Source organism: Solenopsis invicta, chromosome 16 (assembly GCF_016802725.1).
Source record: "Solenopsis invicta isolate M01_SB chromosome 16, UNIL_Sinv_3.0, whole genome shotgun sequence".
Taxonomy (NCBI): Eukaryota; Metazoa; Arthropoda; class Insecta; order Hymenoptera; family Formicidae; genus Solenopsis; species Solenopsis invicta.
This window is the reverse complement of record NC_052679.1, coordinates 4374319-4829467: the sequence shown is the minus strand read 5'-3', so window position 1 is coordinate 4829467 and position 455149 is coordinate 4374319. Positions and strand designations below refer to the sequence as shown.

Sequence of the window (455149 nt, the reverse complement as noted above, 5' to 3'; positions counted from 1 at the left end):
TTCGTTGTTAAATAGAATTAGACACGTAAAATTGTCACAAGGCACACTTAAAAATTTCATTCTGCAATGTAAAAGTACGATACCTGTTAATTTGACTCACAAATCCTCGCTATTTGTTCAGATATTTGAAACTAAGAAGAAAAATAACACATTGTGCAATCTCACTTCGAAATCATTCAAAATTAAGTAACTTTTATAATAGTCTTTGGTTAAATCATATCAACAGAAGATATTAATTTTTACATCGCTTTCTGTCATCTTTCCGGCAATCAAAGTTGAATACTGTCGGACACTTTAAAGTTCGATTAATGAAATGAAATATATGCTTCAAATTTCAAATATATATGTGACTATTTTTTCACATGTATAATAATTATTCTATAAATATTTTTAATTTAAAATATTTAAATCTATTCTTACAACTAAATATTTAATTATGCAATTTTGTAGTGTATTTACATTTTTAAGTTTTTATATTTTGTCTTCTAGAAAATAAAATTTACTTCTTATTTGTATTTATTAATTCTCCTCAATTAAATCTCGTTTGACACACATATATACCTACTAGTCACGCACTTAAAAATACATCTCTACGTAAGAAACAGTTATACAGTTGCAAAATACAGCATGAGATACTAGATAAAAATACCTATAAGTCTACAAACGTTAACACATATCCTCCATTATTACCTTTAATTAAGCCCAGATCTGCAGCACATATATACATAATTCAGGATTGGGAAATAGTGCGTTAGTTATACAACGTTGTTACTGTTAATATTATTTCTTTGATATTTTTAAAAAGAGAGGAGTATGAACGCAATCTTTTTTGCCAATCCACATAAGACTTATGGATTGCATCCATTACTACATCCGCTTGCTAATGTAATGTTTATTTCATAAATAAGAATATTATATTCGATTTCCATTTGTAGCAAATAAATTAACTTAAATCTTAGGTTAATTTACTTTTTATCTTTTCCTCTAATATTTATTTTTTTTAATATAGATTAACTTTAATCTCTGTGTAACTTTTTATCTTTTTCTTGGAACTTGAACTCTCTCTTAAAATTAGAAAATGATAAAAGAGTAAATTAACGCTTAGTATTTTAAACTGGAAAAAAAGAAATAATTTTAATTGTCAACAGACTATTTTTCATTGGTTATACTATTTCTGTTAGTGATGAACAGTGTTTCTTAAAAGATCTGGATTCTAAAACATCCGAGAAAATTCTAATAGACTCTTTTAACATTTATAAATACGATTTTACAGTTATAGATATAAACAAAACACAAGCACATAATGTTGAGTTGGTCCAGGGCCGTAGCCAGGGGGGTGCCAGAGGGTGCTCGGCACCCTATAACATTCTTTTGGCATCCTCTAAAGAGACTAATAACGACTAATGTATCTTTACACAATTTTTTGTTTTCTTAAGAGTTTATTATTGTATTTGTATGCATAAATGCAATAAAAGATGTTTTTTTATTTGTTTATATATAAATATAAGTGCCAATATACCATCAAATTCTCCAACTCGATTTGCAATCTCTAAATACAGCTTGGGAGAATTTTTCATAGAAAGTCTCAACAATCCCGATTATTACCAAAAAGTAGTCAGTCTGACAAACACGTCATGAGGTGAAAGAGAATATATAATAAGGATGATACATAAACAATGAAATGCATGTACCCAGTCAACAAAATGTTAGCACTGTGTCGGCAGGCTGGCGGCAGATTTGATCACGACGTGTTGACAGACTGAATTCAACTGATCTCAAATTCTGCTTACGTTCTGTTAACAGAACCTGTTGATATTTTATGTTAGCAGAATGACAGCACCAGGCGAGCACGCCGTGCTCCCAGCACGTAACGCCAGATAGGCGGCAGAATTCAAACATGACATGCGCAACACAATCTGACGGCAGACTGCTAGCACAAATCGAGCATGCCGTGCTGACAAGTTCTGACGTCACGTTGGCAGCAAAAATCAAGCATTTTTATTCAAAAATTTTTATTATAAAAAATTTTTTTTAGTTTTTTTGCAGATTTTAATTCTTATTTTTATTATAGGTTAATCTAATTTGCATATATTTTATTTTACTAATTACGATTACGTATTATTTTACAATTTTTAAAAACGCATTGGCGCCGGCGGGATTCGAACCTAAGATTTCGGGACAATAACCTAATACGCTAACACTGAGCTAATCGTACACTTGTGATATCATTAATAAAAAGTTATATTTGAAGTAAAGCTGATTTAACAGAAAAAAATTTATCGTGTTGAGTATCGCGTGAACATTTTCAGTAGCCCTTTAATTATTTAGCTTTAAGTATTTTTAAAATAAACTATATAAACTGTATAAATTATGTAAATAATTAAAACCTGTTTCTGCCCAAAGTAATATAGTCAAAAAAACAACAATTGGAAATAGTACTAGAGCATAAAAAAAACATTGGCGTAAAAAGTACGCTTGCAAAAATCAATTGTGCAACTAATTGTTATAAATAAATTACTAAAAATTGATTGTAGAGGAAAACTGATTACTCCAACTAATTTTACTCAAAAAATGAATCAAGAAACATGCATAACGCTTTCTTAATTGTTATAAACAAATTAGTTGTAAAATTTATTTTTGCAACGTTTCTTTAGTAATTTTTCCTGTAGAATCGATTGGCGCAATCAGTTCTCTTTTAAAGTAAATTTTTAATAATTTATTTATACCAATTAATTGCAAAATTGAGTTTTGAAAAGTTCTTTTTACGTCAATTTTTTTATGCTTTGGTCCTATTTTCAATTCCAATTTTTTTGTCTGTTTTTGTTAGTCGGACCATGGCCAGGAATGGGTTTTAATTATTTATATATGCGGGCAGATGCAGATAGAAATCTGGACACAATACATGCAAATAGATACGGATTCCTGTACGTAATCGCAGACAGGTGCAGATAGAAATTGCAGCGTATAGAATGCAAACAGAAACAGACAGAACATATACATAAAGAAATTGATTGGTCCAATAATTAAAAGCAAATGCATAAAAAAATGGATCAATCGCTTTCTTTATGAATATGTTATTTATCCATGCAATTATGCAAGTTTGTTTAAATAATTCAACTATTGACGTTGAATAGATGTCTTTTCAACTTATTCTATCAACCATCAACGGCATAGACGTCGAATAAACGTTTTTTCAACTTATCATTTCTCACTGGGAATGTATTTGTAAAAAAAATTAAAAAAATGATTTGTTATTTGCACCTCATCGTGAGACAGATAAAACCGCGCGGTTTCTGACGATAACACACATTGTGAGTTCTACGCGGAGATGAAGCGAGTCGTGATATTCGGCAGTACCGGGCCTACCGGCCTCTGTTCTCTGAGGACGACTGTGGAAAAAGGTAATTCTCATTATCTTGCATCTATTTTTTTTGTCGTTGTAGACAATAAGCAAGATTTATTTAGTTTTTGACAAATATTATTTGTCAAAAACTAAATAAATCTTGCTTATTGTCTACATAACATTTCACACAATGTTTATCCGTATTTACTTCCTCTTTCTCTCTCTCTCACAAAATAGAGAGAGAGAGAGAGAGAGAGAAAAGAAAAGAAATTAAAATGTTTATCTGTACAAAGTAACGTAATATAATGTAATTAATACAAAGTCAGAATCAGTTGACTTAAAATAATGCAATTAATATTTTTTTTTAATGTTTAAAGTAAACTCATATACTTGTGAAACGTAAATTATTGTGTATCTAATCTATGTTATGTAATTTTGCAAATTTGCGTATGCTTAATGCATTAACTTTTTATCTGTGTTATTCAAATCAAATTTATTATATAAATTTTATTCGAAATATCATTATCTGTCATTTAGGTTTAGAAATAAGAGTTTTTGTAAGAAACAAGGCTAAGATTCCCGAGGATCTTAGAGATAAAGTTGAAGCAGTTGTTGGAGATGTCACTAACGCGAAAGATGTTGCAAAGGCGGTAGCTGGTCGAGATGCGGTAATAGTAGTACTTGGTACCGGGAACAATTTGAGTAAGCAGCATATATATTTTCTTATATCTATTGAGTTGGAACAAAAAATAGTGGTAGTACTTTTTAAGTGAAATTCATAGCGATATTTAAATAATCACTCACGTGAAATTTAATCACAATTAAATGTGCCGCTACGAATTTTTCTTTGAATCTAATATCTTGTTTATATCTTGTGTTAAATGTACAATGATATGTTGCACTTATTCATTTTACACTACTTTAAGGCTCTACTACCGTATTATCTCAAGGTATGCGAAATATAGTAGATGCCATGAAAGCACATAATGTTGAGCTGGTTTCTGTATGTCTATCAGGTAAGATACCATATTGAAAAAATAAATACTAAAATATATGTGTCAAGATTATTTATTATCATAATAGAAATAATTGCATTTGTAAAATTGCTGAAAAATATCTGTTTGATACTTCTGACATATTCTCAAGTTTCTTGTATTTTTGTAACGTTTGTTTGCACCAATATAGCTTAACTCTAAATTCGGTTTAACTTACTGTCTACCTTTTTATACTACTGAGAATGAGAAATTAGTTTAGAGTTAGCAACATTCCCCGATAAGCATATTGTGCGGATATTGTACAATAATAGTATCACGAATTGATAAAAATTTTGAATAATTACGTTAAAGTGATGCGATTAGAACAAAGCCGTTTTGTACATATAAATATAAAATCTCTAAATAATATTTGTCAAAAACTAAATAACTTTTGAGATAAAAGTATTTCACAATTATTTAAAAAACTGTTTAGTTTTTTATTCAAATCATCATGCTGAATGTGTAATATTTCATATAGCAATATTTGTATATTATTATGCATTTTTGTAAACATTTATTTGGATTAATTATATTTCTAAGTTTTTTACACATAACGCAGCTAAAAATGTTTTCCTTAATTATTGAACAATTTCTTTCAAATTTAATTTTGCAAATATATCATTAAGGATGATTTGTCATATTGTTGTAGTTTTACCGAAATACTATTTCAAAATTAATTGAACAATTATCAATATTTTATGAAAGATTAATACTTCTACATCTTTTTGTAAATGTATGTACATAATTGTTGATTATAATTTAAATGCAAGATTTTATCGTATAATTTAGTAAACGTTTTCTTATCAGGGTTGGAATAAAAACGCACGTCTATTTATTTAATTTTATCACATATGCCTTACGTTTCTCCACTAACAGACTTGTTAAATGAATAGTCTATCACTGCCTTAATTTTCAGTGCTTTTATTCTGTTTGGAGAAAAAATCTATTGTATATAACGATATGACTGAAGAACATCAACGCATGTTAGAAATAATCAAATCAAGTGGTTTAAAGTGGGTTGCAATATGTCCAGCAGCTATTTTAGGTATGTTGGTATAATAAGAGATGACAAAGTATGATATTCTTGAAAAAAAAGTTTTATACATCGATTTTAATTATTTTTTCAGATAAACCAAAGTCTAACTACGTTATCACAATCAATTGTCCAGCTGGACGAGCAATTTCTAAATACAGTTTGGGTGAATTTCTCGTCGAATGTTTTAAGAATCCCGATTATTATCAGAAGATAATTGGCATCGCAGACACGTCATGATGCGAGAGGAAATGTAATGGTACATAAATAATAAGATGCATGTACTTGTCTTTTAGTGGAAAAATAGATGTGTATGTTTATATAAATTGTTATCTCATCTTTTATAAGTTTGCATTGACGCAATTGCCTGATAATTGCACGAGTTTGGATAGAAAATCGAGTATACTATAAACACAGAGTTTTCGTTACAATAGACGATGAAATATTGAATGAAATATTGGAAATAGATATAAAAGCATAATCTAACAATAAAAATTGCATTAAGAAGTTGAAGATGTGTCTACCTGCTGATCTTCCATAAATTAGAATTATAATGGTTTTATAGTAGAGGAAGGATGGCGTTCAAGGAATATAGTTGTTAGTTTCCACGATTCCCCCTGCTATTCCGCAAACACATCCTTTTCTCTCTTTTCAAAAGTTTTAAATTAAACGTATGTTCTATATATTCAATGAACTTCTACTTATGAGATGATTGGTAGAAATCTATGATTAATAAAATGGCGTTGGTTAGAATTATGTTGCGATAATGTTTACTTAGTTATAGTCAAAAAACAAAATGGTATTTCATAACGTCCTTGTTTTCTCTGTGTTGCTGTAAAAAATTAAATCTGCAACATTCTACTTTGCAACTTATAATAAGAACAGTCAAGCAAACACTTTGATCGTAGGATGTTCACCCCCCCCTCATCCGAAAAAAACCAAATGTCAACTTAACGGTAGTGCCACAACAGACTTTCTGTGTCTTCAATTGGTCTTTAATAGGAATCAAATATGATGAACGTATTCTAAAGCCAAATTGAATGTCAAAACGGATGACTGACAACAGTAATGCGGATTTATTTAGCAAGAAATTTTGAACAGATCTGTTTACAGTGTTTACAGCAAAGCGCCTACATATTTGTATAAAATGTGTAAAGAATGCAGGTCAGATCTGTTGGCTAGATGCACCGATAAAGTAACGCAGATCAAATTTCGCTCCAAAAGCAAAAGCAGATTAATATCGAGTCTTTGCATTAATTTTTATGAAATTTTAAATTAATTGTATTATCAAAGCACATCTTATTTATTTTTATTTTTGAATTTTAAAAACTTATCTCTAGAATCATTTCGATAAACTATCAGTAAAATATGTCTTATTATTTCTATTTCATTTTATATTGAAGGATTTTAATGAATAGAGATCGTTTAGAGTTACGCCGTCATTAGCGAGTAATTTTTTTACAAAAGTAATGGTAACTATAACGCGTTACTTTAATGAAATAACGCTTTACAGTCGTATTTCCAAAAATTTTTTAAAGAGAAGAACATAAAAGTAGACCTGTTTTTTTTTGCCAGTTCATATTTGTAAGATCTATGAAATATTCAAATCTGCATTCGTTTGCTCAGCTAATGTGCATTTCGCAAATAAAATTAAACCAATTAGATTTGACCGCAACTTACGTCTATTTGTACCAAACAGATTACTTTTAATCTTAACTTAATTTATTTTTATCTTTTTCTCTATTATTTATTTCTTTCAATATAAATTAACTTTAGTCTTCGTTTAATTTTTTATCTTTTTCTTTTGAAATTTGTTCTCTCTTTTAGAACGTAAAAGATAAAAGAGTAAATTAATGGTTAGTGTATTTGGACACTGTAAAAAAAAGAAAGAATATTCTTATTTCTTAACAAACCATGTTTTATTGGTTATACTACTTTTGTCATTGGTGAACAGTTATGTTTCTTAAAAGATCTAGATTCTAAAAGATCTGAAAAAATTTTGGTAGACTCTTTTAACATTTATTAATACAATTTTACAATTATATAAAACAAAATATTTTTTTGTACATACAAATCCGAATTTGAAGCAAATGAAGAAAATGTTGTAACCAAAAGTTCGTAACTTATACATGCATGCAAAAAAAATTTTTTTAACTTCAATCTAAAATCCTTATAATGTAAAATAGCATAACTTAATAGTTATGAAGAAAAGTAGAGTATAATAGTATCTATTTAAAAAAAGTATAATTATTCGATAATTTAAAAATTAATAATTATATTTTATAGAAAACAGGATAAAAGTAAAAAACAGAAAAACTTACTATCCAACAAGTATTTTATTCCAGAAATAATTGCTTAATATAATTTGTAGAACAAAAAAATATGTTGCTTTATTACACATGTAATACTCCATATTATTTAGTGCAGGGAATTTGTTTGTCATGAAAAGCTAGGTCTATGGAAACCCGGGGCATAGTTGATAACTTTTCGCAGAAATGCTGTGTAATGAAATGTTATGCAATAACTACTATTAGATGTATATTATCATATGCTGTTTTCAGTTTTTATATTATTTTCAGCTCAAAGTTGTTAGAAATTATTTAATTTATTTGCTATGCTCTCTGCAACTGAGTTAAAATTTCTGAGTATATTTGCGTAAGGTAAGCAATAATAAAATTCTATTTTTTATTACCGCAAGCATATTTATGTTATTAAATGATCTTTTCTTGTCACTTTAATAAAATATTTATACAAATATATATATATATATATATTCCCTGTAACATTCCATATTATTAAAGTAAATTTATACACTTTGGGACATAATGGGGCACTAAAATATGGGGTAAAATAGTGTGCCGTAGTATTAAGCTCTGGCGGCATACATTAGTCGCGAGTAAAAATGTGCGTATACATTATGTTTTGCATAAAATTTTATAACATATCATATATAATATATAATATACAATATATAATATATAGATTATATAATCACAGATGTTATAAAATTTTAGTTTTTATTAATTTTTTAATAACAGTAATATAATTTATCAAAAATTTATTAATAAAATATATATGTATACATATTATTAAATAAAAGTCCAATAATATATTCCTATTTAAATTAGGTGTTATACTCAGAAATTCTAAGTTATTTTTAGGATATTTTGAACATTATTCTTGAAAAATAAGCGAGTTTTATGACGTGCCCCATTATACCTGCATAATAGGGCATAATGGAATTAGTGCACGTCTTTAATAAAACAATAATTTGTGGTTTTAATTTAATTTTTAAATAAAACATATTTTTTCTTAAAATAGATATTCTAATGAATATTTTAATAAAAAATAAATGTGATTTATTTATTTTTAATATCTTTAAAATAACTATGCTCGTTAGATTGGGTTCCTCTATTTGCTATGTATCTATAATTATCCAGACCACACAAAGTCTAAAATCATCTTTAAGACATCTTATGATCTATTTTAGATATTGCGTTACTCGAATATATACCCAAGCAGAACAACAAGTCAAAATGACATCAAAGTGATTCACAATTGTGTCAAAATGACATCAAAGTGATTCACAATTGTGTCAAAATGACATCAAAATGAATCGTAATTGATTGAAAAATGACTTTTAATGATTATTTTGCAGTTACTTTGACATTATTTTGACGTCGTGATGACTCCCTGTTTTGCTTGGGTAATATATGTATATATAATAATAATTATTTACAGGTAATAATATATGTGTGAAAACTTTTTGGCAGTAATCCACATGTCGCGTTATTGTATTGTTATCATTGCAATAATTGTGTACGATAACTACGCGTTGTTCTTTATTTCCACGGCATAATTGTAAAAAATAAAATAAGAATAACGATTTGTTATTTGTGTCTATGCCAGTGCTGGGATTCTCTAACTCGTTATGACAATTCGTCATCGACTATCGTTACAGTGTCGTTGCGCAGATATTATACACGATAGAAAAGCTGAGCAACACAGCTTTTTGTCATTATGGACACGTAATGACAACATAACGAGTTAGAGAATTGCACGTCCAAGATCCTCGACGAGCATTCTCGTCATCATCACCGCACTACAGGCAGATATAACAGCATGGTTCACGGTGAAAATACACATTTCGAGTTCGACGCAGAAATGAGGCGAGTCGTAATATTCGGTAGCACCGGGAACGTCGGCCTCTGTTCTCTGAGGACCGCTGTGGAAAAAAGTAATACTTATTTTATTATTAATTTTATTTTTGCAATATTATCGCAATACGCCGGTAATACGCAGCAACAATTTACGCGATAAGTATCCTTTCCTCTCAAAAAAAAACTATAATTTTTATTTGCACAAAATAATGCAACGTAATGTAATTAATATAAAGTCACGCTCAGTTGCGTTAAAATAATGCAATTATAATATTATTTTTCTACGTTAAAAAGAAACATATATTTGTGACATAATTTACATAAATTACTGTATATATTATTTGTAATTTTATTTATATAATTTTTTAATTTTACATACTTATAGTATATCAACTATCTGTATTCTGTCATTCAAATCAAGGGTTACGTCAAAATTTTATTCGATTAACGTTATCTCTCGTTTAGATCTGGAAGTGAGAGCTTTTGTAAGAGATGAGACAAAAATCCCTGAGGATCTTAAAGATAAAGTCGAAACAGTTGTAGGAGATGTTACTAACGTCAAAGACGTTGCAAAGGCGGTTGCTGGAAGAGATGCTGTCGTGGTAGTAGTTGGTACCGGAAAAAATGCTGGTAAGCAAGACGTATATTTTCTAATATTTATATTTTAATATATACATGTACATCTTTTATTGTAGTTATATAATAATATATTGCACTTATTTATTGTATGCTATTTTAAGGCCCTACTACGGTATTATCTCAAGGTATGCGAAATATAATAGATGCCATGAAAGCACATAATGTTGAGCTGGTCTCTGTATGCCTATCAGGTACGATGTAATATTAAGAGAACAGGTACTAAAATATGTGTCAAAATTATTAATGATCATAACAGAAATCTATTATATTGCGCTCAATATTGTAAAATTGCTGAAAGATATTTATTTGACATATTCTCAAGTTGTTTATATTCGTCTAACGCTTATTTGCATTATAATAATGTAGGCTTAATTTTAAATTCGATTCAACATATTTTTTATTTTTATATACATATATATATAAGGATTAATTGATGCAAATATACGCCTAAATATTCAATTTTATCATATAGTTTTCTACACTAATGACTATTACTGTCTGAATTTGTAGAGATACTGCTTTTCGGACTTGAGGCATGGTCTATTGGATATGATGTGATCAAAGATCATCGGCGCATGTTCGATGCACTTAAATCGAGTGGCTTAAAGTGGGTGACAGTGTTTGTACCGTTCATCGTAGGTACGCCTACTGAAGTTAATAGTGAGATAACGAAATGTGATATAAGAAAAAAAACTCAGATTTTATATATCTCTCCAGATTCACCAAAGTGCCAATATAACATCGAATTCGATTCTTCAAATGGATTTACAATCTCCAAATACAGCTTAGGTGAATTTCTTGTTGTAAGTCTTGAGAATCCTGATTATTATCAAAAGATAATCAGCATCGCAGACATGTCATGATGCGAAAAGGATACATGTTAGGAATGTTACATGTTAGGATACATGTTAGGATACATAAATAATAAAATGCATTTTCTATTAAAAAAATAAAAATACATAAACTTTAATGCCAAAACGCAATAATTCTAGTTGTTCGAAATTAAATATATTTTCTCTTACATTCAAAATAAGTAACGCGGGACTAGTTTCAGACTAGTTTTATTTATCTAACAAAACTATTCCATCTTTGCCGTTTTTTACAATTAGCAGAAGGCTTTTGTTTGCCTAACAGTAGCAACAAAAAAACAGCAGTATATAAGTTTGTCAAGGACATAGAGAGCAATATGATAAATGCTAATAACATTATAAAATCTAAGATTAGAGGCATCGTTGGGCTACAATTAAATCAGTTTTTAGACAAAAATATCAGTGTGGACTCTAATGATAAACAACTGTCATATCTACATAATTTTACCTTAAAATATTGTAGAGACAACTCAGATATTATTTTTATGAGAACTGACAAAGGAAATGTGACGGTTGCAATGGAGGTACATCTATATCAAAGTAAGGTGGTTAGCATGTTAAGCGACAATGAGACATACAACATTGTAACCAAGAATCCAACAAAAAACATCGTGACAAAATTGACGACAATACTTAAAAGATGGTTGGCTCAAGGTTACATCATAAGGAAATTATATTTCTCTTTAAATAAACATAGAGATTATTCGTTGCCGAAAGCGTACGGCCTCCCCAAGTTACATAAAAAAAAACACGCCTCTCAGAATAATAGTTTCTTCGAGGAACACACTACTCTGCACTCCTTTGCATCTTATTTACATAAGATATATTAAATGACAATTTACCACAATCTAGGGGTTTTGTTAAAAATAGTTTTGACCTACAGCGCCTGCGTTAGCGATGAACTAACTGTAAAATTAAATGGCTGTATACTCCTTGTCAGTGGGCCAATAAACGGATTTTTTTTTTTTCTCGGGATCTTGCAATAAAAGGCATTAAAAAGAGGTGGGGATTAATTAAGAATAACACCAACTTACCAGAGAACGAATTTATTTTAGCTGTACAATTTGTCCTGTCCTTCACTTATTTCACATTGAACAACACAATTTATCAGCAAATTTATGGCATACCGATGGAATCGCCACTCTCGCCAATTATAGCAGATATTGTTATGCAGGATCTAGAGAGCATTGCTCTGAATAATATTGGAATTGATTTAAAATTCTGTTTTAGTTATGTAAATGACATTTTGTTAGTTTCACCGAAAAATCAAGCAAACATAATTTTGGATACCTTTAATAACATAAATAAGAGATTACACTTCACCATGGAGATTTTTTTTATATAGCGATTGAAGAAGGCCATAGTAAAATTGAAACTAGTCCCGCGTTACTTATTTTGAATATAAGAGAAAATATATTTAATTTCGAACAGCTAGAATTACTGCTCGTCATTGGCCCGTTTTGACACTAAACTTTATGAACATACGAGCGACACATAGTATATTAAAAATACATATTTACATTAACTGTTATCGTGTTTTTGAAAAATTTGTTATTTACATAACTACTTTGTAATTGTCCGAGTTGAGATGGAAAAAAACGAGCGTATTAATTTTTTGCAAACCAATCTATTTTTAATTGTTTAGACAAGCCAACAAGATCATTGATATTGTGTAAACTGATCTTTCTGCAAAAGATTTTTAGACTCTAAAAGAAAGGTTCTTGTATATTCTTTTAATATTTAAGAATGTAATTATACAATTATACTCAAAACATTCACGGTCCTTTGTAACGTATTTCTTCACGCCAGTCTAAATACTCTAAACTTTATTCTTGAGATTACATCGGATTACAACTAAAATATAAACTTGTATTTTACTACAGTTATCTGCGGTGTATCCTTCATTTAATAATACGATTTGAATTTACTTAATTTACTTAAACATAATGTTAAGCTGTTATTATTTCTTTTGCTTTGTTTATCCTTTTCTTATCGAACTTTATAAAATAGCTATATATCGATCTAGTCAGCTATTAAAGATTTTGCAATGTCTGAGAACTCTATTTTTGTTGTTAATTAGAATTAGACACGTAAAATTGTCACAAGGCACACTTAAAAGTTTTATTCTGCAATGTAAAAATACGAAACCTGTTTATTTGACTTACAAGGAAACATATAGAAGTGTCCGCCTCAGATTTACACAAGCTGTTAATATGTTGTAGTACAGATAAAAATAAAAGACACGTATTTTTTTATACGTGCCCGTTTGTACTTTTAAGGGGTGAACACCCCTTTGAAAAAAATCAGTTTTTTTTTTTTAAGCGTATATCGTCGAAACTATAAGAGATAGAGAAAAATGTTCTAATTCAAAGTTAAATGACTCAAAGAGTACTTTACAACAATAAAACAATTTTTTATAATAGTTTTTGGTTTATCATATTTTATTTTTGGTTTATCATAGTTTAACATATTATATCGATAGAAGAATATCATTAATTTTTATGTCGCTTTCTGTTATCTTTTGAGCAAAGTTGGATACTGTCGATCTATGTGAACCTGGCACCCGACTTCAATAAAAATAATTTTTCAAATGTGCATTTAATTCATCTTGGTTTGTACTCGATTGTACCATTTTACTTTTCGTTTGTACCTTAAAGGTTGAAAAATATAGAGGGTTCAAAAAATGTTAGCAGCCCGCATAACAATATTTGAAATCCGCAAGCTGGTGTTATTTCGAAATTGTTTGTAGCCGATTGTAACACCGATCATTTCGTTTGTACCCTTAAGGGGGTGATTGTATCAAAATTTAGAGGTAGGGGTAAGAGCTATCTTCGCCATTTTTCAAGATATTCCAAATCCGCAAGCAGGTACTGTTTTGGAATCGTTTTGTACCCGATTGTACCATTGATCATTTCGTTTGTACCCTTAAAAGGGTGATTGCAATGTACTGCACTTTCCTTGCACAATCACTCCCTTAGAGGTACAAACAAAATAGCCGGTGGTACAATCGGGTACAAACGATTCCGAAACAACATCAGCTTGTAGATTTCAAATATCGTTATGTGAGTTACTAATATTTTTTGAATCCCCTTATTTTTCATCCCTTGAGGTACAAACGAAAAGTAAAGTGGTACAATCGGATACAAACCAAAATGAATTAAATGCATATTTGAAAAATTATTTTTGAAATCGGGTACCAGGTTCACATAGGTATACTGTCGGACACTTTAAAATTTGATTAATAAAATTATTATCAAATACATAAAAGATGTTCAAAGATATCTATACTTCAAATATGTAACTATTTTTTTCACGTATATAATAATTATCTCAAATGTTTTAAAATTAAAATATGTGAACCTATTGCTACAAGTATTTACCTATCTGTAACCTAAAAATATACACTATTATACGTACAAAACAGTTACACAAGTTTCCAAAATATAGCGCAAGATTTTGTATAAAAAATTTATGAGTCTACACTGAAAAAAAACTCTTAACTAAACTAAACTATACATTTAATTGCATATGAATTACTTAATTTAATTGTTAATTTATTTGATTCAAATACACGGTAGTAATTTGAATAAATATCTGTAGTTTAAAACAACAAAATAATTTTGTTGCCAAGTTTAATTAAATGAACTAAAATTCTTGTTATACTAATCAAATTATAATCAATTCAAATAGCGGCAATATTGAATCAATCATACTTATGTGGAATTGATTCAATATAAATTTTGTTGTGCTTCTCTTAAAGTACTTCTCTCATTTGATAATAATTGATTAATTACATAAAATAAATATTATTAATTGTTCTAACTAAATACTTCAAACATCTTGTTTATTTATTGCTGCAACCAAATATGTCATTTTATACAGCTAACTGATGCTATTTGAATTAAATGAGTGATGTATATTAACACAACAAAATTTATTTTAAATTAATATCGCATAAGTACGATTGATTCAGCATTGCCGCTTGTTTGAATTGATTATAATTTCATTAATATAACAAGATTTATAGCTTATTTTAATTAAACTTGGCAACAAAATTATTTTATTGCTTTAAATTGCAGATTAATTTGAATGATTATTGTATATTTGATTCACACATACATTCAAAGAAAAAATAAAGAACACTTTCCAGACACCAAAAATTAGGCTATTTTCAAATGGCTGTAACTCGGCAAAAAATTATCATAGATAAAAAATAAGAAAAGCATTTTGAAGCTTGAAGTTTCAACTTTAACGCTCTATTAACAGATTTTTAAAGTTCTTTTAACTTCCTTGTCTTATGCAGTAAAAAAACACACCTTGTTTTGTTTCTTAAAATTTCGTATCTTTGACACTTTGCAGCTTGACAAACAAATTTTTTTTTAATAATTCAAGTAAAGCTTTATAAACTATAAAATTTTGCTTACAAAATGCTTTTTTCTCTACGATTTTTTTTGACCGAGTTATGCAACTTTGAAGCTAAACCTGCATTTTTTACAAATGATATCCGTGAAAAATCATCGTAGACAAAAAATTAAAAAATGACGTTTACCGTCGACATTAGCATTATATGTATGAGTCAGATACGGTAATCATTTGAATTAATCTACAATTTGCAGCAACAAAATAATTTTGTTGCCGAGTTTAATTAAAATAAACTATAAATCTTGTTATATTAATAAAATTATAATTAATTTGAACAAGCGGCAATATTGGATCAATCGTACTCATACGACATTAATTTAAAATAAATTTTGTTGTGTTAATATACATCACTCATTTAATTCAAATAATCGATTAGCTGTACAGAATGAAATATTTAATTGGAACAACAAAAAAGGTAGATGTTTGAAGTATTTAGTTAGAACAATTAATAATGTTCATTCTATGTAATTAATCGATTATTTGAATCAAATAAGGGAAATACTTTAAAGAAAAGCACAACAAATATTGAATTAATTCCACATAAGTGTAATTGATTCAATATTGCCGCTATTTAAATTAATTATAATTTGATTAGTATAACAAGAGTTTTAGTTTATTTAATTAAACTTGGCAACAAAATTATTTTGTTGTTTCAAACTACAAATATTTATTCGAATTATTTCCGCGTATTTGACTCAAATAAATAAACATTTAAACTAATTTTAAGTGATTCATATGCTACTAAATGTATTTAGTTTAGTTAACAGTTTTTTTTTCTTTTATAATAATCTTTTACATATATTTATTTATGTACGAAAACTTCTTGACAGAAATCCACGCGTTATCGTATTGTTATCGTTACAATGATTATGCACGATGACTACGCGTTGTCCTTTATTTCTGCGGTATAATTGTAAAAAATAAGAGAAGCGTAACTATTCGTTATTCGTGTCCTCGCTAGGCAAATATAATCGCAAGGTTCCCGGCGCGAACGCACATTTTGAGCTCGACGCAGAGATGAGGCGAGTCGTGATATTTGGCAGCACCGGGAACACCGGCCTCTGTTCTCTGAGGACCGCTGTGGAAAAAGGTAATACTTCTTATCTCACCATTTATTTTGTTTTTTCAATATTATTGCAAGCAATACGCAGCAACAATTTACGCAATAAGTATCCGTTTTTGCTTTTCTCTCAAAAAAATAAAATTAAAATGTTTATTTGCACAAAATAATGCATCATAATATAATTAATATAAAGTCACAATTAGTTGCGTTAAAATAATACAGTTATAATATTTTTTTTTACGTTAAAAAGAAACTTATATATTTGTGACATGTAAATTACTGTATATATATTATTTGTAACTTATGTATATAATTTTTTTAATTTTGCGTACTTATAGTATGTTAACTTTTTATCTGTGTCATTCAAATCAAGTTTTACGTTAAAATTTTATTCGATTATCGTTATCTATCATTTAGGTTTAGAAGTGAGAGCTTTTGTAAGAGACAAGACTAAAATTCCCGAGGATCTTAGAAATAAAGTTGAAGCAGTTGTAGGAGATGTCACTAACGCCAAAGACGTTACAAGAGCTATTGCTGGAAGAGATGCTGTTGTGGTAGTACTTGGTACCAGAGAAGATGTAAGCAGTAAGCATTATTTTATACGTATAATTTCTAATATTTATATTTTAATATATACTTGTACATCTTTTATTGCCATTGTATAAAGATATATTACATTTATTCATTTTATGCTACTTTAAGACCCTACTATCCTACTAGCATTATCTCAAGGTATGCGAAATATAGTAGATGCCATGAAAGCACATAATGTTGAGCTGGTCTCTGTATGCCTATCAGGTAAGATGTAATATTAGGAGAACAGATACTAAAATATGTGCCAAAATTATTAATGATCATAATAGAAATCTATTATATTGCGCTCAATATTGTAAAATTACTGAAAGATATTTATTTGACTTTTGACATATTCTTGAGTTTTTTGTATTTTTCTAACGCTCAATTGCACTATAATAATGTAGGTTTAATTTTAAATTCAATTTAACATACTTTTAATCTTTTTATACTTCTAAGGATTAATTGATGCAAACATGCGCCTAAATATTCAATTTTATTATATACTTTTCTGCACTAATGTCTATCATTTTCTGAATTTTTTAGATTTACTGTTTTTTGGGGTTGAAATACATATTGGATATGTTGCTATCGCTAGAGAACATCAGCGCATGTTCGATGTAATTAAATCGAGTGGCTTAAAATGGGTGGCAATATTTCCACCGTTCATCCTAGGTACGCCTAGTGAAGATATTGATGAAACGACAAAATATAATATTATTAAGAAAAATAACTCAAATTTTATTTTTCTCTCCAGACACACCAAAGGGCCGGTATGCCATCGAATTCGATTCTGCACCTGGAACTACAATCTCCAAATATAGCTTGGGTGAATTTCTCGTCGAATGTCTCGAGAATCCTAATTATTATCAAAAGAGAATTGGCATCACAGACATTTAATGATGCGAAAAGGAATGTTAAGATACATGAATAATAAAATGTATGTACTTTGTCTAGTGGAAAAATAAATATATATATTTATATCAACTGTTATCGTGTTTTTAAAAAATTTGTTGTTTACATAACCACTTCGTAACTGCACGAGATGAAAAAATAAACGAATGTATTAATTCTCTGCCAATCCATTTTTCATTGTTTACCATGTTTTTCATCCAGTTAAACCACCTGGATCATTGGTATTCTATTTTTGCAAAAAATTTTTAGGCTCTAAAAAATGCAAAGATTTGTGTATATTCTTTGAATATTCAGGAATGTAATTATATCCAAAACTTATTCACGATCCCTTGTAAGATATTTCTCCACGCCATGCAATAATTTAGATTTCAATCCTTGAGATCTACATCGATAATGGATTACAACTAAAATATTATATAGATAGGATGAATTTATTATGCGCTCAAAACCGTACGAATTATCACGTTTACAATAATCTTAACATGTAAAGATTTAGAAGAAATATTAGATTAATAATATACGGCTGAGAAAGGTTAAATCAGACCGAAACGTTTTGTATTCACAATTTTATTAGGATTTTAATAAATTATTTAAATAACAACCGTTTGTGTTTGTTCATGGCCTTAGTTATTTAATAATATAGATATGCGTTTTTATTTATTACAGTTTTTTGCGGTGTATCCTTTACTTAATAATACGTTTTGAAATAATTTACTTAAACATAATGTTGAGCTATTATAATTTTTTTTTTTTGCTTATCGAACTTTGTAAAACAGCTGTCCATCGATTTAACCACTGGAAATTGTGCAATGTCTGAGAACTCTATTTTCGTTGTTAATTAGAACTAGACACGTAAAATTGTCACAAGGCACATTTAAAAATCTTATTTTGCAATGTAAGAGTACGAAACCTGATAATTTGACTTAGTATATCCTTGCTATTTTCCTATATTTTTAAAACTAAAAAGAAAAATAAAACATTGTGCTATCTCATTTTGACATTATTCCAAATTAAGTCGCTTATAATAATCTTTGGTCAATTCATATCGATAGAATATAATTAATTTATATATAATTTATATATAAATTATATATAAATTTATAATTCATTAAAAATACGTCATTTTTTGTCATATCCTTTCAGCAATCAAAGTTGGATAGTGTCGGACACATCGGTTAAATTGTATAATACCATTGTAACCCTTTAAATTTCAATCAAAAGTTATTTTTCATTAAGTACTTTCCGAGTTATGAAGCTTGAAAGTTACAGTACATTGTAGCTTTCAAGCCTCACAATTCGAAAGTACTAAAAAAAAATAAACTTTCTTGTATGGTTTTGGAAAGGTCTTGACATCAGTTATTAGATTCTGGAATCAAAAATAAGGTTCTGTTCTATTTAAAAAAGTTATGTGATTTCGATCTGACCTTGGCGACGCCATCCAAAGTCAAACTGATAATATTAATAAATAGATCTTTTAAAACCTTACAACTTTTATCTAAAATACTTTTTTCTAAAATGCTTAGTTATCGAGATATTTTCCTGTTCCAGTACTTTTCCCCCCACCCTGTATAACGTTGTTACAGTTAATATTATTTTTTTACATTTTTAAAAAGAAAAGTATAAACACAATCTTGTTTTTTGCCAATCTACAATAAAACTTATGGATTGCATCCACTACTACATCCGCTTGCTAATTTAATGTTTATTTCAAATAAGAACATTGTATTCGATTTCCATTTGTAGTAAATAAATTAACTTAAATCTAGGTTTAATTTACTCCTTATCTTTTTCTCTAATATTTATTTTTTTCAATATAGATTAACTTTAAACTTTGTTTAACATTTTATCTTTTTCTTGGATCTTTTTCTTGTGTTTCTTGAAAGAGTTATGTTTCTTAAAAGGTTTGGATTCTAAAAGAAATTTGCAAAAATTCTGATAGACTCTTTTAACATTTATTAATACAATTTTACAATTATACATATAAAAAAAATAAAAGCACATAATATTGAGTTAAGGATTAATTGATGCAAACATGCGCCTAAATATTCAATTTTATCATATACTTTTCTGCACTAATGACTATTACTATCTGACTTTGTAGAGCTACTGCTTTTCGGGCTTGAAGCATGGTCTATTGGATATGAAGTAACCAAAGATCGGTGCATGTTCGATGCACTTAAATCGAGTGGCGTAAAGTGGATGACAATATTTCTACCGGTATGCCTAATGAAGTTAATAATGAGATGACAAAATATGATATTATTAAGAAAAAAAGCTCAAATTTTATTTTTCTCTCCAGAAATGCCAAAGTGCCAATATTCCATCGAATTCGATTCTTCAGCTGGACATACAATCTTCAAATACAACTCGGGTGAATTTCTCGTTAAAAGTCTCAAGAATTTCGATTATTAACAAAAGTAGTCAGTCTGGCAAACACGTCATGATGCAAAAAGGAATGTAAGAATACATAAATAATGAGATGCAAATACTTGTTTTTTAGTGGAAAAATAGACACGTATATTTATGTAAATTGTTATAACATTTTTCATAAGTTTGCATTTATGCAACTACATCATGTATGAACACAATCTTGTTTTTTGCCAATCCACATATAGGATTTAATTACAGATTGCATTCAGTACTACAACCGCTTGCTAATCTAATGTTTATTTCATAAAAAAAAAATATTTGATTTCCATATATAGTAAAATAAACTTTAATCTCGGTCTAATTTACTGTTTATCTTTTTCTAATGCTTATTTCCAAGGAATAGAAAGTTACTTTTTAAAAATAATTCGTTATCATTACTCGTTACCAAATTAAATAAATAACTAGTTACCGTTACTCGATCATTGCTGACTCTCCAAAGTAACTCGTTACCGTTACATAGAAATAGAGACCCTATAATAAGAGTCGTGCCATCAGGCGATTTTGGCAGAATCCAGTGAACGAGAAGTATATATACTTATCTCTTTCTTTCTTTAATCTAGGTTAAAGAAAGAAAAAGATAAGTATATATACTTCTCGTTCACTGGATTCTGCCAAGATCGCATAATGACTCTTATTATAGGATCTCTATTTCTACGTAACAGTAACAAGTTACTTACTCTCTACGTAGAAAATAATTAAATTTGTTACTTTTCCGTTATTTTTTACAATTTTAAAATGAAATTAGATTATGTTTAAAAATTTTAATATAATTCTAAATCTACAGTTCTTAAAATGAGTAAATAAAACTAGAAAAATTACATAGGATTTTCTGGATAAGGTTCATATAGAATTTATTAAATATAATGTAAACGCAATAAACTTTTTATCGATATTTTTAATAGGAAGTTAATTTCATCACAAAGGTTATTATGTCAAAAGGGTTTGACTTTTGTCTGAAGGTTTTACTTTGTAATATAATATAAAAATAAAACCATAAAAAAGTTTTATTTTAGTTATATATGTTATATATGGACTAATTGTGTCGTTATCAGAGTGCAATAAGTGCGTTCGCTAATTATGTGTCGTTGATTCTCCCTGACAGCGCGTTCAGAGAAAAGAAGAGGGAGAAAAATGATTTGTCATTTGCACCTCATCGTGAAACAGACAAAATCGCGTGGTCGATAACGACAGCGCACATTGTGAGCTCGACGCGAAGATGAAGCGAATCGTGATATTTGGCAGCACCGGGCCCACCGGCCTCTGCTGTGTGAGGACCGCTTTGGAAAAAGGTAATTCTCATTGGGTGCTTTCCAGCTACGACACAAGTCGACACTGTGTAACACAGTGTCCATTAGTGTGAGTGAAACAACTAAAATTTTCTCTCTTACACTAATGGACACTGTGTTACACAGTGTCGATTTGTGTCGTAACTGGAAAGCACCCATTATCTCGCATCTATTTTTTTTTTTTTTTTTTTGGTCGTTGGCAGACAATAAGCAATAACATTTCACACGATGTTTACCTGTTTTTACTTTTTTCTCAAAAAAATAAATTTAATGTTATCTGTACAAAGTAATCATGAAGTAAAATTAAGGAGATGTAACTGCAGAGATTGAAAGTGGTCACGAAAAATGTTCCGTGTTTATTGAACGGAATAACTTGGACCATAGCGTCGCTATGGAAACATTAATGACTCTTAATGATAGTTTGGTTATCGTTTACGTCATTGCGTTGATTTATTTTAAAAAAGCTAAATAAATATATAATAAAAACGAAATTGTCGTTAAGAATTACAGAATAGACCTGCTAGATTTGATTACCTCGCTCAACTTTTGGAAAAATTGCTGCCTGAATATTAACAATCAGCAAGTACAAATAATTAACTAGATATTTATATTGATGTTTGGATCTATTAAAAAAATGTATCTATTCTGATTATCAATATAAAATTGCTCATGACTAAATATTTATATTCAATTAATATGCAAACAATTTTATGTTATACAAACTGACTTTAGTTAAAGTTTAGTTGAAATAAGCTACAAGTAATTGGGTTCGTAAATAAATTTTTGAATTAAAAAATTTAATTGTTTTATCAAAATATAAGTACTATGATAACGATTTATTAAAATAAAATCAGTTAATTTGTTTATATTTTTTTAATAATAAAGTTCAAATATTCATAGAAATTCAAATGGATGAAAACGCATCGCTATTGGTGTGACGTCACGATGTTGTTCCTTTTCCGCGTGCTTCGAGCCTTCTGCTGTGTGATAGTTTCGCACAATTATTATTATCAAATTATAAACAAAAAGTAGTTTCAAATATAGCAAATATTTTAGAATCAGGTTTTATTAAAGCTGATTTAACAAATTTGTTTAAAATAGACGTATTTATGGTTTGTGAGTTTATTAAGGAAAATGACAAATTCAACGCTGCTGAAGTTAGGAAATGCAAAAGCTGCAATGTAAGTTCATTCTAACATCAAACAAAGAGTATCCTGCAGCCAAAATATCAGTAACCTCTTTCGTATCTCATTGTCAGTAAGATGAAAGGAATAATTTGCAGTTCGTTCTCTATCGAGTTGACAGGAAAAAATATGTGGCATAACTCCAGATTTCATTTTTATAGGCTCACCCATTGAAGAGAAACAAATATAATTTTCCATGTCATCTTTTAGTTAGAAAATATCAACTAAAGAATTATTTGTACAACATATCATTCTTAGATACTATTCTCATAACCTTGCCTCAAAACTTTAGAAATATAGATACTAATGGAAATAATGGTTTGATATTGAATATTTACAACAAAATGATCATCACAACAAAAATAATTCGATTTTGTTGATTCATGTGGACGTCGAGCCAATCGAAACCACAACTACCTTATTACTTCTTCGCGTAGTACTGTCACAAATACTTTAGCGGGTGCACTTTTGGTAATATTTTTGCACAAGAACACAAAACACCATCGATAATTCATGTTTATTTGTTGTAATAACAATACAGCAGTTCAAATTAAATAAAAATTGAGCATACAGCTGTACTAAGTACTATATGCGTACATACTATTTTCGGCAACAACATCGTGACGTCATTTTCGAGTTCGGATAATCTCGGGCAATTTCGGAACGTTCAAATGATCAGACGCTCGACTGTGTTTTAAAATTGCTATAACTTTATAAATAAAGAATAGATTGCAAAAATAAAAAAGTTACAAATATATTTAAATATATTCTATCGATTGACAATGTTCTAAATTTTATACGATTATTACAAATGAAATGTACTTAACTATACTATCTTTAAAAATTATCAAAATTAATTATAAAACTTATTTCTATACTTCTGTACCAACGCGACAGTAAAATGTGACAAATTGTATGTACGAGGTGTGTTCAAAAAGTATCGCGAATTTTGAATTTTCGCGGGTTACGTATATTCGAATTTCGATCTTTTTGTGGCGTTATGTTGGTACTCATGTCTCTCACTTATGCCGACAAGCTCGGCCATTTTGAATGTTCACTTAATTGTTGACAGCTGCTTTGCTTGCACGTGTTTTGGATCGTCTTCGATTTTTACCTATTCAAAAAAATGGATCAAAGAACCTGTATCAAATTTTGTGTGAAAAACGAAATTAAGTGCGCGGATGCATTCCGAATGTTGACTGTGGCATACGGAGAAGCTACCTTGGACCGAAGCAACGTTTATTGGTGGTACAAAATGTTCTCAGAAGGCCGAGAAGATGTGAACGACGAAGAGCGTGCCGGACGCCCGAGCACTTCAATAACAGACGAAAAAATTAATGAAGTGGAGAAAATGGTATTGGCCAATCGTCGAATCACCGTTAGAGAAGTTGCTGAGGACCTAAACATATCGATTGGCTCGTGCCATTCGATTTTTATCAATGATTTGGGCATGAGACGGGTCGCCGCGAAATTCGTACCAAACGCCCCTGCTCACACATCGTTGCTTGTGCGCGACTTTTTGGCCAAAAACAACACACTAATGATGCCGCAGCCACCGTATTCCCCAGATCTGACCCCCTGTGACTTTTTCTTGTTCCCTAAACTGAAGAGGCCCATGAAAGGACGACGTTACGCTACGCTTGACGAGATAAAGACGGCATCGAAGGAGGAGCTGAACAAGATAAAAAAAAATGATTTTTTGAAGTGCTTCGAAGATTGGAAAAACCGTTGGCACAAGTGTATAATATCTCATGGGGATTACTTTGAAGGGGACAAAATAGATATTCATGAATAAATAAATAATTTTTGAAAAAACACAAAATTCGCGATACTTTTTGAACACACCTCGTATATATACTGATCATGACTTACTTCATAATACTGATTCAATATGGCGACGGTGTGGTCCAAGTATGTATGTACCAATGAAAATCCCTGAAGGACATGATTATAATTTCTAAGGATTTGTAACATTGTTTAAGTAGTAATTTACGTAAATTTATTTTAAACACGCGCGCACATATGTAAAAAGGTTTACGTAAATTACTACTTGAACAGTGCTACAAATCCTTAGAAATTATAATCATATCCTTTAGGGAATTTCGTTGGTATTAACATTGTCTCCGCCATTTTTCGGGAAATTGTCGCCTAACCCAAGTTATTTTGTTCAACGAACCCGGAACATTTTTCGTGACCAACTTTTTTCTCCCCAGCCTATACAGTTATCTCCCCTTAATCTTACTTCATGAAAGTAACGTAATATAATGTAATTAATATAACGTCAGAATCAGTTGCGTTAAAATGATGCAATTAATATTTTCTTTAATTGATATTAAAAGTAAACTTATATACTTGTGACATGTAAATTATTGGGCATCTGATCTATAAAGTTATGTAATTTTATAATTTTGCGTATGCTTAATGCATCAACTTTTTATTTATGTTGTTCAAATCAAATTTATTATATTATTTATTATTTTAATCGATTATTTACCGTTATCTGTCATTTAGGTCTAGAAGTGAGAGCTTTTACAAGAGACAAGACTAAAATCCCCGAGGATCTTAGAGATAAAATCGAAATCGTTGTAGGACATGTCACTAACGCGAAAGATGTTGCAAAGGCGGTAGCTGGTCGAGATGCGGTAATAGTTACACTTGGTTACGGGACCAATTTGGGTAATTAGCATATATATTTTCTAATATTTATTGGGTTGGAACAAAAATTAATACTAGTACTTTTTAAGTGAAATTCATAAGCAATGTTTGAATAATCACTGACATAAAATTTAATCACAATTAAATGTGTCGCTAAAAATTTTTCTTTGAATCCAATATACTGTTTATCTCTTGTGTTAAACATATGATCATATGTCGCACTTATTTATTTTATGCTACTTTAAGGCCCTAATACCGAGCTATCCAAAGGCATGCAAAATATAATAGATTCTATGAAAGCGCATAAGGTTGAGCTGATCTCCGCATGTCTATCAAGTAAGATAAGTAAATGATAAAAAATATATGCCAAAATCATTTATTATCATAATAGAAATATACAATACTTTTGCGTTTGTAAAATTACTAGAAAATATTTTCTTGACTACTTCTGACTTATTCTCAAGTTTCTTATATTTTTCTAACGTTTGTTTGCACAAATATAACTTAACTCTAAATTTTGTTTAACTTACTTTCTATATACCTTTTTATAATATTAAGAATTAGAAAATAGTTTAAAGTTACGCAACATTCTCCGATAAGCATTTCGTGCAATATTGTACGCATCATGAATTCACAAAAATTGTAAATATTTGTGTTAAAATAATTAAAACAAAGCAATTGTGTCAAAATAAAATTTCTAAATAATATTTGTCAAAAATTAAATAAATCTAAATTTGATATATAACTATTTTACAACTATTTTACAATTATATAAAACCATTTAATTCTTTATTTTAATTATTACCATGTTAAATGTGCAACATTTCATGTAGAAATATTTTTACATTATAATTTAGGAATAATTGCGCATTTTTGTAATAATTGCCCATTTATTTGAATTAATTATATTTTTATATTTTTTACATCCCGTTAAAAATATTTTTCTTAATTATTGAACAATTTCTTTCAAATTTAATTTTGCAAATAAGATGATTCGCCATATTGTTATAGTTTTATCAAAATACTATTTTGAAATTTATTGAACAATTATCAATATTTTATAAAAGATCAATACTTCTACACCTATTTTTGTAAATGTATCTACATAATTGTTGATTATAATTTTTGTGCAAGATTTCATCATATAATTTTTAATAAATATTGTCCTATTGGGGTTGGAATAAACTCACGTCTAATTATTCAATTTTATCACATATGCAATACGTTTTTCTACTAATATATCTATCACTGTCTAAATTTTCAGTGTTGTTGTTCAATTTGGAGACAGTACCTTTTAGATATAAATATTTGACCGAAGAACATCAGCGCATGTTCGAAATAATCAAATCGAGTGGTTCAAAGTGGGTGGTAATATGTCCACCATATATTGTAGGTATGTTTATATGTATAATAAGAGATGACGAAATATGATATTCTTAAGAATAAAGTCTCATATATCGATTTTAACTTTTTTTCCAGATAAACCAAAGTCTAACTACATTATTGCAATCAATTGTTCAGCTTGGCGAGCAATTTCTAAATACGACTTGGGTGAATTTCTCATTAAATGTCTCGAGAATCCCGATTATTATCAAAAGATGTTAGGCATCGCAAATACGTCATAATACGAGAAGGAATATAAGCTAAGGTACATAAATAATAAGATGCATGTATTTGTTTTTTAGTAGAAAAAGAGATGTGTATATTTATATAAATTGTTATTACATTTTTCATAAATTTGCATTTATGCAACTGCCTGATAATTGCAGGAGTTTGGATAGAAAAAAGCGGATATACTAAACAGAGTTTTCTATCACAATGAGAAGGATGACAAAATATTGGAAATAAATAGCGGAGCATGGTCTAACAAGAAAAATTGCATCAAGAAGCTAAAGATGTGTCTACCTGCTGATCTTCCATAAATTAGAATTATAATAGTATTATAGTAGAGGAAGGACGGCATTCGAGGAATATAGTTGCTAGTTTCCATGATTACCCCCTGCTATTCCACAAACCTATCTGTTTTTCCCTCTTCAGAAAATTTTAAAGTAAACGTTGATTGTTCTATATATCCAATGAATTTCGACCTATGGAGTGATTGGTAGAACTGTATGACTAATAAATTGCCGTTAGTTAGAATTGTGTTGCGTTAATATTTATTCATTGTCAGTTATTGTCAAAAAAACAAAATGCTATTTCATAACCTCCTCCTTTTCTCTATATTGCTATAAAAAATTAAGTTTGCGACATATTACTTTGCAATTTATAATAAGAACAGTGCAGCAAATACTTTGATCGTAGGACGTTACCCAAAGGAAAACATATGTCAACAGAATGTTGAAACAGACTTATTGTGTCTTATAATTGGTCTCTAATGGGAATCGAATCTGAAGAACATATTCTAAAGTCAAAACAGATGACTGGTAACAGTAATTTCAACGACCATTTAACAACAAACCCTAAACAAACTTGTTTATAGCAAAGCCTATAAATTCATATAAAATCTGTAAATAACGCAGTCTAGATTTGTCGTTAGATACGCCGATATAGAATACAGCAGACCAAATCTTTCTCTGAAAACAGAAACAGATTAATCGAGTTCTTGTATTAATTTTTATAAAATCTTAAATTGTATTATCAAAATGTATCTTATTTATTTTCATTTTTGAATTTTGAATACTTAATTATCTCCAAAGTCACTTTGTTAGAATGTCAGTGAAATATTTTATTATGCTGCGTTTTTTATTTTATTTTATATTGGGCGATTTTAATGAATATACAGGGTGATTATTAATGAATGTCCCCATTTTTTACCATAGGAGCACGCATTTGTAATTTCTAATATAATAATATGTTAGAAATACGTATCGTACGTCGGTAAATCAAGCTCCTATGGTAAAAAGTGGGGACATTCATTAATAATCACCTTGTAGATCTTTTGGCTTTATATGCCGTCAAGTTATTTTTTTACAAAAGTAACGGCAACTATAACACATTACTTTAATAAAGTAACATTCCTGTGTATTTCTAAATTTTTTTAAAGAGAGGAATACGAATACAGTCTTGGTTTTTTTTTTGCCAATTTATATCTGTAACATCTATGAAATACTCGAGTTTACATCCGTTTGCTCATTTAATGTGCATTTCGCAAATAAAATTAAACCAATCAGATTCGACTGCAACTTATGTCCCATTTGTACCAAACAGAGATTACTTTTAATCTCAGTTTAATTTATTTTTTATCTTTTTTCAATATAGATTGACTTTAATCTTGATTTAACTTACTTTTTATCTTTTTCCATTCCTCAGAACTCGAAAGAGATAAAAAAGTTAATTAACGCTTAGTATCCACTTAAAGAAAACAAAAAAAAAAAAACGAAAGGAATAATCTTAAACCTCAGACTATTTTTTACTGCTTGACTACTTCTATCACTACCCTAGTAGCATTTTCTGCAGAGCAGAATCTGTGTGCAATAATGCAGCAAAATTGAGTCAGATGTACAAATGGTTATTCTCAATCCTGCTGGCAGTCAGCTGACAGTCTATCAGCAAAATTCGTGCAATGTACATTGCAAATGAACTATTTGCAGGTACTTGCTGCAGAAATGGGACATAATTGGACCAGATTCTTCTCCTAATTACAATCTGTAAACAGACTGCTGCAATTCTTGCAGCAGATACGCATATTTCTTTCAAGAATCTACCTCACAGAATCTTTCAGAGGACTTGAGCAGAATAAGGAAGCAAATCATAACGTCTTGCTGGCAGACTTGCCAAGGTCTGCTACAAGATTTACAGCAACCTTGCAGCAAATTGCTTCTAGGATGTTTAGTGCAGTAAATTTGCTCCTCGTAAAATGCAGAATTTATTTGATGTATTTATTATCCAGGCAACACAAAGTTTAAAATCGTTTTTATGACGTCTTATTCTTATTTTAGACATCGTGTTATTTGAATATATATAATAATAATCAATTACATATAATTAAGTGTGAAAATATTTGTAACAGAAATCCACGTGTAGCGTTATCGTATCGTTATCATTGCAATGAGAATGCATACTGATTACGCGTTGCCTATTCTTCTCGCGTTACGTTCATAAAAAAAAACAAGAATAATTGCATGGTTTCCACCGATAACACACATTATGAGTTCGACGCAAAAATGAAACGAATTGTGATATCCGGCAGCACCGGAAACAGTAGCCTCTGCTCTTTGAGAACCGCTGTGGAAAAAGGTAATTACTCTATATCTCGTGTCTACTTTTTTGCAATATTATCACAGACAATACGCAGCAACAATTCACACGCGATGATTATCTGTTTTAGCTTTTCTCTTAATTAAATAAAATTAAAATGTTTATTTGTACAAAAGAATGCAACATAATGTAATTAATACAAGGTCAGAATGAGTTACGTTAAAATAATGCAATTAATATTTTTTTCATGTTAAAAATAAGCTTATATACTTGTGACATGTAAATTACTGTATACATAATTTGCAATTTATGTATATTATAATTTTCTAATTTTATATACGTATAGTATATCAACTATTTATCTGTATTCTGTCATTCAAATCAAGTTTTACATCAAAAATTTATTCGATTATCGTTAGCTATCGTTTAGGTCTAGAAGTGAAAGCTTTTGTAAGAGACAAGACTAAAATCCCCGAGGATCTTAAAGACAAAGTTGAAGCAGTTGTAGGAGATGTCACTAATGCGAAAGACGTTGCAAAGACGGTAGCTGGTAGAGATGCTATCGTGGTACTTGGTTTAGGAAAAAGTTTGGGTAAGCAACGCGTATATTTTTTAATATTTACATTCTAATATATACATGTACATCTTTTATAGTCGTTGTATAATAATATATTGCACTTATTCATTTTATGCTACTTCAAGACGATACTACCGTATTATCTTAAGATATGCAAAATATAATAGATGCCATGAAAATACATAATGTTGTGCTGGTCTCTGTATGCCTATCAGGTAAGATGTAATATTAAGAGAACTGGTACTAAGATATGTGCCAAAATCATTAATAATCATAATAGAAATCTATTATATTGCGCTCAATATTGTAAAATTGCTGAAAGATATTTATTTGACATATTCTCGAGTTTTTTGTGTTCTTCTAACGCTTATTTGCACTACAATAATGTAGGCTTAATTTTAAATTCGATTTAACATACTTTCTACCTTTTTATACTTCTAAGGATTAATTGATGCAAACATGCACCTAAATATTCAATTTTATCACATACTTTTCTGCACTAATGTCTATTACTGTCTAAATTTTTAAAGGTACTGTTTTTCGGGCTTGAAGCAGTGCCTATTGGATTTGATGTGCACAGAGATCATTTCCACATGTTTGAGGCAATCAAATCGAGTGGCTTAAAGTGAGTGGCAATATTTCTACCGTTTATCGCAGGTACGCTTAATGAAGATAATGAAGAGATGACAAAGTATATTTTTAAGAAAAAAAATTTAGATTTTATTTTTTTCTTCAGAGACTTCAAAATGCAAATATACTATCGTAATGGAGTTTTCACCTGGACAACCACTAATCTCCAAATATAGCTTGGATGAATTTCTCATCAAATGTCTTGAGAATCCCCATTATTATCGAAAGAAAATTAGCATCGCAGACACGTCATGATGCGAGAAGAAATGTTAGGATACATGAATAATAAATGCATGTATTTTTTCTAGTGGAAAAATAAATATGTATATTTGTGTAAATTGTTATCACGTTTTTTGATAAATTCATTCTCACAATTTACGCATTTGCCAAGCAATTGCACAAGTTTGGATGAAAAAAAACAAGGGTATTAAGCACATGATGATTTGTCGCTGGAATATAACGGACGAAGAAATATTTGGAATAGAAGCAGTCTGACAAGAAAAATTGCATTAAAAAACTAAGAATGAACCTGCTGACATTTCATATATAAGATTTATAAAAATATATTATGTAGTTATATATTATGTTAGAAAATTAACTTGCAGCACTCTACATTGTAACTTATATTAAGAACAGAATTTGTAATATCCAGTGTTTCGTTCGCGTCGCTCGACCGAATTGGGAAGTCAAATGCACGTTATTCACAAGTGAATTAATGTTTTGAAAAATTTATGTAATCGTTTATATAAGCGATATGTATTAATGATTTCCTAAACAAAAGTTCTTCTTTAAATGGCAACGTGCTAAATCGTTTATCCCATTTTGTTCTGCTTGACAATCGTATTTGTTTTTTTTTAAGCATTTAATTTCTATTGATATAAAGCTCTCGCTGGCCTTGTTCGCTAGTGGAAGATGCGCTCTGAAATTTCGATATAATACTAGTATCACAATTTTTTTACCATGTGCGTCTTTTGGGACAGCATTCGCATGTCGAAAAACTTTGACAGTTGAAACGCTGGCATTGGAGGTGGAGGTGGCGGTAGTGGTTGTCCGGCGGAGTGATCGCCATTTCGTTCTTTGAATCTCGTCCTACCGAGGGGCGGACTGGCAGTTATGATGTCGTTAATGCCGTATGCTTTAAATGGATCACACACCTTGTAACCATTCTTATAGTAAAACACTTCCTGACCATCTGTTTTCAGATAGATGTTCTTCAGTCCCCTTTTTGTGACGTACTCCTCCACGCCGCGCAACAGTCTAGATCCTAATCCTTGAGATCTACACTGATAGTTGATTACAACTAAAATAAAATATCACACATATGTATTTTTTTTTATTATGATTCTGTGTGATGCATCTTTGATTTAATGTGTTTTAAATTAATTCACTTATGTGTTGTACACTGTGCTGCTATCATTTCTGCTTCTACTTACCAGATTCTATGAAGCAGCTGACTTTCGATCTGGCTACCATAGATACTTTGCAGTGACCGAGAACTTTGTCTTGATTATTAATTAGAACTAGACACGTGGGAAAATTGTCACAGGACACACTTAGAGATTTCATTCTGCAACATAACAATATAAAACATGTTAGTTTATCTCAATATATCCTTGTTACTTCCTAAATCTTTGAACTCAAGGAGAAAAATAACACACCGTGCAGTCTCGCTTCGAGGCCATTCAGAATTAAGCAACTTACAACAGTCTTTCATTAAGTCAGGCCGATGGTGAAGAGGTATCACTACATACTTAACATCTCTTTCTGTCATATCTTGCCTGTAATCAAAATGAATAGCGTTAAATTCTTCAAAATTTGATTAATCAGATTAGTATTTATAAAAAATAGTGAAAAATGCCTACATCTCCTTATATATTATTTTTTCACGTATATATTCATATTTAATTATCCTAAATATCCTTTACATAAAATCCCCTCTCCAAAAATGAATTAAATATTTCATTGAACTATCATATAATGTTTTAGTGTATCTCTCTACTTTTTAAGTATTTATAATTTCTCTTCCAGAAATGACATAAAATGCAGTTATTTATATATTCAAATATCTTAGTCTTTCATTTTTTATTAAAAGTAAAATCCAAAAAATAACTAGAATATATTTTTAATTAAGCTTCCTCTAAACTTGTTTACTTTCGTCATACAAAAAATCAAATACATTTGTCACTTCCTTCTTAATCAAATCTCTATATCTTTGACACATATACCCACCTGTCACAACACCTAAAAATACATCCTACATACGAAACAGCTACACAAGTCTGCAATACAATTTAACTACAAGATGCTGTGTATAAATATTTATTTGTCTACAAATCATAATTAACACATCTCTCTCTATCTCTTTTAATCTAGAGCTGCATCTAAACCTGACACACATGTCCTCCTGCCTCCTATACTTATAAATACCTATAAATATACTTTGAATGCGGACGCAGCCGCGAGTACACGTGTATGCGCGATTAAAGGCGAAGGTGTCGCGGATTGTCGTGGTGAATAATCTATCTAATATCTAATCTATCGAAAGATGCGACACCACGTCGCATCTTGTCACTGTGACGGATGAGACTGCGAATCGAAGCGTTCGGAGTGCGAGTCAACAAACTAGAGCAGGACAAGGTGGCGAGGAAGGTGTCCTTACCGTGCTCCTTAACGGAGACCGAGAGCTCATTCCCGCGTGTCCTCGGGTGTGGTACTCACCGGTGATGACGACTCATCTCAAGTTTTCCGCCTCGGAACGATATTTCGGGGCTTCATCCCCACCGCGTTATGCCGCATAACGCAGCAGCGTCCATAACGAGGCGCGCCGTCGCCAGCCGTCGTGTCACTTCTCTCTCTCTCTCTCTTTCTTTCTTTCTCTCTCTCTCTCTCTCTCTCTCTCTCTCCCCCGTCTTCTCGAATTTCCCAGTAAATAGATAGTGATTTAAGTATATTAGCATCTTCGGAAATATCGTAAATCATTCCTGATACCATCAGACGTTGGGTTTCCTTTTTATTTTTTCAGGTAGACTGCAACATACGATACTCATAATTATTCCATCGACAAGAGGAACGGAAACAGTTACTTCCAAGGAGACATGGTTTTTCTCATAAAAAATTTCCTTAACAAATCATACTGTTGTATTAAAATGAGATGACACTTCCTGATTGATATTCCAGCATAATCCATCGGAGTAGAAGATATAAATTTTACAACGTTTGCGAGAAATCGGTGTAAAGGAGGCTCGGACTGGCTCGGACAACGGAGTGTCAGAGCTAAAGAGTTCTCTTGATTGAGAAGTTCCGTCCACGTGGCGGCTCGCCCGTGACCGAGTCTATTAATGTTCGCTTCGAGGAAAAAACAGAAGAGGGAGACGACCCTTTTTCTCTCGGCGCCGTGTGCCCATTTCCTATTTCTTCCCGTAACCTCTATTCTATTTGCGGACCCGCAGGTGCTCCGCATTTTCGTGCACGTGACGCTCGTCGCGCACGTGATCTGGTAGAAAACTGTAGAAAACTGCATTGTCGACTGGCGTAGGAGAAAATAAAAAGTTTTATAGCTGTATTACCGACACAAACTTTGAGGTTCGATAACCACAGATGCGCGTCCATGCGCGTCCCGCCACTCCCGCCGCGTTGTCATACGCGGAAGAAGACAGTAGCAGTTTGACCAAGTTTGACGTTTGACGTGTCGCGTAGCGGATCCTCAAACCACCTCAGACACGGGGAACATTGGGTATTTGGCACAAATTGATAATCGCTGTAACATAATTCGATAAATCGTATACCGATTCAAATGCAACGGCATATCCCACGATCTGCGAAGTAAATAATAATTGATAACGAAGCGAGGCATGAGAGGCGGCACCCAAGAAACCGCATGCAAATCAAAAGATGCGACGACCTCGCAAACGAACGAGAAGGAAGACAACGCGACGTATGTAAAGTTACAAAATTGTAGTTATATTAATACTATGTCTTTCAGCGCAGCCAAAATGTCATTTCGCTTATAATTCCGACGAGTTATTTTTATTATAAAATGTTGACTTATATGAAAATTGTTATGACGGTAGAAATACCAGTGTTTTTCCTTTGATCTTATTCTCAAATATTTTTATTTGACAAGTATTTTTCTCGAAAATTACTTTACATTTTCATTTTTTTCTAAAAATCTTTACTAGCAATACTTATTTATTATAGAAAATGTATATTATTCTTTAATGCGACATTAATGTTGAATAAGCATGATATAATTAATTACAGTGTAATTGTAAACTGTTTTTACATTTGTAGGGACTGGTGGCTTCTGTTCGGGGGTATAACTGTACTTACTTTGATCACACGATTTTACAAAGTCACAGAACCTCAGCATGTGTGGTAAGGGAGATCAAAAGTTGTATCAATTTTAATTATGCTTGATTATCTTTTTTTCATGAATATTTCAAAATTTCTAACTTTCTCAGTTGGGATGAAACACATTTTGGCAAAATGGGTAGCTGGTACATAAACAGGACGTTCTTCTTTGATGTACATCCACCTTTGGGAAAGGTAGATTTCTCACAGAAAATTTTATGTACATTTTTCAGGTGGAAAATTCAACTGTCATAGGATTGAAAAATATTTTCTACTCTATTTCAGATGCTCATTGCTTTGTCCGGGTACTTATCCGGCTATGACGGGACGTTTGCTTTTGAAAAACCAGGAGACAAATTTGAAAATGTCAATTATATCGGCATGAGAATTGTAAGTTAATTAAAATTTTTCTTGATTGAGATAAAAAACAAGATCTACCTAGGAATTCACAAAATTTATCAATGGCATTAAAGCACTGCAGAAATTTAATCAAAAACATTTCCTATTTTAGTTCTGCACAATTCTGGGTGCAACCACTGTTCCTCTGTCATACCTTATCGTATGGGATTTTACCAAGTCGATTCGTGCCTCTGCTCTTGCTGCTCTTCTCATTTTGTGTGGTAAATTATAATATTCTCATAATATAGATAATTCTAAATAATATTGGAGATTACTTAGAAGATTTGTTTTTTTCTGTTGCAGACGTAGGATTGTTGACGTTGAATCAGTATATCTTGCTGGATCCCATATTGTTATGTTTTATGATGTGCGCGACATGGGGCATGGCGCGTGTGGCATCACTTCAATATCAACCATTCACGCGAGCCTGGTGGTCGTGGTTGTCGTTCACCGGAGCTTCGCTCGCGTGCACGTTTAGCGTGAAATTTGTCGGGCTTTTTGTTATTCTGCTTGTGGGTGTTTACACCGTGTATGAGCTCTGGCGAGAATTGGGCGATCTGTCAAAGCCTATTGTGAGTAATTTAACAATAAGAACCTAATATATTAAGATTTATAATGGCGCAAGGGCGAGAGATTTACATTTCTGTTAACTGATACTAATGTCAGTGATTAACGAGCTGGTCTACGAGTTTGTGATGCTACTAATTTAATAATTAGTAAGAGACCAAATGGACGATTAAGGTTCCAAAGAACGACCTCGATTTTACTTTTTACAGTCTTATGTGGGGAAACATTTGTTAGCAAGGTGCTTTTGCCTCATCCTATTACCGGTTTTACTTTACTTGCTATTTTTTTATATCCATCTTTCCGTTTTAAATAAAAGGTAAGAATTATTGCATTAATGTACAGGGTATTCCCTTTTTTACAGCCTGTCAGATATCTTGATGAACTTGGTATCAATGTTTCCTTATTTCTTAGAATACCCTGTATAATACGCAAAAATTATAATTATCCATCCAAACTGCTAATATTTAATTTACAAATGAATGTTTTATTTAGCGGAAGTGGCGATGGTTTCTACAGTTCGGAATTTCAATCGCTATTACGTGGAAATTCATTATATAACGCAACGATGCCGCGACAATTAGCGTACGGTGCCACTATCACATTAAAAAATCATCGAACAGGTGGCGGTTACTTACATTCTCATTGGCATTTATATCCTGAGGGAGTCGGCGCTCGGCAACAACAGGTTGTTATACATACAAATACTTATATTTAGTACAAGATAGCATACAAATACAAACATAAAATGAATGATGATTATATGAATTGATAAATGTACATGAACTGTTGAAATAAAAGCACGTCTTATTTCAGAAAATGTATATAACAATAGAATGAAATGAAATTCTTCTCTAACTAATTGATTACAGATCACGACTTATTCTCACAAGGACGATAACAATTTGTGGTTGGTGAAGAAATTCGACACGGACGTGATACCGTCGGAACCGGAATTGGTTAAACACGGCGATCTCGTGCGTCTGGAGCACATTACGACGAGACGAAATTTACACTCGCACAAGGAGCTAGCGCCGATATCGAAGAAACACTATCAAGTCACCGGATATGGAGAGGTTGGACGATCAAACGTGATTTTGTTATTGTTTACGATTACTTCTTTAAACATCTTTCTCTTTATTCGTTTTAGAACGGTACAGGCGATGCTAACGACGTTTGGAAGATATTAATAACAAACGGAAGGAACGACGACGTGGTGGAAACGGTGACGAGTAAATTAAAGTTCGTGCATTATCTTCATCATTGTGTGCTAACGTGTAGCGGCAAAACGTTACCGAAATGGTTAATATAGCAATAAAAATTACATAAATTTAAATCTTTCACGTGAAACCAACGTTGTACGATTATCAATTTTTATTTTGTAGGGGATACAGTCAACAAGAGGTTTCTTGCAACCCCAATATGAGAGATAAAAATGGGTTGTGGAACATCGAGGACAATCAATATGCTAAATGTAAGCGAGCAATATAAGCCGTCGAATTTATTCTTAACAATTAAGACAATATATTACAGTATTCGTTTTTATTAGTACCAAACGTCAGTTTCCGAGTGTACGCGCCAGGATTTCTCGACAGATTCCTAGAGTCGCATGCTGTGATGTTGCAAGGCAATTCGGATCTAAAAGTGAAAGAAGGGGAGGTGTCTTCGCGGCCGTGGCAGTGGCCTATAAACTATAGAGTACGTTATCAAGTTATACACTATTACTCCCTAATATAATACTTGTATTGTCGTTTTAAGAGGGCAAGTTCTGATAGCAACATATCTTTTTTTATAGGGGCAATTCTTCTCTGGGAACAATCAAAGAATATATCTGCTTGGCAACCCCATTATTTGGTGGGGAAACATAGTCTTCCTTATAATATTTGTAATTCTTTACATCTACGCTTCCGTGCGCGAGCAACGGGGTTGCATCGACGACACCGTTGTGCTCGAACGGCGAAGTAAAATAATGCACGCTGGCAGGTGGCTTTTCCTCGGATGGATCTTGCATTATGTGCCTTTCTGGGCGATGACTAGGGTACTGTATTTTCATCATTATTTTCCGGCTCTACTGTACAGCTCCATGCTGACAGGGATTATATTGAATTACGTTATTGAGAGCTTCCTGTTACTGCTACCTGGCAAAGTTGGAAATACAATTTATCATGTCGTGCTGGGAACTATAATTTCCGGCATTGTATATAGGTAAAAATCGCCTTTTGTTCAATTGCTAATTTTATAATAAAATAATTCATAACGCATATTTTTGAAAATTAAAAATTTTTGCTTGAATGATTTTTATTAAGAAGCGATATCGAAAAACATTTGATCAAACGTTTTAAATTAAAATTGCAGCTTTTATCTGTTTTCGCCATTGGCTTACGGGATGGACGGTCCATCCGCCATGGATCCCGACAGTTCGATGCATTCTTTAAGGTGGATGGAATCTTGGGAATTTTAACCAGTGCAATACAAAGTACTTTATATTCGTACATATACTCGTAATTTTATAGCATAATTAGTAATGCGGTATACTTTACACTGTACTGCTAAGAATATTAACTTGAATCTGCGACATGATGACTGAGATATTGAAAAATGCTCATCTTTTATATTATTTATATTATTTATATTTTTTATCAAACTATATATATATATATAAAGATTTTATTTACGATGTTTTCTACTTTTTACAATTTGTTCGTACAAACATTAAAATGGTTTAATAGCAAAATAAGTTGAGTGTTTCAGCTATTCTATCGAAATTTGGATTTTTTTGTGACTTCTTCCAAGAAAAACAGCACGACATACCTATGACAAAACTATGGCCAGTGCGTTACGTTTTTTGAAATTGCTGTTGAGTACACTGTCTGTAACGCTTGTACAGACAATTACCCTAACGATAACATCGTTTCGTTGTAATATATCACTCATTTATATCAGTAACGATAATAGAGCTACCTATACAGAACACACACACACACACACACACACACACACACACACACACACACACATATATATATATATATATATATATATATATAGCTCACTTTTGGCTGGTTCGTCCCTACATAGTGCATACGAATGTACTATATACGCACCAGCTGTCTTTGTGAAATTCCCCTTTAAGACGATCATCGTAATCCGCCAAAATCTCACCGGATGTCGATCATTAAATGATCACTCATAGAATTATCGTGGAGATATGCGGGTCAATAGAGGCGTGATCACCAAGAAGTGGCCATACACATAGGAGCAACACGTCACGCCGGAGAGTGCGTATACACATGTGCGTTTTTATCGATGACGAAAGCGCGTGGGCAGTCAGCTAAATTCTTCACTCCAGTAAAGCGTAAGCTTTCATTGCAGGAAGACAGCTTTAAGACATAATAGTAATGGACTGTATAATTGAATTTGCTCGAGAGCTATGCTGGGATGAGTATAATTCAAAAGTTCAAATTTAGATAAAGATTGTGAAAGAAAAAGCAGCTTAAAAATCAAGAGCTTAAAAGCTTCGCGATGAACAGCTTCAAATCCGAAGGTGTCTTTTGCAGAGCTTTGAGCTTAACAACTGCACGCGCTGGAAGGCTCGATTCATTGAGTTTAAAAGCTCGCGCTCGAAAGCTGCCGCTTCTCGCGCGCGCGCGAGCTTTCGCTTGCAGTGATAAGGAGGGGACGCACGCGTATCGCATCGCCCCTCGCGGTACCGCCGCCTCCGCCGTCGCCGCCGCCGCCGCCGCCGCAGCAGATGATACCGAGGGACAGGGCGATACGCGCTCTCGGATATTCGGTCAGTGTGCGCTTCCCCGCGCCGGCGGTCCACCGCGAGATAGTCGTCCGGACGTGGTTAGTATCCAACGTCGCGGTGGACCAGCGGATGCCACAATCAGCGGCGCGTCGGCGGCCGCTCGTCCCCGACATATTGCGGGCTTGCGAAAATAGGTAAGGATATTGAAAGCGTTTCGCGAAATTATATACCAGCGATTTTATCGCGCGCGGAGAGATACGATCTGCCTCGTTTAAATAGAGCGATTATGATCGCTCGTGCGTAAGCACTTGTTGCTGGGACCGCTGGTCACTCTAGATAGAGAGCTGTCGGACGCGGTGCTCGTCTTCTTGCGGACCTCGTGAGCGTCGTCGCGGCGACGACTTGCGCAACGCGCGTCGCATCGACGCGCCAACAGCGTCTCGTGCACGAGGCGAGTGAAGCGAAAACGCGATTGTTTTCAATCATGGTATTCATGGTATATATGTAACATGTAATCGCGCGCAGTTGCTAGGATATTATTAAAGAAAAAAAAAAAGAAAAATTATGTCTATGATGATTCTTCTGTCTACGTACGCAAATTAATTTTTAAAATTAATTCTATTGCGCTTTGCGGAAAGGTAAATTTGTAGATTTTCATCACTTCATATCCATTAGCTTGATGTCAAGCTAATCTCCAGATTCGATTTTGTTTTATCATTAGATTAGAATACGATAAGGTAAGTATATCAGAAATGAAATAAATATTTTTTTGTTGTGAAAAAAGTTCAATATGAAAGAAACTTTAATAAGTTTTCATTTCATAATTTTCAATATTGAGAATCAAATTTCATAGAGTGAAAGATTTAAGCTTCTTTTACTGTCTTCTTAATTCAAATTTTTGTATTTTAATTTTAATGTTTTTTTTTAATTTTAACTCTTATATAAATTATCTTTATGCAATAACTAATAATAAAGTGACAATCGAGTATTTCGCTTCAATCGCTATTCGAAGACTATGCTTATATGTATTTTCTATTAATGACTGTGTAATTATAGATTATTTATTATTAGTTATGTCACCCTCAGAAACGACGATAAGCGGATTTTATCAGTATCCAATCCCATTTTTTGCGATATCGAATATCAATTGTCTGATGTTTTATTCAATAACTTCGGTTGGCCGAATCATAGATAGCTCAATTTAGTCCGTAGTACATACTCGGTCCTTTCATGATCGCGGTTCCTTTAATAGATCTCACGCCAGTACGACTGCAGTTTTTATCGATACATCTTACTGAGTACGGCGATTACGAATCACGCGATATTTTCGATAGAAAATGTCTAGCTTTATTACATCGCATTACTGAACATTATACGGCGTTTTTGCTACGCCAAAGTTTAATTCGAAGGTTTTATTTATACATAGCTGATTAATACAACGTTTCCATTAAATATCTCGTTGCGTTTTTACATCAGCTAGCACGATAATTTTTCACGTTCCGAATGAGAATAATTTTTCATATTGCGTGTGCAGTGATAATTTATTACTTTTCTCTATAAATAAATTGCCGATTAACGATCGCATATTAGCAAAGGCTAGCAAAAAGCTTTTATTGTGTCTTCTCTTACCTTCCTACAGAAATTTATTAACTCTATGAATTTTTCACGAATTTAAATTAAATCTGCAGTTTTTCGTAATCCGGCGATTTTAATTTTCCGCCACATAACTCACGGTAATTAAATTGCGGATTAAAATTTTTCCGCGTTATACGGAAGGATTCTTCGTGCGGGGTCTCGACCTGCGGGATCAGCAAAATGATCTCGACAATAACGGCTGAAAGAAATCGTTCATGACGCTGAACATTAGCTCCATTTACGCGTTTCTTCGACGATAAGCACGCGCGGGCAGCTTGTTGCTTCTTGCACTGCCGACCCGCAGGAAGTGTAAATTAACGATGGAATCTGACCTACTTGATGGTGCATATCGCACAGATCAACCGCTTCTTCAATCTCTTAAATGAGTTATATAAAATTTATCCATCAGACAGCGAAAAGGCAATGGAATGCGATCACTTCCGAGTGCGAAAAAAATGTCATTGAACTCCATTTAAATGGTGGTCGAACGAGTCTCGTAAAAATCTACACGTCTCTTCCACAGAAAGCTTCCATTGAAATTATCTCTCGTACGATGCGGAGTACTACAAGACATTCTTATTTATAAGCAAGAGAGAAAATATTTTCTACCTGTAGTTATTGATTGAAAGCTCGACGCGCGCCGAGAGGATATAAGCGGAGGAAATGGAATTGTTACGGATCAAAGCTATTTAAGCCTTAGAATCCTGAAATAAATAGTCAAGGAGAGACAATTATATACATCAAGTTATGCAACAAGGCCTCTTGAAGTATTACAATATATGATTGAAGAGTTAAATAATCGTATGATGGAAATGACGATGGTAAATGAAAGAGAAGACCTAGCATGGACTGCCTAGCCTATATATAGTTAAAGATAAGATCGGCTAACATAATTTTCGATTCTCTTGGTTCTCGCTGTTTATCGCGTTTACCGTGAAATATACAATATCTACGTATTCGATGTAGATAAGAACTGATAACGCGTTATTTCTTTCCTAAATGAAGCACATTTGAAAGCGTCGTTATATGTGAAGATAAACGTGAACATTCACTTAATGCTATCAATATTTTTTTTATGCAACGTTAATTATAAAAGAAATACACAAATACTGTCACGTGAGCCATCGCAATTAAGAAACTTTTTGTTCTTAAATCATACATACGCAGGAGATGAGAGGATTTGTTCTTTGGTCACGAAATACATTTTGCATTTCTTCGTTACCAGTTGCATTTCTTCTCTCTCACAGCGACTCTCCGAACCGGACGGACACCTTCCTTATGTAGCAAAACGTCGGAATATGCGAGAAAGCGCTTTAGCCGTGCTGCTGGTATGGACACTTGCAGCCCAGCAGGGGCTGTGCGGCAAGTTGGAGAAGATCGCCCAACAACCGAGCAACGTCCTGGTGGATTATTACGCCTATCGTCACATCTCGATTATTCATTTCAATGTGCCCGAGCGTACCGTCGCAGTCGTCTTCAAGTACGTATTGGATCGAAAGAAAATAGTAATCTTCTTCTTCGAGGTTTCTTCTTCATACTTAACGCGTGCAATTCGAGGACATATCAGCGACGAGATTTTATTCCTTCCACAATTATTTTTCCACAAATATTATTTATCTTCATCAGTTTTCTTCAATTTTTGAGAGAATCTAAAAATTTATACATATCTATAAGTTGTTTACATATATATTTTAATTCGGGGTTCGATGACGACAGAGATGAGCGTCTTATTTCCTCGACTTGCTTTGCGCTGAGCTAGAGTTATTTATCTACTCTCTTTTAAATCAGTGAAATCTTATCGACTTGCAATGCTATACTTATAGTTGTGATTATCAGTGACTATTCACTGTTTTTCAGTTATTCCAAGAGGACACTCTCATTGACTGGAATCAGTGTATCATCACTGAAAGACAGTGCATCTATCACTGTTTGATATAGTTATAAGTATATCACTAAAATCAGACTATTCATTGTCTTTCAATGAATATAATATATTGATTCCGATTTAGAAAATACATTTTCTTCCGTGTCTTTTGTACACGAAGATATTCTGTCGCGTTTTAGATTCACGGCGAAAGAAGAGAAGACTGGCGGGATAGGTAGATGCACCCCGCTCAACGTCTCGTTGCATTTAAAGTCTGCCAGTCTGCCGTTCGTCTGTCCCGATGGTTCAAAAGTAGCTGCGAAACTGATGGAGGCGAAGAAACGTCGGCGGCATTACAGTCTGGAGATGTTGAGCGACGGTGAGCAATATATGATCAAGATAGAGGCTCCATCGGCGGGCGACTGGTACGCGATCGCCTTCCGTAGCTGGACCGATCCTGAGGATGGAAAAATCAAGCAGCAAGGTATGAAAAGGCAATTATATCTTTTTTTAAGAAATTAAAAAGTTAGGGATAAAATAAAATTATATTACCAGCCGCTTGCGTATTTTATTTTACAATAAACGTTCGCGGCTTTTGCTCGATGCGCACATATAATTCTTCAACGTTTCTGAAATAACATTTCTGAAATAGCAGAAATATTTCTTCAAAAATTATTTTAAAGGCAACATTATTTTTTTATATTTGTAAATAAAAGCTATCTTCGCAAAACTCGAAAAGATGGAACTTACGCTGCCTTCTTCAGAAGATTAACAAGAAACTGCTGTTCGCAGGTCTCAGTGCGTCCTGTGAGACCGTGATGGATGCCGAGATGTTTGTAGAAATGCCAGCTACGACGTCGTTGGTGGATCCTGAGGTCGAGAATAAGGTGCAGCTAGATGAAACCTTCGATACGGCGATAGTGCAGTATCTTGTACCGGACGTTGGTCTCGAGGAACTGAGCCTGTCGCTGAAGTCATCATGTGGCGAGGACTGCAATATTGTCGTTCATGTTACAGCGGAGGACAATCTCGCTGATGGTTTGCTCAACTCCACGGCGACGTTTTTGCCTTTTAAGCCGTATACAAGCAATTTCCACTATATAACCCTTCGTCTACTGTCGGGAAATGCGTCGAACGTGACGATACAACTGCCGATGAACCGCCAAGCAGACGTCGGAATCGACCGGGTGGTGCTGTCGAGAAAATCCTTCCCCGAATTTTTTCTGTTTGATTACGAACATCTGCGCGGCAATGACACGAAGCCCCAGCCCTTTAATGTCACAGCCGACGCACTCTCCGTCCTTAGCTTTGAGATCGGCCGAGTGTACGATGTCGGTGGCACGGTCACTCTGGGTTTTAAACTGGTCGACGTGGATGAGAAGTACAAGAAGAGCATCGTCCTCGTAGCCTGTGTTTCTTTAGGTTGGTATATCCTAGAAATTACCTTTAAATCAATTTTTTTAAAAATAGAAAGTAGTCGATGTCTTCTTTAGCAAACAAAACTTGGTCATGTAAAATTAGATTAACCGCTCTCGTACAATAAATTTTTGTTTTATGATTCGATTTCTAGGGTACTACTCGAACATCACCTCGGGTGGTGGCTGTGTCCGCGCACAGGGTCTTACGACAGCGGACGTGTACGTGAACGCGACCGAACCGTCTTACGTACACGTGCCCTTCCCCGAGGCGGGCATTTGGTATGTCAGTCTGCGTGTCTTCTGTCCCGAAGAGCAGGAAAAGACAATCATCGGTGGTAGCGGCATCAACATCAGCTCAATCAACACCAGCTCAACCAACACTAACTCAGCCAACACCAGCTCAACCAACACTAACTCAGCCAACACTAGCTTTTGTCCCTGCAGTCGCACATGTCTGCAGGGCGACGTCGCGTGCGAAACGTGTGACTGCCTGCCGCGCTGCACCGCCGTCCGGGTGGAGAGCATCGTATCGTCATCACCCTGCGTCGAGGGTCGTTGCGGCGATCATGGCAAGTGCATGCACTACATGAGCGGCGGCTTCGTCTTCTCGGCATGCCATTGCACCGGCGGTTACCGCGGCTTTGACTGCGCGGACAACACATACGTTCTCAGTACCAGCGGCATACTTCTTCAGCTGCTCGCTCTCACCTTCAGTAATTTCGCCTTCCTCGGCTCGATCTACGTGGCGATACGACGCGAGTACTTCACCGAGGCGGTTGCCTACGTCGCGGTCATGTTCTTCTCCACGTTCTACCATGCTTGCGAGGCTGGCGAGGAAATCTATAGCGTGTGCATTATGCGGCTAAGCGTGCTGCAGTTCTGTGATTTCTTCAATGCGCTGCTCGCTATCTGGGTGACTTTGGTGGCGATGGCATCGTTCGGGCCGCGATTGACCGCTTTCTGCCAGGTGGCCGGTGCGATTGTGCTTGCGATGGGCGCCGAGATGGACCGCACAGCGCTCTGGGTGTTCCTACTACCGGCCGTCACTGGTTCCGCATTGATCGGATTGTCCTGGGGACTTAGATGCAGAAGGAAGCGCACCATCAGATATCCCTCGCGTCCATATAGGTAAGTTAACAAAGATGATCACAAATAGAGATGAGTAAAATATTGTAATAAATAAAAGCAAGATGAATCAAAGGTTTCATCTTTTCATACGCAATCAAAGTTGCATGTTTTATTACATTTCATTCTTCTTGCTTTGTGCAACACGAGTTATTGATCGTCGACATATTTCTTCTGTTTTTAGAACCATCTACTTCCCGGCCGGAGTGCTTCTCGTCTCTCTGGGCCTCATTTGTTACGCGTTCTTGCAAACACGCAGGAATTATTATCTCGTTCATAGTCTGTGGCATATTTGCGTGGCCATAGGAGTTATTCTACTACTACCAAAACGCAAATACATGAAGTGATAGTTGAAGAGTCGCGCACGCGTTCAGGAGAGATTCGAGGAGACCGAAGGTAGTATCGAAAGCTAAGAGATGTGATAGTAGGCAACCAAAGAGACATCAGGGAAAATATTACAATATAAATGAATAGATATCGCTGACGAATTGACTTTTTTACGAAAGGAATCGCAAGCATCGGTTTTAAATAGTATTTAAAGAAGAAAATATCTTGAAAATTATTATAAACATTATCTTAAGAAATAATTATTCATTTATAATTTTATATCAGTTTATGTATTAAAATTTTTATGAAAGTTACCTTGATAGATTAAAACTTAAATTAGCTTTTTTTCCCTTGTAAGTTTATTTTTCAGCTTTATCATAAAAAAAACACGTGATTCGCTTCGTAGAAAAGTTGTTCGATCGATCACGACATACTTACGCATATTATATATATCAGAGAGATATATTATTCTTCTAAAAAGTATCAGCAGCATATAAATACGCGAGAGTGTTTCAAATACGGAATTAACTTGAGATTTATTAATAATATACATTTAGCAATAAGATGCGACATATAAATAAAATTTAATGACAGTATTAAATCAAGATAAGTCGTCCGTAAAAAGAAATTATTGCTCATTTTAATAAGCATTAAGAAAACTGAAGAAAGTGTGACATTAGGTATTTTCGTTCTTTATTTAGCTCTTGATAGAATTAAAGCCCTATTGAATGTAAATACCATTGTTTGAGAGAGTCGTACGCCAAAATATCAGAGGAAAATAATTATTGTAATTATTGCTGAAATTGACGTTAAATTTTATAAAAGTTGTCTATTGTTCCGTAAAGTATTTTCGAAATGCACTTTGACATTCCGAGAAATCTATTGATCGCACGAATACAGAATGTATCGCTCTACTTTGTTGATTCAGTCGTGACCTGTTTGTAAGGACCAATTCTGAGGTAAAATGTTGGAAACGGGATGAAGGAATATCTTCGTGCGAATGGTGCTTTTTTACTCACACGACTGTTCTCTGCTGTTTTCTCTTATTAATGATAGCGCGCACATTGTAATGTTATTAATTGTAATTGCGTACCGATAGCATCGTTTTTCGATAGCATCGTCATTTTGATAATAGATGCGTTTTACAAGAACATGCCGTATTTGACAAGTGTACATTCCTCATCGTCGTCTCCTCCTACGTGGAAAACTTTAGATTTTAATTTTTTCTTCCTATTGAATATGTGAAACTAATTTAAATCTCATCCACATTGGTGAAGACGATGCGAGCATAGAAATGTAATTTTAAGAGATGTTTTTTTTCCTAGGAATGCGATACCTCGCACATGAACGTCCTGTTTCGAGAGTAATACGCGAAAGTGAATAAAAAAGTAAAGATACAGATCTCTTATATTTTATAAATAACGTATCTATAGTATACAAAGAAATTATATTCTTCTACGTAAAGCATGTCTTCTGCAGGACACTTTTGAAATACTCCGATTTAGAATCTGTTATCTCAACTTTTGCACTAATTTGCCAATTTTTTCATCCCTTCTATTATATATTATATATAATACAAATGTTCTCTCTTTTAACTGTACAATTTAACTTTCTAGTCGATAATGTCTAGATAAGAAGGTAATGCTTGAAACACGGAGTCATTTTTTCAAGTTGCCTTGCACTGTGACAAACCGGAAGAGCGAAACCGTCGTGTCTTTACTTTCCGATTCATCCTCGCGCTGTGTATGCGTGCTGTATTGTGTCTGGGGAGAGTGTCGCGTATACATATAAGTAAATATATGCGACATCGTCATGGGCAGTGCCTGTACTGATTGTTGACACGTGTTAAGCGCGATGCGCCGCAACCGTATCGCGACTCTAGTCGATTCTATTTTCCTCAATGTGAAAGCCGTATATAGACTATATAACATTTTCTAGCCAAAGGAAGAAAGAGAGGAATGTGTCACGCTGATGAGCGCACGTGAGTGCACGGGGGTTCTGCCGAGAGGGATTTCACTTTTGTTAATTTACAAACATACACGCAGACACACACACAAATGTAATTCTCTAAATGAAATAAAAATGAAGCTATCGTTGTACGAGTCGTACTAAAATAGTGCAGGAGCTGCCAATATGCCAAGGCTTCCACTGCTCGTGATAAATAATTCCACATCGCGTTGTTAAATTATTAATGAACTCTTATCCTGTCTCCTTTTTCACCGCATAGAATGTAGTACATGCAAGATACATCGACCTATTACTTTTTATACGTTTCGTTTTTCGTTGCCTCTGACTTAATTTGCTAATTTAAATCATAATCGCCCTTTTCTGAAGAGCTTATGCAATAATTATGCGTAAGCAAAGTATTACAGCGACGAAGGGCCGGTTGACGTCGCAACGCGCGCGTTTGCCGTCGCGATAGCGTTAGCCAGTAGCGACAGCATCGTCTCCATTGAGAAGCCGCAGTGCGGGTACGATCTTGAGCAGTTTCTGCCGTTTCTACCGGCCTCTACCGCCTCCTCGATTGCCGTGCCCTGCATGGCTGTACGGAACACCTGGTTGGTGGTAATCGCGTTTACCATCTTCTCGAAGGACGTCGCCTTTCCGTCCTCGGTCCCGTTCTCGGTGTCAATCTCGTCGCCCATCGCGGTAGCCGATTGCTGCGAGTAGGTGCATACCGCGCGTTGCATGCACGAAGTCGTATCGATGCCGTGACGGGCCAGGACATCGTCGATCCTCGTCAGGGTTTGGGTGAAGCCATTATCTTCACCTGTATTAATTTAATAGAGAATCTTATCTTTGATAGAGAAGGCATGGCAATTGCTCTTTTGAATTCATCTCAATTTTATTCGATTAAGTTTTGAATTAAAGATGAAGAAACAAATGCTTCACACGAGGACTATGGGAAAAAATTTATAAAATTTATAATTTATAAAATCGAAGATTATAAAAAAATAAAATAAACAAGGAATTTAGTCAGTACACTGATAAAAAAGATTACTCGATTAAAATAAAAATGTCATATTAGTACTATTCAAATAACTTATTTATATTAAACAAGTAAAAATTATTTGTTTATTATTAATATTATTTGTATACTTTGATATAAAATAATTATTTGAATAGTGCTAATATATTTATTATATGTATTTATTTAAATTTAAGTAATTTTTTTCTCTCAGTGTATAATTTTGATAATCGAGTCCAATGCTTACTTCTCGCGTATGTGCCATAAGTTCCTGATAGGATATAGAGCAGCTTTGGAATGATGAGAATCGACCCCACGCCTATGATAGCTCCCAAGAGAAGTCCACCAAGATCTATCTTTGCCGGTGCATAAGGTGACACACCGTAACCCTGATTCGGATTTAATTGGTTAGATAAATTTAAATTAATTACGTTTCGGATTAATCGGATCTAATCTATTATAAAAAATAAGCGAAATAATATTGACTGTAGCAGTTTTTTAAAGTAATTTTTATAAACTCTTTTGAAACGGGGAATGAAAAAGAAGCGTAGTAAACGTCCTGAAAGTACAGATAGATATAGAAAAACACAGAAAGAGAGAAATGCGATTCAATACTTACGCTTCCTGTTCCGCCAATATTGGTGAAACCAAATCGCGCTTCTTGACTACGATCCCCAATGTCGTTCGTCTCGGATTCGCGTTTCGACGGTTCACTGTGCTGCTTAACCTGAGACGGCATAGCCACTTGATCCTGCGCCTTCGCCTGCTTTTCCATGTAGCTGATAGAGCTCGGTACAAATCTATTGATAGATTATACAAAAATAAATACATAATATAGATATTTTATCGATAAAATTATATCAATTCTTCCTTTAGATTCTAAATAAGTTTTAATTTTTAAACATCTTCTTAATGCCTTTTATGTATCTTTCTGCAACATTTAGCAAGAAATATTGAATTAGAAAATGTTTATATTGAATATAAACTCATCATATATTATTTAAAATTTGATTGTTGAAATGAGACTTACCCTCCATCATCAAATTTTGGACTGCAATTGACCAGAATGGCGAAGTAGCTTATTGCCACGATTAAACTTCGAGAGATACAAAACTTCATCTGATAAAGAAAAATTAAAAATGAATTAAAAAATTAAACCAATGATTAACACGTACGTATCAATATTAACAAATATATTAACAAATATAATTAAATATCAATTACTTGTGTATTTTAACGAATATTTAGTACCCTAAAATGTTCTACACGATGGAGAAGTAGAATTTTTTAAATAAATAAATCAAGGATGTTTAAACACTATTTAAAATTGAATGTTTATAATTATTGTTATTATTTGGGTAAATAAATATTTAAAGTGTATTATAGAGTTTTAGAACATCTTAAGATATTACAATAAATCAAGACATGATGTATCACACAAATATGAACATAATTATTCGAAATAGATCAAGTAAATACCTTCGGTGGCGATGAGGGTGAAGCGAACTCTCCAAGATACAACGTGAAGCCTGAGATCAATCCGAAGAGATGAGATATGAAGATTCAGTGTCACGGACTGACTGTGCGATGCCTGCTTTCTGGCATATATAGTCGCTTTGGTTGTCTGAGCACGACAAGTCGTGGACGATAATTGCAGCCCCGGTTTCGCTTTCATTGTTAAGTCTTCGTGGTGCATGACGTCTCCCCGTGTGTCGCCTTCGTCATCGCTAGAGAGAAGGCCGTCTCCTCTTCTTCTGCAGCGCGGCTGCAACCGCGTCGTCATCGCCGGTCGCTCGAAATTCCGAAGCTGAAATAATAACCGGTCGTCAACAATGTCCTCTTAAGACGTTCACTGATTTTTGACATGCGAAATTTCGTGACTCCGGCACCACGCGTCTAAAGTGATCTCTTCTCCTGCGTTATGACTTCCCGCATTATGAAACGTGTGCAACCTCGAGGGTAGTTAGGTGGTTACGGCTTGTACCTGCCTAATCGTTTGCGTAGCTTTTGTGTTCGAAAAGTGGCGTGGTGCAATATGATCCGGAAAGATAAAATTAAATTTTAATTTCTGTTAAATTCTGTTAACGTGTGCGCGATTAAACAAAATTATGTCGACAGAACTTATATACACACAAATTATTTTTCGTGCTAAGATTGCAATCTTAGTTTTCTTCTTTTAAGTAATGGTTAACAAAGAAAATTTTTGTGATTATAGTGTTAAAATACACTTATCATTTACTACTACTTCTTCTTGAAGGCCTATAGGGCAAGCCTTAATTGTTTTATCATTTACTTAAAATAAGTAATATTTGCTTAAAACTTCTGTACACTAAGAAAAAAAATTGGTTAAAAATCTAAAATTTAGTCTGTTATAAACAACTAAACATTGAGTTGATTTAACAATTATTAAGTTACACAAAAAAGATAAGTATAGTTAATGCCAACCAATCAAATTTTTAAATCAAGAATTAATTAAACCAACTCAACATTTAGTTACACGTATGGAATTAAATATTTTGGTTTTTCAACAAACTTTTTTTCTTAGTGATATCGAGGAAAATATATGTTAATAATTAATTAATAATAATTGTACTTAAAATATCAGGAACATCAATATTATATTGTAACATTTCTTTATAAATAATATAATATTGCAAAGCATTTTTTACCATTGCTGCAATATTACAATTTTGCAATAAAATATTTCTGAAATATTAGTACAATCTTTCTGTACTCTATGGGTGAGGAGAAGAGTACCAAAGAATTTATAAAAATCTACAAAGGCACAGAGATACAAATCAAAGTCATCAAATGAAAGATCGAAAGGATTAAGGATCTATTGATGCAGGCAAAAGTGGATGCAACCAGCAGTTTTCACGCCATGAGATCATACGCAGTCGAAGTCCTTCCGGTGAAATTTCTGGAAAAGGAAATTCCGTCTTCGTGTCGCGTATTTGACGAACGTCTTTCAGGGGGGATGTCAAAGCGCGAATCGAAGTCCCCCTTTCGCGGAGCTCTCGCGTGTCGCGGTCTGCCCCGTCTCGAGTTCGACGGAGAAGTCATCGTTCTGGACGATGCCCCGGAAAATTCGTTGAAAGCTATGGCCGGCTGAGTCTATAATTTTAATTTCGTCGTTACGTTCGTGCGCTTTTTTTTCTCGCGCCTAGTGAAAATTCGCGTTTACAATAATTTGCGAGAAATGTAGCTAGCTCATAACTACCCGAGTCTCCGATGCGACGGGGTCGGTGCACGACGAAGAGCGATTCTCGGAATGTAAAAGCAATTAATAGTACATTATCTTGTAGATTTGCGCCTAGGTTCGTTAATTCCGTCGCGAGAAATCTGTATTTCCTGCTTTGATAGGGGCTGGCTAGCCTCGTTACGAGTGGAACAAATTAGTGGGGGTCGGCTGCACTCGACGTTGAAAAGCACTCGGATAGCACAAATGCATCTCATTACTTCGCAGACGGTAGAAAGTCGAGGATATCGAGAAGCCAAAAAGGAAAGTGTTAACTCTTCGTCCAGTTCAATTGTCCGTAAGATAATTTTGGACATGAGGGCCACACCAGCAGATTCAATCGCACTGATTCTTCTACCCTTCGCGCTGTTCTTCGTGCAAGTCATCGGTAACAGCAATGAGCGGACGTTCATAAAACCAAATGGCCAGAAGCCGCAATTCGTCTCGTTCGACACTAAAGGAGGAGAGGTCGAAGTGAGTATTTTTTTATTAAAAATTAAAAGTTTCGGAATACGCATGAAAATGATGCCTGACAATAGATTCCATTAATTCAAACGGAATTCTCTTTGACCCTCGAGTCATCCCATACAGCACAGAATAGAAAAAGTATTAAAAGTATTGCTATAATGTTTGAATATATTGAATATTGCAGCAATGTTAATACAATTATATATACATATGTTGCTGCAATATTACATATTAATATGTTTAAAGCGGACATTTTACCATCACTGCAATGATATTGAAACATTGCAATAATATTTTGCAATGCTTTTTCTGTGCGGTGCTGTATGGAATTTCTCAAAACTTTGCCTTGGAATCATCTCGATTGAGGAATCTTTACCAAATTTTCCAGATCAATTGGGATGTGTCAGTGCCTTTCTTCACAATACCGCTGAATCACATAGGCGAGAATGGAGAGGTGTTACCACTGCTTAATGTTAACACGAGAGGATTGTCGATCGCTGGTGTATTAACAGCCATTCTCACGTTAGCGGTGCCCCTCTTGTCGAAGCCATCAGGCCCGGGCATGAATTATCGGAGTACGAGTCTTATTTTTACTCGCTGCTCTGCGCTAAGATAACAAATGCATCGTAAATACTTTTGAATTATACGAGATGTGAATTTCTTTATCAGGTCTCGACTCCCAGTGGTTGCAAATGGGTGATACGATAAACGAGATCGTATTTAGCAATCGGTTTATCACACCCTGTGTGCAGCGCATCGTTTGCACCGTCGTTTCCGAGGCGAAACATTCCGATAGTCCTTCGAGTACCGACAAGATCATCGATGGCCTGTCAAGGTACATTTTTAATATCCTAATTAAGAATAATAAGTGATTAACAGCTATTAATATTCAAAATATTATTTTGGAAATTTTTAAATACTAATTTAATTCAGAATTAATTAAATAATATTATTTTGGACGAAAAAATTTTGTTTGTTTAATAAATGTTAACAATATTAATAATTAAATTAAATTAATATATGTAATATAAATTGCAAAAGGGAGAAATATTATAAAGACAAACTGGAACACATGTAATATGTGAAAGTAAGAGCAAGAGTGAGATAATTAATGTCATTAATATTGAGCACTGAAATTACAATAATTAAATAATGATTAAAATGAGAATAAAGATTTTATTTTCTTTTAAAAGCTAGTCTAGAATTTTACTCGTGTATCATGCTTCGTCCAAAGAAAATTAAATTTGTGACTAAAATGCATTAATTCAATCTAGAAAAATTGAATATTATGAATGAAATTTATATTATATGTGAAAAATTTTTATATTAATTATATGAAGAATTAACTTCTAATCGTGTAAATTTATTTTAAATATCTCAAACAGTCACAAGTGGTTTAAGGATTTCACGAACGGCACAATACTTCAGGAAGCTATTAGGATAGGGCAAGAAGGGAACCACGACTGCGGCCACGTTTACAAGGATTGCTTCGTGACACCAAAGATCCTTAAAAATGTGATGGTGCAATTCGGTGCAATTTGATGTCGCGACGTTCAACGTTCTGCAATTGTAAATTGTATTATTGATCGCGAGGTGGGATTTGGTACCCTTTTATGGTCACACACCTTCTTATTGCATGCAAAACAAACGGTGCATCGCGAATGGCTTTAAAAAAATTTTGCAAAATACCCCTCTGAGTTTGCGAATCTGTCTCACGTTCAATTTTGAAACCATTCGCGGTGTAACAAGCGAGTTACATCAGGACAGTTGATCTTCATTATCCTGATACACGAGGTGTGAAATTTCGTGGCGTTTAAGAGAAACCTCGTAGCGTATTTAGATGACGCGCTTTCACTTTTCCTTTTACACAAATCGTTAGAAAATCACTGCTATTTTAACAAACATAACGAGTCTAGTGTCATATACGTAGATTCATTCCGTCAATTTCGCTTAAAATAAATGATTTTAATTTCTTTGTAACAACGTGAATAAAATTACAAAGATTTGCACCTATGGGATTTTTGCACGTTTCTTCTTCTGAAAAAATTCGAATTTTTTTGAAAATTAAAGACATCTGAAAAAAGAAATTTGCCAACAGCAGACATGATATGTGATTATTTATTATTTACATAAAATAAAAATTATTTTAAGAATTTTTGGTAAATACACTATCCAAAAAAGCATATAAATACCTACAATAACATTCTAATTATAATGCATTCAAACAAAAGTGTAATCACAGCTATTAATTAAAATTATCAGGTAGGATTATTGTTATTTTCAATATTATTAGTCTTGATAGAATCATATAAACATCTTGGAATAAGATAGTATAGAATTATAGAATTCAGAATCCGAGATGTCAAAGAATAAAAAAAGTATATGCATAAATCTCTATCGTACTTATCCCTCTCCAAAATCGTATCACACCTCTCAGTCTTTAAAATCTGACTGCATCTCATTCAAGAAGTTAATTAAATAATTATTTTATTAGCTTTTCATAAAAGCAATAGATAATAATAATAATATCGAAAGAATGGAGTGAACAAATCACAGTCAGCTCAAACATTTGACACGGAATTCCTTTCAAACAGACATAGATAAGAACAGAATAGATTTCGTCGAAATACCTAAGACGTGGACAGGCTAAGATTCTGTATTTGCGATGCAACTTTGTCATCGACCGTGTCCTCGGAAACGCCATTTTGCTTCAAGGGTGCTAACAAGTGAATGGCACTCGCAGCTCGCGCGGTCTCCGCGAGATCTGCCGCGGTTTGTCCCAGCATATCAACGCAACGCGGATCTGCGCCATGAGCTAACAGGAACATGATCGTTTCCGTGCGATCGTGAAGAGCGGCAAAATGTAACGGCGTGCGCCCGCAGTAGTCCTTCTGCGACAGATCGGCGCCAGCCAACAAGTATGACTGCAGGCGCTTCGTATTTCCAACGGTGGCAGCTGAACACATCCTCTCGCCAATCAGCACAGCGTCGCCGTGAAAATGTGCTCCGCACTGTAGCAACACCCTGATAATCTAGAAAATCATGTAAAAACGCATTTTTATCGATGACACTTTGCAGAAGCAAGGGAAGATCTTATTTCACTAATTATTACATATCAATTTTGATAAAGATAATATCGAATATCTTAAAACCATTAAAAGTCTTTTTAATGTATAAATAAAATAATAATGTCTAGGATTTATTGTGTATTTTATAACTTCAATTTTTTCACACATAGAGAGAAAAAGAATTAAGATAGAGAATTTAAAAACAAATTTTTAATTTTCTATATGTTATTTCTACCAAAGTAGATTAACTTTATCCACGGTGCAACTTATTCTTTATCTCTTATCTAGTTCCATGAACTTGAAAAGATAAAGAGTAATATGAGATTAAAATTAATCTGTATTGATAGATCGATATAAGGAGTGGTCTCACCTCATGACGATCATATTCGATCGCGTCAGTCAGAGGCGTGCGATCAAATCGATCCTTAATGTGAACATTCGCGCCCATCTTTAGAAGACGTCGCACAACTTTCAAATCCCCCTCACAGCAGGCTATGTGCAAAGCCGTTCTGCCATCTGCGTTCGCCTGGGAGATATCCGCGCCCTAAACAGAAAAAGCCGATTATAGTAATAAGTAAATTATAATAAATAATTCAAAAACTCATCAATGGTGCATAATAAATTTGTTATTTTTATATTACATTATCTCAGTACGTTATATCAGTGTAATCAACTTACTATTGAACTACGAAAAAAATGGAATTTGAACAATGGAGAAGAAGAAAATAATTTTTAAAAATGTGTTGTAGCTTTCTGAATAATTCTTTAGTCTATTGAATTAGTTTTGTTAGGTACTCGTTGAGAAAGATTAAATTAATATAAATTAAGCAAACAAAGATTATACTAACGTATCCTTTCAAAGACTCGAGTTTGACGACGTCGCGCCTGATTACCGCGGCGTTTAGCATGGCTGGGAACAGAATCGATCCCAGTTCCTGAAGCTCCGCCGCCGAGGATAATCTCAGAGACCGAGCGACTGCTTCCACCAGGTCCCAGTCCTGGATGGTGGGCGGTCGACCGGCGGTCAGCTCACCCCGTAAATTCGTTTGCATCATTTGCCGCTTGGTCTCTATGTCCCAATCGTTCTTCGATAAGACGTATGCGAGTTTCGTCAATGCGGCCTCCGGTGTCATATCAAAGCCCGATATCACACCTGCGTATTGATGGAGAATTACAGCGAGCAATAAATTAAAATTTATCTGAAATAGTACGTAATACTAGCATAATCTTAAACACTATCAGCAAGAAAATATTTATGTTTATAATCTGTGTGACGCTTTATCGCGCAAGTTTTGCGTAATATTTGCTAATCTTTATCGAATGTATAATTAAACGAAAGCAGTAGAAGTGGGAAAAACAGATAAAAAAATTAAAATTGCTAATAATCTCGAAAATTGTTATTTAGACTCAGGAGATATTTGTGTATTTAAATTGTGCATTTTAAATATTAAATCTTTCCTGAATCAATATTTTCGTTTAGCACTACACGGTACCAGCTTTTTGGAGCAGTTTTCCAGCCTCGTACGCGTCCGAGACGCATCCGGTCGAACATTGCGTGATATTCACGACGATCACACCGCGCTTCGTCGCCTGTTGAAGCTCCTCGATAATGTCGTCGCGATTTGTCGGGACGTTTCCCGCGCCATAGCTCTGCAGCACAACCCCCTCGATAGGCGGTTGAAGAAACACCTTGACTAGATCGGATGTAATGCTGGGAAACAATCGGAGCAGGCCTACATTTCGGTTGAGTGACGCATGTACGTAGAACTTTTCCATGGTACATGAACGGAAAATCGAGCGATAGGCCACTGTAAAGGAATATTGGCTTTAAACTTCTTACAGTATCTCGTAAATTATAATTATATCAATCAAATTATAAATTTTTTCTTCAAGGAAAAAAGATATTAATAATTTGTAGCAATTACAAACGATTGATAATGAAAACTATTGCTTGCGCAACAAAGTATAATAATTGAGTAATTTCAAGTGATTAAAGTTTTGTGTTTTAAAACTCTAAAACATCTTAGAGACATCACGCTTCTATTTTAAATCTTTTGACCACCTTCGATCTTGATGTTGGCCGTGGCGAGGGGTGGAAAGTTCGGCGAGTGGAAGGCTTCGAAGGACGTCGCAGACGCCTTGCTCGTTCGATTGCCGCGCAATAAGTTCGTACCGAAGAACACGCACACTTCAGGTATGTTGTAATTCGCCGCAATCACGAGAGATGCGAGGAAGTTGTCCAGACCGTCGCTCCTTGTGTCGAAAATCGGCACTTGCGAACCGGTTACGATGACAATCTTGCCTAGAGCCTCGAGCATGAAAGACAGGGCGGACGCAGTGTAACTGAGGGTGTCGGTGCCATGAAGGATCACAAATCCGTCGAAGCGCTCGTAGGATTCCTGTTAAAAAAAATTGCAAGAATTACAATAATTTAATTAACAATTTAATATCCCTCGTTATTTATCATCAAAATGAATGAGTGCAAGTTTAGTCATCCTTCTCTTGTAACTTGAGGATTAGATTAACTTGAATAAAAGAGAGAGAGAGAGAGAGAGAGAGAGAGAGAGAGAGAGAGAGATTACCTAGAACCTAGAACTGTTTTAGAAACATCGCAACATAATTGTTCATTTGTTTTACTTTTTACTTCAATTACTTCAAATCTTTATTACCTCAAATACATGTTGCTTGAAAAAATAAATCAAATTTAAATAAGAGCAACTTATTTCTCTATTATTTCGATGTCTTGAATGTACCTTAATATCATTAGCAATACGAATCCACTCATCCATGGTCATATTACTGGAGTCGCAGAGATTCGAGTACTCGAATACGGTGTAAACGACCCGACGACTGTCGGTTGCGGTCACGCTGCAAGATTAGGAGAAAAGCGTTTTTAACATTGCGTAAGGGAAAGCGAAAGGATACGCGGGAAACCGGTTCACATTCTTCCGTAAATTAGATGGAAGCATCTGTCATTTTTACGGTTCACGTTTTCCTACGGCAAATAATCAAATTGAGGAAAACTGATATAAGAGAAACTCCAAATTTCTAATTTTCAAGAATAGATATATATTTTAGCAATTATTAAAGTTTCTTTTTGTTTGTAAAATTTTAATGCTGATTAATTATTTATCATTTACAAAAGATTGAATGTTTATTCTTATCATAAAAAGTGCTATATTTAATACAAAAGAATTGAGAAAATCTTAATAAGAAATAGGATTTTTTTAAAAAACAATTCAAATAATTTATATATGTAAAATCAAATATTAGCTAAGATCTAGCTATGACTGAATAAGAATGATCTTTAATAATTAATTTTTCAAATACCTATGTTCTGTTTATCTCATTAATATTCAAATAATTATGTTAATATCCGATTTCTTTCTAACAAGTAAAAGTTCAGATTCCAAAGAAATCTAGTTGACAAAACGAGTTTGTGGAAATGATTTGTTTAATAATAAATACATTTTTATAATTTAAATAGCTTATAAATTAAAGAATAATATTAAAGATATTAAGAAAAGTAAATTATTTTTTAATAAATTACAAGAAAAATTATTTTTATAATAAAAATATAATGTTTTAAAAATGACTCATTATTTCTGTATAAGAATTTGTAATTGTAAGTCACAAATAATTAATATTAAATTTTCAATACTTACGGCAGTACTAGTGGTCCCATCGCTCCGAATCTTTTCTCGGCATACTCGCGATCATGCAATTGTGGATATTTCCGCAGATTTTTTACAAACGCATTGGCTATCGGTACCAGCACTAGAAAGCAGATACTTTGTTATTGTCAATAAAGTATGATACGGTTGGAGATGATTATGGCGTCACAATATTAGTATTTTGTTATAGATACTAATATCTGTTCGTCATCACATTTGGAGCTTTGATTGTGTCATGGTTATCTTTTAATAGTTTTCTTTTAATTCACGTTCAAAGGTGATACTCGTAGATAAAGATAACATCAGAGATGTATAACGAATTACATGAGCTATTCTTTGGATCTAAAATCTCTGCAGCAATCCGCGAAACCTATAGAATTGAGATACACAAATATGTATTTTTCAATGATCTGTAAATAAAAAATTAGGAAAAAGGACTATTACGTAAAAATCCTCGTAAAATCGATTAAGAAGCTGTGAAAAATTAAGATTATACAAAATCGAGAATTCCTCATAGAACCAACCGAGACTCTTTGGAATCTCACGAGAACTTTCTAAATGTCATAGAAAGAAAAATCACTTGAAAATTGCACAAGCCCAATTTTCACTCTAAAAGAGTGAAAGTCCAAAGAGTCTCGGTTGGTTCTATAAGAAATTCTTGATTTTGTATAATCTTAATTTTTCACAACTATTTCACTCTACGAGATTTAAAGAAAAATAAATAGCGAATTTTATTGGATTACATTAGTGCGCATAAGTACACATTAAAGTCGCTGTACACTAATCTAACTTAAGTGCAAAAGTGACACATCACTTACCACTTATCTTTACGTTAATTTATATATGACGGCTGTAATGTGCACCAGTGCGCACTAGTGCGTCCAATCAAATTTGCTAAAAGATACTCTGAAGTCAAGGACAGATACGTGTACGAAACCTGTGTTTAAAACGACAATTTGGGATTTCACGGTGCAAGATTTCACATCCTCGGAAATCTACATGATAATCTCTCTTTAAGTTTCACAAAATAATTACCTCCCTGGTCATTCCTCATCATTCCTATCGTGCCGCCCGTGTAGAGCACCAAAACGCGGCCTTCCGGCTCGTTGCCCTTAGTCATGCCGCCGGTGATATTTCTACTGACGCTTTCGACATTTTTATCATTGTTATCACGCACGTTCTTTTGTGACCCACTAGGCAATTGTGACATAATCGCTCACGCGTGAATGGCTTTCGTGCGCGTGCAGTCGTTCCGATGACTTCTACAAGACTGATCGCTTATGCAAGACCAATAGCTGGTGTCGCATGATCACCACCGATAACAGACGTTTGTTAGGACTCTACGTGTAACAGTTAGTGGGGCTGAGAATGTTTCTCATTCCTTACATTTTTTTAAAGATATATACATTTTATCATCTCCAAATTTGATTGTCTATGAGTATCGCCAAAAAAAGTCTGTTAACTTCATCAGCTATTGATCAATTATTAATTGAAAGTTCTAATTTGTTAATTAGATTTTTTTGGAATTAAAATTTTTATCTGTTAAAAAGAAATCAAATGCAAAAAAAATAGTCACTCCTAAAAATAGAATTCCTTAATAAAAATCGAATTTATTAAAATGCAAAATGGAAATTTCTCAGTTATAAAAGTCATATAAAACAAATTAAATCTATAATTAAAATAAGTTCCCAAGTTTGAATACAAAAGAATTAATTTAATAAACATACACTAAATTAAAAAGATAATTAAATTTATTCTGTGAGTTTCAATAAAGAATTATCTATTTCACATGTAGTAGGATAAATTTGCCATGAAATTGATTTCAATAAGTACGCAAAAACAAGTTCTGTAGTCGCCTTTGTAATTTTCTCATAAATGAAATAAGAGAATAAGAAAAGTCACCTTGTTGCTTGTTATCATCTGTTAACAACTGGCTTATTCACTCTTATACATACTGGTATGGTCATACAACAAGCTCCTAAGTGCTTAGAAGAATAGCAAAGAGCAACAAGTTTTCAACTGAGGTTCTATGACTATAACAACCGTATGTTAGAAATCTTTATCTTTCAATAAGCCAGTTGTTAACACATGATGACAAACAGTTAGGTGATAAATGATGTTGCATTTTCATCAATTGTAACCAAGATTAAAATTCAAAGATAGGGAATGTGTCATATATTTTTATCACTATCAAACTCTCTGTTTTTATCATCTGCTTAAAAGATATAAAAAATTAAATTATAGTCTAAATGCATAAAACAGGTTCAAATATTTTAGATCATACCTGTGCTTTCATCACTATCATATGTATCGCTATCTGTATCATTTTTGAAACTGTGTTCAAGAAATTTCTTCATAGTTACATTGCTCAGATCTTTTTTCTAGTAATTGCTAATTCAGTTCCTTGTGCAAAGAACTCCTCCATCGGTCGTTACTTTGCTCTGAACTTCTTGCTTTTTTCTAGTAATTGCCGATTTCTTTCCTTCTGGTAACTGGAGAGGTTTCAGGGTCATTTTCTTCACTTTCATTTTGAAGATACTTATATTTCTAACTCAGTAATCTAGGAGAAATTATAAATTGTAAATATACAGAATATCAATTAAATATCGTTTATTTGTTACAACAAATAACTAAAAAAATTAAAAATTTTCCAGTTTAAATATTTTAAATTATTAAAATTTTGTAATATTTGTAAAAGCAATTTTAAATGTAACAGATTGTAGAGGAATAAAACATAGTAAAAGAAAGTCATTAGCTTTCCATATGACATAATAAATTTTTATCAAAATTCTCTTTTGAAGATAACTAAAAAAAAATAATAATAAATTTTTAAGTCGAGCAACGCGAACGGTGCCAAGTCCTAAGATTCGCACGTGTATATTCGTAACCTTTTCATTTTTCATTTTCAAATAGTGACTAATAACTATAATATACGTAATAGAAGTTCATTTTCGCTTTTTTTACCTGACGCCTTTACTTTATCAAAGTATTTATAATATAAATATTAAATGTATAAATTCATAAATTTATTTCATAATTTTCACGTGGTCTACGAATTTGTTGTTGTATTAGCAGCAAGGAACCTAGAAGAACCTGAGAGCGGCCATGCTGGGCTTTTTACCTTTAACGCTCGATTGTTGGCACACCTGGCGAAGCGAGCGCCGAGATGTCAATTCCAATATGTCAACTTTGAATTGTTTTTAACCATTTTCTCGCGACCGATTCATTTGTCTTGCACTATATCGACAATTTAGGCGAGCGTAATGAGGACGAGACGCAAATACCAAATTGTAGGAGCGAATACAAGTACAAATTGACTCACCGTTCACCGCTGATCGCTCCGTCCAGCCTTGTCTCGGTCGCAGCTATCGAACGTACGATCGAGAGTCAAGATCCTCCTCACGACAATTCGTCTTGATTCATACTTGGCACGAACGCATGGCCCTTCGTTTTCGACACTCTCGAAATATACTCTTGGTACTCATACTCGTCTGAAACTCGGGAACGAGGCAACAGAGGATGCAAAACACGATTGAGCGCGACAGGACCTCACATCGTATCCGACACGATCGACGGATAGTTGTGACGACGAATGCTCGACACTTCACTTCATTTTCGGCTGTTCGGTACTCCACGGTATTTTCTGGTATTTTCTAAACACTCGATCGCGTCAACAACTCGTACGGGATGACGAGGATGCGAGACGAAATACGCCACGACCTTGCTCCGTCCTGCCCAACCGACCGCCGCTGTATATGCGTACTATGCGTAGCGGCACAGCCGCGCGTGCGTCATCAGCGCCGTCGGCGCTGCTACGCAGTAAATGTAACCGGTCGATCAATCGGTTGATCAAGGCTACGTTCCGTTTCACGCATAATGCATGTGGCACATCATTTTATCCTTGTAATTCCCTAAATGTTAAACAAGGACGAAATGATACATCATGCGCATCATACGTGAAACGGAACGTAGCCCAAGTAGGGCGGCGCGTAGTCGCGTCGTGTCGCGGCGCATTTCAACTCGCATTCTTGTCGTCCCGTACGAGTTTTTGACACACGCGACTGTTCCGAGAGTACCGTAGAGTGTCGAAAGTGAGGTGAACTGTCGAACGTTCGTACCAACATCCGACGTGTTGAATACGATGCATGGTACGAAGTCGGTATGTATGTACATACGATCGTGTGGCGTTCAATCGTGTTTTGCATCTTCTTCGTTGTCTCATATCCCGAGTTTTAGACGCATGTGAATACCAGGAGTGTTTTGAGAGTGCCGAAAACGCGCGTTCGTGCCAAGTGTGAATCAAGACGCATCGTCGTGAGGAGGATCTTGACGGAATCGAACATTCGAGAACTGTATAGTCGAGGTCGAGACAGAGCAACCAGCGGCGAATGGTGAGTCAATTTGTACTTGTACCCTACAATTCGCGGTATTCGTGCCTCGTCCTCATTACGTTCGCGTAAATTATCATCGGTACAGTGTGCGACGAGATGAATAAATCGCGCGAAAGTGGTTAGGTACGATTTGAAGTTGGCATATTCGTGTACGCGCGTTCTCGGCATTCCTTTCGCCAGGTGTGCCAACAGTCGAACGTTTGAGAAAAAGGCCGGTCGGTATGGTCGCTCCTAGGTTCCTCTTTGGCAGCTGACGCGCTCACCAGCGCTCACGCGCCAAACCTGGCCGACATCGCAATAAAATCGGAATACTTGCGATGACGGTGAAGGAGAAATTGGAGGCGTATAGACGCAAAAAGCGTAGAGAGGAAACGATGAATTCGATCAAAGGCGTAATGAAAAATATGTTGACATGGAATCGTAATAATAATGTCAAATCCTCCATCGAAGAATCGACGGAGGAAGAGCAGGTGAGGTTACATGCCGTAGTTCTAAATACAAACTCATTACCTTCGATCGCGTCATTAAGATTCGTGAGGGGTGAAAGGCGAAGGGAAAGTTTGAAAAATTGTGTCTAAAAAATATATAACTTTCTTTTTCTGTTTAAAGATCAAATTGTGCGAACAATCGGCTGATGTCGAGGAGGATAGACAGGAGAATCTTCAGGACGACGTCCAGGAAGAGCAGGAGTCGCGTGTCACAGTGTTAAACCGAGTAATTTATTTATTATACTTTTTGTTGTGGGCTACCCTATACATGATTGCATTGGAGTACGAGTTCGGTGCTGTCTACTTTGTGCTCTCGGCTCTGGTCTTCGTCTGCTTGAACACCAGATCTGGGCCGAAGCGACATGGCGAACCCAGTGCTTATTCTGTTTTCAATCCGAATTGTGAGGCGATAGAGGGTACCCTCGACGCGTCGCAGTTTGAAAAGGAAATAAGATATGGTATAGCAGGGGCACGATAAAATCAAGACAAGCTGACAAAGTCTGAACACAGATTTGACATTATGACATTTACTTGCATTTCGATCCATTTAATGTTGGAGTTGGTGAATGTGTGACGCAAATTTTAGACAAATAGCTTCACAATTTGTGAAGTTAAGTGCAATATTATTCGGGTGTGTGGATCATGTTTGATTCTTCCAAATTTGTATAAAAACTAATACGCTTACTTAATTTAATTCAATATGTAATTTAAAAGGTTCTAGAATGTCTATTATGTATCTTGAGGTACAAATCATGAATACAAATTCTATAAAATTTTATAGTTCCAGAGAAAGATGTGATGTTGGAACATACGTTAAGCATACGTGTAAAAATATGAATAAGTATTATGCCACATTACTTCTACGTGACACTTTTATAGGGAATATTGAAAGCATATGGTACGAATATGGATAAGTGTTACATGTTACTTTTATACTTCTGACACTTATAAAGAGAAATATATATTTTGTTTTATACCCATCAGTGAAACTGTTATTGGGTAATAAAAATAAGACAATATAAAACAAAGTAAACGTCAAAACGATATATATTTTGTTTCATGTCCACCAACTGATGTTATTGGGCAATAAACATAAGACTATATAACAAAGTAAACGCCAAAACGATTTTGTATATTTTTTACGATATAAAAACGAACTGATATTCTTGGAAGATTCATTAACTTCAACTCGTTTTGCCATTTACTTTGCTTTGCGTTGAAAAATAGATGAGACTGAGAAAACAACGAAAAATATATATTGTCGCACATCAAGAAGCATTGTCTCGCAACAATGTAATATCGATATATTTTCTGAAGTCTTTCGAATCCTCTTTTTTCTCGCAGTGCCTCCTCGTTCTATCTTTCCTGCAGAATTTGTATAGCGTCTTCGTAACATTTCGTCATTTGATCGAGATAGGCTATTATGATAGACTCGTCGATGGATTCGTGCGATAGCTTGTAAAACGTCGCTAGATCGGTTCTGGAATGCGAATCGATTTTGTCAGGACACAAAAGCGTCTTGTCCAGTTCTAGAAGCAGATCGTTCCATATCCTCACGCGCAGCATTCTAGAACACACAATGCTCACTGAGATATAATCATGTAATCTTGGCAATGCCACGTTCTAAGACAATTTGTTCAATAAGTTTAACTCTAGTAATTTTCATGATATCCGCAATAACGTTATTGGTTTCATGCAACCACTATTAAGTTTATTTATTTATTAATGATTAATTAATTCTAAAGTTACTATACTCACTGGATATTATCTGTCGCATCAATTTCTGCATTGAAATCCTTCACGTGTGTGAGCAGTATCCTTAACGTTCTTTTCAGCTTTTCTGAAAGCACAACACAAAAATACAATGATTAATTTAGACTTTTTAACATTACTGCTGAATCAATAAAATTATAAGAAACGAAAAATACCCTTCGCGTCTTGAAACCTGTTGGTATCGATAGATTCCAATATCCTGTTAATAGTTTCGTTAAAATATCTCGGGTCCCATTGAATAACTGTACTCTCAGACAGTCGCCATATAGTTTGGCTAATCATTTGCGCCAGAGTTACGTCGCGCAGTCGGAAATTTTGATTGTGATAACTGTGCACAGGAGTATTATCATTCTGCATGAACAAAAGAGATGAAAGTATAGAGAAATTTTTCTGATTAATGCCAAACAAAGGCAAATAGATATTCAACAGAATATTTAAGAATCTTATTAGATTTTTTAAACATTAAAATATTTTAAATTTTAATTTAAAAATCTCTAATAAAGAATGCAAATTATATTTTCTCAAATATAATTTGAAGAAGATTATATTTTATAAATTATAATTGGATAAAATTCTATTTTATTAATTTGAAAACAAATATGATTTACATTGATCGAAAGCGCGAAATCTTTGCGTGCAACAAGTCTACTTACGAAAGAAAATATCACTTGCGGAATATCCAAAGAAAGGCGGGGACCGAACACTTCATGTTCCAGGTATGTCCAGTTACTATTGCTGGGCATTGTCTTGATAGCTTCGATGGCTATGGATCGCATGATGTCCGATCCAGACAAAGCTACATGACTATTAACTGAAATCAAATAGTTTTTTTATACTTTATATTTTCTTTAAGGTGTTCATGGAAATAATTTGAGCAAACCTTGCATGAAACGACCGTGCATCTCCGCGTAAGCCACGACTTTTTGCCACACGAACGTAGGTAGAGCATGTGGGCAAACGTCCGAAGACACAAGGGACACGCAAAAGATCAGGCTTCGTCGTGGTCGCCAATTGTATGCTGAATGAATTCTATCTAGGACTCGCGCCAATTCCAAAGCTATAGCGATACCGTCTTCACTAACGGATAAGATAACATATCTATCTGAAACAATTCGATAGAATAAATGGACGAAGTCCTGTGCAGTGGAAAAAAACGAAGATAGATGTTTTTTTTCCCTTAATAAAGTATATACAATAATAAAATGCTTGAAATGTGATCGTTCTAAAGATTGGAAATATATCAAAAAGTAGGAAGTTATTATACAAAAAGAAAGAATAATCTGATTAAAAATCCATAAAAATATTTTTTTTTATTTCATCCGAATAAATCTGATTAAAGCGTTAATTTATTGAGAGACTCACCTGGTTCCCGTGAACCGCGGACAGTCGCACAAATACATAATGCATGATTGGACACTTTATGAACGAACGACAAATTGGAAAAGAGCCCAGTGATGTGTCGTACATCTTCATCTAACGTCTGCTGATTCCTAATTAAAAATAACAAAAAATATATTAGAAAAGCATTTACTTCGATAACTTTTTAACGGAAATTTCCGTTAAATACCAATCTAATTATGGTATCGTATTTCGATTGTCATATTATAATGTGAGATAATATAAGAGATTACAAAAAATAAAATATTAAGACAACGTACGTCGTGCGACCGTAGTTGAACGACGCCTTTTCCAATTCTTGGCACGCTAATTGCTGAAGATGCTCCAAGTTCAGAAGACCATTTCCAGCCAATTCACCGCGTGTTTTCTGCACCCGAGCCTCCAGTGATCTTTCAACGGCGAAGCGGCCTAGCAGGAAGCCGCAGAGGAGACACAGAAAACCAACCGAGAAGAGAAACGAGAAACACAATCGTTTCGTCACGTATTCGCTGGATTCGCCATTATTGCGACTCATTTGGAAGCTAAGGACCCGATGCATCTTTGCGGGAAATCTCTTCGAATATATCACTGGCAGGTTCCTCCTATCATCCTTTATCGTGTCGTACCTGTGAGATTAAATCCTTCTTCGCGTACAATCGCATACTGTACATCTTCGAAAAATGAAAATCACGACCTAGATTCTTCTTAGATAAGCTGAACGCACTCACGTTTGTACATTTCTAGATCTACGAAATTTAAATCACGAATTGCTCGAACATCATTAAATTCTGAACTTATCAAATCAACAAAATTTTATAATATGACGTACAAGTTCCTGTATATTATTTGCGCGACAGTCCTAATTATACGATTAAACTCGAAGACGATTCCAATTTCGCTAATTGAAGCGATCACCAATGCAGTATTCATATGTTGATAACATTCATAGTTATCAAAGCGATAAATCTTCAATGATATCGTACAAACACGCGACACGTTCACTTGGACCACACTTCTGGCTTCACGCAGGAAAATCGAACGCCTAGTTTTGATGGTGAAGACGATAGAGCTGACCGTTTTTCGCTGTCTCCGTCGTCGCCAAATTGCGTGGGATCCTGAAGATATATTTTACAGACCGCCTCTTCGACGTCTCGTTTATTTTATTCTCGCGTTAAGAGCGTGCGCGCGCTTTCCTCATCTCCGCTCCCTTCCGCGAAGAAAAATAGGGAAGTAAAATGAAGGAAAAACATAAACAATATAACGTCGAATATATTCTTATCGATCGAGTTCGCACTTGGTTTTCATTCAATGAGAATTTCAGAAATTTATCCAATTTATTATTCGCCATTGACACTAAAATACTTAAATGTAGACAGCAAATGTTAATTTATTTTTTTAAGTAGCTCGAGAAATTTTTAACAAAAAGGTAATTTTGAAATCCAAAGATTGAATTATCGAAGAAAAAGACAGAGTTGTCAGAAACTTAAAGATATTTCGCATATTTTTAAATTTAAGACAGTTATTTGGGACAAAAGCGTTTGTGACGAAATTAGAAATCTACTTGGAAAATACAATACTAAAACATGTTTCCTGGACACAAAACGTCAGAGATGTGGACGTTGCATGTTGGGCAACTTATTTCGAGCAATAATAACGATGGCGGTGTTTCATTTATAAATAGTTTTCGATGTATTACGTACGCGTGCAAGGTTGTTCCAACTATAGCGCCTTCTGTGCGAACTTTCGAAGTATATACAAACTTTTCACGCACATTAGTGACAATGTACCATCCGTTATATTGGAAGTCCTTTCTTAAATCCTGAACAAACTTCTGGATGAGAGTTGCTAATCATATGAATGTGCGATTACTGATCGATATGAATCCAACGATTAAAGATTATCGTTAGTTAAACAGAAATTGTTACAAAAGTCTAGCTTAATACAGACATGACACTTGTTCATTTTATTAAAAAAAAATTTATTTACTCTCAAGTATATATAAATATACGTTTTTCTTCAAATAACATTAAGTATTACGATGTAATAATAGTAAAAAATAATGAAATATATCATATTTTAAAGTATCTACGTCATTACAAGTCAGGACAGTTTAATATCTATAAAATATATGTAATCTAAATTAATATATTTTTTATAAGAGGCAATTTCTGATAAGTTTACGAATACATTTCTGAATGTAATCGACAGAAGGAGAAGTAGGTATAAAAGCTCTTCCGGTGTATTTGTGCCTTTTAATTTTGTTTTTTTATCCTGTTCAACGTCGAAAAAATGATAGTTTTCGTCCGAATGGTACGTTTCCATGCAATGTAGCATGATGATTCTTCAAATCTGGTAGTGTAACAAACGTATCGTCGCATATCCCGCACTCGATTGGTTCTGTATGGAAATTCTTTATATATATTAGAACATTCGATCCCTATAAAAATTGTTCGTATGTAGGCAAAGCTATAGCTCTTCTTACCGTGTGTTTTCCAATGTAGAAGCAAACTCGAATAGTCACTAAACGCTCTATAGCAATAAGAACAAAATGCCATGTCATTGTGAAATACATAAATATGTTCCTCGAATTTCGACCAAGTCACGTAAATTAAACCGCAATAATTACACACATAGGTTGTCTCTGCATGGGTCCTTTGCATATGCTCGTCCATATCTACCTTCGTATTAAAATGAATGTGACATTTGTAGCAGATGTTTCGGCTTCGAATCATAACGATAGTACGTAGAAGTTTGGAATATTTTTTGCTCTCTCTATTTCTCGTCAAGACCGCACCCATGGTAGACGGTGATGTTTCAGTACAATTTTCCTTTGGGAAAATAACGTCACCAGTGACAAGTAGATGTATCTCGTAGCTTTTATTTCTTGATCCTTTTTCCGGTAGGTAACTTGTCTTATTTCCAACTCTGCATATATGTGATAGATGTTTTGATGTTGAATATACAAAATCTCGTGTCAATATTCAATTTTGCGATCCAAATTGCAAAATCGGATAGTCACGTAATGCTGCATGTTGATGGACTCGAAGAGCTCTGAGCTATTGAATTTGATCGATACGGAATGTTTACGTTTTTTTCTCTTGTACCCTGTTTAAATACATATCTTCTGTATATTTTAACTTTTAAAAATAAACAAATTCTGTTTGAGTGCTTCGTTACAAATATCGAAGTGTAAATATCAAGATATTTACACTTATCAAGATTTATTTATTCAAACTGTTTTAAATATTACCGAAATACAGCAAACTGTAATATTTAATTAGGAAGGAGAAATAAAACTATTGTGAAAGATATTTATAAAATCCACTCTATAAGAAAAAAAATTACGATTTTTATTATCCGTAATCAATCTTTAATTGCAAATTTTTACATATATACGTTTCTATTTAAGATACATATGTACGTTTCTATATATATTTACAAAATTATTATAAATATAAATTTGTTATATTGATTATCATGATCCAGGGTTGGATAATAATATGTACTAAAAAGTTAAAAATTAAAAAATAAAGTTAAAAAGTTTATGAGTTTTAAGTTAACTTAATTTTAAACTTATAACTTGAGTTAATTTTAAATAATTTAATTTTTAACTTTAATTAGTTTTTTAAAACATAAACTTTAATTTATTAATTTTTTCCTAGGTTAAAAATTTATATAAAAGAAAAAAATATATTTCCGCACAAGCAATATTTCTTTGTTATTTCATGTAAACTTAATTTACACACAAAATATTAAAATATTAAATATGACGATCCATTTTGTTTTGAGTAATTTAACTTTAAATTTTACTCAAAGTTTTTTTAAAAAACTTTGAATTATCTAATTTAAAAAGTTACGAATTTCTTATTTAATATGAATAATGCAAAATTACTTTTAATATAATTTAATTTAATCTTAACGTAATTCTCATTGAGTTTTAATAGTAACTAAATTAGTTTTATAAGCTAACTAAATTAACTTTAACTTAATTCAATGAAAAATAAATATATTACTATATATATATTACTATATATATTATCCAACCTTGCCATGGATTTAATGACAGTCAAGAGTAAAAACCCACATTACATTTGAAAACGTCACTAATGATCCAGTAAACAAGATGACATCTCAATGATGTCTTATTGACGTTAAGAATGTTATTAATAACGTCATTTGACGACACCTTACTTGTTGGAGAGTCATTAATTTATCCTGCTAAATTCTAGCGAGACAACATTCGTGAAATACATATGCTCTTTAAAATACCATAATTTATAATATTTTTTATAAAAAGCTATTTTTAATGACATTGATAATTTTTGACACAAACAAATCAATATAAACGCCTTCTTCGTGTATTATTCCTTGTAATTCTATTTTTTTTTTTTCTATTGGACAAAATGACAAGTTGAGTGGTACATCGCGATGCAGCGAGAGGTGATGTTCCCTCAAATCTGACGATGTATGAAACGTTTCGTAACATAGTTCGCACTCGTGCGGCTCTATGTATAAACGCAATTTCATTATGCAATATGTTTATTTCGAAAAATTGTTTAATGCAAATACCAAAGATACATTTTCTTACCGTGCATTCTCCAGTGCAGTTTCAACCTCCAATAATTGGAATGCATTTTATAGCAATAAGGACAGAATACCATGCCTTCGTGAACTGAATGATAATGCTGTTGTAATAATGACCAAGTGTCGCAGATTTTTTTACAGCAATCGCACGTGAAAGACGTATGATTTTGCATGTGTTCGTTCAAAAGCTCCTTTGTGATAAACTGAAGATTACATATGCCACAGATATTTCGATTTCGAATCATATGGATAAAGTGTAGAAGATTCTGATCTGCTCCGCGCTTCCTAGCTCCTATTGATGTCGTTTCCATTTTTAATATAAATTTCTTTAAAAAAAAAAGTTACACTTTTGTGACAAGTGGATGCTAATTTCATTAGATTTTTTCTCAATCTTTTTACCTTTTTAACTTTTTTCCGAGGTCAGATTTTCATACTTTTCGTCTCTTGTGACCAAGTTTTCTCGTGATATGTATATATACTATAAAAACTCAAGCCGTAATATTCAATTTCTTTTAAAATTTAAATTGCAAAAGAAATTGTGAAAGGAAACCCAATGTTACAGTACGTACAGCTGATGAACTCAAGGAACTCTACAATATTAAACTTGAACTTGCTAGGAACGTATATGAATTGTTTTCATATCTCTCTCTCTCTCTCTCTCAAACACATTTAGAAACAAATCAATCATGTTTATATGTACGTTTGTACGCAAACGTTGTATTGCTTTTATAAATATTATCACTAGATAAACTGTGTAAATTTTCGATTACTGATTAATGTGACTGTATAGATAATTATCCAAATTAGGCAGCTCTTTTATTGTGAAAACGTCAAAGAGCAGAACATGGGCTCATTCAGTATCTTTATGTCTGCTTTCTATTGTGGTCGTGCATGTTGCAATGGCAGTGATTTATTTATAAATTGTTATCGTCGTATGTGTAATATTGTTCTAATTATAACACTTGCAAACACTTAAGTCATTGAAATATGTATGTATTTTTTACGTATTGGAGAGAGATCATTTTTCATAAATATTATCCGTTGAAAGTTCATTATTAATTTATTTTTAAATTATAGAAAAAGTCTTTGATTTAATTACCATTTAAGACATAGTTTCTATGTCTTTAAGACATCTTTCTGAAATATCTAATTGTAAGAGAATATAGTAGTACTGCATAACATATTTAAAAGATACATAAATAAAATTTATTTTATTTATGCAACGAATTTATGCAATCCACCATGAGCATCTTGCATATAATTTTTTTCAAAGTATAAGGAATGCGCGTCTTAGTTATTTAAATATCTAAGTAAAATATAACTCTTTTGTTAAATATTTTATTAAGAAGTAAACATGTAATGGGATATTGCAGAAAATATTTGAAATGTTGATTTTTATTGATGACAATTAATGATTTTCTATTAAAATGATTAATTTGCCAGATTTTTATTTTTCAGTCATTTTTGATTTATGTACAAAGTTTTACATATATAGGAATGTTTTCTTGTGTGTGTGTATCTATCTATATTTCTGTTTGGTTTACTTAATAGTAAGAAAAAAAATTTTATCTAAATATCACACGTCATGAGATTGATTTAGTACACTATATCTTTTGAAAAATTATATATATATAATTATGTGATTGCACATAATTTCATGTAATCATTATATATAATTATATATAAAACATTTTTTCCTCAGGTATAATGCACAAAATAACTGTAATGTAAAATTTAGTAAAGTCTATATACGTACGTTCAGAAAAATTTCTAACATGTTTTACACGAATGCAATATGCAGTTATTATGTTTCCAATAATCTTGTGTCTTTGTTTATGATAAAAAAATATTTTTCATAGTAAAATTCTATGCACGTTAATAATGTATACAAGAAACCTATTCACATGCATACACTACATGTTATATTACATTTTTTGTTCTTATTACATTATTCTTTTTATTTATAGGTACAAATTGAAAACGAATAATTCTATGTGAAGAAAATTTGTGGAAGTTATTATGTATATTCAAATGTTTCTTCTAACATTTCTCAAATTTGAAATGCAGCACCTTGTGCTTTTTTAATTAAATTAGTTGTTATATGCTAGTACGCATTGAGAATCGTTATCAAAGGCCTTTTTAATCATTGTTTTTATAAAAATTAAGTTGTATAATATCAGTAATCCTTACATAAAATAAATATTACAATTTATATACACATCCACATACATACATATCATATATAAAATATACCATTTTTTATCAATTAATAAATAATCATAGTTTTTAATTCATGATTAATTTAATAATCAATATTAAAATTAAAATTGACTAATTAATAATTGTATTATTTATAATTAACTATTACCATGGCATATTATTACTAAAAGTCATACAAATTTAAAACATAATGTATTCTTACTTATCAAAGCAAAATTTCATGTCAAAAAAAGATTCTACTTCATATTTATAACATGATTCTATTTCATACTTTATTTAAAATTATCTTTCCTCTAATGTAACATTATTAATAGACTATCCTGTAATCAAGGTTTACATGAATACTTGTAATTATCACAAATTTTTCAAACAACTTAAACTTTTTAATATCAGGAACGTTTGCATTATTCAAAGTTTTTATTTATCTTACTTCAACTCATATTTGAGGAGACTAATCAGACTCAATTCGTCTTGAATTTTGCGAGTAACCCGCACGTCCCTAATTTTAAGCGTTCGTGACTTTTGAGATAACGTTTCTGCCCGAAGCTGATACCGCATTGTTGACATGTATATGGCTTCTCCTCCGAATGCACACGTTTGTGCCTGGTCAGATCATTCTTCACGCCAAAACCCTTGCCACATACGTCGCACGTATGATTCTTTTCGCCCGTGTGCACTGTCAAGTGACCCAGCATTTGTTGTCTCCAGCGGAATCTCTTGCCGCAATAGGTGCACTTATGCGGAAACTCATCTGTATGGGTTTTACTGTGTATGTAGAGGGACGCCTTGGTTTTGAACGTTTTGCCACAAGTGTGGCATACATATGGACGTTCACCAGTATGGATACGTCGATGGTCTTCCATGGCAGTTTTCATAGCGAAGCTGCGACCACATATATCACAAGTGTGATTCTTCACGCCGTCGTGCACGTGTTTCAGGTGATAATATAGACTGCCACTCTGAACAAATTGTTTCCCGCAGATGTGACACGTGTATGATTTCTCGCCAGAGTGCGTACGTACGTGGGCCCAATAACTTTTCCGCGAGCAAAACTTCTTGTTACAAGATTTGCAGACCATTGTCGGACTAGTGCAGGTAGTTTTTTTGCATTTGGATTGTTGGACATTCTTCTCCAAATGTTCATTGGATTTGCTCACTTTAGTTACAGCTTCCTGCTGCGTATCCCGCGTGGTCTTTGTCCTTTTCGCACAACTTGCTTGCATCTGACTAGCAGAATTAGAACCTTTGTCTTCGATACTTTTCTTTTTTGCATCATTCATTAACTTATCTGACAAGCATATTTCAGAAGATGTACTTGTGGGAGATAAACGTTCGGTTAATTTATTATCAATATTATCTGCAGGAGAAATAATACTCTCTGAATCTCTATCGACTACATTGAACGTTTTAGTTTGGATTGAATAGATTTTACTTTGGTGTTCTCCCGTCTTGTATGCTCGCCGAGAATGACTACGGGCGATTATCTGATCGTGGGTGACGATTTGATTCTTCAATCTGTAAAAATAAAAAGTATTCATTTATTATCCAATACACATATTTGTTTATATTTTTATTATTACATATTTTCTATATTATAAATATAAAGGATATTTAAAACACAAATAATTTAATGAATATTCTTTTAGTCCCATATACTGTATTTACATTACAAAATCGTAAAGTTTACGAGAGAAAAAAATTTCATCTGCAAATAAAATTTTACAGATGAAATTAAAATTAAAAATTTTTGATCTCTCTAAAATTTATAAGCCGATACATTTGTTATTTTTCTTTAATAACTGTAAAATATATTTCATAAAATTTACTTACAGCTTTTTTTGTTCTTTCTGGTATTATTTGACGAACTCGAGAAAGATCAGATATTAAATTTCTTTCCATCCAGAATTTCCATCCGTACTGCTATTTCTAGTTATTCTATACATATCTGGTTAGATATTTATTCAATCCTTATTTATCTCTATTTTTATGGTTTTTACCATAAACTTGTAAAAGAATTGGAAAGCATTGTTACTTTCATCACCTTTTGTACTAGTGATTTACATTGATTAGACGTTTGTGATTCTTTGTGGCACAGATATGTTTTTGATTTGTTTTACGAGCCTGATAAACGAGATATTTCGACAGTGTGCGTATACTAATCTGATTAGTCGCGATTGTTCGTTCAGACACATCCAGAAACAATCAAATTTCTCACGTTTACGTTCCTACAGATGTGTGTAAACTATCACAGTGTCTCTTCAGATATCGCTCCTGAGTAAACTTAGCGCCGCAGATCGCGCAAACGTGTGAGCGCTGAACGGTATGAGTGTGTCGATGACGAGCGACGCAGCCTTTGCTGCGGAAACGCTCGTTGCAAATATCGCAGGCGTACGGTTTTCGATCGGAATGCCAGGACACGTGTTTATCCAATTCCTGCTTCCTCCTGAAACCGCGATCGCATAGAGCGCAACGATGCGGCAGGACTTGAGAATGATAGAGTCGGTGCACGTGTAAAGACGCCTTCTGCTTGAAGGACTTACCGCAGGTCTCGCACACGTGGGGTCTCTCGCCGGAATGTATACGTCTGTGCTCGTCCCTCGACGCTTTTGAGGCAAAATGACGGCCGCATATATCGCAGGCGAAATTCTTAACTCTGTCGTGAACGTCGCGCACGTGCCTGTTCAGACCGGACGCCGATCGGAAGCTTTTGTCGCAAATGGTACAAATATAGGGCCGCATGCCGGTATGAATATTGCGATGAATTAGTAAATTGTACGACGTGGAGAGAACTTTCCCACATTCTTCACACTTGTGAGAGGCACATCCACTATCTTCCGTCATCTTCGAGCGAATTGATTCAGCATGTTGTCCCGATAAATGTTTCAATCGTTTCGTACATCCTTGATAGTCTATGGTGTGTTTTTCTTGAGACTTTTGTACTTGCCCAGAATTGTTCGAATGAGAGTCTGTCGAATTGGCCCTTTCCAATTTTTCATCAAAATCAGCGGAATGCGTTAATGAAAGGCTTTTTTCGCTGGATATCGTCAATCGAGTCTCCTCGATATTAATATGTTCTTCAGACCGCTCATTCCTTGGCGAATTGATTTGTGTGTACCTCTCCGATTCATCTTTCGACACTTGACGCGTCCATCTGAAAAGAGAGTCAGCCCGTTACTTGAGGGGTGGCCGAACTGCGTGGCGGTTCGTGATTGAGCTTCTTATGATTAACTAAGTAGCGTTTCTGGCGGAACGAGAGGCTGCAGTCGGTGCAGCGCCAGGGTTTTTCGTCGGAATGGATAAGTCGATGCCGCTTTAACTCATACTTGATGCGGAAGCGACGGCCACATACGTCGCACGCGTGCGGTTTCTCACCAGTGTGTTTGGTGATGTGCACCATTAGTGGCGGACGCGTGCGGAAGGTCTGGCCGCAGTGACTGCATTTGAAAGGGAACACGTCTGTATGCGTGCGATTGTGCACGAACAGAGAGGCCTTCTGTTTGAATGTCTTGCCACAGATGTTACAGACGTACGGTCGCTCGCCGGTGTGGATGCGTCTGTGGTCCTCGACGTTCCGCCGCGTCGAAAACATGCGGCCGCATACATCGCATGGTACGTTTTTGATGCCAGCATGAGTCTCCTTCAGGTGTCGTGTCAGACCCTGGTTCACGCGAAAACGCTTGCCGCACAGGTGACAAGTAAACGTCCGCTCGCCTGTGTGGATGCGTAGGTGCCAGTAGAAGGTATACGGCGAATTCAGATTCTTGCCACACTCACCGCAATGATAATACACCTTACCGTCATGCTCCATCCGGGCACGCAGCACCGTCTCTGTCACTACGAAGGACTTCTTATTTTTTTTCGTGATCTCAGGATGCGCCTCTGCCAGATGGGTTTTCAATAGTTTCCTCTTCTCCGCAGTGTGCTCGCAATAGCCGCATGGATAAATTTTGGATTGTTTTACTGATGGAAGACAACGTTCTTCATCGTCGCTTGTATTCTTAATATCTTCTACTACTCGGTCTTTTTCATTTAACGTACTACCATCCGTTTTCTTTTTCTTTTCTGTTATTTTAGTGCGCATTTTTGACGAATTTTTTTCGTTGGTTAAATCGTGATGTTTGCAGTCTGTCATGTGGCGTATTAAATGGTGTTTTCTTTGGAAGACACGTTGGCAACTATCACAAATATAATCTTTTTTTATAGATTTACTCGTTAACTGTGGAATTGTGGGTTTATTTTCTTGATATCTCGAGACATTCAAGTTCATTTTTCCATCGTATTTCAGTGCGTTGCAGTTATTCGATGAATTGTTTGTCTTTTTTTCTGAAATTTCTTTAACGTCCTCTGTAATCAGTGTCATGCTTTCGTACTTTATCTTGGCATTATTCGCCCATGGTGCAGCGCTATATGAGGAGTGGCATGTCACGAAAGATCTCTCCTCTGCCAGCTCACACCTGGAAAAACAACAAAGGCGGTAGGTTTGAATCGATTTCGTCGTAAGTGCGATGACGAACGGTCGTGTCTACATAGAGGAGACAAGAGTCAAAAAAAGAGAAGGCGATGTCGCACGTTCAGCATAAATTTCTATTATTAACCATACTCCTTATCGTTAGGAAGCTCGCAGAGATTCGTTGTGCCGGCTCTTAATGTGATTGTTTAAGTAGCGCTTCTGTCGAAATGCGAAACCGCACTTGCCGCAGACAAACGGCTTACTCTCGGAGTGGATGAGCTTGTGCCGCGCGAGTTCGGACTTGACTCGGAACTTCCTCTCGCACACGTCGCAGGTGTGATTCTTCTCGCCAGTGTGCGTGGTTATGTGGGCCAACACTTCTTGTCGCCGGCGAAACCGCTTACTGCAATATGAACATGGATGCGGAAACTCATCAGTATGTAACTTGCTATGGATGTACAAGGACGCTTTAGACTTGAAGGTCTTTCCGCACGAATCACAGATGTATGGTCGTTCGCCAGTGTGCGTGCGCCGGTGATCGTCACGCGTTGCCTTAGATGCGAACGATTTGCCGCACAGGTCGCACGTGAAGTTCTTCAGCTTCGCATGCACATCCTTGAGGTGCCTGGTCAGTCCGCCAGAGTCGCGAAACTGTTTACCGCACACATGACACGTGAAGGGTCGTTCATCCTTATGAATCCTCATGTGTCGTAGATATGAGTCCTTCAGTTTAAAGCACCTGCTGCATTCGGCGCATTGGAACACCTGTCTGTGTAACGTTTTTTTGAGAATTTCACACAGAACTTTATCGTCCTTTTCGTCATTAAGTGCCAAATGCATCGAATCGTCATCCGAGATTTGATCTACTTCACTTTTCATCTCCTCGTGTGCGACAGTGATTGTCTGTGACTCGTTGTTGATTTTGGAATTTTTTATAGAGCACGACGTCGCAATTTGTTCTCTCTTCACTTTGACGTCCAATTTGTTCAAATCGTTACTCTCCAGCTGCTCAGACACGGTAGATGGTTGATCGTGCGCCGTGTCCATGACGGCAATCCAAACCGAGTCGGAGTCCTCGGCCGTCGCGCTCAGCTTTGTCAGGTTGCGCATTCTCGGCTGCCTGTTTGGCTTCCAAATTGTTTTCGGTGTGTCCGGGGACACTCTAAACGGTGTCCGGACGTCGCACGACCTGCAAAATAGCCGAAACTTGACTCCAGGTTTTGTGATTGCGCGGCACGACGCAGATGATTGTGATTTTGGGTCGATTATCACAGCTGCTCGTTTTTTCTAGATAATCATTAAAACCAACCACCCCGGCTGTTCTGGCGCATTGCCTTTTTCTTTCTATGCTCTGCTCGAAATCTTTCGTTAAGCTGCTGCAAAAAATTTCTTGACGTATTCAATGCCGGCAAATGGTTTTTTTTTCATTTTTTATTTAAAAAATTACTCAGCGAGAGTTCATAGTTCATTATTAAAATATGTGTTACGATTGCTCGTAAGTATTCGATGCCGAATAATCTTCATCTTTTCGTAAGATACACAAAAAATATTTAACAAGCTCTACGTGATACATATTTTATTGTCATATTCTAATATTCTATTATCTACATTCTAAATATATATCTATCATGTGCAAAGAGGGAACAGATAGCGCATGAGAGAACTTTTGTTCTTTTTGTATAGTTAATCCTGAAATGCTATTTATATTTATCTTATATTAATACTTCTTTGAGTGAAGATTTATTCACATAATTAAAAATTTTTTTAATACTTTTTTACGCCAGTGTCTAATACATTACAACTTTATAGATTATTGTTAGAATAATTAAATAAACTCTGTTTTACAGTAACACAAAATCTTATTAAATATTATTTTAAGCTATCAAAAGCTAACTTTACTTACCAAAACTGTATGAAAGTTGAATTAACATTTATGTGAACGTTAGTAGCATTTCAGAATTAACAAATGGTGAAAATATGGAATTATTACCTGTTAGATTTATAAATTTTTTCTGTATCACAAACTCCATTTTTGTCATCATTGTCCTGCTGATTTGGCTGCAATAAAAAATTTCAATTAAATTTTTGAATGTATAAAAGGATTAAAGTATTTTACAAATTTATTGTACTTACTGGTGAGTTTGTGATATTAGATGCAATAGTTGTGCTGGCTGTTGTAAGTATTGGCGTAGTCAGTTCTATATTATCCAAAGAAGTAGGATTGTAATACTGAAAAATATTTGTAAAGGGTAGTTAGAATATAATTAGAATATTGTATGTAATTATGAAAGATGAATCAGAAGGCAAGAAATTGAGAAATTTGGAAAGCGACAAAATGGGAAAAAATAGATAGGAACATGTTTTTTAAAGCAAGGTATAAAATTATTTAGGATTAGTAGATTAAAAAAGCTTAATGAATACGATATAACATGACAATGAGAGTGAAAACAGAGAGTTAAATCAAAGCAAAGAAGTATACATTAAAATTCTAAAAATGGCAATATAAATCCTCAATTTATCTTATACTCGTTTTATCTGAAATCTTGTAATAAAGTAGAAATATTGATAATGTCCATTTCCATTAATAGTGGAGTAACTGTAATCTTGTTTTAACTTATTCCTTACCTTTTTCTAATTCTTAAAATGAAAAGAAAAGGTAACAGATAAATCGAGATTAATCTATTGATGAAACAAAGAGAAAATTGCTAATTACCCAAACAACAGTACATGTCTAAAAGATATCTTAAAAATATCTTTTAGACATTCCTTAAACATGTGTGTTATCTGGATAACTTTATAACTTTGAATCCATTCCTTAATCTCACCTGCTGCTTCTCTTGCAGTTGTGCATCCTGCAGCTCCAGCAGCTTCCTCTCCGCATTCAGGCATCCCACGCTTAACTCGTGCCAGGCCATCAGGAGGTTCGCACAATTCTCGCACAATTGTAATGGCAGAGTGTCGCTTTCGGATATCTGTGAAGAGCAATCAACGGATGAGCAACGTGTCCATCAAATGTATGTTGAACTGAAACTTTAGTGTTTACTATACACACGTGTATCGGCAAGTACTTGAGTATTTTGGTGGACAGGTCATGCTGCGCTCCGTAGCCCTCGAAGATGGGTATCGTGTGGTCGCTCGAGTTGGCGCATATCCTGCAGAGGCGTATCCACTCTAGCGCAACGTCCGTCTGATGCGTGTGGGACACCGTTTCCTCGACGTTCGGCCCCTCGGGATACTGCACCGCCTGATTCTGTGATATCAGGAAGAAGGTCTCCTCTGACTCATTGCGTCCTTCATGCGTCACTATTCTCTTCACGGTCTCCATCAGCATGATATCTTCGCCGGGGGAATCCATTTCCGACGGTATCGAGCTGGACTCCATGCCGACGAAGAAGACGACCACGTGTCTGGCACGCAGTCAACAAAGATTAGTCGAGGAACGATTTGCACGTTGCATGTAAGACGCGTTTGATAAAAAAAAAAACTCCAAAGCGAGTAGAAACGTAAACGTCGTTGCACTGGTGGCAGCAAGCTTGCTTTTTGCCTGCCCCTGCCACGCTTCCATCAACGCTCGCATGCGCTCGACGACTCATTGAAGAATAGCATGGAACGCCAGATGCGTACGCATACGAAACGACCTTTGTGTGCCTCCTTGGTGGGTCTCCCACTTGCTGAAACGTGCCCACCTGGCGATGGAAGTTGTTCGGATTGGTCGGGTCTAGGAACGCGCTTAGATTTAAATTTCTTTGAAAGGATTAAATGTCTGAAGGTATGTCTTCTTTGCGAGATAATCAGATGGGTTTTATTTAATTAGACTGGTCGCAATTATTTAATAATAAGATAATCAGGAATAATGTTAAGTAAGATATTTCTTGGAACGTATCTGTAATTTTCTTTTCGATTTAAACTAATGCTCAAGTAATGTAAATCTCATAGGTTGCTCATATTCTATTTTGATAACTTACCCAAACAGCACACAATATTTATAAAAGATTTACAAAATATAATAACTACTTGAATATTTTATAAATATTTATTAAAATATTTTTTAAATATTATTAAAATATTTTGTCTGTATTTTAATAACATGCCCAAGTAACACAAAGTTAAAAAAAAAATTCATGCTTATATCAACAATTCAATATTTATTTTCAGATACAAAAAATTCTTTTCAGAAAAAGAATTCTTTTTGCATTTCAAAATAACTCGGAATTAATGACATAAGCTTGAATTGTTTTTTAATTCTTTTTAATCTGTGTACTGTCTAGGTGTTGAATAAAAATTTCATGATTTCTCTTTATGTATAAAATATGTATAAAATATTTATATAATATTAAAAAAATAAATAATAAATATTTATGAATATTTATATTAAATATTATGTGCTATGTAGATATAATATCACAGCCACTATTATATATATTTTAATTCTAAAATGCTACTTGTATTTTTCTAACATTAATATTACCCTTATACTATTGAAAATTTATCTACGTAACGAAGAAATTTTTAAAAATTTTTATAGTTTTATTGAGTATGACAAAAATTTTACTACAAATTATGATAATTTTAAATATCAATCTAATAAAATATTAAGATATGGATGGTAAAAGTAAAATAAATATTTTTATACAGTAAATATAATCAAAATTATAGAAAATTAAAATAAATATAGTAATTATAGTAAATATAACTATCTTTTAACATTTGCTTACTATTTACATAGTAATAATCAATAGCTATAATTAATTTGCACAATTAAAACAATTATAAATATAGCTGTCACCAAAAATGATTGAGTTATAGTTAAAGTTAAACTATGGTAATTGCGACCATTTTTGTTTCTTTTGATGTACGTTATCAAAATATTATTATTTTTATTTAAAGCCCTTTCAAAACTCGATAATGTTCTCTCTTTCTCTCTGTTTCAATTGACTTGTCTCTCAATAAATGACCGCAGCTAGTGATGATCACTGTTCTTGTGGGCGTAATGACAGAGTTAAAACAATGTTCCCTCATCACCGCGTTTAATTATTAGCAATGTATCGAGGGAAGGGAAAAAGGGAAAGGACACGGGGAGAGAGGGCGAGAGAAAAACATGCTAGCCAGGCCAGAGCGATGCATTTTATTGACGGATCAAACAACCGGATTTCATATTTACACGCGTTTGCGAATGACGCGCGCGCGTGCAACGTAATGACCGCGATTTAAGAGCGCTTGCAATCGTGTAATTAAATTGGATATGTACCGGATTCGGTGTACGAGCTTGTAGAAAGGCGCGGTGTACTGACCGGTAACACGTAAATTTGATAAATATCGGAAATTCGCGTACAAATGGTCGTACATTCGCTTGACGAGGGCAACAATTTTGCAACATGCAGTAATCCACGCCCTATGAACATCGAATTCGCGCTTATTATTTTTTTATCACATTGGACGTATTTGTTGGATGTGGTATACATCCAATATCGCCATTAGACTTCCCTTTTCAATTCAACGAAATTAATTCGTTGCTTCGTGCCGACTCGTCCACGATACTAAATGCGAAATAGGCAACGACATATTCATCGAAATTAATTCGGATTACACAAAAAAAATAATTATTTTCGTGATGTGTTTAATTCGCCGCGCTTTGAATTTTCCAATTTAATCTCTCCCGCCATTTCCAAAAGCGCGCAGTAATACGCGAGTCAAGAAGCGATAAGTCGCGATGCATCTAAAGTCGATAGCACAGATCGATATACATATAATCACGTAAGCAATATCGGCAATAAAATTTAGCTATGAGCGTTAATAAGGTTCTTTAATTAAGTTATATTTTATTTAATTTTTTTTAAATTTCTCGATTCCTTTGAGTATATCAATCAGTTATTAATTCGACTTTGTTAATCGTATCGTTGGCGTCGAAGTGAAGTTGTCAGCGCGTTACTTTCGACTTTCGACTATCTCGGTCATTAGCGGAACGTCGGGAGTGCAGGACAGATCGACGGAGCACGAGCGGCGTCGCGACGTGATCATTCAGCCAGTAAAAACCGTAAAATCACCTGCGTAGGGATTGTAAGATACAACGCGAGATAATAATCGCTCAAGCGAATATTACTTTCAAGTCCCTTGGCGAATATGAACATCAGAACGTAAATAATGTCGAACGTAAGGGGGAGACAGTAACTGAGACACGAGACTTTTGGAAAGCGAAAATTCGGACAATGCATGGAAGAGGAGCGTCAACGCCGCTTTTAACATTGCATTGTCTGAAGAAGTTTCGCCTCTGTCACTCTCTCTTCTCACATTTGACCATTTTACGCTTCGATTTTCATTTTCGCCGTGGTCGAGAGAGTGCATCTAGCGCGGCCGTGACGTCACCGGCGCGAGCAGTCGTGTGAAGTTCGCCGCGCGACTTACGAATGCTCCTCGCCATGTTGCATTCGCGCGCGTCGCGCTGTGCTAAGTTACGTCGCGGAATTGCTGAACGGATTCTTGGCATCCTGAATTCGCTCGTCCTTCGCGGTCGTCCTCACACTGTTTCTCTGTCGCGACGCATCGGAGTACGCGTGTCGTTAATGTCGAGAATGTTGCGCGTTCGTTGTCTACTGCGGTATTACTAGCGCGATCGCGATTAACTTGTTTCGCGTCCGTGAATGTGTCCGTGTGCGCGCGTGAATGCTAAAAGCGGCGGTGAATAATTTGGCAAATTTTGAGACTGCGTAATTTGGGTTAGGTAAGCTGGTATATCTTTTTAAATAAATTAAGTGAATGGCTTGTAAGATTAATTCAATTACGTTAAAAGTTGCACGAATAAAAAAATTAATTAATTAATAATTATATTAAGGTTAAATTAAATTAGCAGATAAAAGCAGCATTTTGAAAAATGTTATTCATATTAAATTAGAATCTTGTAAGTTTTTAACGTTAGATTACTCAAAATTGTAATATGGATCATATGAAACAAATTCAGTATTCTATTTGCAAATTAAATTTATATGAAGTAACAAAAAAATATTGATTTTTTTAATGTGGAAATGTATTTTATAATTTTTTTTTATTACAGATAAATTTTTAACTTGGGAAAAATGTTAGTAAATTAAAGTTTATGTGTTCATATGTTTGAAAAATAATTAAAGTTAAAAATTAAATTATTAAAAATTAACTAGGCCAAGCTAAAAGTTATTTATCATTTAACTTTTTAGTTACTACCCACCTTTGAATTGGAGGAAACCCCAGCAATGTACCGAGGTTCTAATGAAAAATCCACCGTCGAGAGAAAAGGGATTAGCGAGGCCCAGGTGATGATGAAATAGCCGCGTGGTAAGTGATTAATAACTTGTTAAAAAAGAAAAATTATTTGTTGCTGTGAGATCCAATGCGCTCGTTTAGCTCAGCGATATGAGCCATTTTGTAACGTTGTTCTAATATTGTAAAATTACTGACAAAAAATACTTTCAGTGTAAATTTATAATCATTTAGTTTTATAATTGTTGTAGATTTCTAATCTTTAAGATTTAAAGATTTTCTTTTAAAATTTATAATTACAATTACTTACTCTTGGAATGAAAAATTAGATTTTCACTTATTAGATTTTATAAAAATTTAGACAAAAAAAATAGATTTTTTTTAAAAGTTATAAAATTTTTTGTAGAATATTTGTTCAAGGAATGAAATTCGGCAATTTTTAAAAATATTAATTATTATTTCTAAATTATGTTTCTGAAAAGAGTCGCGCAAAACATGAAACAAATATTAGACAATTTTAATAATAGAAAATGAAAATAAAATATCTAACATTGATCTATTTTTTGAAATTATCTGAAAACATTGATGGTAATTAATGCTTAATGAATAATGATCAATACACTTTTAAAATATCAATATAAAAGTCGTACATATTTATCACAGTTCTTACCGCAATAAAATATTTTTGGAAAGAATTAGAATAAATTGGAAATTGATGAAAATTCGCAAGGGGGTGCAGTTATGATCAGGTGAAAATAATGGTAGACGTCGCAATGAAATCGAATAGTAAATCGTTTATTAGTACGAAGGTGTGTGATAGTGTCTCGAGATTGCCGCCTCGGCCGACATTTCCTGATTAAAAATGCCAGACCGCGGCGGTGTGATACCGTGACGTGAACGAGTGTGACAGAGCTTTTCTTGTTCCTTAGCTGACGTAAGAGATAGGTGTTAGAGCTAGTTACCCTGTTCTGCGAGCTGGTGCTGCGCCTTTTCGTCGTCGCCGCGAGCTCGGGGACCGATTCTTCGCGAGGGTCTACTCCCTCGCCTAGGAACCGGCCCCTCGAGTCCACCACCCGCACGGTGAAACTCGGGACGCTCAGCGCTATTGATACCGAATACCCGCGCATCCGATTGGATTACCGTAGTCCGACCGAACTTCACCGATGGGATTTCGCGTTGACCAGATCGTTCGCGTTAACCCTCGACTAGTAATTCGAGCTGAATTGTTGGCGAAGTTAGATCGGACCAGGCGGAGATTTAATCAACGTTGAAACGAGATGTGTGATAAAACGAGTGAGTAAAAATTTGAATACGGCCACGATTTTCAGTGCCGCGATTTTCGTGTCGAGCAAGTAAATTCGGGATCGAATTGAGTTACGTCTGACATTGAGCGTAAAAATAAATTGTAACTTTTGAATTTATTCTTTTAATAAATTACGCTGATTTGATGTATCGAAGATGAGAATCAGACAATCGCGTTTGATATGTTTTTTTTATGTGTAATTTAAGTGGAAGTCTAATGGAAATACACACAGTCTATTTAGTGCAAAACACGTGTATTTAATGCAAAATACGATTATGTAATTTTGTATATTTTGTTTTCCAAAATTGGAGAGTGTCTCGACACGAAAGAGATCTTGAAATCTAAAACTGCGCGCTTCTAGAGCATCGATTGGTCATTATTCCTGAGCGTCCCCGGCGCAACGAAAGGGCGGAACGCCCGTGCGAGCTAACTTTCAAAGAGATGCTACTTGTTACCTCCTCTCGAGGTACTCTAGTGCCTATGTTATTGTGTCCTTTGTTCTGCCTACAGCGCTAAAACCGCCGCTAAAAAAAAACGGCGGTACCAAAATGGTTGGGGAGAGTGGGCTGCTGAGGAGGAGCGACGGAGGGAGACTGATCCTCCTCCCCGTCTCCTCGTAGAACGCAACAATAAATAATAATAATTTCGCGACTCGTATACGCGTTCGAAAGGTAAAGAAACGTTCTCTATTTTCTAACTTTCGTTCGTGCATTCTCTTCTTTATTTCTCTCGTCTCTTTTCCCTTCAATCCTCTTCGTTTCTCTCTCTCTCTCTCTCTCTCTCTCTCTCTCTCTCTCTCATTCACGTTTTGGAGCTAAAGCTCGCTATCCTCGCGCACATAGTGCGGAATAACAATTAAGTATCCTGATGGCGAACGAAAGACGATTTGACAAATCAAACGTTCGTCGACGTATATACACGAAACGACTCATGCTTGATTCTGCAATTTATGTACAATGTACATAATAAAATGATATACAAAATATCGACAATTCAACATAAAAAATCGCACGCTACCGATTCATACACTTGTCAAGTCAAATTTTGTATAGATAATTGAGAATATTGATTTTTTGAAATTAATCTTTTTTTTAATCAAATTTTATACCACAGAGAGTTTAATTCGAGATATACATTTGCCGAACATTTTTGCAAGTGCACAAGAATCAAATGGTAGATCAGAAATAGTTCACGATCGCATCCTCTTTGCATCTCTGTTATCCTATTATCAACGTATTCGCGTACTTTCGGATCACGCATGGTTCGTTTTGCACTTCGCTCGCTCGCCCATTACACTCGATATGCAACGATTAATCGTGACCCCCGTAACGAGGATCTCTCGACCCGGGATTTCCGTGTTTCCCCATTAAAAATAAGAACAATAATAACTTAGATCTCCGTTGCACGTATCATACAAGCTATGCACAAAAGAAAAAAAAAAGATAAAACAACATCGCGAAACATTCAATTATAACGTGGACGCAATAAGATACAAAAGCGTATAACTCCGATCCGCCTTTCGTTTACTCTTTCCCACGCATTTCTTCTCTCTCTCTCTCTTTCTCTTTTTCTTTCTCTTTCTCTTGATCTTCGAATCGCCTGACATATTCGCGTCGTGCGCGCACTTTGATTGTATGCAGTGTTTCTTTTTGATCGTGCGTGACTCTTGTGATAAGTACACACTGTACACCTTCATTCTCTCGCCTCCGCCCTCGCCAGTCATGCTCTCGGTTATTAATATTATTTTATTCGGCTCGAATATACACTTCCTGAGGAACGATGAGAGCTGCCTTAGTCTAATTTAAGAAATCGAGCTAATTGGCTAGTCAGAAATTTCGCTGCTGGCTAAGAGAGCTCTTCTTCGAGTTCAAATGAGCTCTGGCAACGCAATTTGCAAAGTCGCTTCGGTACGATTCGTTAACCCGTTAATAAATTAGTTAATTAAATAATACTGGTGAGCTGCTCGTAGTTCGTCGCAAGAAAGTCGAAGATCCGCGCATCGACGAAAGAAATAACTTTTCGTCCCTTTAAATTAAATCAGTACAAAATTATTCGATTATTTCGCACTTTCCCAATTAATTTAGCTTGTTTGCCAAAATCTTTAGCAATTTGTCAAGGCTGAAGAATGCAAGAATATAATCAGCGATGAACCAGTTTGATTAGCCTTAAGCTGACGAAGGTGCGGAGATGCATTATGCATAATGCACTTAAAAGATATAACGATAATAAAAAAAGACTGAAACATATCTCTCTCGAATTATAATTGTACATTATTGCTCTGCTGCTACATTATATCATCTAGGATAATTTAAGATTCGACATTCGAGAGCACGACTTTCGGGAGCGTTAGATTAGCGTAACATTAACGGCGGCGTTGCGCGATCAACAAATTGCTGCCGAGGTAAAATGCAAACTCGCGCGTATCGATTTTTCCGTATAAAAACACGGATAGTTGCCGCGCCGTGTGATTTTCGATTTACGTGAGTTATCATTAAACGGTATACATGCATCGTTTCGATACTGCATCACTGCAAAGGTTTTAACGGGACATTTTTAAAAATTCAAAATTGCCAATAACGCCTTCACTTTATATAAATTTTTTGAACACCCAAACTCTAAATATTCATTCTCCTAAATAAATGGCTATGAAAGTATTGGAGATAGAGTTCAAACTATCGCAAATGTATTTTCACGAATCGAGTGATCTGGTGCAACAATAATTGCATCAGCTTCGTCATTGACTAGTATATTTCGAAATAATTCATTTATAACGATTTAATATAATAAACAGATATAGAATGTGATTCTTTCGATAAACAAGGGCTAAGTTTATATTTTCAATAATAATATCATTATTTTGAAGCCTTCGAAGTCTTAATGTTCACGGCAACTTTGCCGTTGTCGATCGCGCAAACCACCGTAATCTTTCGCCGGCTCGTACATATAAAATTATATTTACAACAGAGCAATTATTTCTTTGTATGTTGAGGTATTCGCGTCTAGGCGCGTCTAAAAAGAGAGCGTGCACTATTTCGAGGAGCGAGAGGGAGGCTTGCGACGCCCGATAGGACTCCAGAGGCCTTCTTCCGGCACCTACTTCCTGTGAAACTCGTCCCTCTCGCTCCGAAAAGGAAAGATACAGTGAATTCTCCTTTTCCTATCTTTGTCGCCATGATCGCGACGCGCGCGCCTGCCGTTACAAATAATTTAAAAATTATATTCGTATTTATAATCTCTTCTCTCGCGTCTCCCTCTATACATAGCTTTTTTTAATATATATATTAAATTTCAATCTTTTTTTCTCGTTCTTGTATGCGCACACGCACGGGAAAAGATTTCGGTAACGATATCGTTATGGTACAGCTATGCTACACGCGAGTGGAGTACCTCTCCTCCCGGTTTTCTATTTACATTGCTCGTCGATTACCGTTTACTTTCTTACACATGCGGTATGTATATAAGGGATAGCGGTATTTATACGGTGTACTAATGTGCGCCTGTATAGTCTAGCACTTTCCCTCTCACTCTCTCTTTCTTTTTCGCGTCCCGCTTTCGCTTTGGTCTATCTCGAAGTGTACCAAAAGCTTGAACCTCAGGCTCTTGTACCTCGGCGATGTCACTTTGTTTCGACGTAAAAAAAAGCATGTCAGTATTTCTACATCACAATATTTTTTCGATTTGTCTAACATGCAGATACGTTTTGTGACTAGCTTGATTCTTCACCGCGATTCTTCAAAGGCGTTTCGTTCTTTGGATAAAATTACAGCTACCAAATCTTGCAAAATTAATTTTGTATTTATCGATAACGAGACGAAGTGACATCCGGAGGAACAAATCAACGTCGGTTTGTCGCAATCCGCAAACCCGCGAGTCGTGCGACTACCGATCAAGGATCGTTCATAAAGGCGCTTTTACCCGATCGTGATAATAATATGTTTAATAATGCACACTAGTAATTTGGACCGCATTCGCGGAGTTGTCCGGCCGTATTTGTCCGCAATAAAGCCGGCGATTTGGAATGGAATGGGAGTTACGAGCGTGCCGCAATTGTGGCTCATGAATTTCCTAATACGTTACGTTATTAACAACACGTTCTCCATTACATTATTAACAATATCGAGATTTCGTTAGCGTGATCATGATATCTCGCCTCTGGCATCTGTTTCGAGAGAACGCGATTGGCGATCGAGAAAGAGCTATTGCCAGTTTGGGAAAAAGGATTGTTACAAAGATCATCAGGAGTCTTTCGATTCGGAACAAACGATATGAGTTGTACTGTAAATCGAGCTTCATTGGAGAATCTTTTAGAGCAAGTAAGAGTACTCTCCTCGGGAATAAAATTTCTCATGCTCCCTACTTCTTATTAAGCGATATTTTACAATTCTACATTTTCGCGATGAGATTACAAAAATAATAGGCTCGCGCGCGCGCGCGCCCAAAAATTTCCGGTCGTGAAAGCGCGAATATTTATGTGCATTTAGCGGCAGTGTAACAATGATAGTAATAATATATGTGGTATCTATAGTCCTTGAAATTGTATGCACGTTAAAATCTAATTAAATCAATTTTGGGATTTACATATTTTGTATATACCGCGTCGATTTATTTGCCATGTAGAATTAAATAATGATGAAAAATTTATTTAAATAAAGCGGAAATTTCACGTTTGAAAGTAAGATTGAATTAATTTTATTTTATTTGACTGGACAGATTAGTAATAATACTTCATAATCATGAGATATTTTATTTTGGAATGCGACACTTTTCGCCAATTTAAAAGGCTGAGGAATATATTTGTGATCCGAAATATATCGCTTATATCATACAGTTTTATTATATAACAATACATTGTATAAATATTGTCTTTTGTAAATAGAAAATTTTGTGAGGATGTAACAGAAAACAGAACAATGATTTTATCACAATTTAATTGATTGATTAGAATCTAACGTGCACACATCGTTTTACCTTCTCGCCTATAGGTAATTTGAGAACTCGGCATTAATCTACGTGTTCGTGCATTTATTATTACATCTCAAGACTATCATCGGCGTGCATGGGTGTCACTTCACGTCGTCTCGACGAGGCTACGGAAAGTGATTATTATCGGACTAGATAACCGCCTGGTACTAACTAATGTTTCCTACTATGTATGCGTGATCGGATCCGCTACTCCGAGGGCGGGCCAAAAATTACACGTTTCAAAGTATCAAAGTTTGTACGAAACTGGCCGGTCGGCTGAACACGTCCGACTGTTTAGGATATAGGACTGGCAGTGGATCGGTTAATTAAGGGAGCAAAACGCTCGTAATCGAGATCCGCTCATTTTGCAATTTGTGCGTCGTTCATTTTAAACTACCTCATTTATTTAGCCTAGAAACACCTGACACGTCCTTGACAAATTAAATTTTGGATTTAGATGGCTATTCTCGACTTTAAGAGTATCAAATTTTATCTTACGTTTTAGAATAAACAGATTTGCAAATTTTTCCGCAGATTCGGCGGGTTTCGACTTCGAACATTTTTCGGAAGTTTATCTAATTTATAAAACTGTGAATTGCTTGAAAGTGCGATAGGACTGATCGCCTAGGGTAATTTTGGTACTTCGTAGCTCTTCGCGATTGGTAGTCGCACGATTTGCGGGCGACGACATCACGACGAGGACGAGGTCGAGGTCGGCTCGTTCCGCGGTTAACGCTTTTTCTCTACGTGTATAAATTACAAAGGATTCGACTAAAAAGGTAAAAGTAATCGTTAGCGTCCTTTGGTACCAGCCTGAGTCTCATTACAAATAAATTTATTAGATAGTCTTGCGTATCGGCTATATGTATAAATCACTAAGAGATCACTGGGTTTCTCTCGTCAAGTCCGAATCGTCACTTGCTCGCGGGTCTCCTCGTCGCTTTGACGATCGAGTCTCGTTCGACACGAACGTCGCGACTCGATTCGCCGAAGCGACAAGATTACCTTTATTGACTCTTAACTGTGGACATCAAGGTATCAAAATACAGCAGTTCAGCACAGCCGAATCGGCGTCAGCCGCTCTTCCGATTAACGAGCGCGATCGATGGGTATCAGCCACATCGTGACAAAAGTATAACAGAAACGAGACTTCACCTCGTCTCTCTGTCTTTCTCTCTCTTCTTATCGAGAGCACATCTCTAGGAAAATCTTCAGAGATGTCATCGGTCCTCCATTAGGACACGATGTAGTCCGCGGAATGATGCGAGTGGTGAGAGTTTCGTTGCTTATCCCTGCGATGATTCGTCCGAGAGTTGCTGCCGCGGGTGCCGGTGGTGCCGGTGGTACCGGTGGTGCCAGATGTGTGATGGCTGTAACCGCTGTCACTGCCGAAACTGCTGTCGGGTTGACCCTGGTACAGTCGACCAACATTATTCACCTGATCACACGTCGAATCCCGAGTCGAGTTCGTGTAATACACCGGCTGACTGTACTTGTCGTCGTTGAACAGCCGATCGGTCGGCTGCGAGTACGTATCCGAATACTCGCCGCCCACCTGCGTGTAGAGCGGCGTCGTAACGTCGGATTGACCCTGCAGACCATAGTAGTCGCTGCCGTATTGTTGCTGTGACGACAGGTACTTGTACTTGTCGTTGCCGGACTTGCCGTTGCGCGAACGCTCCTTGCCGCTCCTGTTCTGGCTGGAGTAACGATGCAGGGGTCCCAGCACCGGCACGCTCTCGTAGGGGTTCTCCTCGAGCCGTGGAGCCTGCGCAGCCGGCAAGGGCGGCATGAAGTACGGTAACCTGTGCGCCACCGACGGGACGGACTGCTGACGTTGGGTGCTGCCGGTGCCTGTTCGGGCACCGGCCACGCCTGAAAACCGGAGACTCGAGTCAGTAGGAACTCGGAGATGCGTTTATATACGTAGAATGCTATAACGAAGTTGAAAAGTTAACGCAGAGTTGGGAAATCGAGGTAGGAAATCAAAATAGGAAATTGCGGTGGGAAAACGAGAATAGCAGGAAGAGAGATTACCTCGATATAGCGAAGTGCATTACATCCGGGAAGTTTCGATTCAAGTTTATCAAATTCGATTCGGTTTCATCAAGAAGTAGTGGTTAAAAGAATCTCTATATATAGATATACTGCGACAGTTCTCAACGAATCCAGAGTCTAAAAAACGTTACCGCTCGATCGCGTGGAAGTACTACGCACTCTAGGTAAACGTTAAAATAGCAAACAGTTCTTCGAAAAGCAGGTAGAAAAACGGTGCTGGAAAGGCCAAGAAATAAGGAAAAAGAGCAGCACCGACGAGTCCAGAGGCCGATGTGTCGCCGGCCAATAACGTAAGAACGGTAAACAATTACGGAGCGGATAAGCAAACATCATTGTTAGTTCAGAGACGTTGGTTCAGCAGGCTACAACTACGAAAAATCTTTCGAGCGGAATTGCTTCGGGAAACGTCTTCTTCGTAGTCTTTCTCCATCGTCCTTTTTCTCCGCGTATCTTTCCACTTCTCTCTGTCAGAATATCGTTAGTTTATAGTTGCTGTGACTTACCTGCGACGCTAGGATAGAGCTGAAGCAGGGCGTCCAGCAGCATGCCCTCGTGGAACTCGCCCATGTCGTGGTTCTTGTCTCGTCTGCGTCGATCGAGGCTCCTGGGGCTGCGGCCGCGTCGTTCACGCGGTGGCCTGCCACCAGCCGGGCACGTACCCCAGGTGGGGCCGCTGCTCGAAGTGAGCATCCTCGCCTCCGATGGTTCGCCCACCGACAGCTCGTCCTCGGCGAACTCGTCCTCGCTCACCGGCTTGGACGCGCTGGATGTGCGGTGATGGTGACGGTGATGATGGTGATGATGATGCAGACGATTGCGGGCGTTCAACTCGCTCTCCTCGTCCGTCTCCGGATGGTCCCCTGCGGGATCGAGATTCATTTAAGGTTTAACTTAACGGTATGACGGCAAGAGCGGCATTTCACTCTTAGCGAGACGGAGAGTTAGATTAATCGTGAATAAAGTATCTCTGACAATCGGAGAAGGTTAATTAGACGCTAGAAAACAAGAGTATTTCTCGGCAAACGCGCGGTGGAAATTAATTAGACGGATAATTAGCTTCTGGGAAGGTTAATTATTTAAAGACACGTTTGAGAGAGGGGTTGCGAAATATAGGTTCGTATTTATAATCGCATTTCTATTGAGCGACTCGGGTGATTCCAGCTCGAGATATGAATTAATGGATCTCGATGTTATATTTGTAACTTCAATTTAACTGAGAACTCGGAAATCATTGTGGCCACGGCGAGAATTTTGTTTCTCGCGATTTATTAATCATTTCTTAAGAAAATTATATTGCGTGCATTAATTTTTAGATTTCGAATCATTTAGCTAATTTTACAGCTTAAATGATATTAATTTATGTTCAACCTCATACGCTATAACAAATTAATATTAACCATTCGATTGCTAATAGCAATTTCAACTATTATATGCATTTTTTTATTTAATTCTTTTTTTATAATAAAAATATTAACAGTTAATTCAAATTACTCTACATTTAAAAATTTATTTTTATAAAAATTTCTCTTTGTTTTGATAAGTGCAATTTGAAATTTTTATTCTGTAAGAAGCGCGATTATCTCGCGCGAATAAATCTCACACGAGCAATTTGTATAATGTATAATACAATATTATACTCGTATATCAATGAAGAGCGTGTCAAGAGAATGGATTTAGATCTTTTTAAGTTGGAAGGATTTGGTTTGGCTTGCGGGAACGAGCTGGACGGGAGGCTGCAGAACGAAATCGGTTTAGGATGAGAAACGCATTGTAACAATTACGGATTTCCGTCGAATGCAATTAGAGTAACTCGCGATCTATTTAGCCGATACTTCGAATTTGGTTTCGCGCTGAAATTTTGCTTCGTCAATTCGGTAACACGAGACTCGCTTCGTTTCTCCATTAATTGCCTCGCGTTATTCCGCCGAAATGTCGCGGTTGAGCCGCGATCAATACTAACGACACAGCGGGGCGTGTATACGTGAACGCAACGTTAAAAAAGGGTGCTATCGTATAAATAATCGCGGGGTGAAACGGATATTTCGAAGCGGAACCGGAATATGGTGCGGGATACCGTGCCGGCCAAAATCGGTCGCCGCTAGAAATTGAACGGGCTCGTCCAATTAATTTTTATCTCTCGGCAGGAGCGGAAGAGACGCGCGATCGGAGAGGTCGATCGGAAACAAGGCGGGATAGGAGGGACGTATCGCGTCGAATTATTCTCGAACAGATTGAAGGTGTTATCGGACCGGCTCCACTCTCGGCATTAAGTCCGCACTTCGCTGGCCATTAAACCACTCGAGATATCCTCCGTCCGTTTCGGACGAGTGTCTACTCGAAATATCCTTCGCTGTTGCCATGACCTATTAACCGTTCGACGTCGATCTCGTCGATCGCGACGTATCCTGAATTCTCGATTTCCGTCGTCTCGGATTTCTCGCGATTACGAAAATAGTACGATACACTTATTGGCCAATAATAACAGCTCGAGTTGTTCTGACCAAATAAATCTAATCCCGTGCAATAATTTATATTTTCAAATATGGGTTATTTTTTCGAAAAACAATATTTTACATTTTTTGAAATAATTTTTAATCGTCAGGAAATAAGTTAGAGGTGATTTAAAGGGTATAAGAAAATGTACGCCTAGAAATTGTATGACGAGAGAGAGAGAGAGAGAGAGAGAGAGAGAGATGCACATCTTGAAAATTATTTAAAGTATTTCTCGCAACTGGAAATTACCCTGTCAAAAACAAACAACTTCATTTTGGCGCGGTTCAATTTGATTGGTTCCATGAATTTTGCAACGCGCGAGTTATCCTCCTTGTCGACATGATCACCGAGTGGATCCGTGGAATTCTCTGGCGTTTTTACAAGCCCGCAAGGGACAGGACCACCCTCTTCGAGATCGATGTTCTCTCTCGTCTCGAAACTGGAGAACGACGTTGCGTACATAGCGTATATACGTGCGGGCCAAGCTCGTGGCTACGACTAATGCACGCGGTGCAGCATGTATATTCGATTACCAGGTCCTCGTCAAACGTCGAAAGCCTCATCACCATACTAATTAGCCGTCCAACTAATGGGAAGTATAAGTCAGAGGTCGTGTCACGCTTATCTTCCTTCGGTAAAATACACGACGGTGCAGAAGAGCGGGATCACTGTGGAGAGAATGAGAAAGGGAAACAGGAGAGAGAGATAAAAATAGATAGATAGAAAGAGAGAGACAAAAGGGAGAGAGAGAGAGAGGGAAAAAAAGGCAAAACGATTTTAAAGAAATTATGAAAAAAAAAAACAAACGAGAAGATGCAATATAAAACTGCGTTTATCAGATTTTTGTTTGTTGAAATAAATTTAGATTTTTCTTTACAATAGAAATATATTAATATTGTAAATTATATTTTGTTTTAAACTCAATCTTTATCTATGAATCTTCTGAAGCTCGTTAAGTTTTAAATACACGTGTATTTTTTAGATTTTATCTCAAAATTCTTGAGGAATGCTGAACAATGAATCTAATGGTGCGAAGATACTGCTTAAAAGTCACAGAGATTTAATGTTGCGGAGCATGTGTGTGTGAATCTCATTCACGCGAATTTATATACTTTCATTCAGATCGTAAAGGTCTTCGTCAACTTTCCCGATAATTTAAAATTTTATGAAATCATGTGCTCTTGTTTCCATTCTACTTCTCATTTTTCTACAGATTTATCCCTTTTGAATCTTATAGATTTCCATTCACATAAATCCCATCTTTCTTCCTCGCACATTTTCAATCTCGCGAACTCATTGAACTCCGCAGACCGGAACTTCCGCGACACGCAGATTCTCACTTCCAAAATCCTTCGTACTCGTCCTTAAAAAGTTCCATCGACTCTTTTTTTGCCCCATAAATCTCCCGCACCGCAGACCTTCTCGTAAATCGCGACGCACGCGAATCTGCCGGATTATTCTGATAAATGCAGTCCCGCAGTTACCAGGAACAAACCAGAAAATGGGGAATAAGAGAAGGGGGGAAGAGAACGAGGAAGTCTCGCAAAGCGCGCGTTAGTCGATGGGATTTAACGCTAGTTCAACGCAGCCGCATGTTAATCATGTATTAAGCCAACCGACAGACGGACACACGGTTTCGAAAACTCTCTCGTGTACTCGTGCCGTACCTATGCGTTTCCCGCGGGCATGTTCGACCCCGAGGATACTCCCCAGCGTCTTCAGAGGCGAGTCTCATCTAGAAGGAGAGTGCGTGATTTGCGTCTGCATGGGAACGTTAGGATAACTTTCAGCGCGACGCCGGCAACGGATAACGGGATAGTTACACGATTCATTTGTTTATCGTGCGATCGATTTTAAAATTGGCAAAAAGTGTCCTTAGTTAAGGTAATGTATTAATAATGTTATTTGTGCACTTCTTTTGAAACAGTTTCAGCTGAATTAAACCCTTGGCAAAGGGTTATCTATGGAAATTATAAATATAAGCGACCTGACAAACACTTTATAGAAATAAAAATTTAAAAACAAGATCTTGTTTTGAATTTTGCTTTTTAAAATTGAATTGTTTAGTAAAAAAAAAAAATTTGCCTCTTTCCTCTTCTCCACTGTCGCATGTTGTTGCTCTCGGGATTTTCCGGCGTGATTTTTTTCCCGTAAAAAACTGCGACGCGCGTAAAAGAAGACGCTCCGGACAAAGCCGTCCAAAGTAAACATCGATTATCGGCACTTACCGTTGCTGAGCTCCTCGTAGACAGGATTATAAAGGTCCTGCGATGTGTAAGGATCAGGACCGGGGCTGCTGCAGACGAACACCCCTCTTCCGCCGTCCTTGACGTCCAGCATCTGTCGTGATAACAAAGGTGTTAAGTTGAAGAAAAAGAAAACGAGCGACGCGCGACGCGAACGAAAAAATTTCGCAATATTTCTAGTCTAAAAACCGTGAAATTTTTGTGGAATTGCCGTTGAATGATATCTCGTGACTGCTACTTACATTTTTCATATAGCACGTAAAGAATACGACGAGTGACGCGAATATTAGAAATCGATGGAGCTTTAGTCGTGAGTAATTGAAGATTGGCGAATTACGCTGTGATTAATTTCACGTTCAATACAATCTCTATTCTATCGCGATATAATAAATTGCACGCTGTTTGAGAATTAAGACCGCCGCCATTTTCTCCCTCGCTCCGCGGGGTTGAAGGATAATTAGTCCCGAGTTGTGACTAAAAATAGGTCAGCTCGTTACAAACGAGCCGGGCTTCCGCGTTTCCACGGTTGTTTTACGAGGCTCTTTAGGAACGGCGACTTGTTTACGACAACGTTGGAAAACAATTAGCGAATAAAGGAAAGGGACGCGGTGGGGAGAGCCGCGGGGGATGGGGGTACAAGGGGGGCGAGTGGAAGAAGAACAGCGAGAAGAAACTCGGGGGATGACTGGCAGGGGGTACGAGACGAGAACCTTAACACTCTTTCAGAGCCTCCGTGTTTTCCGGCTGACGATTAACTCGTTCCTATCCATCCTCCCCTGTCGAACTCTCACCCTTCGCGTCTCTTCGAATTGGGATTCCAGTCTCGGAAACGCTGACTCCGGTCACCGGAACAGCGAGGGTGTCGAAAGTTAATCCCTAAATTGGCAGGGAGCTTATACATCACGGTAGGATAATAAGGAACAATCTCGCTGTGCGAAAGAGAGAATGGAAAAGAGATGGAGATATTTATCTCGGTAGCTAATCCCATTTTCCTTGGCACACTTTTGTTGACAGGCTGAGCAATTAATCTCGCGCGGCGAGGTTCGATGAAAGTCTCAGTCTTCGCGATAAAAGTGCCTTGTTAGATTGCGCTCTCGTGATCATTGATGCGTTAAACACTTGGTTATCTATTCCAAGAAGATCGCGCGAGATTGGAGGGGTTCCTTCCGGAATCTCCTTGCCGCAGGACACGAGGGTTAATCGAAACACCTGATAGACAGCAGGGATGAGAAGCGTGTGTAACAGATACACGACATAATCGCGGACTCAATTTAATCCCTTTGCCTCGTCCTTGTAATGGCTCGTGTGTCGTCGTGAGCCTGCCGCAAGCGGTTTCCGGTCTCCGTATCCTGTTGGTCCCCGGGCTGAAAATCTGCCACCAGCTGCTCTCCGGTTCGGCCGAGGTGTCGTGTTAACGGGGCGCAAATGACGCGCTGCGATCCCCAATCTATCTCGGTATCACTCCCACTGGTCCGGGGACCCCGTAATGCCCTATGCTCCTGGACACCATACGATGATTGAAACCAGTCCAATTTCGCAGAGCTCAATTTTAACGTACAATATGTACATCGAGTATTACACCTCTCGACAAAAATCGGATATTAATTCAACTTGGCTTATCCTAATGCTATTCTATTCTAATGCTTGGTTGGAAAAATGCGTTACATTGAAATGGGACGTTGGAAAGTTGCGTTTAAAAAGGAGAATCCAGATATCAAGTGCTAATTAAGGGAATCGAACATTTCCATCCGGATATATCCCACGCCTGACTTACATTTCGTTTCGAATATCATCCCCTTGACACGACCGAGTTAAATTTTTCTCAGATATATATAATTTGATATCGTCCTCTACGAGAAACCACCCACGTGGTTTCTTCGCGACAGCTCCTAGTGAATGTTAATTTATAACGTTTCCTCCTTTACGAGAATATCTTTTCACGAATGTCGTAATGTAGCCTCGCGCAAAATAGGACGATCGCGACGCGTGACGTAAATTCAACTTCATACGGGGGCTGAAATATCGCTGATAGCGCGTGGGAGTATATCGGGTCCACGCGAGTGTCGCGCGCGGACTACGTTTCTATCTAAAATTATATCTCCCGAATTGTGCGAGTCGCGTTTCCTGCCGCCTGCATCTCGAGCGGATGGACAAATGGATCGGATATGTCGATAAATATGTGTATGTATTTTCCCTATTTCTCGCGAAATCTGTCGCGGATCGCGACAACGCGCGACGGCGTGACGGACGCGCAAAAGATCCTTCTGTTAAAAGCGTTGGCGGTAGCGTGGGCCGAAAGGTCGAACGTTGGTCGTCGATTTTACAAAACATCGAAAAAATAATGGGTAAATGCATTCTGTCGAGTTGCGTCCAGGCCAATCGATTGCACAGTTTCATTGTGCACAGAAATATCGCGAAACACGGTTTTATGTAGATACCGCGCGATATCCCAGAATAAAATACTATTTTACGCACGCTATCGGTTAGTGTAATTATGTGCAACAATTGTAGGATGCAAAAACATATTAGAATATCTTCATTTTACCAATGTGTTGCATCAGATTCACATTTTTGTCTAAGCAGGCGCATGCGCGCGCGCGTGTGTGTGTGTGTATGTGTGTGTATATACGTGTGTGTTGTATACATCACATGTATCCCACCACAAAAACGAATATATCGAGATTAAAGTTAGGAATTCTCGAGTATAATCCACATAAAGTCTGAATATACGCACACAATTTTGTTTTCTAAGGAGACGTAATAAAACAGAATCTTATCTAATCTTGCAAGAAAATTTAAGTTACTTCAGTTTAATCTCCAGTATTTTTGTCTATTTCGGACACGCAGAATCGCTTGCGCGATTTTTTTTTATCAGCTCTTAGCTCTCGAGTATCTGCAATTCGGTCTTCTATCTGCGGATGCAATCGAGCGTTCGTAAGACGCGGACGCTCTCGCGAATGCACAAACTGCCGGAATTGAGTGAACTGCTCGGCGATTCGTGGGGAGATGATTATATAATAACAAAGAAAATCGGGTGTTTCTTGAAGTCCTCGAGGTGATGCCATCGTCCATGAAAAGAAAAGGATCCACTGGTAAGTGCCAGCGGCTTTGAAAGAGCACAGATTTTATTATCGTGCTGAAAAACCGTCAATAATTTCTGGGGTGTCTACAATTTTTTGAGCGTTATCTAATCCGTATATTTAGCGCTGAACATAAAAAGTTATCCAATTGTGCTTTGTTCAGCGTTAACTTATTTATCTGTCTGTGAAAATAATTATTGTTGTAATATACCAAACCAAATCGGAATTATGCAATTATTTTTTTCTTTTTGTCAGAAAACTTTAAATATAAAATTTAGATAATTTATAAGATAAAAATTTCGATCTAATTTTTTTTTAATGTATAAATGACGTTTTCTTAAACGTTGCGAATGCGCTTAATGCCGTGTCTAGTTTCTCTGTATGTATACGTATAGTGTCCGCAAAATATGATTTAATGTATTTCTAAATTGCTGCAGCATTTTTCACATATAGAGTTGAGATACAATTTTCGCAATTTTTACCTTGTTCCGGTGACAAGATAATTTTTACTTAAGCGCCCTCTCGCACGAGCAATAGAGTCGGGTCTTTCGAAAGTCGAGTTATACGAGTTCACCAAGTCGCGTGTCCAACCTTCGACCCCTTGGAATTGAGTTAGGCACCATTAGTGCGAGCTCGAGATAGAACGAAGGCGGAACCAGGTTGCCTGAGAATCAAACTTCCGCTCATAGCTCATCTAAACGGTGCAAAATGGGCAAGAAGACTTCTTTCCTGCGCGAATAATGAAATTTACTTCACGAATGGAACAAATAAACGAAATCAGAATTGTCGTGAGAGAATTGTCATGTTCGATCATAGTTTAACGCGCAAAACTTTTTCATTATTTCTTTTCCGCGAGCTTTTTCAAACTTTGCTTAAAAATTTTAACATTAAATTTCTTATTTCCTGCAATTTCATTTCGGAATACTCAACAGGGGATAAAATGATCTAGCATTTACCGAGAACAGAAGGCAGGCCTCGGCTCAGCCCTCGTAAAAGGCACTGACGCATTTTTAGGCAAGTTATGAGAGTTGGCAAAGTTCCACACGTTCGGAGAATTTTCAATCTTCCGGTTGAGAAGTTCGATATTCGGCCGGTTTCACTCGCGCGCGCGCGGACCTGATTATCCTAATGATTTTACGGTACCCTACGCGAGTTTTATACTTGGCCGAAGAAGCGGAACGTGTAAAAACGCGACCGACTTCCTTCTTGTCTTTCTCATTTTCTTCTTCCGCCGGTATTAAAATTCTATGTCTGTTATACGTCCCCCCCCCCCCCCATAATGGCCGGGCTGGTGCTCGCGGGGGCCTTTGAAAAGTTGATCGCTTTAATGATCCCGTGGCCCCCGCAGGCGGCCGGCACCTCGCTAAACTTAGATCTCCTGGACGCCGGCGACAGTGCATACTTAAAGCGCCTTAGCTGACATAAAAGGGGGGCGACAGGGGTCCTCCCCCCCTCGTCTTTCCACCTAACTGCGAAAGTTCACGACATAAATAATCGGGAACTTTCCTGAATTAATTTCGATCGATTGGAAAATTCGGGACTCCGCCGATGGAGTTTCGTTGGGAACGCGTTTCCCGAGGGAAACGAGTTTTCGGATGTTTGACATTAATAACGCATTAAAGCGGCGAAAGATCGGGTACGTTCACGATACGAATTTTGAAAAAAATAGTCGTTCTAAAATTCGTGGTATTACGTTTCATTAAATTCTTTTTTCAAATTGTAGCGAGACAAAGTTTCCTTTAGACATCTGAGTAGATAAACTCATCTCTGCGTTCCATATCTAATGCTTCTTGACATATCATTTCGAGTATACGGTGTCTGTAAACTCAAGCAGAGTAATCACTCCGACTCCGGCGTCCTACATCGCGGATAATATCGAGCTCGCTAGCGTGTATGCGATATGCATATATGTATTTATATATATGCCGATACATGTCGTGACTGTGTCCCGTTACCGTAACCCGCTAATTGTTAGTTACTGCGCCAATTGCATTAGGTCCTAAGTCCGGGGTGGCCAGCCCCTATCCCCGTCGCTATGTCGCAACTGCTTTGCAGATACAACGTCCCAGGCTAACGACGCGCGGTACCGACGCGCGTAGTAATCGAGCCGACAACAGGTGGATGTTAGATCGATAGACTTCCGCCGGCGGATTGGCCGTCTAGCGGTTTATCCGGTGCGGCACGGCGAGATTTATGACGGGATCGATAGCGGTAAAAAGAACCCGCGGACGAAATAATTACGGTTTAGTCGTCGTCGACTAGAACGCGCGCAAAATCCCCGCTCCCTCCTGCTTCCCGCCTCTCGTCTCCTCTCGTCTCGATTCTAACCCCGTGATACACTTTCGTAATCAAAATGATCCCTACACGACTGTAATTTCCTTATCACGCATGTAACTTTGGTAACATGGCTCTACATTGCATTCAAACTGCGCGAGGAACACGAAAATTTTCTTATCGCCTGCGAGATTCTTAATGAATTTTCCAGCGAGAATTGAATATGGTATCGAGCACAAATAAAAGTTAAAAGATTGATGTCTACGATCGCGAGAAAGCAAAAATGTATTTCGACAGTAATTAAGTTTATTGAATAACAAATGGATTAGAATGAAATATTTTTAAAAAAGAAAAAAATTTTTTTTTTATTATTTTTCAATTTAGAAATTGAAACTGCACAGAAAAAAAGTTAGTATCAAATTAACAATTCATTTTTTCACATAAAAGCAAGAATGTAAAATCTTGAAAGAATTTGTAATTTTAAACAGATATAATTTGCTTAATATAAAGAAAATTCTTCTTTTTGCGTAAATTGTGTCTGTTTAAGATTATAAATTTTTCCAAGAAGATTTTATATTCTTGTTTATATATGAAACAATGAATTGTTGATTTAATCCTAATTTTTTTTCTGTGTATAATAGATTATAAATTGTAATGTAATTTCGTGATAATGAACACAGTTCTTTTAGCAATGTTAGGTCTTTTATTCTTAAAAATGTAAAATTATCTAAGATATTTAAACGCATTCTATTTTATCCTCTTTTTATCTGCGCAAGAATAACTGGCACGTGTTTGAAGTTGAATCATTTAAACGACAAGTGGACGTTTCGAAAATGACGGCATTGCATACGTGATTTCGATGGACGTGAACGATTTAATAATATTCAAATATTTGAGTTTTACTTGACCTCTTTCCGCGAGCTCGCCGGCAGGAAGCATTTTTAGAGAAACGGGACCTCTTTCGAGGGAAACGCGGAATGGTCGGTAAATCGGCGACACGTTACTATCGGGATTTTCTGGTCTACCAAATTCTTTTGATTCGCTGACATTCAAATATTTAAGCCCGGTTCGACTCCATATTCGCGAATCGACAAGCTGTCACGTAGCGGAAGAAGATCGCGCGGCGAGAAAAAGCTCTCGACGAGAGAGCGCTAAATAAAAACGTAATCTAATTGACACGTGGTTGTCGGGATTGTCGGATTATATTATCCGAAGGAGAACGGAAGTTCTAATTTCATTAATTTCAGAATATCTCATGCATCGTGTAATGGATATCAACTCTTAGTTGAAACAGCTAAGTCTTTTATTCGATCTCGGGATTTCTAAAGAAAATCCACACCATTGCCATTATTCAGCGGGAGAACGCTTTTTACTTCTCTTCAGTTCTTATTTCCACGATGAAATCCAGATCTTGAAAAATATACAGGGTATCCGCAGATCCTTTCATCTGCAGATACATCCGGATTTTTTATTTATTTCTTTTAATTCCAAGACTTATGACTTCACTATAGTGATTTCTCTTTTCTCACCCTTTACGTTCGCTCCAGCGGTTGAGAATTAAAGTAAATCTAATTTATCTCGTGCGATCAAACGAAATCATTCGGAATAAACTTTTTTGCTAGATCCTGTAGGTCCGTTTTATCTTGATGTGAGAAGCGAAATATTATATATCTCTAAAGATTCTGAACTCCTTCGACACCGAAGAAATCGCGAACGCTGTAAATACGAATTTGAGTTTCGAGTAGCCATCTTTTCGCGACGAGAATCATGATTGAAGCACGTGTTTTCCGCGCCTTTTTAATTCTGGTCGTCCATTAAAAATCACAACTCCCTTTTTTTCCGCGCCGCTCAAATATTTATGTGTGCTGTTCAACGAGGCGTCTCACGGTGCGAGAAGAAGAAAGAGCGAGTCGGAATCGGCGAACACGTGGATGTCAAAATTTTCGAGCGTCGACCCCGACCAACCTGCAAGTGGTAACAGTCGTTGCTGGGTGCCGCGCGGGGGACGAAGGCGAGACACGAGACGCACACCCGCTTCTGCCGACCTCTCAGCAATTAAATTACACGTGGCCCGTGCGGCGCAAAGAAAGCAGAGGAAGAAAAAGATCCCCGCGCCGCGACGCGACGCGACGCGTCGCGTCGCGTTGCGTCGCGTCGCCGGATACTTGCTCGGCTCCATTTGCGAAATTAGAGATCTATTCGTCCGCGAGAGAGATGGCAATCGCTCTTGGGGAGCAAAGGTGACGCGGCACAATGGTGACGCGTCAATCTCTTACCCTCTGCTTGCCCGCACCCTCTCTTCAGAAGTCGCTCTTTATTCTCCCTCTTTGACCCTCCCGCCCTTTTCTTCCTCCGCGGACTGTGTCCCATTTTCTTTCTCATTTTTTCTCATTTGTGTGAGAATTCATCACCGAAAAAGAAACTCGCTGATCGCATCGACGGCCTTTAGTCGGGAGTTTGGTCCATTAAATGTTTGTTCTTTTGTTTTTCTATTTGCACGGGAAATCCTGGATCAGAAATAATTTTTCGTCCAACAGAATTATCCGATTAATGCCAAAAGTACTGGAATATTAATCGGTGTAACCTGACGAGCGATACATAGGCCGTTTGCATATCTTTAGTCAGACAGTAGAAGAAAAAGTTTGAACACAGAAGTGGTTATTCCGTGTCCACGTGTATTGTCATTGTATCGGGAGACGATTTTGGTACGCGAGAGAAAACTGGCGTCTACTTTTCTCTCTTGATCGCGCGTATGTGCGCTTTTCGAGGCTCTTTCCGATCTCGAGAGACGCTCGCTTAGAATAATTCACGATCTTTTTGTGGTCGATCGTGTGGGCGTGTCGTGAATGGATGCGAGGGATGGGACAGGAGTGTGGACCGGGTCAATAACCACTCCTCGTCAAATTTTTCAGCAAAGTAATTTTATTTTTCTCAAATCTCTCCTCCAAACTCTCGCTCCCTCTCTCTTTCTTCCATTAACTCAAGATATACACAGGACCGTCGTTTCGCTCTTCGCCTCGTCGAGCTCGCGACGTTATTTACAGGACACCGTGCCGACCGTCCGGCGAGGTGCATAATAAATAACGATCATGATAATAATAATAATAGTAATAGACTAATAATAATCGTAATAATCGTAGTACTAAAGACGGCGACATTAACAGCGGTGTCCCTTATATTCGCAATTATAATGATAATGCTAATTTACAAATCGGGAAATCAGGCTCTCTCTTTCTTCGCGATGCTCTGACGGCGTATCCCTTCATGTCCTTTTTTCTTTATATATAATATATTCTAAATTTATATATATATATATATATTAAATCCTGTCGATATATCGTTTTTTCGTAGGTGCTATTTACAAAATTTACGGGTCTAATCTCTAATCTATTTACAACCATAGAGTGCGCCCGGCCGCCGTGCCTGTACAACCGACGAATAAGGCCCCGCGCGTCCGCCCTGTTTTAGATACTTCGCGTCACGCTTTCTCGTTTCCTCTCTCCTCTCTGTCAAGCGTTCTTTCGATTTGTCAGTTTGTTGGGGGTTGCGCGGGCACGGCTCCGAAGTAACAAAATAAATACTGACTAGCCCGTCCTGGCGTCTCCGCGTCGAGCGGCGGCAACGAGAGTGAACGAACGCCCGTTGATAGAGTGAAAGCTCGCGTGACTCGAACGTTCGAAATTGACAAATTAATTAATAATAAATTAACAGAAGCTTTATTTCTCCCTGTACGCGAGAAAACGGTTACGAACGGTTTTCCTCTGCGAGAGACGTGGGTGCATGTCTATAAGTGCCGACGACACTGAATGCTTATTTCTGTCATCGTGTATATAAAGTAGTGTATATTGTACTTCTCTCTTACAGGAGTAAGCATTCGAACAACTACGTCGCGATTGTCTTCAAGTATTTTTTTTTTGTGTCTTCTTCTGGCATTCGGATTACAAGACGCTTTCCTTTAGCAACTAGTCGTATAATTATGTTAATAGTGAGTATGGTAATAATGAATCAATTCTTTTTATAAGCATATAGTGCGTATAGAGTCGCTTCTCTTTTCTACCTACCCATTTCTCTAGAAATGTGAAAAAACTAGCTACAATCTTTTCGAAGCCAGTGAGGAAGCATCGTGTGATCTGAATTTTTTCAGAACTTTCCCGAAAGTCAAGAGAACCCGGAAACTGTCTCTAATAAATAGCGTTAAGTCAAATTAGTCAGCATTCAAAAGAAAAACGTAAAGTGTTAACATTTTCATCTGTGTTCCAGCGTCCGCTGGAGCTCTGTATAAAAATTAAATGCGCGAATACTGACCGATTATGCTTATCGCGATTTATTAAAGCCGCCTCTCGTAACTTTGTCCGGGACCACAAGTATATTAAAGCTTACGAAAGAGATTACAAACTAAATGTTAAATCAGAAATCGGCAGCACACACTCTTGCAGAGGAAAGAGAGAGAGTTCGAATCACGAAGCACACACAGCCTTAGTGTCAATGTCAATGGAATACCTGGTGCTACGCCTCCGTCCGCTCGCCGGAATCCGCAGGGCGCCAGATAATCTACGACGATAACCTTAGACGCGAGACGCAGCTGCGTCCCTTTTACGCTATGACATCGTGTCGCGTCGCGTCACGTCGCGTCGCGTCGCGCGTCACGTCATGTCTCGTCGCGTCACTTTACGTCGCGTCACATCACGGCCACGAAATAGGAAGATAGCACACGACGCTCGGTAATCGAATGTCGCTCGGTCGACCTTGGCCGACGCGCGATACTCGCGAAGATATGTTGGAACTTCCGCCTTGGGATACGCGTACGGAAATCTCATCCGGTTACGCCCCTACGCCGCCACGAGACTGTCGACCGACGGCCAAGACGGTACGTGTCACGTGTCCTGGACGTGCAAGTAAACGTCCTGCTCCGGTTGACTGAGGAGGTGGTGTATCTGCTGCATGGTGCAGAGCGGACAGACCTCCTCCTCGGTGCCGTCGGCGACGAGCCTCCTGGCGGCGCCGGGCGCTCTTCTGCCGTAATCAACGATGTACGAGTAACCGTCGGAATCGATTGAGCTCGATCTCGCAGTCGTCGATCGTAACAGCCGCCTGCTATTGCTGAGAGGAATCGCGGTTTCGGTGCGTCCGTATCTCATAGACTCTAACTCCGAGTCTTTAAAGTCTATATAGGAATAGCCCTCGGAGTCAACCGAGAGTCGCCTGCGACCTTCCTCTCGGACTGCGAGCCTCGGCACCGTCGTCGTCGTCGTCGACGTCGTCATCGTCGTCGGCCCCGCGTTGGGGCTCGTCGACGGTGTCCGAGCGGGGGAGGCGCGCAGTCTGGGTCGGTGAGTAGGAGTGATGGGGATACCGGAATCACGGGGTCTCGCGGGGACTCGCACATCGGCCGGATAGCCGTCGGCAGTCAAGCCGACATCGAGGTCCCGACACGTCTGCGGAAATTCCCCGCGGGAAAGGATGGGCGAGGGTGGCGTTGGGGGTGAGGGAGGTCGCTGGCTTGTAATCAAGGCGTTCTGTGTAGCCAGCAGCAGGTGGCTGTCTCGCAGAAGGTTGCTCTCGTTTCGCAGCAGTAGCGGACTGTTCGCGCCAGGCGTGCCGCCCGGAGCGAGTCGAGCGGCGGACGACTGGGCGGTGGCGGCGATCGACAGGGGCACCCCCTGCGATTTAGCTAAAAGGGCGCGCGGCGTCCGATAGCCGCCCAGGACCGCCCGCGACGGCTTGTCCTGGACGCGTAGGATCGACCTAGGGTCGCGATAGTCGAGATAGTCTAGATGATGCGGCTGCGGCGGTCTCTTTTCCCTGCGTGCAGGTAGCAGTGGTGGTTCGCGTGGCGGCGGGGGGACCCGCGGGTGGGCCTCGGGATTTCGTACCTCGATCGTCGGCGCCTGACCGTGGCTCGTCGGCAGGTGATTGTGCAGCTGTGAATGCGACATCGCGTGATCCTGTAGGTCCTCGTAAAGAACGGCGCCGCCGGCGCCGCCACCGCCGGCGCCGCCGCCGCCGCCGCCGCCGCCGCCAATGCCGGGGCCCGAATGCGGCTGGCCGTCTGGCAGCACGCGACTCCGTCCAGCAACCGCCGCCGCGCCTGCTGCGCTCTTGCATGGCAGCAAATTCTGCACTTTCCGCTTGTGCCTGCAACAAATAAGAAGAAACGACGTTATTGGACGGACGGGTGATAAGAGTATCTCATTAAAAGATATACCAAGTGCTCATGAATATGAAATTGCGAGAGATTGTCGCACATTGATTAAAATTCATTACCCCATAAGGGTGACATTTAGATGCTCAAAAGCTCAATTTTTCTTGAATTTTCTTGTTGCAAGGACAATAATAAATCTGTAGCAGTTTCCACTAGATTAAGCTATAATTGATATAAACGGAACTGCATTCTACGTTTTACGCAGAGGACAAACGGAAGGAATTTTCTTTAGAATATCCTTTTCCTTTTGCATAACTCTTGCAAATTCAGACACGCGCACGTTTTAAGATAAATTCGGTCAGTCGGGACGATTCTATGCGTTGCTCCTGGTTTCATTCGAAACACCATCTCGGAAAGCTCGCAGCAAATTCCTCAAGTTGGACGAGCGGAGGATGTTGATATTCTACTTTGCTCTCATCTCCTACTCCGCCTCTTCTCCACTCCCCGTCGTCGACCAGCCCCCGTCGACACACCAGATTAGTTGGGAGCTCGTTGCAATTGTTTGTACAGGCGGGCGCTTTGCTGTGGGCGCACTCGAGAGCTTTCCTCGGTGTAAACTTTAATGAATCGGGCACTGCGTTTGCCTATCAGCGCCGTTTTACGTATATACAGGGTGTCCCGGGACAGTCGCAATTTCTCTCTCTCTCTCTCTCTCTCTTTCTCTCTCTCTTTTTAATCAGTTATGGTTGACAAATGGTTTTTATCTACAAAAACATCGAATTATTGAATGATTGTGATTAGATAACAATAGGATTCGTTGCGAATTAACGAGAAAATTTTTGGAATTTTCACAAATATTAATATAATCAGGGGTCTAAATAAATAACAGTATTTTTACTTTTAAAAGAATTTTGTATTTTATTTTCTTAATGGAAATTTAATTTAAGTTTAATATATTTAATATTAGAGAAAGAGAGAACAAAGGAAAGGTAATTTATAATTTCGAGATACCCGGTACATCTTCGTCGCATTCATCATCTCCTGTGCGAATTAACATATGCTCAACGAGCACATAATAACGCGGTCGTGATTGCTCGGCCGGTATCTGCACGATTGTACAAATACACATCTGTAATATACGCGTAAATTGGCTCGTACTCTCACTTTGAATTAGCGTTGCATCTTGCGCGGAATGCGGACAATCTAATTCTGAATTGTACTAAATCTAATATAAACGGACAGCGACGTTCGTGCTGTTAAACCAGGTTATAAACCGTCGTGTCTTTCAATATGCGCATGTATCATCTCAAAAAAGGTAGTAAGATAAAAAAATTAGAGAACAGATAACCTATCCATCCTAAAATTCCTCGTTTCGAGATAAAAATCTGATGTAATCATCGGGATGAAAACGGTCATTTAAATATTTCGCACTGTAAGCGCACTCTTTCTTGATACGAAGAAAAAAAAAAATTAAGCATTCGAAGTAAAATGAAAAATAGTATTATACATATAATACACCTTCATATATTCGTGTGTGCGGAATATAATGTATTCTACGTTCTAGATAAGATACGTCTGCCGGTCCGTTGAGCGTTAGCTGCGAAATTTCGCACATCGCAAAGCCTAGAAGGTGATACACGCGCATCTCTGATCTGTCCATCACGGTCACAGTCGTCTCCTTCGCTAATCGCGGGTCGCGCTGGCTGAAGCGTTTAAACTCGGCTCGTCCGACTGTGGGGATTCACTTATCCGAGAGAGGATTCGCGGTATAAACGCCGACTCTGACGAGGGTCCCGAGAGTTCTGCCGACCGGAGATAATGATGCCGGAAACATACGGCCGCTGATCTCCCGCCGCTAGATTCCTCCTTTTTAAAGGGATTTCTTCGTCAACGTACCGTTGGCGCCACGTAGTCGTAAATCACGAGAGAAATTGCACGTAATTCATTTAATCCTATAAGTCACGGAATACTGCGTTGAGTAATTAAAAAGGAATATTGGTGTATTTCTTTGATAAATGAAAATATTTTTTTAATTGCATGGATTATTTCTTTAGCTATCGATTATTTTATTGATATATTTTATTAAATGAAGATTCTCGCCACAGAACTGTAAAATCATATTTTTATAAATTTTCAAGTTCTCCGTGGATACACTTGGAGCGAGATAAAGGACCGTGTGTGACTTTGCGAAAGCTCCCATTTGATTTTTCTTTCTATTTCCTTGAACGCGAAGGATCTTCGGTTAGCGATCCTCCGTCTTGTGCATCTTTCAACATAAAGCGCAGACACTGATGGTATCTACATGTATACGTTCATGTATATTCAAAGACCGGGGCACTGCTCGGCTCGCAAAGTAGTTTACCCTTCAAGTTTTAATTATCTAATTAACTCCGTCAGTTCGATAATATTTGCCCGTGTAATTAAACCACAAGCTAAGGTTAACAACTCGCGCTGCACTTCGCAGCAGTAGGTCGAGTTGAGAAAACGGAGAGATCCGCTTCTTCTAAGCCGAGCGGAGAGGGTGGGAATGCGGCGCGGATGAGAAGGCGGAAAGGGTAACGGTGTAAATACGGACTGATCGATTATCGAATCGCTGAATATGATTTCTGCTTCGTGACCGTGCTTGCGTATAAAGCTCCGACTTGCAGGGGCATTGTGTAAACAACATTCGCGGATTTACTTAAGAGCAAACCCGTTCATGCGGAGTATTACGTTTGCATATACCATCGAATGCGCACGTCATTCGATGGTAAACATGATACTTCTTTACAAATGTGCGAAAATTTTATTTCTTTTCAAGTATTTACTGTTTCACTAAATTCTCAAATCAGGTATATCAAATTCGTGTAACCTGTTGGCGCGGAACTTGGCTCTTTTGGCGTTTACATCCCTGTATCGATATCGCATTTGCGCCTGCCACATCAATTCTCTCCCCCTGCGCTTCGTCATCGTTACAGTAAAGATTTTTCATTACACTCACTCACAACTGCCTGCTGCGCCCTGTTCCATTTCCTAATAGATTTTATTTAGTCATGATGATACGGGGAACGGTAGTAGTTGCCGGAGGGCGACGAGATTGAAAGGAAGCTCGGCTGGCGATGCAGGAAACGATTCAAAGCCCGGGGGTTTCACGCCCTCAACGATTTCCAAAAGTGCACGGAAGGAATTAAATGAATTTCTTGAATGAATTAAAGACGCGAAAGAAAAAGAGTCGCGAGAATCTGAAGAAAGTTACTTCTTCAGGTAATATTTTCCTTATCTGAAAAGAATTCGAGAAAATATACTTTGCATTTTGTTACAAGAATGCCCTTTTCATATATTTCTAGTAACAGGATTTCGTAGAAAATACTGCTTAAATTCCTTAATTTTAATTTGCTTAACATTCAACTATACAACACGATGAGTTTTCGATGTGAAAGCGGCCTAAGAGCGCGAAGACGCGAGACAACGTGATGCGGCGCGTGCGACGCAGGGGCTGCTCCTCGGGATCTTCCTCGGACGGGGATGGAGTCGAGAGAGCGCAAAGTGAATTCGCTCGATGCTAAGCGCTGAATAGGTCATTTAAGCCGAGCTTTTAACTCGAGCTAATTAACTGCCATTCCCCACCCGCGCTCGTTCGTTCGTTCGTTCGTTCTCCCGCTCGCTCTTGCGCTTTCGCGACATTTCTCCCTGTTTCCACTGACTTTTCCGACTCACATACATCCTCGCGCGCAGATAGGATACGCGGCGGTACATCAGCCAAATGCACCTTTGATACGTCATTGGCATGAAAATAATACGAGCGATAGAACATCGATAATCGGTAAAATATTAAATACGCGCGAGATGTCAACTTTATTGATTTTATTGAAGTTTTGAATTTACTCGAATCATTTTTACTGCATTGAGGTATTATTCTATTTTATGAAACATATCGTATTTGTTAGAACGTGCTTATTTTCTATTCATTCATTTCATCAGCTTTTAATAGATCCTATTCTAATTACAACATGACACATTTATTATTTTTGCAGTTTTATGTCAGAGTTACATTCTGTTATTAAATTTCTTTTATCATGTATTTGCTACGACGTTTCTAACAATAATTTCGTATAAAATTATCAAAAGACAGTAATGTATTTTTCGACAACACCAAGATATGTGAAAACGGCGACCTGTTTCCACCGACTTTTCCGACTCACGTACATTCTCGCGCGCAGATAGCATTCATTATTTCTGCATCAATTTTTCATTACTCTCTACCGCAGATACAATGACTTTATAATCTTAAACTAGTGAGTTTAAGATTATGGCGGATTTGAGAGAACAGTATGGGGTAATGTTTAGGAGCGGATTAGCGAGCTTTCGTATACTAGAGGGTCACATCCGATACTCGCGCGTACGTGCACCAAAGGCGCGAGGCCGATCATAAAGCTAGAACCCGAGACACCTAGGATCTTGAAGTTTACTCGCCGTTCTCACACGCGCGCACGCGCCCAAAGTCGCTCCTGAGTTCCTCGAAACTACAAATTTTGCATATCAATGCGCGCTAGATACACCCCGGACGTTGTCTCTATAAACGGGCACCCACCCTCGCCATGACATCCATGTCGCGCAAAAATTAAATTTAATAAAGAAAAAATTTTTTAAACGTAGGAATACACGCTTGAGACTTTTCCGTCTGGAGAACAAGAATATCGCTACGACTTTTTTTTTCATTTTCTTTTCGTTTCGAACTTATTGCCGGAATAACCTTTTTTAAAAATGTATTAGGAACTGTCCGGATCCCTTGGAGAAGAGCTATAACTGTATCAGTTGTATCGAATTTCTAAAAATAGAGCGGAGAGTAAAAGTGGATATAAATGTGAAGCCAGACGTAATCGAGTTTGTAGCAATCGATAAGCTGCCGATAGTTAATATCGGAGATAAATGCCATCGTTAGAAATACCCATTGTTATTAACCAGGGTGTTCACTACGTGGAAAAACCTGGAAAGCCAGAGATTTTCATCGAACTTTTATTGCTAGTCCTGGAAATTTTTGAATATGATATGACTAAATTACTGAATATCATAATTGAAAGTTAAATTTACGAACTGCATAATTATTCTTTAATATATTAATTATTTTGACCGTTGCTATAATTTTTGTTATACTTGTACGTTACAGATTTACAGGATCTGAGAGGAGGAGGGGGACTGGGAGAGGCATCGGGCCCCAACGGAGCAACCTTGGGGTAAATACATATTTCTTATTTATATAAAATTTCTAGTCTTTTTTTTTGTCGCAATAAATTAAAAAATACTTAAAAAAAGAAAAAATATACAATTTTATAGAAATTGAATTTTGTGAAGATATTTTTCGGATACGATTAAATTACTGAATATCTAATTGAAAGTAAAATTCTAAAAATTTCATGTGCCTGTCAGAATTAACTTTTGATACATTGATTATTTTGAGCGCAGTTTTAATTTTTAAATCTTACGTTTGTGTGTTACAGTATCACCGCAGCTTCGTGGCTGAGTAACTCCGCTCGTTGCGCATCTGGTAGGTGAGTCAATTTTTCAATTATATTTCAATACGAGTGCAACGGAAGAAGGGAGAAGAGGTCTGAGAGGCATTGAGTGTCGGCGCATCAATCTTTCGGTTTGTTATTTATTTGTTATATATTGATAACGAGAGTACCGTTATTACGCACCATCCCGAAATCCGTTCGGTATATTTGTTTGATAGCTCGATGTAAAACCGAATCTATCTCGTATCTACGCAGGGAGGGTAATATTGTTTTGTTGCTATCGCGCCGTAGGGGTCGGCGCGCGCTTATCAGGGAGGTTTAGCATACAGCGAGCATTATTCCGGTTCGGTCATGCGAGGCGGCCGGTTATCAGTGACGGGGCCCCGTCGAGATTCACCATCGATCCTTACCCGATCTCTAGCCCGGGGTAACAGTCCTTTCGTGAACGAACCCTGTCGAAAACCCTTTATGACCACGGATGGGCGCTCCTATCTACGAGTCGGGTTTACGGTCACGAATAAAAAAAAATGATTTATTCCAGAGATACGTTTGCACGATGCTCGGGGATACTCGAATCTCCGTGACGTTTCCCATTTTCGATATCTGGGAGCCAGAATTACAAACAGCACCGGCTGCGAGTGTTCTATGTAACTTTGAACGTTCGCCGTTTCCTTATTTAGCGCTTAAGTGCGCAGCACGACCGACGGTTGATGTGCTTTTGATACGCGGTTGCCTGCACTTCGCCATTTTGAGGCGTTACGAATGCACATCTCATACATATCATTCCTTGAATTTTCAAATGGAAGATAGATATCGGGAGATTCTTCCCTCTCTCGCCATCTCATTTCCTTTCTCTACTCGTTTTTTTTTTTATTTTTTCCCCTTCCCGCCATCGCGTTCGTTATTATGCAAATCGTGATTTGGTGGTAGAAAAGGGAACGGCAACGAAAATTCGCTCGTGGAAAACGCAAACGCGCGGGGCGAAGGTTTCTCGAGTGGTTTTTAAGAACCGTCAAAACCAGCGCGAGGAGCGTGTGCATGACGCGCACTTAAAATATGCGGGTATTCGGGGCTGGTCGATCGATGGCCTTGCACCGGCGATCGGCGTGAAACAGGCGAGGAGGACCTTTACGGGCCGCAATTTTTTCAGGGTAACGAGCGTAAGGGTGCGATTGACGGCTGGTATGTACTTGCCAGCTTAAAGCGGTTTAACCTTCGCGAGAACGAGCTAGTTCGATAGAGGGTGCCGATGTTTTAGTCCACCACTACACCAACAAAATCGCGGCGTGCTCTCTCCTCGACGACATGTCGGTTACGTCCCAATAAAACAGGATCACCGCCTTATCTATCGCTTCTTATATTTCCCGAAAGTATAAAAAGCGGGCTTTCTAGTTCGACGATTGTTTATACGAAGGACAGCTTTGATCGCCGGATTTATTTATCGATTTTCTTTATGGGATGCAGTAACAAGAGGTTATATAAATGGACAGAACAAAATACTCGATTTAGTTATTTTCCACAATGAATTAAAATATGTGGTTGTAAATAAAAACAAAAGTGGTCACCCGTTAAAAACGTTGTTCCATTCTGTAAATTTATTTTTCAGCAAAATATCAAACCGCGCAACAACATCGATTCTAATCTAATAAAAACTGTTATTTACACATCTTCTTAGAACGCGAAGGAAAAAGGATATGTGTTTTAGAGTGGCAGAAGTAGCGAGGAATAAATATTCGTTTTTATCCATATGCGAATTTCGTGTGCCGCCTCAATATCGCAACAAATTCTGCATGGCCGAAATGCCGCCGACAAGTTTACGCCAGACACGTCCGCGGGCAAGTCTGCTGGCGCGTTGGCGACCAATAACATGCGGTTTCATCCGCAAATTTGCTGTGTCCGGATGCGAAACCGCCGGAAAAACCGCCGCGGTCGAGCCGAGCTTCGCATCGTCCGCTAACAATATAATTAATACGCTATCCATTGCCTAATCCGTCGCGACTCGATTGCGCAATGTTAACAGAGGCGACCAGAAAACCCCCATTCCGCGGCAATTGGAACGGCAACAATCTAGCAGAGAGAATTAATGTGCAGATAATCCAAGCTAATTCGCGAGAACGAAAATATAGCGGAGCAGGGATACGGGTTGCAGAGGAGGCAAAGAAGAATTAATGTTTTCCTTCCGATTTTAATAATGGACATTAATGTGTTTTTACGAGGCTATAAACACTTTGAGGATAATGAAATTCTGCAGATTATGCCGGACGAATGGAATTTCATGTGAAATATCAATAAATCTCTTCGACGGACTTCCCCGGCGAATCGCGTTTATCGAAATCATTTATCGAAACGGGAACGGAAGCGAAAATTTGGCGAATTTTATTTACATAAGCAAGTTTAAACAATTTCGGGAGCGCATTAACCACGCGCGAATCCGGGAACTACCGACAGCCCGCTGCGATATAGTTTCGGTTCACCCGGAGTTTCCATTTGGCAGTGTAGTTCTCGAGGAGACATTAACAGCTATCCCGTGTGATACGTAAGTTATGCTCTGTAAAGCCGGCAATCTCGAGTTGGAAATCCAACAAATATGTAACGCAGCATTAGCAACGGTAATTTACAAAACTCGTTCATCTCTGCATTTGCTTCGGGCGATGGCGCATTCAAAAGAGAAGTCACGTATAAAGGCCATACTTAATTCCATTTCAAATATCCCGATTAATTACCGTGATTAATTAAAAGAGACAGAAAGGGATAGATTTTAGATTAAAAATTATTCAAAGTAGATTACACGTAAACTTGTTAGCATTATTTCTGAGAAGCTAAATATCATCAAAAAATGTAAACTGTGGAAGATTTAAATAGTAATTACGAGAGAGTTCCTTCCTTTGGGAATTAACTCTAATTTTGAAGATCTTTCCTCGAAAATTCCCTAGATTCACTTCTCTCTCTCTCTCTCTCTCTCTCCCTCCCACCCTCTCTTTCTCTGAATGTATGTGTGTGCCCGAAGGCAACTTCCATCCCTCGTGGAAACACGGGGGAAGCAATGCAGAAGATGGAAAATGAGGCGGCAGGGGAGGTTAATGAGCAAATATAATTACGGGTTACGAAATACTGGGCTAGCAGGACAGGGATCATAGGTCGAAACGAGTTCCGAAGCTGTTCCGAAGTTCTTAAAGAACCGCACGAGCATGCCCTTCCCTGCCTCCTCCTCCTACCTCCATCCTCTGGTTGCGGCATGAAAACGAGACTGCTTAATATTTGACGCGCTAACACGAAAATCCTCCAAAGTTGATATCTCGGTTACGGGACGAGAAGGTGGGGGAGGCAGTGAGAAAGCCGAGAGAGAGAGAGAGAAAGAGAGAGAACTGATGAAAGTTTGAAGGAAGGAAAACTAATCCGGTGGTTGTTTATACGTGCGTGGGAGAAGCGAAGACGAAGAACGGCGACGCCCCTTGATTGAAACACCGCGGACATTTAAATTGTGGAAGTTTACGAATAAATTTGTATGCTAAGGCCGAGGAGAGGCACGGACGCCTTTTTTGGGACGAACCGGGAGGGTGGGATTTGCCTAATGAGCGAACGTTCGCGAGGGAAAGCAAGCGAACTCTCGCAGGAGGGCTTTCAAGGTACAGGGAGTCTTTTGTTTCTTGTTGATTAGCGTTTTCCGGACATTGATGCTTGCTGTTAAATAGCAAATTAGAGAGAGGGTTGAAGCAGATTACGTCGACAAGTATTTACTTATTTACTTATTTAGTAAGGGTGAATTCAATCTTGAAAATCGATTTTTATGCAAATTTAATGCAGCTATGATAAAATCCGCTCTTTATCTAAAATCTCTGGTTTATCTGTTATAAGATTTTTGTTTCAATCATTTTAGAAAATACAGCTATACACTGTAAAATATGTAAAATTATATAAACAAGTGTAAAAATCACATTTATGTTCACGATCTATGCCTTCGTTATAAAAGGCACGTTTTATAGAATTATTAGTGTAATTTTACACTTGTTTACATTGTATAATAGTGTAAGGAAGTGTTTTGAGTTTAATGGAATCTCGACAGTTCGCATCTTACGATACGTTGATGGAACACGTTTCGCCGCATAATCATGTGTAACTAATCCCATTCGGAATATTGAGAGACAGCGGATCAAGGACCTCAAGTAGCGCAGAGCAAGAGAAACGGAGGCGGTGGCTGTTGAATGAAAGTACCAGCGAGACGGGATAGGAAGGTTAATAAGTGAAACGGGTGATTAACCGTTTGACTATCCGGCAGGATCTTTGCGACGAAGAAGAGAAGGAGAGAGGAGAAACAGAGAGAGTCAGAGAGAAACGTCCAAATATGAAGGTGCACGTTATAATGATCTCAAAAGTGATTAGAAATGGAGGCGAAGACGAAGGCGTCCCCGAAGTTTCGCCACGTCTCACGAGAAGATTCGCGAGCACTCAAGCTAGGCGCATTGTACCTTGGCGAGTGCGTAGATGAAGAGAGGCGTCCTCTGGGCTCTCTCTCTCCTTTGATCTCGGGCATTAATGTCGTTTCGACAGACCATCGTCGGTCCTCCTCGAGATCGTTACCTCGAGATACCTCCGTATGCGCCGATCGATCGATCTCGCGTCGTTCCTCCGTCTTGACTACGCTATGTGAGTCCGTAATGACGGCATTGAACAAACTTGTATTTTCCAATAGAACGAGGGGAAATAATTACGCTCGTCGGTATATAAAGTTTTATTGGTACCTGGGAGGTAGAATGATCAATTTGCTTGAACGTGAGATGCAGGACGTAGCAACAAAGCGGCACGCGTGAAGCATAGTATATTTCTGTGGATTAAGCTTGGATTTTTAAATGATATTAGTCTGGTCTAACGCGCGCGCGCGTTATAAGAATATAATTACGCAATATGTTATTTTGATGGGATAATGTGGGATAATAAACATCTTTTTTTTTGTTATCTTGATTTTATGACGCATGAGTGACAAGATTTAAATTAATAATTTCTCTCTTTAGGAAATATTTATTAAATACGTTGTAGATTATTTTTTAGCGCGTGTACTGTTAAAAGTTTTTACCGCTATTATTATTCGGATAAACACGTTCAGGTAATTTTATTGATTTGCATTAGGTTACGAGATTCTTGTGTCTAAGGATGTTCGTGAGATTTAAAAAAGAGTTTGCATTTTCGAAGTGTCACACCGGCATCCCAGCAGCAGACTTTAATCTGCAGAGTAGTCCGAACGTGACTGTCACTCGTCAAATTCGAATCCCGAACTTGATTTTGCCTCTATTCAGGCATCCCCTTTCTCCTGTCTCTCTTTCTCGCCCGCGCATCTGTTCATCATCGCTGAATATTCAGGAGCCGTTCGTCCGATAGATGGTTTAACTCAGTGATAAGGGAATGGAAAGTGTGGGAGGAAAGGGGGGAGGGAGTGGAGGAAGAGAGGGGAAACGAATATTATGCCTGAAAACGCGAGGAAATTAGCTCTCGCCCAAGTTTTAATATCCGTTTTATTTTATTTCGCGTGGCCGGTCGGATCAGCGACGGCGAATCTCGTGTCTCGTGTCGGGACCGCTTCTCGTGCGCCGCTCAACAAAAGATCGCGAGGGTGGATGGGATGAAGCCGGAGGAGCGCGATCGAGCAGCCAATTTCCTAAGCAAGGATTATGTTCTACGCGCGGGAAATTAAATTTTCGCGCGCGGCGCGAATTCATTTATCGTATTTTGGGCCGAACACGTGGATCGAATCGAACTTCAGACAACTCCACGTTGTCATTGGTACAAGCATTTCAATGGCAAATTCTTCATCAAGTTAAAATCAATTTCTCCGTAGAGCGATGGCTTAATTGCAATCTGTTCCCTTTTCCCCTCAAATTCTAGCGTATTGCTCAAAATAGAATCGATTCATAACTCTTCGTTCAGCTTGTTATTAAATTATATTATTATAATGATTAAGACACAAAGATTGTCGATAATGATGAAAGTCATCACAAACGTGGAAGGTTAATAAACGTGTGATGTTTCACGTTGGATGGTGATTCATCGACGTCGTCATATAGATCGTAAGGGCGATTTAGAGGCTCAATAAGGGAGAGCAATCGGTCCCCGAGTGATGGTCTTTCCCCGTCATTAGTTCGCCCTGGTTGCCATACTCCGGCTGATGATGTTTTGAGGAAATGAGGTCAGTGGAGTCCGCGTTATTGCTACGTGAGGGAGTAATTAAACGGCGACGGTGATTAAAAGCCTCAGCCGTCACTTCGCGTCTTAATTTATTCGAATTCTGGCATTAATGCTCTCGCGCGTGGCCTTTCGCACAAAATGTCTCTTCGCGTTTAAACATAATCGGGCTCTGCGTTTTACGAGGGGCCAAACTGAATGGAAAACAAAGATCGAGTAAAAAGTTAATTGTTTGCCTTTCTACCCGTGAGAGTACAATATCCGCTTTTTCCAGATATAATGAAAGCAAATATTGTCGACGGAATATTAACAAAATTACCAGGTAGTGAATTAAAAGTGAATAAAATAAAAAAAAAGTAATAAGCGCGTATCATCAAAGTACACTAGTTTCACGTTATCGATCTTGCAAAATAAATACATCAGAAATTATAAATTTAAATTATCATTATTATTAAAATTTACATTATGATGGTAATAATAAATTTTCGGTATTCTTGTAACCGACACATTCTCTCTTAATTCGTATCTCGACTCGTTTTTAAATGAAGCATCTCGTCCGTGCACATAACTCGATGTATTTGCGAATTTCGCGCAACCGATTTCTTGTACCAAATTAATTCTGTGTCACAAACTTCACAGACGTTCGAACGTAAGCTGCGATTGTATATTAGATTATTCTGAATACGGGCGACCAATTTGCACTCTCCGCAGCCTATGAAGAGAGAAATAAGACGTGATGAGCAAGAGAGAGAAAAAGAGTGCACGTCGGTGCACGAGGCATTGAACGACATCCCATCGGTTTGATTGTGAAGAGACTCGAGCCTCCTTCAACGCGTGTAGTTAGCATAATTTCGTTTATGAAACTCGGGCGCTATGGCGCATCTGTCGCTCTCTCGCATTTTTTTCTCTCCTCTTTTTTAATTCCGCGGCCCCCTCGTTATTCTAAACGAGCGCACGTCGCGCAAGCGGGAATATGCTTTCACATTTGTGGCACGGGGTGGATTTATTTGCTATTGCAAATACGCGCGCGGGAAGATTGTCTTTCTTCTAATTAATTGCAATCCGTTTTAGCAACACGTCTCTCCTATCTCTTGCTTTTTCTGTGTTTTGTGCTTTCATATACGTTTGTATTTAACGTAGTATATAACATTGTCTCGCAAGCGCGATCTTTCACAGTTCTCCGAATCTCACGTAAATTACACTTTATAGAATTCGTGCAATATAAATAAATAAAAAGCAAGCGGATCCATTTTTGAAAATTAATAGTAAAACATGAAGAACGAAATTGTTGACAGCTGTACGTTTTGTAAAGCGTTTTCTCATTATTTTTCTCTCTCTATCCTTCCGGAGAACTAGCTTCGATTCTCGAAACCTTTCGTTGTGGTCTATTGGACCATGGGACAAGCCCAAAAGAAACCAGCAGTGCATAATAATCTAGAAATCGCGGAACAATACGTAAAGAGGAGTATCATTCGTTGAAAAAGAGAGAGGAAAACTAGAGAGAAACAGGAGGGGATACCGAAATAATTCTCTTCGATAGAATCTATTCGGGGATTCCGGAAGATGCGCCCCACTCGATGCCGCACCGATGGAACGTATTGTGTCCGGTTCGGAAGGGAGAATATGGGGAGGTCGCACACGAGAGAGTCTTGAACACAGGATTGCTTCAATAATTCACGAAATGCAGTCTAATACGCAAGTAGCGTATCCGTGCCTATCAGGTGTGTAACGTACATACATACACTCGTGCACTCTCTCTCTCTCTCTCTCTCTCTCTCTCTCTGCCGAGAATGTTCACCCCCGCTGGTTCTCCAATTCAGCCCTTCGGCTTGGTTGCCTATCCGGAGTGTGCGGTCGGCATACCCAACGTAACATGGTAGCATAACTGGCGCGCAACGTTACATTAGCCCGCATGTATGCCGACTAATCGACCCGCGTGCCGTTGTGCGTACGCTCGCGTATTACATGCATGTACTCGCACGTGCACGCGCGATCGCGTTGTAGAAATTGCCGTAGGGTTGTTTTGGAGTGACGAGTGCACCACGACAGTAAGATTTGGGAGAAATGTTAAGGGTGTTTTTAAGGGAAATTTGATCGCCAATGTACTATCGACATTTATAACGTCGTGATATTTAATCAAAAATTAAATCCTTAACGTCCTTTCCCATCAATGTAGATTAACTTTAATCCCTATTTAACTTTCTCTTTGTTTTCTTCTAGTTCTAAGAATTAAAAAGAGATCAAAAGAGATCAAAAATATTAAACTGAGATTAGAGTTAATCTACATTGATAAAAATGGGCACAAATTTGCCTATTAATTTCGTATCATCAGTGTCGACCAAAATTAAAAGAACTTTTGGAGCAAAGTATCTTTCAAGGGTAGCTCGGAGCGGATACGAGATCTCACGATCGAAATTATCGTCGTATTTTATCTTATGTCGCTATATTTTGACACAGGATCATTTCCGATGTGTCTGACTACTTTAGCACGAACGTTACGAGTCGACTAAGACTATATTAATGCACGTGGATGCATCACGCCGTCAGTACGCGACCGTGCAATGCGATAGCGCGTGTTCGTGCTCGAGTAATGTAGAAACGCGAATGTATATATGGTAGGACGCGCAGGAATCTCTTAGTGCACATATGTATGTGTGTTGCACGCGCGTACGCATGCACTGCGGTATTCGGGTACTCAGTGCTATGCAGATACAGGTAAACGGTGACGCATCGCGTCGCGTGTCTACGTGTGCCGCGCGTGTTGGTTGGCGAACCGACCTCGCCGCATAGTCATTTGCGTGAATATCGCGAATCTAACGATGGTGCGTAAGCAGGAAGGAAGCGTAGAGAGAGATAGAGGGAGGTAGGGAGGGAGGGAGAGGAGAGGAGAGAAATCGTGGACTCCGGAGGGACCGCTGGGCGCCAAGGGCTCGTGGCATTTATGGGAATACATGCACGGGGACAATGACGATGACGTAATTATGGACGGTTAGGGTAATAACACTGTCTGCGAGAGTACAATGGAATGCGACTGCGATAACGGCCGCATTTCGTGCGATACGCATATCTCTCGAACAGGGTTTCTCAATTTCCCCTCCGACGCGATTCCGTTGTAATTATGTAGGTTTGTTTGACATTAGTCCGCGCGCTTGCGTCAAAACAGAACGTCGTGCGTAAACTCCGGTTTTATCGGCGTCTATCCGCATTCGACGGTGCAATTTAAGCTGGCACAAAGTTAAAAATCTATACGAAGGTGCAGAGATTTAAAACTGCAAAGCTTTCGCGAAGTCCCGAAGAAGGATTGAGAACTCTCAGTGGTATAAAAATCAAAATAGCTTTGGATTCGAACGATTCAAAGACGTTTACAGCGCAAAGAATAGAAAATGTAAGAATCCGAGAAAGTCTCGTATAAGCCTGAAGAATCAGAAAATCTTTGACGATTCAAAGGCATAAAGATCTAAAAAGCGCTAGCGTGTAAGCACATTCTGAAGATCTTTAACTTTAATAGTACTAAGTTGTAAATATCTGAAAGTACTCAAACGAGTCGGGGATGATTGTCATTTACCCCGTTGCGAATCCATTTTCCACCAATTATCCTCGCGGTGATCAAACATATCTAAAATTATCTAAATGAGAAACACTGTGACGCTCCCTCTCGCATCATCCACCTCCCGTGGGATTCTCCCTTTATTATTTTCCTCTTAGGTCGCGTTCGCGAGTATATCACTGCCGGAACGATGGCGGGACAGCTGGCGTATTCAACGTTCGCCAAAACCGGTGGTAGGGCCGACGTGCAGCCGGATGCGAATTGGCGCATCGCGCAAAAGACGCGTCGTGCGTCTGTCTGGCGTTGCATGCGCAGCAGTCATGAGAGAGAGAGAGAGAGAGAGAGAGAGAGAGAGAGAGTCAGTCTCGTAATTGAATCGAATCGACCGGTGATATGCCGGGCTCGCGCTCGAGCTTCTTCACTGCGAGATAGGATTACCATGCGTTCGTCATGCACGCGTGTGTATGCGTGTATGTTCGTATGTTTTTATATGTGAAGATTAAGAGAGGAGGATACCGTATGTGCTGAACATATTTTCACGCTTCCTGGAGATACACGAATGCCGTTTTCATTACATTCCCAGCTTTTCAGCATGATTACGCTCACAAGAGAAAGATGTTTGAGCGAAACTAAAAAATCATCAATGGATAATCTTGTTCGTGCAGTCAGTTTGGCCTCGAGCAATTCGTTTACTAGTTTTTAGGCTCGGAGATAAACTAAAGCATTTGGCAAATTTTGAACGAATATCTCATTTACCTATTTATATATATATATATATAAGTAGGCGCAGATATTTTATTCGTGAAGCGTTTGTTAAATCAAAGAATACGCGCGACAATGCGGCTTGTTAAAAGTTAGATTTCATCGCTCTGGGTAAGAACTTCTCAGACAGAAAAGCTTGAGGATCATTCATTTAGCGGAATAAAGTCCGCGCGTGCGGCGCCGCCGCCTCGGACCGGAGGATCGATTAGTATTCATATTATGCGCGATCTTCGTAAAGGAGCTTAAGTCCCGCGCAAATTGAAGAACGTATCTACCAGCCACTTATATTCTGTATCTCATTAAATCCGTAAGCTGCGATCATCCGCATCGCGCGAGTTTCGCGTGAGCTTGGAATATCATTAAAAACTCGCAAGCTCGGTAGCTCTTGTAGCTCTGTAAAACTCGAAAATTCGAAGAGTTCGCCAGCTCGACAGTTCGGAGAGTTCCCCGATGGCGAGGAGAAAATTCACGTTAAAAGAAAGCCAGAAGTTCAGGCATACGAACGGAAGCTCGCGGAATTTGCTTGCACGTCATTGTGTCGCGTCAAGTTGAGAGGAAGCGTCACGGGAGAGCCGTCAACGCCTGCGAAGGACTGAGTTACGAGTCCTCGAACTCGATGCTCTATCTCTCTTCCTTTCTTGGTAAGGTGAATGCCTGTCGTCGCCTGACGGCCTGTCATCACCAATTATGTAACCCATTCACACGTACACACAGGCTCACCCTGTGAGTTAAATTATCCATAGACCGGGTCAGACTGACCCTTTCGATCATGTCCGTAGAAACAACTACGCGTGAATCAGCGGCCGCGTGCCCTCCTCCTCGTATCCCTGACTTCACATCCCCGTCCTCGCATCGCGCCCCCGATAATTCGTCGAAATTGCAGCGACGCATGTAACGCAAGCAATATCGCGTGCAACGCGTTGCGGAACAGTGTTGCACTCAGCCGTTCCCGAACCGTTCCTCGTCGCGCCCGAATCGTCGACAATAGCATCCTGATTACGCGCGAAGGTTTGCACGAGTGTCTCTAAAATTAGCTAATCAACGTAAAAGTTGCGAATAGTTCCGTAACTAAAAAGCACTGTGAGTTATAGAGCAACATAGGTCTTAAAACCGAAGGGAAAAGAGCTTTCGTACGTGTATTGTTGCAAGATATTCAGCGAAGCGAGCATTCTCGGGCGACGCCCGATTTATCTCGCAGGTATTGTTTCACCACATTATTTTTCTTTGTTATTAGAACTACTTCGCCATGTCGTTCGTATTCGTTCGACTGTTGTTGGATTGTTGTTGTTGTTTGTTTCCTGCGCGCCGGCGAGTACAAAATTAAAACGACCGCGATCTTTGTGCCGGAGGTGTACGAAAGTCAAAGGGGATTTGTCTCACGATTCCACGGGGATCCTACTCAACGTGTGTCATCGTCCTAGAATCGATCGGGAATTTTCATAAATCCCATCCGCTGCAAGATTAAAGAACAGACGGCGATTGTGGGGAAAAAATTTCTTCACTCTCAAAATGAGACGGAATTTTTTCCCTTCCCCAGATTAAGCTTACATAAATCCTTTAGTAGGTTCTTTGTCTTCTCCCTTTGTTAAATACATCAAGAAATATATTATCTCTATATCATTTTTATGAATATCGCAGTTCTTTCATTAATTTTAAGGAGAGATATTCAAAATTTTAAAATAATGATATCTATTTTAATAAATATTCTACTGATCTATAAAAATTCAATTTTTAGACGTTGAATCGTTTTGCACGGAAAGAACGGTTTCGCTAAAAATATGTTAGAAAATAACTGTGTTAGTCCATCAAAATAATTATGTAGAATGCTTCGCGTGATAATAATGCTACAAAAAATTTTGACATTTTAGCTTGAGCGTTTTACATAATTATTTTGAAAAGCCAACAAGATTATTTACGGATACGTATCTAGCTAAATTTTTAGTTACTTCAGCGAAAAGTCGTTCTTTTCGAAAAGGATCATTGTATATATACTTGAGATTTTCGTAGATCCGGCACTTAAATTTCACGCCTTTATGTCGCTCTTTTGCTACACGAAGGTTTAATTCTAATGATCCCAGCAGCCGTGTCTGGCAATCTTCCCGTCGGTGTTCCCGGTAATATCCGTAAGTGCATCCCGCGATTTTCTTGCGCGCACCCTTCTTACCGATGTCTTGTCGCATCGCGAGCAGGAGAGAAAGGGATGCCGGAGGGAAAGAGGAGGAGGAGGGGGCGGGAGGACCGGTCGTATATATTTTTAAGACACCCGGAGAGGCGGCGTTAACAAGCAATGACTACGATGGCGAAAATGTAGACGAAGAGAGGCGCATGGTGCGTCAAAGTAGTGGCATCTACTAGGTGTAGCGAGGCCGCATCCACTCTACCTAATTGCTGTTTTCCATACAGTTATATGTGTGAATGTATCTCGTGATAATTCTCCGCGGAAAAAATCTATTATTTATCGTTTGCAACCCACATATGAAAGCGTATTCAGCTACGGAGAGAATAGCGAGCCCGAACAGGTGTAAAAAGAGATATAAGCACGGGAACGTCGAGTGGTAAGGGCAAAATTTACCATCATCATGAGCGGAAAAGATGAAGAAAAGGTATAGAAAAAGAAAGAAAATGTATGAATGAAGGAACTTAATTCAGTCGATCCTTTTTTTCTGGCTAAAAGAGCGCGTTTCCGGTACGATATTTTATCCTGTTTGATGCTGAAATTTTAACTCTTTAATTTCCGGTTGTTTCGTTATAATTCCCCTCCTGTTCCAACAGGAGAATTCTATTTAATTCTTTAGAAGAAAAAAATAAAGGAAGGAATACAGTGGAATTGAAAAGTTTTAGTAGCAGGGCCATGATTTCGCGAATTAAGAATTCAATTTTGCATTGGCCTGGCTCAAAAGAGTCCGGATCGATGCTTTTTAATTCGTCTGTTTATTACATTGCCGTTACATGTTTACTCGCCATCGTCATCGCGACGTCGAAGTTTCGTTGGAACTCGACGTTACTCGAGAAACAGCTATCGGATTTCTTGGGAACGGACCAAAGGCATAAACAAGGTAAAGCCGATTCGTTTGTTTGTCATATAAAATAACCGGGGGTTTGTTTGTCAACCGTCGTATACGATCTGGAACTATGTCGCGAAAAGGAATTGAAAGAACGAGACAAGAGAGGAAAGGTGGATTCTTTGGAACAAGCGGTCCCCAAACTTAACAGCTCTTCCATGCTTCCCTCTAATATTTTTCCTTTCGCCTTTAATGAATATTAAACACAGTATTAAAATTTATAGAATTTATGAGATAAGACTTTGTACTTAATTCTTATCAAAATTTGAATTAATTTTCTCGCCTGCTATTAAGTAGACACATTCTACATTTTCTTGGTAAATTATTCATATTTAATATTTAGGAAACAATACACTTTGCAAAGACAAACTTGTAAAATAAGTTCTCTTTTTTTTCCAATATTTTAAAATATTATGATTCTTCTTATTAAAAAAATTTTAATACGATTGATAATTGAAATTCTCACAGTTCAAGATTTTTATATTATTTTTTGCATGTTGTACCGCTTTCTTTTGAACATTTTAAAAATTTCTCATGCCGCCGAGAGTCTCTCACGTTCTCAGTTTGACACCGACATTCTCCATAAAGATAGAACGGAGTACCAGAGGGTGAAACGCTCATGCAATGCAGATCGTTAAAGCAACCTCGTCGTACCGGTGACCCGAATGTGGCTTATGGAGACAAAGCGCAGTAAGGCGGCCGGGAAATGGAGGAAACGGGAAAAGAGCCGGCGAGGAAGCGCTCACGAGAGAAGCGAGCGCCCGCGTTCGTTTCCGTTTTCTCTCGCTCTTTCTCTCCGCAATTCGTCTCTTCCGGTTTACTCGCGCGGATCCGCAGCGTGTGACGTTATTCTACGCAGGAAAACGTTGATAAACCAGGTTTCCCAGTTTTACCGAATTACGAATTCTATTTGACTTGCGCAATTTTGACGACGTGCTATTACGATAAGTATCTTTTTTATAATTTTCTAATAATTTTATGGCGATCATCATTAAGGTAACAAAAAAATACTAGTACTGATTCTGGAGATTCTTGTTTTTAGAATGCCAAGATCATTATTATTAAATAATATCATTTTTGTCTAATATTTTTACTAATAATTTGATTAATTATTATTAATTAGTTACTAATTACTAGTTTGATAAATAATAAACCGATGCGATTAAAAATATCCAACAAATTTTAACATCAAATTTACAATGTAAATGCTTATAGTTGGAGCTTGCATTCGCATATGCTCGGCGGTAAACGTGGCCGTTCACCTTTCGTCTCTCGATTATGTCGAACACGCGCGTGATCTCGGTATCTTTAAATAAAACTCGAGATCGAATAGCCGCATTCGGTGCTAAACGCGGCGCTGAACAAGAGTGTGAATGCGCGAAGCTAAGACTGGATAGAAAATAGAATTGACGATAGTTAGTGCCCGCAATGGTGGACGAAGATAGCGTCGAGGATGTACGGACGGGAAGGGAACACGACTCTGATTAGCATACAAACTACGCGCGGCCGTGTCGGTTCGCCTCGTTCTGATTGTGTGCGCAGTGCCGTAGCACTACCGTCGCTGGCTCTCGTGGCGAGAAACTAGATTTGCTGCCTTCCCACCCCATAAAAGCAAAATATTATTATCGTATATGAGTATATCACACGTAAGCAATGTTAATAAAACCTGACACGCGAAATAAAATTTTCTGTCGCATAACAATGTCTCAAAATTGCTTCCAGGAATATGATATTAATCCAATGAGCAATGACGAATCAGATATAAATTATTAATCGATCAGCTCGTTTCGCGCAAAATCAAATAAAATAAGAGAATAATCGATCAACGAGGATTACTTAAGAATGATAAATAATAGTTAAATTTCAATTAAATGAGAAACATGAAAATATTTATTTAACATTTTGGACTTCACTTGCTCTTCTTCGGCACCTAAATTCAACAAAATTAATAGTTAAGTTATCAGAGCAAATAAAATTGATTATGAGATAGGAAATCACATTAAAATGATAAGAACTAAATAATTTAAGTATGAATAAAAATATTAAAGAAGTAAGAGTCCGAAACGTTCAAATTAATCAAATACTTTCATGTTTGTCATTTAATTGAGATTTAATTTGATTATTATTTATTATTCTATTGCTCGTTGGTTGACCATTCCCTTATCTTATTTGAATTAGATATATTTTTGCGTTTTTATGTATCAAATAAGATGAAGAGAGATTTAATACGAAATTTAATACGAAATCCACTTTCATGGTTAATATCTCTACGTAAAAATTTTTTTTACTAAATTTGATTTTAAATAGATCTTATGTAAAAAAGACTGCCGCCTTAAATTTAATTAAATCGCTTAGGATTCACTCACAAACAACAACACGTGAGATTTTAATTTCGATATTTTTTAAGAGAGATGTTAAAACAATAAAAAAAAATATCGAATATTTTTTTTAAAATAAAAGTTCTATAAAAAGATTCGATAAGTGATTAGTTACAAAAATATATTCTATTTTTTTATAGAATACAGAATTGAAACTAAGATAATTATTCTCGTATGATTCTTGTGTACGCCGAGTTCCCATTACTAATCCTAAACTTGGATCGCTTTCACTCAAGCACAGTGGTTACGGTTCTGCGTCTCGGAGGAACGAGCGCCGCGAGATCCGCAATAACATGGAGAATCGACGACCACATGAGGATGCAGAGGAACCACGAGAGCGTGCGAAACGGCGCGGAGAAATGCTGAGAAAAGGAGGCCGATGCCACCCACAAAGTAACGAGCCGCGAGACGCCGCAACATTCGAGACGTCACGTTCGATAATAGACCACAGCTATTACGATAAACGCGAAAACAGAGTCACGATTGTGTCGAATGGCGGAGAAAAATCTTTCGCAACGGAAAACTTTGAGAACCATGTGAGAATGATTATTAGATTCAGTTCTATATTCTTGATAATCGAGAAATTCTTAAAAAAATAGAATATATTTTTATAACTATTTACTTTTTAAACTGTTTTATAGAAACTTTATTTTAAAAAAAGAATATATTTTCGTACTTTTTTTAAAATTATTTTAGAGCATGTCTTTTATAACATATATTAGAATTAAAATTTCGATGTTTGTTTTTTGTGAGTGCTTAAATAAGTTTGACCTAGATCTTTAACATAAAGATTTATAATGGCATTTTCTCTGAGCAAATTATAGCTAAAGAGAGGTATTTTGTCTCCTCTGTCAGACATCTAATTTTACCTAATTCGCTTTGGCGTACGAGTGTCCAGCATGGTCGTGCTTACGATAGCCACCCACAAAGCGCGAATATGGGGAACCGGTAACACTTGAGATACTAGTGGCGCGGTCACCGATAATGGCCGAGCATTACGATAAAACGCGCGAAAACAGGGCCGCCGTTGTCGCGATAAGTGTGCCTTCGAGGGCCGCGCTGCCATAAAACCGCACTCGATCGTGAATGCGGGGCACTGTGCTGTCCAAAATTGTCCTCTCGACCGGCAGTTTGTAGTCCGGTGTCCGTCGATCGATCATCATACAGGGCCACGGCGAGGCGCGGATTCGTTACTAGGGGAGAGCTAATAGCGGGTTGACAGTTCATCGAATGATCCGGAGATCGGATGACGTGGACGGTCGAACGGAACCAGTTAGGCTGTACCAGTTAGGTATTTGAGATTACAAGCGAAGCGTGCAAGGCAAATATTAACCGATATGATTGGACGGACATCTGTGTCTTCGTTCTATGCACAGGAAATTCCACGTCACTTTCGTTATCTCCATTCCGCAAATTCCTTGCGTTTGACCCTTGGAAGAACCTTTTTTTGCTCTTACAAAGAATTCTTCACTATGTTTCCATATCTCATTCGGCTTAAGATTAAATGAAGAATGAGGTTGCGTCGTTTAAATCTTATTTGGAGCGAAGAGAATTGAAAAGAGCGAAAATCAACCTGACTTGGCGAGGAGTTCACAATCGTGAAAAAAAACGGGCGGTTTCTCGAACCTCGAAAAGGTTTCTGCTATTCGAAAGCGCGCATCGAAAGTGCCGCCCATCGAATTGTCAAACTCTCCACGTGTCTCCTATTCGTCTTATCGAGCCGCTCCATTTTTTACCGCGCGTCCAATCAACGTGCGACAACGGAGCGACGGAACTTTCCCCCGCGACTGTGTGTGCCCGTAAATCTCCCAAGTAAGCCACCCCGGACGTCGGTAAATGTATTTTCCCGTGTCCCGCGGATTCACGAAACCGTGCCGACTAGCATGAGCCACCGTGTCACAAATTACTGGCGCGTTGTTCCGCTGTCGGCGGTACGTAACAGCGCTTGGGCGTACGCCCATTTCAGGAATGGCCTATTTCTGCTTTAATTTAGGACTCACTGGAATGCCAATTAGGCGTGCTGTTCTCTTGTCTAGAATCCGTAGCAAAGGTCAAAATGCACGTGAGACAATTTCTAACTTGGGTCGCACATATATTTTCCAAGTGTCGTGTATTGCAAAGGAAGAAAAGTGCGCTCCAATTTCTAAAATTTGCAAAGGACGAGAGAAAATCCCATGACTGCGAGAATGGGACGTAACGTATAGATGGGGGATTTCTAAAATTTCTAGAGAACGGTCGAAAAGTTCTCGACTACCGCTGTGCTCTAAATAAATTACCTACTGCGGCTGCTTGTAGATCAGCACACGGTACTGTGCGAGCAAGAACCGGCGTTGTCGGCGACAGACTGTAGTGGTGAAACCAGGGAGGAGAGGCTTTGTTTTTGGCTAATTTAGGGCCCATTAGTGCGACGACGTCGCCCTATTTCCTTCCGCGCCGCTTGTATCTCAAGATGGCACGGATAAAAATTTCAGGCGAAATTTCAAATGGAGAAATAACCGCGGCGCTTTACTTATTATGCAACGTCATCTCCGCTAATTGTTATATATAACGATATTGCGAGTGCTGTCGTGTCTTTTTTTTCGCGACAGCGCAAGATGGCATCCTCGTTAATTACGAAGTCATCATCTAATCTCACCGCGACCTAGATCTCGGTGCACGATATGGGAACCAGAGCCACAGGCTGTCGGAAACACGGTTAGGTATTAATTAAAGTGGCAGGCTTTCTCGGGCTGCGTCTTCGGCTGCTCCATTTTCGGAGTAATTTAGGATACGCTCAAGAGCAACACTCTCATTTACGTCTCTTCTCGATCGCTTCGCTTACCATAAAAAAAGGCGAACCAGTTGCGTAATCGTATTACAAAAACTCAATTGCCAGTGCAAGTGTAATCGTGCGAACATTCCGTGAGAATTATTTTTTTAAGTTCCTTATGCGCCCGATTCGAAATCCATTCTCTAGTCTTTCCAACAATATTTGCAAAAATTGCAAAATTACATGCAATAAATTTCAAATAACGTCACATAAATTACTTTCGAGAATGAATATATTCTTAAAGGAAACAGAGACTTCACTAAATCTTGGAATACCGATAGCTGACATTTTGACCATCGACTACAGTATTTGTGAAGTAACATTTCTCGGGTAGACCTGAAGCTCCCCCTCGGTGCGGCTTACCGCGCCATAGATCATCGCTCGGTGCGAGGAGGCAGAACAACCGGGGCGCCGTCGGGAATAAACCGACGGATGCTCAATTTTCTCGTTTCCTCGCTGGTTGTTCTATTTTTGGTTAATTCTAGAGCAATCGGTAACGCTCTCTCCCACATTCAGCAAGACCTCGCACTTATTCTCGCCCCATGTGGTCGTCCCTTTCTATTTTTTCGAATTGTATAAGAGTCCGAGGGTGGTCTGTGCTCTCGATCCCTTAAAATACGGATATATGCTAAATGACCTCGAACTTGGAAAACACAAGGCTACACGACGTCCCGGCGTGAACGGAACTGTCATTTTATTTATTTGTAAGAAACCATCGGTGACCTTGCAAAGACTTTTACCGTTTATCACGTTGTACTTGTCGGTGCGATATCGCACGACCGGTAATAGAAAATAATAAGGTGGAGATCTACTCACTTCCAGAAAACGACGGACACAATCGCAGCCATTAGCAGAAGGACCACCGCGCAGGTGATGATTAGGGCAGTGCTTTGCAACGACGGATTTGTGTGGTAGGAAGCGTCGATCATCTGAAAAAAAAAAAGAATCGTTAGAGCATATTTCATTGTGCGAAAATAACGGAATATTATTATGTAACTATATGCGCAGAATGCAGACGATTCTGCTTGTTATCGTGCGAGTATATCTCGCATATGTATATTCATGTGGCTCAGATATTCATTGAATTCATTATCAAAATACAGTAATATTGAATTACATTATGCAAAGCATATAATTTTATTCTCGTCATTAGAATGAAATAACAATTTAGTTCAATAGAATACTTGTGAGAATAACTCCATGCCGAGTTCTTAAAATTCCTCGAGTCAAAACATTATTTCCATTTTTCACCTCAATTAGATCTTTCACGCCTATTGTGATACTTCAAATACCCAAACAAACCTCTTTCAATTCTCAAAATCTATTGACTGTAATAGAGTTAGTTCAAAGTTTTCAAAGATTTTGCTGAAAATCTCTTTTTAACTTCAAAATGGAAAATCTTCCGTTAGCTATTGTTTTGACACACAAAGCAGCTCAATTCTCACGATTCTCTAACTTATTATAATTCTCTAGAATCTACATATGTTTTAAAACTAAGGTTGAAGGCAGGAGCAAAATTTCCACTCGGGTCGTTCCTACGACAATTCGCTGAATTAAATTCACGAACTGGTCGTCTACGTTGCGTTTGTGAAACGGATTTCGACACTTCAAGGCGAACCGGGAACCGGTTCTTGTCCGGTGACCGATAATGAGATCGTGGGTATAAATTTCCTCATTTTCTCACAGAAGAGAGTTGCAAAAACGACGTCGCGCGGCATGGTATTATGCGACGCCGCCGTGTTATTACGCGACCGTCGCGAGCGCGATAATACCGGAAGAGGCGAATTAATCGCCGTGGGGAAACAGCTTCATTCGTTCATTCCGACAGACTTAATCGAGACAGGGCGCAGCTTTGTGCTGCCATCGTCGTGAAGACGCGCTTTTACTCTGAACATGAAGAGAAGCCCGCGCGTTAGCCGCCGTTTGTGCAGCAACGTGAATCTCGCTACTTTTCACACACATCTCCGCTTTTATCCTTACTTTATTCCCGTATACACAGATTATTTATCGCTGTTCTTTTATTTATGGCAGTTAATATTTAAAGCATCAAGACCGCTTAGCCATAATTAAACCAAGCATTAAGCTATATCTGTGCTACATTTATTACAAAAATAAATTAATGCTTCTACCGATATTTGCTCAATTTGTGAGCTATATTTGTAGCCACGGCAGCATATTAAAGCAATTACTCAAAAATTCATTCATTTATAATTAACGTAAGCCACTTCACCCCAGTGTGCACAACGAACAAAGTGGATAGTTCAATAGAAACTTAAAGCAGTTTAATTAAGACCTTTTCAGCAATACAAGGATTAATATCCCGGAGTTTTATAAAGGATTAATAATTTAGAAATTCATTCCTCTCGATATCTCGTGAGATAACTTCTCAATTTGATACCGTTCCGTTTATGAGAAAAAGGTTAATCTCGTTCGAGCTAATTGTAAGTTATGATGAAGAAGGAGATTGCGTAAGGGACCAATCGTGGATCCTTCGTAACGATATCATGTGAAATACCACCGTAACCCTCATTTACGTCCCTAAGCAGAAGACAAGGTCTGTGGAAGGGGAGGAGGAGGGGACACAAAGTGGAGAATTTCGCAGCCGAAATTCCTCATTTCTCGAACTGGATATATTCGATATCGGCGACGGCGGCGCAGCGGAACGCCGGAAATTCGTATCGGAATCTCCAGGCCCCTCCGCCATTGTGACTGGATTCTTCATAAGAGGCACGTAGGTGCGCCGGGAAGTGCCCAGGCACACGTGCCGGGTATGACGAAGGCAAGAAATGGAAAGGGAGGAGCCTCCTTTCCACGACGCGTTACGTGGGCCGCTTGCGAAAAAGGGAAAGTGATTTTCGCGGAAAAAGGATGGGATTGTCGGGGCTGAAAGGTACTTCCGATCAACCAGATCGGATCCGCCCGCGCTCGCCGTTTCCATTCTCGGTCCCCTCGACGTATCGACCGAGAAGCATTGTAAGAGCGAGATTCTCATTTACCTGACATTCTGAAAGAGGCATAGGTGTCGGTTGGTCGGAGGGTTGGTTAAATACATATTGATAAGTCGCTAAAGAGGGACGCGGCACAATGCACGTTGCGGAATGTGATAGATATTACGCTTGGGTATTTGGAGTGAGAGAGATTTCTCATTAAGAAAGGCGATATTTATCAAGGATCACGTCGACGAAAATTTCCCTCGAGTGAGCATCTTGTCCTTGAAAACATTTTCTTTGCTCGGCTGGAAGTTTCGTCAAGTTCATAAAACTCATTCGTAATGTTAGAGAGTCTGCCAAGATGAATATATTCAATGCGAGGATAAATGATGAATGAACGAGCCTGAGTGATGAAAGAGCGTTTAATTATTTCTTGGCTCGGGAGCGGAAGTCAAAGCTAGATTTGACCCTTCGGCGAAGTTGGCGCATCGCAAATAATTCGCGATACAAAGGACTCGGATCGTCAGCTAATTGAAAATTGACAAAAAGAATTTTCGTTTGCCTCAGGATTAATGTTTAATAATCGAGTCCTCAGGGGAATTCTTCACAACTTACAAACAAATAAATAGCCTTTAATATTCTAAAAGATGAAAAAAAAAAAATCTCGGATTATCGCCGGCAATTCCCACAATATTAAATAATTGAAGCATCGTAATGGCCGGCCGAGTGGCGGGCTTTTAATCGCCGCTAGCTGATATATTTACCGTGTAAAGGTTTAATACACCACGACAACACGGGCGTATCGCGTCCCGTGAAAGGCGCGATGAGGAATACACGAGCGATGAGATACATTGTACGGCGCGCTATTTGGCAGTGGGCCAAGCACAGCAGCATTTATCAAAGCTTCTGTAAGCACGCGTATAATACACATGCCACCTACACACAGTAGCGATTGCGGATGTGCGGACGTGTTGGTGCCCGCCATACTTTCACGTCTTCACTCTTTGTTTTTCTTTCTCTTTCTTCTTTTGCGAATTTAAATTTTAATTAAAATTTGAATTGGTATTGAAATTTGCCCGCTTATGCGAGCGTACTTTACGCTCGCATTTAAAATTTTTATCGTCTTATTATGTTGCTCGTTTCCGAGCGCAATATGTATAGCTTGCCTGCCTGTCTGTAAACGTCGCCTGATCTTACTGCAGTATTTTAATCTTGGTAAAGAAAATTGCTAGCTACAGTTCCGCATTGCGATCGCTCGTTATAACTATTCTCAACAATGTCATTAATTGTAAATTTTATTTAATAATTTTTTCTATGCCGTTTCTCATTTTGCAAGAGATTTCTCCCTTTTGTTCTACATATCCCTCATAATGCAGCGTGCACTTATCCATTTATCCGTCTATCGATCTATCTATCTGTCTGCCCGTCTATTCATCTTTGCCTTTTTTTTTCGTTTGCTCCTTTTCTCTTTCCCCCCTTAACGTCATCCGAAAGTATCTCGTTCTCTTCCGATCCGCTTCGTCCTCCGCGCGGTGGCTCATCGCTCATCATTACCAGGATATTAATGGCGCTGGCTAATGGATTCAGTTGAGAGACCAGCGTCAGTAAGAGAATCTCCCTTCCTCTAAGTGATCACCTCTCTTCATCTTTCCCATCCTCGTTTTCCTGGCGCGGTAGAATTCGGAAAATAAATACCGATAGAGCATGCCGTGATGTATTATGTCATTCTCACCAGAAAGACGATAGACTCGGGGAAAAGGCGAGGAAGAGAAACAAAAATCGAGCTCGAATTCTTGAAAATTGAGCGCGGAGGGATTCGTACGCGAGAGGTAAGTGAAAAGAATAGATAAGAAGAGTGGAAAAGTCACCGAATATCACTCTGCCGTTGCCGAAGAGAAAGCGGATAGCGCGGTGCATCGTGTCAGTGACGCACAATGCGGTTGCACTTGCAGCTGCATGCGGTTCGCCACTGCGCTCCGTGCCGCCCCGCGAATAAAACGTACGCGAGGATTAATAATAATCTAGATACGTTTTTGGTGAATCACGTTATCACAATCGCATTCACGAGATTAAACAGAGTAATTATCAAATAATTCATTCACGTTATTAATCAATTTGCGCACACATTCAACTTCTCGCTCGTGTCACTGCGGATATTAGATTAATCTCGTGATTTTTTTAAATTAAAATGGATCTGTTGATGACGTAAATCGATTTGTCGCTTAAAATTGATTTTACGAATAAGAGATCCACCGCCGTACTTTTCGCGGTCACGATGCGGATGCAGTTTTGTGAACATAAAGGACCGACACCGCCAGAGTCGGGTACGGGCAGCGTACACGAGCTTCCGGATTTACCATGGCGGAACATGGGGCGAATCGAAGCTCGAGTAACCCGATGCCAGATCCAATTAATAGGTTCCTTGCGGAAAACGCGCGCGTAGCGCAATGAACGTAACAACGATCGTAATCGAACGGAACTGCATCGTAAGGGAGGGTAAAAGTTCTCTGATTGCGGAAGCAGATAGTAGCGACGGGAAGGGATGCGGTAGGCTCATTGTCTTCGGGCTCCATATATCTGTAGAGAGTGTATAATTCGTTTTTTTTCCCCCATGATTTTTGGGCGAATGTAAAATCGACTTTTCCTTATTCTGTTAAGTATTTAGAGAGAGAAAGTTCATTAAGTATTTATATCCTGATAAAATACTTCATAAAATTAACATCAACCCACTTTCCGGGATAATATGAGAAACAAAAGCGCTTTGTCAGCGTAAGTTTTCCGAGAGAAATTTAATGGCTGCGACAAGTGATAAGAAATATTTGGTGCTAAGAAATCGAGAGGGATTTTTATCCCTCTTGTTCTTCGCAACTTGCGAAGGTAGCTACGACCATTTGTGAAATGTACGCGGTGTCGCGGTGTATATTTTTGTCGGTACGCCGTCGGATGAGGTTGAGAGATAGCGTTCTGCGATCGGGCAACGATATATCAATTAAACGGAGTCTGTTCGACGCGCTCACGCACACAGGCGTGCAACGGCGGAATGGCGCGGGGACCGATCGATCCTCGTTCGAGGATTCCCTTCGCTGTCGTGCACGAGAGCAGGGAAGCGATAACATCGCGGGATTGTTTATGGATCGGTGAGCGGCTACTGTTCTTCGGCGCCGCCGGTCGCCTATCGCGCTTCGGCCAGCTAGGCGGTGTGTGCATTATTGGATGGACGTCATCTGTTCCCGTTGAAATTGCCCGTCTCGTGGAATAGAAAAAAAGAAAAGAAGGAAACAAAAGGACTTTTTCGACGGTTCGTTCGTCGCGCGCGCGCGCGCTATCCGCTCGCCGATGCGTGATTCGCAGTAAGCTCATGCGAATGTAAAAATGTTTCTGTGATGTGGAACGTGACGTAAGGCCTAATTAATCTTGAGTTCCTCACATCATCTTTATTTATTCTCACTGAAGCAGAAGACTATCTGTTGCACACACACACACACACACACACACACACACACACACACACACACACACACACACACACACACACACACTATAGGATTTTAAGATATATTTATGACCACAATATTCTGATTCGTGTTTAAAGTAAAAACTCCTGACATTTCAAAGATACTTTATAATTATTGTAAATATATATACTTGTTTTACATGACGAATTACCTATAATCTCTCAATTATTAATCAATTAAAAAAAAACCAATATAATAACATAGACGTATGAATAATCATTTCAAAATGTAGAATTGTTATTAAAATTGTTATAATAAATTATGAAAAAACAGAGCGCAAAGCAGTGTATCAAAAGTTTTTGATTATAAATTGTCGATTTTCATAAAAATTCACAAATTTTTGCAATTTTTTTAAATTCCAAATTACTTTACGCTTAGAAAATCTTTAGATATAACTTTAAGAGATTTCTGAAAAATTTAGAAGCGTAATAAATAATAACATTATGATATAATAATAAAGAGAAATCTATTAAAAATAAAATCAATATATAACGAGTATTGTGAGAAAGTTTTTGCTTACTTTTTTATAGTATTTCGTTTATATATATAATAATATTTATATATATAACAATATTGTTTGTGACAATACGTAAACAAGGTGAAATATACCAAAATATACGTATATAATGTGTTTCTCGTCAAAGCGTTATACTGCGAGAAATTAATGTTTCGTGTTTACATCGGTTGCTTAGCAACTACATTAATTATTATTTGAGATTCGATATTTAATTATAATTTTTCAATTTAGATAGCTAAAGTCAATCAACACATACATTTAAAATTTAATTGCTGGTCAGGTTTTTTTTTTTTAATTCCAACGTTGATGTCAGTTGAAACATCCGGAAAGATGAATACTTAATGATCCAATTTTAAAAAATAATTGAAATGCAACTTTGATCGGGCTCTCGCAATATTACGATTACTCGTATATTATTCTATTAGAAAACGATATTAATGGCAAGAGATTGCAAGAGCGCTTGCCTTGTTAGAAACTCAAGATAATCTTGGATTTTCGGACAACGTTCTCTCCAGAGAGCTTGTACACACAATCGTTGCTCTAATCGACTGCCGCGGGGGTGGATACAAGCGTACGAATGCAGCGTATCTGAAGGCCGATCTTGCTGCTGGTGGACCGAAGATGCCTCGCTTGCGTTACCGGATGAGTTTCGGAGTTTCCCCCCTCTTCTCCTCCGACCCTTTTGATCCACGTGCTGCTGCGAAGGTATCGCTTGGCATTTTGATCAGGCGACGGATGCTCCGATTAATTAGCGTGTGGTCGTTAACGAAGCTCATGCGACCATACATGGAAAAAGGAGGGTGACACGAGGGGGAAAGAGAGACTAGACACGAGCGGCAGGGTTGAATGGGAGAAGCAGAAAAAGGAAGCTCCCTTCGGTTCGGATGCAATCGATATCGCGTAATGCGATCTCGCGACCTGAGTGCAGGGAAACATGTATACATATTATATTACCGAAGGTACATGTTATACGTACACACATGTATGTGTATGCGCGTACGAATAACACGCGTCGCGTTATGAATTGAATATTTTTGGGGGTACAAAGAGAGAGAGAGAGAGAGAGAGAGAGAGAGAGAGAGAGAGACGCAACGTACTCTATAGATTATATCTTTTGTTTCGCTACTCGGTAGGTATGCTTGTTAGTAAAATGGCAAATTGCATCTGTAAGAACACTGATTATCTTACTAGAGAAAGAGAAAGAGAGAGGGATAGCGTGGTAAAACTGTGCTTTTTTTTCTCTTTTATTCTTTCTCTTTGAAGTTTTTTTTTTATATGTATAAAAGCTACGCGGAAGGGTATATAAGACGAGAAATTTACGATAACAAGATGTTAAAAGACAAACACGGGTAGAAAAAGAAAGCAGGGGAAGTGTTTAAAATCATTTCGCACTCCTGCATTCTATTTTAATAACGAAATGACATTAAATATATGGTTGGTACATTAGACAATAGTACTGAAATAACAGTAATGTCTAACAATGTCCCGCTACAATTATAATGTCCGTGATATATTATTGATTCAAATATTCACCCCCGTGATTCAATTGCAAGCGACTCCCGCAGAGTTCATACGCACATGGGCGTATCCGCGCGTCTGACGCACGATACGCAAACGAACGTACACGCGAGACGTTAAATTCAGTGGCACGGCATTAGCATAAACCACGGGGGGCAACAATAGCGGGAGATGAGTCTACGAGACAGATAGAAATGCTCGGGGGAAAAGGGTGGCGGAATGTCGGGGTTGAATCGAAAATCATCTCGTTGATTTAACTCTCTCCCCCCCCCTCTCTCTCCCTCCCTCCCTTTGTGTCTCTCTTTCCCCTTTCTCTCGTTATGTTCTGATACTTCTCAATCGTATTCTCTGCTTTCCATCTTTCTCTAACCATTCTCGATAGTAGTTGCCGACATCACACGCTATACATCACTAATTTTCACTTAAATTTATTGCGGAAATGATTGATTATTTTAAACGTCAGCTTACATTTCCTTAAAAGCTAATTTTTTTTTTTTTTTTTTTAATTCAGAAGATTCGAATTTAGATGCAGAACTTTATTAGGAATATAAATCTTATTCTACGTATTATTACACCTGTGCTTTTCTCTTCTCTTGTCTCCTCTCTGATGACACGCGCTTTGTTGTAACTGGTTCGCGATAGTTTAGAACACGTTAATTACGCATTTGTTCAGGGATTTGCATGCGTTACCCCATCGCCGGAAGGACAGAGAGAATTCATGCGTCCACAGTGTGTGTGTAACGATTCGTTACGGGACCTTGCCATTCGCGCAATCAACAGCCCAATCGAGATCACGATCGATATGCATGTGTACCTCAACAACGCATTGTGTCATTGATTACATTTCATAAAGCCGATAATTGCACATGTTTCTTCCTCGAGCATCATTTTCTATTTAACTTAATAACATATGTATTTATAGTCGTTATACTTGAAGCTCAAAAGAGATCGCAAAGATTTTATAATTATTATAATTATACATAATCGATAATTTTGGAATTAAAGACATTTTTTATAAGCGTAATAAGTGTAACAAAACTATAAATAATAATTTATTTTTGGTAATGAATTAATTAAATACATACAGCTCTATTATCAACTTGAAATTCTCATTAGTTCGTAGAAGTTTCTTTGGCAAGGTGAATATATCACCATCTTATTCTTTGACAAAGTTACTTTGTTTCCGATCGTAAATAGAATAAAAAAAAAAGAATAAAAAGAAAAAAAAATGAAAAAATTGCAATCAACAGACGACGTCGGAACGCATAAAATCGCAACGTGCGCGAAATGCGGATTTAGAATTTCCGTGGAAGCGATACGTTTTCGCGGTATCGGGCCCTTTGAAGAGGCCGGTCGTAAGCTCCGTTAAGCTCTGTTAAGCACATGCCGGTTCGCCATAGTCGCGATAATTTCCATGCCGGACGTATCAACGGCGGAGACCGGGCATAACGGTGCTGTCTGGACGGCCAAATTTTGCCGATGGCGAGCCAATGCGCCGGAACGCGCGCGATCGAGACCAGTGGTAACCAATAAAACGGATGCTGGCCGGCCGTGACGTTCCTTTGCAACACGATCGGAAATGGATTCCCTGATGTATCATGCCATGCGTACTATCGAAATCCCGCGATGTGAGGATGCAAGGAATCCACGACTGATATTAGTGAAATAGCTGTGCAATAATTCCTTCATGTACATACCAAAATCTTTCCACAAAGTTGTGAATTAATTTCCATTGTAATTCAATCGTTCTCTGTCTAATTATTATTCTTTTTTAACTAGAAAACAATAGAAGGGAAGAGAAAATTATAATCTAGAAATACAGCAAATACTTGTTAATTTTCGAACAAATTGTTGTACATCTAAAATAGATGAATAATTGTACTGTACTATTACACAGATGTGAATAATTAAATTATTAAAGTTTAAATAACTATTTCTAGTTAATAGTTAGCAAACATCAATGTTATTATATAGCTGTATTATTATTATATAGCTGTGATCATTAATATCAAATTGGAAACGAATCATATTAATCTTTCAAGTGGAAAAATTTTAATTAGCTCGAATTTAAAGCAGTAAACTCTCAATATCCGCAAGGAATAAATATCTTTCTCGAATGCGATTGGAGGGACACAAGAAGAAGAAGATAAGGAGAGCGGCTACTCTCCTATCAACAACGTTCAGACTTTCTCGGAAAGCTGAGCTTCACGGGAGCACTCTTCCGGAGAGAACCGTCTTAAAGCGCGCGTGCAACTTGATAAGCGAAGGATAAAATTAATTCGCCCACGGAACGAATCGAATCGCGCGCAGCAATCCCGTGGAAAAGCCGGATGCCGGTGCGCGGCTCCGTTAAACGAATGACACAGATTTTTCCGCGTAAAAGCGAACCCGCGTTCCCCGTCTTCGGATTTCAACAAACGAGATCGCGGATCTCCGAGTCGCCCTCGTAACTCGATCAATCGCATCGCTCAGTTGCTTGCAACCGGCCGCCCTCGCCCGTTCGAATCGATCGGATCTCGAGGATCGCTTCGAGGAGTGCGGAAAAGGAGCAAGGAGACGATGCGGTTGAACTCGAACGTCGCCCCGAGCTCCTACTTCCTCGAAGAAGTGGTAGTACTTCGATCTCTTTCCGGAGAGAATCTTGACGTTTTCATACATGAATTATTTCTTTCAAAAAGAAGAATGTACCGCGCGTAGAAATTAAATGGGCGATGATTCTTATACAAAAAGTTTGAGCTCCGAGTTAAAGACGCTGCTCTGCATGGAAATGCTCGCTCTTTGGGAAACGAAATGGTTTTATCAACGGCACGAATATTTGTACTCGTTAAATTAATATGCGTATCAAACGGCAGCAGCCTGACTTCAATCTATTTCGTAACGCTCTTAACGCTCTGCTCCCGTGAACGAATAAATCCTGTCGAACCTTTATACCGAGGCCCGAGTTAACGTGCCCGAGAAAGCATTTTCGTCGTAGGGGGAGGTCCTCGACCTTCGGGCGCCCTAAGGAGAAATAAAAGAAAGAAAAAGGGAGAAAAAGGCCTCTCCAGAAACGTGACGAGCTCCATGACGAAATTGGCAGGGAAACGAGTCCGGTTCGGTACACGTACAACGAATCAGTCATTTCGATGAAACGGGACGCGGGAAAGGAGAGGAGAAGGAGGCGGAAAGTGATAGCAGACAACCGGATGGCGCGAGATAGCGATTAGTCCCGAAAGTTCCCGGCAACGAGATCTCTCTCTCTCTCTCTCTCTCTCTCTCTCTCTCTCTCTCTCTCACTCTCCGACCGACGATGATGAGGAGATGAAGGAACTTTCCCCTCCCGTTAGGAAGGTGTGCGGTTTCTCGACGCGGTTTTCCCTTAACGCGTCCCGGTGGGCCCGCCTAATTCATGCGTAAGTGGATAACTCGAGTTAGCTCGGTGCTTAACGTGAATCATCGGCAACTTTCCTGTTACGATCGACGGCGCTCGCTAAATTCCTCCTAAAAGAACGACTATTTCTTATCACATTTCAGACTTAAAGATAAAATCGCTACCGTAATAAAAATATTGGACCGCATCTCGTGGTACTTGAAATAGTTTTTTTTTTTAGTAATTGAAGATAGCGCGCTATGATTACAGTTACCAAAGTAATTAGATTTTTATGTACACGCAGAAGATCAACAATGAGATCTATCAAATTTTTAATTCGCTCAGAGTACTGTTATCTGAAAAAATTTCGAGTGAAATTTCTCCTTACGCAGGACGACGAATGTGTAACGAGCTGCCGTACAGAGCGAGTCGAAACGAGGACTTTTGGCGCGATCTTTATTCCCTTCGGACGGTAAATCCTACATCGTGTCGAAGCCCGACAGAATGGAGGAACCTTCCAATTTCTGGCCGAACGTGCCGATTTCGGCGCGCGTTTTATCGCCGGGATCCGTCGTAGAATGAAAATCCGGAGGCAGGGAAGCAAGAGAAAAAAGCAGGAAGGTGGGAGATGATATCGGCACGGTCTCGTCCTCTTCCGGATGGAGGTGAAAGGTGTTTCCCTCGGGTTCATAGATTACTCCTCTAGTATTCTAAAGCTTCACAGACTGCCGCAATTTTTACATTTGTCAAGAAAAAAGCTTTTCCTCGACATTTTATAAATAAATAATAAATATCAACTTAAAGGACGAAATAAAATTCAATCGAAATTAAAGAAAAAAATTGCGAAAAGAAATTGACCAAATTTTGCACTCTGGCAATTTTCGATAAGAAAATTCGTCTTTAAAAAATTGTAAGAATTTCAAGAAGTTTAAAGAAAGTTCCTTATCGTTTCTCTTCGATTATTCTGCAATATATTATCTCGAGAGTGACGATAATTCCGATAAAGACTGTATGTAATTGAGGAATGTTCTTAGAGCCGATCCCGAATTTTATGCGCCTCGGGAGTGGCACCTTAATTCTGGCCGCAGGGTTAAGAAGGGAGTACGGTGCAGCCGGGAGAGTGGCGGATCAAGTCCCTCTTCGTCGTCCTTAATGATCCCTTTGGCGGCTTCTCGGATGTCGCGAGGATGCCAAAGAGGATTCGTGCGTAAGGAATCCAGGCGAGAGGACTCGCCTTGACGAAAGAAAAAGCAAAAAAGAAAGGCGAGGAGAGGATCCCTCACCGCGCACCGCCTTTTCCTTCCTCGGATTACATTTATTATCGAGGGACGCCCACCGACGCCCACGTGCTCTGCCTCCAGAGGTTCGATGAAAAGTTCCTTATCCGCGATCCGAGGTGTCGGGCGCGAATAACGCGCGTAATTAATGCGACGTGATACGTGCGAGCGTGGGCGCGAACGGGGATGCATATTAGTCAGCCGATCTCGCCTGCCTGAAGCGCAAAATGGCAAATAGTGTGTGTAGATAATCTCCTGGAGATATGAATATCGATGGGATTATCCTTGCATTGCCTTCCAGCTGAAAGTTCCAGCTTGAAAGTTCCATTATCTCGCGACAATAAAAACTTGCGACGAGAGCTACATCGAGAGGATATATTATTCACGTTTGTACACTTACTACAAAGTAGCTGTGTCAGTCGATCGTCAAAAGCGGCTTCTCGAATATCAAATGGTGCAATTCCGCCTGTTTCCGGGAGCTATAAAAATTCTTTAAGAACGGACACGTCCACTCGAGACGGAACGAATCTTCAATGCGATTTCTACCGAAAATTCGGTTTCCCCACGATCATACGTAATGTCTACCATCCCCACGGATTTTAAGGGGGAGAATATCGCAGCACCCTTTTCTTCCTAATGATGCCTTTGACAGCCGCTCAGGTATCACTGAAGGAAAGGATAGCATCTGTGTGATTCATTCCCCTTTAATTCCACGAGAGATTCCTTTCATGCTACCGTTCTTCGAAAAAAATATTTTCTCCGGGAAATAAAACCAAACGTATTCTTCGAGACCAATAAGTATTGATTTCGTAAATTATCTTATAAGAGCGTCTCAAAGGAGCTCCAAAATAATTTTATCCTCAATAGCAGTGTTTCATATTTTACAGGTATTAATGACGGTATTATTTTCACAATGAAAATAAAAGAGAGAATATTAATATATTTCCAAGACAATTTCACAATTCCTTCATGCTATATACAACGTGTAATGAGTAAGAAAAGGGATATCATTCGACCACCTACATGCGCAATTCGATCTGGACGATCCGATGCGATTGATTTACATTAAGTTTGACGTCATGCAAATCATCCTACTCTGCATTCGCAATCACTGGACCAAGGCGTCATTTGCCGCGATTCTAATGATATCCGGCGCCGTGAAAGCCGGAATAATCCTATCGAAGAGCTCTACGATGATTCACGCCTTCGCTCGGCATGAAACAGCGCGTATATCCCTTTTCTCTCGTTCATTTTTCCTCTTCTCATCTTTATAAATTACTTTTGCTACTTTGCCTGATTTCATTTTCGATTTTATCAGAATTTTTCTTCACTTATTTTCACACGGAGAGAACAGTCTTGCTAAAGTATCTAGAAATTGAGCTGAACATAGATCTGAAAATAATTTTGTTGCATCTAAATAATTATGTAAGACGCTCAGTTAGTCGCTAGATAATGTCTTGCAGCATTACTCATTATCCCTTACAATTGTTTTGATGGTCCAACGAAATTATTTTCGGATCTGCATTTAGCTAAATTTTTTACACCTCGACAAATTCGTTTTTTCCGTGCATGTTTTTTTTTTTTAGTAAATACGTATTTAAGAATCTCGGATATGTATCAGTTTTTTTATAGCAAATTTGGGAGAATTACCTTAATTTTTTTCTTCCTTCTCTCGGAGGTCAGTGCAATAAATTTCAAAGTCGATTCATCGCAAAAGTTCATCCGTCGCGAAACGAATCGCCCAAGAAGGAAACGTGGAGGAAACCCACAGCGATGTCCTCCGCTCCGCAGAGAAGAGGGTCTCGCGGTTTTAGCTCTAATCCCACGTGAACAATGTTACCGGCTTTAATGTTCGTTACGCGCAACACGTAATTTTCCAACGCCGAGCGCAACGGAGGAGGGAGGGAAGGGACTCGTTCGCGCAGGGAGGGTAGAACACATTTGTCTTCGCTCGCCGAAACCTCGCACCTGAGAGTGCCGGGGACTTAACGCGAGTTACTGCGCGATCGGTTATACGGACCACTAACCCACTGCCATGGAATTCCACGACGTCGCTTTTAGTCGCAGATCCTGCGGCTTCGCATAAGGATGACGGAATGATAGGAACGGGAAGAGTAATGCTCCTCGTGCGATTCTCGTTGGCCGACCTAATTTAGGTTCTTGCCACGGATATAAGCTTTTATTCGATTCCCGTGACCGTGTGTCATCTATATCTCACAAATGATTTTTTATAAATAGCTCGAATAATCCCTGCTTGAATAATTTATAAAAAAAAAATTCTATCTCAAAAATTAAGTTCTGCCGAGTTTTACGTATTAATTTATTCTCTCATTTTCTCTCGTTCCGGAAATTAAATTATTAGACTAATTAAAAAGGAGCAGCTAAACTCGTACGGTATAAATATATACACGTGGGCGTGGGGACCGCAGTTGTCCGCAGAGAACGTGCAAAAGTATTTTATAGCTCACGCTGGAGTGCAGTGAGTTGTGTTTTATGCTAAGCACTGCGGAAGATATACTTTTGCGGCAAGAAGTATCATCGATAAAGAAAAGAGAGAGAAAGAGAGAGCAGGGGGGTGCAAAGAACGATATATAATTTTCCCTTTGGCTTTACCGTGGTGGTGGAAAGGGAATCGAGTGCGGTGCAGGATGCGGCATTAGAGAGATGCATTTGTCTTCGCTTCCTGAAACGCACCTGGGAGTACTGCCGCTCGTTATCAGACCGCGATTGATTGCAATCCAGTAACCTAGTGAGGCATGCTAGTTGCTCGTTACAATCGCAGCAAAATGTGTTGAGTCTACGGTGCATTACGTAGCATAATACAAACAATAATAGTATTATCCGCGTCCGGTGCTACGTGCATTTGTAATGTCGAATTCCCCTTGGAGTCTGATTATCTAATAACGCAGCGCGTTTAACCGAATGTATAGATAAAATTTTCAGTATTTTATCACGTTTAATAATTTAAGCGCTTTTATTTTTGGCGCTTTGCATACGTTTGTAAATAAACACAAAATTATACGCCATGAGGAACATCCGGAATGAAAACGATTTTTAATTTTCTGAAATTAAAATTTATTATTAAATCATGCGAGAGCGTGAAACTTACGGTACTCCGAACGGACGTTCCGTGCCAAGTGTGTCAATCACGTCCACTGAGAACGACAATCCCGATAGCGTAAAAATCGTACAACCTCATTAAACCGGCGAAATTCTGTAATTACCGGTTCGATTCTCTCGTCGGGAGATTGAATGGTGGCGAGATATAATTAATGATAGCCGACGTCAATGTCGACGTAATGATATCATTTAATACGGTAATACAGCGCTCACGGTATTTTTCGACGGGGTACAAATTGATTTACGGGAGCGATTCATTTATGCGCCCGTAAATATTGCACGAAGGCAAATTGAAAAATATTACAGTCACCTAATTCTATGCGCGCGCACGGTCCCGCGTGCGGCGTAACGAATTTTTTTAAAATGAGAATTTCATTTCGCATTTATTTCTTTTACGCGAGCGTCGTGCCGCTCGCTTCGCCGACCGACGCCGACGCGAGATTCAATCTTTCGTAGTGTATTTCGCCGCGTCGCTCTCGATGGCACACTTTTCCCGTGCAAATTTTTTTTAATTTCCTACCTCGTCAGCTTTGTTCCGTGACGGAATCACGCCTGCGTTCTCCGTAATCATTCAATTTATCTGCACGCCGAAAAACTGGGTCAAGAACAACTCCATGTATATTAAAAAAAGAAAACATACAATTCATTCGTAGAAGAAAAAAAGAAAAATCGAAATATGAATGCTCTCAAAAGCAAGGTTTATAGTCTCAGCAAATTATCTACATCAAATTGAAAAAAAAAAAAAATACAGTATCCAAGGAAGATTTCTTTATAATTACATTGATTTCGTAATCAATTTATAATTGTATAATTAAATTGCTCATTGATTTGCGATTCGTGTAGACTGTTGAACATTTGCACATCTCATATTTTCAAAAAAATGCTCAATTTATCGCTTTTTTATTTCATTTCAAAAGTCTCTACTTCATACATTTCCACCTTTTTCTCTCTCCTATCGCCTATCTCTAATAAAGTGCTGAAAGGCCTCGCCAGTCAGCGTCACTATCCCGTGGTCGATACATCTACCCCGCGTAACTTCGCGAAAGACCGAGCAGACACGGGGAGGGACGGGAAAAAGGGGTGAATCGCTCGAGCTCGTTTCGCGCTGCGCGCTTGGCGAAGCGCGACGTGCCGGGATTCGTTCCGTTTCGAATATCAAAAACAATTCGCCACCCGGAGGGGGCCGTCGCCGCCACGCGACCGGGAAGGGTTGACGGAGGCTTTACCGTGCAACTTCCGCCGTCGAGGGGCGTGGGGGGGAATGGGCGGATTTTAGGCGGACTGCAGTAATACGAGGGGCGATCGTCCTCTCGGACGGAATGGCGACGGATATTAAAGCACGTGCGGAACGTTGCTCTTTATGTCATTAAATACACCCACGCAGCACGCAGCCCCACCACATCATACCCGTCGTGTCCGATTGTCGTTCTGCGGGGGTGCGAATCACCCCTGCGGTGCGGCGCGTTCAGGAGGAAAGTATTGCGGTTTACAATTGATTTCGAGAAAGACGAGGGAAGGAACAATTCAGTTAATTATTAATAACTCTGCGTTCGCTTATACTTGCAGTGAGCACAACGGACGTTTTAATTCGATCCTCACACGGAAAGAACAATTTTACCGCAACATTAAAAAATTTAGCTCGATCAGACAGATCAGAAAATCATTTTATCTTGGATCATGAGAATAATTATGTAGGACAGTCAAGCATGGTAATGCTGCTGCAAACAGTTTTGACATTCTAGCAACCAGCTTACATGTTCAATATAAACTTTTAATGGTTCAACATAATTATTTTCAGATCTATGTTTAAGCAAAATTGTTCTTTCCGTGCATGAATGGGAAATCAGGGAAGATGAATACGATTTCTTACGAAGAGAAATACGTTAAGCTTAATTTTGTAATCACCGTTTTAGCATTAATCGTAAATGGAGTAATTACTGGCTCATGTTTGACGAACTCGCGATAACTGTCATTTGAAAATCATATGATGTAATAATCAGGGCCGCGTAATGGGTGTAAATTAATTTTTGATTAGCTTCACAATCCGCCAGAGGATTATATCCCGGGCTCTGTATTTTGCGTTTGTTTATTTATTAACATGGCGCGCTATTTGCACGTCGGAAATATACATTTCTAAGGGAAAGCGACGGAATATTTTTATTCGATCAGACGGTACGACGTTCAATATTTTATTTGCCGTTTGATGTTAAACATTTAATCGCGGCGGCACAATATTGAAACGCGCGGTTGCAATACCAATAATGGTCCACTTTCGGCGATCAAATTTGGAATGTACACGCTGCGAGTTCTATCGAAGCGTTCGTTCTCCAGCTACGCGCATTCGAGCGGCAATGTATTTCGACGCTGCCGAAATGTCGATCTCTCCGCGTCATTAGACTCTAATTGAAGAGATTTTTTTCCTCCCTCGCGCCAAAACTAGACAGCGATTGAATTATCGCAGTCGATAACAGCGATACAGAAAATTGAAGATTTAAAAGCACAAGAGTGAAGGGCGTATCAGGTTCGTTAAGCATTTCAATTCATAGTCATTTAAGATTTTGTCAATCGTGCAGAATCAAATAAATTTCTTCTTTTTATTTCATCGGTCAATAATTTACGACTCAAAGTAATGCAAAAATTAAATGTCGCCAGCAATTAAAGGCACGACTATTGCAAGTTCGTCCTCCCATCCCCCGCGAGCGACTCATCTCCCGCGGTGGTTTTATTGCGTCGGAGATGGGGCGAGGAAAATGATTGAGTTCGACGTTTCGATGGCGGTTGGTGGTTTTCGATTGTTTCCGGGCGAAATTAAGAGGCTTACAGCGACGAGCCCTCCGAATTGACCTCCCCTGAAATCGCAGCGATTTTCGGGGACAGCTCGAATCTCTGCGATAAATTCCTGCTATAAATCGCAAGACGGAAAAGCCCGAACGATAAATTGTACATCGTAATAAAAGATTTATCGAGCGTATGCGTTATTTTGTTCATCGCGCTACTCACTCTACCCTTCTCCCCTTCCCCTCCCCCAAACTCTTTCTCTCTGTATTTGCATAGCGATGATTTTTTTGTTACTGCTCATAAAAATATTGGAATATGCACTCGAGCGCGAAGAGTCATCATTTAACGCGATAGGAAAAATAACGATATATTTAGTGGAAATTTATTTAGAGATCGAATATTTTGCAACCGTTGAAATATTGCCCAACTTTTAATAAACAAGCCATGCATATTTTTCTATCCTTCATTAAATATTAAAACTTGCTATCATGAATTTTCTCGTTAATACGTGTATACATCGATCAATTCGCATTCGTTAATATCAATAACTGGATGAAATATTTAGTTTAGTTAAATAAAATGGTATGCCAATCTATTGCTACCAAAAAAAGTAAAACGAAACATCGAACATCCAATATAGATATATTTCGCCGTCTCTTCGGTTTACTTCACACGATCGTTGTTCACAATCTCGCGCCATAACGCGAACACGCGAAATCCCGCCGTAAAATTTGCTTAGACACGACGAAGCTTTACGATACCTCCGCCAATACGAAAAGCGGGAGAACGCATGCTTTCCTCGATCGAAAGGAATGATGGCTGTAGGATTTGGCATGTATTTTCGTTACGCAGTTGATGCCGTTGGGATACAATACACTGAAGGTTTTGATAAGAGATACGGTCGCTTGAAAAAAAAAAATAAGCGTACAGTTAAAACAAAGATATATAAAGGAATGTATCTATGTCAAAAGTCAAATCATACGAAACGAGATACACGAGCGGTCATAAATGTATTTCCCCTCGAAGTTAACCATGTAAGACATTGCTTCGGAACTGATCTGTATACACCTTGTAGTTTAATCTTGGAATTATCAATGGCTGAAACTCTCAAACAGCTTTACATATTCTGATAGATAACTTCGAAGCATTGTCGAACTTGAACAGTTATGACCATGAATATGACTACACGGAAAGGACGATTTTGCTGAAATACAGTTCTGAAAACTATTAAAAAATTTATATTAGCTAATTGTTGAAATATCAAAACTTTTCACAGCACTATTATCATGCTTGAATCACATCTTACATAATTATTTTGATAATCCAACATAAAGTTATTTTCTGATGTTTCCAGCAAAATTTTTAGATATTATAGTAAAATGATTCTTTTCATGCGATGCAATGTGTCTACCTGGAACGCTATTAATTTCAAAGGGAAAGAAAGGTTCGTTTATGACTACTGGTATATAAATAAAAAAAAGTCCAACGACGTGAGGAAGAATACAACAATCTAGATATTACATATGTAACGAAGAAAAAAAATGACGGAAGAGTGGTAAAAGTGTCGAATAAACAACGGAAGCTATCGAGCGAGTTTTTTTGTCCCTCCGACAGGTCTGAAGGGAAAGAAAAGATTTCTTTTCGATCATCGAACCAGGACTGCTTCTCGTTCTTTCAATCTTCCTCCTTTCTCTGCCGTTAATCCCAATGTCGTAAAAAAAGGGCGCTACCTCGCACGACGGGACCAAAGAAAAGTGTCTTTCGTTCTGCCAAATTCAATTCCGGGATTATCGGTAATAAATAAGCTGCTACGTCGACGTTGACTTGCTCGAATATGATCGGTGATCCCGGTAGATTAAGAGAGGAAGGGAAATCAATCTCGGTGGTGTTAATTCGCGTATCCGATTAAGGACTCGAAGGAGATTCGTGCCGCGAAAGAATCCTGACTCGGCCGCGATTTATTTTCGCCGTGCTCTCTTCTCCAAGATAACACGCTCCAAAGTCTTCTTGAAGCTCTTAATTGCTGCAACTCACACTATATACCTATACCTTGTAAATCTTTTTCTACGTTAATTACATATTTTTCTTGCAATAGTTGTAATAAATTACAAAGCTTTTTTATTTATTATATCAAATTCACTGAGGGTTGCATTTATAATTAATAACAAATATTTTTAAAAAATAAATTTGTCTTTTTTCCTATTGATCACCGAAGTTTGGCACTTAGCTTTATAATTACAATTAAAAAAAAAAAAAAAAAAAATATATATATATATATATATTTGTCGTTGTTAATAAATTATCAATAGGTCGTCATTATCATCATCATCTGCTCGTTCACATGGCGAGGATTCGTCGAAAGCTGTTAAGAGGCTGTCCGTGTCGACCGTGAAAGCTCCGAGTAATCTCGTGAGCGCAGAAGGTCGTCGACAAGCGCGGGAATCGCGTCGTTCCTGAATAATTTAGCGCTCTCGAGCCGCCGTTCTCATAGTTATATCGGCGGTTTGTGTAGGCGAACGGTGTGGAAGTTCAAGCAGCAGGATCGGGCACGCTCAGTTGGAGACTATGAGTGACTATCACGTGGATATGCTAGGCAGAGTACTCTGCGGATCCTCTATCTCCCTCTCTATTTCTCTTCGCCGTCGTTTCCCCGACTCCTCGCTCGCGCGACTGCAGTCGTTATCCGAGAGTTTGCGTCGAGAGTTTATCTTCTCTCGAGAGATATATATCTGCACGAAAAACTGTCGTAACGTTCTGCTTCCCAATTGTCGGACCGTATGTGCCGTAAAAAAAAAGTAGAAGTGTACGTTTGTGTACTACACGTGTCTTACTTAGCTTTCGTGAAACTCTCGTTTTCGAGCGGACTAGTTTTATTTCTACACACTTTATTTCAATGTAGTTTGGAATTTTTAATTACCGGGATGTTCAATGTGTTGCGTACAAAAAGAACGAATCTGATGAGTAAGGTATCAATACATGTAGTTGGATACAAATTTGAAAATTTATTGGATTGTCAGAATAATTATGATGGACGTTTAAACATGATGAGCAATGCTGTAAAAAGTTTTAACATTCTAGCAACCAGTACGAGAGACCTATATAATTAAGTATTTTGACGATCTAACGAAATTATTTTCAGATCAGTGTCCAGTTACACTTTTAGACGCTTTAATAAAATCGTTCTTTCTGTACTACTTACAATGATATAATTATTGTTCGCGAAAAAAATCAGATATGAAGCTGCGTTTGATTTTGAATGTGTATTGTCCAAAAATGAACAAAATGTGACAAATGATATTTACAATTTTGGGGTATATTTTTTTCGGAAGGCAAACCACCAATAGTATCTTGCCATAAGAACTCCTTTAAATAGGCTGTTCGGAACTGGCTTTAAAACTGCAGGTCACATATATCTATAAACTGTAAAAAACCGTATACCACAAAAAAACACTGAAGGATCACCACGTTTTTTATAAGAAGCTAAAAAGAGAAGAGGGAAAAGGTATTTTCGTTTGAATTTATTTCCGTTTTTTTTTTTTCGGATCTTTACTCCGTATGTAAGTAGATTTGCGGAGAACCGATCCTGAAGTTCGTAAACCGTCTCGAATTGGCAATTCTCGTTTTCGGCTCGCTTCGCTCACCGCAAACCCCTCCGAAAATTAGATATTACATCAATAGGGTCGGCGAAGATGAGGGGAAAAAAAAGAGGAAGCCGAGAATCCATACGTGCTACGGGCTGGAAAATTAAGACGAATGCGTCCGCCGGTTCCTCTTTGTCCTCGCCATTCCCGTGATATTGTTTCACGCCTCCGTGGAGGCAGCCCTTGACAGCAGCCAATCAAGAGATGTATCTCCCGCGTCATGCCGCGGGATACGAACCCGCCACCGAATATCGAATCCCGTCAATGTCCCCCGACATGACGCGCGAGGATATGGTTACTTCTCTCCTTGCGAAGGCACCCGTAGACACGTCACGTGCCTTCCTCCGGAGAGAGAGAATATAAGCGAAATTTAACCCTTTAAATTCCCTTTGAAGTCTCGTCAGATGACGTGGCTCCCCTGAGACTTCGTTCGTTACGTTGTAATAATAAACTCAATCAATTCAACATTGGAACTAATCCCAGAAATTCAAGGCGGGGGTTTTCTCTTTTGTGTGAACACAGCACGCAAGATGGTAGTTTATCATTTTAATTATTTTATTTTTCGGCAAACGTGAATTGGATAATCTCTACAACGTATACTGTTTTATTTATTTTACAATCACTTTTATAATCCGTTAACGCGCGGCAGTTTGGAAATGCAACAAACAGGTCGCAATTCTCATAGGACTAACAATGATAGAGTGCAGTTCGTCGTTAAAGTTTGTGGAAGTGTTCATTAGGAGTTAATGATGTCGTTAAACGTCGTGTAACGTCACGGCGGTGCGTTAATGATGTCTTGCGAGTAAAGCCGAACGTGCAGCGTGAAACTTGGAGCGTGAACATGATCAAAGATTCGCGTGTCAGAGTATACGCGATATAATCGGATGCTGCGCGAGAATATTCTTCGTATTTATACATGGACGATCCTCCCTCGCATCGTAATAAACCCGCTTTGTTTTAGGAACTAATTGCTCGCGATAAAGACGGTTCGTAATAGAAATACTTTGAATCCTCGCTTAGTTTTATTAATTTTACCGACGATACTGAAACTCAACTGTACGTATTAAATACTACTTTTTTGTGTCGATCTATTTTACTCGCACCTTGAACGTTAATTATAAAAATTGTTTGCCCGATCGCACTTTTAAAAATATGCGTGAGGATACGGGAAGGATTAGGAAGGTGATGCACCATTAATTAAGGCGTGGTTAATTAAGTGCTCCGCGGGGGCGGAAGAGTTGAAAGTATCCCCCGCGACGAAGGGGATGGTTCTTCTTCGACGACCTTCGTCCTCATCCGTATCCCTTGGCAAAACGACCTTGCATGCAACGAACCTTGAATGCTAATTAATGGCTTTCCGATAATGTCTCTTGGAAGCTGCCCCCTCGCGCGGAGGGGGTTTTATATAATTTACGGAGGATCGACGACGATCGTTCGATCTTCATCCTGAAGTTCGAAGCGATTTGTTCTTATTGTCGGCAGAAACTGTCCGGACATTGTCAAACGTTAGATTCTCTCTTTCCCGGCGATCGTTCCAAATTCTAGCCGTCGCTTTCGGCCAAACTTGGTATTTATCTTCTCTACTCGGTAAACAAGATAATTACTGAAAGTATTAGCACAGTCGCGATTTCTCTTTGTTCGTTAAAAATCTTGAAAAAAAACGAGAATTTATAAACGCATTTTATCACTGTTCTCTTAATCATGTTTCCAATTTGTCGGATTTTTGTATTAATCTAATCCAGAGGCTACAACATGTAATACCGAACTCTAAAAGCTTTTGAAAGGATTATTCTCTCCTCATCGCCAATAAACGACTTCAGGAACGTGCTGAATGAAAGATCTGTGACTAGCATGAAAACACGAAACTAATCAACCGAATAATCGGTTTAATTTTAGAGTGCTACTGTGGCTGAATTTTCATTCAGATGCTAATTGAAGCTTGGTACAGTTTTTGTGTTATTAAATTTTTGATAGAGTTTAAATTAATAATTAGTAAGATTTTTTTTCAATTATTTTAACACCTTGCAATTTTATGAAATAAAAAAAAAAACATTTTTTTCATTTTAAAAGCGTAAAAGTAATTCTTATTTGCGCGAGTAAAAGTTCATCCAGAGTAAAATTAACGTCAGAAAGATACGAATATTAACTTTTAATGGCTACGTTCCTTTCGGATTTCGGAAGTCGCGTACTTTTCCACAGAATCCGTTTTCCCGTGTGACGATTAATGTATTATACATCTGAACTAAAAGGGGAAAGGCTCTCCCGAAGAGTGGAGAACAAGGACGACAGGGATGACGTTTGCGGTTTTCCGACACCCTCGTTATCGCCTTCGAGCTTCGCCCTTGATTATTCCAGAGATGCGCGTAAACATCGGACGCGACCGACCGTCCCCGGCCGCGTCAACCCCTTCGCGTGGGAGAGAAATCGTAAAGCTCCCGTAAACATTCGTAACTACGGTCGTGAGAGTAACGTTCCCGCTCCATAAAGAGCATCGTGAAAGCACCGGGCCAGCACGGGAACACCACACTAATCAATACCACAGTATCAACATTGCGACGTTTGATAATTCCTTTACATGTAAACACGGAAGGATAGTCGTTCCGGCGTCGCAAAAATAGGATAAGAAATTGAGAGGGAAGACACTGTGCAATAAAATGTCTTAACGAGAAAGGAAATTGCGCAAGGAAATAATATACTCATCGTAATACGCTAATCTTATAATTCCACGTTTAAAATTATTCGCGAGATAGAATTATACGATATTAATTCTGGTATGAGTTACTTTAATAATCAAATACGTTCTTAATGCTCGTAATGGTAGTACAGTGGAGAGTAAACGCGGTTCATTCATACATATGAATAATCGAGCGCAATTAACTTGCGTTATGGTCGTAATGAAACATAGCCGAGATGTTTAACTGACCGAGTGTAATTTAATTCGCTATAGAATTAATTTCGATAGCTCTTGCGCGCGACGGCCGACGCAATAATATTTTGCGGGAAGGCCTTTAACTTCCGTCATCGCAAACGAGGTCGTCGTGAAACTTGGGTGCCACTTTAATCGCTATTGGAGAGATGCATCGCGAAAATCGAATTGGGAACTCCGCGCTGCTTTGTTAGTTTGTAATTAGCTCGAATTTGATTTCCCTCTGGAAGCGGCACAAATCGTAAACTAGCATACGCATCCGAACGAATTTTATTCGCGAGATGTAAAGCAATCGGATGAACGTTGATCGCCTTTGTTTCGTTCCTCGAGAGGTCGCAGTCCTCAAAATTTAAAATACAATACTGTAATCGAGATATAATTGTTTCAAATAAAATCTGCGTGGTTGTTACTACAAAAGAAGTTCGGACATGTTATAATTTGTGTTCTGTGCATGTAATTATAATTAATGTATACAGGAAAGGACGGCTAAAGTACCTAAAAATTTAGTTAAGACACAGTTCTGAAAATAATTTTATTAGGTCATCAAAATAATTATGTAGAATGTTTAAACTGGTCGGTGGTACGTCAAAACTTTTTACAGCATTATTCATTACATTTGAGCGTCCTACACATTCATTTTAGATGGTCAACAAAATTATCTTTAGATCTGCATCTAGGTAAATTTTTAGACACTTCACGAAAATCGTTTGTTTGTGTAACTTAAAATGAGAATACCCATCTTGTTATTACATATAATTATTGCATTATCAAGCAATTATTAAAACAGTATTTATATGACGTAAAACGAGATAAAAACGAGATAAATGTGAAAAGCCCAGAAAAGCACAGAATATATTCAGTCTGTTTTCCAAGTCCATTAAATCGATAATGTTGCTTATGCTTATGTCGGTCGGAGGAACGTCGCAAAGAAAGAAAGGATGGTGGTTGACTCCATCCGAGCTCGTTTGCCGCCATTGTGGCGGGTCGCGAGAGAGAAGCCGGGTCACGGCTTTACGCGGCTGAACTTTCGACGACGACGACGACGACGACGACGACGACGACGACGCGGATGACGAGGTTGACACGGACGGGAGGAGCTCGCAGCAAGGTCGTGAAAGTTTTCACGCGCTTGTTCCGTGCAAGCCCGCTGTGTAAACAGCCCGTCGACACGGGGTGCTCCGCTTCCCAGCGTCTGGCGTTCTGTTGCACGACTCCTCGCGCCCGTCGCTCTCTCCAGTGTCTAATTATAATCAGATGACAGACCTAGCTACGCTTATTCGAGGTACGATGACACGAAAAGCGCGTCACGACGCACCACGACGCGACGTGCCGCGCCGTGGGTTTTGACTCTCCAATTTAAATCCTTCCCTCCTACGCAGCGTGCCTCACACCCCGACTGTACAACATTTTTGATAGCTAGTATTCTGGTTTCGTAATCTCTAGGAGATTAGTTAAAAACACGAAACTGTCGAGTTGTAATGGTAATTACCGAATGATAAGCAATTCGAGTACAAGGAAAGAATCATTTTGTCAATACAGATCTGAAAATAATTATGTCGAACCGTTTAAAAAATTGTATTAGATGTTTAACCTGGTTGTTAGAATGTCAAAATTCTTTGCAGCAACATTATCACGCTTGAGCGACTTACGTAATTATTTTGATGGCCCGACATAATATTATTTTCTGGTCTAGACTTAATTAAATTTTTTAATGCTACAGTAAAATTGTTCTTTCTATGTAGACTATCAGATTTCTCATCTGTTATGAATAACCGGTCGATTTGCAATTCTAGTCTCTGGGCGGAAGCTAATTATCTCGAAAATAAAACAAGTTACATTTTTTATGAAAGTAAATGTGATGCAAGAGACACCGAAGGATCTCTTTATCGAGCAGTCGAGCGAAAAACGAGTCTAAATTTTTCGCTTTTAAGTTGCTTTCTACCCATACATCCGAGCATACGTTCTTACGCTTTTACCGGTATAAAATTCTCGCTCGTGTCTACCGACGGGAAAACGATCGGACTGAATACTTTGAGCATGATTGCAAAATTGTACGTCGTTACTTACATCCTGTTAAAGTCTCAGAAAAGCGCGATTCTCTCGCTCTCTATGCTAGAATTCCCGGCGAACGAGATCAACGATGGAACGCCGCTCGACGCGGCGCGGCGCGGTGGTGGCTCGTGCTATTCGCCTCGTATCAAAAGACGCAAATCAGCTCAAGGAAGGAGGGAGGATACGCAGACGCCGGAGAACCCCCTCGTCGACGGCCATGATACGCCGCAACGGCGCGCGCGGCGGCGTATTCGCGATGCGGAAAAGTGCCGCGGCGACGGGCAGGGAAAATAAATCGTGGCCTGGTATAGTATGCTAAACGAGAACAAAAGCGCGCGGGTCGCGCGGCATGTTAGCCCGATTCCCTTTTGCCGTGTATGGCAAAACGGCATGGCGAAACGACAAAACGGGGCGCAAAAGAGCGTACGGAATCCTATCGCGCTTCTCCGCCTCGAGAACAGATCAAAGGATACATTTGTTTGCACGCATCTCGTTATTACGTTATTGTCGTGATAGCGGGGCGAGCGCGATAACAACGGAAATGTTCGTTTAATGCAACGCAGTTATTATTGAAATTGGAATTGCATTGGTTTATCGGACGCGATCATCTCGGCTTTACTCTGCCTGCGCCGCGGCACGTATATTGGGATATTATATCGGCGCGACTGAAAAATGCGCGAGCGAGAATCCACGTGATTTTGTCGTTGAGGCGTATTCCGAAGCGATACTCGGTTTCGAATAAAATTTTGACTAATAATTTTCTACGTCGACATTTCGTTTCGATCGGGATGTAACGATGCGTCTCTTTAATGTCAGCATTTTCTAAAGTAGCGGGGAAACAAATCCTTTCGGGTACCCTATCGAATACACCAACGTGATAATGTCAGTTGCCTCTTTTGTTATATTTTTTTTTTTTTTTTTTTTTTTGGTGCCGTCTCGTTTATCTGCTCATTTTTCAGTTCTCCAATTCCCATCAAGACGCGCGAAGTTCCGTCGAGACTACGAGAACGCGAGTGGCATTCCTCCCGCATTTCTTCTCGCTCTTCTCCCCTACCTCCTCCTTTCTTCTTTCTTTTTTATTTTCGACGTCCGCGATTCTCTTTTTCGCGACTCTCGAGGCGTCGGCGAAAACAAAGCGGATTCCCCCGCGTAATAAAGAGACTTCGCTCGGCGCAAAAAGGCTTGACCGTTCGCTTCTTTGCCCGTCATCTCTTTAGCGATTCAGTCTTACCTCTTCCTCCTCCTTTCTTTCCCCCCTTTTGACGGGAAATCTTGTATCGGAATCAGAAAAAGGCTTTTCACGGCTTTATACTTTTCCGACATTTACAATTTTAAACGGCAATACTCTCAGAAACTTGTAATTATTATTCTTGAATGCACTCTGCAGTCCGCTACTAAATTTAAAGGCACTCGAGATAGATTAGCCGGTAATTTAAGAATTAACATGAAATAGTGTTCTCCAAATTGCAGATCCATGCAATCGTGCATTCGTTAATTACACAGTAGCTAAATCACACGCTATAGTATTCCAGATTCTCCGGTTCGATCATTTTTTATTCATTTCGGGCATCCACGAGCAACGGTATTTTTTTTTTTTTTTTAATATCCTACAATATCCGTCTGTTGCCATCTTTGGTCGGAGGCGGTCAACAGGGAGAAAGAGAAGAGAAGTGGGAACGCGGGACGGTTCGCAATCTCACAGTGGCTATAATTCAAATCCAAACTTGTCCAATTGCCCGCGCTCGTCGCATTATACCGCCGACTTAATCCAAACTTTCGTCGTCGCCGAGGTTAAAACGAAATTCAGAACGGCGGCACCGTCGCACCATACGTTGAAACCATCGTCCGCGTGTGCGTTACCGCGAGCGGAAGTATGCGCCGCGCGGATTTCTTCGTTGCTTCCCCGCGGGTGAACGCTCGCGCCTCGCGACGCGACGGCCGGGAGTTCTCGCGCAACGCGCGAGAAGATTACATTGCTAAATTACCAATCCTATAAGCGCGCCGCGAGAGAGTATCGCGAATACGCGGCTCCAACGCGGAAACGGAACTGTGGCGCGCAGCAGCCCGGAGAATCGAGATGAGAAAAGCGAACGAGTAGTCGCGGCGCGCGGTGCATGCAAATTAATTCGCATCCCGAAAGTGTCAGCGAATTGTCCGTGATAAATGACGGCGTTCGATTCCCACCTTCGGTTTCCGGATTAATAAGCGACTGCGAGGTGTAAAATAAGGTATAAATAAATTGAAAGTCGTTGAAGCCAAATTTCTCGTAAAACATTTCCGCGCCCATTAATGATCCATATAAAGTCTGAAAGGCGTACGTTAAAGTAAGTCTTATAAAAGCGGATTTGTGTTCATACAGGAATGGGAAATCGAAAAAGATGGCGGATGTAGTAATCCAGAGCTTAATTCTGCTTGAACGTGAAACGGAATACTCGCTTTGTGCCATCTCAGTCAAGCCACTTTGGCAATAAATGAGCCATTACCGGAAGACCGAAACACATTCACAGTATGAAAATAAAAATCGGGATAAGCAGAGTGTTACTTAAAGCTCGATCGGCTAATTAACATTCATTTAGCTTATAGACAAAAACTGCGTCGCTTTAAAAACAGTTCAATAAGTAAATGCAATCAGACAATTGAAATTGCTATAAGACAAAAATATGCTTTTAATAAGACAAGCTGTCGGTAGATAACGAACTTGGAAATATTTTAGAGGTACTTTGGTGACGAGTTAAAGTATTCACAAGAGAAAGGACATTTTATTTGAAATGAATTTAGCATCGTATAAATAATTAAAGTGTACGGATTTGGAGATTTACTTTTGTTCAACAGATCGCGACTAGATAGAAATCGAGAATGAACTCGATTGACTTTCTCGGATCAATCCAGTAATAGTCGGATTAACCCATTTTGCGTAGCGAGATAAGATGGGTTCGATCTCCTGCGAGCTCGCAGGAAATCTAAATTTGCTCTCGCATTCGCTTTCGAGGATCCGAAAGAAGGAAACAAGGCGAATCAAAAGTGAAGAGCAAAACGGAAAGAAGAATAAGGGAGGTTCTCAGCTGGGAAATACGGCCCTGAAGCGGTACAATTATATCTCGATTAAGATTCAAGAATGGATTTCACGGAGCGGCCCGTGCTTTTTGCCCTTTTTGAGATGCGAGAGAAGGAAAGATAACGAGGAGATTAAAAATCACTCGGAGCGCTTCCGGAACGCACAACTTACGCGGAAATTTCATGTCGGATTAAACGCAACTGCCGTCGCCGCCGCCGCCGCCGCCGTTGCGTCTAGTTCTATGATCTCGAGAACAGCCGCGTGATAAGAGAGTCCGGCGAACGAGAGTCAAGATAATTCGACGGGAATTAAAGTAACTCGACTTTCACGCGGAACGACTGTTTATCTCCGCCTAATGGCATTTTCGCGGTGACGGCGGGGAGAGGATATACGCAGAAAAAAAATTTAGCTTCACAAAGAGGGTCGTGCTCCCTCTCCCTGTCTTTGCCTTCACACTGCGGACGTAACACTTCCTATTCCTCCTTCTTCCCTTCGTCGAAGACAATTTCTGCGGTTGTTATTTCGCTGCGTTCCTCTGTTGCCATTTCCTTCCGTTTCGCAAGCACATCTTCATGCGTGCTTTTTCTTCGCTCGTAAGAGTCGTAAATGACTTTCGCGCGCTCTCCCGCACACGTACGCAGTAAAATCGTCCGCGAAACACCCGCCCGATGCACTTTTATGTGCGTTACATAAACGCAAAAACGCTTCATCACAGCGTCGCAGTGTAACATCCTTCGGAAAGTAGATATCCCACGGAAGAAAGAACGAATATATATCGCGATCGTCGGAGAAAATTCCCAGTTACTTGAGAAAAACTATTTCTCCAGGAAGAATGCATTTTCGACTTCCCAGCGACGAAAATCTCCGTTTAACACATTATCAAAATCGCACAAAAATGCGCTTTCGCGGAGAGTAGAGGGTTTCGTGAAAAAAAAAAGATTCTATTATTATAAAGAATATAATTCACGAAATTCATTTACAGAACTGTTTTCATTGTCGTCCTAATTTTAGGAACCGCGGATGGACAGAATGCTCACTGCGTTTCCGGCACTTATCGCTGGAAACGCAAAGAGAGCGACGAGCGGGGAGTGACCGCGGGGGCGAGAATTCAATTAAGGACTTACCCGATGCATTTAACGCCCCGTAAAGCCGGACGCGAGAGTGCGCAAAAACCACCACCGAGTCGGAGGGGAGGGGGAGGGGGGGGCTTTCCCCCTCAAAACCGGCGGGGATTTGCGCGACGCGACGCGACGCGGCACCCTGCGTTCTACGTATGCATTTGCCACGCACAATGCCTCGCCTGAATTGTGCATCGGAATAAACGACGCCGCGTTCGTTCGTTCTACGTTAATCCGTCGACGATGTTGAACCTGTGAAACGCTCCACGTATAGAGAGACTACCCGATACATTAAATCGTGATCCCTAAATTTTCTGTAGTAGCTTTACGAAATGGTAGAGGAATTAAACGATGAGATTAGATTAAATTACGTAACGCGATCCCATTTTGAGATGCAGAATTGAGAAAGGCTGCCCATAGGATGACATTATCAGATGAAACGCGACAAACGAGCCACGGGCCGGTTGTTTCCATTACGGCCATTACGCTATTATACTTAATGGCGACGATAGAAAATTATTAACAATCGGGTGTTGCCGCGCGCCATTCGTACTTATTGCGCGCCGTTCTGATACAGTGGGAAACAGTAGAACGGTCTTATTCCGGCGGGCAATTAATTTTGATTATGGTTGTGGCGCACGCGGGCTTGATGTTGAAATAATTTGTCAACACGCTGCAGGCACTGGCGACGCCGGTGCTGACCGCGGTCTTTATTAGGTCGCGATTTAATAGCGAGCAAAACTATGAACAATAACGGCGGCACCTTCGACTGCAACTCCGAATCAATTCCATTTCGAATTTCTCGAGGGTGCAACCTAGTTTGCTGCAGCGTCAGCAATATTAATCTCATCCGACACGATAATTCCATGACCAATAGTTATGAATGTCCAATGATGCAGCAGCGGTACTATGTTCAAATGATACCAATAATGGTAAGCGATACGTATCCCGTTGACGGTAAAGCAAAGCTGTACTCTCTAAATCTCGTAGAGTGAAAAATTATGCACCCGAAAATTGCACGAACACAATTTTCACTTTATAGGAGTGAATTTTGATGCGCTATTAATGTGGGAATCGCTTGAAAAATTGTTCCAGTTTTCAATTTTCACTCTATTAGAGTGACGTTTCACTATACAAGATTTAGAAAATATACCTACGTTGTTTTAACGTAAAGAAATTAATTAAAATTACTGAAATTGTATTTTACTTTTAAAATACTTATTGCACATCCCGTGAATGCACGGGCAACGGTAATCCGTGGAAAGACGTGATTGAATCTATCAGATCTCGGAGGTCACGGCGTTAATTTTCTGAAATATGTCTCCCCATCGAGACGCGCTTGAAGGAGCGGCGCGAAGAGCGACGTGTCTCCAATTATCTGTAATGATGTAAAATCGCGCGGCGATAATGGGTTGAGCAGCGAGCAACAAGGTCGGGAGACACATGTTCCCTATTAATAGCGGTGCGTCGTTTTTATCGTCGCGAGAGAGGCGAATGCATGAGAGGACTACGAGAGGGTCCGAAGAGCGAAGAAAGAGATCGGAGCTCGTCGGGATTAAACGCTTCTTTCTTTCTTTCTTTTTTTTTACGTACTCGCTAAAGACAATACCGAAACTGCGTTCTCTTGCGTCGCTTATCCGGAGACCAGCGGCGGCCTCCCTCCCTCTATTTACATCGGTCGCGGCGATTATTCTTACCACCCGCTCGCTTTTAACGCCAGCTGCGCCGGGGCGTCGTCGCTCTTTTTATCCGCGCTCGATTTAACCGACGATAAGATGTAACGCGGGCGTTATATTTCGCGTACGGTAGTCCCGCCGTCAAGAAACTCCGTCCTGTATCCGTGACTGTCGAGGATTTCCGCGACTGCATCTCACCCTCGGCTCCCGTAACATTTGGGAAAATCCGACGAGATCTCTCCCGCGATCTAACGAGATCATTTTTAATCGCTAATGATCGTGGAACTACCGATATTTCGATAAAAAGACAGCCATTACGTTTCTCCCGTGAGTCTGACTTTCTAGTTTGCAAAAAAGATACGATACTTTTAGTGCTGCTGTGTGCATCTCATGATTATTTCATTCGCGTAAAAAATAAAAAAATATTAAAGGGGATAGAAAAGTTTGTAACGAAAACTAAATTTTGATCGTTTATTACGGGCATAGGAATGAATTGAACACGAAACTCTTTTGTGAGCTATTTATACTGTACGTTAACAATGAAAATCTATTTTTGAAGTTACAAAATATTAAACTTATGAAACTGCCGTTTGCAGTCTGATTCATCGTGTAGTGTAAATCGTGATTTTGTAGAGATTGCGAGTGATCTAGTTGACATATTTAATTGAACCAAACAGCACTATATTTGGAAGTTTTCCTACAGAATAAACTAGAATAAAAAAATATGGCACAAATTGATAAAGAGCGGCAAAAAATACAAAAAAAAATCGAAGGAGCAGAGTGCGATGGTTCAGGTTGCAGCAGCTTTATAGCTTGATATTTTGTAACTTTGAAAACGGCTTTTCATTATTAACAAAATATACAGTATCGGGTGAGAACAAAAGTTTGTGACGGTACATATGTGGTTGAATAAATCTATACAACCATCTAAACATTGTCTTTAAATTCACTTAAAAAAAAAAAGACAAACAACTTTTGTTTCAACTCAATACAAATAGCGCACAAAAGGATTTTGTATTCAATTCATATATTAACGAGTTAAAGTTTATCGAGTTTTCCGCCATTGCAAACCCTTTGGCTCTCTTAAATTCTATTTTAGCGCGTATTATATATCGCTAAATACCTCACGACAATCAGTTATACTCGCTATTTAATGCAATGCAGTTATCGCGCAGTTACGTCAGCAATGAGGCGTCAGGACTCACAATGAGACTCACCGAGAGTTATCAATCTTGAAGAAAAGTCGTCGGGGAAGCTATTGGCGAGAGAATCGCGCGAGTCGCATTTTAATTGGAATTCTTTCCCCTATCCGCAACGCGGCGACGCTCTCCGTTCGCACGTCCATGCCGTATAAATCATGCGGATGGACGATGAAAGCTGTACCGAGCGCGTTGCAGCATCCGTAGCACGCTTAAGAAAAAGTTGGAGCACCGCGGATCTCTCTAATCTACGCGTATGCACTACATATGTATGGAGTGCTCCTCCGTCTTTTCTTTCGTCCGTCTCAATCCTTCGACTCGGTCCGATCTCACTCGCGCGTTACATCTGAAAGCTTCACATGGGAACACTTGAAATAATAACCGGACGTTTATACGTTGTTCTCATAGCGTAATCCATTAGCGGATATAATACGGGATGAAATAAGAGTTAATCACGCTCGACACGTGCATTTGTCGGTATGCTCTATTTACTAACGCGAAATCCAATAAAAAAAAAGAGGCGAAACCAGAGATTGGCGTTGCATATCGATGCTCATTATTATTAGAATTATTATTATTATTATTATTATTATCACAGTTGTCGCAATTAATTAACGCTAGTGCCGTGCACGCGAATACGATTGACAAATTATTAGAGCTTGTAAAGAATAAACCAGATTTACATCCGAGCTATTGGAAACGAAACAATATCTAGGGACAACATCCAATGAAAGCTCAATAAAAGCTTTCCTAGCGTGACGAGCAATAAATTACCGAAGAAATACCAGCCGTTACATGTTACACGAATCACGCTGATACCGGAAAGATTAAAAGGGACGTAGGACGCAGGAAAGGGCGCTTTGATAAGACGGAAAAATCTCGGCGAATGCTGATTGCTTTAATTGCTCGAGTGCTCCGTTTATGTATTTTACATTAACTTCAACCTTTTTCCCCTACCGTTCTGGTGCGCCTTTTTGTCCCCCCCCCTCCCCTGCCTCCCGTTTCTCCCATGATACTCTATTATTCAAGGCAGTTCTTGCGCGCACTTGGCGGATCAAAGAGATAACAGCAGGATATCCAATTTATCCTCCTGCGCGGGGGAAAGAACGGTCCCGAGACTTTCTGCGATTGTACTTGCAATTAAACGTCCGGCAGCGAATTTTTACGCGACGTGCAGGATTCCCGCTCAGGTATATTCGCCCAACGAGCATGTCGCGTTGACTTTTTTTTTAGCGGAAAGAGACGGTCGGACGTCCGTCTGATAATTAGGAAAAATTTAACACCTCGAAATCACGTACAGCGTTTCTCGAGCGTCTTGAATACGGGTCTTGAAGTGGATCAATATAAAATCCAGGCCGACGAAAGCTATCCCGTCGCATCAAATGTCATGAATACATTTGATTTACTGATATCCTCTCGAATATAATAATCGTATCGATTGATGCCAATTCTCCACGTTCATGAATATTCAATTAAAGTAAATAATTGCGATGATTATAATTCTGAGCACGCAGCTATAATTTGTGGACTATGTACCCAGGAGCGGACTAAGTAAAGAGATCGGTATCTTCTCGCGCGGAGGGAAAAGATCTACCGTCGCGTAATAATTTTTCGCGTGGCTAAGTACCCGCGGCCAACCCCCACGAACTTTTCGCCATTTTTTCGCGCGGCATTTTAATAATCGCGAAACTCGAGCGAAGTTTTGCGATTCGGGGCCGCGCGGGTATATTCGCGGGAACTTCCGACCATCGATCTTCGAATTTTGACCGTGCTCACGAATACGGTGAACTCGGCGCGCAAATATTCCCCGAATGGGGAGGAAGAGGGAGAGGAGGTGTAGTAACCCCGCCGTGCATCAGGCCGCGTCTCGAACACGGGGAATCGACCGTACTGAAGATCGATGTAAGCTGCGGAAAGAAGACTGAATTACGGAGTTAGTTACGAACGTGAACTAGAGAGTCGCGTCGGGGAATTAGCAAACGCGTCGCTCGATAAGCGCACGGCAAAGGCGATTTGCAGATTAGTACGGGTCACCGACTGCGCGCATATCGAACTGTCGAACGCATCTTCGGAAATTACGGAATATCATCCGTGCATCGAGGCCGCTCCATCGAAACAATTGCGTACGTATAACGCAACGGTGATCTGTTGCAGGTATATTACGATATTGTTGGACGATTACAGTCGCGTTTATACTGGAGATGAAACTAGCAAAATGTTTTATCGCTTTAATTAACGTATTTGGAATTAATTAGTTTGCTTTCGATACTTCTGAGAACTCTCATTCAAATATCAGCTCACTGTCTCACAAGTAATTTCTATGATTGCGACCGTGTCGTAAAGCTAACGAAACAAGAACAATAATATCGGTTCTTATATGCTGCATTGTAATTCGAATTGCTTAATAAGAAAATCAAGGAAAAAAGATCGAAAGCGAACTTACCGGGATAGCAACGCAGTCTTCGAGCTCGGCGAGGGGTGATTCCGAGCAGAAGGTGCCCTCGGTGAGGAAGGGCGGCCGGGGAGGTGGCGGCAACCGGAACTCAGGGGGCGGCCCGGGGCACTCCGGGCACTCCGTGCTCTCCAGCGTCTCCAGCTCCTCCATCCTCCACCTCAGCGTGCTGAAAAATCGAGAAGATCACTGATTAATCTTATTGACAGAGACTCATTAATTGAGAACGCGGGGGGAAGGCAGAGGTTGAAAAACGCGTTATTTCACGAGAGAATTTCGACTCGCGTGGAATTTGGATCCAGCAATCGCAGCCGGAGCAACAAATTAGATATTAATGCGGATTTTTAACGTAAAATTCAGCAGACTTTGAAATAATAATTAAGCTTTAATGGCTCCCGGTAAATAAAAATGTGTTTGAAAAAGTTCCATTAGTACGGGACCGCGAAACGGCGCGTTTTTATCAGGGATGGCCCAACTGCCCAATAAAGAATTCTCGCGTCGGAAGGTATGGCCATCCGGCACGTGATAAGATAAGACCTCCCTAGACACACACACCTGCGCTCGTTTTCAAATCTTTCGTTTTTCCTCCCCAATCTGGACGTACTTTTTCTTCGTTTGTAAAATGCAAATGTGTAATTAGCTGGCGAGCGATCTATCCTCAACTGCATCAAACTCGTTTAAAACAAAAACATTTTCTTTTTTCAGTCTCCAAAGAGATTCTAATGGGATGATTAATTTAACAAAACTTTTTTCTAATCATATTATCCAATCTAGAATACTTAAATTTAATTGCCGAAAGAGAGTTTCCCTGAATAATTATTTCGACTAAGGTCGTTTTTTTTTTGCTCCCGTCGAGAGGGTCAAGCTGATCCAGTCTCACGAATCTAGGAGATCAGACACCGTACACCGTACCGAAAGAATACAGAAGAGCGGAGGGTGGATGATAAGGGAAGCGGAGTGGGAGGCGGAGGGGGGGGGAGGAGAGGGTTGCGGCGTGGTCGGTATGCTAATGTCCGGGGACTTAATTAAGGTCTCATAATGAATCAGTCACGGGGCTCGGGCGAGTCGCGCGAGTAGGTGCGCGCGATTGTGCCGGTTGATTAATTGTCTCGCGCCCCCGCACCACCGCGCGACGCAGTGCCACACCACTGGTACACGTCGCATAAAGAGTGAGAGAGAGAGAGAAAGAGAGGGAGGAGGGAAGAGAGAAAGAGAGAGAGAGAGACACAGACAGAGAGCAGTACGGGGTGCGATACGCCCGGCGCATATTCGTCATCCGTGATCGCCCCACGGATCGATACTTCCGGCGGCTTTCACCAATGATGATTCTCAGTCAGTGAACGTGGAATGAGCCTAAATATCGAGGCACGGTCGGACCACCCGTATTTTAGTCATGTTAGCGCATGGCATTATTTGCTCCAGAAAAGCGGTTCGTAGAAACGCAATTCTTCAAGACAGAGGTAAAAGGAAGAAAGGAACCAAAGAAAATAGAAAAGACATAAATAGAACGAGAAGGGGAAGTAAAACTGAAGTTGGCAAAAGATAAAGGTCCGAAGGAAAAATGAAACGAGAGAAATAAGAGCGAAAGAGAAAATGATGGAGAAATATATAAGAAACGTAAGAAAAGGAAGCAAGAAAAGTCAGCAGAGAGAAAAAAAATGTACAGAAAAAAGATATAAGGTGATCGAGAAGAAAGACACGAAAGATCAAGTCGGGGGAAAAAAGTGCGAAAAAATTCGAGCAAAGCGGCAAGTATTGACAATAGCCAGAAGAAACAGGAAGCTGGAAGAAAAAGCGTGGAACATGGAGAGTAAAGCGAAGATAAAAGGGAGCGAAAGAAAGCGAGAGGAAGAAATAAAGCGGGCGGCGAGAAGAAGCGACTCAGTGATGAAGAGCGTATCGAGGCACTATTTTACACATACCGACCTCATTCCACGGAGGTAGTAGCGGCGGCCAGGAATTACGAACGGTAGGAGGGCTGGAAGAAAAGAGCGGCGAGAGGAGAAGCCGAGGAGAAGGGGGGAGGGGGGAGAGAGGAGAGGGATTGCCCGAGTGAAAGCCCGTAGTTTCCGCGGGGTGAAAGGCGAATGGGGATGCGGGGGTGTGCACGTCTGCGCTCAGTTTAATAAATGCAGTCTTCCTTCCGTTCCGTTTCTTGGCTCGACTTGGCTTCGGCGACGAAGAACTGTAACCCTTTCCCCTTGTCCGCTATTCTCCTCCTCTCGCGTCCCTTCCGCCCTTCGTCGCTGCTCCGCGCGTTTCCCTCATTCGCATGCAGAGTCGGAGGACCCGCCGAGCGAGTGAGCGGACGGGCGAGCGAGCTCGATGCTCATCTCGTTTCCGGCTGCGCGCGGTCCAAATCTACGGTTCGCGTGATTTTTATTTAATTCCCATTTCCATCCCCTCCCCATTCCGCGCGCGCCAGTCGGCATTCGTTTTTCTTCCAGAGAGAATTTCCCGGGGTGCCTAGCTACCCCCTCGACCGCATCGCTTGTGTGCGAGTTGTGCGAGTGTTCGCGCAATCGAATCGCGGTTATTACGCGCGAATGCAGATGCAACTTTTTGAGGATTAAACCATTTTTCTCTTTCTGCGATTTCCCGATTATCTTCCGCGACGGCAACAATTTACAATTTAAAATTATATTTGCTAGGAAAATATTCCATTTTTAGAAAGAGCAGATGAAAATATTGATACTTATTAAAAATGAGGTACTGGAAACATTTTATATTCTATTGTTATCACAAAAAGAGAAGAATAATACAATGAGGAAGAATAATGTTTTAATTTTCTGGAATACTAATGTTATATTGAAACATCTGCATGAAAATAATGTAAAAAAAGAGGAGATATTCGGAAATGATTTATTTGAGTTTGAAATACGGCCGCTATTGTAATAATATTATTTTTTTTACGATCCGTCTCAAACTTGACTTTTCATTTAGTTGTATTTTTGATTTAATTAAGATGAATCCAGTGGCTAAGGCGAAATGGAGACGCGCGCCCGTAAAGTTACGCGAGTGTGGTTGTCGTACTTTGAAGTGAAGATGAAGTGGAAGATAATACCCGGAACGGTATGATGAATCACAAGTAGAAACAGAGTTTCAAATTAAATTGTTCACTTCCGTATTAATTGCTGCCAGTCCAGTGTAGTTTTAATTTAACTAAAACACAGAGCAGGAAAGAGTAGGATACTCGTAGCAAACTAGGGATTTGTAAAGTTATATCATTAATTATCGCACGCGTATATTCATGGAAACATTAACTTCTTTCTTGCTTCGGATTATTTTTCAGAATAACAATGCACACGATATTACGACAGGCTGCATAAAATCGACGAAAATCGCATTCAACTGTATACGATTAATTTCTATACGCGAGTCAGAAATTAATAAAATGGCATTTTTGTTTATTCGACACAAATGTAAATGCACCAAAATTATTAATGCACATTTGCATTCTGCCAAAATGTGTGATTTTAAATACAATGTAAATATAAACGTTTATTTTTTTCAATACGACTGTGTATCCTGTAGACGGAATATAAAATTTCGTATATAAAATTTCGAGTCGCAAGGGGAATCGATACAATCGCGCGAGTCAAGACTCGCGTCCGTTGCAAGCACGGCCACCCTTGAGCTTGCGAGCGGCAAGGAAAGGAGAAGGAAAGCGGTCAGAAAGGAAAGAGCAAGAAAACGAGTAAACCAAGAGGGACACCGCAAAGTGGTTGGGATGCTTTTTCCGAGTGGCCGAGCGAGCGAATCGACTGTTGGGGAACGGGATTGGCCGCGGCTCTTTTCGGCGCACCGGAATTGCCGAGGGATTTATCGAGCGGCGTTCTTCACCGATTGGACCTCGTCGACGGAGTCCTCGAGAAGCTATTGAGTTAGAAGAAACGGCCCAGCGAGACGGGAAATAGCGCGGTTGTGATTATTGGTGCATGATCGATTGTATTAAATGCCGCAGGGTTTACTTGAAGGGATCCCGTGCGGCTCCCTTTGGTCCCGAGTAAATTACCAGGGATGATACGATCATACTGATCTATATTACTGTGAAAATAAACTACTTTGATACGTCTTGAATCCTGACGCGTTGATTCTAAAAGAAGATTATCTTGTACTTAAGACGTGTAAAATTCAAAAATTTTGAATTAATGAAACAAATAAATTTATTTCCCGTGAAACGAACGGCAAAGAGAGAGAGAAAGAGAGAGAGAGAGAGAAGAAAACAGAAAGAACAGACCTAGAGAGTGATATTTCAGGCGATACGCGAAGAAAATGAACAAACGAACAAATCCAATCTGGTAATTTCTCTCTCGTTCTCTCTATTTCTTTTTCGAAATAAAAACACGCTGATCCCAGGATGCGCGCGGAGGGTAAGGGTTAAATTCCGCTGTACTCAGGATGCGCGGAGGAAGGATTAATTTCTCTCTACCGCATGCGGAGTAGCGCGGAGTGCGCGGCTGTGTTGACCGCGCCACGTTTTAATTAGGCAAATTTTCGTTCCGCGGCCATTTGTCACGATAAAGCCTCCTCGTCGCCCGCGGACGCGACACCCACTCTCTTTCGCTGTCCTGAAAAATCCCCGACTGACCCGGTCACGTACTCGCTCGCCGATATTTATCATTTTTTAGCGCGAGCTTTTCGACCTGGCAACCGACGTATTTTTCCCACGCCTTGTACCAGGCCTGCGAGAGGCAACGGGAAATTATGATCACCGCGCGACATCGCGAATTACTTCTCCATTTTCTTGTTCTACTTTAGATATAAACGGACGCTGAAGTAATACGAAAAAAGGATTTTTATTTGCAACTTATATGATTTTTGCGAACGTAAAAAAAGCGTTGCAGCGTAGAGATGAATGAAGCGCCATTGAAGTTAACGTGAGAAATCGCAGTTATTATTTGAACAAGTGTCACTTTCGTCACTGGTACAGTTCTCCACGAGAAAAATAACTGAGAGAATAAGTCGCTACCGGCCGTTTTAAGCCCCGTAAAATTGAGGAAGAACATTTCCGAGGCACTTTGAGCGAGCGGATTTCTTAAGCCTTCAAAGGACGGACCAAGGAAGGTGTTCTCCCAGGAAGGGCGCAAACCTCGTAATCACTTCGAGGAAGCAAAGGGCTCGGTGAGGGGGTGGGTCCTCTTTATGCAGCTTTATATGGGGGAGGGGGGGGGAAGAGCCGAATTAGCCTGCATTAAATGCGGGCGGCGCGGGTGGCTTTGCGAAGGATAAAATCGCCGGATTGTCGTTTTGCGCGGCGTCCGTGTCGGCGTTACGAAGTTTAAATTAAGTCATTTTAATCCCGCGGGAGGGGAAGCGGCGAGGGGAGGGGGCGGGCATCGAGGAAACTTCGTCGGCGCTCTTGTTAAGTTCCGACGTTAAGTAATCAGATTAGCCCCGGAACTAACCTCGAACGCCGCTGAAAACGTTGCGGCGGGGGAGTTTCGCGTTAATCCAGTTTCGCCCCTGCGAAATTTCGGCTCGGTAATCGCCTAAAAAATAAAAAAGAAAAGGGAAGAAAAAAAACCCGATTTCGCGACGTGGTGACGCGGGACGTCGTGGGAATCTTCGAAGAAATGCGCATCCTCCCATAAGGAGGATGAGGGGCTCGATTTCGAGATCAAATCGGCAAGATTAATTTATAAGATTGATCTAATCATCGACGTTTATTCGCGACGAGTCTTCATGACGAACATCAAATGCGAAACGTGCACAATTTCCTCTTTATTAAATCCTTCAGAGATCCTATCGCGTCATCGTTGACATTCAACGTCATCCACGTTTACTCCTTCAGAGCTGTATCCGACGTTTTCATCAAAATACGTCCGTTGATCGTTACCTTTTTTTTTTCAAACAAAGTTACGTGAACGCGGATTTACCTTCTCAAGAGATCTCCACGAAAATTGAAATGCGCGAGTTGAAGTTCGCGAATTCAAGCGCGAGCCGTCTCGCTCTCGAAAGCGGAAACTTCGGCCGTCGCGTTAATAATTATAATTACATTATCGCGCCGTGACGTCCGATACTGCGACGTCGTCAGCTACAAATTTTCGAGCGGCGAGCGCGTCGGAGGAAATAATCCTGAACTTTTCCTCCCACAGCAATAATTCAGTCGGGCCTGACTTCCGCGAAATGTATATCTGGAGTTAATCGTGTTTTTATCACGGAAAAGGAGAAAGAGAAAGAGAGAAGATGAAAGGAGAGGTCTCTTGAACTTTTAATCTCTCAGATTCTCGGAATAGTACGGATACGAGTCGCGTTATAATTCACTCGCGTGCCTAAGAATTCAACTATAAATAAGTTTAATGAATTCTTTCTCGAGCCGATTTATTGCAATTTCGCAGACATTATTGCAAATTACAAATGTTCTGGTATTAATATGGGATATGAGTTTGTTGCGTGCCGCGTTATAACATCAAAACTATTTATGATAAACTTATTAAATGTTCCTTTTATGTATTAGAATAATTGCATGCGTATTTTTTTCAAAAGCTGTTGAATAAAGTTTTCGAAATTATCATATGTTAAAACATTTCTAACTTTCATACCCCCTTTTTCATCGCATATCATTTACACTTGAGGTTTATTATACGTCACCACCCTGTTCGATTGTATGCGCTTTCCATTCGCTCGCGGAGATATTAATCCGTACATTGAAAGACGCAACGCGAGAAAGAGAGAGCGGAGAGAGCAACAGAACATTCCGACTACCAGCAGCAGTAGATACGAGTCGCGCGAGTGTCAACAGACGTCAGCGGGCGCCTCGGGAGTAGAGAACTGCCGCCGTCGTCATCATCGTTGCCACCCGCCCGTTGCGCTAACGAGGAACTCCTTTAATTGGACGTTAACCCGCCTGGCGACACTCAAGATACACGAAACAAACTTTTATCAAGAACACGCGGGATTTGAGCGAGTCCGTCGATTCGACAGGAACCTTAAAAGGAGAGAAGGAAAGAGAAAAAGGGAGAAGGACGGAGAGAGATGCTGAAACAAAAACAAAAAGAATCTCGCGGGAACTGGAACGAAGAGCAACGTTAATCCCGTTCATCGTCTTCCGCCGAAATAACGAGTCCGCCGTCGTCGCCGCCACCGGTAATTGGGCAAATACGGTCATTAGCGGACGCACGGCAGAAGAGACTGGAGAGAGGAGAGGGAGAAGGAAGATGGAGATTCCTGAGACCGAAACGTCGTATGAATAATTTCGCTTCAAAAGAGAAATGCTTTGTTTTTTTTTCTCCTGTTCGTCTCTCCGTAAGTGCCAACTGGAAATGAGAAATGTGATTTTTTTTCTTAAATAAAATATTTCACAAAATTTAGTACATTGTCGGGTAGTTATCTAGGCACGAAAAAGATTGGACTTGCAATTATTCCTCCTAGACACGCTTTATCGAGTTTCAAGGTTGAGGAAAGAATGAAGAACTCTTTCCTATTGGCAATACTATCTAATCCTACAGCGAATCAAATCTAGACCAATTGAATAGTATTGAAACTCAAATTCAAATTTAAATTAATTTTTCTATAAGTGAGACAGTTATATGATTTATTTTATTTGTTTATTTAAAATCTCCAATTCTCTCACAAGAAGAGCAACTTCCTTTCGAGGTAACATCCGGAATAATGGACACGGATGTGTCCAGTAATGAATTACCCGAGCGTGAGATTTGACGTTGGCCTTTACAAACCAAAATCATTCTATCGCGTTCCTGGACACGCGTCCAATTAAAAAGACGCGTGGATGTGGCTTTACCTTCCCACGTGGCGTCGACTGTGCGTTACCATTTCCGGTGCGCTGCGGCGCGAAACGAACCAAACGGCTAGTTGTCGTATTATATCAACATTAGCTTCGCTCACTCGGCTCGTATCATTCGGTTAAGTGATACGAGTCCTATTAATACAGGAGCAAGGAGCGAGGGCCGCGAAGGGAGAAAGGGCCGGGCTAGAAGCCGAAAGAGGAGGAGACGGGGGAGAGGCTAGTAGTACACCATATAGCTAATGCACTAGTGCACAGGTTATTACTGCAGTTTGCAAACAGCCGGCAGACCTGTAATGCAATCAACAGTGATACAATCACGCGTGTACTTCCATTCCGGTAACTTCGGGGCGAGCGATGAAGTTGGGAATTGAAACGACGTTTCACAAAGGCCTCGATGAGCAACGCTGCGACGTCGCGCGCCACCCCCGCCGTAAAATTTACGACAGGTAAAGAGACTATTCGGAACAAATGCGAAAGCGCGGGACAACCTGTGTCGGCAGCGACAATAGCGAGAAAGAATAGTGTGCGAATTCTGAATTATGGCGATTTGAAATTTATTTAAAAAAAATTTCTTTCTTCGAAACTCACGATACACGTCGGAAATTTGTCCTTAGCGATAATTTTCCTTTTCGGCATTTGGCTTTTGAATCTTCGAAACATCAGTAGTTAAAAAAAAAAGTGAAACCATAAACGTGAAATTTAGGCTCTGAGAGATATAAATCAAAAGATACAGTAATGCTCGTAAGAGCCGACAAAGAAGTTGCTTATTCATGAGAATACCCATCTACAATTTATCAAAGTTGCGTTCGTTTATGTAGAACCACTAATAATTACAGTTGACCGCATGTTTTGGACAATACGAAAACGATCTGTCTACACAAGTTTCTTTGAAGGAGAAGGCCAATCATCAATTTATTACTGGACAACTTATATTGTGACCAATTTTAATTTAATAGATCTTACACCTATATACGAGTATAACAGACTTTTTACAATAGTTAACTTACACTTCATCGAGCAATTTTTATACTTATTGTTATTTGCACACGTATTGAAGAAGCTCCAATAACGGATCGAAATGTATATATTTTTGTAATAACGAATCTTGGGTATGCATATGAATAACTTGTATCGGTTGTAGGCATTATTATAATTTTTAAATTTAAATAAGACAATAAAATAATCACATATGTATATAAAATTGCGTTTATTATGCGATGAGTAAAGTTTTGTTAATGAGTCGCATGCGAATTATATTATTCACCATTATAAAATCATATATTTGATACAGGAAGTTAATTCACGGTTTGATAATGCAAAGCTTTGAATTACAAATTATTAGAATTATCAGCGCGCGCTTGTATCTCTTCCCAGATATTTTGTAGAATTTTCCGTTGACTGATATGCGTAACTCGTGATAATTAACAATTAATTATTTAAACAATTAATACATTCATCATATGCAGAATAGTTGGTTAAATATAATTTGACGCAATGTCCTTTATTTCACACTAAATTTTGCATCGGGAATTAAAAAAAAATATATATATATATATATAAAAATTTAATTTATAGAATTGTGATTCCTGTCGGTACTCAATTTAATTGTTATTGTTTTGACGTAGTCATTGTGAAGTGCTTTAACAATGAAAAATAATGAATCGCTCGTTATCGCGCGTCACATGTTACAATTAAATATCTTTTTATTTACTTCTTTCGCATGAGTGTTGTATTTACGTAATTTATTATTCACGTGTATTATTTAATGCACATCGCACGTTTGATTTGCGCTTGTTTTTGATCATCCCGAGCTTACGATTGTCTCAGCTCTATCTGCTTTACCTAAACATGATCCCCTCTACGAGCCCGCGAGAGGAATATGACGAGCGCCTCACGAGCTAACGGTTTATGCAACGTAATGCAGCTACGTAACATATGCGCTTCATTTCTATATAATACGTCCTGAGCTATATATCCTTGGTATATATGTCTCGTTCTCTACAGGCATATAGGGTGTTCCGTTAGCAGTTGGCTCGCATTACTTTAATGAGGATTTATTTCCATGAATGGGCCCCAAAGTCGACTTTCCCTTGGATCTTTTTCGTTACTTCCTTTCTTTATTCCCCACATCAAGTAAACAGAGCGAGTATCCTGGTGAATAAATTACCTATTAAGGTTAACTAAAACACTGAAATCCGTGTCGGGCCTACACAAATCTTGAAGGTCGAGAACTCCTGGATTTTCCATTGACAATATTAGCGTCTACTTGTCATTGGGATCTCCGCGTGGACTCGCGACTACAGTACACCGGGTACATGAGGCGAAGGGACGTCGAGGATCATGAGAACATAACTCTCGCGGAAAAGACTCAAGGCGACCTCATCTCTATGTTAATCTTCCCTCCGCCCCACGAAAACTCCCCGCGCCCTTAGCTCGAGGCACTCCTATGGAGGAGGAGGACCGGTGAATGCGTCTTCCTCCTCCTCCTCCTCCTCCTTCATTCGCGCGGCTTGTTTGCGGCCTCGAGGCTAGCCGGTTAGCCCAGCTTCAACCTGGTGGACCACACCGACGCGAACGACTACGCGATATTTGTTCGCGCGACTGGAAATAGGATACGCGCCGAGTAGTCAGAGCCGTTTGCGATCGGTAACGTGGGCGACAGAGAACGGGGTCGGACGGAAAAATTGTCAGCTTCGACGTTGGTCCTCTGATTCGCCACTTTCCATCCATCACAGACGACGCCGACGATGATTTGTGTCGCATCGATCGATACTGATATCACTTAACAAATTTTCTAATTGTTGGGACAATTATTTTGTAAATTGGAGTACGCAGACTTGAACGAGAATTATTTGTGGGATTCAATTAAAAGTTAATGATCAAAGCTCGAGGAAGAGAACACCATAGACCAATGTAAAAATACTCACATCCTATAAATATAATTGTTTCCCTTGGAAATTAAAATGGTTGAATTAAAAGGGTTCGATCCTCGAATAAGACGTTATATTTCACAACAAATTTTTCACCGTTATTTAGAAGGAAAAGGTTCTCACATTTAGATGCTTGTTAGCATCATTTATTATTAAATTGACTGTCAATTTAATAACGTGATATTACTTTTTCTTGTTCAACTTAGAACTGTCTTTTAAGGCCGAAAATGTATTCGGCCTTACTTCGTTTATATTGTGTTTTCACATTTCGGTCGTTGTTCTCTATTTAAAATTGTTGTTTTTTTTTTAATTAAACTTTTCGCCAGCTAATTCTACGATCGCTCCATTCCTGGTAAATCAAGTGCGAGAACGCTGTACGCGATAAAAAGAAGCGCTGGGTCGAAGAGACCTACGTCTCGGCGAAAACGGACATAAATATCAATAAATGTCCGCGCGTACGTAGGGAGAGGGGAATCTTTTCGGCGTTCACGGTCGTCGGAATTAAAACGCGTGCGGCGCCGACGCGCATCTTTATGCGCCCGCTTGCGCTCGTATTATTTACGGCGAGGATTTTCCCTGGGCGCCCGCGCGTGCGTTACGCGCGGAAATTATGGCACGTAGGTGTCCGCCGTTTCCCGATGCCCTCGCAGATTTACGGACCGTTAAACACGACGAATTTACGCGCGCGCCTTTTCACGACGCCGTTCGACACCGCGGCTGACTTTATTATCATATGTTTCGCGCCTACGCCAATGAACCGCGTTTAAACGATCGGGATTGCGAAGTACGTGTCAGAAGCAAGCAATATAGAATACAGGATCTTCTACAAGATAGTGGAATTTCGAGAAGATACTTAAACTCGTAACCAAGTTTTTCTTCGCAGAAAGAATTTTTAGTCGACATGGTAAAACGATGAATTAACTAGTCACAAAATTTAGAAAAATAAAGTATAAAATGGGCAGAGTCTTATGAATGTTAATTGGCAAATTTTATGGAAACTACTGACGTCATTTATATTTGAGGAAGAATGAACTATGATATTCGGGATATTGATCGATGTATATTTTACAAGCCACTCTATATGAATCTTAACCTTAGAGCTTCGGGGAGCTATCGAAAGGTCAATGATAGCGCGGGGTCGGAAAGAAATGGGAAGAGAGGAGGGGCTAGGAAAGCTCAGCGCGATATGAGATATGAAATTATTTACAAGCCTGGCCAATAAGCTATCAGAAAGCTATTAAAAGTTTTCGCGATCTAGAAATAACGTCTGCACCCGGCGGGGGCCCCCTGGGGAATGATCCACCTTCTCCCCGCGATCCACCCGCTCACTCTCTGCCACCCCTCTGTAACGTCTTTCTGCGGCGCGGGAGGGACGCGTGCCGTCTGAACGACTTTTTTCCCACTATTTCCAGCGCTTTTCTTCTGGCTGCACGTCACCGCCGCCAGGAAGAAGAAGCACTTCCGGCGTCCAGCGTTGAAACGCATTCGACGGAAACCGCCGCCACCGCCGCGGCCGGCGAAGATCCTTCGTCTTCTTCTTCATTTTCTTTCTCGCGCAACCATCTCGACGGGCAATTTCTCTTTTCAGCAGCAAGCGCATCGTAGTGTCGGTGGACTGTCTAAATCAGAGGTTCTCAACCGGCGTGAAATCGAAAGGAAACGCTTCGTAGATGCGGAAGCAGATTTTCGTCGAATTTGTCGATCGAACGGCTCGTGAAGTTACTGACAAAAAAATATTTAGCATGATCCGAATTTGTGAAATACTGAACTCTGAAATACTAGTGATAATCTATTTTCTTCTTTTAGTTTTAAATTCAACTCCTTTTGTTTTGACCACAATTTATGTTATATATATTCAAACGTATCTATTAATTTCTATAAAAATTTTATTCGTAAAAAATTAGGTGAGGACTTTTTCGCTCTTTTAGAGGCGGTTAAAGCACTTCGGATTACGAACTTGTCGTTTCACACTGAAACTTGGTTTCGAAATTATCGGAATATCGAATTCCACATAAATCGAAATTCGAAAATCGGAGTCGCGAAATGCTGAAATTGTCTATTATTCTTTTTTTTTTACATAGAAATTGCTTCTCGTTTCCGTCGTTATCAGTTCAGCCCATTTTGTTTTCCACAATATCGTCGTTTGCGCATTCTGTCGAAAGCGATTATTAACTCACTCTCTTGTTTTCCTCCGTCGAATATTTATTTTTTTCTACCGCGATCATTTTTTTTTCCCGAGGAATTAAAATTTAGCACAAAGACTATCTCGGGAAAAAAAAGTGCGCTTGAAAAATGACGTGGATAAAGGTTTAATGTCTGCAATTATTTACGTCGCTGGTAAAACGTGTTGCCGGATTTTGTATCTTTCATGTGGAACGAGGAATAACACGTAGCGTAGTCGAATGGTCGCCCATTCAGATTCAAATTTCGATAGGTCGTTGGAAGCACCACCGATTCATATTTGATCCGGTCCGACTTTCGTTCACGGGATCTGGATGAAATCGAGAGGATTGTTGTTGTTGTTGTTGTTGTTGTTCGTGCGATAAACAAACAAAAATCCGATTTTGAAAGAGTAAACTTTCAAAAAGGGGAACAGAAAAATATTGTAGAAATTCTACAATTTAACTATTGAATGATCTGAATGGTCGCAGATTCTAATCGATCGTTTTCTATCACGACATTTCATTTTCAGACTATCTCGTGATTACATTCATAACAGAGTTATACAAGTTATAAAAAAAAAAATTTTAATTGATCAATTGGAATTCTTTTCATTTTCTTAGTAAAACTAAAGCAAGATAAAGCTTTGTGTAACACGTGAATAATTTTTATAACACGGCGAATTTCGTGCGGAGAAGAATCGAGATATTTTGGCAATCTTGTCGGATTATCCCTTACGAGGGCGTCGATACTCTCGTCACAAACCCCACAATTACCAAGTAGAAAGCTCGGAGGACAAATAGGGACGACATGCTTCGGTTGAAGGTCTAGCGAAAGTGCAAAAACAAAGTTGGCACCCTCGTCGTTATCGAAATTCCACGAGTGATATCTCAATCTCTTACTATATGTCCTCTGCAGACTATTTCACTCACGTGATGTGTATTAATTCCTATTCTCTAACGTCTCTAACTGGGAAAAAGAGACAAAACTGAAGAACTTATTGGGATTCTAATAAGTGCAGTTAATAAACTTGAGAACCAATTAAGAAATTCTCAAATTAAGAAGTAAATTAAATTACATTCTCTAAACAGCCTCTGATTTCTCGTTAGTTCTCATTAAACACATATGACGGTGCTGTCACCGTTGGTAATAAGAACCACAACGGATCGCGAGTCACCCTCTCTCGTCAAGACGAGATCTCTCGATCGAGTTGCCCTCCACCCTCTCCCATGCGTTTGTTAGAAGTTACGAACTCCTCACGGAGATCGTTTAATTCGAGCCGCCGCCGGCGTCGAAAGGGAAGGTAACGGGATAGCTAAAACTCCGTCCTCGCCCTCAAGACGCCGACAAGCCACCCTCGTAAGTTCTTCCGCCTGCCACCACCGCCTCTCTTCTTACTTTTACCCCCGCGAGTCCTCTCCGCGGGGAGAGCTTTTGCACGCACTCGTGTCTCGAGTTTCTCACCGGTGTGCTTTATTAAGCCGGAGTCTCTCCCCTTAATGGAAACGATTTTGGCAAGCTTGCATGCTACACTAACAGAGTGGCGAGCGCGCCGCTAAGGGATGCCAGGGACACCGACGACGACGTGATCCCGGCGAAGGCAATCTTGGTCTTTGCTAATCTCAGTATGCCTCAGCGAGCGCTGGCAAACCTGTCATTTCGTGGATACATAAATAATGAAGATATTCTGAGACTTTCGCCTAAAATTTCGGAATTACATCCCGGAAAGAGCGTAATAAATAGAAAGTGCAGATAAAATGTTCTTCAGTTACCTTTTCATAGGATCAGAATCTTTTTTTCTTATTTATACGTAAGAACTGTCTTATGTGTCTCTTTAGTTTTCTTTAAATCTTAAACAATTTCGAATCGTGTAAGCTCGAGTATCTTGCACGTATAATAAAACGAATTAAATGTATTTGCGAAATTAATTTATAATTTCACGGAGATTGAGAATTTGCAGCGTATTAAAAAAAAATGCATTTACATGAATGCAGAAAAAATTTTAATTATTTTCCCTATCTTTTGAAATATATGAAAGCGCATAAAAATTTCTGGGAACACTAACAGATTATTTAAGTGACCAACAATTTCATTATTTATGAAACTTTCGTCACGCCGTACTTCGATACGAAGCGCGATGTTCGCGAATACGCGTCCATGAAACGTGAGGAACCTTTATCACGCGCGACATCGCATTAACGCTCGTATCGGAACTTCCGGTTACCCGAAACCCGACGGCAAACGCATTTCGTCGTCGTAGGAATCGCCCGTTATCCGCAAACTCTCTCTCTCTCTCTCTCTCTTTCTCTCGGTCGTAAAAGTATTTCCTCTACAGTCGGAAGAGAAGGAGGAGGCGGACGGACGACCGACCGGACACTAATCGCGATGGGCTTAACGAGTGATAAAGCCCGGGCTCGTGTGTCCATCGGGTAAACGTTGTTGGTTCCCGCCCGTCGTAAACTCGGTTTAAGTGGAATCGCCGCGACGAGGAAGTCCGCAACGTTTCGCCAGCCGCAGAGACGAAACGACGCGAAACTATTCGCCGATTTCCATTAAAAACTAGTCGCTCTATTTTCGCGTCTGCGCAACGACGAAAGATTTTAATTGCGATAAATACATAATTATTCTAGATAAACGAAAGAAAATTAGCGAAAGAGGGAGAACAAAAGTGTAATCATTTTAACAATGACGTAAAAAAATTATTAAATTGTTATCTTTCGTTTCTCATTTGGTTCATACTTTATCCAACTGTTGCTTTCCTGTAAAAATAGCTAATAAAACTGATCCCTTATTTGAATTCTGATTCAAGTAATAATCTTATATTGTTGATAAGAGATGTACAGTCTTCAAAGTTACACGAATGAGTGTAGAAAGATCGTATGCATATATGAGATAAAATAAGACAGCGAGAAAGAGTTATATTCTCCTCTATCGTCGTATTTCACGTGTCGGTTGCAAGACTAGATCGTTCTTGATACAGCCCTGTTCGACTACGATATACGGTGTATAAATGCAGAAATAGCTGGCATGAAATTCGCAGTGAATTACGCGGTATAGCGAATATACGGGAAATTTCAGCAATTTCGTCCGTACGAACATTAATCCGAGTAGACGTGAATTAGCAGAACCTTAACACGGTATACCGGGTGTTTCAGAAAATATTGGATCCACAGTTACTTGGATAAAGTGATAATCATGTAAAGTCCCTCGTTTTAATTATTACTTCGTGACTTTGAAAAATATAAATTGCAGAATTGTCTAAATAAACGATGTAGTGTGCTAAAAAGTATCGGTCGCAACAAAATTGCTTATGTTTATATAATAAATGAATTTTATAGAGGAACCTATAAAATAATTTACAAAAATTTATAAAATATAATTTTTAAGAAAGGTTTTTCCACGTTCTTTCGAAGCACAAAGAGAAACGCATCTTTGTATGTACATCGACTTGTGTCTCCACCTTGTGCCGACTTGCTACACTTTCGTTTCATCTACCTTAGCCATGCGAAGAATTCTCTCAATTTTTTTATCAATCGTTGCGTCTGTCTCTCTCGTTATGCTCTACATAAAAATACATCGCTTCGAAATATTCCTGGAATATTTAGTATAGCTCCAAAAATAAACAAAAATATAATGAAATGGATTTTTTAATACAATTTTGATTTCGTTTTTTATTTATGCACTGTTTTCAAGCTTATAACGGCAGCAAGTAAAATAATCCACTTTCAGCAATTTTAGTTTGTGCAGAATTATAAATATTAGCCAACTGTATCGATGAGTTTGCATGTAGCTCTAGCATTTTTTTTCCGTGCAGTTATTTTTTGAAAAAAATAAAAGCTAAAATTCCAATATACGCAAATCGCTCTCAACAGCTTTTTTGCTATGTATGAATTTTGACCTGATAATTTAACTAAATATTATTTCTCACTTGTATCACAGCTAGTTTTATGATGGTGCAACGTACATAAACTCGCTAACTATATTCAGTTGTATAGTTTGCAACTAAAAGCATTTATACTATTCCGCAACTTGAATATAGAATAGGGGCTTGTGTACTTAGATTTCTCTTTCTATCATCGAGCTGAGACTGATTGCTCAACTCTTGGATCAGCGATTTATATTTCCTGATTACTGATAGGAGTGCGATATATTTCTGAAATCGTTTCGTGATTACAATTTAAAATTTCTAAAAGATTATCGATTTTATGTGAGATATTTTGAACTTTACGTATTCAATCGTCATTTATTATTTGTTATTATTATTATTTACAATAACTGCAAAGTCGATTCTTCAGGTTTATATATTTTACGATATGTACAGTTGGAAAATTTGTGTTAAATTTAACATACATTGCATGTTTCATGCAAACAATCCAAATTTTTGTATTAATTTAACACAAGATGAATATAAATTAAAAAGTAACACAAACATTGTGTATTATTAACACAAAAATGTAACATTAAAAAAATTTAGAAACCAAATGTGGAAGCATATTTTTTTAGTAAAATTAACATTTACATAATATGTTAATACAGTAACAGTTTATACATTTATCTCTGAAAATTTATATTATAAATATATATTCCAAACTATATTATTTTCACGTTATTTATTCATTGTGTTGTTTTAACATTAAGAAATGCTGAATACGAATTATCACACAATATTCAAATAACACAATCATACTATGTCAAATTAACGCTCGCATATGTTAAAAATTCAACACAAAAATTTGAGCAAGCACCGATTTCAACATCAATACAAAATATTTTCTACTGCGTACGAACGTGCCATAATCGTATTAAAGAATATAATAGAAAAATATCTCGTCCGGTAGAAATTCGTTTAGCGTTTTTAGCTTAAGGGCGCCCCGTCGGACGTACTTCCGACAACGCACGCCGTCTTCTCCGAGAATTTTCCTGCGGAGTAACGACCGAGCGATATGCCGGAACGACGTTGTTTTCAATCCGCTCGTTGGCCGTCAGGAGCTATCAGGATGATTCCGCCGTCGTTGGCTAAATCGCTTTTGGCACCGAGCGTCGGGCGCAGAGAGGATAGTAATTTCCTACACGAGAACGTGCACTCTATCTCTACGAGAACACCGGCTCGATATCACGTTCGGGGGGACTGAAATAAAGCAAAGAAGCCGCGAATAAGGTGGCCGCGGGACATGCTCGCATTTTCGCCTATGGGCACCCCCATAACTGTCCCTAATAACTGTCAGCCGCAGTCGCACTTATAAACTCCCGGATCCGGGATTCCTCCGCCGCCGCGACGAGATTAATCCCGAGCTCACCCATCTCCCCGCCCGACCGAGTACGTTTGCGCCGTAACTCTCTTTAATCCAAGAATAGAGTTCGCCGCGGGGAGAGGCGCACCATTTCTTTCTGTATCGCTAGGGAAGAAAAATCCGAACTCGACGAGGTGTGAACTCGGCTAACTAACTTCCGTTCCTTCGTCGCGTGACGTTATTAATTCTTAGAGGTGAGCTAGATCGCGATTCGACTTTTCTTTCCGAGGGAGCAGCAAGCACGAAAATCGTATCACCGCGAGATGTGACGTTCACTGTTATTCAGTCGCGCCAAAATAATTTTCCATGTCTATCTTCTCGCGACGCTTACGATTACTTCCGTCGAATTCTCACCACCTGTTCGCTACTCCATTTTTCTCTCTGCATTTTTCCGTCCTTTTCTTTCGCTCGTCGGATCATACCGGCATTCTCTACGCTTCTCCCTTTTTCTTCCTCGTGTCTGCCGCGGTATTGGATCCGGACGTAGAGCTATCGTGTTACGTTTACCGCGAAAAAATTCCGGTCTCGCCGATTCGATCAACCTGTCGCGAGGACGGTGCACCACACGAAACGCCAAAAAGATCATCACGGAATCCCGCGAGACTCATATGTCGTTCGTACGAATAAAAATAGAAATCACTCACGAAGAGTAAACAGATAAACACATTTCAAACATTGCACATCATAAAATGCGTAGAAATCGACGAAAGAATGAAAGATCTCGCTATAAATGACGTTCGTTTATTGAGATTATTAAATTTTCTCTAATTCTTCAATAAATATTTTGTCATTTTTGAAAAAAATAGTTGAATTTTTTAAATCATTCAACAATATTTTTAATTTTATTTTGGCAGACAAAAAATTTGTTTTTATTATAGCTGCACAATTTTTAAATGCCACTTGATTCTGTGCATTCCCGAAAGTTCATTTAAATTCGGCAATATAATATTTGCTTATTTCGTATACCTTATTGTTGTGAAGCTGGCGGAAGGGAAATTCCTGTCGCCGGGGTGTACTCGGGAAAATAACAAGCACTCGGTATTTGATTCGATTGAAGTTGTAACGTCCGTGGAGATTTTCGCGGATTTCGAGCGCGCCGCGTATGATACTTGTGTTGGGGAAACTCGCGCCGAGACGTAAAAATTCAGTTCGGGATGCACTCGAGGAAATAACAAGAAGTCGCGTTCCGACTCGATCGAAGATGTAACGCGCGTGTAGCGCGCTCTACGCGGTCTTTCACACGTATATTTTAAGTCACTGTACTTTTGGACGAAAAGAATTTCGTAACAGTTACAAAATAATAATAAATTGTGACGTCAACCGGCGGAGAACTGTATTTCCAAAGTATTCTCTGTCAAAGGACAAAGGACAAGAAGACAAAGAAGCGGAACTAATTCAACTGGTAAGATTCCTGTCACTCGATGTGCTTGGGGAAACAAGAAGCGTATGCGACGCAAGTCGAGCGTAACGTAAAATTTTCATCGTTTTCGGAAACGCGCTACCGTACGAGACTACGCCTGAACTCGTCGACGGAGAAAAGTCCTTGTCGCCGAAACGCATTTAAGAAAATAACAAGAAGTCAGGCGATTGGTCGAAGATCGGCAGAAGGCGGAACGCGGCGCGGGAACGCTGCGCGAGGTCAACCGAGAAAAATTTCTATGGCGGAGAATGCACTCTGGTAGAATTAGCAGAAGGGAGCGAAGACTCGGACCACCACGTTGTTGGTGACGCGCAACGCGCATGACGTAGCATGCGGCACGGCCGAAACCGACGATCTCTCGGCGAAATCGTAAAGTGTACTCCGCGTGAATTCGCGATAAGATTCCCGCGACTTTATTGAATTTTTCGAAACGGCGCGAAGACGCCTCCCCCTTCGATTCTGAATTCCGTCCGACCGTCGGAGATTTTCCCGCGTCGCAAGATGCCACGGGACGCGCAGTCGATGAAAAGTGCAAGTAAATACATGCGAGAATCGCACGACCGCGACGCGTTAAAACCTCGGTTCGCCGATGTTCTCGGCAACTCGAGCGGCAGTAAAATTTTATCGCCCACCCCGGCTTTCCCTCGGGAAAGCACGCCTTCCCGAGAAACAGCGAGTTAGAAATCCGCGATTTTTATTCCAGTCCGCAGTGCCAACTGAACTGAGAGAGCGCGAGTGTTACTAAATTATTTATTTTTCCTTCAAACATTGATTTTTGTTACTATTAATCGTTAAGTGAGATACCTCGTCGAATTACTATTTAAATCAACTAAATATGATGAAAAATATATGGATAATGTATCTCTATAATGTAAATGAATTTATATTCAGGTGTATTATACTATGTGCAATATTATATTGCATTATAACATCGTGATGAAAAATTGGAAATTTCGAAATAAATCCACGGTTATTTTCACTAAGGATGTATCGAACACACAGTCCGTGCAAAGTAAATAAAATTTAGAAATGTGTTTAATATTAACATTTCAATTAATATAAAAGTTGTTTGAATAAAATTATATTTTTATTTATATATAGTTTATTTACTCTATTTGCTATTAAAAATTAAATTTTACATTAAGAAAAATTTTAATTTTTTTTGTGTAAGTACTTTAAGTATTCATGATAATTTATACAAAGTCTCACATTGTCTGTTTAGTTATTTTGTAAATAAATCAATAAATAAATTTTGTTTATTTTACACAATTGATCTCTGCATCGCAATTTAATAAAAAGTTTAAATTCTTTTTTTTTAATATTTCTTGTTTCATTATTATATTTTTATTAGAGCATATATGTTTTTTATTGAAATAATTTTTGGTCCAGATAGAAAATTGATTCTTTTTTCATTATTTTCAAATGCAATCTAAAACAATCTGTCATTTTTTTATCATTTGCTGAATGTTTTGAGAAACGTTTTATACATCCTTAAGTCACATGTCATCCTGACGTTTTGTCTTCGGGAGATTATGGAGACACATTTTCGGTCTAAATTATTAAGATTATCGATAAAGAAAAGCTCGTTACTTCACCAGGAAGGATCTCGCAGCGCGAAGTGTAGCAAATCCGCGATCGATCGTGCGATAATCCACGCGGAACGGGTCACTCATCCGCGCGAGGTGAGGCCCCTCGCGATGGAAATCGTCGCTCGTCGAGATGCTTTTAGGAGCGGATTCGAGATAATCCTCTTTGCGCCGGGTTGTGTGCGCGAAAAAGGAAGACAGCAACGTTGGCGGGAGGGAGGATCCGTTCCGAAAAAAAAACCGGAGCGCGTTCTTCACGCTCCGAAACTCGCCACGTGACGCGCGCGTAATTCGCACTCGCGAAAGGATACTTTTAATTCTCTTTTTCCCCCTTTTTTATATTTAAAAAAAAACCGAGCTCTTTCTGCCCCAAAACCGCGCGAGTCTCAACGAAAACGAATCTGCCCGCAATTACGAACGTTCGTTTCCAGACACTTTTGTCCCGAGAATGTTCGAGGGCTACATTGCCCTACGAAAGTTTCAGCTCACATTTTGTTTAAATGGATTGGCCGGCACCGGAGCGTTAACACGCATAATCTCGTTTTCTCTCACTCTCATTATCGTACGCGAATTCAAGTTTAAACTGTTCGTTATATCGTTATTTAAAAAAATTTATGTTTTTTATAACTATACTGATAAGAGAGTTTTTGGTCGTGGCTGCCAAGTGTTGAGCGAAATAATGCCAATTAAATGTTTGGCTGATACAACCAAGATGTAATTTTTCTTTTCTAAATATTTAGTAAGCATTTACTAAATTTGATGATTGAAATTTTTTTCTTGTCAAACATTTGGAAGAGTGTAAATATTTTTGGTTATATTAACCAGATATTCAAGTGGCACTATTTCACTCAACATTGGGCGGCTGTTGCCAGGCTCTTTTTCCAATGTACTGCGAACGATTAGTTTCTGACACAGTAATCCTAAGCTTTTCATCTATTACATACTTTTTTAAAATTCTCAGATAATTTCTCTTTCCCATCTTTCTTTTCTTTTATTCATGTTGATCAAGATAAAAGTATTCTTCCCTTTTTTTTTAGTTCGTTGAGTCGTATTTTCGAGTATGCTACCTGTTCCCTTTTTCCTCGCAGGGTTTGTCATTTATCGACGAGCTGATCATTATCAGAAGTCCGATATGTTTCATTTTCAAGATAAGTCACAGGCATTAAGGTAGCCTTCGTTTTCTCCGTGTTTCGGGGCGACAGTAACGATGACGGCGACGTGGTGGTAAACGTGCGGCGCTTACCTTAGAAATCCGGCTGCGACGACTGCGGTGACGAAGTCGACGATTCGCTACGAGCGCATCTCTGTCGCGGATGATTTTCCGTGCGCTTGACTCCGCTCGTGCGACACCTTTTCACGAGCGGCGTGACAGGGATTCGCGATCCTCGCGACCTGTCACACGAATCAGCTGATAACACTAAATAATCGCACGGCACTTCACTCGGCGATATTCCACATTCGTCGAGCCTCACACGTGAAATCGCTACCGACTAAGATCCCACTACCAAAGCTGCTGGACGAGCGCGAGCGAGCTCTTCGAAGCTGATGATGAATCTCCGCGGACGATATAGCGAGACGTGAAAAGCCGCATGCGGCAGCCACATGCAGTTCCGAGGAAGGTAATTCCGCCTCGTTTGCAGTGTCGCGAGACGTTGTTCAAGTCGGCACAAAGGGCCGTCTAAGTCTTCGCCTCCCTTCGTCGTCGCGAAGGGCAGTCGCCAACTCCGTGGTCGCTGAGGTCAGTAAACCCCCCACCGGCGACGAAGCGTCGGCAGTTTCTCGCTTGCCCTTGGAAAAGACGAAGAAAAAAAATCGTCTACTGGTCTCACTCGCGACGGAACTCCCGAAGCTCTCTCTCGCCCGTCAAATGCACTTGCAACTCTTTTCGAGCTCGACCGTATTCTTTTACCCTGAGAAGAGCCGCGTCGTCGAAGGCACCGAAACGTGGTTTTCCACACGGAAATCTCGTAATCCACCTTGCAGCGTGTTGCTGTTGCTCCTTTCTGCTTGCTCCGCGAGAATTTGGAAGATCACCGTCCGGATGTGGACGATCTCGAATGAGTTTCACAACCGGGTCGAAATTGGCGAAATTCACTGGATTGTCGATGGGAAGGGATGTAAACTTCTTCTTCTTATCGCGGCGGGGAAGATCCAGTCGAAAAGGCACCGATCTCCTCAGCTTCCACCTCGCGATATCGGCGGCGGGCACGTCGGGCGATGCGAGTCTCGTCGGAAAGATCCCGCGTTCGCGTTCACGATCGCGAGTTTTCGGCACTCGATCTGCGGCGCACGAGGCTCCTGCTCCTCGGTTGTTTTTCGCCCGCGTATCACCTCACTATTTTCGCCTTCACTCAATTTTCACGCTCACCTCGGCGAACCTCAGCACTTTCCTTTCCGCCGCACGAAATACTCTTCCCAATAACGAGGCTCCTGCCAAGTTCTCACTCACTAGATTTAACACGAGGAATATTAAAGATGTTGATTGTTTATCTCACTGTGTTACTCCAGTCGATTGACGGTGTTGCAAAATCCAGTCGAGGACGCTACGAAACTCAACACCCGCGATTCAGGTCGGTTCTCGCGGCGTGCGACGCTCTAAATCGCTCTAGACTCTCGAGTGGCATCGTCGCGAACACAGACACACTCTTTCTCTCTCTTTCTCTCTCTCTCTCTCCCCCGTTCTATGTCTCATTAAGAACGACCATCGCTTCATGGCCGCGCGCGGCACACTGTTGCTCCGTACGATCGTCCGTCGCTTCGAGCCTCGGCCGCTCGCTCCCACCAAGACCGCCACGACTCACCCTACCCTACAAACTACCCCACCATGTGCCACACTGGGTTGGCGATCCCCTTCTGCCGCACTTCTCTTCTCCGAGTCGACCGACTCTTCTCCTTTCTTTGAGTGCGTGTGGCGGGACTCCTTTCACGAGGGTGCCGGACACAAAACCCACGGGAGGGCGAAAAGGATACAGGGTGAGGGGAACGGGCGGGGAATTTCGTCCTCTCTCGACGTACGAGAGGGGAGGAGGGGACGATGGGTTGGAGAGCTCGAATTTGTACGCTGCTCCGAGTCGTCCTCTCGGGTTTCGGGCTGTGGGAAGGCCCGTTGTTATCCCCACGATTCCTTGATTGTTGGATTTGGCTTATATAGAAAATATTTACTTGTTTTCATCGTCTACACTGGCCAGTGGAATTTTTGCTTAGGAGTTTGACCGATAAGAAATTATGCCTACTTTTTCCATCGTATATAAATATTATGGATTCCTTCCGAGATTTGGTGTAGTTATGAAGACGATCAAGTGTCGTGAACCTCTGTAAATTTTATGTCGCGTCTAAACCTCTGTATTTGTTTTTCTTTTATTAATTCATATAAAGTGGAAAGAGTCGAATTATATAAGAATATCATATTATCGTTCGAGGTTGACTCTGATTTTTTTCGTAGAGTCTTAGAATCTTCACAAAAAAAAAACAGTCTCATAGTAGACTTTGGGTTGGGATTAACCTTCTACGTATCATGTTTCGTGGCCGATCCAGTTTGACGTCCTTCGAGTCAGGGACATTATTCGAAGGATCCTTATACCTGCCTGCACAGTGGTGCCCTCTCAATCGTGACAGGATTCTGTCATGTATTGAAGGATGTTTCGAACAGACCAAATAACACAACACCTTAAAGTTTCGTTATTAAACGTAAAATCTATAACTCGACTACTTATGAATAAAAAGAAAGAATTATAAAAGATGATCGGGAGACGATACGAACGAATAATTTTTTCATTAGAGAGTCATATCTGATCGTAATATTTGCTAAAAATTATTTGATGAAAAACAATTAAGGGGACAATATGACGCATTCTATCGTTCCCGTATTTCTTATCTGCCATGAGATAAAAAAATCTTTTTCTTTTAAATCTTACAAATTCGTCGTGCAAAGTCTAGAAACATCGCCGTTAATTTTATGTACGTTCGCGCGCATTCGGAGGAGCAACGGCTATGCAACGGTGCAACGGAATGCGTCTCTCCGTGTGCTGTCTCCGTTCGTCACGCTCTCTTAAAGAGCGCGGGTTTACATCTTGCTTGCAGACGGTAGTCTCGCGCCGACGGGCTCGCACAATAAAGCGGAGCCACCGGTAAGAACGACAGAGCGTTTCGTCGCGGGGGGATTCTGTAAATAAGAGACGGCGAGCGGGAGCTACGAATTTCTCGAGCTGCGATGACGGCGACGACGACGTTGTCGAGACGGCGTTTTACATTAAACGCGCGAGTATTAGACGAATGCCAGTTCAAACAAGGGACTTTGCGTAGTCGTCGCAGCTCGAGGAAAATGCACTAATCCGGCGACGCTGTAGCGAGTCGTCGTGCCGTTCCTCTCGCGAGAATCACCTTTCGGTCGATGAATCCGGGAACGATCGATCGTCGTCGACGACTCCCACGGGGAGTCTAATCGACTGGCCACGTTTGACGCCACCTCGCCTAATCTTCCACGTTCTGGGAAAGTTTTTCCGCGTCGTCCTCCGTGCGGATTCCTCGACGAGAGGGGACGGTAAAAGAACCCCGCCGCCTGCTAAGTGATATCGATTGCGCCACGTTGCACTTTCGAGCCCGCGGTGCATAACGGATCACGTAACCGATAATGATCGCCTTGTGCCTCGGTACGCGTTGTAATTACCTGCAAAACGTGGGTGATTTAAAATGCTACCTATAGGAAATTGTTTGGTGTAACGATGAATTTGTAATCTTGAAAATAACAGCCGCTGTTAATGTAATTACTGGATTTCATTTCATTCTCTTTCCTGCGTTCCTATTTATTCATTTTTATGATAATAATTTACTACAGGATTGCACTCTATTAAAACCTCTTTCTCTATACGTGTTGGAGATAGAAAGAGAAAAGAGAAGAGTTTAACGATGATTTTAAAGACCAGATTTTTTTATCTCACACAATTAATCTTTCTATCTCGTTTCAGTGTGCGCATGCATTCTTACAAGCTAAACGTTTTATTGCATCATAACAAATGAGTATAATGACCAGTCTTATCTTAATTCATCGATTTATCGAGATTTGTGTCTCTCTTACAATTTTTACGCGGAGTTGGGAGTATTACGACTCGCCGTACAAAGTACGTTCCTCTTATCGGAAGACCGCTTATCAGGCCGGCACCTCAGGCGCAGGAAGTCGGATTAGATGAACGAGGTAACGGAACGTCCGTCTTCTTATCGACGCGGCGGAAATCCGTGGATCGCCGGCGGTGAAACCGCGGGACCATAATTCGACGTATGTGGGTCATTTGGCTCTCGCGAGACAGCGCGTGAGGAACGTAGGAAGAGCGAACGAAGGGGATATGCTCAGGACGGCGGATATGCAGCACGTGGACGGATATCCCCGGCGCGCTCGGGAGACCAGAAACGTGCCCAAGCCTTCGACGCGTCCGTAATATTACAGGGATCCCCCGCCGGCAAGACGTGTCAGAGCAGAAACGTGTCAGAATGACCATTACTCTTGAGAAGAATAAAGAATTGTGGAGGAAGAATTTTATCCCCACGCGCGCCGTATGATACGATTTTTCACAGTTTTCATTTTTTCGATTTCGCGCGCGATCGTTCTCCCCTTTTCCACCCACCCCTCTCCCCTTACCACCCCTTTCCTTCTCGCGCGCGCGAAAAAGCAATTCTCGCCTCGGAGCTGCGAGACGTTTGCGAAACGAGTCGCGAACAAACATTCGAAGGAATTTATTTTATTGCTCGTCCCGGGGTATGCGAGCACGCGCGATTTGAAAATAATACACCGAGCGGAAGGAAAAATCCCCTTCAATCCTTCGTTTAATTTCTGCGAAACGAGAAAGCCGTTGCGAATTGCAATTCCAGCTCTGAATGCGGCAATAAGATAATTCATCGACAGCGAAAATGAGATTATGACATTGCAACGGAGTGCATTATGGACGTTAACGCGTTCTGAATCCAAGCGCAAAAAAAAAATCGCGCAAGAAAAAAATTCCACGTAATAGCGGAACACGCGAAATACTTTTTTGAAAATGATGCTCGCCGCATCTCTCAACGTACATCCCTCTGCAATGTATTTATCGTACAAAAAATATAAATGCGCTCATGTACGAAAAATCCCTAGGACGCTTCGTCCTGTACGTGAGTATCCCGTCTATAATGCATGCCATTTCCATAATTATTAGCTCTTCCACGAGTGACCTACTTCCTCTGCATAATGCCACAATCTCGGTGTTGTCTCATTCTTTTTCGAGGATCTCTTAAAAAAAAAAAAAAAAAAATGCATACGTGATTTTACCAAAAAATGATTTGTATGCATACGTACTTTCATCTCTCGCAATCATAATCATTCATAATGTTTCGCTGAAAACTGTTATACATATATTAACATGTTAATACCGTAATTGTTCATGTGTTTAATCACTTGGAAAAATATGCGCCGCGCCGGTGTTTGAGTTTATTTTACTTTTTTATCCGCAATTTTTGTGCGAGAGGTCTGGTGGAGGAAAGCTAAGAAAACCCTCTCTCTAGCCTATCCCAATCTTTTCGTTATTCTACCCGGGAAGTATCGTGCGCACGTTTTCACCCCCGAACGGAAACCGAACGAACGAACGGCCATGCCGCGTCGTGACGCGGGGAACGGTAAAAACGAAACGAACAGGGGGTTACCGGCTGTGTTATACAATCGTAACGACGCGGTGGATGGAATTAATTAAACGCTGCCCGCTCCTCGTTCCCTCATACCCTGCCGTTTCCCATCGCCTCCACCGCCACCACTACCGCCACCGCCGCCACCGTCGTCGTTGCCGTATTTACTCGGTGGGCTTTGAGGATCGAATTGCAGGCACCCCGTGTGTATGTGTGTGTGTGTGTGTGTGTGTGTGTGTGTGTGAGAGAGAGAGAGAGAGAGAGAGAGGGTTTCGTTGTTTGCTTCCCTCCTCCTATGCACCATACGACCGACCGTACACCCCGTCTTCCGTCCGCTGTAGTCTCCCCGCTGCTGCTCGTCCCTCGTTGCTCCAGGCGTCAACCCCTTCCCAATCCGCGGCTGGTATTGCGAAACTATCAGCGGATATCCGCAAATACCGCGGACGAGTATTTGGAGGACCACGTTTCGCGGGGGGGAGGGGGGAAGAGAGGCTGAACTGGGGAAAGGGAGAAAGACGCGGCAGGTTGGGCTACTCGTTCTGGGCTGGTCGGCGGCATTGAAAACTTCGTCAAACGAGGCCGAAGACGGGTCTTGGGATGAGGGATTCTTGAAAAGGAGGGGAAGGGGACGCGGAGACGGAGAGATGTATTTACAGAGCAGTTTGGGATCAGATCGTCCCTCGGAAGAGAACTAAGCCGCGCATACAGAAGAGTGTGGTGGACAATGGTTGACACAATGTCAAAGCGAGCCCGGCCGAATAGAGGCAGGCTTCGCGAACAAGTTGACGATTCGTGGAAATAGTTGCGATGACATGCTAAGGAATTATGTCACGTCGAATGCTTCGATGCAATCATAAGAAAAAGAAAAAAAAATAGATATTTAATATTAAGCAACCAGACGATTTTACGTGACTTCGATAGAATGAATTCCATAGAAAAATACGAAGAAGAGAATATACGCAAATATGTTAAAGAATAAATATTATAAGCGGTTGTGCTGCGATGCATGTTAGATTATTAAATGTTTAATAAATTTATTGGAATCGAATGAAGTGGGTGTACGATGGGTAGACAGCTATAAAGAGATGGATGGATACGTAGAGGAAAAGAGAAAGAAAAGGCAGTCGGCTGCAAATATCGGCGCGTTGGCGCGTCAGGTCGATACTCCCGGCCCGTTGTTCCCGAAGACACGCTTGGAGAACGTGTGGGTAACTTAGGAGCTTTGTTGGCACACGTGAAGTATCCTGCGAGCGTGCTAAGAATGCCGCAGGTCGGAAGTTATGCTCCGGTTTAATGGATCTGCTCTGGCTGGCAACGCCGAAGAGCCCGATGAGAAATTTTCCCCAACTTTCGAACCCGCGGACGCCCCTCCGATCTCCGGCTAAATCGCGCTGAAAACTTCCGGCACGCCTAAAACGCACAAAAAAAATCTATACCGCCCCTACTCTTTCGCAGTTGCGGTCGCGAAAGTTTCCCACCGCCGTTTACTCTTCCCACTGTATCGGTCGTACGCAGTAGAAAACATTTATGTATCGATGTTGAAATAGGTATCGACTTCTTAAAATTTTTGCCTTGATTTCTTAACACATCAAGTTGTGAATTCAACATGTAATTATGTTGCATATTTTGTGTTAAATTAATATTCAACATTTCAGAGTATTAAAACAACGTAAATTTGGATAAACAAATATTATAAAGAAATGTTTAAAATATAAGAGAAAATGAATGTGTCAACATATAAATATTAATCTTATTAGAGAAATATGTTTCCACATTCCGTTTTATTTTTTTGTGTTAGTTTTTTTACATAATATTTATTACTTTTTAAAATATATTTGTTTTGTGTTAAATTAAATTAATGAAAGTGAATTATTTGAAACGTGAGATGTACGTATATCAAATTTCACACAAATTTTCCAACTTTATAAAAAATAAAATCAAACATTATTGGAAACAGCAATCACGATCGTCGATCGAATATTATTCGTTGCCAAATACGTGTTTCTTAAGTCTCTCATCCTTTCTTGACAATCTAACGTATCTTGGGAGATACCTTTATTTTCTTTCCACGCTCGATAAACGTACCGTCACCGAATCCGTCGTTTCATACCTTGGACGTTATCGATATCAGCGCGTAACGGGATAATCGCGCGATGAAATATTATCGTGCTCGGTGCTCCCTGTCGCCGTGTTTTGCTCGCCGGTCGACATGTTTTCCTGGCTAACGAGAAAATGTCGATGGAGATAAAAATTCCGTCATAGATAGCTCGCGACCGCAGGTGCGCTTGATGAAACATCGGGGCACCCGGGCGTTGTCGGCGATACCCCGGCGTTGGTGTCAACGGCGCGATCCCGGGCCAGCCGACTGCAAATATTACTACGTAGCGTCAGATCGCCGCTCTCTCGTCCGCATGTCGGCGTTTCCCGAGGGATATTCCCGGGCATGTATGCCCAAAAAAGCTCCCACGATGTTTATGAAACTACCGGCCGTCGCGCCGTGCTGTGGGCGAGAATCGACGGATTCGACGCCGGCAATTCGCCCGATCTCGTACGAGCGGCGCGGATACACGTCGGAATTAGTTCGAGAATTAGAAGGTCGCCGCGGACCGAACTGTGGCCACTTCGATCGACGTTTCCGGCGCGTGTGTGTGTTTTATCGATAATCAATCGAGAGCCCGAGAAAATGCTCTACGTACGACCCTTCTCCATTTCGGCGATAGGGAGATCGATGGAAGGCAAGTTTTGCGGAATCGAGAGTGGATGTGATTTAAAGATCTATAAAGGAGGGGATCCGCCCCTCTGAATGGAGAGAGATCTGAAGTTATGGATATAATATGAAAGGAAGAAATTTGAGATGGAAAAAAAAGGAAGAACGATGATAAATATTTGAATGATCGTGAATGTTAAAAACTTACACTATATACAGTCACTAGAAGAAGGCGAAAAAACATTCGGTATTAATAATCAAATTTAAATGATGGTGATTAAGTGCGCGCTTTGGTGAAATCATTTCAATTAAATATTCAATTAATGTAAGTAAATATTTAGTAACCATTTAGTAACCGTTTGATAATCGATTAGTTACTATTATTAAAACGCGTGGGGTTAGTTTCTGTTAATATAATTATAGAATATTACTAAACATTTCATTGTATTAATCAAACATTTAATTGAAATTATTTGTATTACAACTAAAGCTCTATTATTTCAAATTCTTCTTTTCACCGAACTGTTAAACTACAATCTGGCTGTGCAAATGACAACCTATTATTTACCTGTGAATTGTTTTATTATCTGCAATTCTTTTGTAGGAAAACTTGGAGAAATCACTAAAGTGACACTAAATACTACTTCATTAAAACTGAAAGCGATAATGCGATGGGTAAGTGCGATAATTCGAGAGACTAGCTAGCGCCGGTCGTAAACGCCGAACGGAGAAGAATAATGCCGGATAATGGTGGTGCTGTTTAAAAACAAGATAATCCCTCTTTTTCCCTAAGGGAGAAAAGGCGCATGGGTGGCGCCTAACGTAGGCGCCGAAAGCTTTTTTGGAAGCACTCGAGGCGTTCCTTGTTTGCCGACGGCCGCCCCGTAAGGTGATGCAGCGAATTTCCCGAGTGTTTGTTAAACATCCTCGTCGCCTGTGTACTACCCTGACGCGACTATACTTTTCGTAGCCTTTCGCAAGTCGCTGGTACTACGCCGTTAATGTATTCTAAGCGGATGGGGACTCTCTCTCCCGTCGAAAAAAATAGATGCTCTCGACTCGATTCCACGTTCCATGACAAACAGATCGAAATTCACGAGATATAAATTTCATTGCCAAATCTAAAAAAATCTTTTCAGTATTCATATTTGTGGCTGAGGATCTATCCAATTTGTTCTCACGAATTTCAGCGAGTGTTCATAGTTTTATTTTTATTTTAGAATTCTAACTTCAATTAAATCAAACGGTATTAATCCTGAATTATACGATTCTATAAATCTGTGTGTATGATGGTTAATAATAAATATTTACGAAGTAATATGTAAAATGAAATATTTTTAACGAAATCTTACATAGCACAAGCAAGAATATGAGTACTGAAAAAAAATATAGGTTATCACAGATTATCTGTGAACGATGATGCATTATCGATGAGCAAACACGAGTAATCTTTGATTCATTGATTCGTGTTTTGCAGCTTTATTTAATCTACTTTGAAAATATCTCGGATAGCCGCGTCTCTACGTCGCCGAAAGTCACAAAACTTGTCGAAATATATCAGAGTGATATCCTAAACAAACACTGACATCATGAACTCCAACATTCTCTTTACTCTTAAAACGCTGTCTCTTTTGAAAATAATCTTGAATAATAAATCATAAGTTAGCAGCGAGAATAATTCATCTCGATTTCGTGTAACTAAGAATTTTATAAAATATATTTGAAAGGAAAAAGGGAGAAATTTCGAGGAAAAATGTATCTTAGCTCAGATACTGTAGTTGTATATCTCCATTATAATCAAGTAAACATCACTGCAATTTTAACAAGTCGCGTCCGAACCACGACTCTCACGTGGAACTGGCCGACGGGAGGCATCGACGCGCGTCGCGGCGCGTTTCGACACGGCGTGCCAAACGAGCCGCATGTAAATCTTTTTCGATTTATTCAGGCGAGAGCTCTCTCGGTCTCCCTCCTTGTCAAGGCTTTCCCTTCCGGCCACGGTTTTTTCGATACCGGCCGTCGTCGCCCGAACTGATTCAGCGATGCTTCTCGATGTTTCACGTCGACCCTTTCACGTCCCCTTCCTCTTTCCTCAATACAGAGTTTGTTATAGCGCGAGTTATCGGAACGTTATCGGTCGATAAACTGCGTGACTAACAATAAGTGGTCATCGCGATAGATTTTCCGTCACCAGTAAAGAATGATGTCTAAAGTCGACATTCATAGCAGAATCTTATTTCAAAACTGTTTTAAGTAATGTCTTAATAGGAATCTTACACGGTTAATAATACTATCAGTAATAACAAATATTGACTACTATTATTGATTGTATATGGTTACTATTGATTGATGTAGAATAATTAATTAGTCCCGGACTCTCGAAACTTAAACACAATTAGTAATTGGAAAATAGACCAGTGAGAGGTAAAAGTGCGCAGTCGCAAGTATTAATATTAAATCATTTATTCATTTCTAAATTACAAACGAACGAGTCGAAACGTTCGTTCATTTGTAATTTAGAAATGAATAAATGATTTAATATTAATATTTGCGACTGCGCACTTTTACCTGCGCTGACTCTCATTAGCCTATTTTCCAGTTAATAATTGCGATGTAGAATATTGACAATGGTGCAATTAAAAAAAAATTTTTTTTAATAATTTTTTTGACAATAATGATTTGCGTCATGCTGGTCCAATATTACTGACAATGATTGCCCGCATAGTGTTATTGTCTGGATAAAGTTCCTAGGTGCTAATATAACACTGTAATTAGTCCGATGACATCACTTAAGATACTACTTAAAGACGGTCTTAAAAATAAGAATTGATTGAATGTCGGCCAAGACTAATACATATAATCGAACATTTAGTTAACTACAATTAAAGCGATGTCCATTTCTATCCAATGTAGATTAACTTTATAATCTTGTTTCAACTTACTCTCTATCTTTTTCTCTAATTCTTAAGAACGAGAGGAAGATAAAAAGTAAGTTAAACCGAGATTAAAATTAATCTACACTGGCACAAGCCGAGTCGTCAAGAGGATATACGTTGGGTTTCGAGATATTCTGTGTTTGCTCGTATCTTGAGATACAGATATTCAAGATTCTCTTAACGTAAAGTGACGCGCACGAACAAGCGGGAATCAACCTCACGCTGCTAAGGATAAGTTTATTATCTTGCCCTATCTAAATTTATTTATCCCGAGAGCCGGCACGATCCCCGTTGATTACTTACGCGTCAAAATTAATGAGGCCACCGAGCGGTGAGCACACTCGGCAGTCTTCATCGATACACTCGACGATACTCGCGCCGACGACGACGTCGGACACGAATTAAACGACACCCTTTGACCTGGCCCGAGCCCCCTGCGTCGCAGGTGTCTACGTACGCGAGAGTCTCGGTTCACTGATTTATGGTGCAAAAAGAAATCGCCGGCGTAGGTGGACGATGATTTATCGTCCGGGAATAAATTGCGGATACCTACGGCTGCCAGAGGTCGTCACTCCATACATGAGGACAGCACGCGGGAGAGACAGAGGGGAGGAGGAGTGGAGAGGGCTGGAAAAATCAGGCGGAATTCATAGTTACGATCGACAGCGGCGGCAGCGGTTGTGCATATTCACACGCATGCACATGCACACGTGTACGGAAAAAGGAGTGGGAAGGGGGGCGGTTTATAAATTTCTGAGATTCCCGATGAAACTTCGAAGCCTCGAAACGCGCGGCGCGGATTTATCGCCAGATCCGTCGCACGCAGCCGCTTTCGCTGAGTCGCTCTCTTTTTACTTCCTGTTTTTTTTTTCTTTTTCGATACTCTCTCACTCCCTTTTTTTCTGCACGCTACGCACCAGCCGGAAACTTAATAAATCGCGAGCTTTTTGTTACACCCGCCGCCGGCCAAGCGACGGTTTAGCAGTTTTATTCGCGCCCTACGGGAGTAAATACTCCGGGGGTTTGTTTTAACGTTGCGCGAATCTGCGATTCGACCGAATGTTTGCGCGCGTTACCTTCGTTAGGGATTGAAATGCCTGTTCTTGTTTCATGATCAAGAATAGAAAGAAATTGCATTACGCTCGTTACGAGGAATGCGTAATCTAATTGGAGTTTGAATAATCGATATTCTTCGTTAAAATAATGTCGGCAAAAGAGCGACGGGATATTACATTACACAGCTGCAATAATATTAAAATAAAAATTGATTTGTCGCTATGTGTCTTAAAATATTTTCAAATCCTGTAAATTATGTGCATTCGTATGTACTGCACAATTGTAGTGATCAACCTGGAAAAAAAACGACGAGTCGCTTTTAGTCCGAGTAGACTTTGTTTAATTTAGAAACGCATATTAAGAAAAATCGGCCGTTGCCCATTTTAGAAATGTGAAATCACGTCTTCTCTAGTTTGTTGTTTAATCGCGGCCTGTATTTCTCTCATGAGGCGATTCAAGTTATCGCGACGCAAACACGGGACGGCGATAACGTTTCTCATGCACGTCGGAAACGCCGCGGTATTCCGGCCGAGCGCTGTTATTTTCGGCGCCGCGTGTATACATTTCGATACTGTACACACTCGTCCGCGAGAATTTTAAAAGCCGGCTTCACGCAGGAATCGCGCGGCGCGACGGTGTTTTGCGGACGGACGAAAAACGGGGGATTCGCCCGCAGAATGCACACCGTCGAGTCCTCCCGCGACTGTAACTCATGCCGGCGCGCAATATGAAGTGGCCCTTATGACGAATGTCGGGTGCGCCGGGGTATACGAGCGAAGAGGAAAAATGAGGGTAGTGTCTTTCCCCGCCGGTATCTTCCACCGATTTCGCCAACGCGTGTGAGTGCACTTCCAGCGAGTCGCGTACGCTTTTTTCCCCCGTGATAAAGATACCTGACGTTTCGTCCGCGCGGTTGGCTGACTCGAAATTCTGCGGGCTGTTTTGCTTTGATAAGTTTGCGTGACAAATGTAACTGCGCGAGAAACACCGGATACAGACTGGGCGTTAGCAATACGAAAAGATATACTAATGAGATCATGTGAAATTTGAACGACACATCGGTAGCTAATCGATCACGTAGAGACCTTGTTTCGTGACAGCAGCTACTATACATTTCCTGTAATTCGATCATTAAAATATCTTTGTTATTTTAATGATATGAAATAATATCAAAGGAAAAAGTTGTTCGTTTCGAAGCTCACTTTAAATATTGTATAGCTATAATTATTATTTTATGAGATTTCGAGATTAATATATTTTTTTTATGGAATGGCATAGTTTTATTAACGTAGTTCATGAAAAATAAATTTATATTAAATATGTTAATCTTAATATGACTTTAAATATTTAAAAAATCACATTTGAAATGTGATTCTTTTATCTCTTATGATCAACATATTTTATGAACTGCGTTAACGAAAATATACCATACTCAAGTTAAAAAATGTTAATAAGTGATCAAGTTACAAGAAACTGTAGATTGCTAAGGATAAAAAGTACAGAGTATAATTTTATATCGCATTTACAAATAATACGTAATTTACGTAATTATGTGAAAAAATAACGAAGATATTTTTCCTGTAAGAGGATCGTTAGAAGAAATATTATTTACATTATCTACCTCACCTCAAATAGGTCAATTTAGGATAAGGAAAGACGTAATCTTCTGGATTATTCATTAGTTCTAAGACGTGCAACACAGTTAACATAATTCCCCATAATACTTGTAAACGACTATATATAAATCATGAGCGACTTGTCCTCCATAAAAAATAGCTTAACGATTTCTAGAAAATTACACCAATTATCGTTACGATTCTATTCTTCGTGACGAAAACAACACGAATGCGTATAACTGCCGAATCTCTGTTTGTCGTTTTTTCGTCTCGCTTCCTCTATTTCGGCGTTTCTCTCCGTTCCATTTGCTTTTTCGACTTGTCGACCACACGGTGCCGCCAATTAGCCACCTGCGGACTCGGGTGCGACCATAAACGCATAAATCCGTCAGGTCAGGGCTCGACCGTCAACGACGGCCGCGCGGAAGATCCCAGAACGGCGATGAGAGCCTCCGCGGGGCGTCGATGCGGGAACAATGTCGCGGAGTTCATCCGCGTCTCTCTTTTTCAACAGTCCCGCAACGTGGATGACGTGCGCGACCTTCCAGGAAGAGGGTACTTCGAGAAGACCTCCGTATAGCATCATATCGCAGTATCTTGAAGGGACCGAATGCCCACCACGTGACTGGACATGACTTCGTCACGGGATTTTTTTTTGTTTCCGGTTGTTGTTAGACATTTTTTGCGAATGTAGAGCACAATGTGAATAGAGAACAAAGATTAAAGGCTGAGCCATAACGAAATTTATGAGACTAATAAATAAGGAAGATATACGACACTAGCACAATCGACGTATGACAGCTTGAAGATAAGTGAGAGGTTTCCTATTTTCCACGGTAATTTAAATATCCCGAAATTGGACCTCAAATTGATGATCCGATTTAAACCTGTAATCATTGCATTAAGTAAATTAGTGTCGACTTAGATTATTTAATCGAGTTAAATCCCAAATCATAAATCGAATTATTTCCCAAATTATTTCTTCCGTTCTCGTAGCGATTTAAGTTCATGTCTCTACAATTATTCTCGATTGCTTAATTTATATGTTCGTTATTTCCTGTATTTTATCAGGTTCGGCCGCTAAGAACGCGTCTTAATTTTCCCCTGGCTGGTACTAGGACCTAGCGTGCCACCGGCCTATCCATTTTCTAATCTCCCAAAAGAAAGGGTAAAGTCGTCGCATGGTACCCCTATCCCGGGAATAAAATGGCCGGCGCTCTTAACGTAAAACGCCTCGGTAATTCGAGATTTCCGGCTGCAACGTCTCGCGCAGCAAGGGAAACAGCGGAAGTTTTCCACGAGCCGGAGAAGAGGTGGTGGTGGCCGTGAAGTTTTCGCTGCGCGCACAGGAGAGAAAGACGAGTTCCGAGGACGATGCCGGGAGGGATTATACCTCGGCAGGAGTAACCGGCGGTACATCCTTAATTGAACCATCGTTCTTACACGCCTAACGCACTCGTGAACCATGGTTCTCGTCCTGCCGCGCCTGCTCGCGTGCTGGCTTATTTGGAAACTTAACAAAGCAGTAAATCCTGTCGCGGGACTCTCCCGGCGCGACGCGATCCACGCACTTTGCCGTCTCGATGCGAATTCACGTCTCAATCGCGAACGAGAGACAAAGAAAGAGAAGGGAAGAGGGAGAAGTTTTCTCACCTTCTTGGCTGGGACAAATTTATCGAAGTAATTTGAAATCAACATAGAATTGTTAGCTCGCAGCTACTCTCTACGCAATCATTACTTACATTAGGCTTTTAAGTAAAACGATCGTGTCGCAAACGATAATTATATTATTACTGCAAATAATTATGATGTAGTAAACTTAATTAAAATCTTATTTCTCGAATCAGTTAAGAAATATTAATTCATAACATTTGTCATTAGTTAATGTAATGATTGTATTGATTTATACACTTGTCTATTTAAAGAGAAGTACGAAAGATTTTCGATTAAAAGATCATCTTCGAAATATGAAAGAAGTGCTTTTGGAAAAAATTACGAGGGACAATAAAACTTATTGTATGCACATTTAAAATGTAACGTTTGTCAAATTTGCATATGATTTGTACTCACAATATTGCATTACGTAAAAATCCACTTATCGCACGTCTGCGTTCATAATGGCATGCAAACGTCATTTTTGATAGAACATAAATTTGATAATAAAAAGTCGTTAGAAAACTAACTATTAAATCGTTTCATCAACTGTTTATAAAAAATAAAATAAAAATTAATAATGCAAAATGCTGAATTTGCATTATTAATTTTGTCGCATTAATTATCGCTTTAATAATAATTTTTAAAATAGCTTTTGCTGTATTGGCCTTTACTTATTAATAACAATATTCGTTATTATTTTTGTATTATATCCGTACCATATATAATTATAATTTTATTCAGTATTTAATCTACTGATAACATTAACAATCGACGATTCCAATCATTTAGAAATTAATTTTATCAACGCAATAATAATAATTTTTTAAGATCCTGTTTTTTATTACCCGAACAAGATGAACGAGTTAGGGGGTTTTGTTTTCAGACGCCACTGCTAGGCACTGATCGCCGTGCCACGGAAGAAATCCCTGAAGATCGATCCGGTGCGAGGCTTCACGCCTCGTCGTGAGTGTAATCGGCGCTCTTAACGCTTTAATCCCTCGGCGCGGCTCCGATCTTCGAGGCTCCGGGACTCTCAGCAGGAAGACCTCACGAACACACTCCACTCGGCCCTTATCCTCCCGCTTGCACTCTTCCCCGTTCGCTCTTTGTACCTGAATTTAGCTGGAATGCTGTCTCTGGTGTGACCGATGATCGTCATTTGCACCTTGAATGAGTTGGGAGGAGAGGAGATATACGAGAGGTGTCCCGAGAGGAAAAAAGGGTCACGTCAGTTTGTAAAAATCCGTTCTCGCCGAATTTCGGCTAAAGGTGTAGTTTGATAAGGAAAATTTAATAATTAAATTAAAAATTAAATTCAAGTCCCCTGTGCACTTTCTCTCTCTTTCTCTGTGACTGTTTTGAATCAAATTTGTTCAGCAATGTGAAATATACTTTATTTCAAGCTCCTCTTAATATTAATTGATCTGTTTTTCTTCTATCATCGATAATTCTCAATAATCTCGTACACATATTCTTATTATTTCAATATTTCTTATCGATGTTCACAAACGCTATTGCTCACCAAAGATTTTTATTTACTCTCCGTTCATCTTTTGGGACCTTGTTTTTCTGCGCTTTGTCCGGCTGTTCGGGGTCGGTCAGTAATCGCCGGTTTATAACCTGGCTCGTTTTGGTAGACGTCAGTTGGCACGCGAGTCCCCGGGGCAACCCCGCGTGTTGTGCGTCGACACGGGTCGATCTTTCTCGTTCATCCGGATTGCTTGGGAATCGGAGGGATGATATCTGAATTATCTTTCGATGTTTCGAACTGAGGTGGTCCGTTAAAACGCCAAGTGTTCGAGAGCCAGGGGTTAGGCTGGGGAAGGGGAGAGGCAGCGGAGGAAGACGAAGGAGCAGTTGGATGAGATGCGGGAATAATTGGCGGTCAGGTATGCCGTTCGGTCGAGCCGCTTTTACATATATCCTCTTCGACGTAACTTTGTCGAGGTGAAGACGCCGATTGCAAAATACAATAAACAACGCATTTCCGTCAATGCGAACGAAATCTTTTTTTCTATAATTTTTCAAAGCAAACGTAAAATCAATCACGTACGGTATATGATGCACCGAACATAATTTTGTTGAAATCAGAGCTGTCTCTTCGTTTAGATCGCACTCCGAAAAAAATTACATTCTCCTCGATTAAATGCATTATTTTCGAGTACAGTGTATCAATAGAACTTGAAGTATACTTTGCAGGTACACGGAAAATGTTGTAGGCGAGTATTAAGCTGTAGTTTGCGCTACAAAACTGTGTAGTACCAAGTGCTGTACTTCCCCTCGAGTGTCTTCCAAGCGCTCGTATTTGCATAAACAGAAAATCATCGCAAGGGCCCACAATGGATCCCGCGAGTGCAAACATCGCGGAGTGCATTTAGAGTGTAGGAGGGGTCAGTCCACAAATACATTCCCAAAAGCACCGGGGGTCCCCACGTGAGCGCACGGGATAAAGCCACCCCATGGAAAATCCTCTGCAAACTGTCACCGCGACGAGGCTCGTCCCCATCGACGCGACGGACGGCCGTTTTAAAGGGACGGGGAAAAAAATCGAAGGCACCTGGCAGCTCAGAAACCGGCGAGAGCGATCGATAATACCGTCGACGCGTCGAATGAATGCGACGGCAAACAGTAACTCGGAGTTTCTGTCACGAAAAATGCAAATGGTGACTACTCGAAGGATTTGTCGGATTGACGTTGGCTCTCGACATGATTTGTGTGTACGTATAATGTAGTGCTGCCCCGGCTGTTAATTCGTGAAGCTCTCGAGTCTCTGGGAGCCGTACGTTTCAGAATTATTAGAACTCCCAGATTTTTCGATATCACAATATCTGAATAAGCTGTCGCGCGGTTTAAGATCTTGAGATCTCCGTCTTCGCTTCGTTTTTTTTTTCTTGGACTTTAAGCTGCTTGATTCTTGGGAATTTCTACATACGTGTTAAATCCTCGGACGTCTGGCTAGTCGGATTTCCATTTCTTCGGATTCCCCGGGGTAATGCGTAGGTCAAAGAATTATTAAAGCGTCACGGTGATTAATTATGTCGAGATTAAACGGATTAGCGGTGAGGATCGGAGTTAAGGGAGCGCGAGTATGCCCTTTGGGAAAGACCGCGTGCGAGAGAGGGTAGATTGAGCGGTCTTCATTACCTGCCGCCCGCTCATTATACTCTCAGCTTGAATTCTCCTACCTTTCCCCAGCTGCCGTCAGCTTCTGCCATGCTTCTTCCGCGCGCGCTTGTCTCTACTTTGCCGAAGCCGCGAATAATTTCATGGTTCTTTACAGCTGGACCTCCTCCTTTTCGGGGGATGCCTGCTAGGCGCTAACTGTATAAAAATTTTTAATGCAGAAAAACGAAAAACAACAGGAGAATGACTTGACGGTGGTCTAGGTCTTTTTATCGGAACGCGAGTAAAGTTACTTGATAATGTCACAACAGCGCAGCGAGAAGTCCGGAGCTTAGTTATTAATGGCATAAAATATTAGTTAGACAAAGTTGTGAATCTCTCTCTCAAAATCTCGAAGTTTCATTAATCAAAATATGAGACGCGATGATTAATATAATTCAGCTAGTATTTTATGCATTTGAAAAACACAGACCGAGAAGCAAAGGCCAAATAGTACTAACTGAATAGTAATATGCGTCCGGATCCCCTTCATTATTTATCGCCAACATCTGCGGAAAGCTGTTACGCGTGAGTAAATTATTCCGGCAATTACTTCGCCCGCCTACATTAATTACGATAGCCCTAATCAAACGTAATTCGAACGAGCGATATTTTATCATTTAATCCGCGCTTCGGATTACATGGGCCGATTAATAACGCGATTACGATCGAACGGTCTAAGCTGGGACGATATTTCATCGTTTGATCCAGCGACTATCCCGCGTGAGATAATCTGGGCTCTATTACGACTCTAACCGGTCATGTGTGTATGTGTGTGTTTGCGTATGTGTGTGTGTGTGCAAGGCGTAGCGCCGCATAATCATCGCAGCGGCGGCGGCAAGCTAACAGGTATAATCGCCCGTTGTTGTCCGTCATTCCCCAAGATAGCTTCCACCTCGAGAGAACGTCTGCAAAGTCCTCTCGAGCGATCTCGCAGGCAGCTTGTTCGCCATGGAGGGTCCTCGCGGAAGGGAAGGAGGGAGAGGAAGGGAGAAGGAACGACGGCGAAAGAAGGAAGAGGCATCGCTGGTCGGACAAGAAAGAAGCGCACACACCTGACCAAAGAGAAACGACGGACGGACCTGCGGAGTGTATGTACCTGCTGGAACAAAGGTTTAGCTAACCGTCGTCGTCGTCGTTGGAAGCTGAAACGCACACACGAATGCGCGCGCGTGTACAAAAACGTACACGCACAGGTAGCCGAGAATATAATCACTGTCCCTTTCCTTGGCGTCTCTATTAGCGTCGCCGAATGACGCCGGGCTCGGTCCCGGTTTCTGAAAACGATATCGTTCACGGCAAGCGGAATGTGTCCCTCGATTTCTTCGTTTTGGATACCTCGACGCCGAGAAAGGGTTTTATATCCGAGACTGGAGAGGGGAAGGGGACGGACGAGCGAGATCGATTCCGGAGACGTCGTAAGCACACCCCGGCCTGGAAAAGATCTTCGCGTGCAGCTAGTCTCGGAATTGAAGTCGAAGTCTCGTTAGTCGATCCTTCCGAATACGAGACGCGCAACCGGAGTCGTCCCTCGAAACGTTAGACCGTTCGCCTCGAATCGCTTCGCTTCTGTGAATTCCGAACGATCGAGAGGAGATTGTTGAAGGAAGCGTATGGACATCTTAATATCGAGCCGGAATCGCGAGGAGTAAAAGCGAAAGATATAAAATAAAGACAAAGTTACGCGCATTTCGCATAAGGATTTATGAAGGATCCGCTAACTGGAGCGTGGAGAATGTCGAGAGAACAAAAATTTTTACTATCTTCTTCGGGGTACCGTGAGATCTCGGGGACATCTATACGGTAACTATGTATTTAAATCCGGAGCCAACATTTTACCGTACAAACGGCGTACAGTTTTTCGTAAAGTCACTTAAGATTTTATTTAACCGAGTATTTGAGAGAACGTGCAATTTGTGTTGCATCACTCTCCTGGATACACGTGCCTTCATGCAATTTTACGACGGCGCACGTGAACTGCATTATTATCATCCATATGTAACAACAATAGCGGAGAATTCTCATTCACGTTCGATGTTAATATTTTTCCCTCGCTATTCTTATTCCGCATATTCCGAATCGTTTTTCTCCCGTAAAGCCCTCGCCATCGAGATCCGAGAATATCCTCAGGCTTGGCCTTCGTTTTCCGGGACGCTGTTCCGTGTTTAGAGCCGCGCAGCTTCGGTAGGCCGCGCTCTCGCTACGCGATAGCGTAATCGAGTTATCGCGACGGCGCGCCGTCAACAGAAATTCTCCCGCGTACGAGGATAACGTCCAGGATACCGTACGTACGGGAGAGAGATAGAGGGAGTCTGGAAGAGCCGGTCGGGAGGACTCGATTTTCTACTACTAGGGAGGGTCGACGAGCTTTTAACCGACACGTACGGCCCCTTTCTTTCCGTGGACACGACTCGTCCACTACGTGCATATTGCGTACGCCGGCCCTTTCGTAAGCGCTATATTATCTTTATGTGCCCCGACGACCTTACCTTTTGCTTATTCAGGGTTTTATTAATGCGCTTGAATTTACTCCGCGACCGGAATAAACCCGGCGCATTGATGCGCGTGGCCATTCCTTTTTGCGACCGTAGAGCGATACGAGAAGCTGTAATGGGATCATACTGTTATATATGAATTATGATAATTTTGAAGTAATGCCAAATCAATTAATTAATTATTTAGAACAATCTTGAGAATTAAAAAATAATTTGCGCTGGTGGACAAAAATTATTATAAAATTGTCAATTTCCAATAGAGATGTGCGAATTATTCAAACAATACGAATCACAATCTTACAAGAGCATATTTGAAATGACTATATCATATGATCTATATTCTTTTTCTTACACAGAAATCTCTTTTATTATATATATCTTAAAATTAAGGGAATAATACTAATCATATTAATTAAAAGTTATTTTTCAATGATATAATTCGATTTGGATTTAAACAAAGAAATGAAAGTTGATTCGATTCGGCGTAAAGAAAACGCGTCTCTAATTTCCAATTAAAAGTTTAAATACTTAAAATATTTAGCAATTGAATCAAATAGAGTAACGCTGTAATAGTGCTTCAGAAAACATTTTTCTAGTTATTACATTGTTCGCAGAGGGCTCTGTCGTCAAAATTAAACTCGAGGATATTATGACATTTCCTACATTTCCCGATGCTCAACTCAAATCATCGCAATCAATGATCTCGATCCCTCTCGAGTACCTCGCGATCGCGACAAAAAGTTATTATAATCATTGAACGTCGTCCGCGCCGGGGCTTCAAGCATCGTTCGAGAATGGTTGGATGCACACCGCTATTATCCCTCGGCAGGCTCGATCATCTCTCGTCTCGCGGACGATAACCCATAATTTCTCTCCCTTCTTCCATCACCTGCCGAAATCACGGGTGAAACGGCAACCCTGTTATTGTTGCCTCGCCAGCCGTGCGATTACGTCGACACCGGAATTAGGTTCGCAGGGGGTTTTGTTCTCGATCCACGTGGCCGTCGACCGTCTCCTCTCGCGCGCCAAAGTCGCTCTGCCTCCATTTAACGCCCTCGTACAAGGAGCCTTGAGACTTCCCGTTGCCCGTTCTACTTGATACGCCGAACAATGGAGACCCATCATCGCGGTAGATCGGGAAACATCCCGCTCGTTAGTCCGACAAACACGAAGATTTCAGACTTTGTTCGGAGGTCGGCCGATCGTATCGTCTCGTGACGAGTTTCCAGAGAACGTGTAATCTGTTCGTGGCAGGCAAATGACGAATGCTCGCAAGGTAAGACCGTATTTATCCGGGGTTGCACGGTACAATTCTGTGTGCTTTATTGCGGAAAGTAAAGCATAGGTGTAGCGTCTTTCTAATTTTAGAACACAATTTTAGGACATCACTCGTATTCGTACCTATTCCTTCCTTTCCTTTTTGCGAAAAATTGAAAGATACGTATAATTATGAAACTATCTCGTTGCCAATCCTTTATTATCTCACATAACCCGTCACATTTTTCATTTTAGCCGTATTATCATTTCAATTTCATCTTATCACACGCTACGTCTCCCACTATTTCTCTCTTTCTGTCTCGCAACGTCGAATTCGTGAGTCCATCATCGAAATAACGTCAAAAATTCCACGTCACGTACGTCCCCAGAGACGAGAGTCGCGCTCGATTCCCGCGTCGCACTTGTCTTTAATTTCTCGATGAATTTCGCGGTCGACGTCGGTGGTAATCACCAATTTCGCCCGATACCGCCGTATTTAATTAAATCACACCTCAGCGTAGGACGACCGACGCGACGTATCGACGTCGGGAGACGAATCACGCGCGGAAGGACACATGGGTGAAAAATGAAACGTGGGGGAGGACACCACCTTTGCCGCACATACACCCGTCACACACGTGAAACATGCGCGTGCGATCCAACGGATAGTGACACGTATCCGCACACAGATGCGCGTGCAACGATAATGCCGCGACCGGTGCGAGGAGCACGTTCCCAGTGACGCATCCGGATCCTTGCTGTCCGGATATTTCTAATTTTCTTCGTTTTCACCGTCCACCTTTACGGTGGGTACGTGAACCGTGCACCGAGCACGATTGCCACCGGTTCGACTTTCCGGGGGTTTAACCCCCATGTTTTCGTTCTTTCTCCTAATTTCGCCTTCGTTTCCCATTCGGATCAGCGTGTAATTTCGAGATCGTAAACTCGGAGAATCAAGCAAATAGTTTTCCATTGTCTATTTTGTTAAGAAATGAACCGTTGAGAGATGTAGTATAACGCTTTTACCCGAAATAAAGCGCCCTTAGGTATTTATTTTATTAAGACAAAGATCTCAATACGATTGCATTTCGCGATTGCATTCTCTCGAGTTGGCTTTAGTTGCGAAAACTACTTTCTGCTCGCAAGCAAACTAGTTGCGCCAAGTACGCTCCACTTTTACTAGAAAAATGTTTCTAATCTCCGGCCGGTCCGTCCGCTTTCAACGACGACATCCGCTGTAACGCGTTGCATTCACATTGCCAGCGTAAGGAAGAGAAATAGACAGTAAAACACAGAGAGTGAGTGTGCGTGCATGTATCGAACGCTTGAGTTTAAATCAGCGTTTATTTAAATTCTATATATTCATTTATTAACATTCACACACACTTCACACATTTTTTAGAATATATTTCAATCAATAAATAATATTTTGTCCTGACTTTTGTAAAGACTGACCATTAACGACATATATTTTGAAGAAAAATGTCCATTATTATTTAACTCATTGAGAATACGTGCCGTCGTCGTTCCATCTGATTTAGGCTTCACGCTTGTTAACGAGCGACGAGTCGCGCCTCTCGATCTCGCAGCCGGAAAGGGAGAAACTTGCGTTGCGCGTTTCTCACACGTGTGCGACGCGCACTGGTGAGAGCGTGGTAAAGGATACGTATCTCTTTCGGTCGTTTCCCGTAGAGAGGGATTGTTCTAGGGCAAAAATACTGGGATGTCCCCCCCCCCCCTCTCTCTCTCTCTCTCTCTCTCTCTCGCTGTCCTTTTATAAGATAAGTTGAAAGGATGTTGTAACCTCGCGTGGCCTCATGCGACATAAGCCCGTGCCCGCGACACAAAGCCGGACAATTTCCATAATAATCCGCCGTTCGTCTTTGTGTCGCATTCGGACTAGCGGTCTTTGAGGGACCCTCTTCCTCTCGCCATATCGGACCCTCCTCCTCGGAAAACTGGAGCACGAGTGAGTCCCGGTTGCAAAGCCGGGTTCACGTACGTCAGTGCCTCGAGTCTTCTCTGACGTTTTTCATTCGAGTGAAAATTATGTTTTATATGTTTTCGTTCCGGCACGGCATGTCCATTATTATAGATTACCTAATTTCTTTGTATTTATGTAATTTTATATTATAGAGCAGAGTTGCTCAATGCGCGACTGCTGGTAATCTAAATCGTACCTCATCATTATTTTATATTTGTATTGCACTTGATATAAGCAATATTTAATGACAAAAATATGAAATAAATGAGAAACAATAGACAAAAATTTAACAGATTAATAACAATTGAAACTGTCAGGTACAATCGATGAATTTTTGATCAATTTATGCAGCTAATAATAATGTAATCGTGCAATTTTATATTTTTGAATTTTTATATTTTCATGAAGTTTATCGTAAATTATTGTATATCCATTGTACATATTTGCAATTATTATAAAGATTAAAAATCATCAGTTTTATAAAACCTATCCAATTTTTTTAATCGTGCCATCACAAATTTTATTACAGTAAATAATATTAATATGAGATTGATAAATAATAAACAGTAAAGCTAATAATTGATATGAATAAAAATATCAGTGGCAAAAATAAATTCGAGTCAGATTTTTTATCAACGTTTTTACCTTTTCATTACTGTTATTTACTAATTATTAAATATTTGATCCCTCTTCGTTAAATTGTTAATAAAATAAGAATTAGTTAATAATTTCTTATATTTTATTTTAATTCATAAATTCAAAATTTCAAAAGCGATATGATTTAGGCGACCGATTGCCAAAATTGTTGCAAAAAAGTTTATGATAAATTTGTTATTGGTGAAGGATTGAACATTACAGTAACAGATATCTGAAACGTCAACGTTCATTTGCGTACAAATCAGCATCAAATCAGAAATATAAAAAATAATTTAAGTGGCACGTATTCGGCAACTTTCCTCTATTTAAATCAAGTTGCGTTTCGTTAATTAAATGTGGACTTTATGGTTCTTGTAAAAATATCGAGATATTTAAAACAACACGCCCTCAACTGCTTGCTACCCATCTTGATCATTCCTAGAGAGCAGGTAGCGAATTCCGTCGAATCCTGGAACCGGTTCGAATATTATTTCACGCACGTCTTCAGATTAAGCGTCGTACTGTCGTATTTCGAGAGTCGCGAACGACGACGAAAGGATCTCGCGGTCTCGTGCGCGAGGTTAGTCGCGCGACCTCTTCTTTACGACCTCTTCCCCGGGTTGGCCGGGCAATCAGGATTTCGAGAATCCTGAGACGTGACTTTTCAGATTTCCCCCTGCTCGACCGCCACCGATCGCGGGCTCGCGTAAGCGCGCCGCGAGGTTTGCTTTCGTATAATTTATAACGACGCCGGAAAATTGTACGCGGCTCATGTATAATAAACCGCGTAATGTCGCGATTCCATGACACGGTTCCGGTAACGTCTCGGAAATCTCCATGGCAATCTCGATAGTTTATTTCGAAATGGTTCGGATTTCCCGATGCAGTCCCGCGAAAGATACATCCCGCGGTTGTATCATCGAATTTTCAGGAATTTTCAGGAAATGCGTAAGTCATTAAAACGTACCGGCGAAACGGACCCTGGAAATGCGTGAGTCATTAAAACGTTCCGGCGAAACGTTCGTTTTTTTTTTTCGAAACTTTACAAAATATTCCACGCGGAAAAATCCTGCGCGAGATTAAATCAATGTCAGCCGCAGTTTTCCGGTATGAGTTTCAGTTCTCGCACAAGTTTTCGCTTTAAATGCAACATATTTAATTGCAGCAGTACACTCTTTACGCAAGAGATCTCATTCGTTAAATCGCGAGCTCTTTTCGCGCCGACCGATTAAAACCTTCCGCTTTAATGAAAAAAAAAGCCTTCAATTTTCCGGGAAAACGTCACGCCAACGGTATCGCCGCGCGACACAGAGCTTTCTCTCATAATACAGGAAAAACGCGTGCTCGCTGCCGGGAAACGTCGGGCTTATGACCTCTTTCTCTCCCGAGAGTGCGGGAGGAGACGGGGGCGAGCATCGTGCTTCCTTAGCTTGCCGGTGCGCGACGTAGAGGAGAGTAAGGAAGTCCCGTGGAACCGGTCCGGATTTTATTTCGTGCGCGTTTGTCTTCCGCTTGGATTACGCTCGCGGCTATAAGCGCGGAAGATAAGATACGTCGAGGATACCTACGTAAGGTCGCCGTGACATATGGCTGGCGTACGAGCTCTCTCTCTCTCTCTCTCTCTCTTGGATGTCCTCCTTCCTTTCTCTCTCTCTTTCTTTTCTCTTCCCTGAATTCGTCTTCTCTCTTCGTCATTTTAGATCGCTCTTCCCTCGCTTCGCTTCCTACAGAGACTCGTGCTAGCTCCCTCGACCCGTTCCCGTTCTCGCTATCATCCATGGCGGCAACACGATCAACCTGCTGCCCATCTAACGTTCCTCCAGATCGGAAGGAAGCTCACACCGATGGGCGGATCGTTCACAAGAAGGATCTTCCCTCGAGCGAGCATCGATCCCTGAACATAGCTATCGTCGATCGCCCGCAAGGCGGATTTAATTGAGTCGATTCGGCGAGAGGAGATTTTCCTGACGATGTTTGGATATTTTATCGTGATCGAGTCTATCCTATTCTAGATCTAATAGCTGAATTTGGGACTTGATACCGCGGATTGTCGACGGCGCGGATTTCTTCCATTAACGTGATGGATTTTGATATCGCTCTTCATCTTGGAAATCCTTTTGCTTCTCGTCGCACATTCATAATGTCACCAATCGTTGACGTTTATGGTCATCGCGTGGTTTCGTCCGCAGGCGTGGTCGCGCGATGCAGCACGCAACGCATATCTGTTAAAAGGTGCCTCGGAACCTCGTGCGTTTTCCCCGAATCAGGTTCTATACAAGGTGTCCGAGGTTGAGAGTGCGGATTCTCGAATTTTATCGAAAAACATTTCATTTTCGATTAAGATGCAAAAGTTAAAATCGAATCTTATCGGTAAATCAAAATAAAAATCGAATATATACGTATGTTATCGTGTTTCCGCTTCGTTTGATTGAAACATACTTGATCACTGTAGAGATTTATAAGAGATAACTTTATAGAAACTTGCTGATTAAAGCTTAATTGATTGAATATAAATGTTCAATATAAACGTTTTGAAATCGTCACGCGATCAACGCCTCGATTCGACGATGCGTGTCGATCGTTTTGGTACACCATGTACAGGGAACAAACGCCATCACGGGTGCACTGGCGACTTCTTTTTATTATCTTTTCGGGGAGGATCGCGTGCGCACGACGGCCGGCATCGGGCGTAATTAAGTGATTATCTCGTCCCTGGGTGGACAGAGAGTCGGTCGGGTCGGTGTATCGCGTTCCGGTCGGCCAATAAAGCCGAAAGCCGTTTTTGCCGCGAGCGTCGTTCTCCGTCCGCGGTCACTTCCACCCGCACCTTCGGCGCTCCGCTTTTTTGCGTTCTTTCCCCGTTTCTGCTCGTTTCCCGCTCCGGACCCGCCACCGTGCCTTTCTCGTGATTCTCGATCGAATCGCACCAATCCGCGTTCGAAAATGCCCGCCTCGTTACCACCCGGCGAACCGCGCGACCACCAGTCCGGCCTGATCGAAGCAGATTTTAATCCTTCGAATACGAAAGGGAGTAAAAATTGTAAGCGTACGTATCTTTAAATATGTTATTTGAAACGTAAATGAGATTTAATATTTGCATATCGAGAGAAAAGTTTCCTCGAATAAAAAAAATATTTGTTTGAATCAAAGAAATTTGTAGATCGCTAATTGCAATAGGGTTAAAGGAAAGTTTCTTTGATTTAAAAAAATTTTTTGAATATTTCTTTTATAAGACTTAATAAAATAGCTTGATTGTGCAATGCAAATCTTTTTTTGAATGCAAGAAATATATAGTATATTTAAAACCAGAACAATTAAATTATTTTTTCAATTTAAATATAACTTTTTTTTCTGAATGTGGATATTAATTATTATTGTAGTATGCGTAAATAGTAAGCAAATAGTTAAAAAAATAGTTACAATGGCTGCCAAAAGTTTCCGGCTAGTGAATAAGCTGTGTATTGTGTTGCTCGCCATAAAAAATCCTAACAAACAAAAATCCATTTTATATTGATATTTGAAGTTATCAAAATTTATATTAAAATTTCTTCACATAGTACAATGCGGTTAGGTTATAAGGTTATTATTACTAACATTATAGGAGTAATAACTCTAGAAATATAACTCCGAATCATAATTATTTATCTACTCAATTGTATTCGTAAATAAAATACCAAACACTTTTCTCTCAATGCAATAACCAGTACGTCGTGATTTCGCACGCATTTCAGCAGAGAGCCTTTCGTTGTATCGATAAAAGAGAGCAACGATAGAAAAAGATAGATAAATAAATAAAATGCAAGAGAGAGAGAGAGAAAGAGATGCTGAATTTAAAAAATTAGAAAATAAACAAAAATTTACAATTTAAAAAATGCTTTTGTTAAAAGAAAATTATTATGACGGCAGTGTTTTTCTTAATAAAGGCGAATGTTACAATAGGTTGCACATTAATTCGGAGGGTGCGTCCCTTGGCGAGCGCTGTAAATCAAGTTTCGGGACGCTTTAAAGGCTCGTTATTATGCGACGAATGAGATTATCGCGTGTGAAGGGAACACATTTTCCTCTCGACGTCGCGTAATAATCCCCGCCTGAAAATTTTCAACACTCGGTACTTTGACAATCACCGTGCGCCATTGCACAAAACGCAATTTCGACCATTCGACGCTGTCGAAGATTTTACCCCTTTATTTCAAATAGACTGGCGCAGCGGATTCTATTTGCGTAGTTTTAATTATTTGCCGGCGCACAATAGTAATAGAGCTGTTGCAACAGCTTTTCGCGATAAAAACATGAAATGGAAACGTGAAATGGAAGATCAACGTACCAAACTATAAAAAATCGCGATGAGATTTCCCCGGGAACAAACGGGGCGAGCTTTTCACGCGCGGTTCGCATCGAAATTCCCGTTGCGGAATTCTCTACGCTAACGACCCCGATCTCTCCGCGTTTAATTAAAAGCTAAAAAGTTCCGTTCGATCGATCACAACCAATGAACTGCCGATTTTCGCGATTTCCCGGAAAAAAAAAATTTCGCGGAACACGACGCGCGATCCGACGCGATCTGACGCAACGTGCCTCGCGCGGTAAGCGATCCAATAGCCTCATTTCGCGATAAAACTGCGCGTGGAAAACTCTGTCAAAAATTGAACCGGAAAATTCCGGCGAACCGGCGAACCGCCACTTTGCGCCGCTAAACCGACAGTTTCATTTCCACGTAATCGTCGTCGAATCCGAACGTCGAATTTACTCCATGCTGACGCGTACGGAATCGAAATGCCAGCTCGACTCGTGAAATTTTTTTCCCGAAGAGATACTTAACAGATATAAACGTTCGCGGGCATCGATACGCACGAGTCAAAAAATTCTGCTGCGTAAACAACAGTCGTTGATAACTTAATAAGATGGTACGAAAGATTAGGACACACAAAAGGTCTGCGAGACCAAGAATTTCAGATGATTAAGTCTTTTCGAAATGAAGGAGATTTTAGATTCGACCGTTCCTAGCGTTATTATTTCATGGTTCCAAGGATCCGGCGAGAGACCGGAGGCTAACCGGTTTGCCAGGTACTAAACCGCCGTGAAATAAAAACGGATCTACAGCATTCTCGCTTGATCTGAGAAAGGGGGCCCATGAGTAATCAAAAATCCACAAAACCAACAGTTCCTAGAAATAGTTGGCACAAACGACACGGCATTCGCGTGTCCGGCGTCATCGCGTGTCACATCGCAGGTCGGTGCGTCAACGCGACCGCGCTGAATTCTTTCTCGCGTCCGGTTGTCTAGCTCGTAATTGCCGGTTTCGCGTGTTAATGTCTTCATGCGGCGGCCGACAACAAGTGGGAATCGGGGGCTAACCGGTTTGCCAGATGGCATGGTTTTCAACGACAGTCCGCTTCTCGGTTCGACTCGACTCGCGCTTATCACGTGCCTTCGTCGGCTGCGATCGGCGCAGAACTGCCGATCGAAATAATTACAGTTAATACTGTCGTATTACGCTAATCGTCTAATAGTCGCGGTAAACGCGATGGCTTTTGCTTCTTAGAGAGTATCACCTATTGGCATTTATTAATCTAAATGAAATTTTATAAATGTAGGAGAGAATTACTGAATGCATATCACTCATCAATTATTTTTTATATTATTTTATTTTTACTGAAAATCGCTATTGAAAGTATCAAATTTATGAATTAAAATAATGAAAAATTTAAGGAATTAGAAAATAATACTTATCGTATTAATAATTTCTAAAAAAATATTTAATAATGTAATAAATAACAACACAATGAAAAAAACGTTGAAATAAAATTAGCTTTGAAATCAAGAAGCGCTGTTAATTTTTGTGCAGTTGCTTTAAAAATTTTTTAATTGAACTAAATGTTTACAGTGTCAAAAATAATTTAAATGTTATCGATTTATTTTAAAAGGATATCTCTCTTTTTCATGGAAATCTCTATTAACTCAACTATACACTTTCTACCAAATTTTCAACATGATTGATGTGTTGCTCGCGTTTAAGAAGAAACTAATATCAACTTCAGCGAATTTCAATTTTGCGCGACTTTATAAGCGGCACTATTGTCAATAGATTATCACGACGAGAGTGGGGCGCGAATTCTATGAATTTCATGACACCGCTCTCACGTTTAACGAGAAATGGCCCGCGTCAATCTGCGGCGTATTTAAATCCCGCGCTAACTCGTCTTGTGAGTTAAGCGGTCGGTATTTTAGCCACGACGGCGTGCGCGCGTGGCCCTCGGGAAAAGTTTGGAAAAAATTTGCACCACAAAGGGTGCAAATTTTAATAATGCTTCAACATTATCCCGCAACGACGACGACGGCGAGAACTCCGCGACTACCTCGTCCTCCTCCTCCTCCGCACCGCTCCTCCCTTCTTTTCCCAGAGTTTTTACCAGCCTTTTCCCAGCGCCCCGCTGGCGCGATCCCGATAGCGCAGCGCACCGGATGTTCCTCGGTTGGGAATAACGCGGCCGGAAGAATTCAGTCGGGCGTGAGCACGACGGACGGGGTTCGATTAATCGAGTTAGTTGTTCGCGATTTTCCAGCGTTAGGAGGGAACGCGGTGCGGTGGCTCAGACGATGTATTATTCGATACAATCCGATGGCGAGATAGGCAGGCGGCGTGCAGAGACGGAAAAAAGCGGGAGGCGATGAGCATCGACGTGATGAAGCCAGTTTCGCGGAAAGCTCCTTATCGAGGGCGGCGTGGGACGAATTTATTCGCGTCTCGACAACTTCGAAACTGTAATCCGCGAGCCGCCATCCGGCCATCTTCCCGCGGATCGCCCTGAGTGTTTTCAAATGCGTCTCGCAATGTTCCTCGTCGAACGGGAGAAATGCGAGAGACTTTGTCGGCGGAAAGTTTCGCTTTTACCTCTCTCCGAAGTTCTTATATTTTATTCCTCTTTTTTAATGGGATGCCGTTCTTAATTACCCCTGAACGGTTTGCACCATGCTCCGCGATCGGTCGTGAATTATCGCTGCGTTCCGTGGAAGTTCTCTAATGAGCGAGGATTAAACTGACCGGTGTATGCGATGTAATCGACACACAAATCGCATATCCCTTCCGTAATTTAATTCCCGGAAACTGTTATCTGCGTATTAATCCCAGTACTGAGAAAAAAAAGAAATTGAATATAATGTGATAGTTGTGGCAAGATCCATTTGCAAAACGATAACTTTACGCACGAAAGGTTGAGTTCGACGGAACTAAAAGACACAACAATGCATTTTTTTCTGTGCACTTGCGCTCTCAGTTATGAAACGTCTTTCGTAAATAATCGTGACGAGATCTACTACGCTGTCGTACAGGAGCGTTGGGGTGCACGAGAGTGAACTGCAAAGTGTATGCACCGATACAAAGGCACCCCGGGGATTCGCGCGCGGGAAAGAGAGAAAACGCACATGCGTGTATACGCGCCAAGTGTAGACTTGGCGCGATAATGCGCGCGAATCACTTGGACCGGAAATTCCGTAAGATAGGCAGACGGTGCGGAGCGAGCGTTAATTCCATTGTCTTCGGCGAAACGGACTGACTGCTGCCGAGAGAGAATGGCGCGGCTTTCGGTTCCATTAAACGCCAACGTATCCGCACCGAATTATATTATAATAACAATGTGAGATGCTAATATTCAATGGACTGCGCGACACGGCGCTTGAAATGCTAATGTCGCGGCACACCCGCGAGAGCGGTAAGTCTACGCGAAAGAGAGGACCCTTTTGTTTACGTATGCAGATTTTTCTGGTTTTTTTTTCAATAATAATAATAATATGCCTCAATAACGTTTGATTTCTATATGTTTTAATAATATTTATTTGTTATGTCGAAATTATCAACAATTATTAAACATATTGAAATATATAATAATGATAAGTATTTATTAAAACACTAATCGTAACGCAATATTAAATTAATACTGAAACAATAATATTAATTCAATGCTTAATTTATATGCTCAATAACATTATGTAAGCTAATTCTTAAAATTTTGAAAAAAAAGGAGATAATAATATATTCGTATTTTTACATTCTTTCTTGTACACGTGTACACGCGTAGTTTTAATATTCGTGATTCTCTCGTTCTCTTCAACTTCTAAAAATCTCACGAGAAGAAAGCAGATCTTACAAATATTGCGCGTCTCATTATACGATGATATATATGTTCCTAAGAGATAGCACATGGCGTTATCATTTTAGATGCGTTACATGCGAACTCACATCTCGCATAATTCGTAGAGCTGCTCCCCGAGCTTGTTCGCGAAGAAAGCATCGCGAACTCCATCGTGCTGTCGCGTTACTCGCGCACGATTCCAGCTGAGAACTCGGCAGCGGGGCAGACAAACGTGCTGCGCGTTTGCGAACATTAATTCCCGCTACCAGCCGCGGCTTCTGAAGATTCGACGAAACCGCGAATTAGACGAGACGAGTCTGCGGATGAGGCCGCGCGTTAATCCAGTTGTTCTCCAAGTCAGCCGTCTTGGTACAAGCCTTCGCTTCCATTAAATCAATGCGCATAAACGACGCGATGGCGGGCATGCGTTAAGCTTCTATATCCTCTACTCGTCTAGCAGTATACTGTAGTTTGTGTCTGAGGCACACGCGATTAGTGGCGCGAGCGATAATGTCAGTAATCATCGAGAAGCGTGGGGAAATGTTTCCGAGTACATAAATAGTAATTGTATAATCGAATGTTATACAATATCGTTCTTAAATCAAATGTGCTCTCACACATCTTCAAGATTAGCATGACATGAAATAATCTAATCGATTTCTCAACATCAAAATATAGGGTGATATAAAGGTGCTCTTTTTTGTCTCTCCGCGCATTATTTATTAACAATGTGTTTCTCGTCAATTTCGATAAAACATTGCGCAAAAAGGCAAAAAGTAAGAAACAGGAAGCTAAGAGCACATTGTCGATTAGCCGTAATAAGCTTACAACTTGAGACATCTGTGTGTATATCAAATCCTTATGTATTAATTTTGATTATTTAAAAAATTACCGTATAATTGGGTTGTTACTTTAAAAAGACCGTAGAAATTGCATATCTTACGATAAGCATAAATATTTTGAAAATTTGACGTTCTTGATTGTTTCAGACGTGTATACGAGGATTTTGTATTTATATTACGCACGACGGTCCTCTGCTTAGCTTCGCTCTATCAGCGGTCTAGCGTGTACCGTAAAATACACTGTGATGTAACTGCGCGGCATGGATGCACTTCCGGGATATTATGTACGTGAGGGATGCGAATGCGGTCACGAAATGACAATAATGCGGCGGCGTTGGGAAGCGCTGGAGGGCTTGAAGAGCGTATACGCGAATACCTAGACTACGAGAAGCTCGCGAGGGAAACACACCGTGTAACGGGCGTTATCTCATCGTGAGGGCTTTTTTTTTGAACATACATCACGATAATTAGTGTTGAATGATAAAAAGAGTACACGTCGAAAGAGGGGTGTACACGCGCATTATTAAATATTGTCTTATGGGATTTATTGGCGGTAGGGTGTGTGTGCATTGCGTATAATATGGTCGAGCTATGTTTAAAATATTCCCCACGAGAACGTGGAACAAACCCGTACGATCGGCAACGCTCAATAGCAGTGCTGAAAGTGCGAACGGGTATGGCGACGAGACTATTTAGGGCTAGTTTCAACGCTGATTAATTTTCATGCTTAAGCTTAAATTATACTGGTCGACTGAACAAATATTAGTTGAATAGCTCTAATGAAAACAAGTTTTTTTTTATAGTTTTCGAATCGTGCTGAATCCGAATAAGTGAAAATATTCTATCGTCAAGTATTTGAGAAAGATGAGGTTAAAAACGCGTTTATCTTGGAGTTTGAATCTCATTTTTCCTTAAAAATTTAACGCGATAGAACATTTTACGGATTTGGATTCAACGCATCAAAAGTTCTAAGAAACACCTATTCCGATTAAAGTTACTTGACCAAACAATTTTTTTCGCGTCGACTAGTTTTTATCTTCTAAAAGAGAGAAAATAAAGAATTTACAAAGCGTATGTATGACTAATTGATAAGACTTTTTGATCGAAGATGAAACGATCCTGTGCCCAACTAAGAAAAGTGAATGTGATGCAATATTCGTGGCCATCTCACAAATGAAATGAAGTGAAAAGGGTTGACGATGATGAAAGCGAATTTTGTGGCGGCTGGACAAAACGACTACACGATCGTTGGCGTGGTCGTTGTAGTTTTCAGGGGTGCGGCGCACCGGCCATCGAGCCATTCCCCGTGAAGGGGTGTCTGGCATTCTCCCCGCGGAAAGTACTGCAGCGCAAACTGAAACTCCGTCCAGCCGTCGTTTATTTATGTATGAAACCGTGGCCTACGTACACTGTTCCCGGTCCCCTTTCCGCTGTGTTCGGCTTCTCCGCTTCGTGCCTTGTGTCCACGAGCAAACTTGTGCGTTATTCATACGTCTCGGCTGAATGATGAGCGACGTCTATTCCTCCCGCGCGCCGCGAAAACTTCGCCGGAAAGTCGGAAAGTCACGGACGCGCCTTCCATCATAACGGAGCTAACCCTGAAGAATGTCGGACGCGTTTCCTGAACGAGGGGGAGAGAGCAGCTTGCGATATTAAAATTTTGACAAGGCTGAACAACAAATTTCTATTGTTATGAAGAAATCGCGGAAAATATAAATTGCGTATTGTCATTGTACATTTTTAAATAAATCCACGATTTAGATTAAGATTCAATCATTTCTTATACTGACTCAAAATGCGTCGAATTATTCTGAACCGTTTTTTTATTACAAGTATTCAATTATAAAAATTTTCACGAGCGGCAAATATATACTTTCAAAAAGTACAAATATATATGATCCATTTTCATAAAATTTCAATGATTACACGAAATTTATCTTATAATCATTAATTGTTCGCAATATATTGCCGAATTACTGATTTCCAAATTTTCAAATCTCAACGAAATACTTCTCAGATCTAACAGAATAAAATGATAATGAAACCATAGTGGTTTAAAAATCGGTCAATCTCGATTTTTATATAGGTCTCGAAGAAGAAGAATACGCTGCTCAGAGAACCGCTGGCGAATTTAATCGCGCATTTACGCGCGTCTTATTTACGCTCAATATCGCCGACTCCCGGTACTCCCGTGATCGCCGGAAGCGCGAATTCATGAATTGGATTTTCGTTGCTCGCTCGGCACACATTGCTCGCCGCGCTCGCGGGTGTAATAACGCTCGTCGCGTCAGCTTGAAAGCAAACGAAAATAACTCTCGAGGCTCCGATGGGATGATGCTATTTCGCTAACCGAAAACATTATTTAAACTTTCGCAGCCGCGTATCGGCCGCTTATATCAGCCGTTTGCTTGCGTCGGTATAAATTCAATTTTGTAACTCGTGAAATGTGCAGAAGTGCATCTGGACTCGAAATTGCTCGCTCTTGTTATTCGATGAACCAAAAATTTGCCAAACTGAAGTTATCACGGTAACTTCATAGGATTTATGCATCCAAAAATTACTTAAGTAGTAGTTTATTTCATTTCATAACTTCGTTTATGAAGCAATATGAGATAATGAATAATCTTGTTTATTCTTTACGTATCTTCTTTCTACAGTGCAAAAAATGTAAAACATAAATATTATTTCTATTTTGAGATTTAATTTGCTGACAAATTTAATTAATGTAAGGAAGAAATAAAAAAATACGTGGAAAATTAAAAAATTAACTATACGACCAAATAAGAAAACTGTGACATTTTTTGAGCACTTTTAGAAACAAAAAATTATAAAAGGATTATTTGGGGGGTTTCGATAAACTTTAAGATCAATGAGCTTAATTTAATCGTGACGACCAGTACGTCGATTTTGCCGAGAAAAAACATGAGAGAACGAGACTCGGTAAAAAAAAAGTCGAGACCGTTTGGAGGAAAGTGCCATTCGAGATCGACGAGAACTACGTACACTATCGTCTGGACGCAAAGTGCATTAGCGTTGGAAGTCCAATGCGATCCCGCAAAACCGACGCGTCGCAACGCCGCGATTGTGGCTTCTCGCAAAAAGTCGCGGGAACTCCGTCGATCGGTCGACGATAAGAAACGCCAACGAGGACTGACGAGTGAATGCATCATCGAGGTGGTTAATCGTTTCGCGAAATACGTCGCGGACTTTATCCTGTACAATGTACGACGAAATTTAGCCGTTCTAAGTTGGCATAATCCCACACGCGAAATGACGACGACTGTTGCTTCCGGATTGTGCAGATACGTTTATATCATGGATTTCGGGAGTGGAATGAAGAGCTTAATAATTTTCGTATGGTACGTTCTCACTTACCGCATCGTACAGGCAAATCGCAGTTGCGGTGTCGGAGATTATGATACAAGATCATCCTGACTTATTTTCTATTATCTAATTATTACTACTGATTATTTAAATAATTAGTAGTAATAATTAGTAATAATATTTAAGTATAATAATTATAACTACTGACACTGATCAGACTGATTTAGTAAACTACTCAAAGCGCGTTGGCTTTTATAAACGAATAATCTTTAGAAAGCTATTTTCATTGCCAAATTAATTCAAAAATTTAATAGGAAAAGTATTTTGTATTTGTTTAGAGAAAGAATTCTGCACATTGAAAGCTGACACAGTTAATTTATTTTAAAATTTCCTGAAAGTATTTACCGCGCATACACAATTATATTACTGTAATGACTTGAAGAAATTAAAGTTCAAAGAATCATCTCAAGACATAGTTTCTGAGACATTCCGAATGTTGAAGGTTAGAAACCAATATTGACAGCAAATATTGATCGTACGACATCTTTTTTCGAGGTTGCAATGAAACGCAAAGCAGACGCCAAGCGGCGTCGAGGAGGAGGGGGGAGGGGGGAGCGGAACGACGACGAAGCCGTGGTGGAAGAAGAAGCGGTCGCGGATAAGCGGACGAGCAACGTTGCCGCCGGACAGAGTGAATTATGGGACAATTAGTTCCGGCAGATATATAAGCCCCAGACTCAGAACCGAGCCGCTCCTTCTCGCTACGGTCCGCTCTATCCTCGTATCCGCTCTTCCTGCCGATTCGCTGCTTGCCCGGGGGGAGGAAGAGGACTTGCTTGCCGAGTCTTTGGGGGAAAGCGCTCGCGAGAGCCCGAGCTTTCGCGCGTTCCCAAAAGCTAAGGAAAGGCACTGGACGACTCGTTAACCACCGACGCAAACGGCTCTTTGTGTCTGGCCCGCGTCTGGTCTCTTTGTTTTTTTTTCTCCCCTCCCGTCCACCTTTCAGCCGCTTCTACGCCGTTTTGCACAACGCACGGTTCTGTACATCACGAACATTTTTCACGAGGATCGTCCTTGTACGCGAAAGCGACCGGAAATTCGCGGTTTCCCGGAATTCGAAGATTCAAGGGTCTTAAAATGAGGGTCTGAAATAAATGAACTTTCGTGATACGAAGAATCCAAAAATATAACTTTTCTGAAACTTAGATGTGAAACTAGATCCAAAGTGTCAAAGATTATATAAGCCCATAGTTAGGATACTTAAAAGTAATTTAATATGTATGTCTAAATTACAAGACAGCATCTAAAAATCCGAAATTCAAAGAATCTGAAATTTTGAAAAAAACTCAAGTTACATATTACATGCGTAATTATCTTAATATCACGTATGAATTTTCATAAGTATAAGGATATAATAATAACTACGTAATTCATTTTTTTTTTAAGAGAGAGAGATTTAAAGTTATTTAATCACTATGATAGTGCCAAAGGAACATTGTGACTAAGGAACATGGGTGTGAAAATCTCAGAAGAGATCTCTTTCAGGATTAGCGGCGAACAGATCTCAAAGCAGTGCGGTGCAGCCCGATCGGGTAAATGTGGGGCGCTTCGGTGAACGTCTTGTTCAATTATGCAGCAGCCCGAAATACCTGTCCGCTGACGAGCTCGCCGTCTTCGGGCCTGGAACGCGCTTGTAACCGTCGGGATGATCTGTTTCTTGGCGACACACGCGATCTTCGGAATTCCGAGCACGATGGTTCAGAAGCGTAAATAGCCCGGACGAACCCGCAGCCTACCGTTTAATTCGTCAGTTGATATCTTAACTTAAATATTGCTTCAGCTTAATTTCAAGAAGCATGATTTTATTAAGTAAATGTCACTAATCTAGGTCAAGCGAGAGACCGACAATTCTAATCTGTGAAATTACGCTGATATGTTCAATATGATAGTCTTTCGTGAATGTCTGTAAATCTTGGAATGACTATAAATAAGCTTCTTGAATTGAACTGAGCTCCTTGCGTGCCTTTACATTACATAAATAATAATAATAATGATATAAAATTATATGCAAGAGATTATATATTTTTTTTTAATTCGAAGAAAAATTATTTCTCAAAAAAAATATTTGACGTTGCACTGAGAAAAAAAAGTCGTCAACTTGACTAAATTTTTCAACTCGATTTAATTTTTTCAATTCAAGTGTTTATGTGGTTAACTTAAATACAGGAAATACTTGAACACGAGTTTCAGCATTTATATATTTCACTTTAATACATAAATATTTAAACTAAAGAAATTTAATCGAGTTGAAAAATTTAGTCAAGTTAACAAATTTTTCTCTCAGTGTGAAAATCATCCGTGAGAGAAAAATTTTCAGGCCTGGAGTAAAATGACATAATTTATTTAAATCATGTCATTATACTTGAATCAAATCGATGTACAATTCACCCCCCGTGATTTGTTAATTCTCTCAATTTCGTAACGAAATAAATTTTGTAACCATCCAGCACAATCTTGTCGCAAAGAAACCAATTTCAATTTTGTTGAAGCATCTATTAAAGGGAAGCGCGGTCTATGGCAGGTTCTGTATGTCATATCATATTTAATAAAAACTTGCCTGTATATTCGTTACTACGCAAATAAACTCGATGCATGTCGATCCGGGCCATCGGCAATCCCGTTAAATTTCCGCGAATGGCCACCGAAAAGGCAATCAGCGTTCCCAACCATCGACGTCGGACTTTATCTGCGTCGCGGGATCATTGGCGCGCGTAAACTGCCGTAATAACCCGTCGGATGACGAGGATCGTTCGTCCATCTTCCGGGTAACACAGCCGCACGCTGCCGCAGTTATTAACGGCGGTTTGGTAATTTCAACGGCATTCTGCGGCCGCGTATTGTACAAGTATTTTCTATTTCGCGGACACTCGTTGCATCGATCTCTTAACACAAATAGATGGTATCGAATGCTTGTGGAGAACTGTTTGTCGATATGTCGCGTGTTAGCTTTTCTTTTTCACGCAAACTGTATTTCGGGGTATCAAAAATATACGAGGAACAAGAGGATGTTATCTCAGATATCTTTTGAACATGCACAGTTAAATTGCCACGTTAAAATTCAAACTTGAATTGTCACGTTAAAAAAAAAAGGAAGTTCTAACTGTTTCTTGTATGAAGCGTAAATTATTGTCTTTACTAGAGTACAATAAAATATTAATCATTTTATCGAATGTATAAAATCATTATTAGATATTCACAATAGAATCGCGTCGATCCATTTTTCATTCGACGTCGTTCATTTTTCAAGTCGTCGATACCTAGTTAATACGGAAGCTAAAGCACTGTAATGTCAGATAAATTGTAACTCGGTATTAAATGCGAAATATCGATACCTCAATACGTGCAACCGCAGTGTCTCTTGTAGCTCCGCTTTGATTGAAAATTGCGAGCATAGTCTGCGGCTCGTCGCTTCGTGCGCGACCGCGAAAAGTCGCGCCGCGCCGCGATCGCGCGCGGGAGGCGAAACCGGCGCTCGCGTATCACCCGCAGATATCGTCCGCAGATCCGTTTTCGGATTCGGTGGGTTTGAATCTGTTGCGGTCGAGTGTCGGCGGCCGGCTTCGAGAATCCAGGTCGCGCGGATATGCCGCGCTGTCGTTTGCCAGGCGGACACGCGCGTACCGCCGGGCCGGGCCGCCGTCGCGCTTGACGTTTCCGCTTCTGTGTTTTCGCGAGGCAAATAGATGAATCACGGGGTCCGCGTCACAGAGAGCCGCCAATCCCGTTCGCGCCGATCCTCACCGAGTGGCATCGCGGTTCCCTCAGTCGCAAACGATGCACCCGACGTGTTTGACAGATGATCGGGGATTATACTCGCGGACGGAAATTGATCATGAGTCTGGTCCTTTTTAGCCAAATTCTCGTCTCGTTTCACGCGCCTCGCTCGCCTTGTTCGTCGGGAGACGGAAAGTAATATCAAGAAGAGTGAAAAAAGATCGAAAGGAGCAAACGCACGTTGCCTCCTCCCAGTTTACGTCGTTGCAATCTCGAGATATAAATCTTCCGTTCTATGTGCATCACTCGGATTAACACTCGGGATATTTTCGTAACCACATGTCTTTCGAGCGCGGAATTCTCGAGTCATGAAATTTATGAGTCGTTCTATGATCTCTCCAGATGAATTTTTGTGATCCTGAATAGCAGAATGTTAATCTTTTGGATCTCTGGAATCTTAAATTTATGAACCTCTATCGCAATCGTCGATCTCACGAAGCAGTTTATTTCTCCGATGTTATCTCTTCAGGCGTTTGGGATACTCTTGGATCACTTCTGCATTCTTGCCTAATCTTACAATTATATAATTTACATATCGATTATACACGCAACGTACATGTCAATGGATGCAATGTTCAATTTAACGCGTAAATACATCACTTGCTATCTCAGCTTATCACTCGGTGGATCTTTATAACACACGCATGTTACTGCCGTGCGATCGATCGCGTAACTGTGCCGAGCAAACGCACCCCAATCGGCACCGGTGCGTTCGTCTTTATTTTGTCAACGAGGAGCTACGACGGCGATCGGACGCGTTTCTCTTCGGGGTGGCTCGGGCCTCCTGATTAATGATCCCGCTAATCAAATAAACAATCCTACATCTGTCGACCGAGTGTGTTACCGAGTCGCGGCCAGACGCCCTTTCTTTTTCCGGTGCGGCCTGCCCTCCATTTTACCCCTCTTCCCGTCCTACCCCTGGATCCTGAGGAAGACATGGTTTATCTTCGGTCCCCGACAGTCGTCGTCGATTCGTTCGTTCATCACGGCTCGACTCGCGTTCCCTCAACCGAAAAGCAGCACAAGAAGCGGTGCGATACCGAAGAAAAGCTAGAGTTCGAGTTCCAGAGGACTGAAGGAGCGGAGGGTAGAGAAGAGGGGGGAAGAGGTGGGACGAAGAAGAAGAGCGGAATTCAGAAGAAAAACGCGTTCGCTTTGCGGCGTGACTCTAGAGTGGCAATTAGAAGGATTAATGATTCCGTCTCGGGAGTCACACCGGGACTCTCTTCCTCGCTTCCTCAGAGATCCCTCGAGTACCGCGTCGCCGTCGGGGCCTTGCCGGTGGGCCGAAAATCGTCGCGATTAGATCGCGCGAATGGAGTCGCGAGCGCGTTCATAAATCAATGTTACGTCCGTTTAGTGTCGACGTGGAGGGACGGATGTTCCTCAGCGTGTCTACCGGGACGTCGACTCGTTCGGCAAGCGTGTAATGTGGTCAACGTTTGCAGGGAGGTTATAATTAGCTCAGAGCGGTTATTAATCGCCAAGAATCAGAGGCTGTTGCACCGATGGAATTAGAAAGTTTAGAATAAAAATGAAAAAAGATATCCCCGTGAAACATAACAAGTAAAGTCTAGCGTAAAATTAGAGAGAGGTAAATTTCTAAAGATATTTCTAAAATTCTCCAAGTCGAGACTACAAGTCTTTTGACATTTAAATTCCATTTTTATAATTTGATAAATATTTATGTGCGAACAAGAGGAACAATTCCATTTCTCGCGATAACGCAAGATAAATAAAAGGCCTCTCTTAAAATTTTAAAACGCGACTCGTCTACGTGATGAGTTGCGAAATCTCGCTGGGGTTATTTTGATTAACCTGAGGCTCCTCCGACGAATCTGCGAAGTAAAGTTTCGCGAATTGAGACGCACAACTCATTCGGCCGAGGTAACATAGCCCGAGAGCACGAGTCGCTCTCCCGTCGTTCCTTTTGTCGTTTCACGAGCACGCACGGCGATTTTCACGGTTTCGCCGGGCGAATCGAGACGTCTCTGTTAAGCAACGAGGTTCGCCGTCGGCGAAGAGTTCACCGTCTCGGAACCGTGACGGCGCTGGAACCGTGAGATGTCTCTCTTCGGTGACGACGACGACGACAACGACGACGATGAAGACGACGACAACGACGTCGTTCCTGGAACGAAATTACGACGACGCGAAACATCTCGCCGCGCTCAAAGTAGATTTATGAACCGCGAGCATGAACGCCGGACGATACACGGATAAATTTTGCAACTCGATGAGAACTTATTTAACCCATTACTCTCACGGTTTACATAATATTCAACTTGAATGGAGTTATTCCTTCGTCATGTTTCTCAGGCTGAATATTCCATCGTTATTTATACAAGTGTCTCAAAGAAGTATTTTAACATAATACGAACAAGTGCTTACGTAAGCGTTCTATATAAAAGATGAAGAGCTTCGCATGATTCATTTTCCTTTCAGTCCTTTTGCTAGTTTACGCTTTCCCTTTTACATCAAAAGGCGAGCTTCAAGTTTCTTAAATTTCCAATTTTCTGTTTCTACTTCCCGACATAGATCTATGTTGATATATTCTACACGTGTGACGTGCTTTTATCTTTCAAACGTTTATCGTACACTCATTCCAATTTAATACCGCCATCATCTCTGACTGTAGCAAAGTGTAAAGGCATTTATACTTTTGATTAATGACAGAATAAAACTTTTAATTTTCTTCGTCACGCGAAGTTCTGTCGTGTTATTCGATTCTTTAGTTATAATATACAATCGAGTTTTACTTCCCCGGTATCGCGCTAAGTTTAAGACGCGAGCAACGACGCCTCGAACGAGCTTGATTTATAGGAAACTCGGTCGAAGCTTTGCTCGACAATCGGTGTCACCGCGTAATCGCGAAGCGATGTCGTCGTTGCATCGCCCACTCTCGGCGCGATACTCTCTCTCCGGACGGGAAATAAGATTATCGCCGTTAAGCCGAAGGCGGCCACGTGCTTGCGCTATCTTTCTCTTTCTCTCTCCCACCTTTCTTCCATATCTACCACGGCAGTACGTAAATCACTACGACGGGGGCAGACAGTTACGAGTTCACCGATACAAACGATTGTGTTTTAGCCTTCTTGCGGAACACGCGGCACAACGGGAGAAGCAAAGCGATCTATACGGGGTGCTCTAAAAATACGCATATTATACTGGCGATATATTTCTGGACGGATTTGAGCTTCGCTCCGTTTTCATCGTCAGTTTAAAAAGAGGATTAATTCGTAGGAAATAATCAAAGGCCGAGGAATCGAGGATTAAAAGAACAGAAACAGATAGTTAAATGCGATTAAAGTATATCAAGAAAATATTTTTAATTTTAAATTTATCAAATTTTTATGCAGTACTGTATTAAATTTTGAAAATCAATGTGTGTCTATATTGCACTTCCAATATTTAGATTCGAGGATAAATTGTTAATTGAGTCTTTTTGAACTATCAGATTGAAATATATTTGATAAAATCGTCAAATTTGCGAATTTTCTCGCTTAAGAGTTTCAGTTCCTCTTAAATTGAATGATTCAAGTTCTCATGAAAAAAAAATTCAGGATGCGGTCGACAAGAAGTGCGCAAGCTCGTTATACAATTTTCCGGTAACACCCTGTACGGAGGAAGAACGAGGATGTGGCGTTCCAGAAACCAGAAGACGGGGAGCCGTCCAGCTGTCGCGGCCACATCAGAGCGTGTCGCGTATACAACCGCGATATACGCCCGTCCTTTTCCGTGCAATTTAAACGTTTCTCTGTCCACGCGCAAACCAATCCTGTCTCTCTCTTTCTCTTTCTCTCACTGCTCCCTCATCTCCACCAGTGATACTCTCTCGAAAGACACAGCTCTTGCACTGCTCAACACGCAACACAAAGCATCTTACCAGATTCATGGATTAACAGCTTAAGACTCACACACGTCTTTCGGAGATCCTCGCTACAGATTAGATTTTATCTAGAAATTTTAAGCCGTTAATTAACGGAGTTTAAACATTTCCACGTTTGCAAAAAAAAATCAGTGCAATTCTATAAATACCGCACCTTGTGTATCTCCCTCGGAAAGATGATTTATCCAACTACTTTTTAATTATCGTTAACACTTCAAGTTTTTTTTTTTTTTTTTTACTAGATTATTTATTCTCTGTCGCTTCTCTTCTAAGTGTTACGCCGCTGAGACGTGCAACAAATCATAGCTAATCTACCATCCATCTCCGGCGATAGCTTTCTCGCGTGTGTCTGGTCTTCGTTCCCATCGCCGCTCGTTATTACGCGCGATCGCGCTCCTTCCTCTTACTTCCTCGCTCCAGTTTCCATCACTACCTCGCCTGGCGCTTTCTTCACACACCGATCTATCCCCCTCGGTCGTACGGGGCTATTTTTGCCGTCGGCAAATTCTCCTCTGTCGTACGGCGACACGTACCAGCGCGACAGCGTTGAAAACTGTCTCCTCGCGTTGCCGGCGTTTAATATTTTAATCCCCTCGCCGTGTCAGGAAACGTTACGCGAAATCCTTTCTGATGTTAAACATTCCGTCGCCAAATATAGTCGAGTGACGACTTTGACTCGCGGTAATACCCGGCGGCATCTTGATATTAGATGCGAATAAAATCTGGACTTTTAAGAAGAAACGTTAGTAGTAGAATTTGAAGTACGAGTAAAGCGCATCAGTTCCTTTTTTTTGTGTGACATCCGTATTAATTTCATCGTCCACCACTAGAACTAACGATGCAACGGAGTGCGCTATTAATCATATTCATCGAATATGCGGTTACGTGTCATATTCTTCGAAACTTTTTTCACTATGTCACCGATATAACTGCAGCTGTCCGTCACACAGATGGATTCTGACGGGAGGGGGAGGAAGCGAGAAGGATTAATCAGGGAATCATGAAATTAGCTGTCGTCACTTTTCATCTTCATCATACAATATTTGACGCGCGCGCGCGTCGCTCAATCGCCATCGTGTTTTATTTGCAGCGTATGAATAAATAGCGACGGAACGCGCGGCTCACCGGTGGACCCGCCGAATGCGCGCGACAGTTGTTCGAATGTGCAATGTTCATAAAGTACGATTAATCCCCACGCGTGCACAAATCTCTCCGCAGCAGTATACCAGATTTCGCGTTAAAGATTCAAAGCAACAGCAATAAAATATTACACAATAATTGAGGTTGTCAGATGAAAAAAAGGATTTGTGCGTGTCATCAATCTTCAGGTATATATACGAGGCTGAGCCATCCAGAACTCGACCGTGGAATCGAATATGACATCACTCTAGAATAAATTTTTATGATATGGCGAGAGAGAGAGAGAGAAGGGAGAGGGGGAAGATAAATATATGCAGTGTAAAAATATCTCTTTGTGCAAAAGTGCAAATAAATCGCTTCTAAAACGTTGCAAAAAATTTGCTGTTAATTTATTTACATGTCTATTAATTTTAGAGTATTTTTTCTCTCTCTCTCTTTTCCGTTTAAGATTGAAGATGGGGGAGGGCCTTTGTCCTTTGGTACATTAACTATAAACTTTCTTCTCAAATTGTTCTTGCCCGGATGCTGGCATCATTAAAGGGTGCCGAGGGAAGTCGGAATCTGTTAATTAGCGCGACCTCGAGGAAACTCAAGATCCGGAACACGAATCGGTGCTCCACTGAACTCGATAATCTCGTTTTCTCGCAGTTACATCTTGTCCATCTCTCCCGCAGATCGCGAAATATGATACCGGAAATGACTTTTTGCGCGATAGCATCAGGCTGCCAGGAAATCTTTCTACTGGTTATATCAAGTTCTCCTTCCGCCCGCTTCCGATCTTCGCGCACAAGTCCAATAAAACTCGCGCGGCCAGTGCAAATCGCACCATCAGAAAACGATAATTACGCGAAAAAGGTGCACGTGATTGAATCTCTTTCTTTCCTGTGAATGAAACCTCACAACCTACACACGATTTTGTTTTTACTGAAACGTTTATTTAATTTTCATTCAGTTCGTGAATGAGGCGAGAGCTGTTGAACTCGTGTTATTTAAGAAACGAAATTAGCATTATTCTGGAAAGTTTATATTGCGCAAAACGTGCCCAAAAAAAATTTGCGAATATTCCCGACGGAAAAATCCAACGTTTGAATTTCGTTAGTGCGGACAGAGTCGTTTCTCGCTCGAGCGTTTTTACGTTTCTCGGCTGAATGAAGGTCGATCTCGAGTATGGTTCCGTAGAGCTTTAATCAGATCAGAGTGGGCTCCTCGACGGTGCCTCCCCCTAAAAGCCGTGTCAATTGCATATTGCGTGGCGCGTGATTCCCAGCATCACGCGTATGCGGAAACGCGCGACGCGGCACGGCTTAACGACAAGCGTCCCGCGTACGATGTCTGCCTATAATTAAGCTGACAAGGTTTGACGACGTACGAGGACATGGAACAATGGTGGTCGGTTGGTCGGTCGGTCGGTCGTCGGTTGGTGCACGCTGTCGATGAAGAGAGAGAGAGAGAGAGAGAGAGAGAGAGAGAGAGAGAGAGAGAGAGAGAGAGAGTAAGTACACGAGAAGAGAGAAAAGAGAGAGAGAGGGAGAGAGGTCCGAGACCCGCAACGTCACGGCCGTGATGCGTGTCACGCGACATGACGCGGCCGTGTCACGCCAAAATGTACTCCGCGTGACGGCCGACGAGTGCGACGACACGTCGCGATTATTTATCGCGCATCGGAAAGCCGCCGATCGCTGGCATCGACCCGCCGCTGGCTCCTGCCCGAGAGCCCACCGCCCCCGGATTCTCCACCCCGCCTAGTGGGATGGAATGGTTAATGGAATTACACGGGATATCGCGCACCATCGGGACATCTTGGATAATTCCGTTAACGAGGCAACTGCGCTTTAATGACAGATACCGGATTTTAATGGCGGATATCGCGGAATCGCTTCAAACATGCGACACGCGGTACACAGAGCTTTTGATAGGCGCGTGATTTTCGCTACCGACGACAGAGTCGGCTTTGTGTCGTACGAAGGGAAAGCATAACTCTCTTTATTGATCCTAAGTGACTTTTTCACCGATGGAATCTCGATCGACTGTCGATTATTAGTGTAATTGCCGGAGAGAGAGAGAAAAATTAACTTCAAACGATATGAGAAGAAACCATCGCTAAAGTATGCGTCAGTGGTTTTTTAACTGCATAAACCGTCTGTAATTATTTTCATCCGGCGGATTTACAGACGAATTCCGCGAGGTCGCGATGAACGCGCACAAAGCGAGATGAGAATGAAAAAAAAAAAGAAAAAAAAATGCGTATATACCCGGTACTTTATATCGCGGACGAAAACTTGAGCGAAAACGACGGTGGGAGATGCGCGGCGTTTGAAACGCGAGATAGGATATGTAATTTATATCGCTGTTTTATTGCGAGGGAGCGTTGGAATCTTTTTACGCGCATTTTTTGCATGTAAATACGGTCGCTTTCGGCGCAAGTCGCGCTAGCGAACTCGGGCTTGTAACGCTGCCAGACACCCTCTCTCTCCGCGGGAAATGCGATAAACATGTAGAAAAATATCACGAGAATGCCATGTGGTTACGTCGCACTAATTATTTTAGATGTAATACATGTTTATTCATTAGGCATTTCGCAATACGGCCAGATTACACAACGAGGGAGTTTTCGCTGATGAAATCGTATGGAAAAAAAATACGAATAGGCACCAAATAAACAAAAATGGAGAAAAACAATCTCTACCACGTTAATAATTTTATTATTATTACACGTCTAATATTTCGGCGCGTGTGACAGTCGCATCTAGTGATGGACGTTTAAAAATCTTTTTAAGAAGACAATGGCGATTAACGCTTCCGATGATACAGTAAAATTAAAGTTTTCATTGAAGAATAACATGTTTGTTTCCTCGCTTTTCGAACAAAAGAACATTTTCAACGCGACAGGTAGATTGCATTAATTTTCTCGAATGATTTCATCATCGCGACAAAACATAAAAATAAAGTTACGTGCATCCGTATTCGCGGAAATTCTGTGGAAACTGTTGTAATTTGTAGTGCAAATTTCCATATAGATGCTCCCGTGTGCTCTGTTGATCCAAAAACAAAAAAAAATATATATATATATGTGTGCCATATTCGCCATATATTGCTGAAGATATTCAAAAAAGTTCAATACAACGCGATAGATATCGTGCACGGATATAAATTTATTCTTTTTTTTTCGAGCTGTTATCGTTTCAGTTTAATCGATTCAGCCCCGTATTACTTTCTAAAATACAATATGTAAAATAAAATTCTGTAAAATTCTGCAAAATGAAAATCGCGTATCGTAAAATAAGGAACAAAAATGACATTGCATATAAAATCTATTCTTTCAAATATTAAAAAAAAATCTCGATTTTTAACAATGCTAACAATCAACTAAATCTCTCCTTATTTTATTGAAGTGGCGATGTTCAAACTCTGCCGCAATTACCGTAAAAGCCAGGAGCCCGCCTCTATGAAAACCGAAAGAATTAACCGACAAAACGTCAGGAAAACGACCACGACGTCCGTCTTCGAGTTCGCGATTTCGCGTGGCGAAAGAAAACGGGAGAGAGCGAGCGGAGGAAGGATATAAAATGTTCAATGCCGCCTCGATCGACGCGGAAAACAGAACACGTCGACGACGAATAAGGGGAAGAAGAGATAAAGAGAAAGAATGAGAGCGGAAGTAAGAGAGAGAGAGAGAGAGAGAGAGAGAGAAGCGGAAAGATGAGAGGAGAGCCAGCGGAACCGGCGGCAGGCTGGTCGGGAGCAGATTCGAGAGTCTCGTCCTGAACGAGGTCGAGTGAGAGAGGAGCCGACCTCGCGCGCGCAGTTTCCATTGTCGAAATGTCGTGGACGGCTACCGGGGGAGGAAAAAGGAGCAATGGAGACGGCACGGCGAACAAAGCGACAGCCCTCCCGCCCGGTACCACGCTCCGCCGGAGGTGGAGGAGGTCGGTCCATGTCTGCAGGTCCTGTAGAACGGGGTCGATGGCGGTAAAAGCGCACGCCAGCTCTTGGCAGTTAAGACGAGCCAAGTTTTCCGCGGCTACCAATTGTTTTCCCGCGTGCGTCGCGCCAAAGGTGAACGCGCGCGCGGTTCGTTTCCAACCGCTCGATGGCCGGAGAGTAAACGAACGTAGTCGAAGAGGGACGCTGTGTGAAACGCTATGAGCGTATAATTTAGCATACAAACTGTCACGTATAAATGGAAATTCTAGCTGCTGGAAATTCTAGTTGTTGAGAACCACGCAGTAAAATCGAATGAACCGGGAATTTAAAAGTCTTCGAGTTCGAGGATTCAGTTTGTTTAAAAGCTCGAGACAAAGATACCGAGTTACACCAGAAGACAGCCATATTATATGAGACTTGCTCGAGGAGTTCCTTTCATCGTGGACGCTATAGTCTTACTCGAGAGAGAGAAAGAGAGAGAGAGAGAAACCAAAGACACGATCGTGCGCTATGCTTTTCACTAGAATGCTTTCACTGGGTCAGTGTTCTGTCGCCGACTTCTATATGTGGAATGAAAGGTCACGGAGAAGCACTGTTCGCCTCGTGGTCCTTTTTCCTTCCGCCGGCCAGTCGTCTTTTATTCGCCTGACTTCCTGCTTGCCGTAACGATCAGAGAATTCAAGATATCGCCCAGTTTCACGGAGATAGCGTCGTTGAGCAAAGATTAGCCGCTTTTCTTAAAGTTGGATTTTTCCGCCGCTTATATTAAAAATTTTGCAATGTAAGGCGATTTAATGCACCTTCGATAATAATATCAGATGAATTGTCCAAGAAAAGACGAATTGCGAAGAAGATAAATAATAATATTGCGAAAGTCAAATTATTGAATAATAAAATAAAACATTTCCCAAGTGCAAATGTGTTTAAAGCCAAGCAAGATTGTAAGAAAAATTTCTCTCTCAACACACGATCAATTATTAAAACACATCTGGATATATTTCAGAAATGCGTTTAAGAATCGAATACTGAGGATATGTTTCTCAAAGCAGAGGTATTTTTTTGTTACAAAAAAATAGAATTTCGTAATTAGACTCCGACCTCAGAATTCGCGCTTATTCCGAGACGCAAGTGCCCGATCCCCGCGAGATATTCGCTGCGCTTACATATGTTCCGTGACGAGTACGAGGCGGGAAGAGACGTCTCGCCGACAGTGGGGTGGACGCGCGTGCATCGGCCGCGAAGATAATAGTGTGCTCGGGCGAGATATTTTTGACGTGGTGGAAACAATAGCGGGGCTGTCTGGGATCATCGATCATGCACCGGTGTTCTCAGAAGTCCACGTCGCTCTCGCAGAGATTGAAACAAGAGGGACCTTATGGCGCGTACCTGACGAGTCACTCCGTACGAGAGAATGGCTGAGCACTTCAAGGAGCCAATTGACTCTACTGTGGAGGCCCACTGTCCTCGTATCCGACGCGTACTTCACGGGCCGCCCACGTGGAGCCCAGCTCGCAATCGCGTCATTCAAAAAAAAGTCACGAGAGGGAAGGAGAGTCGAGCTCGAGATTTCAATTTTCAGATAGCCGAGAGGAAAAAAGACGATATTTTAAATTGGCTTAATGATTCGACGGAAAGTGTCAGGAACTTCAATCAAATTCATTGCATTATTGGGGAATGGATTAGCCCCTTTACTGAGGCTCTCTCTCTCCTTCTCTCTCTCTCTCTCTCTCTCTCTCTCTCTCTCTCTCTCTCTCTTCGCCTATTATAGAAAAAAATTCTCAAGTGAATTTTTATATTTGCAGCTTAAAATATGCAAAAGATCGTAATTATTTACTTATATTTTTGTACATAAGGGAAAAAAATTTCTTATATCAAGTAAAAGCATTTTCTTGTATTATAATTTATTAATTCAAAGAAATAATTACTTAAAACAAAACTTTTTATGTTTCAATAAAATATTATCTCGACAAAAAATTATTGTTACGAATAATTATTTCTTCGAATTAACAATTTATATTTCAGGAAAATGTATTTACTCGAGACAAGAAATTTTTTTACGTGCACTTTTATAATTTTCAATATAATTGGTGAGAAACATTTTTAATTTTATCTCATATTTTTCTTTAACATAGAGAAAATAATGTTAAATTTGTTTAATAAATATTACTAAAGAAGCAAGCTGCATTTCGAAATTCTGATGATCAGGTTTACCTAATCGCTCCGCACAACTGCTTTATTCGAAATCGCGATAAAGACGAAAAAAGCAGTTATGTAAATATATCACCGTTTAAACAACGTCATTCCGCTGATACTAAAGACGTGATAATTCGACAACGCTTATGCCCGGCGTGTGTCGAACCGCCCCTAAGTTCAACCACTGACCAACCAGCCGGCCTATCCGTCACCCATTTTTTTCCGTCATAATTCCCAGAATTTGAATTTATCCGCCGGTCGGCTGACCGGCCGCGATCATTACGCTCGGTAATTAGTTCCGGGTTACGTTCGTATATACGTACCGGGCGTCGACTCGCCGCCGTTGGTCGGTGGTAGGCAGAAAAGAAAAAAAAAGCGGCACGATAAACGTCGATTTCGCCGCGATAGGCGGTTCACGGAAAAGAAATCGCGTGTGGATAACGAGCGCCGGTTTGCCTTATCCGACGGCCATTGGACGACGAAACGCGGGCTTCCTCCCTTGAACGGCACGATCGCGGAATACGGGGTTGATTCCTCCTATCGTTTCGCCCTTCTGTCTCCTTATTCTGCAGCCTTGCCTGCACCCTTAGTTCTCATAAAAACCTGCTAGGCAGTCCCCGCTGGAAATCATGCGATCGTTTGGCGCCCAAGTTAAAATGTTCAGAGCTGCTTGCAGCTTAAATTCATTGCATTTCCTTTCGCGGATTCCTCGATCAATTTAGAGAAGATGCTTCCTTAATGAAAATGCCGTCAAGCGCGACAATTCTCTAACATTAAATATATCTTAACAAACAAGAGATTCACACCGAAATTCAATTCCTACTTTCTGTCGTATATAAAGTCAAAATCAAATCAATTTCTATCATCCGTTTAGCTAATCGATTCTCATTTCATCAACTTAATACATTTACATATGTAAATTAATTAGAAACCAGCGGAAAATAAATTTAAATAAATTCAGAGAACTGTAAAATGACTCTGCTATGCCTAAGGCTGTCTTAATAAATGTTTATATGCGAACGACGAAAGTAAAAATGAAATGAAAGAGGGTATTTCTTTCACGCAACGTTTTAAAACGAGCAATTTTCTCAATTACTTATACAAACTACACGAAGGCCAGTACGACGATTATCGATCTGTCTTCTTAATAACAAATGGTCATGATTCCAGGTACCAATATGTGCACTGACGTCCGTCGGTCTCCTGCAAATTTATTTCCATTTTTCGATACACATTCAGCGAATGAAACGTTCCGCGAACGATCACCGTCACGGAAGGACGGGCAAGTTACATGTGTTCTCATCGATATCCCGTCGTCGCTGCATCTCGAGCTCTATTGTAGACATTTATAGAATATTTTTACAACGCAACGACATATCTGCCGAATAAGTAGAATGTCTACGATTAAGTGGACATTCGTGAATAAGTAATTTAAAAATCAATATGAATTAATACACGTCCATTCGCGGAGCAATTAGTGTATTATCAATTACTCCGTCCTTCGTTTTTCCTCCGAGCGCATGGTAAATAACTTAATTTGATAATAATAAATTGTTTCATTAAAAAGAGACGTCTGCACACATTTTAACGACACGTTACGCGATCGAGATAAAACGTTCGAGACGCGTGGAGAATTCTTCGCCGCAATATTTTCACATTTTCTCGATTGATAGCCACGTAATAGTCGCGATGTACGTAACTTCAACGACGTAAATCGATCGCGACCATTATGACCTATGACGAATGCCGCGCTTTGTGACGTCTCAATGACGATAGTATGTTCTATGACGATGCAAATATGACGTCATTGTACGTCGGTCATAGGAAACCTTCAAAGGAAACTATTTGCGGGCAGCGACCTTTCGAATCGAGTCGGCCGACCTGCCGCGAGTATTACGTATTCATGCTCACCCCGCTTTTCCCTACGCTAGAACCGGTATGATGTATGCATACGTTCGCGCGCACATTTCTATGAAACTTCCGCGGATTACGTCCAACGATAGACAGTTCGAATGCACTTTGAACTTTCAGAAACGGAATCTATGTAAAAATTGAATAATCGTCATATTATCATCATCATCGACGACACGAGCGATTTCAGTTTCATGAGCCACGTTTGCATCGCGATAACATGGAATTTTGAGAAAACGTCTCGGAAACGGCTCGGAAGTGGCGTGCATCCAATTACGGATTATTTCTCTCCCCTTTTTTATCCGTTTTGTATTTGTGAAATGTAAAGTAGCGCGAAATTACACCCGTCTCAAAATTCCCAGAATGAGCATAACTGCTTCTGAAAATCTGCTAACCGGCTAGGGCGAAACGCTTTACGTGACCCGTTCGGTTTCGCGAGCGCCGCTGGATTGCGATCGGCCGGATTAAAGAAGGATAACGGTGCTAATAGCCGTTGTGCAACTGCGCGATATCTGCTAACCACCACGGCCGACGAGTTTATTCGTACGACGTCCTTCTGCGGCGATCTACTTCGAAAATTACCTCGCGCGGCAGTCGCGCCGTAATTGCATTGCATACTTCCTCAAATCGCATTCTTATGCATTATCTGCGGCACGCAAACCGAACTTTGGTCGCACTTTATTTCCGCTTATTCCGCGAATCGCTACGCCATTGCGCAACAGTGCGACAACGATCGAAGAAACATCAGTCCCCAGTTTTATCCATTTCGAAATAACATCCATGCCCTACCATCGTCGCTTTGCTTTTCAATTTCGAGAGATTATACATTTTTTTTTTACTGAAATGCAATAATTACTATGATCATTTATTAATAAAATTGTGTTTTTATTTTCTCGCCATTTAATTTATCTTGACTCTTAATATCGAACAACATGTCAATAAAATTGTATAATAACTTAGTAAAACCCACATTGGACTTGATCGTTATGAAATTACTATAAATGCGGTATAAATAGAGAGATCAATGAAATCCGACTTTGTCCTAGTTTCTAACTGAAGCTACCTAAGAATTTAAACAGGCGACTATTATCCGGAAGCTTAAAAGAGTTAACGCATAATTTTCCAATAACGTTCGGAAGTAGCGCGCCGCCTCTCTAACGAGAATCTGCGGCAGGGGCTCCAACGAGATATCGATTCGACTCGCTCCGCGCGATATCCGAGCGATATTTCTTTCGCGAGCCGATATCGCGAGCCGTCCCTTTCTTTCCTTCTTAATTTCAGCCGTTATCTCCCGATCCCCTCGCGTGCCTCGACCTACTTAGGACGAGTCGGCTTCCGGCTGCCTGTCGTCGGTAACGTTAACGTAGGAGCTCGGCAATCGGAGCGAGAACATTAGGGAGAATCAATGATCGTCCGTCTCCCCTCGGAGGAGCCGCGCCGATCGCTTTATTCAAATGATCGTCCGGATCGCGATTCCCGGCTCGTCAGATGGTGCGGAATGTACAGCGCGTGTCGGTAATGTCCTCGGCGACGGAGAGGGATCGGATTGTTCGGGGCGACGAGCCGGGTTTTACGACGATGAGGATCCGTAGCCGGCATCCGAGAACGCACCGCCGTCTGGTTACAAATCGTCCGACCGACCAACTTTCAGAGGAGTCCTGAAGGGATTGCCGTGCGAGAGGGAAAGAGAGAGATGCGGACGTCCGGAAACGCGAAAACACATCGTTCTTGGAGTTTGGCTCGTCGACACGTGCTCACGATTGGATTATATTGCCGCATCTGACGCGAGTCAGACGTTATGTCGCAATAAATGGCGACTGTCTTTCCTAAGGCTCCGCGAACTTGCAGCACACTCGCTGTAAAATTATTTGATGGTTTGATACGTTTCGAAGATTTTAGAGATCAAGTGCCTCTCCAGAAGACGGAAAAGGATGGTTTTGAATTATAAGATTGAAACTTAAAGAATTTAAAACATTACACTGTATGTATAATTTAATAAAATAATTAACTTCTATTTACAATATAGAAAATAATTTAATTTAAAAATTATACTAAGAGAAAAATTCCTAAATTTTAATAAATATTTTTATTTGAATAGTATTAATGAAATATTTACTTACGGTACGTAAATATTTACAAGAAAAAATTATATTTAAATTAAATTAGTGGTTTATGTACACAATAAATATATATTTACATTTAATAAATATTTCATCAGTACTATTCGAATATATATTTATTAAAATTTAGTCATTTTTCCCTTGGTGTAGAATTATTGACGTGTCTGAATGAAGATTGAGAAAAACTGACGACGTTTAGTGAAATTTGTTCCAAATAAAAATTATGCATTATTTTTTAGGTTTCACAATTCAAAAAATTAACTGTTTCATATATAAACATTTAGAATCCTTCAATGCTGCAACTTGCTAATTATATACACATATATAAATCGTGGCAATATTACAATCAAAATTGCATACCGCGTGATAACCAAAAGTATCAGTGAAAAAGATGAAAACACTAATTTACGTTTTCGCTTTCTCTAGCCCTCGAGCGATTCGTGCGAGAGTTAATATCGCTCGTGCGGGGCGGGATAAACAATATCGCTTCCACGGTCGTGGTTGCGAATGTACGTACGGCAGACCGAAATCGGCGAGCGCTCGTTCGACGGAACGTAAGTGGGTTATCCGCGTTTTCGCTCGAACGAGCACCGGGCCCGAGCTGCCGATTCCCTCCCCGTACTGCAGCGTGCAATTAATTATGCCAATTGATCGAGTGGGTATCGGTCCGGCACGGCCATGCATGTTAATGTGCGAAAGGACATCTGTTTCCCCTCCGCGTGTACTCGCTTCGAGCACACAGACGCAGCCGCGCAATACGCGCGCACGATACGTATGTACGTGCTATCTGCAACCCCGCTTCGCGCCTCGCCGAGAAATATACGCGTGCGAGAACGTACACGTGCGCGACAAGTGTCGCGCCATAGTTAACGTGCGAATGCACTTGAAAGAAGTTCTCCCGGACGTACGATTCTTTTCAAATCCGCGGTTATTACCGTTCCGTCGTTCTTGACTTCTTAAAGGAAATCCAAGAACGAAGAAATCTGTCGCAATTGTGTCTTTCGGGCAGGAAGCGAGAGAAAAATTGTATATCCTTTTTCCGATCGAGCAAGAAATTTTCGGAATTGCATGTACCGTTCTTTGCCTTGTATATCATTCCGCGAATGTCCGTCCTTAATGATTTCCTTCGATTATTTGAAGCACGCGAGGAAGTAATTATTTGATCTGTCTTGTTTCGATAATAATTCCTTTAACAGGACGCGTCCTAATAATTTCTACCACGAAAAATAAAACGTTTTTTAAACTTCTTTCTAAAAAAAAAATTAAAAAAAAATTTTCCTTTAATAATTTAGAATACTTTCTACACGAAAAGAATAATTTTACTGTAGCACAATTATACTGTACTATGTAAATAAAAATTTAGTTAGATACAGATCAGAAAATAATGTTATGTTGATTCATCGTAATAACGTAAGACGTTCAAGCATGACAATGCTTGCTGCAAACAGTTTTGACATTCTGGCAACCAAGTTAAACGTTCGATACAATTTTTTTAATGAATCAACATAATTATTTTCAGATACGTATTTCTTACTTAATATTGAGAATTCTGTATAAAAGTTTCTGTCAACATTTCTATTTCCATTGAGTGTACAAGTGTGACGCCAGACGTCTACTTGCTTTATTCTTTCTATTTTATTCAGGTGATTCTCAATTTAACATCGGGCATTGATCAGAATATCACGCAGAGCGTGCATTGTACGGAATTACACGACAGAAGGAGATCAGGTGGACACTGACAATGATTTCACGAGACGGGCAGCGATGTCCTCGAGCTCGGGAACATATGCTGCGGATTTTTATGACCCTTCCAGCCCTACATCGCCCGGGCTACGTCCTCCCCGAAGTACGATTTTACCCTCGCGCGATACACGAGCCGGCGACGGCAGTGTTGCGACCATTGTGTAGCTCGAATGTCGAGACGAGGGATCATCAGCGCTCATTGTCATCGACTAATCGAATTTGGCACCGACCGAATCGCCCACGTGGATCGCCCGAGCGTGTCGATGAGCGCGATGCACGCGCAATGTCGCTGTAAACAGAAGGGTACGGGATTTCCGATCCTATCGGTGGTCGCGCCGTCAATGCGTTCGTCAAAGGGCGCTTCGCCGCTCGTTTCGAATGTTTATGCTGTTAATGTCTCTATCCCGATCGAACAGAGAATTGTTCATTGATTTTCTGCAGATCCAAAAATTATCGCGGAATCTCCGAACTTGGACAAAAAATTATTTCACTAAACGCGCAATCCTTAACAATGTCTCTTCTCTCCCGTAAGCTTGTTCAGACATAGATTAGAAATTGTTTTTCCTAAAAATTGAATTGCACTCTAAATCACCCGCATTCTGAACATGGTAATGGAAACTTTTGCGCATTATGCAAAAGTACTACGTGCGACATTGTGCGAAGGAACGTACCGGAAGCATAAGCGGCAGATTGCAACGACGTTGGGAGCCATAACGCTCGTCTCGCGAACGGGTGTTCGCATTTAAGGATCACCGACGCCGCGAGCGTAACTTCTTCGGAGCAAGTAGCCTGTTTCGATTTTTACGGTAATCGCCAGGATCGGATTAACATTGTGATAGTGTGATTTTAAAGGCAAAACAGGAGAACATTTTAAGACATCTATTCTTTGTAGGAGTGAAATTGATATTTTTCTAAATTCAACGTTTCACACGGATTGTAATTGGTATAACTGTTTTCTCTAATAATACACCTTCGACTAAGGAAACGCTAAAAAAAAATCCCAGTCGCTTTCGTTACGGACCACACACATCGTGCGGCTATTTCCGATAGGAGCCAACTACGCCATACGGCGTGACGTTTAAATACGTTCGTCTAATTATATCGACGTTATTGGTTAGACGTAGACTTGGCGCGTCAACAGTAAAATTATTGAAACACTTAAAGGATGAACTGATGAAGATAGATAGTAGCTAATGAACATATTGTCCACGTCATGTTATACTCCGAGATTAAACCGGCCCTGAATCTTTCGACGAAGGATCGTGACCACCTATCGCGCGTACACGAGCACCACGCTGCGTGCGCGCGGACACCTTTATGGAATACCCATGGGGACGGGTTATGGGACTCCCGTGGCACTTAACAAGCGATGCTCGCAGCACCTTGCGGTAAGCGAAGCAGCTCTCCGTAATAGTTGGAACCCGCAGCGAGTTTGCTATTATGCCAGTTAGCATAAAGATTCACAATTTTTTAATATCTCAATAATAGTCTCAGGGATATTCCGTCGTAAAAATTGTAAAAAACAGATATGTATGAGAATAGGTAAGTGGAAATAAATTGAAATTTATTAGAATCGAAAGAATCATGACGAAAAAGGGATCTGCTCTATAAAGTCTTATTTTAGATATTAACGCACACACAATGTAATTGATAAAATTGAACATTCTTCTCAAAGAGAACAGATAATCGGACACTTGTTTCTGGTATAATAGAAGGCGTCGTTAGTGAGTGAGTGAGAGAGAGAGAGAGAGAGAGAGAGAGAGAGAGAGAGAGAGAGGGGGGGGGAGACGACGTACGTTCTCGGCACGCCATTATTCCGTTGTGCACATGCTTCTTCGGCGTGTAGCCATTTTTGAAGCTGAAGACCGGTGTGTATTCCGGCCCCCTTCGTATAATACGCAACAACAGCGTATAATGCGCTTCCGCGTGCAGTAGCTATTAAATGACTAGTTACATGGCCCGAGACAGACGCGGCACAGTCGCTTCCTGGAGAGAACGTGAGAGACAGGGGAGAGGGGATGGGGAGAGAGAGATCTTAGGGATTCCCTTGAGGGCCATCTTGCCTGTGGATCGTAGGCAAAGCTAAGATGAAGATGGATATACGCGGAGAACGCTGGACCGCGCGAGACGCTTCCTTCCCTTCGTGGGAGCGTTTCTGGGATTTGCTGGTGTCTGCTTAACGGTGTCTTCGGGGAAAAGCGTGACTGATTGGCGATTTAATATTTTACGCGGAGAGAGAACGTGCGCGGGACTCTCTTCACCGCGAATAAACAGCGGTCTCCCGTGGCGTTACACTATGATCAACTTTCATCCGAAAGTTCTACGTAATGTAATATTACCTCGAACAACAGTTACATTTTTATGTCGCTAATGCGTCTAGCGTAGGACTCGACTAACGCGCGAAATTGATCTGTGGATAAAGAACAATTATCTCAAATTGCATTAGCGTTGCTATAACGCGCAAGTTTACTTTGTTCTCGGTGGAAATTCGCACGGTATCTAAATTGCTGGCAAATAAAATTTAATAATAGCGTATACCTTCATCGACAGAGGTTGATCTATTAACTTATAGAAAATTGGCATTACATATAACCCGGGTTGGATTTTCATCAGTACAATTAACACGAATGCAGTACAAATAGAGGCATTAACGAACGAGACGAGATTCAGTCCGAATCACCTTTGACAATTTTCAAACGTTTAATCCGCTCGCCGAATAATTGTGTCTTTATCGAATTACACGATTGTTTCGACGATCACGCGCGAGAATTGACAAAGTAGTTATACAACTGGATAGACGTGCCACACACATTTCACTTCGCGCTAGCGGAGGAAAAACTTGGAAGATTCTCCCGAGAGGTATCGTACGGCTGGACTTGAGGTGGAAGGAGATGGATATCCGTAGAAACGTCAGGAATTGTTTTCTTCTTCCAGCATCTCTGCCCTTTTTGCTTTCCCTCGCGCGTGAAGTGAAAGACGTTGCACTAAATTTTCCAGCAGGATAAAAATTCATCATGTCTGCGGTACGAGAGAGCGCGTCTCCGGCCATTGCAAATGCGTTGCCTCGATATCGATTAGCAGTGTAATTACGCTACTATTGCTAACAAGATATTTTTCTTGAGAAAATACTGCTTTCAAGATCGTTTCAATTGTAATGGAGTTCTTGTAGATTCTCATTTTGAATTCGTAAAGATGTTGAAATGCTTCTTGATTTCTAGATCGAGCAGTATAACGGAAATTATTAATAAAAAAAGGTTTCTCCAATAATTATTTTTTTTAACATAATTTTTCATTTTTTCTTAAAAAGACTGCCTAATTCCTTCAATCTAATATCGATTTTTCTTAACAAGGAAACAAATTCAAGGAGGATATTCAGAAATCGATAATTAATAAACTCTTACGATTCATCAAGATTCAACTTAACTTTGCTTATTCAATGCAAAAAAGATTTGGTTTTTAAATCATTAATTTTAAACATCGATAATTTGTATAATAACAATTTTTTCCCAATAAAATTCTATTTGAAAAAAAAGATGTTCTTTTGTTTCAGATTTCAGTGAATTTGTTTATCTCACCGTTACGATGAATTCGAAAAATTCTCTAGTAGCTAGTAGTTTTCGGAAAATCTCACGTCGCTTTCGCAAATCTTGGAACAATACACAGTAATCAGTGTAGGAACGAGCGATCGATTTATTACGCTGCTGGATGGTAGTATATGACAAATCCGATGCAGGAGCGCACGTTTCCCGAGGGAGGGCAACGGAAAGTCCCTCTCGAAAGAGAGTTCGAGCGGAGCAATGCGAAGTTCCGTCTCAGTTTCGATACCTCGCGGGGGAAGAGACACGAGGTGGTATCGCTTACCCCTTTCGTTACTCGGCTGTATAGATATCTGGGTGCAGTATCTCGCGTCGGATAGGAAGCGCTTTTGAGACTCCTCTCTCTCTCTCTCTCTCTCTCTCTCGGAACGTGCCGATTTTATCGGAGGAAGCCCTTTCATCCGCTTGTCAGACGATTCGACTCACGTATTACTCCTCCTCGGCCGTCTCTTAATGGGAGTCTCATCCCCCGCCGCCCTCTCGAGCGCACTCGCTGTTTATCGGCTTGTCGAAAGTCGCCCGGATTGTCCGCGATTATATTTTCAAGGATTGAAAGAGCTTCCTAGATTCTAATCGAAGAGCTACATTTGATGTCAACGATTGTTCGAGCAACTTATATAAGATACCAGTGTGCCTCTCAAAATAATGTATACAGTAAAAGTAAATGTTTCAAACGAGAGAAATATTATTGAACGCAGTGAAATCTCTCTTCTCGCTCGACAATTTATTTACTCGGATAGCGCGGATAAATTTTCCAATGTTAACAACTTCGTAAGAAAGAGTTCGAATGAAAAGCATAATGATAAAATTGGAGAAATTATTGCAGCTAACGATCGTCAAGTCTGACAAGCAATTTTGATTTCTGATACAAGTTGTACGCTTCGGTCGAGTGGCGTTCGTAACTTTGCTCGGGCAGAAATAAAAAGCCACGAGAATGCTTATAAAGTAGAAGTTGCGTGCATCTCGATTGCCTCCGGTATTACCGCGCGTAATTTACCGTCGACGTCGAGCGCCAAGTTCGCCTCGTCGTCGCGGATACGCGCGCGCGGACGTCATCGAATTATGGAAATGTGCCTCGCGCCCGTTCTAATTCTCCTTTTATTATCTCCCGGCAGAGTTTGCCCGCTATTTCTATGATAATGGCGAATTCTTCCATCCGGCGTTCGTAACACACCGAGTCCAGAATTCGCGTCGCGTCGCAGCATCGCATCGTGGCCGCGCCGCGCCGCGCGCCGGTGCATCACTTTTGCGAATCGGCGTATTGCTATGCATTCGCTGCATCGACGCTGCCATCCGCGAACGCATTCGTGTTATCGGCAGCTACGTTCCTTATCCGAGCGCATCGGTTCGTTCCTTTGTAGAGAACGTCGCGCGCAGGGCATAACCGTTGCAGTCGATTGTGCTGATTTTTCGAACTTCCTCGTACGCGAACAGCTATCGCGAAGCATCCGCAGAGAGAATCTTTCGATGGAATCAAAAGGCAACAGAATTAAATTACCGTCACTCGTGGTCCATTCCCATCGGAAATTTTCTCTCATCGACCAGAATTATGAATTCTTCGAAACGATTTGCTTTCGCAAATATGTAAAATATCTACTCTCTAAAATCTATGGAGAGGAATCTCATTCTAAAAGTGTGAAAATCTTGCCAGTCTTGATAAAGAGTGGCAGGATTTTCACACTTTTAGAGTGGAATTCCACTTTTAGATAAAATTCCACTCCAAAAAATTTGGAGAGTACCGTTAATAATCGCTAATTCGGTGACATTTGCAAATCGTAATTTTCATAGTGGCGCAATGAAAGAAAACTGGAAATATTCATATCCAGTATTGAGAATGAATGAGAGTAAGAATTAAAATTCTCCGAGATATGAAAAATTTGATATTTATTAATAATTCATGATTTGACGTCTCTTATTGAGGTGTCAAGATGTAAATGAGAGATGACAATTTAACACGTTTACGATAATAAAGCGAAAGAGAATATAATTTATTTTTACATCGGAAAAGCATTGCGTTTAAATTCAATGCATAATGCAAGATCACAAGGGATATCTTGACAAATTTACAGTATGACAATTGACTGACTAAGCCAACGTTTCAAAGAAAGCTGCACGAGAAAAGGAGCGTAAAATTGACGCAAATTAAATTTATCATTATAACAAAGAGAACTTTCGTGTTTAATAGATAAATAAAATACGCCGTGAAGTAACTTAAACGCGAAACTAGAAAATTCGAAATTGCGCCACGAAAACTTCGCATTTCCGTCGAATCACACTGGCGAAGCTCTAGGATATGTGAGATATCTTAAATAATTCCCGGGCTGACGTTTTATCGACAACAAATCACTCGCATCCCCCGCGTTCATTCGTTCGTTCATTCATTCGTTCGTTTGGTAGCGATCTTCGATATTTTCTACCGCCTGATGCCTTCACGTGCATTCTGCACATTCTCTTCGGTAAGCTCCCTCACGCTCTATCGGCAGCTATTCAGAGACCGACGACGCGACGTGTACATACACGCGTACGCCAACACCGGTCGGGAAAAGTGCGTCTACGCACGTACGCGGCGATGGGAGAGACGCGCACAAATCACGGAAGCGCGCCCTACGCGGTGTACGGGAGCGATGCATCACGGGGTACGGCTATTGATGGCTGTCTCCTGCAATTGACGTGCGAGCTGCACGCACGCTACGTGCATCTCGATGGCGAGCAGTCGTCGAGTGCACGCGACTGGTGCACGAATTTCCCCCCCGACCACCTCTCTCGTCGTCTCCGTGCGCGAAGGAGGGAACGATATTATCCCGTGATGCTCCATCCGTCAAGCATCACGAATATCTCGCGCGACGCGACCACGTCGAAACGAGACGCCATCGTGTCGTCCCCTGACGATCTCGAAGCGACGCGACTCAATGCGTCCCAGCATGCATGCGGGTCGACGTCGTCTGTCGCGTCGCATTCATCCCTCGAGAAACGACGGGACTACCCCGTCGATCGACCCCCTCGGAAAAGTGCGTGCTTGAGAATGAAGCATCCAGAGAATGATGCGGCTTATCGTTGATGATCAGACTCACTCATCAATTAACTCACGCGGATGATTTAATTTTTCAGAATTACGAGTTTGGAAAACATTTTGATAACGAAGATTCTTCTTTAATTGAAATGTAATTTAATGTTAAAATAATCCAGGAGGAAGAAAAAATTACAGAAAATAATTAATAAATTTACGTCTAGAATTTAATTAAAAAAATTGCGTAAAAGTTAAATTGCACATTGATAGTCAATGCTTTATTTGCAATTTCGTACGTGGAATATTTTAGTAAATCAACTTCGTCATTTTGGCAAAGTTGAAAAGTATCTTCTTTACACACTGAGAGAAATGTTTGGCAAAATCAACTAACGTTTGGTTGAATAGTGATCAAATGAGCTTTATATCATAGTTATAATTACTAAATATATAGTTGCTTCGACCAAACAATTTGTATCCTTAACCAAATAATTATTTTCATACAACGAATTACAAAAAGTTTTGTTAAATGTAACTAAGTTTTTGGCACCAGTAACTACAAAATTCAATTGATCGCTATTCAACCAAACGTTAGTTGATCTTATCAAACGATTTCTCTCAGTGTACAATTGTGTTGCACAAAAGAACATGAATTTAGAAAATTTAATTAAAGACCATGTTAACGATAGAAGGAATGCGCGACAAGAGCAATTAAGCGCTTGTATGATATATTATACAAATAATTTACGTGACTACTGCGGTAGGACCAATAGCGTGAAAGCGCGCGTTTATCGTATACGCGTATTCGCTTTTCCGACAATATCGGTTATTACGATAATAGTCGATGCTAATCCGTCGATTACCGTTTGCGCCGGCAATAACATTACCGGTTAGACAATAATTCGATATATCACCAAAGGCGTATCCCACGGGAAACCGGTGAAGCAGCGAGGTCTACGCTCAACGTTCCCGTTAACCACCGACAGACGGCGAACTCGATTGCCCGATATCGATCGTCGCTATTCCGCACATTGGTGTTGTACGCAAACACGTTACGCCGAACGCGTTATGTTGAATTCGTCCGCCGATTAATAAACGCGCGAACTTAGCACGTAAACGTCCGCCTCTACCAAATAATTCGCGATCTGGAGCAGTCGGATATCTGAAGTCGGACAGAGTGGGCGAGCAAGCCCAAACGAACGTGAATGAACAACTTGTTTCAATGAAGTGCAAACGGCATTGCCGCCAGCGCCCGCTCAGCTCGCAGATTCGGCTTTATCTATATCGATATATTCGCATTTCCAAAACCAAGATCGCGAGATATACAGAAGATACGTCCTACGGATTCTCGCGTACTGTACCTAGTTCACGTTGAGGCTCTCGCGTGACAGGCCACAAGCATTAATCGTTCCGATTAATCACCTTCGATCCGTGACGCAACGCCGTCACGCGTCGCTTACAACTCCGCGAAATCAATCGAGTAACCGAATATCGTCCTAAATCGTGCTCGACACGAGGGCTTCACAGAGCGCCGACAAATTTGCCGTCAGTTCCGACAGTTGGACACGAGTTAAGCAAGCGGGAGAGTTACCGTTCGCGGATCGATTCGAAGTTCGGGCGCCGTTGATCGACACTTCCATCGATATGCATCCGAACGCATAGGCGCCGCTGATCACCGTCGACGTTAATCCAGACCGGATGCGGCAAACCGGAGAGAAACCGCGGCCGCGCGGAGTCGGACAGTCGTAATTGGTGGATCAGACTCCGGTTAGCGGATCGACCGACGAGCTGACGTTCGTCCGGATCGGTCTGTATCCGGATCCGCATGAGCGGGAGACAAGAGAACGCCCGAGGGATGAGCTCCCCTCGCGTGCCGCGATACCGAGGGGTCCCTGTCCGTGTCAGAACTCGCCGCGAGTTAACGGGGTTAATGAAGTTCCGCGGCGCAACCGACGTGTAAATAAGAGGACGAGATGGTCCGTAAAGAGCTGCGCGGTCGAGCTCGATGCCGAGGAGGCTGCAATCACGCGGCTGCGATCACTTCGGTTTGATAAGCGCTACCGTTACCACACGCAAGTGCCGCAAGCGAGACTTGGCGGCGCTGTAAATTTACGTGAGAATATGATTGAATTTCTAAAAGTTGTTCCTGCAGTAAAGTTCTCTTGGGTTCTTCTGCGATTATTTCCTTAAATCTTTGAACCTTGCGATTTTTCATTCTCTGTTTCTCTCTCTCTCTCTCTCTCTCTCTCTCTCGTTGGATATTTGGATTATAGTTTTTCTTAGAACAAATCGATTTCGCAACAAGAAATTGGATTTCCAAGCCGTAATCTTCGCCGAGTAAAAGTGGCGCGCTTTTCGAGAAATAAAGATGATCTATCGCGTTCCTCTCGAAAACGCTTCGTATAACTTTGCCGATTCGCATGTGACCCACTTTATAGCGCGGAATCGCCGTCGCAAAGTTATTGAAAACAGTGAGCACGAGTCAGATTCGCATCGGTGCTTTACGAGCCCATAACCGATGTTAGCGACAAATACACGGACACACATACATGTGCCGTTAGTAGCGATGGCCTTCAAACCTACTTGCAATTTCCCAATAAAGTAAATATAGATGTTGGTTCAAAAGCTATCGATAACGCATTTCATATTAATATCGCGCGAGTCTCTCGCGAGAACTCAAACAAGTAGCCCGCAGAGTCTCGATCGATTGATTTAACATACATACAGTTATATCAGAATTGGGAATCGCAGCCGTTGCATTGAATACTTACGCGAAGCATTTGATGTTTGTTGTACCGAATATTTCTAGTGTGATTGACGACGAAATAAAAGAGGCATTACTATTTGTTCGCATTTGACGCCTCTCCATCGGTTTGATTACACTTTGATACCTTATCGATTTTTCATGCTTTTGACGGATTGATATTTTATTCGTGCACCGTGTGAAAAATGAATATCAAGATTATTCTGTCAGAGTACTGTCATGTGCTAGTCATTTTATATGCTATACTAGCTGTCCCGCTCCCTTCATCTATCACGTTGTCGATTAAAGTTTGACCGATTCCAAATCGATTTTTTATTCATAATAAAAGAGTCGCAGAAAATTTGACTGTATAATTTGGTTGTTTGTTACGTAGAAATTCGTGCGTCCGCCTAAGGGTTTATTTTTGAAAAGTCGAAATCGCATGATTCGCAATTAGTTCGAGCACTCGGTATCTGGCACGAGACGCTCGGTGCCATCGCTGCGTGCGCGCCTGCCGTTCGGCGAGATAACGCGGAGAATTATTGGAGATTCGTTTCGCGCGATATACACAGCTGAGTCGCGTCCCGTAATAAACTTTATGTCGTTGCTTCCGATCGTCGAATGCAGCTACCTGACGGCGCGATGCGCGAGACCATTACACGACATAAAAGACCGACAATGTGAAGCGCGACATCCCCGTCCCGCGCACACACACGTGTCTTGTCACTCCTTTCCTCCTTCTCTTTTTATCCGCACGCACGCTTGCATACGTGCATGTGTACGTCCTCTGTAACACTCGAAAAACGGATTATTACCCGGAGAACGACAAACGTCGGCGAGGTGGAATTTATTGTAACGAGCGATTTTGCGTCCGTAATATTCTGGCGAAAATCATAGTCGCGCGATCTCGTGTAGATGAATTGTCTTCGTGTACGAGACATTGTATCGTATATTTTGATCGCTTTTCCGAGAGTAATTCTCGTTTTCAACGCGAACAAACCGCTTTGTATTCCTACCGGTGGAAGCACAAATTCGCGAATGAATACGAAAACTTAACCATACGGATAATATAAAATCTCAAATATGAATCTTAGTATAAGACTTGAAAGATGTACAATATGAAATAGCGATATTACTATCTCTTTATGTAGTTCCGGTTATAAATCTTCGTTGAAGAAGCAAAAGTTAAACGACTCGAGTTCCTCCGAGGCTAAAGACACATGTATTTCGAGCGAGAAACGCAGATACGCGGGATACGCTATTTCGGAAGTTGCACAGCTCTGCAGATTGATGGATGGAGATAGTATAATTTATGGAGGATTACGCGGTCCGCGAGATCTTGTTCCGGCATCCACGAGATACGCGGGACGTCAACGCGACGTAACAACGTGGCGGTCCGATAACGTCGAGGCGGAACAATTAGAACGCGCAGAAAAAGCCAGATACGGAGGAGGAGATAGACCGCGATACGGCGAGCACACCAGAGAACGTCGTATGCAACGCGGCCATTGCCGCGCGCCGTCTACACGCGATGCGCGCTGGCGCGACTTCGAGTACCGGGCGGCGGCTCCGATGCGCTCCTCCGTTGCACCTTATCAAATATTTCACTTTAGTACACTTCGCGGTACTATATATAATCTATATATATATTTTACGTACATGCGCGACTTTCTCTCCGAAGTAACTCGACTTTTCGAGAAAAGAAAACTGCGTTTAAAGTTCGGCAACGTTCGGCTGACAATCGTTTGCAAATAACTACGGTACTTGATGTAATAGTCTCTAGTCTTATTTTACAATAAAGTCGATATAAACATAATTTTGCTTTTCCGAGCCAATTTTAATGAAAAAGATATGGATATTAAAAGTGCCAACATCTAAAAATTTTATAATAAACTAAAAAAAATTTTTTAAGAGAATCATATACATGTGTAATATAATCAAATTATATATAATAAAAGATATAATTTTGAACTCTTTTAGCAATGCAAGATACATCTTGATCATCTAGATTGGCAAATAAATCTTTTAAATAATAATTAAAAAAATATTTTATAAAAATAAAGATAATTTTGTAATTTCTACATTTGTAATTAAATTATGAGATTGTTAAGAATTTTGTTTATATTATATTTGCTGTAATATATAATATAGTAAGTTTATATTTATTTTGCAAACGGGATTTGATAACATTTCTATCCCATAGAAATAACATTAAAATTTCCATGCGATGAATATATCGCATCATATATTTTTACATACAAATTGTTTATTTTAATAGTGATATAGGTCAAGCTTTGAAACAATAGAACAAAACAGATGGAATTTGTAAACACGAACTACCATCGACTAGTATGACACATACACAATGTTTGTTTTTACAAGATTTTAGATGTTTTACAGTGTTTTGAAATGAAAATAAATTGTGAATTATTATATTTTTTATTCATCCGTTTTCATTTTCCTAATTTCTCATTCTACGTTACTAATTTTTATCATATTTCTTTCTGAAAAATCCAATATCGAGTGTTTATTCAGGATAAAACATCTACTCTAGTCTGCATTTCCTTCGAATTCCATCGAGAAGAACGACACTCGTTTAACTCGCAAACGAAAAAAAATATCGGTCTGATTTATCGTGACGATTAGAAAAACAAGCCAGTTAACGATCGAAACGACGCGCGAGCGTATCGGCGCTTAATTGCGCGAAGTGGAGATGAATTTTCCGGAACTAACGAGCGCCTCGTCGTCTCACCATGATACCGCACGGAGGATCGAATTGCTCTTCTCTCTTTCTCCCTTGCACTATTCTCTCGTTTCTGGCATCGCTCTATTTTCGAGTGCCACGCAAGACACCACAACTTCGCAGGCTAATGGGTGCCTCGAGTATTTCTGCGTTCGGTCCGTTAAACGGGCCAATTTACGTGACTTTCTGATCTCAACTTGGGCTGCGAACCGCGACGCGGTTCGACGGCGAGGGAGCGTCCCCGAAATTTACGGAAATTCCGGCTGAAACTGAGATCACGAGGCGGTTAGATAATAAATCGCGCAATGGGAACAACGCTTTAACCAGAATTAGAAAATTTGAAACGGTTTGTGTGTTGAACTTTTGTACTACGTTTTTAATAATAATATTGCCAAAAAAGCAACAAAATTTGCGATAAAATAACGATAAAGTGAAACAATTTATTATTTCTCATCATTCTTGTAATGTTTTTAACGTATCCAGTTAATCGAAAACATACAAAACAACAATTTTTATTTCCCAGATTCGTATTAGTGAAGAAAATGATTTTAGCCAAATTATTGGCGACTTGCTCGAAAATAAAAGCATAATAAGAAAAAAAATTTATTATCTCTCATCATTCTTGTAATGTTTTTAACGTATCCAGTAATCAAAAACATGTAAATTGTTCGTATTAGTGAAGAAAATAATTTTAGCCAAATTATTAGTGACTTGCGCGAAAATTATAGCATAAGAAGAGATAGAAAATTATAGCATTAAGAATGAACATTTGCGGAGAGTGGATACGCACGTGAGATCTCGTTTAATTACGGATTCATACCGCAGCGGTAAACGCAAAGTTCATTTCTAGCAAGTCACTGGCGCGCGCGTTGTTTCGAATTTTCCGAGGAACTACGTACTTACAAATGTCAGTCGTATTAACGGTGGCGATTAAATGCAATGCCGAGTGCATGCAGCAGTCGCGAAACGCTAATCTGCCTTCGCCTTTCCCTGTGTCATTGGACCACCAATGAAGCTCCCTTATGACGCGGCTTGCAACTCCGCCAGGCCGACGTGTTCGGCTTCAAGCTCCGAAATCGCGTTAGAGCTAACCGACGAGCGAAGGCGGACTTCCAGGGGGCGGTATTATGGTAAAGACAGGGCTTAAAGCTCGCGGTTTAATCCCGCTTACAACATACGCGCGTATAAAAGCGCCGCTACTTCCGGTGTTTTCTCCGTCAACGAGCGCGTTACTCGTACATTCATCGTAGTATAATTACAACCGCATAGTAGAATTATTCGAAACTTTCGACATTTCAGTTAACGTCAAGCAACGTGTGTTAAAAAAAAAATGTTTAGAATTTGTACGACAAATAATTAATTAAAGAAAAAAGAAAAAAGAAAAAAAGAGACAGCGGGAATTAGTGAATCGCGTGTCAGTTACGGGACTCTTTAGAAAGTTACGATACACGATCATGATTCGATCATATTTTTTTAGTTTTATCATCGCTATTGTAAAATGCATATGTTACTCCATTATAAATCGGCGCATCGAATTTTCCTTAATCGTGAAAACATCAATCGTGATGCGCATGTAAATAAGTTACGATCTGGGAATAACGCACGCGATAATGAAGTCACTAGTAAATTATGATTAACGCGAATAGATCGCGGGGGAGAGAGGCTGGAGAGCGCAAACAAATAATAAACCATAAATAATACGCCGGCGGATAACGCGAGCGCGAAAATGAGTTTTGAAACGTGCAATTAGTGCAGATACATCGTGAGGACGAGTTTTAAGTGACATTAATTTACAGTCACCTCGCGTCGTATGTCTCGGTGCGACTCGATCCGCGCGCGCGATGGCCGAAGCGCAATTTCTCGGCGAATATCGCTTTTTGGAGAAACCAACGTTGCTCTTCGCCGAGAGCGCGAGAGTCCGATCGATGCGATTTTAATTGCTCGTTTCCAGTCGTTTTTTGTCGAAGAAAAACAGAAAGGGCCGAACGCCCGATGATGAAAATGTTCGCGTTGCGTTCTCGCATCATATTTCGCGTGTATCGAAATTAATTGGCCGATAGCGACCGTCGTATAAGCTCGTTTTCGAAGTTGCTCTCAATTATTGAGGGCGCGCACCTTCAATATCGAATTTTGTATTGCTTTCACGTCAATAATTATTGTATTATTAATCAGCGGTGCAATTCAACTTGAATGATCCTCCTAAATTTGATAAACACGTACGATAGAATATCGTTTATTACGCTGATTTTATATCAGGACAATAATCAATTGTATATGGCGCTAGTATTGTAAAAGTGATTTTTACACATATGATATAATGGAATTCTTAATCTATCAAAATGCATAAAAATCAAACTGCCGTCAACTTAAAATAAAGCACGAATTTAACGCTCGATCTCTTTCATATGGAAGCAATCAACTTTTATTTATGGTCCAATTAAAGAATATAATAAAACATTTTATAACTGTTGCTTAATAAAATGAATTTTCCGTAATTCTATTTCTCGGGATAAGATTAGCCGCCTGTGAAAGATGTTAGTTATATTTAATCTCTTTTTCGTTTTAATTCGTTCAGAAATTCCTTAATTAATTAAGAATGATCTCTATATTTAGTGTATTATTTTCATTGATTATTTAAATGTATATGAGGTTTTTCTTGAACGTAAAGGTTCGTTCGTTAGATCAATCTTAGAAGACTGAGATTTAATTTTGTTCATCTAATCGCATCCCGGCTTCATTACGAGGATCCGCAAGATATTTGCACGACACAAGCGATGATATCTCGAGGCGATACTCGAAGATCTGCAACGTGGTGGATATGGCCGAGTGCATCGTCGACGAGTGAAGATGCTGCCTCAGCAACATCGTCTGCATCTCCCTCCCCCCTCCCTCCCTCCGCCCTTCTCATCGCCACCGCGTCTCTCACGGACTCTCTCGAGAGAAGAGAACGGCGACGATGAACAAAAAGAAGAGAACGATCCTCCAAGGAGAAAGAAAGAGAAGGAGAAGGAGAAGGAGAGGGAATCGTCGCCGCAAGGCCGCAGTGAAACAATGCGGGCATCGATCGGTCCCCTTGAGTCGCCGTGTCGAGTTAACTTCCCTTGGCGCCCGTTGCCGTCGTCCTCGTCGGTGCTAGCGACTCTCGGAATGAACCTCGCGCGCTGAATTCCGCGGCGCGGACATGTTCGCGTGTCACGGCGATATTGGCGCCGATATAGTTACGGCGATCGCTCAATTAAGAACCGAGGGGACAAGAGAACAATTTCGCAAGAGAGGAGCTGTATCTCGCTCGCTACCATGGCCACCAATTGCGATCGATTCTCGCAGCTTTCGATAGAAATTTTGCAATTTGTTCTCTTCAATTCTTCAGTTTAACAATTGAGTTTTGCAAATCAATAAATTGCTGACGAATCGCGTTGACTTTGCGCGAGATCTGTTTTTCCTCGCGAAAAATATTTGCATATAAATAGAAACAAATAACTTGTAGTTTTAAAGAAAAAGAAAAAAAAAACACGCGATAGAATTACAAAATCTTAACGTCTAAACAAAGCCAAGCGAGATTTCCTTGGATTTAGACGATCTCTCGACCTCGTGAAAACGGTATATCCTCGTAATCTATCAGCGATTCTTTTTCTATTTGGTCCACATCCTTCTCTCTTACTCTCTACTTATCCGTCTTTTTCCAAGTATTTCCAGGAACGTCCGTGTCGAGGAATCCTAAACTAGGAGCTAGTTCCCCTCGAGCGAGTCCGAGGTGTCGTCGCTTTCTCGGACGGTGTCGCGGAATCTCACACCCTCCTTTCACCCCTCGGTCTGTCTCCCGAGTCCGAGTTGGACGTCCCGCGGGACTCTCGAAGCGTAGGACTTTCGTGCGAATAATCCTCCTTCTTCCGCTCCGTTCCTCGACATCTCTCACTTATCGGACTTGTATCTCAACCCCTTTCGCGAACGACCGATCACCTTCCGGCTACTACGCGGTGGATTTTAGAGCGATATACCTCGACACGCTCGTCGCCTCGTTTGGAAGTCGCACCGAGGGAATCGTTGCCGTCGGCAACAACTTTGCGCGGGAGAAGACGATGACGGCGATTGATAAACGCAGAATGTTTCCTCGGAATATGCTTACATAGATGTCTCGATATTTTTGAAGGAAGAATGGACGCTGATGAGTTTTTATTGTAGTGTGAAAGATATCTTTTGAATTATTTGAACGCGCTCCTTCTCTTTTCTTCTCACAGATATCATTTGTTTTATATCATATTTTAACGAAAAATTATAAAAATAGATTACAATTATCAATTATTATTTTATATATACGTTTCATAGACTACGAATTCGTTTTTTTAGAAGAACGTTTTCCATCGATGAGTGAAATTAATTTCCAAGACAGAAATTGATACGGTTAATAGCTGACATTCTAAGTGTATATACCAGCTTCAGCACTTAAACTTCCTTCATTTCGATTCGATTTCCTCCGGGAGATATTGGCTTTGACACACGCAATCCCGAGTGTCGTGGACACTCTCATCGACAACTCGCTTGAACGATCACCTCGTACGTTTATCACAAGCGGGACTTTTCGTAAAACTCCAACAGAGAACATTCGTTCCACTTTGGACCATAATGGATGTTTATTTGCTAGCACGCCAGAAGGCACGGCGACGATAATTAGCGTTGCATCCTGTCGTCGTCGTTGCGGACGCGTCGTAAAACGCATGGCAGGCCCTTCTGTTCTCTACGGACAGGAATCGTGTAACGAACGTTCTCAAATGGAGCAGCTGCTATGGCCTATTCCGTCCTTATCCCGCGCGCGTGTAAACGTGTCTCCGCTCGAGATTAGCCTCGTTTGCGAGGTGACGCTCCGTCTCTCATCTTTACAGCTCGCCGAAACTCATTTAGGCGCTTGTAAAGTCGATGCAGATATCGCGATAAGTACGCATTCTATTCTGTCATCCTTTATTCCGCGCCGCTTGATGTTCGCCCGCATGTTCGAAGACGTAAAAAGAATTGCTAACGTTTAATCAAGCCGCTCAGCTCTAAACTGAGCAAATTTAATAAAAAATGAAATAAACTTACGGTGTAAGCCTAGAATTCTGTCTCCGTGAAAAAATTACTTTATAAGAAGAGTAAAAAAAAAAGAATTTAAAAAAATTCATTTTCCAAATATTAATATCCATGATCGCAACAACGCGAGGAAGATTTTAATAATATTATGTAACGTACATTACATACATGATGAATCGTTCCTTTTCACGATTATTATAATGATTAATTCATTTTTAATTAAGATTTTTTTTTCCCTTCAGTTTTAACGTTCTTTCATACGAGATGGTGGAAAATTTTCGTCAGCGGTTTTCTGCGAAAAGCGCGCTTCACGACTTTTGTTCGACGATAGCTCGGGGAATGAAAGGTTCCTTATAAATTCTCGCGTCTGTCCCGGCAATAAAGTCGCGGCGAATCGCGTTATTACGACGTTATCCCGCGTTCTTACGGACCGAGGGTGATTAGCCAACGTCGCGGCGTGTGGACTTTATAGCGCGTTAGGATAGTGCTTTTCTAGGACGCGTGTGACGACCACGACGAGAGTAAGGGTGTCATCGCGATAAGGGTATCCAAGTCAGTTCTTACCACCCGTTGTCATTCCCCAAGTCTGGACGGGGGGGGAAGGAGGGGGGGGGGATAAAAACACAATCGAGTGTCGGTTGGCCACGCTCGGAAAGGAAAGACGACCGAGTTCTGGCTGCCAGCGAGAAGCAAGGAAAAACTGAGAAAGAGAACGAGCGAGAGAGGTGGTCGAGGGTGGTTACTCGTAAACCTCGAGAGAAATATCCCGTGGGATTTGTATTATTCTTTCGCGGAACGTCGTTAGGAAGAGGGTGAAAGAAACACAGGTGACTGGTACCTGATGTTCCCTCCCGATGTTGGGTAGATGACAATGTTGCGTGTATCTCTAAGTGTGCGTGTGCCCATAAGAAAGAATCCGGAGTAAACAGTAGTAATTAATGATAATTAATCATGAGTGCTTTGTACATTCTTTTATAAATTATTTTACAAATAAAACGTTTGCATGGATTAATTATGATTCGTGGTCTTATATTAATCTTGTAAGCTGGACTCTAATATAATGAAGCAAATATTGCGAGTATGATACAAAGTGAATCACGGAAAAAATAAGAAATATAAAATACGAAGCACAACAAGCGTGATAAAGAGGAACGCGAACTTTTTTAGTTTACACTAATTTACATAAGTAACTAAAAAATGATACACTAAATATTACACGAGATCTATTGTAATAATGTTCCAACGCTATGCAGTTTTGTACGCATTCATAGTTTTATTTCAATAGATGTTATATTAGACGACTGCGAAAAAATTGACGAGAATAAATCGAGCGAGATCTGCTTTAGTAACGTCCGAAATTTATGCGAATCGCTGAAATAAATCGTCAGACAGCTAGACATTTTCATTGAAATAAATTTTCCCGTCGTCAACTTTGATTCATCGATAGTCAATCGATGTGTTAAGGCGTATAATCCGAAGGGTTAGTCGCGGGTTTGAAATGTTGTGAGACACCCCTCTTCATTGTAATACTTTGCTGACTCATTGCTTCTATCATTAGTTATAATTCGTTTCACATTCTTCTGCGATTCTCAAAACACATATAACTCTTAATCGATTCTTTTTTTTTAAATTAATACGCATCACTTCTTCGCGATCGCGAGTTTATTAATAATTTATTATTTTGTTATAAATATTCTATAAGCTCAATTCACTCTAAACTTAATAATTCCCCAATGTTAATTTTACAATTAATATATATTTTAGATACCTAATAAATAATTTTAAATTAATAACGTTACTTTAGAAATAATAAGTATAGTGTTATAAATATATTAGTGTACATTAGTGAACTATATGTATCTTGCAATATTTAAGAATATAAACTCCTGTCTCCTGCATTTCTAATTATAAGATAAATTTTTATTTTTTTCCAGACTGACGCGGTTTGCTCGCAGAGTCTGTCAGAATACGAAAACGAGTGGCAGCATCATCAAGCAGCCCCTTGCCTTCTTACGAGGTGCTGCTAATGAGCAAAACTTTCCGCACTTCTGTCCAAGGGCTTGACGCTCCGCCGCCAGACTTGTTTTCAGCATTTATTGCCACGATGAATGCGCGGTGTCGCACGAGGATGAGAAAACGAAGGAAAATCTCGCGGGTGGCTCGAGGGAGGTGTTTCAAAAGGAGGGTCCTTCATCCACCCTTTTCTACTCCGACGAGGTCTCGAATCGGGCGATTCTCTCCCCTCGGGTCGATCGGCAACCTCGAAAAGAAAGGATCCCGAAGAAGGAGCCGCGAGAATTTTCTTAGTGGATCATTCGTTACGCGCACCCTCCTTTACATTCACGAGGGATTCATTTCGGGGCGAGGGAGGGCGATGGAAGAAGGAAGAGAGGAGGCATTGACTTGGCATTCTGACAACCGACGCTGATCGATCTTCGCGTGCGAAAACGTTAGCGCGGGCAAGGAAATCTTTTTTCGAATCGCACATCCGTCACAGAACGACTCGCTCGCGTGGGTAGCTTTTAATACCACTCAGAAGGATGAGATGACTGTAATGATGTTAGACTGATCTTAAAGTTGCAAGATTGATATGGAGTGTGCACGTATGCGTCAGGCAGTCCCGTGAAAACGGTAAAATAAAAAGATATTGAAAGCGAAGCTTGATTCGGAATTGCAAAATCGGGAAGATTTTTCATTCGGGAGAGTCGAATTACCACTATCGATTACTCTCTGTTTCACGTCGTGTTGATATACCGTGATTATATATTTTTCTACCAGTATCGATCATTTTGTTTTTACAAACACACCAAGCCGGATAATTACAGCCATTGTCTTCCACGCGTCGACATCACGATGCAATTCGACTCGATCACAGTGAAATACGTCGGCCGTGCAATTACCCGCGATTCGTTACTGCGAATTTCCGCACGGGAGTTACCGCGCACGAGAAAGGGCCGCGAATAAATCGCCGCGCCGATGGTAAAAAAATTTGGGTCACGTCGCCATTGATCTCCATTCGTTTTGCGAGAAGAACGGTACCGCCGCCGCCTCCGCGTTTGATTCATCGATCGATCGCGCGCGCGCGCGCGCGCGCGAGAGAGAGAGAGAGAGAGAGATAGCGCGCGTTTCTCTCCATGCTTCCGGTAAATGGTGACGTGATTTAGGTAAGGGCGACCATCTACCTATCCCAGCGAAGCAGACTGGGCAACTCCAAGTTGCCGGTGGTCGGAATTCAATTAAGTCTTAAGCGTATCTCAGAACTATCGCGCCGGGGACGTCACGGTGACCAGGAGCAGCGTCTTCTCCATAAGATGGAAACAGAGCCAGTAGATAGCGTACATATGTACTCCATTAAGGTGCATACCTGTCTGCGACCGAGTAACTGGGGGCGTCTAACAAACGGAGTACGTATAGGGCGCACCGTCGTCAGCGCGACATCAAGTTTCAATGATCAAATTTCTTCGACAAAGTTAGCACGGTGATCCATTTTTCTTGACAAACGAGAGACCTAATTTGGATATTGACTTTCAATATACACAATCAAGTTGAAGTTTTTGCAAGTAGAGTGAGTTTTAAAAATATTTAGCGCGCGATTCTGCATTTATATTGATAATACGTTCAATATACTATAAAATGTTGAAAATTTACTTTAACGTCAAAGTTATTGCAAATTTGAACCCTGCTTCTTATAATAAAGACCCTTCCTTATACTTATTGTTAATTTCAGATAATTTATTGAATAATCTATTAAGGAAATGATTATATTTTTAAGAATTAGAGTATTATAAATTTTATAGTGTTATAGATCATATTATCTTATAATATTACAGATCCTATTATAATAATTTTGTTCCATATATAATACTCTTTTCTAACGTTTTACATAATTGAGAATTAAGAACGTTGATATATTATAAGATCATAATGACAATTATTCCGCTTCTCTGGTTAAATAATAATACGCGTAAAAAATTCTTTTAAACGAAAATGATACTTTAGCATTAATGACTAAAAACAGATTGATCACCCCTGAGGCGACTGAAGTACCTGCGACCTATATGGCGGCTAGCTCGCTTACAAGCTCGTGTTACAAGCGTCACGAATTATTAGAGCTGCTAGCGAGTTGACCTGCCATGCTAACTGCGTTACGAGGAGGCTTGTGGGATCGCATTACTCGTTTCAGCATCCTTTGACCACGTGGTACCGGAGTCCGGTGCTTGCTTGTGCAGCCCGAGAACGACGCCAAGACGCCAAGACAGTTACGTGATTCCATTATCGTTAGAGATATATTCGCGAATTCGCCAGTACGGGATTCTTTCGTTTTCGCTGCGATCGAAACTTCAGTCAATGAACTTCAAATCTTTGAAAATTTATCAAAAAAAAAAGTGAAATCGAACATCTGGCAGTTAGTCATATCACTCTCTACAAATCTACTTTCTTTTTCACTTTGATTATACGAAGAAACAATTATTTCTTTACTAGAGAAATATAAGAGCTTGGTCTCAAATAATTCTCAAGAGACACACTCTTCTATAAGTACAAGACATCATACGTTTAATGCTTAAATCGATGAGCGCGATATATTCCTCGAAATAGTGGCCGCGATAAGCAGTTCACTGACCTTTCCTCACTTAGAAATTACTTATTCAGTGGACCCCGCCGAGTTCCGTTCGTGACGATTCACGAACGAGAAGAAACAGCCGAGCTGTAGCAGAGCGAAAGGAATCGAAGCGGCATCGCGACGAGTTAATGGTTTGACACCTGATATAAACTCGAGGAGAACTCGCCGGTAATTGCTGCCCCACTCCGCGAGCCTTTTCTCGCCATTTCCACGTCTTCCGGTCGACTATCTCTCGTCTTTGCCGGAACAAGATAAGGGGGAGGTAGAAACGAACGTACAAGTCGAACATCGTTACGTTTTCCTTTACCTTCGTCTGGAGCGTCGCGAGAAACGGTTAAGGATCTGACGCTTATTGGGTGTTTATACTGAATGTACTTTATTGGATCCGGAGTACGAGACGAATAAATTTAAATACACGAAGAGTCAGTCGTGAGAAGTGTAGTTCGAAGGTAATTACTACAGTTGCAAATTTTCTCTCGCGCAACGAAAAAAATTGCCGTACCGAAAAATCAATCCAGATTAAAAGTCTCAGTCGAGGAGTCAATTTTTTCAGAGACATAATCCTTGAAACATCTATTTCTCATTTAACAAACGCTTCCGCCCGAGTCACCGACTATAATTTAGCTCTACGCGAATTTTCTTTCGTATTTTAATCTCATAAACCTCGACTCACTGTCGCTTTCGCCGATGTGGATCGTCTCGGCGAGGCTTTTCTTCGTGGGTGCTGCAACTCGCGTGGGCGTCTGGATTTCTTTGAGTTTGTGCACGCGAGTAACGAAAGAGCCGCCTCTCTGTTGGTTTCGTCTGTGATACTCACCTGCAAGAATAAAAAAAAAAGATATGAATAGAGAGAAATGTCGTGTGGACCGTCGCTTGTAGAGAGAGAGAGAAAGAGAAAGAGAGAGAGAGAGGGGGGGGGGTAAAAGGCGCGAGCGCAACGAACAGGACTGTGTGCACAAAGTGCATCCCCTGTGTAGGAGAAAGCGGTCGCGCGTCACGCAGCTTCCCTCAGGAATATCCGACAAATTCCATAGAAGTAGCGTGCGCGCCGTCGACGAACCAGGTCTCTTTGTATTTAAATGCATGCGGTAATAAAAGGCACGTCCGCATCGGTATGGTACGCGGCCTCGCGCGCGTCAAGTTTCCCTTTTCACTTCTCTCCCTCCCGTAGTCGCGCTCTTTCCGCGCTTTCCGCCGCCCTTTTTCCACCCGCCACCATCCCGGGGCGAATTTACATGGTGCGTCGGGCAATGCCTCTCTTCGTCGAATTACGAACACGTTTTGATAATCGTTTCCGGTGTCTCTCTTTTTCAGAGTCGACAAAAAAAAGAGAGAGAGAGAGAGAGAGAGAGAGGAAGAAAGAGAAACAGATTATATAAATTTTTATTGCACTGGTGGCTGATATAAATTTATGATACAAATTCAAAGAAACAGCACGACAAATTACGTTCGATAATAATTCTGCTGTAATTGAATTTCTCGGATTGTTAAATTATAAAAGCCATTTAGAAGTTAATTTTTTTCAAATCCTCGACCACCAAGATTGCATTGCAGAATTAGCCACATTTCGATTTAATGAAAAGTCGGTGGCTGGAAGAAACACTGGAATGCTTACGAACCGATAATCATGCCAGTGGGAGTTGCGAATCTCCCTCGCTCCCCTCCCCCTCCCCCGCGGAATTTAATTAATCAAAATAAACAAACGTCGACGAGAGGTTTTCATGCCAGACGTGACGGACGTCGTCGGACTAATGGAATTTTTAAGTAAACGGGTATAAATTACTCCGAGCACATTTGTTCCGCGGCGCGGAGCGGCGCGATGCCGCGTCGCGTCGAGCGCGGTCCGGCATGAATTTTCAAGCAAACACGGTTGTAAATTACTCCGAGTATTTGTTCTGTTCATCCACCGGAGGTTGACGATGGGTAGCGAGCAGAAGGCGAAGCAAGTGCATGTCTCCTCGTTGTCTCTCAAAATTCCGCCGATTTCACCGAACGAGATAGAATTTCCTCATTCCCTTTCCACATTCACTTAACATACAGACATATGTTCGTATTCAATTCACATTGCATGTTCGATGTGATAACTTCTATTCGTATTAATTAATTAAAAAAAGAATTGTTTTCACGCAAAACAAAGACCCGGGGATCGATTTTCGCGAGAGTAATACGAACATATAAATTGTGAATGGAATTCCACTTTCCAGAGCTTTTGTGATCGATTCTGAAATAAAACGTTTCGACTTCGCTCAAATCGTAGTACTTAACCGATTATTCGCGTTGGCCGTTTTGCGCTTCGCCAACGAAGTGCAAAATTATCATCCGCGATAATCTGGCGAGTGCTCACGCTCTCTCACGGTTTATCGAGTGTCGTATCGTCGCCGTGAATAACGAACCTGACTCTCAACCTGGCGGACCGCAACCGCAAGTCGTACTTCAGACTTTATCTCGCGCTGGCACGCCGTCGTGATATTTGCGACGAAACGAAACTTCGCGGGACCGCGGCGGTAAAGAATGCGGGCGCGTTTCGGCTTGTAAATTCTTTCCCCATTCGCCGCCGCCGCCGCAGCCGCCGCCGTCGCTCCCGGAGCTCGGAGCCTGGTGATGTACGAGCGCGCGAAAGTTGCGCATCCCGGGGCAGCGGCCCCGCTTTTCCATGTGCATACCTTATCAAGCGACCGCGGCAACGCGACGTCACCGCACCCCGGATCTTAACTGACATCTATGCGGGGAGAAGCACCGCGGCACGATGCAGCTGTTCCCGTAATAAAGATTAACTATCTGCGGCCGTCCGTCCAGCTCGCGTCGCGTCGCGACAGTGTCATGGAACGACCGAGTTTCGCTCGGACGCTTTTTAACCCGCGCGCCATGCATGTGCCATGTAGCACACACATTCCGTATAGACACAGATTTTGTCAATATTTTTCTACACGGCTTTTCTATATTTGGGAGTACGTTTTTTTGGATGTCTCCTGAGATTGAAACGCGCGTATTTTCTCCATGTTTGCATGAGTAGGAAATTAAATTCTTTTACGGGATTGTTCTTTTATTGTTTCACGTACGGACTTGTCTTACGAGAGCTGAGAAAATAACTTCGCACATTTCTTGTGTATGTTCTGAAAGAATTAAAGATGGGATCGATTGACGTAAGATTCGACGAAACTTCTGGCAACGGCAATACTCGATTTCCCGGTAGACTTCACGCGGAAAGTAGGTCGAGCGAGGGAGGTCAGCGAGCATCGCTTCTTCGCGTTGCACAGTTCGAGCCGCTTCTAAACTCCGGCGAGGACGATGATGTTTCGGTATCGGGTTGAGACAGAGGAAGTGTGCTCTCTGTTCGTCGAAAGGATTCGCGGGAGAAATCGAACTTGATAGGAAGTTTCGAAACAAAATACTACAGAAGCTCGCCACGGAGATACTCCGCTTGTAGCTCCGGTTGAAGCAAACAGTAACGATAACACTGGGAAGAAGCAAGCGGAAGCGGAAAAAGAACGATTGAGGATATGCGTAAGAATCACGGAATTGGAACGAATCGTGAGATCTCGTCAGATGATGCGGCCAAGTTCTGGATCGTGGAAAACCGGATACCTCGCGACCAAATCATTTTTTTAAGAAACACTTTTAAAAATACATTTGAAACTAGGTGAACTCAAAATTCATAAACAGAAGAATTTATTTATTTTCTCCTAAAAATAATTCTTCCTTTTTTAGGCCATCTCATATCAATGAAATAAAATAGTTTACAAAATGTTGGATAATTATGTTAGAACTGAGCTCTAAGGACGTTAATACATTTAAATCAAGTTGCACCAAGGTGTTAAAGAATAAAAGAAAATTTATTGTTTTTAAGATTAAAAAGAAAGTAACTGCAACGCAAAAAACAAAACTAAATAAAAATAATATATTAATAATAAAATCACATTTTATATATTAGGTGGGCGGAAAAATCATGTCATTCTTTCTCTACGTAAATAAAAGGCATTTTTTTTTCATACAAAGCAAAAACTTTTATTTACATAGCAAACAAAACAACAGAACCATTTTGCCAACTTGTGTATTTAAAAAATTTCTTTAAACTTAAAAAAGAAAAAATTAAATAAAAACATTAAAAATGTAAAATCTACTACTTAGACTGATGCAATATAAAAAGAGCGATATAAAAATTTGAGTCGTATGCGAAAGATCGAAAATGTGAGTTGCACGCATTGAGAGATAAAAAAACTCCTAAATTTTAATAAATATTTATTCGCATGCTACTAATAAAATATTTACTCTATAAAAAAATGATACTTAGATTAAATTAAGTGGTTCTTGTACTAAATAAATTTGCATTTAGTAAATATTTTATTAGTACTATTGATAAATATTTATTAAAGCTTTTCCTCAATTCAGAAAGGGAAGAAAAGTGGAAGTCGAAGGGGTTATAGGACTTCAATCAGGAAGGCATGTAGGTTTGCTCGCAGCGGATTTGGAACTATGCTACTCGTCGACGTTCGCCTGAAAGGACTCTCTTCCGATTTTGCCGGCCATAGACTCGGCTCTTCCGGTCCTTCGTTCCCGTGACCCGAGGCTATGGAAGTCTCGCGCGAGATGGCCCGGAAATAACGCGGCCAATTGCAAACGTAGAGAATACTCATTCCATTGCGGCTTGTGAGACCACGCGCGATGCAATCCCGCGTCTTTTCTCTTTGAGAACTCCAGATGTTCGGAATTCACCCGGTAAATCAGCCGCCCCAATAGTCGTACAGAGGGATATATCCGCTTATTGAGGCAGCCCCCGTCGATACGGTATCGTAAAAGGAAGGAATTAGAGCGAAATCGCTCCGTATCGCGGATATCTATGAATCCGGCAAGTTTCACCGCACTCGCATATTTACTTTTCTCATAATCTTTCGCTGCGTTTTCTCAACCGCAATTTAAAAATCACAATCTCTAAATTCTTAAACGCGTTTAACGCTAACGCAATTTCGTGTTTAAATTTTTGGAAGGTAGAATTTAAATGCATTATTTTCAGAACTTAGTAAAACTAAAATTAATATTATACATCGAGGGCAGGATGTGTGTCATAAAAATATCGTCGTTATTTTTATCTATGAATTCCAAAGATAAATTTAAAATAAAAAATTTTGAAGTATCTTTGATTCGAATACCATATTAAATTTTCATTAGTTTAATATATAACTGAATAAATTGAAATTGCCATAATTGCAAATATAATAAATTAATACGCAATATGTCATGAAGATATCGACACTCCTTTTATCTTTGGATTCTTTGACCAGAGATATCAAAATTGTATGAAATATGTGATTTCGAAATAGCTACGTTTGCCGTCACTGCATTATTAAATTTACTTTATTCAAAATGATTCGAGCTCGGAATTAGTATTACATGACAAATGCATGCACAGAGTACTGTAAAAGAAAAAAATACCCCGCGATAGATAGATTGACTCAATTATTAACTAAATATAGAAATAGTTCACAATCAATATCGATGCAAATCTACAAATTTTACATGATAAACTCGTTTCCAGCGGTCGCGCCGTTTTGATTACGCTCGAATGTGTTATCGCTTTAATTACAAGTTATCATTTTAATTGCAGGTACAAGGACGCGTAACAAGGCAGCCGCCCGGGACGTTAATTCAATTTCGCATTACCGCCTTCCTTTCCCCGAGCAGAGGGAAAGTCCGAGTCCTGGTTTTCTTCCTCTCTCGCGACAGTTTACAGTTGGGCAACTTTTCCTGTTTCCTGTTTTCCTCTCTTGCGCTTTGCGCCCCGGACTTTCGAAAGTGGAGCAGCAGCGAGAATTGGACTCCTCATCGCGCTCACCTCCAACGAGAAGGATCTCTCCTCTGCCGAGTTAGGTTCACGCGCGTGGCCCTCACTGACAAATGGCCAGCTATTATTGCTGGTTTAAGCCAACAACCGCGTGTGAGGGATCGGGGACGGAGGGGGAGGAGGAGGTCGTTCCTGAATTATTGCTCGCGCCGTGACAAATTATTCGAGGATGACGCGCCTGGGTTGCGTGGCGGCGCGTTCCCGATAGTCGCTGACGTGACGAACGATGACGCCGGAATATCTTGTCGTTCATTAATATCGTCCGCAACGCGTAAATCTCCGCCGCGACCCCTCTCAATTCTAATGCCCCTTTCCCTCGTCCCGCTTATTACCGCTAAAAATTAATTTGCGGATTTTTTTTGAGAATTCACGCGCCCATCAAGCAAAAATGTCCGTTTTTTTTTTTATTTCCAACAGTTTTAAGAGCGTGAAAAATGTATTGTAACACAACCCTTCGGATCTCTACGGGAGAATTTCCTTCGCTGCGTGAAAAATGTAGGAAATTACCGCTCTCCCACTTGTCGATTCAATTATAATGTGGCGAGAGTAACGAAGAACGGCGAAAAGTACTCGTCGGGCGGCGGCGTACACGTAATAGGAGGCATCCGCGTACACGTGGCTTCAATTATGGACGTCGCGTCGCGTCGCCGGTATGTCGCGCAAGTTTCGTTCGTTAACCGCTCCAGCGGTTATGCCGGGCTGCTCACGGGCACCGTTTGTTGGTTTTAGAGCTGATTCGCCGGGGATAGAGAGCGCCGCCGCCGTCGCCGCCGCCCGAGCAAGTTTCCAGGGCGCCGCTTTATTATCTTCGCGGGATAGCCCCGGCTTCACATAAGTTTTCAACTCATTTTCCGCTACGTAAGAAAAATGCTCTTAAGAAGGCGTTTCCTGCTTTACGCTTCCTCGAACTCGATAACATGCAGAAAGTAGTTCCGGAAAGTTTCGAATTTGTCCCCGAGCATGGTTACGCTCGCCTGATATTACGGAGACGGACCCGGCCGCATTGTACCCCCGTAACGCGAACGAAAACTGTTACGGGCAGCAGGTTATCGACATGCCTTCTTATTATAATACTATCAAAGAATGTTTGCGACAATTTTAATGAAGCTTGACAGGCTGCTAGGGTAAATTAAAATACATTTTATGCGAGCCTTTAGGAAATCATATTCCGAAATCGTAATCTTACAGAAGTTTTTCCTCTTACAGAAGTATTGTAGTTCTAAACGGCAAGGAGAGGAGGAACAGAGGATCAAAACTTATAAAATTGCTTAGCCTTCGAAGAATCAAGAGAGTTTCTCGAATCAGTTTTCATAATAACTTTCCCGTGTAATCGTATAACCGTCTGCGGAAAAATTTCTATGACACGATTTTATTGTAAAAACAATTTAACTGTTATTAACATCGCGCTGCATATTGAGCGAGAGCGCATGAAAAATAAATTCCCGTGCGGGAGACGAAAGCCGCCTTCAAAAAGAAAGGGCGATGGTCTTCCGGTTTGTTTACGGAGCCGCGACTGGGCGCGATCCAATCTAAACGGGTTGTCGGTCAATTTCCGGACGGCGGGCGCCGCCGCATTCAGAGCGACTAATCGCCGGATTCGTCGCGATACGTAAGCAACGCGAGAGAACAGAGAGAAACATCGGGCGCGCGTTAGTAATACATGCGAGAGACGAGCAGAAAAGCGGCACACGTGCGACTCGTGACAACGCATTAGCCCCGGCGTCAGTCGAGACAGGCATCAGCCTTGCTAGGCTTTCGAACGTCGCTACACCAGCCGTGTCACTGTCTTGTCAAGCCGGAGCAGACTTACGATATTATATTTAGATGGCACCTAACGCACACTCCTCGCGGTAAAATGCCTCGCCGAGAAGCTGTCGATGCGCGCACGAGCGAAGCGAAAAACGGGTGCCGCCGCGACGTCGTCGACGCGTTTACAGCTTTTGCCCTTACATGCCGCGTGAGCACGAGCGAGTGTGACAAAAAGATGCATCTTGTCATCGTTTCGCCGTTATAAACGCTCTTGTCTCAGAAGCAGTTAGTCTTAATACGTCTGATATTTTTTAAGGCTTTTTTTTTTTTAATTAAAAATAGATATAAAATTGAAACAGAACTATTCTAAAAAATCAAAAATTCGGCTTAAAAAATTCAAGATCAAAAGCACATTGAATTTACTATGAAAAATTCAAAAGCATCAGCGGAATATTTAAAATCTTTTTGTTTTAATTGTTTATAAAAGAAAGGTTTCGATTCTAATCTTTATCGAAAATTCGCGGTCGATAAATACGCTTCGATTTATTTTTCTTCCATGATAAATAAAAACTTGATAGTAAAAGAGAAAAAAATATCGTCGATTCAGACTTGGAATTATTTCGTACAACTTGCCATTCTGAAAGGAATCGTACTTGGAAGACGGAATATGATTTGTCGAGAGATGCGAAGAGGTCGGCAGCGATATTGGGGCAAATGAAGACCATGAATAAAAGTTTCATGTGGATTTTTACGTTTATGCGAAACGGAGAGTATAATTCTTCGGACGTACGTACCGATATGAAGTAGAGGATGTATGTAATTCTCGGACGCGCATCGCCCGCATCGGGAATAATCTGGTATACGATAGAAAGAGCCGACGCATAAAACTCGAGCGTGCCGTAAGATCTCGTAAAATATCTAAGCGTCGAAGGAGTTCTCCAGCGCGATGGAAGCCCTACGAGTAGATCTCGTAGAATCGGTATTTCGCCATTTCCGATTTCTTTCTCGATTGGCACGCGCCGGCAAGACGCATTTTCGCGAGCGCTTTCTTGTACTTCGGCCGAAAGAAAGGAAACGCTATGTATATTTGTTATATTCTGTAACATTTGATTTATATATATATAAAATATATATAAATCTTTTTTTTCATTATTCTAAAGCCGTACGAATATATTTTAAAATTATTTCTCTAATATATATTTTAAAATATTCATTTTATATTTTGTCTTCAAGTTGTACGAAGCAACATGGATTATTCTCACCCCAGAGGACACCGATTTATACATCGCTGACATTTTTCGCATATTGGAAAGCTCGAGATCTGTGTGATCGCCGACTCGCAATCGCGGGATGTTATGTGGCGAGTTTTCTCTCAAATAATCGAGACATTTTTCGCAGGTCGGAGTTTATCGGAGTGGCCCGTAATTTTCCGAGGACCTTCCCGAAAATTTCGACTGAAACCGGATAAACAGGCGGATCATGTCAGAGAGATGAATTTTCATTCGTTGCGACTTTTCGCCGAGCTTCTGTTTTCGTGGCACTAAAAGCGGATATCGTATTCGCTGAAGCCGCGGTTTACTGTTTCATATGGCCCGAGGGAAGGCGACTGCTATAATAGTAACACTTAGAAGCGGTTTTTATTTCGCAGGCCACGGAGTACGCGATTTTTATTTCGGCGCTCCGCGTTTTACTCGCCGCGAGGATCGTGAAATTTTTATTTCTTTCAGATACTTTATGCGTGCACGAAGGACTTTTACCTCATTCATAAGCATAAATGTCATGTGTATTGCAAGTACATTTTTCGTGGCAACGGCGTCGCAAAAATACTTCCTGCCATCCCACCGAAGCGATCGCGCCTTACTATTACTCTATGAATGGTACAGTTTTTCTTATACTACAATAAAATTTATATTCTGTAAGAATTGATAAAATATATGACTGTATTTTTCTCTCGTAAGACTGTAATTTAAGAAATATAAGACAGAAACTCGCTTTACTTCAAATAAAAAATTATTCTACGTCCATAAGACGTATGTAGTATTTTTAGCTTCTGTCATGAATATTCCCCTAATGTTTGCGTGACACGCACAAGGAATTGCCCTTACTACGTTCCCTCTATCAGCGTCGATATTTTATGCGCGGTAACTCGCTTTCGCATTCCTTCGGGAGTGCGGAAAATTGATTTTTCACCCGCCTTTCCTTCCGCTTTGTCTATCATTCCGGAAGAATAAATTCGCTTATGATCGAAGGATACGAAAGTAAATCCACACAGTTCGCTTTTGATAATCATTTCGGAAGGATGATCCAAACAAAAAGAGAAAGAAGAAGTATAATAACATAAAATCCAAAATTTTTAGAAATTGACAACTGAAAAATTTAATATTAAAACAAATCACATTTTCTAGGATTAATTAATTTTACACATAATTCTTTTTGTTTCTGACATTTCCAAAAAATACGTATTTATCGAATGTATTTTCAATAAATCCCCCCAGCGAGATTATTAGAAGCGAGCTGTATAAATACGATAGTCGCGCCTACAAAGTCCGCGAGGGATATTAAGCCTCTTCTTTTACGACATCGCTGTGCCTCGCGGGTTTTATGATGCTGCTTGTCTTTGCCGTAAATCCCTCAATCCCTTGGGAGTCAATTGACTTTCTCGCGGGTTACGAGGTGCCGAGATGCTCTTCCCTTCTTGTCGGCGAGAAATCTTCAAACTCCCTCTTCCGCCACGTTCTTTGTTCGTTAATGCAGCCCGCTTCGCCCTCATTCGTGCGGGATTAGCGCCGTATCACGCCTTAATCGATTCTTTCTCCACATACTTCCATATACTTGATAAGATATTTTCGAAACCTTACAACAAATAATATAATAAAAAAGACTTTGAATTGTATAATCGTTTTAATAATTCTAAAACAATCAGCTTTTATAGTTTTATTTAAAAAGATTAACTCGGTTGCCGCTTGCCTTCGTCGCAGTCAGTAATTACGATTTTCGCTTTCAAAGGACAAATTCGAGCGACAAGAGAAGTTTCCTCCCTCTTCCTCGAGATTACCAATTCAATGATATAATCTGAATTTAAGCGGCGCAATTATTTATACGTTATATTTGACCAGGTCGCGGTGCGGGAATATGGATGCACGCGTTCATTCATACGCGGTATGCTGATGCGAGATGAACTGCTAGGCGCGCATTTCGCTACTATTTCGCATTTCAAATCAGTTATCCTCCCTTAGATGCCGACAGGATGCGACCATTTGTACGGCTTGCGTCGGTAGGTACCTGCCGCCACTCCGTCGACGCCTTGCTTTTCTGTAAAACCGGCATTTACGTGTCCTCGCGCCTCGTATGCGAATGTGAAAATGTGAATGCGTATGTATGCGTAGGAACGTCTTCCAAATGGGATGCTGGGAAAAATGCTGAGGTGAAAGCCGCAAGGAGAAAAAGGAAGATCCAAACGCGCGATAAAAAGAGACGTGGCTGCATGTTTTCGAAATGATAAAACGTGGATTGTAATTAGATCCGCAGCGAATATGCCAGTGTAACTTAATGCTCTGATCTGAATTCTCTACGTCTATCTTAGGAAGTTACATAGAGGGTCATGTTCCAAAATTTTGGAACACAATTTTTTATAACGAATAAATATATGCAAAGTTTTAAAATTTATAAAGTTTAATATTTATACAACATACAGGTAAAGAATATAAAAAAATATTTTTCATTAGCAAATACTTACTTAACTACATAACTAAAATATTCTCCGTTTCCTTTTTGTGAGAATTATTTTGCAATGATATCTCAGGTTTAAATAATTAATAAAATGGTAACTATTATTAATAAAAACCAAAATTTTTCAGCTAAAAAAATCGAGTTTACAGTATTTCGTTAATTTGGATTCTATCTATTTTACAGAAATTCATTTAATAGTGGCAAGTCTCTTGAAGATTTTTAGCTAAAATTTGCTATGATGGACCGAGATATCATCGTAAAATAAAAATAACTGTATATTTCAGCATGTATTGGATATTTATATAAGTTTTTGTTAATAAATAGTATACTTTTTTATTCTTTACATGTTGTGTAAATATTCCTCAAAACTATATTTTTGTAAATTTATCCAGTTTGTCACAAAAATATTGTATTAAAGATAAGTGCAATTTTTAAGTGCAATCTGACCCTTTAGTTCTATTAACAAGAGCCGCTTTATTAGCGGTAGTTTTTAAGAAAATGTTTAGCTCTTTATCTCTTAGAATTAATTAAGGTAATATTTGCTCGAGTCGACTTTTGCTGTGCGTGTAATTAAACATTGAATTTAAATATCTAACTATGATAACGTCATGATAAACAAATATAGGTCTGTACGATGGTTTTCCGAGAATAATTTGACCGCGGAGAAACATTGACATACAAAATCAGACTTCCAACGGAGGTATCATTAATGCGAATTTCCGACAAAATATTGCCTTTGTTTAAACATTTATTATGTGTCGGAGAAAGATATTAGCAATGCAAAAATATATTCATAATTTCCAAAAGCAATTTCATTGCGGTGAAACTCTGGTACGCAGGATGACCCGATAAAGGAATATTAGAAACTCGCATTCGGCTTTCCACGAAAATTTCATTAGAGAAAATTTCTAACAGAACGCAATATCGTTTTATTCGGTTACATGTTCACGCATGTAAATTCATAAAAAAAGACGATAAATATTTTTCTCCACGCTATAGACGTTAATTTACTATACTCGTAACGAGCGACAAACTTCTACGAATAGATAAAAATTTTACAGAAAAAAAATATTAAAGATTTAATAAACACTGCGTTTCGATAAAAGGAATGTATATCAAGAACTCGAGGCTTCCCATGAAACTGAGAGAAGACGCAACGGAACGAGATATGAGAGGGATGCAAAGGCGATAGGCTCGGGGGTGGCGGAGGGCGGAGGGTGGCCGACGGCGCATTTCCTACGCTATAGCGGCTGTAAATTTCATATGCGCATTCCGCACTCTACTCGCTTCGAGCTTCGCTCGTATATACATATCTATGCACAGTCGGACGCGGTAACGGCCGCTGGCTGGCTCGTTCCAATGAAAGTCTCCTTCCCACGAATACCCGAATTCAAGCATCTCTCCCTTGGGAGAGAGAGAGGGAGGGAGGGAGAGAGAGAGAGAGAGAGAGAGAGAGGAGGAGGAAATCGAGTGAAAGGAGTCTCTCGTCGCAAGTTGAGAACGTTACGAACAACATCGAGCGTTTAATGGCAGAATTTCTAAATAAAATAATAAACAAGTAATAATATAACAATGGTATTAAAATAAACATTATTATATTTCAATATTATTATATTATTACTTGCTTGCCATTTTTATTACATCTATTTTGTAGAGATTAGAGATTCTATTATATCTATTTTTAATGAGCTTATTTTAGGTGTTTTTTAGAGTATATTCTAATAAATTAATATACTACAAATCATATTATTAGAATAATATATGTTTGCATTAATAAAACTGTTATTAAGACCAGTACTTTTCAGTAATAATGTTACTGTAAAATAATTATCGTCGAGATTGAATTTCTCTAATTTCCATGCTGCTCTCAATCCGACATGAAAATATTGCGTTTACTTTCGTGCTTGTACTTTAACTCGACGCGAGCAAATTACCAGGCAGCGAATTATAACGAGTTTCTCTCGGGGAGATCAAAGATGCCTCGCATTCAATCGCGGAAATTTGCTCGTGTCTGAAAGACGCGCGTCCAGTTTAAGGAGCGAAATTTGCTTCTACGTCTTAAGCGATTTATTCCCGTACCTCGCGGCGGTAAAACACGGCACCTCGCGGAATGCACAGGTTGGTTTTTATCGACGCCGCAATTTCAGGATGCTCGCGGAGAAAAGAGGGTACGCGTCGCGCCAAATTTTCTGACGTAACAATCATTTAAGCAGATCTATCGTTAATGATAAATAAATAAAACCAGATTAAAAGCACGAGTTAAATATTATTCGCCTACCTATTTTTTTTTTCTTTTTTTGTAATTTTAGATACAGTTCATCTTTTGTCGAACGATCTGAAAATGCCGTGGAAATGCTTAACATTTCGCAAAACTGTAAAATATTTCATGAAAGTATAACACGAAAACGTAACATTAATGGAATTGGAAATGGTGCAAAAAAGGAAAAGTATGAATTTAATGCCCATATTTTCAGGCGAAAGAAAGAACTCTATTAAAATTTTCAATTATCTTCTCCCGCTCTTTGGCCTGAGCTTCTCTTTCCGACTCATACGCTTTTTCCCCGGCAACCCTAAATTTAATCCTGCGGATTCCTACGAAGCGTGACGTATGCCGGATCGTTAATTTTTAATTCGTCTGCCTTTTCATTTCCGTTCGTTGCCGATTCGGCACGCACGATGTTGTTTTAATCCTCGGGGGAGGCGGGGAGAACAACGAGAGAACTATCGCTCGAGAGAAACGTGCCAAAGGGGGGTGGCGCGACAAAAGGGAACGGGGTTAGCTCTATAAATTAGGGACACGGAAATTTCGACGAGGGACATGTTGCTTTTTTTTCTCCGTACAAAATGTCCTGTCGAATTGGCTCTTGCGAACGTCGGCAAATATCGATGTTCTTCTTCGCGGGGTGAACTGTAATTTTCACGCTTGCCGCATTTCAGTTTTTATCCGTCTAGTATCGAAACATCTTCGTTTAACTTTCTCGTATTCTGCTCAACAGAAAAACTTTTCCTGGAGGAACAAACTTCAGGTAGAATAGAATGATTCAATTTTACAAAAAAATTTATATAAAAGTTTGTTTTAAAATTACAATAATTTATCAATTATATGTGTAATCCGAATATCATACATAGAATATATATCAAAACATTAGCACAAGAGAGAAAAAATAAATAATTGTTTGAAATATAAAAATGTGTTATTTTTATAATAATAAATTAAGGAACAAATAGATAAATATAAATAAACTTGACGGAAGATACAAAATTTTGATAACCAAAAAATGGCATTTAATGCCCCATTAATTTTTCATTACATAGCCGAGCATCACGTTGGAATAATATTTTCGGTGAAAATTTCGAGTGCGAAAAAGTAACTTAAGTCGCAGAACAAATAGCGCGTTTGCATAGCGACGCGAAACGCAAATGAGCATATTTCCCGACGTTTGTGCCCGGCGGAATTGGAAAAATGCACGCGGAAAATACCAAGGGTGAGCACAAGAGACAGCTGCGGAAACGTTAGTCTCCAAGTGCAATTCGCAATTCGCATGAAATTCGTGTCATACTTCACGCGATCGATCGGCGTCTCGCGCTCGCAGGAATTCTCGCAGATGTGGTATTCAATGTATAGGTAACTAGAATTTAATGCCCTAGCAATCGCTTTCCTTCTTTTTTTGAACGTAATTTTCACGCTTGCCGTAACAAATTGTCCGCGACAATTTGTCACGGCGTATCGTACTCTTCGCTGATTTAAAAAGTGATAAAAACCCGAATTACATGGTTTAGAAAACGTGTTATCAATTTATCGATTGACTGAAAGTAGAACATCCGCGACATCGCCTGAAAGGCAAAGTGAAATAAATTTTCAAACATTCAAAAATTAAAGAAACATCGGCCTAAGCTTCGAAAATAAAAAAAAAGAACGAAATCCTTATCGTTTATCTTTGATTATAGTTTAAATTAAAAGAACACTATAAGATCGGAATTATCAAGGGAGCTTAACTTTAAAAATGTAAGTAAAACTTTAAGTTTAAAAACTAATTTGTAATTTATCATGGAATCTTTGTTGAGAAGAATATTTGGTGTTTGAATACTCGATTCATGACATTGGCGTTATCTTCGAAGTAACATTAAACGATAAAGGGTTAAATGCTCCTCCTCACCCTCGATTCTATTATTAATATCCTCGTGACTAACATACTATCAATGAAGTAGTCATATCGAAGTACTCGATATTGCGACCTATGGCGCATAAACCGGATACCGCGCAGTTTAGGCGCGCAATTTACAACAGTCGGGAACAATTTCCAGACCTTCCGAGATGGGGAGACCGGCTGCGCCTTCTATTCGAAAACGGTCGTAACCGCTCATCGGCTCGATCCATTACGGCGGCTCGTAATATGACGGAAATTCCGCTTATTGCCCTCCGCGCGGAACGTCGCTCGCGTCGCGCGCGTCGGAATTATTCTCGGCGACCGTCACGCGACGACGATAATTCCCGATTCCGTCTGAGAAGTTTAATCGAAACGCGACCCTCTCTCTTGTTTCCCACCCCCCGCGCATGATTCTGTCTTATGTGCGCGGCATACGGGGCGCATATTTAGTGGAGGGTTCGTCGGCCGTAGAAGCGGCGCGTTGTACGTGCCATCTTAACCCCCGCTTGCATTCCGAGGCTGCTGAATGTTCAAGCGTGAAGCGTATAAATTTTTCTACACAAATCGTACTTATAGTTAGAACAGAAATTCTAGGCACTCGTTACATTTTTAAAATTCTCATTTGATTCTAATTCTAATTTAATTCTAATTCTAATTTTAATTCTAACTGCAGTTTTCTAATTTTTCCAACATTCTATGTCGTTTAAATTTTATATCGCGTTTCGCAATCGGCGTACTTTAAGTTAATATTTTAAGCTAATACTTTAAGCTAATATTCCGGAGATCGACTAAATCCGCAAAATTCTAAAATAAAGATTAGATTGCAATTAAAGTAGTTTTTGAATTATTAACCATCAAAGTCATTATATCGTAGTGAACTTATACACTTAAATTTACAATTTAAACCGATATTTTACTTAAATTTACCAGCTCAAATATAATATTAATTATATTCTCGTGTATAATTCCACTTATAGACTGATTCTCTTAGGAATGATTTAGATTCACCACTTTTATCACGTTTGCCACTGTATTTTTACCAATTAATATTTTCATCTATTTTTAAACATTTTTGCACAAATATAAATATGAATATGGTTAAACAAGATTAGAATAAAATTGATACATTAAAGAAATACTTGCAAGATTTTCTGGTAAAATAAATTCATTAAATTTTTTTTACAATACAGTCAATTGATTCCGCAAATAATAAATAATGAATAAATAACAAATTTTATATTCACCATACAAATATTCCATCATTACCTGCGCCTTCTAGGTCCCTTTTATTTCCTCAATGGATTTATACAATAGGCTTGCACAAAAATATGATTCATAACACGAATACAAAAATACAAAGTACAAAAAAAGATAGTCGTACAATACTATGCATGGCTTCCCGAATTGCAAAAAGGGAAGCTATACGAATAGAAACAATATGAATAAAATACATAAAGTCACGATTCGTTCAACACTCCCGACTTATTGCAACGGATGGAATCGAAAAATCGCGAACTTCATTTGCTATTACCTGTTGCTTCTGACCGCACTTTCGCCCATTTTTTCGCATTTTTAACAAGCAAGTAGTATTCGATCCTCATTATATGTATTAAGATATGAGTAAATGAATAAATACATAAAAATAAACATTACAGAGAAGTAGGGTGGAACAACATACTTTGAACCACGTCCGAAAATGTTATATCATAAAATATGTAGCTGTAGTTATACCGACCGCTCTTGTATGACAGATTATATAGTACAAACCTCATTAGATATGTATCAATATTGTTCTAGGGTTAATAGAATCTTCATTACAGTGCGTTAACTCAATCAACGTGAATTAATCGGAGCAAGCCGTTCAAAAATACACGATCTAAATTCGGTATTGAACATAACACATCTCGAATTTCATGAAACCCGCACGTATTACTTACAAACGGTCGATATATCAGAATCGCTCAATCCCCGCGCGTTACTCCGAACTCGAGAATAGGGAGCGAGTTACGTTATATCGAATTGAAAATGCGACCCGAGATACACAACCCGAATCCGAGTATCGGGTGACTGCGCACATACACACATGTAAATATCACGAAATACTGATTTATAATTCTCGTCTCCTGCGTCACGCTTCTGTTTCTATCTCGCGAGAGACATTCGCCTCGATAAGAGCCGTCGCTTCGGGTACGCTCACAAGTCGTTGATCGCGTGGGATTTAATCAGTCGAATGAACTGACAATCGCGATTTGTTCGTAGGGAATAATCGCGATTGGCGTCTTCTGATACTCGTCGCGATCGCGATACGAGGGATAAGGACGTGACGACAAGCGGAGCGACACGCGCCTGTCCGCTCGAGGTCTCGCCGCGCCGGGCGAATAATGCGGTGATCTAATGTACGCTTACAAATGCTGTCAAACGGACAATACCTTGGTATTAGGAAATCTCTAAGTATTCCTTTGAAGGATTATGTTCTTGGCATTCCAAATCGATTACTAATATGTTACGGTTTCTTTCACTTGAGCCACTGGATTTGACGGTTCATTCATGCATTACTCTGTGCTCTGAAAACTAATTCGAGCAAACTCTACGCAATCCCATTAGTCAACTTTGATCTAACAAGCTTTTCGAGCTTAATATTTTAATATCGTAAGCTTATACGGATAACTCGACAATTACTATATTCTCGCCTATTTTAATATAAGGGTCTAATTTTTGTCTAATTAATATCCATTATTAAAGTACTTTACGATGAAAAGCCTTGCGCGTTTCTCCGCTCGAAAGATCTATCACTGAATACACTTGAGATATAATTTAATTTAAATCAATTTAACGATAGAAAATTTTACAAAATTATCAATTTCTAGTTATTAAAGATGCGATATGACCCTAACAATTTCTCTTTGTCGGAGAGATTAAAGAGGGTTCGTTATTGCGTACTAAAATTCACTTTAAAGAATGTCTCAGACAATTCGGGTCGTGTGACAATGGAAGTGACTTAAGCTTGCTTTTCTTCCCGGAGATAGTAACGCGATGTCTTGCTATTTTCGCACTCTCAGCGCGACATTAACTTCGTTAATGCAGGCCCTTCCTGGTTTAACCCTTCCACGGGTGAAAGCCTTACGCACCGATTATGCAAAGCGCGCCGTATCTTGAAGAGTCGTGGCACGCTAGACCGAATATTTCCTCACGCGGAAAAAATCCGATCCCGTGCGCCTAATGCAAAATAATTTCAATCTTAGTCTCGTTTAATTTAAACAAAATTGAATTTTGCTCAGTATATACAAATATTATTACCATTTTATTGAATTATAAGAATTAGTCCTGAAAATTTTATCGAGAATCTGTTTAGCATCAGACGTACGAAAACTCGCCAAATAAACTTCAAAAATGCAAACAAATCACTTTCATTTGTATTGAAATAATTTACTAACTTTAATAGATATTCATATTAAATTGATATTTAGTAAACTTGTAGTAGATAAATATATTTATAAATAATATATTGAAAATAATTCTAAAGAGTCGGCGCTTTGATTTTTGTTACGAATTTATCATTTATTAACATATTTATTAACAACGAGAACAAGTTGTAGTCTTGAACAATAATTGTCATTTTTAGAGGATCCTTTTCAAAATTGTTGAATTTTATTCCAATTTGACGACATCAGTTACATTACAAAGTATCCATTGAGTCTCTCAAATGCAAGAATTATTTACTAATTCGTCGATACTTGACAAGTGATGTTATCGATGTTACATCGGTTGCTAAAAGCCAATATATGTTCAGAACTAATATTTGCAACGCGTCAGCTACCAATGAGTATAAAAGTCTGCAAACCGCGGGCGCGGATTCAGCAAACCAAATTTCTGCGCATACATGCGACAGCTATACATCACTAGATAAATATCTCGCGCCCATAGGCAGAACAAATTTTTTTTGTCCGAAACGCTACGGATACCGTGCGATATTTATTCCGAGGCGTCGAAAATATTTATACTCTCGCGATGCGATATTCTTTTATCGATTTTACTATTTCGCAGTTCACATCAAGATCAATACGCAACGTCGCAACAGATTTTTCGTACATTTTCGTAAAAATGTCGGATTTTTTAGAATTGAATATTAACGTACATACTTTTTTTTATTTTTATATTTTCCGTAATTCATTAATTTTTTTATCTTTTTGGCAATTATCTACGTATAGTTTAACGTATACAATGTTCCAAGAGGTTTCTACTACAATAAATTCTATTCCATTTTCCGCCTTTGTCTCTTTCTCTCTCGATCCTTTACTCGTTCGTCCACTTCCTTGACAGCGATCTATTCCTTAATGCATGTAAATGAGATGCCATGCTTTGCGGGTAACTCGTTGAAATACCACATACCTCCGGCTACGCTGTGAGCGAGTGAGTTCTCCGAAAGGTAGAACGAGACGAATAGTGGACGCGAGAGAGAGAGAGACTATATATATATGAAAGAGAAAGAGAGGAAGGAAATTTTGAGGGAGGCGAGAGACGCGGTTAGTGGTTAGCGTCCTGTCCGTATGTCGGCGACGCGAGACGAGGACGGTATCTACGCGAGGAATGCATCACGAGGGATGTGCAGCACGGTAAATTCGCGGGTAACACGATGCGATGGCCGCCGAGTCGTCGCCGTGGACGTGACAACAGTGGTAGTGCTGGGCGTTATTCGTAGTCGATGTCGTCGTTGTTTGCGTGCAGAATAGGACGAACACGTCGACGACGCGACGATGCAGGCGAAGGGCTGCGCGCACAAATGCGCTTAACACATCGCAGCACAAACTTTTCACAAAGCGTATACATTTGCGAAAGAATATTTTAGAATTTCTAAGGGAAGGGAACGAACGTTGCGCAAAGAATAACACAAAATGCTCTTGGAAAAATTTTGTTTAAATCTGTTACGAAGAAGATATACTATATATGCATATATATGAGAGGAACCCTTTCCATCTCTATACGCCGATATTTCTTATTAGATAACACAAAATTCCCAGTTACTGCGATAGCTGTTACTGGCACTCGTCACGAAGCGGAACAATACTTTCGAATTCCCGAAAGTAATGGCCGCCGTGTAATCACGGAGAGTGGTACGGTTACCGTGCGGCAATCGGCGTCGTAAATCCCGCGTTTTCGTCTCCGATACTGCGCTAGGTACTAGACACGGTTCGGAGGGTGCGCCCTATCTTGCATAGAATGCGAACATGTATTTCGCGACACGGAGAACATTTCAGCCACTGCGGCAGCGCAGCTCACCGCGTTTCTCGTAAATCGCGAACCCGGGCGAACATCATGTCCCCTATCTCGATTTCGCAATGTGATATTGTCATTGAGAATGAAGTAAACCAAGGGGAGCGGAACCGACAGATCGAGAAAAATTGCGGAAAAAGTTAAAAGAACCTAACCAAAGAAAGAAATGTTAATTTTACTTTCCAGTAGTGTTATTAATCGATAATATCCCAATTCGTGCGTGTTGGCACGTAAAATTTAGTCAAAACGTTCGCGTAATTGCCGACACGTAATGCAGATTAATTGCGCTACAATGAAGTTTCGGCACTCGCTTTTACTCGTCGTCATTAAAAGTCCGCCGGTCCCGGTCGCACCTGGCGCCCAATTTAATATTAAACGACGGCGAACCGCGCCGCCCGGTGCGACGGCAACATCCCAGGCGACTGCGCGCGAGCACGAAAGTATCGTGGATAAACATCGAGAAATCTGGTACGGCTCCGAAAAGGAAACGGAGAGAAGACGCGAGTCTCCTTTATGGGGCTGCGAGATCGTCCGTGACGCGTTACGGGACGGCCATTCGGCATAAGGCCGCGCAGATTTTATACGTCCCCGATCCGCAGTAACGCGTCGACATAATGGTGTTACGACACATCCTCCGATACGCTACCTTCCCGGTCATATACGGCGCATCTCCCGTAGCATTACGACGTGTCCCGCGGGTGCGCCGGCCGTACGGGATTATGCGAAGTGACTTCGGAAATCCCGCCCGAAGAGACTCGCTGTACCATTCGCGTATACGATGTCCCTTTCCCTATGACGCGAACGCGACATAGGAGATTAAATTAAATATGGTATTGATCTTTCTTTTTTTTCCGTACACCTCTTTGTACATACGTGCTCTGAAAATAGTTGATATTTATCGAGTAAATAGAACGCAATCGTGCCATTAAGAGCCGGCGCAGGTCAATGCATGCGCATAATTAAATCTATCATTCAAAAATCATGAACGCAGACGCTTGACTGGATCTTTCCCAAATTACACATTAACATTTTATAATAATAAATATATAATCAAGGATCGAAAAATCTTCACATTTCCATTTTTTGAATAATGGATTTAATTATACACAGTGGCCAATCTATGTTTATTCTATTTTTAACGGCACAATTGTACTCATTTCATTTACATTCTTTAAAATCTTAATTGTATATTTTAAATTCATTGTATGTTACATATTTATGTCAAAAGTAGAGAAGTAATACTAGTTAAAGTATTTGCAGTTAGTCAAGGAGAAAAAGCGATAAATTAATAAAATTCAAAGAGGATCAATCATAAAAGTATATTCCAGATTATATTCCAGAATTATTCTCTGAAAAAAGATCTTCTCCGTTTCTTATCAATCTTTCAAATAAGATATTATTAATCTAAATTCGAAAAAGTGTCATTGTTTATTTTAATCGTTAATTTTACCTTATCAAAAAGATATCAAATATTAAGTTATCCAAAGCATGATAGATTTTTCTGCAAGACTGATAAATTTTAAGTTGATCAAATCTCTTTAAAATTAAAGTTAGGATTTCATACGAATGCAGAGGATTTTATACGAGACATATCGAACGCCGTATCTGCAGGTGACGCATTCTCCGATGATTTTACAAGCGCCCTCCGCTTTTAAAGAAAATTGTACGTCGCGAACGCGCAATTCGGTCGTTCCGCATTTGATGGCATACACGCACGTGGCGTCCGTGCCACGTTAAAAAGCAGCCAGTATAAATGGCTATTAAAAGTGCAGCGACATCGTTACCGATCGACGTTGTATCGCGGCCGCGGTCACGGAGTTCGCGTGATACAATTTTTCGCTCCTGAAAAGCGAACAACGAACGAGCAGTTTCGTCGACATCTGCACCTTCATTCCGGCAACGGTCGCGCAGTGTGTCGCGTTGTGACTGCAGTGCGTGACGACATTCCGTGTGTGACCGTGTCTATCCATTGATACAATCGTAGTAGCGCCCAACTGACGAAAGAGTTAATATTGAAAAATTAATTCCTATACCTTTCTCGTTAAAACTAATCTTTAAGTAAACAAACTTGTTTGTAACATACACACGTGTGTACGAGTGTGTGTTAAATTGTACTCAGGAACTTGAACAATTTAACGCTACGACAGTAGAGTTGTAAAATTAATACAAATTTAAAAACAGAATAAAATTTACATATAAACAAATTTTTTAATTGGCTCGATTAGAAATCCTATATTTTTAAAACACGCTACGTAACGAGTAACGTATGATGTACTGGCGGGTGAAGAATATTTTGTGCTTTACTCGGAGCTTGTTTATCGGCAACCACTGCATATGGATGTGTTTCACTTCGAGCGAGCTTTCTTCTATCGCGGAAAAAGGGGATGCGTGTGTATGTGTATATGAGGGTAAGAGAGAGAAAGAGAGAAAGAGAGAGAGAGAGAGAGAGAGAGAGAAACTGGAATAAGTCACGGGGTCGACTAAGGGGGTGAAAAAGCAAGGCGCGTCGTGATGGATTGGTCCGGGCCAATCACCTCGTTTGTATCCATTTGCAAGGAATATTGTTCCCGGCGATCTCGCCTCGCGCCTTTTTTTCTTCCTACCTCGTAACCGGGGCTGGCGCGTGATTCATCTTGACGGAAGGAGAAAATGGGGATGTGTGTGTGTGCGAGAGGGAAAGAGAAGTCATTCCGGCAGGAGGAGGATTCCGCCATCTCACAATGACGTTCTACAAGAGCGATTAATTTTCATTACGCTAGTCGCGCCATTGTCCACCGGTCGAAATCCGACGAGATGTACCGCCCACCTCTGATCTCGACTATTTGCAACAAAGCGGAAGAAAATAGCTTCATTCAGGAGAAATTTTTGTCAAGAGAATAACACGTAGACGGAAGTTTGTTCCTTTCATTTTGAATATGTAAACGCTCGCTTAATAACGACTTATAAAGCTTTTCGGTATTATTTCTATGAAAAAAATTAATAAAATAATTACATTTAATTCACGATATACAGTATTTTTACATAATTTCTTAATAACATAATTATATAGCGCCCTTTTCCCGGCATTTAAAAGTATATCTTGATTATTACTAATGCAACTTTAATAAAGAGGATTTAAAATATTACTCTAAATCCAAGCAAACGACCACTCGGTAATTATATCGCAATAAAACACTCCTTTCGTCTTATAACCGGTACGTTTCGTTTTATCCTTCTACAATAGTCGACCAAATTACCACCGGCTAGAGAAAGGGTTAAATATCACAGCTCCAAACCGAGTGGCTGCGTTATCCTACGTTTCACTCGAGAGTTATCGCGAGTGCTCAACGCAAGGATGAGGGGGTGCGCCATTGGACGGAATTTCTCGGTTGTTTGTTTCGCATAGTTTCCGCGGCGTGCTAATGCCGTCGGCATTAGCATACGGCTGCCACCGACGAGCTCGACGAGAGGAAGAGGAGAGTTGTTCTCGCGGGATAAGCGGGTAACGTGCCGAGTAGGTCGACAACGGTCTGTCTAACGTCGTTCGAGTTCCAGAAGGGAGGGGGAGGGGGAGGGGGCGAATGGAAATAACGCGGGCGGAAAGGAGTCGCCTAGTTGCCGCTTAACGAGTCGACTGATAGTCTATAAAACTTGCTAACAAACTCTCTCATTCCCTCCCTTCCTCGCGCTCCACCGTCCCGGATATTTCAACCCCCTCCCCTCAGCGTCTAACTGCCGTTTCCGGCGCGACCCTTATCATAGGCTTTACTACGCGAGAATGAGGGAAGGAGAGGGGGGGGAGAGAGAGAGAGAGAAGGGCTCGCCTTTCTTAGATGAGACAAACTTCCTGCAAATTGGAAAATATAAAATGCAAAGTTTTTGCCTGTGATAGTATATCCAAAGAAGAGCTACAGAAATCTTTTAAAAGTATTAGATTTTTATGGAAACAAAAATTTATCGCTGTACAATATTTGTAGAGAAATCTAAAGAGTTGACAATTTAATTCTTTTATCTACAAAGATAAGATATCTGTGATACCTTGTGACGCATGTATCTTTGTAGTTCAATTTATATGAATTTAGATTTTTTAGGGTTTCAAAAAAATTTGAGAGAAACGTTGAAGAAAATTTCAAATCTTAAAATTACATCTGTTTTTTCTCCAGCTAAAATTGAAGTAATCATATATCAAGGATTTGCTCTAAAATCACGCTGAATGTTAGCATGTATCTTGATATTTGGAAAGAGACATTCGGCAGGAAAGTCGATGCCTGTTTTTCCAATCTTGGCCCGAAAAAAACAGACGGCTGAATCCGCGAAGTCGCGCTCTTTGTCGTGTTGCGGCAGGTGTACCCCTGGGGGAAAACTCCGGGAGAACGCGTGAAAATTCACTTATTCAGAGGAGGCTGGGAAGAATCGCTTTGGAAGACTGGGGGCGGACAAGGAGAAGAACGAAGCCTGAACTGCCATTGCTCGTCGACTCTCTCTCTCTCTCTATCTCTTCTTCCTTCTATTTAGCCGTCCTTATCTTGCTATGGTGTGATTTCATGCAAAGCGCTGCTTTCACGGTGCGGTAATTTCATTTTCGCAACGAACTTACAACCCCCTGCCCCTTCTCCTCATCCCTCGCGTCCTCTCGTCGGTTCGTCCTCTGTCCTGTCACTCTCCACCTACGCGCGCGCGTGTCCTCCGTCTCCTCTCCCTCTCGAAAGTTCATGCTAAACGCGCAGTTTCATTTACATCGTCCTCGTCCTTCGAACATGTCCCGTCCATTCCCGAAATGCATTGTTTTATCGAGAACTTACGATACTTTATCCCAAACTAACTAATTCTCCGATTATATCTTCTATCATTGTTCTATATCATTGTTCGATTTTATCCCTTGATCCTAACGTGAAATTGCATTTTTGGAAAAATTTGAGGCGATTAATATAAATTCTAAAATTTTTTAAATTAAAATTCACAGAACAATACATCTACTACTTCAGTCGCAAAATGCAGATGCGATTCACGATGAGTGCAGATACAGTTCAGGAGCAAAGAGCATTCGGTTAACCGCGATGCGCGCTGACCGAGTTGCAACTTTAAAATGCAACCGTAAGACGCGGGGAGACGCCGATGGTCGGTCGACGAGACGAGCAGAAGCTGCGGTCGAGCGCATCGGTGTGCACCGCACCGGTGCAATTCGCCCGGGGGAGATCCTCCGAATCGGTTTTACGAAGTTCCATTACGGCGCTACCTGCTGTCGACTCACTCGTTCACCACCATCGCAGCCACCGCCGCCGCTGCCGCCGCCGCCGCCGCCGGCTCTGAATTCTCCCGATAAAGCTGTTATTGGCTGTTTGCGTATTTATTGAGGGAGATCCCCGCCGATGGAAATGAGAAATATAATTGCGTTCCAATGTTTCATTATGGGACGCGAGATCGCCGCGAGGTCGAACGCGGCGTTTACACTTCTCGGCACTTTAAACACGAGCTACAAAATAATCAGTCATGTCGAAAGGGTAACGTGTATAAACGACCATTGAGTTTCGTCATCGCGTCAATCGAAAAAAATTTCATTTTTCACAGTGATATTAAAAAAAATTGGCTCTGTAATCGCGAAAATTGGATCACCTAATGCGTACAATAATGTGAACCTATCTCTTAGCAGCAAAATCTATAAACTTATAAAACTTGGAGTTTGCGCGGCGGCAATAAACGCACTGCATCACGTCGCCGAAATTCCATGTAGTCTCACGCGTTTCAACGTACGCACCCCGATTGTCTAGATCGTACTTTAAGCGATCAAATTCGCTCGAATACGATGATCGATTACGCAAAATTACGTTGCTGACGTGAAGTCGTTATGTGGCTTACGGTCGCATGCGTGTGTTTTCATTTCGGTTTACGTCGACACAGTAATCCTGCTTCGCGAAATGCCCGGTGGCAGCAACGAAATAGCATTCGACGGTTGACATTACGTGGAAGGCGTGATTTCTGATGCGCGCTTACAAGCGTTTACAGTGCTTTGATCATGCTTCCCTTTTAGGGGAGAGTCGGTACATCGATCGGCTGCGGTCGGCTTTCGTGACGTTTCAAAGTCAAAGAGCCGCCCACACAAATGGAATATTGGATAAAACGCTATGCCGCACACATTCACACGCACACACGCGCGCGCGTGGATCTGAATCTTAATGAAAGCTACAATACCGCCGCCCTTTCTTTCGACACGACTGCCCTGTAAAAATTGCAAATTGAATCTCATTTTGCTGTAATTGGCTAAATTGAAATCTGAAAAGGGATTTTTGACCAATCGCGTGCCACGTAACCGCCGACAGCTACTAAAATTATGTAAATCGAATCTTAGAAACGCATGCTGATCGCCACCGCACGCGAAAAATAATTACTGTTCTTAATGGTGAATTGGAAGGGGATAAATTCGCGACCTCACGTAATCGTAACACACAAAAATAATGATGATGAAATAAACGAGGATTATACGACACAAATCGGAACTGATATTAGCTTTTAAAGCTTTTCCCTCCCCCCGGCCCCAAAATAATTAATATGAATATATCATTCATTAATAATAAACTGATTAACTGAATCATCGATTCTAAAATATTATGATGAATATTTATTGGAAAAAACGATCAATATTCAGCAGTTCACCCCACAGCAATTCACTTAGCGGTCTCTATTGCACATCTGTGTAAACTTCCTTAAAAGCGAAACGATGCACAATTGGCCCCCAAGTCAAGCGCGGTCAGCGAAATCGACGTGAGATCGATTGCACGCTCGAGAGCAATGCATGTAATAGCGAGCATCGCTATTACGCAGCCGATTGTAATTTTCGAATTTGAAACACGAACCGCACACACACCTGCCGCGACGTTCGCCGACTCGCGAGGTCACGTGCGCGTAGTTACTCTGATGTTACATTGTGCAACAGGCGAAACGTAACGGTCTGTTAACACTAACACATTATGTGACGCATCGACGGAAGTGCATCCTCCGTACCCGCAATTTAATGAAAATTGCGGGTTCGGGTATTAGGGCACCTTCCAACGGGTGATTTAATGCTCGATAGTCCTCTTACCGAACCCCCTCATTTACCGAAGATACACACGATGTTCCAGAGGCTCCACATCCCTTATCGATCGTAAACTAAGAAGTTGGTTTCTTTCCTCATGAAATCTTGATCAAATGCTCGGTCTTAAACTGATTCAGCCATTATTAAAGTTTGATCTCGCGTAGCAACTAATTCCTATGTTGAATTTTTCACAAAATGATATACGGAGCAGCGCAAATTTTATTAAAAGAAATTCCATATTGCAACAAATTATTGAGTTTTGCTCGTGCGCAAAACTCGTGACTCGTGGATATTTCTTCACGGACAGTTTTCGCAAAGAGAGGCGAAAGGGAAAAGGAGGGTACGCTACGGTCCGCCATATTGCGGATATCAAACCGGTACGTGCCCTACATGCGGATCCGGGAATTCACCTCGCGCTGCCTACACTTGTCATCTCCTTGCCGAGTGTCCGACTATCCAGCGAGGCACGAATGTCGTTCGCTCGATCGTCCTCGTAGGGATCGTCGCGCGAGGATGCGGTACCGCACGCGTATGTGAACGTGGCTGAGGGCAATCATGCGGCACGACAGGTGCTCTTTACCTGTTCGCACCTTGCTTGCGAAAGAGGCCAGCCATATCGGCAAGAATGAAAAACGAGCTAAGCCGCGCGCGAGGGAGGAAATTGGTCGGCGTCGTATCTATGTCGGCTCTCGGGAAAACGGGATAAAAATTGCAGGCTGCTCCAAACAGCTATTCAAAGGGGTTGGTTGCTCCACACGGTAATTGTTCGCGCGGCGCATTCGAAACAACTTCCGGCGTGATGCGCCTCATGAAACGCGATAGAATTAAAAGAAGCCCTCCCCCGTAGACGGGTAGAGCGCGTCATGCAACTTCTCGTGCGGTTCAACTTCTTACGGCCACGTCCGGGGCCGCGCCGGTCTGCCTTGAAAAGAGATTCTAAAAGTGGCTCGAAGATCCGATAACGAAATTATACGCGCAAAATTGAAAAAGAAAACTAAATACTTTTTCGTTGATTATTCATGGATTTCGCGGAGCCGAGCAGCGAGTTTGCGGCTCGCGAACTCATTTGTGGCTGTAACCAGTTTCGTCGATAATGAATTAATGTGGCCAATAATAATAGACGGTGAAATTATATGAGGATTTTCGAGAGAGGGTTAATTGGTTTTTCATTGATCATTAATTAGTTCGTAAGTTTGTTTAACTTCGCTGTTAAACCCCTTTCCCTGCGTGTCTCTCTTTTTAATAAATAATAAATGAATTTAGATAAATATTAATTATTCTCTTCGCGTTCTCTTCATACAAATACACTGATAAATTTTATAAACATGTAATAATTAATATAATATTATGTATCTTGCCATGTTATTACTACCATTAAAATAATTAAGCCCCGCCAGCTATTTCATAATGATTAATATGCAAGTTCAGTTATTCGATCATTGACCTCACACAACAATCACATCACCGACGTGATGCAGAGACCAGAATAACTATTGCCGAATATATAATTTCATAATATATTATTCATGATTACGTAATGAACATTAATCACGCTCTTCTATTTACGTGAAACTATCGGCGCTGCAAGCATATCACTTCATTACTTCCCCCTCCCCCCCCCCTCTCTCGTGTGATCACAATTCTCCCTAACATTCGTAATAATCTCTCAAAGACCCCAAAGATCCTCCCATCCAGAACGATGGAACGATCATCATGAATATTTCTCCATGAGCATATGAAATTTTAGAGAGTATCGGCAAACGAGAAGGTATAACTTTGTATTTGCAGCATGTATCATGACGCGCGATCTGAAATTCGTCTCTGGAAGAAGGCTTTATAAATAATTCCCCTACGCACATCGGCCCTACCTACATTTCTCTGGTTCGCCCCCTCCTAACTCCCTCCCGCCATATAGTCGGTGTTCCTCATCCTCATGGACCGAGCTGTCGTAAAACTTTCAGGCACGCTTGAGTTATGTACGTTGTCGTTCGAGAGAAGGGCCGAAAGTTGAAGGGAGTCGGAAGTGAAATGCGCCTTTTGCCTAAGATCCCCCCCCCCCTCTCCCACCGCTCTCTCGATGATGTCGAAGATTTCCTTGCGGAGACGACGAAAAGTACGCATCGATTACGAGCACAAGCGAAACAAGACAAGCACGAACGATTTTCGATTCGAGTCCCGGCACAACCTTGGTAAATAATTCCGCACCTCTCTGTATGCCTTTCTTTCTCGCTTGGTTTCAGCCGAGGGTGCCAACGAAAAGTTCTTTCGCGAACACGATTTGTAAATCTAGCAATCCTCGAGGGGAACGAACGAAATTACGCGTGATAAGGATATTGTCTATAGAATGCATTTTGATAGAGAAAAATTCAAAGCAAATTGCTAAGTTGATATTAAATTATCATTAAATCGTTTTTCCTCAATTAAAAATTTTAGTTCAAATTGCACTACTAAATTGCTATTTAGTAGCAAAATAGATAAATGCTGACTTGGCTAAATTCACTATATAATTTTTTTCTCACATACTCTTTAATAGAGAGATATTTTCAAATCGTCTCTACGTTAAGAAATATATTTAGCGTCGATAATGATTTCGGTTTCCCTTCGCATCGCCGTGTATGTAACTACATAAATGGAGGGTTGTCTGATTGCGTTTCGCTCTTTCCTGAAGATTTTTCTACTTAAATCACGAAGCATCGCCGAACACCGCTCCCACTCGAAGATGCCAGTCAGGTGAAGACGCCTGCGGGTGATATTGATTATTCGATAAGGAAAAAAAAAGCAGTAAGAGAGGTCTACGAGATAATCCTATGAGCTGTAGAATTCTGAGAAAGAAAAAGAGGCCGACAAGACGCGGGGGAGGGCAGGGAGAGCGGAATCTAAGAGACAATATCGCGTAAGCGATTCGAAGCACGCTGTCCTCGACCGTCGTTCGTGATTCACCCTGCGAATTTTATCAGGGAGAATGGAAAAAAACGCTCATTTTCCTTCTGACCTGTGATTTCAAGTCTACCCACCGAGTCACGGAAATTATGTGAATGCTCTTAGTTGAATTTAAGCACAAGCTCCCATTCATACACTTTCATTACATATTCTTTCGTTGCACAAGCTCTTCTGGAAATACTTTAATCCTTTAATTTAAGAAGCAATAGAATAAAACCTTTTAAATTATCTATCCAAAATTTAACATATCTCTCTCTCTCTTTATATGCTAAAAAATGTTTACACTCTTTAAATTATTCTACTATTCGTACATATAAAGTTTTATTTTAAACAATATATACCTAGTCGTTTCTTCTTACTTCGAATTTCGATCATATCTTCAAATTGATCAATTCTAAATGGCAATTGTAGCGATTGCGATGGATACATTTGCACAAAGCTACGTTAATCTTGTTTTGAAGAATAGTCCTTAGAATTTTAACATCAAACGGCACGCGGTACATCATTGAATGATCACTCGAGCAACCTTTTAGGATCAAATCCCACGAGAGGTTCTTCCTTCCTGTCGAAACTTAACGACCGCGAATCCTTCCGAAAGAAAAATCACAGAGGGTTTTCTGATTTTCTGATTCTGATCCCGAATTTCTCCCCCTGCACCATCGTAATTCCATTTGGCGACAGTGGCGGGATTGGAAACTGCTCGCACGATGAATGTAAAATCGCAGACGATAAATTTACCGGCGGAGTGAAACAATTCACCTTTTCGCACTTTCGTCGTTAACGGAAGTTCGTAAAGTTTGTGTATGCTCATAGAATAAGCGCATATAAGTTCAGATTTTTGTCACATCCTAACTTCAATGAAAGACAAGAGATCACTTAAGTTGATGTTTATGGATATTCATACATAAGATATAATATCGTTAAATTAACAAAGTAAACAACTTAGATTGTAATCCAAGAAAAAGAGAAGTTACTCCATAAAGGTAGCGATCTTTGCGAAAAGTTTCGATCGCATGTCGAAAGTTTCAGAAAATCTGTTGGGCTACACATGGCGCTACCAATATCGGTCTTTATCGATGAGCTGATAGGATGTCTTGTATGCGTGTGTACCTGACGTGTGTTATCCTTAATAGTGGGTGTGTGAAAGTTTGCGTTATCGAGCAAAAACCAATATGACATAACTCTTCGTCCAGCCCCGTCGCCACATCGCGTCTCGTCATGGAGACATCAGAGATGACAGGCCCGTGACAAACCCGTAAAAGTTTCGTTTATGTGGCACACAGGTATCCACATGAGAGGAAATCAGCTTCTATTTTGGGGCCGCTTTTTGTACGCACCAATCGCGCGACCAAAGGTACATCGAGGCTCTGCGGATCGGTTCTTTTTTTTCTTTTTTTTATAGCATAAAGGATGGCAACAATCCTGGTTTGTCCTACTTACTGGTTTAACTCGTGTACTTCGACTTCCCTCATCCGCAGTCCGGGCAAGTTCATCGTAAACTTATTGTAAACTCATTGTAAACTCATCGTAAACTCATCGCAAAGTCAATGTACCATTCTCATGGAGCCTTGGCACATATTTTATAGCATTTTCTCAAGGATCGAGATAAAATTCAGAGCGTTAATCCGGTCGCAAAATTGGAGTGACGTAACTCATAACTTGCGACCTTAGATATACTTTTCGATCGTGAGACGATCAACGTACGCTCAATGTAAACTCGTTACCGGCATGTAATATCCAGGGCGTCTTAGTGATATCTGTAGCGTAACAGCGCGTAACTCGATAAACAGGATGAGATTTTGTAAATTGCTTCGGTCCGGAGTTAGCGTGTGTGTAAAGCTTTTGCGAGAGCGGCACGCACGCCGAGATGCAGGGATGAAGACTCAGGAGTGATTGAACACTCTATATGTACACGTACTGAAAAGACTCTCGCAAAAGTCGCGAGCTTCGAAAAATATCGCTCGGCAAGTATCTCCGATGTAAAGCGCTGGGAAAATATTTTCAGTCGAGCTGCGAGGTCACGTGCATATATAGAATGTTTAGGAAAACCCGTTTCTGTCACGTTAGAAGAAGCGCGTTGCGACATATATATAATATTTGAAACATTTTGTCAGAGGCAATGTATATTTTATAGAATGTGTTTTGTTTTATCGCGCATTAAAAATTCATCTTTCCAAAAATTGTTTTTCAATGTTATAGGGTTATTTCGTCTACTTTTTTTTTAAATTGATCCTCAAAAATAGTCGATCTTTTTTTTTGTATAAAGAGAAAACTTGATTTTAATGAAAACTTACGAAAAAACCATCAATTATGTCACGAGAATATTTGACTTTCTGGTGCGAGCCGTCGTATTATAATATGTACAATGCATTCTAACTGATATTGTTTTTATAGAGGGGCAGATGTTGTTATATAGCGAGCATTCGTTACCGCATTATTATTCATGGTTTTCTCCACCGGACGGAAGTATTTTGCATAACATGAATATGTGAGGCCGAAATATTATCGCGAATTTATTCATTAAAGTTTTTCTTAATACGAATAAATGATAATGCGTGGCGTAAACGAGCAAAGCTTTCGCAAACGCATTATGACATACAAACGTGAATTAAAACAGAGAAGTTTGCAAACATCATTGAAATAATTTTTTTCTAGCGAACTGCAAAACGACTTGGCAAAAAAATCAAAATAAAGTCTGTGTACGCATTAATTATATATTCCATTAAATTTTTGTCATAAAAATTGTAAAAGAACTTTTTATGTTAAGATTACGTATAATCCATAATATAACTAAAAATTGTGTAAAATGATTTTAAATTTACAATTAGTTTATTTTGATTTTTTTCAACTTATCTCTACACGCATGCTGTTTCGTAATATGTTTAAAAAAGCAGTGTGACAAAAGAAAGGAAAATTAAATACTCGCGAATGGAACACTACAAATAGGTACATTACGAAACAAAATTCTACGATTGAATTTCGCGCATTTTCCGTATGATTAATGAACAACGCTCGGAATGCGATATGCGGTATCTAATTACCGTGACTGTAATCAAATTTACACGGTACGGGATTCCCGTGAATTTTGGGGATGGCCAGACTTTCCGCCCCCCTCCTACCTTTGTTCGGACCAGTTACTTTGATTACAAAAACACAGTGGGCACGTGTATATTGACGAAAATGCGATTTAAATGCGTTTGGTAGAGCGACGTAACCAAGCGTTACACAGAATTTCAAGCGAACCAAATCAAACGAGTAAAAGAAGGGTGGAAAGAGAAAAAGAGAGAGAGAAACGGGAGGATCCTCAATTAAAATTCCCTAATGGACTCGCGCGAATATTGCGATTTTTTTTATCGCTTCTCGTCGATTTATTTTCGGCGCATGAGTGTTCGTACGCGCTCCCGCGATCGTGTTGCAACATCGGATGTAACGTATCTGAAAGCAAGAGATCCGTTATTGTCGGGTGGAAAAAAAATCGCACTGAAGATCGCTGCACGGTATCGAGAATACCGACGCGGGACGAGACGAGGATAAACGCGAAACCCCGAATAAATTCACTTTGCGTTCTTTCGCTTCTAGAATAAAATCACACGATCGATTGCCTGACGATATAAACCACATCGTTACTTAATTGGTAATCGAAGCACACAAATGTATTGTGTAATCGTAATATCCTCGGAAAAATAAGGAAGCTCCGCGATTCGATTTATTACACGCGAAACGTATCGGGAGAAGACCGCGAGCGATATCACGAGATAGACGTAACAATTTGAACCGCTTGTGAGCAAGCCCGATATCGGCGAGCGTATGTAAAAAGATGCAACGGCGAGTGGCTGCTGCAGCAGGAAGCCTGAGGAAGGGGCGATAATAGCGCCGGGATGTCGGAGGGCGTAGGTAATACCAGAGGGGAAAATGCGCGGCGCGCACGCGGGGGTGCCGAACGACTAACATGCACGATCGAAGAATCCCGAAAGTAGTTGCGGGGTCGCGAGGCGGGTGGAAAGGAGAAGCGAAATCCCGCGGATACGGTAGTCAATCGATATTCCAGCCGTCGATCTCTACGCCTCGCCGAAGATGGAGTAGGTGCATGTAGGTATGCAACTCCCGTGGCCTCCATCGTCGTCCCTTCAACCCCTTTCCCTTCGACGTAGTTTCCGTCGCTTCGCTTCGCGGCTGTCTTCGCGATATATGTGCGGATACGTTTGATTCTCGAGAAATATCGCACGGAACTCCGTAAGAAGTTTCTGCCGCGATTGTCCTACTTTAAAGCGCATTAACAAACAGATCGCAAATCGATACCGCGTATTCGATCTCGGCCATCCCTTCTCAAGAAAGACAGCTTTCGCTAAATCTCTTGAATTCTGCGAATGCGACTTTCTGTTCCAAGCAAAAGTTCGTTTACTAATAATTTTTACATTATAATTTTCAACAACTCTATCAATTAAATGTCTATTTATGAAAGTTCAATAAAATGAAATGTTTTCCATTTAGAAATTTATTTTATGCAGCCTGAATTAACTTGTAAAAAATCAATGCTACAGGATAATCGCGACTTGTATACGTAACAGAGATTAAGTTTAAAACCGCACAAGTAAAAAGCATGTTGAGATGTAAATAAATATGCACTGTATACTGCATGTACACTGTAGAAACGGACTACAAACCAATGGCGAGCGTTGGGTAAACTTGGCGGAAGACGCGGCTTGGATTATGGAACTATTAACTGCCACGCAATCTGCCACGATAGTAGTTTCGCTAATTCAGTTTCGGTGTAAATTACGCGCTTGTTCGCGACGTGACACCCGGACAAGACGCTCGCGAGATGCGTCGCGTCCCGTCCCCGTCGCGCTTATATTACCTACGTGATAAGAATGCCGGGAGAATGCCTGCGATGTAAGGTCTAATTGCCCACGCGTTCAAATGCCGTGATTAATAGTCACCTTAATTATCTCGAGTTAACTCGCTGCGACGACTTAGTCTCCGGCGACGCGCCCAACGTCGCGTAACTTCGGCGACTTAGCAGGCCCCAGATGCGGCGAGATCTCGGGATCTCTGTGCCATCCTCCGACATATTCGAATGGGACAGACGAGAAAATTATTTGCAGATAACGAAATAAATATTAATAATATTAACGGAATAAAGATTAATAACTATACGTTAAAATTAAAATATTTATTCCGTATTAAGACAAATTTTTGAGGATGATGAGAATGACTTTGAAAAGATACAAAGTCCTCTGCTAAAATTTATATCTAATGATTGATACCCGTTTGATAACGTCTAACTGTTTAAAAGATTTAACTTATATTTTCTTTAAAAAAAATCAAGTTCCAAGATTTTTATAACAAAAATTAACTTGGGTGAAATAACGGAGACATATATCTTGTTATATATCATTACCTATAAAGTTTAGTAGGATAAAATTATAATATAACAAATATTCCCTTAATTTAATTTTATATATACTGTCACGAGAACTGCTTGTCTACATAGGCATGCGGACCTTTTCACCGTAAAAGTTATAAAATTATACTGTAAAAAAACTTTCTCAATACCACATGATTCCGGATAAAACGTGAAAGCAGGGAAAGAAAAAAGAAGCGTAGCCCTTTAACCCCGACCTTTAAAATCAAGTTATCGATGATAAAAAAAAATTTTTTTTTCCGAAATCCTATCTGAAACTCCATGGATGGTGCTGATAAAAAGTGGTTCAAACACTTCGTCGATACTTCCGTCCGGTTCAAACCTGATCGATGTAATAGATAGAAGTAATTAATACGTTAAACGTATTCTCGTCGTGATGTCGAAGCGTCGTCTCATTATGGATGTCGTTGCCGTGTTACCCGTCGCGCACTGTTTTATTTTCATCGCATTTTCCCGAAGAGCATTCGTAAAACGGTGAACGAACCGACAGTGGGGAAACGTTGTACGGTAATGCGCTAATTAATACCGCTACTAAATTAATTTCTCTGCCGCGTGGAATTTTAATGAGCTCAAGTAGTCCGTTACAACGGGCGAATTCTTCCGCCGTAAATATCCTTTAATATATCGCAGTGGCGTATATTTAATTACATTTCGTGACTTTTATATTAAAAATGAATGTGCGAATGCAGAAAAGCTGTTCCAAAAACTTTCACTAATATGTAAGTATGTGTGAGGGCGGGGGGGGGGGATGAAATAATTTCACGATTCTCTCTTTAAATCTTTTATGGTCGGTATATTTTGCCACGCGTGAAATCGCGAAGGTTAATAGCCAGGGAAAGATAATCGCGCGCATCCAAGCGAATCTCAAGGGCATAAAGAGTGAGCGCGTCCACATCACACCCATCGAATTTGCGATGAAAGCGGAGAAAAGGTGTTCAGGAAGGATCTCAAACATCCGAGCATATCGCCGGCATAACTCGGAAAGAAAGACAAAAGGATCGACCGGCGCGGATTCTCGAGGGAGGCGCGCAGGGCGACGTCCAAAAGAAGGAGAGGAGCCCCCGAAGAAGGAGTGAAAGGCAGAAAGAAGCAACGTGCTTCTAGCTGTTTCCAGGACGAAGGGAATGCGAAACGGGAGAGACCCTCCCGCGGGTCAACGACGGGGCCAGGGGGCGGGGGAGGCACTCATAAAACCGAGAAGCATGTGATTTCCCCCAGGAGGGGGGAAAAGGCGCGGCCGAGGGAGATCTCACGCCGTCTTGTTCTTCTTCTCACCCCCTTGCCGACGTTCTTCGGTTGCCGGCGTCCTTTTCTTAACCCCGCTGCTTCTTTCACCCTTCCTTCCGTTTTGCGCAAAGCGGGCGAGCAACATGGTGCCTTTTATTTGTTCGAATAAGCGCGACTGCGAAATATCTCGTTGTTACTTGGGATTTTCCTCTTTTTTTATTTGTATAGAGATTGTCTCGACGTGAAATATGTGATTCGTGCTTGACGGGAATCAACTGTGGTTGTTCGTCGTCGTGTGTACAAAAAGCTTGAAAGTTTAATCTCGAAAAATAATCGAAGTAACATAATTTGCATAATTAAAAAAAAAGATATGCAAATAAACATGTTAACATTCGTAGAGAAATTCGTGGCACACGTGTTTTTTTCTTTTTTTTTTTGTGTGGAAATTAGAAAGATCTGATATTCAACGCAGCGAAATGTTTTCACGTGTACGCATAAATGCTGTCCTAGCTTTCATACCTTTTCAGTTTAATACCACCTCGGACTTTAATGTGCCCAGCGTGTGTAATCAAGTTTTGCAGAAATTAAATAAGAGTAATTTTTGTAAATTCTCATAAATGTTCACTCATGTTAGAATAGCGTAACTCTTTTTTTTTTCCTTTTAAAGTGTGCGCTCCGCTCATCGTGAGTGGGAAACGAACGGAGACACGACGGTTTCCCGCATGCTCCACGGCGCAGATCATTTTTACGAGAGGAGAGTTCGGTCTCGCGAAGCGCCTCTCGGGATTTGCCGTCTGCGGCGGATCGTTACTGAATGGAAATCGTTACAGAGATTGTAAACCCCGCAAGCGCGTGCGGAATGAGAACGAAAGAGAGAAGGAGCGCGAGAGAAAGGGAAGGCGAGTGCCAGACGGGGAGAGAACACAAACGCAGCATTTAGTAGACAAGCGAATGGAATCAGCGCGCTGTGCAAGCGGAATTCGACATTTTTATGTAAAGATCGGCCACGGCTTGCCGATTTCTCGCGCTTAAAACGAACGTATTTCGATAAACCTCGTCGTTACTGCCGCGCCCGGGGTAAACACTGGCTCGTAAAAGTTATTAGAGCCGAGCTTATCACAAGAGTTTTCCATGTGCTTTTTGATTGACGGGCTGCGCCCTTAATAGTGCAATTACCTAGAGTGGTCTCGTAAAGTAGCAAAACTTCATAACAGAAATGTTTCGTTACCTCCGTTTGCGTCGTCGTGCGTTGCACAACTGCATTCGTACGGCTGATAGTTAAAGCGTTGACGGTCAATTACGTTCTGCTAATCTTCGGTTAGAATAAAACTCTCGGTAAAATTAAACCAGAGAAATCAAATTTTTAAAAAATCACAACGAAGATGTAACGAGTTGAAGTAAAATCTCATTCTTATAATACTTTTCTGTACAGAACTAAATGTTGAATTATATTGCGCATAATCAGACGAGACGTGTGGAAAATCAATTTAATATCACGACCGTCGAATTTAGAACGGAAATGACGATTCTAATCGCAGATGCGATCGTGAAAATAATATAATAACCGGTTTCGAAAATAACCGTCTGCGAAAGTCGACTGTCGACCTGACGATCGATTTTCCAAAACCGGGCGTTTGCTCTTCGAGCGTTAGGTACTTCCGACGTATGTTTCCCATTGAAATGCATAGTTAATTTTCTCATACAATATCCAATTTTCATTTCTCTTAAAAAACTTCGTGTAACACAATTTATGATGATAAATGCATCTTTACACCCGTGAAATTTAATACGAATGGTATAGAATAAAAAAATGAAAAGGGAGTAAGGGAATGTCTTTGAAACTTGTACGATAAGCGACGATTATACGCGGCGCGTAGGGTCATTTTTATTCCCGGAGTACATCGAAGAGTTAAAGGCGAGAATAAAAGTCAGGGCGCTTTACGAGGCTTATTTTGGGTGAAGCGTTTCGCTGGCGAATCGGCCACGCAAACGTCCAAGCACGAACTCCGGTTTTAATGCTAATAAAATCTCATGCGAGAACAACGAGTTCGCGTAATCGCGCTCTCGCAGCTGCGCTTTTAAGCGACGGTTTCTTTGAAAAAAGATTTGCAGAAGTTACACAAGTCGCAGTCTTTGGTTTAAAGGCCGTGTTACTAAATAGTATTACAAGCTAAAGAATTATGTAACATAAATATAAATAAATATGTATATACAAGTAGTAAACTCAATCCATTTCACGAATCAATTCAGCAAGGTGCAAAAGGAGTGAAAATTCGATTTGGAAACATCATGAATTTAAGCGCCAACCGAGGTCATGCAAGTTTTGGACGTATAGTAACAGCGAGTGAATGGAAATGGAGGGCGAATCGGATTTTAAATTAGAAACTATTTCACTAACTCACTTCAACTTCCTCCACTAACTCTACTGTTCACTAAGAAGTAGTTTCTTCTGTGTTCACTCGGTACATTTCCTCAAAGGTGTGAGAGAGAAAGCTTCCGACTTCCACTACTAAAGCGTGCACATCAAAGCGGAAAAAACACAGAAAACTCCTCAATAATTTCAGAAGCAATTTTTTGTTAATTCTCATAAATCTAGTACTTGGTTAATAATAACATTAATATAAAGACTAAAAAATTTATTTTAATTAAATAAATAAAACAACTTTTCGTATAAATTTTTGTCAGTAATTAGAAAATAGGATTTTATCAAAAAATTATTTTTTTTACTATATATATATTGCAATATATATTAATTCTAAATATTCATCGAAGAATATACCGCGTGTGTTATTGATTTCCATTATCCGATACAAACTGACACGCTTCGTAACTATTTTAAATATTTTAGAAAAATTTTTGAAAATTGATTTACGTCGTTCTCGAAATAAACGACTCCATTTTACATCGCATACACGCTTATCGCGTAAAACGCCGTGTATTTTTGCAGTTTATTTAATATACGAATAGATTACCATCGAAACACGATACGTGTAACGTGCACGCAAGAGAACCACAAAAAACAAAACCGTAATACAGTATTCCAAAAAAAACCAATATAGGTAGATTATAATGTAACTGTATCGAATGAAAACAATCAACAAAAAAAGTTTTATGCAGAAAGAAGCCGCAATGACCTCAATTAATGTGAATTATTTCATTCGCTGTAATTGCGTGATAATCGTAACGCAGTGGCTTTGTTTTTTGGTTGCCCAAATATTCAGGCAAATTTGGATCTTCCGTTGTACGTTACGAAGTTGATTATCAAGGAATATGGTACTATCTTTCGAGAAAGCTTTCCGCTTTAACCATCTTCATTGTTCCGCCGCGCGCGAAATGCATTAGTTGTCGGTTGTTTGCGAGAGAACTCGCAGAATTCCCGTTTTACGTTAAATGTAAATCAGATTTTCGACTAATCGGCGCAAATTACTTTTCGCGAGCCGATCCTGATACGATTAAAACCGGCGCGCGTTTGCGCTTATTTATGTATATCAGTGCTTTGTGTTGCGTTTAAGTTAATTATTGCTACGTTTAGCGTTTTGCGGTTTTCATCGCTGTTAGAAAGGGGAAAAGTCACTCGATATAAGAAAGTATTAATGCTTAATACAGCAAAAATAGCTAAATTATTACGCGATTAATTAAACCTCTGCGAGATGCAGCTGTACGAAACAACTGCAAGCTTCCATCATTATGGGAACTTAAGCGAATGGATAAAATAGGGCACGTTGCAATTGTAAATCGACGTATGGTATACGTCTAAATATGTAGTATATAAGAAAATATACAATATAAATATATATATATGTTAACGTACACGTATAAAATTATTTGAATAGAGATGGTTTGAAAAATTCAACATTTTAAAAATTGAATTCATATTTTGTATCATGCTAATAATTTTGGTAAATTTATTCAATTTATCAGGAAGAAATAAATACCATATAAGGTCGTACATATAAATACATATAAATAGAGATACTCGAGAGAAGCGCGTTCTGTCCCAGCATTTTCCGTCTTTTCCTCTTCGCATCGCCCACGTTGCACGAAAGAATGAAAATCCTCACGATAGAGGCAAGACATTCGTGCGATGTCAAAGTCGGTCAATCGAAAGGCGACGATGGCATCGACATGGAAAATATTATTTCTTTCGCGAGGATCTGCAGAGAGAGAGATACGTGCGAGAATATTTTACGCGGACGATTCTAAATCTCTCTTTCCTTCTCTCTTTTTCTTCCTCTTCACAATGGTGAATCCATATAAACTTAGTCTTTCATATATACGCTGAATACTAAGAACACTACATTCTCGTTCCACATTAAACGCGTGAGCATGAGCATACGGTGAAGCTGCTATACGCATTGCGGATTACCTCCACCGCTATCTGCGCCATTGTTCTTGCCATTTGCATTCGCGAGACATCGCGTGACGCGCGGGAATATGCACTTTGCTCGAGTCGCGAGTCGCGAAGTAGTGTGTCAAATCAGATATGAAGTTTTCGAACTGATATATATATATATATATATATATATATATATATATATATATCCACAATCACCGTCGACGTACACGATCTTAACTTGACCGTCGATTGCTCATTAAAGTACTCGAAGAAAGGAGTGCCTATTAAGTTTAATCTCCAACGTTGTAAACCTCGCGGAAATTGCTTGATTACAGCTCGAACACATTTGAAAAATAAAATTTGTCGCCTCTCCTCCCTTTTCCAGAAGAAAATTACGCGATCGTTCCCCGCGAGCTGTTACTCGGAATCTTCGTCGAGGACAAGCTGAGCCCCGAATTGATTTAGGGAATGCTATTTCTTAACAATCGAGCGCGCCGTATCTTCGTGCGGTAAGACATAGAGCTATCACCCAAACAGTCCTTGCAAATCCACGGTAATTACTTCCCCGCGCATAATCTTGAATAATCGTGCGACGTTACCGATAATCTCCGTACCACGGAGCTAACGAGATTTTCATGGGACATTAGACGCCGGTGCGGAAGTGTCAATATCGTGGCAGCCACAATTTCGCAGAACCGTCTACGCGGTCCCGTAACAGTTCCACGACTCGATCCACAATTTATCGCCCCGTCTGACCCCTTTCCCCTGGCTCCATCGTCCGCCCGCCTTCGTTCGTAATACACTTGCGCGTGCACTTACTAAGTTTGGAGACAGGATTTGCATGCATCGGCAGGGAACCGCGACAAGTCGAGCACACCGCTTTCGCTCAACACACACGCGCGCATACGCACGCACGCGTGCGTGTGCATGTCGCGCTTGGCTGCTGCGACGAGCGAGAAGAAGAAGAAACGGAAACGGGGCGTAAGAGAGGAAACGCGAGATATCGAGTAAACGACGAATGCAGCCGAAGAGGGTACCGCGCATCTGCACATACATACACCTATTCGCCAAATACGTACATACACACGTATTCTTCCGCCGTGATATCTCCACGGGACTTTCGAGCCGCACGAAGGAGCACGACGAGCGGAAAATTGAAATAGTTACAGAAGGCGGTCGTGACGCAAGTACACCGAAAGTGGACGCCGCCGGAATTTTTCGGAGATCTATGAGATGTATGTATGTATGTACGTGTATATGTATATATATATATATATATGTATATGTATATATATATATATATATATATGTTTATACAATTGTTTTTTTTTTTTTATTAGTATATTATCTCTAATACTTTGACTAACGTGTTTTGCGACTTGTGTCACGTTAGCAGCAGATAGAAAAATTCAGACGAGTACCAAACACTTTTCAATCTTTTCTCTCGTGAATCAGAGCGATATATGTGTTTGCCAAGTTTAGAACGTAGCTGTTTAATTATATGTAAATTAAATGATTTAACTATATGTAAATGTCAAATTAAATTATCAACTGTAAAGCTCAATGTAATTTTTATTTTTATAGTATTATTCACGCGGATACTCTTACGATAACGAGTGACGACATTTAATTCCTACGCTTGGAACAAATTTCTAGTTGAGTAAAAGATTGCGTCATTAACTTCAGCCGGTCCAACTGCACTCGAAACGACAGCAATGGATGGTATTTCTTCATTCGTTCTAAGGATCAACATCTTTCTCATTTAATAACGTTTCGCGATCGATCCTCTTATTCGTTCGTGCCCCGCTTCGAGCTGCTTTAGCAGGGAAAGCACGTTCGAGTACACTGCCATTAAGACGCTCGTGAGGAAGAGAATTCGAGACGAACGGTTTATCATGCTTCCGGTTGTGCTCGGCCAGCTCGAGGAAGTCCTTGAAAGGACTTCCGATCGATACGCTAAGATACTTCTGTCGTTTTAGTATTTACGGTACGCGATCGGGTATATACAGGGTGTCTACGATCACTCGCTCGTGCTACCTCACGCAAATAAATTCCGCACAAATAATTTAGAGAAGAAATCAACATAATAATAATAATTTAATCGTTTTCAAAAGATCCGTTTCTACGATTATTCAAGTGCAATTACAATTACATTGCGTACTTTACATCTTTATTATAATAAATATCGTTAAATTTTGTCACTTTAATGACTAGATATTTTAAGATATCAGAAGATCATAATTTTTAAATGTTCGAAAATCTAAGCGTTCTATTTTTTCTCAAAAATAAATCACTGAAAGAATGTGTAACTAAATTTTATTAATGCATATTGAATAAGTTACTACAGAAAACAAAAGAATCTCCAAGATTCGGCCGACAACCACTAATTACGTTCTACAAATTACGTTCAAAGTATTTAATCGCGAAGAAAAGCTCGATTGATCCAAAGCACCTTGTACTTTTGCGCGAAGCGGAAGAAATGACCGGGTTTTTTTTCTCGATTTTTACATCGTGCCGCTTCGTTACTCTTCACCGTGTTCATCGGGTTGCTCCCTTTACAGTGTTATCCGAGTAAATGCATCCCTTAAGAACGGCGTTATTATAGCTCCTTCCTCGGGAAATGTGCCGCTCGAATAAGGAGGACCCTCTTTGCTCAAGAACCACCGTTCTCTTTCTTTGTACCGGCCACTCGAAGAACTTGATTTTTCCACTATAACTTTCTCTCCCTCCCTTAATACTCCTAAACACTTTTTTAGAACAGAAAAATCCCGAAACTCGGTCATTAATTATGCCTAATGTAATTTTTGCAGTTAATCCGCCGATATTTACCCGAACTGCTGATATTGAGTTGGAACAAAAGTTCATGGTGTTTCTCAAGTGAAATTCAAAGACAAGTGTTTAAATATTTGTACACAGATTTATTCAACTACATATGTATCACACGAACTTTTGTTCCAATCTAATGTATCGAACAATATTACATTATGTCTATTATGTCAATTAATTAAAATTTCAAAATTAATTTTTTGCTAATTCAAAATAATTAAAGATACCTTAACTAGTGTTTTTGTTAAAAGTTTCTAGTCAGAAAGATATGATTAATTTAGCTTTACATAAGACATTTGATAGTAAAAATCTTATTTATATCGAATATCTATTACGTGCCTATATTATAAATACGTAAAATTTATTATTATTGTCAGAGTCATTACATAAATATTTTTCAATATTTCTTGTTTCCGTATCCATTTATAAAAATTCTGCAAGAAATCACTCGTAATATATAAACAGTTTTTGATGCTTTACACGGATCAATATTCTCAAAACGCAAAAGAAATATTTTTTCCACAATGTCCTCAACGCAGTGAAATTAAAGCCAGCAATTGTTTCATGTGTAAAAGTCGTAAGTTTCAACCGTAATATTTTTCGGCTACGAGCCCCGGTTGTATCGCAAATATTGCACATGCAGGAGGAAGATGCGAAATTGGTGGTTGTGTACGAGGTCGATGCGGGGTATACGAGCTATCAGTCGTTGGGCAAGTGTGTAAGTGTATGTAAGCCGTGCTTGCGAGAATACGTGGCCCGGGATACACGCTCGAACCTCACGGACCATTTCCCACGGAGCCGTGCCCGGGTTACATAGGTACCGTCGCCATCCCCGTCCCGCCATCGCCACCCCCGAGCTCCTTCTTCGACTTCGCCACACGTTCTTCGTTCAGGAACAACGTACCTATGTTCACTGCCGCGAGATATTGCACTGAAAATAGTGCATCCACGGTGTGTCTTCGCCTGATCGAACACCGAATTTTAGGAAAAATCACATGCAGTTTCTATCTCTATATCAATTTATATACTTTTACGCTATTATTATGACTATCATTCTAAAGTTTTTTTATATTGTAACTTGAATTTATATCGTTCCGAAAGTGTTTTATTCTTCTCTCGTCATTTATAATTTATTTTCTAGAAAGTTTGATCGTACAGTTCTCTATTTTTTATTGCAGAGTATAAATTCATTGAGCTGTCAGTTTTTTATCTATCATATACAGGATGTTCCGACGTTCATGAATTAAAATACTATAGCAAGAACATTCTCAAAAAATTAAATAAAATAATAATTTGTAATTCTTATTTCAAATAATAGTTTTTTTTTTTTTTTTAAATATAAGAGTTTAAAGCTAACCAAATGTAGACAGTTGCATATCCGTAAGTCACGCGTGTAGTGGCATAACTAATCGCGTGACAGGTGACCGTTTAAATGTACTCTCTGACTAGCTTTAAGCGCTTGCATCTCAAAAACCATTGCTTGAAATAAAAATTTACAAATAAATATTTTGCCACAATATTTGATTTGCTTTCGGGACACCTTGTATATCTATACGATCCAGTACATATGTATACAATCTTCAGAGTATTAAATCGTGAAAAAATTACTTTCACTCCACTAAAGTTTGATCCTCCTCTTCGGGATTCCTTCCGATCCTTAAGGAGACTTAAGAAAGCTGTAAAGAGGGTTTTCTAGGCTCGCGTTCTTCGTCTGCGCTTTGCGTAACGTCGCACCACGTAATCGCGTTCACATCGCGAGCTTCGATCTCGCAATCGCGCCCGCTTTGAGAGCCTCGCTTCGAGTATCGAACACGAATCTGCTCGAGAATGCTGGTACATCCCTGCGGCGGAATGCAACCTCAAATAACTTATCGAGAGGACTCGAAGAGATCGAATACCTAGTTGCGGACGCATTACGGAGTATGTATGAAATGCATTTATTATAGTTAGTTGAAATAAATTTTAAAAGCACGCTTATTTTAATGAATAAATTGGAGTTAAAAAATTTAAAGGCTTCCCCGGCATCAAATAACACCGCGCGTTAATGAATTTCATTGCCGGCATACAATTTTTATGCTTGAAATTTTAAACATTCGGGCTCTTTTTTAATCTCGAAAACAAGGCGATAAAGATTAATTTCAAAACAGTGAATACGCGCGCAACCGTGGGATTTCACCCGAGTATAAATATTTTCGAGGGAGAATTACTTTCTATTCATCGTTGCTTCATCACATTTTCCGGTTGTGCTATCAATCACTTCTAAAATCGATCCAACATGTCGCGAGAAATCACACACACGACAACTCACGAACACTTCGGAATATTTGAACGGTTATTAACCAAAAATCGAATTGATCCGAATGGCATCGCGCATGCTCCGGATGTTCAATCAAATCGTTTCGAGTGGCATCAATTATTGCGGTCGTTTCATCACGGCAGTAGAACCCGTTATTAACGACACGATGAGGCGGCGACGGCGTCGTCGCCGTCGTCGCCGTTGTCATCGTCATTCCACAATGCGGAATGCGAGGATCGCCGGCGATATAGACCTATCGATGCCTCATTGGAAACGATATTCGCGTGTTCAATGACAAAATTCCATGGAATAACAGCAATCATAATTTGCTCGAACTAATAATTCTTTCACTAGGAATTACTTTTAGACGTTAAACGTGCACGGAAAAAGAACAATTTTACTGTAGTATCTAAAGATTTAGTTAGATATAAAAAATAATTCTATCACACAAAATTATTATGTAAAATATTCAAGCGTTATAAAATTGTTATAAAAAGTTTTGACATGCTAGTAACCAGCTTAAACGTTGAATATAAATTTTTTAATGTTTGAAAATAATTATTTTCAGATTTGTATTTCAGTAAAATTGTTCTATCTGTGTGATATTTTAATTCGCGTATAAATGTACTTGATAATAACGAATTTTTCGCCCAAAAATTGTCTACGAAGTAAATATCTAAAAATTCTTCTACGAAATTGGTTTCACGAGCAACTTTCTGTTCGGCATTTCCATTTATGTAATCAAGTTACACAAGGCGCTTTAGCAAACATATACGTTCCCTTTTTAAGCTTATTCATATATATTCATATGTTATTGAAAAAGAATTCACAGAAGTACAAATTACAAATTCTTTTACAAAAAAAAACACGTTGAGCGTTCGCTTTGTAATGGAAATCCTTTCACACCTAACAAGTGTTTTTGATTGGAAAAGCACTCTGTTAAACGTGTATATAATTTTTTGAGCTTTGAGAATATTATTTACGCTTCTTGTCGATAGGCAAATGTGACTTACGATAGTTACAGTGCCTGCCATATAACAGTCGATAACTTTGCAGGAGTAAATTCTCGCATTATATGGTAGCTCGCTTTCACATGAAGAGAAATCGATATCGCCAAGTCGATAGAATACAGAGAGATATTCGAAATTACGAGTTACATCAATAACACTGAATACCGCCTGTATAGTCGCTAGTCGTAAACGCATAAAATATATAAGGACGTGTTATGTGCTCGTTCGCGCGCATGAACATTCATGTGCAATCGACTATATGTACTCGGCTGTGTATCACGCTATCGTACGTACAAAGTATACGATTTTCTACATTTATACACGCATAAATGTCCGAATGCACTTTAAAAACACAGATATGGATAACCGCTGCCAATTAAATCGATTATTTGTGGCTACCCCGTTATCGTTTACCGCTTAAATTATTTGACACCGTAGTATATTTATAGTTATGCAATCTTTGTCGACACTTTTCTGCGAAAATTCGACAATATAAAGCCCGTACCGAAATAATCTCGTCGTTTTCGTGACGGTTAATTTGTATATTTATGCTCCAATTACGACATATGTTAAGTAATTAAAATACAGGCTGATGTGATTGCTAAAAGTTTCGGGCAGATTCTGTTAAAATGTAATTACAAGTTGCAGCATTCGTCTGACACAATTCGTAAATATTTGTTATTTTCAAAAGAATGTGACATTTTTAAAACCAATCTGCTCATTAATACAAATTTTAATAAGAAAAAATTTTAATAAGAAATTTTATTTTTAAATGTAACATATTTAAAAAAAAAGAGCTTTAAATTACACGTTTCTAATTATTCATGCGATCTCTTCAAATTAATTTAAAGATTTTATCGTAACAAATTTTACAATATAGAGGGAGGGAGAGTAACAGATGCCTGCTGACATCATTATTATTAAATTGATTATTAATTTAATATTGTGATATTATTTTTGTTTATTTTATAACTGTGTTTCAAGAGTGAAAATTTATTTGGCGTGCAGTTTAATGATAAAAATGTATATAAAATCACACAAGAAATGTTAGCACAAAGATTCAGCTGACCAAATAAAGCCTGTTTTTAATTAATTATTTTCATTTGTCGGTTTGTATACTCTCGTTAAAACTTTTAATTAAAACACACTATTATATTATCTATTAATCGTTTTTCCGACGTGTCGATTTTTCAATTTTTTTTTAAGTTCTGATCTAGCGTTTGTAATTAAGTTTTTCTTCTGCGTTTCGTTCCGAGAAAAAAATCTTTCAAAATCGTCAAAAAATTTACATCAAGACCATAGACGATATAGGCGTATCAAATGTATATAGACTATGCACTCGATAACGTAAGTTCTCCCGTGCTTTCGTTCGCGTTTAACCCGTTAAAAACTCTTCTTTTTCACCGCCGGAATCGTTAGCGAGCTACGAAGACTTAAATTGGCGCCCGAGCTGTCGGGAAAAGCAATTTTGTTTGAAATCTGACCGCTTTTAAAGAGCCGCGATCCAACTCACTGACCCGGCGCCAGCTTCCAAGAGACGTATAAACCGCTTTATTGCGTTCTTAAGTATTTTCCTCGCGGACCGGGCGAGATATCGCGCCTTAATCGCGGCCTCTAAATCTCGATAGCGAATCGTAAAACCGTTACGTCTCTATTAACTTCTATGATTTTCGCGGAATTATCTTCAGCTTTTCGGTAAGATGAATGTCCAGTCGATAATTCATTCCGTGAACTTGATTTCCGTCTGCACGACATATTCATCTTACAATTGAAATCAATTATGCGATTATTAAATTATATTTAGATAAGAAGATGGGAGCCTAATAATACGGAATACATTGCTGCACTGTTGATATTAAAAAATATCATCATCATCAAGACTCACTACATAATTCACCTGTCTATATTTAATTTAAAAATTATAGACAAAAATGATAAGCGACTCTAATATGGAAAGTATTTTAAGAAGTAACTTATATATAAACCCTATATGAAGTTATGAGCTGTCACCGGCTTCGAACGGAACGATTGCAGAGAGGAAACGAAAGAGACAAAACGAGAGCGGAAGAGAGGCGGTATAAAGACGTTCGTCCAGCATCACTTGACGTTAGACAGCGCGGAACACCGGGACTCGGATTCCCGTTCGCGGAGGATGTTCCTCTATTCCGAGGGAACCTATTCCGAGCCTGTCGGAGCGTAAGGAGCGAGTTGCGGGGCCTCGGAAGGACGGATGGGGGACCGGAGGCCGAGTCTGGTTATGCCAGATGCCAAATTTTACGAGCAATGCCCCCCTCTCTCTCATCTTTCGTGACGACAACGACGGCCGGCGCCGTTTTCCATTTCGTCGTTTTTTTTTGCTGTAACCGAGCTGCCCTTTTTTACTTCTGTTTCTTCTTCCTCTTATTCTCTCTTTCCCCTTCTGTCTCTGCACTTTCCGCGGTTCAGCAGAGTTTCAATCGTAAATTGTACGGTAGTCTGGTGAGTGCGAGTGCGAGCGCGAATGCGAGTGCACAGCTAATCCTATGAGGAAGGGCGAAGGGCGGAATCTTGGCGTGAAGTCAAATGTTTCCCTCGCGAGCGGGAAGAGCAAAGAGAGCGCCAGAATAAAGTGATATCCTCATCGTTCCGCGGATCTTCGTACAGGGATTTATCACAAACGCATGGCCGATCATCGGCACAGTTTCACAGAGAAAATTAGGAATGAAGAAATCCCGGCAAGAAAATTAGAAATCTTTGCCCGTAAGTCGTTCACGATAACAAAACTATCCAAAAAACTTTCGTGAAGTTTAACTTAAGTTTTTCACAATTAACTCCTCTTTCTCGTTTCTTCAAAAGTTACAATTAATTATGCTATAATTTATTATTCATTTATTTCAATAAAAACTCCTCGGAGTTTTCGTAAAGTTTAAAACTTTAATCTGAGAATTGTTCTAACACATCTTTTTTTTTTTTACTGAAATCTCTTCATTCCACTTACAATTCTAATCTCAGAATTATCTTGGCATTTTTGATAATTAGATAAAAAAATTCTCCACCAAAAAAAAGATAGAAAATACTCGAACCTCAAGGATAAAAGGAAAGAAACTAACATTAATCAGCACAATGAGCGAAAAATTTTTGCCTTATCGACCTGATGATGCAAAAATGCGCACGTGGATGCGCGTCTTTCATGATTTCGCATCGCCATCTACGTCGCGTCCATCACATTGTTAGCCGGACAATAGAATAAAATTATAGCCGCCATGCTAATATCCGCGTATGGGAGATGGATTCGCGGGTCGGCTTGATTGAAATGTCACCGGCGCAGATAACCGGCGCGAATCCAAAAGGAGGGTGCGTCAAGTGGACAATGGGCTTGACAGGTGCTTCGACGGACTTTCGCCTTCCAGTCACGCATTTCGCATCGCGCCCTTCGTGGTTTCGTCAGAGATATATATCGATAGAGAAGAGAGAAGGGCGCACATAACCCTTTAATTAAGTCATCGCACGTGTAATAATTAAAAGAACCGACCCGGAAGCTATGAAGTTACACAAGGCAAATTGCGCTCCTCTCATAATAATTTCCATTAAAAAATATAAAAACTTATGCATAAAATATATAAAATACGTAAAACGTGTACTTGAAAAAAAAAACAATGTTATTTACCTATTATTTTATTTCTGCTGCAAGACATAAAATCATACCATTAATTATTTTATAATTTAAAGTTGCAATTATATATATACATCAAGAATAATTTTTTTATTATTATGTAATTTGCGTGTAATTTTGCTTTTGCGGCGAACGAGCAGAAATGTTTTTTCTAATTATACCCATCGTTAGCAACTTCAACCATTAAAGTATAAAACATTGTGTAATTGTATTGCGACTTCAAATAGCATCGCATGCATCAAGCACGACGTTCGGATAAATAATCGCGAGCCTTGTTGCGCGAAAGCATTTCGAAGGGGAAACAAACAGCAGAACGGTTACTAAACAAATATTGATTTTGACAGGTGTTTCGATACACTTTCGCTGCTCATTAGAATCACACCCGGTACTCATCGATCCACCTCACTTTCGGACTCGCACCCCTTTAAGGTCAATGCACTCGGAACTCCGAAATGTAAACGGTGTAATAATATTGCATTATGATTTACTTTCTACATGGAAGAATTACAATTTTCCACATATGGGCAAACGATAGTTGGCTAATAAGAATTACTGACATCATTTATTAGTCGGAATAAAATTATTCTATAAATTTGTCTGATATTTGTTCATTTCATTAGATATAATCTAGTGTTCTATTTAGATTATTTATAAATCGCGGTAAAATTTAAGATAAAATATTAATTTTGTGCATTATGAGTTTTGATCTATATCTCGATATTCTTCAATGCTTCCTCATGTAAAAGCGCGCAAGATGAACGATATAATTCTGCGTTAAATTTTATTACAAATTATCGATCGCCTATATTTCGCTAAAACAATTCTCCACTTTATCAACGTACGTGTCGGGCAATACGCAATCGCGATGCCGCGAGTTTGCGGAATGACAAAGCGGTCGCGACATCAACGGCGATGTTGAGCGACGCGTCGTGTCGATTCCGCACGTAACGTGTTCGGGATACGGCACCCCGTCGCCGTTAAGCCGTCGGACACGCGACCTGACATACGTGGGAAAGCGCAGCACGTGCACCGTGTCGGGTGCAGACCCGACAAGCTCCGCCGAGATCGTCGTTGAGCCATGCACGTGTCCGTGCGTGTGACGCGTTGCAACATGGCACACGGGACGTGGTGCGTCGCGACGTCCGAACCGCAACCGCGAATACCCCGGACTGCCCCAAAGTCGAACGGTCGACGCGAGGTCGAAAACCGCGCTTGCGTTTGCGCTGTCTTTGACGAGGAAACGTCATTCGCGAGAGCTGCTATTTAACACTAAGCGGCTTGAGTATAAAATTATTGTCAAAGATGTACGACTTGCATTTTATTATTTACGTGTTATCACAGATTTAAAGATCAGAATAGTCTCGTTTGTGAAATTTAATAAGTATGATAAATATTTTTATTGGAGTTATAAAATATACGATAAAATATTTCAAAGACTAGTTTGATTATAAATGAAAATCTCTCTTCACGCGAATAAAAGTAAGATATAATTAGTTCCACGCATCTAGACACAAACACCGGTTAATTCAATGTCTACAATAGAAATAATAATAATAATAATATTCATCGAGCAACTCTTTTGCGCTATATCAAAGCAGAAAAGGATGCATTGCTGCGTTTATCCTAACGCATAATTTTGGCAACCTTGAACGATTATTTGCGGGACCAGGGCGGATTTGCACTAGTCATTGATGAGCCATTTAATCATGGCATCATTTATCGGCGGCATTTATCGAGTGTCGAAGAGCGGAATGTTTGCAACCGGTTCGCGCGGCGGTTTGCAACGGATGCCGTAGCAAAATTTCGCTTTGGTTGGCCGCATTACCGTCGAGCGCGATTCTGCCATATTTTAATCAAGGCTCGTGTGAGCGCGAGAATCGCGTGGATTGTGTGGGAAACCCGAGAGCGCGCACTCGTGCGCGCAATGTCATGACATATAATGCGGTTTGAAATTCATTTTCTTCCTTTATTCTGAGTTTGGTTACGCACACCGGCGAGCATAACAACGCGAGTTAATATGTATTATTAACAGCACTAAATGCTTGTGATATATATCATTGTTCGAAACGACAACGTGATGACAAAAGCCTGACACGATTGAAATTAACTGCAGCGACTGTTATTGCAGTGTAATGATATTAGCACATACAGATTTAATGCTGAAAAGCTTGCCCGAGGTAGATGAATCATTTTTCAAAACTTAGCTGTTGCTTTTCTTAACCGTGTATTTAATTTATCTTTTAATATTAAAATCATCTTTTATGATCGATGTAAAATAAGAAAATACATTTGCAAAAATTGCTTATTAATTTGAAGAAATTTGAAATATTGTAGCGTTGTAAAGGATAATAAATATTTGTACACTAAAAAAAAATGCTGTAAATGAATTAAAACGTAGTTTGATTCAATTAAACATCGAATCACAGACTGTTACTAATATATGTAGTTGATTCAATTAAATTTTAATTGTTATCTTGACTTTTTATCTTTTTGTTTTATTAATACTGTTATTGAATTAACAAAATATTTCCAATTAGACTGTTGATTCAACAGCATATTTTTCTCTGTGTATCATATGTGCAAAAGAAGTAAAAGAATTAATGTTTTCTACAAAAACCTTTTCGTTTTTAATCTGGTGCATTCGTTTCCTTCGAACGTGGCGTCGGGTCTAATTTTAATCGCATACGAGTCCGTCGATCTAAAGTCAGAGACTATCGTGACGGGAATCTTTTATGGTATCGCCCCGCAACCGGAATCTCGGCTCATTGACACTGCCTCTTCCTCCACCACCGAGCGACTGGCTGCGCGCCAGTGGTCCCCGAAGACCGGTACCGGTAAGCGAGTAACTATCGATTATATCGGCGAACCGAAATCTCAACCTGCACACCTACCTGGGAACTACCAACCTACCTCGTTTCGCCCCGAGCCACCCACGTGGGTGGCAAGCGCATGCAAGGGAAGTCTCGAGCAAACTGCACCGTAAGCGGGAAGACCGGTCAACGCGGCCGCCTTCCGCTACTGAATTATCGATATAATATAAGTTTCACCGGATACGAAGTCGAGTTTCCGTTCACCACGCTACTACCCCGAGGCGAGGCGCCGAGGCATTCGAGAGCCATCGATCGCCCTGCGACCGAGCATCGAATGGAGTCGCCCGCCGATCCCGCCGGCGGCGACAGGCCTGACAGGTAATACGCGCGGCGAAACTTATCACCGACTCGGAATTCTAGAGCGACCTCGACGTATCACGACGAGTCTCTATTAGGCCACCCCGAGACGAGTCGCGGTGTCACCGGCTGCCAATTGTATTCACGTGACACGGCTGGAGCATCGCATCGATATGCATTAGGATATTTAATATTTAATGAAAGAGAGAAATAAAAAAAAAGTGATTAATGGAGTTAAACCAATCTCTCAACGAATCAATATTGATATATTAGAATAGATGCGTATTTTTATTTCGACATATTTTATTTTATCAATTGGATTCACTCTTCCTTATAAGATATTTCTGGCGAATCAATAAACTGTTAGCGATCAGTTTTCGTGACGCGAGTTCTACGGAAGTGATGGTGACAAGGTAAACGTTCTGTTCTGGTGAAACGGAATAATTTATGCAGCAATTGTTGCTCGAACGCTCGTGAAACGCGCAGGTGCGCGAGGCAGTATTGAGATGGTAAAGTGGGATTGTTCCTTCTTAGGCATTATGAAAATTATACCTGCCTATTCGAATGGAGATGGCGAGATGCACTTTTACGCACGTCCGCTTCATATGTATCGGGCCATCCGAGCGTATCTGTTTGTGGAACGTGCCCGCGGCGGCCGGCTCGGTGACTGCACGTGATGAATTAAATATCCAGCCGCTTATAAAGCTATTATTAGTGAATCTTCCTTCCAGTGCGACGATTCATTTGCACGTGTCGATAACTTTGCGCAGAGATGCCGAACAAGCTTTCGACGCGAAAGTTTACCAAGTGTTCGATAGAGTGTGACACAATTGATAAAATATTCTCCAATGTACATACGAAGCTAACTTTACTTCAGCAAAAAGTTATCAAAAGTACGATATTATATCATCTAAAATATTTGTAATTTTTATTAGATTTTAAAGCTGCAGCCTTACATAAAGCTCCTAATAACTTTGGGGAAACAAATTTATAAGAGATAATGATCTGTTCTATTTCCAGAGAAAAACTCGACTACAAATATTTCTTACAAAATGCAATCTTACTGTTGGTTACGAGCTTCGCCAAATATTGTGGAAATAGAAAAGATAACAACATCAAGATGTATAAAACCAAATTCAGTACTTATCAAATTAAACATCTGCAGATTGCGTCGGAGGAGAAATGGTTGCTGGGTAAACTCGTTAACAGAGAATTAGCGGAGCGTAATAATTATCTTAAATACCAAGGAATACGCGATGTCACAGTGTTATTGCTGATCTCAATATCTCGAGAAGAGATGACATAAACCCTCACATAAGAAATACCATCGTAATGATGCCATTAAAGTCTTGTACATGAAATAAGTACATTTCCCTTACATAAAGTACTATAGCTAAATATTTAATTTAAGTTCTTCTTCGAGATGAGAAGCTTTCATTCTTAGAATAGAATATTTGATCGAAGAGACCAAGATAAAAAGTGTACAGCATCAACGAGTGAATAAATAGAAATAAGAATAGATCGAAACATTAAGTAAAATACAACAAAAATAAGTCAATGAAAAGTAGCGACTTCATTGATGCAGATATACAAAGTACGAAACAAATTTTTTATAACAAAAAATTGTTCATACAATAAAGGTATAATTTACCGATAATTTCATTCTTTCTTCAATTTCCATAAATTTCTACATGTTGGCATGTTTCTAGTTATTTTTATGTTAATTATCGATTCCGATATTGTTCTCGATATTGCGCGGACAAACATAATCGTTTCCTCTATTGCTTATAAATTTGAGATTCTCCCAGAATTATCTGGCCTGTAAATCCAATTTTCGCGTTCTGTCTTGTTTTGCTGGACGACCTCGAGCGGCTCTTCGATCGTCAGAACGGAAGGAAACGATAATCGAATCAATCGCCAGCGTCGTTCGCTCAAGCGCTACAGCTAATAATAATTTCGATTATCGATAATTGCACACCGCGCTTTAATACGTACGCCCTTTTGATAGCATGTCACAAAGATATTCCTTTAAACGTTTTAACTCTTTCCCTTCCTTTGAACGACTCGTTTCTGACTTTCTTGGCTTAACATAAAATATAAATCAGTATATGTTTCTATGCAAAATATTTTTTTAAAAAAGCTAAATAACGAATACCCAAAAATAAAAATACACTAAACAAATATAGATCTACCTTTTCTTAAATTCTTAATTAAAGAGTTCAAATAAAATATTAATAATTTCTTGTTTGAAATTGTAGGTTTCATAACTTCCATACAAATTTTGCGAAATTCAATTATTAACACTGATAAATTTAAAGGCAAAGTTTGAAAAACTTTGTTTTAAATGTTAACTTAAAGCACGTAAATTTAGAAACAACGCTCGTACATTGTTAATCCATTCGCGTTGGCTAACCGGATTACGGCTAGCGAATGAATTAACCTCAGGGTATACATAGGATCCAAAGCGTATCCTGCGAAATTGCTGATTCTACACCGCTAAATATGAACATTTAATAAGTTATTAATATAATTACAATAAATAATGGCTAATGTGATATCTGTATCAATAATGATAATCCTAAATATTTAGATGTTTAAATTGCAGTATTAAATGAGCAATTAAGTTTCTTTTATTTTCTACTTGATATACAATATTACTACTTGATTTAGATTATCTAAAAATTATAGTTTGTTAGTAATAAATTAAAGCATATTAAATTTTATATAATATTAATATTAAAAATGCAACATTACCTATATAAATAATTAAAAATTCAACTGGTATAAAAAATATTCTACTAGTAAAGTTTTACATTTATTATTGTAATCTTTATACCTATTATAAAATAAATAAAAGCGACACCTACTAAAAAATAAATAAAAGCGATCAACATTTAATTTCAAAAATAAATTTCAAATAAAATTTACTTTTTGCAATTCATGATTTAATTTTTGTATTGAATAATTTTATTAATAAGCTTATTAAATGAAGTATTAATTTTACATTTTTTGCCTAATATATTTTTAAATGTTAGAATTAAATTGTAATAATATTAAACGTGCATTAAAAAGTGCGCACATCTGGGAAAATTATAACATTTAAAATTTAATTACTTGTGCATTTATATTAATTAATTCTATATGAAGCGTACGTTGTATAAAATTGCGTATCTTTGTTCTTGGCACTTTTTCGATACACGTCAGCCAAGGCTTTGACTTGTTTCTCCTGCTTGATTTCTTGGTTCCTTTTTGCGGCATTGTCTTCCATCATCCTCCCCCGCTTTATCTTTTGTTACCAGTTCCTCCGCTTTCAACGTTACCGCGGGCTGTATCGGGTTTCCGTCCGCCTGACGATTTGTCTTCGGAATTCTCTGTTTCTTAAAGCATAAGCTACTTTTACTTCCTCTCCTTTTTTTCTTTTGCTACGAAGCAAAGTTCTACGCGAAGTGGAAAACCTTAAAACGTCGTCCATTTCGTCGACGGTGTTTCGCTGTATCGACTATATCGATTTCAAAGATATGCTTTTCTCTAAAAAGCTTCTTAATACGCAACATTGTTTACTCGTAATATTGATAAATAACATATTTTAATCTATATGTACATACAATAAATTCTTCTTTAATAAACATTTTATTGTAATTGAGAGTTTGTGTTACAAACAAAATGATACACTTTTCTCTAGAATTATTTTAACAATTAATATTTATATTCAAATGTGATACTATCTATATTTAGCAGATATATAATAAAAAAACACAGTAATTGTAAAAGTGCTTTTTAATAAAAATATAGAAGAGAATAAACATTTTCTCTCTAAAAGAAATAAAAAATAAATAGGTAAATTGTAAATGTTAAAAAATATATATGTATTTAGAAAATTATTATTAAAATTATTATTGAAATTTTCAATTAATATTTTCTTGCGTTTTGCACAAAATATCTGCAGAGTGCAAATAAAATTCTTAAATTACACAGTTATTATTTTAATATTTATAATAAAAATTAAAAATTTTTTTAATTTTTTGTGTATATTATATGCTTCTAAACTTTGCTCGTATCATTTTTTTATCATTTTTTCGACCATTCACGAGGTTGCACAAATATAAATAACCACTAGCAGAACGCTTAAAAATAAAAATTAAACTTTTAAAATATGGCGTGGATATTCTCTCTCATTAATACATTTGACAAAACCTCCAACCTTTACTTTCAAATAAACTTTAAAAATTAAATAACGTGGTATAATCTCTGGTTTCCCAAAAATTTATATTCAGATAAATATGCATCAACATGTACATATAATAATAATAATACTTGTTCACGATTGTAATACTGCTATTTTAAACTCTTTCTTTTTAGAGGAAAAATTTTATTGAGAGAAATAAATAATCTTCATATTCATTTTATAAACTCTGTGAACTGTAAATGGTTCTCAATTTATCTACGACCCTATTGTTCTTGACATGTATGGAGCCTTTCTCAACGAAACGCAATTTCTTATGAACGTACAATCTTTTTATGTCAAATTTTTATATGCACTGTTATGCATCGCGACGTTTTTCACTATTTACATGGCTCATACGGTCAATCGCCCCTTCTGATCATATATATACGACAGAAATGCAATGCACGGGGCATACATCAACGGCGTATCTCTACAAGCATCTGCGACCGAGAAATAAAATTTCCCGGGAGCGCATCCGGCGTGTTTGCGCACAGCTAAGCGCACATTCACGCGCGCCCGATCGCGCTCGGATTGTGCGCAGAAACGCGCTTCCTGCATCCGGCGATCGCATTGAATCGACCGATAAATTATGCGAATTCGCTTAAAGGTGGATTCACACAATTCATGTGACTCTATACACATGTGGATATATTCTAGCAACTTTAAAGTTGCTTCTCTCTAATAATTATGCACCATATAAATTACTTAAAAATTTTTTAGAAATTTTTCTATATCTGCAATCGTCTAAAAAAATCTCAATAAAGAGCTCAGATCTTTTCTGAGAAAAAAGATATCGAAAGAATTAATACAGCACACTTGCAATTTAAGCGTATACGGCACAGCAGGTGCTCAAACGATACACAGTATATGCAAGAGGTAACTTTTACGGATCGTCATACAACGCATCAGTTATTATTTGAGGTCGATGATATCAGCGCACGTCTCACCGATTCTCGCAGCACTCGATTCTCGTATAATATTGAAATACGATATCGCGACATTATTGAATTGCAAGCGAGTGGCCTGCAAATGTGCTTGATTAGGGATAATTAATTGGGTGCGAGAAAGACAGATAGCTGATCAGATAAACAAATTCGCTAGTGTCGCCGTATACAATCATGCTCATAAGTTCTATGAAACTTCATGAAGCTACACTTTGTAATGATGTGATATCTAAACATTTGGCGTTTCGTGTATCACGACAACAGATTAAGTATCATAGAAACATAAATGTCAAACATTCATAATTCAGCTGATATTTCAGCTGATAATTTCTAAATCGTGAAAAGAAAACACAATATGTACAAGACTTTTCAAATTCTAAAAAATGAAAGAGAGGAGAGAAAACGATGTTTTGTCGAAAATAGAAACAATAAAATTTTTATTGTAAAAAATTGTTGGAGAAGATCAGCCTTGAATAAATCCTACGCTCACAAGAGTAACGCACAATTAAGATGATAATCAAGTTAGAAATACACGAACTTTTAGCAAACTATGTATTATTCGATAGTTGATGAATCGTACTGTAGGCGGATCAGCGCAGATGTATAGTTCGCGGAATGGATGGATGGTTATCGGTGGCTAAACGAATAAATAATCAGTTAATTTATAGCGTTAATCGCGTCTATCACGTTTCTCATTCATGTACTTCCCCGCGAGTATTCAAAAATTGAATTACTATTAAACAGAGATGCGAAAGTAAAAGAGTAAACTCTTTCTTTCTCTTTGCGCGTACAATGCGCGTAAACTGTGTGTAAAATAATATTGAGTACGCGTGAAAGAAAAAAAAGATGAGAGAAAAGATTTCAAAACGTACTCGACAGTTTATTAACTACTCTCGTGCTTTTCCATTTCCAGTCTTTGATCCTTTGATCACGCGTTGTTATTTGCAGTTGCACTTCCGGGCGACGATAGAGCGAAAAATTCGGTAACCGGGCAAACGCATTACCGTAGCGGTGTGCAGCCGATAAACGATCTGCAATTGCGCATATGCAATCGAAGACTCGGAATTTCCTATACCGCAATATGCGATAAGCATAAGAGATACGCATATGCGAACAATCTGTGACTGTTCCTGCGGGAAATTGAGCACGAGACGACGTCATCTATCGATCCGTATATTTTCGGACTTCGCTTTACGGAAATGCGATTTTTCGCTATTTCCTCCTATTGCGTCATCACTATCGAAATTTCTAGCCGTCTCATGATTCTTTCATGAAAGAACGTATAATTTAAGATACTATGTTTCTCCGTTTCTTAAAATTCTTCGAAAAATACGTTTAACAAAAATAAAAATAACAAGCGCAAAGTATATCTGTGACGTTACGTATCAATAAAAGAGAATGGCATTATTAATGAAACTCATAAGATCCGCTTGTATCTTATGCCATCGGATCAAGCGTTTATTATTAAAATGCGAACATATGTGCAATTTGTTCCACAAATCGTGTTACCTTCTGCGAACTCTATACTAGAACTCCATCGATTCGTGCATCGCGTTTTATACAAGCACGATTTCTCGCAGCACCTCTCGCGTTCTTCGCTCCTCCCTTTTCGCCTCGTCCTCAAAGTTCCAGCTTCCGCGACTCGTCCTCGTCGTCGCCGAGAAATGCATAATTTAAATGTCCCGCGTCCCAGTTTCCCGCCTTTTCAAGAGAATTGCTGATTGCTATGCCGAGGATATCTGCCCGGTGAATCGCGGAGGAGGGCCCTTAGCATTCATACTTTCCCAGCTTTCACGGCTCATTCCTCATGACGCGACGCGTGAGGCAACGCCGCGGCCGCTAGTTGAAAAAGTTTTCCACGGATACGCGGACGCGATATGCTGCGGCTGCCGCTACTGCATCTAGTACTGCCCGATAGTAATGCGCGGCTGAGGGCGATAAATCGAATTCCCCTGGAAACGGGAGCAGTTTTCCAACGTAATATACGGGCGGCTCGAATTTCGCGGCGCTTTGATTTACGCGAATTTCGATCCGGCGCGAGCGTTGCTCGAAACGCTCGAAACAACATCCATTTCGCGGCAAAGCATCGCGACCGCCTGTGTATTTCGTGTTGCGACATATCAACGGCGCGAGTTTGAGAGTGCGATGCGAAATGTTTGCGATAAATCGAAAAGTATAGAAGAATAGCACAGATGCAGATTGTACGAAGAGTGTGACATTATTATTATATAAATTATTCATTCTTCTTTTCGCTCTCTTTCTCTCCCTAATGTCATAGTGTTAAGTAAATCATTTTTTTTAAATTCAAAATTCCTTTTAAGGTTGCTTCGACTACTGCATAATCCAAGAATAATCTTACTTAACTTGAGACATTTAAATTTTACAAAATTGCATACAGTCTTTAATTGGAATATAAATATAATTTTAGTTTAAAGAAACATAAATAATCCTAATTTGTCCATGTTAAAAAATAACGTCATAATTAGAGGAAGTTTAGTATAATTGGAGACGTTTTGCATACGTGTATTAGAGACGCTGGTCTTTCATTGACTAACAATGTAGTTTGTGAAACGATAGAATTCTGCTGTTTGGACAACGTAGGATTTAAATGGGATTAAAAGTTAACTTCGACAAAATGCGCGACCCCAGGGCATCGTGTGATTTAATTAACCAACGATGATCATAATCGAGTCATGGATCACCGTGTTTAAAGTTTAATCGACTCTCATTGAACTCCTGCCTGACAAGGGGATTATTATGTAACGGTATCGGCGAGCGCGTTTAATTGGCAGTCGATCGACTCGCGTTTCCGTTCGTTCGACGCTGAACAACTTTCGATAACATGGAAACTTTCTCCAATAACTTTCCTTGAAAGATTGGCTTTTGGAAATCTCAGATTACCTCCGTTTATCTTGCGCAAATTTGATGAGTAACTTCTGCGTGTAAAAGGAATTCTTTCCTTTCATAATTGTGGTGCAAAAGGTTAGAAATGATATTAGCATATCTTTTATTATATTCAGCATCTACACTGAAAAAAAAAAAATCTGTTTATTATGTTCAAGTAAATATATTTATTTTAACAACATTTCCTTGATTTAAAAAATATTTCCCTCGATTAAAAATAAATTATTTTATATTAGCTAATATTTATATAAATCAAAGAAATATTTACTTGAAAATAAACTTATTTTTTAGCGTAGTAATATTAATCTAGTTCATTCATATTAAACTTCTGCAAAAATAACGATTACTTTTTCAAAATTTCGTATTATTAGTTCTCTTTGTATTTCTCGTAGATTTTACAGAGAGCATTGAGATATAAGGAAAATCAAAAAATTCTTCCGAGATTTTCCAAATCTTGTAAAATCTTTTTTTTAAATAATTATTTATGCGTAAATCACCATTCGTTCTAGAAAAACAAGCCATCAGTTTACAGACTCGATCAGTTCGACATGATATTCAGTCGGCTGCATCTACATCAAATTTTCGGATTAGTATCGGCTTATCAGAGGTGATTCCCGTTTAAATGAATATCACGGCGTCCAAAATCATCGTGATCGTAGAAACACGGTGAATGAGCGCGACGCACTAATCGATCGTTTTAATTGGAGAAATGTACGAAAAGTGAGCGACGGACGGACGCGCGCGCTTGACGCTTGTTCTCCGTGTTTTTCCGATAGCAATATAAAACGCTGAATGTTTTATCTCGGACACAAGCGCGACATCCGTACCCTACCGTCCGCTGACTCTCGTCCCACGTATCCGTCAAAGTTGAATTTAATGAAAATCATTATTCACCGTATAAATCGTTCCACTCGTACAAACGGATCGCGTCGCGTAACAATGAACGCGCAAAGATATTGAAATCGTAAAATATTTTCCCGTTTAAAATCAAAGACTTTTGTGCCTCAATTTACTTATAATTCATTTAATTTACATTTTACAATATAAAGAAGAGAGATCGGCCGCCATATACTTTGCCGATAAACGAAATAAAAATTGAGAACGTCGAACGATATGATTATCGACCCGTGACACCTGCACACTTACCCCGCCGCTCCCATTCGGGGAAGCTACCCCGGATTCATCCTGAAAATACGGTCGACCATAAAGTCAGTTAGGTAAGCCGCGACCTTAACAATGGGAAGCCACGCGCCATATGCGGCCCCACATGCCGTCGTTGCGATGCGCCGTCGATGTGCTCCGGGGTCGGGTGCCACCCCTCGATGGCGGCTGTTTTTTTCCCGCCTTTCTCTTTTTCTTTTTTTCTTCGATCTATTATCGACTGCGGAGGGCGCACATAATGAAGACCACGGCACTTGGGTCGTCGCACGTACCCCGACACGTGATTCATATGACTTATCGCCGGCGATTATCGATTGCGTGCTCCGAAACTGAACTGTCGACTTTTTGGCATACGCATACGTTCCGCATGGTGTACGAATGCACCGGGATATCGTGATTTTATGCTCGTCATTAACCCTTTTCTTCCGCGATCAAGCGAATCGAGCAACGACACCCTCCGTAATGATATAATTAAAATCTCATCAGTATAACGGTTAGTTAACTATTTCATTAAATGTTAAATAATATCTTTTAGAGATTGCATATTAAAAGATAATATGTTTTTAATGTCTCTGTGTATTTATCTAACAAAATTAGAAAAGCAAAGTTCTTGTATCTTTAGTAATATTCTCTTGCATTATTTTGTATATTACTTTTCCAAATAATATTATTTCTGTTGCATAAAATTGTAATGGGTCTCGAATTTTTGCATAATTACTATTTTTAATATTTATGATAATGTAAATCTGAGATAAAATATATGACGTGCAGTTTTTTTCGGATTTTTACGCGTCTCACACATTTCAATAACGATCGAGAACTCCCGGATCAAAAATGTAAAGTGAGGTTTTTGAAGCATCTGCCGGTGCACAGAGATGTTCAGCTCGAAATTGCGCTGCGGAAATCGACATTAAATCGGTCGATGTATTCATGACACATACGACGACGGGGCCAGATAGAGAGCGGCAAAATCCCGCGGTCGCGGCGCTGTTGTGTCGCACCCGGTATACACACGGGCCGGTATCTCTCGTCGCATGATAAATCTCCCGTCGCGGTTCGAGCCTCCATCGTATCGCCACGGCTATTTTAATATTTTAAAGTTCCACCCTAAACGCGCAGTATATCAAAACTTGCGCCATAAATTACGCGTTGCTACCCCACCGACCCGTCTCGCTAACCCTCCTGACATTCTGTGCATCCCCTTCGGTGCAGAGATAGCCCGATGTCCCAAAGTGCGACGAACGCGTTTCGCACTTGCCCTTTCGTTCGACGACACCGAGAAAATTAACGATCGATGTCTGATCACCGCCGAGCTGCTGCTTCTGGCAATGGAATGTTGCGACATTTAGACCACTGAGCTATCGTTAATGTAATAATAAATCATGATATCCAGAGAAAATTCTGTGTGATTAACTAACACACTCTTTGAATAAAAACGGATGTGTTAATTACATTACACTCTTGAAACAAAAATAAATTTATTTCAGACAATAAAAATTCAAGTTTTAGCATCTATAAGTATATATCGAGTTTATTATATACAGTGTTTTGTACTAATAAATTTATTTCGCAAAATGGAAAAGAAGAAACGGAGCATATCCTAGGTATACTAATCCGTCAACAATTGGATAAAAGGGTCAGCGACCGTTCGAGCTAGATGTTAATTAATGACACAGGCATTAATTGAGATCGCAATGAGAAGAGCCAATGATGATCGAGTCCAATCGGAATACACGGTAAACGCTCGTGAAACTAGGTTTACAGAATGGGGAATGCCATGTTAATTGTCACAATAACCTTGACGAGTTAATGATCGTGTGCATCAAGAAGTGCATCTGTGACCGGCACGGCGGTATCTTTGTCGAGTTTCTCGAGACGGTCGCACGAATCTCTCATGCTCATCTTTTTTTCGTCACCAATATATTCTCAGTGCCAGATGGAGAATGTTCGAGTAGATAAAAAAATATTATCGTCATACCATAAAATAATATCAGAGAAGAAACAAAACTGTGTTTTTGATTTTATTCTCTGAGAGTATATTCGGTATATTCGGACATGCATATAATAATCATTCTGACATAAAAAATAATACTGGCAACTGATAACAAGCTAATGATATTATTTAGGTAAAAAGATGTAAATAACATTTTTAATCACATTAAGTTATTAATTTTTGGAAAATAATACTTTTGAAAGTGGAAGAGTATTCCGTTCCTCCTCTAAAGATTTTCATCTGTGCCAGGAACTATCAAAAGACATATAAAATTATTTGCGTAATAATATATAAGATAGTTTTTGCAATCGATAAAGTTTGCATTCATTTTATGTCATCCGCAAAGGACTAATAAAAACAAGAACGAGAGCTTCCTAAGACGGAGGAACGTGAGAGATAAAACAATGCCGAAGTTTCGGTAGTCTGTCCGTCATCTTCGCCGAAACTCCGATGTAACCGGAGCTCTTCGGAGCCTCGCAGCAAGATGAGGATCGCTTTCTGCTTTTATCGGGAATTTAATGCTGCGCTTGTTCTCGGACTCGGGCATGAGTTTAGGATCGATCGATCGATTCGTCAGGTCACTCAGATAAGCAAACACTCGCAACTCGTTCGGCGTGATCCTTCGTGAAAAGACGGGAAGATGCGGATAACGAAGTTCGGTCGTAATGAAGGTTTTACGAGGCACCTGATAAATCTCGTCGCGAGCCTCGACGCGACCTTATAGATATTACTCCGCGAAGTTTGTGGAAATCGTGACGATAAAGCGATCTTCGGTCTTTCATCATGGCGCTACAAGAAGCGCCGAGAAGACTTTTCGCTTAATACGCCGTGGGAAGTTGTGAGTTTTACGAATCAAGCGCGAGGGTCGATCAGCTAGCAATAAAAAGTTATACGATTATGAAAATCTATGTTGCTGCTGAGTGATTTCAAAAGAAATTTTTAAGTTTCTCTTTTATAGAAAAATGTATCAAAAATGCAAACTATAATATTGTATGAACAAATTGTATTAGATTATTGTAATACACAGGATGTGTCTCTTGTAACTCGATTATTTTAGAATATTTTTTAGATTTTAGAATATTTTTGTTGCTTTTAACAACACAATAAAAACAAAAAAAAAAAAAAAATACCAGAGGAAAAAGTTTGTTTTGAAAAGGCAATATTACAACAGGCATTCTTTATGTTTATTATTTTATGAGATTTTAAAATCAACTTTGTTTTAACGGGGCTAGTATATTTTAATGTAGTAATGTATTGTAGTTTACAAAAAATAAATCCAACTATGTAGAATACATTAATCTTAAGATGGCTTTAAATATTAAAAAAAGCACAAGTAAAGGTTTTTTTATGTTTAAAGTCCTTTTAAGATCAACACATCCTACATGATTGAACTTCTTTTTTTCATGAACTATATTACTATGTAAATAAAAATATACCATCTTTAAATGATCGTGTTACAGAAAATACTTTGTATATAAGGTTTTATTCAGATTATATACGGAACGATTTGGCTAAAATATCTAAATATTTTGCTAGATACAAATCTGAAAATAATTTTATTGAACCATCAAAATAATTGTAACGGATGTTCAACATGATAAGCAAAGCTGCAAAAAATTTTAACATTCTAGTAATCAGTTTGAGAGTATAATATAATTATTTTTATGATCCAACAAAATTATTTGTAGATTTGTGTCCAACTAAAAATTTTAAAAACCATTTAAACCAACTAAATTTGTAAATATAATACTTTAGCAAAACCGTTCTTTCCATGTAAAATAAAAAACATTATTTTTCATATAGATTTGAGCTTGTGATATTTTGATTTCTATATAAACATATGAAACACGATTATTCTCGTATTCGCAAGCTAATATCGTCGTTCAAAATTTCCGACAAACGATTCATAGGCGATTCACAAAGATTTATTCTCCCACATCATTCTATTACAACCGATGGACTTTTGGCGTGTTCACGGGGATAGGAATCGCAAAACTCTACTATAAAACGAACAACCCTCAAAGAGAGCCCCCGATTCTCTCGTGATTCCATGTAAAACGTCGAAAGAAACGCCGCCGAGAACGGTAGTTTTACGAATATTAACGGCCGCTCCCATCTGGGAAGGATGTGCTAGTAAAAAAGCATTAAGGGGAGTTATTATCGGACTTCCCCGTATCCTCCCTCCCACCTGCCTTTTACGCTTTTCGCGAGGGATCGAAAAGAACGAAACGAGATACGAGATAGCAACTGCGAAGGGAGAACCTTCGCATCTCTTCGAAGGGCCTTCCCATGTATTTGCGCCCTGCGAATACAGGGCTGTTAAAGGGTAGGGAAAGAGGAGAGGGTTGGCGACATCCTTTTCAGCCTCCACCTAGCCTTCTAAAGGAGAGGCGTCGCTTATTTTTCATCCGGGTATGTTGTCGCTATCAATACCGTCGAGGCTGCTCTCCTACGTCTCTCCGGGTTTACCTTCTCGCAATCAACCCTTATCTCATTCCTCGTGTTGCCCTCTACCTCTCGCATCTTCCTTTCCGCGCGCGCTCCATAGTCTATTTAATTTAAATAACTTTTAAAAGTTCCCGGCGAGCGGCAGATATCAGATCTCCGTTCTTTCAGCCTCTTTCCATCTCTCTCTCTCTCTCTCTCTCTCTCTCTCTCTCTCTCTCTCTCGCACCATATTTCTCTCTTTTTACTCTTTCTTCCTTGACTGGGGTCACCCTATTTCCGAGGACACTTTACAGTCGGTCGCGAACCTCGCCCTGCCGCTCGCTCCTTCTTCTTTCATCATCCCATTCCTTGTATTTTTTTCTTTAACTTTTCTCTCCTGAATCAACTGTTCTTCCTCTTTATCCTTCCTCTTTTAGATTTTCCTCAAAGGATTACACGCAGTCAACGCCTTTATTCGTTAATTCAATTCTCAAATAATTCCAAGACTAATGATCTCGTTTCTGTCGTCTAACCCGCCCTTTTCGAAAGTACGAAGAATGACCAACAATAAATTTGTCGTTCCTTCCCGATATCGGTATCTTATATAATTGTTAGATTTATTAATGCTCGCAATTTCGAACAAAAATGAAAAAATTAAGTACGTCGACTTAAAATTACGATTGCATAAATGAAAAATCGCTCTGTATAAAAATAATTTATCCTTTGTTCTTTTACAAAAGCGCGATTTTTTGTACGTATATTTATGTATATTTATTTAGTTTTATCTACATTAAGAACATAACTAAAATATTCAACTTGATTAAATTTCTCAAGTTCAAGTATTTATATATATCTACATATATTTAAGTTTAGTATTTATATATTTAAATTAAATATCTAAATACTTTAATTAAATACTTTAAGTATTTTATGTATTTAAGTACATGAATACCTGAACTGAAGAAATCAGGTTGAAAAAATTAGTCGATTTAGCAACTTTCTTCTTAATATAGCTTCATCTAGTTTTATCGAATAAATCTGCCTGATGCGGTTCTCAGTTATTTCAGATTGGACGAAAGGATCGAGAAATACGCTGTTCAAAACGTCTCCGGCAAGTCAGTAATAAACTCCGCGAACATTTTTCTAAACATACATCTCATAATTCCGCGTGCTGCATAAGTCACGCGAACGTGACTCATGGTCGAGATTGAGGCTCCATCGAGATTAAAGATTCCGCAGATTCCGGAAATTCGTTTTTGCAAGATGCCAACAGTGATACGATCGATAACGGCTGTAGCAGCGCTATTGCGACCGCGAGAAAACGATGTATCGATCATGCTTCTCGGTCCCTGAGCAGGCTTGACGAGGCGGTTCATCGGCCAAACGACGCGGGGGTCTTCAAAGTGCACCCGAGGAAAATTGCATTCCACCAAGTTTCCTTTCTGATCCACTCGGGAATCTACCGCACGCTGAATATCCTCGAATCGTTCGCTTTTCCCGCGGATCGTCGAAATATGCTTCACGAAGTGGTCCGGAATTCCATGTTTTCGCTCGCGACGTGACTTTCCTTCCCTCCGAGAAAGTCGGTGAAAAGTCATTCATGCGACAAATATTTAATATTTATGGTAGGATTAAATGCGGTACAAAGTGAGATTTCTGAGTAAATCATAATAATACAATGAGTTTTCATCGGTACAGCAGCTAAGAGCTACATTTTTTTCATTTAATTACTTTATAAAAAATGTAAAAATTTATTAGTTTTCAATAATTGCCAGTAAACGTTACAATATCATTGAAAATGCTTCAAATATCTGATATTTTAATCACATAAAATTTCAACTCGAGTACTTGTGCTTTCACAAAATTGCGAAATCTCGAAAGTCAGAACTCCGGGAGAATCACGGCGAGAAACCCTTTATCGTATTCGCCGGAAAAGCCGAAGGTCGCCACGGTGCAGAGGACAGCCCATTTGGAAGGACGACCGCGCGTACGATCGCCTCCTAATCCTATTAAAACGTTATCTGAAATCTCGATGCGGTCCCGCGCAGCGCGTGTGCGGAGATAACCGCCTTTTTATCCGTTGCAGATAAGCCCGAGACCGAGGAGCTTTTGTCCGGCACGGTGTAAATCCGCGGCAACGAAAAAAAAAGCAGCGAGAGATCGGGATAACGCGCGCACGGATAATTGAACCTTCGGTAAATCTACTCTTTCACTTTCCCTCCCTCGTCCACTCCCGCGATAAAGTTGTCTCGTGCTTCAACTCCCTCGGCGCGGTTTAATCTCGTGGAGTACAGCTCTCTCGCTACTCGAATTTTTAATAGAATTTTATCGAACAGTTAGGCAAAAAATCGGGACAGTCGATCAAACATTCTTTTCACTACGGAAAAACGAAAATGACGTAAAAATAAAGCTTCGAGGCTTTCAGCCTTTCATTCTATATTATTTAGATGAAGCGATTAAATTGTTCCGTTGAACTGTCGCGAATATTCGTATTATAATTATTGTACCTCTTAGCTTAATCTCACACGCGCTACTTTGGTAATATTACTGTGGTATCTATAATTGATATTTGTAATTCTCCTATATCCGATTTCTCCTAAGCTTCGACGCAGTGACCGCAGAACGGACAGAATTCAGTCTCGAGATTCTAGCAGCAGACGCGGTGTTATCCGATCAACAGCAGTATGCCGCATTCTAATTGGTCAGAAATTCCCGTTGATCGTCAAGATCGGATTGCAACGGCGTGCCTAGAGCGCAATGTTAACTACCCTCCAGCGATTTTGCAGTCTATCTCTCTCCTACAAATGATCACGTTCAAATATCGGTATGAGCGGATCTTCGACGAGATTCTCTTGCCATTCACTGGGATAACGGCAAGCTGCTTCTCGAATTGAGTACGTCACCGTCGTACGTGGAATAAATGTTTAACAAATCATTTCGTTTGGGAAAAAGGACGGCGTTTAGGTAACGAAATTTTAGAAACAAATCAGTAAGTTGGCAAAAAGTAAAACAACAAAATTTTTCATGAAATTCTTATTTCTTCTTTTATTTCGAAAATGCATTTTGAATACGTGTTACATATTATTTGCACTAAACATTATTTGATATAAATTTTAATAAAGCGATGATAAAGAAAGTTCAATAAATGGTTGTGTGATGATACAAAAAACGCGATAAGAACACAATACAAAACAAATATTTCATGTAAGCTGCATATTTTAGTTTTTTTATTTAATATGCAGATAAAAAATATTAAAAGTTCTAAATTTAAAAAAATTTGCAAATATGATTTTTAAAAATTGTAGTTAAAAATGTGACAAAATGGATTTTATACTAGAAATTGAGTAAAATGTTTTAAAAGTAAAATAAATCTTATAAAAAGTAATTTGACACAGATATTTTTCACAGGTTTTACTTTTTTCCAATTTATCTAACAAAATTTTCATAGAGATACGTTACCTTAAATAAAAATAAACAATAACGTGACTCACCGATACGATGCGCAGCGACGAAGTTGTAACACGAAACGTCGAAACAATCTTTGATCTATAAAACGTAAATATAAAAAAATATTATATAAATTATAGCAGTAATTACTATAATTACTAGTTAAATATGATTATTATCGAATTGAGTTTCAAATAAATATTTTATAAAATAATTATATATAATCCTTAAAAAAAGAAATATTCTCCTAAGTACAAGTTTTCTTATAATTTCATGTATTTAATTTTTAAGCAGATAGATGTACAAATGTAATTGATCCTCCGTTTATACACGTGGATCTGAAACGTCTGACATTAAATAACAATTGCCAACATTTCCTTCAAAAGCATTAAAAAATATTTAATAAATAACTTTCATCAAAATAATTATGAAATCATCAATTACGATGTTGTTAAATATTCCATGAACGATTTTAGATTTTTTAAAATACTTTAAGGTAGAGAAAATATGTACAGAAAAATTTGTACAGGCTGTAGACACCGACAAAATATATAAGCGAAGGATTAAACTTACAATAAAATTAAGATAAAGGGCAAAAATAAATGATTGTTATTTTAACAATAGAAATGTGTAAATCAATAAGTTTTATTGCCAGCCAAAAACCTAAAAATATAAAATATTTAGAAAACTATGTCCAGGATACTATGGCCATCCTATCTACACGCAAAAAAATATTATTCTAATGCTAAGAAAATTTTATTCAATTTTAATTTTCTTTTTTTAAGTAACAATTATTTTTACAAAGAATATTTTCTTAATAGTCTCAGAGTGCACTCATCATTTATTTATTTTAAGTAATATTTATTTAAAATAAACTTTTGTGTACACACAAAAAAATACACACACTGTAATATTATTTATTTTAAATATTTCATAATATTCATAATATTTCATATAGGTATCCACACATCTATCACAAGTTTATCATAAATATCAAATCTATTTTTAATATATTCTGAATCCTAGGAAGTTTTACTTAATTGGTAATGCTACTTACCCCAGCAAATTTGCAAATAAGTACTATAAAACGTGATTTTAGAAATCAAGAGTAAACAAAAAAAAATAATTTTATAACCAGTAAGTAAATTGTACTCAAATTTTACAGATATTCAAACGTAATACTAGCATATTCTACAAAATTTTTATATTTTTTTGATAAATTCTGAGATAACCCGTACATCCTTAAAGAAAACTTTACTGAAAAAACAAAAAAAAAAATAAATTAAATAATCGCTTTTCTCAGCAAGGGAATTGATATTTTTCTGCACGTACCCACTTGACGGTAAACAAACAAAAGTCCATTCTTCACATAAACGTTCCAAGCTCGCGGCCGACGGAACGCGACATGAGAATAAATCGGATTAATCCCGCACATATTAAATAACAAATAAACAACGAATTGTAGTACTCACCCCGCGATGCTCCGTCGATGCCCGATGCCAGGGACTCCTCCTTCCCCTCCTCCTCACAAATCTCGCCGGTGCACTCACACAATGCTCACTCGCGAACGCGACGGTAATTAAACGCGCGCTAATTACCAGAAGACGATCGTGCGACACTTGAAACGGCACAGCCGACATCGATGGCGGCACTTCATTACATCGCGACGGGGGCAGGGAAGAGATTCGAGAAAACTGCAATCCGTTCGACGCAACGTACAAGCACAAACGAATCGAACATACGGCCGACGGAGTCGAAAAATTGCACGACCAACTTGGCACGGCATTCCCGGCGTCGAGGACGGCACTTTACTGCGTAGCAACGGGGAAAGAGAAGCACGAGAAACTGCAACAGCACGAGCCTGCGATCCGTTCGACGCTCACGACGTATCGTACACTAACGAATCTAATATGGCGGACGAAATCAAAAATTGCGTGGTCAACTTCACGCTACGCCACGCTGCTCGCCGCGCGCGCGGCGGCGGCGGCGGGCGATGCTACACCTGTTGCTTCTAACCGCATTTCCGTGCACTTTTCGCACTTCGAATGGCAAATGGTATGTACGTTCGCCACCTTCGTTACACGAATCGTAACGCAAGAGGAAAGGAATACGCGCGAATTGAAGTCGTGGACAGAACAGATGCCGTGGAATGTTCCAGACGACGCGACGGACGAAAACACGCTCGGCGATGCTTGGCGCTCGCAAGACGGAGCGAATCTCGCGAGATACGCACGCGTATCGTGGAATCACCGACGCGCACAAGTGCGGAGTTCGTGCCACGCGAACGTCGAACGCGAGAAGGCCCAGTCGTAATTGTACTTATTGAGTTGGAAGCGTCCGTCGCGTTGGTCGTGTCGCCGCTGCCGCCGCCGCCGGTCCACGCGAAGTTGGTCGCCGTACTGGTTGCCGCAGCGAGCGACGGCGGCGCGCGCTGCTCCGCTCGAAGCCAACTTCAGACTGACTACGCAGCGAGTGGTCGCGATCGCATCGTCGGCGTTGTGATTGTTCGTAATAGTCGCAGATTCGGCGTCCGCTGCCGCGATCGCGTTACGAGAGACAATAACGCGACGAGCCTACCGCAGAGGTGTCTCGCGCCGCTGTGTACATGTTTGTCCGAGTCGCGTCGCGCGAGTAAACACGGATGGCCTTCACGGCGCGCGGCGTGCGTCGCCGGTACCACGTACAGTCTGAGGTCTCCGTACACTGGTCGCGATCGCGTCGTGAATTATTCGTGATACCTGCGGATTCGATGTCTGTCGCCGCGAGCTCGTTACGAGGGACAATGACGCGACGAACACAACGCAGGAGCGACTCGTGCTGCTGCGTGTGGATCTCTGCTCGGACGGTCGCGCGAGTAAACAATGCGAGGCACGCAGAGTCACGAAGACGCGAGCGCCTCGGCGCGCGGCGTCGCTGTTGCAAAATACATTTTTTTAGGCAAGTGCAAAATAAATCTTATTGGCATTCCGCGCTCTTTCGCGAATAACTTTCGAGCTACATTCTGAAACATCCTCTTCGAGGAATGTTTTACTCCAATCGATATGGTGTATGTTACGTGTGTTATATATTGTCAGTAAAATTTTTCTCGATGAGGACGTTTTGAAATCTAACCTCGATTACTGCCGATGTGGATTAAACTTACCTTTTGTCTTTTTCTCGTTCTAGAAATTAGAATCTACGTTGGTCGAAATGAATACGCGTTGCCTAAGAAGACAATAGAATACGAGAGCAGCCATTCTTCCCTTGTATCCGCTTTCAATTCAAGAATCATTAATAAAATTCGAAAAGGTATGTGGTAGTATAATTGTAGTAGCATGCTCATTTTTCTATTTATATAAAAAAAAATACGAAAGAGGAAATGGAAAGTTTCCCAGCGATGTAAAATGTGTGTCTCTAAATTAATAAGAATAATTTTCTAGATAAATAAAATTCTAGAAATTCTAGAATTTTTAAGGATGTATAGAACATTTCTCAAGACATTAAAAAAATAATGAAAAAAATATTTTATACTGCATTTGAAAGAGTAGTAGAAAAAAAATTGGCAACGATTTTCTATCTGAATTAAAAATTATTTCGATGAAATAAACATGTGCTCTAATAAAAATGTTAATAATGAAATAAGAAATAATGAAAAAAATCTGAATTTTTTAATGTAAGCACTTTAAATATTCAAATCACTTATGTAAAGTTTAAATATTATACATTATTAAATTTTATATATTATTAATTATTATATAAATAAAATATAAATTAAATATTAATAAATATTATATTATTAATCAAAAATAAAAACTTACTAAATAACTAAACAGACAATCGCATAAAACTTTGTATAAATCATTTTGAATACTTAAAATATTTATATAAAAAATTAAGATTTTTCTTAATGTGGTAAAAAATAATTTAATTTTTAATAACGAATAGGATAACTATAACAATAAGCTGTAAAAATATGTAAAAAATAAATAAAAATATAATCCTATTTACACAATTTTTATATAGTTTATTTGAAGTGTTAATATTAAACAAATTTTTAAATTTTATTTACTTTGCAGAGACTGTATGTTCTACATATCCTTAATAGTTAATAATAATTTCCAATCAAGCCAAAACTATAGAGGGTAGAAATTATTAAAATAATTCGGAGATAATACGCGAAACAAATTTGGAATTTATATTAAAATAAAAGGAAAGGTTCTAAAATATATTTCGCTAAATATAGACGTTCTTAAAAGTACAACAGCTGATCAACAGCTGAACAAATTCGTCTCACGTTTATTTGGTAAAGCTCGTTTATTATTATAAGATATTTTGAATTCTTTAATGTAATCGTGCAATCGTAATTTCTCTATGCAAGAAATTTAATTTAATCGATCAAATGTCTCGCAAAATTCGAGTAACTGGAAACGATTGGCCGAATAATAAATAGGCGACCGGCAAAGGATACGAGGATTAATTTTATGATGAACGGCTCGCGGTAGCGCTAGATGCGGAATGGCTAGGAAATAAAGAAAACATTCGTGTGTTAGATATACATACGCAAAGCCGGGCGCGATATGACGCTGCGCGAATCGAGTTCGGAGCCGCAACAAATAGCGAGCCATTTGCGAAATAGCGCGTCAGTAAATCCACCATGCAAAACGAACGTCAAAGTCGCCTTCTACGTTTCTTCCATTTCGCAACCGAATGTATTCTCTCGATGGAATCAAATTTCTCCATTGGAAAACATAGACGTCATATTGTGCTATCACTCAAAAATTTTGCTAATCGAGCAAAATTTTTCTAGCGTTTGCATAAAACACATTTTTTATATCAACTTTTATAATATTTTTTATAATGACGAAATTTTCAAGACCAATGTGATAGTTTTTCATTCGATTTGCTACATTGAGGAAAATATGACTAAATTTTCCAACTGGATTAAATTTAAATTAAACACATAAATACTTGAGCTGAAAAAATTTAAGTAATTTGAAAAATTTAATCAGATGAACAATTTTTTTGTGTATATTTTTATATACACTGAAGAAAAGAATTTAATAATAATAATTTAGGTTTGGTGAAATAATTTCAATTAAATATTTAATTAATATATTCAAATATTTAGCAATATTTAGTAATTATATTAATGGTAACCAAATATAATAATAGTAACAAATTGGTTGTTAGGCAGGGTTATCAAACAGAGTTATCAAACACTCAATATTACTAAATATTGGGTTATTAAATTGACCATTTAATTGAAATCATTTCACTAAGGCTTAATGACTATCATCTAGGTTTAATTATTATTACTAGACTCTTTTTTCTTTGTACTTATGTATTTCTTATAATGTGTGTTTATAGTTTTTTCATTATATTGATAAATTCTCTATATATTTTAAATTTGTGGAATTAATTATTTATATAGTATACACAATGATTAGAATATGCGCGATCCAATGTGGGATATTGAGTCACTTTATAGTTTGTAAACGCCTTCATCGTATCGATAATGTCATAAAGCGAGCACAAAGAGGCATCTGACGTTCGCACACCAAGACAAGAGACAGAAATCGACTATAGCGTCTGCCAAATCGAAGGGGGTAAACCGACCGGGTGGGTACGACGAGGGTGACGGCGGGTTGGGACGGGAACAACGGCAGTTAGCCTACTATCTAGCATGTTTATGGTAATTCGGGCCATCCCGCTGACCCGGGAGTAGCATGCATATACATCAGGTTGCCTCACTTTGACGCCGATCCATCCGCAGCACACCCTCTCGCGCACACCCTCCATATTCTCCACGGAGTCCAAACACCGCCCGACACCGCCCCCCATATCGTCTAGCCCGTATCTCTCGTCCTTCGGTCTCTTCCCTTCCTCCCGGTTTTGCTCCTTCGAACTTCCGCCGACTCGCCCTTCCGCGACACTCTCGCGAGAGTTACGCAATTTGGTCGCCGGCCAACATTTCCATCGGGCCGGAACAAAAGACCGGACAACAACAAAGAGACGAGCGACGTCAGAAAATTTCGTTTCGCCAGGATCTTTCCGGAATTCGCTTGCTCTCGCGCTTCCGACAGCGTCTGAATTTTCCGGCGCTCGTCGCGAAAATTTTGAAGGGAATGTCGCGAACGACCGCACATTTTTTCGCAGCCCTTCGATATGTCGGACTGCATTTTTGCCGTAACGAACGAAGATTCTTTTGACACCAGTTCTATCGAAGTGCCAGCGGCAGGAAAGTCAAAGACAAAAGGTCTGAAAGTCCGACTCCCCATGCCGTATGACATATTTTATTATGATAGCAATACTTTTAATAATGCAATTCGATTATCAGACAAAATTTCTTTATCTGGAAAAAATTTTTTTTTATTAACTTTTAGATTTTTAATTGTATTTTAATAAATATTTTTTCAGTTTGTATTTTCCATTATATTCATATCAAAGATTTGTTAAATGCCGACGTAGCGTAATTGTTTGAGAGTTTTTTGGTAATTATTGTTCCATTTTTATTCCATGAACTCGCAACTCGTCTAAATTGGAGTTACGTGGAATGGTAAACGCCTTTGTGCGAGGAAATTGTTGTTCCTTTATGCAAATCTCGTTTACAGGCAAATTTTCGGAACGTATTAAGCGGACAAACAGCGAGAACGCGAACTTGTTGCTTGTGTTTGTAACTTTCTGTCAATGCTTAACGAGCCTCGCAGGGGTGCGATCGTCGACATTCGCGCGAACCCTCCGCTCTATATCTTCTCCGTTTTTCCTACCTGTCAGCTTGTCCCTTTAACCTAACCAAGCTTTCGAAACACTCCGTTTTCCCCCCGAGCTTCTTTATTCACTTATCAGTCGTTGCCGGGCGAGATCAGAGAGAACATCTCGATGTCGCTCTCGGCAAAGGGCAGCACCACCCCTTCACCGGACTACCTTTACCGGACTACCGAGCCGGCTATAATTCGTCCGGCCGTGCCGTTTGATCGACTCTTCCGTTCGAAATCTCGCGTGCATTCGCCGTCTCTTTGAGACCTGCGATGATCCGTGATCAAGATCAAGGTAAAAGTGGCCCTTTCGAGACGAGTGATCTCTCCTGAGAAATTCAACCCTTTCCGGATATACCGACAGCGCGATCTCTTAACCGGCTAACAGACGATGTATCTCGGTAACCAGTTCAGCGTTTAACTTTGATGTTCTAGTAGCTCGCCGAGCAAAACGATTGAAGGCGACGTAACGAGACGACTTGATCCCAAAGCTGTCGGATGATTTGGGAAACTAAATAAAATTCCATCAGGTTGCAGAAATAATGTTAAATTATATATGATTCTTAAATTTTTCAATTGAATTATTTTATATCATTTCTAAATACTTGAATTAATACTCGTACATATACCTATCGTTGTATCGATTTGATTACGATTTGATAATTAATATAATATTTAAAAATTAATCTCTATCTCTCACACATACTCATACAACAAATAAACTATATTGTTATTTTCCTAGTTTAATTATTTTCATTAAAACAAAAGAAAAATTAGAGAGAGGGAGAGAAAGATACGTAAAACAAAATAAATTTCGACAGCCTCCAATTCGAAATGTAAATGTATGCGTGTGAAAGATGACTACTGATCGCAATCGCGTTATTAGCGAAATAAATTTGGCGGCGATTGTGGCAAACTTGGTTAATCGTTCCACCTTGTCGCAAGCTTACGTTATTGCACGCACGTACCACCGTTTCCGATTACTCACTCTCCCAATGGGATCATTCGGTGCGAAACGGAGGGCCGCAAATCCGCAAGGAGGGGCCAAAGTTGTCTCGATAGATAGATTGATAGCTTTATCTTCTCTTGCGATAAAATAAAATTCCCTAAAGGATGATGAAAAAATTATAGAAGGATTATATTATACAAATTTTCTCCAGAGACATTAGACTAGGTGGAGTATTTTTTTTTCCACTGACAAAATTTCATGCTGTAAGGTACTACTACAGTAATATCTGCAAAAAAGTTTTCTTGTTACAAAAGTTTTCTCGTATTTAAAACCTTTACGAGATTTGTTCAACATTCTAAAGACTGGAGATTTCTAATAATGTGAACTTTGAAAAGTCATGCTTCTCCCCTTCTTTTAAAAATAAATATTAGTTCGAGCCTAAACTCCCTTTTGGAGCAAAATTAATTTCCTCGGATTGTACACTCGAATTATTTCCTGAAGATAAAAATCGTCAAAGGGCCCCTCGGGCAACGTCAGCTAAACTTTCCAGTCGCGTAAGCGTCGTGTAAGCAGTTCTAAAACGACCGGTAGCAACATGGACCCACGAAGGAAAGATCGTGTTGGACACGAGTGTCGTCTCTAACGAGAAAATTAGCCATTTGTGACCAGGCAGCTAAAACTGTCCATCGCATTTAAGCTACCCCCCAAACGCCTCGTAATTGCGCGGATTCGCGTGGACGATGGCGAAATCGCGTGTATCGTTTCGCGAGATGGCGAAAACTGATCCGGATTCCATGATCCTCTCCCGGCAAGGTATGCCGCCCATTTGGATTTTCACTTGTAATATCGTAGGGACGTAAAAACGAGCAGTAATCTGCTGCCTCTCTTCAAGAGTTCGAATTAAGATCCGAATCTTTTACGACACTCGCGCGGATGACGGACGAAATTAATAGTATTAAAGGAAGAAACTGGCGACGGTATTACGCTTTTAATAACACGAATTATACGCGGGTTTATCGCAGACGGAGCGGTAACTTTTGTTGTAATGAAGTGTCGCGTATATTTTTGTTGCTCTGGTCGCGGTGCCTGGCTACGACGTAATAAAAATGTCAGAAGTACATTGCGGGCAAATTGCAGTTTTCAGAAATTAAAGTTAATGTTTTGCGGATTTGAAGCACATGCTCTTTATACATGGATTACTTGAGGTCGTTAGTTTAGGAAAAAGCAGAATGCAATTGGGAGGAGATTGCATTTAATTATCGAACGGTTTGTGTGATCAATAGAATGATAGCGTCTTCAGTTAATAAAGTGACTGTCTCGTGTATTTTCTCATAAATGCACGATCTCACGAGCTGTAAATGTATTTGCCCGTCTGATGCAAAGCGCGTTTATCCGGATAAGCTGATTGGAGTACAGAAGCGAGGAGTGTCCACACGATTAAAGTCCCGTTATCGAGATTAACTCTCCTAACGTCTTACATTCATATGTCTCCCGATTAAGCACTTAATTCCTCTATCTAGATTCAATCGCGCTTGGTTTTCCTACTCGCTATCGTTGCAAGCATATTTCGTATACTTAATAAAAATTTTATACTCGCAATTCGAACGGGCTTAGCTCCTTTAATTTAAATTCGTTTATTAAAAAAAAATATTTAACAATGGTTCGCTCTAGAAATTTTCGCTGAGAAATAATCAATTCACACAGACACACACACACAAACACACACACACAAATTTGTCGAAGAAATCCGCACGAATCAGAATCGAGACGGAGGATTTTGGGACGCAGCAGCCCGTGGCTTCTGTTTAGACGGTATTAGTTGTATCAAGGTACGGGCTTATGGCCCTCTCATGATCGCACACCGGCTTTTACGTAGAAGCTCAGAAAGCGAAGCTGCAAATCCGCGTGGGAGACGGCCGCGTCGCGACGGCCGCAATCGCCGCACCACCGGCGAACGCCACCACGGTTTGCATATTTATGACTGTTTATAATGTATAATTGACGGGAATCCGCGTGCCACATCGGGCCAGGCGAAGCCACCGGGCCAGAAGCTATACCACCTTCCGTGAGCCTCCGAATCAGATTAGCGGCTTTGCATTTCGGTCCAGCTCCGGCGGTTGCGACCGCACCGGTCGCGGTCCTCTTTTCCTCTTCCATTAGTTTCCGCCCTCTCCCACGCTCCCTTATATCTGCTACGTGTGGTCAACGTAATGTCCGGAAATAATTCCGTAAATTGCACAACGGATCCGCTCTGGATTGCAATCAGAGTCGACGCGTTATTCACATTTAGGATCCCAAAGCGTTATACGAAGGTATTGCGGTCGAGATCAAGAATTTCAGAATTTCTCTGACCTCCTCTGTTCAACGTAACGACAATAATCCCGAATACGAAGAAAATATTTTAAGAATCGTTGAATATGCGATTTAAGGAAGGAAGCTTTCCATTATTATTTGGCCGTGTACTCAAGAGAATGCATGCAAAACGTCGAATAACAACGAATCCGGGGAGGTTTTACGTCTTCGAAAAATGTTAACTCAGAAAAAGTGTAATTTTTTTTTTATTATTAACACGAATATAATTCGGTTTCTCAGTCGGCGTTACTTCCAAGATGACCGTACTGCGAGTACGAACCCTATGATTATACTTATCGCGCATGCACACCAGTCTGCATAATACAAGCAGCAGCGGTGCAGTCGTGTTTCGCTATACGCGATCTGGCTCTCTCGCCGACCGCGCGCCCGTAATAACCGTTTTAATCGACGGTAGAGCCGCGAGGTTTCATTGACGTTTTATCGCGGCTGATTATTCTCGACACGCGAGCCTCTCTCGTGTCGGACAAACGAGCCGGATAAACTCTTTACTGCCGTGGCGAAAGCTCGCCTTTCGCGCGACCCGAACGTAATCCGGCGCCGCTTGTAAATTTCGCGAGGACGCTTTTATTCCCACGCGCGTGCTCGCTCCTTCTTTTCTGTGACATTCATTTTCCTCCTTCACGGTTTTCGCGTATTACATTAAAGCCTCCAATAAAACGAATAACATTTAGAGCACATCCTTACAAATTTACGACGTACAAATGTAAAAGATATTCGAGAGAGTCTGTCTCAGTAAAATATAATAAAATATAGCTGTCTCGCGATCTTTCTTTTTTTTTTCTTTTACGGAATCGACAGAGGCCGCGCAACGAGTACGGCAATGTTAATTGCAATTTTGACCGGGAATTTTGTGTCTTCCTTTTCATTTTACTCGCACCGGCACGACGAATAACGTCCGATACATCCTCCTTCGGAGGCGTTTACTTTTTTTTTCTTCTCTACCTCGTCGTCGACGTGCCGCATACTAACATCGATACTCGATCGCTAATTACAAGGCTCCGCGGGAGGGCGAGCGAAATCATAGGGTTAAGGAAGAACTCCCTTAATGGGCACTCTGAGGCCGCGCGCGGGAACCAGACGGGCCCTCTTCCGGAGTAGGGGGAGATGCCAGCTGCTTCTAATTGAGACATCAGTGTCGATATAAACCGGCCGCCCAGGCGCGACGTGAACTGACGCGTGAAACGCAAAGGCGTGCCCTGCCTCCCCCGCCCCCGTCCTGGTATATAGATGTACACACGCACGTGAGTAGATAGATTCAAAGCGCGTTTCGGCGTATACAATATTTACGGCGGGTCTTGTGATCGAGCGGAGACGGCCGGAAACGCGCCGGGTCTCGCCGCTTCGCACCGATGCCGACCCATTTCCTGTACGCATGCGGTACTTGGCTATTTTGTCAGTCGATAGTTATCCAGCTAACGACTCTTAATTTCGAAACGCATGCGCCAATCACGCCGCGTGAAAGTTCTCAATCGACTATATTGCCAGCCATTGTCCGCGGCTGAGTTCGTTTTTGCGTTTGGAGGTAAGGGTACACGCAACGGTAATTAACTGCGGCATTTTTATTACGCGATTTTATTATATGCGTAATAAGCACGTGTGTGATGAAGAAGCGTTAACGATCGAGAGATAAATTTAAAATTTGTAATGATATCGTAATATATTTTACACAATTTGAGAAGATGCATGAAAATACTATTTGTTGATGAATTTTGGCAAGAAAGAATTTTACGTCAAGTTGCAATGTAAAATATCCCATACGCGATTGAGAATCTCTGTTGTGGACGATACTGTAAGCGGAAACACGATTTGATCGGGTGGAAAGCGCAGTGGGACTGGCTTATCATGAGATTGGTAAATACGGAGAAATTATACGTAATTAACGTGCATGATATAATTAGCGGGTACGATATGGCATGTTCAACGTAACCATGATCTGATTATTTTAGCATTATGTGATATGAAACATATTGGCAGCTTTAGAGTTTGCAGCTTTTGTATACTGCAAGTTGGGAATATTATCCTTCGCTCTGCAACGAATTCTGCTTTTGTTGTTTACTGGAAATTTTATTTAATTTCTATATATCCATTTTTGTCTCTGAAAGCTTTTTGTCTCTGCTAGTAGTAGTTTTGAAAAAAAGTTGAAACAGTCAACCCCTGTAGCATTATTTACGAATCGTGCGTCAATTCTGAAATTATACGCGTGCGAAAAAAAGCGATCGACAGTTGTTCGAAAAGCCGATTAGTTCCACGAATAACTTTGCAACACCCCCAAGTAGACGACAGCTGCCATAATAGTCCAAAGTTCGGGTCATATCGCGCCTATCGTTGTCGTCAGGTCGTGACATTGGTAGCTCATATCCGGCATCAAACTGGGCAGAACAGCCCGAAGGCACCGGTTGGTGCAGGATATTGAAGTCCACTAATAACGCTTTCCCTCGAAAAATATTTGACGAGTAGACAGTGGTGGCATGGCAACCGCATTCGTACCGAAATGTGGTTTCACCGCGACGTTTCCGTTGAACCGCGGCCGTTAATAATAAATTTTAATTAACGAAATTCTCAATAGATCGACCCTAACGAACGTGCGCTGGCGTCACGGTGCGGCGTCGCATTCTGCACGCACAAAAGGTCGGTGGTTGTCGTAAGGATTAATTAAAAATTTTGACACGCCAGGCTAATTATCGAAATATTTCGACAGCATACAAATTCGTCAACGGTAGATGAAATGCAAGAAAAATTGATTAATTTGGACAATATTAAAAATCTCTTGCACGATTTATTACATATCTCGAAGAACCATATTGTCCCAAGATAATATCTTGATCCCAGAGTAATCCTACTTTCTGATATAATTAAAGAGTCCCTAATAGTGCGCCGAATCACCGAGATTACATTGTGCGACGATACACGATACACGTATCGTTCATCACCAACGTAATACGCATTTTCTCATATCCCGAAAGTGCCTCGAAATTAGCCCTTCTCCATATCCTTCTCTCTCGCTCTCCTCCTTTCATTCTCCTCGATGAATCATCGGCCGAATCTGGCGTGTGACGGGCGTGCAAATCACAATTTTCCACGATTTCCACCGCGGCCGGTGGTGGTTTGCCGCATACGTTGCGCCGCGTGATTGCATGTCAGTGTTTAAGAGAGAGAAACGTACGCTGCACGTTGCGTGTCGGACGAGATCTAAGCGGATTAGCCCTCCGCGCGGGTTTCCCTCTTCGTCTTCTCCGAGCCACGCGGGACGCTCGTGGGAAAGCAGACGGCAGTCACGGGATCGACTTCACGCACGCGTGCATGTACATGCACGCACCTCTTCTCGCTCGCACTTGGTCGATCGACGGAGTGTTAATAGTCGCTTGGCTGCCTATCGAGATGGGATCGGTAGGATCCAATCTAACAGCTCAATCCGCTGTCCCGACGCATCAAATCATTCCCAGTCCGAGTTTCGTGAAGGCTTCGCACCCATCTTAATGTAATTCGTAGGGCGAGGCTTACTGCGTTCTCGAGGGTAAAATTAGGGTCATGATAGGGGTAATATAAATATCAATAGCAGAGATCGATATGAGTTTTAATACCGTATTTTCCGCGAGCACCACTTTCGAAAATTGGATCAAAATAGTAATGAAATATACATAACGAAAATAAATTATAAATATTATAACAATAATAATAAATTGGTTGATGATAATATTGATAATAAAGTAGACGAGACGTATTCTCAATAATTCTGGGCATTCTGTGCACGTGAAAATACACAGTGTACCGCGCCCAAATGGCAAGATGGTGGAAGCCACCTTACGAAGAGCGGTAGAACATCGTCGGAGGTCGATAGGTGCTTAGGGCTTCGCAAAGCAGCCCGAATGAGCGCCCGAGTTTGCGCCACGTCTGGGTGCACCGAAACTGTATGCACATGCAAAGGTTGCGGCCGCACCTGTGCACACACATGCACATACACAAAAACACGCATACATCTCAGCACGCGCAGCGTCGTGTACATTTGGGCTTTACAGCCGGGCCCGCGCGCGTCGTAAGACGTTTCCTTAATTAAACCCATCGATTCGCCGCCGACTGATTAGACTGCGGCGCCCCGGTAAGTACAGGGCGAGCGCGACGCTTCCCTTTTTGCGCCCTTTGCGCTTGGAGGACCTTGTCGGACGGAGGGTCCTCGTCCTCCGACGAATCTCAATGCGTCGCGCATGAAAATCACGGTACTCATTTACTAAACGAGTGGCGCACCAAGAGATGCGCCCTTCTAATGGAACGTGATTATTCAAAATTTTGAAGATAAACGTTACGCATATATAATCATCGTATCACAACTTTCGAGAAATAATATATTATTATGTTTCTGGTTTTTAATAAATTTCCTTCAAGTATCTCGCGCATGAAAAATTCATCATCTCTTATACTCGATCCGTGTAATTTTGAAACCAAATGACTCGTACTCAATTTACATTTCGTTGAGAATTCAATAACGCGTCTATAAAATTTGCAAAATGCACCATCAAATTAATTAAATTTACATTTGACATGCAAATATTTTACAACACAGATTTTTGTGTACGTTACACGTGTTAACATTGCTGCAAGCCTTTAATAATCGCGATAAGCGAATGATATTTTGAGTAAAGTAATTAAGATCGAATATTCTTCGATAATGTATAAATAAGCTGAGAGCGTATATTAATGAAAATAAAAAAATCTTGTTTTCTCTGCCGTTATATTAGACACGTTTGGGGTACTCCAGCTGATGACGTTGACAAAACAAGTAACTTTCGCGAAGGCCTGCCGGATACTAATTAATGTCGAAAACTGCAATTACCGCAGCCCATCTTGATCCGGTCGAAATCTCTTAATGAGACTCTCGAGACAGTCGCGGCGAGTCCTTAGTGCGTCCAAAGAGAATTCCCACGCGCTTGCTCGAGTTCAGTAGAATATTAATTTAGAACAGTCCCCCTCCCGCGCCGAGTCCCGGCGGGACGTTTTTAATCGAAACCCACGATTATTCCGTACATTACGTCTCGCCAATATAGCGTCTGAGTTTCTCCAATTGTTCCGCATCTCAATCTTCTGCGTCTCTTCGAGCGTTCAAATAATGTCACGACGGCATGTATCTTTCAAACGACGAAATTGCTACCGTAAAGATCAACATTAGCGCAATGTTGGTCCGTACGATAAATATTAATGTAAGTTCGTCGTTGTTAACGATAAACTAGCTCGCAAAAGTTCGTTTGTTCGTCGCGGAGAGACACGTTTATTTATACGCGGAAGAAACGACTTTACTAAAGTATCTAAAAATTTAGCTGGATACGGATCTGAACACTTTATCGGCGTATCAAAATAATTATGAAGGATGTTCAAGCGTGTTGAGCAAAGCTTGAAAAAGTTTTGACGTTCTAGCAACCAACTTGAGCACTCTACATAATTATTTTGATGGTTTAACAAAATTATTTTCGTCGTTGCAGCTAAATTTTTAGACACTTTAACAAAACTTTTGCCATGTACGTAAATTATTCAGCATTATTCGAAGAAATTAATAATCGTTTTTGTTGCATAATTCAAATTAAGTTTCTATTTATTATGAAGAAAAAATGCGAGAGTAAAGTAATTTTTTATATATTTTATTCTATATATCATACATGTATCTAAAAGATCAAGTTTTTTCCTTAAAAAAAATACGTATTACATTTTATAACGATCTGGCCAAGCGTCAAATAAAAATTTACAGCGATTTAACATTACGTACGCGGAAAATTTGGATACTAAGAAACATTAAACGAATATTGTTGGGCAACAATATTGTGCAACAATATTGACCGACGTATAAATGTATGCTTAACACCGACGCTCTCGCTTGTGCTCTACGAGTGCACTTGCTTTATCAGAATTGCAAATTCACCAGCTCTGCGAAGAGGACAACGACGAGGGGCAAAGAGAAGGGGCGGATAGAGGAGAGAGAGCAGAATGAGAGAGAGCACGGAGGGCGGAACGTTCCTTATAGTTGCGAGGGAGTCGAGTACGCGGACTAGGTGTGCCATTAAACCGACTTGCCGAGCTAATAATCGCGACGTTGCTCTCTTTACGGCATTACCATCGATTAATCTTATCGAGGAATGGCACTTGATAAAATCGATCCGCGAAGTTCATTCGCTCGCCCGGCGGAACTCATTCTGGCGTGTAAGTAACGTATAGTATCTCTCGTATCACTGCACCGCCGCCGCCGCCGCCTTCCGACATCGAGAAGTTATTTGGTCGAACTTCCGCGTCCGATAAGGATCTGCGAGCTCCTCCTCGAAGGACGAAAGTGTGACGTGCGTTCCTATGCGCATTAATCGGAGCCCGTGAATCGTTACGCGAGCAGAAACGAAAGGAGAAATTACACACGGTGTCTCAAGCGCGACCGAGGTTAATTAAAAGTTTCTTAATTTTGCGCACGTATGTTTACCCTCGCGATCCGCTTCCGGGGACTCGCGCGACTACGGTAAATAAGTATCTACCTACTCGTAGAGAGTAGCGAGTGTATCGTGGATCTTGGCAACTGCATGAAAGCAAATATATATATTATCTTAAATTTTCTTAGTTTGATTTCTGTTAATTTCAAACTAATTTGCTATGCGTAAATTAAATTGCCAAAGAGAAGTGTGGTATCTCGTTAATTCGTGCAAAACGACTTGTATAGGTATCTGTATATTATTTTATTTATTTAATTAATGTTCAAATATATCCATGACTATTAAGGAAAAGCACATATGTGCCCTTCACGGCCCAATAATTGCTTCCTCAGAAAAAAAAGACTGTTTCTTTCATCTCTACCTATCATTTTCGCCAGTCTGTTACTTGGAGTGCAGTTCTTTGTAGCTGCATTTTCCACGCTTGAGATGAAACAAGCATGCAGTCCCGCCTCGTACCGAAAAAGGAGACGCAAAGCGTGCGAAATGCGATTTTGTGAGAAGTGCGGAACTTCCTAACTCAACAATGCAAAACGCATCGTTATCATCGCGGAGCCCCACGTTAGCCGCGGAATTGCCGGAGAGCCTCTGTTATGTCCGAGGAAGAGTCAAGGCTGTATCAATAACTAAGGGATAGGGTCCGGCCGAGCTTTTACCGCAAGCTGCCGGCGGCAACTTCCACCGGCGTGAGGGATATCCGGGGCAATGGATCGGGACGTGTCCCGGGATTTGCGGATTAGGTCGACCGCCGGCGGAGAAACGCCGTTACGTCTGCGTCTGGCTTAACCGCGGGGATAGATAACGTTACCGAAGGATATACCGAGCCGGATAGTTATGGGCTCACATTTTACACCACCACCGCCGCCGCCGCCGCCGGCCCTTTCCGGCATCGTTTTAGCGAGGTACAGCAGCGGTTGCTTCCAGAAATGCAACACGCCCGCTTTTACTTCGCAAGGAGATAATGGATCGTTTGATCAAGACCTCTCAAGGACTGTCGAAGCCACGTTACCGGCTAATATACGAAGAACGGATACGAAATGATAATAGTAAAGTACGGAGTATATAAATATTATTTTATTATTAGATATAAATTACAAGACATATAAGTTATTTTAAATAATATACTAGGAAGAAAATCGCAGGTTTACATTAATGTGAAAATTAACAATATCTAAAAAGTAAAACTGTTGGAATATATTTAGAAATAATATAAATGAATGACTATACAATATTTATAATGTTAGTTCAGACAAAATTATATTTGCCGAAAAAGTGTCTTGGGTCAATAATAATGGAGGCTATATTTTACGTAAATGCTTTGGAAAAGCACTTCAATTTTATCTTTCATAGCTCCCGAATGAATAGAAATATTTATTTTTACACTAAAGCGCTTTATTTTGTCCCATTGTCACGTATGGTACAGAATTAAATAGAAAGTTAAATATAATGTCGTGGAAAAATAACGCGCGCGCGCGCGCCATCAACTGAATGAAAACGAATCAGCAATTCTCTTCCCCTTTCTCTCGGAAAGCCAAGCCAAATTGGCAGCCCATATCCGTTCCCAAAAATATCTAGCGATAACAAGCCTTTGGCAAAATGAATTTGACATTTCAATTTACCGGTAAGTTCATTCTTCCACCGGTTTCCGGAAAACGCCGTGGATATCCACGTGCGAAATTCTGGCCTCGCGGCAAACTCGCCGTATATCTATATCCACATATACTTCCTTATAATATTACAGAGTCTCGGGGACAGGTAACGAACCAAGCACTGATCCTGTAAGTAAATCAGTGTAACAAGCCGTCCTATCTACCGTTCAAGTGGAAGCTCGCGGGATGAGGGGGAGAGGGGAAGGAGCGGCTTTGAGCCGGAAGGCAGAACCCGGAACTTCTTCGTTCACGCTCGAACTGGTTCCTTCGATTTGGCTTAAGGGCCCGATCCCTTTTGCCGCACGTGGAAACGCGGCACGCTCGGTGAAATTTTTCCCCGCGAACTCCGAGAAACGCGAAGGATATTACCGTATTGTATTCCGCGATCGTAGAGGACTTGATTGAGAAAAAATATTCTGGTTGTTCACGTCATACATTTAACTATCAATGTACTGATATTTTTACGCCAGAGGAACTAAATTATCAAGATAGCTGTATATCGAATTAAAACACATATAATTTATTATGAACGGTTCACTTTAATTAAACATACTTTAACAAAAATCTTATTTCAATTGATAATTGAGCTTGTGAAGCAGCTACGAGCATCTCTATTTTTATCTAAACGTGCGAGAATTGGATGTCAATCGCTCTGGGAAGCGCGTCCTTTATTTCAGAAACGGCCAGACCCGTCTGATCCCTATGCGTATGCGTGGCGAACGAAGCGGATATTACTCAAACATAAATCTGGTAGCAGCCATCGGCGAATGGACCTGGCGGCCGGCCAGGACGCTTCTTATAAGTCGGGGGTTATATGCCGGGGCTTTTACGCGGCGTGTGTGCGCTCAGTCAACGGTTAACGATGTGTCAAAACTATTTTCGTTTCCACTTTTCACGATACATTTATGACGCGAGGTTTATGACAAGCGCGCGCGTCGACTCGTCACGCTGGGGCGCGCAAAAACTATAGATACAAGATCGAGCACGAGGTCACAGCCCACAAAGTGTCGCGCGAAACAAGGAGATAAACTATTTACGACGAATACGAAGGATGAGAGCGAGAATAGAGTTATATTGCCGCAAATAATTCTGATCGAATCTATTACCGAACGAAGGGAGAAGGACGATGACAAATGAGAATTTAACTGGGAGAATCTTTCTGTGACATTTAATCTTTTCGCTGCCGAGGAAAACGATGGAATCGCCGCACAGTCGTTCCTCCCGCGCGTTCTGTTTAATAAATAACTTTCTTTGTCGTTTCGTACATGTGAGAGTAATAGACGAGAAACGGCAATATAAATAATTCTAAATTAAAACTTGCGCTTGTAACTCGCGTTAGAGAACTGCGACGTGGTAACTCAGTCTCTGGTAATGGTAGAGAGCTAACTCCGAAAATTCGAAACTACGAAAGAAGATCAAGTTTTCGCGAGGGATAAGTGCACACGTTGCTCAAAGGGACAGCCAGTCCCGGAACACCGCGCGTAAAAGAGGTAAGGGAGTAATCGGGTTATGATACTGGGGGGTTAATTGCATTTCGCCGCGGTTACATCGAGATTCCGTTTGCCCTGCGGACTAGGAAACGAGCGTCATAATTATTTCACGACGGCGGCAGAAGCGAGTGCTCAACTTGCTCTCGTCGGCGCGCGACAGCAACGAGGGAAAAGAGACTCGGGCGAAAAGGCACTCGTTCGCGCGAGCGAACGCGGGATTGCGATGCCACATAAGCGTCTCCGAGGTATTTAATTCACGTCAAAGTACAGCTCCCCCGTACAAAAGGGAATAGGACGCTGAAGGAAAGAAGGGGGAGGGTGGAGAGCAATGGAAGGAAGCGGGTCGCTGAACGCGGTTGAATGAACAGTACCCGTGCTTCCCCTAACCGCAACGACCGAGAGAAACAGTCGCCAGCCGACTCCTTCGCTACGATTATCCTTGTGCACGGATACGTCTTACGACCCAACTGGGTCCTATGCTTGCACATGTTTACACGTGTAAATTCATACGTTTTCCGCGAGTGTCCGCGTACAGTTAGCAAAGTCGACCGCAAAGCGGACCCTTTGATTACAGCGCTTGCACCGCTAATTCACAAAGGTGCTTATTATCACAAGTGTACGAAGAAAGAACCGTTTCCATCGAATAATGTTTGTGGAATCAAAAATAAATACTTTACCGAAAAAATTGTATTCTCAACTTGAGACCTTTTCTCTTATTTTTACAGTAGTCTTTCAGAATAGACATCAAAGGAATTTTCTCAGAACTTCAGCGGGTATTCTAAAAGATGTATTAGCAAATGTTTTTAATTTTTAAAAGAATTGAGAAATGAGATTGATTTATACTTTGATTTTCCACAAGTATGAACGGGATACACATTTTAAAATATAATTTATAATGAAACAAAACTGTTCTCCTTTCACATTTTGCAATTACAGTTAATAGACAGAATGATACATTACTCCAGAGTGATGGATTCCGATTCCATTAAATAATTGAAGAGACAATGCGCCTTTTCTTCTAAAGTTGAAAATGATTCTAATTAATAAATTAATCTCGGCAAACACGAGATGTGCAATAAGCTTCGTGTTCTACGACTCAACTGAGTGCCATGTGATCTCAAATTCACGCTGGTTGTTGTCCATAAAGCGGAGAAACGGTAACGATCCCCGTGGTGATTAGCTTACTGGAGATTCTCTTGTAAGTTCCCTTCTAACTTCTCTGCAACCACTTCTTACGTAAGTTACTCGCCTTGTCATTGGATTAACGAAACATTAGATCTTTAAATAACAACAATTGTTTTTCTCGATCAAAGAATACCAATTTTTCGCGCGAAAATGTGATAGAAATTTAAGGAGTAATTAAAAAAAATCTTAATAAGTAAATGTAAAAAATTTGAAATTATCCCACTCATCAAGTAAAAATTGTAGGTTTGAGTTAGGATAAACTTTTTTGTCATCCAAGACTATTCCGCGGCAATAGAAGTACATATAGAACATGATACGAAACCTGTGCGCAAGAATTTCATTTGGCGAAGCCTGAAAGCGTTATTTGCGACACAACGAATCGCGTGTTTTTCACAGCTTCCTACCTCCTGTATCTATACCTCGATACTCGGCATGTGCGAGTTTTTCCGACATGTTGTGGAAGTGCATTGCAAAGCACGACCGATATATCTCATCCCCGATATGTCGACTCGGTGCCAGTAGACGGAAAAAGAAATCTCGAGGACTACTCCCCTCCCTCTCTCTAAGTTCGTGCGGAGATGCGATAGCCGTGGGACGGATGGGTTCTCGCCTGTTCGATACAGCGTGCGGAAGTTTCCCGGGATAGAGGTCCTTTCGCCGGTTGCCAATCGGCCGGGAACTCCCATCGCTCTAGTAACCCCCACATAACTTTGCAGTCGCTGGGAAACGTCTCAAGCAGCTGCGCTAGCCGGCTAGCCTGCATATCGTGTCCCAATATCACCCGGGATAGGTGATTTCTATTTAGAACTGTTTACCGTACGCGAAATGGGAAACGTGCATGGCCGATAGACGTATACGGAACCGTATACGTTTGGCGAAGACCGCGAGAAGGTGAATTCCATCGACTCGGATTGGATGGCAAGCGTTTCAGTTCAGTTCAGAAATTTTCTTCCGGAGGATAAAGATTGTTTATCATGCATATGAGAATTTTTTAATAAGCTAGTTAAATATGTTATCAAAATATGCTTTTTATTCGTTACAAATTATGAAAAAAATTAGAATAATCTAAAAAACGAACTATATAAAAGAGTGTTGGTATTTTGTAATTGTTTCAATTTTACTTGAAAGTATAAAAAGATTTTGTATACATATTGCAATAAAAAATGTATACTTACAAAGTTATAAAAATAGCAAAAGCAGTAAATCGATAATTAGAAGACAGATTTTGGCAAACACGTATTGAGAAAATAATGATTTAATAACGTCTGTATATAATGTTTCATTTATAGGCTTTGTTTGATTTTCTTTATTTGTAGGTCAGAATAAATGAAGTAGCTGAGATCCCTCAAAAGTTATACACGCGGGAGTGCACGTGCATAGCGGAGACGTGCAATCACTTTATACGTAAGCGGTCGTTCAGTTAAGCAACGCGTTTGCCATCCAACTTCGCTGCAACCCTTTGCTTGCTTACAAACTCCTATAGGGTAATCAAACAACAATAAGCTACCGTAGGACCATGAATGTTGGCAATTTCGCTCGAGGCTGATTAAATTATGATCGTGTATGATCTAGTTCTTTGAAATGCGCTAATATTTTTCAGCGCTTTTAGGAGTAAAATATAGATTACAAAGTTGTTTCGTTATAATGAAATTTCTAATGTTTACGATATAATAAAAATATTACAGGAAAATTGGCGAACCGCGTTACATTAGGAATCAACGTCGATTTTTGTTCCATTTTTCTCAAAATAACGACTCGTTTACCATTTCATTCGGCAAAGAATTATTGTATAATATTTTGGGCAAGCAAGTTTTAAGCCGATTTTCAATCGTAGTTTTCGTTACCCTCGTTATCACGGCTCGTACATAGTCAATGGAGAACATTAACTTTGAACAAGCGTTACCGCTGGGAAATGTTAGAGTCCAATTTTCAGCCCGGTGTTACTATCGCTCCCCTTAATAGACTCGACCTATTACGACGGGGGCTGCAGCACCTTCGAAAGCGCCGAAATACTGCAAACAGAGCCGAACGGATCCGCAACTGCAGTTAGATGAGTCGCCCGAGCGAAATCTACTTCTCGGCGGAGCGCAAGTACGACTTCCTTTACGGTTAAGCTTGCAAGTTCGCGCGAGAACATGTAATCTTAGTAGGATAATAAAAGAGAGAACTTTCGGGCATTGAGGCGCGCATGGAGCACCGCGCGCGTACACACGGACACCCGGACTTTGCGCCACTAGTACCCCAATTTAGGAACGTTATTATCGCGTGCGGGGGGGGGGAGGTCTCAGCGCGTTTGTTGGTTCGTTCGTACGCCCAAGACTGCCGTAACTGCGCGCGTTTCCGGTTACCCGCGTCCGGAAATGGAAAAGTAAAGTTTTCCTTGCGATCTCTCCTTTCGATTCGATCCCGGCAATTTTTACGCCGACCTGCGTGTACGACCGGTTTTAACGCGAAACTCGAAACTTACGTCTCTGGAGAGTAAAGGGTGGGCTGGAAACAAGGAAGTTACGGACGCCGAATCTATAAGGGTAGCAGCGGTTCGGGAAAAAGTTTCCAATTCGCTCCTAATATTCATATTGGAGACCAAAGCTAACTCTTATAACGTAGTATTTTGTAAAGTTTTTTAATTAACAAAAGTTGAAACGTAATGTTTAGATTATACTCGAATAATTACTACGTATTGATTAAACTGTCCAGATTAATAAATTTTTTTTTTCAACTTTAAAATTTGAATGCATTTAAGATAAATCTTGTAAAATCACTTTATTTCTGTTCCCCGAACATTTGACTTTTTGCCCGAATCTTTGAAAAGAGCGTACGTGTACGTTCGTGTAAGGAGCGTTACGAACGAGGAGTCGGGAAATGCCGAGCAGACCGGCCTTCAGGCAAATTGTTTGAGGCCAATTGAGGTCAAAGTCCTAACCCATTAGATCCCGGCCTCCTTGCTTTTCCATCCCCTTCCCGGCGAGGGTCTAATGAAAGTAACTGAAATACTGCCACCGAACGTCTCACTTCGGATCTCATTCTCTTAAGGAAATACCGGCTGTCCTAATTCTCCCTGAGAAATTAGTCACGACGTCCGTAATTACCAGGAGAGGTTCTACTCTACCCGGGGCTACTATTCCGCGCTCTTTGTTAGTTTACGCGATCGTACTGCTCATGTATATTCAGGCGCCAGAAAAACAATGGTTTGTCGGCGGTTGCGCTATTCTTATTTTTCGTTGCTGAAGTCACTATAATGTTCCTATTTGCGTCCCGTTAAAATATTAGTCTCCTAGTACATTCGTACTATTTTAGATTCTCATCTATGGACGAAGAAATGAAATTTTTTTCCAAGATTATGTTAATGAATTAAATGTGACATACTTGTGCAACGTTTCGTTGATGAATGACTCGATGGTCCGACACGCTGTATTTCCATATATCAGATATTATTCTTACCTGAAACAAAGAATATAAATCTCTCATTAAAGACAGATAGATTAGTTAAGAACACGTGTACGCAATAATTAAAGAGATTTTCCATGTGATTTATTACATGATAAAAATTATCTCATGCGCAGTATACATGAATAATTATGTTTGCTGAATCTATTCTTAAACAATTCGCAAAATAACATATATTTATAAGTAGCTAGTAATAAATTCGCAAAGATATATAAAATTTTCTTTATATCGACGTAATTTCTGCTTAGTAGCAATATTGATTTGTCTCGATTTATTTCAGCTTTATTACTAAAATCGGAAAGAGAGAGAGTCGCGATAAACCTTTTGCGGCAAACATTCGATTAGATTGGTAATCCGTCGGAACGGCCATTTCCCCGGAAGCCTCGGACAGGCACTAAGGTCCGCCGTATACACTCCTCTCGTGGAAGTCGCCGGCAATAAACCCCGTCGTTTCATTATCGCCACCTCCCCGTTGACCGACCGACGTCCCACCATTTCGTCTGCTACCCTCTTGTTGCCGTCGGACTCGCTTTTTCCGCGGCTGGGCGATAAATCGACACGAAATTTCCGACGCGCAGTGCAATTATCGGCAGCGGTCGCGTGTGTCCACTCAAACTGTGTGTCGGCCCCCCCGGTTCATTACTTTCGAATGGGCCGTCGGTATACGCGGGACCCCTCGGGCCCCGCTTCGCAACGTATTGCCGACGACGGACAGACGGACGACGGCGCGCGTGGTCTATAATTCAATCTTGTCAAATCCATTAACGGGAGCGGTCAGCTCTCATCGGTACGAGGCAGACTCGGTCTGACTCACGGAGAACGATTCGACTGCCATAAACTGCGAACACGACACACATTATACAGACCATCCTGTGTGTTTCGAAGCTCGTTTCAGTCTGTATATCGATCCCTGCACAGTCTATAGATTATTTTCAGTAAAAAGAACTTTATCTTCACAATCGTTTAATTTTTTGAATTTCAGTGTTTAATTTTTATTTTTTTTTTAACGCAGACCACTTGCAATTAACACCGTGGAATAATCTTAAATTTCGTCGCGCTCTAGTACACTTCACCAAGCTTTATATCCTCGCTAATGAACGCGACGCAAAGTTGCACTTTTTTCGGCGCGCTCATATAACGCATTCCCCACATGTTTCGTTAAACGAGAGAGCTGGGGAGAAAAAAAAGTGGCATTAGAGTGAATCTTTCGTCTGTTTGCGCACTCTTGTCGTTTTACGCTCGCGAGCGGCAGCTGAAGAAACAGTCCCCACGATTCTTCTAATTGCAGTCTCAAAAGGAGTTGCCTGACTAATTTCCCCCCACCCCTTTTTTTTACCAAGCTATAATTATTCTTACGACCTATATTTTGAACACACAGTTTCACGAACACTTCGCGAAACGTCCCTCGCTTTATTTCGTTGCTCTTTATGGTCTATTCTTTTCCTCAATTTAAACCCGGGGGAGCCCGAACTCTCTCATCTCCATCCGTCATAACAAATTCGCTAAAACGACAAAGTCGACCGTAAAAAAGGATCTCCGTTCGCTATTCAAACGTCGGAAAGTACGTGCGCCAACTGCTGATCGCGCTCTACGTCGTCGTGAAATATTCGCCGAGCGAAGTTAATTCTCCGGATTCGTTGCAAAAATGAAAAAAAAAAGAAAGAAAGAAAAATAGGATATAACATGGCAGTCGTAGATCGCGCTATGCGTTGCGCTCGAAATCATGCGCGAACGATGCAACAAACGAACGCGAACGAACACGAATGATCAATTTGCTTCAATGAGCGTGTGAACAGTGCTTGGTTTGCTTGATCTGGATCCTCGGCTTTTACATCGCCGCCAATAAGTCACGAGCGACGAACAAATGGAGAGCACGACGTAGGACGTAGCCCGAAATAATTAGCGCTCGCGTTTTTATCTGGCGGCTGGGATCGCGGCGCGGATAATAATTTCGGGACGCGAACGAGCGAGCGAGCGAGCGAGCGAGCTCGTAAATCAGATTTATCGTTCGACCGCGTTTCGCGCGCTAACCAACAACGTCGACGCTTATAAGGACGCCTCCTCTCGTCGCGATTAATAAATTCGGTGCCGCTCTCGCTCGTATCGCGAGATTAATAGCGAGCGAGAGCTCATAGAAAAGCCAACGGGATCGTTGGCTATAATTAAATTCGCCGAGTTCGCAACCGGGACGCGCGAGGATGCTCGAATTCTGTCGGACACCCATTTTAGAGATCCCGCTTGCGGTGTAAGCGATATAATTTCACGGCGGTTAAATTTTCGTAATAAATATAATTTAATTTCATTAACAGAATCTATTATCTGGTATCTCTCCATTTAATTCTCGATTGAATCGATCAATAATCGTTAGAGATTCATAAAATGTAAAACGTTTCATTGGGGCGATATCAAAATCGAGCTCTCTAAATATTGAGGCTGGATTCAGAACTGATTCTCTCTCTCTCTCTCTCTCTCTCTCTCTCTCTCTCCTTTTTTTTAATTACGAAGCTGCGTGCTTTCAGCGCTTCGTATCTCATTTCGTATCGCCATCCATATAAGCCGGGGGATGTATTACTCGAATAACAACGCCACTGTAAAACTCGCACGCGATTCCTTTTTTCTTTTTGGCGAGAGTGACGGCGGTGTCGGCGGCGCGCTAGATGCACGCTAGGCATCGTTTAATTCGTTTTCAAGCAGCTCGTTCTCACTGCCGCCGGGGCGCGGTGCAAAACGACCAGAAACGCATAATTATGAACCGCACCGACGGCACTTCATCCGGACAATCACCGCCGCGGCCTCCTCCGGTAGTAATTTCGCGCTAAGATTAATTATTCGCGCGAAATGCCGGCCGCCGTGCTGGCACGAGCGAGCGAGCGAGCGAACGAGCAAGCGGGCGAGCAGGCGGGCGGACGAGCGGGCGGACGCGCGTTTTAATTGAATTAATCAAGTGGCGCACTTGCGCGCGGCTTGGCCTAGTTCGTTCGCGCAACAACGCGTTCTCCGGCACTCTCCGGACCCTGAATTAACGCCCTTATAATAACGATCCGCTTTGACGAAATTTCCGCCGGGTCGCAATTATCGCGCGAACTGGGCACACACGCTTGCTGAATTTCATGATAACCATGCGGTATTAATCGGGCCGATTAATCGACTCTTTACGCGCCTGGAACATGCGCGTTTATTGTCTGTATGTATATACACTATGAACATCGACTCTCCAGTGTACTTAAATCGTTACTACCTCAATTTGATACTTCATTGCTTCCAGTGGAAACAGCTCGTTTTCGGCATTCGGAATTGGTTTCGGAGAAATTACGATTGGGTGCGAGAGAAATCGGATTGTTTCAAGGTAACTCCACTATAAAGTGAAAAGACTTTTTTTTTTTAGAAAAATACGTTACGTTGTGTTTTTATAAAACTCAATTATTAATATAGTTTCGCAATTAGAGCCAATCTACCGAATCGGCATATTGCGATTGTTCGTGCGTTGATCGAGCGCAAGTGGCGTATGCACAAATAGAGCAAGGCTTAATGCAACGTGTTCTGCACGCGCACGCTAACAATGGGGTAAACAGAGAAAATTACCGGCGGTAGAGTATCGAATCCAGCCTGCTTCCGTCTGATGGAGGTTGTTTGGACCAACGAGACAACCCCTCACCCCCTCGCGAACCCGCCGTGCCGCGTGACGAGCGCGCCATCCCTCCTCCCCCACGCACAATGCTCTTAATGAAACCTGATGCGGCCCCGGGCCGATAACCCTCTAGGCGCGGCCTCGAAGCCGCCCGCCACCCCTTTGACGGTCGTTTTGGGGATGGAGCCAGGAAAAAGGCAAATTAAATTCGCAAGTAAAATCGCGAGACGAGAGAGGAATGGTTGAGAAAGGGAGGGGGAGGGTAAGGCAAGAGACAGGACGGTAGGACGAAACGCCAGGCGCGACAATGGCCTTGTTAAGGCACCCACTAATTGCGCCCAGCGCCTTAATGGATCCTCGCGAAAATTGCATCGACCTAAGTCCGTCAGAACGACGCGTCCCTCCTGTCTCCTCTCTCTTGTCCCCCTTATCTTTTCTTTTTCGTCTGCGTGGCTGTCGTCTGCCTGCTCAAGCTTTGTCTTGACCCGCCTCCTCTTCGGCGGTATCCCTTCTTCGGCTTTGTAGATTCTGACGAGGCGTGTTCTAGGTTGTATCCGAGCAGTCGGGAGAAGGGCTCGAGTAACAGCTGGAAGCGACCTTTTTGCGAGGAAAAAAATTAGATTTTGATCGAACGGTCGGAGTGGCGTCTTCAAATTGGTTTTTGAGATTGTAAGAACGAGGATGTACGAAAAATTCGCGTATTTATTGTTTGCGTGAGAAAAGGTGATGTTTATGTAATGCTAAAAAAGAAGAAAGAAAGAAAGAAAGAATATTCAACTTATTTACTTACGGTTATAAAAAAAATCATCATTTTCTGTAATGGATGTTAAAAAACTAATTGGAGAAAACGCGAAATGATTTGAAGGTGATAGTATCAATACTGATAAAATCTGTTGGAATATTTTTGCAATTATAACATTTATAATTATAGTTATGATTATTTTGATAAATTAGCTTCACGTGGACAATAAAATCTTTGATAAGAGTCTAATTGATCTCTCATTGATTTTATTAGTATTTCTTATTTATTCTTCGATTAATCCATCGTTCTCAAAAGAAAAAATCGAAAGTCTTGAGAAATACGAGTATATTGCTCAGAAGTAAATGATGCTAAATAATTCCCAGAAATTCCGAGACTCGTCTTCAATAACTGGATGCTCGAGTTTCAATACTTTTATTACCGCCAATTTTCCTCGCCTTCCTTTCATGCCACTTATACTTTATTATCGCCCATTATTTTCCGCATTTTATTCCTATTATTCCCTTATTTATATTTTCGTAGCAATTATCATAATTATATGTTTTTTATATTTTAAGCTACAATTGTGTTATCTTTTTCTTATGCATATAATGTTATTTCTTACTTTATAATTATTTCTATTCTCGTACAATTCTGCAAATTTTGTACGACCCTAATGATTAATCTATTTCAGATTGCAAATAAGTTCTGTCTGTTCGATTCTTATGCACCCTTCGTTTTTCTCCTCTTTCCGTCTATCTCTCGCTAATCTCTCTCTCCATTCTGCCCGCTCTCTTCTTTTTCCGGCTAGAATTTAATCGGGCAGATCCTCCTCGACTTCGCGCAAGCCACGCTAAATCCTCGACCGACGACAGCAAGCGAGCGTACGGCAGCTATTTTAGCAGATCAAAGACTACGGACGGAGAGATTGATACGACGGCACGCCCCGCTGGATTTTCGCGTGCAACCGCAGCGAGAGTCTTTCGATAAATAAGTCGCGTCGCAGTCGACGGGGATTGTTTCGCCGTGGACCCTTCGCGTCGCTTGTTAACGCGACCCGCATTCTTGACATTTTCCCTTTGCTGATCCAGAAGGATTAACACTTCTGCCCTTCTTTCCTCGCGCGGAGTGCCAATTATTCTCGACATTGAATAGTAACTTCCACATACTGCATGTGAAACGTCGCTGAATTAACTCGCACGCTTCTTTTTAAATCTTTTTGTAATCGATCCACTAATTATTGACAAACGCAAGATTAATTTTTTATTTAATTAAAAAAAACATTACATTCTGTACTTTTTATCTTAAATTCCAGAAACTGAAATCTATTTCTGGTCTTCGTATTAATTTTTTCGAAGTGAAAGATCTGAGATAATCGAGGGAATATTTCACAGACGTTTGATAAATATTTCTTGCAGTTTCCTTCTCACGAAGTGCCAGATGCGATCCTTTTAACAATTCTCTTAACAAAGCGCGAAATCAGATCCTTTTTTAAAATAGATCTCAAGTTTTCGTCGAATAGCCGACAGATTGATATTCCGGTCACAGATGCGCGCAATGATGACGCTCGTACCTCGCGTTACAACCTCCGATAAATAAAGTCCTGGTCCGTGGTGTGCTCTCGAGAAGCCACTTGCTTTATCGCAAACCTTACTGCTTAGAATTCCGCTTGTTACCGTGACATGGCGCGCGCGCGCGCGCGCGCAAGTTCATTTCAGCATTATATTTCTTTTCTTGGCACAATACCGTACCTTCATCCATCCGTGGAAAATAATGATAGCTCTTACATCTTCAAGAGTATCGGAGAGAGAGAGAAAGAGAAAAACTATATTACATGAGAGAACGCTATTATCTGGAAAGAAACGGGGTCGACTGCGGAGTGCTCGAAAAGTCAAAAGATTTCATTTAATATTTCGTTAATATCGGATTGTATCTGACTTTTCACAAAGCTTCTTACATTAGTACCAAAGTTTATGACGTTTGCTTCATAAATATGTTTCCAAAGAGAAAATCCGCGGAATGGCAGGCGTTACGTTGTCATGCGCATCATCGTAAATCACATCGCTGCCGCACTGTTGAAGGATACGACGTCACACGATTCAGTCGCACTTCAGCCAGACACCTTGTATACGGGCCTCTTTTGCATTCATGCATTTGTACACTGCTGTGAATTCTAAACGTTACGCGCGTATCTACCGAGGGAGTCTCATCGCGGCGATATATCAGTGGTAGTTAACCCACCTCGCATGTCGCACCGCGTGGCATAAACGACGTTTCGGCTGCCGGCGCATCCCGATAACACGTATTTGCATTCCGAGGCGCTGACGCACATTCGAGACACGCACGGTGCGAAAGAAGCGTCCCGTTTAAATATTATGCGCGTGTAGGACCCTCCTATTTCACGATTGCGTACGATCGCACTTAACGTGTAAATGACAAGTGATAAGCCGCCACTTCTGAAATTCCCGAAGTGATTTCGTATTAATCTTTTCTTACGCTTTCCATCTTTCATCAGGGATTTCAAACGAATCTGAATTGTAATCGAAGCGTTTTATATGTTCCCGCCGCGCTGTTTTGACACACATCGCAACTTTACAAAATTTTACTTATTAAAAAAAAATATTTGTATTTCTCATAAGTTATTTTTTATACAATTATAAAAATTTCGAAGATTGCCTTTGACAATCGCTGGATTTTTTAATTTATTCTATTATCTACCTGTATTTTAATCCTTTAAGGAATTCTTCTCCATGTTTTTTCACTTATGCATCAGTTCATCTTGAGAATCAATATTTTTTCATCTTTAGATTGTAGAAAGAAGTGCTTCTCGCGATTCAAATGCAGATGATTCGCTTGAGGCGCGTCTCACGCGGCTCGTTAAGGGATCAGGGGGTGGCAGCGACGCGGTACAGGGCGAATTTCGTGCGTCTCGATGGCATCCCAACGACGTGCCGAGTGATTCCGGCGTGGACGCGTGGCGTCGTGGCTCGCTGCCGCGCAGTCGACGCGTCCCGTCGACTCGAAAATATATGTCCCGTCGAGATCACAGGCCGCCATTCGTCGTTCCCGTCATGGCCGGCGCTAAAATTAAGCGGCATCGCCCCGCGGTCTCCACGATTCTTGCCAAAACGAAGAAACGCGTCGAATTTACGAAAAAGACGAGCCCCACATCCCCCCTCTCTCCTTGAGAACGAAACACGTTAGGGAGAAGCAGTTCTATTTATATTATAAAAAATTATTTTCGATTCTATTTATAAAAAATCATTTTCATTGCACGCGTTACAGAGATCAAACTGGACTTCTATCAGCATTATCTTAAAACAGCGAGATACGTTCACTTTATATCGATGGAATTACAGCAAAATAAGAAGCGGAGTGTACTTCGGGCGAGTAGCAAACGATAAGAAAGAGTTACTGTATGCGGAAATAGCATAGTTCCCTTATTGTGCGGCGTTCACCTTCGATAAACAATCAGGAAAGAATCGGTGTCCGATAATTTCGAGGGAGTAAACGAGGTTGCCGGCAAGGAGAAAGAGAGTACTCTCGAACGCCATGCGATTGAAGGAGGGGAAAATAACTGGAGTTTATCGGACTCTTTGAGGACCGAGATTGGAAAACGTCTCTTTCACGACTTTACGGTAGCTGTTGGGGGTGTCGCGCGACAGCGGATGGGAATAAAAAAAAAAAGGATAAAATAGCGCAGCTTCTATTCGACCGTTAATGAAACGGTGATGATCAACGACGAGTCGTAAAGACCGTCAGTTCTCTCTATCGACGAGTCGCCGTCAATGCTATCTTCCGATTTGCTTTTCTTATTTACGTTTGCATCGAAATTCAAGGATGTATCTGTTCGCATAAGTTCGGCAGGATTGTTCAAACGCAGTCTTTATTAAAAATATAAGCTCAATCTATCAAACTTCTTTAATAATCAGCATCTATGTTAAAGGGCTCATTAATTACGCCGCGGCTAAATTTCTCGCAAAGATAATGCCGCCGGACGAAGATATATGCGAGAATAATTATATTAATACGTATATATTAATATAATTATTACAAAGCGACCCGCATAATTGTGCGCGCTTAAATCGATACGGATTCAACTATAATAGCGGTAATAATATAATAGCGCGTCAGTTATTCTGTTGCTCGATGAAACTGCGTTCTCGCCTCTCCGAAAGAACGAGTGGTATATCGGAAGGACAGTTCTCTCTCTCTCTCTCTCTTTCTCTCTCTCTCTCTCTCTCTCTCTCTCTTTCTACGACACCAGCTACTCTCTTCTTCTCGCGCGCCGTCGAAAGAGTCTATAATTCTGCGGCGCTTCGACGGAATTCCCGAAAGAAAGAGCGCGATGGAGAACTTGAGCCTGATCTACGGCTCTCGTTACTTTGCCCGCTTCGTGGCCTGCCTCCAACCTCGAGCAGGAACCATCTCTTACCTATCTCCCTACCCACCAACGCGCCCCGAAGTCAGTTGCATAACGATAGGATCTCGCGCACGTTGCACACGTGCCAGGGAAAGCTTTTGTTCCATCTCCATCTCGCGCCAGGTAAACCTCTTTGACGCCGTCACGTGCCAGCGTTTAAATCTCACACCGACTCTCGCCTGGCACAAAGCTCCTTTACGAGGGAGGGAAGAAATCGCGCTTATTTCGATCGCGTTAATGATTTTCGCTAGATTAGAGGCTTCCGTTCAACGGCGAAGGTTAAGATCGCAGCAATTAGAGACGTTTGTTAGATCTCCGGTGAGTTTTGAATCTGAATACAACTCTCTATATTATGTACCATTCTTTTATATCAGATATAAATTTTTATATTTATTGGATTCTCTCTGGGATAACCATTTTCCATTCGTTACAGCCTTGTAAAATAAATGTTTATCACTCCCTCTATGTATCGGAGAAGTAATCCTTTCAATTGCTCAGGCACGCGTAATTCAGTTTCTATAAATCCGGCAATTTCACTGTCCCTGAATGCCCGACGCGATTCATCGCTTCGTGATCGTTCCATTATTTTGTCAGCATTTAAAATCCCGCTGTTCGTTTATGACGCCATAAAAAATGGACATCTGTCTAAAATCGCGATTTAATTTTTCCGGTTATCAATAATGGAGCAATTCATCGGGCGTATAGTCATCACGCTGCTCATCATCGTTCCTATTGACCAAAAGTGCACGCGCGCATCGTCGATGCGTGCGGGCCGCGCGTGAGGGCGCGTTTTCTGAATGCCCATTCAGCAAATTTTGTAAGCAGTAAATGGAACATATTTGGTATTTACGGGTGGTTCATGGGCCACAGGCGAATGTAAATGGTTTTAAACTGCAATCGGCGATTCATTCGTCGGTCCCTCGGCGACTCGGCGAAAAAGTGCTCGGCGAAAATTGAATAATCGAGTCACTCGTCAACGGACGCGGTTGTGTCAATGAATTTTGCATGCGGCCCTTTTGAAAGTATAATGTTATTGTGTGATCCAATATTGTGGTAGACGTTTTTACGAGTACGCACAGCCTCGCTAACAAGCAACAATTACATTTCGGACAGTTCTCATACAAAAAAAAGTATGCATATGCACACGTAAGTGCAGGTTTCAAATCTTTTTAATTGTACAAAATTGTATTCATAAATTAATTAAACAACGAATGATTAAATCGTAGACTCAATGGTTAATTCATAAAATAACTAGAATACTAGAATTTTGCATTAAGAATTTCTTTGTTAAAGAAAATACAGACTCTGTCTTTTTTACACCAAAATCATTAAGTCGATTTAATTGGAGAAACCCCGAAGAAACATTATTACCAATAATATAAAACTCAAGTCATTCTAAATCAATGTTACACGGCGCTAAATTAGATCGGTATTAACGTGACAAACTTCCCATTTTTTAGCGATCTCGATCGTGGCTTCTAGCTCGCTGTCGTTCGTCACTGTCGGGCGACGAGAAAGGACGAAAATCCTGGTGATCCAGGTCGAAGTTGAGTGCGGTGGAGGCAAGGCGAGAGCTCGCTTGCACTCGCACCATTACTCTCGAGTACTTTGTGACAGCCGATAATTGGACGTGTCCTTTGATCCCCCCGGCGCTACCCTCATCCAGCGGGATTTCCAGATTTTGCGACGGATCGGTGATAGATCGGTGGCACGCGCCATGTTTTGTCCAACATATTTTTTGTCACTCTTCCCGCTTTCACATTACTCTGATCCTTTTTTTTCCGACGGAGAAGTGATTTTTATCGCGACAAATCTTCGTTTCTCATCTCGCTCACGTGGAAAATTCGCCCGATTTGATCACTCGCGCTTAGATGGAAATTGTATAACAAGCTAAACGATGTAATTTTAAAAAATTCAACCCGTCCAAACTCGTTGATATTTTCAATGCTAAATAATTTACAAGTGCAGTACCATTGAAATTTTTGCTCGGGAAAAACCGACTACCCTCGCACTCATCGCAAATCTTTTCTTCCGCGCGCATCGTGTACAGTCCCGTTTTCAATCGACACCACGGTTTAATTCCTTAGCTACCTTTAACTGCACAATTCCACCAAGTTGATAATTCTAGGTTAATGAGAATTTTATTCTCGTCCGATATCGTGCGGCCATCAATAAAACACTATTCAACGAGGAGGTTTTTCTGGCGCGATCGTTTTGCACGGATTAAAAGTTAATTCTCGCTCTAATTGGAAATATGATCGGGCGGCGGGATGTAAAAGAGGGAGTCGTTACCGCCGATAACGAAGTGATCCGCGGAATATTGACCCGTACCTAAGAAAGCGGAGACCAATCCCGTCGCCGTGGCTTTTAATCTCCCTCGACGTCTATGACGACGGGAGTTCGCGTTTCTTTTTTCGCCGGGTGGAGATTAAAGATCTACTCGATCCAGGCAGAGATTAAGTCCTCCGGTCTCGATTCTCGCAGAACGTAAGAGGCAAGGGGGAGGCGCCAGGAAAAATTTTCCGATAATCTTCACCGGGTATAGAGATCGGTTCGGATCGATCTGAATGAATCGCCGAATATCGCACAAGAGGTCCAGGATTTGGAGTCTCGTCTGCTTCGAGATGAGATCGGGAAAATCGAGAGACGGTGGATAAGGCGGCAGGAAAGGGTAGCCATTGTCACGTGAACTTCCAATTAAAGTCGAATGGACGGACAGACGCGGCAGGGCGATAGGTCAGGAGCAACTCTTTGGGCGTGCGAATCTTCCCGATAGACCTACGTCTTTGGACATGTCGGTTGACGTCCACGTCACTGGTCGGACGAGAGCGAAACTCTGGGAGAGAGGAAAAAACGCCGTGACCCCGCGGGGCGAGTCGGGGTTTATAATTGAATTCGCTTGTTGCCGCTGATGGGCAACCGATTGCTTTCGTTTAGCAAACACTAACTTTTAATTATTTCCTCCACGTGCACAGAGGGCGGGTGGGCGAGAGCTCGCGTGCAGGCGAGAGATTGATTCGGCTAAACAGTTAGCAACAACAGATTCTACGCGGCTGTGCGAGGAGACGACAAAAAAAAAAATACATAAAGCTCGCGTACAGGGTGTATCAAAAGTTGGATATAGTTGTTGATAGTAGAAGAGAGTGTCATTTATGAATTATTAAGTCCGAATCATGAGACAACATTTGCAGAAATTAACATCAGAATTAGAATAAAATCCTCTTCAAGTAATTCAAAGTAGACTTTAACGAAATATAAAGAGCTTTAATTTTCAGCGAACGTTTTCTTCCTCATAAATATGGAATTGAATAATCAAGTTGTATACTTGGCGCATGATAATTGATAAATTGGCCTCAAATTCGTGAAGGAATCGAAATTGCATCGTGCAACTTTTGATACGTTCTATATATGATGAAGAGGAGGGGGGGGGGAGTGAGGCACAGAATAGGGAGAAAATACAGCAGGAAGAACACGCCGAAACAATGCGCGAGGATTGTTGTCGAATCTAACTGCACAAACATCGCCACCCGCTGATTGCTTCGATTCGCGCGGGTTTTGCATTCAGAATCGGCGACGAGGCCGCGTGGCGGTAAAAGAATTGTGTACGGAGGGCGAATTAATGCGCGAGTCAAACTCGGAATTGGAAAAACAGTGCGGTTTCCGCGGTCGGTGGTTGCACGTGCTCGCACGCGTATGTACGAAACGATCGTTTTTCCCCGCGTTTACACCACGGCTCCATATCGCCCTTCTACGAGGGCTCTCTGCTGGATTTCATAAAAATGATTGCTGCATATCGAAAAACGGACCAACTTTTCGAAAGATTTAATTCAAGCGCAATAAACATATGTGTTGAAGCAAGTACATATAATATCTTTGAAAACAAATCTCTTTTGCAAAAAAATTGCAATGGAATTTATTAAAAACTATTATTTGCCACTAATTGCATCTTTATTCTTTATTTTGATTATTTATTTGAATTTAAATAAACATTAGAGCAAAGAGATTTTTGCTTATAAATGTATATGTGATCTAATGCTTAAAGAAAAGAGATTTTAAAAAATTAAATTTTATTCTATTTAATGTACGAATAAAATGCTATATGAACGAAATAATTATTTTTTAAATTATTAATTATCTTGAACGCTGCTATAATTTTTCTTTTGCTTATATGTTGTAGATTAAATCGCAGGATCTGAGAGAAGGTGGTCGAGTAACTCCGCTCGTTGTGCATCGGTGAGTCAGAAATCTATTTTCTTATTATATTTCAATGTTTCGAAAATGTCATGCGCAGGATTAAAGGAACGTGTATAACGGAAAGAGTTTTGATAAAAATTTTGACAAAAATTCCTGGACAATCTTGGAATTTTCAGAGAATGCATTTACAAATTTTGAATGGACACCCTGAAAAAGGCACATGGAGATTACATATATAATGTATATAGGCATTATCTTATTTTCATATTTTTAATTTTTCTTAACAACGTTTTGATAGTTGATTATTATCTTCTAATTAATTGCCTCCTATTTAGTATTCTATAATGGGCATCGTACCAGAAATAATCTAACATAATATTTTACAAATGCTTCAAATTGGCGGCGAACGAAATCGCGAACATAATTTTCAATAAATTATTACAGATTTATCGATACGGAATTTTAAATCAAAATTCAGACAAATATATTACGCTTCATGGTAGAGTAAACGACGGACACATATGGGTGTACAATTTTATAGTTTACTTCTCCGTTCGGCGACTAATTAAACAGCCGAATTAGTGGTGATTATGCTGTAATTTTCACGACGCGGATGATAAAGCGCTGTATACCGCCGCGCCCAATTGCACCTCGCTATTTGCGCCCTTCCGGCTTATTATGTGAGGTGTCCCGTAATTTTCATTCACGCTGCTAAAGCCGACGTTTAAATACTACCCGATAGGCGGTACCATAAAAAATGTTGATGAATTTTACGCAACGCTTCTCTCCCAATGACAACCAATTAAATGCTCGAATCGCTTTCGGTTCGTCCAATTTTCTGCACGATGGAACCTCGTACGCCAACCAACGCTGTTTTCATTTTCAATTAATTTGATGATGAATTTCCAACAATGAAAGTTTTATTAAATATTCCCATAATTCTTGTGTCTTTAAAGTTAAATTCGTCAGATGCAATTCAAGTGCGAATAAATATTAAAATAACTTAATGTTAGTTATGAACACTGAAAAAAGAGTTTAATAATAACAACGAAACATAAATAATAATTAATAAATTCTGATGAAATAATTTCAATTAAACGTTCGATTAACGTAACCAAATATTTAGTAACCATTTAGTAATCAATTGGTGTTACTGTTAATATAATTACTAAATATTACTAAATATTTGTGGTTATATTAATCAAACATTTAATTGAAATTATTTCACCAAAATTTGATTATTATCATCAAACTCTTTTTTTTTCCAGTGAAGATATTCAATATTAAAACAAGACAAATTTGTCATCAAGTTTAAGACGCTCCGATACATTTTGCGGATAAAAGAAGGCGTGGTTAAAGAGATGGCGCATCGCTGTCTTCTCCAGGAAAAAAAAACTGCAGGTGGATGTTGCATCCGACTGCAGGTGGACGCGCGCCGGAACAATTAACGAGCCGGGCGTTTAGCATAGATAATCACTCGCGGGAGCCAGGGCCGGCGAAATGCTGTTCTGGCTCTCCGCGCCCGCATCCGCGATCCCCGATGCAATTATCAATCGAGAGAGCCCGATGTGCATTAACATAATCAGATCAGCTGGCCGCCGCTGCCGCCGTGCCAAACCGTTCCGCAATCCCTTCCGGATTGAAAGGCCGTTTCTCGCTCGCCTTTTAGTCGCCTATTTCGCCGCCGTCAGCCTCGCGCCGGAATCGAACCAATCCCACCGTTTCTCCGTGCCGCAACAACGCAATTAATCCCAAATGCGGCACGATGACGTGGTCGAAAACGCGGAGCTGAAAACTGCTGCGAAGGCGCCGAGCGATTATCCCGGTTCACTACCAATCCAATCGCGCGGCTCCTATCGCCGCGATCCGATCGGCGATACCGCCTTATTCCGTCATTAGGATGAATGGAACTCGATAGTTGATAGCAATAAAATCTTTTACGGTCGGACGTGATGAAGTACATAAACGAATGCGATCGAGCTAGAAGTCGAAGGATTACCAAGCAACCGGCTATCACGATACGAAATGAATATTTGTAATGTTACAGCGAAGCAGATATCCATTACCGATTCACTACGATATGTAAAGCTAAGGAAAACAGCGCTATACGTCATAAGCCGCTCGCGTACGACATAATTAAACACTAATATCCCGCATTCTCGCTAGGTATAACGTGGTAAATTGAGTTTGCGGAAGATCAGCTCAAATCGCGAGATGGAAAACTAACATTTATGTTCAATGTATAGAAAAAAATAGAAGCAGAGGCAACTGCAGTGTTTATCAGTAACAGCGGTTCTATTTAATATTTATTTAATTACGGAACAAAAGAACAATACAATAAAATTCTTTTCTCACGCAAATCGATATTTCTTGGTAAAAAAAAAAAATCATTCGTTTGCTACATAACTCAAAAACTATTGTTTTTTTAGCTCGAATATTTAAAACCATTAAAATTTTATATTCTTTTTAAATGCAATTTTGATGCAACAATTTGATCTCTACTGATTATAGAAGAATAAAAAAAGAGAATCATTAGTTCTCCGCTCAGTTCACGAACTTTCATCAAAATTGTATTTTTTGCAGATAATTAAATAATGACAATTCTATGTGAAGAACCGATTTGCGCAGACTTCTCTTTTCTGTTCACAAGTTTGTCAGTTCTTCGCAATACACAGATTAATAACTGACACGATGAAAAAAAAGACGTCATGCTAATAACTACAATGTAATGCTCGCTGGGGGATAAGTAACAAAACGTGGTTTACGCGAGCATCCGGAAATGGCAGTTACGATCTAATAAATCGCCGGGCGATGCTCGATTAAGGTTAATGTAAAGAATAATGTACTTTTATTGGCGATAACCTAAGTGCCGGTCCGTGTAATTTACAGCGCGGGCCATTAGCTCGAATGAGGGTCGATAGGATAGTAATAACCGCTATATGGGCGCACTGCACGAGAGAGGACGCGCCCGTAATAATGGCGAGCGGATTAATAAACACTACGAGTGGACCAGAGTCTACCGCTAAGCGAGATATATTAATGAGTCGCGCGATCGTAGAGCCGAGGAGACCGATAAATATTCCATAGGTATCGCGCGATGCTAAAACCGAAATAAATATTAACGATGATCGAGAGAATTCCAAGTATTCGTGTCATTAATTGCTCGTCGCGCGCGAGGAAGGACAATTAAAAGAGAGAGAAGGGCGCGGTGGGAGCTCGGCTGTTACTTCGCGAGGTAAATTTAGAGACGGGCGTATCGAAGATCTAACGTACCCCGAAACGCGCCGCGGCTAATGATCCGATTAATTAAGCTTCGTTAGACGAAGAATTTCCGGAAGAAACATGGGTCGTGCATTAACCGCTTCCCCGTAAGTAATTAGTATTACGTAAACTGGCACGCGCGGACCATAGTTTGACAACGCCGACATTCTTGGATATTTCTGGCGAGTCACCTTCGCACGTCGCTTCGAAAACTGCGACGCCGCAAGAACGAATGGGTCCAGGGTTCGCCTCTCGTCGAAGAAAAAGTACAAGGTACAAACTTAGTAATGTTGAGTCATTTTCGCACTATACATCGTATGGTAGTTTCCAAATCGCGTCAACGGTATCATTGAAATAATGTATGGACGTAAATTTGATGCATCACGTAGAATAAATTAATTATTATTGCTAATCTCATTTATAAATATGAATTAATTAAAAAAGATTCACGATCAGAACACGATTTAACAGAGAAAATATGAGATGTGAATCAAGAAACAAGATGCGAAAAGGTAGCAAGGAACATTAAAGTAGCACACACCTCAGTAAATTTCCTTTCCAAAAAATTTCGCAGAAATAGTTTATCAGTAAGGTGTGAATCACTCAGGGAGCATTAACGAATGGCACCCTTCGAATCCGCTGAATTACGAGTCGTGTGGAGAAAAATCGGCGGACTTCTTTGCGATCGCGAAGGGGCTTCGCCAGAGACGAGCGTGAATTCCCGAATTTTCACCGCCATTCGTTGTCTCCGCTCAGGAACGGAGAGGAAAATGTCGAGCGCGTACACCTAAGGGATAAGCGCTTCTCGTCAAAGACGCGATACATATTCTTATTTGTTGCCGCGCAATATTTCCGCCGCTTCCGTGAAAACGTATACGCACGACGGATTCCTAAGGGAATTGCGTTCCTCCGTCCTTTCGCGAATTCCGCCGTGTCGCCAGGGAGACATCGAGTCGGTTTCCAGTTTCGCTTCGACGCTGCTGAACACGGGTCTCCCTCCCTGAGCTCGAATCCCGGAAAAGAATGGGAAATAGAGAGATTGGTAGGCAGGGGAGGAAGGCCGACTCTCCCGACGGAATCTTGCCTTGCTCTTCTCTCTTTCGGGGAATTGGAACGACTCTGCGGGTTCGACTCCTTGTAGGTCGCTCTGCTCTTTCCAAAAACCTCGAGTAAAAACGCGATTTTTCATGGAAAAACGGAAACCCCGTGGGACACCTATGTGGCTAAAATATCGAGACGTTTTGGTGACTCCTAGCGCAAATGGATCCTCAATCTGAATTCTTTAGAAATAACCATAGGAGAGACTAGGGTTTGTTGGCACAGTTTGTACAATTTCGGCGTTCTAAATAATTATTACGATTAAACTGAACTAATGTGATAGAAAGAATCTTTCTTTACATTTTTATGCCAGGCACAATTCCATATATAATATATAATAGTTTCTTTGTGAGTAAAATATGAACGTGTTGCATTGTAGCAAACATATCTTGATAGCAAGGTAAATTGAATTCTCACACATTCTCACACTTGCCGCGCATGAGCTAAGGTTGCCTTAAATATAAGTCAGAATACCTCATCCCTACATACATGTCACTTCAATCATTTTATTATAACAAATTACTTATTATTATCCAAAATAATGTATATTAGTAACAGAAACTTTCCTTTCGATTAATAATATACGATTTAGATTTATTCTTTGAAAGATAATAATAGGAAATTTTAAAACGTTAAAAAATTTACTTGCCTCCGCTTGAATCAGATTTTTCCCTTCCTTCGTCGTAATACTTGTTTGATTTAAATAAAACTTTGGGAATAGTGTAATAAAGATATTTTACGATAATTTTTCCATTTTCTTTCACTATAAGTACGTAAATGGAACGCAATACTAATTTGCTTTTTATGCTCCGATCTCTCCTACCAATCAAGAGTTAAAAATTCTCATTTTTATTTGATCGAGAGTTAACAGCGACGATAACTCAATTTCAAAGAGTTATTTTTTGGAAAGTAATCGAAGATTAAACTGCACATAAGTGCGCGTTTACTTTTCGCATTTCATTTCGTTTACCACACACATGCACATGCAATAATTACGTTTTTGATCGTTTATTACCAGGAAACGTTTATACTTGAGACTCGCGTTAAGAAGATCTATTTCAGATCGGTTAAGAGATACGCGGATGAAAGGAGTGGCTCTACGGCAGGCCGTATAATTGTACCGCCGGCTAGCACCCTGTGGTCAGGGACCAGAGTGCACTCTCGCATTCCGCGGACGTAGCCGGCCACGAGAGCGCTAATGCCTCATCCAGCTGGATGTCGCACGTCCGAGAGTACGCCAGCGTTCCGCAGGAGCTCGAGCGAATATCCTTGTCCGGCCGCGTTAACGCGGTCTCGCGAGCCGGACGACACGTCTCGCCTCGTTTTACAAGTGCCCCGAAAGACGTTAACAAGGCGGTGAGAGTCCGTGACTCTCATCCTCTCGGCTGCCACCGGGCGTCACGTGTGATTAATGTGCGTCGACCGACACGAGCGAGTATCCTATTTAGAAAATCTCCTAAAAGACCGATATTATCCTGTTGTAACCTCTGTATCCGTGTAACTGAGTGAAATGTAAATGTCAAAAATATCATCCTAGGAATCTGGAAAAGATCTCCGCGTAATTAAAAAGGCAAAATTATGAATGACGATTTTTTATCGAAATATTTCGTGCATAAATATTAATTAAGCATCAGTACATGTATACTTTAACGTCAATGGATAAAATCATTTTATTAAAAAATCAAATTCTTTCTTGGGAAAAGAGCTCTCTCTATCTATAAAATCAAAAAATGTTTCCGATAGTTCATTTAATTCAAATTTGTCGAAAAATAGACAGATTATTTTCAAAAAAAAAAAAAAAAAAAAACGATCAAAGAAAAATCCTTTATTTCACATATTGTTATTTACAAAATATTAAACGAGAACAAATGATGCTTACGAACGCTATGAAACGAATGTAGCCTTAAAAAGCTGTGAAAAATAGATTTTGCGAAACGCCAATAGAGTTTTCGCTAAATTTGTTGAAATTCAACTGATGCATTGCCGAAGCAAAATGTTTTGGCTCTGAAAGGAATGTAATCTTGCCTCTCGATATGCGTTTTTCGCGCTCGGGATACGAGCTGAAATCACCTCGTTCGCGATACCGCGTACGCAGTACATACCGCGTACGCGCGCGTAGCTAATGAATCACCTGTTCCCGCGTATGAAAAGCCCATTTTACGTTAATTTCTTTAATATCCCATTAAAATTGTTAACTTTGTCGGCGTAAAGAGGCGGGGGTTATGAGCGGCGAGTTTTTAACGGGCTACGTTGGCTCCCCCGGGAATAATAGCGCGTACACACGCGCGCGTATTTTTCTACAACGCTCGCCGTCGCTCATATTGCGAAACGATATTACCCGCTTTATAACGTATAAATGTACTCGATACGCGCGGTCGAATGAAAAACCTCCGATCGATGCAGCAACGGCCTCGCGGAAAATGCAGCTTCTCGCGCTGCAAACTCACTAAACGCACATGAGAGAGAAAAAGAGGGTTCTCTACGAGTCGCGCGAATTCGAGAATCGTGTAATAAACCTCGGGAATTCAATTTATCGAAAAGTTTCGTGCAACTATGCGGAAAAGAGGGCCGCGTTCGCGGAAGTAATTACGTGTACGTAAAGTCCTGTACGAGACGATAGTACGTTGGATTTCTTCCATCGCTTAGAGCTTTCGAAGATCCGTACAATTAACCGCATACATTTCTTGTTGCAATCGCGTTAATCATCCATCGATACACTTCTTCCTATAAATGCGGTCGTAATCCGACCTTTCGAACTAATTTTGCTTCCCTTTCATCGCCGTTAAAATTTGATTGTAGACTGATAATGTTAAACTACCTCGAAATGGGACGTTAATATCGGATCAAGTCTCTACCTGGCGGCAGGTACACGGCTGTAAAGATTCTCGAAAGGTTCGCTGTGACCGGGATTAGTCGTATGAACGACGCTGGAAGCCGGAAGGCATGTGGACGGATCGTAAAGCCGATAGTCGGCGGCTTAACGAGCCCGTTAAAGCAATCGCGGTGAGTCGCGTGTCCGAAGTGACGAGGGACATCCGCGCATAGATCGTAAAGAGAAAGAGAAAGAGAGAGAGACGAAGGACAGAGGAGAGGGCGGGAGGGAGAATATGCATTTATTTACTATGGGATCTAGTAATCCCTTAACAGCACATAACAAAAAAGCAAACAGTTTGGACATTAATCTACACGAAAAAAGAAAAATATAAATAGAATTCTCTCTTGTACAATGCTCGTACAAAAAGGGAAAAAATAAAATTAAGGGAAGCAAAGAGATAAATGTATAAAATACTGTTGGAGATTTTAAGTAAAAACAAAATGGTAAAATACAGTAAGACGCATATATGACGATGAAAGGTTTAAGAATAGGGCATAATAATGATGGAGGGATATAAGGATTGTATTAAATTAAATTAGGTATACATTATTAAAATCTTGTTTAAATATGTACAAAAGAATTGTAAAGATAATTAAAAATATATAATAAAATATTCTCTTCCTCTGTATAAAAAAAGAAAGAATAGAGAGAAATATACATAAATGGAATTAAATCTCAATAATCACAATTTTACTGAATCAAAAGGAATTTATTCAAATACATTAGCTTGAAAAATTAATGAGACAATGACAGCAATCTAAAAGTATATATAATTACAGTACTTTTAAAGTTGAAATTATTACCATTAAAATGCGATTACTTTATATTAATTGCTTTGAAATTACTTTGTATAAATTAAGTTTAAAATTAGATCGGGGAAAAATATAAATTCTCTTTGATTATCTATTTCTCCCGTGCTAATTGATAAATCAACTAGTCAGAAAAGGAAAAGAAGTACGAGAGAAGCAAGACAAAGAGATGGCGGGAGGAAGCAAAGGGGGGAGAAAAGGAGAAAGAAATAGACTCGCTGTTGACGCCATGTGCGAAAGGAGAGGCGAAAAGATTTATTGCCGCATAATGCACGGCATACTCTTGAACGCTGGTTATTATAATATCTCGACATGGTGAGCTACGCAACTCGGCGTATTATTATGATAAGTGCTCGTGTGGGAGTCATGAATGACACGTGGCGGGTGCTCCACGTCACATTTCAAAGACCTATTTAGAGATGCGATGATTTTCAAACGTCGTTGCGTATGAACAGCTCGTGCGCGACTCGCTGATACGAGTTCTTTTTTTTTTTTTTTTTTAATTTCACGCAGCCTATTGTATATTGTACGCGATACGTCTGTCATCGTGTATATGAAATATCGTTTATGCACTGCTAGGTATCTGTCATCATATACTCAGGTATGACACCGGCACTTGAAATTTTCACACGTTTTTATTTTCTTCTCGGCACAATTGTAATTGTTCGACTCATTGCGTTAGCATTCAGGAACGATGCGTCGTCAACTTTTTATGTCCTCGTTTTTTTTTCTATATGTACAATTATATTCAAATGTAGTCAACCAAGTTAACTTTGTATGTAAGCCTCATTTGAAAAAAAAAAAATGCGGCCTCATTATTTCATCAGACAGTATTTGATTTCGACATCATTTTACATGACGGTATTTAGTATTTAACGATGTAAACAGGAGTCATACAATGCGAGTACACTATCCGGCCGGCCTTACACCGTATCGCTCAAAAATCTTATGAATATGCATCGCTTGCGTACACATGTGCACGCGTGCGTGCATAACTTTGTGAAGGACAGCACACACGCGGCGCACGACAGCGAACGAAGAAGGGGGTCGAAGAAATGGAAGGAGTGAGAGGCAACGAGCGAGATTATCTGCGGCGTGACAGGGGATTATGTCTGCCTGTCTACTAAACCGCCTTCTGCCCTCGTGTGCTCACCTCTCCTCTGTTTCTACGTTCTCGCCTGAGCGTGGCAGCGTAAATATAAAGCAACGTGCAGGGCTATAACGATGCAAAAGTGGCTCTCGGCGAAAATTCGAGTCAGATCGTAGCTTTTTCCGTTTCTGTCAACGACGAAGAAGTCCAGAATCCCTTCCGATACTCGCCGCAAAAAGGATTTCGAATAGACGATGTAAATTTCAGTGAGAAAGTAGTCACGATGAAATTTGCCCGCGCACTGTATCGCAAAAGATATAACAAATATTTCTAACACTTGTACACCGCTCTGCGTACACCATTTCCATCTTTTATTTGATTTATGTTTTTACCGGAGCATCTATGTAGAGGAGAGTTGTATGAAGATGGCAGCGCTAGAGATTGTACAATATAAAATTATCAAGGATAACCGTTTTACGCGCATTTATCTCGCTCGTGAGATGTATAGCGGAGGCAATAAAAATTATATGTAAAAAGTGGGCGCATTGCGGCGAGAACGGAACGAGCGCAGGGATCGACATCGTTGACTTTTTGAGAGGTATTCCCCTTCATGAATGTTGCAACGCGAGCGGACGTTGCAACCCCTCGCGGCTGTAAAACCAGGATGCTTCTTACCGCCAAGATTTTAATATTTGATCTCGTGACGCGCGGTGAGGAGAAGAGAGAGAGAGAGAGAGAGAGAGAGAGAGAGAGAGAGAGAAGTTCGGGATACACCAGGGTCGAGATAACGGTCGCAAGAAACCGCGAACGTAAAAAAGGTGAAGATTCATATTAGAAATCACGAGGCCTCGACGTTTAAATATTCATTCATTCGCGGTTGCTTAAGGCAAATATATACACGGTAGATCGAGTCTGTTTAATCGAGAACTCTTAGCATCTCTTCGCGGTCAAGTGTTGCAGACTTTTTAATCCGCGCTGCAGTGACGGTCAATAAACGGTGCAATGACGAAATAATGAAGTGTCATTTGCATTGCTTTATCATGCTGCACATTTGAAATGTCTTCAATTAATCTCTCGTTTCATTTAAATAATATCTGCATATTGAAAAAAAAAACTGGTAATAACTACCAAATGTATAGTGAAATAGTATCAATTAAATATTTGGCTAATGTAACCAAAAATAATTTTACTTTTCTAAATATTCAGTAACTTACACCAGATTTGATAATATTTACTAAACACTTATAAACACAAAATTATTTTTGTGTTTATAAATTGTGGTTATATTGACAAAATATTTAATTGATATTATTTCACTATACATTTGGTAGTTATAACTAGACTTTTTTTCAGTGCACAAATAATTAAAAGCTCTTTTTATTTATTAAAAAATACACAACATAAATAAATAAATATACATATATAACGTTTATATTATATAAATATACAAAACGTGTATAAAAATATATTTTGCATAAAATATATAAAAATTTATATGTACATAAAATTTATTTTTATATATGGTTTATACATTTATATAAAATATATAAGATATATGTAGTAATAAAAAATCTTTACGTAATATTTTTGAAATTGAAAAACAAATTTTTATGCAGCGCGCAACGTTTTGAATTTCAAAGTATATTTAAGATCCAAATAGTTACATACGCATAAAACTCGAAGCATGCACGGTTTTGCTGGTTTTGCATAAGACGGCTCACGGTATTAGAACGCAAATCGACGATCGATGTTCTCCTCATATTGCAACCTTCGTCGGCTAATACGAGCACGAATTCGATTTTCGCCCTAGATGGGCCGATAATGCGGATACGCGGCTGTTAAACCAGAAGTGTTCGCATTCCATATATGCGAACCTAGCGGCTGTGACCTAGCCTTCCAAAGGTAACCCAATTAATGGGTGCATTACCGAACATTCACTGCATTACGTAGAACCGAATACTCATATACGCCACTCGTAATTCTGTAATCTACTCGCTTCTCTAAAAAGATTCGGTTCGGAATCCCGCGATAAATTCAACTTCCAATTCTGTATCTTTCAATTTTCAGGACTTTTTAACGTTTCCCAGTAGAGTTGAAAATCATCATAAATTGTACATATCCATTTTCATAATTCTTACCTGTATTATAGAGCATTATGTAGTATTATACATAATATAAATGCATAAAAATTACATTAAGTAAAAAGAAAAAAAAATTGTGATTTATATTGCATTTGCGAGTTTTATCACATTTTCTTTCTTCATTATAATCTATTTCAAATTATATTACTAATTCCGCTAATTTGTTAGTCATTTGTTTAAGTCATTTCGAATACGTCATACAATCAATCTAGAAACTTTAACAGGCAATGTGTTTCGCCACCACACGGAATATCCTCGTTTCCATCAGCAAAGATTATACGGGGAACAGTTAATAATCCATTAATGTCCCTTTTAATTCACTGAATCGCTATCTTATCACGAGCATTTTACCGGTTTCGCTGTTCCGTGACCCCCGTAATCGTGCCCGCATTCGAGGGCGAGATCAACAACAAGACTGGCAGCGACGGGGTGGGTTGTACGCAACCTTTCTAATTAAGGGGAAGGTCGATACGTTTCGAGAACAAAACTCTAATTAGGCGGGGGCTGCGGGCATATCGCGCTGTAGCAATCGACGCCGTCATTTCATGCGAGAGAGATTGGCTCTCTGCATCACCTTATCAGTGCAACGTACTCTTTGAGCGCGGAATATCGCGCTCCCTGTCTGGCAGACTCGAAGTATCAGATCGACGCTGCTGTGCGATGCTTTCAAAGCGAAAGATGTGCTTAATGCTTCGTGAAAGAGGCGTTAATTAAGAGCTTCCGGCTTAACCGCGTCGAACAAGATCGGCGGAGACGAAGCAACTTAGGCTGAATTCTGTATGCATTCTCTTTCTCTCTCCCTCTCTTACCCGAAGCCGTTCATCAAAATGCAGATTGCATTCATCTTGACGTTAACGTACGACTGATGTTCTAGTTTACAATGGCGACTTACAATTTAATGTCAAACTTTCTTTCAAACTGGAAAGAGCTTTTCGATGTAAAGAAATATCGGAAAATATTACGTCAAGTTCCACTTCACCGATAAACATATTTACGCAGCAAAAAGAATAGCGTGCTGCGAGAAAAATTCATGAAAATAGCATCATTATTCGTATTACCGTAAATCATGTCACTGCTACGACATTGACACATCATTGTTTGCACGAGACTAAATCTGTCAAATAAAACAGAAAAAAGATTGTGTAGCAAAATTTTGTGGAAAAAAAAAATTGAAACAGTTTGTCGAAACTTGGATGTAGGTGTAGACGGATTAGGAAAAGCATTTTACGTCGTCGTAAAAATACGTCAATAACATTGTTATTTTATCGTATCGACGAAAGTTAAACTGTTATTTCAAAGAAAAAAAAAAAAATTCACGCGCGGCCCGTCGAATGCTACCGACCTTACTCGACAGGTAAATCAGACTTTTTCATCAGTCTCGGAATCTAGTTTACAAAGCTCGCGCTTCGCCAGTTTGACGGAATTTCGCCGGTTAAGCGGACTTTAATCCTGTCGAAACTTTCTCATCAATGCGCGATCGATGGCTTCGGTACAGCGCAGCGCGACGCGACGCAACGCGACGCCTTGAGATTTGAAGCCCCCGTGGAATTTCCCCTCGAAGAATTCATTCGCCATGACGACGGCTCAATAAACGGGATCAATTAGGCGAGAATGTCGCCTATACGCGGTTCGTCGTTAGGACGCACAAAAGAGCGCAACATTTGCGAACGTCTTTCAACCCGTTCTCTGGAATTTTCCGGGGATTTTCTTCGACGAACATAAAGCGCGAGCCTCATACTCTTTCCGAGGAACCTTCCTTGAAATTCCTCTTCGTCATCAGCAATTTCATCAAGATCGAAGCTGGCCCGATTAGTGAAATAAAAAAAAAAGGATAATGCTTTTGTGAATATAAAAGGGTTTTTTTCTGCATTAAAAAAAATCACATTATGTAATAAAATTATTCCTGCAATATTTTTAATCTGTTTGTAAAATCTTTCATTAACGATTTTATTAAAATTTAAAAATTACTCTAAAAAGTTGAGAACATAAATCTCATTTCCTTATGGTATATAGGGAGACAAAAAGTTTTGCACAGTGTGTTACGTGAAATGCTTTTCAAATACGTTCGACCGGTTTCGAAGGATTTTAAGCGGAATAATGGAGAATATCCGAATAATAAGGGATTTCGATACGCTTATAGCAGTACTTAAAGTTTGACTCTCCTCTTTGGAAGCGCTACTTCATATTGATCTTGCAAATTGCATCTTTTTCCGTTCTCCCTGGACTATTTTATGATATCGGCTCTTTCGAGCGGCACGATTTTCGCCAACTTTCTCGTGTCTACTATTTTCCGAGGGCATTATCCTCGCAAAATTACAAGACAAGCGTAGGAAGATCGAGCGAGTTCCTAAAGCGAGCACAACGACTTGTACTCTTTGGAAACGATGACTGCACTTTTGTCATTGCACTCCATCTCCGCTTCCGCTCCTACTTTCTGCCAAGTTTTTAAGCCAAGTTTGTCGTCGTTCTTCCACCTCCGCGCTTCCTTCATTTCTCTCAATAGATCTTATATAGATCTCAAATCTAGGACAGCTCATAAGTCTGAATAGACTGTTTTTTGACCTGCCAAGTTCTGCTTTGTGTGCAAAATATCTGTATATTGTTTAGCATTGTGTGATATTCGTGAACCAGCAGAAAATCCTCTAGAAAATTATTTTGCAAAAACTTTAACGCAGACTAAAAGAGATTACTAACAGAAAATATGGTCGAGATATTTCATTCGTTATACAAAAAGAAAAATTGATTGATTAATTAAATTTTTTGAAACACACTAAAATTTATACTACGCAATCGACCTATATACCTATATACGAAAAACGGAATCAGGATGCATGAGAGCCTTTTAAATCCATCGATATATCTATCGATAATAGAACGTATCTCTCCCTTGTATCGCGGGATCTAAAGGGATCCAAATCCCGTGTGATAACCGAAATTTCTCTTCCTTCTTTTCTGCGCGCTCAACCTCTAGAAATCCCATTCGCGGGGGCGTGCGAGAGCACACCGAGAGGAACGAGATGTTTTCATTTAAAGGACCGTATTAACCCACCTCCGCAGTCCCATTTCCGCTCGCTAGTTTCCACGAGGATTTGCTCGCCATCTCGTAATAGTTTGTAGCAACGCGCGCACGTTCTCGCGCGTTCATCAACGCGAAAGAGGAGGTGCCGGGCACGTCGCCACGAAATAGTTTGCATCCGAGCAGTCGGGTGTACTTATAGACAGGCATATAAATCCGCCCTCCGTTCTAACCCGGTAATGCGCGCTTTAAATCCGCAAACGGTCACCTCGGTGGCACGCGAATCTCTTTTCGAATGCGCTTACGTTTGCAATACCCACGGAAATTTCGAAGCTTGCGTCTCGTCGGCTCGGAATTTAGCGCGCAATAAATAATAATAGATTGTTGCAGTGGAAAGCGTTGTTCCCGTAATCCTAAACCGAAGATCATTTCAACTACTTCGAAAAGGAAAACTTTATCTTTGAACTGTTCGGAGAGGTAAAGACCAACCACTTTGCTGTCAGTTCGACGAAATTTGAAATTGAAATTAGCTCCTCGTGCCGCACGTTGGAAGAGAGGAGAGGAGATATGTCAAAACAATTGGATTAATTCTACATTCGACATTTTCTTGAATTTCACCGGATGTCGTTATCACATCGTTCCGCACAGTTACAATTGTCAAAGTAACTTGTCGCCATAAATTAACTAGGTTCCCCGTTCAATTAACAATTCGAAATTCCAAGTCAACAAGGGAAACGATGGATCCAATATCGGGAGACGAGTGGAGATTACAAAAATTGTTTAAAATACGTTCCAATGAGTTTTTACAGTTCAACTGTTACAATGCCACTTTTATTCACGATCGAACGAACACACAAGTACGCATGCGGGCCCTCCCTTTCACCGAGGATTTTACGGAAGCTCACTTCGGCGCCGTTTTCACGGCACCTAACGGCACTTTAAGTACGCCTCCTCCCCCTCCTCCTCCTCCACCCCTTCCTTGAGGGAGAAAAAGTTTTGCGGTGGATTTTTCAAGTAACGTCACCCATGCGAGAAGTAAACTCGCACCCCACCATGTTGGCGTCAAAGGATCAATGAAAAGTCGGCTGGATTCCCTTCAAGATAGATCGCGCGGCTTCGCGAGTGACGACTTCTTCTGCTTCTTCTTCTGCTTCTTGCCTTTTCAATCTTCCGCCATCGGCCACGGTGAAATCGAGAATAAAAAGCATCGGAGGTTCGGAATTTTCAAACAGATCAAACTCATCGACGGAGAGTTTGGTTTTGATTAATTTTAACATCTTACACGTTTCCGAATCACAGCTTTTAATCGACTCGAATATTAAATTGATTTTACGCGCATCTCTAAATGTAAAAACACGGTTCTCTTCGTTTCGAAAATTTTGAAAAGAATCGGGGTACCGCAACGAGAAGAAAAGCTTCCGATTGAAAACTAAAAAGAATCCTTCCTTTCTCAATCCCGTATTTGTTCGTTTCTCGATGAAATAATCGCGAAATTACGTTGGCAGAGACGCGGCCATTCGGCCCTTTGAATTCACCATCGTCCCCAAGACCCGCTGATTCTACTGTCGTGTAAACGTGGTGGTTTTACCGATGTGCCAGTCGATTGTTTCGCGCGCGCAAATCAAGACAATTCGGTCAAAGAATCCGTGAAAAGATTCAGGAGGAGAAGAGTTTACACTTGTCCTCCGCTCTGCGACGAGAGATCTCTTTGCCGGCAAAGAACCGGAAAAAAGGAGAACGTGAATTGAGAGAAACTGAGAGAAGGAAGGCTTTCTTTACCACCTGGAAGACAATTACTGGCCTGAAGAGAAGATCTCCCATCTCTCTCTCTCCTCTCTCTCTCTCTCTCTCTCTCTCTCACGCTCTTTCTATCTGTCGCTGTCTCTACGACCGGGAGCTTTCAATTAGTAAGTTGCGGGCGAGATCCTTCCGTAGAATCCCGCCGTAGGACACAACTTCGTCGCGGAAGACGCCTCGTCGCATAAAGACCCTCTAATAACAGTCACGAAGTAACAACGCCGATTTACTCGAGTCATCAGTGAAGTCAGTCGATGAAATAATAATAAATCCGTGAAAAGGCGCTTTCGCCAAGTTTCTAACAGCAATTGCGAACAAAATGTAAAATAGACATCCAAATTTTAACATCGAAAGTGAAAGTTTACGTGATTAAACTTCAATATTATTCCGTATTATTTACTTGTACAAGGTTTTGTGTTTCTTCAGTTCTATAGTTCAAATAAAATCACTACAAATTACATTTGCCTTCATTAACTACTAATTCAATTCTATAAGATCGTTTTTGGTGATATCACGCAATGTAAGTGCAGTAATTAAAGATTTCATCCTCAGTTTTTACTGAAATCTTACTGCTCCAACTTAGACTATTTCATGACTTTGAGATTTGCTATCATTGTCATTTCAGACCTGAGGCTGGTTCGCACGATCATGGACCTCTCGTTATTTACATACATACAGAGATGGCAGTTCATCTAAACTCTCTATGCATAATCCGGGCTCGTAGTTACTGTCTCCCTACTTCTCCTCTCTCTCGCTTTCTCTCTCTCTCTTTTCATTTATGCACATACACTCCAGTGATCATCTGCAGAACGAAATGCGTAGGTATATGCACTTACGCTGCACCGCGTTGATGCGGGATGAAATACCGGCGTCGCTTGATTTCCAACGCCGAACTCCAATACGGTTTTCAGAAAGTTTCTAGGACACGGAGGAGGTGGAAACGTTTACGATGGTAGAAGTTGGCGTGACTATCCACAGAATACGTCGGTGCGTGTTTACAACGCGGGACAAAATGTATGAACGAAGATGGATTCGCAAACGTTTAACAGACCTGTCGGTATGCCAAGTTTTTTTTTTGCAAAAATTTGAAAGTCGATCTTCTCCCTGTATCAACGTTTAGATTGAAGCGTAATTAAGGAGTTGTTTAACGTAGGCGTGCAAAACAAGTTACATTATTTAGCAATTTCGCGTGTCAAACATTTCAAAAGAAAAAAAATTGGCCTATTTTACTCTTAATATGCTCTTAATAAGGATACAATTGAATTTCTATTAATTGCCGTGGTAATAATACGTAGTTTCATAAAGTTTCAGCGTGCTTTCAAAGTTAAACGAGAAATGACGCTCCGCTGCAGTTGCATTTTACATCAATTTGCTATGAATAATGGTGTTAGCAATTTCCGCATGGTGTAAAGCGGCTGTTTACCCGAGGAAACGTTTGCATGATGCAAACTCCCTGTTTGCGTACAGCCAAACATTTCACGCGTGAATGTAGGACTATAAATTATGCAAGTTCCCGAAGGGAGATAATGTATTTTACTTGATAAATTAAATAACGCGTTTCTGGTCCTTATCCAAAATCTAAGATATTTGAATACAAATTGATCGAGTCTACCTGTCAATAGCCTAACTCTGTTTTCAATTGATCGATGTATTTATTAATTTCATATTAATTTTGTATTCACTTCATCTTCTCAGAGTATTTTGTTTTGTCTTACACAGACGATATCTCTCTGATTTTTGTATCAATTAGATTTATAAGAAGGTTTAATTATCAATTAGTTTAATTATTAATTCCTTATATTACTTTCTTGCTTAATTAATGTTGCTTGCTTAATTAATATAAATAAATTTTATCATTTCCATTTATATTTCTTTGCCGTTTATCTTTCAAAAGCATTAAACGCACGCAAATTTTGAGTCTTCTTTTACTAAAAAGTGTAGGACAACAGTAAAAGGAAATGAACGGATGGGTTGTGCGCGAGGAGAAAGAAAGAGAAAGCGAGAGATAAAAACCCAAACGAAAGATATTACCCCTCACAGATGGGGTTGCATCGCGGGAGTGGTGGATGCAACGATTCTGCGTGTTAGTGGCATTCTTCTCCCATGCTCCACATTCGAGCAAAAGTATTAGAATTGAAAATCCATTATCTCTGTTTTTGCGCCGGCGAATATTTACGCCCGTACTATGCGAGCTTCTCGACACGGCGAAAACAGGCGCAACTTTCACTTCTCATTCCGCGATGTTGGCGAAACTGAACGCCATCGTAGAGATGATACACAATTGGAGATTAAGCGCTTGGAGTTAATCGACCGTTGTAGAGATTAGATTGCGCCACGGTACGTGCGCTCGGTTTGACTACAAAAAATGGATACACTTGAAATTTATTTCGAAAACCATTAATAGCAAGTCGTAACCCTTAGATATTCTTGATATTCCAGAATATCGCCGAAATATTAATCCTTACAATATAGTGTGAAAAACGGTGTCTTATCTCCACAAACATTTGTATCTCAAATTCGATCACTTTTTAAGTGGCTAAAAAAAATCTTCTAAAAATTTATGAACATACTTTCAAAGTTTCTAGAACAAACACACTTCATGTTGGAAAGAAACATAATGTAGTATGATATAATATTTACTTTTGAAATTTCGAGAAACTTCCATTAAAAGAAATCAGACATTAAATACCCGTGCTTGTACGAAGGTTAAATTTTAAACAGCCTGACGCAGGCAGTATAAATTATTTATAGAATATTTATAAAATATTTTAAATATGCATGCACACATGAAGTTTTATACATTTTTTTATGATTAAAAAATGTAGGTATCAAAAGATCTTAAAAAATAAACATATGTATTTATTATATTCTATATATATATTTATAATAAATAAAAACTATTTTTCAATACATTTCTCTCTAAAATATATTTTATATATTGTAGTAATAATTTTCGTATTATTTCAAAATTTTTATTAAAAATTTCCATAGAACTTCGCTACATTTATTTTTTGAAAGCAAATTTTCAGAATATTTATGAATATTTATGAAAAATGTTTCTTGTGCTCCGAGATACGATATTATTTCAGATATAATAGTTATCGATAGCTGTAAACATATACAAAAATCAATAGTTACGATGTGATATTTGCTCGAATGTGGAGTAATATGTACGTATACATGCTGAAAGAACAGTAATCTAAAAATCTTGGGGAGCAGGCTGATGAAAATACCATGGAAATGTCGCGAGATTCTTTACGACGATGACACCGCCAGATTATTCGTGGCGAAGAATCGGCAAGAGATTAACGACTTCGAGAGCGAGTGAAGAGCTCGCTGCGCTGAGAAAAATAACGGGTTGCTCGAACGAAGCATAAAAGAAGGGAGATAAAACGGCGAGTCGCAATATTGAAAAGCATCGATTGACGTGTACCCGGGGGCGAATCTAATAATCCATGCGCTTGGACTGATGCCAACCCAAAGTCTGTAACACGTCGCCGTCGCCGTCGCTGACGTCGTCGTCCGCGTGTGCAGGAAGATGCAATTGCAATCTGTCGGAGAGTCAATGCGCTCGGAAATGGATCATCGTACATTTTCAACGGTTGCTTGGCCAAGTGTTTCGCCGATCTCTTAGTCCCGCCCAGTCATCCTCGCAAGAAAGCAAATTACAGTTCTGACTCAAGATTACATTATTCCCACCTTTGCGTTCGTCATCGTTATATACATTATCAAGATTCAGAAGCTTGGAGGAAGCTGCTCTCACAATTTCAATAGGACGGCAGATTGATTAGGAAAAATATTCGTTATGGAGCAGCGATCGGAAAATAATTTCGGAATTTTAAATCGAAAAGAATTTCTAGTGGGACTTTCATCCGGTGTGCGGATTCTAGAAAAAATTATTTGAATAAGTCAACTCATTTGATTTTATCAGCAAACCTTTTCTGTAGATACGTATCAAATCCAGATTTTTTTTAAACTTGCAAATTGATACATCACACGCGATGGGAATGTAGACTGGTTAAATTTGTTCCAACAATATTTCGAACGTCGATAAGCTCGACGTTTCGTCACGTGAGAAATAGCTTTATCTTTTCGGCTGGACGTGTTTCGCGTGCGAGGTATCGAATTAACGACAGGACTTCGCTCGCGGCATCCGCATGGCGGCACGGTCGAGAGAGACTTTATCTCGCGACTGCGACTCCCCCGAGGGCCAAGTGGAGTGTAACGTTAAAAGCAAAAAGTACAAGCGCGGTGTACCCCTTCGGATTTAAGTCTGCGATCGCGCAACCTCTCCACTCGCACCCTTACACAAACACGTTTCTTTACAGTCGCCCGCTATTCGAAATGCGGAAATCTCAGATAAGCATCCTTGGGGCGCGAACAGTCGCGCATTATCAGTGCTATACATTATGTTTGCACTTCGGCACCCCTTCGCGCTTTGTATCGCAGTCGAAGAGGGGCCTAATCGCGACGGGCCAACTTTCCTTCAGATCAGTGAATCGCGATATCAGCGGATTCGAGAAATTGTGGGACGCCATCTAAGTCACGAAAGGAATGATTCATCATATGAATATTCCAGATCAAAGTGCACACAAATACAATGGAATAAAAGAATCACGAATTTCAACCCTATGAAATCTGTAGTTGAAGATTTTATATTCAACGATGAATAAAATCTAATTAAAAATTCAGAATTTAAAGATCTATAAAGCCATTCATAGTTAAAAATTTTAATAGCAAAATATATTTGTTGCTTCAAAGGAGCATGAAATTATTTGTGAAACTACTGACTCACCTATTCCATCCATTTCTATTCATTCCTCGGTGACAGTATTATATGAGCTCAGCCACACCGCCGTTCCCGAACGCTCAGACGCATAAACGATATAAATGACGCGAACGCGGGCGTTCTCCCCGAGGTCGAAGATATTGTTTCGAAGTCGATAAGTCGGCCTCAAGGGGGGCAAAGGGTGCCGGACAAGGATAGACGCGGCACGGAGAAGGAGGCGTATATGGAAGCTGGGAGACCACCGCGTCACCTAAGGGATGACGGTAGTTCAAGAAAATGGCGTCGGCAAAGACAGCAACAAAGCAACGCGCGGCTACGTCCCCGTCGTGTCGCATTTCTCGAGACATTGCTTTTATCGCGATACATTTTATGACAAAATCCGTAAAGCAACATAGCTACGTGGTATAACCAGTATATTTAATGCAATGAAGGATTTACGAAAAAAAATGTATGAAATGTAAAATTCATTGTTATCATTCTTTATTTCCGACGTAGATATATATTTTTACCGTATTACATCTCACGAAAGCATTACGCTTCAAAAAGCACCATAGAGGAAATATAGTATCTCCATCAAATTGTAGTGAATATTTGAACAGGACGCTCTCGTTAAAATATCGCAATATGTTATTATTACTTTTATTTTTACACTTTTACCATTTTCGTACTCGTGACGGATTCTTCGGATAAACTACTCGAAAGATAAATAATGTGTGTGAGATGAAAGGCTACCTTCTACAAAAAGCAAATAGACGTTGTCACAACCCTTTCACTCTCATATGTACATAACTTAAACATAGAGTTTAGTATAGAATTTCCGAGAGAGACGCGGGAGACGAATTAATGCCCGCATATAAGGCCCATACGTGTTTCTTGACGCAAACAACGACGATCACGGCAAAAGCAACGACCATGATGGTTCCGGAGGGATGAAGGCAGGTTGCAACCGATGCTACTCTCGTCGTAGTAGCAACGATGCGAATCGGGGGTTCAGTCGGGAATAGGCGGTAAGGAAGATCGAGAAGCCCAGCAGCCATAGGCGCGTCTGCGGGCTCGGGGGAAAGGAAGGAAGGAAGGAAGGAAGGAAGTGCGGGCCTAGCGAGGCACACGAGACAATTTATGGCCGCTGGAAACAATGCTGCCGTCGGCCGACAAAGGGTGCCGCCGCCCTTCGCCATCCTGCGTCGGCCGAACACCCCCTTCCCCTGCCCTGCCGCCGCGACGGAGTTAGCCAGACTACCAACTTCGCACCGCTCCCGCCCGGGTCGTGTCACCCGGGCCTTCGCAAGGTGATTTTCCAACGGGTGCAACAACGTCTGACCGCTTGTCTACCTTCTCACGTTTCGCCAGGGAAAAGAAAAAAATACGAGTTCCGCCCAGCGGCGCGCCGGGGTGTTTTTCACCCTGCCGACACAATCGGAATTTATCGCCTCTACGATAGAGAGAGCGAGGTCGTAGAGGAACTTCGATGAGCCGCGAATAGCTGGGATTTCATCGCCTCTGCTGCGATCATCGAGAAGTCGAAAGCAATGCTTTTCTCGACAATAATATTCAATTCGAAAAAAATTTCTCTCAAACTAATTAAGAATATTTTGACTCTACATTACTAGCTAAAAGTTGAAAAAATTTAAAAATTACAAATTTTTTAGGTTTATTCTTTTTTTCCCTAATAAATGTCAAAAAATTTAATCGAAAATGCGAAATTTTGCTCAGCTACAGAAAGAAAACAATTGGCTTATAATGATTTATGCAGCAAAAATAGTCTATTTTGTTGCAGTTTTAGTAAATATTTTTTTTAACGAGTATGTGAATCCTTCCAAAATAAATTTTTGCACGAATATTTATTAGTTTTATTAGTATAAGTAACAATTTGGATTTAATTCATTTGATTTAATATTTCCTCATCAAATTTGCAAATAAGTAAAACGCAATTATACATGAAAATCAAGAACCCAAACGAAAAATTAAAAATAATTTAAACCAATAAGAAAATCACGTTCAAATACTTAAACACATTAATATAATGAAATTTTTAGTAATACATTGAGATGTACATCATACATCTTTGCATGTTGAATCCTTGGAACAGCAAATGCTTAAAGTATGAAATCAAAATAGGAATCAATATATTACGTACGCATATTTTCATAAATAGTTTTATCATTATATTAAAATATTTACTTTTATATTTAATTAATTCTAAATTTCTTAAGTTCTCGAGCAGAGAGAAAAAAAAAGTAAAATCTCAACTTATAAAATAAAATATTAAAATCGTTGTTCTAACGTAGATATTTTCCATCGTTCGATACGACAAGTTTAATTTTCTCACAGAGGTCGTTTTTGAGAGAAATTTTCAAATTCAAGCCTTAAAACAGTACAAACATATCTTACCCTGACGAAGCCGCATTTTGTTTTTCGCATCTAAACCGATACTTTCAATCAACGAAATACGTCGTCGGCCGCCGCTTTACTCGATCCGATTGCGTGGAATGTACAAAGCAGCGCGAACGAAATCATCAGTGGGACGAATCTTCCTTTTTATGACATCTCCAACGTATTTGGAGTCCGTCCAAAGAGAACGCTGAAACTAAGACGGTTTACAGAAACGAGTGCGTCGAACTCGGCACGAAAGGACTGACCTAAATCCCAGATCCTTCAGAGGATTGAATAACGCTTTAACATTCGGACTGGTCGCGCACGCGAAACCTCTCCCGTTGATTAGTAAACTGCTCCTTTAACTTATTTTTCTTTCAATAATAAACTGCCGCGCATTCGCGTGCTTAAACGCTAGATTAATTTGCCAAGCATTTCACGTCACTTCCTTCTCTCTCTATTCTGTCTATTCGACACGATTGATTCTCGGTCTGTCAAATAAAACTTTTCAATATTACGTAGGAAAAATTATAATTAACACACGACGGTCACTCCATGTATGTGCATAGTACACGCTGTGTGACTTCTGATTGAAAATTTCTCAAGAAACTTAGAAGTATGGATCGATGAGAATCTCTCTAGGACGTAATTCTTTATCATCTTTATCGCGTCGACCCATTTGCCATCGAAGCACAGTGGAACATCCTGCGAGAGCGGGAGTTCGACATTCTGAAACATCCTCCGCGGGAAGCCACATACGAGAGGCTGGCACGTAGCTACGTCTAGCCAGCTACCACCCATTCGTTTCAGCCGCTCTATTCAGGGAATTGGATCGTACGTGCAGATATCTCGAGTCTGAACGCGACGAGTTTTAAGGGTATCAAAGGACAGGATATTAAAGTCTCTCTTACGGGGGCATGGCGGCGAGGACGCGAGCCGCTTCACGACGACGTAAAGTATCGTTACGGCACAGCTTCCGGTGCATCCAGCAATCCTACCTCCTTCTCTGCCTCCCTGCCCCTCCCCACCCCTCCCGCACCTCTGTCGTCGTATTTTATGTGAAACGCTATATTCCGACGAAACCGCGGTGCGGCATTATGCGGCCCGTTTCGTGTGAGCGCAAAATATAATCTCATGTATGAATTATCTGGCTCCGGCGGCGAATCCTCTAAAAAGAAATCGCAAAAAAATCAGATAGAAGAGGGGGGGGGGGAGTATGTGAAAAATTATAAACATTATTACGAATGAAATTCGTAATTATTGAAATTCTTAAGGGATAGCCTCATCCATGTCCTCGTTATCTTTAGCTCGCGATCCCATTTATCCATGGGCTTTTGGACTATCTTGAGATCATCTTCTCTCAAGAGGTAATTGTGGATTACGAAGTGAAACGGGGATTAAAGATAAAACTGAGACACGCGCAAGCGATAAGATGATAATGATAAGTGTGGGAGGATAGCGTAATTACGACCTCTTAACGCTCTGAGTGGAAGGAAAGACTGGGTGTAGTATTACGTGTTGCTGTGCTACACAGTATGTTTAAAAATACTTTTAATCCTTAACGATATATAAAAATATCCAATAAATATATAAATACTTCTCTTGGTACATTTAATATTTATGTTATCAAAAATGCATAATGTATTGCGTATGACATTATTCTAAAGAATTTACGAGAAATTCCACCTTGAGAAATAAGTCTTTAATATCTCGTGAATATATTCACATGCGAAAAGTGCATTGCGCGAGATTCAATTGACAACGTAGATGCTCGCAAATTGTTAGATAGGCGGCGTTGCGAGAATCACGATGTAATCTCGCTCGTACTCGAGTTAGTAGTCATTTTCATAGTATCGCTTAACTCCCGCGAGTGCCGTTTCAAGCCGGAAATGGAAGATTTGCGAGGGATGAGGGTTCCGGTTCCCATCATCGTCGGCTGGCGGTCGTAGGCGTTGACGAGTGAACGAAGCCGATTCCGGACGACGCATTTATCCCCCGCACGCACGATCAATGCAAATGTGCCGCATTTATGTAATAGAGTTCATTGCATTGTCACGTACCGTTACAAATACGTTGCATCGACACGCGTCACGTCGTTATAGTCACAGCTTAATATACGTGAATCGACATACGATTGAAATATAACAATACAAAATAGTTGTAACGGAACTAAAATAGAATTTTCAATCAGCATTGATTCAGTAGATTTTTACGAATAATTACTGCAATAGCTGGAATTTCACGTACACTATAACGTACACTGTAAAACGATAAAAAGAATTAATAGATTTGTCCTCGCTCTTTTTTTGCATTCGATCGATATGATGTTTCAATGGACAGAAAATACTAAGGAGATATTTTATTTTTTTAGCTATTATTGTAAATTGTACTTATTTTTTTATAGTTATTTATTAGCAAAATATCATTATCTGTGATTTATAATGGCATAAAAAAATTCATGAGAAATTCATTCATAATTTTTAAATAAATAGCAAACAATTTGAAGTAAAACGCTAATGGGAATGTCTGAGTTAAAAAAATTCTTCCGTATTTTATCTGGAGTTAATTATATATAATTATAATGATTCAAAGTTGTGAAACAACGAACGTTCAGATTTAGATTCGGATTTAGCTGTCGCAAATGGAAATGAGAAGTAACAGTTTTAATTCGAGCTCTGCGTAGACTCGGTAGCATTGCGACGCAACAAGACGGGACGAAAGGCGTCGCTCCGAAACGGTGCGAGAGGGATAATTTTGACCTCGTCGAGAGCGAAGGGAATCTCGAGTGTCGCGAACAACGAAGATTCCACCGTGGAAGGATGCAAAATAAACCGCGAAAAGCAATATGCGTTCAGCGAACGGCGGCTATAATCGGGTGACTAATTCGGAACGATGATTCCTCTCTAATGATCGCTTTCTCGCTTGGCATTGTTGTCACATTCTAACCACGTAAAATAAAGTGAAATATTTGTTCTCTAATCTGTTCTTCGTTATTCTTAATTAGCCGGCATATTTTTTAGATTAATCTGATTATTTTAATTTTTAATCAGCATAATTTTCTCACGAATACTGAATTCATTGTATTTTGTAAACAAAAAAGTAACGAGATATTACAGTTTAAAATTACACCTAAACATCGATTTCGCAAAAAGATTTATTTCAGTTTAAATATTTCAATAAAATAAAGTTTTATTTTTTTTTTCGATTTCGTAAATTCCATTTTGTTATTATTATAATAATTATTTGCATGCAATTCACAATTAATAATTTAATAAATCATTTGCCATTATTGATCTAAGATAGATAATAGTTTTATGACCAAAAGTGAATAATTTTTCTGATATTTTTAATTCGATTACACGAATGAGTTGTTGACTAAATTTTTTAACGCCTGATTTACATACACGTAGTAATTGTGCGAATGGGAATAGGAGAATAATTTCGAGGCAACAATGACTAAACAGAGGAATACCATGGTTCACGTTGACGGTGGCAATATCCAGGCGAGAAACTCACGCGTGGCATCCGCGTGTGTGGCCGCCGAAAACACAAGTCCGCAATTATGCGACCGCGTTAAGGCCCGAGACGCATCAACGGCGAGAGAAGACTAGCATGGCGGTTGCTACGGTTGGTGAACGCAAAGTCGTTGGTGTCGTCGTCGTTTATGCCGCGACAGTCCCGAGTCATTAGGAAGCCTCGCAGAAACACGCATACAATGCGACTTTACAATGTGATATACAGGAAGCCCAACAAGTCCCGCATTTTCCTCTAATAATAAGATCTTTGAAATACTTTCTGCCATCGCTCTTAAATTAAAATATCTCTTATTCAATTTTTTTATAGTCTACGTCAAGAAATGATTTTTTTTTCCTGTAAAAATCAATCCCGACGGAAACAATTGTCATTTATTCATTCCTTCAAAACTTAAATAGTATAACTAATATACGTATACAAAAATGTTTATTATAAATGTTTATTTGATATTTTACTATACTAAATTATATTAATATTTGCTATATTAATATTTAAAATTATCTTAATTTATAGTAAAATGTTTTAAATGTTAAAATCATAAGGTTTTATATTATTAATTAATAATATAATAGTATTTATAACTATAAAAATGGAGCTCCTAATCATAATTATTTTACCATTGAAATTATAATCACAAATACCAAACACTTCTCTCTCGGTGTATGAAGAAAAAAGAAAAAAGATAATAAGAAATCAAAAGTAGCACATCATCACTCGGTGAAACTGAGAGTAAGAAGGTCAACTCCTTTCGTATCTGCTTTGCATAGTTCATTACATCAGTGTCGCATCCCGATAAGATTTGTTACCGACACTTTGTACTATCAATTAACATTTAATATGATACGTCTGTCGATGATACTCGAGGCGCGATACCGTGCGCAGCTCGCGACGCAGCACTTTATTCATTTCATCGCGTTAGCCCGAATGACGAAGGGAGACGCAGCGTCTCCCTTTGAAAGCGAGAAACTTGATCGTAACTCGATGGGAATGCCGTAAAGGGATCCTCGTTATTGTCGAGCATCTTCTAGCTGATCGAATGAGAGCGAAGTAACGTCACCGGCGTGGCGGGAAGATCGCCGAAGAATGGCAGCTCCATCTCAACGACACGGATCGCTCATAAGGATCTCCGGGGCGAACCCTGGCAGAACCGGGTTTCTCGTGCCACTTAAGGTTGAACACGACCGATGGGGTCTGCGGGGGGTCCGCGGCGTTCTGAAAGCTGCGCGGAAGCTCTGCGAGGGTGAAGCTGCGCTGGAAGATTGCATTTAAGATACTCGACTCGGTATTTATAGACTTCTAAGCAGTCAACAAGGAATCCTCTCCACACCAACTCCTCTGGCCGGGATCGATCACCATCATTACGCGAACACATCGTAGAGCCTTCGCCCTATTACCCGTTCGTCGTTCTGAAAATCATGTGACTGTGTCACATCAGAAGCAAATGGCTTACGTGAAAATAGAATTTTAAGAATTTTATTGAAAAGTCTTTTCAAAATACTTTGTATATTTTAAAAAAGATGATTTTATATTTATTTAAAAAATCTTAAAGAGAAAAAGAAATCGAGAGATTTATTAATAGAAACATATTGTATGCAAGCAAATGTACTTTAAATGATTTTAAGAAATTCATTAAAAGCTCTCCAAACTTTCAATCAAGCTCGCGCTTTAATCTATATAAATAAAATAGTATCATATGTTTGAAACTGATACTATGTTTAATGATGTAATTTTGATCTGAAAATTATGACAACAGGCCATTACTCCAATTAGATTACACTGCGTTATTAGATATTCTATCGAGTTTCGGATATTCCATCGGCAGGGTTGTATTCAGATAATAGTGTATTTCAACTACATCTTGTTGAATAACACTCACGCAAACACTCACGCAAGCAATACCGTATATCTCATTTGTGTCATTTGAGATAATGCACGAACGGATAATGTTTCGAAGTATAAATAAAACGACACGTTGTTAAAGATGTCTCGCAAGTTGATAAGAGGACTATATTATGCACAATATGCAAAGCTATAAAGAGCTATAAAAAAAAACTTTGTGATATTCTTTTATTGCAAATTAATATTTATGTCTATCCGACGCATCGCTGAAAATATATTGTACATGCTTGAAAGAAAATTTTAAACACTCTGTTTTAATTCTGATTGTCAGGCAAATCAGCTTCCATATGTAACTCCACGTTTAAGCCAAAAAAGGTCTACATTTTTGAGGAAAAGAAAAAAAATAAACCTAATTCTAAAGAGTCTTTAATCTCGCTTTATCAAGAATTTCCTTCAAATAGCCTATTATCATCTATATTAAAAATCTTATGAAAGGGATTTAAGATATTTATTGTTTGAGATTAGTACAATTTTCCCCTGCTGTTATACATTACATACAGAAAAGAGATAGAGACTAAAAACCGCTTGTACACTCTTACATATGATAAAGTGTAATCAAGTTTTTAATACAATTATCTCTTTGCCTTGTGTTTGCATCATGAGATTGCGCATAAGAATTTCGCGCAAATTGAATGATAAGATGGCTCCGCAGCGATTTGTCGAGTGCCAGTAGGAGACTCGAAAAGAGTCCTCGCCGCACTGCGAGCGACGGTGACAATATCGCCCGCCCTCAGCACCGAGGATGGCCCGAGGGTTGGAAGAACGCGGCGCACGGTAGTCGACGACTCCCCCAGGAAGCACAACACCTAAATTAACCGTGGAATCCCGGCGTGCTGCGGCGGCAACTCGCGATAGTACCCCGAGGTAGTAGTACGTCCCCGCTTGCAAATTGGGGAATTAGAACTCTCCGGTCCGTCTCCAACTCTCCCGCGTCTTCCTGAATGTCAGAGGGGCGGAGGGCGGAATTCCATTCGCGAGCGGGTGGTAGCTGACGAGTTAGGGTCCTGTGCGTTTACGCCACGGGAGACCGCCTCGACGAGAGACTATCCAGTGGACAGTACACAAACAAGGACAATTAATGTCTGATGACGTATACTGTTCTCCGCGCTACGTCTAATTCACTATAATATACAAACTGTTTGCGAACAACGTGAGAAAATATAAGTAGATAGTGGAAATTGAATATACATAGAATTTCGATGGTTACTTTATAAAGAACTTTGATTACTTTACTTTGTTGATTGTATACCGGATATTGCATATAATTGTTTGAGAGTTGGAGAAATCATTTGTAAATTTGTCATAGTTCTTTTCTTTCGAAGAGGCAGCTAATCCGATTTTTTTCGAAAACATCCTTTCAAATTGCGATTCGAAAATTCATTAATTCACTTAGGGATCTTTTTTTCTAAAACTTATTCTATTTTTGTATCAATGCATATTGTACTAAACTTTTCTAAAAAAAAGGCATTCATGTATAATACAACAATACAGTTCTCGACGTTAAGCCAAATTGCAACATTGAGTGGGTCTTAAGTAAAGAATAATACATAGGATAGAGTACAAAGAACGCGGGGATTAAATCGTAAGAACTAGTCGTAATGTGTAATAACTTAAAGATGAATGGGGCTGTAGCGAGAACAGAAATTGAACGGGGCAATGTACGGGGGACGGAAAGTACAAAGGGAAAAAAGGAACACGCAAGTGTTGGAGGATCTTCCTATTCGGACAGCTCTCTTTTCTCGATTTGGAGAAATAGGAATCCAATTTGGAAACCCCGATAGAAGACGAAGTCTCGTTAGAGCGGGGGACACTAAACACCCCATTGTCGGAGAAGCTACTAGGTAGTATAGTACTTAAATCTACCAGCCGTTAGCTCTCCTTCCCCCGACTATTCGCGTTGCTATCTCGACGTGTGTGTATTTATTTGTGCAGTGCGGAGCATAGAAACAGACGAGGAGAGACGAAAAAAATAAAGGGAATAGGGAGATCGGGGATGGGTTCTTCTCGTTTCCTCGCATGGGAAGGAGCTTTACTGAGAAATCGCCGTCTCGCGCCGTTAAACGCGTGAGGGTGGAACAAGTAACAGCCACAGGGTGTTCTTCCAAAAATTATTTTCCGACCAAAACTAGTGATTTCATATTAAAATTTACTAATTTTATCTTATTATAAATGCGAGTAATATACTTTCTTTTTGATGATCCAGTGGAATAATATAAACTTATTAACAAATATTTAAATAACAAATTGATTATGGAAATATCAAACGTTGCAGATTTCGGGCGAAATAACTAACAAAATGTTTAATCGATTTTACGTGACCTTAACGCAACGAAACCTTATATTTTATAATATCTTGTAGAGGGTAAAGGGAAATGGTTACAATAAAACACAGTTGGAAAGACGAAGAAATAAAATAAAAAAAAAAGTGCCAACGCCCGACGGACGTCGCATTCAAGCGTCAAGTTTTCCTACGGAGTTCACACGCGCAAACAGAGCTCGCAAGACTCTTTGTTCTAAACCGTGGATTTATGCGCTCTTCACATTCCGCACTGGATTTATCTCTCTTCCCCGTGCACAGCTGGACACCGTAAAAATACGTGTGTAGTCGGTACGGCGCAGTAGAAAGAGACATTTGAGTTTGGCACTTAAATGTCGTAGTCGCGATACAAATATTCGTGTAAAGAGGTCGAGATAAAAGCAGAGACAAAAGATGACACTTTTTATTAAATTTATAAAACGCATTCGAAAGAGAGCAAGATGAGCAACAACGTTGAAAATCAGAGATAAAGAGAAGCGTGTAATAGATACTGAAATGATTAGAGCAGAGTAATTGAGTAACTAGAGTAGAGAAGCACGTAAAAGCGGTCAACGATCGGGATGGCAAAGAAAAAAAAAAAAAAATCGACGCGGCTGAGACTCGCGTGAAGACGATTGTAAAATCGAAACCGAGAAGGACGACTGAATCTCTTGATTTCCGCGCAAAGCTACTTCTACGTAATTTCGATCGTAAAAAGCGAGTGCGTCGAGCGTGCAGGAACTCCACGCTGGGAATTCTACGACGGACGTTTTACGTCGTGAAGGGGTTTTACAGGGACTCCTTGAACTCGTAAAGTAAAATTAGGCGATACGATTCCCCATCTCGCTCTATCGCGCAACAGCGTTTTCCTAAGAAACAAAAAAAAAAGAACGGTATACTGATTTCATGGCGTACTGTCGGTTTAGCGGTAAAATAAAACAAAATACGTGTCTTAAATGTAAAATGAAAATAACAAATATCCTGTATTACAAATAGGATAACTCTAATATTTAAGAAAACGCGTGAGGATCGATTTACGACGCAGAAGTCAGAAAAAATAAAAAGAGTGAAGGTAATTAGACTCGCAACCACTCTGTTATATATATTAATATTTTTTGTTGTGATTTCGGTTTCTTACTGTTAATATTAACGAAAACTATTGCAGTTGAATCAATTTGTCAGGGTTGTGAGCAGCGCAACGATTACAATGTGAAACGATTACTTAGAGAAGATTATTTGTTGCAATTTTTCAAGAATATAACTTTTCCATGACATTTTTTTCATATAACAATTTATTTAGTATTTAATAATAGAATTAAATAAGACTGTTGGCTTCAACGAGCATATATTATCAGGCGAGCAAATAAATCGGTCTATCAATATTAGCGGGAAATCCCCGAGTTAAATTGCTGCCATATGCAAATTGTCCGAAATAAACAAAGGGGGACGACACGCAGAACGCGATGCATTTAGCCGGATATGTGTGATTGGTCGCGGAATCGCGAGGTATCGAGTCGATGTCGAAAAGCTGTCGATGCCGTCGGTGGTGAAGCGAGAGAAAACAATAACGAATCGTCCAGGATAGGGATTGCGCGCGCGCGCGCGCACGCGTGCGAAACCCCGCGTCCGATAAATCGCGACGACGATTCGCGTGCGTCATCGGGCTCGGTACGAAGTAATAAACGACGTGGATTCGCACGTCGTCGTAATTAGTTTTTCCGGCGGATTAACCGCACCGTCGCTCCTGCCGCACGAGCGCGAGTTGCACAAGCAACTCTTGCAAATGGCGACTCCGATCCGCGGAATTGCGGCGGCGGCCTCGGGATTGGCATTTCGCTCGATTCGCGGATCGGCTGTATAGATTAACCGAACTCTCTCGCTCTGGACAAATTAATAAATTAATTTCGTTACTTTCTACGTACATACACGCGACTGCTAACCGAAAATCGATGCGATAGTCGCGACGCACCGCACGAAGTTCGAAAGTTGCAGTTTTATTGATTTAGTGATCTACTAATCTCACCGTTTCGTTTCCGATTAATTTTTGTCATTGTTCTCGGAGACGCTTTTTAATCCTTCGCCACGCCTCGTGCGCTGATAACGGCGAAAATTGCGAACGGCAGGTGCTTTTAAGATCTCTTTAAAAGCAAAGAAATTAATTCACCGTGCGTCGGACACAGCGCTCGACAAAATGCGTTTAATCGCACGCATCGAAAGAATCGAAAAGTTTTCAACCATCCCCCCGGCTCGCGGCGGAATCCTACCTGAAAAACGTCAAAACGCGGCCGCGCGAATAAATCTCATCGGCGCGCTATATTTGCAAGACCGGAAATTTTCGGGCGCCGGCCGGGACCAGAATTTCGACACTCGTCATTCCAATTACAAACAGTTTAAGCCATGTGCGTATGTCACGTTGCAGCCGACGAACTCGGGGCGATATTTCTGTTTATCGTAAACAAACAGTCGTGTTCCCCGCCATTTGTTTCGCGCGAAACGCTCAAATCTCGTAATCCGTCCGCGTTAAATTTGCCGAATGACGAGACGGGGAGGGGAAAAAGTAAAAAAAAAAAAACCCGAAAGCATCCTTCGATGCACTCCGGTTTTGCGAGCCAACCCTTTGTTATGCATAGATAACGTATGCGCCCATGTATATGCATGCATGTGTGCACACATTTGTGTACGCGAATGCGTTTGTGCGTTATTTGCACGCAGTTGCTTGCAGCTTCCTCGCGTGGTCGTGTGCGTGCGCGTATACAGGAGCGCGTCCGTACGCACGATGCGCGCGGTGTTTGTCGATGGACACTCAGACGTAGATAGGGTGTCTGTATCGAGTGTCCTTTCAGTCGCGAATTCTTTGACCAATCCGAGATCGATTTTTCCGTTAACGGAAACTCGATGCCGCAGAGCACTGTAATCATTCGCGGTATTAAATATATCAATGGGACAGTTGTAAACGCGAAATTGAATCTCCCACGAGAAATCAAAAGCTTCCCTCCATTCGTATTTTCTTGTCACAATACATAATTCAATATTAAAATAAAATGAAGAATAACTGCACGACAAAAATATTGCGTACGGGATAAAACGTAAATATGTTTTAAATGAAACTTGAAATTTGATTTTAACCTTACGTGTGAGGAACAACGCACGGGGAAAGCGGAGAGGGGAACGAATTTTCTTCTAGGACACACGTCGACAAGTTCAATTATTATCAGCATAAATTATTCGCCAGAAAAAGCATCAATCTATTGTACGAGAATATTCTCGTTTTGCGTCGGCCCTTGTAAGCGCGGACTACGCATCGGGCGCGTATGTTTGCACATGTGTGCGGCTGTGTACGAAATGTATTTCTCGGTTGAGCATCTCTCTATGGCGGAGCTGTAACGCCGGCGGGCTAATCGACGCGCATTGCCGAACGCCAACATGGTTTTCACATGCGACTGCAGTTCGATGCACCTCGGTCTCGTGCAGTGCGACGGATCGCAGTGCACGAGGCTACAATCGAGTTTTCCGTCCCGTCTCATCTCGCCCGTCGATGATCCATGCACAGCTGCGGCTCGTTCGCGGGCTTTTGCGCGTAATAGCAACGGCAATGCACTCTCGATGTCGCATGAAGATTTCAAACTATTTTCCCGTATCGACGGCTTCGAGCGACTCCCGCGAAATCCCATCGATCGGCGTTTTTATTCGGAATTATTTGGAGCACATTGCTCGCGCAATGATTAATTGTTACATTTTGTCGCTGCTTCCTCCGTGTTTTTTTTTCCAAAATTAAAAATTTAATAATCACTTGATGATGTGTCTGATGTTTGTAGCCAATATTTAACACATAAATTCAGCTTTTTCCAGTACAACAATAATTTTCACATAGAGTAGAGATATCAATGATAATCGTATTGTTAAAAAAAAAAACAGTAAACGTGTTTATCGTTGAACCGTCACAAAATGCTGACAGAGTTATCGACATTTACAGGTTCGAATCTTCTTCGCATTGTGACTTTACAGAATTAAAAACCTTTTTATATGTAAAGTACACACAATAATAAATATCGAGAGAACTTGAGCCTAAGAACAAAATAAGTTAAAAAATTACCGACTTATCATATATAATCTTTTTTTAAATAAATAAATATTATATATAGAGTATATAACACATGTAAGAGGGTTTTTAATTCTGTAAAATCTGTTCCAAGAAAATTCAAACCTGTAATGTCGATAATTGCACAAGTCACACGCTATTCCTTTAAATTGCATTATAACAAATTTACTCAAAGGTTGTCCTACAAGAGGCAACTGTATCGATTGCGCTTTTTACTGTAAAAGCTTTTTCATTCGCTCGATTGAATGGGAATAGTTGACAGGTAAAAATATACATCGACTTGCTGAATTTTTTTTAGCGTAATAAAACCACTATTAATAAAGCCGGAAGGACATAGCGATAGCTGCGGCCATTCCTCCTTCCAGTGCTGCGGCAGATTTCAACGCCCGAGGGTTTCTATTTGCAGTCGTTGCACTTGACAAAAATCAAGCTCGTCGCGGCTCGATGCATCGGATGGCTCCGCCCGAGGCCTCGAATACGAAACTCGGTCGATTTTCCGCATCCTCGTTTTCGCGAACGACGCAAAAAAAAAAAAAAATATCCGGACTAATTCCGACGCGACGCGAAAAAAAATTGTTCCGTTCGATGGAAAGGCTTAAATACGTATGCGCGGTACGTTGCGTATCTGGCTGCGAAAAGCGTTTCCGGATAACTAAATCAAATCTCGAACCTTGGTCAAATATGTACATTTCTTTAAACGGCAAATAAAAGCTGCGTAAATTGAAAGACTGTCGGCAAATTAAAAAACGATAAATTTTCATATTTGATTGCAAATAGAAATTCCGCGATAATTACTAATAAAGCATCTATACAAGTTAATGGCGCTATTCAATTTGTGAACGCCGAACAGTCGGATCCGTTGCAATTTATTGAAAGGCCAGACGATTGCTTTTCGCGCGCTCCACTGGAACGGTAATGAATTCGAAACGTTATATTCAATTGTAATTTTTAGTCCGCAACGCGATATGAAAGATGAAAATCGTATCCCCCCGCAGCAATCGAGACAATTAAAACGCGCCGCGCTGTACGATATAATCAATTATGTCGCACGGGAGACAAAATATGGTCGACGCTGTATGATCAGCGAGCGAAATCCGCTCCCCGATATCTTGATTGGACAGGTACGCACGTGGAATTGCTTTCATAAAGCGGAATCCCGACGCGGTGGTCGCGGGCAAGTACAAACGCGACATGCACGGGCTCGCACTGTACGCGACCGGTCATTGTCATCCGCATAACGATGACGATATCCGCCGCCCGTGCATTAGATTGATTGCGCGTTGATAGCGGGATGCATCGCGGCGCCGTCATATCAATTCCCCGCCACCTTTGCGGATAATTCGCGCTCGTGATTTCCCTGATCGCCACCACCCCCGCTCCGCCGAGGACTCAATAATTGAATTGATACAAAATCGATCGAACGACGAGGCACTTTCGAATCTGATACCTCGGATTTTGGATCCATCCCTCGGTTATCGCAAAAAATAGACGGATGGTCGTTCTACCGTGCTGGACAACGCGTTCAAGCCAGTTCGAAAAACGACGTCGTTAGAGATATTTATCGAGAAGATTCCCCCTCCCCCTCCGCCTCGACTATAGAGGAAACTCAAAGTGAGAGAGAAAGAGAGAGAGAGAGAAAATGGATGAAATAAATGAAAGAGTGCGCGTGTTCGCAGATGCGCGCGACTTCGTAAATCAGTTCTTGCAGCGTAGGAATACGGCGCAGCTGCGTTAACCGGCCCATCGAACGGTTTTCCCGTCGTCTATGTTTTTATATTAATTACTCCACTATTCGATTTTGCGGGATTCGGCGAGAGAGAGAGACTTCGATAGTACGCCGTGAAACGGTCTCACCCGAAACGCGTCCGCGCGATGCGATCGCGTTTGCGTGACGAAAATCGAATTGCCGAAATGAACATTTTCGCCCCTTTCACTCTCGTCCGACGAGTCTCACCCGAAAGCGTTTGCCTGATCGTTCGAAAATTCACGCATTCGGCGGCGGTTTGACAGGATAAATCTAGCTTTGATAAAATACGAAACTTTTCCCTTCATTCCAAGCATATCGGTCCAATTTGATCACATCCCTTGACAGGTTTGAAATAACCCTTCCGGGGGTTAACGAACGTACAACTGAGTTTATAAAATTAATATTAATTGAGTATGTACGATTAACGGGCACGTGTAGGAGTAATTATTCCTGCAAGATCCATGCAAACGCACAAAAATTGCGAAAGTTCGACCCATCGGCTCGGCCCTAACCGCGCTCGAGCGAAGTCGAAATTTAAAGTCTCCGAGGGCTCTTCTCTTTCCTGCTGCGAAGCAGGGATTAAATTCGAACAAAGAGTATTCCCCGTCGGCTTCGCCATCCAACTTTATTCGACTGCGAAAAACTTCGCGGGAAACGATCCTTTCAATCGAACGACCGCGCGCCGCTAAAAATATCGCAACTTCCATTTATATAATAGTATTTTCATTAAATCTTTAATAGGACTGTATAGTTCTATTTGTTAAAGATACAAGAATGAGAGTTTAAAACGTTTCTAAATTTTTTTTTCAGAAAAATCGTATTAGTAATATTGTGCAAGCTTCGTCGAAAATATTCGCGTTAATTAATATCGAATGATTTCTCTGCTCAAATTTTTTATGCAATTTCTTATTTACGATATTACGATTTGGAATATACATTTTACTTGTTCAACACCAAAGCTTAATATACATAAAGAATGTGCGACGTACACGAAAGATTCGAGCGAACGAGTTGCAAGTTTTGATTTGACACTCGCCGGATTGGAAAAGTCTGCCTTAGAAGCTCGGCAAAATTTCCAAGAGGTATTAAAATTTCAGGCTTCCAATGAGTTTCCCGCGTTTTTCCTGAAGTCTTAAGATAGAACTCGGCGCGGCTCGAGTCTTTTTCTGCAAAGAGAAGTCCCGTCCCCGTCCCCGGGTTCTTATGCCGCGAACTTTCGCGGAGCGAGGAAGATGTCAGCTGCCGGTGATATTCCGGTTTCAACTAAAGAAACGTTCGCGTTGATCGAAAAACGATATCGATTCATGACCTCGATACCAGAGACGTAGAAATCGGGAACTTGTTTTCATCGTGTCGCTTTCCGACAAATACAACACGCAAAAATACATGCCCCACATATCTATACGTAAATATTAACACTACAATATCTTCAACAAGCAATAAAATTTCGCTACTTCCACCCACTTGTTTTTGTATTCGTTCAGTTCTGAGATTCGATCGAGAATTATTAACTGTTGAATTTCCCAAATTGACAATTCCATAAAAGAAAGAGATTTAATTATGACAAATTTTTGTGCAAATAGAAAGATTATTTTCGTGCATTAAAAAAATGTCTAAATTGTTTCGAATTGTATTTTCGAGCTAGCGGGAAACAGTGTAAAAAATTTTAATGGAGAAAGAAAAACACAACGCGCAATAGCGATAAAAGGGGCTTAAGCGACATAAAGTAATTTTCGAGACTTCGCGAAGCTCGCCACGACTATCGGGCGCATGCATGGCTTCCACTCACGTGCGATCGTTATTCGAGAGCTAAGAGGATCTTGAACAATCTCGAAAGGGGGTAGGTGCAAAGAGCCGTTTGTGCGTGAGGGTCGAGGTTGTGTGAGGTGGCTAAAGTAGATGCGCGACGCGCCAAGTACGCGCGTGCATGCGAAGGGTGCAAAACTATGTACACGAGCAATGTAGAAGCCCCTTAAACTTACCCTCGATGTCAATATTGAAAAATTTGTTGCACCTCGAAGTGAAGATGACATACGAAGGCGTGTACGTTCATCAAAATTTGTCGACGAATTCTACTTTTTCCCCGATCGAATCTTCAATTATTTACAAATCCAATTTATTTCTCTTTAGACATTCAAGATCACAAAATTTGAAATTGAGTAATTAATTAAATTAATTAAAATTTGAAAAAATTGCGTAATTTTTCATAAAGTGATCTTGGAGATTACGTTACTTTATGTCTTTTAATGAGAGAAAAAATTGACTCCGAGTTCAGATAATCTGTTGAAATGAAGATCGTAATATGTAGGACATCTTATAAATTTTCAGACGCAGACGACCTGGGATTAAGCAAATCTTATTTCGGCGACACGTCCGGGACGACGTCGTCTTAATTCGACAAGCGGTGACCAGTTTACGAGCGATATGCAAATTTCGGTCGGAATCCGGGCGAGCGGCGGACATCGTCCTCGCGAAAGGGGAAAAAAATAAAAAAAAAGAATGGTAGATCAAACGTTGCCCCGCTTCTCCTACGGTCGGAGGTAAAGAATTACGAGCGCTCGGAATAAATGCTCATCTGAAATTCGTGTACACCAATGCGCGTCGGGGCATTCGCGTAGGTAAGGCCGGGGACACGGCACGTCCGGTACACGTAACAGTTACTGGGAGACATAAATTATTAATGAGTACACACGCCTACGATGAAAGCGACGGCCAGAGGCGGCGACTGCAGCTAGACACGACTGTATAGTGCACGTCTTTCCTATGCACGCGGCGTGACGCTGCGCCGCTCCGGCTGCCACACGATTCCGGTCGCACGTATGCAAAATAATTTAGGGCGCATGCAACTCCTCGGGGCGAGTATTTCAATTAGAGTATTAAGTGCGGCGTTATCAACGCCGGGCTTGGAAAAAAAAATCCTGGAACTCCCTGCCCGGAAATCTGCATATCAATCCGCTGAGTCATTCAGCCAGTTTTGAATATCTTATCTATTTTCGCCGGATGAAACAATTCTTATCATCTGTTTCAGAAAAAAATCTTCAGAGTTCTATTGTTCGTTTTTTAACACATTCCGTCTCTTTCGCGCAAAACATTATTCGCGTTTAGCTCGCTCCTCGATTCTATCGCAAAATGATAGATGGATTTCTTGATTACATCACCGTCTCGATGGCAATTAATATTCGGACACTAATTTGCGATCCTCACTCGCAGACTCTCACGGCGTGGCTGCAAAACACTTGTAATTATACAGATAACGCGCGAAACCAGACATATCGGTCGGACTAAAATCTCCACCATCACGATGCAGTGACTGGCGTAATTATCATAATTATTTAGCCGACGTGGCGATGTCAGACAGAGGCACGTACGCGCACGAGGCGGCGAAAAACGAGGAGCTGGTAAGTGGCGACGACGGGCGACGAGGGATACTCGGGGGAAAAAGTCGGAACTCCGCTAAAAATACCGTCGCGTCGCAGGGAAATTATTGCCCGCCGTCATTCCGTGATTCCGTAGCACCGGCTACGTCGACGACTAAATATATCAGGTCGCGCGGGTATAAATATTTGTAAAATAACGTCGGCAGATGCGGTAGCGCCTAACTTTAGTTACTCACGACGACGCGGATTCCGCGTGCGACACTCGTGTTGCCAACTCGAAAGTGGGAGGAACTCCTTCATATGTATTTTATTGAGCAACATCCAAGTTGTTACTTGATACACAAATATGTGCAATAGACAATTTTGTGATCACTGCTGTCTGCAGGAAAACTGGCCGCACACATCAAGTACCGACTTTTGCGAAAAAATTTTTATAGCAAAATTTACTATTTAATTTAAATTTTCTTATATTTTTTATCTTGGAAACAAGAGCTTTTTACTGAGATAAATCTACATATTTATCTAAATACAGATCTGAAAATAATTTTGTTGAACTATCAAAACGATTACAAAGGATTTTCAAGCATGCAGCAAAAAATTTTGACATGCCAGTAACCAGCTTTTTGCTGAAATACAAATTTGAAAATAATTATGCTTGAACAATTATGCATTTAAAAAATTGTACAGGATGTTTTACTTGGTTGCTAGAATATCAAAACTGTTTGCAGCAACATTATTACGCTAGAGTTCTGTACATAATTATTCGATGATGTAACATAAAATTATTTTTTGGTTCTAACTAAATGTTTATATTCTGCAATAGGAAAAATTCATTTGAGATAGAAAGTATGTTATGATCTATTAATGAATGGTAAAACAGAAACGCCAGGTTTTTTTTTACGTCAACCCTTTAAGGTATTAAAGAGCGATGGTGCAATTGATTTACCGAAGACTTCTCTTCCCTCATTCACTTTACCGGCGCTTCATTTGATCGGATCTATCGCGACAGTCTTCGACAGTTAAACGTCTCGAAAGGCCGTTAAGAACTTTTACCGATTAAATTTCACGATCCCACAGGAGGCTTCATCGATTCATCCTTTCGCGACGAGGTACTTACACCGGTTGAACGATACGATGGACAACGATTAAGATCACACTATATTAATGATCCACCGTCACCTCAGAGACTAATGTTGACGTTCACTTCCGAACTGTTCGATAATTTGCTCCGAAGGAGAAAACGATAGCAGCGCGAGAGATCAGCTTACGTCGCGATTATGTCGATATTCGCGGGGCATGACCCATATTTCTATATTCCGTTTTCAAGAAGACTATATGTAAACGCGATGAGAATATCCCGTACGTCCATGAATTTACAATCATAGATAAATTAACATAATCTACCTATGACCTTCGCGGGAAGTACGGAGGCATTAAACTGTGAACTATCGCGTTTGCAAACTAGAGTACATTTCTACGCGGAATTATAATAGATAATAAAAACATTCTCCGTTTATAAATACGCATATAATATTGCGCAACAAAGTAAAGACAATAAAAACAAGGCGTGTATTAAAAGCATTTCTGTAAATTTTGTAAAATCGCAATCGCAATTAAATTATACTTTACTTATTAGGTGGGACTGTCCGCGAGAAAAATGTATATTTGTAATGACACCATTAAAAAGGCAAGGTGAACAGGAATCATTAGTAACTGTCGATAACATAAAACTTATGGTCCGCTTGCGCGCCAATTACAACAAAGTAATTCCCGCTCGCAACGGGTTCTTAATAAAAAAAAAAAAAGTAAAAAAGCGACTCGATGATAAAGGACATGCCGTTAATAACAGTCCATAACATTATACGATTGGCGATCGCGATAATCTCGAGTTTGAGCTTTTTCTCGTTACCATCTCATTAGAACCGATAAGTCGACTGTCGCGGATTTAATCGCGGATTAAGAGGTTTGCACCGGATGGAATTGACAAAAGAAGAGAGATGATCGAGAAATAAAGAATACCTCATGAATATCCTTTAATAAAGCCTCTATCTATTTTAAATACAATTGCAAATTTAGTAAAAAGATTACGACTGTTCCTTTCGTTTCTGGATTATCCACAATCCATTTTATATCAATTTAAAAAAAAATATATCTGATTTCTCTAATATTTTTTTAATTTCCCATGATATTTTAAATATGAACGAAAATTGGTTTCAAGTGTAGAATACACACACAAATAAAAAATTGCTGCCAAAAATTTATTTCTCGTCTCTAATTAGTCTCTAATAATCAATCGTGATTTGTTTAATTTAATTCGTTCAAAATTGCCCGTTTTTTGATTGCTAGCAGAATGGCATTGAAAAATTTATGAATGTAGAGAGTGCTGATAAGCTAGTTCGTGCATGGTTCGTATAGTACGGGAAATGCGTTCGATGTTAAAGCAAAATAAGATTCAAGCAACCGCATTTATTACGCAGGGGGCGTGTGAGCTTTGATGTTGGAACATACAAGTTCTCTCGCACGCGTGGCACATACGACGCGTGCTCGAGCACCCGCAGCCACGATGACAGCTTGAACGATGTTTAACAAACAGCAGTTGATGCCTGGGGATCCCTAAAACAATCTTACTGACGTCGGAGTTCATTCTCGTCTTTCGCATACGATGCGGTGGTTAGCTGCAGTTTGCATTGCTCGTACCACATCGCATGCAGCATAAATTGTACCCTCGAATTACTGCGGTGAAATGCTCTCGAATGCTTATGATATAATAGCAATACAACAATTTGTTGCAATAACTAACATTATTTGCTGCTGCGTCAATCGTTCGTACACGGTAATAAATATTAATTGCATTGTTCACCGCGTCCATGTAAATGTCCGTTAGTGTAATAACCAGGGCTCTCTAACGCGGGTTGCTATTTTTTTTGTAAAAAATAAAGAATGCATATCGCGTAGCGAATATTGTAATACTGAAAATTTTATGATTTTATACATACGCGCAATATCGCGTTAATTTCGATTGCGTGTTACTCGGTTAACTTTTGACCGTGAATTTCGTAGGATTGTGTCAGGTTAATATTACAAATTCATGGTTACGACATCGAATTACAAAGGTCGAATTGCGATCAACCGAACGAAACCACGACCGATGCGAATGAACTTGATTAATTACTCGGCTGAGTCACGAATTAGCGTGCGGATGACGGAGCACGGGCGCAAATGCGTGATCGACAGCGAGAGCGGCGGTCCGAAGTGAGAACTGTGACGAAGGAGAGTCGAGTGAGCTCGACAGAAACTTTTGACCCGCTTCACTCGGCGCCGCTCGAGTACCAATAAACAAATCACTTTGCCCAAAGGGTGCCCCTATTTCGCGTGATTTGAACAATTTTCTCGATTATACAGCAAATTAAAATAATTATTGTTTGAGCTTTTGCGACATACGATGAAATCTCTTGTCGCGCAAAATACGAAAAGAAAAAACTTTGAAAGTGGCAGCCCATATAATTTTATAAAAATAACGGTAATTTTAATCATTAGACGGCGGAGAAACTAACGGAAAAATGATCTATTGGAAGATTGATAGAAGGTATGTCTGAAAAATACATTAACGATGTTTGCACACAATGGCGTGACTGTTGGAAGAGAACGTGCAAAGGGAACAAGCCAGAATTTGCCAACGTGGAATAGATTAACATGGATCTATGTGGCGTTCATTAATTCACTAGAGAATCTTAACTTTTTACTCCTGCGACGAGAGCTTGGAGCTTTCGAAAGGAAAAGACGGTATGTGCATTCGGGCAACGGGGAAGAACGGTGATGATGCACTTAAATACGGAGCGTCCCGGTTGCCACGCTCACCTAGTTGCCTATGCGCTGCATTAGTAAGTACTAAATACATTAATTATATTAGTACACCTTAGACAGCAGTCCCGTGACCTAGTTTAGGTAACTTGCTATTCGAGGGATTTGAATACGGTATCTCCGAGTATCGGGGCGAGGAGGGGGAGGAGAAGGGGGTGGGAGTTCGCAGAGGTGGTTCACGTACCCCGATCGTATCGATCGCGCGATCGGTTCAATGCGTGCGCGCTCGTACGAATCGCGCCCCGAATTAATTATGCACGACTAGCGTAGAGTTTGCCCGGGCGGTTTACCCGGTAGTAACGATGATTCGCGTGAGCGTACACAGGAGCGCGATGCGCCAATGTTAAAGGGCATAGTATATACTTAAACGATTTGCAGCGGTCATTAATTCAGACCGGATGAGCTCGTTACAAAGATACGAATTTGTCTCCTCCGCAGGGCAACGGGCGTTGCCCCGGACGAACGTGTTAATTGCGTCGCTTTGTGCAAAAGAAAAAAATTCTGCATGGGATTTAACTAATTCTACATGGGATTTAACTACATACATTCGGCAGAAACGGAATATATGTTAAAAAATACAAACCTAAGTACATATGTATTTTTATTGTTTCACATTGTCACAAAATGAATCAGGTTTCTGAATCAGGTATTATTACTGTAGTATCGTTTTTTTACGTGCTACTTCATTCTTGGCATCTCTTTTGTTAAACAATATACATTTGCATGTATTCAATAACAGTAATAATATTATTATCATTAATATTTTGCCGACTTGAAACTCTCCGCATTAGTCCCGCAGTCTTATCACGCAGCTTTGCCCGTCGCTTGCTTCCTCCTATTCGGAAGGGGGTGCTTTCCTCGTCGAAAGCTGCTTTAAATCCCAAAGCGCAACGGAGCATTATTCCACCGCGTTATTATACCGTGCCGAATCGTGATGGTGTGCAGTCTCGGCGTTCGATTCTGCGCGTGCGGTGGACAGTAACATTTTTAAATTCAAGATTAAAACGCGGCGAGACTCCCCCCGGGTGAGAGGCGCAGAGGGAAATGGATTTTATCTTCTCGCCGGGCGATATTATCGCGCGGAACTATTTTTTATCCCCGGCGGACCAGTGGGGAAGAGCGAGGGCGAACGACGGAGAAATCGCCCCCCGCCTCGCGTTGATTAGTTCTGTTGCAATATCTCTCGGCCCCGCACCTTCCGGTCCCCCGAGAAAACTGAGGCGAGAACGAGGAGGGTCTCCACCGCGCTCACGATTTTTCTTTCTCCATTTCTCTCTTCGTTCCTCTCTTTTTCTCCCGCCGGATACGAATCTCCGTTGGTTCTGACAAAAGAGGATTAGATAGAGCAGAAGTTATACGCGGGACAATGTAAAACATTGTAATAAGTTTATCCAGCCGCGCTGGAAGGATAACGGTAGGAGTCGCGGCGTGTTAAAAGATTACCTCAGAGTCCTCGGGAAAATAATCGAGAGGAAGAGGCCGAATCGACGAAAAACTTTGAATTAACGTTTACAAATTGTATTGCCTTTGGCGGCGAGCGGTTGTGGAAAATTTTTACGCCACCGTACTCTCTCCCTCTCTTTCACGTAATTCTGACTTACTTCCGGTAAATAAGCTCACTTCGGGCTACGTTGACCGAGTGGCGAATGTTCAGTTACAGGCCGTTTCCAAAAGAATCACGTGCCGGCGATAAAGCGAGCGTGATACTCGCGTTAGCGGCGATCTACTAACGGCTTTACGGAATGCCGGATGAAAAATCTTCTCGTCCGCGTCGCCATGCGCGGCGACAACGACGACGACGACGACGGCGACGATGTGATTTACACTTCTCGCGGCACGAATCCGCGAACGTTGGAATCCGCGACTCAGAAAACTGTTCTCGTAACGCAGCGATCTTGTCACAAAGACGTTTCAACACTAACGCGCCCGCTGTAACGCTTTCCTTTATTTGACCTTACATCAAGACTTCTTTTCTCCGTTAATGCCTTTTGTATCCAGCACGATGAAAATACGTCTCGACGAGAAGAATTAAAATAAAATCTCACCCTCAGATTATCATTCAGATGAATTTTAATTGTCGTTAAATTTTAATTTTAGGTTTAACAAACTCGTTATCACTTAATATAAAAAGTAACATATTACGTAAAAAAAATTCTTTAGTATATAAATACTTTGCTATATAAAAATTGCCAGAGTTTTATTAATAACGCTCAAGAACCACGAGCATAGGAGATGTTTCTGAATTACAATGCATTCGCGTTCTTAATGAGATGTATTATCGCTGTGTGATCGCTACTTGATTATTTTACAGATTTACTCTCTGGATTTGGACGAAGCTGTAATACATCTTGTGAGCGAGTAGCGCGTTTGGGGTGATAGATAACGAGACGGTCTCGCCCTTGCTCGCTTTCTCGCCAATTCCGACCCACTGCCGATATATTATTCGGCATGTTGTTTTCCGCCAAAGATTGCTCGCTCTTTCCGCCGCAACAGAAATAGAAATGGGGAAAGTGGCGAAATGGCGAACGCGCGTAAAAACTTAGGGGATGACCGCAAGGGCAAGTAATCCAATGTTGTATCGGTCGATCGCGATATTTCTCTTTATAGAGACTTTAGCGAAGGAATGGAATCGCTTACGAGATATTGAGATTTTAAGTAATAAATTCTAATTCACGAGAAAAAATAATACTTCAATTTACAGTTGTAAATTTTACATCGTGGATAGAAAGACATTTGCGTATGTGGATCAAGACGGCAAACGGATTTCCTTGCAGTTATATATGCATGTATTCAAATCGTTTTCTTAATTTTATAAAATAGACTTAAACTTCCGTGTCAAATTTCACTTTTCTTGAATGTAAATTTAGAAACATTGAAGGTAGAAGTTCAATTATACTCGTTATTTTCCACAAATGTTAACGTTCCATATCATGGTAACTAAAAGCTCTGCAGCTTGCTCTTAAGATAAGGGCGACTTGAAATTAACTGTAAGATAAGATTTTGTTATATATTTGCATTTCCGAAGTTTGTCTATGCCAAAAGAGAGAGAGAGAGAGAGAGAGAAAAGTCCCCTTAATTTACAGTTCTATATAACTTCGTAATTATAATTCGGTTAAGATTTTCGCAGAGGAAGAAAGTTAACTAAAAGTTTGCGAGGAACATTCCTGAAATTTTCTGCAAACGCTACAAAACGCCTTGTATTATTTCGAATCGTGAAAATTCCTACATCGAAAGGTGAGAGGGGAGAGCGATTTTTAGATCGAGTTATATGTCGCACGCTTCAGAGATATATTATCCCTAAGCCATTTTTCTCTAAAAACTCCCTAGTATCGAGCCCATGAAAAGGATAAAGTGGTTGCTGTAACATAACGTCATTGTACCCCATGATGGAAATCAGGTCGAAAGAAAGAGGGGGACGAAAGAGAGTGAAGCCGCAGAGAATCGCGGGTGGCTGACTGAATTTATACGTACGAGGAAGGGCGCGCTTTTTCGAGGCACGAGATTCGCGGGGATTGAAAGCTCGATCTCTAGCTCGTGCAGTCGATGAAAAAACTGGGTCCCACCCCTTATTTAGTAGCCAGATGCGCACACATCCGATCCAATCACGGGCGTTTATTCAAGCTGTTTGCCAGGCAGCGCAACGAGCCGGAAGAGAAAAGAGAAAGAGAGCTTTCCTCGCGTGATAAACAGCAATGAAATACGTAAAGTACCTCGATTTTTAACGGCTTGGAAATGATTAAGGATTAAGTATCGCAAAGTTCGGCTATTTATTATTACGGCACGTTTGTACACAAATGTATCGACTGATTAGAAATTATTTGTCAAAAGGAGACGTAAGAGTAGAGTAAATAAAGTTACCACGAAGAAACATGGGGAAAATCCTGCGTACTCCTTGGACCGAGCGTGCTATTTGTAGGGTTAATCTCGTTTCGCGTCGAGTGTAGGGCGCGTCTCTGAAGAGCCCGTTGTCTCGACCCTCACGGCGCAACAGCGTCATCGCGGCACGAAGTCGGATTCGATTGCGTGAAAGTAATTTCGGTGAGTGGCAAGTCGGCGCTTGTAAGCGAGAAAATAGCGGTTGGTGACATAGGGAAACGCGACCCTCGGGGATACGTCGGCCTTATTTTATTCTGGAAATCCGGCGAAAAGTTGTTTATAGCTTAGAATTCCCTATTTATTGCAATCGGGCATCCCCGCGGGGCCAATTATTCTCCGTTCTGACAGTAAAATCTGATTCTTCATGAAAAGTGGATCAGTAACTGAAGCTAACAGCCTCATTCGGGATCATCAAGTTGCTTTTATGTCTCCGAAGAAAAGTTCAAATATTCTCTTCCTCACAATAATTGATTACAAAGTCAGTTTTGATATCATGTAATAAGATCTATTAATGTCTCTATATCATTTAAGGTAAGATTGACTTTGAAGTGAATCGACTTTATTTGTATCTCAAATATTAGTCGTACATTTCGCTCTATATCTAGCTCATATGCTCCGTGCACACATTATTATATCTTGACCCTTATGAGGTACTCGTGCAGCCGTACGTGGAGATATCGAAGAAGTCAGTGTCCAGCTGCTTCGTGCGACGTCGCATGCAATCGATATCGCGCTCCTTATCCGCGTGTGCGAGCTTATGTCAGTCCAGCGAAGATGACGATTAGCGTCAGCGACAACAACGTTACACCGTTCGACGATCACGTATCACCACGCGCGTTTGCATTGCGATAAGACTGCGCGATCATGCGAAACGACTCGATAACACGTTCGACTACCGGGAACAAATGGCGGTTTGTTGCAGCCAAGGTCCGATGGCAGTCGACACCCTGCTTGTGCGGTTAGATAACGTTGGGGACAATCGGTCTCAGAAAACCTCGATGTTTGCACAGAGAGCATCTTATCGTAAAGTAAAATAAATAAAGGTGACGTGATATCCATTGGAATAAACTCGACTCGTGATCGCGTCGTCGTGGACAAACGATCCGATCGAATGCGATTGCACGAGTTCTTGCGCTGCCAGATGCGTCGTTAAATATAAATTCACAGGCATTCTACAGAAATTTAATTTAATAACAATATAACGAGGAGCGTCGAAATATTTTTGCGTTCCGTAATTTTACGAAGCGTCTTCGGATTTTAATAGTAGCGCGTATTATTATAATAGAGCGCCGGACACGCGTGCATCCTCGTTGCATTTCTCGCACACAAAGTTCAATTCTATTATCTAAACTGATTTTAATCTCTGCGCCGAAATTTATGTCGTTCTGCAATCTGTATATTCGCCTTTCATCATACTCGCTTTTGCTAAACGCGTCGACGTTCTCGTATATATACCGCGCACGCAAGGTATTCGGCATAAATTACAATACGCGAATCGTGGAGCGTTAACGACTGATTAATAACAACGACAATCGCGGCTCGGATAATAACCGCCAGTAATTCCGCGAATGCCTGCATCGGCGCGCCGCGCGCCGCTCCGCGCCGCGCCGATCGTATTGAATTGCGACGCGACTGCGGTGTATACGTACACTGTCTGGGGTGTATCTTTCATTCACAATGTTGAATTTGCAAAACATTCGCTGGGAGCGATGACGTAACTTTCGTAAAAATAATCGCGCGCCTCTGCCAGCCTAAAGCGACGACGATCAGCATCCGCGCGCTCCGCTCTTGTCGATCGAGAATTTTCGATCTCGAAGATGGACTTTAGATTGAACTCCAAAAGCAAAGGAGAAAATCAATCTTGAAGCATCCCTTAAACGATTTATCTCGCACGACCGTCCAAAGCGAGCCGGACGTACATTTTTCGTTCGCTGCCGTCGATACGCCGGACGTGTAAATTCAACGCCGGTCGTTCGCGATCGTTCGCTCGTTTACGGGCGAATAAAGTCGCGGGGTCGCGATACACGGCGCGAGCCGCGGCGATACGTAACGCGTTTTGCGCGCGGATACGTAACGTTTCCGCCTCTCATACATAGAGATACGGGTGATTTACATACATATCAGTTTCATTTCGTTCAAGCCGCCCCCCGCGCCCTTACGGCACGCGCGGTCTCCACGTGGGCGTGGATCGGAAAGGGAGAAAGGGGATGAGAGAAGGGTGTACGTGAGCACCGTCGCGCCGTGGACGTGCACGGTGGTGAGATCCCCTTTGTAAAACGACAGATGCCGGCTCTCTCCCGCGCACAATGTCTGTAAACGAAGGCAGAATGCGTTATTATTATTCTTTTTAATTCGATTTTATCTACGCGTCGAGATATGCCGTGTGCATATGCATAGTGCCACGTCGCGTGGAGCTCGGAAAGCTGAAAAAAATGAAGAGTGACGTGAAAGACCGGTTTTTTCCGCTCGAGGAGGAGAGCTGACGGGTTAGAAAAATAAACGAAACTGCGAAACTCGAAAAAGAATTCATAAATACAGAAAAATTCGAAAAGTCGCAGACAGAGCGCGGTTACCTTGTCCGCGTAAAAAGCTCCAACGACGGGAACTTGCTGTTATCACCGGAGGGAGAGAGAGAGAAACAATTATAATTGCACGGTAAAACAAAAAGACCCCGGCTTATTCAAATCTGTTAAAGGCCGTGGTCCACTTGATGACTACAAATGCTTCGAAACGTTTGATTGACCAATCCAAAACAGAGTTTTACTAATTGACCAATCAAAGAATGCTTCGAGGCGTTTATAGTGTCAAGTGGACCGTAGCCGAAAAATTGTATAATAATAAATGCCGTGCATAACTTGTGGGTAGGAAGATAAAAGATCAACGTCCCGTCGCGCGAACGAACGCCCCCGCAGTTCTCGAGTGTTGGAATCGCTCGCCGGGCGTAAAATAAATAACGCTCCGTCCGGAGGATCCATCCAAAAGTTCCGTCCGTTTGCCGTGTGCGGAGAGAGCAGCCAGTGTTCATTGTTGTTACGAGATCGAGAGAAAGTGTCGCGCGGGAATCCGGTTTCCGCCTTTATTCCCGCTTAATGGTTACATATCGAGAGGCAACAACGCACGCTTATAAATAAAGAAACATTCAATGGCTCTAGGAGAAGAGGGAAACTTGCTGGGGAAGTCGAAAATGATTTCTTTATGAGGAACGATACAAAGAACTATGGCTGTGCGGCCCAACGAAGAGCGTGTGCCGAGAAATTATTATTTTCCACAATGTAATGTTATAAATTGGATTTAATTAATTTAAATTTATAATACATTTAAAACGATTAAGAGAAAATTAATGTCATGAAAAAGTTAAATAAAAAATGCTGAGCTAATAGATCAATGGCGAATGCGTCGATCGCGCGTCACGCAGTTTGTCGAGACGACTTGATTGCAAATCTCATATTTATACGTGTATGTGTAAGGAGCGGCTGAATAAATTTTAGCGCGAGTTCCAAATTTTTTCGCGGCTAATCTCTCCCGCCTCCGAAATTCTGGGCGCGGCTCGCTACTCGATCCCTTGAAATAACGTCGACGAAGTAGCCGGCTGAAACAGCCTGAAATCCTATTAGCGGACACAATGGGAATCGGGACGATGACGGTACTCGCACGACGAATCTTTCCGGTCAACGAGATCCTGGGTGAGAGTGTGATTGATTCCTTAATAATCGCATTGCAGGATTTCGACCCCGCCCGTCGCACGAGAGGGGCGGCTCGATAATGCAAATTTCGCAGACGCGAGTGGTAGACCCGGTAATTATGTATAGGGCTGTCGAGGGCTGGCGGGCGAGACACAGAAAGAGAAACAAAGAGAGGAGAGTGACAAGGGCGGGATAGGCCGTGAGAGGAAAAGAGAAAGCGAAGAGGTAGGAAGCAACACCACGACACGGGGTACAACATAGGGGTGTCACTCGCAGCTGTTTCAACCCCACGCAACGCGAACGAACTGCCACACCCCGCGAAACGAATCAAGGAGCAACAACAGTCACTCGGTCATTAAGGGGCGTAGATCGTTGTTTGATTACGGAGGCTGAGCCTGACCTTTGTTTCTCTCTCTCTCTTTTTTCTCGCGCGCGGGGACGCAACCTCTCTCTGTGATCCAATCATTTTTTATACTGCTAATGGTAACATTTACTAGCGACATTTAGTGTCGTAAAAGTACGATTTTACGATATATCGCGTGATTTAAGTACATTTAAGCACGTATAAATTATTCACTAGTTTTACGACACGGCAGCAGCCTCACATCATTCCAAGAGTACGTTGCGTAAATTTGCTTGAAGTGTTTGAAGAGAAATAAAAGATGCTCCCAGGACGCACGTAATTTACGGAATTTGTATTTCTCGAAATTTTACAAAATTATTTAACGCTTCGCGCACCTTCGCCCATCTACCTACGTTCCCTCGATCTTTGCCTTATAGAGATTATTGTTCTTACCGAAGAGGCCGAGAAGAGGTCGAGAGATTGGTGTCGCAGTGTCGGACCCTCGGTGGTCCCCTCGAATAACCGCGCGTTACGCAAACAAGACGGGAGTCGAGTGAGAGACACGCAGATACTCGACTCGCAACATGAGGAAATCTCGGTCGAAGCTCGCCTGTCGGTTCCAAGGCGACTCGTGCGGGAGTTTGGCCGTGACGGCTCGAGAGCGAGCTGGTAGCAGTAGGGGTAAAATGCGTTAGAGCGGATAAGGATCCATGTAATAATCCTAGACCGACGTGTTTATACACGGGGCTGATTACATCTGCGAAGAACGGCTTTTTATGTAAAGCGTGCGAATCACTAAATTTCACGTTGAATATCACAAAACAAAATGCAATAACAGTTCCAGCAGAAATAAAATCTAAATAGAAATTTCATTTGTTATGATTATGTAAATGTATGATTAACCGAAAGTTCAGCTTTTAACGATTACAAGTTACATTCGTAATATAAAAGTCATAAAAATCATATAAAATATAAAAAATGATTTCTAGCATAAAACATGGAAATTGTTTCACTATTCATAAAAAATAAATTGGTTGCATTTAGAATTGAATTTAATGTTATGAGAACGTATAGTTCTCCCGAGTTGCCCGCGTTATCCGAGATAAAGGTAGAAAGGTGTTCGTAACTAGTGGTTTATTGGCGAGGCGGAAGTGCGGGTTAACGAGCGCGAGCAATTATTTGCATTATCCCGTAATGCGCGTTATTATAAACGTAATAGTCGTGTCATTTGTACTGAGTTAATTAAGCGCTCTCTTTCTCGCTCTCTCGCGCGTTTACATGTAGCTCGTTACAACGAGCGATAAATATGTAATAATCGTTAGTCGCTTTCCATCGTTGTTTTCTCGAAAATCCGAGTCATTCTGGCGTCGACCCAGGCTGCGGAGTATCGTTCGATGATCCCGTTCGCGTAATTATCGCGAAAGCGCCGATCTGTTCGCCGCTCGCCTTTCTTCGCGCGAAGCCTCCGTAATACGCGAGTGTAAGTGCAGAATTCTGTCCGATGCCAAGACCAAGCCGCGAACGTTGGCATCGTCGCCATTTGCGATGCGCGATAAATCGTGGACGATATTAACGGCCGGAATCGAGTCGATGCATAAATTCGGTGGTTGTAGTGATATACTGAAATAACGTATCTTCTTGGGTGATTCATTTTATTCCGGCACTCCGATCTAGATTTACAGATGTTGTTCACGCATTTCATATGCAAAGGCTATTCCAAAATTACCGCGAGACGAGATCATCAACATAGGAAAATTATTAAAATATCTTTAAATATCCTTTAATCCTTTAATTTATAATCATGAAGATAAAAATTATTAAATTATTATAAGAATTAGTATCCATTTTTTTTTTAATATATAATCACGATTCTGCTCACGATGTACGTGCGTACAGTGTTTGTTTCGTTCAGAGAATGAAAAATTTTCCGAATATTCCGGATTTAAAAAAATTTGAACATCAAAAATTTGGCATCGGGAGTTTCGCGTCGCTCGATTTATTTGAAACATTCACGTGTAACACAATCTAGCACATTCGAGCCGGAATCGCGAATGCACCGGTGTATTTCGCATCGCCGTCGTCGGTCGCAGTTGGAACGTCTCCAGAGCGTCCATGGGGCGACTCGTAAACGCCCGAACTTGCTGAACGGTAGCTCGCCCGAGTGTATTTCTGCGAACGAGTAGAGCGCCTCCGTCTAGCCCCCGGGATATAAATTAGATCGACTTGTCACCGGTCGCTGACACTAAATAATACTTAGCGACTGGATTAACGCGCGGTCTTTAACCGCGAGAGGCCGGCCCTTCGCGTTCGCGGTTTCCGACCGCCGGCACGGGGTCCGACCTCCTATTTCACGGGTTGCATGAACTCGTCCGGAGACGATTTACGCGACGGGCGTGGACCAGTCCGCCGCGGAGGCTGTGTCGAAAGAAAACAGACGGAAGAAAAATAAACTCCGGTGATTTGCGGATGATAAACGCGTGGCGGATTAAAGACGCTGCCTCCCACGCACGCACCCACCCAACCGTGAGTGTCTACATGTGTATGTGTCATCAAATATACAAAATAATCGTGACGAGAAAATAAACGTGTCGCCTCTCCGTTGTGGTATCCGAGACGATGAGAGATCGCGCTTTATGGACATGGACATTCTCGCGATTATCATTTATAAATCCGCTGATGCGGATTAACGTCAATGCATTCGCCAGCGAACAAATTGTATTATTGTGCTTCCTACTTTCGTTCTTTTTTTTGTTGAAATTATTACGTGGGATCGGGAAATGCCTGTCTGAATATATAAAGATATATAAGTGCGTGGAAAAAATTTATGAAAGATAAATAAGCTCCATGATTAATGTAGGATAGATTAATAACGCTGTCATTTCTTCAGCATTTTATGTGTGTACGTACTACATGTATTAACGCGTGTTAAGTTTATAAAATAATTTTTGTGAAAAAAATAAATTCGGTTCTAAAATTGACAAGAGTCCGTAGGGGATTCTTTATGTGCGATCTTACTTGATTTATCTCTTCACGAATTAGTGCTTGGTCATCGGAATAGCATGGAAAAACATCATAAAATACATTTAAGCATATATAAATCCGTGCGTTTATAGTAACTGGAGAAGAGTAGATTATCCGTTTCTAATATTAGATCTTTCGATTTTGGATGAGCGCTAACAAAAATGCGGACGGAAAGTACCGCAAGAAGTTGGACACGCGGCGGTATCTCGGAAAATCCGATTGCCACGTAAAAAAGCTTGTAAACAGGACCGTTCGGGAAGACTTATTATTTCCTGCCTGTCGTACGAACACTCCGATTACGACACCGTTCATTTCGGAACGCGGGGCGACGCGCGCGCATTTATTTTCAACCGTCCGCAACGACGGGCGCACGTCCGAGTATCGATTATGGGTGGCGTTAATGAGGCATCGGCACGTCAATATTCTTTCACGCTTATCTGCCCGACGATAAACGAAAACACGATGCCGGTCGTGCGCGCAATAACGCGAGCACGCTCCGATCTTTAACGGCGATGTAGAATTTTGTCGACCATACTATAATTTGCTTAACATAGACGACCAAAAAGCCTCACAGTACGCGTTTGCTCAATAAATTGAAAATTCCACGCTCTTGTTTGCTTGGGCAAGTTTTATGTAAAGTTATCGTCGAGCTGCGGAATCTTATTATTCAAGTTCGCTTTTTACAAGAATTTATGGCGAGAGTGCTCGAGTGTTCCTCTTGAAGAAACATTGCCTTTACCGGATTATTAGACAATATAATTGATCATTTATTTCCATCATTATTTCGTGAATTATTATTTAATTAAAAAGTGAATAAGTAATAAGTAATGGGTTTACTACTACGTCGATTGGTTTAGAAGATAATGCGACAAGTAAAGCAAAATGAACGCAACAAGATCGTCTTGTTACGTAAAAGGAATTTTCGCTAAATTCAATCGGAGGAAAAAGCTATTAGGGCAATAAAAATCTGATACCGAAGTTAATTAATTCTACAATCAACGATGCCTGTGAAATTTAATGAGATGAAAATTCTTAATGTTTGATTTACAATACGATGGAATTTCATTATAACAACGTCGATAGAATAAAACTTGCGTAACGTAAAATTTCAATCAATTTCTTGTAACGATATTAAAATATCAGAAAATTCGTTGATCTCTATATTCAAGTCAGTTTTTTTCGTATTTAGAAATAACTCTTTTATTAACAAATATTTGCGTATTTCTCTCAACTAGTTTTTAATTAATCGATGAGACTGATGATAACGCATTTAGGCAACTTCGCAGAGACAAACCTATCCACAGATCATTTTCTCGTTTCGATCGTCTTTCCGTCGAATTCGAATCGAAAATAAAGTGATTTGTCGCCGTAATCGGCGTTCGCTCGCCGCCGCGAGCGAGCGATCATCGATCTCCGGTCGGAGCAAAAGAGTCCTTAATCAGAGGATCCCTACCATTTTGTATCAGTCAAAGTTACGGGGGCTTCCTTAGCGGGCGCGGCTGTCATTATGCAATACGATCAGAGCGCGAAGTGAAGCGCGACGTAGATCGACCGACTCCAGAAGTTGGAACATAATTCAGAACTTTGTCGCTGATCCCGCTCGTTAAGAAGAAGCGCTTTTTAGGACACCGCCACCGCTCAATAACTTTTCTTCTTTCGCTCAGGTCGGAATGCGATGTCGCGGAAAATATATACCGCAGTGAACCCAAAACATCGTGATAAAGTTGAAATGATCTTACGCTTGGCACAGTTATAATTTTCTGGAAGTATAATATCAATCTCGATCTCCCCCGGATCAGCGTCTTTAGATTAATGAATCCTAAAATAGAAGTTTCTAAAATATTAATTCCTCTATGAAACTCGTCGTAACGATACATACGTGATACCTGATGCCGCATTTTTCTTCCTTATCTTTGTAAAAATATATTATTATAAATAAAATATCTCAACCTTCGAATCATTCAATAGTGAAAGCAATTTATCTTCATGATGTCGCAATAAATAGCTTTTATTTGTATTTATACATATATTGAATATTTTTTGTTTAAACAAATATATATATATATATACAATTATACATTATACATGTTAATATGTAATTATACAGTTATATTTGCATAAACAAAATATCGTTCATTATACAAATACAAATAAAAGCTACACTGAAGACTAAATTACTACATTTTAATAATTATTTATTCAAATAGTACTAATGAAATTTTTACTAAATGGAAGTATATATTTATTTAGTACAAGAACCACTAATTTAATTTAAGATTTATTTTTTCTTGTAGAGTAAATATTTATATACCATAGGTAAATATTTTATTAGTACCATTCGAATAAATATTTATTAAAATTTAGAAATGTTTTCTCTCAGTGTATTCTCTGCAACACCTTGAAGACAAATTGATTTCACTCCTAAACGACTCAAAGGTTCAGATATTTAATTTATTGTGTAATAAACAGAGCTACAGTAAAATGATAAAATGAAAGAATAAAATATCACTTTGGACCGGCAGTGTTGAGTAAGATGCAAGTCTAAGCGGCTTTAGCGAGGAAAATGTACAAACATACGTGTGTACTCGAACGAATTATATGGATGGACGCTCGCGCGCAACGTGGTTCGGCCCGAGTAATTCCCGTTTGCCTAATGGAGATAAGCCGGAACGTACGATGCGGTTTTCTCAGGTGGCGTAATGAGCGAGAACACGAGGTCTTTAATATCGCGGTCGACTTGCCCCCGCGGACGCAGGTGCGGCGAAATTGCCTCGTCGTAGAATCTGAACCTCCGTACGAGGCCCCCAGTTCGTGGCACTGCTTTACGAACCGCGTGAAACCGAGCCTTACGAGGTACTATGCGCTACCGGCGCCGTGGTGTCCCCCGAGGGACAGTCGAGTGCCTTCCTACGAGCTGCTGCGGGGTTATCGTCGTTGAAATAATTAATCGGGCCTGCGTATGAGATCGATAGTCTTCGCCTGCATTGCGCTCAGTTCCGTCCTTACCTTGGGCTAGTTTCGCAAAATATTTACAGAATTACATCGCAAAACGTCGTCGCGTGTCGGTGCTCATTAATCGGAATAAGATTCGTTTCACTATGTATCGGGGGTTTTCACTTTAAGTATTTATAAACGGAAGACCGAGGGAATTAAACGAGCTTGATTGTATTTTGCCTCTTATAAGATTACACTCCTGCGAATAATACAGCGTAAAGAAAGGGAGATTTACTTCCGCACGAAGCGAGCTCTAAGCATCTCTTTACCGTGCTGACACCGCGCTCGGGTCTGTACACGTACGAAATTAATTTGGATCGTTATTTGCGTCAATAGCGTGCAGCGCTCGAACCGCGACTTAGACGCGCCTCGTTATGCGTTGCAGCATTAATTACTCTCCGCCTCACCTAGGAGCCTCAATCACCTCTGTCTCGCGTAAGCGCGTCAACACACACGCGAATACAAACCACCTAGGGAAGCTTTCACGCTGCTGAAAATACCTTCCAGCGGAAGTTTGCCGAGATGAATTTTGCGCGCGAAAATTTCTGCATCGCCGCTACTCATGCAGGAACGCGCGAAAGCCATTTCCATTTTCGAATTCCATTTTTCGCGCGAATGCTGAAAACCACGTACAATCTAGGGAGACGGAAGAGAGAAAGAGAGAGAGAAAGATAGCGAAAAACTCACCGTGCGAATCTGGAGGGAAGCCCCGTTCGTCACGTGCACCCTGCCGGCATTCTCCGTCCCTCCTTCCGCTCGCGACGTTTTCCTCGCTGGTTCGCCTTGCCGGTGTCCCGACGACTTTCGACTTTGATGGACCTTAGACTGCGAAAAATCGCATCTTCAGCTTCCAAACGACGGCAGTGAGGATTAGTAAAAAGATCGTCCGACGAGAATCACCGTGGAACGCGAATCAATCTTGGAAAAAAAAAGAACCTGTTCGTGAAACCTATCTGATTTACGATGTCTCTCGGCAAACTAGTTCAACGCGACCACAGACGCAGCTTGAGGAACTATTCTTACGGTACGTTTCTATTTTTGACGAGCTCTCTCCTTTTCACGCGATTCATGTATATTGCTATAAAAGTCGACTTCAGGAGCGACTGACCTCTTTTCACCGGAAGCGGTCACGTGGAAAAGCGTTCCCGAGGATCGCTCGAGTTCGCCGAAGGCAACGACACGTTTATCGATCCTCGAGAGGTCGTTAATCGTACATCGTTAACGCGTTATCTCAATTTTCAAACTTTTCGCCGAGCTGACGCTTCCATTCGCTCAAATTATCGCTCTCTTATTAGCTTTCATTCGCTCAAATTATCTTTCTTTTTTTTCGGCCTGTTCCGGCCTGTTTAGCCCCGCACACACCCGTTGATTGCGCTCACTTACAATCGATCTTATTGTCTCGATCGGCGAATCGAGGCGCACCGCGAGGCGGCCGATGATCGATAAGGCGCTAACGCGCTAATTGGCAGACAGCGGCCACCACGTTCTAACGATCGAGTTAATTATATTTAATTGGCGGGCCATTAATTGTGTCCTTAATTATGGGCTTCGAGGTATCTCGTACGCAGCTCCGGTAACGATCGGGACGACTCGACGGTGCACGATGGAATAAGGACCACCACGTCGACGACTTAAGCGAAGAATGACGAAGACTACTGGTCGAGGACCACCGTGCTTCGCGACGAGGGACGAGGTACGACAAAGCCGCGTTCGAGGTTCAGGATATTAAACGATCCACAACGCTCCGGATTAATTCTGCAGGGTCCTCGCGCTTTCTCGAGGTCGCAGCGGCAATCGAGAGGACTCGACGTCGAGCTCGCCCGTGATTTTCCCGGATGAAAAGGGCTCAGTTTGTCTCGAGAACGGTCCCTTACGAGGCTTCTTACGCGCCTCGATGCCCTCTCCCGAGAGGATCGTTCGCGGGGACGAGGGTCGTCGTCCACTTTTCTTCGCGAGAAGCGCCCTTTTTCCGGCACGATGGGCGTGCTTCAAGCCGTCGCCTCTCTACAGAAAGCTCTCTTATTACGGCGATCGATCGGTCACTCCCTTTCTCTCTGATCCAGAGACTCGTTTCGAAGGGCACACGAGGATTATGCGCCTCGAGAGCTGCTTCGCGCGAGAAATCATTGACGCGAGTAGCAGCGGTTGATCGCGACGAGTGTGCGATGACTGGCGTCGTTATCGTCGACGTCTTGAAAAATATTTTCGCACTATCGTATGAATTATGATAGACAATTAGAGGCACTCTTCGTAGCGAGATAGTTTCCGGCACACGATGCCGAACAGAACGACATAGGTACCTCTCGAAGCAGATCGCGCAGGAAAAATCTTAAAGCCTTAAAATACACTTCACGCCGCTCGCCATGTCGCTGAGGAAACGTCAAGCCCTCTTTCTCTCTCTCTCTCTTTACGGTGCCTTGTTACAGGAAACGTGAAGCTCTCGGATAGGAATTTGCAATGTCTTTCTGTGTAAAACGAAAGCGCTCGTATGACGAATTCTTCGTGGTGTATCTAGGCGAAATATTAAATTCTTCGCGGCGTCTGTGTTTCTGCGTTTTGGCTCTTGGGTTACGCGATCTAACCCAAGTTACATGTCAATCTTCACGTTTGCGTACACTTGTTCTCAATCGAGTCCCGCATACGGTAAATGTAAACGTGCCTCACTCGTCTTCATCGACACTGAGCCAACTTTAATAAACTTTAATGAACTGGAGTCCCGGAGATATCTCAGCGGATCGATTCCAAGCTCTCGTTACGTCTCTCGACGTTCCTCGCAGAATTCGCAGATTACCGATGAAATCTCAAAGAGCGACGAGATCCTCCAAAGTAGAGGCTCGTACAGCAGCCACACGAGCCCTCGCTCAACCATGGATGCGTGGCTCTCGGTAAACGTCCTTGCCGTTGTATAATTCTCGCGCGGATGTCGAATACGCGGTCCGAATGGCCGTCCGCTCGCGCGAGCACCCGACGGCGAACTCCGAGAGGAGGACCCGGCGCGGAGGAGGCACCTTCGCCGAGGTAGAGGAGAGGTCACCCCGCAGCGAAGCGGGCTCTCGGCGCGACTGAGAGGCTCGGAACCGCGGCAACGAGAGCCACCCCCGCCGCTGCGAGAGGGTAGCGGAGGCCCGGGGGTGTGTAGGTGCGCGAAAGAGGAGGAAGGCTAGAGGACGAGAGGGCGAGAGAGAGAAAGAGAGAGAGCGCGAGAGAGAGGACGAAGGAGCGCTGTGCGCGCAGCCGCGAGTTCGAAAGCCGGACCGACGGCATTAATTGTGCGCTCTTCTCTACTCGTCGTCAGGCGAGAACTCGCGCGAGAGATCGCGAACGCTTATTCGCGTCACTCGCGAATCACGATCGTCAACGAGGGGATTTCTATCGCATCAGGTTCTTCGGTTTGCAAAAGGGTCGCTCACCACTACCACCACCCGCCCCTCCCACAGCACGCGGCTTTCCATCAGACCAACCGCCCCAGTCACTTTTGCAGCAGGCCCCATCACCCTCCTATCCTGCCACCCTCTCTCTCTCTCCCCCCCCCCTCTTCTCGACCGCTGCGCGCCTACCCCTGAAATAATGGACGGATAATCTGTTCTGGCGCGGTCCCGCCGGGACTAAAAGGTTCCTCCGAATTCGTCGAGCAACCCCTGGCGCTCCGCTATCACCCCATCCCTTGACCTCTCGGTTTCGGTTGCTTTCTCAACTTTTTCACCCTCTCTCGTCCACCACTCGCTCGCTCGCCTGACGTTCCCTTTCTCAAATGCCGCCCTTCGTTCTCTTGGGATGCGCGAAATCGAACGCGGATGCTGACCTCAAAGTTACTCCACAAAGCTCACGAAGCGTTGCTCGGAACGATTGACGTTCTTTCAGAAAATAAAGTCTTATCTGCGCGTGGAAAACCTTCCAGTTTAGGATTAAAACAATACAATTTCGTTAAAAGCTTAGAATTCTTGCCACAGATACGAGAAAGTTGTTCCTAGGTTTATCTATGACAATGGAAACGGGATATTCACTGAGTGTGAAAGATATTTCCTCTTTCTATTTATTGTACATCGTTCATTGTATCATGACGCAAAATAAAGGAGACTATTTCAAATCTTTGACACATCTTTTTAAGAAATTGCAAGTCAACAGGTACTATTCACAATATATTTAGAAATCTCGAAAGAACAACTTTAAAATAATATCGAGTATACTCTCTAAATCTGAATCAGTGGATAATCACTGATTACCAGTGGCATACTTGGCGCTGACAAATCAGTGATCATTTTAATCTAAAAATCAATAAAAAGTTACTAATAATCGTTGAAAAGTTCTTAATCAATGTATTAATAAATGCACTCGTAAATACTAATAAACACGCAATAGTCATTAATAAATATACGAGACGATAAATTCATTGATTTTTCAGTTCAGATAATCACTAATTACCAGTGGTATTAATAATCAGAATTATTCACTGATAATCAGTGCTTATCCAGTGATTCAGATTTAGAGAGTAAGTAAATTTTTACATTTGGATCAATATTCGACCCATTTTTTATTTCGTCTATTTTTCACGGTTGTTTTTCGGTATATACGCAGATTAAAAAAAAATCTTTCTCGACTAGATAAACGGGGAATGGGACGGTTAGGGCGCGACTTTTTAGTACCGCGTTTGCATAGAAAGCACGTTTTACGGACATGGGAAACGGCGAGGTAGGTGTCCCAACGTTCCCGGGCCCCTATCGGTGGTTTTGGTGGCGAGGTGGCACGCAATTAGAAGTGTAGCAGCCGCGCCATAAACATAAAACGTGTGGCCCTTGTGTGGTACTACGCCCACGTCAAACATCTCTGGCTTTTACTCCCGACAGTAGTAACGACGACAACACACGTATGAAAGTCCGGTGCACAGACGCGGAACGAGCGTCCCTCGTCATGAATAAGGAAAATGTACGCTCGACCCTTTCACGTTTACGAAATCTGTAATTTACATCGACGCAAACGCGCGCACGTGGAAACGCCAACACGATCGAGTGTCACCGCCTCAAAAGTGTCAAATAAATTGGCATCGGAAGGAAGAACTCGAAATGAAATTAGCAAAAGTACCTACTTGGCGGAATATGTTATCGAAACGTTATAAATTATTGCGCGAGCGTAACAATGTGAAAGTAACGAGTCATATAGAACAAAATTTGTGCCAAATTAAAACCAATATATTTTAACGTAATCATTGTTTTATATAAAAATAACAATGTGTATATGTATATATAAAATCTTTAAAGAATTTGATAATCTTCATTTAAGCAATATTATATTATTATTTTAGTATTACAATAGTTATCTTAACAGCACAATAAGATTATTTCAAATAATAATAGTTATTATAAAATTCTAATTTTTGCTTTGAAGATATTGTATTTCCTACCAGATATTTCTACCTTTCAAATCGTGAAAATTATTATTGAACGATGAGACTATTATTTTTTTTTTTTTTTTTTTTTTATTAGGCTACATAAAATTTCTTTATATCATATATTCTTAAGCAAGTTATGCCAATTTAATGCTATGTAATGTCATTTCAATATTTACATTTCGAAAATAAAAATATAATCGAAACACAAGAATTTTTTCTTTCTTTGCATCTGATAGTACAGCGTGTGATTTAATTAACAAATTATGCTTTACGTCTTTCGTAGAAAATTCAGCGGTTTAAGAACAAAGCGTGACGCACGTTCTCGCTAACATTATTGACAAATAACGTTCGTGACAGACTAAAGTAAAGCATCGTCCCTCTTGAGAGACGCGAGAGAACGCGAAATTCGTGGTAACTTCCGTAAATGAGAGGATTGCGGAGGATGGCGAAACAGGCGAAAGTCGCTCGAGGGTATACAGCCTATTTCGTCAGCGGAAGCGTCGTCTTCGGGATCCTGTCTCGGGGGGTCGTAAGAGGGTGGAACTTACCCCGTCGTCCTCAACGATAGGACGTCTCAATCCGCCTCCCGAGACCCCACGCGGTAAAGACTCGTCAACTCGATCGGGACTTTAAAACAATTTTGATATCTCATCTCTGGCGCGCGCTCTCTCCGCGCGACTTCCTGAAATCGGCTCCCGAAGTACTTTTCAATCTCCCGTGGGAAACTGCATCAACGTCTGATTGCCGATTCAAGCGCGCACGCGAGGAGTTGCGACGAATGGTTACGACAGCGGATTTAATTCGATAGTTTACAATATAAGATGAATTGTTTTACACTAGCATTTTGATATACTGATTTTTTACGCAGAAACAAGTCAGGTGGTTGTTTTTTGATTGACTTTTTGTCATAAGTGCAAAATTGTAAAAAATAATTTGAAAAACTCAACTGTTTAAAGGAGAATATTCTCGTCTGTCCGATATAATTTATTTCCACTTTTGTGAAAAAAATTAAAATTTTTAATTTTCCAAGTTGATTTCTCATCCTTCGTAACCGTCTTAATTTTAATATTGCCATATTATAACTTTTGTGTAAAAATGTACTTTTTCTCACCCCTCGAAAAAATATGTAGTTATTGTATTGAAATTGTTTCCACTCATTTTCTCAATCGTTCATACATCCGAAAATTGCACTCGACGTTAATGCGTGCGATTTATGTTTGATATTAATCACATTCATTTGCAGGTAATAACATCGCGCAATGATGCGATATCGATGTAATCCATGTTTATATTAATTACGTTGCTTATTAATACTAAGCCGTTGAAATCCGATTTTCCCCTGTCCGAAAAACTGGGGAATAATTTGCGAAGATTCGATGCTTATCAAATACTGCAATATTCTCACAAATTACGCTATCTGGGAGAATTTATAGTTGATCGCGCACCCGATTACGGCAATTCTATCGCTTGATATAAACTCGGCTGCTAAGCAACTTGAAACAATGAACGCAACTGCGCCATAGCCTTTTGTCTAGGTAGAACTTTCACAATGTCGCATTTTCCTATTGAAGCCTCAGTTAAGGCTAAGTGACATAATTTTGCGCAATTGGCAAGAGGATTATCAGCGAAAGTCCGAATTCAGTTATCGGAAGTCCGCGCAGAAGGCTTTTCATCTTTCCCGGCGAAACTAATTGATGTTAAAAAAGAATCTCGCATACCTCCCGTGACATTTCGCGATGAAGCAACAAATCCACGTGCACCAAATGAAATATAGCGAAAAGTAGTAAAGACGATATTTTGTCGAATGAGAATTCTTTTTCAAGTAACGGCTCCCTTCGAGCAATCGCGAAATTCTCACGAATTACTCGCAGGAATTATATCTAGTTAGGAGGCGGATTGTGTTACTTAACTTCGCTCTTCGCGGCCCATGCGCAGCCCATGCCTCGCCTTATTGAAACCCTAGCTAAGACCGCGTGGAACATAATTTCGCGAAATTGGCGGAAGGATTATCCGCGGAAGCCGCTGTAACTAAGCGTCTGTACGGAAACTTTTCTCCACGCCGATTGAGGCGGAACGACGAAGAGAGAAAGAACGAGAGAGAGAGAGAGAGAGAGAGAGAGAGAGAGAGAAAGAGAGAGAGAGAGAGAGAGAGAGAGAAAGGGAGGGTAGAACAAGAGCGCGGAGAAAGGGGATAAAATCTGGAAGAGCGCTGTATCGATTTCCCCGCGGCAACCCTTTGCGTTTTACCTCTTCGTCTCAATCTCACCCTTCTCTTTCTCTCTCTCTCTCTTCTTTTTCCCTTTCTCTTTATCTCTCTCGGTTGCTCTCGCGACCAAATAAATTAGTTGTCACGAAAGAGCAAAAGCCGGCCAGCTGGCTGGCAGACGGACGATAAAATTACCCGAACGAGCTTAGAGCCGGGGACAAAGTTGAGCCACGCCAAGAGCATTTGCGGAAAGGGTTTGAAGGCGACTGAGATCGCTATTCGTACCTAATTCGCTTCGCGGAAAATAGAAGGTGGACGTTAACCCGGAGGGCGACCGAAAGTGCGGGCGATACGATTGTCACGATCGCCCATTCTCCTAACTCGATCCATGAGCATCCGAGAGAGATAAGGAAAGAGAGAGAGAGAGAGAAAGAAAGAAAGAGACCGCGTAAACTGCCGCAATACTACATATCTAACGTGCTCCTGTGATCTTCCGGAATTCTCGACCAAACGCGAAACCGTAACATTATTCGCTGACGAAACCGTCCTCTCGTGTTCTCTGCGCCATCTAACATTTTAATAAAAGATTCACATCTCGAAACGATGCATATGCGCATTCATGAGATTTTCGATGCCTGCATTTTATACCACTCGGACCTCGAGAATACGTCGATTTTATGAGTTTCAGAATTGTCAGATTGCGAAATTGTTCAACTCAAGGATTCGCGAGACTCTAAAAGACTCATTGGACTCTGCAATTTCAGGAATATTTAGATTTCACATTTGGATTTCAAATTTTCAATCTTGACATTTGGGCTCTCTCAAACTTTTTCAATGTTTGTATGTTAAAGGATCAATTGAATATCAGAGATTTACATATCGATGGTTAAAGATTTCAATCTCAGATCCTTAATAAAACTTTAAACTTTATACTTTTCTTAAATATAACGTTCCATGTATTATGAACGTTTCATCTATTTTTAATAATATATATCTCTTTTTTAAAAGAAAGATTACGATACCTATTATTCGTTTTTATTTTTTTTATGTACATGAGATTCTAATAAAAAAATATATATGTGTATCCTTTTCTCGCATTACCCGAGTTGATATCAAACCCGATCCGTATCCGCAGCATCACAATGCTTTTACCTTACTACAGCAATGCTCACACTTGCAACATCTTCGGTTTGACACATTTGCTATGCATTATACACACACATATATATACGTACATACACACAGCCAGATCTAATATATACATACACACGTGATGCCGCAACGGCATAAACGATGTCGCATCGAATCAGATAAACGTCCAAAGGAGCGCGGTAGTTTCTCGTTACAGAAGATGTTGTCGCACAGCACCCCGTACTGCGTCGTCGTTGTCGTCGTCGTCTTTCTCATCATCATCTGCGTCCGGCGAAACAGCAGCCAAGATGATTTTCGTGATACAACGATAACGTACATCTTGTAACGCGTTCTCGCGAGCGAGCGAGCGAGCGAGCCATCGAAAAAGGAGCAGCAAAACCGGGGACACGCCCATCGGGCACCACGGCGAAAATAGCGAAATAACTGATATAGCCTGCGGGAACAAACCATCCCTCGAGTGTCGTGAGGGTGGTTGCACGCTCCGCGTTTCCCCGACAGAAACGAAAGAGCAACCCCTTGGCAGTCGCTGCGCTCTTATTTCCCCGTGCATTTTCGGACGTGTCGCGATTCTCTGCACACGACAGTATCTCGTTGTTCATCGGCAGATCCCACGTTCGATATCTCGCCATCCGAAGCAAGCTTTCGCAAACAGACGAGAGAAAGAGAGAAAAACAGAGTTTTTATCTTCCCGATCATGTCAAATTACATCGAGTGCACGTATTCTCGTACATGATATGTTCTGACACTTTGAACAGAAATGGGAACAACTGACATCAACCTAGAACCAAAGAGTAGAAAAGACTACTGTACCGATCAAGCTTATCGCGAATCCCGTTACGTCTCATTGAAAGTTATATAAATTCGCGCTAATTTCCGAATCAGCTCTACGCTGATGCGGCCATTTCTCTTGAGGAAACTCGAAAGACGCATCTTCGCATATGCATCTGCCGGATATACATACGTACCAAGTAAGCCGATTATACCTTTCTTCGGATCTCTCGTATACCTGTAATGCGGCAGAGGCGAAATCGGCATAGCGGAGACATTAATATCCATTATATTTCCAGCGATCCTCGCTCAACTTTGAGTCCTGCCATTTCCCCCTCCCCCTCCCCCTCGAACCCCTCCCACCATCTTCTTCCGTCCGTTCTCGAAGCAACGGTATATATCCGCGGACCGTTTCGTGATTTATGGAGAAAGTTTAGCCTCGCGATTATCCGACGAGGCTACCGGCACCGCGACAGTTGGCGGACTCGTCCTTCGGTCCTCCACATCCTGCCGCGGCTTCCTATTCCCTGCCTCTCTCGTCTCCGCCTCTCCTGCGCCCCGAGACCTTCCCGATTTCCGCTATCTCTCTTTCCGTCATTCGCTCGGATTAGTCGAATCGCCATTTTCGCCGGTAGATAGGTGCGCGCGATTACCATTTCGAAATCATGATTCTGCGAGAGGGCAAATCTTCCGTGCCGTTTCGTTCGACGCGAACAGAAACGACCTGCCGCACTCGTAATTAAATTAGCTGACGCGTTCGAATTAATCCTCGCGCACTCGGTTGGATTAGAGCAGAAATATTCGAAGACGATTGCGGGACTAACGAAGATATAAATTCGAGTCTTACAATCAAATCTACGAAAACTCGCTCGCGCCGATTAATCCCGCGCAGCCAGACTCTTTCCTCTCCTCGGAATACTTTTTTTTATTTAACGTCGGATACCCAGTGCTCTCCATTATTCCACAGATCTTCATAAAAAAAAAGTTACGGAAATAATAAATAAAACAGGGACGTACAATCCCCTTGAAATAAATTTTACTCGCAATTAATCAGAAAACGTATCATTTAAAGTGGCTTTTTATCCTATTGTCCGTCATAAATATGAATCTTCTTGATTTCTAATCCTGTCGGGCTCGAGCTCTATTTTCAACTTTATTCCGCAGGCGTTGAAATAAATGATCATCGCTGTTTTTACACTGTCGTGCAGAGTGTACAAACAAGCCTGCGAGCGAGCGTACTCCGCCAGTCGAAATCACTCGAGCCAGTTAAAGAGAAGCGGGCGCGCAATCGTGCTCGCGCACAACGCGAGTATAATGTCTTTCAGACTGGATAATGCGATGTCGGGCGGTTCTCTCTTCGTGTTCTTGCTCTCCTAGCGCGCGTCTCTTCGAGCGCCCGAAAAACTATTCCCTCTCGCCCTCCCCCTTTTCTCTCCCGCGTTTCCCTTTGCATTTCCGCCTACCCCTTTTCCCGCGTCTTCGTCTTCCCTTTTCCTCAATCTCCCTCCTTCCCTGGTGTCGCTCGCTCATTCCAAACAGATGTCGCGTTACGACTCTCGGCGCGAGCTGGAAGCAACTACTACCGCCTACGATATTCCCCGTTGCGCGACGGCGTCTGCGTTCGCCAGATGTCATGTAAAAAGTTTTCGCTCGGCGCTAAAGACGCTTTGCATGTGCCATGTTTCCGCGTGTACCTAAATGAGCGAGGGTCCAAACGGACGAATGAGGATACATTAAATCGCCTTGTGGGGTAAGCGAAGAGCAAGAGCAAAACGATAGCAACATACGTTCTTACCGCGAAGTCTCCATACATCTACAGAAACTGATATATGATCTAAATATTATATATTTGTATTAATCCAATTTGTAATCTTGTTTAATAGTGTTTTTATTTTTTTAAATTGGATATGTACTTTTACTTGTACGATGGAAAGTTAGATGAACAGTAATATAGCATAAAAATAATCACGGTTAAGTAAACATATTAACGAGATGTGCAAAGTTTTCTTTATAGTCTTACAAAACAACGTGATTCGTGGCTAAAGACGGTATTTGCAAATTGCGTATTTTGCTATTCTATTACAATTTTATACAATAAGCCGCATCCTCGAAGAGTTCATTAACGTTTTCAAATTTTCACGTGACACAGCTAGCGTAATTCTACGTGAATAATATATGAATTATTGCATAAATGATTAGCAAAACTCTTTTTGTGCGCCAGCGTGGAACGCGTGGAACAATTCGTAGCAACTGTTATTAACATGTATAATGCAAAATAATAGAAGTAACAAAGAGCAATTGCAATGTTAATTACAATTTTACAAAGAAAAAGTATTCGTCGGTGCTGCGGACGAAAAACAGGCAATATAAATTGCATTCGTTCATACGAGCGGCCATCGATTTCTATTGCTTTAAGTGCGACGCAGTTTCAATATATAGAGAGTGAATCAGAGAGCCGAGCGGAATTATGCAAATTGTCAGATAGATACGGAAATAGGTTTTCCATAACACAGTTACATTCCGTAACGTTTCCTTAATGAGAATGCAACTTTAATGACTTCCATCGTGCCTGTAAGAACTTTGTTATTAGATAACATTAATACGTGCCGATGCTTTTCGCCGTGCTGCATGAAATCACCATTCGTTACTCTCCAGATTAATCGCTTGGCGAATCGCGTGAATAATTTTTTGTTTTTCTCTTACGCTTGCGCCAAAATGCAAGGAATGCTGATTCCCCGAGTTACAAGTGTTTAAAATGCATTACACGTGATTAAAATGCAAAGATTGAAGAAGAGAGAAGAACAAATTATTGTTAATTATATTATCAACAAGCAGACAGCAATTTCGCCGAGATCATTGAGCCGCGTGTGCGGGAGGCGTCGCTTTTCATCCCCGGGGTGACAGACGACCCTAATCGAAAGAAATTAGCTGCGAGTTAGCCGGGACTACTCGTCCGAGCCCCAATTTCAAGCGGGAGACGCGTCCTCGAGAGGGGCCCCGTTTACACGCGCGTGATTAATGTCCTTAATGTCGCCCCCGATCTCGTAATCCCAGCCGCGATTTTAATAACCGGCTGCCCCCCCGCGACGACGAAAGCGCGGTATTGTGCGACGCGCGTCCGCTTTTACGGGGCCCGACATTTAATGTCGTTCGTGTTACAGGGAAAGGGCACACGTCCCCATAGGCGTCTCCGTTCTTCATTTCAAAACTGAAAATGCAACAGAGATATAAACTTGAACGTATAACTTCTAGTCGCTGTCGATTCTGATATATTTAATAAAAAAATTTATATCCACGGTGTAATGTAGAAAAAATGCGAGTAACGCTGCGAGTAATTATTTTTCATTACGGATAGTTAATGCCCCTCGATGTGGACGCCGCTGTGAAGAGAGACAAACGCGAGGGAGGACAGACGGGTGGACCGAGTGTAACGGCACGAGTAACAGCAATATGCCAACGATATCCCGTGGCGATGCATTAATGCGAGATGCAATGGGGGGATGAAGCAGCAGGGGGAGGGTGAGAGGAAGGAAACGGTGCACCGCGGGCGTGCTGTGTCTTCTCGCGCGAAGGATGAAAGTTTGATGAGATCCCAGCCACGTGACTACCCGGCAAGATCTCGCGGCAGGTTATACGTGTGTTATAGGTGGGCATGGGTGCCCCGGGTCGCCACGTGCCGCAGGAATGTCATTAAACTGGAGAGAGGGAGGGATATTATGAATTCACCCACGGCACTATGGACAGTCGCTACAGACTTGCGTCTATTACGTTGTGACCTTTTCGTTTTTTGCGGTATCAACTCTAGAATGTAGGTAGACTTCGGAGCCTCTGAATACTGAGCTAATATCCCTTTTTATTATTATTTTACAGAAAATCTTAAAAACTTGAATCGTATTAAAATTTTTTTTATTTGCGTACTTTATCAGACAGATTGTCAATTGACTAACATTCAATAAATCTATTTTTTTTCATTAGATTTGTCACAAATCAAAACAAATATATTACAAGTGTATTTCGTGAGATTTGAACAAATTTACCTTCTTCCTCACAATGTAGTGCAACGCATTTGAGATTCGCTACGCAGGGATGGACGTGAACGAAAACACAGTCAATTGCGCTTGTAGTTTCCTCGCAGCGAGCGCATTATTAATAGTGCGAATTGGTATTTGCACCGGACAACTTTCGCAACGAATTCCACCGCACCGTCTGGTGCGACGACCGAAGCGAGATGTGGAACAGCG

General features: G+C 40.1%; 15 protein-coding genes and 1 pseudogene across 33 annotated transcripts; 8 read left to right on the top strand and 8 right to left on the bottom strand.

The window, feature by feature from the left end:
- Window positions 1–3267: 3267 nt before the first annotated feature.
- Window positions 3268–5923, top strand: LOC105203443 (flavin reductase (NADPH)). The gene is made up of 5 exons (XM_011172245.3): window positions 3268–3401; window positions 3881–4045; window positions 4270–4359; window positions 5294–5422; window positions 5505–5923. The coding sequence occupies exons 1-5, from the start codon at window positions 3329–3331 to the stop codon at window positions 5648–5650; spliced, it is 603 nt and encodes a 200-aa protein (XP_011170547.1). The 5' UTR covers window positions 3268–3328; the 3' UTR covers window positions 5651–5923.
- A 3567-nt stretch (window positions 5924–9490) lies between these two features.
- Window positions 9491–18124, top strand: LOC105203429. Of its 4 annotated transcripts, none has more exons than XM_039458554.1 (10): window positions 9493–9647; window positions 10036–10200; window positions 10311–10400; window positions 10720–10848; window positions 10927–10998; window positions 16462–16590; window positions 16981–17148; window positions 17284–17361; window positions 17683–17811; window positions 17894–18124. In XM_039458554.1, the coding sequence occupies exons 1-10, from the start codon at window positions 9533–9535 to the stop codon at window positions 18034–18036; spliced, it is 1218 nt and encodes a 405-aa protein (XP_039314488.1). In that variant the 5' UTR covers window positions 9493–9532; the 3' UTR covers window positions 18037–18124. The 4 variants fall into 4 exon arrangements, with proteins under 4 accessions (XP_039314489.1, XP_039314488.1, XP_039314486.1 ...); XM_039458552.1 differs by having other exon boundaries at window positions 9497–9647; window positions 17266–17361; XM_039458555.1 differs by lacking the exon at window positions 17284–17361 and having other exon boundaries at window positions 9491–9647.
- Window positions 18125–21617: 3493 nt separating this feature from the next.
- LOC105204185 (flavin reductase (NADPH)) lies at window positions 21618–27738 on the top strand. Its single transcript, XM_026133008.2, has 6 exons — window positions 21618–21770; window positions 25463–25627; window positions 25853–25942; window positions 26871–26999; window positions 27086–27254; window positions 27376–27738. Exons 1-5 carry the CDS (start codon window positions 21698–21700, stop codon window positions 27229–27231), a joined length of 603 nt encoding a protein of 200 aa, XP_025988793.1. The 5' UTR covers window positions 21618–21697; the 3' UTR covers window positions 27232–27254; window positions 27376–27738.
- Window positions 27739–29668: 1930 nt separating this feature from the next.
- Window positions 29669–31354, top strand: LOC105203387 (annotated as a pseudogene).
- On the bottom strand, window positions 30391–34279 carry LOC105203397 (N-alpha-acetyltransferase 80). Of its 3 annotated transcripts, XM_011172187.3 has the most exons (5): window positions 34145–34279; window positions 33729–34037; window positions 32669–32788; window positions 32444–32577; window positions 30391–32310 (listed from the first exon to the last, which is right to left on the bottom strand). In XM_011172187.3, the coding sequence occupies exons 2-5, from the start codon at window positions 33743–33745 to the stop codon at window positions 31955–31957; spliced, it is 627 nt and encodes a 208-aa protein (XP_011170489.1). In that variant the 5' UTR covers window positions 33746–34037; window positions 34145–34279; the 3' UTR covers window positions 30391–31954. The 3 variants fall into 3 exon arrangements, with proteins under 3 accessions (XP_011170489.1, XP_011170495.1, XP_039314298.1); XM_011172193.3 differs by lacking the exon at window positions 34145–34279 and having other exon boundaries at window positions 33670–33823; XM_039458364.1 differs by lacking the exons at window positions 33729–34037; window positions 34145–34279 and adding an exon at window positions 33240–33455.
- Window positions 34280–34506: 227 nt separating this feature from the next.
- LOC105203421 (protein O-mannosyl-transferase 2) lies at window positions 34507–39060 on the top strand. The gene is made up of 14 exons (XM_011172217.3): window positions 34507–34944; window positions 35301–35384; window positions 35471–35555; window positions 35646–35750; window positions 35872–35980; window positions 36063–36331; window positions 36536–36642; window positions 36819–37011; window positions 37196–37399; window positions 37474–37625; window positions 37709–37797; window positions 37873–38021; window positions 38119–38528; window positions 38679–39060. The coding sequence occupies exons 1-14, from the start codon at window positions 34862–34864 to the stop codon at window positions 38782–38784; spliced, it is 2145 nt and encodes a 714-aa protein (XP_011170519.1). The 5' UTR covers window positions 34507–34861; the 3' UTR covers window positions 38785–39060.
- A 999-nt stretch (window positions 39061–40059) lies between these two features.
- On the top strand, window positions 40060–48542 carry LOC105203369 (post-GPI attachment to proteins factor 6). 2 transcript variants are annotated; one of them, XM_026132999.2, is made up of 6 exons: window positions 40060–40268; window positions 42957–43189; window positions 43774–44057; window positions 44366–44995; window positions 45144–46119; window positions 46301–48542. In XM_026132999.2, the coding sequence occupies exons 2-6, from the start codon at window positions 43008–43010 to the stop codon at window positions 46461–46463; spliced, it is 2235 nt and encodes a 744-aa protein (XP_025988784.1). In that variant the 5' UTR covers window positions 40060–40268; window positions 42957–43007; the 3' UTR covers window positions 46464–48542. The 2 variants fall into 2 exon arrangements, with proteins under 2 accessions (XP_025988784.1, XP_039314287.1); XM_039458353.1 differs by having other exon boundaries at window positions 43755–44057.
- LOC105203377 lies at window positions 47756–52995 on the bottom strand. Of its 3 annotated transcripts, none has more exons than XM_011172172.3 (6): window positions 52871–52995; window positions 50891–51218; window positions 50442–50530; window positions 50031–50211; window positions 49659–49800; window positions 47756–49213 (listed from the first exon to the last, which is right to left on the bottom strand). In XM_011172172.3, exons 3-6 carry the CDS (start codon window positions 50528–50530, stop codon window positions 48810–48812), a joined length of 816 nt encoding a protein of 271 aa, XP_011170474.1. In that variant the 5' UTR covers window positions 50891–51218; window positions 52871–52995; the 3' UTR covers window positions 47756–48809. The 3 variants fall into 3 exon arrangements, with proteins under 3 accessions (XP_011170474.1, XP_039314296.1, XP_011170469.1); XM_039458362.1 differs by lacking the exon at window positions 52871–52995 and adding an exon at window positions 52705–52843; XM_011172167.3 differs by lacking the exon at window positions 52871–52995 and having other exon boundaries at window positions 50891–51932.
- Window positions 52819–55195, top strand: LOC105204177. Its single transcript, XM_039458363.1, has 4 exons — window positions 52819–53123; window positions 53506–53692; window positions 53787–53952; window positions 54503–55195. The coding sequence occupies exons 1-4, from the start codon at window positions 52857–52859 to the stop codon at window positions 54657–54659; spliced, it is 777 nt and encodes a 258-aa protein (XP_039314297.1). The 5' UTR covers window positions 52819–52856; the 3' UTR covers window positions 54660–55195.
- Window positions 55196–55217: 22 nt separating this feature from the next.
- Window positions 55218–63610, bottom strand: LOC105203356 (L-asparaginase 1). Of its 2 annotated transcripts, XM_011172151.3 has the most exons (10): window positions 63182–63610; window positions 62144–62419; window positions 60895–61154; window positions 59851–59962; window positions 58939–59053; window positions 58248–58584; window positions 57679–57993; window positions 57034–57338; window positions 56556–56729; window positions 55218–56149 (listed from the first exon to the last, which is right to left on the bottom strand). In XM_011172151.3, the coding sequence occupies exons 3-10, from the start codon at window positions 61067–61069 to the stop codon at window positions 55748–55750; spliced, it is 1935 nt and encodes a 644-aa protein (XP_011170453.1). In that variant the 5' UTR covers window positions 61070–61154; window positions 62144–62419; window positions 63182–63610; the 3' UTR covers window positions 55218–55747. The 2 variants fall into 2 exon arrangements, with proteins under 2 accessions (XP_011170453.1, XP_025988785.1); XM_026133000.2 differs by lacking the exons at window positions 62144–62419; window positions 63182–63610 and having other exon boundaries at window positions 60895–61187.
- An 871-nt stretch (window positions 63611–64481) lies between these two features.
- Window positions 64482–65717, top strand: LOC105203293. The gene is made up of 2 exons (XM_011172071.3): window positions 64482–64720; window positions 64860–65717. Exons 1-2 carry the CDS (start codon window positions 64568–64570, stop codon window positions 65214–65216), a joined length of 510 nt encoding a protein of 169 aa, XP_011170373.2. The 5' UTR covers window positions 64482–64567; the 3' UTR covers window positions 65217–65717.
- Window positions 65718–65976: 259 nt separating this feature from the next.
- On the bottom strand, window positions 65977–69225 carry LOC105203303 (aminopeptidase NAALADL1). The gene is made up of 7 exons (XM_011172083.3): window positions 68170–69225; window positions 67874–68001; window positions 67392–67613; window positions 67165–67322; window positions 66667–66862; window positions 66497–66578; window positions 65977–66305 (listed from the first exon to the last, which is right to left on the bottom strand). Exons 1-7 carry the CDS (start codon window positions 68445–68447, stop codon window positions 66095–66097), a joined length of 1275 nt encoding a protein of 424 aa, XP_011170385.1. The 5' UTR covers window positions 68448–69225; the 3' UTR covers window positions 65977–66094.
- Window positions 69226–69859: 634 nt separating this feature from the next.
- LOC105203312 (putative zinc finger protein 840) lies at window positions 69860–71138 on the bottom strand. Its single transcript, XM_011172092.3, has 2 exons — window positions 70371–71138; window positions 69860–70285 (listed from the first exon to the last, which is right to left on the bottom strand). Exons 1-2 carry the CDS (start codon window positions 70684–70686, stop codon window positions 70164–70166), a joined length of 438 nt encoding a protein of 145 aa, XP_011170394.1. The 5' UTR covers window positions 70687–71138; the 3' UTR covers window positions 69860–70163.
- A 1144-nt stretch (window positions 71139–72282) lies between these two features.
- On the bottom strand, window positions 72283–82574 carry LOC105203333 (zinc finger protein 595). Of its 3 annotated transcripts, XM_039458355.1 has the most exons (6): window positions 82195–82574; window positions 81968–82114; window positions 81276–81371; window positions 81133–81200; window positions 76914–77843; window positions 72283–76207 (listed from the first exon to the last, which is right to left on the bottom strand). In XM_039458355.1, exons 1-6 carry the CDS (start codon window positions 82522–82524, stop codon window positions 75154–75156), a joined length of 2625 nt encoding a protein of 874 aa, XP_039314289.1. In that variant the 5' UTR covers window positions 82525–82574; the 3' UTR covers window positions 72283–75153. The 3 variants fall into 3 exon arrangements, with proteins under 3 accessions (XP_039314289.1, XP_011170424.1, XP_025988786.1); XM_011172122.3 differs by lacking the exon at window positions 76914–77843 and having other exon boundaries at window positions 73904–76207; XM_026133001.2 differs by lacking the exons at window positions 72283–76207; window positions 76914–77843 and adding an exon at window positions 79279–80331.
- LOC120359704 (zinc finger protein 836-like) lies at window positions 77816–79079 on the bottom strand. Its single transcript, XM_039458361.1, has one exon. The coding sequence runs from the start codon at window positions 79050–79052 to the stop codon at window positions 77856–77858; it is 1197 nt and encodes a 398-aa protein (XP_039314295.1). The 5' UTR covers window positions 79053–79079; the 3' UTR covers window positions 77816–77855.
- A 4572-nt stretch (window positions 82575–87146) lies between the features above and the next one.
- Window positions 87147–444447, bottom strand: LOC105203258 (WAS/WASL-interacting protein family member 1). 8 transcript variants are annotated; one of them, XM_039458358.1, is made up of 9 exons: window positions 442084–444447; window positions 346196–346250; window positions 275058–275201; window positions 172269–172446; window positions 135971–136083; window positions 110662–110923; window positions 99417–99528; window positions 95199–95555; window positions 87147–94512 (listed from the first exon to the last, which is right to left on the bottom strand). In XM_039458358.1, the coding sequence occupies exons 4-9, from the start codon at window positions 172428–172430 to the stop codon at window positions 93872–93874; spliced, it is 1647 nt and encodes a 548-aa protein (XP_039314292.1). In that variant the 5' UTR covers window positions 172431–172446; window positions 275058–275201; window positions 346196–346250; window positions 442084–444447; the 3' UTR covers window positions 87147–93871. The 8 variants fall into 8 exon arrangements, with proteins under 8 accessions (XP_039314292.1, XP_039314290.1, XP_039314293.1 ...); XM_039458356.1 differs by lacking the exon at window positions 442084–444447 and adding an exon at window positions 347624–348347; XM_039458359.1 differs by lacking the exon at window positions 346196–346250.
- Window positions 444448–455149: the final 10702 nt, after the last annotated feature.

Coding starts and splice junctions, on each gene's coding strand:
- LOC105203443 (XM_011172245.3), top strand. CDS start 3,329: ATGAAGCGAGTCGTGATATTCGGCAGTACCGGGCCTACCGGCCTCTGT. Junction 3,402..3,880: donor GAGGACGACTGTGGAAAAAG/GTAATTCTCATT, acceptor TCTGTCATTTAG/GTTTAGAAATAAGAGTTTTT. Junction 4,046..4,269: donor TGGTACCGGGAACAATTTGA/GTAAGCAGCATA, acceptor CACTACTTTAAG/GCTCTACTACCGTATTATCT.
- LOC105203429 (XM_039458552.1), top strand. CDS start 9,533: ATGGTTCACGGTGAAAATACACATTTCGAGTTCGACGCAGAAATGAGG. Junction 9,648..10,035: donor GAGGACCGCTGTGGAAAAAA/GTAATACTTATT, acceptor TCTCTCGTTTAG/ATCTGGAAGTGAGAGCTTTT. Junction 17,362..17,682: donor GGTCTCTGTATGCCTATCAG/GTAAGATGTAAT, acceptor TGAATTTTTTAG/ATTTACTGTTTTTTGGGGTT.
- LOC105204185 (XM_026133008.2), top strand. CDS start 21,698: ATGAAGCGAATCGTGATATTTGGCAGCACCGGGCCCACCGGCCTCTGC. Junction 25,628..25,852: donor TGGTTACGGGACCAATTTGG/GTAATTAGCATA, acceptor TGCTACTTTAAG/GCCCTAATACCGAGCTATCC. Junction 25,943..26,870: donor GATCTCCGCATGTCTATCAA/GTAAGATAAGTA, acceptor CTAAATTTTCAG/TGTTGTTGTTCAATTTGGAG.
- LOC105203397 (XM_011172187.3), bottom strand. Junction 32,578..32,668: donor CCTCGAAGCGAGACTGCACG/GTGTGTTATTTT, acceptor GTTATGTTGCAG/AATGAAATCTCTAAGTGTGT. Junction 32,311..32,443: donor CAGCTGCTTCATAGAATCTG/GTAAGTAGAAGC, acceptor ATTTTATTTTAG/TTGTAATCAACTATCAGTGT.
- LOC105203421 (XM_011172217.3), top strand. CDS start 34,862: ATGAGAGGCGGCACCCAAGAAACCGCATGCAAATCAAAAGATGCGACG. Junction 37,012..37,195: donor TCGGCGCTCGGCAACAACAG/GTTGTTATACAT, acceptor AATTGATTACAG/ATCACGACTTATTCTCACAA. Junction 38,022..38,118: donor AGTGGCCTATAAACTATAGA/GTACGTTATCAA, acceptor CTTTTTTTATAG/GGGCAATTCTTCTCTGGGAA.
- LOC105203369 (XM_026132999.2), top strand. CDS start 43,008: ATGCGAGAAAGCGCTTTAGCCGTGCTGCTGGTATGGACACTTGCAGCC. Junction 44,058..44,365: donor TGGAAAAATCAAGCAGCAAG/GTATGAAAAGGC, acceptor TGCTGTTCGCAG/GTCTCAGTGCGTCCTGTGAG. Junction 44,996..45,143: donor CGTAGCCTGTGTTTCTTTAG/GTTGGTATATCC, acceptor TTCGATTTCTAG/GGTACTACTCGAACATCACC.
- LOC105203377 (XM_011172172.3), bottom strand. CDS start 50,530: ATGAAGTTTTGTATCTCTCGAAGTTTAATCGTGGCAATAAGCTACTTC. Junction 49,801..50,030: donor ATATTGGCGGAACAGGAAGC/GTAAGTATTGAA, acceptor AATCCGAATCAG/GGTTACGGTGTGTCACCTTA. Junction 49,214..49,658: donor TTATGGCACATACGCGAGAA/GTAAGCATTGGA, acceptor AAATTAATACAG/GTGAAGATAATGGCTTCACC.
- LOC105204177 (XM_039458363.1), top strand. CDS start 52,857: ATGCATCTCATTACTTCGCAGACGGTAGAAAGTCGAGGATATCGAGAA. Junction 53,124..53,505: donor CTAAAGGAGGAGAGGTCGAA/GTGAGTATTTTT, acceptor CAAATTTTCCAG/ATCAATTGGGATGTGTCAGT. Junction 53,953..54,502: donor ATCATCGATGGCCTGTCAAG/GTACATTTTTAA, acceptor TATCTCAAACAG/TCACAAGTGGTTTAAGGATT.
- LOC105203356 (XM_011172151.3), bottom strand. CDS start 61,069: ATGTCACAATTGCCTAGTGGGTCACAAAAGAACGTGCGTGATAACAAT. Junction 59,054..59,850: donor ATGGGACCACTAGTACTGCC/GTAAGTATTGAA, acceptor CTAATCTTGCAG/CGTGACCGCAACCGACAGTC. Junction 57,994..58,247: donor GGCCAACATCAAGATCGAAG/GTGGTCAAAAGA, acceptor ATTCCTTTACAG/TGGCCTATCGCTCGATTTTC.
- LOC105203293 (XM_011172071.3), top strand. CDS start 64,568: ATGACGGTGAAGGAGAAATTGGAGGCGTATAGACGCAAAAAGCGTAGA. Junction 64,721..64,859: donor AATCGACGGAGGAAGAGCAG/GTGAGGTTACAT, acceptor TTCTGTTTAAAG/ATCAAATTGTGCGAACAATC.
- LOC105203303 (XM_011172083.3), bottom strand. CDS start 68,447: ATGCATCGGGTCCTTAGCTTCCAAATGAGTCGCAATAATGGCGAATCC. Junction 66,863..67,164: donor CGCAAGTGATATTTTCTTTC/GTAAGTAGACTT, acceptor TTGTTCATGCAG/AATGATAATACTCCTGTGCA. Junction 66,306..66,496: donor GATGCGACAGATAATATCCA/GTGAGTATAGTA, acceptor TGTGTGTTCTAG/AATGCTGCGCGTGAGGATAT.
- LOC105203312 (XM_011172092.3), bottom strand. CDS start 70,686: ATGGGTGCGGTCTTGACGAGAAATAGAGAGAGCAAAAAATATTCCAAA. Junction 70,286..70,370: donor TCTACATTGGAAAACACACG/GTAAGAAGAGCT, acceptor ATTTCCATACAG/AACCAATCGAGTGCGGGATA.
- LOC120359704 (XM_039458361.1), bottom strand. CDS start 79,052: ATGACACTGATTACAGAGGACGTTAAAGAAATTTCAGAAAAAAAGACA.
- LOC105203333 (XM_039458355.1), bottom strand. CDS start 82,524: ATGGAGTCCAGCTCGATACCGTCGGAAATGGATTCCCCCGGCGAAGAT. Junction 81,372..81,967: donor AACTGCAAGAGAAGCAGCAG/GTGAGATTAAGG, acceptor AATATTTTTCAG/TATTACAATCCTACTTCTTT. Junction 81,201..81,275: donor CTAATATCACAAACTCACCA/GTAAGTACAATA, acceptor TTTTTATTGCAG/CCAAATCAGCAGGACAATGA.
- LOC105203258 (XM_039458358.1), bottom strand. CDS start 172,430: ATGGAGGAGCTGGAGACGCTGGAGAGCACGGAGTGCCCGGAGTGCCCC. Junction 136,084..172,268: donor AAGACTGCGTTGCTATCCCG/GTAAGTTCGCTT, acceptor TTTTTTTTTCAG/ATGATCGACGCTTCCTACCA. Junction 110,924..135,970: donor GTGTCCGTCGTTTTCTGGAA/GTGAGTAGATCT, acceptor TATTTGTTGCAG/GCACAAGCGGAAAGTGCAGA.